At 47.7% G+C, this 490,543-nt stretch overlaps 6 protein-coding genes and 1 non-coding gene across 22 annotated transcripts; 2 read left to right on the top strand and 5 right to left on the bottom strand.

Annotated features, from left to right (window-relative positions):
- Positions 1 to 4,488: 4,488 nt before the first annotated feature.
- GSG1L2 (GSG1 like 2) lies at positions 4,489 to 18,812 on the bottom strand. The gene is made up of 5 exons (XM_032615535.1): positions 18,518 to 18,812; positions 10,153 to 10,200; positions 8,968 to 9,120; positions 7,589 to 7,700; positions 4,489 to 4,747 (listed from the first exon to the last, which is right to left on the bottom strand). Exons 1-5 carry the CDS (start codon positions 18,810 to 18,812, stop codon positions 4,489 to 4,491), a joined length of 867 nt encoding a protein of 288 aa, XP_032471426.1.
- A 3,652-nt stretch (positions 18,813 to 22,464) lies between these two features.
- Positions 22,465 to 70,971, top strand: GLP2R (glucagon like peptide 2 receptor). The gene is made up of 13 exons (XM_032617010.1): positions 22,465 to 22,653; positions 28,665 to 28,752; positions 30,698 to 30,802; positions 33,755 to 33,876; positions 38,882 to 38,988; positions 40,941 to 41,094; positions 43,735 to 43,894; positions 44,948 to 45,008; positions 48,193 to 48,262; positions 58,127 to 58,215; positions 65,368 to 65,506; positions 69,573 to 69,614; positions 70,636 to 70,971. Exons 1-13 carry the CDS (start codon positions 22,465 to 22,467, stop codon positions 70,969 to 70,971), a joined length of 1,662 nt encoding a protein of 553 aa, XP_032472901.1.
- A 5,908-nt stretch (positions 70,972 to 76,879) lies between these two features.
- RCVRN (recoverin) lies at positions 76,880 to 86,037 on the bottom strand. The gene is made up of 3 exons (XM_032617760.1): positions 83,665 to 86,037; positions 80,202 to 80,313; positions 76,880 to 77,245 (listed from the first exon to the last, which is right to left on the bottom strand). The coding sequence occupies exons 1-3, from the start codon at positions 84,043 to 84,045 to the stop codon at positions 77,130 to 77,132; spliced, it is 609 nt and encodes a 202-aa protein (XP_032473651.1). The 5' UTR covers positions 84,046 to 86,037; the 3' UTR covers positions 76,880 to 77,129.
- A 2,188-nt stretch (positions 86,038 to 88,225) lies between these two features.
- On the bottom strand, positions 88,226 to 289,098 carry GAS7 (growth arrest specific 7). Of its 15 annotated transcripts, XM_032615163.1 has the most exons (16): positions 197,539 to 197,723; positions 197,245 to 197,331; positions 197,081 to 197,163; positions 168,445 to 168,565; positions 146,018 to 146,098; positions 135,297 to 135,382; positions 126,478 to 126,531; positions 119,615 to 119,704; positions 115,641 to 115,756; positions 113,054 to 113,128; positions 108,176 to 108,254; positions 100,954 to 101,082; positions 100,009 to 100,132; positions 96,458 to 96,537; positions 95,062 to 95,160; positions 88,226 to 94,420 (listed from the first exon to the last, which is right to left on the bottom strand). In XM_032615163.1, the coding sequence occupies exons 3-16, from the start codon at positions 197,138 to 197,140 to the stop codon at positions 94,274 to 94,276; spliced, it is 1,341 nt and encodes a 446-aa protein (XP_032471054.1). In that variant the 5' UTR covers positions 197,141 to 197,163; positions 197,245 to 197,331; positions 197,539 to 197,723; the 3' UTR covers positions 88,226 to 94,273. The 15 variants fall into 15 exon arrangements, 14 of the variants coding, with proteins under 14 accessions (XP_032471054.1, XP_032471055.1, XP_032471052.1 ...); XM_032615164.1 differs by lacking the exon at positions 197,081 to 197,163 and having other exon boundaries at positions 197,539 to 197,720; XM_032615161.1 differs by lacking the exons at positions 197,081 to 197,163; positions 197,245 to 197,331; positions 197,539 to 197,723 and adding an exon at positions 288,463 to 289,098.
- On the top strand, positions 150,121 to 150,193 carry TRNAL-UAA. The gene has a single exon. It is a non-coding gene; the product is annotated as a tRNA-Leu (tRNA).
- LOC116745481 (myosin-13-like) lies at positions 288,663 to 413,371 on the bottom strand. The gene is given in 41 exon segments (XM_032616231.1): positions 288,663 to 289,176; positions 289,421 to 289,562; positions 289,647 to 289,654; positions 361,760 to 361,887; positions 362,037 to 362,171; positions 363,583 to 363,699; positions 363,794 to 363,833; positions 363,835 to 363,890; positions 365,926 to 366,096; positions 366,398 to 366,523; positions 376,267 to 376,470; positions 376,551 to 376,853; positions 377,741 to 377,780; positions 377,782 to 377,859; positions 378,956 to 379,125; positions 379,741 to 379,924; positions 380,273 to 380,469; positions 382,156 to 382,274; positions 382,364 to 382,490; positions 383,397 to 383,511; positions 383,513 to 383,571; positions 385,658 to 385,889; positions 387,711 to 387,993; positions 391,573 to 391,660; positions 391,756 to 391,829; positions 395,720 to 395,963; positions 395,966 to 396,037; positions 397,994 to 398,164; positions 398,283 to 398,432; positions 399,135 to 399,253; positions 401,977 to 402,115; positions 404,810 to 404,913; positions 405,018 to 405,106; positions 405,203 to 405,270; positions 406,897 to 406,989; positions 408,038 to 408,149; positions 408,914 to 408,941; positions 410,744 to 410,900; positions 410,986 to 411,023; positions 411,026 to 411,125; positions 413,174 to 413,371. Coding segments are annotated over 41 exon segments (5,592 nt in total).
- A 23,973-nt stretch (positions 413,372 to 437,344) lies between these two features.
- LOC116744984 (myosin-8) lies at positions 437,345 to 466,600 on the bottom strand. 2 transcript variants are annotated; one of them, XM_032615132.1, is made up of 39 exons: positions 466,560 to 466,600; positions 464,797 to 465,035; positions 463,969 to 464,112; positions 463,727 to 463,883; positions 461,351 to 461,378; positions 461,142 to 461,250; positions 460,966 to 461,058; positions 460,768 to 460,831; positions 459,998 to 460,096; positions 459,803 to 459,906; positions 459,289 to 459,427; positions 458,082 to 458,200; positions 457,855 to 458,004; positions 455,980 to 456,150; positions 454,777 to 455,086; positions 454,601 to 454,668; positions 452,880 to 452,967; positions 452,677 to 452,794; positions 452,194 to 452,317; positions 451,966 to 452,102; positions 450,228 to 450,483; positions 448,087 to 448,329; positions 447,818 to 447,994; positions 447,595 to 447,740; positions 447,420 to 447,510; positions 446,944 to 447,333; positions 446,382 to 446,508; positions 445,929 to 446,047; positions 445,606 to 445,802; positions 444,264 to 444,447; positions 444,014 to 444,179; positions 443,794 to 443,918; positions 442,545 to 442,853; positions 441,154 to 441,357; positions 440,046 to 440,171; positions 439,792 to 439,962; positions 439,503 to 439,607; positions 438,842 to 438,937; positions 437,345 to 437,627 (listed from the first exon to the last, which is right to left on the bottom strand). In XM_032615132.1, exons 2-39 carry the CDS (start codon positions 465,004 to 465,006, stop codon positions 437,478 to 437,480), a joined length of 5,814 nt encoding a protein of 1,937 aa, XP_032471023.1. In that variant the 5' UTR covers positions 465,007 to 465,035; positions 466,560 to 466,600; the 3' UTR covers positions 437,345 to 437,477. The 2 variants fall into 2 exon arrangements, with proteins under 2 accessions (XP_032471023.1, XP_032471024.1); XM_032615133.1 differs by lacking the exon at positions 466,560 to 466,600 and having other exon boundaries at positions 437,406 to 437,627; positions 461,127 to 461,250; positions 464,797 to 465,006.
- Positions 466,601 to 490,543: the final 23,943 nt, after the last annotated feature.

The raw sequence follows: 490,543 nt of genomic DNA, 5'->3' as shown, positions 1-490,543 counted from the left end.
GAACACCCTCGCCTTCTCTTCCTATAACCCTCCCATCAGGTAGCTTCCATGTAGCGCAGACCGGTGTGGCAGTGAGCCATCTGGCCTTCCCTTTCCAGTTGCGGGTGAAGAGCACAGAAAATCTGTTAAACGGAATGGAGCCTGTTGCAGAATGAAACACTTGGAAGTGTGACGTGAACTATGGGAAAGAGCAGTTTGGAGCTGTTCCTCTTTCGTCAAGTGCTTCCACGTTTCTGAGCCTTAGCTTCCTCATCTCTAAAATGGTCACAACGGTCTCATCTTGCAGGACTGTTGGGAGAACAAAATACCACGCTGCATCTCAACAACAGACTCTTGAGAAGATCACTCTCGTTATCTTTAGTGATTGAGAATACTAAGAACGTATCCCAAATGTCAAATATTTTAATTACTTAAGGAAACTCAGTAGGATTAGAAGTGGAGAGAGATAGTAGCTGCTATGGAGAACAGTATGGAGGTTCCTTAAAAAACTAAAAGTAGAGCTGCCACATGATCCAGCAATCCCACTCCTGGGTATATTTCTAGAAAAAAATGAAAACACTAGTTTGAAAAGATACATGCACCCCAAAATTCATAGCAGCACTATTTACAATAGCCAAGACGTGGAAACAAACCAAGTGCCCATTAACAGGTGGCTGGCTTAAGAAGATGTGATATATATAGAGAGAGAAATGTTGCCATTTGCAGCAACATGGCTGGACCTAGAGATTATTATGCTTAGTGAAATAAGTCAAAGACCCATACCATATGATACCGCTTATATGTGGAATATAAAAATAATACAAATGAATGTATATACAATACAGATTTACAATCCTAGGAGACAAACTTGTGATTACCAAAGGAGGCGGGGAGGGACAAATTAGGAGTATGAGATTAACAGATACAAACTACCATACATAAAATAGATGAGCAATGAGGACTGACTGCATAGCACAGGGAATTATGTTCAATATCTTGTAACAACCTATAATAGAATCTGCAAAAAAAAACAACAAAACTCACAACTGAATCACTGCTGTATACCTGAAACTAATGCAATATTCTACATCATCTATATTAAAAAAACAAGGGCTTCCCTGGTGGCGCAGTGGTTGAGAGTCCGACTGCCGCTGCAGGGGACACGGGCTCGAGCCCTGGTCTGGGAAGATCCCACACGCCGTGGAGCGGCTGGGCCCGTGAGCCACAACTACTGAGCCTGCGCGTCTGGAGCCTGTGCTCCACAACAAGAGAGGCCGCAATAGTGAGAGGCCCGCGCACCGCGATGAAGAGTGGCCCCCGCTTGCCACAACTAGAGAAAGCCCTCGCGCAGAAACGAAGACCCAGCACAGCCAAAAATAAATAAATAAATAAACAAATGTGGGGTTTAAAAAAAAAAAAAGGAAAAGAAAAAAGAATTTAAAATTAATCAATACAATCATAAATAGCATGTAGGTCAAATAATAAAGCATAATTAAAATTAAAAAAAAAAAAAGAAAGATGCCTGAAGCTTCACCTAACCCTGAAATAATGGTATTTTCTAGTCCAAGAATTGAGAACTAAGACCAGTATGAATGCATTTATGGGGTCGGGGACGCTTCTGGGAAACCTGGGGTGTGAAAGTCACAGTCTAGATCAGAGCTAGTCCCGGCCTGCCTTCACCTCGGGGGCCTCTGCAGTCTCCTCGGTTCCACGTAGAAGCCACACTTGGAACCACATCTAGTTTCAGGCCGAGTGTAGCTTGCACTCGCCCTCATCCATCCGTGAATCAGAGAAGAGTGTTCCCTCCATGGCTTCATCTCAGCGTTTACAGCCCCTTTACTCCTCCACAAAATGCCCCAGCGCCCTGCCCTCTGACAGCCTCGCTCGGGGAGGGAGAAGGGGAGAAGAGAATGTAGGCCCCACCACGACTCCAGAAAGGCAGCATGACGGGTTTGAAGTTGGACAGCCCTGAGTCTGAACCTCAGTTCTGCTTCTGACTTGTGTGCAGCCTCAGGCACACACATAAACCTTCTGAATGTCACGGCCATCATCTGGAAATGAGGATACTAATGCTATTGTCTTCCTCGCTGCACCACTGCGTAGAGCTAGAACATAAGAGGTGACGTGTGGACAACACCCAGGATGGCTCTGTTCCATTGCTGTGCCCGATGGTTTTGGTTTCTCTCTTCTTTCTGACAATTTTTTCCTAGTCTGTGTCGGTTTTCCTTGTTGCCTTTCCTTAATGCATATCGAGACCCATTCCTGAGGACTCTGGACAGGATTCAGAGGTGAAGGATGCCAGGGCTAAGTCAGGTAATGTGTGTGCACATACTTGTATAAACATACATGTGTATGTATACACATACATATACACACATGTGTATTGGGGGTTCTATTTGCCAACGATTGTTTTAGATGCTGGAATGTACAGAGGACAGTTCATGTTGCAAAGAAATAATTTATAATTCATAAGAGGGGAACAGACCTGTAAACAGATTATTTCAATATACGGAGGAATTAAAATCCACCCAAATTTGTTTTATAAGAGGAAAGATAGATGGAAACGAGACACCCTGAACTAAGGGATGGTTACACAGCTGTGTTCATTGTCTAAAAGTTCCTTAAGCTGCACACTTAGGGTTTGGGTACTTTTCTGTATATATATGTTGTACTTGAATAAGATCAACACAAAAAATATAAAGGGAGATACGGGGACATATGTATACGTATAGCTGATTCACTTTGCTATAAAGCAGAAACTAACACACCATTGTAAAGCAATTATGCTCCAATAAAGATGTTAAAAAATATATATCTATAAAAGGAAGCAGAGGGCCTTGGAAACTCAGAATGTAGCAAAGAATCGGTTTTTTGACCTGAGCTTCGGGAACCAGGCGTCTCCTGCCCTGCCCGGGGTCTAGTTGATCACTGACTCCCCCAGCCCCAGACATCAGCGACACAGGATTTACCTCCACAGACACCCAGGGGTGACAAATCACATAACAGAACATGTACACTGTGGAGGGCAGGGGTCACTGGGTACAAACCCTTCTGCTCTGGAGGATCTCAGCACGGCTTCTCTGCACTGGGTTCATTCCAGTGAAAATCTGTTTACTGTCCCTTCAGATACGCGTGATTCAACAAAACACAGAATTCCACGGGACCCTCATTCATTAGGCAGGTACTCAACTGGAGCCCCAAACGTGAAGAAGTTCGCTGAACTGCCCCTTATTCTATGACAATCTAAATGTTACAGTTTAACATAAGCGGATGGAGTGATTTTATTTGAAACATTCAGGGTTTTTTTTTTTTTCAGAAATGATATATGCACTAAACATAAACACATTTTTGAAAAATGAGTCTAAGCTAAGATGCATTTAGGGTTGTTAGAATACGACAGTCCTGGGCTTCCCTGGTGGCGCAGTGGTTGAGAGTCTGCCTGCCGATGCAGGGGACACGGGTTCGTGTCCCGGTCTGGGAAGATCCCATATGCCGCGGAGTGGCTGGGCCCGTGAGCCACGGCCGCTGAGCCTGTGCGTCTGGAGCCTGTGCTCCTCAACGGGAGAGGCCACAGCAGTGAGAGGCCCGCGTACCGCAAAAAAAAAAAAAAAAAAAAAAAAAAAAAAAAAAGAATACGACAGTCCTTTTTTTTCCCCAACAACCCAAATTCTGTGTCTAACAACCTGTGGCCTCAGTAACATGTTAGTTTAAAATACAAGATAAATTTCTGTAAAATTGTCACCGAACAAGTTAGGAAGCATGCAGCACACCACTGTTTCACACAAGACTTGCGTGTTCTGCAATGTTTATTTTTAGAAGCAGAAGTGCCTGGCAATTTAATTTCAGCACACCAATTCAAACATTTGTTCCACTTAACTGTGACAAGATGTCATTCCATTCAACCGTTCTCATTTTGTTTTATCATTTGATTATCCTTCCAAACTGATTTTCCTGTAGGTGGAAATTAGAAAGTTTAGAAGAAAATATGTTTTAAAAATACCACAAAACTAATTTTTAAATTCATTTCTTCTGGATTAAAACAAAAAAGAAAATAGGGGATAGTCACACATACTATCAATTTGTGTGTGTCAGTTAAGGAAAAAACGTTCTGGACTCTTCTATCAACAAAACTGTGTGGGCAACAAATTTACATCCTTTGTAGTCAAAGCCTGTTTTCCCTTTTCTTCAGCTTCTCTTACTCTTAGCACCCACATGTTCCCTTTTTTGTTTTTTTTTGTCACCCTTATCAAACTGTCAGGAAAGCGTGAGATGCTCATTTATACTAGAGTATCAATGGTTGATACAGTCTATAAATATTATGTCACTTAAGGATACTGACATGTTAACAGGAATCAGAAACTGAAGCCAAAGGTGTTTAGTGAAGGGTAAGATGGCAGGTGGAAGGTTTACTTGGACCACAGCTTTGGGAAGCCCACTCCAAAGATGTTCATTGTGGACATAAGTGCCTGGCTTGTCTGCCTGTGCAGACCTGGCAGCCATGAACCCTGGCTAGCACACGGACACCTTGCCTTTGGCATCTGATGGCAGGTGCTCAGATATATTGATGAGGGAACACCCAGCGGGGCTGGGAGCAGCTTCTGTTTCCCACACACTTTCTGAAGACTTGGGTTCCTGGAAGTTGCGTTGAGAGAGCTGACTGCCCTTCCGCACGCTTTTCTTCTCTGCCAGTTCCACGCGGGCTGCTGTGTATCTGCTCGCGGCCGTGACTGATGCCACCATGCACAGGGCAAAAGAACCCCATGCGAGGCTGTCAACAAAAGGCACAGTTAGGAAAGGGTGTAGGGCTATGATTCCAGGGCTTCCTGCTGGGGTGGAACGTTAGCTGCTGGTTCTACCCAATTTGGATCTCAGAGAGCAGCCAATGTGTTGTCGTAGGCAACGTGTTGATGGTTAAGAGAAGCAATTCTGGAGTCATTGTGCAGAGTTTGCACTGTGGGTTTGTACCCATCTCTTATTAACTGTGTGACCTTGAAGTGGCAACTTCATCTTTCTGGATGAGTTTCCTCATCTGCAAAACCGGAATGACAGCAATGCTGCACAGCAGACGGTTGTGAGGAATTCACATGGGCGTGGGAAGTACTCAGCATAGTATCTGCTAACATACGTATTACTTTTTGTTGTTGTCTCTAACCCAGGACACTGGCACTGGGCATGGTTATTTTTATATCCCTATCCTCTGGAAGCCTATTACATTCTGAGTTGATAGTCTACACTTTTCATCTTTCACAGAACCCAGAAGAGTGGCTGCTGAGAACCTCTACAAACTGACATGTGTGTATGTTTCATGGGGTGGAATTCCCAGGTAAAATAAATGGCTCCATATCCAATCAGCTACAAAAACCCTACCGGTTATTAAGTTCCAACCCCACTCCAGGGTTTCCAGTCATCCTTAAATACGACTTGACAATCAAGGATACCAAGATCTAGGAGAAAGGCCCAACAACAAACAGAAGAGAAAGGAATCTGGGGACTTCCCTGGTGGTCCAGGGGTTAACACTCCATGCTTCCAATGCAGGGGGCACAGGGTTCGATCCCTGGCTGGGGAACTAAGATCCCACATGCCATGGGGCACGGCCAAAAAAACCCCAAATCCACCCCCCCAAAAAAGAAAGACAGGAATCTGAAGGAAAAATATAATACAAGGAACAGAGGAAAACAGCAACAAAAAGAAAACTCTTCGATTAATATCCTCAGAGAAATATGAGAAGATATTTCATCAGTAAAGCGATACCAGGATGTATGAAAAAGGAACAACTGGAAAACAAGGAAGATCTTGGAAAGTCCAATAAGATTCAAAATAAGAATTCGATAGAAAAGTTGGAGGCAAATAGAAAGAAAAATTTCAGAAATACCAAAAAGAGAAAGAGATAGAAAATATAAGGGGTGCAACAACATCTCAATAATTAATCCAATAGACTTGATATCTAACTCATAAAAATTCTCTGAAAAGAGATCAGAAGACTGAGGAATGGAAAAATCAAAGACATAATACAAGAAAATTTCTCAGAATTCTAGGACGTGAATATTCAAATTTAAGGGCTCACCAAGCACATGAAAGAAGATTGAATGTGAAGGAAAGAAGATCCCCTTCAAGGTACATTATCACGACATTTCAGGACTCCATAAATAAAGAGTAGAAAACAATAGATTACCTGTAATAGAACATGAATCAGAATGGTATTGGACTCTTGATGGAAGCAATACATTCTAGAAGGAAACAGACACATCTTCAAAATTCTAAGGGAGAATGACTTTCAACAAAAAATTTTACATACCACCAAACTATCAATCAAGATGGAGCATTGAAAAAATACATTTCCAGACATGCAAGGAATAAAATAATTTATCTCTCATTGGATCCTGTCTTCAAAAGCTACTGGAGGATGTGCTGCCACCAAAAAGTGGTTGTAAACTAACTAGGATAATGATACAGGACCTAGGACACAAGGAAACAAGGGACTAGCAAAGGGAAATCTCCACTCGACAGCTCCATTCCAGAGTGGAGCAGGAAGACAGAGGGTTTTGGTGGGTTGGAAGAGTAGAGCAGGGAGAGATGGGACTGAGAGATTGTCATGTTTAGTACCATTTGATTTTTAAAAACTAGTTGTATGTATTTCTCTTATTGAAACTTAAGAAATTGAAAGCAATAGGAAACAAAATGATATTGGAAACAAACAGACCATTTTTCAAACTCCTGTGATGTTTGGGATTTGCTTACATCCACAGCAGTAGGACCTCAATATAAATTGGCCACGGATCCTGACCCACCTGACATCCCTCTCAGCTCTAGAGCAGCGGTACTCCTGACTGTGTGCAGTGCTGGTGAGGTCACCTCAGGACCAATGGCACCTGCTCAGAGGGAGACAGCTAAAGTGACAAACAAGTGGAGGAAATGGTGTAAAGATAAACATTTGTAAAAATTAACTTCTTCAGATTTCAAAGATGAAGAAGCATTCAGAATCTAATAAATCATGAAGTTTATGGATAGTCATAACATAGATGTATTTGCCAAACCCTGGTATATAGTAGGATGAGGGAGTGAGCCCTGAACATGACACTTGTTTTACAAAGAGAAAGTAACACAAGAGGTTGTTATAGAGGAGGAAAATGTAAGTATATGTATGTATATATATTTTAAGATGCAGCCAGGATTCGGAGGTCCACATCAAAGAGAACCCCTGTGGTCTTGTGTGACATGGTCGAGTCTTTCTGGTAGAGCTAGAACTTCTATGTCATGGCCTGTCTTTCCGTTAGGATCAGGGGCTGGGTCTCTCCTCATTGAAGTATTTATTAGGAATTATAGCAGGACTTTTCCCCTTAAGCTGTGTTTAAGAAAGTAACAGCACGATCTCTATTTCTTGAGCACTTTGTGCCAAGAATTTTGTAAACATAACCTCTTTATATTACCGTAAGCACAACTGAGACAGGTACATCATTTTACAGATGAGGAAACTGGGCTACAGAAAGATTACGAAACTAATCCAAGAGTAGCAGGTGGCAGAACCATGACCAAGGTCAGTGGTCCTACAAAACCTGTGTGCCTCCCTGCTGGTCCTTCGGGGCTTGAACACCGTGGCCAGCAACTCACCAGTATGACCAGCCATAGTCCCACGTCTGAGGCTTCCAATCTTCCGGTCCAACGTTCACAGTGATTTGAAAAATGGTTGTGTACATCATGTGGGCCACCATGGCTAGGAGCCCTGCACAAGGAAAGCTTGTGAGCCACAGTGAAGAATGTAGTTTCTCTACGGTACATGAGTTGGATGTCCAGAGCCCACTAGCATCCTCCTTGAGCCCTTCCAAGCAGCCTTCATGTTTTACATGTACACTAATTTCTTAGAGTCACCGATCTACGCAGTGGTATAGGTTCCTTTGCCATGTCATCCCTCCCAAGACCACATCTTTCTATTTTATCACGTCCCTGTGTCACTATGCTCAGAGGCATCAATTTTCTATCCTCTCTTTCCCAGCACATAGGGGAGGTCCTTGAGCTACATTTGGCCTTAAGCCATACTTTACTAAGTTCTGTCACGGTATTCTTTAGAATGTGGATTGTTTGCTGACACATAAAAACTTTGCATAAAAATCTGAATATATTCTGGCCACAGTAGACTTACATAGCAGATAATTAGTGGGAACCGAAGTCAGTCGCCAGTGTGGTTTTCTGTCCTTTGTAGGTGAATTGGTCTTTTTGCCTGGAGATCCAGAGGATTTTTTTTTCCTTTTACAGTTTTAGTGGGATGTGTCTAGGACTTGAATGTACTGTGTAATTTTTTCAGGTATCTGGAGGGAGTTTTCTGTATACAGATTTTGGTCTTCGGTCCAGAAAATTTCCTTGAATTTTGCTTTTAAATATTCGTTGTCTTACTGTTTTGTCTTTCTTTTTCAGGGACTCCCATAACATTTATGTTTTTATTTGATAAATGTATGGCAGGCAGTGACCAACTGGGGATCCTCGTCAGTGGGATATTGACCCCAAACTTGGATAATAATTCTTAACAAGCTACCATTTTCTTGAGTACTTCCTATATACTAGGTGCATTCTTATTTAGTCTTCACCATAGCCTTTTGAGGTAGCTAGCTTGGAGAAGTTAAGCCACTTGCCCAGGGTCACACCGCCATTAAGTAGGAGAGATCTGAATGCAAGGAGGATTTCTCCACAGACTCATACTTAACCATTGTAGTAAACAAAGCAATCTCTGTTCTCAGAGCCAGTGGACCCCCTTCCCAGGGTTGGGACAAAGACATACCGATCAGTTTTATTCTCCATTTGTGCCTCTCCCCCTTTTGTTTCATCAGTCACCCACTGCTTCCACCAATGGGGTTAATCCAGTAGCTTCTCCCGTGGACCAGATGTCCCGCTGAATGGGCTAGCGACAGGAAGAGCCAGGCTGGAGCTTGGCCAGTTGCCTCTGGGGTAGGCTGTGGGGAATTTGCCTGTTCTGATCATGCTCTCGGGGAAAGTACCTGCGAGCACCATGAGGATGGCCACAGAGGCATCCACCTTGAGCCAGTGGAATCCAGAGCTGTGATGACTCACGCTGGAGCCCAGGACGATGGCGCTTGTCAACGTCAGGAGGATACTCAGGACCTCAGCCCCAATGCACAGCCACAAAACACCTGCAAAATGTAAGGATGACAGAGACGCTGGGAACTTAGAAGTACTAGGATATTTAGTCCTTTGAGTTAGTTCACTTCTAAAACAAAAAAATACAAAACCAGCACCGCGGGGTGAAAAACCACAGATACCTCTGCAGAGTCTTGGAAAGCTGACAGTGAAAGGGGGGTCCTGGGGCTTGAAAGAGAAGTTTGTAAAGATTGTCGTTCGCTGGAAGGGAAAAAGCACTAAGCAAAATTCTGATGTGGGGAGCTGAGGGATACTGGAGGTCCCATGGCCTAGTTCAAAAGTTGAAGTGTCATTTTGATTCCACCAGAAGACATTATCTTTGTCTTTTAAAGGAGAGGATCCACTTAACCAGGGTGGGCAAAGGAATCTGAGCATAGAGGAGCCCTGATTCGAGATACCAAAATCTCATTTGTTTCCGTGTGAGCCTATGATTTACCCTTTGGGTGGGACCTCATCTGCAGCTTCAAGAAACTGGGTTGGATGTGGAAGGGAGTGAATAAAGGGGGCAGGGAGAGAAACTATTATGTGCAAAAGGCCACCTATAAGGTAGTTAGGTGCTGTGTAGACACAGCAATGAATGGAACAGATGTGGTCCATGCCATCACAAAAGCTATATTCTAGCTGGGAAAACAGATACTAGGAAAGTAAGTACAAATTTGATGAGTGTCATAGAAAAGAAAAAACGCTATAGGAAGTGATGAGCTAGACTCATCTCTTTCCTGTTCCGTGGTCACCTCACATCGGTAGCTTGAAATCGGCCATGGTGGGAGCGTTTACACCCTGGAAAGTTGCAAACACTACCGATCAGGGCTTCCCCTCTCCTCCGCAAAGTCGGTGGTTTAACATTTTCTAGCATTACTGACTACAGGGCACATGAAAAGAGCCAGTGGTTCTGGCTTTTGGACTTGACTTCGTAGCAAAACCGTAAATAACTCTTTCCTCTTTTCCCCCAACCCAACCAAAACCATAGAAATTGTCCAAAGTGCGAGGAGGGCTGGTGGTCAGAACATGAGGAAGGTATTTACCTCGTTCTTCAGCTGGTATTAGACTTTGGAAACTCCTACACTTTTCACCTAGAAGAAAAAGAGGACAGAAGCCCAAGTAGGGTGAACCTTGACTATTAGGGGCAAACTGTGTTTCTAGATCCCTTGAGGGTATCCAGGTTATTTTGAACAAGGATTGGGGAGTGTGGCTTTATTGTTCCCCAACAGGTGGTGCACCTCCCTGGGGGATCATGATACAGGTCTGCTCCAGTGAATCCAGGCTAGGCCACGGGCCTTTCTTTGGCCAAGAATCGGGAGTGGAAATGGGGGGAGGAGGTCACTTCTGGTCAGAAGTTTTAAGAGCCCGTGTTTTGTCTAAAGGTTCTCATCTTCTTGCTTCCATGATCACAAAAGCACTAGTCCAGCTGGAGTCTCTGTCTGCCTAGATCCCTGAGTGGCTCCAGTGAGGAGACACTGCTCACCGACCTGAAAAGTACAAACAGCAAGAGCTAGAAATGAATTTGTTGGCTTAAACTGCTGGGACTTGGGGCTTGTCTGTTATTATAGCATAACTTAGCCCATCTGGACTGACGCTGCAAGCCTTAGACCAGGGTACTTGACTTCCCAAACAGCATCCATGATGATATGAGTCTGAAATAATTTCTTTCTGGGTAGAGGGCAAGTGACAATGTTCGTAATCATTAAAAAAAATGAATTAGAGCAGATATCAGAACTATCTCTGCTACCGAGTGAGCCAATTACTTGTACTCCATTTTGCTTTCTGGAAGGGAAGCGAAAGGAAGCAGTTATTCTGTGTGTACCAGGTACGGGGCAGAAGCCACCACCAGGCTTCTTCTGCGCTCTGGGGGGTATGCTTTGCCTGTATCGTCTGTCACGTTGCACAGATTGGCTAGAAAACCTTGCGTTGCTACTTTTGATGTGTAGTCCCTTTGAAGGAGCTAAGTCCTTAAATATCTACTGAGTGGACGGATGTCACCAGATTCTGGTTCGGGGGTGAGTGACAGATGGATGATTGAGACCACAGCAAATCACCTTCTGGGATCCTGTCCCAGGTGGGTGTGCCAATTTCTCCATAATTCAGCCCCGAAATGAATCATGGGTGGCAGAGTGGGAGGAGCCTGGGAAATTGCCTGATTCTTCTCTGCACAGTTAGGAAGAGTGGGTCCAAGGACATCTGAGAGGAAGGAATGGTAAAGAAGACACAGGTAGAGGCATTTTCAGCATTAGCACTGGGCTTGCAGGGGTCCCGCCTGCGCGGTCCAGCCAAGTCGCTGATTTAATGCAGCCCAGCCGGCTGTAGCGGAGATGCATCCTGCTGTTCCCAGTCTGAGCTGGTCGGAGCTAAAAGAGGCGAAGTTAGGGGCATAGATCATTAACTCTTCAAAGGAATGGCTTTCCCGTTTCTAAAATCTGTTCAACAGTCCCCACACTAGCCTTGCTTTGAAGATTAAATGAGATACTAGGTAGAAAGGCTGCTCTCCTAGTTACTGTGCACTTAAACCTTAATGGAATAAAATGAGTTCTGGGACTTCCCTGGTGGCTCAGTGGTTAAGAATCTGCCTGCCAGTGCAGGGGACACGGGTTCGAGCCCTGGTCCGGGAAGATCCCACATGCCGCGGAGCAACTAAGCCTGTGCACCACAACTACCGACCCTGTGCTCTAGAGCCCGCGAGCCACAGCTCTTGAGCCCGCGTTCCACAGCTACTGAAGCCCGTGTGCCTAGAGGCCGTGCTCCGCAACAAGAGAAGCCACCGCCATGAGAAGCCCTCGCACCGCATCGGTCAGAGTAGCCCCCACTCGCCACAACTAGAGAAAGCCCGCGTGCAGCAGTGAAGACTCAACGCAGCCAAAATAAATACATAAATTAATTAATTAAAAATGAGTTCTAATGGGGCCTTTTTGCTTATGGTTAGCATAAATCATCATTTATTACTAGACTGTAAGCACCTTGAGGGCAAAGGTCACGTCAACTAACTTTTCTGGAAGTTTTCAGGGAGAGAAGTAATGTTGAGGAGCATCTTTGGACTTTAGAAAATATATTTTCTCTTATAGAAGAGAAAATTCCAGATCACTTTCCAATTCAAGAACTCATACAGCCTCCCCCCATTCCTCCAGCCTCACGTCTAAATCTCTCTTCTTCTTTCACGTCCTCTCTCCAGCAAGCTGACTTCCCAATGCAGAACCCATTTTTTGCTTCCTTAGCGCAAGCTAGCATTCACCTTCTACTTCATCAAGTATGCTATGTATGGCCAGGTGCATGCTTTTGAAGGTACAGATGCCCAAAGGCCATAACCCTTGAGATTTGCCATGCTCAACCTCCAAGTACCCTTGGGCCTCATCCCTTCATGCTTCTGCGTTGCCCCTCTGCTGGGCTATAGGAAGAAGAGAAATAAAGTTTGGGTTTATGATACCGCCATTTGGCTGAGCTGCCCTGCTGGGATACTCTCTGGCTTGATTCGGAAGCAGGGATTCATCTGTCACCTAACTGTCCACAACAAGTGGCCCGAAGGAGCGTATTTACACCGCCTGGGACCAAGCGCAACAGAATCAGGGAGCTATCTGCCAATCTACAGCCACACTGGCCTCTGCAGCCTTCTAATTAAGTCCATTTTGGATTGTGCAATGGGACATTTTTCCTGGTTGATTCTCTGCTTTTGGCGGCAGCAGTGGTGTGGACAGAGAATGTCACTTGCCGTATCAGTCAACAAAGGATGTTGCGGAAAACCGGGTTACTGGCCCTAGACAGTGAAGATGCGTATCAAAGGAAGAATTTCATTAAGCCCAGACTCTTGCATCTTCCCATACATAGAAAAGTGCTGCACTCATTTTCTTGAGATGCCTGGTTTTTCTTTAATTAGCAGTAATCTTTTGATGTTTGATTACCTGGCTTTTTGCAAAAACTCCTATATATCCTGGCTCCCCCCTTACCTCCTTGGAATGGTCCCTCGGAGCTCTCTGAGAGGCTGTCTCCCAGGCTTAAGTCCTCAGTAATGCCCCAGATAAAACATAATTCTCAACTTTTAGGTTGTGCTTTTTTTTTTTTTTTTTGGTTGATAGCAGTGTTATGGCCATGGTAGCTCAACATTCGTCCTGGTCGCCCCAGTTCTACTAGGGAGGTCCACAGCCTTGGGGAAATCTCAACACTCGCACCTGCTCTCTTGCAAGGGACTTTGGGGCTGATGGGGGTCCTTTTTTCACATCATCTCATCAGCTCCTCACTAGAACCCTGTGAGCCAGGCCTGGAGTGAGAGTAGCAGATGGACATCATGGACAGAATGTGGCATTTAAATCCAACAGGACTGGCTTCTATGCCAGTTCTGCCCCAGTCAGGAATCATAGGAAGTTCCTTGACTTCTCTGTGCCTCGCTTTCTTCATCTGCAAAATGGGTATTATCAAAGTCCTCCAATGAGAAAGTTATGAAAGTATCTTGGGAGCAGCCTTCCACTTTTTGGTGTGTTTAATTACTGATAAAGGCAACTACAGATATCCGTAGTTTACAGATTTGGAGGCCAGCCTCAAACAGGTTGGTAGAATCAGGAGCTGAAACTGGATTTCCTCACCCGGGACCCAGTGCTTTTTTCAACATCACCACCTGCTGTCTTTATACTTAATGCACGGAGGCCTAAGGGTCTGTCTTGTCTTCTGAAGAGGGCTGCCTTATCTCAGCAGGAGTAAAGAGGAGGCCAGGTACAGAGCCAGGGGCAGGGCAAAGTGAAAATGGAGGCTGGCCAAGGAGATTAAGAGAATTCCCAATAGCTTAGGAGGGTGAGTTTAGCCTGGGCGAAGGGTCAGACCACAGTGACCCCTTGATTAATATGAATCCTCAGAAATGATGTTCCTTTTGAATAAGCCCAGCAGGATTAAGAGGAAAAATCTTTATAAATCCCACAAAGCCAGACAGGCAGGTGTTACATAGCTGGACAGAAGTTTACCAGCCAAGCCGTACAGCCAGCCAGCCTAGGAAACGGTGTCGTAGTCCTGGGGACAGACTCTGGAAACCTGTCTGCTGTTCTCCCCAAGCCCCCACCCACTATGGGGTGCCCAGGTCCCTCTGTCCTTGAACTTTCTGAGTTTAGCAGAACAGCGTAGTATTGGAAATCAACGCATTTTGTTGACTAATTCATTCGTCCAAGAAAAAGAACAGTTAGTCGAAGTGCTGCCCCAGCCAGGAGTTTTTGTTTTAAATCTTCACTTAGGAGGCTGCTCTCTCTCTTTAAAGGCATTAGGAAGAAGGTGCAGAGCGATTTGGTGTGACTTAACAGACCGGAAACAGCACTCCAGGTAGGGGATCCCCGGGAGGGTCAACTTTTAGGGGGATGGAGATGGAGCTGGTTCAGAAGGAAAATATCCAGGAAGCCTCAGGGGGCAGCAGAGCTGGGGGTGGCCGGACAGCCCCGAGGCTCCTCTCCTGCACATCCTCCCCAGGCTGGAGTCCTTACGGCCAGATCTACTCAGCCCCCCTCACCTCTCCTGACCCTCTCTCTAAAGCCCCGGGTGGGTGCCTTCCATCCACCTCCAGTTGCAGTCTTTTCCTTTGTTTTGCCCCCGCCTCTCCCAGGCACTTGTGCTAAATTAGACTAAACAGCAGAAGTTTGTACGGAGTAATCTCCCCGAGGGGGCCCCAGGCTGCCGTCTGCTGCAGCCATGACTTCTTGGGCCTGGGCAATGTGTTTTCACATGGAAAGCCAGATAGCTTGCTTCCCTTGAACAACCAGAGGAACTGATGACATTGAGCTCATAAGCCCACAAGCCCGTAAGGCTGAGCTGAGCAAGACATGCCCCCTTCAGCTAAGGCTGAGGCTTCAAGGTCACTGGCATTCCCCGCTAGCCCTTACCACCTTCTGTAGGCATTTATTTGCAACCTAATGTAGGCCTTTTGCTTTATTTCCTTATACGTTTGCTACTATTTTAGTTATTATCTAGTAAAAATTTAATTCTAGCTTTTTTTGTTTTAGGGGCATCTTGTAGCACGGTGATCACGTTTCTGGGGAGGGGGGAAGGTGTTCTGAGGACAATGGCCTCCTTTCTTCCTTCTTAGTAAAGTGATGACAATATTTAAAGACCTCGGTTTACCTGGACGACCTTATTATATCAAGAAATATGTAGGATGTGAGGGCAATCTGGCTGCAACACCCTGGGCAGGCGGACTCTCAACTACTGCGCCACCAGGGAAGCCCTGAATCTTGTAGCTTTGACATTGTTTAAGAGATGAGGTTTCCAGTTCCACCCTTTTCTCAAGCCCAGCTCATGCGAAGTCCTTTCTCCAGGTCCCCTGGTCCCTGGGGAAGCAGCTCCCTTCCACCTAATTTTCTAACTCTTGTTCTCAAGTTCAGGTTCTACTATAGCCCCAGCTCGCTGACATTACAAATAGTAAAGCTTCTAATTTTCTCCAGTTAAGCCTTTTCTTTCTAAGGAATGCTGTCCAGCTCAGTTTCTTGTCCTGGAGTGACCATGACCTTGTGTTGCTGGGGAGGAGAAGCTGCCTCAGGTGATGCTGAAGGGCTTTATGAGTTAAGTTCTTCTGTAATGAAGTTTCCTCATCTCCCCTGTCTTGTGTTCTGATGCAAACGCCTGGACCGTCCTGCCTCAGACCTCTGCTCACTCATTTCTGTCTGCCTGGAGTATCCTCAGCCCCTGTCTCCATCTATTAAAATCATAGTCCTGCTTCGAGGCCTGGCACAATGGCCACATCCTTTACAAAACCTTCCCGTGCCCAGAGCTGTCAATAGCCTCTTCCTCCTTTCCAATTCGGTATCACATTGAGTCTTTGTTATATCATTATCACATTTTTCCTTGTTTTAATTTTATCTCTGTTTCACCACTGTGGCTCACTCACCTTTGCACCCACCCCTGCTCTCGTTCTCCTAGTCCTGTGCCTGACACAGAAATGGTTTTAGTGAATTCATTCCGTACTTTCCCCTCTTTCCAGATGGCTTTGCTCTATGTACCCTGGGGCGTTTTGGTTTGTGGCGTAATCACCAGGGGAGCTTATTAAAAATACAGATAACACCAGACAGAAAAGAGAATTGAGGAGAATAAAAGAAAACAAAATGTAGGGCTTCCCTGGTGGCGCAGTGGTTGAGGGTCCGCCTTCCGATGCGGGGGACACGGGTTCGTGCCCCGGTCCAGGAAGATCCCACATGCCGCGGAGCGGCTGGGCCCGTGAGCCATGGCCGCTGAGCCTGCGCGTCCGGAGCCTGTGCTCCGCAACGGGAGAGGCCACAACAGTGAGAGGCCCACGTAGCGCAAAAAAAAAAAAAAAAAGTTATGAGAATGGGGAAATAAAAGGCAATTAGAAAGTACAGGAAAAGCAAAAAGCTGTATAAGAAGTTTAAGGTAGTGATAGCACCCTTCTTGATTCTGTGATGAACAATATGTGTATAGTGTAAATAAATTATTGGTCTGTTGATTTAAATAGAACAGCAATATAACTATATTAGAAGGATGGCAGATATGGGATGTGGTGGTGAGAGAGATTTATCCTTGTCTATTATGACAGGAAGTCAATAGGTACTATCTAACATGATACTATCTAACATCTAATAGATACTGTCTAACATGATACTATCTAACATCTAATAGATACTGTCTAACATGATACTATCTAACATCTAATAGATACTGTCTAACATGATACTATCTAACATCTAATAGATACTGTCTAACATAGCAATATCAGCGTATTGTTTAGAAATGCAGAGGCAAATACCAGGAGAAAGAACTAAGCTAAAAGTGGATTCCCCCGGATATAGCACTAGGTTGTGAGGTAGGAAGCGGCAGGAGACTGTTAGTTTTTCTTAGAAGCCTTTCAAAATGATTTGATCTCTTACCTATGTGTAAATATTACCTTGGTTAAATTTTTTTTTTTAAAGGAATGCAGGTTTATAGACCGCATCCCAGATCTGCTGAATCCGAAAGTCCAGGGCTGGGTATCTGGATTTTTACAAACTCCCTGGGTGATTGTGATGTGCACCATTTGATAGCTGGTGTGATGCTTTACATGCAGCTGTGGAAATAGACATAGGCAGCCCTCAGATGGGGACTTGGGAAGGGAATGGTAATTCTCAAGCAGTTTGCCTAGGGGTATGATGATTGTATCTTCCAAACCACAAACCTGAGACTATCTTGAGGCCCCTTCGGGAGGCAGGGTCATGAGCCTCCCGCGCCTGTCCATGAGGGTAGAGAGAGTGGACGGATAGGAAGAGTGCACTTCCCAGAGGAGAGAGGTGGGGAAAGCCCCTCCAGTAGCCTTAGCTCCTTGTACTGCTGCAGGGTCCCCACCACACTTAGAGCAAAGGCCACAGGCACTGGCCTGTATGCATGGGAGGGCAAGGCTTGGCACTGCCCCTCTGCAGTGACCACGGGGGCAGTGATGGGGAGGGGCACACAGCATCTTAGAGGGTTCCTTCTTGTTGCCTTTTACTTAGACCTCAGGAATAAACTACTCATGCTCCGGGTATGGGGAAAGAAAAGGCAATTAGAAACTTCAGGAAAAGCGAAAAACTGTACAAGGATGTAATGTAATAAGCCTGAGGTCAGGATGGGCGTGTTGAGGGGTGGGGGTCCTCTCCTTTCCACCTTGAGGGCCGTGTTCTCCCAGCAGGAAGGGAAGAACATCCTGGCCCCGAGCATGGGGTCGGGTTTGCAGCCAGGCTGCCGAATTCCTCCTTCCTCGGTTGCTCATGAGGTAAAAACACTGTTTTCTGAAATACGTCCTCCAAATGATAACTTTCTCTTTCCTCTTCTCTGTCCTCTTCCTTCACCACTTCCCTCACCACCACCCTGTCAAGCCCGTTGAAGTTCAAAAGACATCAACGAATCAGGGTTGAGTAATGGTGGTGGTGGAGGGCTTGCTGCTGTGTAGCTGGAAACTCAGTTTCCTCATTTGCGAGCTGAGAAAACAATATTTACTTTGCTGGGGTTATTTCAAGGTTGCCTGAGATAAAGATCTGACTTGTTCATGGTTTTACTTCTGGTATGTGCTCCATACAGGGGATTCCCTTCCCACCAATGATGGTGAGTTTGTTTCCTAAGAGAACCTTCTGTTCCAAGACCCCTTAAACGTGCGGGGATGCAGTTTAGGGTTGGGTGGGGGGCCACTTGAGATTCGCCAGAGACTGAATGACACTAGGAAATGGTAAAAGCTAACGTGTAATAAACACCCTGTATCTGGTGCAGTGTTTTAGTGAATTCGGTCATTTCATCTTTATGGTAACTCTAGAGATGGGTACAGCTATTGTTCCTGTTTTACAGGTGAGAAAACTGAGGCTCAGAGAGGTGGAGAGCCTTGCTTGAGGACACACAGGTAGTCAGCGGCAGAGCTGGGGTTCAAGCCCTAGTGGCCATCCCGCACCTGTCCCCCCGGGCCCCCCAGGCCGTGCTCACCTGTGCTGTCGAGGCTCTCCTCGCATGACTGCCAGAACCCCAGGTGGAACCTGCGCCAGATGAACCTGTCGTCTCCCGTCTCCCAAATGTACTGGACGGCCCGGGTCCCGTTGTCCCTGCTGCCACTGCTGTAGTGGATGCAGTGCAGCACCTCCGGATGGTCCTGGCACAGCGGCTTTGCCACCCGCCGGGTCCCCTCACACCAGTAGCTGCTGCCCACGGCCGTGAGGGAGAAGGCGAGGGCGAGGCAGACGGGGAGGCGGGCCAGTACCCGCTGTCGCCTGGCCCGGTCCATGGCCGAATGCGGGGTGCAGAGGCAGGATGAGCAGTGGGGCCCCCCTCCCCTGCCTTGTCACGGTACCTGCCCCTCCTCAGCCCGCCATCTGGCATTCTTACATCTTCCCTCACATCCCCCTGGGAAACCGGTGCTCTCCAGCGTGCAGCATCCTCTGAGCACCTGTACCCTGAGGAGGCGTAGCGCTGGGACGCCCCCGCTTTAACAGTGTCAGCCCTTCTGTCCTCCCCACGATGGAGAGGTGCTGGAGGCGCCAGTTTTCTGGTTTTGCTCAACTGTGGTGCCATACGCATAACACAGAATTTACCACGTTAACCATTTTTAAGTGCACACTTAAGGACATTCGCGTTCGGCCACCAATCTCCAGAGCTCTTTTCATCTCACGAAACTGAAACTCGGTCCCCATTAAATGCTAACTGCCCATCCCTCCACCCCCAGCCCCTGGCAACACCCATGATACTCTCTATGAATTTGGTCACTCTAGCTATACGTGGAATTTGTCTTTCGTAACTGGCTTTTTTCATGTAGCATAATGTCCTCAAGGTTCCTCGTGTTGTAGCAGGTATCAGAATCTCCTTCCTTTTAAAGACTGAATAATGTCCCATGGTGTGGATACACCACAATTTGTTTATCCATTCATCCACTGATGGATAGACACTTGACTTGTTTCCACTTGGTGGCTGTTATAAAGGACGCTGGGTTCTGACGGAGGTCCAGGGTGGTTTGGGTGGGTGTCTGGGTGAGACTGCTCCGCCCTTGTCTTTTGCTTTGGTCAGGGTCCTCGGGCTGAGGCCTGCCCAGCTCTACAGAGAAAGAGACTGCTGCTGAGAACAACTTCTGGCCCAGGGACTGAGAGGCTCAGGTCTAGGCAGCCTGCTTCAGGGCCTGAGTGCTACGCAGAGGGGAGGGGGGCACGCACCCCACATGGGTGCATTCAGCACCACCCTGGGGCCTCCACAGCTGGCAGGCAGGGGCCCTGGTATATTGTTGCAGGAGAATGGCGGGGGCGGGGGGGAGGCGAGAGAATGGTCACATCCCAGGTCTCAGGGGAGTCCCTGGGATGGGCGGCCAAGTTAGGGTCCTTGGCTTCGCACAGGAAAGAATTCGAGAGCAAGACATAGTGAAATGAAAGCGGGTTTATTTAGAGGGATACACATACCGGAGGCAGAATGCGGACCTTCTCAGAAAGTGAGAGGGCCTTGGGGTGCGGGGTTGTTAGTTTTTATGGGCCGGGTAATTTCATACGCTAATGAGTGGGAGGAATATTCTAACTACCTTGGAGAAGGGGTGGGGATTTCCCCTGGCATTGGGACACCGCCCACTTTGTGGCTTCTATGGTCTGCCTCGGAACTGTCATGGCGCCGGTGGGCGTGTCATTAACATGCTAATATATTACAATAAGCGTATAATAAGGCTCAAAGTCTGCGGGAAGTAAAGTCTTCCACCATCTTGGTCGTAACCAGTTTTTGTCGTATGCTCAAAGGCTGTGGCATTCTTCTAACGGTTGTGCCCTGCCCCCTTCCATCCTGTCTCATTATCACTCATGCCCTTGCCCAGGGGGCACTGCAGGAGGCGTTGCCGAGGAGACTTAAGCTGCTTCTTGGGCAGAGGACATTGATGAAACAGTGAGGGCCAGAGGAGGGTAGCAGAAGTTTCCACATGGCATCTGGAGCACACAGGTTCTCCATCCCATGTTAGACACCTCCAAAGACCCCCAGATATAATGGAGAATACGCCAGCCTGGGCAGGTAGGAGAAAAAGGCCAGGGTCATTTGGGTCCATATTACTCTGTCTGGACTTTCCTGCTGGCAAAGACGGAGGACTGTGGTCTGTGCTGTGGGTAGCCTGTGAGCTGTGTCTGTTTGTCCTGGTTGCCAACCAGTCTTGTGGGAAGAGGAGTTACCTCGTTTTAGCACTAGATGGCATCCATCCAACAGGTTGGGAAGTCATGTGCAGTCCCCCAACCCCTGTCCCTTCAGAAAAAAGATGTTTTTGAGAAAAAGTTCAAAGAGGTTAGATAGAATATTCTTATCAAACAGGCACTGTCTTTGCCAGCAGGCAACTTGGAAGATAGTCTGTAAAGTGCATTATAGACTAGCTTTACAGCCCCACACAGGGTCAGAGCTATCACGTGAACACTTTTCCTCCTCTCGGTCACTTCATCCCTCTCTCTGCTGCCCCAAAGAGATGAACACGTGGACGCCAGAGCTCACATCATTATATGAGTCCATCTGGCGGGAGGTGGCGTCTGTGTTCATCGTGAGCGTTTTACTTCTGACATGTAGAGTCTTGCCACTTTTTAAAAGATTTCCATTAAGTGACGCTCACCTGTTTTTCTCCAACTGTTCAGAATTCACTCACTTGGGTAAGTTAACCAGGTTAAGCTCCTCTGGTTCAACTTATGGGGGAAAAAAAAAAATCCCTAAATGGAAACGTGGTGTTCCTGTCTCTTGCTGACCAGCGTTTCATCCAGTCAGGACATCTTCTGCTGGGACTCCAGTTCAGGAGGCTGGAAAGAACTTACAAGCGGCTGCCGGGAGCTGGACAGGGAGGGGAGGGTGAGAAGGGCCAAGCAGAGCCTCTCAGAGACGCAGTGCTGAGCCTACTAGAGAAAAGGAACTCACCTGGAGGCTTAGGGTCAGATATGGCACCTTACCGAGTAGCTGTGGTCAGGTGACTGGTCAGAAGACCTGGGTATCCTGGCTCTGCCATTTACTTGCTGTGTGGCCTTGGGCAAGCCACCTAACCTCTCTGAAACTCAATGTTGCAGCTGTCAAGTGGAGAAATAATCATACCTTCACAGGGTTATCGTGAGGATGAATGAAAAAGGATGCCAGGCGAAAAGATTTTATATATTTGAGGTGTGGTGAGAAAGTACACACACGTTAGTTGGCAGTAGTGGATCATGGGTTCTGACAAAGGATCTGCCAGGTGGACTGAGCAACCTTTGCTCACTAGCAGTCGGGGCAATCCAGAGGCGTGCACAGTTTTGAATTTTTAGGATGTTCTTTGGCTGTTGTGTAGCAGGAACTCGAGGTGCTGAGTCAGGTTTTGATTCAGGCCCTGGGTCAGGAGCTGCTATCTCCTGGGCTGGGCAGCTGTCTTTCTGGAAGTCTTGGCATAAACAGGGCCCAGAGGAGACTCTGCCTTTGTGGCTGGGCTCAGCCCAACCTGGACAAACTTAAAGCCATAGCAAGAATTGTCCCCCTCACAAAGCTGCCCACCTCAGAACTGGCTAGGGGCCCATCCTCCCTGCCACTGGTCCTCAGCAGCTGGAACCCAAGCCAGTCCCACCCTGGTCCTGTGCACAGAGCGGGGCTTCAGGGGGTGGAACCCACTGACCGCTTTGCCTTTTCTCCTGGGCGGCCTCTGTCCAGGAAGTCCCAGGAGCACAGCTGACTTGGGGGAGGTCTGGGAAAAATCTCCTTGCCTTTTGGGGGGGCCGGGGCGGGGGATGAGTCGTCACAGATGAGAAACTTTGGAGATTTGGTAGATGGCTCTAGACTGGGGCAGACGCTCTTGGGGCGGCGTCCAGAGGGTTTGTGCAAACATTTTCTCGCCGTAGGAAGAGGAATGCAAGAGGAGGCCGCCTGTGGTACATCTTGGACCGTTCAAGCAATGTGCCAGCACTTGTGACCGCACAGCGAGGAAGATGAGGCCGGAACCGAGGCGGGCAGGGCCCAGGAGTAGGAGAGTGGGACCCCTGCCCGGAGCCCACACACTGCCCGCGGGCATCCCTGCCACCCGGGGGGCCAGGCCTCCCCCCTCCCCTGGGAAGCGGGCTCTCTGGACCCCTGCGAGGCCCTTCCTGGCCCTGCTGCTTCTGGTTTCCATCAAGCAAGTAAGAGCCGTTTGTATTATTATTGTTACTGTTATTATTATCAGTTGTATGTATTTTCTGACTGTAGAAGCACTTCAGGCCTCTTGTAGGCAATTTGGAAAATGTAAAACAGTATTGAGACAATAACGATCCACCGTAATCCAAGCATTCAGAGGTAATCACTGTTCACATTTTGGCATATGTTCCTCAAATCCTTCTTCTATGCATTTTTTTTTTTACACGGATGGAATTAGGATGCAGAAAACATCTTGTATCCTGGTCTCCCCTTTACATCATATTATAAGCATTTTCCCATGTCAGCGTGAACTCTGCAAAGAGCATTTAGAATTCCTGCATGTTTCCTCCTGTCCACTTTCATCGTTCTTTCAGGTTTGAGTTACTTAAATTGAATGGGTGGATTTTTTTTTCCCTTCCTTCCTACCTTCCTATTATAAAAATACAGAATGCTCATTTTTTACAAAAAGAAACTTACCAAATCCAGAAAAGCATAAATACAAACTACACACCGCTGTAATCCCACCACCCGGAGATCACCCTCATTCACATGTTTTGACTTAATCCTTAAGACATTTTTCTACCATTTATTTACATATAGCTTTTTTTAAAACAAACATAGACCCATCCTATAAATATTTTCTTGCAATATGCTTTTTTTCTTAACAAAATACACTAATATCACAAACTCACACTTTCATGAAACAGTTACTATGCCCCAGGTCTGGTGCCAGGTCCGGGGCCCTTGTTATCTCATTTTATGCACTCAGCAACCCTGGGGAGGGAGGTTCTCCTGTTAACCCCATTTTACAGATGAGAAAACTGAGTCTCAAGGAGGTTGAACTTTCTTCCTACGTCAGAAAATGTAGCTCCATGGCAAGATGTTTAAGGTCTTCAGGGATGTATCATAATGTATGTGAGTATCTTCTTTAGTTGGGCGTTCTTGGTAGTTTGTTTTATTCTTATCCAAGGAGACGAGACCTTTGCCCCTTCCCTTTTCAAGGTTTCTTTTTTATACCGGGCCATGATGTGAAGGAAATTCTGTTCCACTCACCTGAGTAAGGAAGTGTCTTGAGAAATGCTTCTCTTCTTCCTTTGGTCCATGGGCAGAGTTAGGCTCTGTTTGCAACCTTGGAATTCTGAACGCCTACTGCTCCCACGGAGGGAGGGCTGGGTGCCGGCTCTCATAAGTGTTCACCGTATCAGACTTTCTTTGGTGCTGGTCCAGAACCAGACAGGCAGAAAACCCCTACCAAATTCTCTGTATCCAAGTCCTCCCAGAGGCTGGCTTCAGACCCTCACAAATGGTAGATGTGAGCGCAGACCATGGTTTCATGGGATTCTTGCCATGGTGGCTGCCTCTCGTGAGTCACCAGAACATTCCTGAGGGGACGTGGCCTGGCCTGCCACCTGCCCCGAGACTTACTTAGTGGCAGGGCTGTTGTTGGGAGAGTTGATACAGGTCTCTCACCCTTGCTTCAATTCTCCAGCTCATATTCAAACGGAGTATATTCAGCTAATTGCCTGGTTTTGTTCACCTCCTGTCCACAACCGTGTGTCAACTGTCTATTAGGTGCCAAGCTCTCCTGCAGCACTTGGCATTTTATCCCAAATCATCTTGCCCAAACTCCCACAATGAGCCTTTGAACCCATTTCACAGATGGGGAAATTAAGGTTCACAGGAGTTACACGATCACCTGCAACGGTACAGCTTGTGAGCGGTAGAGCTGTCGCACCTACCCCCATCTATTTGCAGTCCTGTGTTGTTTCATCCCCAGCATTCCTTGGAAGCTGTTGACATACGAATATTTCTATGTGACAACAGCAGAATCTGCAGTGCCTCAGGCCGGCTTATGACACTGACCAAGCCACACCTTGGTATTTTCATAATTGATAACGTGCCTGTGAGCAGTGTCCCCTCCCCGCCTCTGCCACCCCGTCTGTTTTCAGAACCTCTTACCCTCTGTCTGCCCTGTGGTGTGTGTATGTAATCCTGAAGACCCTCCTCTTGGTTACCCATCTTAAAACCCATCTTCTTTCTCCAGATGTTTATGTTACAAGGCTTTGCATAGATCGCCACGATGAGGTCTGCTCATCGACGCTGGCCCTGCATGGATATAAATGACCACAATGTGCTTTTGCCTGGAAGTCTTCATAAAATTCACTTAATGAGAAATTCTCAGGGATCGTTTAGTTTCTAAATCCGAGCTGGGAAACGGTGCTATCTTCTCACTTCTCCTACCCCTCCCCACAACTCAGTTAATTAGCAGTTGCTTTGGCATCAAAAAATATAAACTCTCTAAGGCTCTTTAAGAAGTGAATGTGTGGCTCTTTCATACTTTGCTGACGAGAGTGTAAAAAGGTGAATATTTTTAAATAAAAATTATTTTTTTGGCTAGGATAGATAGTTTGGCAGTACATTGTCAAAACCTTTTAAGAATGTATAGTCTATGACCCAGAAATTCCAATTCAAAGAATTTTTCCTAAGAAAACAAAGATGTGCTCAAATTTTTAGCTGAGAATATTTTCATTACAGCATCGTTTATATTACCAAACATCTAAAACAATGTAGATGTTCAATGCTAGAGGATTTAAAAAATAAATGATATCACATTCATCCATAGAAAATTATGGAGCTCTTAAAATGGTGTTTTAGAAGTGTAGTTCTTGAAATGGAAATATAGTCGTAATATATCTTCAAGTGGGAAAAAAGGCTACAAAACAGTATGATTTCCTTTTGGGTTAAAATGAAAAAGAAAAGAAAGAAGAAAGAAAAAGGACGTATGTGAGTGCAGAGAGAAGAGTCTGGAAGGAGATGGTTATTTCTGACGAAAAAGATTAAGATTCCATCTTCTCCCCGTTTTGCTTGTCTGTTCATTTTTATTTCATTTACAGTGAAGTCTGTTCCTTCGGCAACAAAGAATAGTAGAAGTTTTATTTAACGCAAGTCAGCAGCGGCGTTTCCCTCCTTTTCCTTACTCCCTTCTCAGCCAAGTGTGTGTGATGCTGGTTGCCCATGCAAGGGAAAGAGGAATCGCTATCAAGCTGAACTTTTCCAGTTAGAAAACATCCACTCATCATTACTTTATTTGGATTTGGCTGTGATTGAACTTGGATTTGCCTCCCGTGTTCTTGGTGTCGTTAGAACAAATACCTGGGAAGACAGTCTGAGTCTGTCCAGCTCTTCTAGACTGACCAGATTCAGTGCTTCTTAGGTTTTCTTTTTTTCTTCTGACCATGGCTGTTAGTCATGGCAAAGAGCAGGGGGATAGGAGAATGTTACTCCAGGGACAGCTCACGTATACAATTGATTTCATTATCTCTTCCTCTGCCGGGTCCTGGTGGATATAAACAGCACTTTATCCAAGAAAGGGTCTTTCTTTGGTGGCGTGGAGGAACGTGGAAGCTGATGATTTTGTTATCAGCATCTCTGCTGAATTTGTAAAAATAATATAGTCAGTTATGGTCCCATTAGGATGTGTATTTCTTTAAACAATGTGGTCTTTTGTTCCATTGTGCCTCTTGGGCCGTAACTGAGAGAGAGATTATTACTGGAGATTTAAAACTCACTGGAAACTGAAACCAAGGGGTAAATGCCAATCATTTCATCATCGTTACCATCCTGAGGACTACTTATTGGCTAATCCCATGGTTCCCAGATTGTGTGCTAAGGTGCCCCAGGGCACCGCTGTGAACTCGCAGGGGTGCTGTTAGATATTTTAACTTTTTGAGGGAAGCAGCGCTTCGTTATTATTATCCATTCCTTTGGATGACGTTGTATCTTTGCAAAGCTGAGCTTCTTTGCGGTTGCTGTGATAAAAAGCAAGCACTGAGCAAAAATCAGTGTGGGACAGGAGCACAGGTGGTCGTGGCCAATCTGATTCTCAGGTCTGAGACGTTTTACAGTCCCCAGCAGGCACTAAGTTTGTTCGGGCCTACCTACTTAATTAGTGGAACTTTAGATATTTCTTTTGGCCTGGGGATGCTGTGGAAAAATTATTGAGACACGAAAGGCACCGAGAGCTGAGAAAGTTTGGGCACCTCTTGTCCAATGATGGCCATACTAGCTCTTTTTCAGAAAGTTGGCTGTGTGATCCTCTGGAAAAATTGCAAAGCAACTACTCACAGACCCTAATGTGAATGCCATGGGATTGGGCAGGGGGGAATGGTGGGCAGAGGAGGGAGGGGGTAGATTGGACTAATCACTCAGGAGGTGAAAACTAGCTACCTGTGGGGCTCATAGATGGTTTTTGTTTGTTTGTTTCGTTGTGTGTGTGTGTGTCTGAATGCCTTTTGGTGGACTGTCTCCCCAATTTACAATAGCCCCACCATCACCTGTCCCACCTCATTCTTTCAGGTTACCTACCTGGCCCAGAAAAGCACTGAGTTTGTTACCCCTTGTGAGAGGAGACAAAGCCACAAAGCTCACTGATTTGCTGGGTGATCTTAGCACAGATCACATGTTTAACCCCTGCTGGATTCATCCCAGCCCCCTCCTCGCCCCATCTCTGAGCCTCTGTTTCTTTAGCTGGAAAATATGGGAGAAAGAGGACAGTAGCCCCTGTGCTAAGGGTTGGTGTTCAGAGATGAAGGGCTAGCTCGGCCCTCCAAGAACATACGCGTAGTGAGCGAGATGAACGTGTGACCTGCCGATGACAGTACAAAGTGATGGGTTGTGTGTGGGCTCCCGGGGCACCGCAGAGGGTTACTAGCTCCAGGCTTCAGTGAGAGACGTGGCCCAGTGGGACCAGCGGCCATGAGCTTGAGTTGAGCATTGACACGTGAACTGGGAGTGAGCCAGGGGAAGCGAGTGTGGAAGGGAGGTGCCGACGGGAAGTGCAAAGATCCCAAGTCATGGGAGAGCAGGATGGGGGTTGAGAGCCTTGGGATGGGTGTGGCTGAGAAGTTCATTCTTGAGTCAAGGGGTCCTGAGGGGAAGACTAGGCAGGGGACCCCCCGTTCTCAGGTCAGCCTTGGGGACCTGTCTCCCTGGAACAGCATGGAGGGGGGATGTGGCACCAGTGAGGAGGTGAAGGGAATGGGAGGCCGGCTTGGACAGGAGAGAAACGCAGGAGGACAGACTCGGATGCATAGGTGGATATGGGGGTGGGGGGGAGGGGAGAAGTGGGGGACGACTCCTGGCTTCTGGTTTGTGGCTGAGAGGACGATGGTGCCAGAACTGAGCCACTAGGGGAGGGGTCTGTGTGGAAGCGGAGGAAGACAGGGTGAGACTGTCACTCGACTTAGGCCAGCTGCTTATATAATCGCCTTATCTTTAGCAGACGCTAAGTCCTTTAGGGCAGAGACTGTGTCTTGCCCATCTTTGTACCCCCTTAATTCCTTCCTAATGGAAAGCCTGGCACACAGTAAGTTCTCAATTAAAATGAGTAAGTTGAAGAAGGGAAAGCCCCTTTAAAACCAAAACAAATGGTTCAGCTACACAATTAGTAGTTGTTATAGACAACCCAATTATCTGGAAAGCCCCCAAAAATGTATGCTGTATATCCAAGGTTCTATGGGATGTGGGAAAGAAAAAAGATCCTGAAGCCTTGGTACGGTAGCAGAGCATCTGCGACCCAATGTCTTCAACTCTGGACCCACAGCCACCCGGGCGGGACAGCACAGGCCCTGCAATTGTTCTGGCCCTTCTCTGAACACCGTTGAGCCCTCTCAGCGTGTGCTCCTCTCTTTGAGATGCACAGAGTCTTAGAAGCATGCAGCTATTCTTCTGGTTGGTTGTGAAACGTCAGGATGGGTACATTACATCCTCTTGAAATGTCAAGCTCATTGAAGATTTTGAAAAAATTCTTTTATGTTTGTTTCAAACCCAATATGATTAGATTATGGAGTGCATGTGAAATGTATATGTATCTTGAAGTTACCAAAGAAATTGTTTCGAGGTGCAGGCCATTATGGACTCATCGGTGGGAAGGTTTGAGAATCGTGGTGTGAGGTGATAACAAGGCCACCTCTGTGCTTGCTGCTAACTGGGGGTCTCCATGGTTTTCTCTGCTCAGGTTACGGGATCTCTCCTTGAGGAGACAACTCGGAAGTGGGCTCAGTACAAAGAGAAGTGTCTGAGAGACTTACTCAAGGAAACTTCTGGTAAGTACATGTATCAGTTATCTATGGCTGTATAACAAATAGCCCCAAAGCTTAGTGGCTTAAAACAGTAATAAAAATGATTTGTTATCTCTCACAGTTTCTGTGGGTCAGGAATTCAGACAGAGCACAGTGAAGATGGCTTGTGTCTGCTCTACAATGTCTGGAGTTTAGCTGGAAGACTCAAAGGCCAGGGGTTGGATTCATCTGAAGCCTGGTTCACACCCATGTGTGCTGGTTGATGCTGGGAATCAAGCTGGGGCTGTTGGCCGGAACACTTCCACGTGGTCTCTCCATATGGCCTGGGCTTCCTCACAGCATGGTGGCTGGGTTGCAAGCACAAGCATGACCAGAGGCCACGTTGCCTTTTGTGACCTTGCCTTGGAAGTCACTTCTGCCATGTTCAGTTGGGTCAGAGAGTTAGAAAGGCTACCTGCCTCCATTGTAAAAGAGCATGCGAGATGGAATATGTGCGTGTGGCCATCTTTGATAAAAGCCATCTGTCACAGCACACTGACCACCTAATCACATGACATGAGCCGCTGTTGTAGATTAACCCAGGAATCTACTGTGTGTTGAGGGGGGTGTCCTTCGGTCTGCCGTGCTGTTAACGCTTCTCTTATCCTGGTCTACATTAGGTTTAGAGCATTCTAGCTAATATGTTAATAGTTTGGTCAGCCCACAACCTCTCCTGCCTACGTGCTGACTCTTTGGGTACATCCAAATTCTTTTTTTTTTTTTTTTTTTTAAAGAAAAGAAAGGAATAAGGAGCCTTGACCAACTGCCTCTGAGACTGGGGACTGTGGGTGAAAGCTGCCTCCTCCTTGTTCTCCTGGCTTCTTTCAGAGCATTTCTTTCAGGGACCCGGAGGTTGACAGGACACTATAAACTCTCTCTGCCTTTTCCTGACCTGAAGGCAGTCCCAGGCTCCAAGCTATGCCCTCCTCCCTCTAAATAGTCCTTCAGCCAGGTGGGCGGCACCAAGGCTTGATTCATTGCAGGAACCACTCGCACCTAGAGGAATATTGCTTTCTGAGGTCAAAGTAAGGCAGGTCCTCCTGATCAGGTGCCACGCTTTGGGCAGCTCAGGCAGGTGAGCACCCACACACTGGGTGCTGACACTTGGCAACCAGGTCCATAGGGTGCCCCGAGCCAGCCCAGAACCCAGCAGATCTGCGTTTGCAGGGTCCCGATACCAGCAACCTGGCTCTTCATCCTGAGTGGCCCCTGAGTTCTAGCTTAATAGGAGGCCAATGGTAGGAAATGATGCTTGGTAACCAGGAGTGAGGAGCTTGCAATACGGATGTTTGGGGTCCAGCCTGAAACCCCTCATTTGACTCTGGGGCCCATAAGGGTGGGGCTAATGTTTGTAGTATCTCATTGCCAAGTGCCAGGATGTAAATCATACCCTGAGCTTGAGGTGCCCAAATATCTCATAATGATCATTGGATTAATCTTCAAACAGAGAAATCTGACCAGGTAGTGCTTGCGTCAGGTACACATGACCAAGAACCTGGATCCTGCAAATCCCCTTATATCCACTGGTCATTTTGCACATTTCATATTAAGGGTGTTCCGGGATCTAACTGGTGAAGGTTTGACAATTATTTAGTTAATTATGGGACAGAAGATGCTGGCTGAACATCCAAGTGTCCTCCTGACCCTGAGTTTCTGTGAGAGTTCAGCTCATGTAAAGTAAACCAAAATCAGTGTGACGTGCACATTGACATAAAAGACTGGACCACCGCCAGGGGTCAAGCTGGGTAGACAGAGCCCCAGTGTGGGGCTGCATGAAGCATTCCCGTCCTCTCCACGTGGTTCCTCATCCTTGACCTGTCTGGAGAGTGCAACGCCCCTTGCTGGTCCCTGTGCAGCCTACACCAGCTTCTGATGCCAGGGAGGTGGGTTCTGGGCTCCATCAGTTTATTTTGTCCTCTTCTTTCCGCAGGCACAGTTTGTAACGGGACCTTTGATCAGTATGTGTGCTGGCCTCATTCCACTGCAGGAAATGTCTCTGTTCCCTGCCCTTCATACTTACCTTGGTGGCGCAAAGGTAATAAGTCTTATTTTACCAATTTCTAACATTTCCTTTATGGCCGGTCTGTCCTGGGCAGCCCAGCCAAGGGGCGGTTAGAAGGCTCCAACCAGGTTCTTTTCTCCAGCCCGCTTCCCCCACGAAAGGTCTCCTTCTAAGCTGTCAGTAACACATCTTCCTTTTCCTCTCCGCTTCTTCTCTTGTCTTCCTGCAAGTCTTCTGTGTCTGGAGGTTCTGTTTATATCACAGTCCTCTTTTCTTTGAAGAGCTGAGAGTCCAAGTCTGGCTACCACAGACTTTGCTGCAGTGAGAGTAAGAGTTATCACCGTCATGGAGAGGAGAAAGAGATGTGGGGCAAGACGGGGATGCTCACATCCGTGCAGTTCTTGCTTCTCAGATGGAGAGGAAGGCCATCAAGACTACCCTTGCAGGGGCTTCCCTGGTGGCGCAGTGGTTGAGGGTCCGCCTGCCGATGCAGGGGACGCGGGTTCGTGCCCCGGTCCGGGAGGATCCCACGTGCCGCAGAGCGGCTGGGCCCGTGAGCCGTGGCTGCTGAGCCTGTGTGTCGGGAGAGGCCACAACAGTGAGAGGCCCGCGAACTGCAAAAAAAAAAAAAAAAAGACTACCCTTGTAATAACGTTGGGAGGAATTGGTGCTTTTCAGCCCCATGGGACTTGGATGGGGAATTTTACCCTTAGCTTGCCCTGAAGTGACCATGACTTAGAACCCACCTCCACCTGCCCCAGCAGCCCAGCCTCCTGGTTGTGTAATTCTGGACGGGTGGGGAGTGAAACAATTCAAATCTAAGAATGGGCCGCTATCCTCAAGGAACATCAGTGATTACAAAGTTCCAGGCCAAACAAAATGAGAATGGGTTTCTTTCTTTCTTTTTTTTTTGGCCACACCGCGCGGCTTGCAGGATCTTAGTTCCCCGACCAGGGATCAAACCCAGGCCCTCAGCAGTGAGAGCATGGAGTCCTAACCACTGCACCGCCAGGGAATTCCCGAGACTGGGTTTCTGAGAAGGCAAGATGGTGATATTTTGTACTTAATTTCAGCCCAAGAAGTCATCACATCAGTTAAAATTTGGTTTCAATATTTTGACGCCTCCAGTGCAAAGAGAGAGAATTTCGAAGGAAGATGCATTTCTGGATGGGAGCAGTAGTGACATATTCTATGGAACTGTCATCTGGGGGAAATTCAGTGGGAATCAGCCTAGAAGGCCTGAGGATGTGAAGCTGAAGGGAAGATACTGGAGAGTTTGCTGGACCAGCGGGGTCAGTTCAGTGGGGAGGAAAGAGCTTGCTCAAGTCAGGAGCCCTAAGGGAGGACTTTATACTCTGAGACTCTGGGAAAGTTCCCAGCGCCCTCTAAGCTGTGGTTTCCTTGTAAAGTGAAGTGAATAACAGCTGACTCTTAAGGGCATTTTGAGGCATGAATGGGAAGGCACACACTGGGTCCACCACACAGTAGGTGCTTCGTAAGTGGGAGCTGAGGCCGAGCCCCACTAAGGTCACACTCCTTGGATTCCTTCAGGGCTTTAAGGACCCGAAAGTCTGCGACTCCTTGAGCGCACATGGAACGGATCAGCATCGCCCAGCTCTACGGTCTACCTGTTCCTTCCCAAGAGCTAAAAACACAGGTCGATTCCACTTTAAGAGAAAAAGTGGGGGGCTTCCCTGGTGGTGCAGTGGTTGAGAGTCCGCCTGCCGATGCAGGGGACACGGGTTCGTGCCCCGGTCCGGGAAGATCCCACATGCCGCAGAGCGGCTAGGCCTGTGAGCCATGGCCGCTGAGCCTGCGCGTCCGGAGCCTGTGCTCCGCAACAGTGAGAGGCCTGCGTACCGCAAAAAAAAAAAAAAAAAAAAAAGAGAAAAAGTGATCAAAAACCCAAACTTACAAAGAAGTTGAGTTAAAGGCCTTTTAAAAAATTTTGGGTTCTGGGCTCCTGAAATGTACTCAAGGGAGTGTGAGTCCCAAAAGGTAGGAAGTTACTCTTCCCCTCGACACTGTGTGCATCAAATGTTTAGAATCCAGGTGGGGTGCCTGATGTCAAAGGAGGACGTGGCACCAGTGGAGGGGTTTGGAGAAGAAAAGATGGAGCAGAGCTCCTGTGGATGAGATTAGAGGAGAAGGAGCATTAGAATATGAGAAGGGAGAGGGTATACAGGCACAGAAGGCTGACCACGAGGCTGGGGCCTGATCGCAGAGCCAACTGTGCTTTACGCTACAGGCTTTAAACTCCCCTCTGTAGATAAAGATTATGTGGAGCCAGAGAAGGTGTTAAGGCCTGAGAAGGACGTCGTAGGGTTTGTGGTTTGGGGAGATGACGTTGGTAGCCTGTGGTTGATGAACTGAGGGATGGAGGGGGATCGGGGAGGTGAGTTTGGAAGCTCCTGCAGTGGTCCAGAAAAAGAGAGGATATGAGGATGTGTATACAGGCAGAGGCAAGAGCTTGGGAAGAAGAAGAAAGAGTAAAGAAAAATATTGGAGGTAGAATAGTCAAGACTTGTCATCAGAAGCAGGAATTGAGGGACAGAGAGGGGTAAGGCCCTGCCCAAGGCCACAGAGCTCATAGGTGGCAGAGCTGGCTTGGTCCAGCACCCTCTCTTCTTCATGGCACGGCCTCTTGGGCATCAGAAAGCCCCAGGTCTGTGTCTCCCAGCTGGGCCACACCTTGGAGGGCTGTCACATCTCTGAGTCACCAGGGACCGTTCCAGCTCCGGGGACTTTGGGTAAACACAGCAGACATTAACAGAACATGGTTTGTTATGAGATGTAGAGGCTTCCGTGTTTTTCTTTCCATCCTAAATAAACAGCAAGGATGCTATGAGCCCCCAGAAGGGGAAGTGAAAATTTCTTTTCCCTGGGATTTTCCACAGCTTTGCGGTGAGGATGAGGGCCTTCCCACGTGCTCAGGGAATGGGCTGCGTGTTCTGACCTTTCCCCCAGAGCTGTGTTTACTTTCAGAGCACTCAGGAAGGGCCTACAGATACTGCCTTTCTCAGGGCACTTGGCAGACGCTGGAGAACTCCACAGATATTTGGCAGGACAACTCCGAATGTGCTGAGGACCACAGCTTCAAACAAAAAGTGAGTCAGCTGGGCTCGGTGAGGACGGGCCCTGGGGCCCAAACCAATCTCTGCTGGGGTCCCCGCAATAGGGGCCACACAAAGAGCCTGCCTCCAGTGCACCTGCCCCAGACTCACCTGGGAAGGTCCTCCGTCACCCAGAACAGCAACCCGGACAGCAGCCACAGAATCTCTTGTGCTGCTGGGATGAGATGTGAACCTCCCAGGGAAGGCGCCCCAGCCTCTGTGCTTGCTGTTCCATCCGCCTGGAACACTTTCCCCAGCTCTTCTGTGGCGTCTCCTTCCCATTAGTCACATTTCAAGCTCAATGTCTCCTTCCAGGTGAAGTCTTCCAAGGCCGTCCCATGGAGAACGGTCTCCATGGTCACTTTCTACCACTCCCCCCAGCCTTTACAGCACCTGTCACTCTCTGAAATTCTCTGGCATCTGCCCCCTCCTAGAATGTAGACTTGGTGGTGGCAGGAGACAGTGTGTCCTGAGGGACACACACCTAGCAGCCGGGGTACAAGCTCAAGACCAAGGGCCTGGCAGCCCGACTCACGTCCAGAGTCTTTGCTCCCTCGCTCTTTATACCCCACCCTTCACTGCTCTGTGTCTCTGCTTCCCCGTCCATCCCCAGCAGAGTGTGTTTATTCCATGGTGTGAGGGTTGAAAGAGTTGATAGACATACAGTTCTCTGGAGAGAGCCTGACCCCTCGTCACCACGACATAAGTAAGAGTGCTGGCTCCGTCACCAGGATCCAGCCTGTTCGCTGGGCAGTAAATCGTCATATCGTGTCTGTGGTTCCTTCCCAGTGGGAACTGGCCCATCCTTGGCTCTCTTGTCTATCACATCTTCCCATCAGGCATGAAGAACCTTCCATCCGATCCTCTACCTCCTCAGGGAATTTTTTCTCAACCTCTTTTTAACTTTATTACTTGAGTTGGCAGAAGTCCGTGTTCCCTAGACCATGTGACAGGTCACACCTCTTAAAGGTATTAAAATCATACCTGTGGTGGGGTTGGATTCAGCTTATCTCAAGGATGTGTCTTGACGTTTCTCACAGCGCCAAACTTATGCTAACTGCATGCCGTGAACTGGGCACTTTGTATATATTTCTTATCTTCCCTCCTGGATGAAGCTGCTTGAGAACAATGACAAAGTCAGAGTTATATCAGAATACATGCCACCCCCTGGCCTAGTGCTGCTAGAGGTGCACAAAAGCCTTTACATACAGTAGGCACCTAGTAAACATTGAATGAACGGTTTCACAGATTCTGAGTCAGTGGGCGTGTGGTGGGGGTCCAGGCGTCAGTACTGGTGGGAAAGCTCCCCAGGTGACTCTGAAGAGACTGGAAACACAGGTGGTGACAACGAATTCACCAGCAGGTGTGAGGTGCCTGCTGCTTGCGCTGGGCTGAGGTCTGCCGACAGGGACAGCAAAGCAAGATGGGAAGACTGCACTTTCCAAGACAGGAAGTAAAGTTTTCTCTTTTTAGAGCAGTGAGGACACGGGCATTGCCTCCCCCTCTCTGCAAATGGCCATATTTCCAAGAAATCAAATACTTAAAAAAAAAAGTTTCTGGCCATGTTTACCTGTGTTTCTAGTAGAGGGTTGAATTTTTGCCCAAAAAAGGCTAGTGTTAGTAAATCTATGTGCCCTTTGGAGTTTTGGCAAACAAGATATGTTATGTTCTTCCAACTGACAACTCACTGGGGGTCCTTATGCATGTTAACTGGTGCTTTTTTAAGGAGACTGTGTATGTGTGTGTGTGTGTGTGTCTGTCTTTCAAAATTGTACACACTATGTCTTTTCCGTCTTCACTGTGCGCTCAGCACGCACTGTGGCCGTAACTTTTGCAGTTTAAAATGTGACAGCAAGAGTAGCACGATTCTCTAAAATTTCACTGATGGCAGATTGGTTCTTACTGTAGATCTTAGCAACCTCAGCCTATGATTTTGTTTTCTTATTAAGTCGAGAACTTTCATCTTTTCACTTAAAGGAAGCACTTTGTGGCTTCTCTTTGGCACATCTGAGCTGCCAGCATCACTACCCTTTGGGGCCATTATTAAGTAAAATAAGGGTCACTTGAACACAAGCACTGCTGTACCGAGACAGTCCAGCTAATAACCAAGAGGGGTACTAAGTGACTAACGGGCAGGATGTGCTGGACAGAGGGATGATTCATGGCTCAGGAAGGACAGAGCAGGGCGGTGTGAAATTTCACCACGCTACTCAGGATGGCGCACAATTTAAAATTCATGAATTGTTCATTTTTGAAATTTTCCATTTACTATTTTTGGATCGAAGGTTGACAGCAGGTGACTGAAACCACAGAGAGCAGAACTGCAGATAACGGGAAATGACTGTAAAAGAAAAAGTTGGTAAATTGGACTTTATCAAAGTTAAAAACTTACGCTCTTTTAAAGGCGCTGTTAAAAAAATATAAAGGCAAGCCACAAAATGAGAGAAAATACTGGCAAAACATGTATCTGACAGATTTATATCTAGAATATATAAAGAAGATTTACAATTCAAAATTAAGACCAACAATCCAATTTAAAAGACGGCCAAGGGCTTCCCTGGTGGCGCAGTGGTTGAGAGTCCACCTGCCGATGCAGGGGACACGGGTTCGGGTTCGATGCAGGGGACACGTGCCCCGGTCCGGGAAGATCCCACATGCCGCGGAGCGGCTGAGCCCGTGAGCCACGGCCGCTGAGCCTGCGCGTCCGGAGCCTGTGCTCCGCTACGGGAGAGGCCGCAACAGTGAGAGGCCCGCGTACCGCAAAAAAAAAAAAAAAAAAAAAGACGGCCGAATTTTTGAACAGATACTGTACTAAACAAAATGTACAGACGGCGAATAAGCACGCGGAGTGATTCTCAAATCATTAATCATTAGAGAAGTGCAAATAAAGCCACCATAAGATACTGCTACACACCCATTAGAATGATTAAAATTTAAAAGACTGATTGTAGGAAATGGTCGTAGACCCTCAAGCAGCTGGCCCTCTGGTGGGAATGTCAATTGATCCAACTTATTTAGAAAACAGTTGAGCGGTTTCTTGAGAAGTTAAAACGTACACCATGCTACCACATCATTCTATTTCTAGCTATCTATCTGAGAGAAGTGAAAACCCATATCCACATAAAAACTTGTACAGAAATTGTCAGAGCAAGTTTATGTGTGAGAGCCAAACTCTGAAAACAGTCCGAATGTCCATCGGTGGGTGAGTGCTCGGCGGCACGTGGGATCCTCCCGGACCGGGGCACGAACCCGCGTCCCCTGCATCGGCAGGCGGACCCTCAACCACTGCGCCACCAGGGAAGCCCCAAACTATTAAATTTTTTTAAATTTTAGATTTACTCTTCATTGAGTTAATATTGGTCTACAACATTATTTAAGTTTCATGAAGACAACATTCTACTGCTACTTCTGTTTACCCTACAGCGTGCTCACTACCAAAAATTTACTTTCCATCCGCTGCCATATAGATGATCCCCTTTACTCTTTTCACCACCCCCTGCCCCTCCCCCTCTGGTAACCACTACTCTGTATACACGTGTTTCTTTTTGTTTGATCATTTATTTTGTTTTTTGTTTTTGTTCATTTTTTTATATTCCACGTATGAGTGAAATCATACAGTATCTGTCTTTCTCTGTCTGACTTATTTCACTCACCATAATACCCTCAAGCTTCATCCATGTTTTTGCAAATGGCAAGATTTCATCTTTTTTATGGCCGAGTAGTATTCTTGTATATATTTACCATATCTTCTTTAGCCACTCAACTGTTGCTGGGCACTTAGGGTGTTTCCATATCTTGGCTGTTGTAAGTAATGAACATAAGAGCGTATATATCTTTTTGAATTAGTGTTTTTGTATTCTTTGGATAAATATCAAGAAGTGGGATAGCTGGATCAAATGGTAGTTCTAGTCTTAATTTTGGAAGGAATCTCCATACTGTTTTCCACAGTGGCTGCACCAGTTTGCATTCCCATCAAGAGTGTAGGAGGGCTTGCTTTTCTCCACATTCTCACCAACACTTGTTATTTCTTGCCTTTTTGATAATAGCCAAGGAATGAACTATTGGTACATGCTATGACATGGATGAATCTCTAAATAATTATTCTGGGGGAAATAAGCCTGACAAAAAATAGAATAGTTATAAAATTCCATTTATATAACATTTTAGAAAATGCAAACTACCCTCTAAAGGCAAGGGATAGTGAGAGGGGGTGAATTACGAAGGATCAGAAGGAAACTTTCGGGAGGTGATGGAAGTGTTCATGATCTCGAACGTGGTGATGAAATCACAGATATATTCGTGTCCAAATTCACCCAGGTTTATACTTTAAATATGTGCAGCTTATTGTACCCCAGTTATACTTCAGTAAAGCTGAGGAAAGAGTTGTGCAGAGAAGTTTAGGCATAACCTAGCAGGTAATACGTATTTACTGTGGGTTCTTGTGCAAAAATTTATTCAGAAACATAATCTTGATGGCTGTATGCACAGCGGATGGAGCGAGAAGATGGGATTTCCTTTGGAAAATCACACTTAATAACAGAATTGCCAGTAAACTAACCTCTGTTCGCAATCAGGGTATCCTGGGACTCAGGGAAAATATTCCAGTGTTTAAGTGGGTCTTTGTTAAAGAGATCATCTGTGAAAAGTTGCTGTAGGAAGGAGACACATCCAGATGGAAACCCGGCCCTGTCTTCCAGAGACAGGGACCCCGATGCCCTGGGGACAGCACGCTTGGGGGCAAAGAACCTGTCCTCGTTCCCAAGATGTCCTCTTGACCTGGGCACAATGCTCTTATGATATCGTGAATCTCAGTGCATCACGACCAGCCATGGAGGTGAGACCCCCAGTGGGCTCTTCACTCATGAAGGTTCCTCGAGCTCTGAGATGTGCCCGAGAGCTGTGGTAGAAACAGGTCTACTAGGGTTCGGGGCGTGGAGAGGGGGTTGGACACCATGGCTGCCTGGCTTGGCGGTCACACCTGCTTTTTCTCTGCTCTCAGGTGGAACACCGCGCCTTGCTGTCGACCTTGCAGCTGTTGTACACTGTGGGCTACTCCCTCTCCATCGTCTCCCTCTTCCTGGCTCTCACCCTCCTCTTGTTTCTTCGGTGAGTGGAACTTCTGCTGTCACATGTGCAGACAGGTACCCAGGCATGTGCTCGTTGTCTCCCTTTAGAAGGCAGGAGACTGGGCTGGATGATTTCATGGCTCCTCAGAGCTGGACGGGATCCGAGAGAGTCTCCAGTCCATCCATCCCGTTTTGTAGACAAAGGAAAGGGATCTCAGAGGTCCAGAGAAAGACACTGAGTCACCCCAGGTCGCAAAGCACAGCTAGGACTGGAATCTGGGACTCCTAACTGCTTTTGCCTCTTGGATTAGATGACCTCTATCCAGCCCTGGTCTAAATTCCTAGTTACACCCATTACTACCACAGCCCCTTCTAACCACAAGTCTACCAGATGCATTATCTTTATGGACGAGATTAAAGAACAAATTAGTGAGCGGGAGAGCTGGGCTTTTAATCCAGGGCCCTCGGACTCCAATTAGCCGTCAATCATTTGAGTGCTTCCCTGGTGCCAGGCACCGTTCTAAGCACGTGACATGCATTAAGTCATTTAAGTCTCTTTCTAATCAGAATTAAGATGAATTCTGATCCTAGGAGATTAGCCTTATTATTACCCCATTTTATAAGCGAGTTAACTGCAGTATGGAGAGATGACGTCACTCGCCTACCATCACACAGCTGGCAGGTGACGGAGCCAGGATCGCAACCGGGCGGTCCAGAGCCTGAGCATTTTCACTCCCTTCTACTGTCTTTCAGAATCCAACACCTGAAGGCGTTTTACTAAATCACGTTTTTAGAAACGACCCAAGTGAGATATTTATAGACCCCCTAGGGAGCCCTCCAAGGCCGTCTCCTGGTCCTGGTCCGTTCAGGAACATAACGGAGTGTAATGTGGCAGAATGAGCGTTCGACGCAGATGCGGAGGACTGGCTGGGGACCCTGCAGACCTGGATGCTAATTTCAGAGCAGCTCCCACCTGGGCTCTGCGAGGCCCAGGGCTGGCCCCACCTGACCCCTCAATCCCATGATGCTCTTGAGGCCCTAGAGCAGAGAGCGGAGTCATGACCACTTACCCCGCTGGGAGAACAATTACTGAACAATGGGAGAGAATCCCACGGCCTGTGCCCACTGCTATCTGTGACCTCCTCCACTCACCTTCCCGAAGTCCCAGAACCAGGCCAGGAGAAAATAACTGCCTGGCGCTGGAGGAAGTAACTTTAGCAGAGCCTGGGTTGACCACGTGTCCATCTTGTCTCTGGCTCTGGGGATGCATAAATAGTAAAACACAAGGACCTGCTCAGATCTTTTCGGAAACGAAAAAAGTAATAATAGCTCTAAAGCAAGGCAGGACTGGACGGACATCGGCTGCACAGGGACATAGGCAGGGCTGTGAGAGCACAGTGCTAGAGAAGGGTCCTTTCGCTAGAGAGACCGAGGATGCAGAGTTTTACATCAGCAGGCACAGGAGGCTCCAGCTGGGTGAGGGAGGTCATGAGAGCTCTTAAGTGCCAGGTACTGTGTGAGTACTTTTCACCCATTAACTGGTTGAATCCTCCTGTAGCCCTTTGTGGTGAGTGCCCTTGTTCTTACAGGGAGTAGAGTCTCGGAGAGCCATATACTGACCTCGGAGTTTCTGGGTCTAAATCTCAGCTCTGCCACTTACTGCTCTGGGACTTTGGACTTAAGCTTTCTGCCTCAGTTCCCCCATTTGTAATGTCGGGAGCTGTGAGGAGTAAGGATCCCCATCAGTACCCCCAGGCAAGTAGCTTGGAACACAGCCTGGCATGTTGAGCATTCTATAGATGATAGCTGTGATTTTCTCCATCTTACACATGAGGCACAGAGAGGAAAGATCCTTTAAGCCAGCTCTCCAGCTCTGGAGACTACACTCGGAGCCTGTGCCCTTCAGTGGCAGATACACAGGTTTCAGGCACACACCTGTCGGTCTGAGCCGTTCTTTTCTGAGGGAAGACACTCGGTTTTCTCCTTGCACAGAAAACTCCACTGCACACGCAACTATATCCACATGAACTTGTTTGCCTCTTTCATCCTGAGAGCCCTGGCTGTGCTGGTGAAAGACGTCATCTTCTACAACTCTTACTCTAAGAGGCCCGACAGCGAGAAACAGTGGATGTCCTACGTGTCAGAGGTATGTCCTTCCTTACTGTTGGCCTCGACCTGGTGGATCAATACTGGGAACTGCAAGAAGGTGAGGCTGGGCAGGAGAAGAGAGAGAGAAAGCGGTGTCAGTCTCTCTGGTTAGAGATGCATCACCTAACTTAAAAAAAATTCAGCCTCCCGAGAATGGGGCAGGTAAAGGAAATCAGTAGCAGAAAATGTCACCAAGAGGCTGCTTTATACCCAATGGGTGGAAAATCTCTTCACCTGTAGACAAAAGAAATGGACCAGATCAACCTTTTAAAATTATTACTGTGTTTCACGGCAGTAAAGCTTTTCTACATCTGTGGAGATGGTTTTTCCTTTATCCTGTTAATAATGAGCAGTAACCTCTCAAACTACCTTGCACTCCTGGAAGAAATCCAGCTCGGTCCCCATATAGTAATCTCTCTCCCCTCCTGCTGGACTGTTTGCTTAACACTGTGTTTTGTTTAGCAGTTCCTCATCTACATTCAGGAGTAATTTTCTTTTTCTTGTACAGGCATACCCTGCAGATACCGTGGTTTGGTTCCGGACCACTATAGTGAAGCAAATATCGCAATAAGGCAACTCACATGAATGTTTTGGTTTCCCAGTGCATATAAAAGTTATGCGTACACTATACTATAGTCTGTTAAGTGTGCGATAGCATTGTGTCTAAAAACATAATGCACATCCCTTAATTTAAAAATACTTCATTGCTTGGGCTTCCCTGGTGGCGCAGCGGTTGAGAGTCCGCCTGCCAACGCAGGGGACGCAGGTTCGTGCCCCGGTCCGGGAGGATCCCACATGCCGCGGAGCGGCTGGGCCCGTGAGCCATGGCCACTGAGCCTGCGCGTCCGGAGCCTGTGCTGCGCAGCTGGAAAGGCCACAACAGTGAGAGGCCCGCGTACCGAAAAAAAAAAAAAAAAAACTTCATTGCTAAAAAATGCTAACCATCATCTGACAACATGGGGTTGCCACAAACCTTCAGTTTGTAAAAAACACAGTATCTGAGCAGCCCAATAAGGCAGAGTACAATACACGAGGTATGTTTGTACTGCCTTTATCAGCATAAAGTTTCTGCTGACTTCTCAAGACAAATGATCTCTGTCTCACTTCTCTGGAAGAATTTGTTTAAGATTGGTATTATTTCTTCCTTAAATGTTTGATAGATGACCCTAGTGAAGCCATTTGGGCCCAGGGTTTTCTCTATTGCAAGGCTTTGAATTATGGATTAATTAGGACTATTACATTGAGATTTTCTGTTTCTTCTGGTGTCAGCTGGAGTAATGTGTTTCTCTAGGAATTTGTCTACTTCATCTAGCTTTTCAAATTTATTGGCATATCGTTTATATTCCCTTAAGATCTTTTTAAGGTCTATTACATCTATCGTGGTATTCCTTTTTTCATTCCTGTTACTGATTATTTGTACCCTCACTCTCTTTTCTCCCCCCCTTGATAATCCTTGCTAAAGTTTCTCAATTTTACTGGACTTTTCAAAGAACAAACTTTTGGCATTGTTGATTCTCTTTATTTTATGTCCTCTATTTCATTGATTTCTGCTATTATCTTTATTATTTCCTCCCATGTACTTTCTTTGGCTTTATTTTGCTGTTCTTTTTCTAACATTTTTGACGTATTTAAGGTAAGTGACTTTCAGCCTTTTTCTTTCTTAATAAATGCACTTGAGTTGGTAAATTTCATTCTAGTTGTAAAACATCCTAGCTGCATGCCCCAAGTTTTGATATGCAGTATTCTCCATACATTCAGTTCAGGAATAATTTCTATTATCATTTCTTCTTTGATTCATGAATTATTTAGAAGTCTATGTCCTCATTTCTAGTCATATGAAGATTTTTAAATTATTGATACCTTGCTTAATTGAACTGAGATCAGAAGACATACCTTTCAGTGCCTTCTTTTTTAACTTTTTTTTTTAAACATCTTTATTGGAGTATAATTGCTCTACAATGGTGTGTTAGTTTCTGCTTTATAACAGAGTGAATCAGTTATACATATACATACATCCCCATATCTCCTCCCTCTTGCGTCTCCCTCCCTCCCACCCCTCTAGGTGGTCACAAAGCACCGAGCTGATCTCCCTGTGCTATGCGGCTGCTTCCCACTAGCTATCTGTTTTACGTTTGGTAGTGTATATATGTCCATGCCTCTCTCTCACTTCATCCCAGCTTACCCTTCCCGCTCCCCATATCCTCAAGTCCATTCTGTAGTAGGTCTGTGTCTTTATTCCCGTCTTACCCCTAGGTACTTCATGACCTTTTTTTTGTTTCTTAGATTCCATATATATGTGTTAGCATACGGTATTTGTTTTTCTCTTTCTGACTTACTTCACTCTTTTTTTAACTTTTAAAAAGTTTTTTCAGTGCTTTCTTTATGGAAATTGCTGATGATGAATTCTCCTTGTCTTTGTCTAAAAATATCTCGGATGTCAAGAGGCTGGGCTTTAAAACCTACATGAAGCCCCCATATTTTTATATTATTGCCAACCTCTCTGAGATGGTCAGCAAGAGTTTGGGAGAGAGGGGAGCTCAGAGGGAGGGGCTGTGCATGTGGAGGCCCTTCTCCACCCTGGTGGGGTCCAGATGCTGAGGGAGCCTGGACTCACCCCCATGTGCTCTGTCCTCTGCAGGTGTCCACTTCCTGCCGCTCGGCCCAGGTTCTCCTGCACTACTTCGTGGGTGCCAATTACTCATGGCTGCTGGTTGAAGGCCTTTACCTCCACACGCTCCTGGAGCCCATAGTGCTTTCAGAAAGGCGGCTGTGGCCCAGATACCTGCTGGTGGGTTGGGGTGAGTGACCTGAACCCCCAGCCTCTTCTCCTGGGGACGTATCAGAACGTGGGAGCCCAATAGAGCTTTTGGTTGGAGTTAGGGGCCAACTGGAGTGAGGTTTCTGGGACAGATAACCTCTCAATCACAAGAGGCTCTGAAAAGAGGGGTGTGTGTGTGTGTGTGTGTGTGTGTGTGTGTGTGTGTGCATGCACTCCCATGCACACGTGTACATGCATGTAGACGTAAGTGCTGTAGACCCAGTGCACACATTCGAAACTTGGGAAGGTTTTGGTAGAATCAGATGACATTCCTCCTACCCTGTCCCCAACTGTATTTATCTACTAGGGCCGCCATGACAAAATACCATAGTCTCTGTGGCTTGAAACACAGATGTTTATTTCTGGAGGCTGGGAACTGTGAGATCACAGTGCCAGGATGGTCAAGTCCTGATGAAGGTCCTCTTCCTGGCAGACAGCTGTCTTCTTGCTGTAGCCTCACATCACGGTGCGGGGAGAGAGAGCGAGAGAGAGAGAAAGAGAGCTCTCTGGTCTCCTCTTATATGGACACTAATCCTATCACGATGACCACCCCTGCTACACACATCTCATCTAAACCTGATTACCTCCAAAGGTCTCGTCTCCAAATGTCATCACGTTGGGGGTTAGGGCTTCAACATATGAATTTGGAGGGGATACAAACATTCAGTCCATGTGCCAACTAAGTCTCCAAGATGAGGTCTGGAGCCCCTGTTGCCACAAACTCTTGGGGAAGTTGAGGCTGCGGCATTCAGAGGGCATAACTTTGGCCGTTGATTCAGGAGGTTTGATAGTTGTCTTTGGATTTACTCTAAGCTGCTCTGTGACAAGTCTGTCCTCCTCTCTGCTTCCTGGTTTCTCAAATAATCAATGGCCCTGTGCCCCTGTAGGCCTCTCCAGCTGTCACAGTCCACAGTTCTATGATGTTTGGGTTTTTATAAGTTTCAACCAGTTGTGCTTGGCCCATCAGGGTGGTATAGGCAGTAGGCAAGTTTGGTCAGCCAGCCCTTGACCCCATTTCCATGTTTTCTCCCAGCTTTCCCGGTGCTCTTCGTTGTACCCTGGAGCATCGCCCGCGCTCAGCTGGAGAACACAGGGTAGGTAATTCACCTCTTTTTACATTCCCGTGAGCTAGCCATTCCCAGATAGTCCCCAATGTAAGGAAATATACTATTTTCCCAAAGAGAATATGCACTCCCTTGCATTTTGGCCATCCAGGATATACTTAAGTATGTAGATAAAAGAATCAAATAACTTTCTTGTGGAAATTAGTCTATTAATTTAGTTACACATGCAGATAAGCACAAAATTCGCACAAATTAGTACAAAAATTGGCTGTTTCGGTTAGCGGTGACCCCTGGGTATATACAAATATAGGTACAAGAATGCTTATTGCATTCACAGTGGGGGAAAAAAGGCAAAACCAGTCAAACAAAAAAAACCCCTGAACATCCATCAATAGGGGAATCATCAAACAAACTGTGGCATACCTCTATAGTGGACTACTATAAAGCTACCGAAGAAACAAGTTAGTTCTGTACCTTTTGGTTTTTAGGGACTAAACCTCAACAGCGTGTCGTTAACCTTGCTGCTGTATAATGTGTGTCAGTGATTCCATTTTTTTCCCTCCAAATAGTTACCACCAGAAATCCCCTACACAGACATACCTTGGAGATATTGTGGGTTCAGTTCAGGCCACCACAATCAAGTGAATATCTCAATAAAGCGAGTCACGTGAATGTTTTGGTTTCCCAGTGTGTATGAAAGTTTACACTATACTGTGTATTTGTTAACTATTTGTTAAATAGTAAGACTTGAAAGTAGCAATTACTCCTCGATCCATGGGCTCCTGTATACCTTTAAGTGTGCAGTAGTGTTATGTCTTAAAAAAAAAAAATCTCGCTTAAAAATACTTTATTGCTACACCAGGCAATTCCCAAGACTTCTGTTTTAAATGACTTTTTTCCCACTCGAATTCATTCCTGGGATCAGTTTCACATTTGAACATTAAACCAACCTTGCATTACTAGAATAAAGCTACTTTGATTGTGATATATGATTGTTTTACATACCGTGGCTACAGTTTGTGCTTCTGTTTACACATTTTGCATGCATGTTCAAAAGAGAAACTGGCCTGTGATTCTATTCTTGTCCTATTCTTTTTGGTTTTGGTCTGAAGCTTATGTTGGCCTTATAAATATTTTGAGCCACATATACTTTTCTGTTTCCTGGAAGCTTTTTATGTAAGATTACCAATATTTCTTCCCTAAATATTTGGAAGAATTTACTTGGAAAGCCATGTATCCCTGGAAATCATTTTCTGTAAAGGTACTTAATTATACAAACAACTTTTGGAGTAGATATAGGTTTTTTTAGACATGTTTTCTTTCTTGGGTTAGTCTTGTTAACTTGCATTTTTTTAAGAATTTGTCATTTTGGATGAATTTTCAAATTGATAACTATAAAATTATCATAATTTTAACAGCAAAAAAAAAAAAACTTTATTGCTAAAAAAATGCTGACCGTCATCTGAGGCTTCAGTGAGTCATAATCTTTCGCTGGTGGAGGGTCTGGGTGGCTGCTGTCTGATCAGAGTGGTGGTTGCTATAGGTTCGAGTGTCTGCAGCAATTTCTTAAAATAGGCCAAAATGATGACGTTTGCCACATCTATTTTTCCTTTTATGTACGATTCCTCTGTAGCATGCACGCTATTTGATAGCATCTTATCCACAGAAGAACTTCTTTCAAGATTGGAGTCCATCCGTTCAAACCCTGCTGCTGCTTTATCAACTTATTTTATCTCACGTTCTAAAGCCTTTGTTGTCTTTCCAACCATCTTCACATCTTCACCAGGCGTAGATTCCATCTCAAAAAACCACTTCCTTTGCTCCATCCGTGAGAAGCAAAACTCCTCATTGGTTTAGTTTTATGATGAGATGCAGCAGTTCAGTCACACCTTCAGGATCCACTTCCAACTCTAGCTCTCTTGCTATTTCCACCACATTTGTAGTTAGTTCATCCACTGAAGTCTTGAACCCCTCAAAATCATCCGTCAGGGTTGGAATCAACTTCTTCCACAGTCCTGTTAATGTTTCTTTTTGACCTCTTCCCATGAATTATGAATGTTCTCAATAGCGTCTAGAATGGTGAATCTTTTCCTGAAGGTTTTCAACTTACTTTACCCAGATCCATCAGAGGAGCCAGCATCTAAGGCAGCTATAGCCTTACAGAATGTATCTGTTAGATTGTAAGACTTGAAAGTAACAATTACTCCTCGATCCATGGGCTACAGAATGAATGTTGTGTTAGCAGGCATGAAAACAACGTTAATTTCATTGTCCGTCTCAGTCAGAGCTCTTGGGTCACCAGTGCATTGTCAATGAGCAGTCATATTTTTGAAAGGAATCTCTTTTTTTCTGAGCAGTTGCTCCCAGCAGTGAGCTAAAAATATTCAAGAACTGTTTGGTGCAAGGACCGTAGCTTTCAGCCAGTCTCGGCTTTCGACACGCCTTCCTCGCTAAGCTTAATCATTCCTAATATTTGATTTAAAAGGAGGGATGTGTGTCACTCTTCCTTTCACTTGAACACTTAGAGGCCTTTGTAGGGTTACTAATTGGCCTAATTTCAATATTTCTGTGTCTCGGGGAATTAGGGAGGCCTGAGGAGAGGGACAGAGATAGGGGAACAGCCGGTTGGTGGCGCAGTCAGAACACACACATGTATTAAGTTCACCATCTCATGTGGGCACAAATCACGGCACCCCAAAACAATTACCACAGTAACATCAAAGATCGCTGATCACAGATCGCCATAACAATTATAGTAACAATGAAAAGCTTTAAAATATTGCAAGAATTACCAAAACGCGACACAGAGACACGAAGTGACCAAATGCCGCTGGGAGATAGTGCCTATAGACTTGCCCAACGCAGGGTTGCACAAACCTTCAGTTTGCAGAAAACGCAGTATCTGCGAAGTGCAGTAAAGTGAAGCACAGTAAAGGGAGGTGTGCCTGTAGAATTAAGAATTCGTGTTTGTACGAACACGGAGAAAAATGTGGACAGCTACACACCAAGCTATTAGCACGAAGACCACTTTCCTGGTTATAAAAAAAAAAAAAAAAGTCCACAGTATCAACCTAAAAGGAAGGGGTTTGGGCCCTCCCTCCCCCGTCCCAAGTGAGTCTTGACTGTGAGCCTGCTTCTTCCGAGGGTGCAGGCCCTTTACCTTCAGCCTTGTCTCAGACGTAAGTCTTCTCTTACTGCTCGCTCTTTGCCGTAGGTGCTGGGGAACCAACCGGAATAAGAATGTCTGGTGGATCATTCGGGGACCCATGCTGCTTTGTGTAACGGTGAGGACCGTCCCACCCGCCCTTTTTCCTCTCTGAGCTCAGCCGCTGTGGAGGACCCTGTCCCCTCCCCTGCCACCCGCCAGATTCTCTGGCTCAGAATGAACCTGGGCCAGATCCCTTGAGATGGAGACGCTGAGCTGTGAGTAAGATCTGTTGAATGAGAAGAAGCAAGTAAGAAACTCCTCCTTGGTGTCATGTCACGGCAGAAGTAAGTGTGCCATATAATCCCCCCTACCCCCCAAAAAGAAACTCCTCCTTGTCTGGTTCAGTACCTAAACCCAGGCTTACACTATAAGCCTCCTTCTCTCTGGGTTTTCCAACTATGTAGAGAAACCCGTAATCAGCTCAGTGACCTCATGTCAACCGGCTGTGATGTGCACAAACCCTGGGGATGCAGGAGCCTTCGGGCATGGACGAGCCCGGGGACAGCAAAGCTATGGGCTTGGATTTACCACCATCAGCAGGAGGGAGGGGAGACTAAGGAAGCGTCTTTTAGAGGAGGAAAGCATGCAGTCGCTATTAACCCAAAGCTGTGATGGGGGTTCGAGTCAGGAGATGATGCTACTCTGTGACCTTGTGGAAGAAGGCCCAGATTTTGGGGGGGTGCAGAGGGACTGCTCAAGCCGGAGTCCTAAAGCTCCTTTAGATGGTAGCATGTGAGGAAGACATCTGCCAAAGAAGTTCGGGGGAGGGGCAGGGAGCTAGCAGACAATTGGAAGGATGAGCAACGAGATCCCAGAGGAGGGCTTCCCTGGTGGCGCAGTGGTTGAGAGTCCGCCTGCCGATGCGGGGGACACGGGTTCGTGCCCCGGTCCGGGAAGATCCCACATGCCGCGGAGCGGCTGGGCCCGTGAGCCATGGCCGCTGAGCCTGCGCTTCCGGAGCCTGTGCCCCGCAACGGGAGAGGCCACAACAGTGAGAGGCCCGCGAACCGCCAAAAAAAAAAGATCCCAGAGGAGGCGGGAGGTCTTCCTGCCTGGACGCAGGGCCAGCAGCCCTGGGCGCCCACCAGCCAGGCACCGCCCACTCTCCTCTCCAAGGGGTTGCCGGGCATTCCGTTTTTGCCATTTTATAGAAATAACCTGGCATTTGTGGTTTCGTGAAATCAAAAAGGCTTATTTTTAGAGAAGAATGTCAATATTTGTCAATAATTGAAGGGCACTCTCCGCCCAGACCTGAGCGTTGAGTGTTCCTGGGAGGGGAAGATGTTCGTAGAAATGGCAGGAAAACCAAGAGCGTGGAGATGCTCTAAGCGGTGGCCTGGGTGCTACTGGGGATGTCCCCTCCGGTCCTTCCACACGCAGCTGAGAGCGGATGCTCAAAATGACCACGCCCACTCCCAGCGCGGCCTCTGCCCTGCCTCACCCACCCCATATCCCTCCCTATCCCCACATCCTCTCCTCTCCAGCCACACTGCCCCGCTGCGGTCCCAGCCGCAGCTCCTGGCTGGCCACCTCCGCTGCAGCCGGCTGACATTTATTGAGTGCCTCCTACATACCTGCTCTTCTGAGCGCTCTGTGCGTATTAACTCATTTCCTCTTCCCAACAAACCCATGAGGTGGCGCTACTCTTATGTTGCTTTTATTGGTGACGATGCTGAAGATTGTCACAGAGTTAGTCAGTGGGGGTCAGATCGCGGTCTGATCGGGTGACACCGGCACTTGTAACCACAGCATCGCGCAGCTGCCCCCAGATACTTATTGCCTCCAGCCCCCGTGCCTGGAGGACTGTGGGCTTCTCACGCGTTAGTACCTTGCTTTGGACCCTCCTCAGGTTGGAACCGTCTCCCTCCGCCATCTCATCCACCTGGCCACTCTACCTGGACACCCACCCCACAAAGTAGAGGTGGTCACGCCCTCCTCTGTGTCCTTCCCAGATCCTGTACCAGCTTCTGCCATGACCCCAGCAATGTTTTATTGCAAGTATTTGTCTAAAGCCTGTGTGCTGTCACTATAAGTCCCGTGTTTTATGCGTCCTGGCGGCCAGCCCAAGCATACGGCAGGCTCTGCAGAAACTTACTCAGTAAATGCTTGTGACCCACACTTCTGGGCCCTGCAAGGTTCTCATGCACCAGGCAGAATGAAGCAGGATGGCCTTCCCTAGGATGGAGTTCAGACTCGCTCCCGCTGGGTCCCTGGTGCTTACCTGCGTGCAGTCTTCCAGAGGCTACATCACTGGTTCTCCATCTTGGTCGCTCTTGCGATCACCTGGGTATCTTGAAACGTTCTTCTTGCACGAGATTTGTGTTTCATTGATCTCAGATGTGGCATAGGGATTCTAAGGAGAAGCTCGGGCGTGGTCTCCTGAGTGCTTGTTCTGAATTCAGGTTCCCAGGCCCCACCCCGGACCTGCAGAATCACGATCTTCATTGTAACAGGATTCCTGGGCACTGGGGGCACAGTAATGTTTGTGAAGCTCTGTGCCCACACACCAGCGGTTCTCAAAACTGGCTGTGCCTTAGAAACGTCGTGGTGGCTCATACCCCAGAGGATTTCATCCAAAGTTCTGGAGGTGGTACCTGGGCAGTGATTCTGATCCGTGGCCAGGGCTGGAACAACTGCTCTGGACCTCGCTGCTTGGTTGTCCATGGCTGGCTGACCTGTGTGCTGGTCTCTCCAGGTGCTTCCTAGTTCCTAGAGCCACCTTTTCTCCTGCCAGGACTAGAGAATGTGCTCTGTCTGTTCATCTTGGATGAAAGGACCTTCACATTGCTGTTGCTTCTACAACTCCAGTCGTGGCCAGCTCCACAGACATGGCCAGAATCGCCTTAGCTCAGGGTGGTTCCTTGTCCTCCCATCCACAACCCCTCTTCCTCCTGTTCACCTCACGGTGAACGACACCACCATCCACCTACCAGGCACCCAAGCCAGAAACCTGGGCGCCCTCCTAGCTTCTATCTCCTGCCTCACTACAGCCTCCAGCCGGACTTCAAGTCTTGTCAGTTCTTCCTCTGAAGGTCATTCCAAGCTTTCTCCTTCTCCTCAATCCATTGTCATTTTTCTTCTTCAGCCCCTTGGGGTTTCTCATGCAGACCTTTGCAAAAGCCTCCTATTTGGTCTCCCTTGCTCATTCCTGCCCCTGGCGATGCATCCTCTGTATGGCAGCCAGAGTGGTCTTTCTTGAGCAAAATTTGGCTGTGTTTCTCTTCTACGTGTGACTTTTTAATGGCTCATTACTGCCCTTGGGTGTGGTTCGAAACTCCTTCATGTGGTACGTATTGTCATTCCCATCCAACCACAAGCACCCCGTGTTCCATTTATGTGGAGAAATGCACAGTTCACCCGAATCCATGCTGATGTTCATGGCTCCCGTGCCTTTGCACACGCTGCCTCTCTGCCTGGAATGCCGACCTGACGGCCCTACATCTGCCTGGTGAGCTCTTCCTCCTTGCAGACTGAACCCTTTATTAAGGCTAAGTGCATGTGCCCTTCAGCAGGGCTCTTGGGGACAAAGGAGTAGCTCTAATATAGGCATTTTCGTCTATATAGTGGGCCAGGGGAGGAGGGGCTTGGGGGGAAGATGGAGGAGTTAGGGGTACACGAGACCTACCTCCGAGTCCCCACTGTGCTGGCAACCACCTCTGCCAACTTGTAGACCCAGATGTGAGCATGGCAGCTGGCGTGGTGCCAAAGAAATGTCACCAAGAATGGTACATCTGATCATATGCATTCTGTATCATCTAGGACCTGAAAAGGAGCCTTATTTGGGGTCCTAAGTGCCCCACATCTGGTCACAGAATCCAAGAGGAGTTGGCTGGGTTCTTTAAAAATTTCCGACACTTGCGCAGAATGAGGATTTTTGTACCTTTTTCTAATTGCCTTTCTGCGCACTCCCCAGTCCTCAGACCGCCCTGCTTCTTTATTGGTTATCCTATATAAATACCCCAAGCTTCTTGCCTTGGGGAGGTGGATTTGAGATGTGTTCTCCTATCTCCTTGCTTGGCTGCCTTGCAAATAAACCCTCTGTTTGCTGAAAGAAAAAAAAAACTTTCCTCCTTCAGCCCCTTTCCTGCTGGTACACAAATCACGAACAGCTCCATCCAAATGTGATTGCCGACCCCTGTCTTCTGGGGCACCTGGATGGACGGAGGTTCTGTGGTCCACCAGGCTGGTGTTTCATTCCATGGCAGTGAAGAAGTGCTTCCTCCATATAGCCCAGTGGTTGATGCCCATTTTCTCTTGTCTGGTCTCTGGAAGATACAAAGAACAGGGAATCAACAGGCTTCTCATCACAAGCCTTCATTTCCTAGGAGACAGTCCTGGTTGAAATTAATTTACTGAAATATGTGCCTTTCCCGTGTTAAGCTTGCTTTGTAAGAAAAACGCCCGAGTTTAACAAGTCACTAAGCCAAGGACACAGCGTTTTCTCTTTGTGATGAAAAACAGATATCCCATTAAATGGGATAAATTACTTGGTTACACTTAGTTTGTATTTAAGTGTTCTGTTACTAAATATTTTTGGCCGGCGATCTCCATTATCCCCGTTGGCTTGTGGATTGGATGGATAGCCTCTTGCCTGAAAGTCTGTCCTCTTAGCTTTGCGCATTGATTCTCCTGAGGCCAATAAGACAAATAATAACAGGTAGGTGTTGGATTCTGCAGCTCGTGTTTCAATCTGTGGTTTAAGACAAGGACATCAGTATTGAGCTGGTTCAATGTCTGCAGAGACTTTACTGCAGACTTTACATTCATTGTCACCCAGCCACCGTCCCTATGGGCTCTTTCTCCACTGCATAGAGGCACTTTGAAGTCTTTTCAATTTTAAAAACAACTGTACCCCGAAACCACTATTAGCCCTACAATTCAGTTGAGAGACATTATCTCCATTCCGCAGCCCTTGCCAACTACTGTTCTATCAGTCTGCTTCCTTTTGCAGTCAGGTCTCTTCAATGTGGTCTACACTTACTGTCTCCTGTCTCCTGCAGCTTCTCTTAAGTGAGCTCCCTGTTGCTAAGTGTGGTCTTATTTCGCCTTCAAATTATGGTAGCACTTAAACCTTTTTAAAATTCTACCCATTGTGAGCTTCCAGGAAACCACTTCCTTGTGGCGCACTCCGACTGCCCTGGCTCCTCTTTCTTAATCTCCTTTGATGTCTCCACTTCCTCTACCTTTCCCTTCATTACAAGGCAATTCTCAGAACCCTCTTTTCCTCCCAGTCTCCACAGCCTCCCTGGACAATCTCAACAACTCCTATGGTTCCATGCTCTGACTGGGACCTCCTTGCTGAGCTCCAGACGTAAATATCTCACTGCCTTGGGACATCTCTTGTGTCCAAAACTACTAGGTCCCCCTCCCCCCAGTGCTCTTCCTTCTCTGTGTGGTCATTCTCTTGGGGAATGGCACGACCACACATTGAGATCTACCATGAAACCTTGGGGTCATCTTTGATCTCCCATCCAGCCGGTCACAAAGGTCATCTGACTCAAACTCCTCAATAATTTCTAATCCATCTCCTGTCCATCGCTGAACCACCAGGGCTGCTCTTTACGTCACCTCTCCATCAGCCTCCCCAGGAACTCTGAAACTGCCTCCCAGTTGGTCTCCCTTCCTCCAGCTTTGCCTTCATTCAGTCTAGTCTCCACGCTCGCTGCTAAAATGAGCTTTCTGAAGCGCAGAAATGCAAATCTGATCAGGTCACTTGCCAGCTTGAAATCCATCGTCCCTGTTTTCAGAAGAAAACCCAAACTCCTTAGTGTGGCCGTGAAAGACTCTGCAGGACCTGGCCCTCCCTCCCGCTCCAGTCTCACGTCTCATAAACCCTGTTCTCATTCTCCAGGCCCTGCTTACGTTTGACCACTTGCTGTTCTGCGTTTCCAGTGGTCCATGACCTCTCATGAGGTTGCCGTCTAGAGGTTGGCCAGGGCTGCAGCCATCTGAAGCCTGGGGCTGGAGGATCAGCTTCTGAGGCTGGCAAGTGGTGCTGGTTCTTGGTCGGAGGACTCAATCTCCCCACACGGGTCTCTCCACGGGCTGCTTGGGCGTCCTCACAACATGGTGGCTGGTTTTCCCCAGAGAGAGAGGGAGAGAGAGAGAGAGAGAGAGAACCAGGTGGAAGCCATCCTTTTGAGCACCTAGCCTCAGAACTCACAGCATCACTTCTACCATATTCTTTTCATTACATGCAAATAACTGAACTAGTTCACATCCCAGAGACAAAAGGCGAATTAGGCTCTGCCTTTTGAAGGGAGAAGTGTCGAAGAATCTGCAGACATTTTTTTGTTGTTGTTGTTGTTTGTTTTTTGCGGTGCACAGGCCTCTCACTGCTGTGGCCTCTCCCGTTGCGGAGCACAGGCTCCGGACACGCAGGCTCAGCGGCCATGGCTCACGGGCCCAGCCATTCTGTGGCATGTGGGATCTTCCCGGACTGGGGCACGAACCCGCGTCCCCTGCACCGGCAGGTGGACTCCCAACCACTGCGCCACCAGGGAAGCCCCTCCCTATGCAGACATATTTAAAAATTTCTACCAAAGCTGATCATCAAGGGTCGAATTTTCCCAGTTCATGACAGTTGTGGAAAGTCATCTAGAGAGTAGAGAACGTGTGCTTTCCAGTGAATTCCGTGGCAGCAACAGGTCCTCAAGTTCAACACCAATAGACCTGGAGTTCTTTACAGTGGGAGGCAGTGTGGGATTCTGTTTAAGTGAAGGGAGGGTTGTAATTAGACAAATCTGAATTTAATTAATTACCAGCTCAGCCACTTACTAGCTGTGCAAGCTTGGGAATAGTACTTGTCTCCTCTGTGCCTCTGTTTTCTCATTGTATCATGGCATTAAAATAGTGTGGCTTCCCCAGAGGGTTGTTGTGAGGGTTAAACAAAATAATGTATGGAAAGTTAGCCCAGTGCCTGGCATGGTAAGTACTCAGTACCTGTTAATTAAAAATAATAACGCAGAAAGAGAAATTAAGGAAACACTCCCATTTACCATTGCAACAAAGAGAATAAAATACCTAGGCATAAACCTACCTCAGGAGGCAAAAGACCTGTATGCAGAAAACTATAAGACACCGATGAAAGAAATCAAAGATGATACAAACAAATGGAGAGATATACCATGTTCTTGGATGGGAAGAATCAATATTGTGAAAATGGCTCTACTACCCAAAGCAATCTACAGATTCAATGCAATCCCTATCAAACTACCACTGGCATTTTTCACAGAACTAGAACAAAAAATTTTATAATTTGTATGGAAACACAAACGACCCTGCATAGCCAAAGCAACCTTGAGAAAGAAAAACAGAGCTGGAGGAATCAGGCTCCCTGACTTCAGAAAGCTACAAAGCTACAGTAATCAAGACAGTATGGTCCTGGCATAAAAACAGAAACATAGATCAGTGGTACAGGACAGAAAGCCCAGAGATAAACCCACGCACATATGGTCACCTTATCTTTGACAAAAGAGGCAAGAATCTACAGTGGAGAAAAGACAGCCTCTTCAATAAGTGGTGCTGGGAAAACTAGAGAGCTACATGTAAAAGAATGAAATTAGAACACTCCCTAACACCAAACACAAGAATAAACTAAAAATGGATCAAAGACCTAAATGTAAGACCAGACACTTCTGCCTGTGTTAGAGGAAAACATAGACAGAACACTCTATGACATAAATCACAGCAAGATCCTTTTTGATCCACCTCCTAGAGTAATGGAAATAAAATAATAAACAAATGGGACCTAATGAAACTTAAAAGCTTTTGCACAGCAAAGGAAACCATAAACAAGACAAAAAGACAACCCTCAGAATGGGAGAAAATATTTGCAAATGAAACAACTGACAAAGGTTTAATCTCCAAAATATACAAGCAGCTCATGCAGCTCAATATCAAAAAAAAACCCAATCCGAAAATAGGCAGCAGACCTAAATAGACATTTCTCCAGAGCAGACGTATACAGACGGCCAACAAACACATGAAAGGATGCTCAACGTGACTAATCATTAGAGAAATGCAAATCAAAACCACAAAGAGGGGCTTCCCCAATGGCGCAGTGGTTAAGAATCCGCCTGCCAACGCAGGGGACACCGGTTCGATCCCTCGTCCAGGAAGATCCCACATGCCATGGAGCAACTAAGCCCGTGCGCCACAACTACTGAGCCTGCGCTCTAGAGCCTGCAAGCCACAACTCCTGAGCCCACGTGCCACAACTACTGAAGGCAGTGCACCTAGAGTCCCTGCTCTGCAACAAGAGAAGCCACCACAATGAGAAGCCTGCGCACCGCAATGAAGAGTAGCCCCCGCTCGCCACAACTAGAGAAAGCCCGCGTGCAGCAACACAGACCCAACACAGCCAAAAACAAATAAAATAGATATAAATAAATCTATTTGAAAAAAAAACCACAACGAGGTATCATCTCACAATGGTCAGAATGGCCATCATCAAAACATCTACAAACGATAAATGCTGGAGAGGGTGTGGAGAAAAGGGAACCCTCCTGAACTGTTGGTGGGAATGTAAATTGTTACAGCCACTATGGAGAACAGTATGGAGGCTCCTTAAAAAACTAAAAATAGAACTACCATATGACCCAGCAATCCCACTACTGGGCATATACCCTGAGAAAACCATAATTCAAAAAGATACATGAGGGCTTCCCTGGTGGCACAGTGGTTAAGAATCCACCTGCCATTGCAGGGGATTGGCAGGGACGTGGGTTCGAGCCCTGGTCCGGGAAGATCCCACATGCTGTGGGGCAACTAAGCCCGTGCACCACAACTACTGAGACTGCACTCTAGAGCCTGCGAGCCACAACTGCTGAGCCCACATGCTACAACTACTGAAGCCTGTGCGCCTAGAGCCTGTGCTCTGCAACAAGAGAAGCCACTGCAGTGAGAAGCCCGCACACAACAACAAAGAGTAGCCCCTGCTCACCACAACTAGAGAAAGCCTGTGCACAGAACAAAGACCCAATGCTGCCAAAAATTAAAAAATTAAATAAATTAATTAAAAAAATATATATATATATACGTACCACAATGTTCACTGCAGCCCTGTGACAGGACGTGGAAGCAACCTAAGTGTCCATCGACAGATAAATGGATAAAGATGTGGTACATATACACAATGGAATATTACTCAGCCATGAAAAGGAACGAAACTGAGTTATCTCTAATGAGGTGGATGGACCTAGAGTCCGTCATACAGAGTGACGTCAGAAAGAGGAAAACAAATACCGTATGCTAACACATATATATGGAATCTTAAAAAAAAAAAAAAAACGGTACTGATGAACCTAGGGGCAGGGCAAGAATAAAGACGCAGACATAGAGGACGGACCTGAGGCCACGGGGAGTGGGAAGGGTAAGCTGGGACCAAGTGAGAGAGCGGCATGGACATATATACACTACCAAAGGTAAAATAGATGGCTAGTGGGAAGCAGCCGCATAGCACAGGGAGATCAGCTCGGTGCTTTGTGACCACCTAGAGGGGTGGGATAGGGAGGGTGGGAGGGAGGGAGACGCAAGAGGGAGGAGATATGGGGATATATATATACAGGTATAGCTTATTCACTTTGTTATACAGCAGAAACTAACACACCATTGTAAAGCAATTATACTCCAATAAAGACGTTAACGAAACAAATTTAAAAAATAATAATGTAAATGTCCACCTGCCTTTCTCAGACAGCTGTTGGGTCTCCTGGAGGCAGAAGAATAAACTAGGCGGCTTTTTAGGGTCCTTTCTAGGCTCTCCGTTGAGATGCCTTAGGGAGAGTGGGGATTACCCTGACCACTTGCCACCTGACCAGCTGACTACCAAACTGCCCCTGATTTCCCTGAACAAGGATCTGATGGTGGGTCCAGGGTGACCTTGATATTCCTAGCCACGTGGAGTCCATCACTTACTCATATCTGTGTTTTTTTCAAGGTCAATTTCTTCATCTTCTTGAAAATTCTCAAGCTTCTCATTTCTAAGCTCAAAGCTCATCAAATGTGCTTCAGGGATTATAAATACAGGTGAGTGGCCTGAGGTCAGTACCCAAGGGCCCAAGATTACTTTTACCGCTTTTGGCCGTTCTGGCTAATGTCCCAGGAAGGGGGTAACATTGCATTAGTATGTTTATCTCCGGACACAAGGGTGTCAGCAACAGCCCCTCTGAAAAAGGCGTCATGGGATCATGTAGGGCTTTTGCCAAAGATGAGGACCTTCCGAGCCCATGCAAATGAAGTCAGTGGTGAGTAGTGAAGGGCACACACATTCCCCAGCAGGACACTGTTAAAATGCTCCTAAGAATGGGTGCTTTACGGGGACAGGAAAGAGTCACACAAAGGGGAGTTTGACAGTTGCCTTCCTTCGGGAAGGAGTTGAGGCAACAGAATAAAGGATATATTGTAACTCAGGAGAGAGTATTTGGGTATTTGTAAGACCTTGAGTAATACAACCACAAACGTTTGGAGCCCAAGGGAACATTCTTCACACAGTCACGCTTTCTTTGTGACTTGCCATTGCTGCATCCCGTGTTCTGCTTTCCATGGTGACAGCGGTCCCATCGCAGAGTAAGTCAGATCCTGGGTGTTTATTGAGCTCTGCATTGCTGTCACTCAAATGATGAATGAGTGAGAGAGAAAGGGCTCCCTCCCACCTTTTCCAGGTACTCTGCTTTCTGTAGGACGTGTGTACTTCTTGGGGACAGAGGGTTTTAACCCAGAGTTCCTCTCCCATGGTAGAGATTTTAGTCCTCGTGGTAGGAGTGGAGGTGTGAGTGAGGGTGGCTCTACCTCAGCTTCTCCCTCTCTAAGGCCAGAATGGGCCCCGAGCCAGGTGTGCCGGGAAGGTAGTTTGTCCATTTATCTGACAAACATTGAATGAATGTCTAAAATGCGCTTGGCACTGTGCTTCAAACAAAAGGTAAATAGGATGGGGGCCCCATCTGTGAGGAGCACACTTTGTAACTCGCCAAGGACCGGGATGTGGGTGTGGAACATGAGTCGGGGGGCTGATGCTGGCGTTGACCCCACACTGACCTTGGGCAAGTTGCTTGGCCTCCCCGGGTCTGCTTTCTGGTATGTCACATGGGAGCGTCACCCCAGACCCATCCTCTGCCTGTGATCAGGATTAAAGGAGGTCCTAGTTACGCCTCTTCCAATCTAATCAGATGTGGTGAGTGGTATTTGCCCCGGGTGTCCAGACCCCAAATCCTGTCAGCCTAACCCCCACCACCCCCGGGAGTTCCAGAAGGGTAAACACACCGTTCAGGACCAGGCAAATATGTACGGTATTGGCTCTAATATTGCACAACCTGCCCCTGGCCCTGGGACTCTTGGGCTGGCCTGGACCACACAGAGCTACACTGTCTTTCTCGGCGCCTCTGGCCGAGCCTGCAAGTGGCTGACGGGCTCTCTGGCCCTTTTCCCAAGGCTCAGCCTCTCACCACTCTGTGAGGATGGAGGTCCAGGGCCAAGAGCAGGGCTTCTGCCATCTACCCTGCCTGGGTCCATTTAGGGAGGGAATCCTCTCACTAACCAGGCACCGTGGAAACCCAACAGAGGACAGCACTCCCGGGAGACAGACACGGGGCAGACGAACAACAAGGTACCACTTTCCACACAGACTGAGAGCCTAAACCCCGCCATTCTGTGCCTCCAAAGCCCACCAGGTACTGCTGGGGCCATCCCCGAGCTTCAGACCCACAGTGGCCCCTACGATAGTTTTCCATCCTGGCTATTTTAAGCATCACCAGACAGCCGGCCAAAAGCCCTGATGTGTGAGCTCTTCTACTGGATATTTGGTTCAGTAACTGAGGGTTGGAGCCCCACACAGGGACTTCTTACAGGAGAGTTCCTAGAAGATTCTGATACACAGCCAGAGTCGGGGCACCATGGGACCAGATGTTCTAGTGAAATAATGCATGGAGTTTTCTGGTCAGGCCGTGGCAAATGTGTTTCTAAGCAGCCTTGACGGCCTCTTCTCCAGGCTCTTCTCTAGAGTTATCCAAGACGGTGGCTCTCAAACTTTTTTTAAAAAATTAATTAATTAATTTTTGGCTATGTTGGGGTCTTCGTTGCTGTGCACAGGCTTTCTCTAGTTGTGGCGAGCGGGGGCTACTCTTTGTTGTGGTGCGCGGGCTTCTCATTGCGGTGGCTTCTCTTGCCGAGGAGCGTGGGCTCTAGGCACGGGGCTTCAGTAGTTGTGTTGCGCGGACTCAGTAGTTGTGGCTCGCGGGCTCTAGAGCGCAGGTTCAGTCGTTGCGGTGCATGGGCTTAGTTGCTCCGCGGCATGTGGGATCTCCCAGGACCAGGGCTTGAACCCGTGTCCCCTGCATTGGCAGGCAGATTCTTAACCACTGCGCCACCAGGGAAGCCCCTTTCAAACTTTTCTGATCACGTGTCTATTAGTAAAGAATGATGTCACTCATCATATATATACATGGTTTACTGAACTACTACATACGTGATACACCAAAATAAAGAAAATTATAAAGGATAGATAAAAATGTAACACACACAGAACTTCTATTCTCCTCTCTTACTATGTATTCTTCCAACACCAAATGGATGTCCTCGTACAGCCCTGAAGTGTGCACCCCCAATTAGGAGGCAATTATCTCCGGAAGTGTAACTCAATATACTGGGGACACCTTCATGGCTGAGCAGTGATTCAGGACAGCTATTTTGGGGAGAGACAGAGTAACCCTGCCTGGCATAAACGATCTGTCTGGAAACTTCCCCATCCTTCTTCAAGGTAAAATCTTGAAAAGAGGAACCTGGGTGCCTGCCTACCTGGAGGCCTCCCAGCGTGAGACACCTCACCTTGGCGAGTTTGATGTCTACCACCTGGGGACTGTCCTGGGGAGACTTCGGCTGAGAGTGGCCAAAGTGGCTGAGACTTTGGAGGGCTAAGTCTAACTGAACTCTAACTTAGTCTAACTTAGTCTAACTAAGTCTAACTGAACAAGAGACTAATCTACAAACCAGACTATACAATTATTCATTCTTAGAGTCTGTGAAAAGTGGGAGTGGGACGTTCCTTCTAGTGCCTGCACTCCTTGTAAAGTTGACACCAGAAGATCCAGAAATCCAAAGCCGTCACCAGAAGGCTGCTTGGTGATCACGTCATCAAAGTAAAGTGGTTGGTGTTGAAGGATCACTGACGGTGGCCTGAGAAACCACCAGTGCCCTGTGGTGCACCCGTCCCGGTGAGAGGGAGGTTCATTCCCCAGAGTCTCCACCCATAGGGCCGGATGAGTTTGAAAACTTTCAGAATGTAGTTCTCAAGATTTGCACCCCACCCCCACCCCAGGAGTATATTTTAGGAAAGTTTAAATTAAACACACTTAGTCCTTGCCAAAGAGGCAAGTGGCTAGGAGCTGGAGACCTTTTGCAGTCCTAGCCCTCAGTCCCCGGCTTCTGTCATTCAAGAAGGAAACTGTAACCAGCCCAGCTGTCTGCCTGGTCTGGACACGGACAGCTGAGCCAAGCCTGGAGAAAAAGCAATGTCCCTGGATTGTGGACAGACACCAGTGGACCCTCAGCTGGGAGGGAGTTCTCTGTTCTTTGTTGTTCCCGGCATGGAAGTGGCTCTCTCCTCCTAGATAAACGATCTTAACTTTCCGTGTGATGCATGGGCCAGAGCTCTTAAGGAACTTATAAAGGAGAATCATTTCTTAACATGCTAAATCCCAGACCCCTTTCTGAAAGAACTTTCAGAAAAATGTCACAAATGGAAGAAAAATAATCCAAGTCACTGAGGTTGTGAGCAACTTGAGGACAGAGACAGATGCTTTAAAAACGGCGATAGCTAAATGTTATTGGTTGCACATCATGTATCGGGTACCATTTATTCTGAGGGTTGGCCCCATGTTATTTAACCCTTACAATGACACTGTCAGGAGTTATTGCTACTAATATTTTTATAATTATTTTAACATTTCAGATGATAGTAGTAGTAGTATAATCCTCATTTTTACAGATAGAGAGGTTAAATAATTTTCCCAAGGCCACATCGCTAGTAATTGGCGGAGCTGGGATTTGAACCCAGGCCCCAGGTTCTGCCCCGTGTCCCGTTGCCTTTGGCCCCAGATCCTCCTGCTTGATCATATGTCTAGGGCAGATGCCCAATATCTGTTGAAGAGCTAACCGACGGCAATAAACTAAACCATTTAAATAAACAAATGACTGTAGATGAGAAACAGACATAAACACAGTTCATAAGAGGATGCTGCTATAGACATTTATGGATTTTCATCTGAACAGGGACGCAAATAGTCCTTTGTCCAAGGAGAATTGAGAATCAGGTGAGGAGTGGGAAATTCCTTCTGACATCCACCCAGAGAGGTGGCAGGTACTAAAATGGCCCAAAACCTCATAAAAAGATGGTCATTCCTTAAAAATCCTCCTGTACTAAGTGTGGGATCCTGGATTGGATTCTGGAATGTGAAAAGGACATTAGTGGAAAAACTGGTGAAATCTGGTTAAAGTCTGGAGTATGGTTATTGGCCATATGCCAACGTTAGCTTGTTAGCGTTGCCGAAGGTACCATGGTTCTGGAGTGTTTTCACATTAGGGGAAACTCAGTGAAGGGTATGTGGATACTCTCTACATGATCTTTGCTACTTTTCTGTAGATCTAACATTATGCCAAAATGAAAAGTTTATTTTAAAAGCATAATGTAGTAGCATGGCCCCAAGAATAAGCTGATGGTAAGACGTGGATCTGCATGTAAGTATGTGTCATTAAAACCCATATAACACAGAGCAAGGGTCGCAGACTCACACACTTGCAAGGGCCAAGGAGGCTGGTTGAGTTGGAGAATGCATGTTCCCTCTAAAGGCTGTAACCGACGATTGCCAAGCAGGAGCTGGGGCCCAGCATGGCCAGATCTCCCCATTTTTCAAAGGAAGCTGAAGATCTGGACCCCTTTGCTTGAAATCACTTTTTTTTTTTTTTTTTTTTTTTGCGGTACGCGGGCCTCTCACTGTTGTGGCCTCTCCCATCGCGGAGCACAGGCTCCGGACGCGCAGGCTCAGCGGCCATGGCTCACGGGCCCAGCCGCTCCACGGCATGTGGGATCTTCCAGGACCGGGGCACGAACCCACGTCTTCCGCGTCGGCAGGTGGACTCCCAACCGCTGCGCCACCAGGGAAGCCCCACCTTATTTTTTAAGGATGGCTCCAATAGCAAAAATCACTACCTAGCATAAGCAAAGACTGTCTGCAGGTCAACTATAACCCATGGTTGCCACTTGGCAACCTCTGAACTACAGGGTTTTAAAACACTCCTGGAAATTAGACAAACAAGCAAAACCCAGAACTCTTGAAATAGTCTCTCCTTGGGAACACCTTAATGTTGCTCAGCTAAGTGAGTGTGCACTGGTGAATGTGGGTGTGCAAGTAGGTATGAGCTCGGCTCAGGAGAACCACGTAACCAGGGCCTGTGTCTCAGACTCCCCACTCCTTGGCCTCCCCTTGACCATCGAGGCCCTGGGACGCTCAGCCCATATGCTCGGGGGGAGTTCCTCTCATTGGTGACTCCTACTCACCTGTTATAGGCTTTAGGTCCTTTTAGGGCACAAAGGTGAGTTTTTTTTTAATTTTGGCTGTGTTGGGTCTTCGTTTCTGTGCGAGGGCTTTCTCTAGTTGCGGCAAGCGGGGGCCACTCTTCATCGCGGTGCGCAGGCCTCTCACTATCGTGGCCTCTCTTGTTGCGGAGCACAGGGTCCAGACGTTCAGGCTCAGTAGTTGTGGCTCACGGGGCCTAGTTGCTCCGCAGCATGTGGGATCTTCCCAGACCAGGGCTTGAACCCGTGTCCCCTGCATTGGCAGGCGGACTCTCAACCACTGCGCCACCAGGGAAGCCCAAAGGTGAGTTTTTTTTGTTTCATTGATAACACTGCATCTGAATGACTCTCACAGATGCAAGTTTCATAGTAAGCACTTTCTCTTGCATAAAGTTAAACCTGCTTGAAGATACTGCCCATGAGGGGCTGCTGACCCTCTCTGTTTCATCTTTAATTCCACGGGGTTTTTATTCAGTGGGGAGGAAACTTCTCCTAGTTTGGCCCTTTAAGACAAGGACTTGGGCTAAAAAAATCATGAAATTTAAGCTCTTTTTTTCCCAATGTGTATCAGACAATAGCTTTGTTTATGCCCTGAATATGTCACCTGTGCTAATGTAGTTTGAAGTCAAGAAGCAGCTCAATGGTGAAGAACAGTTGTTCTCAAACGTGGCTGCTTGTCAGTATCCTGTTGGGGAGTCCCTTAAAGATTCTTATTCCCAGAATCCAACCTCCAGAGGTTTTGATTCAGGGGGTTGACATTGGGGCTCAGGAAGCTATATATAGAGAGAGCCAACCAATAAAAATATATCTATTTTAAAAGCTCCGTAAGGAATTCTAATAGTCTGTCTACTTGGGAACCACCAGTATGCGGTATGGAATGTTTGGGTCCCAGCTGTGCATTTGCACGTGGGTGGTACAAAGGAATGTTTGTCTTTTTTGTGTAGAGTGTATACAATAGCAAGCTTCCACACAGGGCTTTTTACGAGGAAGATCAGTTTCTCATTTCCTGCTGCCCTTGCTATCACCAGGGCTGGGGGCAGCTTGGGGCAGATGATGAAATCCTGCTTGGAGTGTGCAAGGCCTGAGTGTGAGGTCAGAAGCCCCACTTCCAGGCTGGGAGGTACCACTTAGTGGCTGCGTGACCCTGGGCAAGTCATTTTCTTTCTCTTCTCAGGCTCCGTAAAGCCCTGACACTGGAAGTCCCAAATAGAGAAAGAGGTAGAGGCACCTGCTAGCTAGGTAACAGGAAACTTGTCAAACCTGGTAAGGGATGTAATGTCCTATGGTGACAGCCATGTGCATGGAAATCTATCCATCAAACAAAACGTTAAGATCTGTAGGTATATCATTATATGGAGGAATCCATCCATTCATTCATTCATTCATCCAATTCATGTTTTCTGAGCATCTTCCATGAGTCAGGTGTGGGGATGCACCAGTGAACAGGACCACACTGGCCCTTAAGGCATTCAACGTGTAGCCAAGGAGACAAACGGGAAAATCAACTGTTTATCAATGCCATTAGAGCTACAGTAAACGAAGCACAGAAGAGCAGGAAATGTTGCCTGTTCCCAAGGTGGCTTTCATGACACGCATTTGATTGCTATTTGCAGATTGGCCAAGTCCACGCTGGTCCTCATTCCTTTATTGGGTGTTCATGAGATTCTCTTCTCTTTCATCACTGACGATCAAGTTGAAGGATTTCCACGATATATACGACTCTTCATTCAGTTGACTCTGAGCTCCTTCCACGTAAGTAGACATCTGAACAAGGATGCCTTTGGCTTTGGAGAAAACAAAATGCCCTTGATCCAAACACACTCGAAATTGCGAGAGCCCGAAGAGGGAAAGGGAGCTCTGGTTATCAGTAGGATTTATCGGCTTTGGCATTAGAAGGGTGTGGAGATGGAAATGTTGCTTTAATCCTGCCAGCGTGACTCGGTGACTAAGAAGGGAAAAGTGGTTTGTTTCCGGCACTATAATAGTTGGTGTGACTCACGATCAATATTCACCGTGTCAGCATGAAGCCTTTTATTAAGCGCCTATTTTTGCTGGGTTCTCTGCACAGTTTGTGCAAAATGAACAGCGAGTAGAGACCAGGAGGCTCTCGGGACTTTGATAGGTGTGTGTGGGATGAAGCTAGAAACAGGAGGCCACCTGTGGTTCAGGTACCTGGGTGTTTTGGTTATCCATGGCTTCGACTGTCATCCATTACTTAGCAGATTAAAACGACAGTAATTTTTATTATTTCTCATGATTCTGGGGGTCAAGAATCCAGGTAGGACATAGTAGGCATGTCTCACCTCTGCTCCAGGGATGCTTGCTGGGGCTGAACTTTCTAGATGACTTCTCCACTCATATGTCTGGAGCCTAAGCTGCGGAGGCTCAGATGGCTGAGACTGGCTGGAGTGGCTTTATTTGGGTCAAAATAAATTTCATCGAATCCCCACACTCACCACACCAAAGGCCCAGGGGACAGCGCCTGAGGTATGGTAGGGGCAACTGGACAGTCTTTTTACCTTCTGTTAGAGCTGAATTGCATGTGGCTTTGAATGGAGACAGAGCGCCCACTGGTAACTTGTTTTCATTTTGAAACCATGTTTAATTTACTTCAATCTTTTGGGGGATTTCAAAGGCTAAAGTTTAGTCACTGGGGTTTCCTGTGTTGCTTGGTCCTAATCTTCTTTAAAAAGTAATCCCAAATCAGAAACAACAACAACAAGGTGGCCTTTCTCCCTCTGAGGACTTGATGGGTCATGTGACCCCTTGATCAGCTGATCTCACACACCCAAGGCCAGCTGAAGATAAGACGTTCATGCAGAGCTTTGTGGGACAGATTTCTTTGTAGGACAGATCCTAGCCTACCAGACTCCCTGGCAAGGGAGCATGTTTGGGTCACCCATTACTGTGTAGCAAACTCCCCCCAAACTCCATGGCTTGAATCAGAAACTACGTTATTAATCTCGAATGATTCCGTAAGCTGGGCTGTCTGGACTCACAGGGTGAACCTTTTGATACATGCCATATTCGAATGGGGCTGCAAACATCTGAAGGCTTGATTTGGGCCAGAACATCCAAGACAGCTCATTCACACGGCTGGACGTTGACATGGGCTGTTGGCTGGGAGCTCAGCTGGGGCTATCGATTAGGAACCTAAGTTCTCCATGTGGCCTCTCCACGTATCTTGTGCATCTCAGAGCATGGCACCTGGACCCTTAGGAGTATCCCAAGAGCAAGTGCTCTAAGAGGGAGGAAGCAGACGCTTCCAACCCTCTTAAGGCAAAGGCTCGGAAGTCCCAGAATGTCACTTCTACCACATTGTGCTGGTAGAAGGAGTCACAGGCACATCCCAGATTCAAGGGGAGGGAAGATATGGTCCATCTCTTGATGTGAAGGGTCACATATGCCTACCAGGAGGGGAGAAATCCTTGGGGCCATCTCTGGAGACCAGCTACCACACTGATCGTTTGGTCCTGCAGCAACCTGAGCTCAGGCACCACCGAGGAAGATGAGGAATCAGAGCAGCTCTGCAGATGGAGCTAGAAACACACTTAGGAGCTTGTGCCTGGACAGAGGCCACGCACCTTCTAAAGACCCCCACGCTGTTCCCCTCCAGCCCGCCAGGCAGAGGTGAGAGCACGGGTGGGCAGGTGTGCAGGTGCAAATTCAGCGGGTCGTATCTTAGTGACTCCACCATAGAAATTAGCACTGGACCCAACAGCTTCCTTTCCTTGCTGCTTTAGGGGACCCTTCACTCTCCCAAGGGCCTATTGCTTAGAGAATTTCACCAGCCTCCTGCTGTCGAGGGGTCTTTGGAGAGACCGCCAAGTGGTGGTGACACACGGAGTGAGAGCCGTCTGTTCGTGGGACCGCCCCCTTCACACTCGCTTCATCTAGAATGAGAGTCAGCCAGACTCCAGGATGCCCCTCCAACCATGACTCAAGGACCTGACGAAGTGAAAGACACACTTGTGATGAGGAATCCTATTTCACCCAACTCATTTGTGAGACTTCTGGCACGCCGAAAGCACGCCCACCCCCTTCCAATATCTGGCAGTGAAAAGACCAGATAAAGGTGGTCTTCTGGTTGGGGGAAGGGGGCGGGGAGGGACAGACAATAACCAGGTTGACAAATGAAGAACAATGCTGGTTATTAATATCCTAAAGACTATGAAATAGAGAGCTGTGATTGTGGCTGGAACGGCTGCCAAAAATTGAGTGGTGGGGAAAGACTTCTCTTTCAGGAGACATTTGAGCTATGACCTGAATTTTGAGAAGCCAGTTAGGCAGAGATTTGAGGAAAGAATGGTCCAGAAGACAGAAAGTGTGACAACGGGACCCGAGGAAGAAATGAGCTGATAGCCGGTCTCCACCATGCCCCCCGGTCATCTTTGCCTCTTGGTTTTCACAGACTTGAGTAGTGCCCTCTCACACAGAATAGGGTTGACCTGTGCGACCATTAGAGTACTGTGGGCATGAAAGCGTGTGATGCTTGAGGCTAGGACATAAAAAGGGTTGCAGCCTCCGCCTGGCTTCCTTGGGTCACGCCCTCTGGGTGAAGCCAGCTGCCACGTCCTGAGGACACACAAGCAGCTCTATGGAGGGAGATGGAGGTTTCCTACCAACAACCAGCACCAACTTGCCAGGCATGTGAGCTGTCTTGGAAGCAAGTCAAGCCTTCAGATACCTGAAGTTCCAGCCAACAACTTGACTGCAACCAGAAGAATGACCCTGAGCGGGAATACCCAGCTAAGCCATGGCCAGATTCTTGGCCCGTAGGAAGTCTGTGAGACGATAAATCTTTATTGTTTTGATCCACTTAGTTATACAGCAACCTAATCCATTAGCTTGAGATGCTGAAGGCACCCAGAAGGTCCGTGTGGCTGGAATATAGTAGCTGAGGGGAAGCGTGGTACAAGGTGAGGTCAGTGACACAGACACAAGGCCACATCACCTTAGCTCCTCCTGTGGTTAGGACATTGTATTTTAGTCTAAGTGTGATGGTAAACCCCAGGCATGAAATGATCTATCTTTTCAGAAGAAATATTCTGACACGAGAAAAGGGTATTTACTATCTCACAAAAATGAAAATTTCAGGATCAGGTATAGCTGGATCCAGGTACTCAAACAATATCATCAAAATCTGTCTCTGACCATCTCCAGCCTCTGCTTTTCTCTATGTTGACTTTATCCTCAGACGGGTGCTCTCCACGTAGCTGGGAAGATGCCCTTGAGTGTCTCCAGACTAACTTTGACTATAAAGTTGGCAAAAGCAGGGAAGAGGGTGCAACTGTCTCTTCTTTCCTGCTGAAAAGAACTGAGATTGGGCCTGCTTGGATCACATGACCATTTGGGCTGTTTATTGTGGTGATGGCCCTCCTAGAACATGAGGACCAAATGATTGACAGCCCTGCCAGAAGCCCAGGGAGTAGGGGAGGGTCAGGAAAGGATGCAAATCAGGCAAAAACAATTAGCCATTGCCCACTATGGACAAATAGAAATGGGACAGTCACCTTGTACAGTATTTATATAATTGAATGAATGATGTAGAGCCTTTAGGGTTTAATCATCATTGACCTATGAGCGTGTAAGCAAACGCCTAGGCTGATGTGGGTGGTGAGTGTCAAAGTAGGAAGAGACCACATGGAAATCCGAGTTAATGTAATCATTATGACTCACTCTAGTTAGTACAATCAAGTAGCTGCCTGCCTCTCGTAGGGGCTACTAGGACTAGGGCTGGTCTGTGGACTTTCCAAGTAACCGTCAGACACATCTTCTACTGAGTCAAGCTTCACGCCACCTCTTCCTTTCATTCCAGGGACTACTTGTGGCCTTGCAGTATTGCTTTTCCAATGGAGAGGTACGTTTTCCATGCTGCCGTCCTAGCTCCCTGCGAGGCTGGGGCCGGCATCCTCCTGCCCCTGGAGAGTTCGGTTTACACGATGGTGCCTTGGGGGGGTGTGCAGTGACCAGCACGTCCTGGGACAAATGGGTACCACAGACATCCAGTAGAGAGAGCAGCAGGCATCTTAGACCTATGGGGAAAGGTATTGGGATGAGTTTTCTTTCCAGAGCCCAACCATGGCCCCGCTGGAGCCGCACTGGGAGTATCAAAGTGTCGTACAGTTACCAGCTGTAACTCTGGAGTCCAAAAATCTGCATTCAAGCCATGACTCACCCACTTAGGAGATCTGCATTAGTCAGGTCACCGTGGCTCTTTGAGCCTCAGTTTCCTCGTCCGTAAAATGGGAATAACAATGGTCCCTACCCTGCAGTGATACCCCAGGGATGCATGGTAAAGATCCTATGCATGGTAACAACGATTATTTTTATTGTTAATATTATGGCAGAGCCCCCAACCAACTCTCTGCTCCCCCAGAAAGAGGCTTGAAAGGGGGAGGGGAAGAGGCCAGAGCAGTTTTCTCCTGACTTGAGGAGTTGGTGGAATCTCTGGCTCCCTTTCATCTTCCCCTCCCCCCATCCCAGGTGTAAATATGGATTTCTGTCTCCTTCCGCTAGAATGTAAGCCTCTTGACGTCAAAACCTCTTCCGTCTGGCTCACTGCTGCCTTTTCTGTATCTTCAAGCAGGGACCCATAATCCACCAGGCAGGTTTCAAATGTCACCTCGACCAGTCCTTTTCTGAACACCCTATCTCAGATTTTAGTCTCCTCACCCCACTGTCCTGCTTAAAGGCCTCACGGTGTCACTAACATCTGCTCTGCTCACATGTATTTGTTTGCTTCTCTTTGTTCGTCTCCCCTAGTGAGAAGGTAGGTTTCCCAAGGGTGGTCCAGAGTAGCCATTCAGTACACATTTGCTGAGTGGACACTGGACTCAGTGGCTCCCAGGCAGTAACCCCGCCCTCTTCTCACCTGGCAGGTGAAGGCCGAGCTGCGGAAGCAGTGGGCCCGCTTTTTGCTAGCCCACCACTCGGGCTGCAGAGCCTGGGTCCTGGGGAAGAACTTCCGATTCCTAGAGAAATGTCCCAAGAAGCTCTCGGAGGGGACCGGCTCCGGCAAGCTGCAGAAGGCGCGGCCCTCGCCCCACGGTGGGCAGCTCCTGCACTCGACTGAGGAGGGCCTGCGGGTGGCGGGCGCCCTGCCCCGCCAAGGCCACGCAGCCTGGCCCCGGGGCAGCAGCGTGTCGGAGAGCAGCGAGGGGGACTTCACCCTGGTCCACACCATGGAGGAGATTCTCGAGGAGAGCGAGATGTAGGCAGGAGCCCACCTCTCTGGCTCCGCTCCCTGGAGACTCCTGAGATGGGCGAGGGAGGAGGCGGCCAAGCTGTACATTGCTGACCTTGCGGGTGCAAAGTCAGTCCACTTCCCGCGCACCCCGCCCACTCCGACGTGACGTCGCCCCGCCTACTTTGGACGTCTCTTCCCGGCTTGCCCTGCTCTGTGCGACAGAGGCTGCGTACACTCACCGCCTCTGCGTGCCCTGTCATCCTCATCACCCCCGCAGGTGTGTTTTCCAGAGCGCCACCAGCCTTCCGGGCTGGGCCCATATTCGAGTGAATGGAGCCCTAGGATACAGAGAGATGTCTGCTATGAAATAGAGGCCAGCCGCTATCCTTCCTTTACCCTTCATGGTACAGGTGTCTGTCTGAAGTCGGGTTCAGTGTGTCCAAGGACCGCCTGCGAAGTGTTTTAAATGCAGAGTCTGACTCATGGCAGAGATTCTAAGAGGGTGCATCTGGGACGATGGCCGGCGACGGGAATTGTGTAACAAGCATCCCAGGTAATTCTGATGCGAGCCCACATTTTGAAAACCTGGGGCAGGATGGGCAGCAGCCAGAAGCACCCCCTGAGCTGGCCGCTGGCGGGAGAGACCGCCGGAGTCCTGCATTCAGCAGTTCAGCTGTGACACGCCTGCCCTCCTCTGACAGGGTGGACCGCACTCCGCCCCCTCCCAGAGCCCTCTCCTTCCCTTCTCTCTTCTTCCTCTCTTGTCAAGTCTTCCCTCCCTCTCTCCATCTCAGTTCTCATCCGTGGGCAGCAGCAGTTCTGTTTGACCTGTAACGAGCCCATCCTTCCTCGGAGGGTTGGCCCCAGCACCCAGGGCCCCTCTGAAAGTTGCTGTTGGTCATTTTCTCACTTTTCTGGCTCCGCCTGCCTGTCTGAGCTTGGCTTCTTCAAGCCTTACTTGCCTACCGTTCTCTGCCATTTTTCGTTTGCCGTTGATACCTGGATGGCTGTACCTTCTGCTCTGGGAGGTTTGCCCACTGTTCTCCCGGCCCTGAGTCCCCCACTGATAAGAGTCCCACTCCTCGTATGGAATTGGATGCTGAGAGCTGGAGGGGACCCAGCTGAAATGAGAGGACTGTGGCTGATCTGGACACGCCGAGGAGGCACCGAGGGGGCCGGGGCTGTGGACCCGGTCTGCAGGTGGGGAGTAAGTTGTGCCCAGACACACTTCTGGTGCTTCTGGAGGCTGAGGAGGGCCCAGGCAATTAGGGTCAGGCTCAGTGGCTGCAACTGTAGGGCAAGAGGCTGAGGAAGGTCAAGGGAGGAACGTTCTATGGAAACAGGGTGTCAGTTACAGTGTGTAAAATGTATGTGTACGTGGGTGGCCGGGGTGTGATGCTGTGGGACCAAGTCCTGCCTTATATTAGGGGGAGGCGCGATACGATACTCATCCAGTAGGGGTGCCAGATTTTGCAATTAAAAATACACCATTCGGATATAAGTATACGTATAGCTGATTCACTTTGTTATACAGCAGAAACTAACACAACAATGTAAAGCAATTATACTCCAATAAAGATGTTTTAAAAATCCACAATTCTCAGTTAAATTTGAATTTTGGACAAATATTATTATTTGTCTAATATTATTATCGTCTAAGTATATCCCACGGGATATACTTGACGTGAAATCCAAATCCACTGCACATCCTGTATTTCACCTGGCAGCTCCACTGTCAAAGACACTTTGCAGCAGGACAGAGACCAGGGTGAGGCAAGCAGACCTCAGTTCAGGTGCGAAATTTAAGAGAGTACTAAAAAACCCACAGTCGTCAAGATAAGTAATATTTTAAAGCAATATTAAAAAAAATCAAAGCTACAGCCCACGGGCCATTTATAAAAAATGACATTTTATTGGAACCAAGGCTGGGGTGAGGGTGAAGAAAGTGAGGCCATGAGATGCAAATAAAGGGTCTGGTCCTGACTGTGTAAAATTTTGATATTTTGCTCACCATGGACGTTTTAACATTAATCTTCATTTTTAAACGATTGCATGAAAATATTTATCTTGATTACTGAGCTTTTTGTCGCTTACCTTAAATTTTGCACCTGAGGCCGGTGCCCATCTTCCCCTCCCCCCAGTCCTGGCTCTGCTCTGCAACAGGGGAAACTGAGGCAGTGACATTAGGCAAGTACATAACAAAGCAAAGGTTTGTTTTTTTGGTGTCCAGATTGTCCACAATTCAATCATTAAAATACATGCCCTACTTTCTCCTTTCTGCAAAAATCTCTGCCGTTTCTCATCAACCCATTAGCACCTAGAAAGCTGGGCCGCGTCGTATTCCCAGCTAGTATCCAGCATAGCCAGTTCAGAGCAGGTTCAGAACACGTTCATCAAAGGAGACAAGACAGAAGCGTCTTGGGAGCATCAGATGCTGTCGAGGGTCAGCTACCCAGGACCCGGCCACTGATAGAGGGAACTTTTTTTCAAGCACTTGTAAATATGCCCTCTCCGCTCACCCCACACATGGGGTGGCACACACACACACACTGCCACTTGCTCTTCGAATGATTAACATAAGTTTATTTAATTTGATTTGTTAATTCTTTTACATCGGTTTCACACTGGAGCTGAAGGTCTCTGCCCCTGGAGAATCTGGTGCACTGTTCCTGGCCAGAAGTGGGAAAAAAGAGCTGCAGTATTCAGCCTGGGAACCTGGGTGGCCCACTGTCTCAGGGAGCAAGAAGAGTGGGCAGAGAGGTCGGAGAGAGGTCAGAGGTCAAAAGGGTGGAAGGCAAGTGTCTGCCTTCTTCTAGACCACTCCCTAGATCATTCACTTTGCTGTTGCCTTAAAGATCCAGCCTCGTGGGTCTCAATCCTGGCTTTGCAGTCACCTGGGACACTTTCTAGAAACATCGATGGCTGGTGAGGCCAGAAAGCACACCAGCAGCCCAGCACACAGCTGGGACACGTCAGAAGCACTGTAGCCCTGGCTGTGGTGGAAATGTGACCGGTGGCAGCAATGGTACCTGGCACCGAGGGACCTATTGATGAATCTGTCTGGGGTGCCTCCTGGGGATGCTAAGAAATGCCCAAGGGCCACTGCACAAGAGGCTGGGACCCTGTGAGAGCAGTTTGGGTTATTGTTCTTGACGAGTTTGTTTCTGCCCTTGAGTTTCCATGTACGTGAGGAAGCAGAAGTTCAGAGATGTGAAGTGACCTCCACAAAGTCTCTATAGTGGACATCTATTTTTACCATCCACCCCTCTTATACTAACAGCACGAAAATTTTCCTTTTGGAAATCACACATCTCCCACTCTCAGTCCTTGAAGTTTGAGTCATTCCAACTCCATCCTCAGTGCCAAGGATGGGCATGAAAATCTGCTCGGCCAGGCTGAGCATGACATCCTCCTGGCACCAGATATTGGGTCAGGGATGAACACAGAACCAGTCAGAGCCAGTGAGAGACAGTCCTGGGACTCTTGACAAAGAAAGCATTTTTTCTTTCTTGCTGAAATTGGAACCACAAAGAAGTAAGCCTGGATCTGCTGGTAGCCCTCTTGGGGGAAAAGCCTGGCTGGGAATGGAGACTCCACAGCAGCGAGCAGAACCAGGAGATGGAGAAAGAGCCCTGAGACCTTGCTGGAGCCCCTGGATTAAGCCTGACCATAAAGTTGGTGCTACTCCTGGAATTTCAGTTACATGAGTCAATAAGATTTGTGCCACAGAAACTGATGTTGCGTCTTCCGTTCCTTGCATCTGGAAGAGTCTTGATGACATAGCTCATTACCACCCCTACCTCCTTCTCTTCTCTTCAGTCAAGTTGGACTTTACACTGCCTCTAAGTTCTCTTAGCATCTTCCCCACAGGGTGCCCTAGAGCTGTACAGGATCCCAGCCCAAGTGGCCCTGCCACCCCAAGCTAACAGAAGATGTGCTAGTTAGGTTATGACCCTTGGGTCCTCCATTGGCCAACAGAAGGTCCAGTGGCCCCTTTATGTCTCTTGTTGAACCACAAACCAACAAGGTTATTATGCAGTGTCTATCCTTTTAGACTCGAGTGACAAGGATACCTTGACCTCAGAGAGAAGTGAAAAGCTCCCAACTTCACACCCCAATCAACCAGAGTGCGTCATGGAGGGCAGTGTGTGTGGAAAGAGCACTGGAGTGAGGCATTGAGCCCTTTGGTTCTGTCCCTAGACCACCCTGGGTCTTTCATCTCCCTCCCACATGGCTCCTGGGTGGCCCGCTATGTCTGATACTGGAGGGGTATCTTGGGCAGGTTATTACTGTCCTCCCCCCAGAACCACTGGACCAGATGCTGTGGAGCCCCCTCTCACTTCCAGCTCCGATGCTGTGCAATCCCAGAATTCTCTGTCCTGTCATGTCCCGGTAGGGACTCCTGTTTGAGCACCAAATCCAACTCCTACTTCGTGGCCTTGGTGTCCTCATCTACACTATGGGGATAATAACACCTCCATCAGTGAAATAACGCCGAGCCTCCAGCAGGATGCCAGGCCCGTAGGAAACGCTCCATCCGTAAGTGTCATGATGACTCTCCGGTTCACCCTCCACAAAGAGCGGCACTTTCTGGCGGCGGTGATTGTGCCATTGCTGTTGCTAAAGCTGGGGTGATCCCCCCACACCAGCAGATGGAGACGCCCCGGCCTCAGAGGGTTGCACACAGGTTGCTCAAGTGTCCAGGACATCTGCATGTCCTGCATTTTTCTAACCTCATCTTGGAACTTAGGCCTGGAGAATAAATGAACTTTCAAAACTGAACACAATGCTCTGGAGAACCGGCCAGTGGAGCTCCGAGGTGTTCCAGGCCCTAGAGCTCTCATAAGGCAGTGTGGGCCAGTGGGCAGTGCTGGCCTGGCATCTGCTCATTAGCTGACCCTGGGCGACCTGCTTGCTGTCTCTGCGTCTCCTTTTCCTTGTCCCTAAAAATAGGGGCCTCAGGGCCATCTCGCTTCACCTTGCAGCGTATCAAAACTGAACTTGTCATTATCTCCTGAAACCAGCATCTCTCCCTGGTGTTTCCCATCTCGGTGGATGACGTCACCACTCACCCGGCACCCAAGCCACAAACCTGGCTGCCATCCTTGCTCCTCCCTCCTCCCCTCTGTACCAGTCAGGTGGATTCTACCTCCTAAATATCTCCCGAGCAGGTCCCATTCTCTTCGTCCCACTGCTGTTCCCCTGGCCCAGGCCACCTGGGCGACTGTAAGAGTGTGATCTCCAGGCCTCGGTCTTGCCCCTCTGATTTATTTCTACCCTGCCAGAGGGTCCTCTTACAAACATAAATCCCTCCTACTTGAAACCCCACACGGTACCCACCACCCTCACCTCCCATGGGCTGCAGGGAAGGCCTTGCATGCGCTGGCCCCTGTCTGCTTTGGAGGCTTACCTCACAATCCGCTCTCCCTCCCTCTGCTCTCTGGCTACACTGGCCTTCTCAGGGCCCTAGAACTCGAAGCGCTCATTCCTGCCTCAGGGTCTCTGAGACACACTGCTTCCCCACCCCCACCTCTCCCCCACGGCAGTCCACTGGGTCTTAATTGAAACCCCTCTTCATCAGGAACACCTTCCCCATCTCTGGGCAAGTCGGCCCCTCCCATTGTGTCTTCCCACAGTGCTTTGCGTGTCTCCATGGTAACCTCACCACCTCAACCGACTCGTTCAAGGTCTGTGGTCTCCTCTGCGCCCTGAGTTGCAGGAGAACAGGGCTGTGCTGTCTCTCCTTCAGCACCACAGTCCCCGCACCCTGGCCTACGGCTGCGACACATCCTTGTCTTTGAGGCTGAGCCGACAGAAATCATTTCTTCTTCCAGTTCGAGAATGACCAGTCAGCTACGTTCCCGGCTCCTCTTGCATTTATTGGAACCTGCTTACCCAGCAATCCACAAAGGAGCTTACACGGTACGGGGTGGGGATATTTGGGCCTCCTGTGACCTAATCCTGGGATTACTGCGGAAGCCTGGGCTGGCGGGCAGGTGGAGGGGAGGCAGGCGGGTATAGTGGGCGGGACTTGGTGAATTGCTAAAGACGCTTCCGTTTGGCTGGAAGCCGTGCTGCGGGGTTACTGTGCTGCGGGTTGGAGGCTCTCCCGCCCCGGGGGCGCGTGTGCACATGCGTGTTTACATTGGGGCGTGGGGGACGGGGAGGAGACCTGAGCAGTTGACGTCAGGGTTTCTTTTCCTTAAACTTCTCCTTCACTTTTTGCGGCTCAAATTGGATCAGTCGTAGAATTTCCATATTGGCTAGGGTTCCCTCGATGAACTCTTTCTCTGTAAGTTTATCTGTGCACAGGGGGGAAGAAATTACTTCAGTCAGGATAGGCTGCGATAAAGCTGACGTCGGCCAGCATACCCAGTACGGATGGATCTATTATTGAAAATACTGAGTCTCAGTGCCCCGGAGGGTAACCCCACCCCTGACTCCACCCTAGGACCCCTGGACCTCCCCAGGAACCAGCAACAAGAGGGTTAAGTTCAGGCACTGCCGGGCCTCGAGGAAGTGTGCTGTGTCTCTTCTGATTGGCTGGTGATCCTTTCCTAGGCGTCTCTACATCTGTGATCTACCTTCCCATTTAGGACAAGAGAGATCCTTGTCCCCAACTATTGAATTCAGTTCTATCCAGTGAAATGCACTCACTAAGCCCTTCCTCTGTGCCAGAGTCACTGTGTCTGGGGCTGAGGTCATTGCAGGGGGCAGAGGGCAGGGTGTGGCGTGGAAAGGAGTGAGATAATGTCCCCTGGCCCAGGAAACTGTTTGTCTGATGGGGAGACAGTCACCTGTAGAAATGACCCTAGAACGAGGCAGCTGTTCCTTCCTGCTCATGGCTATGCTCATAGTCCTGCACATAGTAGGTGCTCAATAAAGCCTGGCTGAGCTGATTTAGGTTTTGCCGTTGGCTTATGTTCCAGGCCTTTTCGGCAACCTTAATCCTTCCTGGATTAGGATCCAGCCTGTTTCCCTGTGCAGGTCAGGATGGTGAAACTTGGGTTTTAAAGTCCCAGCCGCCGACTTCCCTGGTGGTGTAGTGGTTAAGAATCTGCCTGCCAGTGCAGGGGACGTGGGTTCGAGCCCTGGTCCAGGAAGATCCCACATGCCGCGGAGCAACTAAGCCCGTGCGCCACAGCTACTGAGTCTGTGCCCGGGAGCCACAACTACTGAAGCCCGCGCACCTAGAGCCCGTGCTCTGAAACCAAGTGAAGCCACTGCCATGAGAAGCCCGGGCACCGCAATGAATAGTAGCCCCCGCTCGCGGCAACTAGAGAAAGCCCGCGCGCACCAACAAAGAACCAATGCAGCCAAAAATAAATAAATTTATAAAAAAAAAAAAAAGAAGAAGTAGTCCCAGCTGCTCTATCAGCCTCACACATAGCTTGAAACTCCTCCCAGGAGTGAGGCGTTGTCTCCAGATGGGCCATGTGAAAACACAAATCACGTGGTAGCAGTACTGTCTCAGCCTCCCAATACCACTGCCCCCTGTGAGTTTCACCTGGGTCAGTTTTCAGTTTAGCACATAGCAGAGCAAGGGACTCAGCACATGGCAGACCCAGAAGGGTGTCATGAAGCAGGTGAAAGAGCCAGTGGGGTCAGGTGCCACCAGGCTGCATCCAAGAGAAGGTGCGCTCAAAGGGGAGGTGACATCTGAGTGAGGCAAGGGAGGTGCCTACCCTCCAAAATTTAAGGAGGCTCTCACTTTTACGGTCCTGTGAGCACAGGGCTGGCACCTGAGGATGGGTGCCTCCTTAAATTTTGTGCCAGGGCACCTCACTTGCCTCGCCCTAGTTCTGGCCCTAACGTCAAAGATCTGGTTGCTAACCTGCCTTCTTCCTAGATTGCAGACTAGCAGGGTCCTTATTTGACAGCCTGCTCAGGCCTGTGCCCGGGAACCTTGGTAAGAGACTGCCCCAGAGATCACAAAAGGGGCCAATACCGGTTCCTCAGATGTGTTTGGACCATGCAGTGTTTCATCAATTGAGGCACTTCGGATTTTAAAAATCTCGATTGCTGGCCTCTCTTTTGAACAAATCAGATGGTGGGGCCCCAGTGGCACTGTGTTCCAGCGTGGCAACAATTGACCAGAGGCCGTAAGACCAGATAGGCCCTCACGCCCCACACTGTTCGCCAGTCCCTATCTATCACTTAGTAGGGCCTCTGTCCACTTCTCTCTCGTTCATCATCACGGCCCCTGTGGTCATTCAAGCTTGCAGCCCCCATCTGACACCAGCCCCTCTCCTGTGTCTTTCCCGAGTTGGACATGGGCCTCATGCACCAGTAGCCCTCACTGCCCAGTTGTGGAATCCATCTCCGCTTACAATGCAAGGCCGTACTCCCCACAGGCTGCTCCCAGCCAGACTGAACAGCGCAGGGAGCCAAGACAGGCCAGCTCCTGGAAGAAGGGGGCTTGAGGACACCCCCTCAGCTTTGCCAAGACTGTCCTAGCCCGGCACTGCAGTCTAAGACTTTTCTCACCCAACCTGCTTTCCTTGCCTCTGCGCATAACCGTTTCATCTGCTTTGCAGTCTGATGGCTTATCCCTGCCTCTTCCAGACCCCTCCCCATTTTCCCTCATACGCCTTCCCCCTCATCAATCTCTTGAAATCTAATTGAACTCTAATCCCATCTGGCCATGCTTCTCAAGGGACCCAAACTAACTTCCTAAAGGAAAAACCATGTAAATTGAGATCCCATTTACTTGGGACTCCCTGCTTTCAGACTATTCTGAAGTGAGGTTTACCCTCTCCCAACCGTGCAGAAGGCATTTTTGTAAACAAGTAAACCAAAGTGTCTAAAAACAGCAGGCACTCCGTTGGAAAAGAAAGTGGTTTGCTTTGCAAAGCCTCTAAACTTGCCGTTTGCATACAAACTGCTAATGGGCTGTTGCCTTGACGTTTTACAATTCCTTCAACGTGGGTTAACTCTGTCATAACAAAAGATGTTTTTTCTTCCAAAGCACACCATCATTTAGAGCCTTCCCCCTCCCCCCAGAGATCTCAGGCAGGGATGGAGTTTTATGAGCGGTGGGATGTGGTGCCATTTCCCATCAGCTCCAGAGGGGTCCCACAACTGCCCACTGACCATTCTGCGCAAGTCCCCACAGAAGCCCTTCCGACAGCCCCGCAGCAGGAGGAGGGGTCCTCGGTCCTGCGTGGGCACTGGACTCGGAAGGGTCAATCTTGTTGGGATCTCTAGGACACAGCCCATGACTGTGAAATCAAAGGCTAGGAAGGAGAAGTAATTCACCATCATCCTTCTTGCCAAAGAACCCCCAGATCTTCTCAGCTCGCTTCTCCGGGGTGTTCTCATCTTCCGGAAGACACTTCACATCCTCAGGACTGATCATCTTGAAAATAGCCTACACCAAATCAAGAGGGAGAACCCATGAGAGGGAGTAATTCTGGGGGAACCCATGTCGCTTACCAGGATGCACCACAGCAGAGGTTAAAATTCAGATGCTCAGGCCCCAGCCCGCCCTACTGAATCCAAGTTCCTGGGGGTGGGAAAGGGGCATCTGTACTTCTGAGATCCTCAGAAGGGACAGGGAATGTGGGGGAGGGGTGAAGACGGCTTTCTCTTCTTATTTTGTCCCTTTCTGCACTGTTTGAGTTTCCTGCCCCTGTAGACATATGACTTTCGTCTTATTAAGAAAATGAAAATAAGAATCAGAAACTTCCTGATGATAATCCCATAGCAGCCCCGAGGCTGCAGTTTGGGGACTGGTACCTTTAACCCCACTCCCCAGAAGTTTTAGAATATCAAACGGCTTCTTCTGGGTCCAGGTGGTACCTTGGTTGTAAGGGCTGATATCTGTCAAGTGATTAACGTTCGCCACTTTTCTAAGCGCTTTTACCTGTAAACTCATGACAAGTTTATGAGGTGGGGGTTATTGGCCCATTTCACAGAGGAAGAAACTGAGTCAACTAACTTGTTAGGAGTCACCCAGCCAGAAGCAGAAGAGTGGAGATTCTAACCCTGGCACGTTTGGTTCTAGAACCTCTGTACTTGCATCGTGTCCCATTCTGGAATGTCTTGGAGAGCATTCTAGGGGCTGGGGAAGGTCTCGGGAAGCCCCTCAGTTACCCTCCTGCTCAGGGAGGGATCCAGAGAGAGATTTAGCCTAAAGCTCAAGGATCCGTCTCACCTTCCTCTAGTCTCATTAATAAAGGAGTTGGATGGACAATATCCAGCAAAGAAGGAAGTGCCTCCCGACCTGTGATCAGGGAAAGGGACAAGGTGGTCTCGATGTGCCCTTTCAGCTCCAGGTTACTGGGATTCCACCAGGCCCTGGAGACATCGGGGAGCCAGCCAGGCAGGGGCAGTAATGCCTGTGAAATTAACCTGGAGGGAAGATCAGCAGCTTTAGAAGCCCCCTTTCAGCTCCCTGTGCTGTAACAAGAGAAGCAAGGAAACCAAACCCAGCAGCTGGGGCAGCAGCCTTGCTGACAGCGCTCAGAGCTCAGAGGTTCCCGGCGCTGAAGTGCAGCGGCTCCCTTAACTCCTCCATCTGTCCTGAGCCAGGGAACCATGTGCAGGCTGGACGGCTAAAGGCTGGGAGTGGCTGGCTGCCGGCCAACCCCGCTTCTAACGCCAAGGACGGACTGTCAGGGCCTTGGTGAATGGACCGAGAACGAACAATTGCATTCTCACCCTGGGCGCTGGGAGACTGTATGGTTTTCTCGACGCCATGCAGTTTGGTGGTGAAGTAGTTGGGACTAGAATCCTTAACTTCTGACTCCCAGGCCAGTGACCTTGAACCTGGTGAATAGCAGAGGCTCGGCATCATCTTTTTTTTTTTTTTTTTTTTTTGTGGTACGCGGGCCTCTCACTGTTGTGCCCTCTCCAGTTGCGGAGCACAGGCTCTGGACGTGCAGGCTCAGCGGCCATGGCTCATGGGCCCAGCTGCTCCACGGCATGTGGGATCTTCCCGGACCGGGGCACGAACCCGTGTCCCCTGCGTCGGCAGGCGGACCCTCAACCACTGCGCCACCAGGGGAGCCCTCGGCATCATCTTGCATAGCCTCAGCTGTGGATGCCCCCCTCCTTCTCTCCTCCCCCAACTCCTCCTTTCCCTGAAGGAGCACCAACTTGTAGGCCTCTGCTGGGCCTGGCATCCTTTAGGTGGTTCTGAGGAAGTGGTCCCCATCCCAGGCCACCTGCCAATCCAGGGGAGCTTGCTCTACAGGCAGCGCCCAGAGGCCAGCGAGGTTCCCACAGACACCTGCCCCTAATGGGAGGCCCAAGCAGAGTCCACTTACCACAAGCTGTATGCTTAGCTATTTTCTTTACGGTTTCTCCTAATAAGGGTGGAAGAACTGTGCAAATGAAAGCAGGATTGCAAATGCATCAAAAATTATATAAAATATGAAAAATACTCTCTCTCTTAACAGGAGTGGAATTAGAGAAATAAAGCTAGTGGCATGGGGTAGTGGGGCCAAAAAAAGATCCTGTAAAACGATACTAAATGGAGGGAAATAGAAATGATATAATAGGAAAAAACAGAAGCATCTTCATTGCCCAAAAATATAGGGATGGCTAAATAATTTTATGGCATGTCCATAAGATGGAATTCTAAGCAGCTATTAAAAACAGTTTGATATTGAAAACATTCATAATAAAATAGTGGCTGAAAAAAGTATACTAAAAACCGTATGTGAACATGTCATAGTTCTAAAATTATTTTTAAATCTACAGATAGAAGACTGGAAAGGTATATGCCCATATGTTGACAGTAGTTTTCTCTGGATAATGAAACTAAAGGCGATTTTCATTTTCTTTTGTGTAGGTTTCTAAGTTGCATGAATTCCTTATATATTAAATGAAACTCTTTTTCAGACATCTAAAAATCGTTATCGGATATACTTATCCTGGGCCAATGTATTTGAAACGTGTCTTTAAAATGACTTGTGAGGGGGCTTCCCTGGTGGCGCAGTGGTTGAGAGTCCGCCTGCCGATGCAGGGAACACGGGTTCGTGCCCCGGTCCGGGAGGATCCCACATGCTGCGGAGCGGCTGGGCCCGTGAGCCATGGCCACTGAGCCTGTGCGTCGGGAGCCTGTGAGCCATGGCCGCTGAGCCTGTGCGTCGGGAGCCTGTGCTCCGCAATGGGAGAGGCCACAGCAGTGAGAGGCCCGCGTACAGCAAAAAAAAAAAAAAAAAAAAAAATGACTTGTGAGGGACTTCCTTGGCGGTCCAGTGGTTAGGACTCCGTGCTTCCACTGCCATGGCCCTGGGTTCAATCCCTGGTTGGGGAACTAAGATCCCACAAGCCCTGTGGCTATATATATATATATATATATATATATATATATATTTATATATATATTTATATTTATATATATATAATGACTTGTGAAAGAATCTGAGTACGTCCTGTGGAAGGTTTTGAAGGACATTTTAATGAAGAAAGGAAGGAAGGTGGGAGGGAAAGGGGGAAACAATAAAGGTAAATAGTAGAAAATACCCAGATTCTTCTTCTTTAGGAGGAAAATGAAGCTGTGGGAACGCACCCAGCCCTCTATTAATACTGGTCTATTGGAGACCCCTCCTGACCACGCTGTCAGAGCCACTGACTCCCAAAGGCCGGGGCCCCACTCCCCCCGCCATCCCCGCCCCCAGCCAGGCCCCCTGTGCGGAAGCAGCAGCAGGGGGTCCTGATCCCGGGTGAGCCCCCGTGCAGCTCAGCCGGGAGCGCAGAGGCTGCCACTGACCGTGACGATCTCCAGCACTTCGTTCTTGCTGATGCTGCCGTTGCCATCTACATCGTAGAGGGAGAAGGCCCACTCCAGCTTCTGGTTGGTCTTGCACATGCTGGTCATGTGCAGGGCGATGACATACTCCTTGAAGTCCAAGGTGCCATCGCTGTTGGCATCAAAGCTGCGGAACACGTGCTGGGCGTAGGCCTTGGGGTCGGCGTCAGGGAAGAACTTGGAGTAGATGGTCTGGAACTCCTGCCGGGTGATGCGGCCACTGGGGCACTCCTTCAGGAAGGACTGGTACCAGGTACTCAGCTCTTCCTCTGTGAACCTGGTGTTCAGCTGCAGCTCCTCCAGGATCTCCTTGGACAGGGCTCCGCTTTTGCTGTTCCCCATGGGTGAGCAGGTGTGGGCCCAGCCGGTCTGTCACCGCTGGGTGGGTGGGTGTGTGGGAGCAATGGGGTCTCCGGGCTGCCTGGCTGGGTGCTGCTGGAGGCGGTTGCACCCTGAGATGCTGGTGGATTAGGAGGATTTGTGGCTGGTTCACCCCTGTACTTGGAGGGAGGAGGGGCCCAGAGCTTGCGTGGGGAGACGAGCTCCCAGAAGCCCCCTGAGATTAAAATAAAGAGCTGACAGCAGGAGGTCAATCCATCTTGGCCTTCTGGGAGGATAGGACAGGTGATCAGAATCTTCAGAGCCAAAGCCTTGAGCCGAGGCCTTTCCCACTGCCCCTCATCCATCCCTGCGCCAACTGACCCCACCAGCTCTAGCTCTCTAAGAGCAACGATGTTCCCTGCCTGCCTTCTGCCCTAAATCTGAGGGTCTCAGCGACAGGGATGGCCCTGTAATGCAGGGGTCAGGAGCCAGGCTCTGGAAGCAGCCCAGGTTCAAATCTCAGCTTTGCAATTTACTAGCTGTGTGACCCCAGGTGCGTTTCTTAACGTCTCTCTGCCTAGAATTCTCTTGCCCTAATCTTTCACCTCCTTCATGGCTTTCCTTAAATGTCTGTCGCCTTCTCAGCCAGGCCTATAGTGACCATTCTGTCAATAAGAGCGCCCCCAACCGTCAGCACGCCTCAGGCTGTTTATCCTGCTTGACTGCCCTTCCTTGATCGCAGGTACACCTTCTGACTTACTGTTTATGTATTCTGCCTGCCGCCTGGGATCCCACCAGAAGGAAAGCGCCATGAGGGCGGGGATTCTATCTGTTTTGTTGCCCGCTGCATCTCCATCGCCAGAAGGGTATCTGGCGGGTTTGGGCCCTCAGTGACTATTCTTTGAGTGAACAGGCATGATAATAGCGTCTCTCCCACTGTTATTGTGAGGCTGAAACGAGTTAATACGTGCAATGCATTTAGAATAGAGCCTGGCACGTAGTAAGAGCTGAACGCATGTTAGTTTTTGCCATTACTCTTCTATGACAGGGGTCAAAAACTAAACTGCTTACAGGGGCCAGCAAGTGGAGTGTGTGAGTGAAGCCGGGGGTCAGGGAGGCAGTAGGCGTGGTGAGGCCCACGCCTGCATGGCAGGGGCTGCCAGTGTTTGACTCCATTTGAATGTGGTCAGATGGGATTATGGCCTGGTGTTACTAGATTTTTTGGTAAGCCAAAAGAAATCCAGAAATCAGATTTTCAGGTTTGAAAATTGCAATTTGGAAAAATTGGAAATTTGCGATTTCCGAACTTTAAGATTGATTTCCAAATTTTCAAAAACATAGGGTGGGGTAAATATAACTTATCTGTGGCTCAGTTTCAGCTGCAGGTCATCAGTTTGCAACCAAGCCTGGTGCCAGGAGCTGGCAGACAACATGCTTGTTGAGTGAGTGACTAGACAAGCAGGGGACAGGGAGCTCCACCAGGGGAGGCTTCCACCCCTGCGGTCAGCTCGGTCACCAGAACAGGCCACAGGGAAGAGCCCTCGTGAGTAGGTTTGCACCTGAAATCTCATCACCCAAAAGAGAGGTCGGTGGCGCCCTGGCTTGGCTGAGCATAACGCCTGGAACCCCAGAATCGCCGTCTTGGATGGGAGAGATGTCTCTTCTTTGTCCAGGGCTGGTAACTATAAAGCCCACAGCGTCTAGGCGGGTGAGTTGGGGTTTTTATCCTATTTCGTAACAGGCTAATGGCAGGGGAAAGCAGGTCCCCGCTGCTGGGAGAGAGCCACCTGCCAGCCTCCCCTGGTGTTGCTCGGAAAGGACCCGGAAGTTCAGGCACAGATGTGCTGACCTATCCCTCCTGACCACCCCACCCACTGCGGGTCCAGAGTGTTTCTCAGGAGGCCTTAAGGTTAGGGGATGGGGTGTGTGTGTATGTGTCATTATTTTTTCCCCATCAGTTTGTGACAGCATATCATTTCTTCAAAGGAGCCCTTTCTCTTTATCTAGACTTTCACTGTCTTGCAGCATTTGTTCTCCAGAGCAGTTGGAAACAGGACAGTCACTGAACTCAAAAACAAACAAACAAAACCCAGGCCATGAAAGTGAGGCCACAGGCCTTCACCCTGGCCTCTGAACCTGGCATGGGAGGTGATTAGAAGTGCCTCCTGGGTATCCACACCGAGACTGCAGGTGAGGCGAGGCGGATGTCACAGGAAGAAACCAAGCTCCAAAAGGATGTCACCTGCCTGTGTCACACAGCTGCCAAATGGCGAAGCCAGGAGGAAAGCCCAGGGCGGCCTCCCCACCGAGGGCTCTTTTCAAGACATTACAGCCGCCTCCTTTCTCAAGGAGGCCTGAGCAGAGGGGTCAGGAAGCTGCATTTCTGAAGGTGAGGACCTGGGTTGCCATGACGACGGAAGAGGCGGGTAAGGAGGCAGGGCCCCGGCTTAACACAGAAGGCAGCCAGAGCTCCCCCAGTCCCTCTGCCCTTCCCGAGGGCAAGGAGGAAGGAGCAGGTACTGTTCACATTCTTCAGGTTGCTGTGCCCAGGAGGGGCCCAACCGTGGGAGGGGACCACAGGCAGCTGTGTTGATGCTGCCGAGAGAGGGGTCATGACCTGGAGGTTTGTTTGAAAACCTGAATAAACATCTTCTATCAGAGGGAGAGTTTATGCTCCTTAGCCAAACAAGTTGTTGGGGATGATGTATTGTGAACGGATTTGTTAAGTCTGAGCCGGGGCCATAAACTCTCCCCGAACCCCTAAGACCACTGGGGAGAAGGCCTCGTCTCCGGCCAGTGACTCTGTGTCTCCCCCTCCCGGCCTGGCCTTCACTGAAAGACACAGGCTCTTCCCAGAGGCTGGCCCTGTCCCACCCCAAGCTGGGAGTCCCCCAGCTCCCATCCCGTTCCTCTACCTTCCCCTGCGTGAGCCGAACGGCAAGCGGACCCTTCGACCCCGGCCAGGAAGCAGAGAGGTAAGGGGATTTGGAGAGGGCGGGTGGGAGGCCGAGAATGGGAAGGAACGCCCCTCCCAAGGGCGTCCCCATTGCGGTAAATAGCGATCCATCCTTTGGGTTGCTTGGACCGACATCCTCGGCGTCATCACCAGCGCCTCTGTTTCCGTCACACCCCACTTCACTCTGGCTCGAAATCGTGCTGGCTCCACTTTCAAGGCTCGTCCAGAACCTGAGCATTCTCGCCTCCACGTGGCCACCCCTGCAGGCACCATCCCCTCTTCCCGAGTTATGGCTGCCCTGGTCCCCTGACCCCCTAGCGAGCCCCACAGCAAGGAAATTAGGCTGCACCCGCTACCCGGCTTGGACCACCCCACGCCCCCAGAGTAAAAGTCATAGGCCTTGCAAGGCCTTCCAAGCTCTGCGGAGTCTGCCCGCCCCGCCCTCCAGCCACACTGGCCTCAAACAATTAGGTGCCTCCGGCCCTTAAAGGGGCTACCTCCTCTGCCTGGAGCATGCTTCCCCCAGCTACCTGCCAGGCTTCCTCCCAGGGAGGGACTTCAAAGTCCCAGGTCTCCTCGACTTTGGTCAAATGTCACCTTCTCAGTGAGGCCACCCCAATCACCCCATTTCATGTTGCAACTCACCCACCCTCACCCCCGAAACTACCCATCCCCGCCCCCCGCCCTTTCTCCGTAACACCTAACATCTTCACACACACTGTACCATTTCATTACTCTGTCTCTTTCAGCTAGAAAATAAGTTCCATGAGGTCAGGGTTCTTGATCCGTTTTCGCCACTGACGTGTTCCCAGTACTGAGAGCAGTGTCTGACATACAGTGGTGTTCAATAACTATTGGATGGATGGACGGATGGATGGATAAGAAAAGAAATAACAGCCAGGAGCCTCTTCTGTTCACAGGGACAGAAGTCTCCAGGGGAGGGGACTGGGGCCAGGGGTGTGGGTCTGACAGCGTGATAACCATCGGGGGGTGGGGGTGGGGGGGGGTCAATGCCCAGGTGCCCTTTGTCCCTCTGCTAAGTCATCGGGGGTAAAATTATCACCAAGCCTGGGAGTATGGGAGGAACGCTGAGCCCATTTGTACAAAGGAGAGTGTGGCAGCCCTCCAGGGAAGAGGGTTGCCCAGTGGGACGACTCAGTGTCTCTGGACAGTTTATTTTACATGGGATGAAGCTAAGCATCTCGAGTGTACACACAGCGCCGAAGGGAAAAAAAAAGAGAACACTTAACTTCCTGAAAATGCTTTATAATAATGCAGAACAATTATATATAGCAAACGCCTTCAAAATTTAAACCCTTTAAACATTTAACTTTTCAGCATTAATACACACAAATGCTATTACGGGGCTGGGCTGGGGTGGGGTGGGGACGGGGTGGGAAGGGTGGATTACAGCCTCCATAGGGATCAGAGTTTCAAGAGTGTTACTTATAAATTATAGTACATCAATTTTATTTACTGATCTAGGCAGCCAGGGGATGGAAGGATATACAATGTGGAGTAAACACATTCATTCTGGGATGAGGAATGCTGGAGGAGACACCGCTGTTTAACGTTAAAAATGTATAAAGTATTTAGCAAAAGTTACAGAAAACAGAGCAAACAAGCAAGTTTGTTAGAAAATTCCACTTTCATGGGGTTTGCTGATGTGCTCGTTTGTGAAAGGGCTGCCCACCCCCTTCACCTCCTTCCTAAGGGCAGAGATGCAGATTTGGGGCCCCTGTCACCAAGGATGGCTCGTGTCCCTTTGAATGACTGTCCCTGGGTCCACATGGCTGCCTGGAGGCCACAGTCCCGAGAGCCAGTCTGCTGCCGCGTGTGGCGCCAGATGGGGAGCAACTCCACTCGGTAATAACACACAGGTCCCGGGAGGGGATGTGACTTAACTTCAGGTTATGGGACAAATGAGACAGCAGAGCAGGGCCAGTCCGGTGCTCTTGCCCTGGTACCATATGCTTTCCTTCCTCATCCCCATGTCACACTGTCCCCAGGAGAGCACGCGTGTGCCTGACCCCCTGCATCCCGCCGCTGCAACCCCATTAGGAATTTCCCTCAGACACAAAGGGTCAATTCCCCTGAACAGCGCATAGAGATCCAAGTTCATCACAACCCCTCTTCCCTCAGAGGCACCTCCCAACAAAGGCACCCAACAGCCACGCCCCAGCATCTAGAGGGTTAGGGGAAATGGAACATTGGTTTTTGTCACTTGTCTTGGTCTCACCCAAACCAGGAAAGGGGAGTTGGGTCCCTCACTTTCAGGAAAGGCCCGACAGAAATGACTTTCATGGTGTGGAAGTCTTTCGTGGTCCCCGGCAGCGTGGGGCCCTGTGACTTGGGTTCCATGGCCCATACCTTCACCTGGCCTGGACCCAAGAATGTCTTCCATTTGCTGGGAGAGGTGCTGGTTGCCTTCCGGGGCTCAACTTTCACGGAGCAGGGCACGATCAAGATGTGCCTGGAGGAGTTCTTACCTTGGGGGTCAGGCCCAGAGCTGAACAGTGTCAGCTGGGTGCGGCCCCCTCTCTGCCACCATCCAGCACGGTGAGGGCACAGGCCAGGCGAGCAAAGCTCCGGCAGCGACAAGAACCTGAAGGGAGGGGGCTGTGTCTTCAGGCCTGTTTATGCTCCTTGGAAGTGACTTTCAGGACATGGTGTCAAAACTTGGTGGATAAAAATTAATGACTTCTGCTTTCTTTAGGGGTCCAAGGAGGAACTACCTCATTCTCAACAGCTCACGAAACTCTCAAGTGTTTGCATCTGAACAGAGAAGCGCCTGGGTGTCCCTCTCGTGAGGGTGTCAGGTGACATCACGCACAGCCATGCTGACGGGACACAGACTGGGCATGACGTGGGCACAGGGTACAAAACTGGAGGTGCCAAGGGGAGGAGACAGAATGCAGCAGCTGGAGGAGGCCTGGGAGGCCGTCTAGAACGAAAACCTTCAGTTTGCCGATGAAGGAACAGAGATCCAGGAAAGGGTGGTGACGGACTCCCTGGCTTCTCATCCACGCTCCCTCCACCCACCTTCCACACCCTCTAACCCTCACCAAATGGCAGGGACTGGGCGAGTTGAAGGGAGCGTCCCCAGAAGCAAGTAGAACTACCCGCTGAGATGCCAGCGGAAATGGAGGGCAGTGGAGACCCTGCCCGCCCCCTCCCCCCTCCCCCAGCAGCTTTCTGCATTGTCAAAAACCTAAAATGATCCGAAAATGCAGGCGTGAGCCCCAAGAACCACTCGTGGGCGCCGCTGGCTGAAAGTAGCCGTGCAAACGAGCTTAAGACCACAGGCCAGGAACTTCGGGGGCAGACAACGCATTTTAAAAGCAAGGAAGCAGCGGGGTGCACCCACGCAACGGACTGGAGATATAAGGGGACAAGCTACTGACATCCAGCCACGAGGTGACTCAGAGGCAACGAGCCGAGTGACGGAGGCCAGACTGTAAGGCTACTGCAGTGTGGCTCCACTTCTGCGACATTCTAGAAAAGGCAAATCTGCAGGGTCAGAAAATCCATCAGTGGTCACCAGGTGCTGGGGGTGGGAGGAGTGGATGGACATCAAAGGAGCCTGAGGGGATGTTTTGGAGTGATGGAAATACCACGTTGATTTCGGTGCTGGTTACAAGGCTGTGTACCTTTGTCAAAATTCACTGAACTGTAGACTTCAAAAGGGTGAATGTTACTGTATGTCAATGAACCCCCGATACCAAACGTCAAAGATCTCAATAAACTTGCAAAAAGAAAAGGCAGGGGGACGTGTAGGGGCGGGGAGGTTTATGGAAATAAGACAGTATGCTGGCTAAGGAAGCCGGCCGCTGGTCTGCGCCCCACTTAACATTTGTCCAAGGCTTTCCCTACCTACATAATCAGCAGCAGGTCTGCAGAATCCTGTTTAAACTCTCCTTGTCAAGGCCACTCACAGCTGGAAGTAAAATCACTTCAACAGGCTGAGGTCTTTGACGTCCTTTGAATTTCATGGCTTGAATTGCCAAGAAGGGACTTTGGCTCCACCAGGATTTCTCTGCACCCATCCCCTAATCTCGTAATGGATTGGTTTTCACGAAGGGAACAGAAACAAACCCCTGGTTCCTGAGTTGTACGGTTTCTATTTGCTTCGATCATTAATCAGCCCCAGTGAAGGGAGAAATGTCTCCTACTGCAGAAACCCAATCCACCCTCCCCAGTGAAAGGAGGCCCAAGGCGGTTCCACGGGCAGAACCTCGGGGCAGCCGTTCCTGTGGCTCAGCTGGCCAGGGCTTTGCAAGACCGATCAAAAGCAAGAGGAAAAAAAAATGGAGAGGAAAAGGTAGCTTTTCTTGGAGGTTTTCGTGGCAACTCACTTTTGTTTTCGAGACTGTTTTGTAAAAAATCAGGCTATCACAGACAAAACGAAGTGCACCCGTGTCTCCCAGGTAGAAGAGGCTCACCTGTCCTCAGAAATGGAACAATGGATGTGCTCAAGGATGGCCTGGGGCCACTCACCCTGAATCAAGCCAGGCAGACCCTCCTATAACCTACGCGCCAAAGCCCAAACCCAAACCACCGCCGGGGCCGAGGGTCCCTCCGAAGCGCGCTTTTAGGTATTCCAGACTCTTCATCCTAACTCTGATTTCACCCACGTGTGGAGCCCTGTTAACATAGGGATTCCAGCCCTGCTTGTAATTCGCTGTTCATTTCACGGCTCTCACTGGCCGTCCTCCGGCTTCATTCTCCCTCTTTGTAAAGTGAGAAGAATTATTTAAAACAAATCTCTGAACTTTGAGTTGGATATGAGCCGTGGAGGGTCTGGCGGACCAGGTGGTCATACTCTTGTTGCTGCCCGGTTTCTCTGTCCTTGGGTAAATGCCACATGGCAGTAGTCTGTATTACGATTACAGGCTCCCAGTGGGTTAAATGTGGAAGGGGTGCAAGGTTCTCATTCCCCAGAAAGGTCTGAAAACATCCCCCTTCCACATGGAGAATAGAGGGGGGCCGGGGGCGGAGTGCCTGTCTGGTATGCAGCTACATTTCTAGTACCGGCACAGTGCCTGGCCTGCCCCAGGTGTCTGCTGATTAAATGAACGAATGAGTGAACGGCTGAATGAAAGAAGAGCTATTAGCACAACAGACAGTATCTCTGCAAACCTAAATTCTGCAGAGTACCTGTACGTGAATGCCCAAGTTACCCGCAAGACCCCTGGAGAAAAGACAAGTCTACCAAACAGGAGACTGTGGGCTCCCCTGATGACAGGGCCGTACCTTGTCCCTAGATCTTAGCCCAGGCTCAGCTAAATGCCTGGTGAATGATAAAAGGAGGGAAGAAAAAAGAAAAAAGAAAAAAGATGTGGGAGGGCTAACGAAACCGAGGGAAAAGGATGAGGGGCAAAGAATGACTTCAGGAGATAGACTGGCCCGCAAGGGGCCGACGTGGGCTACCCTGAAAGAGGCAAGAGAGCCCCAGGGCAGCACAGAAGACTCCGGAATCCTCAGATGGGGACGAGAAAACAAAATCAACGAGCGGTATCACACTCAAAGCATCTGCGTTAGTAACAAGGCTGTTGGCTTTGAATGTCGGAAAATCACCCGCAAATTAGTTGACTAAGCCACAAAGCAATTACTACTAGCACCGATCTTTTACAGAGAAACCAAAGAAATGATATCCCCAAACTGGCAGCTGGTGTCATGGCCCAACTTCAGACCAGGAGTGGTTCTCCATGCCAGACACGCATCCGTCCTGCTGGCCTTCACGTTGGTGAAGGCCTTCCTGTTGACCTTTCTGGTTGGGATGTTTCAGTAAAAAAACTGGCAAAGCTTGCTTTGCTTTAGGCTATTCGGCATCTTTCTACCGTAACTACGAGGGCGCCATACTGACTCAAAAGGCAGAGGTGCCAAAAGATCCAAGAGTAACAAGTCATCAGTTACCAGCATGGACGACAGAGAGAAAGACCAGTGAGTTTACCTTAGACGTCTGCCCTTACGAGAAACACGTGAGTCCTGTGAATCCGAAGTAGTCGAGGGAAAGATTAACAGGAAAGATGGGTTCTCAGGGTGCGGGTTCCGGGCCAGAATGTGCCCCTTGCAAGTCGTCTGGCCTCCTCCAGCCCTTTTCTTCCTCCCGTGGCCTCGAGCTGATTCTCAAGATTTAACACGTAAGGGAGAAAGTGATGAGTGAGGACCCGATGGCAGTGCCAAAGCTTCCCAGGTCACACGCAGACCAGGCTCTCCCAGCAGTGGGGAGATGGGCGAAGGGCAAGGGGGTGGCAGCACCTAGCAGGGGCTCCGTGCGGGGATCTGAAGCATGCAGGAGCTGAGAGGCCAAGGTGCCAGACTGCCTGGTGACACGTACTGTGGCTACAGGCTGCGATGCCTGTACAGTGCCTGCCAGTGAGAGCCATACACGAGACAGTGGTCCCGACCCCGCCGTGCGAAGGCAGGTGGAGCCATCCGGGGGGGTGACAGACACTTGCCCCAACCCATCTCCAACATGGGACTGACCCAGCCCCCAGGACAAGCGAGGGTGGAGGATGGAGCTCCCCCGAGGAAGCGGCTGTGGGCTGGGTGGACGGGGCTGCCCAGAGACAGCACGTGACACTGACGCCTGATCTAATAGGAAACACGATTCAATGCTCCGACTCGGGGCGAATTTGCTGAACGAGGTAGTTCCATCCTGACCTCTGCAGGCAGGGTCAGTCTGGGAGAACAGGAGCCAGGCATTCTTCCCAAGACTCCCAACGATGAAAAGTAGCAGAGAAGAGCCAGGATGTGGGCTCCCAGAATATGCAACGGGAAAAAACAAAGAGGGAGGGCTGCTGCAAAGGACTCTGGGTGTGGGCTGTTAAGCTGAAAGGTGCCTTCTATCCACGATTCTGATCCTGACCCTTGGCTTGGAGACAGAGACCTCTCTCCCCCGCCCCTCCAAAGCCCTGGAGACAAGTGGGCTGGCTGGAGGAAGGGCCTTGGGGCTTCCAGGGGCGTCAGTGTGTGACACAGCTGGCTCTGGGTGGGGAGAGGACCTCTCTGGTGCTCAGCAGGGACCACAACGTTCCAGCCTCGGTTTGTTCTCGGAGTGGCAAGCACGGCATGGGACTTGGGGGGCTTCAGCCTCGGAGACAAGGGCAGGGCTGTGGATCCATCTTCTCGGCCTGGGAACACTGGGGAGCTCCCCATGGGGCCATCCGGGCCGCTCTTCTGGCTTCACTGTCCCCTCTCCTCAGTGGACCAGGAGAGCGGGTGGGAGGGCAGCTCCGCTTGGGAGCAGGTCCCCCCCTGGCAGGAGTGCCACCTCCTCTGCGTGGGACCTCAGCCCCTCCTCGGCAGGACCCCCCAGGCCGTGTGTCTAGATCTCCATGTCCACGGGGCGGATGTTGCCCGTCTTGTGCTCCCTGACCCACAGCTCCCTGTCTTTGGCTGGGTCCACTTTTCGAAGCAGTTGGTCCACAGGCTCGACTGTCTGCAAGGGATGGAGAAGAGGGATACCTTCAGAGGCAGCGGCCAGGCCAGGGGCATATCCTCTGAACCACGCTGCTTGCACCCTCGGGCCCGTCAGAGGAGCCTCTCTAGAGGGTTGTGAGGCCCCGGGGAGGCCCGTGCGAGGGACAGACGTGGCAGGGGCTGGAAGACCCGGGGGCCTGAAGCTCTGGCCTCTGCCCTGCTCTCCCTCGTGCATGTGACCCTCCAGACGTCAGAGTGGATGAAAGGGCAGGTGGCCCAAGGGTCTGTGACCTGTTTCTCCTTCCATCAGTCTCCACATTTACCACCTGAGAACAGGTCAAATGGAACGTCGGCTTGAGAAGTTCTGAATAGTTCCCAGCATCGTAAGAAATTCACCAGGGGAGGCCAAGGACGTCTCCAGCTATTTTAACTATCGTGACGCATCTATGTGATGCGCTCGGGATGGATTCACATGGACGTCCAGGGTAATTGACATGTCCATCCCAAGAGGTCACCCGCAGGCCCGAGCCCGTGCCCGCCTTCCGGACAGATTCACCTGTAGCAGCTACTTGACCCGCACCCACGGCACAGGGCCACGGCTCTCCCCGGCCCCACGCCGCCCAGGGGCCCCGCTGGCCTCGGCCCGGGGAACTCACGCTTTGGTTGAACATGTCCGTCTCGTGCCGCAGCTGCGTGTACTGGCACAGATGTTGCCGGATCATCTCCACCCTCTCCACCTCCAGCCGTTCCAGCTCCTGCAGAGGAGGAAACCGGCAGAGACCTCTGGGGGTGTCCCTTCCACCTGGGGACCTTCCCCACCGTGCGGGTCCCACACCCCCTATACACAAAACACAGATGCTGCCCGCTGATCTCCCATCCTGCCTGACCCTCTGGGGTCTGACGAGGAACCCACCCCGTATCTGGGAGTGAAGGTGTAGCTGAGGGCACAGCAGTTACTGTCTCCTGACTCTCGTTCTGCCAGGCGTGGTGGGTGCTAAGGGCTTTACGGGCACTGCTTAATTGTCCTCATCATAATTGTAAGAGGTTCTCTTCTTACCCACATTCTCCAAACAAGGGAATGAACACCTACAGAGGTAACATCGCTTGCCCACAGCGACAGGGAATTATGGGAGCAGCGGCATTTGCACCAGGGTCTGTCGTGCCCTTAATCACGCGTCTGCACCGGTGCAGCCCCAGCCCCAGCCCCTGATGGCGTGGAGAGATGGAACACGTGCAGAAGCTTCTGCACCTCCACCTCTTGGGGCTTTGTCCCTGGGCCTCTGCTGAGCGGCCTCGTCTCCTCTGTCCACCCCAAGCGCCGAGGGGCAGGCCAGGGGAGCCGGGAGGGCCGGGAGCAGGGTGGCCACTGTCAAAGGGAAGAGCGGAGTGTTTGCCCTTTGGATCCTAGGTGGCTCTGCATCTTTGCTGCTATTCTGTGCACAACTAGGTCACTGCTCAGGTGATTAACCTGGGCGTAGGAAGTAAAGCAGGGAGTTTAATTAGGAGATTAACCAGGAGGAAAACTAGGTCACTGTGCCCGGGGGAGGCCTCTAATCTGCTCTGGTGGACTGGCACCTGGGGCAGGCAGAGGGTTAGTCTCATGCTGGACAGACAGATGGACGGCGGTGGCTTGGGGGCAGCGGGACGGTGTGATAAGCGCCTGGCATGATGCCTCCTTTCTCATCTGGCCCCATGACCCACGTGCCAACCCCGCTTCACCCCCTTCAGTGGGTGCTGACTTCACAGAAATACTCAGCTTGGCTAGTTTTCCTAAAGGGACCACCGTCTGCTTGGCTGACGCTGACCCCTCAGACGATGCAGCACGAGCGCATCGTCGCCCGTGTTCACACAGCTAGGAAGTGCCAGGGCACAGATCTGAATCCACACAGGCTGGTCCGGAGCTGAGGCCTCAGTCCCCACACTAGAGCAGATCTAATGACCATCTCCACGGTCACCTCCACCCCGTTGCCTGCACATCCGCCACCATCCACCCAGGGATTCCTGAGCGCCCGCCCCTGCACGGACAAGCGTATGGCATCTCTGGTCACTCACCAACGTGGTGGTCACCATCTCTTCAAACCACTTGGACTGGGCCTGGTTGTAGAGGTCCACACAGCGCATGAGGTCATCTCCTGGAAGGGCCAAGGCCACTGTCATACTCTGTCCTGTCCTCACCATGGCCGCCTTCTCCCACCTGCACCCCACAGCCAGGGTGATGGAGGCCACCGGAAAGTTGGGGGGTGGAGAGGATGAACAGAGCAAGAGAAGGGGATAACCCAGCCTTACGAGAGGCCGGCCTCAGAGTGTCCATCTGAACTAGACTCCAGACACCAAAAACTCAGGAAGGGGTTTTCTCAGTAAGAATATATCTATGGTAGGGGTGGGGGGGGGGTACTCCTAGGACCCCCAACTCTATCATGAGCCCAAGAAATGCTTCCTCTTCTAAAGATGGGAGTTTCATTTCACATTGGAGAGTCCTGCTTGGTTGAAACGTGTCTCAAGTAACTTGCTACCAGTTAGAGTTAAAGAAGGGAAGTTTGCAAATCACGTGTGTGTGTGTGTGTGTGTGTGTGTGCGCACGCGTGTGTGTGTACACGCAGCAGCAAAGGGTGGGTGGGAAGGGAATGAGCTCTTTCTATTTTATTTCATAGGAGAGAGATCTGAAACAAACTATTTAACAAACTGCGAGTAATCGCAACATTACTAAGGTCCCAGCGTCCCAGGCCCTTGCTACACAGAACACAGTTCCTGGGCCAGCAGCAGCCGTACGCCCTGGGAGTTGGCTCGAAATGCAATCTCAGGATGTTTCCGAGACCTAGTGAATCAGAAACTATTTCCACAAGATCCTCAGGTGGTCCCCGTGCACATCACAGTCGGAGAAGCACAGCCTGGTCTGCATGTAGTTTCCTGATCATCTCAGGGTGCCAGAGAGAGGAAGTCATCATGGTCAAAACTCATGAGTGAAGCCAGAGATAACGATGAACTCTTCAAAGGGATTCCTATAATGGCATCACCTTGCTCACGTGCGTTCAGATATGAAAGTGAAAGAAAGTGGGCAGAGTTATGCCCACATGACCCAGGGCCTGGCTCAGGGCCCCCTCCCCAGTGAACCATACAGCATTAGCTGGGAGCTAAGCCTTGAGTAACCCCAAATCAAGGCTCTGTTCATTTTGCCCTTGGTCCAAGGCTAAGACTGGGCCCTTGATCCCAAGAAAGACTGAACTATAGGGAAGAAAGTGGATATTTCGTTGCAGATGTATTCCCACCAAGAGCTTGTGCCGGACCGTGGGTGGGGTCACCCTATAAACACCATGTGAAACTCCCAAAGCCCTATTTGTTGATCCTGATTTTGACAACATGCTTCAGGAACTTCTGCAACATCAGGAAATAGTATAGGTGAAGGTAGGTGTGTCTCTTCTCTAGGCATCCCAAGGGTTTGAAATCAGGCTCTCCTGAACAGTACAGGTTAAGGACATGGATTCTGGAACCAGATCTGGGCTGTCACACAGTTCCACTGTTTACTAGCCGTGCAATCTTGGACAAGTTGATTCACCCTGCCTGTGCCTCAGTTTCGTAATCTGTAAGATGGGGATAATAATGGTACCTTCATAGAGCCACAGTGAAGATTAAATAAGCACACACACCCCCCAAAAAAGAAAAGAAAACACAAAGAACAAAATAAAAAGATAAACAACTTACGAAAAATATCTGCAATTCAAATAACAAAAAGTCAATTTTCCTTATCAATCAATCAGTAAGAACAAGACCAGCCATTTGTCATGAAAATGGGGAGAGCATATGAGTGAAGCATAAAAAAAAAAAAAGCCACGATGATTTATAAGTCTAGTTTTAAAACGCTCAACTCCTCTCAAAAAGCGTGCAAATTAAATTAGAAACAAAATACTATTTTTCACCAGGTAGTTACGATGTCAAAAGCTGAGAGCAGTCAGTGCTGTCAAAGAGTTTAGGGGACAGGCGTTCACAGAGCTATTGGTGGGCGCCCCTCTCTGGAAAGCAGCTTGGAAACATCTATCAAAATGAATACAAGCCTCTGACCCAGAAACCCCGACCCCATCTCTATACTGTCTATTGCAGGTGCTGTTCCCCCCAACCCCTGAGATGCATTTATAGTAACAGCATCGCTGGCATTGGCAAAAACTCTGAAACAATCTAAAAGTCTTACAAAAATCAGTTAGGGGAATGATGAAACAAAATCTGGGTACGATCATACGCTTGTACCCTATTCAACTATTTAAAAAGTCTGATGTACATGAATGGATGGGGAAATAACTTTATGGGTGATGGAATAGAGCTCTCTCTAAGATACATCAATTAAAATATAAGTTCAGAACACAGTGTAATATGATTTTATGTATATGAATTTTTTTTTTTTTTTTGGCTGCACCATGCAGCATGTGGGATCTTAGTTCCCCGACCAGGGATCGAACCCGGGCCCCCTGCATTGGACGCACAGAGTCTTAATCACTGGACCGCCAGGGAAGTCCCTATAAATATTAAAAAACATTAAAAAAAAATTAAAACACTAGGATGTGTTGATGGTGATTATATCTGGGAAATAAGATTTTATATTCTTACGTGTTGATTAAAATTTTTTGTCAAGCAGCAATATTGTCTTTGTAATATGATGTTATGTTTTAATAGTTTAATAAGTTAAACTAATTTAAATGTGCCTCTCCCATCCTTAGGTTCCCTTTCCTACTCCCAACAAGTATATCGTGCCTTCTGTTTCTGCATCCAGCACTTTACCACTATGCATTAAAGACCTTTATATAAAATACTGTATTTGTATCACACTATTTTGTTATGACATGTTTATACCACCTTATTTCAAAATGTCACGAAGGTGGCTGTTTCAGCCTATAAAGAACTAATTATACCAGGTCCACCAGAAGTTGGGGTGAAAGGGATTTAGAGACCATCTAATCCAAACCCTAGTCCCACAGCACACATTTTAATCCCAGACAGCAAAACGCATTGTCCTTGTACACCATGAAACTGGTTTTTTAGAAATATTTAACAATTTTCTTTTTTAGATTACTGTCTCTCACTGGTTTTTCTCCCCCTTCCTTGTGCATTAGCTAATTTTTACCTCTAGGTGGAAGCAGAAGCCGACTCACTGGGAAATCTTTTGGAGAAAATCTGAAATACGGTTATTTCTTTACACAAAATGCTGACCTCTGTTCTGGGGCAGAAGCCCATCACCAGAGGTGAACCTTTGGAGTATCACTCCCCGGGGAGGTGGGACAGCTTGGGTGGGTGTGGTTTGCACTTCCCCTAGGAGCTCCACGCAGCGACAGGACCCCTGAATTCCGGGTGCCTGGAAGAGTCTGCCCACCTCCTGGCCAGAGATCCAGACCTTGGACCAGAAGGAGCCCTCTGGCCCAAAGGGAGGGTGTGGGGAGCCCTGTCCCCTGCCACGGCCTGGACACAGCCGGGTCTGCTCCCCGCTCCACAGTCCCCCCCCCCCCCCCAACCCAGCCCGTGGGATGCACGTTCACGGGCACGCCATCTCTCAGCCCCTCCTGTGTTTCTGTGACCAGGTGAGGACGGACGGGGGCAGCGGGCAACGGTGCCTCACTCACCCGCCTGTGTGGACTTCCTCCGCGCCTTCTTGATGTCCTCCTCCGTCTTGTTGCTCAGCTTTATCTCCAGCTGCTGGGTCTTCATCTCCAGGTCTCTCTGCCGCTCCGTGAGGGCTTTCCGGGCCTGGGGTCCAAGGACGTGAAGCTGTTCATGGGCTCAGAGCCAGGAAGGGCCTATGGGGCACACGGGGCCTGGCTTCCCCTTTTCTGGGTAAGAGTACTTTCTTTTCCCTGCTTTTGTGGATGAGGCCACAGTGGCTCCGACAGGCTAAGCAGCTAGACCAGCATCACCCAGCCAGTCAGGGACCACGTGGAGGCTGCAAAGCATCCCCTCATCCCCATCTCTTGGCCTAGAGCAAGCCTCTCAGAGCATGTTTTCACTGGAGCATGTACACGTACTGGGGACCCAAGCGGTCCTAAAGTCACAGCTTCTCCGGGGTGGCAGGGACCACAAAGGTCGACATCACTTCCCAGCAGTGCTTAGCAGCCGGTAGCACCAGGCTCCCCATTCTGGGGCAGGATGGGCCCTTTGGTGCTGGGGCAGGATGGGCCCTTTGGTGGCAGCTGGTGGCAGGGGTGGGGATTCCGTCAGGAGGGAATCTGCCAGGTGAGACCCAGGCAAAGGGGGGCCCCATGTGGACCGACAGCACATCCAGGCTCCGAGACCCACAAAAGCAGGGTGTACCTTGTCTCATGTGCCGGATGGAGGCCCCCTATGCCCTCCACTGCAGGTGCAGCCACGCCCACTCCCACTCAGAATCTTGAGCACCGGGCAGAAGCGGCCCACCTACCCTTTGGCTGGGGGAGGGGGATTTCATACTCCCCACCCCTCCAGATCCCATCACAGGGGGACAAAATCCTCTGCCTCGGCACACGGAGCCCCTGCTGGTTCCCAGCCCCCTCTCCTCCAGCAGGACCCTCCCACCCTGGCACCCTGGGCCTCACCTTCTCCACCGCGGCATAGCGGCTGGCGAGCTGCTTGCGGAGGTCTGCAATGTGGTGGTCACACTTTTTCATGTCCTTCTTGAAGTTCTCGCGGAAGTTCATGAGGGGCTTCTCCACCTCACTGTGAAGCTGTCGACGGGGGAGACACACTCAGGACCCCGGGGCAGCAGCTGCAAGTGGAGGGAGGGGGCGCTGCCCCCGACCCTGCAGGCGAGGATGGGGGGCCTTCCCACCGGAAGGTCAGAGACAAGTGGCTGCTTATCCGGTAGTGGTCGAGGAAGTCACCTCAGCTGGCCACGTCCCAGCGTCCACACCAATGGACAGGTTAGCACCTGGAGCCTTCGAGTCCCTTGTGGGCACCCCCTTCCTGCGCTAAGTCCCCAGAGCTTCCTCTAGGGCTTTGCTCAGGTGTCCGGCTCCCTTTCTTTCCAACCTGGGAGCTTTCTCGGGGCAGAACCCAAGCCACCATCTCTGTGTCCCCAAGCACTTAACACAGGGACTGCTGGGTGGGTGACATTTAATCAGGTGATCTCGGGGCAGCTCTACTTATTGAACAGCTACTACGTGCCAGGTGCTGAGACCGCAGAGGATCTGCTCACGGTCTGGATGTCGAGGAGGTCTTGTTAGGAGCTCAGGGCCACCCCCCCACACCCCGCTTCCTGAACTGTGCCTGCTGGTCTCTGCATGGAGGCTGGCGCAACCCCACCGCACCAGAATGAACTGGGTCCTTTATGCTCTGAGAGGTGCTGGGTGAGGATGGTTTTCAAGCTTTTTCCTTCTCTTTCATTCCTTCCCTCTCTCCCACTCCACTCTCTTTGGAAGGAGAACTTTTACTTAAAACTTTTTTTGGGGGGGGGGTTGTGAACATGAGATGTATCTGATGAGAAAACAGATAAATGTGGACCTGCTGTGGTCAAAGTCACAGCCTAGAGCCCCCCAACTCAGCCTCTCAGAGCCCCACCCATTGGCCCCCCTGGGAAGCAGAGCTGAACTTCCCTGGATGGACGACATCCCACCTCGGGGGTTCTGTGATCGCTCTCCTCCTCCCCTTCACCAGGCCCCTTCTTCCTACATTATCTTTTCCCCAGAGACCTCAAGGACAGACGTGTTCCTGGTCCTAAAGCACCGATTACACATCACTGTGAGATCTAGGAGGGCAGGGGCCACGCCGGCTGGGTCACTGCTGTGTCCGCAGCATCCGGCCGGAGCTGGTGCACAGTGGGTGACCCTTCTCTACTTAGATCTTCAGGGCCCAATGCCCCGGGTGACAAGACGATGCTTTGTTGGTGGACAACCTTCAAAGACTAACGGAGAGCGGGCTGCACAAACGCCCTTCTCTTCCTCCTGTTGGTTGTAACGTCCGCTATCATTTTTCTGAGCCCTTGGAAGCTTCCTTGCACAGGAAAACACCCCCATCTGGTGGCAGTTTGTAAGATGCCACAAACTTGAGCGCTGCTGAGAACAAGAAAACACCTTCCCCACACAGATGAGGCTTTGAGGGAGGAGGGGGAGGGGCTGCATCACTGGCTGCCATGGGAACCGGCTCCTGCCGGGGGCTCTACGTGGGTTAACTCAGCCTGTTGACCCAGTAACTCCGCGGTCTCTTTCTGAGGGATTTCCATACTTCATGTACCCAGGAGTGACCTTGCAGAGGCTTATCAATACTCAGGAGTCCTGGGCGCCGGCCCCAGATTCTGTGGTCTGGAGAAGGGCCCAGGATCCTGCCAACACACCCAAAAGCTCTCCCCCAATTCCAAATGACATTCTGGAAATATCGTGCTACTGGCTGTCAGAAGCATTCAACCCCGTGGATTGCAGACCCATGGATTCTCCCTCTGTATCTTAAGTACTTTGAAAATAAGGCTAATTTTTTTCTTTAAGAAAGTTGGCTGGGTGTTTCTTTATACTCATTCTTAATGTTTAAGCATCTCTGGCGAACCAGGAGGCAGAAGCCCTCCCTGGAAGCTTGTCCGCATGAACTTGAGCTGGCCTGGCTTGGATGCCAGAGGCTATCGAAGCCGTTTGGTTTGCCTTTCAGAATTCCTGTCTCCTCCTTTCATGTCACTCATCAGAAGAGAGTAAGAGAAAACTCAAGTTGGCAGGAATTTCAGAGACCACAGGGAGACCTCGGAGACATTGTGGGTTTGGGGCCAGACCACCACAATAAAGTGAAGACTGCAATAAATCGAGTCACATGGATTTTTTTGGTTTCCCAGTGCACATAAAAGTGATGTGTACACTATACTGTAGTCTGCTAAGTGTGTAATAGCTTTATGTCTTAAAAATGCACATACCGGGTCTTCCCTGGTGGCGCAGTGGTTAAGAATTCACCTGCCAGTGCAGGGGACACAGGTTCGAGCCCTGGTCTGGGAAGATCCCACATGCCACGGATCAACTAAGCCCGTGTGCTACAACTACTGAGCCTGCACTCTAGAGCCGACGAGCCGCAAGTACTGAGCCCCCGTGCCACAACTACTGAAGCCTGTGTGCCTAGAGCCCATGCTCCGCAACAAGAGAAGCCACCACAATGAGAAGCCCGCACACTGCAACAAAGAGTAGCCCCCCTTCGCTGCAACTAGAGAAAGCCCACACACGGCAACGAAGACCCAACACAGCCATAAATAAATAAATAAATTTGTTTTAAAAAATGCACATACCTTAATTTTTAAAATACTTACTGCTAAAAAAATGCTTAACCATCACCTGACAACGCAGGGTCGCCGCACATCTTCAATTTGTTAAAACAAAACAAAACAAACTACACACACACTAAAGCAAAGTGCTGTATTAAACAAGGTATGCCTGTATCTAGTCCAGTGGGTTACTAAGAGTTGTGAAATCATTTCAGTGGTTCAGGACCTGCTTTTAGATGAGCATAGCCCAGACACGAAGAGAAGATATCAGAGTGCATTTTAGGCAGAAGGATAAGTAGTTTCACAAACAGCTGTTTTAGCCACGTACATGTGTATCTGTATGCGGATATCTGGAGGTGGATACCTGTGTGTTCCAGGTGGCCATGGAAAATGTATAACGGTGGGTCACAGTCAAGTAAGGTTCAAGTCACTGATCTGGTCCAATCTCTTCATTTCACACATGAAAAAAATGGAAGCTCAGAGATGCTAAGTGACTTGCCCAAGGTCATAAAGCTTGTTAGTGATGGCACTGACATAAAAGTCGTGTCGCCTGAGGCTCACTGTGCCCCCCAAAATCTTCTGGCTGAATGCATGGCCTCGATTGCAGGATTAGATTTTCTCCCATCAGAAGGAATTTTTCTGTTCTCCCTTCTTCACCCAGAAGCGGGTATAACTTCCTTTATATATAGCAATCTTATTTCTCTAACAGCCTGTTGCTATGAACAATGGCTCGAGCTAGGAGACTAGAAAAGCCTAAACGATTCCTGAAATGAAATTGCGTTTCTTAAAGAGCTCTCGCCCCCGACACAGAACATTCGGGGTGGAATTTTTCAACGAGCCTTTTGGAGCTGATGGTAAAATGGATTTCGCACATATGGAGCCGTATTATCCAGGGCGGACGGATACTCCTTGGAGTCTTTTCTTTTCAAGGAATTGTCATACAACCACTGGGCTGCCACCATGATTGCCTGAGGGCACCGACACCGGACCGATGGGCTGGAGGCAGCAGACATTCTTACAGAAAAATCTATGCGTGAATTTTGTGTGAACCTCCTTCAGAAGCCTCCCGTCAGCTACCTGAAGTCAGCCCTGAATTAAAACATCCCGGCATTTGGAGGGCCGGACTGCACTGCCCTGGACAGTCCTTAAGAGAGAGCAAAGTGCTCTTCAGAACAGGGCTCTGTGTTTTAAATGCCACTGGTCTGCCCGGAGAAAAGGTCTGGGGGTCAAAGCTGCAATTCACTCAGTCCTCTCCTCTGCTTCCGCAGCAGCTGAACCCACCTGGCTGTGTGACCACTGGCTGCGATGTAACCCCTCTGTTCCTTCTCGTTTGTGAAACGGAGATGCTGTCTTGAACAGTAGCTGATAAAATTGAGGGAGATGAATTATATCCTACACCTAACACTTCCATCACCGTGGTACTGTGATAGAATAACAAATATATATTTTGCTTTTTGTCCCCAGCTCCTAGAGCCTTTGCAATTTCCTAAACAACAAAGGTCCCAGGAGCATCCTTGGTCTAATATCTGGTCTCTGACCCACTGTTCCTGACACCAAGCTCCTACATCCCTTGGAATTCCCTGGGTGATAGGAGGGTCTTTTGTTCGAATAAGGTGCCTCTGCCTGGGCTCCTGGACGGGGGCTGGTCACCACAAAGACCAAGCCATGATTAGAAGCTTGTAACTTTCAGCCCCCTCCCCATCACTTGGTAAGGGGGAGAGGAGAGGGGCCGGAGATTGAGTTAATAATTGACTCTGCCTATGTGATGAAACCTCTATAACAATCTGTCAATCTCAGGGCCCAGAGAGCTTCTGGACTGGTGAACACTCAGACGTGAACACACATCTCTAGCCTTTATCCTATCCTTTAATATATAATAAACTGGTAAACCTAGTAAGTGTTCCCCTGAGTTTCGTGAGCTGTTCTAGCAAATAATCAAACCTGAGGAGGGGGTCACGGGAACCCCTGATTTGTAGCCAAGTTGGACAGAAGTTGTGGGTAACCTGGGGACCCACTACTTATGATAGCCATCTGAAGTAGGGTTGGTCCTGTAGCACGGAGTCCTTAACCTGCAGGATCCTATGCTGACCCTGGGGGAGTTAGTGTCAGAACTGAATTAAACTGTAGGACCCCCAGCTGGGGTCAGGGAATTGGTTGGCGTGGGGAAAACCCACCCAGTTTGGTGACCAGACGTACTGCTGTGAGCAGCAGTAGTAAAAGGAAAGATTAGAGGAAAACACTGCACGGGGGGAGTGCTCTGTCACCCGCTGGGCACCTTACGAACGATCGAGAATCAGACGGCCTGCTGATGGAAAGTAAATGCCACCAGGATTCCTGCGGCTCCGGCAGGCAGGCGACCCTTCAGGAGCTCGCAGGCCCGGCTCCCAGTCCCATCACAATGGCAGCCTCTGCATGCATCTCACAGTCAACGGAAGTTTCCACCACCGCAGAAGCTGGAGCTGCTGGGGGCTAGGAGGGAGAAGGGAGACCTAAAGGGAACACTACCGTGATCTACAGCTTAAAAACAACTCCCTGCTTTGTACGCAAGGCTCAGAAGAGACCCATTCACGGAGCTCCCTTCTCTCCCAGTACTTGAGAGGCAAGTTCCTTGCCAAGTGTTGGTGTCTGAGGTTAGTGTGCCACGGCTGGCCCAGAAATTCTCACTCACATCTGGGTGTCAACTCAGTCTTGGGGCTCCAGCATCCTTCAGGAGCAGGGAGCTGGTAACGCACTGTTTTTCCTCCCAGCCCAGCTCTTTATAAAGCTCCTTCACACGTCTCAGCCGTACGAGTCACTCATCCTGCCCTCGGCGTGCGGAGAACCATCACGGGGTGGGGTGGAGACCTGGATACAAAGTCAGTTTCCTGGCTTCCAATAGCGCACTAAGCCCAGAAATGCAACTGTTGTGGAAGAAGCGCTAGAAAAGACATAGGACCTAGGAGCACTGAGTGCGGGAGTCGCGGGAAGGGGCAGCCAACTTTGTGGGATGCCACGTTCAAGTGGCATCCTCCTCCTTTACACCCTGCTGTTAAAATGTGGGCTCAGGGGCTTCCCTGGTGGCGCAGTGGTTGAGAGTCCACCTGCCGATGCAGGGGACACGGGTTCGTGCCCCGGTCCGGGAAGATCCCACGTGCCGCAGAGCGGCTGGGCCCGTGAGCCATGGCCGCTGAGCCTGCGCGTCCGGAGCCTGTGCTCCGCAGCCCCACAACAGTGAGAGGCCTGCGTACCGCAAAAAAAAAAAAAAAAAAAAAAAAAAAATGTGGGCTCAGAGGGTTTAAGCACTTTGTCCCAGTGTCCTCTTGGGCTGGTGACTGTGGGAGGGCAGAAGAAAGAGCGTAGACCCAGGAGGCAAAGGTCACCGGGAATGATGCCCCTCTCCAGGGGCTCTCGTCCTTTAGAAGGCAAGCATCCTAGTGGGCGGCCCCATCAGTCACGCACACTTTAGTGTGAATTTCTCCCTTAGACTCTTGGTTTATTTTCCACCTGGAAAGCAGCTAAGAGCCTGAGAGGGAATTTGGAGACAGGAGACAGGGAGTGGGGAAGAGAGGGTTGCTTGGAAACACGGAGAAATCTTGGCAGAAAGTAGGCCTCAAGAGACTAGGGGGTCGAGAGGAGATCGTCAGAGGTCCTACTCACTCATAACTTCATAAAATATTTATTGACATCTACTACGTACCAGGCACCACCCTGAGTCCTGAAGACAGAGTGAGTAGGAGAGAAACATCACTGTCCAAGGGCACGGTGCTAGAGTCTTTTGGACCAATGGAAAGAAGGGTCAGCTACCTAGTCTGAAATCGTGTAACAACAGACACAACAAAACAAAAAAATTCTCCCTTCGAAATAGTCTAGTCTCTCCCGACACTAAGAAGAGATAGAAAACGCCAACGTGTTCCTTTGAAAGCCAAGCAACACAAAAGTGTAGCTTCATCACTCAGGGGCTCACCCGAGAAACTGAGGGGCATCTACCCTCACCTCGCAGAGGTGTGCTGGGGTTACTCACACTGGCTCATCAGAGCCCAGGGTTAAGTTTGGAGGAATTTTGTGAGTTGGTTGTTAAAGACAGTCAGTATTAAAAATTAAATGATCTAGGGCTTCCCTGGTGGCGCAGTGGTCGAGAGTCCGCCTGCCGATGCAGGGGACGCGGGTTCGTGCCCCGGTCCGGGAAGATCCCACATGCCGCGGAGCGGCTGGGCCCGTGAGCCATGGCCGCCGCGCCTGCGCGTCCAGAGCCTGTGCTCCGCAACGGGAGAGGCCACAACAGTGAGAGGCCCGCGTACCGCAAAAAAAAAAAAAAAAAAAAAAAAATTAAATGATCTAAACTTAAAATTAGCAAACTATATTAAAAACAAAGGTAATACATATCCTCACACCCTCCTAACTCCATCTGACTCTTCTCCACGCTCTTGATGGATGTGTATGATTACTGATGCTATTCTGTTGGTATAGGGGGAGCACGCTCTAACGGTAGCATCTCTTCCCGACTCTTGAGATATACACCATGGAAACAGTGCAACACCACACCCTGCAGAGACAGCTGCTAAACGTTCCGCAGCACATGGGTGTGTAGGACCAACCCAGGGAGGGCTTACCTTGGCGGAGAACTTGAGGTGAACTTCAGCCTCGTCGGCAAGGCTCTTCTTCACCTGCGCCCACGCTTCTCCCAGGGAGCTGCAACACCAAGGAGTCGATGAGGCTCGGGGAGGCCACACCGACCTCAGGTCAGAGGCCACGGCCCTCCCTGAGACAGGATGGTGGGTCTTGACCCCGAGTCCCGGGGGAGCGTACGACACAAGAGACCGTGGACTTGGATGAGGCAGAGGCCAGGCACAAAACAGACCTGAGTGCCACGCCTCGACCTGTGTGAGCAGAGGGGCCTTCCCGAACCAAGCTGAGAGAATGGACGGCAGCAGACAGCCGAGTGCCTGGGGAAATACCCAGAAGCCCAGAGGACTGGGGAGATGTGAGAGGGAGCTGGGGTACAGTGCCGTGAGGACCCTAATACCTGGCCCATTACTGTCTCCGGCCTTCCTGTCGCTCCTCCCTGGTTTACTGTTGAGGGTTGGAAACGCCCGCTGGCAAGCCAAGGAAGGAGAACGGATGCCTTATAAGGGAGAAGCCCTTCTCAAACAGAAGGCACCACGCAGCCCTGCTTGCGGGCGAACCTCCAGCGGCCTGACTTCCAAGGAGGGCAAAAATGGACCACCTGGGTCTAGGAGCCTCTTAGGGATGCCCACACAGCAGAGGAGGCTCGCCATCACCATCCTCAGGAGATGGCCCCCCGCTAGTACCTATTCTGGATTGTGAACCGCGGTGCTGCCCACAGCCAACCAGAGAAGCGCCACGTCCTCTAAGCGAAATAATTTTCCACTGGTAGGAGATGTTCCAGATAGAAGCGGTCTCCTAAGTCCCCCAGACTCCTGAACGCAGGCCCCCGTGCTCCCGTCTCCCTGGTTTGGAATTCTTGAACCTTGGTGACCTTCAAAATGACACTCCTGCACGTCTGCTCGAGACCTCTCCACCCAGCTGGTAAACCCGGGCTGAATGGTCAGTTGACTTAATTTCATCAAAAAGCCACTTCCCCCGGAGAATTCATTAAACTTGAGGGGCAAAAAGCTGATTCAAAGACAGCAGGCTGCGGAGGCTTCTGGGTTTTGAGCCGAGCAGCCAGCAGCTGAGAATTACCCAACAGAACAGAACAGAACCGATCTCTGTGGTCAGAGTCCGGGCCTGTCTGGTCACGGTGCTGGCTCAGGCTGAGGCGGCTGTTTATGGGAAATGACTGATTGATTTTATCTTGGAGTCCGGCAGCAAAGAAAGGTCCCCTCAGGTGATCCCAGCTGGGCGGCCCACCCGAGAAGAGATGGAGTGAGAATCGGAGCGATCCAAGCTGCTGGCATTTGTCTCGGCCTGAAGGGCCTGAGCTCCCGGGGAGCTGGGCCCACACTGGGTGGCCTGGCTCCTTACCTGACTGGGCAGACGGGTAGGGGGTCCAGGGTGGGGGGAGGAGGGAGTGGAAGCGGTCACGATAGTCATACAGATACGGGATCGGAACAGCAGGTCCGGAAAGAGACTCGCCCAGATGCAGGCGATGCGCTTGCAGCAAAGGTGCCAAGTATCTCAATGGAGAACAGACAAGCCTTTCAAGAAATGGCCCAGAGACAACTGTACATCCACAGGGAAGAAAGGAATCCCGCCCCTGACCTATGCCACACACAAAGATGATCTCAAGATGGATCACACAGCTACAGGGAAAGCCAGCAAGCTTACGGAAGCAGTCCCAGGAGGAGGGGGAGTTTGACGAAAGGGGGCTGGAGGGGGCTTCTCCCTGCAGCTGAGCTAATCGCCGGCCGGCAGGAGGTACACACGAGAGCCCAGAAGCCCTGGTGGTGCCGAGAGATTGTAAGTCTGCTGTCAGCAGAGCACGTGGTCAGTAACTGGCCCAGGGACAGGGACAGTGGCCTGAGACTGTCATCTGAGGGTCATCAGGAGGAAAGGGCGAAAGCACAGTTTCACGCTCAGGACAATGTCCTCGGCCCCGCCTCCAGGCTGGGCCCTCATTAGCAGGAGGACATCACTCCAAACACTCAGCTGGGCCTTGTCTGAGCTGGTCCAGCCCCAAGCAGGCCTCTCCCCTCCCAATATTCCAGCCGCCTTGGAGCCACGTCACAAGTTAGAAAAAAAGGCCATTTAGAAATTCTCTCACTGAAGAGAGATTTGTTTCATCTGATAAGAGGTTAATGAAAAAAACAAAACAAAACCCAAAACCCGAGATATCATTTCTCACACGGTTCCAGCTGACCGTCTGAGCCTGCCAAATCAAAACACACGTTACTGTCACAACTACCACAGGAGAGCAAAACTGGGGGCAGGACCAATCACCTGATTCTGTTTATTTACCAATGTGCACACACCCTGTGGAATCTAATTTGGACACAGCACAGCTCAAGTCTCTCCGTCCGCGCCTTCCTAGGCTGCCCCACATTTCTAGGCTCCGGCGTCGCGCTTTGAAAGTTTCAGGTGGACGGGCTGGCGTGCAAAGCTGTGTGTGAATGCAAGACAGTGTAGCTGCAGGTTGCGAGCAGGGGCGGGTCCATGCGCCTCCGGAAGGAGCGTGTGTCTGGGGGTGGTGCGTGCTCGCAGGGGAGATGGGGGGTATGTGTTCCTGGCTGTGTTGCATGTGAGCAGCGCCGATGCTGGAACGCGAGCCTGTGGCGGGTTGCCCCGTGTTCGGGGCTGCACGTGTGTACGGCATGATGGCGAGGGCCGACTCCTGGCTCGTGCAGCTGGGAGCATATGCTGTGTGTGCTGGCCGGACGGAGTGTCCCTGGCAGCAGCTCAGGCCGAGGAGGTGGAAGCCTCTTCCAGAGCAGCTCTGCATTGCAGGGCGTGGGGGTACTTAGGAAAGCCCCCTGCCCAGGCTGGAGGGGAGACTCCTCGACAAGCTCCCTTCCTGCCCTGGTCTCAGGCCCGGTGCAGGGAGTAGGAAGAAGCCGGAGGCAACTTCATTTATGTCCCTGGAAGAGACACTGGCCGCGCAGGACCACCCAGTGGCCTGCTGGGTCAATGAAAACCATTCAGAGGCGGCCTCTTGGCTAGACAGCGAGCCCACACAGAGGCCCTAATCAAAGCCACATTTGGTTGGCAAAGCCCCATCGCCTGAAGGATTCAAGCCATGCAGGCAGATTTGGCCTTGTTCAACATCACAGCTCTCTGACGACCACAGCCATCCCATGACAGAATGTCTTCCATCCCCGGGGGCTCACTTCCCCTTGTAGGAGGGATTCGAACAGAGGCTGCGCTGGAGGGACGCCGGACTAGAGACAGGACCTCGGGGGACCTTTCAACTCTAACCTCCTGAGACTCTGTATTTGTTTTAGTATGGAGGTGAAATTCACACAACGCAAAATTAACCACTTTAAAGAGGATAAACATTGACTACATTTGCCATCTTGTGCAACCATCACCTCTAGTTTCGAAACATTTTTATCACCCTGTGATGGACTGAATGTGTTCCCCAAATTCAGATGTCGCAGCTCTAACCCACAGTGTGGCCGTTATCTGGAAATGGGGCCTCTAAGGAAGTAATTAGGGTTAAATGAGGTCATACGGGTGGGGAAGAAGTGACACCGGAGAGCTCTTTGTCTCTCCTCACCGAGGAAAAGCCACCTGCAACGCAGAGGGAGCTCTCACCGGACACCAACCCTGCCAGCACCTTGACCTTGGACTCCCCAACCTCCAGAACCGTGATTAATTACATTTCTGTTGCTTAAGTCACCCGGTCTATGGTATTCTGTTACAGCAGCCCAAGCAGATGGACACATGCCCCAGAAGGAAACCTCGTACCCATTAAACAGTTACCAGTCCCCTTTTCTCCCAGCCCCTGGCAATCACCCATCTTCATTCTGTCTCTATGGATTTGTCTATTCTGAACATTTCATAGAAATGGATCATACAGTATGCAACCTTTGTGTCTTGCTTCTTTCACTTAACATGTTTTCGAGGTTCATCCACATAGTAAGGTGGATCAGTACTTCATTCCTTTTTATGGCTGAATAATATTCCATCATATACCCGTATATCCAACGTGGATAGACCACAATGTGTCTATGCATTCATCCTTTGATGGACATTTGGGTTGTTTCCACCTTTTGGCTATAGTGAACTGTGCTGCTACGAATATGTGTGTACATGTATTTGAATATCTGCTTTTAATTCTTTTGGATATAAACCGAGGAGCGGAATTGCTGGATCATACGGTAACCCTATGTTTAGTTTTCTGAGGCACTGCCAAACTGTTTTCCACAGTGGCTGTGTCATTTTGCGTTCCCACCAACGGGTTGAAACTCTTCGTTAACAGATGGAGCGGAGAAGGCTACAGTCTTTCCCCAACTAGGGATCTTTCTGTGGCTGGGAGGGTGGGGCTGAGCCTCTCCCAGCCCGGGTCCCACCCAAGGAGGTCTGGACTGTCACAGCAGGAGGGGGAAGGGAGCCTGGGCCTCAGGCCCACAGGAGAGAATTCTAAACAAGGGGACTGGGTGTGGAATCCTGTCACACCTGGTTTCCTACCAGCCTGCTCTCAGCGAAAGGGGAGCAGGGGTTGGCATCTGGAGGCTGGTTCCCAGCTACCAGGTGACAGGGCAGAGGGGGTCCTGACATACTCCAGCATCTGGCAGGAGGCCCTTGGCCGCTAGACAGTAGATAATATGCAAGTGCCAACCTTGAGGGCGAATGCCCACACCTGGAGTCATGGCTGGCCAGCTGGAGCCATGAATGCCCACTTTGAACCATGAATGTTCCCCTTGAATCGTGAATGTCCACCTTGAACCACAGGCACTCACCTTCAGCCAGGTCTATGGAGACCTCCCCATCCCTATGGGACCATGGCAACGATCAGTGATCAGTGAAAAGGGACCCCCACCAAGTGTCCCCTCTCCTTCCCCACCCCCATCACTGTCCTCCCTACTCACCCCTCCTCCTGAGCAGCCAAGGAGTTCTGAGACAGCTTAGCTAAGTTCTTTGCATACTCTTCTTCAATCTTTATCCTGCAAAGGGAGAAAATCCAACATGTCAGCTCCCCAGCGCTAGACCGTGGGTCTGACCTGCAGCCCTGCTACTTATTAATAACCCTGTAAACGAACCCGCCAGACCATAAGCTCTGCGAGTACGTGGGCTCTTGTCTGTCCGCCTGACACACAGTAGGTGCTTAATCCATACATGTTGAATGAATAAATGAACGAAAGTGTCTGAACCTCAAATGCAAAGTGACGCATATGCACGGGCGTCCTAGGCTGTGCGGGTAAGAGTGGCCATTTGCACGGTTCCTAGCACAGGGCTGGACACACAGCAAACACTTAAACGAAGAAATGTAACTCATGATGGACCACGGCTGCCCCCTCTCCCAGCCCCAGAGCTCTGGGCTGAGAGCCTGCGAGGTGGCGTCGGCCCCTCCGAAGCAGGAACAGAACCCCTCTCTACGTTCTCCCAGACCCCAGGGCCCCCAACTTCCAAGCCTGCAGGGTGCAAGCATTTCCATGGAAACCAGCAGTGCCCAGCTCTGCGGTGGATTCCACTTCCCCAGAGAGGGAAGTTGCCTTGGATTTCGCTTCCGGCAGGCAGGCCCTTGACACACTTTCAAGGCAGCTCTCCGGGGAGTGTTCAGTATTATCTGGCACAACCATGTAAAATGTGTTGTCATGGTATTAGTCACTGCCTAAGTGGTCCCCCGAGGAGCTGTGCTTGTGACGACCAGAGCTGGCCAGAGGGCTGGGGCCTCAGAGAGGCCCCTGGTCCATCACTGGGCAAATGAATAAGACCCCAGAGCTGCGCCCAGGGCTGCAGCATTTGCTTCCAGGCTGATCAGGAGCTGAAGGGTGGCCTGACAGAGTCCCAGGGCAGTGTTCTGAGTCATGATCACTTCCTGCTTTGGTGCTGAGAGGCTCAGTCTCGCTCCTCCTCTCACTACCAGCTCCGCCATCTCCACATACTCTCAAACCTGCCTCCATCACTTCCTCTCCATCCACTCAGCCTTTAGGACATGGACGGCCAGCCTCCAGCCAGGAGTTCTCTGGAGAAAGCAGATCTCACCATGTCACGCTCTCAGCTTCAAACCTCCAAAGGCTCATCAATGCCCACCGCACGCACCGGGCACGAGGTCCGTCCCCTCCAGAGCCGGCATCACGCCCCTAAGCTGTGGCCACGTGGTTTACCGGATGTCTGCCATGCCCCACCCCCACCGCACTCCCTAGCCCCGGCCCAGCTCTCACCTCTGCACCTCAGCTCCCACCCCTCCCGGCTCTGAAAGGTCCCCCTCTACAAGACCCCAGGTGGACTGAGAAAAGTCACAGAAGTCCACCTGTCCCAGGGAAGACCAGTGTCCTCATGTGGAAGGTTCCAGTTATTTGTTAACATGACCTCTTTACTAAAATGTAAACCCTAAGCTAGCGTTTTCTAGCCGTTTTCCTCTTGGCCTGTTTCCTACTGTTGTTTTCTCACACCTGAGCTACAGAATCTCTCAATCTCCTACCACTTTAATGGGCCATAAAATAAAGATTTGATTATACCAACAGAAAATAGGCCTCCTAAGGAAAACAGACACCTTAAAATGCCAGAGAATCGTTACTGGATTATTGTTGCTATAATTAAAAGAGAAACATTTAAAAAATATATTGCCATTTACTATCAATATTTCCAGTGTGCCTTGGAAACTCCAGACGGCACACATGTGGAACGGGGGGGTATGTGCACCTGTGTGAGTGTGCAGGTGTGTGGGTATGTGCTTTACAGGGTCTCACAACTTGGAGAGACTGAGGAGGGGGGAGATGAAGAAGGAACTTCTCTCTGTAGCTCTCCCCACTTCCATTAGGCTGAATTTATTGTTTCATCTACGGGCAGGCAAACCACTATTATAATCCCTGCACTTACCGTAGTGATCTTATCTGACTCTCCCAGTAGGCTGAGCTCCCTGAAAGCAGGAATGGGAGGGTGGGGGTTTCTGGATGCCCAGGCCTGGCACATGGCTTTGGCTCAAAGATGGATTGAAAAGGTAACAGTCTCCTTTTTTGTTACGTCAAGGAACGGCTCTTCAAATGAGGGCGGCGCATGCGTAGATAAGCAAAGGGGCCAAGCAGTCTGCGTGGGGAGACATTAGGGAGCAGTGGGGACTGTGGCAAACTGGAAACACACACTCCCTGTACAGGGGCGGCTGCTCTTCAGCTCCAGCCAATTGTTGCATGGGGGGATGAAAAGCCATGGAGCCAGACTTTCTTCTTTCCCCAGAGATGTCAGATATGCAGACTTTAATGTAACATCCACCAATTTTTTTTGCTGTTGTTGGTTCATATCTTGAAAAACATCACACAGGCCAAAGCAACTCATCTGCTGGCCAGACGTGTCCCAAGGGCCATAAGCCTGTGACTCCCGTCTTGCGCTCCCCTTAGCGCTAACCAAGCCCAGTGCTGGCGTGCAGTGCTCACCCTGGCTGCTCACTCTCTCGGGCTCAGGGACCGAGGTGGGTGCTGTCACCAGTCCCCGGAGCTGGGAGGGCCCAGGCCTCACCTTTCCCGGATGAACTCTGACATTTCCTTCTGCATCTGTTTGCCCTTCAGCTGTTTCTGAAGCAGCAGTTCAAACCCAGCCATGGTTCCGTTGCCTTGGGGGTCCTTCTTATCAGCCTAGGAAGGAAAGAGAAGCAGCAGCTTTTAGGTGACATCAGCGTCTGGAGCCAGAAGGAATGGAGCGCAGGGAAGACAGACCCCAGAAGGGACCCCGATGTGCCTGGTAACCCTGTCCTCAGCCCCAGAGGCAGGACAAGGGCAGGAGTATTGGCTGCCCGAGCTCGCGCCTCTCCTGGCGCTCCTGTCCCCACGTGCTCTCTGATGCTTAAGCCCTGATGCTGCCGCCACCCCATGTGCGTGCCCCTCAACCCCACAACCTGGGAAAGAAGAGGAGGAAGGGTATGTGGCTAAGAGCACAGGCACCAGGCAGCTGCTGGGGCTGGCCAGACCCTCTGCGGAGCCTTGGCATCTTGACGAAGCTGGGAGACAGTGTGTAACCTCAGGCGCAGGTACCCCCAGCCCTGAGCCATGCCATCCTCTCTTGCACTGGCTGGGCAGTGGCATCCTCCAACGCACACGCATAAAAGATCGTAGTGACTTCTGGGGAGAAGCTGGATTGAAGGGCAGCCGCAGTGGGAAAGGGCCCGCTTCCAGGCTTGACATCCCAGCCGGGGAATCCCAAGCAAGTTCGTTCACTTTAAATCTGAGCTGCTCATTCCATGAAACTGGGGAAATAATGGCAACCACCTGACGCGGTCATCTCAGGACAAATGACACATGGAAACAGCTTAGCCTAGTGTTCAGCAAATACCAAGTCTTCGGGGGATGGTATTTAAATTAGTTACTTTAAAGAAACGTCAGGACTTGGGGAAGATGGCCAAGTCATTGAAATGGGAATTTAGTACCCAATTCATTGTGCAAGCAAAGATTAACATTTCAAAATTAAATGCTTTTTGTTTTGTTTCGCCTGACCCTCCTCAAAGACGCCTGAATCTCTCTCTCCTGCTCTCCCCCGGCCCTCCCTGCCTCCCTGGTACCCTGAGCATGGCCTTCCCTGCCAGACAGACATCCAGCCACTGTTCCCACAGCTACGGCTGCAGATCAACCCTCAGAGCCTTCCTGGACCCTGGCGGGCGCCACTCCTAGAGCTGTCCCCCCTCCAAGGCAGCCTTTCCCACCAGGGATCCAGAGTCAAATGCTTTGATACTTAAAGGGAGGAGTTGGAAACAGATCAAAATAGGGCTTCCCTGGTGGTGCAGTGGTTAAGAATCCGCCTGCCAATGCAGGGGACACGGGTTCGAGCCCTGGTCCGGGAAGATCCCACATGCCGCGGAGCAACTAAGCCCGTGTGCCGCAACTACTGAGCCTGCGCTCTAGAGCCCGTGAGCCACAACTACTGAAGCCTGTGTACCTAGAGCCCCCCGTGCTCCGCAACAAGGGAAGCCACCGCAATGAGAAGCCCGTGCACCGCAACGAAGACCCAATGCAGCCAAAAATAAATAAATTAATTAAAAAAACAACAAAAGGACAACAACAAAAAAATAGGTCCTTTGCCACCACAGAGAGGAGCATCAGTGAGAACCCTGTCCCAGGATCTGGAAAGACCTTGGGCTCTCTCTCAGCTCAGCCACTGGGCACAGCGGTCAGGTCCTTCCAATTCTAGGCTGTGTCTCCCACCACTCACCCTAAAATAAGAATGGACTGCACCTCTAACATCCCGTTAGAACAGCTGTTTTACGAGAGGGGAAAAGAAAAGGGCTGGTGACGCCTGGAGAACGCCACTTACCTCCCCATTCCCTCCCAGTGCAGGATCCCTTCCTCAGCTGCCCTGACCCAGGGCCCTCTGAGCCACACTGTAATACCTCTCTGGACGGGGGGAGATCATCACCGCACAGGGCACACCACGTCACAAGGGGGCTTCTCCGGCCATTGAAAAGTTACTCCAAGTACATGTAAGACGCGTGCCCTCCATTGTATGAATGCTACATCTTGATGAAAAAGCCAAAGAAAAATTATTTGAAATACTGAGCCTCAATCTGCCTCCCCGAGAGGATGTATATGCTGAGTGATTTGTCCACACTGGGAAAACCAGCCCGAGGAAGTGGGCTTTAATAACCGTGTTAGCAGAAAAATTTCTGGGAGGGGAAAAGGCCTCGATGGTCCGAGAGATAAAACCCTGGGGTAAGCATCAGAGTCCCAGGAGGGCTTGAATCAAGATGGGACCTGGGTGATGCTGAGCAGCAGGATGACCCACTCCCCCTGGCTCCCTACCATCCCCCACCATCCGCCCCCCGCTGACCTCTGGCTCCCAGGGTGCCCATTGCCGGTGCTTGAGCTGGTCTCCCCCACATGCTCTGTTTCCTGCTCCCCTCTTTATGGATGACGTCTCTCCTGCACCCACCCCCCTTAAGGATGATGTCTCCAACCTAGCTCTTCCCCTCCATCTCCACAGCTGTCACCATCTTTCCTGGCCTCCCACAGGTTCACGGGCACTTCTGCCTGTTTACAGCCCTCCTCGCATGACACAGGCAAATCAGATCACATCCGATTCCTGCTTAAACCCTCCACCACCTTCCGGCTGCAAACAGAATAAAACCCAGCATACTTATGGAGGCTGCGAGGTCTCGTACACTCGGATTCCCTGCTCACCCTCATCCCTGGGCTCACCCCCGCCCCCGAGGTGTGCCTGCCGCCAAAGCCAGAGCCCTTTCTACAATATTTGCTGCCTCCGCGCGTATCTCAGAAGATCCGGAAGAAACACAGCAAAAGGAATCTTTGGCTACCTTCTGAAGGGCAAGAGATTTGGTAGAAAGACAAAAGCATTTGGTTAGCAAATCTAAAGAAGGGTAGATAATCCATTCTGACTGGTGGTTAAAAAAAAAAAGTCTGGATTTTTAAAATTTCTCGTTCCTTGGGGCCTCTGCCAAAGTTTACTTTTTTTAGGCGTACAATTCACTGGTTTTTAATATATACACAGGTCGTACAACGATCACCACTGTCTGATTCCAGAACGGGGTGATTTCATTTTAAAAGCCATTGTGAACTTTAAAATGAAAATGTCCAGGAGTACTCCCAGAGTTTCTGAGTAGGGCTCTCTGAATCTGCCAAAGGATATTTCTCTAATTTTGGAGAAATACACACAAAATTCACCATCTTAACCATTTTTAAGTACACAGTGCAGTGGCATTAAGGACATTTGCACTGTTGTGCAAACATCACCACCATCCCCCTCCAGAACTTTCTCATCTTGCAAAACTGAAACTCCGTACCCATGGAACAATACGCAAAAGCTCTGGAACCACAGAATTATTCAAACTGGAGTCCCCTACAGCTTGTGCCTAACCTCCTTGTGACTTTGATGGAAACAGGGAGGCCGTCCAGGAGGAGAAACACTGTCCAGGGTCACCTACGAGAGTGACAGAGCAGGGGCTTCCCTGGTGGTGCAGTGGTTGAGAGTCCGCCTGCCGATGCGGGGGACGTGGGTTCGTGCCCCGGTCCGGGAAGATCCCACATGCCGCGGAGAGGCTGGGCCCGTGAGCCGTGGCCGCTGAGCCTGTGCGTCCGGAGCCTGTGCTCCGCAACGGGCGAGGCCACGTCAGTGAGAAGCCCGCGTACCGCAAAAAAAAAAACACAAATAAATAAATAAAAAATAAAAAGAGTGACAGAGCAGGTCTGAAGCCCAGGTTGGAGCTGATTCTGGTCTCCTGCTACCACTGAGCGGCAAGGGGACCCTCCAGCTTACCTGCATTCTGCCTGGAGTTTCCATATTGCCCTGCGGACTTTCTGAGATTTATGGAATGATCCAGACTCCAAGTGGGACTTAAGTTTCCAGCCTCCAGTGCTCAATCGACTGCCAGACCGTTAGGTTTCACCCGGAGAGGTCGCTCTGCTTTGAGCTCAAGCCACCACCCCCTCCCGGGGGTCCACTCCTGGTCCCCGGGGCCGCAGTGCAGGGGACGCCGAGGCACCACTTACCCAGAAATAGTCACAGTAGCTCCATTCGGTTGGTTTGAGCAGCTGCTGCTCCGGCATCGTGTCTGGGTGAGGAAATGTCACGCAGTTTACCTGGAGGACACAGAACAGGAAAGAACACGGCTTGGGTGGAGGGTTGGGAGAAGCTGGAGAGGCTTGGGTCCTAGGACACGGCACTGAAGAGGTCCCCCTACAGGGCTAGCTTGATAGAGAACATGCACTGGGGTCCTGGGATGCTCTGGCAGTCGGCTTTTCAAATGAGGGGCAACCGGCACTCACCCCCACCCCAGAGGGGCTGAAATCAGTCCAAACTGTCTAGAGAGCAGTGCAACAGAAGCTAGCAACACTGCAAATGTCCACAGCCTTCCACCCAGAGGCTGCACTTGTAAGATTCTATCCTACAGATACCTACACACGGGTGCGGTGACATACGCACACGGTTTTCACCACGGCTCGGTTTGCAGTAGCAAAAGGCTGGAACGCAACTCCACTGTCTATCAGCAGGGGAATGGTTAAAAAGTATGAGACAGACATGTATGGGCATCATATCCATGGTGAAAGACATGGCAAGAACGTTCTTCCGTACTGATAAGGAAGGTGTGGCAGGATACAGTGTTAAGTGGGTGGGTGGCGGGAGAAAAGGTAGACTAGTATTTACTGTTTGCTATCTTAGTGTAAAAAAATTTTTTTAATTTAAAAAAAAAAAAAAAAGGAGGGGACTCCCCTGGTGGTGCAGTGGTTAAGAATCCACCTGCCAATGCAGGGGACACGAGTCTGAGCCCCGGTCTGGGAAGATCCCACATGCCTCGGAGCAACGAAGCCCCTGCGCCACAACTACTGAGCCTGCGCTCTAGAGTCCGCGAGCCACAACCACTGAAGCCCGCGCGCCTAGAGCCCGTGCTCCGCAACAAGAGAAGCCACCGTAATGAGAAGCCTGTGCACCGCAATGAAGAGTAGCTCCCGCTCGACACAACTAGAGAAAGCCCGCGCTCAGCAACGAAGACCCAACGCAGCCAAAAAAATAAAACTTTAAAAAAGTAAATAAAATTTAAGAAAAGAGGAGGAAGGAATAGACACCCATTTGGTATGTTTCTGGAAACTGATAACATCATTTGCTTCCAGGGAAAGGAATGAAGTGGCTGAGCATCCTGGGTGAGAAGTTACCTTGTGAATTTTACCCCATGATGTATATTCTATGAACAAAGAGAGCTTAAGTGATAATCCAGGGTGCGTGCCTGGGGCGGGCTGGCCCTGGCCCAGGAGAGAGCAGCGCAGAGATTCCTGGGCTCTGCCTCAGACTTTTCTGCCTGAGCACGATCGCGGTGCCCCTGGCTTTCCCTGCTCGGCAGAAGTGGCCTCGCCGCTGACCCCGCTGATGTCGCTTCAAGCCCCAGATCCGCTCCTAGAGAGTCCGCTAATTTGTTCTGGGAGCCGCAAGGCCTCGGGAAGGCAAGGCCTGAGCCCTGGCAGTCTTTAACCCTCATCACAGCCCCAGCATCTGCCGAAGTGGGAGCCATCAGACGTTCACGGCGAGAACAGTGCAGAAAACCCCCGAGGTTCTGAATCCAAGCCACAGACTCCAGGGCCAGGCAGCCATGCAGAGAAGTGAGGGACCCGCACATCATGGAAACTGAAGCTTGGGCTGGGGGGGGGGGGGGACCAGCCTCCACTTCGGGAAGCGGGGTGGTGTCTGCGAACGTCTGACTAGGGGGCAGATTCCTCTCAGCTCCCGCCTGCTGCCAAGCCAGAATGAGGAGTCCAGGGTTGTCAGCTTATGCGATGACACGAGAAGAGCAGAACGTCAGGATTTGTACGTGAAGTGTCTCAACGCTTAAATGCTAGCAGTTCATTCATGGTTAATAGTAACAACAACAGCGATGACACCTTGTAAGCCAAAGCAGCCCTCTGCTAGCTGAGTCAGGCCCGTGGGCCCCCAGCCACGGCCTCTGGTTCAGGTACTTGGGGGTGGCTAGAAGTAAATCCAGGCCCCGCCGGCTCCCGGGGGCACAGGCCTCGCTTGCACTCCTAGGGGGAGAACACAGGAGAAATCCCAGCCAAGGGAAGGGCCCCCTCCTCCCAGATACTGGCATCTGGCCGACGTAAGGGCGGGGATTCCCGCTCTGGAGGGAAGCATGACGACACAGGAGGAAGGATCAGGGCCAGGAATGACCCCGAGAGCCCTGGAGACAGGGAGCATGGAATTCCACCAAGGTCAAGGTAGAGGTCCACGGAACCCCTGGGATGAGATGTTTTCTCCCAATGCCCCAGTCCCCAGCCACCCGAGGTATCACTGGCCTGCAGGAGTCTGCTTGGGGGTGGCCAGCCTCTCAATGCCTAGCTCAGGCAATGGTCTCCCCAAACCCTCTTTTTGGGCTGACACCCCCAAGTTTGTCCAGAGATGAGCCTCCTTCTGGAAACCAGGGCTGGATTCCACAGTTTCACATACTCCTTATTTCACGTTCCAGCTATTCCTGCCTCAACAAACAATGATGACCACAGCCTATCTTTATTTGGTTTAATAATGTAATCCGTGAAAACTTCAAGGAAATTTAATGATAAATTAACTATGACATTACGCTGGGCATTAAACATCGTGGAGGCAGGTACTCAGAAGTGGATACAAAGGTCTTCTAGAGTGCCTTGTCTGGGGTCTAGGAGACAGGGGAGGGGCGTACCACAAGTGGCCCTATAACAACCACTGAAGGTGAAAGCTAGCGGGGCTGCGGGGAGAGAGGTTGGGGGAGGACAAGGCTTCATCCCTCTCGGGGCTCCTGCCACTCTCCGAGGACACCAGCCCTTGGATGGACTGGCCAGTGGCCCCAGAGTGCCCGTGTCCATCCCTGTCAACTCTGGTTTTGGGATTTCGCAGCCCCAGCAATCCCATCGGAATTTCCCTGAATCCTGGCAGAGCCCTGCACCCCCCTGGTGGGCGTCTCGCGAACTACACCTCACCGGCCCCATCGTGGGAGGCATCCTGGGAGAATTTCTGCAAAAGCTTTGCGTACATCCTCACTTCATCCTTCCGGCAGCCCCACAAGCTGGGTCACACTGGTCTCACTTGATTAACTGAGGATCACAGAAGTATCTGCCTCTAGTCTGGGCTGACGGCTCGAGCCCTCGCCCACGATGCTGTGCCATGGAACACGTGCTCGGTCCATGCAAACGTTTGTTGAGCGGCTACTTGGTGCCACGCGGTAGGCTAGACCTTCCCAGCATTTGCACAGGTGCATTTGTATTTCTCGTGACTGCTTATTCAGCATCTCTCTTCCTTCGCCAGACAGTCTGTCCCAGGAGGGGAGGAAGCCCACCTCCTCCCCTCGTGTCCCTAGTACCTGGCCCAGCACAGCCATGTGATGGGAGCTGGAAATGTTTCTTGGTACAATGAACAGAGGCTAGAGATAGAAGGTGTAGTCTCTGCCCTCGACGGTTTTACAGCTCGATGAAGAAGGCAAACAAGTAAATATGTAATTGCAATTCTCTGTGTATAATGGTGGAGCCAGGGTCAGAAGCCAGCAATCTACGTCACACCCAATCTATGTCATGCTACCTTCTAACACACTTAGGCGTAGCCATGCCATGTCCCCACCCAAGGCAGGGGCTCAGGTAGGAAGGGGTGCTGGACAGGAAGCAGGAGACGGGGGAATGCCCCCACTATGTACTGTTTGGGGGAAGTTCCAGGAGCCCCTCCCACTCTCGCTCCCAAGCTCACCATCCTCAAGCAACAGCGTCTTCGCTCTGGCACCAACTCTGCTCTCTCCAGCCCTCAGTAAATGGAGTAACACCTGCTCTGCCCCTGACGGCCAGGGGGCCCCCTGAGCAGCAGAGGTTCTGCCAGGGCCGGCCTGCATGGGGGCAGGCAGAACCACAAGAGCTGCCCTCAGAAACTCTCTTGCGGGGGCTACAGCCACCACTCAGGCGCCTGGCCATGGCACAAGAGCCGCTGAACACAAGTGTGACCCACCCAAGGGGCCTGGCGTGGGGAGGCCCGGCGCAAGCCCCGGCCCCAGCACAGCACAGAGGCCTCCCTGGAGGCAGAGGCCGCAGCTATGTGCCCTCCTCTTTGACAGCCGCCTGCAACATAGAAGAGAAGGTAGTTTCACAACCAAGCGCGCCCTGAATTTCCTCCTGGTGGGAGAGGCTACTCTGGGAGGGGGTGAGAGAGGCAAAAGCCAGAGTTGGGACCTGTGGAAGCAGAACAGAAATGCCCTCAAGCACTCACACCCAGTCCCCGAGCTCCCACCCGGGGCCCCCAGACGGGCCATGCCGGGAAGCTCAGACTGAAGACTAGAGGAGTCCCCAGACTCTTCTTTCTAGGACAGGAGTGTGGCTAGGTGGCTCTGCTGTCACCTTTTCTGGAATCTTCCAGATTCTGACGCATCATATTGGTGCCGAGGCTGTGAACTGCCATTAGCGCCCGTCACTTCCAATCAAGCAAGCAGCCCACTCACTGCCAGCCCTGCCCGGGGCCCCACTGCTGACAAGCAGCCCACGTGTCGGCCTCTTCAAAACTCGTTCCAGGCCCGGGTCAGGGAGCCGGAGTGCCGGAATCAAGCTCGGTCCTTGCTTCTCGGCCACACTGTGAGCCCGACTCGGACGGCGCCTGCACGTCTCTGCTGCCTGGGTGAGACCAGGTAAGAGGACGCTCACCTGCTCACCCTATCCCCGCACAGCGGGGCGAGGGAAGCTTGGGCCCCAGCCTCCCCGCACCGTTCCCCCCAGGATCTCCTTCCAGGGAAGCCACGAGCTCTGCAGGATCAGGACTCAGGGAGGGGCCGCAGTGGGAGACTGACTGCTCCGTGGAAGGGAGATAGCCACGGTACAGAGCTCTGCAGCCCCGCTGGTCGGCCGGCCGGCAAGGATGCCCATGTCCAGCCTGGAGAGGAGAAGGCCCGCGTGGGCTGGCAGTCAGCAGACCCAGGTTCGAGTCCGGGGCTCTGGTCCTCACTCACTCTGTGCCCCTTCTCAGTTTTCCCAGCAAGAAGTCCCCAAGGCTTGAGTGCTTATTTAAAACCTCCGGGGTGCGGTGTTGGTTATAACGCAAACCTTCCAGCCTCGCCCCAGGGTGACCAACAGAGGAATGTGCATTTTAAACAAGTATCCCCAAGGCTTCAGATGAGAAGCACTGCTGTAGGGCGGCGGCAAGGAGGAGGGAAGGCAGTGAGGCAGGGGTGGAGGAGGTGTGTTGCCAGGAGACCCAGGGCCACGCCCACGCTGACAAAGCCCCAGGCTCCGGCCGAAAGGCAGACCAGAGCGGTGACCCGGCCGCACCGCGTGAGCTGGGCTCCATCACCCACGGGAGGCATAACACTCTGCTTTTCACTTTTCATTTCTCTTATTCACGTTCCTTCTACAACGCAGTTTCTTCTCCCTCTTTCTCCATCTTTCAGGGAACTTTGGGAGCTCCTGCTTTGCCCCAGTACTCTGGGGCTTTCTGTGAATGTGAGGACTGTGTTCTCAGGACGTCTGCCCCGGGGGCCTGTCCACGCCCTCCCCATCAGCTCCAGTAACAAGGAAGCTGCTGCTGGCCCAGGGTTGAGCCGCCTGGTCCCACCCTTGGGGGGCAACTTGCACCGGGAGCATTGCTGGTGGGTAAGAGCACAGGTCTCAGGTCCTGATGCTTCCCAGCTGTGTGACCTCGGGCGAGGCCCTGCTCTGTGCCAGGTCCTGCTCTGTGCCTCAGTTTCCTCATCTATAAACACGGTGATGAGGAGACTAGTGTGAACTGAGCACCTACTGTGTGCCAGGCTGTTCTACGTGCTTTCCACACCATCCCTAGGGCGCACATGCCCATCGTCTCCCCATTGTACAGATGTGGACACTGAGACCCAGAGAGGCCGGGTCGCTGCCCAGCTGGTGGGTGCTGTGCTGACCCCCTTGGCTTCAGAGCCCGAATTCCCAGTCCCCACTCTACTCTGGTCCAACCACCTGCCCTCCCCGCAGTGAGCGGAGAATGAAATGGGTGCTCAGAACCCTCCTGGTGCCTAATAAATGTACACACAGGGGCAGCAATTATGACTGTTGACATTGTTTGCCTGCCGCTTTTTCCTCCCCAAATCCGTCAAAGCAGGATCTGCAGCCTGCATGAGCCGGGGCAGGGGACTCCGTCTTGCTTCCATCTCCGAGAACTGTGTGACAGAGCCTGAGGGAGCCTTTCTGCGGCCCCAGAGCTGCTGCACTCGGGTCGAAACCGCACACCTAGGACCACACGTCTCCCAGCTCCAAGTTCTTAGCTGAGCAGATGGGCGAGTTGTTTCTCTACTTGGAGGGGGAGGGACGTCCAGCGCCCGCCTTCCCCGAGCACAGGGCTGATGTGGAGCCGGAGGCAGGGTGGCGTGGGGACTCGGCGGGCTTTTGGAAGAGCCCTGGGAGGCCTGTCTGGCCGCTCTGGGCAGAGGCTGCCTGCTTCCCCATCAGCAACTCCCAGGAACTCTATTCTTAGGGCGCTTTCTCTTCCTTTTAACTTTGATGTCTTCCAGAAGTTACCCTGCACAAAAGCCATCCTGCCGTGGCTGTAATTTACACGTCATGTCACTTGCGAGGAGCACAGCCCACCCCCTCCAACCCACTCCTGCACGCGTACCTTCCCCTGCCTGCCCTGCAAAAATGGCTTCTGCACCATTCCAACCACAATCCTTCCACTTGTTTGCCCCAAGAGAAAAAGTGAAATAAGAAATCAACAGAAGAAGGGCCGGGGGGAGGCAAGGGGGGAACCCTCGGCAACATCCAAGCTTTGGAACTTCCCAGGTACCAGGCTGGGCATCGCTTCCATTCAGCGGTCCGCATTGCCATGGCAACAGCCGAGCCATGGACCAGAGACAGCCCCAGCTTGCCACCCAACATGCGCGCGCTCCGCGGGAGCCACTTACCGTGATGGTGTTTTCCTTGCTCTGCTTTTTGCCTGGTGACGAGGATCCCAGGTTCTGGGGAGAGACACAAGAAATATCGTCAAAGCTGTTCTCCATATCGGACATCCTCTTTCATTCGGGTTCCCTGAAGGTGGAGGGATTGGTTAAAAGCCTCGGGCCGGGGAAGTTTGGGGATGCTCCGGCTGCCGTTAACCCCCAAGTCACCGTATTCTGGGAGAGGGCAGGCAGGAGCCTCCCGCGCCCTGGCTTGAAGACGAATTGGAGGAAGGCTCCAGCACAGGCTCTGAGAAAACTGCTCCAAAGCAGGTCTGCCTCCTCTTCTCCCCGTCGGTGGCTGGGGGAGCTAACCCCTCAGCGGCCCTCTGCTGGTTAGTGGTTCTGCACGCTGCTTGCTGCCTTAACCGGCAGAATCCACCCGGGCAGCAGAGAGTTAAGGCCACCACCTCCTCGCACTGAGGATTCAGAACATGACATCTTATTCCAAATCCCCCGGCGCCGACATATCACACCCCAGATACGTGCAGTGTGGCCTGGGGGTGCTCGGCCACCTCCGTGACATGTCACCTTCCCAACCCTGAGAGCCGGGGGGCTCTGTTTCGGCTTCCATTCGGACTTTGGGGGTCTTCCCTTTGCCAGCAAGAAAACCACTGTCCCACGGACCACCAAGCCCACAGGACCTCAGCAGCTTGCCCCGGACCTAGGATGGCCCTGGAATGGAAAGTAAGGATTGCCAGATGAAAACACCACATGGGTCCTAAGAGCCTATGACCCTAAAGGGGAGGGTCAATTCTGGGTCTTTGCTGTCCCATCAGCAGTTACGTCAGGGACTCTATAGGGTCCCTGAGCAGGACATGGGATGCCCCACTCCTGTCCTGAGCCACATGTCGAGCTGGGAAGCAGGCTCGCCCCTAAGGCACTGCAGTGGCATCGCATGTGTGTCCTGGGACTCGTGGCCTTATTCTAGTGGGAGAGAAGGAAGTGGCTGCTAGGACTTTACAGAGAAAGGCCCAGAAGAAGCAGGAAGAGGCTTCTCCAGCAAGCCTCAGGGAACCAGCAGTCAGTCCCCATCCCCAGGTCAGCACAGCTCTGGACCACCCCGCAGAATGAGCGTTTTGTGGGGTGGGGTGTGGTCAGCCCCTGCCTCAGGAACCCAACTGCTCATCAGGCAAAATAAGAAGCTTGATGGAGTTCCTGCCCATGGTCCCCTCATTCCCTGCCTCCCCCCCCAAGACCCCCCCCCCTCAGTCCCTCGTTCCCAACGAGACCTACTTTGGCAAGTAAGTAAAGTTAGCTAATGAAAACTGACATCCCCGGACTGTCCAGCTAAAAGGGACCTTTACATGTCATCGTCTCACAGACAAGAAGATGAACTCGCTAGCCTTGACATCCTGCCAAGTTAACTTGAACCTGTTTCACCATCTGTCACCAACGGTCCTCAGGCTCTGGAGTGCATCAGAATTAGCTCTCCCCCTTCGGGTCCCCCCACCCACCTCCCAGAATGGCTGATCCAGCAGGTCTCCGGGGGCCAGGGTCTTTAAGGCAGAGTCTGGGGGCCTCCATGGAGGATGTCTGTTCTGTCGTTGCATTGAAGCCCCCCTAACTACAGCACTTCTGTTAGCAGACCCAACAGGTTCTGGGGCAACGTCACCCTTGTGACCAACTATAGCTTCCTTAGACGTGTTAAATGCATCAGCTCATCCAGCCTGCCCACCCTGGACCCTCCCAAACTATCAATTCTGCCCAGGGCACTTGCCAAGATTGGGCTTTCTTCGAAGAAGGCAGACTGAGGCTGCACGGCAGGGGCCCAGGTACCAGTCTCCAAGGAGAACAGACAGGTGCTGGGCTCTTCCTACAGGTTCGTCCATGCAAATACACACCTGGGATGGGCAAGGAGAACCTTTGGGATGGATTCGTTTTTTGTTTGTTTATTTTTGCGGTACGCGGGCCTCTCCCGTTGCGGAGCGCAGGCTCAGCGGCCATGGCTCACGGGCCCAGCCGCTCCGCGGCATGTGGGATCTTCCCGGACTGGGGCACAAACCCGTGTCCCCTGCATCAGCAGGTGGACTCTCAACCACTGCGCCACCAGGGAAGCCCTCGTTTTTCTTTTTTTTTTTTGGCCGCGTAGCATGTAGGATCTTAGTTCCCAACCAGGGATCAAACCCATGGCCCCTGCATTGGAAGCGCAGAGTCTTAACCACTGGACAGCTAGGGACGTCCCTGGGGTGGATTCTGCAGTTTGCAGGGGTCTCCCTACCACAGACACACATCATCACCACCAGGACCACCACAATGCTCCCATTACACCCCCCAGGAAGTGCAACCAGTGCTCTGGCAGCCTTGGCAATAGCCTTCCAGAGAGGAGCGGGGGGGAACTCCGGGGGAAGGATACACTGGGAGAGCTCCTGCCCTGAGTGCTGCCTTGTGAGGCAGCCGTGAGGCAGGCATTTAACACACGTAATCTCACTGAGTCCCCACAACCCCACCAGGTTACTGGCATCGTCTTCATTTTACAGATGAGGAAGCCGAGGCTTGCAGACACTAAGGTGTCCAGGGTCACAAGGCAAGTAAACAGAGGAAACTGATCCCCAAACCTGAATGACTCTTTTCTCTGTCTCCCGCTATCTCTCCACTTGGAGACCTGGGACAATCTCTTGTTTTTCCAGGTATCTCTGCAGGGGCCAGAAAACATCTCCGTCATCCACAAACACTGATTTGGGGGCCACTGTGTCCAAGGCTGTCTGGAATGAGGCTGGACACAGAGGTCACCCTCCTCCCTATAATCTGGGTCAAGACAGGAGTGCAAGTAACAGCATGCGGGGGTGGGGGTGATGTTCTAAGTGTGGGTGCCAGTCTCTGCTCTCCTAGCTGTGCAGTTTCAGCCAGAGCTGCACACGGGGGTCAGAGGCTCCTCCCAGGTGCTCTCACGCCCTGTTTGCTGCTGAAGACCTGTGTCCATTATTCGAACGTCATATACATAAACATTATCACACATATATATATATATACACACACACACACACACAATCACTCACACACTCACACACACACACATTCCGTAGCACTCCACTGAAAGGCCCCAGAAGGAACGACACCTCAGTCACAGTGAGAACACCTACTAGGTACAAGTGGTTTCTAATATGATTTCCCACTAAAAGGGACCCAGGCTCCTTGGAGAATTGGCTAATTCCAAATGCCAGGTGGACCTGGAACATCTGTGCCAGGAGGTAAGAAAGTGCTTAACAAATGATGTGACATAACAAAAGGACACAGACGCCAACTCAAAGAGGCTCCCACAAGCCAAATCTGGGAAAACCACCACTGGCAAACCCCAATGTCAAAGACTCAGGCCCAATCATCAGGGATGCTCAAAGCTCTGAGCGCAAAGGCTGTTAGGAAACAATGTGCACATGGCCCGACCCTATTCACCCCACAGTTCTAATATATACATACTGGATGATATTAATGAACTAACGTTTTCTTAAGTGTACTGATGGTATTATGTTATGTCTTCCCCCTTAGACATACATTCTGAAATATTTACAGTTAGAACAATATGTGAGGAATTTGCTTTAAAAGAATCCAGTGGGAAGTTAGGGAGAGGTGATAGGAGTTTAGTTAAAAAATTTTTTTTTAAATATATAACCCATTCATTTTATTTTACTGATGTTTTTCAATTTTTGGCTGCACTGGGTCTTAGTTGCAGCACGTGGGCTTCTCTCTAGTTGTGGCATGCAGGTTTTCTCTCTAGTTGTGGCGTGTGGGCTCCGGGGCACGTGAGCTCAGTAGTTGCGGGGCACAGGATTGGCTGCCCCGCGGCATGTGGGATCTCTGTTCCCCGACCAGGGAGCGAACCCACGTCCCCTGCCTTGGAAGGTGGATTCTTTACCACTGGACCACCAGGGAAGTCCTGTGATGGGAGTTTAAACAAAACAAGATTGGCTGAATAACTGAAGTTAAATGATTGGTCCATGGTCCTTTATTAAAATAGTCCTTCTACTCTTATAAATGTTTACGCATGTCCGTAACAAAAGTTTTTTTTTTTTTAATTTCCTTTTCCTATGATTCTAGAAGGTTTTTCTCCTCTTTTTAAAAACCCCTCCCCAGCCTGGTTTCCTGGCCTTGCCTGGGCTGCTCTACTGTCACTGTGAGGACCCACTGAGGGTGATGACAGACGAGGCAGTGCCTGGGAGAAGGCAGTGTGTCATTCCCAGCCAATTCAGCGAGCCCCTGGACTCTGCAATGTCTTCCTGACCCTGTCTCCTTACGCTGTGAAGAGTCTGGGTCCCACACCCTCAGCAAGTGGGACATGGTATGAAACCTCTCAGTGGCTCCCAGCACTGTTAGGACAAAACCCAAGCTCCTCACAGCAGCCTTGGGGACTCCTCCAGCCTCTTCTTGTGCCCTCCCCACACCTGCTAACATAGTAAACCACAGCCCCACTCGGACTCCATGGCTTCTTTGAAATCCTGCCTCTAGGCATCCACATATGCTGTTCCCTCCACCTGGAATGCTGTTCCCCTACCACCACCTCTTCACCAAGTTAAACCCTTGCTCATCTTTCTAGTCTTAGCTTTTCTTAAAAAGCCCATCTCGATGTTTCCACCACCACCTGGTCAGGTCCTCAGAGCACACACTCCCTCCAGCCCCTATCACTGCCAAAATAAAATAAACGTTTATCTCTTTCTCCAGTCCCAGCTATTAACTCCATCAAGACAACGGCTACCCGTGCACCACAACTACTGAGCCCGCGTGCTGCAACTACTGAAGCCCGCACGCCTAGAGCCCGTGCTCCGCAACAAGAGAAGCCACCGCCATGAGAAGCCCGTACACCGCAACAAAGAGTAGCACCCCGCTCGCCGCAACTAGAGAAAGCCCGCGCACAGCAACAAAGGCCCAATACAGCCCAAAATTAATTAATTAATTTTTAAAAAAGACAAGGGCTACATCTGTCTATGACTCAGTGCCTTGCAAATAAACAGATGCTCAATAGAACATGTGCTATTTACCAAGTAGGGGAGGGGGAGCCCAATTAAGTAAATGAGCTCTCAGAATCTCACCGCCAACGGGTTCCTTAAGTTTCCAAGCTCGCAGTCCCATTCCCTTTCCTCTCTCCTGTGTCTAAAGATAGCCTTCCTGGGGGGCAGTTCATGGGAATCTAAAACAGTTGAAAGGTGGGTCACTAAACGGCCTGGGCTCCGGTGGGCAGGTTCCTTGCCCTCCCAGTACCTGTACAGGGAGCAGAGGGGGCTCACACCACCCTAGCCCCGGGCGGGTGGGCAGGCAGGCAGACAGGCTCAGATGTGCTTCTGCCACGGCCAGCAAGACTGTCCTCAGCCTGTGATCCCCCAACCTCCGATCAGGTGGGCCCCGTGCATCCAGCACCCAGGCAGCCCGCCCCAGAGCTGCAGGCTTGCAAACCTCCACTGAGTGGCACCAGATCACCATCACCTGTGCCTGGCCCTCCGGGTCTCCCAGAACTGGGTGGGCACCACCCATGGGGTGCCGGGCACCCAGCCATCAGTCCCACCCACGACGGTACAGACAGACTCCCGGTTTCCATGAAGATTAGATAATCTTCCTACCTGCCCCCTACCTGCCCAACATTCTAATTTTCCTGATTAGCTTGCTCAAGGAGGGGGCAGACAGCAGAAAACGAACACAACAGGGGGGTGACAAGCTACTTGATCCACCCCCAACCCTGCCTCTCAAACGGCCATGTGTTTGTTCATCCGTTCATTCATTCATTCACTCTTCCTTTCTTTCAATATTATTAGGTGATAATTGTCACTAATTATAGTTGACAGCCTGGGATGGGGTAGTAAATACTATGCAGGCTGAAGTGTGCTATATATACTCTGGGGACCATCTGTCAGTAGTGCTCTCTGGAAATATCAACTCGTCTTAACCCATTTCTACGACTGGCCTCTGGCGCCTTTTAGGACAGCCAGCTCTGTAGATTCGCAAACGCTTTCACAGCTGGGGAACTAGTGAACGAACGCATATCTGCTCTCTCCATGCACTGCATTGTGTATTCTCGTGACTTTGATGATAGCTCCCCCCTCGCGATGTTATCATCCAAAAACAATGCACTGGACTCCACCTGTCCTGAAGCAGTGCCCAGGCCTGGCCTGGGTCTCCAGAGCTGACCTTCCCTGCATCCCCAGTACCTCGCCTCTAACTCCTTGTTTTATAACGCCTTCTGTGACAGTAAAATGTGTTCATTTTAGGAAATTTAAAAAACACCCAAAAGTCTAAAGAGAATAAAAATCACCTTAGACCAAGGTTGCTCAACGTCAGCACTAACCATCTTTTCAACCTGGGTAATGCTTTGTGGTGGAGGCTGTCGTGTGCCTTGTGGGATGCTTAGTGACATCCCCGGCCCCTACTGACTAGATACCAGTAGCACCCCCTGCCCAGCTGTGACAACCAAAATATCTCCAAACACTGCCAAACGTCCCCTGGTTGAGAACCAGACAGCAACGCCACCAATGTTCGGGTTTATTTTTTCTTCACATGTGGATAGATTTCCTCCCCCCAAATAAGACTGACCATACATGCAGTTTTGTTCTGCTTTTCTCACTCAATATCATGTCTCAGCATTTTCCGGAATCACGACATTTTCTTCGGAAGAAGGAGTTTTCACGGCTGCGTGGTCTCACTGGCCGGACGGGATTCAGTGCCATCATCCATTTTACCCATCCCCTGTTGTTGGATAATCAGGTTGGGTCCAAGGGGGCAGGGCTGTAAATAATACTTGAGTGAACAGCCTCACACACAGATCAGAATCCCTGAATGTATCCCAAGAACAGAGGCACGAAAGGAAATTCATGGGTCAAAGGCTTACAGCAGCACACTGTCCAACTGGCTTCCCAGGAGGTTATATGTATCAGGATACATTTTGTTTTATATGGTTAAGAAACAGCTTCACAGTATTTCGGGATGTGGGGAGCCATGTTCCATTAGGGAACCAGAGAAGAATGATGGGGGGTGGGTGCGGGGAGGAAGGGGTTGTTTCCAATATCCTTGCCCAGGGTAGACCAGCTTTTCTAGTTGCTGGGAGACCACAGCAGAGCTTGGGCTGACGTCTTAAGAAAACACTCCATAGTTAGGTGGCAAATAAGCTTCATTTCAAACGGACTGAAAGAGGCTGTGTTGAGAGGGGGGCTCTGCAGGAAACACATGGAGCCAGGGCTGTGACGTGTGCCACAAGCAGGGGGTGAAGGGGACACACACGTGCTGGCACGACTAACTGTGCCCGGATCCTCGCCTGTCCTGCCACGGTCCACGCCCCACCCCCCCACCAGCATCAGCATTACCCAGGGGGCTCATTAGAAACAGGGAACCTCCGGCCCCTCCCCAGACCTCCTGAATCAGTTTGCATTCTAACACGAGGCCCGGGAGATTCGTCAACCCATCAACATGGAAGGAGCCTTGGCCCACCTAGACGTCCCAATTCTCTTCCAGAGTTCGAACTGAACTGACCTGAGCCCAATGCCCAGCCTCCTAAGATAAGAACATAATTAGCTTTCTGAGGTTTAACCTTGCCTGCATTAAAGCTAAGTGTCACACTGAAGCCGCCTGCTGTCACAGACCACAAGGTCTCTCTTTCAGTGACTGGCACACAGAACCCACTGTTGTTGACAACAAGCAACTATTGTCATCACACCATCATCACCATCATCACCACCACCACCACCACCACCACCACCACCACCACCACCACCACCACCACCACCACCATCCTTGGGGCCCGGCATTTTCACTCCTGGAAAGGGCTGGTTTGGAGGCTTCTGCTTAGGGACATCTTCTGGATAATTCATGGATGGACCACATAAGACCAGTCCTCAGTTCCTCAGACACAGCTTAATGACACTGGAAGAACTCGGCATCGAGTCCAGTCTGACCACCTGGTAATCGTGTCAACCCTCAAGAGTCGCTTAACCGGTCTGAGACTCCGTGACCTCATCTGTAACACGGGAATCGTACTGACACCTCCCTCCTGCGTTTGCACAAGTGTCAGCTGAGATGACAAATGAGAACGCAGTTTGGGAATCTTAAAACACCCTCCTGGTGGGAGGGAGGGAGACGCAAGAGGGAAGAGATATGGGAACATATGTATATGTATAACTGATTCACTTTGTTATAAAGCAGAAACTAACACACCATTGTAAAGCAATTATACTCCAATAAAGATGTGAAAAAAAACAAACAAACACCCTCCCAAGTCCTTCCACAGCGTAGCTGTCCCTCTGTTAGATGATTAAATGTGGTAAAATGTCTGACTCAGTTTCATTCTGGGTGAAGTCAGGTGGTGGGAAAACGGCGTGCAGAAAAGGAAAATGGCCTGGCCTCATCCGTATTCTTAAAGCGGTGGGAAATCTGGACTCTGTATTAGGAATCCAGACAGTGGGATGGAACCTTCTGCCCCAAGAACAGTTATAATCCCATCACCATCACCCCATCAAAACCATCCTCAACTTCTAGGGCATTCCCTGGCGGTCCAGTGGTTAGGACTCTGTGCTTCCACTGCAGGGGGCACAGTTTCGATCCCTGGTCACAGAACTGAGATCCCTCATGCCATCTGGTGCAGCCAAAAAAACAACTGAAAAATCTATCTTCAACTTCTACAGAAAACCAAACTACCATCGCCTGCTCTCCCACATCATGGTACGTTGGAATGACCCAGATACCGACCACTTTCCACCTGGGGCAGGACTGGGCTGTAGCCACCTGGACCCCCATGGCATCCCCATCCTAAATGACACCTCCCTGGGCCTGCCTAAATGGCTGCCCCTACATCCCGGAACAGGACCCCTTACCTGGGAATCACCGGTGGATTTTCGGACACTCATGTGGGCAGTCTCAGGAGGGTGCGCTGGGGTCCCTGACGTGTGGTATCCATTCACTGCGGGGACAGAAACACCGCTCAGATGCTGCGCTAGCCACAGACAGGCCCCTCCGACCTTGCAGACCACAGGGGCAGCTGCAGCCCCTTCTCCCCCCTCACTGCCTGGTTCTGAGGGGTCATGCATGGCCAGGACCACCTCTTAGGATCTCATCCGTATCTGCTGAGCTGGAGGCGGGTTGAGAGCATCTCTCTAATCCCCAGCGCCCAGCTACCTATCTCTTGGGGGACCAAGTTTCTTTTCCAACCAGAGAAGAAAAGAGAGATGCTTAGTAGGAGGTGAGGCCATCACAGTCCAACAGCCATCGCTGAAAATATCTCATCAGCTGTGGTCACCAGTGCTGATCAAGGGTCCAATCTCTCTGCGGAGTCAGAGGGCCCCACCCACAGCTTCCTACAAATCCTGTCCCCGCCCCGCCCCCAAGGACCTTCTCACCCTCACCCACTGTAACGTAAGTATAATGGAAAGAGAACGGGCTTCACTGGTTTCCGTGAAATTCGGTTTTGCCATTTAATAGCCAGGGGATCATATGACATCCTTCTCGAGTCCCAGTTCTCCTAAAGTCTAAAAAAAAAAAAAAAATTCAAGCCTCTAAAACTCTATCCCTATGACACTCACTCATGCTCCCAACACGATTTAGCTGATACACCTGCCCTTCAAGGGGGGGATGGGAAGCTCTGGTCTGTAGCATTTGCCAATTTCTGTGGCCTCAAGGCTCCCATCTGGGCTGATATGAAGCCCCCGACGCTGCTGCCGGGTCCTGACATCACACGTACACACCGCAGCCCACGCATCCTCAGTTCCCAGAGGTGGCGCTGCCCTCTCAGGGATATAGTTACGTGAGCCTCACCTTCTGTATCTGTAAAATGGGGACAGTTCTACCTAGTCTCTCTCTACTTTGTTGGGATGAAAATCCAACGAGACAATAACTGCAAAAGAGATCTGTAAAGTTATAGAGCACTTCACGAACAGAGAGGGGAAGGCTGGAGAGAGGGAAGGCCACTGCTTCAGCTCCTAAATCTCCTGGCCTTGAACCCCAAGGCTGCACTGATGTCTGGACACCAGGAAAGCATGCCTTCCTCATGCCCCAGGCTTGGAGGATTTGCTACAACACAGACAACTGCAGGTCGGCCTGGAGAAAGATGCACAGACCCACGTCCAGCTCTTGGTGGTTCCTGCTGACACCACCCTGCAGGGAGGGAGGAGGTGAAGGAGAGGCTGAAATTACTACCACCTACCCATTCACAGAGCAACGGCTGGGGGCAAGCAATGGGGTATGAAGGGCACCCCATGGAGAACCTTTTTCATGCTGGGGAGTGCCCCCCCATCCTCTCCCAACTGCAGCGAAAAATCCAGGGCCACCTGTGAACAGAGGCGCACTCAGCAGATTCTTGTGGGTAGCTGGGTTTCCCCCGATCTGCCTGTTGGCCGGACACTCCGGAAGAAGGGTGGGCACAGACACACCAGGACAACAAAACACCGGCCACAGAGCTGGCCCCCAGGGCAGTGGCTTTTAGGGACACAAGGAGAAACAACAAATTAACCCCACGTGGCCAGCCATGCTCCTGGTCTACACCCAGGGCCCTCAAGAGGCTGCTCAACTGCTGATTCTATCCAGGAATCCTCTAGGGAAAAGGGGGGTGGAGGAGGGAGGGCCAGGATTCCAAGGGCATCAGAGAAGCTGTGGCTGCCGAGGAGAATCTACTCAGGTCAGCGCAGGCCATGCCAGGAAGGGCACTAGACTGCTGATAAATACAACCTACAAGGCAGGCAAAACATTGGAGAAATTTCCCTTATCAAGGAGCATAGCACTGAAATAGATAAAACACACGTGCTGGAGAACCTAAAGACAACAGTAGGAGATCTTAATATACTGCTTTCAGTCTAGGACTGATTCATGGCCAAAAGTCAGGATGTGGAATATCTTAGTAATTTAATTTAAAAGGCTGATTGAACTAGATGGAGTAAACATCATACCTTATAAACAGAGATAATATCTTTTACCAAGAATCCATGCAACATAAAAGAAAACAGTGTTGGGCCTATTTAAGCCACAAATAAAGTATTGATAAATTACAAAAGGCATAAATAACACAAGGCACATTCTTTGACCAGAAAACAATAAAAGTAGATACTAATAATGAAAGGACAAAATATACAAGGTCCTCATCCCCCCCCCCCCGACTCCCAAACACTTGAAAATTTAAGAAAATACCCTCTTAAATAATCTCAGGTCCAAGAGGAATTTAAAACTATAATTACACGGTATTTTGAAAATAATGAGGAAGAACCTATCAAAACAAATGGGATAGGGCCTGAATTATATTTGGAGGAAAATCCATAGCCTTAATTATTTCATTACCAAAGCCAAGAGGATAAAAATAAACAGACTAAACATTCAACTTAAGAAATTAGAAAAAAAAATTTTTAAGCCAATCAAATAAATCAAAGGAAAACATGAGAAAAGGATATAAATATGGCAAGAGAAATTAATGAGTTAGGAGACAGGATAACATTTGCAACCCTGGCTGGTTCAGGGCAGGTCAGTCGTGAGGGGGAGTGTACGCACGGCAAACAGACTTGAGTTTTTTTTTTTTAATGTAAGAGCATATTATTTATAATTCTATGCTAATAAATACAAAATTTTCCATAAGATTCAAATGATCAAAATGGTTTCAAAGGATACCAGAAACATCAAAATGAGTAAAGCCTTTGAAAAATGACCTCCCCTCCAAAAGGCACCAGACCCAGACGGTTTTACAGGCAAAGTGGTTCAAACTCTTCAAAGAAATACATAGGCCCAGACTGCACAGTACAGAAACACCTGGTGAGTTTCCCAGTTTATTATACAAAGCCAGCATCGCCCTGATCCTAAAATCTGTCGACAACCAAACAAATGCGACCACAGTTCAGCTGATTACGAAAATGGAATACGTAAGTTCTTACCTGAACAGGCCTTAGTTTAGAACCAGTCACTACCTCTGATGGTGGTAGGTCCCTCTAACCCAAGGTGGTCCCCGTCTTCTTGAGGGCAGAGGCTGCCCTTCCGACCCCCGTCCTCTCCTTCCACAGCACCTCAAAAGTGCACCCTCAACACACCCTTCTCTTATTTGCGGCCTCTCCCAGCCTGGCGGCCCCCATGCTAACGGCTGCTGGGAACCATCTAACGCAGTGGCATTTGCCCCTAATCCGTCCTCTTGTTCTCACTTCAGTTCTGGTCTGTCAGCTGTTGGCTAATTACCGCTCATGTCAAAACAATTACTGGGAAAGAAAAACTAATTTTCCATTCAACCATTTCTCCCCATACAGCAGCTCTCTCCTGACACCCTGTCTCCCTGCACTCTACTTCAACAGTTCCGGCACCTTTGGAAAAGTCCTCTGTGGGGATCTGAACAGTTACAGCTCACCCACGACGGTCCCAATGGGCACTCCCACATCGCTGGGCCCTCAGCGTACTGAGGGTGAGGCCCAAAACAAACAAGGCCAGAGGTGGGTGCTTTAGAGGCCTCCAGCCTCCCAGGGGAAAAGATAAAATAAAATATGGTCAAGGATCACTCATAACCATAAGGACCATAATTCAGTTGGGGATACAAGAAAAAAACGTAAAATCTCAAATTCAGCTGTTTTTAAGATAAGAAAAGGGAACAGAAAGATCTATCTAGTAACTTCAAATACAAATATAAAAACACACACGCACACATTTCATTCCTCTTTATGGGCAGTTAAACAGACAAAGAGAGGGCTTGGGAGATACATAATGAGAGAAGGCGTCAGATATTTGGTAGAAAGGAGAAGTCATTTGCTGGGGGTGGGGGGGCGGGCAGAGGGGATAAAAAACGGAAAATAAGACCAACAGAGAGTTGCTAGCATCGTTCGCTGTCCAGACCTCACCCTCCCTACAGCTCTGACCCCATCGCCCAGCTCCAATCCGCCCTGTAAGACAGTCTCTCCTCCAAGCCCCACTGTCTAGGTTCTGTTCTCTAAAAAACTCCAAAGACAAGACTTTCTTCTTCCAAACGAGAAAATCAGCTCTGGACACCTTCCTTCTGCCTCCTGTGGGTCCAGCCTCATCTCCCTTCTCTCTGGAATAGACGAGTAACTTCCTTCCTCAACTCGAAGAAACCTGGGAGCTCCAGGGCCCTTGTTCTGGAAATCCTTCTTCCCTCCCTGCTACGACATTTAAGCCTGGCGGAACGGAGCCCCTCCCCAGGCATGTGATGCAACAACCACCAATTCTGCAGGACGTTCCTTACAAGTGTTCTGCAGTGACAGTAAAGGGCAGAGTCTGACGGCCCGAAGAGTTTGGGACAAATGCCCCCTGTTGCTCAGATTTAACTTGGTTTCTTTACGGCAGGCCTTTTAAAATATGCTGACATGCTCTGTGAATCTCAATCAAGGAAGCAGTGTGGTAGTCCACACTTACATAAACAAAGAACCCGGATGGGGGCGGGAAAAGCAGGGGGTACTGTGGAACCCACTTTGGGAAACGCAGCCGGGATTGTTGGAAAGCACGTTTTGAAGTCAGGCTACCAAGCAAACACCGGAGCCAGATCTGTACTCGGCATCTCTGAAAGCACAATAGGCACTGTCTCTGCCTCACTGCCCCACCACACCCTGTGGGGCCTTGGAAGGATGCTCTATGTCGTATTCACCTTCCCAGGTGTGCGCTGCATCTGCCGGGGTCTGCTTAGGGGAGTGGTTTTACATTTATAGGCTTCTGGTCCGGAAACCCTTCTGGTCTTGAAATTTCTGTCTGGCTACCCAATCCCTGCTGCCTCCCTGGTTGTCTAAGATGTAAACTGTATTCCCCCAAAGAGAACTCACAATACATGTGTGCGTGGTGGGTGTGAAGAGTTGGAAACCTGCATCTATTATTCTCCAGGGCGTCAAAGGTTCAACAGGCCTTTGTAAGGTCCCCTGGGGCCTCAGCCAACAGGCACATGTTCCTAAAGGGAAAGGCGGCCCCCTATGGCCTTCCCTGGGGTCAACAGTGATTCCTAGTTGAGGGCCATGGCAGCCACCCTGGGCCTGGTAACTTGCTAATTCTGCAGTAGGTGAGAGTCCCTGTTGGCTCCTATGTGGGAGTAGCCGGGGCTTCCTGATCTGGAGAAGAAAGTATGTGGGTGAGGGCCCTGGGGTTCTGGAGCCCCTTTCCTGGGGAGCTCTGCTCAGGGGAAGCACAGCTGTCTGTCTGCACAGACTCCAGACTCAAAGGCAGGCCCTCCCTGATCGACATCAGAACTCACTCCCCTGTGACCTGGCTTCCCTGGAGGCAGGCTGTTTCTCCAAGCATGAGCCCTCAGCGGAGTCAGGCCCCAGGCCAGGCAAAGCCAGCCTCGGAACCCAGGTTTCCCCGACGTCCCCACTCCCAGGGGAACTCGATAAATTGAGATAGATTTCCTCCATCCCAAAGGGAAACACAAATGCAAACGTAACGCACGTCCAGGCCCAGAAGCTCAGAAAGGAACTTACTCTCCACACCTGCCCAGCCCGGCCTGATGGGGCAGACATTTAGTCACAGGTGGCTATTCAAATTCTAACAAGTGAAATTTAAATAGAATCTAAATGCAGGGTGGTACCCAGGATGGGATCCTAGAACAGAAGGAGGACAATACTGGAAGAATTGATGCAATCGAATAATAATACTGTACCACAATGATTTCTTCGTTTTGACAACTGGACCACGGTGATGTAAAACGTTAACGTTAGCGGAAACTGAGTAAAGGGTATATAAGAACTCTGTACTGTCTCCACAATTTTTTTTGTAAACCTAAAATTATTCCAAAATGTGAAAAGTACTTAGTTAAATAAAGTTAAAAATTCATTCCTCAGGTAGAGCAGACACATCCGCTGGCCAGTGGCTACCGTACCGGATGGTGTGGATGTAGAACATTTCTGTTAGCGCAGAAAGTTCTAGGGGACAGAACTGGTCTATGGTGTCATCTGGTGTTACCCAGTAACGCATAACAGGAAAATCCCAGGACCTCATTTTTCACTCGTATTTTCTTTCCATATGTCTGTTACTATTTCTCTCCATATAAATCATTACTGTTACAGTGTATGTTAAACCGGCCCAAAGCAGGTTTTTTAACACGTGCTGAATAGCGCCTTCGGTATTCTGTTTGGGTTTCAAGTTGACTTATGTAGACCTCCCCCAGAAAGCTGGCATTAAATGGCTCCAGTGAAGTTACTGAACAAACACAGGTCCCACTGTGATCGGAGAGGAAGCCACGTAGGGAAAGTCTTGGGCCCAGTGCTGACCCCAACATTCAGAGAGTGGAATCCCATTTGTGGGGGCACCGGGTGTGTTTCCAGATCTCTCTCCCCAGCTGGTAACCTGGCTGGCTGTGCTTCAGGCATCTGACAAACCTGCACTGAGAAGAATGAACCGGTCCTGTTCATGGGTGGCCCTTCCAACTCCCTCCAGAAGCTCGACTCAAAAGTAACCCTGAGCCCCATGGGTAAACCCTCCACCCCTCTGCCGCCTCAAAGGGGACCTGCCTAAGCTTGGCTTGGCTGGGTTCATTTGTGGTTCCCGCCCACGTTCTTTTTGACCTGTTTGTCCATGATCTTCAGGAACGACCATATGGGATGCTTGTGGTCAATGAATGTGGTCAAGTTTTCCTTCCACACCGTCCTTACCACTACCGCCCCCCACCTCCTTGCAGGGAACCCCCAACCCCACCACTGCTAACCAACTGCTTCAAGAAGGCGGCTTCCCAGGAAGACAAGACACTTCCACTGCATTTCACTCTCACCCCCATCCCAACCATCACGCTCAGAATGAAATCCCAACACCTTCCTCTGGTCCCTGCTGACTCCCCTCCCCTCATCGCCTACCACGTTCCCTCTTGTTCCCCACCCCCCAGCCACACCGGTCTGCTTTCTGTTCTCAAACACGCCAAGGTCACTCCTGCCCCAGGGCCTTTGCACTAGCTGTTCCTTGGCCTAGAACACTCCACCACCACCCCACACACATACCGTCTTCTCCGTGTCTTTAAAGCTTTGACCGAAACATCACTTCCTCACTGAGGCCACCCCTCACGCCCCAGTCACACACTCTGTCCTGCTGCCCACGCAATGAACATCTGACGTATTCCATGTCTGCCTGTTTGTCCAACTCTGCCACTAGAATGTAGGTTCCCGGGAGCAGGGACCACACAAGGACTGGCTTGTCTGTGGCTGTATCCCCAGTACTGAGAACAATGTCTGGCATATTTTTTGAATGAAAAGGTTTGCAAGTCCACCACTGTTGCTTTGCAGAAGCAGAAGCAGAACAAAAGAGGCTGAGATCCAGGGCCCTGAGTGGTCTCCAGGCAAGGTGCCCACAGCCCCGGGAGCCCAGGGACGGGGACAGTCAGTTTTTGAAGCTACCTCATGTCTTCATCAAGTCTATTTCTCTCCCCACAATAAAATTCAATCTCCTGAAAGCTGCTTATAAAACTGAACGAAAGAATGGCTGGAAAAATCCTAGCACTCTCCTATAGAGAGAAATACCAACACAGTTATTCTTCTATTCTTTAGACAGAAGGTTCAGTTCAAAAACCAGAAAAGATGATGTCAAAATACCTCGGATCCTGCTATACCCTCACAGGTGGGTTCTCTTCGCTTCCATCCCAGAGGGTGGATGGAGAGCTGACACGTGTGTTCATGCCCCAGGGTAGAGAGGGCCACAAATCATAACCACGGAGGGCTGGACAGGACCTCAGCCGTGGTCTTCCTCCCATTTACAAATGGACGAAGTGAGGTCTGGCAAGGAGAAGGGGTGTGCCCGAGGCCCCTGTCTAAGGAGTTGCAATTTCACAAACCTAAGACATCACTGACTGTTAGAGGCACCCTTGTTTTAAGTACCGCTGAGAAAGAAAAAAAAAAAAAAAAAAAAAAAATATGCTTCCAATTAGACTAGGATACACCATTGATTTCCAAGATGTTAAAACTGGGAAACAAAACGTGGGTCTGAGAGTCAATGAGCTGGGGTCCTGCATGTTTTGCGGCCGCTTCTCACTGTCGTCCATCATCCGACAGAGAGCAGTGCTGAGCGAGGTTCTGAGTCCTTCTAGAACAGAGCTTCTAACCCCGGCGCTGCTGACGAGCGGGGCTGGACGGCCCTTTACTGTGGGGCTGTGCCGTCCCGTGCATTGTAGGACGTTCGGCAGCAACCCTGGCCTCTACCCACTAGATGCCTGTAGCTCTTCCCCCCACTGGTGACAGCCACGAATGTCCCCTGAAGGCAAAATCACCCCCGAGTTGACAACCACTGCACTAGAGCCAGGGAGGCTTAACAAGTATGTACGTGTGACGCAGACAAACACACACAAGGACAGAAGCACCAAGTTAAACGGGGTCTTCAGTTCAGGCCTTCTCTGAGCTGATGTGTGCTCTCCAAAGGGGAAGAGAGTAGACAGGATTTCCTACTGTCTTTGACTACAAAGCCCTTTCTCACAGAGAAATGGACAGACTTGGGATCCCAGGGACGTGGGAAGCAGGTGCCCACGGCCCCTGGGGGTCCACCTAAGTCTGTCTGATGCCTTGGCCACCTTGGCAATTCTCATCCCCGGATCTGACCCTCTCCACCATCTCCCACCTTTCTCAGCCCCTCAGAGCCCCGGCACCCAGCGCAGTGCTGGGTTATCGTGGCTCTCGTGCTAGACGTGAAGGCAGGAATTTGTCACGCCGGGGCCTCCGGGCTGGTGACCTGAGCCAGCTTCTTTCAGTCCTTCTGGGGGATGGCCCCACCAAGAGGTTGCTGCTGGGGCCAGTGACAGTGACAGCAGGCTTTGGAGAGGTGACCCCGCTGACCCAGAGGGCAAGTTCCCTAACCAGCCCCAGCAGCCCTGTGTAGCAAGCCGTGCAGGGTGGCAGGCTGGGCCATTGTCACCTGTCATCTCACACGACCCAGTCTCCCCCTGCCTGTGTCATGCTCCGTGGATCCCTCTGGCCGGAAAAGACACCTGGGTTTTCTTTCTAGCGTCTGGGTGGCCTGGAGCCAGCCAGGATAGAGGGCCACACCTCACGTTATTCACACTACCATTTCTATTGTTAAAAGAAAAAATCACAAGAACAGCAACAAAAGACAAGGCAGCGTGCCAGGAAATGCCTATTGTCATATGACAGCTAGGAAGGCCGAATGGCCCCATTTCTGAGGACTTGGTCTGAGAACGTAGCACCGGCTGCATCCCTAGGAAACCGGGAGGAAATGCCCCATTTCCCTGCCCCACAGGGGGTTCCTTTTTTAAAAATTTAACGAAAAAAATGTGTGTGTGTGTATACATGCATATACACACACACAAATATAAATAAAAACATTTTAAAAGTCTAGAAGAAACTTCCGTGGGAAGCATCCCCCCAATCCCCTCTCCCAGACCTCAGTTGATTCTCCAGGTCTGTTCTGCCACCACTTGGGTTCTGAGTTCTGTGGCTGGCAATCTTCACAGCCCTAAATAACGTGCTTGGATCCCACTTTGATTTTGCAGTGGTGGAGGAGACTGAAAGACACCCCACTGGGAAAGGTGGGGCCTGACCCACTCACACTGGGCACAGCTCCCTTCCCAATCCAGGGTTTAAGAGTCCTCTTATGACTTTCAGCTCTTCCTTTGGTTTCCTGTGATGCATTCGGTAAATTATTCATGTTCCGAGAAGGGTACGGGGCTCTCATCTCCCCTCCCCTCCACGTGAGCAGGGGATGTCACTGCTGCTTTTGCCCAACCCCCCTCCCCCAGCCCATGCCTCCCCTCCTCTGTCCCACACTGTCAATGCTACTGATGTTCAAATTCCAGGTTTACACACCACGTTTGTGAATTCACTCAAAGCTCAGGCTCCATTGGAGACGGAGGAGTCCACGAAAGGAGAGACAGAGTCCCCACCTCGGGGAGCTTACAGTCTGGGGTGGGAGAGTGACAACCAACAGGGAGGAGTACTCTGAGGGCAGTGCAAAGCAGGAAGCGGGGATCCAGAGTGATGGGAGAGGACTGTAAACTGAGCCATCAAGGAAGGCTTCTCAGAGGAGGTGACATTTAATGCAAGGTCTAATCCACAAGAAGTCAGAAGGTGTTCTCCCCACTGGTGTGTCCTGCAACCCACCTCCTGGGATCCCAGAATGAGATGTATCCTAAGAGTAATAAACCCTCCACCTACTATAGGAATGTCTGCCTTGACCACCTCTGCTTCATTACCTATGCTGATGGAGAACTCACATCCTTGCAAGGAATCCATTTGCTTTCCAGACATTCTGTTTGAAAGCTGCCCTGTAAACACCTGCCTCCTTAACTCCTATTCCTTGAGGCCTTCGGGAACCACATGGACCGAGTCTGCCCCCAGTTTGGGTCCCTACACTGGCAGACAGCTAAGAGCTCTGACGCTTCACCTCACCCAGCAGTGCCCACCCCCCACCTCCCTGAGCACCTGAGAGCGAGTGAGAGGGACCAGAGCTGCTGCCGGCACCACTAGAGTGTTGCCATCCCACGGGGCAACAGGCTATGGGGCCTCCAAGCCCTCTAGACCCCTCCCCAGGTTTGGCCCGTACGATCCGCAGCCAGGTTTCAGACCCAGGCTCCACAGCCGTGGCCGCCCCCTTGAAGGTGTGTGTGGTTCCCAGCCGGCCCCCAAGGTGCCCCGAAGTAGTGCGTGGACGGTACCTGTCAGAGGCAGAGAGCTTCTGTGAGGGCCAGGGCTCGCTGGAATCCCAGGAGAACTGCTGGGACGCTCCCAGGTGGTCTCTGGTCAAAGAAAGCAAAAAACACAATCGCGCTGAGGATTTGCTAGGGCAGAAGCTCCGAGTGTCACAGAGCAGAACTGGGTCACCTCCCTCCCTAAACCCGGGAAGCAGGAGTCCGCCTTCTGCTCCCATATCCATCTCCTCTCCTGCCCTCCCATGACAACAAAGCTTCTCTCTGCTGGGGACCCTTCTCCATGCAGCTGGGACCAAAAGGAGGTGGCCTTCTGGCTGGGATCCTGTGAAACAGTCCCCATTGGCCCTCTCCTCCTGCGAGGCTGCCAACTCGTGCATCTCCACTTCGGTCCCTCGTCCTGGAACCCCAGCTATCAAACCGGGCATCACTCCCCAAATGCCCACTGTCGTCTGAAACCCCAAAGCCCAGAGGAAGGAGCCCTGGCCGGGGGTCTGTACAGAGACCTGGGTGATTGGCGGAGACTTCCTTCCTGGTTCTACAACTCCACGTCTCGTGTGAATTACAGCTGCTGTGTCTGATTGAACACTTCTCTCTCTTCCAATACCCAGCCAGAAATAAAGCTAAGATTGCAGCTATATGATCATCCCCCAAACGCTACTTTACCCATCTCACTGCTGTGAGCAGAGACTTCTCATAAAATTATCTAGTGATAAAAATAATACTTTCTCACTATTTACAACGTGATGATGTAGAAAAAAGTACAAAGAAGAAAAAGTATCATCTGTAGTCCCACAGCTCGGAGGTCATCACTAAACATTTGGGTACCTGTGCGCTGATTTGTTTTCTAGGCCTATGTACATCTTTGGAACAAAACAAAATCATACTGTACATTCTTTTCACCTATGGACTTCTGTGGGTATCTTTCCAAAACCATTAAAAAGGTCGGATAGCACAGGGGTTAGGATCTATTAACAGCAGTGAGTCTAGAGCCAGATGCCTGGGTTTGAATCCCAGCTCTGCCTCTCACCACCAGTTTAACCTTGACCAAGCTAATCGTCCCCTTGGTGCCTCGGTTTCCACCTCTGTAAAATGAGATCAATAATGGCACCCACCCGAGGCAGCTGTTGTGTCCATGCCAAATGCCCATTTATAAGCTTTTAGCATCAAGTTATTTTTAAAGTTAGTCCAATATATGGATATGACATTATTTAGTCCAAAATTCTCTTACTGAAAATTCAATTGTCTCAAATATTTAAAGCAAAAACGAACACAATCTTTCAATGGCTTCTGTGAATTAAGATTCGAGAGAACTGCGGTTTGCCCTCAGTTCACTCTTATCTGCTGTGCAGCCCTGGGCAAGTCACGCTACTTCTCTGGTCCTCCGATTCTTCATCTAAAATGAAAGGGTCGGGCTGACTGGTCCTTTAGGCCCCAATACTCTTGCCCTCCAGCTTTGATTGGTGGTCTCAAAACCTTAAGATCTACTGTTTGGGTTTTGGGATCTTATGGCTCTAGGAGTCGGGTGGTAATACGGTCCCTTCATGTCTTAAGGGAGAGAAAAAGGAGGGTGAGCAAAAGGCAAGCAGCAGGGAGGATGTGACCAGGAACAAGAGAGCAGAGGGGTCTTCTAGGAGGGGTGACCAGAGGGCAGCCTCCCTGGAGGAGGAGGGACGCTCGGGCTGGTGCTGAGCACACCAAGACTTGGAGAATCTACATGAAGACCACCAGACTGCTCTGAGGCCGAGGGCAGTGGAAAGCATCCTAGGCCTGGCCGCTCAGGAGCTGAGTGACCTTCGGAAGCCATCTAACCCTGTGTTTTGTTTTTCTCAACTGTACAATGGGGATAAAAATGGTACCTAATTAGGGCTGTAATAGCATGAAATGGGTTAGTACATGTAAGGTGCTTAGGATGACAGGGGCACACAGTAAGTGCCTTATCAGAGTTAAATAAAGCAAACAGACGAGCGAGGCTGGATGGAGAAATGGGGGGGAATTCAGATGAGAAAACAGCCTTCCTACAAAGTGAGCTGGGCTCCAGCAGAGACCAGACGCGGCCTGCAGCCTCCATCTCCTTCCTAGAGAGGCCTCTCTTCCGCCCGCTGGATCGACCCCACCTGGAGGCCAAACTGCTGTCTCCACATCCACAGCGCCCAGCTCAGGCTCTCCCCTCCAACCCAACCCCCTGGGGCTCAAGGGACCAACCTCCACGGCTTCACCAGCTCCTCCCAGGTCCCACCACCCACATGCAATCAGTTCCTGGGGCCTGGAGGTGCCCCCTCCATCACTTTCCTCACCTCCTCTCCACCTTACCCCTAACGTGTCTCCCCACTCAGGGTCAGCGCTCACCTGAAGAACCCCTTGCGCCTCCTTTCCAACAAGGCACAGAGAACAAAGTCCAAGCTTTGTCATCCCCACGCCCATCTCTCGGCCAGCGAGGCTCCAGCACAGCAACCTCGTCTGTCTGTCCAGACTGACTCCCACTGACCTCACTCCAGCCCAGGTAACTCACTTGCTGGTCTCGGAACATGTCTTTGCTCTGATTGTTTACACACCCTCACCACCTCCTGCCCCCACCATCCCTGGATGTCAGGATCGTGTTCATTTGCCAAGTTCCAACTAAAACGCCTCTTCCTCCATGCAGCCTTCCCAGCGGACTGCGGGAGAAGGCTCTGAAATCCTAGGGAGATGCTGCCTGCAGTCAGAACCACGCTCTAGATGCTAGGGCCCGAAGGAAGGCCCCTTGCCCTGTACTCGCCAGCCTGGGTCACTCACAGGCCCCCAGAGGCAGGAAGGTGATCCCTTCTCCTGTATCGCCATCTCTCTATCCAACCTCCACCAGGACTCCATCAGGGACAATGCAGATGCCTGAAGGGTTCCGCCCAGCCCACCTCCTGGTCTTAGCCAGCTCTGGTCAGCCCAAAATACAAAGCCACTGTGAGCATGGGGCAGGCCAGGCGGACATCTGGAGAGAGCCCCCGGGGCTCTGGCTGAGTGACCTCATCGGCAGCAGGAAAAATCACCCCAGATGACCACACCACACACAGGCAGGAAACCATTTCCAGGTCTTTTTCAATAAAAGACTCCCTAATCTATTTACAGCACACCAGGCTCCCCGATAGCGCCACAGCAAAACTGAAGTGGCAGCTCGGGGCTCAGGCTACCCTGGATTGAGGCCCCCTTGCATTCTCTGCGCTTCCATCCTGGGGTGCTAGGTCATTCCAGGTGACCACCCAGACTGCTAACAGTCACTGCCATGCACTCCCCAAAGGCTCTGGGTGGGGGGTGGGGGCCAGTGAGGACAGAGTGGAAGGGGTGAAACCCGTGCTTGGAAAGCCTCTGACCGTCCAACCCAATTCAGGAGAAACACATTGTTTCCTAAAGGCAACTCTAACTCAACGCGAACCTCTTCCGCTGAAAACAGGGGAGACAGATACACACACAAATGAGCTGACTGCTGACCGTGGATCAAATCGGACCAAGGGAGGTTGCTACTCTAGCCATCCACGTGAGAAGCCAGAAATTTCCATTTCCCCATCAGTGGATTACAGTGGCTGCCCATGTAGAATAAAACTTTTAAAGAGAGAGTATAGTTGAAAGGTGGAAAGTGATGTAAATGTGATTTCAGAGCACAGACGCCCCTTCCTTAAAATAAGAATAATTATGATTATAATTATTTTTAAAAAACAGTAAGCAAGGCAGGAGTTATTAACTTTAGAGTCACTTGTAGACTTCGTTTCCCTTTGTTAAGACTACATCCTTCATGCTTTGCAAGGTACGAGCTTTCAGTGGGAAAGTCAGTGAGCCCCTGGACCTCATCTGCCTTGGGGGAATCTGTGAGCCTTGTCCCCCACCCTTTTCCCCCTCCCCTTCCCACACTCTGCCCCACCCACCAGTGGACTCCTGGCTCATGATTGGTCAGTTTTCTTGGTTGAGTAGTAGCTCTCTGCTGCCCCCACTGGCTATCAGGTGAAATAACCACAGGTACCAGCCTAGGAGGAACTGGGTTCTTGGGTCCTGATCACGCACACCCCGGATGCTCTTGGCAGGGACAGAGCATGTGGAAACAGAAGGACGCAAAAGCTCCTCGCAAACACCCTTTCGCAGGGAATTCCCTGGCGGTCCAGTGGTTAGGACTCTGCGCTTAAACTGCAGAGGGCCCGGGTTCGAGCCCTGGTCAGGGAACTAAGATCCTGCAAGCCATGTGGTGTGGCCAAGAAAACTTTCACAATTGCAAGAAGTGGACATGCCTCCAAAACTAGGACTTTAAAGCACCTCTGTCAAAACTGAAAAATCAAGCAGGCACAACATTTTTAAAATGGCATCAAAGAACTGAAACACAGGATTAACAAATTCCATGGAAAATGGAGATACGTAGAATACTGTACCTAACTGAATAAAATATAGCCTTGTACATTTAAACAAACAAACGAAAAAACACAACACCCTCTTGCAGGGGCAAGAACTGATCTGCAGGATCGTCTACGTCTGATCACCAGTGGGAGGGCTTCTGAGCCTGGGCCAGACCCTGAGTCTCAGGCAGCCCAGAAGGGTTGCACCACGGCCACCGGCCCCAGAATCTAGTCTATTTCCTGAGCTTCAGCAAACACGGACCCCAGGCTCGGAGACCTGAGGTCTTCAGCGGGAAATGCTGGCTGGAGTCAAGCCTGGGGGGTGGGGATGGGGGTAAGTAGGTGGCAGCTAACACCCCACCAACTCCCAGCCTTCAGGCAGCACACACAGCCCTGGGGTGCTCCCCTGAGCACTGTGGAAGAGGAGAGCTGGGGACACCAGGACTCCACGGGCACAAGAAAGGCAAGAAGTGGAAAGGAACCTGGACCGGGTGTTTAAAACACCCCTCAAATATTCTGAGGCAGCCTAGAGATGTTCCTAAGAGCTCAGGTGTCACACAGACAGAGGTTCGAATCCCAGGTCCACCCCTTACTAGTCGGCCTCGGTTTCCTCACTGTAAAGTGGGGATGACACGACTGCAGCCTCGTGGTCCTGGGATGCACCGTCAGTGGGCACATACAGCTTCCAGCACAGTCTCGGAGACAGAGGAAGCCCTCAAACACATTAAACAACAACACTAATAATATGAATGAAACAAAACCCTCTGCATTCCTTCCTCCCTCCTCTCTGTTTCCCAACTTCCATCCCACCAGCTGTCTCCCCGCCCCACCCTCCTCTTCCTGCCTTCACAGAACACAGCTCCCAAAGGGAGAGGGAGGGCAGGGCTCCCTCTCGGGGGCTGGGGGGAAGAGGTGCTAGAAGGTCTTCGTTAGCATGTCTGAGCTGCAGGGGGGTCGCCGCACAGCAGCCCACAGAACCCTTATGCAACCCTGTGATCCAGGCGGGGCAGGGGCCCTGACGCCCGCTCTACAGATGATACAGAGGCTGGTGATGCCAATGGATGAAGCAGCAGCCCCGTCAGTGCCCTGGCCATTGGATACTGGCCTGAGCCAAGCTTTGGACTGGCTCCAGCTGGCACAAAGGGCCTGAAAGAGTAGGGTGGGGAGCTCCCAGAGAAATTCTAGTAGGGAGGGTGGTCCGCCTGGAACACCCCGAGCCTGTCCTTCAACGCCTTTAGGATCCCCGACATACCAACCTCCTCATAGGGTGTAGACTCGGTCAAACACACCAGGAATCCCTGAACTTGGGCTGGGGAATGATGAGGGCTGATGCAACATAGGAAAAAGGGGGTCGTGTCATTGAGCCAGCAAGTATGGGCAGCTGACTGCCAGCTCACAGATATTACAAGCCCTGCTGTATGGCTGAGGAAACTGTACATGGGTCCGCAGAAGGAAATCTTATCACATCAAAGCCTGAACACTCAGGATCCAGACCCTAAGCACAGCTATTAAGCAAAGCTCCAGGTCTGTTTCCCAAACTTGGTCTCTCCTCAGGATCATTCGATCTGAAGCTACAGATTCTCAGACCTTGCACCCGAAGACTCTGGTTTAGCAGGTCTTGGGTGGAACCCAGAAGTCAGCATTTTAACAAGCAGACTCAGGGGTTAACCAGATGTAAGAAAAACGGGTAGAGTCCATAGTAAACCATGATGGGAACCAGCCACAGACGGGGAGGTACCTGGATGAGACAAAAAAAACTCCAGGGGAGCGATCAGACACGGGATCAGGCATAGTACGAAGCAAGATGTGTGAGAGCAACGTAGGGGAACTTAAGGAACCCTCCAAAATGTCATGTCTACCCCAATGTTCTAAAAATATCAGGTTCATAACATCTGTCCCCAAGAGCCTCTGCTTTGACTCTGTGGCTTTGTTATCTATTTTAGTTCCTGAGGGAGCCTTATGAATTACAGTGACTGTCACAAACCCTTTAGCACAACTGAGTCCTTAGGGTTTTATGCAATTCTGGTCCCAGGTGGTTGGCGTGGACAGAGCTGACAGGTCAGCGCCATCAGGATATTCTCAGCTGGAAATCTTATCAAATCAAAGCCTGGGACACTCACAGCCCTATGCGCTCTCCGCCAACATCATTTAGGTTTTCTGAGCCCTATGAACAGGCACCAGGCTGGGGAGGGGCTCTGAGAGCTCACAGCATCATCCCTGCCCTCAGGGAGCTGACAGCTGGAGAGCTGGATGAGGTCTTCCTAACTCAGCTGTAACACCTGCTTTCAAATCCGATCCTCCCAGAGATGTGCTCTAAGGGCTGGGACTGTATCAAATAGATGTATCTCTGTCTCCCTGGCCCCCCGGTACAGCAGGCACTCAATAGATGTTTGAGGAAAGAATGGAGGCTCAATTCAAAGCACTGTCAGAAGCAAGTCTAGTTACATTGCCAATGGCTGACTTTAAAGATGAGTGAGTGAGTGAGTGAGTGAGTGAGTGAGTGAGTGAGTGTGTGTGTGTGTGTGTGTGTGTGTAGATAAAAAGATAAACAGACAACAGAAAGACAAAGAAGGGGCAGGGAGAGCAGATGGGTCACCAATTCCCTTCACATAGCATGAAGTAGAAATCAAGCAAGCTGCTCAATCCAAAAAGAGCCCAGAACGTACACAGGTGGGTCACAGAAAAACAATTGCAGATGACCAATAAGGAAGAAAAGATGCTGATTCTCACTCAAAAATTGGAGAAGTGGGGCTTCCCCGGTGGCGCAGTGGTTGGGAGTCCGCCTGCCGATGCAGGGGACGCGGGTTCGTGCCCCGTTCTGGAAAGATCCCGCATGCTGCGGAGCGGCTGGGTCCGTGAGCCACGGCCGCTGAGGCTGCGCGTCCGGAGCCTGTGCTCCGCAGCGGGAGAGGCCGCAGTGGTGAGAGGCCCGCGTACCGCAAAAAAAAAAAAAAAAAAAAATTGGAGAAGGGCAAATTAAGATGACAAGACACTATTTTTTTCACCCACTGGATCATTTTCTGCTAACTGGCTACTAAAGAAAAAAGGCAAGTCTGCAGAGAAAAATATGTATGAAGCAGACCCAGAAATGGGCATAAGACATCAGGAGATCCCAGAAACCCAGGACAAACAACGCGGCTGACTTTCCTTCCGGTCCTTAAGCGGGGGCTTCTGTGAGATGCCCCATATCCTTCTAATAAAGGTCCTTTTTTCATAAGCTACTTTGGGTGGGCTTCTATTCCTATAACAAGATAGTCCCTGCCCTTGGACAATCCCTCAAATGCACTGCCCTGTAACGGTCAATGCCACCCCCAAGGCCATTAGATCCACATCTGGAATCTCCTTCTGTGACCAGGCTGAATTGTGACTTCTGAAGTAGGACTTCCATAACCTCTCCTGGGAAAAAAATCACACCGCTCAATGGTTCAGAAGCTTCTCTACCCACGAACTGGTATTTTCCACCCATATGTCACCTTTTTGTTTTGTTTTCTCAGAAACTCAGCATTTATGGACTTCAATCGCTCTGCACTGCTAATCCAGATTTAGAAGACTTTCCAGTAAAAGGTGTGACTTTACATTTTATAAATAAGGCTCAAGATCACTGAGAGTGTTGCTTTTCACAGGCCAGAGGAAACTGTCAGAAAGAGCTCTGGTTATTCTGCAAAATAGGAATAGGCAATCATCTCCCTGAGGTGCGGCCCCAAAGGCACTTCCAAGGCCGCTGGAACTCCGAGGAAGGCCGGCCAGCCCCTGAGGCACAAAGAACCAACACTGCAAAACAGGTACAGAAGTTCCGGGCAAAATGAGCTCTCCTCAAACATAAAGAAAGGGCATTCCGGGTAGAGAAGACTACACGAAATGGGGAAGAAACGGGTAGAGCTGAATGAAACAAGATTCCTTAGGAAAGTGCAGGAGTTAAGTTTAAAAAAAAAAAAAGCAAACAAAGAAAACCCTCTCTGCAAAGAAGCCGGAAAGCCTCATCCAATTAGGGAAACGCTAAAATGCTGGGGGCAGAGGCAGCCTCCTGCAACGTCAGAGCATAAGAGCATCACCTGGGGACCTGGTTAAACCACAGATCGCGGGGCACACCCCCAGAGGGTCAGATTCAGGAGGGCCAGGGTGGGGCCTGAGAGACAGCATTTCTAACAAATTCCCAGGTGATACTGACGCTGCTGGTCCAGGGACCCCACTTTGAGAACCACAGACGTAGAGAAAGACAAGGACGAAGATTGCATTCTCTGCAACAGTTCACCCCGCCTCCAGCGGCTGGAGGTAGGGCTATAAAAAATATATATATATTTTTTGAAAGGTACAACAATCAAACCAACCCACGAATTACTCCTGACTTGAAAGCATCCACTGCTCACCTCCTTTCCTCTGAACGGGTGTTGTTGGCTGAAAACTGCGGCCAATAGTCAAGTTGGCCCGAGAGATGCAGAGAGAGAAAAGTGAACCCCACGGGGCAGAAGCTCTGAGAGAGCAAAGAAGAAATCCTCCGGGACCACAAATGTTTGGGCTGTTATGCAAGCCTCTTGAGGATTTCCTCTCCATCCCTAAAGCCCGCTAACTAAGAAGGCTTCGCATTTGCACACCTGGTTAAGAGGAATGCACGCTCTGTGCACGAGAGTTGAGCCAGCTGGGTGGGGACGTGGTGTCCAAAAGCACTGTGTGCTCCCTGGCCCCTTCTGTCCTATTTCCCAAGGCTGTGTCCCTGTTCTGTCCTCTCCGTACCTTTTCTGCAGTGTCTCCCCCATCAGCACATGTTAATTTTGCATACCGGCAGCAGAAAGCAAGTGAGGTCTTTATCTGTGGCAGAGAGGAAGAGAAGGGAGGGGGAGGAGGGGATGGGGGTCTCCTTGAGTCCCAGCCCAGAACACACCTCCTTCTGTGGCAGAGATCATGTGGCCCGGCATCCCTGGATGCTCCTTTGTGCCATATAGAAAAGACCGGGGGCCTTTCAGGCTCCAGTTTGTGCTTCTCAGCCCCAGAACGCGAGACCACCTCTCCAGAGGAACCGAGGAGGGTGGGATGTTGTGCTGGGGAAGGCGAAGCAAGAGAGAACCTTGGCGCTCAGCTCCCATCCGCTCCTCTATTTCAGAGAAGCTAATTTTACCTACTTGTACAAGTAATACAGGTCCAAGGGAGAAAACACTGGAAAACGGCAAAATCAAAAGAGAATAAAAATCCTCCCTAATCCCACTGCTCAGGAAGAACCCCTGCGTACAAGTTATCTCCCTCCACCTCTAAATGCAATGGTGTGTCATGAGAGTGGAGGGCACCCCAGGCAGCAGGTATCAGGGACAGAGGGAGGTGGTGGCCGGGAGCTGGGTCCTGTCTGCATGGCCACAGGGCTCTGTCCTTAGGAAATACAAAGCTTGAAAGGCTTTCCAAAGCAGCCCAACCTTCTCTTTCCAAGATGGGGGCTCAAGACCAGGATTGCTGGGAATGCACCTAGAATCTGGCTTACACCAGAGATGAACATGACCTCCAGCCAAGTCCTCTCTGGTATGTCCAAGAGAAGCATCACAAGTATCGGAAATCAACTGCTTTATGAAGTGTCTCAGTTCACATTGCTGTGAACCTGAAACTAACACAGCATTGTAAATCAACTCTACTCCAAAAAAAAAAAAAAAAAGGAGTGGGAAATCCACTTAAATGGGGAAGAGAAAACAAGTGTCTCTTTCCTGCAGCTTGTATTAAAGCTTTCCTGCACGCACATCTCTTGGAATTACTGGCATTCTGATACCCTGGCAGCTATTCCAAGCCGGAGCTCATACCTCACATTCACTGATCGGCTGGCGATAGGTTGGCAACGTAACAGGAAGGCGCGCCACCCTTCCTGCTGCTGGTGCTAACTGCCCCGTAGGCCAGGTGTTCTGAGACACAGATGACAGATTGCTCCTGTCCACAGCATTGCGGAGGACAAAACACCGCTTGTTTGGCTTAGCAGTGCCCAAAGAGACCACAACGGCATGTTACTCTGGGTGTGGGAAATGTATTGGTTTCCTGGGGCTGCCCTAACAAACTGCCATGAACTAGGCAGCTTCGACTACGACAGAAATGTGTTGTGTCACAGTTCTGGAGGCTGGAAGTCTGAGACCAAGGTGTCAGCGAGACTGCTTCCTTCTGAGAGCTTGTCAGCATCTGCTCTAGGCCTCTTCCCTGGCTTCTGGTGGCCTCAGTCATTCCGTGGCTCATAGATGGGCTCCCTTTGTGTCTTCACATCGTCTTCCCTCTGTGTGTGTCTGTCTCTGAGTCCAAAACGCTTTTCGTAAGGATCCGACATATTGGATGAGGGCCCAGCAAGCGCCGGGATCTTAACCTGATTGTCTGCAAAGACCCTATATCCAAGGTCACATTCAAGGGTCGTAGGGGTTAGGACTTAAACTTCCTTTGCGGGGGTGGGGGGGACACAGTTCAAAAGGCTGCAGCTGGCTGGGAACAGTAGGAGGCAGGGATGGAGGTCACGCTAACCTATGGAGTTGATCTAGGGGCCAGAAAGTCTGGACAGAGGAGTCCAGGGATTCAGAAGCAGAGGGTCCGGGTCTGTGGCAGGGCCCAGAGGGGGAGCAAGGAACTGGACCACCAGGGACCAGGGGACAACTAAGCCCCAGCCCTAGTACATGTCCCAGCAGGCAGCCATGCAGAGCACGAGTGCCGTCAGACTGGTTGTTCAAACAGTGAAAAACGTCTGTACCAGTTGGAAAACTGCTTCTGCTCCAACCTCCCTACCCCAAATATCCCCAGTCCCCGAGACCGCCCCACCCCCATTAGATCCCCACAAGGGCCATTAAGGCTGAATGCCTGGGGAGGGGGCGGGGGGCAGAATCTCCCTCCAGCACGTTCTTCCCACAGTCCATCCCTGTGCTGGACCGCTCGGTAACTTCCTCCGCTCTCACCCATTACAGGGGCTATTTCTTCTCGGGCTGGGTACACAGGTGCTAATAAGCACAGCCGGCAAGAGGGCAGCGCATCACTCAACAGGAATGTCCAGGAGCCCCGCTGGGTACAAGGCCCAGCCCGTGACCTTCTAAGGACAGCAAGACCCTTCAGGGGAGGCTCCCAGAGCCCCGTGCCCAGCCCAGCACCCCGCTGCCGGGGAGCGCATGCAATCAACACTCATCCCGCGCCACTAACTTCTCACCCCATCCTCCTCCCACACCTCTTGGAAGAGCACTGCCTACTCTGGGATCCATCTTGGACTGAAATTACAAAAAAGCTGTTCCTCAGCTCCGAGACCTTCCTCCAACAGTGAAGATCTGATCACCGGGACACCACGCCAGCTCTCCGTACAAGGCACGTTCCCCAGCAGTGGTGGGTGATGAGCATGGCGGTGTGACGACACCCTGTTGCACAGGATTTTAGAGCCGGAAGGGACCCGCAGAGGTCTGTTCAGGCAGGAAAGAAAACGGACTGCAACCCACGAGGAAAGTCTCCTTTAACAATCTCATCTCCACTGGGAGGCGTTCTCGAAGCCATTTGCATTGTGTTCGCCCACACCACCCCTGCAAGGAGCCATCCAAGTGCATAATGAGAGACGGGCACAGAGAAGGCATTGAGCAAACACTTGTGTCTTGATAATCCACTCACGTGGTCCTGGCCCACTCACTCATCAGAATATAACCTATGGGTAATTTCCATTTTTGCCAGGAGTTCCACTGACTCCGTGGGACCCAACTCTTTAAAGAGCATTGATGGCTATCTCTGTCCCGACTGCCCTTCCCTGTGGACCCCAACTTCCTGCTGCGGCCACATGTTCCCACTGCCCCACCCCCACCCCGCACACACACAGGCTTTACAGAAGCCCCCAAACGGCAATGCTTCCTGCACTAATAGGTCGGGTGCACATAAAAGCTCCAGGAATAAGGCAGAGTATGAGATGAGTCTGAAAGTTCTTCCTGAAGTGGACCGGTCAGTCCTTTCTCCCGATTCTTTCATCTCTTGCCTGGTCCCCTTTCATAATCTCTTACTTCCAAGTGCATTTATAAAATAGATTCCTGATTTTATGCCTAATGCTAATTTTCCCCTGCCATACTTGCTGTAAAGCCATGAGGCTATGTCCAAACACAGGTCAAAGCTCAAGGCCCCACAAGCACTGAACATGTAAGATGCTTGCATGAAGCAGACTCGAGTAGAAGAAAAATCAGGAATGGTGGCAACCTGCTCAGATCCACGCGGTGGTGTTCAGGCAGGAAGGCGGGCCGCATGTGGCCATACCTCACAATTTTTCAAAAGGAGACAAGTATCTGGGTGGGTATGAAAAATTTCCCAATTTTTCAATGTTGGCAACTCATTCAACGTCTTTAAGGATGGTGAACACAAAATAAAATCCTTCTGTGGACAGCCTCTGGCCTCAAGACAATCCACCGTGAGACATCTACTCTACCTGAATCTTTGCAGGACAGCTCACCTGGATCTAGAGGTCCTGACCCTGCCTTGCCCCACCGCCACCAGAGGCACTACAACTGCCCTAGAAATGCAGTCATCACACACCAGAGTTCAACCCAAGCAAACGTCATTCCTTATGGATACACAGCTCACGATCACCTTGTACTTTTCTTGGCCTGTAATGAATACAGGTCGATCTAATGCCTGGTAAAGATCCTACCACTTTATATGGTTGGATTAGCGTGATAGGGCTGGATTAGTCATTGGATACAATCCGATCCCACCACACTCACTAGGCCACTGGGCTCTGCAAAGTGATGATGAGGGCAAGGTGACTCTACACTGGTACATATGTCCTAAGCAAAGCAGAGGCAAGCTAGGACATTCCGGGACAACGTTCTCCAGAGAAGAGAAATATGAAGGAAGAAAAAATTTACAGCTTTCTTACATCTCCAAGGCCTAGAACTCTTTCACTAGACTCTAAGTTCCTTGAAGGCAAGGATGGGGTTCAGATGTCTAGATGTCAGAGTGCTACAGAGAATGGGAAAATGAAAACAGTAGAAGCCCCAAATCCTTTGACTTAGTTGCAGCTAGAAACAAAGTTGAAACCAGAGTTCATACGTCTTTCTTTTTTTTAATGGCAAAAATACTGAGATTCAAAAAAAAATGTTTTTTGAGCTATTGACTCAAAAGCTGTGAAATGATAAGAACTGCCACTACATCCTGTTATGTAGACAAGAATAAAGGCTAGAGATATCTGCAAGTCTGCTACCCTGACAACACAAGAGTGTAAACATTAACCAGGTGAAGGGCCTTTCTTGGTAGTTTTATTCTCATTCTATATCCTGTCACTGTAAGATTGAGCTATTTGTCTTCAAGTAGTTTTCCCACGAGATTCCACTTTAACTACAATGGTTTATGGTTATATAACCATAAACCATTTATTTAACCTTGGGACTATAATGCATGTTTACTTGTTCGAAGAAAATTGTATTTTCTCATTGAATTTCCAAAAGAGAAAAACTGGATTTCAATGGACTCTTCAGCGTCAAAATATCTGATCCATTGACCATGCCATCATCAATCTGGTTGTCTCCTTAGACGTCAAAAATAGGTGGTGACTATCAGAAAACAAAGATACAAAGCAGAAATTTTTACTCGCTCCAAATAGTAGATTCCAATTCAGTAGGTCTGCGGCAGGACCTGTGTATCAATATTTTTAAACAAACTCCCTATGTGCTTCAATGCCCACTAAAGTTTGGGAATTGGGCAGAAGGAATGCCCAACTGAGGCATCTAAGGACTTGTTCTGGAAGGACACCAGGAAAGTCACCAACTCGCCCACCTACCTCTATATGCCTGTTTTTATTGTGATATAACTCATATACCATGAAACTCACTCTCTAAAAGCATACATTACAGGGGCTTTTAGTATATTCACGAAGATGTGGCAACATCAACACTATCTAATTTTAGAACATTTTCATCACCTCAAAAGGACACCCCTTACCCGTGAGAAGTCACCCCTTCTCCCCAGTCCCTGGAACCACGAATCTACTATCTGGGTCTATGGATTTGCCTATTCTAAGCATTTCATATAAATGGAATCACACAACATATGGCTTTGTGTGTGTGGCTTCTTTCACTTAGCACGATATTTTCAAGGTTCACCCAGGCATGTTGCATGTATCCATTAGTACTTGCTTCCTTTTTATGGCTGAATCACTTCCCATCGCAGAGACAGACCACATTTTGTTTCGGATATTCATTTTGGTGGGGGGGGGGGGGGGCGCCCACACCGAGCAGCTTGTGGGATCTTAGTTCCCCAACCAGGGATTGAATGCAGGCCCTTGTGGGTAAGAGCATGGAGTCCTAATCACCGGACCGCCAGGGAATTCCCAGACCACATTTTGTTTATCCACTCATTCGCTGATGGACATTTGGGTTGTTTCTGGCCATTATGAATAATGCTGCTATGAACATTCATGTATAAATTTTTGTGTGCACACGTTTTCAGTTCTCTTGGGTAGATATCTAGGAGTGGAACTGCTGGGTCCGATGCCATACATTCTATTTTATTTCAGATCTGAACCACTTGCTGCTAACTGGTGACTCCACCTAACATCCAATGAGGAAAGTTTTTACACTGTTGACCAATAAGTCGTCTTTTTCAAAGTAACACTAGCAAACAATAAAATTCTGTCTCCTTTGTGTTTTGACTTCAACTTACTGGCAGCGTGAATGACTCTCTAACCCACTTGGCACCTGCCAAAATTCCAGGAGAATTTAAAACTGCTTAAAAGCTGCTGAGAAAGAGAGATGTGTTGTGTACTAAAGTGTTTACCTTAATATTACAGATTAAAATGAATTCTCTGGAAGGGAAAAAACGCAACCCCACAGAAACAGATGAATAGTAAGATTTAAGGTCTCACAGCTTCCCATTAAGAAGAGTCCATTAAAGGAAATAATACAGCTAAAATAAAAAACATGAACACACGTGCACACACACACACACACCTATTTCAATCAATTGAATGTGTCAAATAAAAGCACCATTTAGTCTCACATTTGTTTAACACAGATGGACAGATGAAAATAGACATGTTTTTGGGTGCAGAAGTTTCTCAGGGCAACTTTTATTAACTGAGAATTATCAGGGCTGCTCTCTCAAGTATTCTAATTATTTGTAACAAAGAAAAGTTCAAGGAATGCTTTAAAAAGGGTTCTACTGGAAAACTTATCCAGAAACTCACATTAGCTCCTGCTGTAATACAGTTAAATGGGAATCTACTCATTTAAAGAAAAATTAAAACCAGAAATCAAGAAAAGTGCCTATTATTTGGTTAAATGAATCCAAAGCTCAGATCCTGGTTTAATCCTCCACGTTTGGCTCACAAACATAATAAAACATTTATACATATGAATTCTTTGTCAAAAGAGCTTAAAAACGGTTCCCAGCTCTCCTGGGTTTCAGCTGATGCTCTCAGAAGATGGCTGTGTTTGCCTTAAAAATAAAAGTTATCTCGGATTGTTTCTGCTACTAATCCATGAACTTCAGTTATCCTTATTGCAAATTAAGTCACTGCCCTCCCCCATGCCCATCCTCCTGTATACTGAGGTAAAAAGGAAAAGATTAGAAGACAGGGGATCCAAGCATAGCTTGGTCTTTGAATGGGCAGGTAACTTTGACTGAGTCCCTTTACCCCATGGGGGACTCCCCTTCCTCCGTGTGTAAAAATGAATGGGTTCTATCTGTTAGGCTGGGGATCATCAAACTTTTTCTTTTAAAGGCCAGAGAGTAAACATTTTTGGTTTTGTGAGCTATATGGACCCTACTCAACTCTGCCATCTTTTGCCCAATAGCAGCCTTAGGCAATAAGAAAATAAAAGAGGGGGCTTCCCTGGTGGTGCAGTGGTTAAGAGTCCACCTGCCAATGCAGGGGACGCGGGTTCGAGCCCTGGTCCGGGAAGATCCCACATGCTGCGGAGCAACTAAGCCCCTGTGCCACAACTACTGAGCCTCTGCTCTAGAGCCCGCGAGCCACAACTACTGAGGCTGCGCTCTGCAGCCCGCACGCCTAGAGCCCGTGCTCTGCAGCAGGAGAAGCCACGGCAATGAGAAGCCCACGTACCGCAACGAAGAGTAGCCCCCGCTCACCACAACGAGACCCGCACAGCAACAAAGACCCAGTGCAGCCAAAAATTAAAATAAATATATATTTAAAAAAAAAAAAAGAAAAGAGCACGCCTGTGTTCCAATTAAACTCTATCTACAAAAACAGGCTGCAAGCTGAATTTGGCCCAAGGGCTGTAGACTGCCAACTGCTGTGTTCAATGATTTGTAAGGGTTCCCCCTAGGATGACTGAGTAAAAAGTCACTGGCCACCAAAACCTGTAAATAATCAAGTCATCAAGGCCTGACAGTGGAGAGAGATGTACAGCCCAGCACATAGTGCAACAGGAGCCTCCAGGCTGGGACAGACACTGGGCTCTTCCTCACATTTCCATCGACTGCCTGCTCCTACTTTGGTTGGTACCTCACCCCATGCTCCACTGACCGTCTGCCTTGGGCTTGGCTGAAGCATCGCTCTGTGGGGGTGGAATAAGGCTTTCCAAGAGGCTGCTGGGGGTCAGATGATACACCCCAAAGTGGTGGGGGAAATGGCTCTCCAAGCAGAGAAGCGTGGCCAGTGGGAACAGGAGATGAGAAGGAGGTGAGCAGATAAAACACCTCTGCTCTCCCGTGGACTACTCAAAGGCATGACTCCTCTCTGCAAACCTGGTTCCAAGAGAAGCGAACACACTTGCTGAGCAACCCACTGGCTGTCAGTTCACTGTCAAGGCTAGCCAGCATCTTCCTTTGCCTCTCTTCCCCTCTCACCCACCCTCACCATTCTGGGCTTATACCTCCCAAATAAGGTGTTAACACTTAATCCTTGCCTCAGGCTCTGCTTTCTCGGAAACAGGACTAAGGCACCCTCTTCAAATGATCCTCTTTCTTTAGAAATGAAAGATAAATGAAACTATCAGATTTAAAGTATATAAAGATTAATCTATGTAAGAGATAAAATACTGACTCATACACTAAGCAAAACTAAGCTTGGCCTTCGTTACTGGCTTGAAATATCCCTTCGAGGTCCAAATTGTAAAAATATATCTTAAATAATATCTAAAAAGCCAGTATCTCTCCCAAAAGAAGATCTGAATATCTCTGACCCTATGCTGGTTAAGTGATTAAATGTGCATATCTGGGCTTCCAATGATAAATGGAACAAAACAACTTGTGCTATTTTCTTGAAATGCAGTTATTTTTTATGCAAGTAAGAGGTCCCGCTTAACACTAGCTTAGGTCCCCTGAATAGGCTGGCTACTGATAATAGCTCAATAACCAGAAACTAAACACACTCTCATTTTTGGCAAGAGTCAACTTTGGGTGGAACGGAGCACTGCAGCACAAGCAACTTCCTGATACCAGAACCCTGGGGCCTGAGCTCAGGTACCACCCTGCCTGACAAAATGCCCAGAGAGCCATAAACCGTGAGGAGATAAGGGGAGATGGGTGGGGGGACGATGCCCTCCCAAAGTCTCATGCTCTGATGGCCTTGCTGAGTTTCTACGAAGACAATAGTGTCATTGCATTAACTTACCCAACAAAATTTCCCTGTTAGCCATCTGGCCCAACACCATTTATTAAATAATGTGTGCTTTCCCCAAAGACTTACAATATCCCCTCCCCCACCGTAAATCTGACCTGTATTTCAGTCTGTCTTGACAAGCTTTTCTCCTTTGCCATTCAGGACATTGCCTGCTCCTGGAAGCCTCACATCTCTGACGATTCTTTCCGAGCCCCCTCTGCCCCTCCCTTAAGCATGGTTCTGCAGGGCTCTCTTCCCCCTGGAGGCTTGCCCTGGGTGACCTCCTGCACGCTCCAGATTTCAGTTCTCTGCTGATGAAATGCAAGTTCCGGGCCGCTACCTGGGCTTGCGCAGGTCGGTCCCTGTAAAACGGAGTCAGGCCAAGGGACGAGTGGGGGTGTAACCCAGCCTGATCTCTGCCCACCATGCCGTGCACCCACACAGCTCCCCAGCGCCTCATCTTTAGCCCAGATGACGACCCCTGAGTCACAGACCCATCCATCCAACATACACTGCCCATCTCTCCCTGAATGTTCCCCAAGGAACGGTATGCTCAACGTGGAATCATCTTCTTTCTTCCAAAGCCATTCCTTCCAAGTCCCCTGTTCTCACTGAACAGCTCCGGCACACAAGGCAGAAAAGGAATCTGTGCGTTCTTCTTTCCTGGACCTGCCACATCCCGTCTGACAGATCATATCTCCTCCTCTCCGGCCACACTACAGACACAGAGCTGACCTCATTACTTCTCTTCTCGTCGAGCCTGTCAGGTTCCTGCTCACCATCCTATAACCCATCTCTCTGCTGCACGAGTCATCTCGCCACAATATTCTGAGGATGTCGAGCCAGCGCTTCCATCGCTTTCCACGCCCCACAGGCAAAGCCCCAACTCTTCACGGTGCCCCACTGGGGTCTTTAGTGGATCAGACCCCCAAGTCCCCCCCTCTGTTCCTCACCCACGCCAGCCACATCAGCCTTCCCCCCTGCTGCCTCCCCTCTGCTTGTGCTGCCACTGCAGCAGAAAACGCCCAAGGCAAGGACCCCGCATCCCCTGATCTCAAAGACTTGTCTGACACCAGATAGAGCTGGCGACCCCCTTCCTCGGGCCTGCAGGTTTCCACGTTAACACCCGAAACACTCATTGGTTCCCGTGTTTCTGACTCCATCACACCTGCAGTCGTGAAGGCGGAGATGGCCTCTGGTTTGATTTTGTACCCCGCAGCCCAGCACAGCAGCCCTGTAACAATCCCCATGCAGAAAATCCTAAACGGATTTGAAAATAAGCAGATTAGCCAGAGCAAGGTAATACAAATGTAAATTGGGCTTTAAACTCCTTACATTTGTACGTGGTGTAAAAAACGGGGACAGCACATCTATGGTACCCCAGCGCCCTCTGCAAAAGAAGCGATTAGGGATTAAGGGAGACCAGGAGAGCTTGGAAGAAAGGTGGACAGACAGAAGGAAGAAGAAAGAAATGGCTCATGGTGCCTGCGAGAAGGGGGTCTGCTTCCTGGGCAGTGGCGAGCGATTCTGGCCGGAGTCCCAGGGCAGCAGAGATCCAAGAGTTGGGGCGGAAAGGTGGGTGCAGCTGGGCCGGCTGTGAGGAGACACATGCTTCCAGGAGTCAGGGGTCAGATAAACGTGGGTGTGAGAAGAGCGAGAGGCTGCTCTGATAAGCACCTTCCTGCAGAAAGGCAGTCAGATTAGAAAATTTACAAAGCAGCCCAGCAGCCAAACAAAATGGGGCTAAGATTCCAGGGGAGAATCAGAAAGATATCCGGTCTTCCTAGTGCCTTAAAACTAAAAAGCAAAATCTTTAATGTGATGTTCAGGGTCTGCATGATCCCTCCAAACATGACCAATACTGTTGTCATGCTTCTCATCTCAGCTGAAGGGAACCTCCTCCTCCAGGAAGTCTCCCCTGACCTCCCAGGGTCTCTCTGGGCCATGCTCTCAAAACACCGTGGACTCCTCCTTCACAGCCCTGCTCTCGACTGCAATCAAATATGGACTCATTTAAAATCTGCTTCTGGGAATTCCCTGGTGGTCCAGTGGTTTGGACTCGGCGCTTTCACTGTCAGGGCCCAGGTTTGATCCCTGGTCAGGGAACTAAGATCCTGCAAGCTGGATCAAAAGTTTAAAATATGGCCAAAATAATAAAAGTACAGCCAAAAATAAAAAATAAAATAAAATAAAATCTGCTTCCATTAGTAGAAGTTAAGTACTTTGAGGGCTGAGGCTGCTTCCTTTTTTATTATTATATCCTCAGCATCCAACACTCTGCCTGGAACATACGTGAGGCCCAACACATGTTTGTTGACTGAACAATCTAATCGACCGACGAAGAATGAATTAAACAGCGAATGAATAAAACTGGCATGTGTCTAGTGCCCTGTAGGATATTTATCAGCATCCCTGGCCCCTACTCACTAGATGCCAGTATATTCCCCAGTTGGAACAATCAGAATTCTTTTCAGACTTGCCCCCTGGTGAGCAAAATTGTCCCTATTGAGAACCACTGTTATACTGGATTGTGAGTAGGCTAAGTAAAATATTTATGGGTAATTTAGTGCGTTTCGACATATAATATATATACAGTAAATGTAATTGTTTGATTATTGATTAAAAAAAAAAAAGCTGGCATGGGTCTCGAATGCAAGACCAAGGAGCCAGGAATACAGCAACCAATATGGCCCACAGGCCAACACATGTATGTCATCATACAGCTTGGGAACTCCTTAACTAGGATCGACTTTTACTTTTTTTTTTTGCGGTACGCGGGCCTCTCACTGTTGTGGCCTCTCCCGTTGCGGAGCACAGGCTCCGGATGCACAGGCTCAGCGGCCATGGCGCATGGGCCCAGCCACTCCGCGGCATGGGGGATCTTCCCGGACCGGGGCACGAACCCACGTCCCCTGCATCGGCAGGCGGACCCTCAACCACTGCGCCACCAGGGAAGCCTGACTTTTACATTTTTAAATGGCTGAAAAAAGAACCCTATTCCTTGACATGCAAGTTATTGGAAATTCACACTGCCTGGTAACATAAAATGGGATTTAACTATCCCCTTACTAAAGAGAGGGCTAGTTAAATGAATGAGAGCATATACTAGCAACGGACTGTTTGTTACACGGCTATTTTTAAAAAATCAGTTAGATTTCAGAAAGCGACTTTTACCCTTCTGCCCCTTTGCAACAGAGTGGCTAATTCAGGACAAGAATGGAGCCGATTTCTTGATGATCTCAGGATCATTTGGTCCAACTTCCGCATTTTACAGATGGGGCACTGCCCATAAACACACTCACCTCCGAAACTTCAAAGTCTGCTAACAGTACAAAGCTGCTCACGGGCTTATTTGAGGAAGCTTCTCATTAGAATGGTCAGAACTAGTTCCACTTCCCTTTTCCTAGAAACCCCTGGTTACCTCTTCAACTAGAACACCCCTCCTTGAACGGAAGGCCAGGTTGCCAGGGAATATAAACAAACCAGACGCCCCAAGTGGCAGCTGTCAGCTGCCTTCTCTGTTGCTTCCTCTAAACAGCAGCTGGCTCTCCTGTCACCAGTTCCCCACCCCGCTCCCGCCAAGTGCAGGTTCATAAACATAAGCCATATCAATGGTGCTGTCGGGAGGGAGGAGGTAGCCGTAAGTCAGGTAGGCACAGATGGGGGAAGTGAGGTGCCGAAATCCTACCCGAATCCACGTTCTGCCTTGGCACACACATCTGTGATTCCCACCAAATCTAACTTTCCGTGTTTCCATCCTCTCCGTTCTCTGGTGGTCAAGAGACAGAGCTGGTGGCTGGCTTTGCTCTGCCCAGCCCGAGACCACAGCCTGTACACTGCTCTGTCCACCTTGTTATAGAGGCCGCCACTCCTCCTTGTGTGACCCCGCTCCAGCCTTCCTTCAGGTCATTCTACAGCCTACGTGCTAGGATCCTGGAGTTGCTGTGAAGGCTCAGGAGGCCTACAATAATCGGAGGCAAAGAGATGTGGTCCTGACCCAACTCAGAAATGCACAGGGAACCTCTAATTACCGGTTAGAATAAATAATCCATAACTAGCCCCAGAATTTCCCAGAAAACATCCTAAGAAACTCCAGCCAGTGAGATACTTCAGGGAAGAGAGAGCGATGTTGTGATGTAATTAGGGAAACCCCACTCTCATAACCCTTGTTCGGGTATCAATCAGCGCATTCCAAGTTCCAAGAAATCATGCAGTAGCGTAACCTGTTTGATTTGATTTAAACCAGCTGTGGACCGCAGACCCTCTGGCGATCTCAGTTTGGAAAACACAGCCCCAGACCATGAGGCTGGGTTCCACAAAGATGCCGGGTGGTTGTGAGGTTCCAAGGATGACCCCAACTTTGAAGGGCATCTTACCCCACCCAGGCTCAGCCCCCTGCCACCCAGCCCTGTGAAGAAGGCAAGATTCCCCTGCAGCCTCTGAGGTAGATTTCGGGAGGAAAAGTCTAAAGCCCAGGAGGTGAAGGAGGGAGGAGAGAACCACCCCTCCAGACGGACAGGACCCCGGGACGGGCGCAGGACGCTGCCCAGCGCGGGACTCACCATTGGTGGCCGTGTTGACATAGTAGCGCCGGCCCTGAGGGGACAAGTAGCTCTGCCAGCCTGGTGGAAGGACAACGGTCTGGCTTTCCTCTCCCGGTGGAGGGGGGACCATTCCAGGCTTCTGTGGAGGAAGACAGAGAAGGTCACACACATGTGGCGTTTTTGCAACTGTCTTTCAACCAGGAAGTCAGAGGCAGATGAAGTCTCCCTGGAATGGCTCGACACTGGCGGGGGCGTGTGGCCCGCGGGCCTCCCTGGGGGAGGTTACGGGCTGCAGGTGTGATTTCGGGGATTGCCTGAGCATGAGGTATGAGCAGCCCTTGATTTTCAGAACCACCGCAGAAGGGACAGCGCCCCCCAGAGGACGGGGGAGATGCCCATCAGTTAACGCAAGAGCTGGGCTTCCTCCTCCCGGGCCCCCAGAAAACCACTCACAGGGTTGCTGCACCTGCCTGGAGGAGGCGGGTCACTCTCCAGCTCCCACTGTGGAATCTGAAAATCCTCAGGACCACCAAATACAGCAGCAGACAAGGCCCAGGGCCTGCTGTGGGAACTGACCAGGAGTAATTAATGCAAGTCTCAGCAGAGCGCTCCCAGACTCCTCTCAGCTTTTCTGAAGCTGCAAAGCCACGTGCTTCTGCTTCCTGCGGTGCCCTGCACACCCTCAGCGGGATGGGATCAATCCTAGCTTCTCCTGGGACTTCGAGTAAACACAGCCACCCCATGGCCCTCTGAGTAACGGCGGTGTATGTTTCATTATGAATTTTCACAATTTAACTAAAAGCTTTCCCCCACGCCCCGATCGCTTCTGTCTCCCACACCTGTTAACTTACGGCTCCTCTCTGATTCTGTGCGCTGGCTTCTAAAAGAACTACCAGGGGCCAGAGAGCAGCCAGGAGGCCTCCTCACCAGCAGAGCATGTCCACTGAGCCCAGGTACACCGCTGTGCACGTTTACCTAGGCGTCCGGACACTGCTCCGGCCTCTTCCAGATTGGAAGGCGGTCGAAACACATGCAAGCCCTGTGATGAGCACAGTGTCTGTACACAGGCAGGAGACAGACATTCTGGCTGAGTGGAGTTGCGAGTAAAATACGAGTGGGGAGCTCAGGAGGTTGGCTGAAGAGAGGAACATTCTATCAATAGAACCAGGTTGCTTCTGCTTGAGTTCAGGTAACTTAGAGCATCCAAGAAGGGAAGGCCAGATTACAGCTTGTCTAAGTAACCTGGTAAGAAATGAGAAATTGTTAAGAGCTATTAAACAAGGCTCAGAGACGGACGTGGCCAGAAATAGGTTGCAGAGGAGAGAGGGACCCAGAAGCACCGTGAAATCCAGCCCTCTGGCCTCAGGCTCACTCAATCCTGACACGGCCCCTTGCTGCCACGTGACCTGGGGAAATGACTCAACCAGCTGTGTCTATTGCCACATCTGTGAAACATCAGCCCAGTTGTGGCAGATGCCGTGGAGATTAATAACAAACTGGCCACCTAGGACAGTGCCTGTCCCCAGTTGTGCCCAATGGGCGTTCCCAGCGGAACGGGGGGCCGTTCAAGGCTGAACAAGACCAGGCTTCACACAGCCTCTGGCCCCTATAACGTGAAGTTCAGGGGCACACACCCGGCCTCCGCCCCACCCGCCCCATCACTGCGGCTGAAATGTCCCCGTTAACAGTCCCTTCTCTGAGGTTTCTGTTTCCAGGACTCCTCAACTTAGAAGGCAAACACAGACCTGCAGGGGAGGCCACTGGGTCACGATGCTGACTCACATACTCTGGTGAAAAGACCTCTCCTTAGCTGGGCTGGTGGAGAGCGTGGACCGAACCTTCCATCCCTCTGGGTCCCCCTTGTGAAACAGCACCAGTGACATCTGTCCTGTCTCCACAGCTGCATGGTGCTTTTCTCTTTAGAATGACTGGTTAATCTGCCTAACTCTGTAGGGTCAGAAGAAGCCCGGGTTTCTGTCTGAGGACATTGATGGCCAGGTAGGGGCCACGATGGCTCTGAGGTCTCCCGCGTCCGGGAAATGCAGGACCATTTGGAAGGTACCTGGGGGAGGCATCCCTGATGCTGAGCCCAGAAGGGCCAAGAGGTGCTGAAAGTGGGGGGGGGCACCCGGGCCAACTCAGCCAATTTCCTAATTTGGCCAACGTGGCAAAGAGGTCTCCACATCCCCTCCAGCATGGCCACGGGGCCCCGCTCTGCCCACCATCTGACTGTGTTCTGTCTCCGCCCTGCCCCCCAGGCAGCCACAGTCCCCTTGTTTTCTCCCCTCTTCCAGAAAGAAGTTCCTCCTGTTGGCTGGCCTCTAGTAAGTCAGGAGTCAGAGACACGTGGACAGGGACTTCCCTGGTGGTCCAGTGGTTAAGACTCCGTGCTCCCAATGCAGGGGGCCCGGGTTCAATCCCTGGTCAGGGAACTAGATCCCACATGCGTGACACAACTAAGAGCCCACATGAGGCAATGAAGATCCCACGTGCCGCATCTAAGACCCAGAGCAGCCAACTAAATAAATAAATATTAAAAAAAAATAAAGACGTGCAGACAGCTGGCTACATCCCCAAGAGAACTGAAAACAACACTCAAACACAGAATTGGTACGCACATGTTCACTGCAGCATTATCTGCGATTACCGACAGGTAGAAACAACCCAAGTGTCCGTCAACTGATGAATGGACCAACGAAATGTGGTGTGTCCATAAAAAGGAATATTCAGCCATGCAAAGGAATGAAGTACCGATACACACTACAACACAGATGAACCTTGAAATCATGTTGCATGAAGTAAGCTGGACACAAAACCCCACATATCGTACAATCTCACTGATGTGAAATATCCAGGACAGAAAAGTCCGTAGAGACGGAAAGCAGATTCGTGGTTGCCAGGGGCTGGAGGGAGGGGGAAATGGGGACAGGGATTCCTTTTTGGGGTGATGAGAATGTTCTGGAACTAGACAGTGGTGATGGTTGCACAAAACTGTGAAGGTATAAATGTCACTGACGGTAAATTTTATGTTAGGTGTATTTTAACACACACACACACACACAGTTGGCCTTCCCACCTGCAGGCCCTCATATAAGAGGCCCAAACCACCACCATTACCTCATTCCTCGTGGTCATGGAGGGGCAGGCCTCCTGGGAGAGCTGCCCCACAGCCATCAAGAGGATTCAGCGTGAGTAACTACCCAGTAAGGTCTCTGCCAAACCTATTCTTCTAATTAGTTTCCTTCCAACTTAAATCCTTCCCTTGCCTTCCCTAGTCCTGTGGCTTCTCCCCTTCCATTTCAGCAGCTCTTTCCCATGGGAATAGGAACTAGAAGCAGGGGTGAGGGGTGAGGTTGGGGGCCCTACCTACAATGAACATGAGCTGAAGGAGTGTGAATCGGGGGAGATGAAGCCAGTTTCTTCCAACTAAGAAATTCTTAACCTCATGCACAGGACTGCTTTGTGGGAACGAGAAAACACTGCCTCTTCCCCAGATGGGCCAGACCTCTGAGTGCAAGGCTGGGTTTCAGCTGCCCCTGACTCCCCCCCAGTCTGGGTCCCCTTGTTGAGTAAACAACCCGCTCAACTGTAAATGACAGCCCATCCTCTGAGAATCTAAAGAAAACTACGGCTCTTCTGCCCCCCAAAATGGAGGCATGTGTGCACCTACTCACTTAGCCTACCTCCTATGGAACATCGAGAGTTTCTAGACCACTTCAGAACCCTAGTCTAGAAGGTCCTCAAGAAACATCTGAGCTCAGATCCCATTTGCGCTCATCGATAATGACTTTCACCAAATGTTTACATTGCACCAAGGACTGCGCCAGGTGCTTCACAAACTCATCTCTAATCATTACCACAAGCCTGCCACAGAGATGCCATTTTTTTCCCATTTTAAAAGGAGGAATCTGAGACTCAGAGAATTTAATATCTCACCCAACAATGCACAGTTTAATTGGTGAAACCAGTTAAACCAGTTTAAAATATTAGCTTTGTTTCTACCCAGTTACCCAAATCCTAATTACCCTCAGCTCATCTCTCCCCAGCTGTCTGTGATCAGCTCTGTATCTTCACCTGGACCACCTGACATCCCAGCTCCCGTGCAAGGAGGATGGCAACTCAGGCCTGCTTCTCCTGCCTGTCTCACCGTCTCCAAACGAGCATATGCCTTCCCAGGAGACGTGCAGAAATATCACCGCCCACGTCCAACCAGTCACGTTCCCCGTCTGTGGGGTGACTTCCTCGTCTCCCTACATAGAACAACACAACCAAAGAAATTTTCCTCTTAATGATGGCTACTGATCCCCTCCTCGGAGGGGGAAAATAAGAGCAGACAAAGGGAAGTCACCTAGAGATTAAACACAAATCCCCCTACAGTGGTGTTTCTCAAAGTGTGGTCCCTGGGACACCCCGTCCGTCACCAGCGATGTGGGTTAAAGCGCAGATTCCGGGGCTCTGACTCCACAATCAACCTTGAGCCTAGAAAGCTGCTTTTTAACATGTACCCTTAAATCTCATGCTCAATGAACTCAGAAGAGATGGTCTGCAGCTTTCTTTAGAAGGAGGGATGGAGAGAAAACATCACTTCTGAGATCAAAACTGGGAACAGAAAATTAATAATTTATAAAAAGACAGTGTTTGGCTGCCTGGTTACTTATAAAGAAGACACTCCTGTCCCGTAGCCCAGACCCTTCAGATAGACTATTCTAAGAGAACTTATCTTGCTTCTGCAGCCTCCAGGCAGTACGAACCCCACACTCAGACGCCCCCCAGTTTCTTCAAGTTCAACCCAGGACTCCTTGCCCCTTAGGAGACTTCCGGAAGCACCTGGTTCTTACCTTCCGCAGGTGTGAGCAGACGGTACTTGCCGGTGGTAATGGGGGGCCGTCAGACACTTGATTTTGCAGCCGGATCGGACGGTTTTAAGGTCCCCCCATTCCGCGTCTTCTCACACCCCAAACCCAGAAGCAATAGGAGTGCTAAAGAAAGGCATTTCCACGGCCCTCACAGCCCCCCTCCCCCACACCCAGATCTATATATAACAGCGCTGAAGTAGTCAGCCTAACGAGCCACTTTCTGGCAGACCCGTTGCCATGGCAATGACTGCTAATGAGTCCGGTGCCTTGACTGGCAGCGCCTGAAGACATCTCCATAAAGAACTTGCCAGCAAGTTCTCCCTTCCCAATGACACAGCCAGCTGGGACGCCCGGGAGCAGCCAGGGCGTGGCCAGGTGTGCCTGGGGGCCATCAGCCCCCGGGAACCAGTTTGTTACAGGTGCGCGCTGAGCAGTCCCCGACCCGGAGGCCAGAAGCGGCTTCCACTGTCACTCAATATGGGTCAACCAATTAGGGACAGGGTTGCAAGGGAGCCACCAAGAAGCCCAAGACCCAGGGCTTCCCTGGTGATGCAGTGGTTAAGAATCCGCCTGTCATTGCAGGGGACACGGGTTCGAGCCCTGGTCCGGGAAGATCCCACATGCCGCGGAGCAACTAAGCCCGTGCGCCACAACTACTGAGCCTGTGCTCTAGAGCCCGCGAGCCACAACTACTGAAGCCCACGTGCCACAGCTACTGAGACCACCTGCCACAACTACTGAAGCCCGCACACCTAGAGCCCCTGCTCCACAACAAGAGAAGCCACCACAATGAGAAGCCCGTGCACTGCAACAAAGGGTAGCCCCAGCTCACCTCAACTAGAGATAAGCCTGCACTCAGCAATGAAGACTCAACACAGCCAAAAATAAATAAACTTAAGACAAACAAACAAACAAAAAACCAAAAAAATGAAGCCCAAGACCCAGCGGGGCTGGAGACTGGAGAGTCACGTCCACCCCACACCTTTCTGCTGACACCTGTTCAGGGTGGAGAGATTCCCAGACAGACCTGGGAAGATCTACCCAAGGAAAGATCATCTCTGGCTACAGGGTAAGAGAGAAGGCATGAAGCAGGGCCCCACTTCCCACACCGATGCCGCCAGCCTCAGGGTCTGTGTCCACAAGAATACTGGGCGCTTCTCCTCTGTGTCACAGGTGAAAGTATTGTTCTCTCTGGCTCTGGCAGCCTTTCTATCCATGGAGAGCGACCGAGAGAAAACAGCTGGGGAGGAAGGAGGGGACCCATGACAGCAGCACAGTGCATTCTGGGAAATGTAGTCCTCCCAAGTAGTTTCATAGGCTGGTGGGAAGAGGATGGGCATTGACAGCATTTTCATGTTCTTCTAGGGGTGAGAGATTTGGAGACTCAGCCAGAGGGCAGAGGAAGAGGAGGAGGAGGAGCCACACAACAGAGAAACAGAGTGTAAGATTCAGGAAGGCAAGGCCATGTCCATCTTGTTCTTAGTCTCAGCTCAGTACCCAGAATACTGGATGAATGGATGCATGGATGGAAACTGGGAATTGTAATAGAAACTGGGCTTCAAACAGATTTGAGAGGCTATTTCCCCAAACAAGTAAACAGAGAATGGCTGTCCAAGCAATGCATGTGCCCCACCTGTGAACAAATCCCAGCTCCTCATGGACTGACTGAACGGACTGTTCAACTTTGAGTACAGGGAGGTGGGGGGAACGGCATCCAGACGCCTCAGGAGCAGCACAAACGTCTACTCATGAGCTCATCTGGTCTCCAGAAGAAAAATTCCAGGAAACCATTTAGCAACCTCAAAAGAGGACAGGAAGATACAGCATCTATTATACAAACGCCAGAGTCATAAGGAGAGAACAAACTAATGGAAAAAAGGCAAGCTGGTTTAAAAAAATGATATAAAAAAAGGACAGGATGTGCTCAAAACTGTAGGGAAATTTAAAAGGTAGTGATAAAAGGAATATCCACATTGGTTGCAACAGAATATAAAATCAGTATTGTTGAAAGAAAAAAAAAGTCAGTTATGTACAAAACAAACTGAAGAATTTTTTTTCCCAGAATGCAAAGGAAATGGGAAAACATGAAAACGGAATCGACAGAAGAGATGCTAGGTGTTCCTGAAGAAGAAACTAGAACAAAAGCCGTAGCAGAAAAGAAACTATAAACAAAGGTTGATTGGGGGTGCCCGGGGAAGAAAACTTCCCTCAGCTCGTAGAGACACAAAGGAAGGTCCCGCACTGCTCCAGGCAAAATGGGTTTTAAAAGCCCAAAAACAAGCTGACACCCTCTAACAATACATTTACACAGCAAAGAAAGGATAAAGTCCTACAACCCTTTAAGTGGGAGGAGGGTGTCTCCGATAAAGGAGCATAAATAAAGCTGCTCTTGGCTCTTCTGTGACCACATTTCCAAAGACACCCCTGGACCGCTGGGCAGAAAATGCTAAGCCCATTCTATGTGGCCACAGCTGTCTTTCATGAGTGAAATCGATCGAAATACACTGCTCTACAGACAAGGGTTCAGGATATTTACCAATCAAGTGCTTGAAAGATGTACTCCAACTGCCTGAAAGATTAAAACAATTACAGGTGAAGAATGAAGGCCTCCAGGTAAAAAGGACCAGGGCTGAACACTGAAAGCAGCTTATAAAAAATGTGTAAATAATCATCATAAACCTAGTTACAGAACACGTGTAAGGGTGACTATTCTCAATACATAGCGTAAAAAAAGAAATAAAAACCCAGATCAAAAATTCCAGAAAATACTAGAAAAGATCAGGAGGTAGGAGAAAAAAAGTGTGGACACCGAGAGAAAGGAAGCAGAATCCCACTCTCCCTTCCCATCCTGATAAAGAAAGTCCCCTTCTTCCTCTCCTCCCTCCTGCCAAGACTTTCAGGTACCTGCGGAATTTGCTACCATCCTCTGGCATCTGGTATTTGTCCTCCTCTGTTTTCTAGAGAAGGATGCGTTTCCAGCCAGAGGGACCACAGCAGAAGGGAAGGGTCCCTGGAGACCACAAACTTTCTTCCACAGGGAGCCCTGAGCCCTGAAATCCATGAAGGCGGACAGGGTGGGCCCAAAGCACTTTGCTGGATGAGGGAAAGCTCAGGAACCCAGGGCTTCTAGATCTCATTTGTTCCTCGTGTTTGCCTTTGGAAGCCCTCAAAGCCAGAGCCGGGCTCAGCACTCAGAGAAGACTGTCACTACTGCCCAGCCTGAGTCTGAGCTTTTCTGCTTCCCTTGATCCACTCTGGTTGGACCCCGTGTGAAAGGGGGTCAAACCATAAGGCTCACCTCTAGCTTTTACCAGTCAGGAGCCACAGAGCCACGGGATGGCTTTCTCCCTTCCGCTTCTCTGTGTGCAGAGTTTCTCAGTAAATGTGACCGACTCGTCAGAGGTTCTGCCAGAACCCTCCATGAGTATACTCACACCCCTCTTACTAGAAATCACCTGGTTGGCAGGGCTGCTTCTTTGAATCCATTTTATTTTATTTTATTGTACCACATTTACTCTGCTTTTTTTTTTAAATAATTTTTTTACCGAAGTATAGCTGATTTACAATGTTGTGCCTTTGAGTCCATTTTAAAGGAAATTTCCAAACCAGGCTCTAATCACTTAAATGCAGAAGCCCCCAGGACTCTTCTAAACCTGATACCCAAGTGTCCTCAGGCCTCATTGCTCAGAGTAGGTAGGTGGATGGGTGGATGGGTGGGTGGGTGGGTGGGTGGATGGGTGGATGGGTGGATGGGTGGGTGGATGGGTGGATGGGTGGGTGGGTGGGTGGATGGATGGATGGATGGATGGATGGATGGATGGGGTAACTTTCACAGCAATGATCCACATCCCTCTGGCTGGACTCCCCCGCTTGACCATGCCAGACCTGTACCCACCCCATCCCCGAGAAGGTCCCAGGATGATATCTACCAGTGGCCAGAGGGTGACGCACCTGGACTCGCCAGCCCCGTTCCCCATGGGCGTCTGCCTTGCTTTTCCTTGCCTGTAGCAGCGACCTTTCATAATCCCCCCCACTGGCTCCAGCACTGTCCTCCATCCATGACGCTGCTAGAGGAAGCCTCACACCCTGGCCGCCACTGGTATCCACTCCGAGAGGTGGACATCAGTGCCATGGGGCTTTTCTCCCGGCTCCCACAAAGCCGTCAGCCCTGGGCCCGGAGGCTGAACTGCTTTGAGCACTGCAGGCGTGTCTGGCTCCTGAAGACGTAGCGAGAGTCCTGGCCACTCTGAATATCCATCAGCAAGCCCCCCAGTGCCTCCCTGGGGGCCAGTCAACTCACTGGGCATGTTTCTTAGGACTGAACAGGCAGAGGACACAGAACAATAAACTCTGTATTTTCTGACCATGAAAAGGAAGGGAGTGATCTGGTGAACCAGGAATTTTGATTAACACAATTACAATGTAGCCCATGCAGGGATACAGGAAGTCAACCCTAGCAGGAAAACTTGCTCAAATGGAAACCACAGGGTCTCCGGCGGGGCAAGGATGGAAGAAAAGCTTTGCAAGTGATACCGCGAATGACAAGAAAGCGTTGGATGAATGAACCCTCCTGGTTCAGAGGCCACTTCGTGGCCTTGAAGCGTCTGGGGGCCAAGCAGTAGAGGGTGGACAGTGGTTTCTACGTGGGCCCGGCACACATTCCCGCATGGGCCCCACTTCACCAACCCTGGAGGAAAGAGATTTTGTTACTGTTGCACCGTCATACAGATATAAGACAGAAGGGCCAATTAACAGGGTTTAAGAGGAGACAATGCAAGGAACGGGGAACTCTGGATGGCTGGTACTTTTCCTGGTGACACCACCCAGCATGGCAAGGATCTGAGAGATGCCCTCGCTTCAGCATCTCCTGGGAGAATCTCCACACTGACCAGACAGCATAAACATGCCAGTGAATATCACAGTCACTCTTGCTGTTTACGAGGTTGGGAGCAGGTACTCAGAGGCCTCATGGCCGTGTTGAGGGCCACAGGGGGAAAGGGGTTCCCGTGGATGTCCCTGAAATACAGAGAACAGTTCCGGGGATAAGATGGGAAGCCACAGCTGCTTCCCCACCTTGGAGTCTGGAGGGGCTTGGGGAACCCCAGAGAAAGCCCCTAACTTTTGTCCTGTTTCTCAGGTGTGTCTGATCCTGATGCTTCGGGGCTATAAAGGAAAAGGCAGTGAGCTCCCGGCAGTCCGTTCCAACTCCTGGCTTCTGAGCAGGAAAAACCCAAGAGATTCTGCTCACTTGTGATTAACAAAGACATTTTTATTCAGACTCAGCTTCCTGATGGGCTGTTGAGAATGTTGGCTCCTTTCCTCCTACCCCTCCCCTAGCAGATAAAAATAGCAGGGGCTGTTCTGACATCCTACCTCCATCGGGAGCGTCGGCAGAAAGCACAAGGGTCTAGGCTTAAAGAGACTGTGTTCCCAGGCAACGAGCTGTGATTTACGCAGTCCTCTTTGCCTCTCTGGATGTCTGTCTCCTTGTCTATAAAACCAAGGGCTGCCAGCCCTCAAACGCTGGGGTGCGGACTTCCCTGGCGGCACAGTGGTTGAGAATCCGCCTGCCAATGCAGGGGACGCGGGTTCGAGCCCTGGTCCGGGAAGATCCCACATGCCACGGAGCAACTAAGGCCGTGCGCCACAACTACTGAGCCTGCGCTCTAGAGCCCATGAGCTACAACTACTGAGCCCGTGTGCCACAACTACTGAAGCCCACGTGCCTAGAGCCCGTGCTCCGCAACAAGAGAAGCCACTGCAGTGAGAAGCCCGCGCACCGCAACGAAGAGTAGCCCCCGCTCGCCACAACTAGAGAAAGCCCACGTGCAGCAACGAAGATCCAACACAGCCAAAACTAACTAAATAAATTTATATAAAAAAGACTACTGGGGTTCCACAACCTGAGGCACGTCTTTCATAACAGAACCCAAAACTTCCACAAGGGAAATTTCGAGGCATTTAAATGACCAGCGCAAACTTGCAAAAGCAGCGGCTGCATAAAGAGGTGGCAGAGACCTCCTGACGAGGAACATAAACGGTCATGAAACATTACCCTTTTTTTCCTGCATGATTCCCCCAAACTCTTTTGGGGTCCAAAGAGGAAGCAGTCTGAAACTCTTCTGGTCTAGAGATACCGCTTCATTCACTCCAGACTCAGGATTGGTGGGAAAGACACCAGTGAAGTGATTAACAAAAATTATAGATCATTAAGTTTATGCCCAAACCCGGATACTATTATAAAAATTGTGGGCATTAGACCTCAAACCACTGTGGGGAGACTGAACACTGAATTCTCCTCCCTTTTGCTCCAGGGCGCTGCTCTGGCCTCTTTAGGGCTGAAATGTCCCTATTTGTGAGAGGAAGGACTTGGGGTAAAGTTTCACCATTTCCATAGTTGTAAAGGATCTCAAGATACATCCTAGGAGAGGAAAAAAAAGACAAACAAAAAAACGCATCCTAGATTTTCTATACTAGTTTACCTCTATAATGATATCAATTACCCTGCCCTAGAAGATGCTTTTTGCAGGACATTTTGGGGCTCACTCACCAGAGCACTCTCCCTAGGGAGCTCCTGGTAGGGTGAAGTCCCCTCTAGATGATTCCGGGTCCAATTTCCCTTTGCAGAGGAAAAAGGCTGGGAATAAGAGAGTTTTGCCAACACTTGGTATTGGGAGGCGAAAAAGAAACACGGCCTTTCTTTAGTATTAAGGTGCAAAACCCCCAAATGCCTATGCCATTCCTGGCACTCACAGAAGTTGTTATGACTGAAGAAAACCCCATAATCAAATTTCCCAAGCATTCTGTTCTGTTCGAAATGGATTTAAGAAGCTCAGAAGTGAGGTAGGGCGTTGAGGGTTGCTAGCCCAGGGAAGTCAGAGGCTTGGGTACCTCATGTAAAGCAGCCTGCCCGCCAGAAAGGAACTTCAAAGACAGGTGACACAGCTGTTGTCCACAGCTGCTCCAGGACCAAAAGCAGGCTTCCTCGTGGGGAGTGGGTACCGTTTTAAAGGGAGGCAGACTAGAGCTCACTAGGGCACAAAGATGGGTGTCTCTGACGGCCAGTCTCTGGCCGAGATCCAGCTGATCCAGCTTTACGGATGCTATTCGCAGGCCTGCAGGCACCAAAAGAAACCCGGGGCGGCCAGTCTTCTCACCATGGAGACCGCATTCCAGTTACTCTGCAGTGCCAACGGCCTGGGCTCCCAGTGATTCCAATCAAAGACTTCTGACTCTGCGAGCTGGTTCCCAGAGATCCCTAGTTGGCTCTGAACCATGAACACCGGAGGGAGATTAAGGCTAAGAGGGGCTGGTACTGTTTCTATGAGTCAGAAGGGGTGAGATTCCGACCAACCCAAGTCAGCTGCCATTTCTGGAGCCTGAGCTCCTGGTGCATATAAAACTTAGACAAATGGGACAGCTGAGGACACGGCCATCGAGGTTTCGGATCTACCACTGCTCTGGGGCACCATGCAGAGAACACGGACTCAAGAGCTGCCGCTGTCTTGCTGTGAGATTTTGAGCAATATACTTCATCTCTGCTGGTAAAGAATTTCCTCATCTCAAGAATACGGAAGTTGGACCAGATGGTCTCCAGGGTTGTTTTTTTGTTTCTTTTTTGTTTGAAAGGTATAGCCTAATGCTCAATGATTCTGGATGTTAGTATCTCTCTCTTAAGGACGTGCCGTTTTTGTCGGAGGAAAAAAGGCACATTTAAGTGCAGGCACGGGATTCAGAGGCGGTCCTGGGACGCTGCCTGGGCCCCAAACACCTGGGCTTCTGCCTCGCTACCCTGGAGCTCGGCGCCTCCGCCTCTCACCATGGGGGGTTCCGGTGAGGTCTTCTGTCCTGCTGGCCCGTGTCCGCCCCTTCCCTGTCACTCCCAGCGCCACACACGGTTGCTCTCTATTTTGCCAAGAACCAGACGTCCACCTGGCGTCCTGGGATTCCCTGTATCCGAAGTTAGGATTCTCCCCGCACCCAAGGCAGGCTCCGGAAGAACAGTTCCAGGCCTCCGGGCACACAGCGCCTCTGCTCACCACTCACGCTGCACCCCGCCAACGGCCCGCACCCCATACACCTCAGCCTCTGCCAAGAGCTTTCCCGGGCTCCTCCCCGCTCCCTGAATGCACCTCAGCGTTCACCTCCTTGCTAATCCCATCTTGCCCGTAAACCTCCCTGCCGCCATCCACAGCCAGGGCCAGACCTGCCCAGCGCTCGGCAGCCAGCTCGTGGGCAGCTGTAACCGTCAGCACTGGATTGATTGGTCTGGGTTCTTTACAATAGCCACCATCCCAGTGTGGTCCCTGCACCGGCAGCCCAGGCGTCCTCTGCAAGCTGGTCTGAAACGCAGGTTCCCAAGCCCCACCCTAGAGCCCAGCTCTTCGTCTGAAAGGTCTCTGGGCAATTCAGATGCATGTTAGGCTCTTTGAGAAGCCCAGCTGGGAACTAGGTCCCCTGGCTGGTCAGACGATGCTCCAGGAGGGTGAGTACCATCTCAGCTCCTGGTATAGTTCAGGCCTCGATCAGAAGCCACGCCACAATCAGGGAGGCTGATTTTGACCCGGCCAGTGGGATAGAATGTCCTGGAGGAAGGTTTTATGCAGAGACAGATGGGACTTTCCACAGAAACTGGACCCCCTTCAGCTGTCCAGAACCTCAACAGAGCGGTCACTAAAGTCTCAGCTGACCCCTCTTGGTTCCTCTTTCCAAAGAAGGGGGGAGGCTAACTTCCAGAGGCAGGACGGTTGGCAAAATAAGGCTATTCTCCTCTTACGTCTCAGGAGAGCGTCCATCATCTTTAGGGTGGCCACGGCTGCCACCACCAAACTGGACAGAAACATCCAGCCCGGCCTGGAACCCCAGTGCAGAAACTGGGTTAACTGGGCAGATACTTAACAACCTTCTGGGGAACTGTGTCCTTTAATGGGCTTTCACCATCCAGTGTCCCATCTGGAACTGGGCCGTGGAGTAGAAGGCAGGTGGGTGGGTAGAAGCCAAGCTTTGGATGTGGGACAAATTACTGGGAAAGGCAGATCTGGACTCCAATCCCCACCATAGAAAAATCCACATGTCACCACTCTGCTTCTCCGTCACACTGAACTTAACTGCTTCCCCAGGTAACCGAGGGGGACCCAAGACCCTTTCCCTCCACAAACATCCCCTTTTCAATCTTTTGCCCCCTCCCTTCCTGTTTTCTCCAACATCAGCCCACATCTTCTCCCCTCCTTTTGCCTCGGGCCCAGGAAAGGTGCCCCCGACACACCAGACTTTGTAAGCTCAGCAGTCGGGAGCCCGTATCTCGTATCTCGGAGGGTTCTCAGAACTGCCTCTTTAAAATGCTAAAGCCATCTCAGGAGCCTGCGGAGAAAGGCGAGCTGCACACACGCTGGCAGGTAAGCAGAACGATTCTTACCATTGGAGGAGGGCTCATCTTCTTTGGGGGCCACTAACTCAGAGTCGTGGGTCCTGTCTGCAGTGCCCAGGCTGCTGGCCAGGCCCCTGCCAGCTTCCTCTCCACGGGCCCCTCTGCGGGAAATGAGGCCCAGGCGAACAGCTACCCCAGGGTCAGGGCTCTGGGCACCCCGGAGGATGTTTCTGTGGCTTTTCTCATCGCTGTTCTTTCACAAAGAACCCACTACATTGCACTCCAGCTCCTGTGGGGAAATCAACGACGCCTTCTGGACTTTCCAGATACAAAGGATCTGGGGGCTTTCTTTCTTTCTCTCTCTCTCTCTCTTTCCCTCTCTCTCTTTCACTCTTTCTTCTTTCCTTTCTCTCTTTCTCTCTTCCTTTCTTTCTCTTTCTTTTTTGCACGCTCTCTTTTTCTCCTTCCTCAGCTAAAAAAAGTTGGCTGAGGTCACGACATACAATGGCCAAGCCTGTGTCACTGACCAGATGCCTTCCACCCCCGGGGCTGTGGACAAGAGCTCTTTTGTCCACTGTATTTTAGGCGGGACTCCCTGGGCCTGCCCAAGCCCTGCTGGGGAATGTTCCGCCAACTTTTTCCCATCCCAAAGTCACAGCTCTGGCCCCGGCTCCGGCCCCAGCTGTGCGAACCCAAGGCCAGATAAAAACCAACATAAAAAGGATGGAGAATGCTCCCCCAAAGAACCACTGTGCTGGACTCGTCCAGGGCTGGAAAGCTGCTGCCCCCAAAAGGGCAAGGTGAGGGTCCCCTGCCTTCACTCAGCCCCCGTCACCTCCAAACCTGGACAGACAGCGGGAATAGAGGAGGCAACGCCGGGCATCTCAGATGAAAACAGGCTGGGGATCACAAAACTGTCAGGTTCACGGGAAGAAAGGACTGGACCCTGAGCGCAACACTGCCTCCACCAAGGAAATAAATGAGTTTCAGCACGGACCTGGCTCCTTGGTGAATATATCCCATCCCTCCGCTTAGAAAGCTTTTCGGGGCAGCTGAAGGTTTAGCACTTGAAGTGCCCTGCATTTCTGGGTTTGCTTTCAGATGCAAACCTTTGGGATTTGAGGAACTGATTCTTTACATCGAAGTAAACGTGGTGTCCTGGAGGAACAGAGGTCCTGAGGACTGCGTGGTTTCCTAGAAACTATCACTTCTCTCAAACGCATGGATGAAGTGTCTACTTAGGAAGGTTTCAATGCCAGCTCCTTGGGTGGGGGCCCGGCCATCAGTACTGTCATTTAGGGACAGAGTCAGATCAGGGTCAGGGCTTTGCTGGTTCACCACTGTGATACGTAGGGCAAGGCCTCTAAGCTTCAGTTTCTTCAGGTGTAAAATGGAGATTATCTTTCCCAAAAGGTTGTTGTGAGGATTAAAGGGGGAAAAAAGCAATCCATGTAAACACAATATAGCGCGAGGGTGATGTGAGCTATTACTGTTGATGCTGTTACTAACAGCAGGGGCTGAAAGAGTAGGTGCTGCAGTTTCCCTGGACACAAAAAAGTTTAGACTCAAGAACAAAAACAAACAACCCAATTTTAAAATGGGCAAAGGACATTTCTCCAAAGAAGATTTACAAATGGCCCATAAGCACATGAAAAGATGTCATGTGTCACTAGTCATTAGGGAAATGCAAATTCAAACCACAATGAGATAATACCTCACACCTGTTAGGATGGTTACTATCAAAAAACAGAAAAGAACAGATATTGACGAGGATGTGGAAAAACTGGAGCCCTTCTGCGCCGCTGATGGGAAAGTAAAATGGTACAGATGCTATGAAAAACAGTAAGGCAATTCCTCCAAACATTAAACATAGAATTAGCATACGATCCAGCAATTCCACTTCTGGGTATATACCCAAGAAAATCAAAAGCAAGGACTCAAACAGATATTTGTACACTCCTGTTCATAGCAGCATCATCCACGATAACCAAAAGGTGGAAACAACCCAAGGGTCCAGCACTGGATGAATGGATTAAAAAAAAATGTAGTCTATACATAGATCTATACATACGCTTAAATCTACAGCTGTAAAATGGTCCCAAAGCAGCCACTAAGAGAAGAAGTGAGCACCGTACGTATCCAGAGGCGAGAGTCCTCCAGCGGCTGCTGGGTTATCTTCTCCCTGGTGTGGGAAGGGATGCCAGGTGCAAACTCACACCCTGAGCTGTGGGACCAGCCATGCCCTGGAATACACAGCAAGGTCCTTCTCTGCTCCTGGAAATGGGCTCCCACCCAGGAGAAGATGACAACAAAACTTCATCTGCATCTAGACTGCCAAGACCCTCATCTTCAGGCCCTCTGGTTTTGTGGAATTAAAATGGCGATGGAAGCTTTCACTGCCCAAGACTCCTTGTTTTTAATAACAGCAAAGAGGGGACGGTTTTCAGGCCGCTCAGCCTTGACACCACTCTGACCCTGCAGCACAGAGACGAGTAGATACAACCACAGACAATAATGCCCTGCTGTAGGCAACACAGAAATCACCATCATGGTGGTTCTCTGTAAGGCCTCCAGCCAATGGCAAGGGGCCTTTCTGGGCCATTACAATCCAGGAGGCTGATCTGCGCTGACCTGAACTAAAGCAAAACAAATCAGGACTGCAGAGGTTTTATTCTTTAGGATTCACCCAACTTAACGTTTCTGGGCGTGTTAAGACTCGCATACACATTCCAATGGGTTTACTGTTTGGGGTTATCCTAGTGTTCTAATCCACAAGTCACTTCTGTTCTGCTTTACTGACAGTACTCTATCATTACAGTTGGCTGGGGAAAAGCACAAATTGTTCACCTCCTTTTTGGTCTCTGAAAACAGGTATGTTTCTAACTATGGGGCCACGTGGACAAACAAAAGACATCAGGAGACCCAAGATCCAGAAGCAAAAAGACGTGGCAGTCATTTCCACTAAGCTTCATTTTCCCGAGTTGAATGGAGTCAGATGCAACCAACCCTCCTGTGACCGATGATTCTTTGTTTCAGTTGAGTTGAAAACTGTCAGCCAAAAATAGGCCACGTTTGCTGTGGGACCTCATCCTCCGTTGTCTTATAATGATAATTAAGAAAGAACATCTGGGGATGGCGGTGACTCACTTCTTCTAAATGCTTCAGAGGAATGAAGGGGAAAATTATTCACCAGCCCGTGCAGGGTACAGGGTCTCAAAGGCAGCCCCACTCCCTGGCTACACAATCAATCAGCAACTAATAACTAATCAAGTTACTAACGACTGCTTTCCTGAACGCTGTGGAAGATATACGCAAGTCTTATATATATGACTTGACTTCTAAAATTTGGAAGATAAGGCATAAACACAAGTGTAAAAAAAAAAAAAGGGATAACCATAACCATACAGACGAGTCTGCAAGGAATGCTGACTGCTAAGTAGGAAGACAATGAGCTTTCAGAGTCCTGAGGGCAGAGCCCTTTCAGTTGGGACAGGCAGGGGCAGTTCCTCAGAAGATACAGAATTTGCCCGACAGCAGGGATGAAAAGAAAGGGCTTGACCAGAGCAGAACACTAAGTAAGAAGCAGTACAAGCCTCGGCAACTGGTGAGACGCCGGGGGAATGGGAGAAAGTAAAAGTCAACTCCAAAGGGAACAAGAGAAGCTAGAACCAGTTGCCCAGCGCTCCAGCTATGGTGGGAGCCATTTGCGGGGACGTGGTGGAGTCTGTTGTCTGCATATCCAAGTTCAAAGTGATCACTGAGCAGCTGGGGTGAGTCTGGCCCTCGACACATGGAGCTGGAGCATCTGCATGAAGATGGTGGTGAAATCCTAGAGGTCAATGCTGAGTTCATGCAGAAGGGATGCACAGCGGAACCTATGCAGGGGGTGGGTGCATTCAAGTAGCAGGAGAGTGAATCCATCCCACCCCCATGCCCTCCATTCATACAGGCAGCACCCCCCGGGCCCCTCTCAGTACTTTTAAAGGCAAACAAACAAACAAACCAGGTCTTAATCTGTTTCCCCTCCAAACCAGTCATACTCAGGGACTACGTGATGGGGAATGAACGGATGTGGCTTCTGAGAATCAGTCACAGGAAGCAAACGAGGACGGGATCGTAAGAAGAAATACATAGTTAAGTGTCCACACGAGATAATGAAGGAAATCCTTACTGACTACAGAGGGGAGGTTTCCCCACTAATCTCAGAAAGGAATATGGAAGTAAGGTGGGCGTGGAAATCTGAACCCAGGCACACAAGGGGCTGGGGAGTGTGAAGAGGCACAGGGAAGCAAGGGAAGACATTCAGAGAGATGCCCATTCAGAAGAAAGCAAGAAAGGGATGGGGCTGTATGTAGGCAGTGGCCGGATCTGGCCCACCAGGCCAAGCGATGGCCCCTGGGAAGTGACTGGTAGCCAGTTTCTTGCACTCAATGTGGTGGGGGCCAAGGCCCCTCCTAAGGTTTCTACGTGTCCCCATCATAAAAGAGTCCCAAGATCAAGTGGACATATCAGAAATGGCACTGGTTTCAAAAGCCTCCTTACAGGCCCCGTTGCAGACCTATGGGATCCCCTCCTCAGCGTCACCCAGACCTCAGTCGCTCACGTTCTGCTCTCAGAACTTTCCCACTGTCATGCATCAGCTACACTATGATTTACTGACTTACACAGAACTTGAATTAAGCCTGGCCCTAAGCAGTAATATCTATGAAACCGTGGATTTGATTGGGTTGGGTTGTTTTTTTTTTCTATTACACACGAAAATAAATGGAACTTAAAAACTGTTATCTCCACATGATCTAAGATCATCTCACATATCCCCAGTCGTAAACTCAGCCCACTTGGAGAAACACAGTCTCAGGCTACGTGTAAAACTATCACGCAGCGTCAGGCAATGGTTTACGAGGTTCTTTTTTCGATCCCAGAAAACCAAACTTGAATTTGTTACTGACCACATACCCACAACTGCAGGAATGAGGTCCCCAGTGTGGGCCCGAATCACCACGGGGAGGACCAAGAGGACAGTTAAAGGGGTGCGGAGGGACTTCCTGTGGAAAGGGGCACCGGGCGGTAGCCCTGTGGACACCTCTGTCGAATCCCGGTTCGGGTGGCACTAAGAGGAAAAGATAAAACTTACCACGCTACAAAAAAAGCAAAAATAGTGTGCAATCAGAATCTGAGGGAAAAACCCTCCAGGACCTTTAAGGCCAGTGGAGTAAACGGAGAGAATTTTACAAAACGGAGACTAATTGGGAAAGGGGAAACAGCACTCACACCTTCACTGCTCTCCGTGCCTAATTTGAGATGCACTTGGCACCTTCGCCCTTCTCAGACCCCGATGTGAGATACGGGATCTGCACCCTCTCAAGCACTAAACAGCCAGCCCCTGTGGCTCAGAAGCAGCCTGAGATCTGCCCCTCCCTCCCTGCTACCCACCTCTGCACAGCGATTCCTGGAAAACAAGCCAGTGGGCAGTGCAGGTGGGTGCAGGGCCTGGGGAGGGCTGTTAGTCATTCAGAGAGGTACGGATCCCACAGGTCAAGTCTGGAGAATGTCCTGACAGCAGTGAGTGGGGATGGGGCCAGGAGAACTGTGATTTCTCACGCACTTCACCCATTCGGAATATCAGCGAGCCAGGCAGTAAAAGAACGACGCACCAGGTGACAGTCGATTTGAAAACAAGAACAGGACTGGGAAGTGTATGTACCATTGAACCTACAGGTGAGCAAATGTGAAAAGGACTCAACCTTCCCCCAAGTGCACAGAGTGCCAAAGCCAGTGACAGATGACCTATACTCTTCTCGTATAATGCAGCGTCTACGTAGATCCTGCCTTGTTAAGGATGAGTTCGGGGCTTCCCTGGTGGCACAGTGGTTGAGAGTCCGCCTGCCGATGCAGAGGACACGGGTTCGTGCCCCGGTCTGGGAAGATCCCACATGCCGCGGAGCGGCTGGGCCCGTGAGCCATGGCTGCTGAGCCTGTGCGTCCGGAGAGGCCACAGCAGTGAGAGGCCCGCGTACCGCAGAAAAGAAAAGCCGGGGGGGAGGGGCGGAACACATGGGAAATGAGTGAGGAAACACCATCCTAAAGGCTCAAAGGAAGAGCACATCTCAGAAAGTAATTCAGAATATAATTTAAAATGTCAGGAAACTGCTAGAATGTAAGAAGTTGTGACCTCTTAGAGGAACAGAAAATTCGTAATGGAAAAAAACAGGCAAAAGAGAAAGGCTGATATAAAGAAGAAAATAGATAAGGTCAGTATTATATGAAAATTGCTCATTTAAAGCCACATTAACAGTTGTGGATAAATAAAAATATTAAAAGTTAAATCAGTAAAGTACAGAGTAAACTTAAAAATATCTCCCCAGGGCTTCCCTGGTGGCGCAGTGGTTGAGAGTCCACCTGCCGATGCAGGGGACGTGGGTTCGTGCCCCGGTCTGGGAAGTTCCCACATGCCGCGGAGCAGCTGGGCCCGTGAGCCATGGCCGCTGAGCCTGCGCGTCCGGAGCCTGTGCTCCGCAACGGGAGAGGCCACAACAGTGAGAGGCCCGCGTACCGGAAAAAAAAAAAAAAAAAAAGTAAGTATCTCCCCAAATTGCAAACTAAAAAAAGCAAGGAAATAATGAATCAATGTAGGTTTAAGTAGTATTCCATTAGAAAAGACCAGATCAAATACACTAAAATCAACAATTAATGACAAAAATAAAATATAATAAAAAATCATGCACACCAACAGGCAAAGAGAAAAGTTATCTAGGAAATCACTCCTTCCTCAGACTTTTCCTCTACTCCTACTAATAGCTAGAGAGCACTTCCCACTAAAATAAAAGCTCTGTGAGGCGGGGACTTTGTTTTGCTCACAGCTCATCAGCACTGGGCATCGCCCATCTGAAAGTGCTAGAAGACAAATGCCACTGAGGTCAAAGCTTCAGGGGCATGGCCATCATCTTGTTCATACCTGTGGGTGTCTATAAACATTTGCTGAACGATGGAACAGGCTGAGCTGCAAACATGAGTTTCTGTCCAAAAAGGTTGACATCCAAGACATACATATACAGCCAAGTCATATTACTATTTGACATGGAAGAAACAGGAAGGTTCTTGTAGGCATGCAAGTGAAGAGACCACGCACTTACTGTTCAGACACTGAGAGAGAAACCAAAATTAGGACGATGATGCTGGGGAAGTAACCATATAAATGCATTGCTTAGTGCACTCCCCCAGCAAACAGTACTGCCTGGGGTTAGGGTTAGGGTTTCGGGTTAGGGTTGAGGTTTGGTGCCGAGTGTTTCCCTTGGTCCTCCTCTGCTGCTCCCCTCCCATCCTGGAACCAGGATACATGTTTCTCCTGCAACATCCAAGGCCAGTACAGACGAAGCCTCCAGCCATGTGTGGGGCGCACTTGTAACTGCTTGCTTCCTTTTCTGTCCAAGAACATGCTGACCGTGGAGGGACTGTTCAAGCTTTGTGGATTCTGTGCTGGGAGAGTCACCGAACAAAAAGTCTTTGTTTCCTTTGTCCACGCGAGCAATGCTGCACTATGCAGAACATCATAGCGGCCACTTTCTCTGCCAAAGAACTTGAGTGATGATTTTCTGTGTATTTAAAACTCATACTGAATGAACCAAGTCTTCCCCCACCCCCTCAAAACAGGAAAGACTAATCAACCACCCAGTAGCCAATGCTTTCTGCCATCAAAACCCTCCTTTATAACATCTTCTAAACCCTCTTTTATATCATCTTCTAGGAGCGGTTCCTGTTTTAGAAACGAGAGGACGCAGCATGATCTCAACTATGGAAAATAATGCTCTCCCCGCCCCAAGCCAAGCACGAAGGAAACACACGAAAATGTTAACAAAAGTTATCTTTGTACTGTGGGATTCCTCTGGCTGTTGTCATTGTATTTCTTTTATCACGTTTACGTTTCTGAGTTCTTTTTTAATTGTAAAAATGAAATTTTTAATTTTTCTTTATTTTAAAAATGTATTTGTAAACACTGCCCTTCCCCTGAATCAGCATGTACAATTCTAAATATACCATATGATCCCAATTATGTAGACAAATAGGTCCCGAAAAAAAAAAAAAAAAAAGACAAGCATGCTAAATATTTTTTCTTATTTTTGCTTTTCTGTATTTTCCAAGTTTTCTATAATGAGCATATTCATTTTACCACATTCTTTTAAAACAATCTTTAACTTGGATTCCATTATGAGCTAATACATGAATATAGCCTTATGTAAAATATTTAGATAATATTTGCTAGTAAAATCCCCCTTGACATATCCCATTTCACTTGCCATCCCCTAAAATGAACACTGTTTATCAGATTAAGGTTCGTTGTATTATCTTTCAAACGGCAGGGAGACTGCGGGGGGGGGGGGGGGCTTTATTTTTAGGAAGACGAATTGAATTAAGACAAAATGATCAACAGTAAAGAACTTAACCAATGCAGTGCTGACACAAAAATTAGGGATGGAAGGGACCGTAGAGATCACTTGATCCCATGTTGCCATTTTACAGATGGGGAAACTGAAGCTCAGAGACAGATGGGGGTTGGTTGGACACCAAGTCTCCCAGTCCTAATGCAGAGTTCTTCTTCTCCTCACTCTTTGGCCCTAAACCTTGGTGCTGATGTTGCCACCATGGCTGGAGGAGTAGCTCTGGCCAGATGGCATGGCAGAAACCAAGCCCCACTTAGGACCCCTCCCCAGGCTGACCCCCACAAGGCTCTGTGCAAGGCGACCTTTGCCAATAAGTCTGGCTCTCAGTTCAACCATGAGCCACTTTCCATCTGTTTGTGGCCAGTGAGCCCCCGTGAAGGGGGGCGGGGGTGACCCAGGGAGGAAACATCTGTGCACACAAAAAGGAGTCATAAACGCACTTGATTTTCTCTTTTGGCAAATCCTCTTCTGCTTATTTTTTTTCCACTCATTGAAATGCAAAGCTCCATTCCAACAAGGGGGCCTGGAAGATTCCAGAGGCTTCGGGGAACCACAGCCTCTGCTCTGCAGCAGGGGCTCCCAAAATAAGGTATGCACGATGCGTAGGGATGTGGGTGGGGATTAGAAACAGAAGAGGCAAGCCCCACTAGCCACTCGAATGCCCACAGACATCCCTTTGCTTGTCTCCAAACCCTAACCTTCAGCCAGGACAGAGGGAGTTCAGGTATAGGTTCTACCTCTTACCAGCCATATAATCTCAGCCAAGTCACTTCACCGCTTTGAACCTCTTTTTCTTTTCCACATGTAAAAATGGAAATACCACCACCCACTGCACAAAATTCTTGCAAAGACTAAATACGAGGGCCGAAATGATGGAAGAAACTCCGTAAGTATTAGCTGTGCTCCATACCGGCCCATCTCCGTTAAATCACTGAGCAGCCTTTAGGAAACTCATCGGCTGAGGTCCCCAGTGCTGAGTCACTTGTGCGGCACGGCCTGCGGGCTAACCTCTCAGAGTGACACCTTCTGACCTTCCTGACACAGACCGGAGAGAGAGGAACAGCATGTGACTTGGAATCAGGCCACTCTGTGGGGAAGACTGGGGTTTCGGGGACCAGCAGAAGGGGCCAGAGAACATCCACGTCCACCGGGGCTGCTGGGAACCCGGTGACCCCCTGCAAACCAGACCGAGACACAGACACGGCCGTGCGCAACAGCCGTGAACCAACCAACGCAAAGCCTGGCAACCTTCCTAAAGCAGCTCGCGTGTGACTTCATTTGAATCGTTGCCCCCAGCAAGGACACCCCAACAGAACACTCCCTCCCCCGACTTCAAGCTCCTAAAAATGAGGCTGGATAATCACGAGGACAAAGGACAGGATTTCTCCTTCCCACCGAAGTCGATTCCCACTGTCTGTACTTCACCATTAGTCCCAACCTTTTCCGCAGTTCTTCCTTGCTGAAGTGCTTTCTGTCTATTGTGGGCCAGTAACTTGTATCTGTTGGAGCTTATTGGACCTTTACAAGAGCCCTGGGAGAGAAGAATTCATTTTATAATCAAATCATTTTTATTTTATAATCGAATAAACCAAGGTCTTACCACCAGCAAGACAGAACTGGTTTGAACCTGGTGTCCCGTCTCCAAGGCTCATGGTTTTGCTCCTGACCCCACGCCATCCCCGAGTTCCTCCACGAATCAAGGCTCAGCCTGGGTTTGATGCTCCAGCCGGGATGGGGGTCCATCTTGCTCTGTCTGGTGGGCCAGGCTCCTCACTTCTTGCTGTCTCCCTGGGAAATGCAGCCCCCTGCCCCACCAGCCCCACCTTCCCTCCCCCTGGTACCTCCACAGCTGCTCTTGTTCGGGGGCCAGTGATGAGTGGTCCTCACACCCCGCTCACCTGAGCTTCCTGAGAACATGAACAGTGTCCTACCCAAATCTGTCCCCAGACACAGAAAACATACCCAACAAGCATGTGTTGAATCAGTGGAGTTCCTTCAGTCTCCAAGTAGGACTGTCAGCCCACTAAGAAAGCGGGTTTCTTACTTTCCCAGGGTCACCGGCACCCCAAGGTGAGAGGACAGGAAGAGAGAGAGGCAAGAAGGTAGAGGCAGAAGCACAGCCCGCGTGTTCATCTAGTTTTTACTGGGAGGGGTCTTACATACCGAAATGCCCTCAGGGGGGCCCCAAATCACAAATGAACTAAATGGGCCGGGGCGTGGTGGGGCGGGGGAAGTCATCAATGGCTTGGGTCGGGGTCTCTGAAACAAGCCTCTCACGGGCCTAGGGCCCTCCAAGTAAATACACTCGGAAGAAATGTACTCTCTTGGCTCACCTAGACTGTCCACTGAGGTCATTAAAGCCTTTAGCCAGAGAGAAAGTAGGCGGAAGCCAAGGGATCATCTATGATTACAGCAGCCTGAGTGACCAAGGGCAGATCTGAAATGTACATAGGTGATTGGCTCTCACCTCTAAGTACTTTAAAAACTGGTAATTATTTTCACCTAAGAACTCCTAGCCCATGAACGCCTGGTCATCTTTGATAAGCCTGAGCAGCCAACCTGGTCCCTCTCCATGTGATGCATTCCCCGGCCTTGTTTGCTAGGGTCACACACTGCGGCTCCCCTGGGAAGAGAGCCCGGTGACCTTCTATCTCCCCAGGGCTGTCAGAGACACCAGGGCTCCTCCACCACTGTGGCACCAACGGGACCCACAGATGTAAGCACTGGAGTAAAGCGAACTGGAATTTGCTGAGCTCCCGTAGCCAGAAGTACTTCTCCAGCCCTCAGAGCACGAACAGAAGTCTGCCTGGAGCGGTGTCGGGTGAGAACCTCGACTCCTCTTTGGCTAGGGATCCCCACCTCTCCTCCCCTCTGGGTCTTAAAAGGATGGAAAGGGACAACAGAGGGTGCTGGCATCCTGTCTGTGCTCTGAGCCTCAGAGCAGTGGTTCTCAGCCTTCGCTCCTTCAGCTGCATCAGAAAGGCCATCAGAACACAGACTGCCAGACCCCACCTTCCGCATTTCTGAATCAGCAGGTGTGGGTAGCACCCAACAGTCTGCGTTTCTAACAAGGTCCCAAGTGATGCTGCTGCAGGTTCAGGCATCACACTTTGAGAACCACTGATTTCAAGGCAAAAACAAACACACAAACAAAAAGACACAGCACCTGTTCTAAATCTACCGCTATTCCTTAAAACTTAATTTTTAGGAGACCAACAAATTCACTTTCAGAAAGAGATTCTTAACATCTTCTTGAAAACTGCAGCCCTCTCACTCTCCCTCTTTTCACAGACATGGACACCGGGTCTATTTCATATTTCCTAACCGTAAGAAAGACATCACGAATCATGCGAATATTGGCAACTGTTCCATCACTGCTCTCCATGCTGGTGATGGGTAGGGACTGTAGCAAACTGAAAGCCCGCCATTCATCGTCAGCATACTGCTGCCAGGCAGGACAGTGGGCTCAGTGTCACCAAAGCTACTCATTTTTGCCAGAGAAGCTGGAAATCTGAATTTTTAATGTGAAATCTGCTCATTTTTAGAGGTTGGCAACCAACTCAAAAGATTTTAAATGAAGCTATGGGCAAAAACGAAAACAAAACCACCACCAAACCCCCCTGCAGTTTTGCACTTGATTTTCCCCAGTGGCCACCAGTGTACAGCTCCTGGTGTTAACTGCAGTCATTTGAAGAGAGGGCGCCCTCGTGTTAGAGAATTGAATACCACCGTCCTAGACCAAAAGTATAATCAGTACCTTTACCCTCTATTAACTAGCCTCTTGCTAAGACCTCTTACTACCAACATCTCCTGGTGGGTGAGCTGAATACCAGCTTCCGGGTATCAGTACACACCCTCCAAGGGCCGCAAATGTGTGGCCAACTCCATCTCACCCCGGAGCTGAGCGCCCCAGCCTGGGTCCAACCTTCCTTGGAAGGGAAGCATAGGACAAGGTTTGGGGGCCGGAAGGGACCCTGGGGAGTCTGTCCTACTCTGTCGATGGAAGAGTGGTGCCTCAACAGCTGATGAGAAGGTTTGGAAGGGGAGGCGGTAGTGAAGAAGCTGGTATAGCTTAAGGAGTGAGGCATGCGCCACCGGCTGGGCAGGGAGGCAGAGAAGGTGGTCAGAGGCAAAGCCGCGCACAGAGCGGGAACCAAGGAGAAAGAGGGTTGGGCAGCAGCCTCGGAGGACAGACGCACATCCATGGGGTGTAAAGGTGAGATGACACAGCTGCCGCAGTGAGCAGAGAGATCCCCACGGGATCGCCGGGGCTGAGCAGCTGGAAGCCAGCACCCTTGGAGCACAGTGCCTGGTGGGGAGGACGGCCGGGTCCATCCCTCACCGGATCAGTGTAGGGCTCCAGGGCAGGGGAATGTGTGTTTTGGGACCGCTGGGGAGGGTGCAGGGGGAACAGGCTGTCGCTGCAAGAATCACAGGCCCTGGGAGAAGGGGATGCCCCCTCTGGTCCCCAGACCTCACGCTTCCCAGCCAGCCTGCTTGCCCCTGTCTGAGCTGCATGCCGCCTCACACCAGCTTCTCAAAACGATGCTTGCGTGAGGCTCTCCCCCACTGAGAACCCTTCCTTTCTCCTTCCAGCTTTTTCTTGGAAAGGAAATCCCCAGCCATCCACAGGAGATTTCAGGCTCACTGGGTCACCACTCTAGGCCAGAAGGTGTCATTTTTTGGTTTCGAAAGTCTGACCCACGGTAAAAAGCACATTTTTGCTTCACAACCCAATATACGTGCAGAGCAAAAGTTTCACGCAGCAATACGTGCTTTACCACGTGCAACGCACTCTGCTGTTTTCCCACCCTATTTTCCACGCTGCTTAATACGGATTATAGACGCCTTGTGGCTGGTGACTCCTGCTTTAAGAAACACCACTTCACCTGGTCCCGATCTCCGTTTTTAAAACTCCCCCCTTTATACCCCTCCCCCCATTCTCCATCATAAATTCCTGCAAGAGATTCCTTCCCTTTGCACTTTCCTTGGCCCGCCCAGGCAGGGGTGAATGCTCCCAATTTCCAATCTTCCAGCCCCACAGACTGTACACCACTCACAGGCCCTAGATTCCAACTGTACACATTTTCTCTTTTCAAGAACAGGGTCGGCACTTTGCTGTACAGCAGAAACTAACACAGCATTGTAAAGCAACTATACTCCAATAAAAATTAAAAAAAAAAAAAAAAAGAACAGGGTTAGGAATTCCCCAGCCATCCAGCGGTTAGGACTCCGCGCTTTCACTGCTATGGGCCCGAGTCTGATCCCCGGTTGGGGAACTAAGATCCCTAAAGTCACGTGGCACGTCAAAGAAGAAAAAAAAAAAAAAACTGGGTCCAAGTCTTTGGAGCCAGTGCACTTAAAATAACTGTCAAATGTCTGATATTATAGAAGAGGGAGCCCGACTGAGACTTTTCTAAATGATGATAAAACCGTAGCATTTCAAGGCACACCCAAAATCTCCAGAGAAGCCCTCGGGTGCATCACACCCCCATCAGGACCCAAATGCTGCTGCTGACGGTTTCACACTGGCTGTGACACTGACCCTCCACCACAGTGCTGGGGAAGAGATTCCAGGACTTAGTGGGGAAACTGAGCCTCGGTGAAGTGGACACAGTTGTCACACGGGAAGCGGCTGAATCCACATGAAACCGTTTTCCAGACTCTAACTTCCGTGCTCTTTCCAGAAGCCTTCATGGCTTCTGATCCTGTTACATAATCCTGTGTTCCTTACACGCCCTCCAACTTGTGACGCAAGAAAGGAGCGCCCCCGAGTGGGCCACCCTCTCTGCAGCCCCCGTACGTCTAGTGTGTACACCCACGGCTGTCCTGACCCCACCACACAAATGCCCTCATGAGGCACAGGGGCCCGAGTCAGAAGTCCCCTGGGGACCTGGTTCCCGTCCCACTCTCTGGCTGGCTGTGTGACATCTGGCAGAGCGTGTACCTCTCTGGGCTTGTCCCTCATCTAGAGCCGGGGAAGCTGAACCTACCGACTCCCAAGGTCCTTCCAGGCTTCTCCTGAATATTCTATCTGCACCATGTGAAGCCATCTGGCCCCAACCGGGAGCCACACCTGGGAAGGAAGAAAAGGCAAAACAGAGGAGGCGAAGATCCAGACCGGGGAACCAAGTCAAAGGAAACAAGGAAAACTCACTCTGCACTCAGCTCACTTCAGACACCACCCCGGCCAGTGGCTTGCTCCTCTTTCCGGAGCCTCCGGTCCCCGGGCGGCCCAGACGCACTGAAGGAGTGAGGAGAGGCGACCCGTGGGGAAACAGAAGAATCACCCTCCGGCCCAGCAGGAGGCCATCCAAGCAGGGCTTCCCTCCCTCCCTCCCTCCCTCCCGCCCGCAGGTGTGGGGCTGCCTTTCCCGCTCTCACCCTGCTCCAATGAGCTTTGAGCAACCTGCCCTATGGATCAGCGGCCACGCCCCGGGCGCCCACTCACCTCAGCCCCGCAGTCCTTCCTCTTGCAGAGCTGACCCACTGGTCATCTTCTGCCACCGTTTCCACATCCACTGCTTCCCCTGTGGCATCAGCTAATTCACTGTGCAAAGCAGCACTTATATATAGAAAGTTGCAGCCACGCAGGTTAGCATTAAAATAGAGACTTGACGTTGCTGTGGCAACCAAACAAATGATATTCAAAACGAAAGAAGTATTCTGCAATCGGGTAAGCATGTCCACAGCTTTCCAGCACAGCCGCGCCGTTTCCCCCGCGAGGGTAGGTGGGCCTGGTCCTCCATAAACCTCCTCCCTGTTAAGTCACCAGCTCTGGTTTCAGCTGTGGCCATGGCCCCCTGCACCAGCTCCTTCCTGAAGCCGATTCCTTACCCAGAACAGACCTGAGGCCAAGACACTGAAGGAGTACGATGACCCTGACCAGGCGTATCAGTTTGCAAAAGCTCTACTCCTCAAGCACCAAGGGGAGGCAGCCTGTGGCCCTGGTGATACTCCCAAGGATGCTTCTGGAAACAAAGGGGGTTTCTGCCAACCGTTGGCCACAGGCAAAGACTCAAGAGGCGCCAGTGAGCTGAGTGACATTTGGCAGGCTGCTTTCCCTCTCTGAGCCTCAATTTAAAAATAAGGGAGCATACTACTATATATACAATAGATAACTAATAAGGACCTACTGTATAGCACCGGGAACTCTACTCAATACTCTGTAGTGGCCTAGATGGGAGAAGAATCTAAAAAAGAATGGATATATGTATATGTATAACTGACTCACTTTGCTGTACACCTGAAACTAACACAACACTGTAAATCAACTATAGTCCAATAAAAACAGAAATAAAAAAATAAGAAGGAACAAGGGATGGAGAAGTAGCCTAGTGCCTCCCACCTCGGTGATTCTAGGATGTGCATCTTTTCTCTGTTTTCGTTTCCCTTTTTTTCACTTTCCTTGTTTCCCTAGTCCCTGGGCATATGCCTTAACCCTGCCACATATGCCCTGACGTTGCTGCAGCCCCCAACCTCACGCAGAAGCTACTGGTTCCTAGTCTGCCACGTGGGATAAGCCTCTATCATTCCCGTTCAGCACAGCCATCACCCAGAATGTACACAGCCGTCAAGTCGAAAGGTTTGGATTTGAGTTATTCAAGGAGCCACCAAGAGCCCAGGGGCCTTAGACAATCCTCTGAGCCTTTCGGAGGCTCGTTTACACATTTCAAAATCAGACATGACCTAGAGTGACTAAAATTTAAAAGGTGGACAGTACCACGTGCTAGCGAGGTTGCAGAGCAACCGGAAAGCTCATCCACTGCTGGTGGGAATGCAAAATGGTACAGTCACTCTGGAGAGCAGTTTGGTAGTTTCCTATGAAGTTAAACATACACTTACCATATGCCCCAGTAATCAATCCCACTCCTAGGTATGTACCCAAAAGAAATGAAAATACAGGTCCACACCAGGTCTTATACACGAATGCCCATAGCAGCTTCATTCATGAAGACCCCAAACTGGCAACAACCCAAAAGATCTCAACAGGGATTAAGGAACAAACTGTGCTACATCCATGCAATGGAATATTACTCACCCACACAAAGGAACGCACTACTGACACAGGCCACAACCTGGGTCCGTCCCGTACACATTACATTAAGAAGCCAGTCTCAAAAGGTTACCTACTGTATGATTCCCTGTATACGACATTCTCCAAAAGATAAAGCTACAAGAATGGAGGACCCATGAAGGGTCGGGTCAGGGAGGGTGTGAACGCAAAGGGAGGGTAGGAGGGAGGATCTTGGGGTGATGGAACTCTTCTATGTCCTGGTTGAGGTGGTGGTTACATAAATCTATAATATGTGTTAAAATTCATAGACCTGTACACCCAAAAAGGTCCATTTTACTGTCTGACAAAAATTTAAATAAATGCTATTTTCACCTTCAAAAGGTAAAAAAAAAAAAAAATCACAAATGATGATACTATCTCCTCATAGGATTATTCAGATCAAAAGTTGGGTCCTCACAAGCAAGAAGGATATACTGTACAGCACAGAGAAATACAGCCATTATTTTGTGATAACTTTAAATGGAATATAATCTATAAAAATACTGAATCACTGTGTTTACACCCAAAACTAATACAATATGGTAAATCAACTACACTTCAGTGAAGAAAGTGGGGTCCTCACCAATGAACTGTAAAGTCCTGAGAACTATTAGTTATTGGTACCACTTGTTTTTTTTTTTTCTTTTGCGGTACGCGGGCCTCTCTCCGTGGTGGCCCCTCCCTTCGCGGAGCGCAGGCTCAGCGCCCATGGCTCACGGGCCTAGCCGCTCCGCGGCATGCGGGATCCTCCCGGGGCGGGGCACGAACCCGTGTGCCCTGCATCGGCAGGCGGACTCTCAACCACTGCGCCACCAGGGAAGCCCGGTACCACTTTTAATTACAAAGATCCTCTTCTTGTTCTAGACCAACGGTTCTCAGCCTCGGACCGTCAGCACCCACAGCAGCCGGGAATTTGTTGGAAAGTACAAACGTTTGGGCCTCACCCCAGCCCCCCCGAATCAGAAACTCTGGGGGTGGGGCCCCGCAATCTGTTTTAATAAGCCCTCCGGGTGAGTGATTCCAATGCAGGCTGAAATCTGGGGACCACTGGCCTCCATACACCCATTAGACCCAGCTAAGGCTGGCCCATCGTGGAACGGTCTGGTCCTTTAATATGAAAAGCATGGATACAGGCGATGTCTTTCTCCACATCCCCCCTTGTTCACTGACTTCTCCCTCTTTTTTCTTCTCTCCCTGCCTCTGCCTTTACTCTGCCCCCAGGCCAGCAGCTGCCCTGAACGGAGGAGCCAGGGGCCACAGCTCTGTCTGACCACCCCGAGTCGGCGACTGACATGGACTCACGTGCTGTTTCAGCTGAGATGCCTGGAAGGAAGCGTCCCTGTGACCTCAGCTGAGGACCAGGGAGCAACCCTGGGCTGCACAAATCCCCGGCGGGCTCTGCAAACGCTCCTCCCTTCTGACCCAGCCGCCCACCTCCCAACTCTCAACTCCTAGAGCACCGCTCGAATCAAACCCTGGAAAAGCAGCATGTCCTGCTTACCCCAGAACAACAACTTCAAAGCCGCTTCGCGTGGATCCTGGCTCCGAAGCCACACAGAGATGACGGATCACAAAGAAGAAATCAGAACCATATGGATTTCATAGTCGGCAAAACAAACAGAATTACAGCATCGGGGTTGGGACGAAGAAACCTGGGGGCTGTGTGTTTGGCCCAGAGCCCGGGCTTGGTGGCCCCCAGCACGGGCTGAGCTCCCCGGCCTCTCGTTCCCGCCCACGACACCCAAAAACAGTGCCAGGGGTGCCCGGCGTGCTGGCCTTCCTTGCCGAGAAGTCTGTGAGCAATGCTGCTTCGGCTGACGTTTATTGAGTTTTTATGTCTCTTCTAGGGTGCAGTTGAAGATCATTCAGCTTCTTTTCTAGTATCGTACAAATATGCACAAGCACAGTCTACCATGGGTGACAGCGCCGGGAGCCTCGGGGAGGGGCGGGGGGGAGCAGCTGTGGCCCCTACCCCCACTCCCTTTTACACCACTGGTTCCTTCCTCCCAGAGAGAACCATGCTGGGTGTACAGCCAACCGTGCTGGGCGCACCCACTCCTGGCCTCATTCTCATCACAGAGACTCTTGCCCAGTTTCTAGGGAAACAGCATGGTGGTCCCCGTAGCCAGTGTTTCTGCATCAGGGGCGATTTTGCCCCACAGGGGACACCTGCCAATGTCTGGAAACCTTTACTGGTGGTCACAATGGGGGTGGGAGAGATGGGCAGGTGCACCCGTTCCCTATTGCTGCTGTAACAAATGACCGCAAACTTAGTCGCTTAAGACGACACACATTTCTTAGAGTTCTGTATTTCAGAAATGGATCTCACTGCGCTAAAATCAAGGTGTCCGCGGGACCACGTTCCTTGTGGAGGCTCCAGGGAAGAATCTGTTTCCCTGTCTTGATTTTTAGCTTCTAGAATCCACCTGCATTCCTTAGCTCCTGGCCCCTTCCTCCATCTTCAAAGCCAGCAATGGTGTGTCGAGTCTCTGTCACGCTGCCATCTCTGGTTTTCTCTCTTCTGTCTCCCTCTTCCATTGATAAGGACCCTTGTGATTATATTAGGCCCACCTGGATAATCCAAGCTACTCTCCTCACCTCCAAGTCAGCTGATTTGTAATCTTAATTCCACCTGCAACCTCGAGTCCCCCTGACCATGTGACCTAACATACTCACAGGTTCCAGGAACAGGGACGTGGACACCTGGGTGGGGGGCATCTAGTGAGTAGAGGCAGGGATGCTGCTACACATCCTACAATGAACAGGACCCCCAGGCCCACAACAAAGAACGATTCATCCCCAAATGCCAATAGCGCCGAGGCTAAGAAACCCTGGTACAGCCTATCACTGAGCAGGTCTTGGTTGGTTCCCAGTGACCCTGACTCAAGTCTATTTCCACGGAGAGACTAACCGTAGGACTTTTGAAGGTCATAGAGAAGCTCTGACACATGATTAAGGAGGAATATTTACCATCCTGTTAAACATTTTAAAGTAGAATCTGTGACTATTTCAAAATCATCCTCAAATGTTTCTTCTTTGATACACAGAAAATATACACAGGCTTTTAAAACAAATATAATACATCTTGCCCACAGAAGGCACACTGGAACATACTGGACATAGATCATGTAAGTCTCTTTGTGTAAATAACTTCAAATAACATGGCTAATTCTGCTTTGCTGTCGGGTATGCAGTTTGGTCTCAGAAATCCCTGAAACAGCAAACCAGAGCTGCTCACAGCCCCGTGTCCTCTCTCCCCTCCCCCCAGGGAGGGCTGAGCCACCAGAAGTTGATGGGGATTCCTAACGACGCTGCAGATCTCAGACCCCACACCAAATGCCCTCCAGCCCCTGGGCTCCTGTGGGTACCCAGGGGGACCCCCACATGGGCGGGGCTGCAGGGGGGCCCCATCCAGCCCTGCAGATGGCAGGGGCCACCCAGAAAGGATGCGCCCCAGCCAAGGCAACCTCCGCCCTGCCGCGTGGGCCATCTGCTAGCTGGGTTTTCCAGAGTGGGTCAAGAAGAGGCAGCAGAGAGCGAGTCGGTGATGGTTTCTTGGCAATTCCCCGGCAGGAACAGGCGGGAGAGGAAACTGAGGTTCAAACAGCCATCTGCCCAGGGGTGGGCATGCATTTATAGCTCCCAAGTGGCAGGGCTTGGTGGGACTGGACCCCAGGTGGCCCTGAGGCTTCCTCAGGGTGACAAGCCCAAGGTCGCACCATTAACAAGACATGACACTGAGGGAGGGCTGAACCTGCACATCTGGCTCTGGACCTCTTAGCCAGTCAGCTTTCCTCTCACCTGCTCACTGTGGCAGCTTCCTGAGACCGCCCAGCAGAGCTCAACTGCTGAGCATCCTCCCGGGCCAAAAGCCTCCTTCAAGACCCTGGGCCCACGGCTCCCACCTCCAAGGGGTGCAGAGGGGGCAGGGGGAGTGCTATTTTCATGCGGCCACAGCAGTTCCTCTGTAGTTCAGTCCCCACCGTGAGTCTCCTCCCTCCACAGACCGTTGCCAAAGAGAGAGCCCTGTTGTAGCAGGAGCGCACACCCCCGCTTCCCTTTTCCATTTCCCAAGCACGGCTTTCACCAGATCGAACATTAGTCATGCAAATGCCAAGAGAAGTTCAAAGATGCTTTGATAACGGGATTTTCTAATACAAGCAGCTGCTACCGCTGGACACAGACCTTCTCAACTTCTCCACTCTCTTACTGGATCCCCCGCCTTTTGCGGCCTCCGGGGTCAGCTTTTCCATCTCCTGTAACGTGTGGGGCTGTTTTTCACACTTGGATTCTTGTGGTAGAGGGAAAGCCTCAAAGGCATGACCTGGCACCTCCAAGCGCAGTGATCTAGGGGCCTGGAAACCACCACGGGCTCCAACCGCACCTTCCCAGCCTCAGGAACTACGAGGCCAGAAGCAACGCGTGACAGTTACCCACTCCGTGTGCCTGTCCCACAGCTACACACACCCCTGCTTCTGGTGAGAGCACCCTGATTTTTTTTGGGGGGGTGCACCTTTCCCCCACCCTGTCATCATGGCTTGTGGGGACAGGTAGCCCTCACCTCTCCAAGGAGCCTAGTCTATATCCCCCTGGCCATAGTGACTAGAGCTCTGGGATGGGCAGGTGACCCAGAGGCTCAATCCCTGACCTCTGGTTGGAATTACTGGAGAGAAGAAGCAGTGTTATATAGACTATAAGCCTGAAGCTACTGATGGTCACCTTGACACCCTACAGGAAAAAAACCCGCAAAACCTCCCTGAGAGTAGAAGCCACACAGAAAAGGAGCCGGTGAGGGGCAGAGGGAAGAGATGGGGATGGGGGAAGGCGAGATATCAGACTGCTGACACTGTGTAAGCCCCTTGATCAAACCATGCCTGAAGCTGACATCCTGGGACTGTTTCAGGTACACCAACCTATAAATTTCTTTTTCGTCTGAAGCCAATTTGATTGGCATTTCTGTAAGATGTGATAGGAAGAGTTGTGCCTAACATTCTCTCAGCACAGGCCAGAGCATAATATTAACAGCAGCAAAATGTAAACAACGTAAAGCAGAGAGTATGAGAGATTCAGCCCCTTCCATCAGCCTGCATCTGTGGTAGTCTTCTCCCAAAGATATACGCATTTCCAAAGATGCTCTGTACTAGTTTCCTATGGCCACTGTAAAAAATTACCACAGACTTGGTAGCATGAAACAACAGCAGTATATTCTCTCTCAGTTCTGGAGGCCAGGAGTCCAAAATCTGTATTACTGAACTGAATTCAAGGTTTTGGCAGGGCCACGTTCCCTCTGGAGGTTCTAAGGGAGAAGCCGTCCCTTGCCTCTTCCGGCTCCTGGTGGCTGCCAGCCTCCCTTGGCTTGTGGTCACATCACTCTGCCTCTGGTCATACCCCTCCTCTTCTGTGCAGAGCAGAATCTAACCTAATCTCTGCCTCCCTCTAATGAGGGCAACTGGGACTGCATTTAGGGCCATCTGGATAACCCAGGATAATCTCCTCATCTTAAAATCCACAACTTGGTCACATCTGCAAAGACCCTTTTACCAAATCAGATAACGTTCCCAGGTTCTGGGGATTAGAATATGGACACATCTTTGGGAGCCATTCTCAGCTGTCTCCCCCAGACCCCACCCCCAGTCTGGCCAAGTCAGACCCTTATGGGAATGCGAATGAGACAGGTCACCATTCACACCTCCGAGGCCTCACAGGGTCTGCTCGGCAGACCAAGTGGCACTGGGAGAAGAAATAACCAGAGAGTTGTTAAAACGGGGTCAGAGTAGAAGACATGCAAGAGAGCAGAGTGCCAGGCCCCCAGGATGAGGTCCGTTCAGGGACATTTGGGGCAGCTGGAGTCAGGGGCCTGTCTGCTTGAGGGTAAAATGCAACTTGACCTCAGAGCAAGATGAGGATAATGAGAAGACACCCCGCACGTGCTCTCCAATGTCCCCAGTGAGCAGGAGGGATGGGGGCGGCATGGGGGGAGGGGTTCCCTCTGTAACGGAAGCAGGAGGGATGGAGGTAAAATGAGGGAGTACGATGTGTGACGGGAAGCCACGTCCAGATGGGCTGTTTCTCACAGCTTCGGTGAGTCTGGCCTGTACCTGTTGTCCAGGGGGCCCCAGCACCAGAGAAAAGGAAGGGAAAGACCACCAGCTGGAGAGAACGGAACCTGTGGGTGCAGGTGCTCACCAGCCGGGCAAGGGTGGGGCCTTGCCTCTGGGGTGCCCCCGCAACCCCCCGTCGGGAGAACAGAGGCTGGCCACGCCCATAAGGGTGTCTGGGTGGACCCGGATCCACGTGGGGTGTCCACTGCTGCCACCCGCCTCCCCCGCCCCCAACCCCCAACAGGACTCGGGCAGCTGGGGAAGGTCCTCCAACCCCCACTGACCACAAGCGGAAGCAGCCTCCTGCCACGAGGGGAGTTGCGTCAGGACACGCCCACATCTCTAGGGAAACTCGATGATCAAAAGGGACTTTGGAGCTTCCGTTGCAGTCTGCAGACCTGGCTCATGAGGCGAGGTAGGGTTCCCCAAAGCGTAGGCATTCCCATAACTCTACCAACACCCAAGATGACCCCGTAGGTGGTGCCCAAGATGACCTGGCAGGGCTAAGAGGCCCGTTTTTAAACGGTGTCGTACTCATTTTAAGGACTATTGGGGAAACCCGTGTGCAACCAGCACACACGGAGTGTGTGGTCACTGTGACTCTGCACGGGCAGCAATGATCCGCTTTGACTGGCTCCTTGGGGGGCTCAATGAATGCCTCCCCTTTACTTCTTCATGCAGACTAGTGCCCCCGCCCCCGAGTTTATCTCTGGCTGAATACCTCCCTGGAGAACCACACAGAGGACCGGGCCACCCTCAACCAGCCTCAAGCCAGGATGTCTGTTTACCCGCAATCATGTCAGTTCTTTGAGAATACAACTTGGATACTGCACGCCCTGCTCTGCCCTGGCTTGCGGTGACGTTCATCCGAGGTAAGAAACCATCCCCCCGTAAGTCTTTAGAGAAACCCCAATTAGCAGACGCTGATTCTGTAACTGAGGGAAGCTGACAGCAACGTCCCTTAACCTTGATGCTGACCCCAAGGTGTGGTCACCTCCCATTTTATAAAGAGCCAGGGTGTGTTGTCTCTGACACTATCTGTACCAAACAGTGGTCTTGACCTTGGTCACTTCTGCAAGAACTAGTCTGGGCCTGTGATCTTTCCTTCAGAATTTAACACACCCCACAGTTGAGACTGAGGCCTCACATGAAGATACCCACCAGTTCCTCCCAAACCTCTTGAGCTGCCACATGAGAAGCGCAGTAATGTCACACCAGCACCCCCGAGGGGCAGCCCCCAACACACTCTTGACAGCCCAGCTCTTCCTGTCAGCGGCATCAGTGCCCCCATACCCCTTCCCTCAAATGGCCAGTGGAGCCTGGGCTCTCCTCCAACTGGAAGGCAGAGACCGGCTGTGTCAGGGTTCCCAGGACCACCCAGGCCTGATCATTCACTAGGAGGACTCCTAGCGCTGGGTATGTAGCCATGATTTATTACAGCAAAAGGATACGAGAAAAAGCAATAAAGGGAAATAGGGCCTGGGGCCAAGCCCTGAGGAACCCGGGCGCAAGCTTCCGGGAGTCCCCTCCCAGCGCAGCCACAAGGGATGCACTGAATTCCTCCAGCAATGAGCTGTGACGGCTGTAGGAAGTGTGTCTACCAGGGACGCTCAGAGACTCAGAGTCCAGGGGCTCTGGGGGGGGCTGGTCCCCTAGGCACCCTCTGCCTGACACACAGCCAAACCCCGGACTCCCAGAAGGATAGCAGGTGCCCAGTGTAAGCCACAACGTCTTTAAGAGCAGTTTCCATAAGAGCCACCCTTATCATTTTGGGAATGCTGGGAACCCTCCCTAAATTCAAGGTCCCGGACGTTAGCCAAAGACCAACAACGCACGCGAGCTTTGTAAGAGAGAGCAGTCTCAGGCTGGCTCTGTGAACGGTCTTTGCACACTGGGTATACCGATAGAATGTTCCTTAGAAGGGACCTCCCCTGCTGTCTCTGGCCCATTCAGTGGCAGATTCCTGCCACAGATGCCTAGGCAGGTGACAAGTCTCTGAAACGCTTGTGCTGATGGAGAGCTCACTCCCTTACAAAGTGTGCTGGTCCATGGTCGGCCTGCGCTCACCGACAGCACTTTTCTCCCAGGAACACCGGCCTCCAAGTGCAATATTTCTCATTGATGAACACTTCATATAATAACAACCACTACTTACTATCGCTCTATGTCAGGCACTGGGCCCAGCACGTGACACACATGAGCTCATTTAATATAATATTCACGGTTTACAACGGCATCAACTATGGCTTAGAGGCATGTGAGGACGTGCCCAAGTTTCCATTTTAATGGGCGTGAACTCTGCTCTATTTGCCCCTATAGCTTCCCCAGGGAGCCTGTCTTTCACTGACCACATTATCGTTTTCGGTATGACATCATACCACTGTTTCTCTTGTTTACTTAGTATTTTTAGTTGACTCGCTTCTTTTTACTTTCAAAACCATTTTATTTCTCAGAAAATTTTAGAGCATTCTCTGAATGGAAAACGAGTAACACCTGCCAGAAATCCACAGCACAAAAATAATTACAACCGAAAAACCAAGCAATGCTATTCAATCCTAGGTAGACAGTACTACCTGCTGAGGCCTGTGCTCACCCAGCACCACCCAAAACTCTCCTTACCTGAGAGCACTGCAAAAGGAAAACCCTTCTCCTTTTCTGATTCAATGGTGCTGAGAGCCTTGCCCACAGACCACTGAGACCCACCTTTGCCCAGCCTTTTGGGAAACGCTACACGATTACCCTACGCACTACAGGAACCTGCCCTGCCGGGCTCACTGTCAGGTAACAGGGAAGCAGGGGTTCCCTGCTACCTGTGTGCCCCACCCCTGATCCCACATCTGGATGTAGGATATTCCAGCTCCTTCCTCCCCATTGGCTCCTTTGCTCTCCGGCCTCTGCGGCCACTGTGCCCTGGAGTCACGCGCCATCGGCATCCACCTGGGTCAGCTGCCCCTTCTGCTCACAGCCTGGCCCCCTGTTCGCCCTCATTCCTAGTTTCTGCTCCCATGGGCTCCACTCAGCTGGCCTGACCTTGGGGAGAGAAAATGCCAGCAAAGACTCTGTCCCTCTGGCCCATTTCCTAAATCAAGAGGAGGCCACGAGAGAGGGGCAGAGGGACTCTCGGGGGCAAGTCATAATTTGGAATGTAGGAGTGCATCTGGGATGGGGGAAGAGCAATCAGAAGTTGGAAATGTGCCATTCGTCTCAAACAGGGGACTACATCCAGATTCCCCTTTTCCCAATGACCCTCTGGTCCGGCCCCACCACGGACGGGCTCGAAGGAGTCACCCAATCGGAGGCAGAGGGTCCCACTCAGAAGCCATCCAGGGGTGGCAGCCCAGAAGGCATCAAAGACCCCTAAGCACAGAAAGGCAGTGGGATGGCTGAGAGCTGGGGCTTGTGAGACAAAGAGACCCGAGTCCTGACTCCACCATCCCCTTGGCTGAGTGACTTTCCACATCTGAGACATGGGATCAAAATCATACATACCCCACAGCCCTGTCGTGGGGTAGCGGGAAGTGCCCAGGGTCTGGCCTCAGGAACATTATTTCTGTGGAGCTGGGCTCTGAGTCTGAGGCCAAGAGACAGAATAGGAAACGGCCGAAGGTAGGGTGTGTGACGGCGGCATACTCACCCCCATGTGCAGAGAACAGCCCGACAGGTGGAGCCCAGCCCCACAGGTGTTTGTGTCAGAGAGGTGAGGGCTCAGCCTGCAGGTCAGGGGCCTACATGTAAAAACCAGGAAATTTCCCATGAAAAAACAAAGTCATCTCATGAAAACTCAACAAGGCCATACTGAAGTTGCCCTGACAGGGTGAGGACAAACGTTGCCATCTTCCCTGCCGTCCTCTGATGCAGTGGTTTTCAGCCTGGCTGCCCGTGAAAATCATCTGGGAGATTTTTTCTTGTGTTTTGGCCACGCCATGCAGCTTGTGGGATCTCAGTTCCCCGACCAGGGATTGAACCTGGGCCCCGGCAGGGAAACCCCGGAATCCTAACCACCAGGGAACTCCGCATCTGGAAGCGTTAAAGCCACCTGGATGCCCAGTAATCCCCCGGCCCATGAAACAGGATGTCCCGGGGAGAGACCTGGAGGTGGCTGCCCTGCAAGCTCGTAGGTGATTCTAACATGCGGCCGACAGGGCTGCCCGACTGTCTTCACGGCCACCACCTGCCTCACGGGGGCTGCTATCAGACACGATCCGGCCCACAGCTTGTTCAGCCACGGTTAATAACAGGAAAGGCTGGGGCCCCAGGACACAAAGCCAGCACCCAGACCCCACCAGCTGCCCCTGCTCTGACCGTCAATCATTCCACAGCAGCAGTGCTGGCCAGCGTGGTCCCCGGGTCCTCTCAGGGCTGCATCACCTCTGCCCATCCTGGGAAAAGCCAAAGGCCGAAGCTTACTGAGGGCCAGGAGTGCGCTGGAAAAGCGCATAGGGAGGCTTCCCCTGCCCAAGGTCTGGGGACGGCCCCAAAGGCATTCAGGTTTCGACTTTCCTGCTGGGTAAGAGGTTCTTCTGTCTTAAAATACACTTTCTGTAAAGTCCTGGAGCCAGACCAAGCCCACAGAAACCCCAGGTTCCATCACTCACTGATAGAATGATCCTTCTGTCTACAAGCCTCCCAGATCCACAGAAGTCGATAATGAATGTAAGGGAAAGAACAGAGCAGACCGCTTGCCAGCGCTGTTTCTGAGACGTGATGGGGAGAGCCAGGGACAACGGCTCGGGGACGGACTGGCACCCGTGGTCTGTCTGGCCCTAGGATTGGTGCATTACTGGCTTACAGGCAATCTGGGGCGCTGCCCACTGGTTTTGTGCCATTTCTCTAAAAAGCGGGGCCTAAAAAGAAGAAAGCCAGTGTCAGGATGTGACAGTTTGCCAGCCTGTATTATGATTCTGGGTGTACGGAGTGACGCTGTGCCTGTCTTGCCCAGGGCAGGAAGCACGATGGAGACGTAACAGGAGACGCTCCCTGCCCGGGGACCCAAGTGAAAGCAAGGCGAAGGCTCGCGGGAATGAGGCAAGGAAATGGGATTTTGATTGCACAAAGTGTGACAGGGCCAGAGACCAGTGACAAGTGACATGTGAATCACAAAGATGAGAGCTTCCCAGGATGCAACATGTCCAAACAGGCCAGGTGGCTCAGCCTGAGAAACAGGAAAATGGGGAAGAGCGTGAAACACAGTTTGAGGCCAGCAATACCTCTCCCCTGCCAGCGTGGGCTGGGATCTTTCACAGTCGCTGGTTAACAATCCTGGAAGTCAGAATGGTTTTCATCTGAGCCTCTTCTCTAAGTATAGGGTCTGTCTGCTGCTATCCCCGAGGCCCAGGGGAAAGCCACGGTATAGATGACAAAATGATAGCACGGACCCTTGCTCTATAAAGCGTGGTCCACGCACCAGCAACGGTGAGCTTGTTAGAAACGTAGCATCCAGGCCCTTCCCCAGACCTCCAGCGTCTGAATCTGCGGTTCGCTAAGCACCCCAGGTGAACTGTGCTCCAGTTAAGGTTTGAGAAGCTCTTACGTGCAGCACAGGTACTTTTACTGCCGCACACGGTACCTCTCGGGGCACTGACCACGTGCTAATCAAGCACGTAACAATCACACAGACAGCTAACTTTAGAGGTGGTTTCCGTTTAGGCATCTCACACTGAACTTTTTTCCCCATCAAATTCAAGGCTGCAGCTACTTCCTCGGTTCCCGACTCACAGGTCAACTGAGGTGATCGCTGATTAAAACGTCTCCCCACAGCCGCTGAACTTGATAGAGTAACCTTTCCAGATTTCTTTGCCCATCTGTTCACTTATTTATTTACTTGTTTGCGGCGCTCATTCAAACACTCAGTGGGCACCTACTATATGTCAGGCACTGAGAAGCAGAAGATAAATGACCCGGCCTGGTCCTGGGAAGAGTGTGCCTCCCGCAAACAGAGAAAGATGGCGGACAGGCAGTCACAGTGCAGAGTGACGGAGGTGTGCGCTGTTGAGGGGAAAAACCAAGGGATCCACAAAGGCATCGTGGGAGGAAATGCTGCCTACAGGCCATCATAACCACGTGGCTTTCTCTTTACCGGGCTTTTCCCTTTGCTTTTTCTGCTCCCTCCTGTCTTGCATCCTATCGGATTGATTGCATTTTCTTTATTCTCCCTCCAACCCCACAAACTTGGTATTTATAGAGTCTATTTATACTACTTAGGTGGTTACACGGACGTTTTTTAACACGTACACTTGACTTCAAGCATAAAGTTGATCAATAGCTCTTTTCTCCTTCTGAATAACACGAAACGCTGCAGTGCTTTCACTTTGATCTCCTCCAGTGACCTTCCAGGTGTCCGGAGTTTGAATCAGTGGAAAGTGCTGTTTTCCCACAAGCCCTGGGGCTACCTGGTTTTCTGCTGTCTCCTGCCACTGATCATTTTTCAGAAAAACTAAAAATTTCAAATTGACTCAGGCAGAAATAGAAAACCCACATAGATCTATAACCTTCAAAGGAATCGATTCTGCGGCCTAAAAGCTACCTTAAAAAAACGATAATGGGTTTATGTGGTTTTACTGACAAAGTTTTCTCAAACCTTTAAGGAAAAGGCGACACTTAACGCAATCTCTCCCAGAAATAGAGAGAAAAACCATCAGTTCCTTTTTATAATACCCTGATACCAATCTTCAAAGGAAAACAATGTAAGAATTCAAAGCCTAACCTAACCTCACAGAGCACAGGTATCAAAATCCTAAATACACATTAGCAAATCCTGGGGATGGAAGGACCGTCTTATGCCCTCAATAAAGTTTTCCTAAATAAGAAATAAAAAGCACAGTCTATGCAGTAACAAATACATTTGACTGGACTATAATTTAAAAATTCCACATGACAAAATATACCATTTTTAAAAAATGAAAAAGCAATGCTTAAAAGACAGCGTGACGGAAAAGTGAGCAGAGTATGAATATGAAATTCACAGGAGAGGAATTCTGAAAGGCAAATACACATATGGAAATATACACAACCTCGCTAGCAATGAAGGAAACGCAAACACAAGTTAAATCTGAGGTGCAATATTTTACACGTTCAGATGGCAAAAATAAGCGTGCCTTGTTGGCAAGGGGAGTAGATATTGTAATATTCTGTGGGTAGCAGTATATATATATTTGCAAAACCTCTTTGGAAAATATAGTGGCAAAATCCGAAGGTACATACTCATACCCAGATATTCTCCTTCTAGGTATCTGCCCCAGAGGAATACTCACACAGGTGCACAAGGAGAAATGCACAATTGTTTCTAAATGTCTAAAACGTCCACCCACAGGAATAAACTATGAGATACACATGTGCTAGAAAACTACAGGGCAGTTGAAATGAACTAGGTGTACATGTACCAACATGGATAAACTTCAAAAACACCTGTGAAGAAAGCCAATCCCAACAAGAGAAATGTATTCCGTGTAAGTTTCAAAATATACAAGACATTAGTGAATGCTATTTTACATGCATACATGCTCATAAAAGTTTTAAACATGCTCACGGGAAAGATACACCAACAACAGAACAGTGGTTACCTCCGAGGAGACAAGGAGAACGGGGAATAGAACTGGAGGAACACTCAGGGATTTTTTTTTTTTTAATGTCGAGTAATTGTGTTATTTTTGACTGACATTTGGCAAGTGTTGATACTTGTGGAATCCAGAGATGGTGATAAGCTCACGAAGAATGTTCAACATCATTGATCCTCAGGAAAATACAAGCTGAAAGCACAATGAGAAACTACTTCATACTCACTAGAACGGCAAAAAAAAATGTTGGCAAGGAGCTAGGATCATTGAAAGCTCATATGCTGCTGTGAGCGACGGCGACGAGTGAGGTGCAGAAAATAGTTTTGCCATTTCTTATATAAACATACACTTACCATATGATCCAACAATTTCACTCCTAGGTATTTACACCAGAGAAATGAAAACATGTCCGAAAGACTTATACACGAATGTTCACAGAATTACTCGTAACAGCTAAAAGCTGGAAACAACCCAAATGTCCATCAGTTGACAAATGGATAAGCAAATTCTAGTATGCTCAACCAGTGGAATTCTACTTAACAATAAAAAGGAATCAACAACTGATACAACAATACGGATAAGTCTCAGACGTTATCCTGTGCGAGAGAGGCCAGATTCAAGGGTACACACCGCATGATCCGTTTCTGTGAAAACCTAGAATAGGCAAAACTAATCTGTAGGGTAGAAATCAGAGGTGACCTGAGGAGATGAGTGGGAGGAGAGAGAAAGTGACTGCAAATGGGCAAGAGAGAACTTCCCGTAAAGATGTCCACCGATTACAGAAGCAGTTGCAGAGGTGTATCTATTTGTCAAGTCACTAACCTGTACACTGAGAATGGGGGGATTTTACTTTCTGGTAAATTATAGCTTATGGTAAATTTTCTTTTATTTATTTGTGGTCAATTATATACTTTATGGTAAAATATATAAATTACAGTTGATTTTTCAAATAGGGATAGTAGATACATTTGTTATAATCTCCTGTATTTTGTAGACAGATTTGATTAAAAATTAAGTGGATTTTAGAAAGTACTGATCATTAATTGTACATCCTGTGGAGCAGGAGGTTTCAGGGGGAGAATAAAGAACTAAGGCGACTAATGCTAAGTCCTAACCCTTCCCAGGGGAAGAGCTGTCTCTTAGCAGTCTTATTAGAAACCCAAGGGTCCTCTGAGATTATCAAGTTCAAGTCTTTCATTTTCAGAAAAGCAGCCCACAGTGAGATGTGTCCAAGATCCCTGCTGCAGACTTAAGCTGCCCAGTGTCCTTTACCTGTACCTTAACAGCCCCACTCCTTTTTTTAGGGAATTCTCTCTCTCCCACTAGGCCCTTTCTCTGCACATCTCTCTCTTTTTTTTTTTAAATAAATTTATTTATTTTATTATTTTATTTATTTATTGTTTCTGGCTGCACTGGGTCTTCGTTGCTGCGTGCGGGTTTTTCTCTGGTTGCGGCGAGTGGGGGGCTACTCCTTGCCGCGGTGCGCGGACCTCTCACTGTAGTGGCCTCTCCCGTTGCGGAGCACGGGCTCCAGGGGCGCAGGCTTCAGTGGCTGTGGCACGCGGGCTCAGCAGTCGTGGCTCGCGGGCTCCAGAGCACAGGCTCAGTAATTGTGGCGCGTGGGCCCAGCTGCTCCGCGGCATGTGGGATCCTCCCGGACCAGGGATCGAACCCATATCCCCTGAACTGAAAGGCGGCCTCTCAACCACTGCACCACCAGGGAAGCCCTGCGCATCTCTTAATCCAGGTGCCAGCCCTCCCCCTATAAGCCCTAAGGGGCCTCAGGGGGCCCCTCCCCTTTCACAGGGCAAAGGTGTGTCTGCCTCCAGGTGGTCTCTGCTGATACCTGGGGAGATGCTCTTCCATCACAGCCAAGCACACCTGACTACACTCTGTTTGCTTTATACGATCATCGTTCCTATTAGTCCTACCTCCTGGCTCCACACAGCTGAGCATCTCGGTTTCTATCTGCTCTCAGGAGGTTTCCCCAGCCTCCCGTCCATTCTGTGAGCTTCCAGTATCTTTGCAATAAATTCCACTCGGCTGACATCAGCCAGAATCGGTTTCCGAAGTGTGCAACCAAAGAACCCCACGTGACACATCACCCAACGGGCGCAAGGTAGACGGGGCCCACAGCCCAGAGTTCTGAATTCTCCAAGATGTCCCTGGGTGTGGCGGCCACCTAGCTAATGCCTCAGGATCCTCAGCGGCAATGTCTCAATCCCCCGAGGCTGCTGGGACATAGCATGAGAAAGTGATCACGTATTGAGTGATACATGAAGCGCTCTGACATGCTTTAATTTCGTCCTTCCCACAGCCTGGTAATGTAGGGATTACCCCACTTTATCTATGAGGACACTAAAGAGGAAGAAAAATATTTTCCCAAGGTTACAGAGCTCGTAAGTGACAGTGTCAAAACTTGAGCCAGCTCTGTTCAACTTTAAAGCCTGGCTCTTGTCATTTCATCAGGCTGCCTCGCCCCAAGAAAACATTCAGTCTTCTGCACCTCCTACTTTACAGTTAGGTCACCGGGACTTCAAATTAGGCATCAGAGGCACAACTGGATGCTGGCTGCACCCACAAAGTAGCGGGGGGGGGGGGGGGCGGCGGTTGGAGGGGGCAGGCAACGCATGCAGTAGGCCAGGACACCTACCCAGGAGAGCCTAACAATGGATGGGGTGGTGGTGGTGATGTGGCGCGGGGCTGAAGAGGACACTGCAGCCTTAGGGAGAACACACGTGCCCGGGGAACAGTGTGGGAAACGTCCACATCCCTGAGGAGCAGAAGTGAATTCTTTCTGCTTTGAGATGAATACATGTTCGCGTTCCCATGGCAATGGAGCATATACTCACTGCTGTCTGTACCTGTAAGTGAGTGACTCACGTTTTGGGCATTGTACTAGCCCGGTCCTAAGTCATTAGCTAATCAGCTGAGAATGCATACACTCTTGGGGTGGGGTGGGGCACAGGGCGGGGGGGAGGCGGGTAAACAGAGTTTCTGCATATCCTTCTGAGGCCCCGAGAGCAGGGATCACATTTCCTTGGTTTTTGAGCAGTGATTGCAATACCTGGCACCGTCCCTGCTCCCAAACTATCGTAAGGAACCTGAGTTTGTTGTGGGCTCTCTAAATAGAGGGGGATGGGAGCAGAGTTTCAGTTAAAACCAAGGGTAGGGAATTAAACATGATGCGAAAAGTGAATCAACTCGGGTTGCACAGGCTGTTGAAATAAGTAAGAACTGCTGGTCGGTGCAGAATTCCAATTTCAGATGAAAACTTGTTCATAGATACTGAAGGGTGGCCTGAGCCATCCTGCCGGGGGTCGAGCATGATCTCAGCTTGACTCGGGTTCGGTCATACACGTTTCCAGGAAGGAGGAAAAGGAGTCTTAGAAGATACCTAGCTCCTGGGAATGCATCACAGCTACTTGAACCATAAGAGAGACTGGCGAGGGGGGCAGGGTTAAGAGCTGCAGCCTAGATTCCAAAGAGATCCCAGTGCCAGAGTCTCTGTAGGAAGAGGAGGCCTAGAAACTACAAGGAGTCCTCCAGACCAAGCTGGAAAACCTTCAGTGGCTCCCAAGTAACTAAAATGACCCTATCAGTTTAACAAAGGACCTCTACAGGGCACCAGCAGATACAGCGAAGGGTTACATGAAAGGGTTTTCCCCTCTAAACGTAAAGAGAACACCTACGGTCCCACTTAGTTTCAGGAGAGCTCATCAAGAGGCTCAGGTGTGCGTGGGGAAAACCCAAAAAGGAAAATCTACTGGGGAGGGAGAGTCCAGAGTAAGGAGTCTCCCACCCACCCACCCAGATTTCAGAGGAAGCTGGGCCTGGCCTCCCCAGGAGGGCTGTACACATAAACTATCCCGATATCTGATAATGAGGCAGCCCTCTCCCGGAAGATGGGATTACTGGTAAAGAAGCGGACCAGGATGTTTTCTGAGGGGCGTTCATCATCCCCACCATGTCAAGAGCACTTGCCAGAAAAGGTTTATACTGGAGTTTGGCACCTGCTTTCCCAGCTTGGCAATGAGCTCATCAGCTCCTGGGACACAGGGGGCCAAGTGTCCACACTGGGTGTCCACACTGCCCACAGCACCCATCAGACATGCCTTGCACACTGAAGAAATTCAATGAAGGTTCACTGAATCATGACGGATGGATGGATGGATGGATGGATGGATGGATGGATGGAAGAGGGCTTTCTGAAGGGTTCCCTCAAGCAGTTCAGAAGACTTCATTACCGTAAAGAGGACTGACCCAGCGAGCTTTACCGTCTCAGAAGGCAGCCAGCGCGCCCCCGCCGAGCTCAGAAACGAGGGCCCCTTTCTTTATGGCACAGAAATGGAAGCAGGGCTAAATTCTGAGGTCCTCGCAGTTCTGAAATCCACAGGCCCCTAAGCATCCTCTGTTAAGAAAGTAACTGAGGGAGCTCCCTGGTCATTCAGTGGTTAGGACTCAGCTCTTTCACTGCCGTGGCCCCAGGTTCAATCCCTGGTCGGGGAGCTAAGATCCCCACTACGCCGAGCGTCGGGGACCAAAGCAACCACCACCACCACAAAAAGAAACTGAAAATAAAGAAATGCACCACCTGTCAGGGATTATATCCAGAAGGAGGGGAGGGAATAAAGTCCTGATGGGCTGTGCCAGGAGCAGACAAGTCCGCTGGGCAGGGGGGCTGCTGGGGCTTCACCCAGAGCGGAGATCCCCCATCTCACTGTCAAGAGGCAACCGCACCAGCTACAACTTAGTAAGACTAAAGGCGGGAAAGGGATGTGCTGCTTCAAAAGCCAGAAAAAAGGAAGAATAAATTACTGAGCCAGCCTGACTGCGGCTCCGTTAGGGGTACCAGGGAGGTGGGTTGGGGTCAGAAGGATGATGGAGATGGGTCCAAGATCCCAGGCAGCTCGGCTGCTGGCATCCTTCCTGCCTCTAACAGTCTGGTACCCTGAGGCGACGAGGGTTCAGGAGAAGGGGACCAAGCGCGCCAACACGAAGCTCCTTGGCCTCTGGCCGACTCTCGTTAAACCAGCACAGGCCCGGCCGAGGGCGGCTCCACGCGGCCCTGATCACCGAGCATCTTTTTACAATGCTCAGCCCGGCGCACTGAATGGGCTCCAGGTAAATCCTCATCCAGCCCGGTGTCTCTAATAGGGAAGTAAATCACCCTTAATGGCCCAGGGCAGGCCGCCCCGTGTCCTGTTTCTGGGAGTGGTTGCTTCCCATGCTGGCAGCGGGGCGGGTGGGTGGGTGGGTGGGGGGAGTGCAGTGTGGGCACAAAACCCAGAGGAGGGAGGTCAAGTTCGGCAGGTCTGATTTCAGAGCGGGGAGAGGCTGGGAGGCTGGCGCGGAGGGGAGAGAATTAGTGAAAGTCCCCAAGCCACATTTCCCTGCTGCAGACCCCGAGAGCGCCAGATTGGATCCAGAGAAAACAGGAGCAGAAAAGATGAGATGACGTCTGGCTGAGGTCAGGGACCTCTCCAGTCCAATCTCCCGGCACGAGGTGGGGCGGAGTGGGGGGGCAAATCTGGCACAGAGAAATGTGTTTGCTAAAGGGTCCTCTGTGTCCTTAAGATAAAATAAGCCACCTGTTCAAGGGAAACGCCATTCCTACCCTAGAGCCAAAAGAAATTCCTCCAAAGGGTTCAGAGAAAGAAGACAGTTAAAAAAAAAAATTCTTAAAAGACCACGAGGGGCTTCCCTGGTGGCGCAGTGGTTGAGAGTCTGCCTGCTAATGCAGGGGACACCGGTTCGAGCCCTGGTTTGGGAGGATCCCACATGCCGCGGAGCAACTACGCCCGTGAGCCACAACTGCTGAGCCTGCGTATCTGGAGCCTGTGCTCCACATCAAGAGAGGCCGCGCTAGTGAGAGGCCCGCGCACCGCGATGAAGAGTGGCCCCCACTTGCCACAACTAGAGAAAGCCCTAGCACAGAAACAAAGACCCAACACAGCAAAAATAAATTAATTAATTAATAAACTCCTACCCCCAACATCTTCTTAAAAAAAAAAAAAATTAAAAAAAAAAAAAAAAAAAAAAGACCATGAGTTTCATAGGGCTGTTCATTTTAACCCTTGGTTTGAACCAGGTCCTTAAAAAGCAATCCCTGGGTATCAATTTCCCAGCTATAGCTTCCACCACCCAGGTGTCAGTGAAGACCTGGGAAAAGGGCAGGTATAGTGTAAACAACCCCTGATGTTCGTAACAGGGAACGAACAGATAGTGTTAGAAGTTAACAAATTCCGAAACAACACGTAAGCATTTTATTTAAAATTGTGGAAGTAGCTGCCACGAGGACTAAAAATCCAATGCGACTGGAAAGGAGAGGCGTGGGTGTGAGTGTGTTGCTTTGCACTCTGGGCCTTCCAGTACTATTTGATTTTTGTTTTTAACCGCATGTATGCTATTACTTTTGCTCCAAATAAAAACAAAGGCTTTGAAGTGTACAGCATGGAAAATGAGGAAAGAACGCATACCAGAACGCAAGGCCAGCGAGAGTGTGCTGTAACGGGGATAACTTTGAGTTTGCTCAGATTTATACACGAAAGCAGCGACCTCCCTGGCGGTCCAGTGGTTAAGACTCTGCGCTTCCACTGCAGGGGGCGCGGGTTCGATCCCTGGGTGGGCAACTAAGATTCCCGCAGGCTGCGTGGCCAAAAAAAACACTTATACACAAAAGTAAATCTCCCGCAAACTTCAGAATTATTAGGAACAGCTCTGTGCACCTCACCTCCCATCCGGGAGAGACACAAGCACATCACACAACTGCATCAGAGGACCGCTCCTCCTAACAGTCCCATAAAATCCTGATGCGGGCCACGAGGCAGGCTTCCAACACCTGACTCTTCCGCTTTCATAGAAATTCGATTTGCCTAAGAACGTTAAGTCCTCCCTCCTGCTCCATTACGCCAGCTCTGTGTTTTCTTGGCTTTCAGAGCCAGCGGGGTGGGGAGAAATCCAGGTGTGCTGACACAAAGACACCCACCTTCTCCAGACGCAGGAACATCTTCACAAATATCGGTGATTTATCCTTGGGCAAGAAATCGCTGACTTGCGGAGTCTGGCAGCTACTTACTGTCCTCGGTTTTTGGAGGAGGATGCCCGCGTGTGAAGTGAGACAGGTCTGAAGTCTTAAAACTATGAGGCGGCAACCTCAGAACCTGCTTCTCCAGAGTTCCGACCCAGTACTCTCTCCACTATATCACGTCTTTTCGGACCCTTCGACACGTTGACTAGCTATCTGAAATGGGGTTCTGCTGTCAAACGGAGATTAGCCCGAGCCTTCTCAGAGGCCTGAAGTGATGATGTAACATCCTGAATCCAAGCCTACACACCGTCTTCCTTCCCCACCTCTACTTTCGGCCACGGCTCACCCCAGCCACCTCTCTCAGCCAACGGCTCTCCTGGTTTTTAACTGGGGCCACCACCTCCCACTCATTCTCTACCCAGCAGTCACAATGATTTGTCTTAAAAACCCATCAAAGATCACGTCACAATAGATAATCCACAGAGACTGAGAGTAGATGGGTGATTGCCCTTGGCTGGGGGAGCGGGGCCTGGGAGGTAACGGGCAGTGACTGCCCGATGGGCATGAGGTCTCCTTCAGGAGTGACGAAAATGTTTTGCAACTAGACAGAGGCGGCGGTCACACAATACTGCAAACACACTAAAATATCAGTGAATCATAGTTTAAAATGGTTAATTTTAGGTTAGGTGAATTTTATCTCCATCTTTAAAAAAAACAAAAATCATGGCATGCCTCCAATCAAATCTCTCCAGTGGATGCCCACCTTCCTCAGAGTGAAAGCCCCTCCTCTCTCTATTCCAGACCCAATGGAGGAGCCCCTGTGCGTCAACTCTTCCTTCCCCTGGGACACACACTCCTGAGACACCCACAGGCTTGCTGCCTTATTTTATTTGGGTCTCTGTTCAAATATTAGCGACCAGCGACTCTTCCTGTTGACCTCATAGAAAATAGCAACTCCTGTTACCCTCTGCTCTGAGAGGAAAACAGAACCTCATTAGCGCGATATTATGTCATATTTGTTTTCTATTGTCTGATTTCCCCAGAAGAATCCAAGCAGTGTCGGCAGGGACTGTGTTATAAATGCCCAGCACTTAGAACAAGGTCTAAAGTGCAAAAGGTGCTCAAAAAAAGAGCTGAATGAATGAATGAACGTTCATTTGTTCCAGGTTCAAAGTTCATTGACCAGGGATCACTTTTCCCCCCAAGGGGCATCTTGACAGGTTGACTTTGACAAATGCTCACTGTATTAGTCTCTAGCAGCTGCTGTAACAAATAACCACAAACCTGGCAGCTTAAACCAACACCCATTTTTTTCCTCTTACAATTCTGGAGGCCAGAAGTCTGAAATCAGTTGCACTGTGTCAAAACCAAGGTGTCAGCAGGGCTGCACTCACCCTGCAGGTCCTAGGGGGCTTCGTTCCTCGACTCTTCCAGACTCCCGGGTGGCTGCAGGCATTCCTTGGCTTGTGGCCACATCACTCTAATCTCTGCCTCTGCAGAGAAGTGCGAACACGTCCTTCACCCATGGACTAAGGGATGGGCGTGTGGGCTCATCAAACCAGCTTGCAAATGTGGGACAACTCTGGGCTGCCTCTCCCCTTCCAGGGTATGGATGACAGCCCAGAACAGCAGCCGTGAAACCAAGGAGAACACAGCCCACGGACCGCAGGCTGCTAATCACTAACGGAAGACAGTGTGCCCAAGATCAGCCTCTCGCGGCCCTTCCTCTGCATCCTTGTGGACCACTCCCAGATCCCCACTCGGGTTCTGACTCATGTGACAAACCACATTCTGCTTCAGAGACACAGGCCACTGACACCTCAAATCCAACATGTCCAAAACCGAATTCCATTCCCCACTCCATCCCTGCCATATATATATACATATATATGTATATATATGTGTATATATATATATATATATAAAATCAAAGAAGATTATATGAGGGACAGAGTGTGGCCCTGGGCGTGGAGGTGAGCGATGGGTCCCGTGTCCCCCACTTCCTCTCACTTCTCCAGGACCTTCCCTGAGCCGTTTCCAAAATCACGCTTGTGAAATAAGCCTGCTGGATCAGACGATCTATCTCAGAGGCCCCTTCCAACATCGCAGCCTGTGAGTCAGCGGGAAAAAGCAGAGGGAGCTGGGGACCCGCCCGTCCAGCCCTCCCCCTCCGCCACACCCCTGTTTACCAAACAGCGCCTGCTCTACCAGCCCCTGCAAAGTCAGGATGCATTCCTGCGGAGCTCCAGGAAAGGCGATGCAGAAAGCCCTGCTAGGTTTCCACCACACACGCTGAAGTGGGCAGCCTGAGCAGGTGGGCACTTTATATTAAATCTCTCTGGCCGGTGAAAAGTTTAAACCGGGTCACAGTGTCAAGTGACCTGAGAGAGGCGTCTTTCCACTGCCCTGGGGTGGATTAGGTAGAGGCAGCCAGCTTTCCCCATGTGGGTGCTGGACGTGAGTAACGAATTCCAGCATTTCGTAATTTCTCCTCCAACATATTTTTCCCTCAGTTTTCTTGCTCAGGTGGCCAAGTCGGGTGGTCAGACAGGAGCTGACTCCTCTAACACCCTGCAAGCCTGCCCTATGAGATACACCTGATACAACAGGGGAGCGAACCGTCCCAGGCAGTTACAACAGCGCCATCATGCCTACATACACGACACCTGGTCTTGAAAAGAAAGCTGTCTTCATGACTTTGGCAAGATTAGTCACCCTGGATGCACTACCTAAGGGTGACCAGTCCACGTGGTGGCCTCTGCCAGATCCTTCTCCCAGAGCTATTCTCTTGCAAACCAAGCATAGCTCAAATCTGACAGCGTGAACAGACTCACGATCAGACTCCATTTCATACCAGAAGGCATATCATGGGGACGGGGACAGGCCAGGACGTTTCTCTTCTCTCCTTCTTAGTAATCCAGCGCCTTATCACCTTCACAGGAGACCAGGAAAGACAGAAGAAAAGAGGTGGCTGGGGTCCAACTATTCCTCTCCTTGTCAGGAGTTCTGAAGGCTCAGAAGGAGGAAATGGAAACTTGAGGTTAAAAGAAGACTTGGGGGGAATAACTCACGTTTAACAGATGATGAAAGGAGTGGTTTATATGATTCCTGGCAGCCTTGCCCTTTGGTGATTAATTTCATTCTATTTCTAGCCCTGCAACCGGCAACCTTGTCTCCTATAAACAGAGGAGCAAAATCTTGCCGCTGGACTTCTCAAAAGAACGGTCTCTGCCTGCCTGCCTGGCACCTCACCAGCGTGTTCTCTTCTTAATGCCCTCACGCGGGCATGGACAGTTAAAATCTCGCAGTTAAAACGGGGATCACCATAACTCAGCGCCTTTTCCCAGACCTCATTCCCCCAAGCTCCTTGAGATTTTTTCCCTTGATGTCGGTGACACTAACCATTCGGTCCTCTCTCTGCCTGAGAGCTGGACCTGTTCCCTCAAATCCCATCCAGGCTCACATCAAGGATTCCATCACTGCCACATCTCGTCAGTTACCATTTGGGGGTAGATTTCCATTCTCCACCCTCTGGAACCAACTGACCTTGATCCTCCTCTGGGTACCACTCTTGTCCCTTCCTCAGTCTGTGTGGTTAGCATGACCCCACCTCTCAACTACGTCATCCCAGGCTCCACAGGAAAGCTGCCCAGTGATTTTCCTTTTTTCTCTTGGAGTTACTGAGAGTTTCTAGAATCTTTCTGAAGACGTGACTAAGCTAGAAAATGACGCCGACACAGAGGAAAGTAAAGCCAAGAGATGGAGAGTTTTGATGAGACTGCCTTCATCTCTTCTACTAGTTATTTACTGCTGCGTACCAAGTTAGTCCAAAGCTCAGGGTCTTCAAACAACAAATGTGTGGTCTCAGTTCCTGCAGGGCAGTGATCTGGGTACAGTTTACCCAGACTTTGAGCCTCACCCAGGCTTTCTCACAAGGCTGCAACCCAGGGCTGTGGTCATCTCAAGGTTCAGCTGGAAGAGAATCCCCTTCCAAGTTCATTCATGTGGGTGGTGTTTGCAGACCTGGGGTCCTTGCTGGCTGTCTAGGTTTTAGTTCCTTGCCACATGCAGAGATCCTTTAGTTCCTGACTTCCATCATGACTCCTGTTATGAGTTTTGGCAACTGGATGATAGGTTTCATCTTTTAAGTTGGGCTCTCAGTTTTTGAACTGTTTTTCTCCTCTGCTCTCGTTCATGACCAGGCTGTATGGCTCAAGGGACCCAACCATTTGAATGCCTTTGTCGAAATTTTTTAAGGAGCCTGGGACTAGCAGGGATTGGTAGAAGCTTTGAGCAACACCCTCTACATACCCAAATGTGTCCCTCCTCCCACCCATGAAGCACATACATGAGGTAGACCAGATGCACCCAGGAGCTCTGAACTGTGTGCCAATACAGTCATCCCAGGACCCTCTGAAGATTCCAGAACAGCCTGGTGAGCAGACTGCTCCTGCTGGCTGACGTGGAATTTCTCTGGTGGAACTATGTAAGACTAGGTGACTAGAATAGCCTTGGCATGCTGATTTGGGGTGACTCAAGTTGTTTATATAGACGGGGCCCACACATCCTAAGGGCAATGGTGCCACCACCCCACTTTGGCCACCTACTCCCATGGTCATCCCCTTGACCTGGTATTTTAAATCAATGCTTCTCAAGCCTGGATGAACGCTAGAATCACCAGGGGAGCTTTTAAAACGTAGGGTGCCTGGGATCTACCCCCACACAGGTTAATTCAGAATCTCAATCAAAATCAAAATATCCAGGCTCTGGTGGGCTTTTTTGTTTGCTTTTTTTTTTTTTTTGCGGTACGCGGGCCTCTCACTGTTGTGGCCTCTCCCCTTGCGGAGTACAGGCTCCGGAGGCACAGGCTCAGCGGCCATGGCTCACGGGCCCAGCCGCCCCGCGGCATGTGGGATCCTCCCGGACCGGGGCACGAACCCGTGTCCCCTGGATCGGCAGGCGGACTCTCAACCACTGCGCCACCAGGGAAGCCCTGGTGTTTTGTTTTTAAGTCCTCCAGATAATTCTAACATTGAGAAGACCCACTTTAAATAATGGTCACAAATCTCAAACTGGTTCTCAACTCTTGCTGCTCTGCCTTAAAAGTAAATTCAATGAGCAAACAATTTAGGCATCTCCTGGACACATAAGAAATTGTCTTCTTAAGCTTCCCACTGCAGAAGTGCTATGCAGCCGCTTCCCACTGCAGAAGTGCTATGCAGCCGCTTCCCACTGCAGAAGTGCTATGCAGCCTTGCTACTCAAAGTGGGATCCAACGCCAGGAGCATCACCACCACCCGGAAGCAGGTTAGAAATGCAGAGGCTGCATTTTAACAAATCCCCAGGTGATTCATTTGCACATTGGTGTTCGAGAAGCACAGTTCAAGCCATCTAGCAACCCTACCACGGTTACGCAATGATTTGTTTTCCATCTTCAAAACAACTATTTCACTCTTTCTCATGAAAGACAAGAGCAATCTGACAGCAACTGCTCATCAACCCAGTGCCCAGATTCCATCCTACCCACGTCAGTACCCATGTTCTTAGCCTGCCCTCCCATTACAGTGGCTGAAAGGCCCTCCTCCTGTCAAAGGCAACCTACCTGCTTTCTACCTGTCAGCATAGAACACCTGGCTTTAAAAAAAAAAAAAGGATAAACAACAAGGTCCTGTTGTATGGCACAAGAAACTATATTCAATACCCTGTGATAAACCATAATGGAAAAGAATGTGTATATATATATAGCCGAACCACTTTGCTGTACAGCAGAAATTAACACAACGTTGTAAATCAACTATCCTTCAATCAAATAAAATTTAAAATACATAAAATTTTTTAAAAAGAGAGATAAATCTATCCTTTGATCCCACTCCTCCGGGCCCTGCCTATTCCTCTGCTTCTCATCACAGCGAATATTTTCACCAAAAGACTTACTTATAGTCATGACCCCTGCTTTCTGACCTCTGATGGTCTCCAGCCCAACTCTGCTGAGCCTGATCTCCAGTATCACTAATGACCTTCATGCTGTTACCAAATCCAAGGGCACCTTGGACTCTTCTAGGCCAGTCCTTGGCCAGGCAGCAGCATTCAGCGTTCCCTCCTTCCGGAAACTGTGACTTCTCATGGCTTCCATGGCATCTCACGTTTTCTCAGGTAGTTGCCTGTCTGGATCTTCCCCTAGGCTCAATCTTAAATGTTCCGGCAATCTCCTGCCCCTACCCTTCTTTCCTATCTGCTTATTCTCTGTAGTGGCCCGACCCTTCCTGTCCCATAGCTTTATACACCCTCTATTTCCTGATGACCCTAAATGCACTTCTCTAGCCCTGACCTTTCCCCATGTCCACCTGGCTACTTGCCAGCACTCCACCGATGCTCAGGAGGAATCTCTAACAGATCCAGAACAGAGCCCATCTTCCTCGCTTCCCCGCCAAAAAAAGCAAAACCAAAGCTGTTCTCCATGCCTCATTTTAGCAAATGGCACCCTGATCCACCCTGTTGCTTAAGCCCCAAATCTAGGATCGTCAGCTTCTCCACCTTCCCAATCCAGCCCCTCTCAACTCCTGTCAGTCTGCCTCCAAAGCTCATCCAGAATCCACCCACACTTCTCTGTTTCCACTGCTGCCACCCTGTTCCCAAGGCACCACCACCACTCCCGATATCATTATCACGGCCTTCGAATTGGTCTACGACTTCCCCTCTTCATCCCCTACAATCCATTCTCAACATGGTAGCCAGAGCGAACTTGCAAAACATTAATCAGGTTATATCACCTTCTAATTAAAAGCATCCAAAACATTAATAAGGTTATATCACCTTCTAATTAAAAGCATCTAATTAAAAGCATTCCTTCACAAAGGTGAAGGAATGAAGTTCGCAATCCCTTATTGTACTCCTCTTTGAGAAAAGGAATCCGGACGATTTAGCCTAATTCACAAAGCAATAAAGTCTGCCTCCTATTTACCCGATCCTTCATCATCTTATACCACTTCCCTTCCAGCCACACCAACTTTCTTGCTCTGTGCCATTCAACGCGGCGTGGACCACAGCCGTATCTTGCTCTTTAAGGTTAGATTTAAATTAATGACAACTAAAATGTGAAACTCGGTTCCCAAGTCTTACCAGGCCCCTTTCAAGTGCTGAGTTGTCACACGGGGTTGCTGGCCACGTGACAAGTGTAGATATAGAACATTTCCATCACTACAGAAAAGCTTGGACAGCTCTGTTTGAGCTGTTCCTTGGATGGGGAAAGTCTGGTCCTGCCTTATGGCGTTGGCATTCACTGTTACCTCTGCGCGAAGTGCCCTTCCCCCAGCGATTCATTCCCACGGCTGGGTCCAGACATCGGCTTCAATGGGAGGTTCCCCCACAAGCACCGATCTAAAGAAGCCACCGTTTCGTTACTCCCAAGCACACATGAACCCATTTAATTCTGCACAGCATTTACCACTGGCTAATGCTCTTCTTGTTTATTTGGGTTTGTCTGTTTGTTGCTCAACTCCACAGGCCTCCTCACGCCAGAGCAAACTTCCAAGATCAGGGACCTTGTCCGTCTGGCTCACAGCATTCCAGCGCCCGACACACCTGCCCAATTAGTATTAACTGATCGTTAGGCCCATGCCGTTCATATTTCCTTCAAAATCACCTTTTCTCCACCTTCCCTGCCACCGCCCAGCCTGGGCCTTCATGCAGGCCACCCCGACGGTACTACACACAGAATCCTGCCTCTGCCCTGCCTCGAGCCTGCAAACACCTGCAGGTGAATGTTAGTTCTCCTCCTGTCAAATCAATTCCCCGTCCCTGTCCATGCTGGCTCCAAACGGCCTCCGTGTCCCCAAAGGTGGCAATGCGCTTGTTCCTACCTCGGCGCTGCTGTCAAGTCTCCCCCTCTGCCTGGAGCACCCTCCCCGTTTCTCGGTGAGGCTGCACCTTCTCCTGTCTCCCAGGTGTGGCCCAGGTGGGCGTGCTCTGCAGACACTGGCCCCTCCTCCAGCCTCCTCCAGCACTTCCTATCTGCAGCCCGGCTTTGGCACTCACACACGCACAGAGGACAAGACGTTCCACCTTCCACGTACACACACACAGATCATCCCCGAGATGACTCCTGAGAGCAATGCTTCTCAAGCTTTACTGAGGGGCAGAGTCACCTGGAGAGTTCATAAAGGGCACACAGGTCAAGGCTTATGGGAGCAGGATAAGATCGGGCCTCTGTCCTCTTCCCACATTCCCTGGGTGACTCAGAGACCCACCAAAATATAAGCTGCACTGCTTTTTTTTTTTAGTTTAGTTTATTGAAGTATAGTTGATTTGCAGTGTTGTGTTAATTTCTGCCATACAGCAAAGTGATTCAGTTATACATATATAAACATCCTGTTTCATATTCTTTTTCCAGTATGGTTTATCACAGGATATTGAATATAGTTCCCTGTGCTGTACAGTAGGACCTTGTTGTTTGTCCATTCTATATATAATAGTTTGCATCTGCGAATCCCCAAACTCCCCCTCCATCCCTCCCTCGTCCCTCTCCCCTTTGGCAACCACAAGTCTGTTCTCTACGTCTATGCATCTGTTTCCGTTTCATAGATAGGTTCATTTGTGTCCTATTTTAGATTCCACATATAAATGATATCATATGGTATTTGTCTTTCTTTTCCTGACTTACTTCACTTAGTATGATAATTGCTAGGTCCATCCATGTTGCTGCAAATGGCATGATTTCATTCTTTTTCATGGCTGAGTAATATTCCATTGTGTATATGTACCACATCTTCTTTATCCATTCATCTGTCGATGGGCATTTAGGTTTCCATGTCTTGGCTACTGTAAATAGTGAGCTACACTGATTTACAACATCAGATCTTCAACAGGAATGGTTCAAGCCTTGTCCATTTCCACCAATCGGGAACACCTGGGAAGGGCCCGACTTGGTTAATGACCTTCTCTGACACAAACTTGTTCTCCTTCAAGTATTGAAAGCTACCCCCTGGGGCAGGCTGAAAAATGGCCCCTCCAAATGTAGCCACATCTTAATCCCTGCAGCCTACAACTGTCACCTTATATGGCAAAAAGGGACTTGCCAGGTGTAATTAAACTAAGGATTTGGGGATGAGAAGGTTTTGCTGGATTATCTGGACGGGCCCTAACTATAATCACAAGGGTCCTTATAAGAAAGAGACAAGGTCAAAGAGGGAAGAAAAGCCAATGTGAAGCCAGAAACGGGGAGAAAAGATAACAGGATGTGCAGCCATGAGCCACGGAAGGAGCTTTTACAAGATGCAAAAGGAAAGAAGATCCCCAGATCCCCCAGAAGGAGCCAGCCCTGGGACACTGACTTTAACCTCGTGACTCATCTCAGACTTCAGACCTTCAGATCTACGGAAGGGGGATGCATTTTTAAGCTACTATGTTGGTGGCAATAGGAAACTAATTCACTTCCTTTTCTGTAAGCATCCTGATTTTCTACTTAACTCATTATTGAAAGATACAAAAAGCTCCATTCAGACAGGGCTGGCTTGCTTCGTTCATCTCTGTGTCCACAAGGCCTAGCTCAGGGTCTGCCATGCACATCCTCAAGGAAGGCCGATATTCCAAGTTGGAATTTGGGAACCTTCCCCGATGCGCCTGGCAGCCTAACCCCATTGGTGTTTCCAATAAGGGAAATACATGAAGTTCAGAAATAGGTCACCAAGCTTGAACATCTTGGGGAAGAACTGCTGTTGTATTCTGAGACTCGAGGAAACCTAGGCAGATACACTCTTCTTCTTAGACTCTTATTCTCCTCCTGAAAAGTGTGTGGCTTAGAGCTGTGCTGTCCAATATGGTAGCCACTAGGCACATATAAGGATTTAAATATAAATAACAATTCAAATGAAGACCCAGCCTCAGTCACACGAGCCACAACTCAAGCGCTCACTAGCCACATGTTAGTGGCTACGGTATTGGATGGCACAAACAGAGACCATTTCCACCATCGCAGAAAGTTCTACTGGGCTATGCTGTCTGACGGCATCTCTCCAAACACGCTTGGCTCCGGCTCCAGACCCCGAACTAGAAAACCTAAGGGGGAGAGAGATGCAGCCACCACACCCCATTCTACCCTGGAATTCACTCTTGAGTGTGTGTCCTAAGGTGCACAGCTTGGAGTGGTGTCCAGAGATCTTCATCCGAGTCTGATTCTTTGTTGAAAAGACTCTTATTGTTGGAAAGTGAGAAGGAGAAGTAGCAGCTGCAGGAAACTGCAAACGAGAGATCAGACCCATGCAGGGGTGAGGTGGGGAGGATGGAGATTAGAGAGGGAAGAAGCAGGGGAAAGTAAGGGGAGCAGCACGTAGGAAATGGACTCTAGTGATGTGATCACGAGCAGAAAATTCAAATGTCGAAAAGGAGGCCTCCCTGGAGATCTGAAAGCACGTAAAGGAACAGCCAGCCTGCAGAGGGGCTGGACCACTGCTCAGAGAAGGGTCTGCAGGACAGACCTTCATCTGCCATGGATACCCTGGTATCCACTCACCATCCCCATAGGGCAGCAACAGTGTCGGGGGAGACATGGGGAGAGGAAATCAACTGAATGCAAAAACACAGAACTTTTCCAAACAGAAAATTAAAAACTGGAAAGTGGGGGGCTTCCCTGGTGGTGCCGCGGCTAAGAATCCACCTGCCAATGCAGGGGACACGGATTTGAGCCCTGGTCCGGGAAGATCCCACATGAGGCGGAGCAACGAAGCCCGTGCACCACAACTACTGAGCCTGCGCTCTAGAGGCCGCGAGCCACAACTACTGACGCCCACGTGCCTAGAGCCCGTGCTCCGCAACAAGAGAAGCCACCGCAATGAGAAGCCCACGCGCCGCAACGAAGAGTAGCCCCCGCTCGCCGCAACTAGAAAAAGCCCGTGCGCAGCAACGAAGACCCAACTCAGCCGAAAAATAAAGAAATGAATAAATAAATTTATATTAAAAAAAACCTGGAAAGTGCACAGTGCTGCCAAGGCTGTGGGTAGATGGGCAGGCGCGGATGTAGCTGGTGGAAGGATAAATAGATCTGCCTTGCTGGAGGCGGTCTGGCACTTTCTATCAAATTTACAAACACACTCTTTGCTCCAGGCTTTCAACTTCAAGAACGGATCCTGCCCTGACACTCCCCCGTGTGCAGAACGATGGACACACAGGGTATCCACAGAGGGTAGAGGTAACAGGAAAAGATGAGAAGCAACCTAGACGCCCATCCGTGAAATGAGTCAGGAAGGTATTAAAAAAAAACGAGGACACTCCTTCTATTGACTAAACGCCACGATATACTGTTACAGGGTGTAAAAGGCAGCGGCAGCAGCAAGGTGAAGAAGGGAGAGGAAGCCAGCACAGGTGTGAAGGGAAATAAAGGCACACGTACAGTTGTAAATATCTGCACCATTTCCTCTATACCCACAAGAAACTGGTAACTTGCTCACCTCTGGGGAAGGGAATTAAGAGGCAGAGGACAAAGGGTGGGAGGCAGGCCAACGTTCACTCTCTATTTTTTAGTGCCTAATAAATGACAGAATTCATCTATATATGACCTATTCGGTAAGAGTAAAATTAACAAAGATACGCTTCTGGATATGTACCCTCGACAAAGAGTTTAAAACTTACTGCATGAACACCCTTCTGCATGGATGCTACAACCTCAGTGGGAAGACAGCACCTGCCAGGTGAGTGGGCCCAGGGGACCAGCTGCACAGCAGCCCCGAGCCCCCGGGTGCCACAGGTGCCTCTGTCCCCTCGCCCGGTAGCAGGTGTCACCTCCCCTGTGGTCCCGGGCCTCCGAGGAGGAGTTCCCAAAGCCCTGGCCCTCAGCAAAGCCGGGCTGTGTTCCAGCCTTGGAAATGATCAGGAATAGCCCTGCTCTTGCCTAAAGCCCAGCTTCTGGGTTCATTTCCGACCGGGGTGCCACCCCGCCCCAGGGCGCCCACTGCCCAGGCAGTGATACCCCGTCAGGCTCTCACAGTAGGGGAGCAAATGCAAGCGAGTTGCATGGCTGCGTCTGATATCAGGTCTGTGTCCAATTAGCCACGCCTGCAACACCACCATAGCAACGAAGGTAATATTATTGTTCCACGAAGAGAAAATGAAACACACACACACACACACACACACACACACACACAGATGTGTTGCCCAACAGCCTCCAAAGCCACAGACGTAACACTTCTCCACGCCCTACAACTTGTGCCTCTCACTTCCCCGAGACGATGCAGCTTCTCTGACGGGAAGTCACAGGCTCGGGCAATGACCTCTTCACACCCTCCACGCCGTGTGCCCTTCACAGGGTTGCACTCCTCCCTCTGCCCTCTTCCTGCTGGAGACAGAACGGCCTCCAGGTGAAGCTCCAAGCTGCCCTCGGCTGGCTGGCTGGCTGCTTTCTCCAGGCCAGACCCAAGCTGGGCACTGGAGTTTTGGTGGCTGCAGGCATGAACCACACACCAATCTTGAGACACAAATGTGGAAAGCATTAACCCAAATGGAAAGACATAAATCAGGAGCGGAGCTATGGCACGGAGGAAAACAGCTCTGCTCGGAGAGCCCGGGCCGTTGCAGCAGAGCAGCGTTGAGTCACCCTCCAGCAGAGGGAGGGGAGCCCCGGTGGGACTGGTGGGTGGATGAGGCCGGGGTGGGGGGGAGCAGTGCAAAAGCACAGCTGTAAGTTCATCACCAACCACACTTCATCAGCAGCCTGGGGAGAGGGGGGCCAAATGTCACCTCCCCTCCCCAACTCAGGAAGTGTTTCAAAATGTGTCCTCTCCGGAGAAGACAGCAGCAAGGAGTCTTCCTAACAGCCAACCAGTCACCCTTTACAGCCTGCAGCTGTGTCCCGGGGAAGCCAATCCCAGGCCCTCTTGGAGGAAGGTCTGCCTTATCCTTCTTTGCTTCTCCCTGGCCATGAGCCATGCTGTTTTCGGGTCCTCAAGTCTAGGTGCCCATCGTGGGCACACAACGCTTGCTCTACCTGCTTGCCCATCACTACCGTTTCATATCTTTTCTTCCTTTCCTTCTTCCAAACACCCCATACTCCACACAAGCTGCTGGGGACAAGACAAACCTATCAGCTTCCCCATCCCTGCTCCCTGGGGAGAACCTCCCAGCTTCCTGTGAGACACTGCCTCACCCACCAACTCCTCTGCCAAGACTGATTCCCAACCTTCAAGTTCTAAGCACCTGCTCCGGGGCGAGGCCCTGCTGTCCCTGGGTGTGGCAGTGGGGGAGGAGGAGGTCCAAAGAGATAATGCAGCTGGAGAGCAGAGCAGGAGGAGGTCTGAGCCCTGGGGGCTCTAGAAACTACCATGGCAATGCCCTAGCTTTCAGCAGGACCCTCCCCATCTCCAGGCCATCTTCGTCTTGCTCTGAGAGGTTGCATTTAGAGATCAATGGGGTCCCTTAGACTCTGACAACGCTACGTAATGTAGTGGAACTTACACCCCACCCCACCCCCGTGAGTACAGACACACAACAGCCTGAGAGACGGGTAAACGATCCAGTTTTGTTGGAAGGGGACAAGCGATGGAGAAAAAGAGCAGAGCAGTGTAAAGGGGTGGGCATGACAAGGAGAGCAAGAGAGTCAGAAGAGATCAAAGAGTGGGTTAGTTTCTGGCGGCTCTGTACCAAATTATCACGAACTACGAAGCTTAAAGTCACAACACAAATGTATTGTCTTCCAGTTCTGGAGTCCGAAGTCTAAAAAGGGGTCTCACTGGGCTACAGTCAAGGTATTAGCAGGGCTGGTTCCTTCGAGAGGCCCTGGAAGAGAATCCGCTTCCCTGCCTCGTTCAGCTCCTTGAGGCTGCCCGCAAGTCCCTGGCTCGTGGCCCCCTCCTCACATCCTCAACCTCTTGCTTTTGCTGTCACATCTACTCCTGACCTGACCCTCCTGCCTCCCTCTTATCAGGACTCTCTGTCCGTACACTGGACCCACCTGAATAATCCAAAATCACCTCATCTCAAGAGCCTTAATTTAATCACACCTGCAAAATGCTATTTGCCTCATAAGGTAACATCCACAGGCTGTGTGGCTTAGGACATGGACATCTCTGGGGGACCATTACTCAGCCCGCCAAAGGGATTAGCCACGTGGGCTGCCAAGGCCCTAAGGAGGAAGCATGCCTGGAACACCCGCAGGAACGCCAGAGAGGCCGGTGTGCAGCAGAGGGATGAGTGAGGTGCAGGGAAGGAGAGGCCCCCAAGGTCAGGGAGGTCACGGGCCCGACCATGTCGCACCTTGTCAGCTGCGGTGAGGGCTTCTTCGGCTTTTACTCTGCCATCATGGGGGCCCATCAGGATGTTCTGAGGAGCAGTGTGATACGATCGGACTTGTTATTTGAAAAGAACAGACTGGGGTCTGGCAGAGCCGTCAGGAGGCAACTGCACTAGTTCAAGGGCACAGGGCTGGTGGCTGTGGCTCGGAGCAAGATGACAGCAGTGGGGGTGGTGACGAGTGGTTGGATTTTTAAAAAAATCAATTTGGAAGGAGAAGCCCACACGTTTACCTGACACACTGAACATGGGACGTGAGAGAAAAGGCGGTGGGGGGGGGGGGTGTCAAGGTTTTTGGCCACAGCAGCTGGAGGGACGGACTTCCCATTTACTGAGCTGGCCAGGCTGCAGGTGGCGTGATGCTCGGACAGGTTGAACAGCAATGCCAACTGGATATGGGTCAGGAGGTCAAGGGCAAAACTGAGCAAAGACTGGAAATGGACTTGCCGACCACAGCTAAAGGCTCTCACTGTGGCAGGCATGGGGGCGGCGGGGGCGCTGCCAGGGGTCTGGGCTGGGTCCAACCACCAGGTTGAGAACTGGTGTCTGGACTTGACCCTGAGAGTAATGGGACGCGCCTGGGCCCCACGGCAGCCCGGGGTGTGGGAGTCAGCCAGGATGACCCGGATTAATTCTGTGGGTCGGGTACCAGTTGCAAGACAAGAAGGCAGAGGCTGAGTCAGCAGGGATTGCGTCTCAGCCCGCGATCGCTCAATCCGGCGTTTTTCTACTTCTCACAGTCCAGAGGGTGGGAATCCCAGTTGTGGGGAAGGTCGGGGAAGCGGGGCGGGATTCAGGAATGGGGTCAAACGCCAGGCTCCAGGATCCTTGGCTGTGGACAGCTCACCTCACTACCCAGTCGGTCTCCGCCTGGCCCTCAAGGGCACTCACTGTCCTGCCCATGAGTCCCGGAAAGCCTTCCTGAGTCCAAGCTGCTGGACGGTATCAGCGTGGTCCTACCTGAGGGGCCTAGTAAATCAGAAGGACAAAGCAGGTCAAGGGCAGGTGGCCAGACTGTGGGGCACCTCCCAGGGGACAACGTGCTGAAACATCTATTGCAAGCTGGATTCCCAAGGCCCAACGGCACAAGCCAAGCCCTTTCTGGGCACTTTCATCCATCCATCCATTCATTCATCCGACAAATACTTAGTGAGGACCTGCCCAGGGTCAGGCACTGCTTCTAGACATTTGGGGCACGGCAGTGATCAAATAAAAGGGGAAAAAACCCCTGCGTTTGTGGAGCATTGATTTCAGCAAGGGGGTAAGGGGAGCACACAATAAAAACAATAAATAAGTAAAGTATAAAGAGTATTAGAAGGTGATGGAGAAAAAAAAAAATAGAAAAAGGGGAACCAGGAGGTCAGGGTAGACTGGGAGGGTGGGCAGCAATTTTAAATAGTTTGAAATGTTACAACTGCTTCCAAGTCACAGCGGACAATCTTTCTCGCTCTTCAGCCCCTTCCTTCCCTCCTTCCCTCCCTTCAACAGTCACTGGGTGCTCACCCTAGGGCAGCCCCACGTGCTCCCCGCTCTCATGAAGATGTTTTATTTTACAATTTATTACATTTTATTATACATTTTATTCAAGGAGACAGAAGTTAAGACAGCTAGTCCTTCCAGAAGGGTGACAAACGAGCAGAAACTCACCATCTCCCAGGATTCCTGCAAGCACGCCCATCACAATGCGGGACCCTCCCAAGAGTGTCTGATTCTTGGTCCAAGTCCCCAGCCCACTTCCTCCCTCCTACTTCATGTCCCCATCACCACCATGACCTGGATTAGTAGAAAGCACAACTCAGTGGTCTCTCTGGAAGCTGCCCACAGACTGTCCTTACACCTGGCCCAGTCACCATCCCAAAGCATCGACTGGTTTTAGGGCCTCTGGATGAACTTGTCTGTTCCACGTTTCAGACTCAACATCTTCTCAAGGAGCACCAGCCCCCCCCCAATACCCCCCAAGGGGGCCCTGCCGGCCCTGCCCTCCCCTCCGCTCTGAGCACCAGCCCCCCCCAATGCCCCCCAAGGGGGCCCTGCCGGCCCTGCCCTCCCCTCTGCTCTGAGCACCAACCCCCCCAATACCCCCCAAGGGGGCCCTGCCGGCCCTGCCCTCCCCTCCGCTCTGAGCACCAGCCCCCCCCCAATACCCCCCAAGGGGGCCCTGCCAGCCCTGCCCTCCCCTCCGCTCTGAGCACCAGCCCCCCCCAATACCCCCCAAGGGGGCCCTGCCGGCCCTGCCCTCCCCTCCGCTCTGAGCACCAGCCCCCCCCAATACCCCCCAAGGGGGCCCTGCCAGCCCTGCCCTCCCCTCCGCTCTGAGCACCAACCCCCCCCAATACCCCCCAAGGGGGCCCTGCCAGCCCTGTCCTCCCCTCCGCTCTGAGCACCAACCCCCCCCAATACCCAAGGGGGCCCTGCCAGCCCTGCCCTCCCCTCCGCTCTGAGCACCAGCCCCCCCAATACCCCCCAAGGGGGCCCTGCCGGCCCTGCCCTCCCCTCCGCTCTGAGCACCAACCCCCCCCAATACCCCCCAAGGGGGCCCTGCCAGCCCTGCCCTCCCCTCCGCTCTGAGCACCAGCCCCCCCAATACCCCCCAAGGGGGCCCTGCCAGCCCCGCCCCCCCTCCGCTCTGAGCACCAGCCGCCCCCCCCAATACCCCCCAAGGGGACCCTGCCAGCCCTGCCCTCCCCTCCGCTCTGAGCACCTCCGTCGGGCAGGTTCTGATTCCTCTCGCCCGGCTATGCTCACTCCCGGGGCCACGGCGGCCAGGGAGTAGAGGATGACAGAGGAGGATGTCACATGTGGGCTGTCTGGGGGCAAAAGGCGTTTGGCAGCTCACGCCTCTGACCACAACGTGCAACTCTCTTATCAGTGGCGCTAACCACTGGGGAACTACAAGCGAGCTGAGTACAAAGGCTCTTCCTGTTTGGAGGGAAGTCAAGGCTGGCCCCTGAGGCACATCCCTGACAGTCTTTTGGCGTCTGGACCCTCCCTCTCCTCCCACTCTGCATCCAGCTGTGAGCCAGCTGGACCAGTGCTGGCCCCAGGCCCGGGTGGACGACACAGCCACCAATGGGGAGAAGCAGCCACCAGGAGCTGGCCTAGCCACTGTCTCGCTCCCTCTGCCCTGCCACAGACCCTCCAGTCTTATTTCCCTCTAAAACTGGGGGGCCCTGGAGAAGATGGGGCACCATCACTTTTCCTTCCTGCCGTGTTACTGAGTCTCCCCTAAATGGTTCAGCTAGACCAGGACTCAATCCGCAGACCACCATGATGGCGCTCAGCAGAGATGCTCTGAGCTCTCCACACCTCACAGCTGCACAGAGCTTCGGGGGCTCCACGGCCCTCTGTGGGAGGCCGGTACAGAATCGGTACAGCAACCAGTGGGTCAGATCACGGGCTCTGGAAAGAGATGGTCTGGGTACAAACCCTGTCGCTGACTGGGTGACCCTGAAGAAATGATTTCACTTCTCTGTGACTCAGTTTCCCCATAGGTAAAATGGGCCTGGTAGTACTCATAGGTTTGTTGCAAGGATGAAATGAGTGAGTACATAAAGATACAGCATCTAGAACGGCACCTGAAAAAATAGCAAGTGCTACATAAATGCTGTCCAGTATTATTAAATATTCTTGATTGGACAGGTCTGTTTTAAAATAAACTAACCACGGGACATCCCTGGCGGTCCAGTGGTTAAGACTCCACACTTCCACTACAGGGGGCTCGGGTTTGATCCCTGGTCAGGGACCAAAAAAATAAATTAATTTTAAATTAATTAATTAAAAAACAGCCTATCCACCTGTGTGGCCACAGGCCCGTTCATTAGTTGAGAAAGTACAGGTACGGGGAGAGCATTGATGATCTAACCGTGTACCACTCATGCTGCTTGCTTATTCCTCGTCAGCCTCTCCCAGGCTTCTCCAACCCCATGCTTTCCATCAAAGTCTCAGAAGGCCAGGAGATTCCAGGGTGCCTCTAGCACCCCAGCAAGGAACTCAGCAACCCTCCCACCCAGGGCACAACACAGACATCTCAGAATCCACGGAGACCCACTGTCTTAGGGGAGGACTTGGGAGGCAGTGGACCCAGGGCTGCCTGGAGCTCTGTGGGCCCCTGACACAAAGCCCCCAAAGCACGTGGCACGGCGTGACATGCTAGCAGCCACACAACATCTACCCTCCACCAGCACCATCAAAGCCCCGTGCTCCAAATGCCATCAGCACCATGGCTCTTGCAGGTGGCAAGACGGAGGGAAAACACATCAGGGAACACCACTTAATGATGAGCCGTGTGACCCAGACCCCAAGAGTGGGCCTTCCCTTCTGTGAACTGTGGTGGTCTGGCTCTCCCGGACCCACCCTGCCAAGAACAGTGCTTCGCAAACAGTTCAGGCCGCCGTGTTAGCCCTCAGCCTGCCCTCCCACTGAAGACTTACAAATAGTGCCTTCTCCTTGGAGAAGCAGCCAGTGCCTCAGCCAGCAACTCTTAGAAACCCTCACGTGTTGAGATAGGGACCCAGACATCCTTCACTGGAGGCATCGTCCCAAACACGTGGGTTGATGTGTGTGGCGGGTTTGCTCGACAGCCATGGTGGGGGAGAGTGGAAAGCCCCCAGCTCTAAGTGGAAAACCCTGGCTCCCAACCACATCTCCACTGCACAAACCAGTTACTGATTGCCATCAGCCTTGGTTTTCCTCACCCGGTAAAACCCAAACACGACCTGACACGCTGCAGAATTAACTGAAATACGTGTAAAGGTGCAGGCTGAGATCTGTATCATTTTAAGGTTCAATGGGGGACTCCATATTTAAACGTATTTTAATATCTCTTTACCCGAATATCTCTAGATGGGGCTACGCCCCCCAGCTTACCACAGCCTCAACACTCGTGAGTCACCTGTTGGACCCCGGAAAGCACTGAAAACTATTTTGAGCAGGGGTCCTGGGGTTCCTGCATGCAACTGAATTCCCTGGAAAGCATGTTCAACACAGATATCGGGGTCCCACCCCTGCTTTTTGACTGAGCAGGTCTGCGGGGTGATGCTGGTCCAGGGACCACAGTTTGAGAAGTCCAGCCTTAGAATCTCAAGACTAGAAAGTATACTAGGAATCCCCCAACACGACCACAGAAGAGCCAGGGGACACTCTATGCCCCGCGCCTCGTTAACAGCTCCTGGTCCAGTCCTGCTGTCGGCCTGACGCGAGGCTGTTCCAGCTCCCACCTCAGACACAGGCGGGGCTAAGGTGGAGGCGTGGCCCCGGCTGCTTCCTGCTTCCTGTCCCTTGGCCGGGGGTGGGCAGAAAGAGACCACTGGGTCCCCGGGCTGCTGCCTTCAATGCCCAGCCCTCTTGATGATCCTATCCTTGGTCCCAGCTCCTCCCTTCCAGGAAGAGGCAGGCCTGGCACAGGAGGTCTCAAGGCTGGGAGGGTGGAGTCCTAGGCCCCAGGGAAGGGAAGGGGCACAGCAGGGCCCTGGGGCAGCTGATCCTAGGCCAAGCCCCTCCATCCTGAGCAGAGCCTGGAGACAGTGGGCTCTGAGGGGCGGGGAGCCGGGCAGGCGCGCACACTGCACCCAGTGTCCCGGCCACACAATGCATAAGGGGCCGGCAGGGCAGGCGGCCAGGGCCCACTCATGCCAGTACCATCTCGAGCCCTTGCCAGGCCTCAGAGGGCCGGTGAAGAAGCTGGACTCTGTCCCGGGGCACAGTCGGGCTCTATTCTTATCTCAAGGGGGGAATGCGTGACTCTCCTTGCAGTGAACGGGGGGCCCCCCCGGCGAGGTGGGAGAGGAAACAGGGCCGTCATTGTGCCTGAGAGGGCTCCCCACTCGGCCCCCGGCTCCAACTGGCCCCTGGTGCCAGGGCCTTGCACGAGCCTCCGACAAGGACAGGCCGGGCTGAAGATGGACAAGGAAAAGTACAGCCCAGCACAGACTGGCCATCACCGACGGCAGGACTCAGAAACCTGCACACACGGGTCCTAAGTGAGACCCAACAGGACGGGTCCGAGCGGGAAACACAGCCTCCCGGACACAGTTACTTACCGAATCCCAAAGGAAAGGGTCCAGATATCCGATGCACCCCACACACAGGCACAAGTTCCTGCTGGCAGATACGGGTCCCTCTCTCACCTAGCCCAAAACATCATTTGCAGGTAGCAACAGATCTCATTAAGACCTCCCTCTAGTTTGACGGAAGGAAACACAATGATTTTGACACATATTCATCCAACTTTCTAGGTGTCTGAGGGCTGAAAAACAACCCACTGAAGAGCCTGGGTTACTACCATGGACTCAAAGCCTCAAACCACTCATACCTTAAGTCTGCAAGTATAAAGGCGCCCCGTGGTGGATGAAGTGACAGATGAGGGTGACAAGGGAGGTACCAGGGGTCAGGGGGCTGGAAGAGAAGTTACGTGCACTGAAATAACTGAAGGATGATTAAAATTAAAGAAATGAATATTTAGTCATCATCCACTATGTGCTAAGTATGTAATTCTGTAAGGCAAGTATCAGCATTCCCTTTTTTTTTTTTTTTTTTTGGCTGCGTTGGGTCTTCGTTGCTGCGTGCAGGCTTTCTCTAGTTGTGGTGAGCGGGCGCTACTCTTCGTTGCGGTGCATGGGCTTCTCCCTGCGGTGTCTTTTCTTATTGCGGAGCACGGGCTCTAGGTGCACGGGCTTCAGTAGCTGTGACTCGCGGACTCTAGGGCACATGGGCTTCAGTAGTTGTGGTGCACGGGCTTAGTTGCTCCGCGGCATGTGGGATCTTCCCGGACCAGGGATCGAACCCGTGTCCCCTGCAGGGGCAGGCAGATTCTTAACCACTGCGCCACCAGAGAAGTCCCAGAGTTCCCAATTTAAAGATTAGAAAACAGAGTCACTGAGAAGTCAAGAGATGTTCCTTAAGCAGTTATGTACAGAGCCAGGATTCAGACCTAGGCCTTCAAGTCCAGCCCTCTTTGCATTAGAGCAGCCCACTTCCTGGGAGTGGCAGGGACGGGCAGCAGCAGTGCTGGAGAGGGAGAAGGCGTCTCAGGCATAAGGACGTTGCCAGAACGCATTGCCACCAATTTTCCTTCACATGTTTCTCCTTTAGGCCTGCAGATCCGAGTCTCGGCCAGTGAAGGGGGCGCCGGGCATTTTCAAGGGCTGTAAATTGGTACCACCTTTCTGAAGAGCAATGATAGAATGGGTCAAAATGTACACCACAGATGTAACTGCAGAGCATGCTTCTTTCCAGGAGAGGATGCCTCACTAGGAATGTTGGCCTCAGCGATTTTAACAAAAGCCAAAAAAAAAAAAAAAGGAAAAAGAAGAAAGCAACCTCAGTGTCCATCACTAGGGGATTATAAATAATAAATAGTTCATCCAAATGATGAACTAATAGTGAACACTAAAAATAATGCTTTAGATACATCTACTCATACAGAAAGGTATTTAACATATATTAAGTTTAAAGAAAAAATGTCGCAGAGCAACTAAGCCCGTGCGCCACAACTACTGAGCCCGCGTGCCGCAGCTACTGAAGCCTGCGCACCTAGAGCCAGTGCTCCGCAACAAGAGAAGCCACCGCAATGAGAAGCCTGCGCACTGCAAGGAAGAGTAGCCCCGCTTGCCACAACTAGAGAAAGCCCGTGCGCAGCAACGAAGACCCAACGCAGCCAAAAATAAAAATAAAAAAATTTTAAATGCCTTAAAAAAGAAAAGAAAAAAAAAAACAGGTTGCACAATTGCATATATAATATGATTAAAAGGGGGCAACAAGGGCTTCCCTGGTGGTGCAGTGGTTAAGAATCCGCCTGCCAATGAAGGGGACACGGGTTCAAGCCCTGGTCAGGGAAGATCCCACAGGCCGCGGAGCAACTAAGCCCGTGCACCACAACTACTGAAGCCCATGTGCCCTAGAGTCTGCGAATCACAACTACTGAAGCCTGTGCACCTAGAGCCTGTGCTCCGCAACAAGGGAAGCCACCGCAGGGAGAAGCCCGGGCACCACAACGATGAGTAGCCCTCGCTTGCCGCAACTAGAGAAAGCCCGTGCGCAGCAACGAAGACCCAACACAGCCAAAAATAAATAAATAAATTTATTTAGAAAAGGGGGCGGGGGAACAAGGAGATTGCTCTTCCTTTCTCAGTAGGATGAAAGAGAGGGGTGAATGGTGACAGGGTGATGGGGGCGGGGGTGGGAGGGTCAGGGTGGTGCTGGGAACGAAACCAGGGGGTGAGGGGTCAGCTGAGGGTGGGAGCCGGTAGAGAACTTAGACTAACTCCTGTGTGGCCTTCCTCTGGACCAGTCTTAAAGGACTAGGAAACATCCAGAAAATACTGAACTAGTAAATCTTTTAGAAGCCCCTCCCCCCTGCTTTACTTATTAATACTCCCCCCACCACGCCCCTCCCACCCTGAAGTTCCACCTCAGTTCCCATCATGGACGGAGCCAGAGGGGCCTGGACAAGGTGGACGCGGTGAGCTCCCAGGCTCTTCCCGCTGAGGGTGCTGCCAGTCTGTGGCCTGGACTCACGTGACACCCGCCTCTCCATCTCAGAGCAGTCCTCTCAGCCGCGGGGATCCCACAGCAGGCCCTGAGGTGACACTACTCGGGTTCCCCGGACACCAGCTCGCCAGTAGTGACCGACCCAGTGACTCAGGGAGGGCACAGTTAATCGGGCCTTTCCTGCAAAGGGGGAGCTGCTTCCCAGACAGAAATGTACAAGCAGACCTCGGAGAGATGGTGGGTTCCAGTTCCAGACCACCACAATAAAACGAGTCACAAGATTTTCTTTTTTCTTTTTTGGTTTTCCAGTGTGAATAAAAGACGTTTACACTATAGTCTATGAAGTGTGCAACGGCATTATATCTAAAAAAAATACATACCTTAATTTAAAGACGCTTTATTGCTAAAAAATGCTAGCCATAATCTGACAACGGGCCACAAACCTCCAACTGGTTTAAAAAAAACAAAAACAAGAACGCAATACCCGAGCTGTGCCTGTATTTCCCTTCTCTTTCAACTCTCCAGTTCTCTTCCTTGGAGTTCTCAGGGAGAAAACCCAGGAACAATAAATGGGTGTGAGGGAGAAGAGGGAGAGAGAATTCACGTGCCCCCCACATACACACACACACACACACACACACACACACACACACACACACACACACACCTCAAGATCTCTTCTTGTTCCTGAAAAGTCCACAGAATTCGGGGAAGCTGCTTGCTGGTCAAAGAGCAGCCCTGTTTTGAGGGTCAGGACCAATCCCAGGGTGGAGCTCTGGGAAGAGAACGTGACCAGGACCAAAAGACCCCACCTCCCATCCCAGTGAGAGCAGCATGGCCAGAGCCAGCCAGTTCTGGGTTCAAACCCCAGCCCTGCCCCTTCCTAAGCTGGGTGATCTTCCTTAACCGCGTTGGCCAGACACAGACCAGAGCCTGGGCTTCTAGAGCCAGGTGAGTGCAGGCTTCTGACCAGCCTGGCAACCTTGGGCGGGTCACCCTGTCCCTAGAACCCAACATCTTCTGCAGGGAGACGGCTGCAAGCAGACAGAGGTTGGTTAAGTTCTGCCTGACACACTGGGTTGCTAGCTGTTGTTTTCAGTTTCAGTCAATTACCAACATTACAAAACGGGGTGATTTCAAATTTCCAGCCGGGCACACGCTCCCTACGATTGGCTGTGGCTGCTGTTTCCGATGGCACATCATTCCTCAGTGCTTAGTGACCTACTGACATCTGAATCTGTCACCCCCGCTCGAGAAGACGCAACATTCCGTGACTGTGGGCACCTCTTTGCTCTCAACACTGGGGTTAACTCGGGGAGCCCTGGAAAGAAGGCAGCAGTGACCCCCATCCCGTACATAATCCCCTTTCTGGACCCAGCTCCAGCTTACATCAGGGGGACTCGTGTTTTCCTGGGGTTGGTGGGGGGACTGCACAGCCCGCAGTTGGGGGCTGCAGGGGGAGGGCTGGTAGGGGGGCTTTTGCTACTGGCTCCGTGGTCTTGAGGAGACCTGGGCTTGAAGTACTACAAGAAATACTCACTTCTTCTTTGTTCCAGAACGCTCATCACCAACAGCTCCACCCAGCTCCCCCGAGAGCATTTCAGCTGTCAGCTCACAGAGGGACAGACGCCAGGCTGGAGGACATGCCGCTTACTTGAGAACTTTGATTTTAAAGACACTAACCTGACCCTGGGAAACACAGGCCCTGGGCAGAGAAGTCCCCTAAGCCCAGAGCTCTGACCGGATTCCCTTCTAAGACCTGCGCCTCCACCTCCCTGCCCCAAAACCCCCGAGACTGGGCAAGTTCCCACCAGGCTGAGCAGACCAGGGCAGAAAGCTCTGAGCAAATCCTGGAACCCGCGAGCCTCTCCCTAGAAACGGGGATGAAACACGAGAACCACACAAAGATCTGAGTGATTCCAGGACCACCTCCGGGGCCACATAAGCTCTCGACAGAGCACACACAAACACTGAGCCAGGGTTCTAAACATCTGGGGCTTAGCTAATCCTCGGCTCTGGGGCCTTCAGTTTGGGTGGACTCCCAGAAACAGCCGAGCCGGAGGGGGATCCGGGTCCAGTTTCCAGGGAGCTGGGCCAGGCCTGGGAGCCCTGCACCTGGCCCTGCCCCAAGCCGGGGCCCCGAGTCCCCACAAGGCCATGCATGCATCCTCCTGGCCCACACCCGCAGTTCCGGGGCGGCTCCACCGCCCAGCCCACACGTGGAAGGCAGAGGCCTCAGCGCTCCAGGATTCCATTCTGCGGTGGAGGCTTCTAGAGGAAATAATTCCCTAATCCCCTTCCTAAATCAAGGCCAAGAAACAACTTGCGCAGAGTCCGCCAGATGACGGCTGCCCGGCTGTCCCTGCACTGACCTCCTGTAGCTAAGGAGGAACTGGGGGGGTCTGGGGCGGGGCAGGATGTGGGGCCCCTCGTGCTCACGGACCCACACTTGATGCAGTCAGCTCTGATTTTCGGTCCACAGACCATGGGATTCCAGAGTAAGCCGAGGCCAAGTGCTTCCCCTGCTCCCCCTTAACTGGGCCAGAAGACAAAACTCTGTGTTTCATGACATATTTATTCAACTGCATTGTTTGTTGCCTATTTTCACTTGCAGTGAAAGTTTTCATCAAAATCTTGTTTAAAATTCCAACCAAGGCATCTTTTAATGTAAGTGATCCTTGACTGATTTAATTTCTCCCTGTGGGTCAAGAGACATACAGGGGACGTGTCCTTACCCGATGACTTAAATACATAAAACGGTTAAAAGATGCCTCGATGACAAAAGTGCCAAGACCATAAAACAGAGAGGGGACAGTCTTATCAACAACAGTGCTGGGACAAGACAGCCACACGCGAAAGAATGAAGCTGCCGCCTTTCTCTCACCATTTACAAAAATTAACTCAAAACAGATCTAAGTGGGCTTCCCTGGTGGCGCAGCGGTTGAGAGTCCGCCTGCCGATGCCGGGGACACGGGTTCGTGCCTCGGTCCGGGAAGATCCCACATGCCGTGGAGCGGCTGGGCCCGTGAGCCATGGCCGCTGAGCCTGCGCGTCCGGAGCCTGTGCTCCGCAACGGGAGAGGCCACAACAGTGAGAGGCCCACGTACCTCAAATAAATAAATAAATAAATAGATCTAAGTTCTAAATGTAAGAGCTACAACTATAAAACTCATAGAAGAAAACAACAGTGTAAATCTTCATGACCTTGGGTTAGACGCCAGTTTCTTAAACAACAAAAGCACACGGGGCAAAGGGAGAAAAAACAGACATCATCAAAATTAAAACTTTTTGTGCTTCAAAGGACACTCTCAAAGAAAATGAAAAAAACCACAGAATGGGAGAAAATTTTTGCAAATAGTCTCTCTGATAAAGGACTTTTATCTGGAGTACATGAACACATACAACTCAATAATAAAAAGACATGTGTTATTTAACTCAATATGAGGAAAATGGGCAAAAGCTTTGACAAGACCTTTCTCCTAAGAAGATATATGAACAACCTATAAGCACTTGAAAAGATCTTCAACATCATTAGCCTTCAGGGAAATGCAAATCAAAGCCACTTCACACCCCCTAGAAGAGCTGTAATCAAAAAGATAGATAATAACAAGTGTTGGGGCTTCCCTGGTGGCGCAGTGGTTAGCGCAATGGTTAAGAATCCGCCTGCCAATGCAGGGGACACGGGTTCGATCCCTGGTCCGGGAAGATCCCACATGCCGCGGAGCAACTAAGCCCGTGCGCCACAACTACAGAGCCGGCGCTCTAGAGCCCGTGAGCCACAACTACTGAAGCCCAGGTGCGGCAACTACTGTAGCCCACGTGCCTAGAGCCCATGCTCCGCAACAAGAGAAGCCACCGCAATGAGAAGCCCGCGCACCGCAACAAAGAGCCTGTGAGCAGCAACGAAGACCCAACGCGGCCAAAAAAACCCCCAAAAAACCAAAAATCAAAGAAACAAATAACAAGTGTTGGCAAGGATGGGAAGACCCTGTACAGACAGCAATGTAAACTGTGCCCCAGCTTTGGAAAATCCTCTGGCAGTTCCTCAGAAGGTTAAGCACAGTTACCATCTAACCCAGCAATTCTGAATTCCTGATTATCCACCCCACCCACGCTGCGTATGTGCATCCATGTACATGTTTGTGTGCACACAGATAACCGCCACTCACCATCAAATCCCTTGTCTTCACAGCCATGACCTCCCCGTGATATCACATTTGAAGAAACATCACTCAGGCAACCAAAAACTGTTATAAAAGCAATTTGATCTTTACTAAAGTCTCTTTTTAAAGGAAGAAAAGGGCTTCATTCACAACACGTAGCAAAACTGAAAATCTTCCCCTCCCCTCCCTTTCAATCTGACTCGCAGGCAGCGGCCAACGCCCGAATCTCCTTCCTACTTTCTCCAGAGGACTTTAAATTCCTCCTGCGCCCCCATGGCTTGGGTCATTCCCCACTGCAGACCTCCTTCTCCAAAAGACAGACAGACTGACAGACGCTTATACACAAGCCCTCAAGGCCAGTCCTTTCTCTTTTCTTCCTAAAACTACCCTTCCAGACTGCTCCAACTCTGTCCCTCTCTGCCCATTGCTCAGATAGGTTCTCCACAATGAAGGCCAGGGACTGAGCTGGCCAGATTTCTCCTAAACTAATAAAGGCAGGGGGGAAGCTATGAACATTCCATCACGCTCTGCTGGTTTACGTTTGTTTATGTTTCCGACTTGGCTTTTCACAATTATTTTTACGTGTGCTTTCCTGTCTCCACGTGGCGGGAACAAGCCCGGCAGTGCAGGCACGACGCCATTCTCTTTCCCGTCCACCCACAGCTCTGGTACCACCTTCCGAGCTCCATGCCCCATTAGCACAGAAGATGTAGGCTCAGAACTGGTTGTGGGGATGGGGTCGTCCGCCAGCCAAGGCGGGAGGTGGTGTCTGCATTGCTCAGAGCTGGATGCCTCAGCTCTGGGAAGGAAATAAATTTCCAACAGAAGATCAAAGGAAGGAACACTAGCAGAAAACCATGGGGGAAGACTTGAAGCCGCAACATTTGAGGAGAGACGAGACTTTTTCTGGTTCAGAGTTGCAGGGAGAGTTTAAAGGGCAAGGACATAAATTAGCAACTTGGCCCCAGGGCAGCAACGGGGTGGCTGCAGACAGGACAGCACAAAGGGACGTCTGCAGGAAGACTAGACGCCCTGAATTAAAGCAAATGCCTCCCAAACGCGGTCTGTCTTTTATTAATCACGATGTCACCCGTGGCGGAGTATCCTGTGACCACCGCCAACCGTGACAGGGGGCGTGGCACCAGCTTGCTCAACTTCCTTTCCAAAGGAACCTCCCTCCCGGAGGCGGAGGCTTCTTCCATGGATCCGATCAAACTGTAGCCTGTGTTTCTGGGCTCGGCCTCAGAACAGGATTTCTCGTGGGGACGTCCGAACCCCTTGGTTATTTTCGTCTCTCAGTCCAGCCAGAAGTTTGGAGAGTCGCTGGGGTTTCTCCCAACCCAGCACAAAGATGCTGTGGAAAATACAGGCCAGGTTTCCAGTCTTGGAGAAGGGGAGCTTGACACACTTCCTTCTCATAGGAAAAGTCAAGGAGCTGTCTCTAAGATGAGACTTGCAATCCATCAGCAAATCCGTCAGCGCCTCCTTTGACGCGGACGCTAAATCTAACACTCCTTACCACCTCCGCTGTATCAGCCCAGGCTGGACCTCCATCCCCTCAGGGCTGCTGGCCTTGACTCACAACCGGCTTCAATCCATCCTCCACTAGCAGTCAGAGTGACCCTTTAGGATGGAAAGCCTTACCATGTCACTCACAGCTCACAACGCCCACCCCCACCCCCAGAGGCATCCCATCTTACTTAAAAAAAAAAAAAAAGAACAGAGCATCTATGACAGACCCACAAGATCCTGTATCATCTGACCTTCCTCGACCTCTCAGCCCCCAAATCTTCACCCTCTCCCACCAGCTCACCCAACTCGGGCTCCATGGGCACGGCTAACCGTCCTCAGGGCCTTTGCACATCCCTCCCCCAGATCTCCAGGTGGCTCATTCCATCTTTATTTTATTCTCTGCTCAAATGAGAGAGGTCTTCACTGACCACCCCACTTAAGGTAAACCTCCCCCCTTAATCTGCCTCACTCCCCACCCCTCCCCCCACTTCATATAGCTTCACATTATGTATCACTCAGCTGACATACGTGTGAAAGTGTGTGTTTATTGGGATGTCAGCTCTACTGTGCAGGGAACTGGTCTACTTCGTTGACGGCTGTATTCCCAGCATCTGGAACAATTCCTAGCACTTTGCAGTTGCTCCATAAATATTTGTTGGAGGAATGAGTGAATGAACACGTGAATTCCTGGTTGATGATGGTCCAATAAGGAACATCGTGGTGCCCCTCATTTTACACTTGTGTCATGGTTCGGATGAGAAAGCATTTAAACAAATGTAAAGGAAAGAACTATTGATCCACTGCGATCCTTCCAACTCATTAGCAAGAAAGGGAGGAAAACAGAACTATGCCCACGTGACAGAGAAGGAAACGTTGGGATACTGTTAGAGGGAATAAGGAAGCATATGGGCTGGTCCAAGGTCAGATTTGTAACCAAGAACCAAACTAGAGCCAGAATCCAGCTTTCCAGACACTCTGTCCTATGCTCTTTCCAGCAAGTTGCTCTGATTTCAACACTGTCCTGCTAGAAAATCTATTAATATCATTAATCATATTAATATTCAAAAACCTTTTAAAATACGATTATTGAGAGATACTGATACGGCATCGTTTGATAAATTTCCACATCTATCTGTGGCTTCAAAAATAACTCTTCTTGGGACTTCCCTGGTGGCTTAGTAGGTAAGAATCCGCCTGCCGATGCAGGGGACACAGGTTCGAGCCCTGGTTCAGGAAGATCCCACATGCTGCGGAGCAACTAGGCCTGTATGCCACAACTACTGAGCCTGTGCTCTAGAGCCTGTGAGCCACAACCACTGAAGCCCGCGTGCCTAGAGCCCATGCTCTGCAGCAAGAGAAGCCACTTGGTACCAAAGATCAGGTGTGTTTTCCAGAGATGCACAGCCAGGTCTCGAAAGGGAGTTCTCAACTGTGGCTGGCCATTCCATGGCCGTTCCACCAAGATGGCGCAGGAAACACTGCTTGCCCCAGGCAGAGGGTGGGAGACCAAAAGAAAACCCTCAGCCCATCCCTGGCAGAAAGCCTTGCTCAGCTGAAGGCTGCAAACACCCTGGTGTCCAGAGCCATCTGCCAGGGGCATGGGGACAAGTACTGGTAAGGAAAGTTCAAAGGCACTCACAAAGCAAAGAAAACAAACTGTATTTCAGAGAAGGGCTGGGAAGGGGGTGCAGAAAGAATGACAGAACTCCCAGGTTTCTCTGGAGCAAGCCATGCCCAGCTCAGTCCAAGGAAAAGGTGCCCAGGGAAGCTCAGGCAGCACGAAGACCAGAAGGGCCCCCCATCCGATCATTAGAAAACTTAGTTAAGGAAGGAAGCAGCAGAGGCTTGGAAGAAACCTTCAAGGCCATAAAACCAGATGCTGAAGCCCTGCCCTGGCCCTGGGGGGTCTATCACATAGGTGGCATTGAGATGAAGCAGGGCCCAGGGCCCCTAGGACCAAGTTCCGAGTTCCTACAGGTGTAGCAGTCCAATCGGCGGCCTGGTCCTGGTGTGGGGAAGAGAGGCACCCATGGGTCCTCTGTTCCTGCCGGGGACACCATCACACCTGCTGCTGGACAGACAGTGGCTGGGTCAGGACCAGCAGCCAGGGAGTCAGTGCGTGGCCGGGGCTCGGGGAGGGGGTGTGAGAGCAACGCCTTCTAAGACCCCCAGAAATGAGGGCCATCTCCCAGCCCTCAAAGGAGCATAACTCTGGAGCAAAGCCCCAGGGTTCAGTGAGGTGGAGAGACACATTTTGTCTCTGTGGGGCAGAGCAGCCGCCTCGATGATAGAACTTGCTGCTGCTGGTCTAAAGCCAGGACTTTCTGGGAAGGGCCCAGAGTGTGAGCCCCAGGCCCTTTGAACCAGCAGGCTTTGTGACCAAAACCCGTATTAAATAGAAAGGATGGATAAGAAATGGAATGTTTTGCCCATCCCAGCCTACTTCCCGGGTCAAGCCGAGAACAGATGCCCCAGGATGGGGTCCTAGCCAAGTCTCCCACGTTGTGACTGACCTTCACATCTTGTTTTACAAAGCAAAATCCTCTCAAGAGAGAGAAAGTGGATTCCCTGCTACTCAAAGTGGGGTCCACAGACCAGCCTCACTAGGAACTTGCCAGAAATGCAGACTCCCAGGCCCTCCCACGGGCTCCGAGGCCCCATTCTGCTTTGATGCACCCCTGCTGGAAACTGACCACCTCGGTATATAACAGGCTACATCACGGTCAAGGGGTAACAGCCTAAAGAACACTCCTTTCCTACCGTGAGACAGTAAAAATTCCTTATTTTAGGACCTACTATTTCAGAATCCATGCTCCTTTGGGTACACTAAATTGGGATTTACCTATTAGGTCAAGAATTTCTACAAGTAACGAGGAAACCAAAAAGCCCTCTTCAAATGCTTACTCACCCAGTTTACATTCTTTGTTAATGTGTTAATGGCAAAATACTTATTCATACCTTCCCAATTCAATTTAAAACATTTGAAAGTATTTTGCTCATCTTACTTGTGCAAGATCCCCTATGTGCCTGGGTTTTGGCTCATGAATAAACAGTTGTTATCCCACTTTCAGGCAAAGCCAAGTAGTGAGGTTTGTTTTTTTTTTTTTTTTTTTTTTGAGGGGAGGGCCATGTATGTGTCCCTGTGTTTAATCACAGCAAAGTATAAATATACAGCTGCGTCTCTGAAACCCGCAAAAACTCCCAGGCAACCTCAATTAGGTAGATTTTTAAAACACTCAGACAAAAGGAAACAACCCGAAAGTTTCTGTAAACGGTGTCTGATCCCAGCTGAACCTATCTCCCAGTTTGGAATTTACTAGCTAGTTAAAATAACAGGAACATCCTTTTATTTCCTCTTAGAGCTCAAAGTGAGACACTAAGACCAGCCAAGCAGGGTAAGAAACCTCACACATAAACATAGAAAATAAACTTGTAAAAAGATATTGGGTAACTGTGTTTGTATACACGGGATGGGACTGGGGGTACACACGGCCACCCCTCTCCCTCGTGCCAAAGATACAACCGGAATTTTATCAAAGCTTCCTCAAACCAAGCTCAAACTCTCTAACTTGATTCTTTAAAAAAAAAAAACCAAAAAAACAGAGTACCTTTATCTAGATTTAAAAATGAGTGTGAACACTGCCAAGAGCTCGTAATAAAAGAGTACAGAACTCTGAGTCAAAGGGTCTGAATGCTAACTCTGTTCTTGACTAACGGCCACTTCCTAACCTGGAGCAAATCGCAAATTCCTTACCTCCCGTGTCCTGGGCTGTAAAATCAGGAGGATGCGAGGAGTCACCGCTCGCCCAAGTTCAAGGTCCTGCTGAGGACCCACCGTGAGTTACATGTGAGAACACGATAGACCTTAAGGCTCACGCAAACCTTAATTACAGTAAGTCCCCTACATACGAACCTTCAAGTTGCGAACTTTCAAAGATGCGAACGTGCGTTCACATGTCCAATCACGTAAATTAGTTCACGTGTCTGGCGTACACCGTCATGTGCGTGCATCCTCTACAAGTGGTTGTGTTTTGGTGTACTTTACTGTACAGAGTACAGCAGTACAGTATCTTTATTTCAAGCCCAGGTTGTCCGTTAGCATGCGTAAAAGCAGTGGTGATGTAGCCGGTACTGCTGAGAAGTGCCAGCTGTTGTCCTGTACTGCTGTACTTTTCAAGGTACTGTCCTGTAAGATTAAAAATGTTTTGGGCTTCCCTGGTGGCGCAGTGGTTGAGAGTCCGCCTGCCGATGCAGGGGATACGGGTTCGTGCCCCGGTCCGGGAAGATCCCACATGCCGCGGAGCGGCTGGGCCCGTGAGCCATGGCCGCTGGGCCTGCGCGTCTGGAGCCTGTGCTCCGCGGCGGGAGAGGCCGCATTGGTGAGAGGCCCGCATACCGCAAAAAAAAAAAAAAAAAAAAAAATGTTTTATCTTGGGACTTCCCTGGTGGTGCAGTGGTTAAGAATCCGCCTGCTAACGTAGGGGACATGGGTTCGATCCCTGGTCGGGGAAGATCCCACATGCCGCGGAGCAACTAAGCCTGTGCGCCACAACTACTGAGCCTGCGAGCCACAACTACTGAGCCCGCACGCCTACAGCCTGTGCTCCGCAATGACTATCCACCACACCACAACAAAGAGTAGCTCCCGCTCACCGCAACTAGAGAAAGCCCACACGCAGCAACGAAGACCCAATGCAGCCAAAAATAAATAAAACTTTTAAAGAAATTTATTTGTTTGTTTTTTATGTATTATTTGTGTGAAAAGTATTATAAACCTATTACAGTACAGTCCTATATAGTCACTGTGTTCGTTGGATACCTAGGTTAACTTTGCTGGACTTAGCGAACAGATTGGATTTACAAATGTGCTCTTGGAACGGAACTCATTTGTACGTAGGGGGCTTAACTGTATTGCCAAGAACAGGCATTTTTGACTGAGCAGCTTGGGAAAGAGTCAGGATCACCTGTTTTAGGGTTTTTTTTAATGTCTTAGTTGCATCTTGGTATTGGGGGGTCGCTTTTGTGGGATGGGGAGTAGCTTTGTCAGTTTGGGTTAACCTGGGCCCTTCTCCATCCCTCTGATGACCCTCTGGGTTAACCTGGGCCCTTCTCCATCCCTCTGATGACCCTTTATTGCTGGTCACGAATCACCATGGGGGAGGCCGTGATCCTCCCTCAGGAGACTGCATCCCCAGGTGGCCTGGAGGAACCCACAAGCCAACCTCCTGCTGCAGAAGGTTGGCACATGGCATGTCAGCTTCAACGAAAGAGGGGCCATTTGAAAGGGCATACCATAACACATCTCATAGAATTTAGGACACTGCAGCCAGAGAATGAAGCACCAGTCTACATTTTTACAACCTTCCATAAATGACAGTTAAGGATCAGAGGTTAAAGAGCTAGGAAAAGTTTGGCAATTCCTCAAAAGGTTAAGCAAAGAGTCGCCATGTGACCCCACAATTCCACTCCTGAGTATACACCCAAGAGAAATGAAAGCTGTCCACACAGAAGCCGGTACACAAACATTCATAGCAGCATTATTCACAATGGCCCCAAATCAAAAACAACCCAAATGTCCCTCAACGGATGAACGGATAAATAAAAGGTATTCTGTTCACACAGGGAATATTATTCAGTCGTAAAAAGGAAAGAAGTGCTGACATGCTACAACATGGATGAACCCTGAAGACATCATGCTAAGTGAAAGAAGCCAAACACAAAAGGCCACACACTGCATGATTCCATTTACATGAAACGCTCAGAACAGGCGAATTTGGAGAGACAGGAGATTAACAGCTGCCAGGGGTGAGGGAAGGAGGAAGAAGGGGGTGACCATTCATTGGGTACAGGGTTTCTTTTTGGGGTAACAGAAATGTCCTGGAATTGAACAGTGAATATACACTGAAGCGCACACTTTAAAAGGGTGAATTCTGTGTTATGTGAATTGTATCTCAATTTTTAAAATATATTATCAAAACAAAGAGCTAGGAATAGTGCTTCACCAACTCATTAAAATGTAAAAGGGCAGCCCTAACAGGAGTTACTACCGCCCAAGAGAAAATCAGGTGTGACATATACACTTGATGTCATCTTACCTTCAACCTCCTAACCCCACGTGTTCTTGGGCATCGTTTAACCTTTTCTTTCTCCCTCCCACCTCCTCCCTCCTGCATCTGTCTTTTCTTCCCTTTCTCTGTTTTTCTTCTATTTCTTTCTCTCCCGTAACTGGTTACGTCCTTAAGAAAAAAAATGAATGATTGAATGCAATCTAGGTGGTAGTGGGCTTTTTAAAAAATAACTTCTCAGGACTTCCCTGGTGGTCCAGTGGTAAAGAATGCACCTTCCAATTCAGGGGACACGGGTTCGATCCCTGGTCAGGTAACTAAGATCCCACATGCCAAGGGGCAACTAAGCCCACGCGCCACAACTACTGAGCCCACGCGCACCTCAACGAGAGAGCCTGCGTGCTGCAACTACAGAGGCCACGTGCCCTGGAGCCTGTGCGCCACAACTAAAGAGCAGCCCACATGCTGCAACGAAAGATCCCACATGCCTCAATGAAGATCCCGCGTGCCGCAACTAAGACCCGACGAAGCCAAAAAAATAATGAAAATAATAAATAACTACTTAAAAAATAACTTCTCTCCTTTTAGACAGCAGTTAATAAATGACTGTGAAAGGCAGCATCCTGGGACTGATGAGCATGACTTGGGGGAGTGGCTGCTGGGCTTCAATCAGGCACCGCTGTGACTGTGGACAAGTCACTTTACTCCTGGGCCTCAGTTTCCTTACCCGTAAAATGGGGGCAATCGTAGAAACTACTTCACGAAGTCTCTGTTAGGATTAAAAGAGTTAGAACAACGCCTGGCACGCAGCAAGTGCTCTATGAGTGTTTGATAAACAAGAAAATGAAAGAAAGAAACCTATCAGCTAGGGCTGGCTCTGAGGGTCTCCATACCTGACTTAAAAGCACTCTTCCTGATGCAAAACTTCTTTTGCATCAGTTAGACTGTTTTCTAATTGCAAAACTAACACGTGCTCTTTGTTCCTTGGTGATGCTTTGCCTTATTACATATTTTTCTGCATCATTCCGTGTCAGCATAGCATTTGACTATAGGAAGATATTGTAGAAACATGTTAAATAAAATCTTCCAGTTTTGACCTTTCACCTGCAACACCCTTTCTCTTTCCCTTTTGCTAATGGGACAAGAGAGACCATCGTTGCCTTCTAGGATGGAAGGAAAAGAGAGCCAGGGCTTTCAGTAATCCACAAGTTTAAGCCAAAAAGGATGGGGAGGGCGTCTGGGGGACGGGGCTTATAAACTCCTGTTACTGGGTAGAGTTCAGGGATGACTGGCTCCAGGGGCTCACACAATGTCAACAGGGCGCTATCTCTCCCCTCTAATTGGCTCTCCTCTGAGGGTGGACTGTCCCTAGTTTAGGGGGCCTTGGTAACTTCCTCCTGCTTAGCAACCTACCATGGTTGACAAGCCCCACCAGGACTACAGGGTTGGGGGTGAGGGGGAGAGTAGGGGTGACACCCCCAAAAGATGAGAGAAAGGGTATCATGAGAGGCAGATCAAAACCAACGCTACAGATGTGGCACATATATACAAAGGACTATTACTCAGCCATAAAAAGAAACGAAATTTATTTGCCGTTGGGTGGATGGACCTAGAGTCTGTCATACAGAGTGAAGTAAGTCAGAAAGAGAAAAACAAATACCGTATGCTAGCGCATAGATATGGAATCTAAAAAAAAAAATGGTTCTGATGAACCTAGGGGCAGGGCAGGAATAAAGACGCAGACGTAGAGAACGGACTTGAGGACAGGGGGAGTGGGAAGGGTAAGCTGGGATGAAGTGAGAGAGTGGCATGGACATATATACACTACCAAATGTAAAACAGATAGCTAGTGGGAAGCAGCCTCATAGCACGGGGAGATCAGCTCGGTGCTTTGTGACCACCTAGAGGGGTGGGACAGGGAGGATGGGAGGGAGGGAGACGCAAGAGGGAGGAGATATGGGGATATATGTATACATATAGCTGATTCACTTTGTTATACAGCAGAAACTAACACACCATTGTAAAGCAATTATACTCCAATAAAGATGTTAAAAAAATAGAAATATTAAAAAAAAAAAAAGCTTCAGCAATGCACTTTGGAAAGCAATCAAGAGGATTTCAAGAGGATTTTACTGGGAAACTAGTACATGCTCAGCACTGGCTAAGGCATCCTGGTGGAATACAGGAGGATGGATAACAGTACCCTGAATTTCTGTAATTTCACTTCGCAGTGAAGAGGTGGTTTCCCATACATTGATCTCTTAACCCTTACAGCACTATTATTAGTTTAACTTTACACCTAACAAAATAAGGCCCACCTAGACTGAGTGACTCAGTCAGGTCACACAGTCAAGATGTGAACCCAAGTACAAATTCCTCGAATCTCAGGGCTTCATACATCACTGCCCAGGTACAAGAGACTATATCAAAAATCACTGGAGAGAGACAGCTTCTGCCTTCAAGTGAGGACCTCTCTACCTTAACATACATGCTTTAAAAATGCCAATTCAGGGCGGTGCATGGCAGAGGCCTCTTAGGTACTTCCTTCCCAAGGAAGGAGAGACTCGAGGGCTGGATGAGCAGCTAGAGTTCCTGGAGGAGGGCCTTCCTTGCAGGATGCAGGGAGATGGCGAGCAGGGCCAGACAGGCCGAGCCAGGGTCCAAGAGAGGTCATTTGTTAGACTCCTTCAGAACGTTCTCAAAAGAAATCAGTAGGAAAAAAAAAAACAGAAGAAAATCTATGAACTGCTAAATTATTGACATATACTAACTCCTTTATTTAATGCTCCCCACTCTTCTACGACACAAGTCCCATATTATTGTGCCCATTTTACAGATGAGGATGTGGACGCAGTGAGAGGTTTGAGAAGCCTGCCGCAGGCCAGAGGGACCAAGCAGGGATTCAAACCCAGTTTGAGCCCCTCGAGTTCCCGGGGCTTTTAACAACTGTAAGATGCTGCCGATCCGTGATGCTCTAAGACACCTAGAAAACGTCTTCGTTACAGCTGAAAAGAGATGTTCATTGTTTCATAGAAGTGGAGCCACCATCAACCCCTGCCCGGGTCTGTCTGTCTGTCGTCTCTCTCTCTCTCTCTCTCTCTCTCTCTCACACACACACACACACACACACACCCCTAATACCCATCTCCACAAAGCTTCAGGGAACCTCTACCACTAAATCCTACTGACCACTGACTCTTCAAGATGAGAAACAAAACATTTCAATAAAAAGTTTTCCTCTCCCTCCACCTCCCTCCCCCCAACACTCTTCCTTCTGTTACCCATGCCCTCAAGCTGTCCCCCAATTGCACCCTATTCAGAGCCAGAAGGTCCTAGTACCTTTTCATACTAAAGTGTAAATGACTGCTGAGCTTCAAATAGCCACCTCTGTGACAACCGATCAGCCTCCAAACAGAAGCTAACTCAAGCCAATTTCCTTGGCTCACTCCCCACCGCTATCTCAAGGATCAGTTTGGATCACGGCTTCCTCCCACTCTCTCCTCTCTGGTGGGACCACTCTTCCCCACCCCCCAACCCCAAAACTGCTCCACTCGGTCCTTTCCAGTTCAGAGGCAGCCTTTGGGACAACAACAGAGAACCTGAAGATCAAATCACAAAGCAGTGGCTTATGGTTTCTGGCTACTCACTAGAAACACCCAGGGAGCTTTAAAAATATGCTGATGCCTAGGCTCCATCTCCAGGGGATGCTGGTTTAATTCACGGGGCCCGAGCAATGATATTTTTTAAATGACAATCATATTAACAGGTAACACTAATTACCTGATTACTCCGTGCCGGGCATTATTTTAAGGTTTATGTCTATTGACTCGCTGGAACTTTAATACAACCCTATGAGATGGGTATTATAATGGTCTCATTGCCAGATAAGAAATCTGAGACACAGAGAGGTTAAGTAACCTGCCCATGATCCCACAGCTAAGTGGCAGAAGAACCCAGCATTCTGAACCATTATCCTCCACAGCCATGGATAAGCGCCACCCGGAGTCAAGATCCTGGGGAATAACCTTTCCCACCAGCAACTGGCTTAAGCTCAGCCCACTCCACAGCCTGTGCTCCTGGCCCTTGTCTTTCTTGTTCCACAAGCCAGCCTACAGACCGGGTTCTCGACCTCTGACCTGGCCGCTTCTCCACTCTGAGTTGACTTTTCCTTCTTGTTCCGTACACCCTAGGCTCTGCCACGACCTCCCTCTCTCGCCATCTCTTTTTGGTGTTTTGTTTTGTTGTTTTTCGGCCACGCCGCACGGCTTGCGGGATCTAAGTTCCCCGACCAGGGACTGAAGCTGTGCCCCCTGCGGTGAAAGCGCCGAGTCTTAACCACTGGACCACCAGGGAAGTCCCTCTCCATCTCTTTTTGATGATGTGATCATACTTCCCTAGTAAGTGGACTTCCCAGGTATCTCCACCCCAGGGAGCTCATTCTGGCTCCCCCCACCTCCTAGACCCACAATTCCTCCGAGGTGCCTCTGCTTCTCCCAGCCCCTTGGCGCCATGGCCCACCAGTGTCCCTCTGCCACCATTTCCTGACTTAAAGGCAAGCAGAGGAAGGATCTCTACGTTCAAGACCCGTCCCCCCCGTATTTGCACTTGATCTCACATCGGTTCCTAGGCCAAAGCTCCCTTCCAAATTCTGCAAGAGGGTTTTTAAATGCCCTCCACCGAGAGCAAACATGTTGCCACTTTAACATGGGACAAAGTTCTGGAAACACCTCCGGGCTGGTTACTCTCCATCTGCCCATGGGGATCTACACCCGGCCCTTCTCCTGCCTGCTCTGTGCACCAGGAGGCCGGCCTGCATGGACTGCAGCTAACGACTCCCCTGTCCACCGGTTAACAAGTGGGTTCGGCCAGTGGCGGAGACAGGCGGGAGGTGAGGGTTCAGGAGGAGAGCGAGGTCCAGGCATTTCCACCTGCTGCCTCTCTGCAGGCTGCGGTTGGCTGTAATATCTTTCCACCAGTCACCCCTCCAGCTACAAATCTCTCTCCGGCTTCCTGTCACTGCTTCCTCCCCTTACCTCCCCTGGGCCTGTTTTACCATCCCCTAACCCCTCCAACACCTCTGGAAAAAGTCCCTTCTTTAAATTCCCCTCGAGCTCCACAATTATGTTTCTTTGCCCTCCAGACCCTGATGGATACACCCTCCAATGGCGCAATTCGGACACAAGTGCCACCGAGAACAGGGTCCTTGGGAGAACATTTTCGTGACCACCGCCTTCACAAAATGATGGCTGATAAGAAACGAAAAGCTAACCGAGGATGTGGGTGACCTCACTTCTCCCCCAGTCCAGCCCACTCTTCGTGACAAGGCCACATGTGCCCAGCTGCAGGATTAGACAGATGCGGCCAAGGAGGAAGAGGGGGAAACACCCACAGCTTACAAGCCTGCAGCAAAACAGAGTCCTCACCCACGAAGCGTAGGACAAGACCTGACCAGGGAAATTCATTTTTTTAAAAAAAAAATCCCTTTCTGTCAACTTCCCTGAGAAGCTCCACCCCTGCACCAGCACCCTCGCTTTGCAATATGAGGACAAGTCTGACACCATCAGAGCCACACTTCCTCTGGCAGCTGCTGGTCAAATCTCTTTATGAATCTGCTAATGATTTTGAGTCCTCCCGCTAGCCTGACACTCATTGGAAGGAAAGTTATATAACTGGAAATGATTAGAAGAGAAGGCTTCGAGGGACATGCTTCAAATTTTCACTCCTCTAACCGATTTTTGGATGAGTTTTTAACGTATCAGCATTTCCTCGTTGGGAAGTCTTACAGGGTATGAGAGTCGGCCTTCAATTAATGGCAGACACCTTGGAATCATATTGTTACAGGAATATACTCTTGGTACCCCCGCCAGTCAACTGGGCTCTTTCCCTCATCCCTTCCTCCCCCCACCAAATTAAAAGTCATCCTTAGACATGTTACAAGAGAGGAAACCCCAACGTCCCGTAAGCGTATTAAAAGGTGCTCAGCATCATTAGTCATCAGGAAGATGCAAATTAAAACCACTGTGAGGGCTTCCCTGGTGGCGTAGTGGTTGAGAGTCCGCCTGCCGATGCAGGGGACATGGGTTCGTGCCCCGGTCCGGGAAGATCCCACATGCCACGGAGCGGCTGGGCCCGTGAGCCATGGCCGCTGAGCCTGCGCGTCCGGAGCCTGTGTTCCGCAACGGGAGAGGCCACGACAGTGAGAGGCCCGCGTACCGAAAAAAAAAAAAAAAACCACAATGAGATTCTAGAGTGGAAAAAAAGATCAGAGCCATGGTTGCTTCTGGCGGGTGGAGGCAGGGACTAAGGAGAAGGGGCTTTGGGTGACAGTCATGTTCTGTAACTTGATAGGGTCTGGGGCTACACAGGTATAGGGAGTTGTCAAAACTCAACAAATGACTCTTACAATATATGCACTTGACGGTATGTAAATTAAACCTCAAAAGAATGAGATAACGGCCAACACTGTACTGTGGTTAGTGCTGTGTATGCTGAAGTGTTTAGGGGGAGGTGTCCTGAAGTTCTCAGCTTACTCTGAAGTGCTTTCCCCCCAGAATACGACTGACAGATGGACAGAAGGATAGACACGTGATAAAGCAAACATAATAAAATGCTAATGGCGGACTCCAGGTGAAGGTGCAGGAGTGCACGCTAGGAAATTCTTGGCAACTTTCCGGTACGTTTACAATTTTTCATAATAAAACACTGAAACTGTTCAAATTTTAAAGGTAAAAATAAAACACACAGCATGAGACTACTACACACTCACCCAAATGACCAAAAGTCCAAAGGCCGTGGCCAGCGCAGACTAGGACAAGGGGCAACGCGGACTCAGACGCTGCTGTTCCAAGTAGCAAAACAGCAAAAGGTCCCAGGGAGAGAGGGGTCTCCCTGGGCCAACTTGGGGTACATGGCCGCTCCTGGGTCACTATGGCCACGGAAGTCAGGTCAAGCCTGGTTCACATGTCCCTCCTCTTAGGGTTCACGGGTAGCACCAGCTCCAACAAAAGCATTTGTTTTCTATGCCTCCACTGCACCTGTGGTTCTCCAAAGACAAACTGAGGTGCTATGACCGGAATAAGAACAAGAGACAACAAAGAACAGATATGCACATAGTCACTGGCATCTTTGTTCCCAAACTCAAGCATCACAGCAGAATTCTACCATGGCCCTCAGACTTTGAACTTGCGTTTCCCAGGGGCTCATACATTTCAGCTGTCAATCCACTCAGTGATTACGTATCACATGTAAATCAAATATGCCCTCTGGTTAGCCAAAAACATCCAACGATAGATGAGGAAGCCAAGACAGGCAGGCAATGTGCCCATCGGCCTCCTACAACTTCCAGCCTCCCGCAGAGCCTTTCATGGGCTCCCGCTCTGAGCACTAACTCCCCAGGCTCACTCTGGTCCCTCTGGGGATGCAACTGATGCAGTGCCTTGGCCGAGGACCATCCCTACTCTGGCAGCCGGGCCAAGGGAGCGGGCGCTGCCCCATGTGAGAATGACACAGTCTGTGTTCAGAGGGCTGGAGGGACTTGTTTCAGAAGAAAAAAAAAAAAATCCCATGAATCCTCTCTCTCTAGGAAGGAGCTCCACATTTTATGAATGGTGTGAAACCACGCCTGGGTGTCATTTCCTAAATATATTTGAAGGGCTTAATTTACCCTTCAAGGTTCCTGGGGTCCCCCTCCCAGGCACTCTTGACAAACATCCTGGGGGAGTTCATATCTTCTGTTTTTGTTTGGTTTTTTTTTAAAGAAGAAAAAAAAAAAACTCAAAAAACTGCAAAGGTCCCAGTTTGCTCCATAGTCATTTTCTTTTTTTAAGTTCAATCTTTTCATGTCACTGACCATTTTGACCATTTGTCACATTGCTTTTCCCGATAGGTACAAAGTAAGAAAAAAACAGAGCCAGACCTGATCAAATCTGTATTTTTCTATGAATCCACAAGGTGGTATAAAAGAAGAGCACAAAGGATGTTAAAAAGAAAGAGGTCCAAAATGGAGTCACTTGTGCTAAGCCCCACGGCAACAAACCAAAACATAACGCCTAACCTAACTGGAGTTGCAGCCTCTCCCAGGAGCAGAATTTTCAACCAATCAGTCTGGAATTTCCTGATCAACACTAGGGAGGTAAAATCTGCAGGACAGACCCCAGCCCTCCCAGTAAAGGATGGTGACCTTGCCCCCAAAGAACCCTTTTCATTCGTTTATGGCTTCCTTGTCCTACGCACACTCTGCCTATAAAAACCTCCCCTTTTGTACAGCTCTTCAGAGCGCTTTTCTATTTGCTACCTATCAGGATGCTGCCCAATTTATGAATCGTTTAATAAAACCAATTAGACTGTCAAATTTACTCAGCTGAATTTTGTTTTTTAACCATTATTTACCTACTAAAAATGTTTTAGAATGCTAGGTGAAATAAGCCCATCGCAAAAGGACAAACACTCTAGGATTCCTCTTATAAGGGGTTCCTAGAATAATCAAATTCATAGAAACAGAAAGTAGACCGGTGGTTGCCAGGGGCTGGGGGCGGGGGACGGGGGATGGAGAGTTATTGTTTAACAGGTACAGAGTTTAAGTTTTACAAGGTGAAAAGCTCTGGAGATGGATGCTGAGGGTGGCAGTGCAACCAAGTGAAGGTACTTAATGCCACTGAACTGTTTAAAAAGGTGAAAACGGTACATTTCATGTTATGTATATAGTACCACTTTTTTTCATGGGTAAAAAAAATGGACAAGGAAAAAAATATTTTACATAGGAAAACATACACGAGAACAAGGTTTAAAGAAATAAAAATATGCAGGTATAAAAAAAAATGCATTAGAGAGGAAAACACTCTGCTCTCACCCAGCTAGCTAAAGAGACCTTGTGGCGCCAACGCAGTACCCCCATTGACCTCCACAGCCTCCTCGTTACTTAGCAATGCCTTCTGCCATCAGATTCTATAGTCTGCTTATCACATCGGCAAGCTCTGTCCACCAGCTGAGTTTTTGCCAAGAGTGCCTTTAAAAAGTCAAACCTGGGCTTCCCGGGTGGCGCAGTGGTTGAAAGTCCACCTGCCGATGCAGGGGACGCGGGTTCGTGTCCCGGTCCGGGAAGATCCCACATGCCGCGGAGCAGCTGGGCCCGTGAGCCATGGCCACTGAGTCTGCGCGTCCGGAGCCTGTGCTCCGCAACCCCACAGCAGTGAGAGGCCCGCATACCGCAAAAAAAAAAAAAAAAAAAATTGAAGTGCACTCCCAAAGTAAATACAACCAAAGGGTCTACCACTTGCATGTTCGTACAACACTTACCCTTCCCACACAGAGCCCCCGAACTCCAGTTCCTCCCACTGCAGCCCCCAGCAAGGTGGCGATCCAGGCCTGGAAACAGGACGCCCAGGTGGGCCTGGTCAAACATCCTTTCACCTTGTCCCATCCCAGGGGCTCCAGACACCCTAATATCACACAGAAAGGCCATTCTGCCCTCAACCAGCCTCCCAGAGCTCTAAGAGCAAAAAGCATCCAGGAACACTCCTTTCTAGGGGCTGAGGTCCTGAGGGACCCCCTTCATCTCACTCCCTGGGAGAATTTAAATTGTATAAATGGGCACCAGAGTTTGCACCATACCAAGGTAGGGACATACCTTTTTCCTTTCTCTGGTTTCCTTCCTTTTAATTTTTTTCAGTTTTATTGAGACAGAATTGACATACAGCACTGTATAAGTTTAAGGTGTACAGCATAATGATGTGACCTACATGCAACATGAAATGATTATCGCATAAGTTTAGTGAACGTCCATCATCTCATATAGATACGGAACTTAAAAAGTAGAAAAAAGATTTTTCTCCTTGTGATGAGAACTCAGGATCTACTAACAACTTTCATTTATTATCATACGGTCGTGTTAACCATAGTTATCCTGTTGTACATTACATCCCTACTTCTTATTTATCTAATAACTATGTGTACCCTTTGACCACCTTCATCCAATTCCCCCTTCCTCAACCCCTGCCTCTGATAATCACAAATCTGATCTCCTTTGGAGTTTAGTTTTTTGGTTTTGCTTTGTTCTTTTCAATTCTACACAAGTGAGATCATATGGTAGGTGTTTTTCTCTTATTTCACTTAGCATAATACCCTCAAGATTCATCCACGTTGTCGAGAATGGCAGGTTTTCCTTTTTTATGGCTAAATAATATTCCTCTGTGTGTGTGTGTGTGTGTGTGTGTGTGTGTGTGTGTATGTGTGTGTGTGTCTGTCTGTCTTGCATCTCTCTTATCCAGTCATCCATCGATGGACACTGAGGTTGTTTCCATGTCTTGGTTATTGTAAATAATGCTTCAATGGACGTGGGGGTGCAGATCTCTCTTCAACATAGCTTCCTTTACCTTTCTAAGGAAATACTGACACTTCTCTTTTCATAAATTTTCAGGTGTTTCATCGATTACAATATCCATACACGTTATCTGAAGGAAATTGAGGAGAGGGGCTAATTGGAAAAAGACCAAAAAGCAACTATCCATTCCCTTCGGCAACTATCCATTCCCTTCAGCCAGCAATAACCGTCACACACATTTCGATCAATCTTCTTTCAGACTTTATACCCACACACATATTTTTTTACACAAATTTAGAATTTTATTGTACATATTTTGTAGCCTTTTATAACATGGTGAACTTAATGTATGGTGAACTCATTTTTTTTGAAGAAAAATGTTGCCTATTCTGCTTAGTCAGGGAAAAGCATCAGACACTAAAAACAACTTCAAGCATTCTCATCTCTGAAAAAATAAGGAACCCCTGATTGAACAAAAAAGACTAGCATCTTGATAAAGCCAGGACCCAGCCTCCCATGAGCTCTGGCCTGGGCAGCACTCCCAGGCAGGTGATCACAGACCCCAAGGACCCCAGAGTCCTTCTCCCCTGCCAGTCCATGAAATGGGCAGGGGCTCAGCCCCAGGTCTTCCCTTTTCCACTACCTGCTGTGAGACTTTAGACAAGTTATCAATATTTCGCTTTTCTAAGCTTCAGTTTTCTCATCACTAGAGTAGGCCATGAAAAAGGCTCTCTTTCTGGGGTTGTCACAGATTTAAGGAGACACCGTGCTCCTGGTACTGAGCCTGACGCCAGCTGGGTGTTCAGTCTTCCCTTTCTCCATCCCTCGTCCCTAAGACTCCAGCCTGTGAGAGGACCATTGGTCCTGACACCTAGGAAGTCCTCGTCTTCCGCTACCCTCGAGAGTCATCAAGCATGCGCACGTGTGCAAAAAATGAGCACTACGACGGGATTCCCTGGCGGTCCAGTGGTTAGGACTTGGTGCTGTCACACCGGGGCCTGGGTTCGATCCCTGGTCAGGGAATTGAGATCCTGAAAGTTGGCAAGGCACCGCCAAAAAAACAAAAAAAGAGCATTACAATGGTGTATATATATATATATATATATATATATTTTTTTTTTTTTTTTTTTTTTGGTGTACGCGGGCCTCTCACTGTTGTGGCCTCTCCTGTTACAGAGCACAGGCTCCGGACGCGCAGGCTCAGCGGCCTCATGGCTCAGCGGCCATGGCTCACGGCCATGGCTCACGGGCCCAGCCGCTCTGCGGCATGTGGGATCTTCCCGGACCGTGGCACGAACCCGTGTCCCCTGTGTCGGCAGGCGGACTCTCAACCACTGCACCACCAGGGAAGCCCTACAATGGTATTTTTAATAGCCAAAACAAGGGGGGGACGGGGGAGAAGGAAAGAGAAACTCAGAAACACCCTAAATATCCATAAACACAAAATATAAAATGAACTACACCATATCCATACTACAGAATATCACATGGCTTTTATAAATAACCACTGATGTATATGTACCAACAGGAAAACACCTTCAAGATGTATTATTGAGTGGAAATGAAAAAGAAATAAAGAACTAATACACTCTTGTTCTTTAAAAGAGGAACTAAACCCACGAATCATCAGCATCTATTTCCACAAGGGGCTGGGGAGGTCATCAAAGGGGGGCGCTTTAGTCTAATTCGGTTTCTCACCCTTTTTTTTTCAGGATCACCCTCTCTTAGGTGCCTTTGAGGACGTCTTTCCTGATCACTGCCCCACCACCATGAAATTTTAACACTTCAGCTATACTTGTTGGTCTGTATGTGTATTATGACCCTTTGGAGGGTCACAAACCGCAAGTAAGACCCAGGACATCCTTGCCGTCCAAGAACCAATTCCTTCCCACCCATTGTGGATGTATAGTTTAATTCATATGTGACTTGTGTAGTTAAAAATGAATAATTAGGGACCTCCCTGGTGGTCCAGTGGGTAAGACTCCGTGCTCCCAACATGGGGGCCCGGGTTTGATCCCTGGTCGGGGAACTAGTTCCTGCATGCAGGCTGCCACTAAGAAGGCCACATGCCACAACTAAGAAGACTGCATGCCACAACAAAGATCCCGCATGCCGCAACAAAGATCCCGCGTGCCACAACTAAGACCCAGTGCAGCCAAAAACAAATAAATAAATAATTTTTTTAAACGCTATAAATTTTTTTTAAAATTAATAAATAAAAGTTCCTTCCCCAAACTATTTGTAGATGGGGCCGCCAGTGAGGCCTGGGAGTACAGGAAATGCAAATATGACTTCAGCCATACTAAGACGGTTGTGCTTATCCCAAAAGGATACAAAAACCAGAAGAAAATTCTAACCATCCTATAAACTGCAAGTCTCACCTCAGCTACTGTTTGGGATGTACCTAGTGTCCCTTAATGCTGTCTAGTCCTTGAGAGCCCTGATGTCCCAATGACCCTGAGCTGCTGTCTCAGAGCCCAGTGAGATTGCTCTGGTCTTCCGGTTTCCCTCCCACCCACCCTGTGGCTGAACCATCCTCTTTGCGGTTGGTTTCCTCCTCGCCCCCTCTGGGTTGCCTCTGGGCTCCAACCCTGGCCCTCTTCTCTTCTCTATCCACTGGACTCCGTGCGTGACCTCATCCAGTATGGCAGCTTGAAGACCTACACCAGAAAGACTTCAAAATTTTAACTGCAGCCAACTTCACCGCTGAACTCAAGCATCCTCTTTCCAAATGCCTACTCAATATCATGACTTGAGTCTATACAGGAATCTGAAACTTGACACGCCAAAACGAACTCCCGACATTCTCCCAAAACCCAGGTCTGCCAATCCTCACCTTCTCATTTAGTACCGGCTCCTTCCTTCCAGTTGCTTAACCTGAAAACTTTGGAATTATCTTCAAGTTCTCTTCAAACCTTACACATCCAATCCATCACCAGATCCCATTGGTTTTACCTTCAAAATACAGCCCAAATCCAACTCTACTACCCTGGTCAAAGCCACCATCACCTCTCACTTGTGTTACTGTGATAATCGCTCTACTCCTCTCCTCCTTTCAACCTCACCCCTCACTCCATCTGCATCCCCCACATCCATTCTTAACAAAGCGGCAGAGTGACCCTTGCAAACAATAAATCAGGTCACACCCATCCTCTGGTCAATGGCTCCCCCTGGCACACGAAGTAAAAGTTAGGATGTCCTGAGGGTCTCCAAGGTCCTCCGGCCCTGGGCCCCTCCCAGCCCTCCCTCGAATACTCCCCACCCCACCCCCATACACCCTCGTTTGGCCCAGCCACACAGATCTTGCTGCTCTGAACTGAAAGTATGCTCAGGCCACAGGGCCTTTGCACTGGCTGTTGGCTCTGCCTTCTGGCTAGACCGCTCTTCTCCCAGAAACCTACACTCTTACTCCCTCTTCCAGAGGCCTTTGCTCAAATGTCCTCTCCTAATAAGACCTTCCCTGCCCGTTCCATTTACAATTACAAATCTTCTTAATCACTACACAGTTTAGTTTATGGTCTGTTGCCTTCCACTAGGATGTAAACTCTAAGCTGCCCTGTTTACTACTGTATCTCCAGCTTTTATGTGGCACCTTACACACTGGAGGTGTTCAGCTCTCAGTCAATGAATGAACTTATCTTGTTCATGTACCAAACGGTTCCAATGGGAGGGAAGTGCCTTTTTATTATACCCAGCAGTTCTGTCACCTCAGGGAAGGTCTCTAAGCTTAAAAACACCACCTCCCCACCAATACATACCCACAGGTCCCTGAACAATTCAAAGGCCAGTGGGCACTTTCTGTGGCCGAGCCAGCAAACACCACTGGTTCATATGTTTTCTAAGTTCAGCAATTTGCTGAGGGCCCAGCCAAGCAGAGGGCCCCTCCTAACTGCCAGGCACTGTTTTTTCTCTCCACAGCTTTACCTGAGCCATGAAGAATCTAGGCTCCGTGGAGCTCTGAGCTCCATTCACGGAAAACCCTTAAACTTCCTTCATCCCTTAAGTCAGAATGTTTTCCTTTTCTGATTTGGAAGAAAACCAGAGGTGTTAAAACCGTACATCTTGACCCAATTTCCTCCGGGCATGCTCTCCCTGGGCTCACTCACTCCAGCACAACCCGTCCCTCCCGCAAGACCCAGTAGGAGCCAGACTTCTCAGCGACTTCATCCAACCCAGAGCTCCGGCAGTGAACCCGGAACCCAGTTCCAAGCGGCAATGTCATCCAGAGCTGGCCCCACGCCTGTCACCAGGAACGACAACGGTTCTTTAAATCAGACCCTCTGCTAGCAAATGAGGAACACACCAAGATAGAAGGAAATCAGCTTTCCTTGAAGCTTCTCTGAAGTCTGTTGCGAAAAGAGGAATCTGCACTGATTAATAGGGAAGGCCACCTGCAACTTCCACAGAACTTCTTCTGGACTTGAAAATTCTATGAGGTCAAAAAAAAAAAAAAAAAGATTTCCAAGATGAAAGTGGTCCAACTGTACAAGGATTCATTTCTCATCTCCCTAAATAAGTGCTACCACATGGTTGTAAAACCCCTGCGAGGGAGGGGGAAGCAGTGGGGAGCGCTGGTCCCAAGCAGGGACCCGCCCCCCGCTGCTCCTCCAGCTGGCTGTGTGTCCAGAGCAAGTTCCTTAACCTCTCTGAGCCTTAAGTCTGTGGATTTGAGAAACGGAATCCACCTTGCCAGCCTGCTGAAAACACAGACAAGAACTCCTGTGTGGAAGGCCCATCGCAACCATTATAGGACTAAACAAACGAAGTTCTTATCACATACATTCAACACTACTTATGTCCAGAATCTCTGAGGGACACCGTGAGCAAGCACAAGGGGGGAGAAATAAAAGACAGCCATCGCCCTTGCTTTCAAGAAGCTTAAACCTCACCTGGAAAAACAACACACACAGGACTGCAGAAGATGTAGCCTTTGCAAAGCAAAACACCAAGAAAAGCAAACACCTCCATCTGCTGCTTTCCTCCAACTGTCCCTTGGGTCTGCTTATTTGGATTCTAATATCTGCTTAAGTGTCCGACAATCTGGCTACTTCCTGCACTGCTAAAGGCCTCAAAACTGACTGTAAATGAAGTCTCTAAAGTCAAGCCCAAGGGAATGGCAGGGCCATCTCGGCCCACATTCTCCCACTAAGGTCCAGCCGTGGCTGACTTCACCCCATCACCCAGCCAGGCCTGCCAACCGCCTGCCCCTGTCACCCATCCCACCCTTCCCAAGGGTGCCCGTACAACGTCCATCGTCCTGTTCATCTCCAGTATAGCACTGGACAGAAGACCACCTGCTACATCCCCAGGCCAGCTGAAGAAAGAGGAAATGATAAGAAAGGAAAAGGGAATCCAAGGGCAGCCATTAGTAAAAAGAGAAAAGAGGAAGCAGAGGGAAAAACAGAAAGCAAGAAAAATCATAGGAAAAACGAGGAACGTCAGTAACTCTCACTGACATCTCACTTTGCAGCTTCGGAAGGGCTTAAACTTACGTTCTATGATTTGTGCCTCACACAACATTCTGGCTGAGTAAGGCGGGCAGAGAATGCTACCCCCATTTTGGAAATGAGCCAACTGGGGCTTGACAAAACCTCAGAGATGGAGGAGAGCTAGGACCGGGAACCTGCCTTCTCATTTTACAAGTGCTTTTTCCACCACCAGTAACCTGTGCAGCCTGGATGTAAAACTAAAGTGCATTTGGAGGTAGAAATGGAGACAGAAAAAGAAGTGAATGGTACTAGGCACGACAGCCAAAACGTGGAAACAACCCACACTCCCATCAGCTGATGACTGCATAAGCAAACGTGGTGAATCCATACGATAGAATATTATTCAGCCATGAAAAGGAAGGAAGTCCCGACGCATGCTGCAACGTGGATGAACCGTGAAGACATCATGCTAAGTGAAAGAAACCAGACACAAAAGGTCACATGTTGTTTGGTTCCACTGACATGAAATGCCTAGAATAGGCAAATCCATAGACAGAAAAGAGATGAGTAGTTGTCAGGGGCTGGGGCAGGGGGGGTGATGAGGGGATGGGAAATGGCTGCTTAATGGGTATGGGGTTTCTTTGGGGCGTGATAAGAATGTTCTGGGGCTTTCCTGGTGGCAAAGTGGTTGAGAGTACGCCTGCCGAGGCAGGGGACATGGGTTCGTGCCCCGGTCTGGGAAGATCCCACAGGCCGCAGAGCGGCTGGGCCCGTGAGCTATGGCCGCGGAGCCTGTGCTCCGCAACGGGAGAGGCCACAGCAGTGAGAGGCCCGCGTACCACCCCCCCCCAAAAAAAAAGAATGTTCTGGAACGGGACAGCAGTGATGGTTGCACAACACTGTAAATGTATTAGTAAATTGTGATGTGGTATGTGAGTTTTATTACAATTTTTTTTAAAAGGTGGGAATATGAAAAGAAAAATGAGAAAACTGGATGCAGAGTAGGAAGAACAGAAAGTAGTCAGAAATTCTTGGGCAAGTCACGATTTTCTCCAAATCAGGGACCCTCTCTGCACGTCAGACCAGGGGAACTCTGCCGTATCAAAGGAGACATCTCTTCTTACACTGAGGAGGTAACAGACGCCTTAACCAGGGGCTGCAGACAAAGAACCACCAGCAACAGCCTGAGAAGAAAAACAGCAGTGAGCAGAGAGGAAAGGGGCTTTGAGGCAATGGGCAGGGGGAGGAGAGGTTCCTGCAGAAAAACTAGCTGGATCCCCCCGGGAACTGCCGAGCATTTACTATTTATCCGCACCTTATACTAATAGAACTGTTGATTCCCCAAATACAAGTCCACAACTCTGGGTCAGCCACTGTCATCGGTGTCAGGGATGCTGCAGTGATCAAATCCCTGGCCTCACAGAGTTAACCCTCTGGGGGGTAACAGCGCTCAAACCCATTGGCTGGTATGACCCAGCTTAATATAATATGTGGCTCAGCCCACCAAGTGTAAAGAAAAACGAATAAATGAACTCTTCTTCTCTGATTTTTTAATACATTTTAATCACATCTGGTGGCTGGGTAGACATTAGAGAGACAAGGGACACAGTCTGTAGAAAGAGCGGGAAGCCGCCTCACAGGGTGGGCTCCAAGCAGAGACCTGGACATGGAAAACCAGCTATTTTAACTAAAAATTCTTTTAGGCCCAGAGTGAGGAATTTGACTTCAGGCCATTGTTTCAGACAGAATTCATCCCAAAGACATGTTCCAATGCCTACGTGGGTCCTCATTTGTGCTGGATTTTAGGGACCCTGCAGTGAACAAACTAGAAGCGCAGCTCTGCCCTCGTGGGGCTCACAGTCTACTGAAGGATCTGGAACATAACGTATTCACAAGGAACACATGTGAAGGAGAAAAACGGGACAAACATGGTGTCCAAGGTTTTGACCCCAAACTTATTACACAAATGAGTCTCCCACCCAAATCCAGGTTCAGGGCCCTGTAGGAGTTGTCTCTGGCGGCCAGAACAAAGTACCACAAGCTGAAGAGACAAGAGAAATCTGTTGTGTCCCAGTTCTGGAGGCCGGAAGTCCAAGATCAAGGTGTCGGCAGGGTTGGTTTCTCCTGAGAGCTCTCTCCTTGGCTTGCAGACAGCCGTCTTCTCCCTGGGCCTTCACGTGGTCTCCCCTGTGTGTCTGTGTCCTAACCTCCTATTCTTCTAAAGACATCCTAATGACCTCGTTTAACTTATTACCTCTTAAAAGACCCCATCTCCAAATACAGTCATCTTCTGAGATACTGCAGGTTAGGACTTCAACGTATGAGTTTGGGGTGGGGGGGCGGGGAACAATGCAGCCCATCACAGGTCCCAAGTGCTCCCAGCACCCTGGACTGCCTCCTAGGGCCCCTCACTACTCGGGGCATATCTCCCTAGCCACTCACCTGGTTCCCCATGGGTGACGAGCCCTCTGACCACAGGGACCCGTGAGTGTTGGACAAGACGCCAATCGGTCTCATTCTCAGCTACATCCCCAGGGCCTATAGAACACGCACAGCTGGTGCCTCGGAGGGGCCCAATTAAAGGCCACAGGGATGAACCTGACGAAGCTCTTACTCCAAATGCTTAAAGCTTGTCTGGGACAAGAATACTGACAGTTTTTTTAATCACCCAAGCAGGGGATGAGGAGGTGGCTTCAAAAATAAGTTCAAAGGGGGCTTCCCTGGTGGCTCAGTGGTTAAGAATCCGCCTGCCAATGCAGGGGACACGGGTTCGAGCCCCGGTCCGGGAAGATCCCACATGCCGCGAAGCAACTAAGCCCGTGCGCCACAACTACTGAGCCTGCGCTCTAGAGCCCGCGAGCCACAACTACTGAAGCCCGCATGCTTAGAGCCCATGCTCTGCAACAAGAGAAGCCACCGCAATGAGAAGCCTGCGCACTGCAATGAAGAGTAGCCCCTGCTCACCGCAACTACAGAAAGATAGTGCACAGCAACGAAGACCCACACCGGGAGGCCAGGTGTGGTCTGTGAAGGCCCGTGTTTGTCCCACAAGGTGCACCCTGACACCAGGACAACAGGGAGTCAGCGGAGGGCTCTGTCAGACTCAGGTTTCAGTAGTTCACTGCGGATGGCCACGCAAGGCTAGGGGAGAGTGGGGACACTGGCCATAGCCCGGGATTCCTGTCTCGGTGGAAATACAAGGAATATTTACTAAGAAGCAGGTTAACGGAAAACTTGTCCACTGCCGGGGGGTATCGGGCACCTTCAAACTGCTTCCCTGCAGCTGTGCCCCTTGGGGTGCAGCCCTCCGAGGACAGCTGTTACTCCTCCTCTCCTCTCTCCCCAACAAACCAGGGGAAAGCCAAGTGCAGGTGACTCTGTGACCATCAATCATGCCAGCTGCAGGTCCCCACGGTGACCCTTTCCAACTTGTCTGCATTTCACATCAGTCCTCGCCTGCAAGACACTTGCCACTGTAGCTGAATATATAGAGCCTTGATGATTTGCAGTGAAGCATAATTTATACCTTCTGCTGCTTCTCCGAGGAATCCTCTCCCCAAGACTAATAATAAAGCAGACCTGGCACCTAGAGTAACGAAGCACCCCAACCAACCCCTGGCACTCAATTCCAAAACAAACCGGATTGGCACTCGCGTTGGCATCTCCCAGAGCCATGCTGATGGGCAAAGAGGAATGCTGGCATTCAGCGGATCATGATACTGGGCTTTTTAAACCCTCTCCCCGCAGAGCGCTAGGGTTTCCTGGAAGCATCCCCGGAGTCATCTGAACAGGATGATCAAGGCCCCCACCCACCCCCACCACAGTCCCCGGGGGGCGTGTGGAGCCAGGAAGGCAGCACTAGTGTCAGACCCCCCAGGAGCTATAGCACCAGTGACCCCGGGTCGGGGAGATTTGGAGACTTCAGGCCAGCTCTCTTCCCCCTGCCCCCATTCACGCCTCATCCAAGCCATCTTCTTGGGCCGGGGACATAGTCAAAAGCAAAGGGCAAGAGGCTCAGGCCAGAGGTGGCTCCACAACCCCCCCGGAGTGGCCGATAATGCTTTGGCCAGGCTATTCGCCACACACGCCCCACTGGCAGGGCTCCCCACCTGCCAAAGGTGCTCGGCATGGCCCCCCTGGGGATTCTGCCCAGGTGAGGAAGAGAGCCGGCTACGCTTCTACTGTGGCGATCTTCTCCTGGGGGTAGCAGAGGAAGCCCATCTGAAACCCTCCACACCCGCGGCATCTCCGCAGCCACGCCCACCGCAGGGCTCCTTAAGGGCACACACGGAGCAGGTCTCGTCCCACAGCTGTCCGTAGGAGCCCCCCCAAACCCCAGCTCGCTGTCTCTCTGATCCCAAATTCCCAATCGCGTGCCTCAGTCGTCCGGCCTGAGTAGCAAGAAGAATCCTTTAAAAGATCCACACCAATATTTTTTTTTTTCCTGAAGACCAGACTGTCTCCTCTTTTCACAAGAGAGAGTCAGAAGCAGGAAGACCCTCCCTGCTCTCTCCTCTGGGTGGGCTGTCGTGAGCCCAGAGAGATGACTTCTCCTCTGTGCCCTGGTTGGGGGGGTGGGGTGGCAGGGGGGATGGACAAGGACGAGCAGAAAGCCCTACAAGTGCCACCATGAACAGTCAGATTCTAGGGCCGGGGCAGAGGGGAACAGGGGCACAGGCAGAGTTTCCCTCTACTGTGCTCCCCTCCTACCCCCAAAGAACCTACAACAGCCATGCTCAGAAATTCGGCAGCTGGCGGGCTGAAAGAAGCAATCAGGGGCCCCTCAGCCACATCACAAACACATCAACTTGAAAATATCCGTGGGTGCTGTGACCCCACCTCATTCTGAGCAGTACCCTACCCACAAGGCCTCAGGATGCAATCTTCTGCAGAAAAATCTGCCTTTACAGGCGGGTTTATCTGCCACAGGCTCTAAGATAAAATTCCCCTCAATTACTGACCTGCAGCTAAGATTCTAATCTTGGTCACACCCAGGCAGGTTTATCACGCTCAGGGAGGGTCTGGATGGGAGGAGATTCAGACAACTGTGACATTTCAAAAAAAGGAATTTCTGGCTTAAGTTTGTGGTCCAAATACACCACGACAAAGCCGTGGGTCCATCCACAGTAGGGCCGTGACTTCCACTGGCAAACACACCTTCAGTGATGATGCAAAACCTGACGGAAAGGGACTTACTTGGAAGAACCAAGATGGAAACTGACTTGAGGTGACAAGAGCCAGAGAGACAAAGTCTCTACCAGAAATGGTGACCAAGAGGTCTGGACTGACGATCAGGGGAAACAGGTTTTTTTTTACTAAGAAAATAATGGCAAGAATGCTGAGTAATGGGTGGCCACCAGCATATGCGGAACCTTGACACCAGGCTCCCTGCAGAGCATTTACAACAAAGGACACAATTCTAACTTTCACAACGACTCTCTGATATGGGTCTTAAAGATATGGAAACTGAGGTCCAAGGTCAGGTAAGCAAGGAGGCCCAAAGTCTCACACAGCCAGCACCCAAACCCAGGTCAGCTCAGCTCTGAACACCATTACACCAGACTGTCTACAAACTGAGGACAGTCCCATTCGAGGATTCCAGGATTGTTGCAGAAAAATGGGGTCATCCTGGAAAATGAGACAGGTCCCAGGGTGTATGGGGTTGTTAGTTTTTATGGGCTGGGTAATTTCATATGCTAATGAGTGGGAGGAATATTCTATCTTGGAGAAGGGATGGGGATTTCCAGGAATTGGGGCACCGCCCACTTTTGGCCTCGAACTGCCATGGTGCCAGTGGGCGTGTCCTTAACATGCTAATATTACAATGAGTGCATAATAAGGCTCGAGGTCTAAGCACCGGAAGTCACATCATCCGCTATCTTGGGCCTAGTAGGTTCTAACCAGTTTATGTCGTGTCCTCAACTGCTGCGTCACTGTTTTAACGGTTGTGCCCTGCCCCCTTCCCTCCTGTCTCAAGGGTGACCCAGCACGGTTTGCTGCGCCTTATGGACAAGATGACGCTCCTACTTCCCAGCATCACGCATCCGGAGAAATGCTAAAAACACGGCTGGGGAGGGAGGCAGCGGCCAGGTTATAAAGGGCCTTGTAAGCAAAGCTAAGTCATATTATATCATAAAGGCAACCAAAAAGCTAAGGAAAGTCTTCAGCAGGAGCGTTCCGTGGTCAAACTGGCTAGAAAAATCACTGTGGCGTCACTACGGAGAATGGACATCACCAAGGGACCAAAGGAGCAGCCACTGCTGTTAGGGACCACGGCAGTAATCCAGGCAAGAGGAGAGAGGCCAAGTGCAGAACAGTGTAGACCTGAGGGCTCCACCCAGGAGCTGTGGGGGACGCCTGCTTTGCGGCACTAACCACCGTCTCCGGTTCCGAACCCTAGAACACCGGCCCTGTTGTTCTGAGGCACATAACAACGCTTTCAGAAGAGAATTTCCATCCAGGCCCTTGAAGCAAACCTTGCCTTTGGCCCAGGACCAGCCAAGATGAAAAGGTATGTCTGAGTCCTTTAGCAACCTCTCCCGACAAACAGCCTTTTTCTCATTATAAGAGCCTCTTCGGGGTGTGTCCGGACAGCCGGAGGCCTATCTGACCCAGGTAAGAAGCAATTAAGACTAATTAGCCCAGCCTGGGCAGTGGCAACCATCATGCAGCAGTTCCTGAAACACCCCCCGAGGTGCTCTCCAGTTGTGCTACTCGAAGTGTGGGCCCAAACCAGCAGCATCTCCTCGTCAGACCTTTTGAGAAATGCAGGCTCTCAGGCCTCACCCCAGACCCTCAGAATCCAAACATGCATTTAGTAAGACGCTCAGGTGATCTGTACCCATGGGTCAGAAAGCCTTTTTTTTTTTTTTTTTTAATTTTCATTTTCTTGGCTGTGCCGCACGGCATGTGGGATCTTTAGTTCCCCAACCAGGGATAGAACCCATGCCCCTTGCACTGGAAGCGCGGAGTCTTAACCACTGGACGGCCAGGGAAGTCCAGAAAGCCTTGACCACGGTGCTGCAACCAGGCAGCCTTGTACTTTGATCTCAGAGGGGCCCAGGGAAAGAGGTTTCTCTCACCCAGCAGCACCTCATCAATGGAAGCCCAGTTAACGAGCAGCTCTCAGCATTCAACTTGGCATGATCCCTAGAACATGTGGGATGTAAACTCCACTAACAGAGTATATACAAGATGCCAGCTACCCTCACAGGATCCCTAGGAAACTTAGGAATCCTGATTCTGCAACTCGCCCAGGCAGCAGGGGCTGAGCCAGGATTTGAACCCAGAGCTGCCAGACTCTTGCCCTGAGCTCTGCGGCCCACATGGGGGGAGGTTCTGCCCCCGTCTCTGAACACAGAGCAGTGCACACCAGTGGTAGCCGCAGGGCTCACGTTCCAGCCCACAAACCAAACCACGCAATGCATCCAGCATCCCCTTGGAACCGATAAACTGCCTTGAGATGTGGTGGCCACATCCCCACTGCATGTTTTTCTTAACACAGTCGGTATCTGGCAAGACCACCCCGGGCTCTCTCTCTGCCATCAAGTTCGTACTGCAGTCAAGACCCTGGGCCTACTACCATGCGCATGTCACTCACCACTCAGCCCGCAACCTCTCTGCCTCATCTGGCCATGGTAAAACATGCCTAAGCCCCACCTCCACCCCGTAACTGTGGTCAAGGGACCCCTCTGGGCAAACTGGAACACCGGCTACCACCCTCCCCCATCCTACCTTTTTACCATCTCCATACCTCTCTTCTCGGATTAAATAGGCTCAAAATGAGGTCTAATTCCAAAACCTGTGTTCCTTCCCTGACCCTGTGTAGCCTCACATAATCCGTGAAGGAAAAAGAAAGTAAACTAAATCCAATCTAATTCCAGAATTTAATCATGACTTGCAAACTTTAAAACCCCTTAGGGTACTCAAATGCTTTCCTACTCAAATTGTGGCTCAGAGGCCAGCAGTATCAGCGTCACCTGGGAGCTAGGTAGACAATGCAGAGTCTCAGGCCCCACCCCAGACCCAGTGAATCCAAATCTGCCTTTTAACAAGAACCCTACGTGATTTGCATGCACCTTAATACGTGAGAAGTGCTGTCCTTAATGTCCTACATGGTAATGTTGTACAGGTAGATTCTACGTGCCCACACCAAGCGGGAGGCCCCAGGCATCCAGGACCTTCTTTATAATACGAAAATATTAGACTGAGTACCAGATTAGTAGATTTTGTGTGAAGTATGTCCTTGATTATCCAAAACTCAACAGAGTTTTATATTTCACTCCAAACACCACAAAGGCTTGTAGCTATTTATCAATAAAACACTTGCTAAATGAGAACAGTGGCCTCCAACTTCCTATTTCTATTTCTACATTATATTGTGAATCAAAAACAAATGACACTCTTCCATGAACCACTGCTAAAATAAGGAGCCTCTGTTATGATTAAATTAGGACAAGGACTCATTTCTGTAGAATTTTTGAAATATCATCTCTAAAGAGTTTTTACAACTTAATTAGGTTTTTTTGTTGACTAATCCGGGAGTTCCCTGTGCATCTGAGGAGCGAATGAGAAGGGTGGAGGAATGAAGGCATTTGAGAAAGAACAATGGATGCAGAATGTCTGGAAGGGCTTTCATTCCAACAGAACAAGTGTGAAACTGAAGTCTCTTAGAGAAATCACCTGCCAGAGTCACCTGGAGGGGCTGGCACATCCCCGAGGCACACTCCAGAGAAGACCTTGGCTCCAGGTCTCGACTTCTCCCCTGAGACTTGCTGAAAGCCTGGCATACACGGTAGGTGCTCAAAAATAAATATTTGTTTTTGTTGAACCAAACGTTGACAGATGTATTTACCGCAAAGGAAAAAAAATCACAGGAAGTCTGGGATCAGGCCAAGTATCACTGGTGTGCCCAGCATCGTGCTAGATGCCAGGAGAGCTTGTGGGAGGGGGAGCTGATTTGAAAGCACAGTAAGAGCTCGTCCTGGTCTCAGGAGCCATGGGCACCTGCTGAGGCTGAAGTCCAAGAGAGCTCGTCAGACTGCTGCAGAGTCCCAAGCCTCACCCAGACCTACTGAGCCAGAATCTGCATCCAACAAGATCCGGAAGCCTTGCTCCAGAGGCATCAAAATCAGCTTGAGAAGCACCACTCTAGGCATGGCCATAAAATACTGAGATTAAACTGGAACAGAAACGGGGCATCCCCCTGAGTCAGGACACACCTGGTGGTCACCAGAGCTGTCCACATACATTCAGCTCACTCCTTCTCTCCTTCTGGGCACACGGCAGGATTGCATTTCCCCACCCACTTGAAGTTAGGTGTGGCTGGGCTTTCATCAATGAGATCTGAGCACAAATGCCACGTGTCACTTCCGGGAAGACGCTTTAAGAACCACGTGCTGTTGATCAGCAGCGAGATTACAGACACTGGTTGCTCCCTCATCTTGGGTCCTGGTCTTGCAGCCCCAAACCAACTGAGATTTGGGGGCTGTTTGTTATGGCAGCATTTCCTAACCCATCCTGACTGACACAGCATGTAAGCCCCCAACACTGCCATCTTCAGAGCATCTCTGTTACTCCCCCATTGAGATCCGCTTAAACGCAACATGACTTGAGGATAGGACCTCTTTTTAAATCCCAGACAGCATTACTTAACTCGATTACCTTCTACACTCTTCAGACTTCACTCCAACCATCATCTTCTTTTCTCCTTTCCCCAGATTTCCCCACATACTAATGCTTTTATCTTACCATACCGTATGCTTTTTGGTAAGCTGCTTTACATCCTTTTCTCAACAAGGTGATAGACAGTCACACATACAGACACACCAGACGTGGCTCCAAAAGAATTTTGGCTGTTTCCAAAAAAATCAAATTCACCCCTCGAAAGACAAAGATTTGCTGTTACTAAGGATATCTAAAAGAACGTGGCCCTGGGCCAGGCAAGTATTCCTTCAACCTGTTCTTTGCACAGAAGGGTGCATGGGACACAGTCTCTGCCCTTAAAAAGCAATTCATTCTTGGAAACACCGTCTCTTTTTGCCTTGTCATAAGGTGAAATCTGAACCATGCTAACTCCATGAAAACACTCAGCATCACTGACAAAAATGTTTTATTCTTAAAATTCTGCTGAGCCCCTTGTGTGAAGAACAGGTGAATCTTATTTTAACCAGTTCCTCTTGGTAGACAGGTAGGGGGTGGCCAGTTGAGCTATATTAGAAACAGGCTGCAATGGGTATTCTGAGGCTTACAGCTTACCTACCAGATGCTTTCTGAATCCACATTTCTAGATGTGGAATTGCTGGATCAGAGGGCACGTACGCTGTTAAGGTTTTAAGGTATATTGCCAATTTACACTCCAGGAAGCACACGGCAATTTTCTTACGCCCTTGCCAATACTCATTCTTTTTTTTATTTTGACACTTTTCATTAAGGCTACCTTTTTTAAAAATGTGCAGTACTTGGACTACTAGTGAGACTGAATATGCTGACAACTTTGCATCTTTTATTATAAAGTGTCTATCCAAGTTCATTGCCCGTTCTTGTACTGATGTGTTCCTTTTGGGCTTTTTTTAAAAAATAACTTATAAAAGAACTTTCTGCATTAAGGACATTAACTTTTTCACAATTTTAGTTAGCCTTTTACCTCATTTTTTTTAAAGGAAAAGGTCTCTGGTGGCAGAATGGGCGATTCACGGATGAGGACATTACCACAGGGACAGTGCATCACAACTCACCTGCAGAGGTGAGGCCCCCTCGCCCTCCCCAGTCAATCTACCAGCAAGTCCTTTTGACTCAACCCTCAAAATACATTCCAGTTCCATCCACTTCTCTCTCAGCACCTCCACTCCCACCAGCCTGCTCCCAGCTTCCTAACTCGTCTGCTTGCTTCCCTCCCTACCCTCTGCAAATCCATCCTCCACACTACAGCCCAGGTGAGCTTTCCAAAACAAATCAGAGCACGCCAACCCATCAATCAAACCGAAAGCTACCAACCACTAAAAAGGAAGGATAATCAGGGAATGTGACAGAGGTGCTAAATATCGCTATCATATTACAATATATATATGTATCAAATTAACACATTGTATACCTTAACTTTACACAAGATGGCATGTCAAACGTATTCAATTAAAAGAAGCCACTGGTAGCTTCAAATCAGCCATGGCAGGAGTACTTACACCCCAGAAATTGGCAAACGCGACAAATCAGAACTTCTCTCACTTCACCTCCCACCCTCCATCCGCCAAAGCTGATTGTTAAACATTTACCAACACACCAGTGGAGGCAAAAGAAGCTTCAGTCAGTGTCAGAGAATGACACTCCAATTTTGTCCTCCCAAAAACTGCTGAGAAAGAGGAGAGGGAGGGACCCTTCAGACAGGAGACTGTCTCTGGCAAAAGTATGGATAGACAGAGACCCACGCGGGGAGCACAGCTCAGGAGATGCCCAAAGGACATCAAGGAACAGCTGGGCCCTTGGAATGATGATTTTGCAGTTAAGCCCCCCAGACCATAAATGCAAACCTGGGGAAAGGCAAGCGACCTCAAATTATTCGACAGTTCATTTCTTCCGCCACGCAGGATAGCGATTCAAAATACAAGTTCGTAGAGAAAAATCAAGTTACATATATGGGGGCGGGGGGAGAGACAACTATCCAACTTAACCTGCCTCCCTGCCACCCCAACCTCTCTTGTCCTCGCTCCCTGCGCTCTAACCATTCTGGAATATTCTGGTTCTCTCAAATCTACCAAACATACACCGCTCTTCAGGGTTACCTGCATCTGTAGTGCAAATACTCACACATAGCCCCAGATCCTCACACGGCTGGCTCCTGGGCATCACGCAGGTCTCTGCTCACGCATACCCTCCTTGGGGAAGCCTTCTCTGACAGTTTCTGGAACCCCTCCCTTCCTGCACCCCACACCCCTAGTTTGTCACAGTACCCTGTTTTATTGGCCCCATACCACTTTAAAAGTATACATACATATATATATTTTTTTTTTTTTTTTGCTAGTTTACCATCTCCCCAACTAAAAGGTAAGCGTCTTTTCTATGCCTTATCACTGCTTCACCTCCAGCAGTGCTCACAGCCCATCGTCGGCACTCAGTTAGGGGTTGTTGAATGAATGATCAGCTTTTGAACAGGGACTGGCAAACTACACACAGCCCATCAGCTAAGAATGGCCTATCCATCTTTAAATGGTTGAAAACAAAGCGAAAGAAGAAGGATATTGCAAGGCACAAATTCAAACCTCAGTGTCCATAAATAAAGTTTTATCGGAACCCAACCACACCCGTCGGTTTGGGGCTCCTCTCTAGCCGTTTCGTGCTCCGCGGGCAGAGCTGAGCCACTGTGACAGAGACCATATGGGCGCTCTCACGGCTTCTCACTGCCTGCAGCGCACTGCACATCCAGTGATGCAGCTGTAACTCGAGTGTGCCTCTTGGCCTGCAAAGCCTAACATGTTTCCTGGCCCTTTACAGAAAAAGTCTGCCAATGCAGGTGAAGAAGGAGAAGGCCCTGAGAAACGTTTCTCAGGGAGAGCAGACCAGGCTTGCCACCCGAATGAACAGGAGAGAAAAGGTAAGAGGCGGGCAGAGTCAGGTGACGTGGTAGAGAGATGGTGGCGACATGCACAAGGGTTTGGAGGGCGGGGGGAAAAGAGGGTGAAAGGAAGGGAGCGATTAAGAGTTTAGCTTGGACATGTAAGTCCCTGGGGACTGAGTCTGGAGACCAGCTCAAGAACCGAGGGGAACACAGTGAACCGGGAAGTTAACCTAATCAAACAGATCTTTACCAGATGGAAGACAGGAGAGACACTAAATGTGGAGGGAGGAGGTGGGTGAGTCCTCTGAGGAATCTACACGAACCTGGCACAATTCACACACCTGTCGCAACTGAACCTACACAGTGTCACCCATGCTCTGGTCTTCCAAAGGACAAGCCAGGTCGAGCTGCTGGCCACCATTTCTACTTCTCTCCACGGGGCAAACACCACCCAGAAGCCTTGCCGCTGTAGGCAAGAGTGGAATCTACTCGTGCAATTAAGGACCGGGGGACCCGTGCTGACATTCTGGTGGAAAGCTCGTCACGTGCCGCCTGCCTGCTGGGAGTGATAAGCGGGCAGCTGGGAGAACGCCGTCCCCTGGAGCGGCCCGACAAAAATCCGGACACCTAACCGGTATCCGAGCCTTCCTGGTTTACCAAACCTCTTCTTTCACCGGCCACGTAGGGACCAGCATCCGTCCTCGTAGACGAGGTCGACCAGGCTGTCAGATAAAAGCTGGGCTTTTTCAGGCTGGGAAGAGTACAAGCGGGTCAGCATCCCATTCATGTTTCCAGCTGGTAATGGACTGCAGGGATTCATGTGGTGGTTAACAGATGTCAGGGATTCCTGCCGATTTGTTGCTAAGGGAACTTTTGTGAAGATGCCCCGAATCCAGAGAATCCGACAAGCCCTGCCGACTGCTTTGAAGTCCTGAGGGGTGCCAGTTGACCGGACCAGCACAGAGCACTGCAGAGGGGGGACGCCCCTCCGGGTCAGAGGCAGACAGAGTACGGGCCAAAGGTAGAGTTTCACACGGCACAGGAGCCACAAACGCGGGCCACAGCCCCCAAATCAAAGGGCAGGATGACTTCGTGAAGATGGCAGAAAGCACCTTAATCTTTTCGATCACAGCTACATGCTCCGCAAACCACCAGCCCTAATTATGCCTTTTGTGAAAGAGCTGACGACCACCTTAAAAAATACGGGTGTGAGGAACAAGGTCACACCCATTTTAGGTAATTTCCACGTAACAGAAAGGAAGGCCCTGTATTAAAATCAATTTGTATAACATATCAAGCATCTACTAGATGTCAGGCAGCTCGGATGCACCATGTCCATTAACAACCAGCACCAAACAGCCCCGCCCTGTATAAGCTGGGCTGGTCCGTCAGTGGCCCAGGGGACAGACCCAGGCTTCAGGGACAGGAAAATCTAGTTTCAAAATCAGCTGCACCATTTATTGTGTGGCCTTTATAAAGAAATCCCTGGCATCTTTAAAAACAAAAACGAACAACGAACAACAAAAACTTCCAAGGATGGCAATGGAGAATTTCCTAGCAGAATGGCCAAATCTGTTCGTTCTACCCACCCCCATCCCAGGCTCTCTCAAGGGTCTGGCCTGGCACTGCTTCCTCTCTAATGGATCATCTGTCCCAGGGTGTTCTCCCTACCCTTCTGAGGTAGCTAGTCTGCAAAACAGCCTCAATGAACCTTGCCTCGCTGTATACACACCTGTATGCACCGCCCTCCCACACTGTGACTCACTTTACCCGTGGAATGTGGTAGAAGTGATGCGCCAGTTCTGAGCCTACGCCTTAAGAAGACCTGGCAACTTGCACTTTTGTGTTAAGAAGCCTGAACGTTAAACACTCCAACTGCCCTGCTGAAGAGAAAGGCCATGCAGAAAGGCACCCGAGGATGACACCACACAGAGAGAAAGGCCATATGGAAGGCACCAGGCATGTGAGTGAAGACACCATTTTGGAGGTGCCAGCCCAGCTGAGCCTCCAGGACCCCAGCTGCGGCCACCATCTAACTGCAAATGCGTGAGAGACACCGAGATCGACGGCAGAAGAAGCGCCCGGCTGAGCCCTGTCAACCCACAGAAATGTGTGAGATGATAACAAATGGTTGTTCTGCGGTGGCTTATTACATAGCAATGGATAAAATATTACCCCGTAAGGATCCACAGCGCAGCCCACTTCCCCAGCCCCACATCTCTCCGCCCCAGCCACACCCTATAAACTCCTGCGCACGGCACGATCACCTGAACCCCAAAGGGGAGAACGGAAGGTGAAGAGAAGGAGGTGCAGGGGTGAGCCTCTGCAGCTGACTAGTTCAGCTGACAGTGTCATATTCCGTTGGTACCTCTTGAGTACCTTGCAAGCGACCCTGCAGCCAGATCGTGGATTCTGAGAACAGCACCTCCGTCAAGGACAGCTCTGTTGCGTAGGCATTCCAATCTTATCACCCTCCAGAATTATTTCCCAAAAGCTCTGGTGGGTTTTGCAGATGCCTTACAGCATCTTCCAAAGCCCTCATTTCTTCCCTTCATTCGAGGGAAGAGCATCACCTCAGCTCCTCCTAGACCACGTCTCTCTCAGATCCTTGACCTCTTCATGGCTGAACAGACCCTCAAGAAAGATGTTCCTGGCGGCTTTTATCTAAGGGCCTTGATAACTCCTGGGCAGCTGTGGGTCTTATCTGTTAGGCCTCCTCCCTTCTCTGGGAGGAGCTGGCTCCCCTTCACCTGGCACCCTCTGGAAGGCTGCCCCACTCACTGAATAGCAGGATCCTTGTGGCCAGTCCTTGCCCACCAGGGCTCCCCCCAGCTCTGCTTGGCCGAGGTTTTCCTGGAGGCCGCCCTCTGTAAGCCAAGTATGCTCTGCCCTGTCCCCCCATTTCCTTGGGGTCTTGACCAAAGTGATTTCCCCAGGAACCAGGACCAGAACCTCCAGCAAACTGGCCTCTCCGCAGGGGCAGGCCACCAGGGTGGATCTTTGGGCCCTCTCAGTTAGCTCGCAACTCCCCGCCACGGGGTATGCTTCCTGCAAACCAGGGCCTCTCAGTTCCCCTTTTTTCACATGAACAAGGAGGAAATCCTTGGGGCGTGTGCATTTTGCACACACTGCCCTCAATCTTTAGCACACTCTTGCCAAGATGGGGTTTCCTGACATCACTCTTTCCGCCAGAGAGCAAACGGTGCACTGGGGTGGGGGTTATGCTGGCAGTGCCATCCTCAGCTGTACACCCACCGTCCCACTCCTGCCGCAGGAGTCTGGTGTAGCCCCTCCTGTCTGTACTTGTATCTGCGACAGCTCCCCTGGCCTTCTGAACTCCATGCCCCCAGCAAGCTCAGTGCCAGGCGCCCACTAGCAGAGGCTTCCCAGCTCTAGTAAGTGGGCCCTCCTCTGGCCTCCTGGCTTCTGCACTAACACCTGGCTGGCACTCCTCCAGTGCCATATGCTGGCCAGCCCACCGCCGGCAACCCCCTCAGGAGTTCTGCATTCTCCCCTAACCCAGCCTGTCTCTGGGGAGTCACCCCATTCCAAGGGACCCTACCTGCATCTCCTCCATCCCTCCCCAGCCTCAGCCTTGAGGTCCAGCCTCTCAGGGAAGAGGTTCCCACAGACAAAAGGGCCTGATCTATGATCCTCCCTGTGGAAGATGCGTCTGCTTTGGCTCTGAAAAGAGTCGCGGGGCTCAGGCCCACTCCTGTCTCCACCTGTGGGAAAACCAGCGGGCTCTGAGTGAAATCAAACTCCAGGCTTCGCAGGAGAGATGCTCCAGGTAGGAAGGAGCAGCTGCCCTCATTGGAGCCCCAGCATCTCCGCCTCCCTTATGGATGTGGTCACTGGCAGGTGGACCTCGGGAGCTGCACTGGCCCTTTCCCACAGGGATCCAGACCCTTTCTTTACTTGCCTTCTGGTACAGCTGGGCCAAGGATACTGGGTTTAAAAGAGACACAGGCGCAGAGGGTAGCATTCAGCCAGCTGAGCTGCTAACCAGCTACGCAAGCATTACTCCCTGGCCAACTGCCTTCACCTGTCTCACATTCAGTTTGCCTGCCTGTAAAATGGGGACAGTGCCTCCCCCTTCCCAGGGCTGTGTGGGGAATTGGTGACACTGTATGGACCATGCCTGGTGCCTAATAGGTGCTTAACAAACGTAAGCCCCTCTAGGGGTACTACTCACACAGATGGGTACTTGTCTGAAAGCACCTTAGGCAACACACATGCCACGAACTGTGACTGACACACCCACAGCTGTCCTAGCTGATCATTCTGCTTGTGCCCTGGGTGGTCTGATTCACCCTCCCTTTCCCCCTGGGAAGAAAAAGCAAAGGCACTTCACTCTTGCTAACACAGCCGACAAACCCACCAGTCTCACCCCCACCCAACACACAGCTGGCTGAGTCCAGCCAGGGACACTCCTCACCAGACATCCAACAGCCAAATTTCCACATCAGTGTTTCCTGGAAAAGCGTGGCCACCAGAGGACTCTACGACAGGAGTCTCTGCCAGGGCTGCTGGGCTAGAAACAAGGAGGCTCCGGGTCTTCGTAAGAAGCAATTCACTTGCTTTCTTCCACACCTGAATCTCAGGAAGGGAACTACGAAAGCTGAGGAACACCTGAACCTCTCCTAGGCACTGACAGCCCAGGAAGGCTCCTTCCAGCCTCAACTCGGTCAAATGCTACTAATCCACGTAGGAGGGATTTTGTTCTCTGGACCTGAAAGAAACATCACGTACCTCTAAGAGGCCAGGCTCTATTTTGATAAGGTTTCCACAGGATACTTCTCAGGCAAACTCACCCATAACCGTTTCACCTCTATCTAGCTTGCTTTCTGTCTTTTTTGAGTTGCACTGAGCATTTTCAGTCAAAATTTGCTACTTTGTTCTTTGTGAAGTAGGTGGGGGGGAGGGTAAATTATTAATCTGTTTAGTCTCTATGATTTGGACAGTTTTGCCAGAATACTTCCGTCTACTCACAGCCTTCACAACAATCTTGGGGTCGGGCAGCCCTTCACTAAAGGAGACACCCTGTAAAAGCCCACCCCACACGCCACCAAAGGACTTGGGGAACTTAGAATCCCACTCAGGCTATGACCATGAGCTTGGCGATGAGAGGACATGGAGGCCTCCCAACTGTCACCCAGACGATAAACAGCCAGCTTGGCTCAGCAGGTCCTGTGAAGCCCGGGGCCAGGCCAGAACACCAGGACAGGCCACTTTTCAGGCTCTGAACCCTGGCCGCGGAGAGCTGGGCCAGGGGACGGGGCGCTGGCCGGGGGCTGCAGCACCCCTGGATCAAGCCTGCTGACGGGGCTCGGGCTGGTGGCTAGCCAGGCTCAGCTGACCAGTAAGTGGGCGGCCCGGAGGCGGCCAGGCAGCTGACCCGCCGCAGGACGACCGTCCACGGGTCGTCAGGCTCGGGGCTCCGGGGCCCAAGCGGTGCCACTTTCCCCAGCCCCATCCTCCGTGCGTCTTCCCTGGACCGCCGGAAGCCGCAACCCTTCTGCGGCCCCGGCCACCGCCGGAACGCGCCCGCCAGCTCCCGAACTCACGCTGGCAACAAGTTCTCGCTTCCTCAGGGCGGCCTCGATGTACTCGGGAGGCCCGGCACGGGGAGCGCGCGGAGGGCGAGCCCCGCGCTGCCCACGCCCGGAGAGGCGCCCGCCGCCTCCGCCACCCCCAGGAGCGCGCGGCTCTGGGTCGGGCGCGCATCGGCGGCCCACGGGGCGCCCCTCGGGCAGGGGCGGCTCCGGCCTCCCGGGCGCAGGCAACAGGTATGCGAGCGCGCCGGTCTCCCAGCCCCGGCCCTCGCCCCTTACCTCCAGCAACTGCACGTAGCTCGCCGGGAACCAGCCGCGGAGCCCGTCCTCCTTCTCGCCTTCCCACCAGCCGCCGTCCGGGACCTGCAGCAGCGTGATGAGCTCGCCCGCGGCGAAGCGCAGCCCCTGGCCGTGCCGCTCCCCGGAGAAGGGGTACAGGGTCCGGCAGCGGGCGCCGGACATGGCCTTGGCGCCCGGGCTCACAGCGCAGCCTGCATCCCTGCCGAGCCCCGCAGTCTGGGCAGCGGTTCCGCGGGGTCCCAGGCGCCCGGTGCTCCGGGCTCCCGCGCTCTGGGCGCGCGCCGTCTCGGGGGTGCGCGGGGGTCCCCGGCTAGGCGGGGGACGCGCGCCCCGCGCAGGGAAGCTGAGACTTGCTGGCTTCGGAGCGAGCGGCAACGCCCCCGGGCCGGGCGGCTCGCGGCTCCCAGCTCGGGCCGGGGGGGGCGGGGCTCAGGGGGAGGAGACCCAGGCGCCGCGGGCTCCGGAGACAACTTCCCGGGGACGCGGAACGCGGGCGGCCGCCGCGAGGGCCGGCCAGAGCCGGGGCGGCCCTGGCGCGCGGAAATGCGCAGCTCCCCGCGGAGGTGGGACCTGGAGCATCCCCCTCGGCCCCGCTCCGCGGCGAGGGAGTGGCGGCGGACGTGGAGAAGGGGCTGGCGGCCGGGTAGCCTGCCGGGGGCTCTCTCGGCGCGAGGGGGCGGGACTGGGCGGGGGCTGGACCGGGGCGGCCACGCCCTCTGAGGGCCGGGCGCTCCTTAGCCGAGCGGGCGGGTCACTGGGGAGGGGTCTCCCGGCTCACACCCGCACCACCGAAAGCCGCGGGGATAGAAACGCCCCTCTCTACGCGTTTTGTAGGCCTCGTGGCCGGTGGTGGGCGGGCGCCTCCTCTGGGGTGCCTGTGAGGGAATGTGTTTGTGGCCGTCACTAGGGGTTGAACCTGGGGTTGAACTTGACTCACCGGAAACTGGACAATGGGTGAGAGACAGATTTGAAGCCGGGCGCCTGAGCCGGGAAGCCAGGTGGCAGCGGGTTACACCGGAGGGACCGAGCGGCGAGGCGACGGAGTCGGAATCCGAGTTGGTAGAATTGGAAGGCGATCACTACGGATAAAAGGAGAAGAGGGGAAGGTGAGAGGAGCAGGCCCCGTCGCTTGTGCGTGCAAAGGGGAGGCTGGCCCAGGGTACCAGCTCTCCTGAAATCGAGATGGGCCAGGCTGAGGAGTCTACACTCGTTCACTCAGTCAACAGACATTAGTGGGAGGCTGCCACGTTCCACGCAATGTGCCAGGTACCTACAAAATTCATTAGGGACAAGCTCCTGCTCTGCTGGTACCAGTGGACCTGGGTGCTGAAGGAAGCTGACCTTGAACTGATGGCCTAGGAGTAAAAGAAAGCTTTCTTTGTTCGCCTACTCTATAGGAAAACTTAAATTCCATTTCCTACACTGTAAACAGCCGAACCCTTTAATCTCTCTGTATACTCCTAGTTGCCTGCCCTTACATCCTGCTCAGTAACCTTCCATGGCTCCCTATTACCTTTTACATTAAACTTAGACTTCTCAGCCTGTGCATTTCAGGCCCTCCACGATACCTCCCCCACCCTCATCTCTCACTGTGCTTCCGTAGATACCCTTTACAAAACCAGCCCAGCTGGGCTACGAGAGCCTTAAGATCTCTTTCCACACTTTGAATCAGTGGTTCTCATTAGAGTCACCTGAGTAATGTTAAATGCTCATGCCCAGGCCCACCCTAGCTTTGAGAATCACTGTTGAACCAAATTCTGCCTTTAAGCCATCTGCCCTAACAGCCTCAGCCTGGCCTCTGGCCATGGGCAAGGTGACAAATGAAGATTGTTTATCATATTCCATCAATTGCAAATTCACAAACCCTTGCTTGTCTACAATCATGGGGAAACAAACTCTTGACCACGGTCACCACTAAGAGTCCCTTAAAGCAGAGCTGCAAAATTTGATACAGAAAACAGTCACTAAAAGTAACTGACCTGGGCTTCCCTGGTGGTGCAGTGGTTAAGAATCCGCCTGCCAATGCAGGGGACACGGGTTCAAGCCCTAGTCTGGGAAGATTCCACATGCCACGGAGCAACTAAGCCCATGCGCCACAACTACTGAGCCTGCACTCTGGAGCCCGCAGTCCACAACTACTGAGCCTGCGTGCCGCAACTACTGAAGCCCGCACGCCTAGAGCCCGTGCTCCGCAACAAGAGAAGCCACCTCAATGAGAAACCCTCGCACCACAACGGAAGCTGGAGAAAGCCCACGCACAGCAACGAAGACCCAATGCAACCAAAAATAAATAAAATTAAATTAAAAATTAATTTTTTAAAAAAGTAACTGACCTAATCAAAGTCTTAAACGGGACTAAAATGCCCTATATCAGGGGCATTTGTGCAGGCTGACCTGAGGTTTCATATCTGATGATATGGCCCAGTTCAAGTCAGGATGGCTGGTCCAGAGCCTTCCTGCAATCCAGACTCCTCTGGGGTACCTGTAAACAACCTGTGATCCAGTCTGGACTTGTGAAATTTCAGCTGACACAGCATGCCATACACTTCAGTTCCAAATGACCGGCCCCAAACAGTCCTGCAGCACCAAAATTGATCATGGCTGTCAACTCCTTCAGTTCTCTCATTTTATTCCTGTAGTCCTATGAGCTGGTGTAGAAAAACTACAAGTACTACTTTTCTACTTTTTCCAAGTAGAAAAACTGGACTCAGAGGGCATGACTTGCCCACCATTATATGGCTGGTCAACAGCAGAGATCAGACCTGGCTTATTGTACATGGAGCACTGCTTCCTCTGGTCCACTCTGCCGGAGTCAGAAAATGCACTGTGGCTCATCCACAAATAGCATCTTAAAGGACTCTCTGGTGATACCCAATGTCACTCTCAATACAAGTAAGACGGCACTAGCAGTCAGTGGAACTCCTGTCCCTGATCTCAGATAAATCCCCTGACACCTCTGGGTCTATTTCCCCATCTGTGATTGGAGACTGAATCCAACAGCTGGACTATAGGACTTGAGGTGGTTAAACGTATAGGCTCTGGACTCCCTGTATCCAAAGTTCAGTTCTGCCATTTTCTAGCTGTGTGCCCTTGGGCAATGTACTTAACCTCTTTGAGCCTCGTTTTCCTCATCATTAGAAGATGATAGTAGTATTTCTATCATAGAGTTATTAAGAGGATTGAATGAGTAAAAATGTAAACTGTTTAGAGCAATGGCTGGCACTCAGGTACTCAAATATTAGCAGTCATTATCATCTACCTAGCCCAATGGTCCTGGTTAGTTACTATCCAACACTTCTTTTTGAACTAAGATTTCCAGGGCAATAATAGAAGTGGAAACCCTTACATCTTCGGAATGCCAAAAATTTTAAAGGAACACACTCTGGGTTTCTGTTTTCTCAAAAGATCTTGAAGGAAAGATGAGTTTCTCCCTTATCTATTTTCCTCCTTGCCTTCCTCCCCCACCCAAATCTTCTGTTATTATCTTGAACTTGTATTTAACTCTCTAATTATTTAACTTCTTTGATAACTAAGTCTTACATTACTGATTAGATGCTTAGTAACTCAGGGGAAGGATAACATGTTTGTTTTCAGTTTCCATCTATCCCTCCTAAAGCCTAACATTGCAAAAAGTAGGCATTCAGTACTTCCTCAATTCGTTTTGCGCAGATAGTTTGGACCTTTTTGCAGATTCAGATTTTCCATATTGCCAAGTTACTCTATAAACACATGTGTTAGAACATCTGGATTAGACTGTAAACTCCCAAGATCAGGCTTTGCTCCCTTTTTCTTAGCTTTCTCTCCACACTGTGCACTTGATATCTATGTGCTGGTGGACGTTTCTTTTCTACTTGAGACAGTCTCATATGCCCTTGCACCAGCAGCCTATGGATGGCAGAGAAGTACAAGGATTTCAATTTCTTAAAAAATTAAACAGAAATTTACCGTATGACCCAGCAATAGTCCTAGGTATCTACGTAAGAGAAATGAAGACAAATAACCACACAAAAACTCGCAGTGAGTATCCACAGCAGCACGATTTCTAAGAGCCAAACAGTGGAAATAATCCAAATGCCCATCAACTGATGAACAGAGATGTGGTATACCCATACAATGGACTACTCACTCAGCCACAAAAAGGAATGGAGTACTGATACAGGATGCATCGCAAAGACGTCCACCATGCCAAGTGAAAGAAGCCAGTATTGTGTGATTGCATTTATATAAAATGTCCAGAAAGGGCAAATCTATAGAGACAGTAAAGAGATTAGCAGTTGCCTGAGGATGGAAGTGGGAATAGGGAGTAAGCAAAGGGACAGGAAGTTTCTTTCTGGGGTGATGACAATGTTCTAAAATTGGGCTGTGGTAATGGTTCTGCACAGTTCCAGAAATCATTGAAGTGTACACTTAAAACAAGTAAATTTTTTGGTATGTAAATTATACTTCAGTAAAGCTGCTAACATAAACCAAAAAATAAACAAAAATATGCAAAGGCCTCATTCATTCAACAAGGATGCCCTGGGACTTCCCTCGTGGTCCAGTGGGTAGGACTCCGTGCTCCCAATGCAGGGGACCCGGCTTCGATCCCTGGTCGGGGAACTAGATCCCACATGCATGCCGCAGCTAAGAAGTCTGCATGCCACAGCTAAGACCCGGAGCAGCCAAAATAAATAATAAATAAATATTTTAAAAATTAAAAAAAAAAAAAGGATGCTCTTCCATACCCATGGGCCAGTTTATTCAGCAATGACGTGAAGAGCTATTAAGGCTGTGCTATCACATGGAGAGTGTGTTGGGCCTGGGATAGAGAGACAAGTATGGAGCATATATAAAGAGTTCCTATCAATCAAGAAGAAAAAGATGGATGATGCAATAGAGGAAAGGGAAAAGACTTGAACAGGCATTTCATGAAAGAAGACGTCCAAATGTCCAATAACATTAAAAGGTGCTCAACTTCATCAATCATCAAAAAAAAGCAAATCAAAATCAAAAGGAAGTAACAATATACACTCACCAGGTGGTAAACATAAAAACAAAATAGAAAATACCAGGTATTATGAGGCTCTGAGGCACATGGGGTGCCCATGCACCGCTGAGAGGAGCCCGTTGGAAAACGCGATATTTAGCCCAGCTGCAGGGAGCATCCTTTATGACTCATCCATTCCCCTCCTAGGTATAGAGCCAACTGAGAGCTGTGGTCATATGTTCATGGAAAGACATATACAACGTGCATAGCAGCACTATTCATAAGAGTCCCAAACTGAAAACAGCCCAGTGTCCATCTACAGTAGCGTGGGTAAAATGATGACGTAGTTATACAATGGAAAACTTTACACTTCGAGAATGAACAAACTATTGCTACAGGTAAGTGAACCCCACAGATGTAATGTTGGCCAAAAAACCCACTAAAGAGTACATATAGCATGATTCCATTTATATGAAATTCCGAGAAGTCAGGAGAGTCGTTATTTGAGGGAAGGGTATCGAGGGCGGGGATCTGGGATCCTGGTAATAATCTACTTTTTGATCTGGGTGTGAGTTACACAGGGCTATTCTCCAGGCTGTATACTTACCTGTGCCCTTTTCTGTATGGATGCTATGCTTCAGTACAGTTTGTTAAAGAAAATAATATAGTCCCTGACCTCAAAGAACATATAGTATCTTGATTCTAGAGCGATGTTCTTCAAACTTTACTGACTGTGCACCTCTATCAGTAAAACTCCCAAATATTTGTATTTCTATTATTTATAAATTAAATACATGAACCATTAAACTAATGTATCTTATAATACACAAGATTAAAATTTTTAAAGTTATGTTAGGGGCTTCCCTTCCCTGGTGGCGTAGTGGTTGAGAGTCCGCCTGCCGACGCAGGGGACACGGGTTCGGGCCCCTGTCCGGGAAGATCCCACATGCCACGGAGTGGCTGGGCCCATGAGCCACGGCCGCTGAGCCTGTGCGTCCGGAGGCTGTGCTCCGCAACGGGAGAGGCCACAACAGTGAGAGGCCCGCGTTCCACAAAAAAAGAAAAAAGTTATATTAAAATATATATTATACACAATTAGAGATTCTAACGCTGTCTTCCTGCATTGTAGTGGATGTTTTGTGCATTTCTTGGGAATCGGTGATCTTGAGAATCAGCTTTAAGAAGACACTGGGAAGGAAAAGAAAGTTAGTGTACTGAAAATAAGCATTTTGAAATCATGACTTTGGAAAAAAATTAATGGGTCCAGTTCTCTTGGAGTCTGGGAAAAAGCTGGCATTGGGCCTACAAGGAAGAGAAAGCATTCAGAGCTCCATCTATCCTCGCCCCACTTCTCCCATGTGGAGTCTGAGCCAGAGGTGCAGCCAGAGATTCTGAAACTTCAGTGTGTATAAGAATCACCAAGGGGACTTCCCTGGTGGTCCAGTGGGTAAGACTCTGCACTCCCAATGCAGGGGGCCCGGTTTTGATCCCTGGTCAGGGAACTAAGATCTCGCATGCCGCAAGGAAAGATCCCACAAAAAAGAAAGAAAGAAAGAAAGAGAGAGAGAGAGCGAGAGAGAGAGAGAGAGAGAGAGATGGAGAGAGAAAGGAAGGAAGGAAGAAGAATCATGGAGGAGCATGTTAAAAGTGATGCCTATTCCTGGAGATTCTGATTTACTGAGTCTATGATAGGACCCAGAAATCTGTGTTTTTTAATAAAGCCTCTGTATTATTCTACCGGAGTCCTTACATCGTACTTTGAGAAACACCATCCTTAACACTAAGGTTGCCAGACATTTTCAGGTAGTCTTTGTACCACTGGAGAACGTTATAATTTATAAGTCGGAAGCGTTTGCATTTGCATCCTATTTGGCCAGACACCACCAATTAAAAAGATGTCGAGGGAAGCATAAGCGGAGCCAGAGGCAGGCAGAAAATGGAAGGCAGAGACGTCATAGATAAACGAGGAGAGGAAGCCATTGTGGGGAATGGGAGAGACGGAGGCTATAGAATAAGAGAAAAGGGATGGGATAGAAGCGAGAAGGGGAGGGGGAGAGAGACCAGGGAGGGAGGACGGAGGAGAAAAGACAGCCCTGCTTTCCCTCACTCCATCCACCACCCACATGCACCCACCCACCAGGCTCTGAAGGCAGAGCAGACTCTGGCCAGACCCCGCTTCCCTGGTGAAATTCATTTGCAAAAGAAGCATGAAGAGAAGAAAAGAGAAAGGGGAGGAGAGAGGAAAAGAAAGGCCACAGAGAAATCGTAAGTTGTGGGACCAAAAATAACATTTAGAAATAGAAGAAGTCCATCTTTATATCGGTCCTTGGCAGGTGGGTGGTAAAGGAGTGTCTGCCCCATTCCCACAGGACCCTGGCGGCAGCTGGAAGTAAGGAAGTGATATTCCCCTTTGGGAGTAAATAACAACAAAATATGCACGGAGGAGCCCAGCAGAGAGAGGCAAAGCCACATTAAAGAGACAGCAAGCCTCCAGGGCCAAGACCCACCTCTAACGCGATGGCGGCTATTAACATATGTGAAGCCTGGAAAAATCCACCCAACGTGGGCTGGGCTCTCTGGAAGCTTAGAAAAGAAATTTGAGAGGTTTCTGAGAACTGCTGCCCCTCCTGGTCTCTGCTGCCTTTGAAGTACACAGACACACACACACACACACACACACACACACACACACACACACACACACACACACACACGATAGGCTTTTGATTACCATCCAGCCTGCTTCTCTTACCCCAAAGATAAGCTAGACCCTAATTCCTTTTCCCTAGCAGCGTGGCTGAGGCTGGGGTTTTCATTTGGAGGTGCTGCCGCTCTTATCAAGGTGTGAAAATAGTTCTCCAAAGTCGCTTAGGCGGACACAAATCCCTGGGGAATCTTGAGCTTTGAAAAAATGCACCTCGCTGCTGGTTGTTGGTTTCCTCGTGGGAAAGGGGGCTGGCCTGGGAAAACTGTCAGGAATAGCACGTTTCTGGCTCAGAACAAAACCCCACCACGAGTCTCCATTCTTTTGAAGACTAAAAATAAATTCGGAATTAATCACAACAGAAAAGGAACAGTCTCTTCAATGACTATAATTATTAGGCTCATCCGAGTCCCAACTTTTTTGCTTACTAATTACATGGCTGGGACAAGTGACTTCACCTCCCAGAAACTCCATTTCCTCATCTGCAGACGGCGGGAGTGGGAAATGGGGTGGGTGGTGATACCTGTTTTGGAAAATCATGGGAAGGATTGGCTCACAGGAGGCCATCTGGTGAATGTTTTCGGTCAAGAGTCCATCTCTAGCAAGTGTGCCCTGGGCTGGGTTCAGACTGGAAGAGACTTTACCCAAATTTGGGATTTCAGAAGGCAGAGGGTGGTATGTGGAAACTTCTAGGCTTGGTGTCGTAAGCAGGTGGAATTCATACTTATTTACTCTCTAGACTAATAAAAATTCCTTCCAGAACAACCTTGGGGAGGAAACAGAACACGGGTTTACATTCCTCCTGACTTCCCCAGCAGGATTTCCCAGTCAGGCAAATGCTCTCCTGTGGTCACCTGGAGGTCAGAGCCTGAGAAGCGTGAACTACTCTGTGAGGACCCTGGGTGCAGCCTGGAGATGGGGCAGGACTCAAGCTGCTTCCCGAGAACCTTGTAGCAAACTGCCCTTCAGACCTGCTCATACCAGCATCTTGAGTGACAGCTAAGAAATGAAAGGGTGCATGACAGGGGTCCTCTCTGGGTATTCAAAGTGATAAGAATGGTACAGGAATATCCAGATACTTCAGGAATCCAGAATTCAACAAGAACTGAGCAAAATGGAATTTTGAACAAACAAGGCAAGAAATGCATGTACCGTGTTAATTGTAGAAGGCGGGCTGCTTCAGCGGGGGTGGGGGTGGGGTGTCATTATTCTAGTCTCTCCTTTTTTATAAGTTTGAAACGTTCCATAATAAAAAAGGAGGTACAGTCCCCGAGCCTCTTCCATATACCTAACTCTTAGGAAAGTCCTTCAGAATCTCAGTGAGAGCGTATTCACACTGTTTCCAAACAATTCTAACAAACTAATTTTCCTTCGCTAGCTTTTCAGTCCATACTATATGGGACAAGTATCTTGACAGCGGGAGGAAGTGCCAGGTGACAGTTGACACTGGCGGGGAGAGGGATCTGGGAGAATCACTAAAAAAGGCTCAAGAAAATAAAAAGTGCCTTAGCCCAGAGGTGTTTCTAAGATGTTGGTGATGGATGTTCATTAACACACAGGGCAGCACAGGGGTGGGGGGGCAGAACCGAGTAAGCAGATCCTGAACTAAGCTTGAAAAGCAAGTGATGGGGATGGTAGCCCAGGCTCTGCTCTTCTAGCCAGAGCCTCAGTTTCCTCATCTGTGTCTGCCTTATCCTGCAGGAAAAAAGGCGTCTGCCTTATCCTACAGTCCCGTCGGAAAAACCAAAGTAGGAAATGCATTGAAAGGTGGCTGCTGAGCTATAAAACGTTCTCCAATATGAAGTTTTGTGAGAGTGACAATGACCCTGAGCCCTTCCATTCCCAAAGTCAAGGCGCTGTGTACTACTTTCCGGAATGATCTTTACCTTAGCCCATTTCGGCTGCGACAACGGAATACCCTAGACTGGGTGGCTTATAATCAGAAATGTATTTCTCACAGTGCTGGAGGCCAAGGTCCAAGATCAAGGCGTCAGCAGATGCAGTGTCTGGTGAGGGACCCGCTTCTTTGTTCATAGACGGCTGTCTTCTCGCTGTGTCCTCACAGGGCAGAAGGGACAAGGCACCTCTGTGGGGTCTTTCTGGTAAGTGCACTAATCCCATTCAGGAGGGCTCCATCCTCATGACCTACTCACCTCCCAAAGGCCCCACCTCCTAACACCATCACACTAGGGGTAGGTTTCAACATATGAATTTTGGGAGGGCACATTCAATCTATGGCAACCTTCATCCACAGTGCTTAAACTGTCTCAAGTTATTTCAAGCGTTTGTGAGTAAAAGGGACAGGGTTTTTCTTTAAACTGAAGTATAGGTGATTTACAGTGTTTCAGGTGATTCAAATTTTCAGATTCTTTTCCGTTATAGGTTATTAGAAGATATCGAATATAGTTCCCTGTGCGATACGGTAAATCTTTGTTGTTTATGTTTTATATAGTAGTGTGTATCTGGGTTTTTTTTTCTGCGGTACGCGGACCTCTCACTGTTGCGGCCTCTCCCGTTGCGGAGCACAGGCTCCGGACGTGCAGGCTCAGCGGCCGTGGCTCACGGGCCCAGCCGCTCCGCGGCACGTGGGATCTTCCCGGACCGCACGAACCCGCGTCCCCTGCATCGGCAGTCAGACTCTCAACCACTGCGCCACCAGGGAAGCTCCAGTAGTGTGTATCTGTTAATCCCATGTTCCTGATTATTCCTTCCCTCTCCCCTTTCCCCTTTGGTAACCATAAGTTTGTTTTCTATGTCTGAGAGTCTGTTTCTGTTTTGTAAATAAGTTCACTGGTATTATTGTTTTAGATTCCACAGATAAGTGATATCATATGGTACTTGTCTTTTTCTGTTTAACTTACTTCACTTAGTAGGATAATCTCTAGGTCCATCCATGTTGCTGCAAAATGGCAATATTTCATTCTTTGTGTGGCTGAGTAGTATTCCGTTGCATATGTATACCACATCCTCTTATCCATTCATCCGTTGATGAATGGTTGCTTCCATGTCTTGGCTACTGTCAATAGCGCTGCCGTGAATATTGTGGTGTATGTATCTTTTCAAATTAGAGTTTTTGTCTTTTCCGAGTATACACCCAGGAGTGGGATTGCTGGATCATATGGTAAAACTCTTTTTAGTTTTTTTGAGGAACGTCCACACTGTTTTCCATAGTAGCTACACCAATTTACATTCCCACCAACAGTGTAGGAGGGTTTGAAAAAAGGGACAGTTTTGATTCCAAGCCTCTGGAAGCAGTTGTCTCCTAGTGAGTTGGTATTAGATTGAACTCCACAGAAACAACAATGCCAGATCATCTTTGGTCTAAACAAATAGCAATCTTAACTTCACAGTTGCAGTGCCACATCCCCCAGCCAGACCTACCCCCAAGAGGCCATGTGAGGCCCACAGAAATCTCCAATCCATCCCGTTCCTCCCACATTCCTTGTTGACCCTCCACTCTACAAAGTTTTGCCTGATGTTATGCTGGATTCATGATATGAAACGCCAACAGTTCTCTGGAATCACTGGGAACTTGTGACAAATTCCAATACGTGGGATTAACTATGGAGACTTTCATCATTGAGGTCTGGGGTGTGTGCATTGCTTAAGCTCCCTGGTGGTTCTCATGCACAGACCTGGCTGAGACCCTGGGCTTAGTGCAAGGCTTCCCACCCTTTGCTGTATATTAGATTCACCTGGAGATCTAAAATATCCTGAAGGCCAGGCTGCACTCCATACCCTTTAAGTCAGTATCTGGGAACCGGGCATCAGCATTTTGTAAAGATCTCCAGGGGATGCCAATGGACGGCTAAGTTTGGGAACCACTGGCACAGTGAATGATGGGATTTGCTGACCTTTATTTGCAGATGCAGGAGTCACCTGCATCCCAGCACTGACCATATCGTCAGGGAGTGAAGACAGCGCAGGGAGGACAGAGACCTGGCTAGGTGGGGCTCCGGTTAGGGCCTGGGTCAAGCTTACCTGTTCACCTAGTGCCGCACTCGCTGGCTTTCTCACCTGGCTCTATGCCTCTTGAGATGGGATACCCGCCAAGCCTTGCTGCCTCAACCCCTTCTATTTCCCGGGCAGCTCGCCTTCTGATGCCCACAGTGACAGACACATTTGGGAGCTGCTTCCCCTGCCTGGGAGTGCAGCCCAGGACCCGCCAGGGAGCGTGTTGCCATGGCAATCATGGCATACTGCTCCCTAGCCCCTTCTGCCACTGTAAAAGCCCTGTGAAAAATTAGAATTCACGGGGCTTTTCAGGCTGCCTGGACTTCTCCACAGGAAGGGGATGTGGGAGATTTTTGCCCTCTGTGCTTTGGGAAGATGGGGCAATGAGGGAAGGGACAGCAGCCTCAAAACAAAACCCCAGGTTTCCTGGTCTCTTGGGATATATGAAGACATCTACTTTCTTACAGCAACCGTAACCGCTGCCAGGATGTTTGTCAAGAGGAAAACAAGTGGGGATGTAGGAAGCAGAAAGAGCCATTTCTTCAGGTGGAGGAGGAGGGCAGAGATGGATGGAGGGCGAGGAGGGGAGGGCATGGGGGCTGCATCGAAGGGGGATCTGTAGAGAGAAAACCGCAGCTGAAGGAAGAGGATGAGACTGAAGGGCTGCATGGAGCAGTGGTGGGTAACCTGGTGAAGAAACCAGGGAATTTAGCCAGGAAGAAGAGATGGATTGGAGAAGAGAAGACTGATAAAGAAGTGTGCACTAGTTACCTATTGTTCTGGACCAGTTCCTGCAAAACGTAGCATCTTAAAACAATGATAGGGGCTTCCCTGGTGGCGCAGTGGTTGGGAGTCCGCCTGCCGATGCAGGGGATGCGGGTTTGTGCCCCGGTCCGGGAAGATCCCACATGCCGCGGAGCGGCTGGGCCCGTGAGCCATGACCGCTGAGCCTGCGCGTCTGGAGCCTGTGCTCCACAACGGGAGAGGCCACAACAGTGAGAGGCCCGCGTACCACAAAAAAAATCCAAAAAAACCCCCAAAACAATGATAAATATCTATTACCTCACAGTTTCTGTGGGTCAGGAATTCGGAAGCAGCTGAGCTGGGTGCTTCTAGCTTGGGGTCGCTCATGAGGTTGCAGTCAAGATACTAGCAGGGGAAATTCCCTGGCGGTCCAGTGGTTAAGACTTGGGCTTTCACTGCCGTGGACCTAAGTTCAATCCCTGGTCGGGGAGCTAAGATCCCACAAGCTGTGTGGTGTGGCAAAAAAAAAAAAAAAAAAAAAAAGCTGCTAGCAGGGGCTGCATCAGGTGAAGGCCTGACTGAGGCTGGAGGACTAACTTCCAAAATGACTCCCTCATGTGGTTGATGAGCGGGTGGTGGCCATTGGTAGGAGGCCTCCGTCTCAACACATAGAGCCTCTCCAAAGGGCTGCTTGAGTGTCTTTATGACGTGGCAGCTGGCTTCCCCCAGAGAGAGTGATCCAAGAGCCAGTAAGAGAGAGCCACAGTAATATTTGTAATCTCGCTTCAGAACTTATTCATCTTATTTCTACACTATCTTATTGGTTACACAGCCCTACGTGGGGCTGGGAGGGATTATACAAGGGCGTGAATACCAGCAGGGGAGCCTCACCGGAGGCCCTCTTGGAGGCTGGCTACAACAAGGAGGAAATCCTTTCTGAGTCATGGGACTATGGAGTATATTGTACAACTTAATCCCTGCACAAGGACACCAGGCATATGGGACAAGTGGGGAATGCAATCCAGGCTGAACCCTGGTAGGCTGGCCATGCCCCAGCCTGAGCAGGCAGGTATGCCTTTTTGCAGTGTGCCTCTCTAGGAGAGGTACATGCACTATTCCTACAAAGGTATAGCTTGTGCCTCAGTCCCAATTTATCAGGACACTTTTAATTGTAAATAACAGAAAATCCAACAACAACAACAACAACAAAAGAAGAATGTATGGTATTGATTTCTATAAATGAAGGATGCAGGGATATGAAGCTTCAGGCACAGCTGGATCCAGGGTCTCAAACAGTGTCCTGACCTCTCTGTATCTTAACTCTGCTTTCTTTTGATTTGATGTAACTCTGTCAACTTTATTCTCATCGTGGCAGCCAGCATCTCCAGTCTTACTGACTCTCAGGTTCAGCCTAGGTATGGAGATTCTCCAAGTATTTGAAATAAAACTCCTGACCCTGACTCTCTTTGACCCCTCCCTTGAACATTCGCTGGGGGCAAGGAGATGGGACTCGCTGGTTGGCTTAATCTGTAATATATGGCCAGCCCTAGAAACTAAGGAGGCTGGCTCAGCTCCATCCAGCAATTTCAAAGAAGTCTTCCCAAGAGGAGGTGCTGGATGCTGGTGCCAGAAAAAGGAGGGATAATGCCAGGAAGGGAAAAATCATAGTGGTCTTCCATAGCTCCAAGGCAGTATTTGACTGAATCAGGAAGGAGAGTGTTCCTCCTGGAGGCTTGCGGTGATGCCGATGATCAGAAGATGGTCCAGATTAGTGCTGAGATATGGCCGTAAGGGAGGAAACATGTGACTGCTCCCTTAGGTGAGGTCAGAGGCCTTGGCTTCCCTTAGGCTTGGCTGGTGGAACCCTGGATGATAGGCTTGTGATCTAAACTACAGACCTTTTAGAATTAAAAAGGAGAAGTTTATTTTCAGATGACTTTTCCCAACAGTAATGTATAAACGAAAAGAGAGAATCTATCCACTTATCAGCTTTTCCATCAAACACATTTGAATTGCTTCCTCCTCGCCATGACAACTTGGATGAAACAATGCTTTAAAAAAACTGGGGAAATATAGGTGCAAATCCAGGACTGGCCCGGTTTAGAATTTAACTGTCAGTACCCACTGCTTCTCCATCCATATCTACTCCCAGGAATGAGCTAGATTAGCCTGACTCTCTTTTTGGAGTTGGAGACCTCCCCAGATACGCCCATTTGGGCAGTTCCAACTTTGGTGATGAAATTTTCCTGCTCTGTCTGTTCCCCTGCTTGAGTCATGGGAAACTTCCATAATCAACATATTCTTCTCCAGTTGGGGACCTTATCGATTCTACCATCTCACCATCCCTCAGCGTTAAAAATCCTTGCCCCTTCCCTTGCGCAGCAATTCCTGGTTCACTACGTATCCCTCTATCCCGAGGCAGAGAAGAGAGAGAAACACATGGAGACCGGCAATTCCGGTTCGAGCTGGAGAAACAAGATTCCTGGTAGCTAGATGCTGCCATCAGATCCAGCCTCCTGCTGGCACACTCTATGGCTCTCTCCTTTAAGGGTCCTTATCTATATGTTAGTAACTCTACCAAGGATGATTTAAGATTCTGCTAAATTCTGCATTTTAAAACCTGACTCTGCGAAAATTTGCTGGAGAAATGGCTTCTATTTTTAAAGGGGCTGATTCTTTCTTTTTTCTGATTATTTTCAAGGGAAATTTGAATTTAACGGAGCAGTTTTGAAAGCCCAGCTGCACCGTGATTCCTCCCTAAGCTGTGCAGAACTGGGTCAGTGTTTCATAAGTGAGAGGCACTTCTACTGGTGGTCTGGTGATTTAACAGATAATTGTAGGGGGCATGGGATGAGCATTTAAAATGATGTTAAACTGAAATTTCTATGAGTATCAAACTTAGGATTTCATGAAATTTTTTTCTAGCATGAGGTGAAAGTAGAAAGCTATATTATTAGCTCAGAATTTATTTGAAGACAAATGTTAGTAAACAATTACACTATCGGTGTGCAGACTTGGCAACAGTCATGCAGGTGACTCTATTAATTTCCCATGGCTGCTGTAACAAACTACTACAAGCTCGGTGGCTTACAAGAACATACATTTTTTTCTCTCCCAGTAGTGGAGGCCAGAAGTTTGAAATCAGTCTCACTGGCCTGGTCCAGTTTCACGGCCTCCAAAGGCTGTAGGGGAGAATCTGTTCCTTGCCTCTCCCACCGTCTCTGGTGGCTGTGGATATTCCCTGGCTCTTGGCCACATCACTCCAATCTCTGCCTCTCTGGTCACATTGCCTCTTCCTCTTCTGTGTGTAGCAAATTCTCCCTCCGCCCCTCCTTTTATAAGGATGCATGTGATGGCATTTAGGGCCCACCTGGATAATCCAGGATAATCTCCCCATCTCAAGATCCTGAATTTAGGATAAACAAGAAGGTCCTGCTGTATAGCACAGGGAACTAGATTCAATATCCTATAATAAAACATAATGGAAAAGAATATATGTATACGTATAACTGAATCACTTTACTGTACACCAGAAACTAACACAACATTGTAAATCAACTCTACTTCAATTAAAAAAAAATCTTGAATTTAATCACATCTACAAAGTCTTCTTTTGGGAATTCCCTGGCCATCCAGTGGTTAGGATTCAGTGCTTTCACTGCGGGGACTTGACCCCTGGTCAGGGAATGAGGATCTCACAAGCCACGAGGCTCAGCCAAACAAAAAAACAAAAAACAAAAAGTCTTCTTTTTTTTTTCCCCCCCAAACAAGGCAACATATTCACAAGCACCAGGGGTCAGGGTGTGGATATCTTTGGGGGGAAGGGGGCTATTATTAAGCCTATCACAGTGGCACAGGAATTTGGAACAGAGCAAGTTAAGAAATGAGGCTTCCTGCCTGCAGAATTCATACACCCACCTGCGGGTCTGCACCTACGGCAATGGATGTTGCCCTCTGTTCCCATCTCCCTCTCACTAAGGACACTGGAGGAGAGGGAAGGAGGGGAAGGACAGTCTCCAGGCTCCTGTTGCCTTTGGAAAAGAGACACTTGTGGGGGCAACCCTGGACCCATTCATTCCCCACAGCCTGGGATTCTTGGACAGATTCCCTGGTGCACACCTCGGCAACAGCTACCCTGGAAAATATGACTTTAAAATTTCCCAAGTTCCAATGGGTGTTGTTTCGCTCCATACAGATCCCTACCTTGGGGCCCCCTCTCAGGCTTGCGCTGTATTTATTTATATTGCTTTGGAAATGTTAATCAACACAGTAATTATTCTTGGTTTTCCTTATGCGTTCCATTTATTAACAGGAACTGATACTATTCATGGTTTCACAAGGAAGCATGAGCTCTAGAAGCAGGCTAACGGGCTTGACTTGTGAAATTAACGAAGACATCTTATTGCGTAATCAGTAAATTCGACACGGATGATGGCATTTCAGGGAAAGGTGTGGGCACAGCTTCTCGCGGGATCTGATTAGTGCGTTCACAGCGAGAGCTTGCTCTTGGGAGCCTTTCTGGAAGGAGGGTTTATCAACTGAACTCCCGTAATTCAGCAAGTTGAGTGAAAGTGTGCAAGCGAGGCAAGTGGGAGGGACAGTCTCTGTCTCCATCAGCTTTGATCCCATCCCGCCTGCTCCCCACTCCCAGGCCCCCGCCGCCCTCCGGCCATCTGCATCTGCGCGGGCCTGTAACTGCTCTGACTCCAGTGACACCAGCAAGTGACATCTCCTTTGGCCAAGCAGACAAGAGCTGACCAGAGGATCCAGGGAGCTCTGGGGCAGAGGCCTGACGGTCTGCAGCTGGTGAGAAGGAAGCCAGACCAGTGTTAGGCATTAGCTCTTCCTCAGAGCAAAGACTGAGAACCTTGCCAGGGAAGAAGCTTGTTCTAAACCCCCCAAAGGTGAGAGGGCTGAAGATGACCTTTCTTTTTTTTCTTTTTCTGGCAGTGCCCCACGGCTTATGGGATCTCAGTTCCCCGACCAGGGATTGAACCCTGGCCATGGCAGCGAAAGCCCGGAATCCTTACCACTAGGCCACCAGGGAACTCCCCTGATGACGTTTCTTTGACCTTGACCTTCTTGAGGCTTACCAGGTGAGTGAGAGATGGTGGCGCCGGACATCCTGCGTTTTCCTGCTCAGCTCCTGGGGCTCCCAGCAATCCTGATTCAAATTCCAGGGTGGGGTCTTTTCCCTACACAGGGTCCTTTTAAATGAAAGATGTGCTGTTCAGGAAGATAGGAGGGCCCTGAGGGCTTTGCTTAAACACAGAGCAGACCTCCTCAGGCAAAGAGGATGAAATGGTACAGAGGCTGGGGTCCTAGCTTACAGGGAGACAAAGTTCTGATCCCAGATGGTTAGAGACACGTGGGGAGGGACATCTTGCTGGATTTATTCACAGGACCTTTCACTAGGGACCAATAGTTAGAAGCAATAAAGATAGGCCTCAAACAATAAAATTTTAAAAAAGAAGCTTGAACATTATATACATATTTACATATAATAAATGGGGATTGATCTCATTATAAATCATGCAGGAAGCATATAGAATTTTTTTTTTTACCTGAAGTAGAGTTGATTTACACTGTTGTGTTAATTTCTTCTGCACATCAAATTGATTCAGCTATACATATATACGCTACCTCTTTTTTTTTTTTTTTGGCCTAGCCACATGTGGGATCTCTGTTCCCTGACCAGGGATCGAACCCATGCCCCCTGCATTGGAAGTGTGTTGTCTTAACCACTGGACCGCCAGGGAAGTCCCTATACATTCTTTTTCATATTCTTTTCCACTATGGTTTATCACAGGACATTGAATATAGTTCCTTGTGCTATACAGTAGGACTTCGTTGTTTATTCATTCTATATATAGTAGTTTGCATCTGCTAATCCCAGACTCCCAATCCATCCCTCCCCCATGCACTCCCCCTTGGCAACCGCAATCTGTTCCCTATGTTTGTGAGTCTGTTTCAGTTCCATAGATAGGTTTATTTGTGTAATATTTTAGATTCCACATATACGTGATATCATATGGTATTTGTCTTTCTCTTTCTGACTTACTTCACTTAGCACGATAATTTCTAAGTCTATCCATGTTGCTGCAAATGGCATGATTTCATTCTTTTTTATGGCTGAGTAGTATTCCATCGTATGTCTGTACCACATCTTCTTTATCCAGTCATCTGTCGATGGGCATTTAGGTTGCTTCCATGTCTTGGCCGTTGTGAATAGTGCTGCTATGAACATAGGGGTGCATGTATCTTTTTGAATCATAGTTTTGTCCAGATATATGCCCAGGAGTGGGATTGCTGGATCATATGGTAACTCTATTTTTAGTTTTTTAAGGAACCTCCATACGTTTTCCATAGTGGCTGCCCCAACTTACATTCCCACCAACAGTGTAGGAGGGTTCCCTTTTCTCCACACCCTCTCCAGCATTTGTTATTTGTAGACTTTTTAATGATGGTCATTCTGAATGGTGTGAGGTGGTACCTCATTGTAGTTTTGATTTACATTTCTCTAATAATTAGCGATGTTGAGCATTTTTCCATGTGCCTGTTGGCCATCTGTATGACTTCTTTGGAGAAATGTCTGTTTAGGTCTTCTGCCCATTTTTCAGTTGGGTTTTGTTTTTTGTTGTTATTGAATTGTAGGAGCTGTTTGTATATTCTGGAAATTAAGCCTTTGTTGGTTGCCTCATTTGCAAATACTTTCTCCCGGTCTGTAGGTTGTCTTTTCATTTTGTTTATTGTTTCCTTTGCTGTACAAAAGCTTGCAAGTTTAATTAGGTACCATTTGTTTATTTTTGCTTTTATTTCTATTGCCTTGGGAGACTGACTTAAGAAAACATTGGTATGATTTATGTCAGAGAATGTTTTGCCTATGTTCTCATCTAGGAGTTTTATGGTGTCATATCTTATATTGAAATCTTTAAGCCATTTTGAGTTTTTTTTTGTATATGGTGTGAGGGTGTGTTCTAACTTCATTGATTTACATGTGGCTGTCCAACTTTCCCAACACCACTGGAAGTATATAGAATTTGCTTTATTATTTTTTTGTGTGATAAATGTTCTCCAAACTATCATGTTTATAACAAACAGCATTTAAATAAAATAAATTTATTTTCCAACTTAGAATATTAAAAAAAAAAATCCCAAGTCCAGTGGGGTGATGAGGTCAGAGACTTTAAAATTCCCTCCAGGGGCTTCCCTGGTGGTGGTGCAGTGATTGAGAGTCCGCCTGCCGATGCAGGGGGCACGGGTTCATGTCCCGGTCCGGGAAGATCCCACATGCCGCGGAGCGGCTGGGCCCATGAGCCATGGCCGCTGAGCCTGCGCATCCGGAGCCTGTGCTCCGCAACGGGAGAGGCCACAACAGTGAGAGGCCCGCGTACTGCAAAAAAAAAAAAATTCCCTCCAGTGCTAGGAGTCTGATTCCTTTATGAGTCACTCATGCCTTCCTCCTGGGCAGAGCTGTGGGGTGGACAGAACCTGGGCTCTGGCATCAGACAACCCCAGGTTTGAATCAAATCCCACCACTCACAGCTGGGCGGTCTTGGGTTTGTCACTTCACTGGTCACTTGTCCTTGTCCACAAAAGTGGAGATACCGTGTCCCTTGTGAGGTTGTTGGTAATTACGAGACAGAAGGACATTGGGCCAGGTTCCTGAGTCCTGAGTCAGGTTCCTGAGTCTTGACCAGTGGCCTGCCCCCTGATGTCGATTCATGAAGCGGCCATTGAGTCCCCCCAGTATGTTCACTGAAGCTTGTGGCCAATTCCAGCTTGGACCTTACTGTCCCTTCCCTACCCGGCCTCGCCCTGCCCCTGCCTGGTTTTGCAGGTGGACACTGTCCAGGTGCATCTGGGCACCTAGGGTTGGAGAGGCAGGAATCCAACTAGAAGAGCCAGAAAAATTCCAGTACAGGGAGGGCCCAAGAGAAGTCCCAACAGAAGACGGAACAGACCTGGCCACATGGACCCCAGAGCCATGGAACACTTTGCTTGTTTCACCAGTTGCGCCTCCCTTTGGGGACCTCCAGCCAGTGTTTTCTGGTTAGGGTTCCATCAACAGTTTCCTCTGTGGCGGTGGAGACTGGCCAGGTGTGATGTGAGGGGAGGTAGTGGGGAGCCCCCCCTAGTGGCCATCGCCAAGCATGTCAACCAGGGGCCTCTTGAGGCTGTTTGTCATCCCCACCAACCCTCTCTCCATCCCACCTTCTCAGTGCCTTGTCCTTTCTGAGCATGTTTTCCCAACCTGGCCACTGCCTCGCTACACAAGGCCAGAGACCATAAATTAGAGATCCGTGGCTCTAATTTACTTGGCCAGCACAGTGTTGTTGAAACATTTTATTACATGACAATACTTAAACATCAGATTTGACATAAAAATCCAGATATGTAATTTCTCTTGAAAAATCAGAAGCTCTGGCAGCACTGAGCTTGGGCGTCTGCCTGGCAACAGTGGCGAAGGCAGTTTACAAAACAAGCAAAAATCCCTGCCCTCTCGGAGTTTACGGTCTGGTGGGGGAGGGGAGAGAGAAGGCGCCCTTAACAAAGCCAATTATGATGCATATATAGAGACAGGGGAGGTCAGACCAAGCAGGGCTTATAGGCCACTTAAAGCAGCGGTCCCCAACCTTTTTGCCCCCAGGAACCGGTTTCGTGGAATACAATTTTTCCACAGAAGGAGAGGGGGATGGTTTCGGGATGATTCAACCGCCTTACGTTTATTCTGCACTTTATTTCTATGATCATTACATTGTAATATATAACGAAATAATTGTACAACTCCCCATAATGCTGACAGGAGGGCGAGCTCAGGCGGTCTTGCGAGTGACGGGGAGCGGCTGTAAGGGCAGATGAAGCTTCGCTCGCTCGCCCCCTGCTGGGCGCCCTGCTTCCTAACAGGCCACGGACCGGTGCCGGCTTGGGGACCCCTGACTTAAAGGCCAAAGGCTTTCACTCCGGTAGACTGGGAGTCCCAAAAGCGTTCCGAGGAGGCTGATGTTACTTTCGACTAGGTTGTTCTGGCTGCTGTGTGGGCTGTAGGGCACAGGAACAGGGGCAGAAGGTCCCGTTAGGGGGCTGCTGTTTTCATTCAGGTGGAGGTGACTAGGATGGTGTTAGTCAAGGAGATTGGAAGTGGTTGGTACGGAAGAGAATTAAAACCTCCCAAGTACGTACAAAAGCATCTCCCCGCCCCCGTATCTCCTGACCTCTGTTCCCACCCAGGCAGAAGGTCCCTGGTTGCAGCCCCATCTGCTGTGGCCTGAGCCACTATCCACTGGACTGACGGGTTACCCTCCCCCCAAGACTTCACAGGTAGCCCATGTTGGTACAGTCCCAGGGGGTCACTCACCAGGACCCAGAAGAATACCAGTCTGTACCCCCAACATTTAGAAGACACAGGCAAATGTCAGCCCCCAGTGTGACCAACGGGACAGTGAATTTTGTTAAAGTGACTTCTCTCATTGAGTCCTGATAATGAGGGATCTTCTGGAGGAGAGCAGAAAGGTCGTAACAAGCAATACAGCTGCCACCCGTGTGGAAAACTCTGAAACTTCTGAAGTTTTCAGCTATAAGCAGCACAGCTGTCCTGAGGCCGCCATGCTGTGAGGAAGGCCAACGTCCCATAGATGGAGAGGCCCTGAGACTAGTTGAAGAGAGAGGCCCAGCCAGCCCCCAGCTGCTCTGGCCACTGTCTGATTGCAACTGCATGAGACCAAGGCCAGAACCACTCAGCTGAGAACTTCTTGAATTCCTGACTCATAGAAATGACTATCTTTATTTTAAGCCGCTGAATATTGGAGGGGTCTGTTATACAGCAGGAGGTCACTAGAATAGCTCTTGACTTCAAGGAACTTAAAATCGAGTTGGAAAAAAGCCAAGAGGTAAGTGAACTTAGCCAAGTTTATTAGACAGTGCCAGCAGTCTAGATGACCAAGGCCCAAACTATAAAGCCCTATCTATGTAAATATAGTAAATATAGCCACCCTCGCACCCCACCTTTTCTCTCCCTCCACCTATCTTGCTCCTATATTTGCTCCTATCTTGACTGACCTTCCAAATCCTTGATTCTCATCACAGGTTTGCTGTTCTCTGCAGGGCTGACACTTTCTCAAACTCATAACCTGCTAAAGCCCTAAATTAACAAGATACCTGGTCTCCCCAACTTCACTTTAGATATACTGCCAAGAGTAGAATCAGGGATGTTTAGATCACAAGTCCCTGGTTCTGGTTCCTAGTTCTTGGCAACAGTCATCACATAAATTTTCCAACAAGAGACACATCCGCATAATTAGGCCAACGGTATCGCAGACTCAGACACGAGCAAAGAGGGCAGGGCCGAGAGAAGGGTACTATTCATCAAAACCTCATCATAAATTCAAGTTGAAGGACTGAAAAGAAACAAAACATGTACACTCCCCAAACCCAGCAGCTGGACCTCTCACTGAAATCCTGAAATCACTGCCGCTCAACTCAACATCTGGGAGAGAATAAAAAATAATAAAGATTTAAAAAGAACAGACGCTGGACAATTACCAACTGAAGTGCGGATTGGGAATATAAATTCTCCAAGAGCCTAAAGACAGAAATATACATTGGCACATGGGTCTTAGGACTGTGAATTTCATCCAGCTGTGGCCACCGTTCTTTTTTATTATGGCTAATGTTTAGTTAGCAAATGCACTTAATAAGCAATAAACATAATTATGTTCAGGTTGACATGACCTGAATTAGGGTTACTGAATTTTTTTAAAAAATATTTATTTATTTATTTGGCCGTGCCGGGTCTTAGTTGCGGGATCTTTAGTTGCCGCATGTGGGGTCTAGTTCCCTGACCAGGGATCGAAAGGGGGTCCCCTGCACTGGGAACGTGGAGTTTTAACCACTGGACCACCAGGGAAGTCCCAGTGTTACTGAATTTTTACTTATTCAGCACTGGCAGTGGAATACAATGTCCGAAAAGATTTGGGTGCTGAGCGGTAGCCCCAAAGAACATTGGGAAGAATGTTGTATTTACGTTTGAGAAACCTGGGTTTAAGTCTTGACTCTTCCATTTACTAGTTGCATTTTTTAACCTTCTGAACTTGTGAAGATGTCAATAGAGATAAGACTTGCCTCACAGTTTTTTTTTTTAATACTTTAAAAAATTTAATTAATTAATTTATTTATTTTTGGCTGCATTGGGTCTTCGTTGCTGTGCGCCGGCTTCCTCTAGTTGCAGCGAGCAGGGGCTACTCTTCGTTGCGGTGCACGGGCTCTAGGCGTGTGGGCTTCAGTAGTTGTGGCACACAGGCTCAGTAGTTGTGGCTCACGGGCTCTAGAGCGCAGGCTCAGTAGTTGTGGCGCATGGGCTTAGTTGCTCCGCGGCATGTGGGATCTTCCCGGACCAGGGCTCAAACCCATGTCCCCTGCATTGGCAGGCCAGTTCTTAACCACTGCCCTACCAGGGAAGCCCGCCTCACAGAGTTTTTATGAGGATTAAGTTAGGTAACTTATCTTCAAAACCCTTGCCACATTGCTTTTAGCTTCTTCACCTATGAAACACGAACAATACTTCTGTCACAGAATTGAGTTACATTGTAAGGATTCCTTAGCTTATGATACTACTTAAGCTACTTTTAAGGCATGTAAGAAACTTTTGGTTGTAAATAACAGAAAGTGAGACATAGCAGCTTTAAAATGAAAGGTTTTGAATTGTTTTAGTCAAAGAGAAGGCAGGAGGTAGGTGGTTCCACGGTAGGATCAATGATGTCAGGCATTGAGTCCAAGTCTCTGCTCTCCATGTGACTCTCCCCTCATGGTGACAAGATGGCTGCTTCAGTGCCAAGCATCACATCTTCACACCAGAACATCCAAAGCATGAGAGGAGAGGAATCTATTCAGACATCTCTCTTATCAAGGAGGAAACATTTCTTAAACACCTCTGGCAGATTTCCCTTTACATCTCATTGGCTAGAACTGACCCACGGCTATCTCTTGCTGGGAGGGAATCTGGGGAAATGAATGTCCAGCATTTCCAAAAGCTAACATGGGAAGCCACTTCTACCAGCAAGGAAGAAAGGAGAGAAAAATAACTTTGGGGTAGGAAACACACGTTCTGGGCCTTTCACCGTAACATACGTGAGAGTGCTTACTATGAGGGGACCCATTAAATGGAGGTAGCATTTATGGAGTACTTACTGTATACTAGGCATCATTCAAAGTGTTATACATGCATCACTTCATTCCATCCTCTCAACAACCATATGAGGAAGAACTGCTGTTATTCTTGTTTTATAAATGTGGAGACTGAGGCACAGAGAAGTTAATAAACTTTCCCAAGGCTGCCCAACACATGAGCGTTGGGCCAAGATGTTGATCTGAGTCAGAGCAGATTGAGTCTTCACGGCAGGACCAAGGTGGATGCTCAGCTCACCTCTAACATCTTGCTTTTCCTGATCTCACCTCAAGGTCCAGTGGGTTTGAGTTGTCGTCTGGTCGTTTGATTACCTATTTATCTATCTTAGAAGTGATCACGTTCATGAAGCATTACCGTAAAGCAATGAGATCTTTGAAATTGTCCAGAATTTACATGTTTGAATTGTGGTGGTCATTGGGGGGGTGGGGACGTCATGGTTAGATTCACTGGGTCAGTGAGGTCAGCGACCCCGACTCATCCTGGGATGGATTTGCACCCATCACTTTACCTGGGGGCTGAGAGACCGTCTCCAGAGATGGGGACAGCAAGCTGGGGGACACCTGGGCTTTAGCTGTGCTCAGGAAGGTCCTGTGACCCGGGCTTGGAAAGAAGATCCTAGCACAGACCACGGGGCCCTGGGGAGAGGGGGAGAGCCTGGCCTGAGGAGCAGGACTCAGCCACGGAGCCTGAGGTTCTGGGTATAGCACGTGGATCTTCCCTGACGGAGAAGGTCTTCTGTAAACGTAAAGAGGCATCTCTAACCCTGCGTGATCCCAGGCCGGGGAGCAGGACGGTGAGGAGGAGAGCTCTTTCCCAAGCTGTTCTGGAGATAAAAGCCAGCCCAGCATTCCAGGGCAGAGCAGAGCACAGCAGGGCCGGCCAGCGTCGGGGGCTGGAAAGCAGCAGGGCCCCTGGTGCTAATGCGGAGCCCCCTGAGCCTGGGGAGAAACAGCCCAGGGCACTACCAGCTGTGGACAGAGGTCTTTCTTTGACCTCCTATTTTGTGCCAGGCCTGGGCTGGCTCAGCCCATGCCCTCTACAGATTCATTGACCAGTGAAAAGGAAATTAAAACAGTGTGCTAAAATCTGGGACAGGGAAGTGCAGGGTGCCAGAAGTACCCTCAGGAGGGGCAGGTCCCAAACAGGCTTCTAGAAGCTTCTCACTAGGGCTTTCCTAATCTCTGTCCCGCTTTCTCACGCTTGTTCTTCCCTACAGCACCCCAGCCTGCAGAGGGCAGCCAGATTTGTCATCCCGAAGCAGCGTTTTCTCAACCTTTTTACCATTACCACCCCTCCCCCACCCCATGAAATTTTAATACTGCAGATATATTGTATGTCTGCTTATGTATTGTACACGTATCTGTGCTTTATACATACAAAGGGTAAGATTACTCCACCTCCCGAGAACCAATTTTTGGTCCCTCATTGGCAAAATCACCCCTAAAAGAAAAAGCCCGTTTCCCACTGATCGGCGATAGGGTGGTCCTTGGCTATGCTCCAGTGTATCTTGTGTAAAGCCCTGCAGTCTTTTCTGAGGGGTGTTTAGTAGAGCCCTTTAATCTGGTGCTGGAATGTTAAGGTGCAGATGAAGGGCACACCCAGGAAGACAGTCGTTGGACTGGTAATCTGTTGCTCCATGACAATTACTCTGAAATGAAGCCACTCAAGACACACATTATCTTTTGGTTTCTTTGGGTTGGGAATCCGGTGAGGCTTAGCTGGGTCACCCGGCTCAGGGTGTCCCACAGGCTTCAACCAAGATGTTGGTCAAGGCCAAAGTCATCTCAGGCTCAACTGGGGAAGGATCTGCACCCAGGCTCTTTAGTGAATGATCATTGGCAGTTCTTTACAGCCTACTGGACTAAGGACCTCAATTCCTCGGCGGCTACCGTTTGGAAGCCCCCCTCAGTTCCCTGCCATAAGGGCCTTTCCGTAGGGCAGCTTATAACATGGGAGACGGTGGGTGGGTGGAGGGGGGCGGGAGAGGAAGAGGGGGAGGGAGACAAAGGGAGAGAGGCGGAGAGGGCAAGCAGGAGAGAGTGTGTGTGAGCGGAGCAGAAGTCAGTCCTTTGTATCTCAGGAGCATCACGTTTGCTGTGCTCTTTTCCTTAGGAGGCACTGGGTGGGTCCCAGGAGGCAGAAACTTTGGGAGCCATTTCAGAAGCTGCCCACTGCAGCGGTCAAGCTGAAATCAGGCAACAAACAGGTCACAAAAGTCAGGCCGTGGGTGGTCTAGGGAGGGCAGAGGGTCAACATTCCAGGCAAGCAGTTCGGGACCTGTTATTAGGGCAAAGCCACGGGCCAGGACCAGAGGAGTGACCCGGAATCAGGCATCTGCAGGAGTCAGAATTCCAATCAAGGTGTTGGGTCAAGTTGGGAAGGATTCCCCTGGCCCCAAGCAGCCCAGGCAGCAGAGATGACGCAGGGCAGCAGGAAATGTGTAAAACGTTGGTGATGGCTACCTCAGCCGGGAAGCTTCTTACACGCCATCTGCCTGATAAAGATGACCCCAGACCTTGGTGGGTCCAGGGAGCAGTGATGCTCTTTAGGAAGGAGAGGAATTGGGCAGCTAGAGGCAGGGCTCAGAGCAGATAGGGAAGCAGTACAGGAAAGGCTCTGGAACTAAGCTGGTGGGCCTTGCATCCTAGCCCAGCTGTTTGCTTGTTGTGGGACCTTGGGAGAGTAAATTTTTCTTTTTTATAAATTTATTTATTTTATTTTATTTATTTATTTTTGGCTGTGTTGGGTCTTAATTGCTGCGTGCGGGCTTTCTCTAGTTGCGGCGAGAAGGGGCTACTCTTCGTTGCGGTGCGCGGGCTTCTCATTGCGGTGGCTTCTCTTGTGGCAGAGCACGGGCTCTAGGTGCACAGGCTTCAGTAGTTGTGGCATGCGGGCTCAGTAGTTGTGGTGCACGGGCCTAGTTGCTCCACGGCATGTGGGATCTTCCCGGACCAGGGCTCGAACCCATGTCCCCTGCATTGGCAGGCGGATTCTTAACCACTGCTCTACCAGGGAAGTCCCTGGGGGGAGTATATTGACTTCAACCTGAGTTTTCTCCTCTCTAAGATAATACCTAACTCACAATGAGGCTGAGAAGATGAAATGAGATACTAAAAACCCTTAGTACAGTATCTGCTGCAGGGCAAGCACTCAATAAATGTTCATTATTGTTATTATCATTATTATATAAAAGTAGTACGCTTAGAAAGGAAAATGAGTTCATTCCTTAAAATCAAAACAACAACAGCAAAAAGAGCTGAATCTTTTATGGTTGAGAAGATGCCACTTGAAGGTCTAACACAATTTCGTATTTACAAATGTGGCAGGCATGGTGAGAACTACAGCTGTTGAGTGGCTATTCCATGTCAGACATTGAGCGAGGTGCCTTATAAATTATCTTCGTGCCATCCTTTCACCTCACATAACTGATGGGTTATTATTCCCATTTCACAGATGAAGCATCAGAGATCCAGAAAGATCCAGTATGTTGCTGAAGGCCTTGCAGTTAACAAGAGTCAGCTATAATTTACACTATAATTTACATACCATAAAGTCACCCATTTTAAGTGTACAATCCAATGACTTTTAGTTTGTTTACAGAGTTGAGTAATCATCACCGCAATCTAAGTTTAGAACATTTTTATCAACTCCGAAAGAAATCACATACCATTGACTGTCACTCCCCTTTCCTCTTCTTCCCAGCTCCTGGAAACCTGTAATCTTCATTTTGTCTCCATAGATTTGCCTAGTCTAGACATTTTATATAAATGGAATCATACAGTATGTGGTCTTTCGTGATTGGCTTCTTTCACTTAACATGAGGTTTTTCTAGATTCATCCGTTTGTAGCATGTATCTGTACTTCATTTTTTAATTGTTGAATAATATTCCATTGTATGGATACATCACATTTTGTTTACCCATTCATCTGTCGATGGGCACTTGGGTTATTTTCACCATTTGGCTATTGTGAATAACGCTGCTTTGAATATTGGTATAAAAACATCTAAGTTTCTGCTTTCAATTCTTTTGGATATATACCTAGGAGTAGAATTGCTGGATCATATGGTAATTCTATGTTTAACTTCTTGAGGGACTGCCAGACTGTGTTCCACAGCAGCTGCACCATTTTACTTTCCCACCAGCGACACACAAGTGTTCCAATTTCTCCACATCCTTGCCAGCACTTGTTATTTTTGATTCTAGCCATCCTAGTGGGTGTGAAGTGGTACCTTACTGTGGTTTTGATTTGCATTTCCCTGATGGCTAATGATGTGGAGCATCTTTTCGTGTGCTTATTAGTCATTTGTATATCTGCTTTGGGGAAAATGTCTACTCACATGCTTTGCACATTTTAAAATTGTGTTTTTAAAAATATTTTTAATTGAATTGTAACAGTTCTTTATATATTCTGAGGGCAAGTCCCTTATCAGGAAAAGAATTTGCAAATATTTCCTCTCATTCTGTGGGTTGCCTTTTCACTTTCTTGAGGGTGTTGTTTGAGGCACAAAAGTTTTTAATTTTGATGAATTCCAATTTATTTTTTCTTCTATTGCTTACGCTTTTTGTGTGATATCTAGGAAATCATTACCTGAGCAAACTTCATAAAGATTTACTTTATGTTTTCTCCTAAGAGTTTTATAGTTTTAGCCTTAAGTTTAGGTGTATGATCTATTTTGGGTTAATTTTTAGATATGATGTTACATAGGGGGGCCCAATTAATTCTTTTGTGTGTGTGTGTGGTACGCAGGCCTCTCACTGTTGTGGCCTCTCCCGTTGCGGAGCACAGGCTCCGGACGCACAGGCTCAGCGGCCATGGCTCACGGGCCCAGCCGCTCCGCGGCATGTGGGATCTTCCCAGACCGGGGCACGAACCCGCGTCCCCTGCATCGGCAGGCGGACTCTCAACCACTGCGCCACCAGGGAAGCCCCCAATTAATTATTTTGCATGTGGATATTAGTCTTTGTTGGTATCTATTGAGAGTTTTACACAATAAAAAATTAATTTAAAAAAAGACAATGACAAAGCATATACCAGGTAGGAACTGTGTTTAGCTGCTAATAACAGCTACTTAAAATAAGAGTGGCTTCAGCAAGATATGTTTGGGTTTTTTGACTTATTTATTTTCGGTAAAAGAAGTTCAAAAGTAGGTACAGCTGATACGGCAGTTCTATAATCGTCATTGAACCAAGATCCTGCTATCTGTTTGTTTCAACATTCCTACATGTGGCCTCCATCCTCAAGATTACCTCATGGTCACAGGGTAGTTGCTGGAACACCAGCCAACACCTCTGCATTCTGGGCAGGAAGGAAAAAAAAGGCAAAAAAAGGCTCTTTAAATAATTACACCTGAAACCAATTTAAAAACTTGGGTTTTCATCTCACTGGTGACTCCTGGGGTAGGGAGGCTGGGCACCTTAGCATACCCATCAGTATAAGGACTCTGAAAGTAAGTCAACTGCGTATGCACAGATATCAAGTAGCCAAAGCAACAGGCCATGGTGGAGAGTGGCAGTTGCCTACCCAGTATCTGTTCTTCAGCATCCTTAGGGGCAAGTAGGACTGAGGGATCGTGAGCTCGGTATTGCCAGAGCTTCCAAGTTTTACAGGCTTGGATTCTCCATTTTATGAGCCCTCCAGATTTTTCAGTGTTGGCAGTTAACCAAAACAAATATTTAACTTTGCCTGGGCCAAACACAATACATCTGCGGCCCATATCCCATCTCTGTGCTGCTCGTTGGCAACCCCTGCTTTCAGGTGAACGTCAGAGCCCTTTAAACACCTGAAGGGCATGGGAGCCATATTACACTTCCTCTGTGTGGCTCTGAGCCAGTGCGTGGCAGTCACGAGCACGGAGGTTTTGGCTCCACTGTAGGAAGAGCTCCATCCGCAAAGCCGTCAAAAACAGAAGGAGCTGCCTGGGGAGGTATGAAGTTCCCTGTTGCTGGAGGTGTTTGAGCAGATGCTGGAGAACTGCTTGGCAATGACTTCTAAGGTCTCCCCAACCCCAGGAATCTCTGAAAATTACCACGATGACTACTGCTGCTGCGATGACTGGCTGAAAGGAGATGAAAAGAACGCAAGGGGCTCTGCATCTGGATTGTTAGGGAGCTGGCAGCCCCCTAGCTGCTGTGTCCCCACCCTCTCAATGACAAGGAATATGCCCTCACCATTGAGATGACCTCTAGTCAGTTTCGCCTGTAGAGACAGCAAAGGTCGACTTCCTGATATTCACAAGCGTGATTTGATTCTTCTCCGCTCATTGTATAGTATACAACAGACATGTGGCTTTTCTTATGGAGGACGATCCAGGCTATTCAATTCAATTCATTTATTTATTCAGACTTTCAGGGCTGGTTTCATGGGCCTGTGACCTGTGCAGGTGCACAGGGACCTGCCTTCAGGAGGACCCCATGTTTGGCTTGATGCTTTCTTCCTTCAAATTATTAATCCTTTTGGAACAAGAAACTCCACATTTTCATTTTGTAATGGGCCCTGCAAATGAAGTAGCCTGTCCTCCATACTTTTACTCAAAATGTATTCACTGTCTAGCAAGTGCCAGGCATTGAGGATACAGAGCCACACCCAATGTGTTCATACTCCAGCTGGGGGCAGAGAGATGGGAAGAGCTGAGAGGTAAGAAACTACTGAGATAGCTGCTATGGAGCACACTGTTTGCAAGAGGGACATCTCACCTAGACAGAGAAGTCAGGGGGTAGAGAAGGTTCTTCAGAGGAATCAAGGTCTGAACTTCAATTGTTTGTTGATATTCATGACTCTATCCTCAGAGAACTACAGGCAGGCACATGGCTGCTTAACTAAGGACTACATTTCCCAGCAACCCCAGCAGTTAGTTGTGGTCACGTGACTATGTTATCACCAATAGCATGAATGGAAATGATGTGGACCACTTCTGGGTCTGGGCTGCAAAACATCTCAGGGTTCCTTCTCCAACCTCTCTTCCTCCTTTACCACACGGAATCCACATGTGGTGGTGACCCAGCTTCCAGCATGCAGATGACCTGAGGACCTGGGGGTTGGCAGAGTGGAGACTGGAAGGAACCTGGGTTTCTGAATGACCACAGGGAGCAAAGCTTCCCACTCACCTGGACTGCTCATCTCAGAACTGCTACCTGAACAAAAAGAAACTTATATTGTTTAAGCCGCTGCATTCTGGGATCTTTGTTAGTCTACTCTACCAAATAAAGAAAGTACATAGGAGATGGCATGTGGGAAAAGGGAGACAGACGCCAAAGCACCCAGTCAAGAGAGAACATGGCACTTCAAGATCCTGAAGTGGAGGCTGTGAAAGGGCCGCTGTAATCAAACACCTTAGACTGCGTGGCTTAAACAACAGACACTCATTTCTCACAATTCTGGAGGCAGGGAAGTCTACGATCAAGGAGCCTGTAGCTTCAGTTCCTGGTGAGAACTCTCTTCCTGGCTTACAGAAGGCCGCCTTCTCGTTGTGTTTTCACTTGGTGGAGAGACGAAGCTCTGGTCTCTCCTCCTCTTCTCATAAGGACATTAATTTCATTAGTCATTTCATCACTAATTTCATAATTTCCACCCTCATGACCTCATCTAACCCTAATCACTTCCTAAAGGCCCCACCTCATTGGGAGTTAGAGCTTCAACATATGAATGGGGGCACGGGCCCAAACATTCAGTCCGTCACAGGTGGGAGGAAGGAAGACTGGGCCACATCTTGGACCTTGTGTGCCGGGCGGCCCTGGCCTTGGATGTCATCCTCTGGGCTGTGGGGAACCAATCAGGGAGTGACATGATGAGGTTAGCTTTTTGTTCTGTCAGCTTGAGCTGGAACCTGCAAATTTTTAAATTTATGAAGTATTTCAGAAGACCAGCCAATAGTATTGGCCTGGCCAAAAGGTTCGTTCAGTTTGCTCCATTAAGATGGCTCTAGCAGTACTTCATTGTCTTTAACTTCATTCAAAACAATTTTGTTAGATTGTATGTGACAGCTGTCATATCAGTGTGCATTTAAAAAAAGACATCAAAATTGGTGAATTTTTGTGTAGCCATTTAATATTGAAGATGAAAGAAAAAAAGCAAAGTTTTCAGCATATTATGCTTTATTATTCCAAGAAAGGTAAAAAATGCAACTGAAATGCAAAAAAAGATTTGTGCAGTGTATGGAGAAGGTGCTGTGACTGATCGAACGTGTCAAAAGTGGTTTGCAGGGACTTCCCTGGTGGCACAGTTGTTAAGAATCCATCTGTCGACGCAGGGGACACAGGTTTGAGCCCTGGCCCAGGAAGATCCCACATGCTACGGAGCAACTAAGCCCGTGCGCCTCAACTACTGAGCCTGCGCTCTAGAACCCACACACCACAACTACTGAGGCCCGTGTGCCTAGAACCCATGCTCCTCAACAAGAGAAGCCACCGCGATGAGAAGCCCGTGCACCGCAACAAAGAGTAACCCCCCGCTCGCTGCAACTAGAGAAAGCCCGCGCACAGCAACGAAGACCCAACGCAGCCAAAAGTAAATAAATAAAATAAATAAATTTGTTTTTAAAAAAAGTGTTTGCAAAATTTCGTGCTGGAGATTTCTCGCTGGACAATATTCCATGGTTGGGTAGACCAGTTGAAGTTGATAGCGCTCAAATCGAGACATTAGTTGAGAACAATCAATATTATACCACTCGGGAGATAGCCAACATACTCAGAATATCCAGATCAAGTGTTGAAAATCATTTGCACCAGCTCGGTTATGTTAATCACTTTGATGTTATGGTTCTGCATAAGTTAAGCGAAAAAAACCTTCTTGACCATATTTCCGCATGCGATTCTCTACTTAAACATAATGAAAATGTTCTGTTTTTAAAACAAACTGTGACAGGCAATGAAAAGTGGATACTGTACAGTGAAGTGGGATGGAAGAGATCGTGGGGCAAGCCAAATGAACCACCACGAACCACACCAAAGGCCAGTCTTCATCCAAAGAAGGTGATATTGTGTATATGGTGGGATTGGAAGGGAGTTCTCTATTATGAGCTCCTTCCAGAAAACCAAATGACTAATTCCAACAAGTACTGCTCCCAGTTAGACCAAATGAAAGCAGCACTCGATGAAAAAAGTCCGGAATTAGCCAACAGAAGACGCATCATCTTCCATTAGGATAACTCAAGACCGCATGTTTCTTTGATGATCAGGCGAAAACTGTTACAGCTTAGCCAGGAAGTTCTGATTCATCCGCCGTATTCACCAGACATTGCACCTTCAGATTTCCATTTATTTCGGTCTTCACAAAATTCTCTTCATGGAAAAAATGTCAAATTCCCTGGAAGACTGTAAAAGGCACCTGGAAAAGTTCTTTGCTCAAAAGATTAAAAGTTTGGGGAAGATGGAATTACAAAGTTGCCTGAAAAATGGCAGGAGGTCATGGAACAAAATGGTGAATATGTCGTTCAATAAAGTTCTTGGTGAAAATGAAAAATGTGTCTTTTATTTTTACTTAAAAACCAAAGGCACTTTTTGGCCAACCCAATACAATGAGTACTCACATACCCAACCACCTAGCTTGAAGAATATATTACAGATAAGGTCCCCGGTATTCCCGCCCCAATCCCATCTTCAGCTTTTTTTTTTTTTTTTTTTTTTAAAGGGCACTTGGAAAGGGCAAGAGTGGAAACAGAACATGCATCCTTGAACATCTAGTGTGTCCTCAGCACCACGCCAGGTACTATCCTTCTATACGTCTAGAAGCAGCCACAGCTGGGTGGGAAAGCAACCACAACAAAAAACGAAAACCTTGTGCATTCCCAGAACAAGGTGACTCCCTTCTGAGGCCAGATGTGGCATGCTTGGAGAAACAAGATACAGGATTTTCTCTGGGTGGAGCACAGATCCAAGATGTGATGGGATATTTGCTCAGAATCTCCAGCCCTGGCCTACTTCTTGTGATTCACCTGCAGATAAATGGTGCAATAAAAAGAAATCTGGAATACACGTCTCTGGAAATTTTAAAGTTCTCAGAAGGACTTGGAAGGTTTTGAGTATACAGGCGGTATTCCATTTTTTCATCCAGCTGATGGCTGTGACTTTGGAAGAAGAAGGAGAGGATACTGGGAGTGAACAGCTGGTGATGTTGATGGTGTTGACGAGGGTTTCATTTCCTGGGCAAGAACCCAAGATACTGGAATAGGAGGCTCCTGGCAGAGGACCGAGAGTGTCACAAAGACAGGGAAGAATGTGTTTGGCAGGAAATTTCCAAATGGTATCAAAGGGCATTTAAAAAGATGGTCATGGGATGTGGAGGGGACAGCTGCTGTTTTTGTCTGCTCAGCAGCCGTTTGCAATCTTCTCTTAACAGATTCTTTATCTTTGAAGGGAAACCATCCATCCTCAACTCATAGTTCATGTGGCTAAAGAGGGTTGATCCCAACCTCTGGCTCCAGAAAAAGTCAATCACAATCTCAAAGGCTATTTCAGAACTTGGCTACGTGACCGGATCTGGATCAGTGAGAGTGGTCGCCAGGACTTTGCTCAAATGATTGGTAATGAGGTATGCTTTCTTTCTCGCTTAGAGATGGTACATTATAAGCCTGGAGCTGCTGAACGCTACCTTGTCTAAATGAATCTGAGAAGGAAGTCAACATAGCGGAAAGCCGAATCTAATGATGGAGAGAAATTCCTGAAAACATTAGAGTTCCTGGATTTAACCATGTTTGCGGCTAGCCCTACCCCTTGGACTTCTCAGTTATGTGAACCAATATTCTCTCCCCCAGCCCCCCAGCCCTGCCTCCCGGTTTAGTGTAGTTTCTGTGGACTTGCTACCACTGATAGGAGAAAATGGAAAATAACATTTGTGATATAGACAGAAACACAGTAATAGAGACAGTACCATTATTCTTGAGCAAAAATAAAGACAACTGGGCCAGAACTTTATTTATGGTCCTGTATGTCTATCTCCTAATGCAAAGAGTACAGGGAATGGATAAGGCAAGATGTTCATGGTACCCAAGGAAGAGAAATATAATTTCATAAACATCATTTTTGCTTGGAGGGGATTCCTAAATAGAAAGTAACAATGGAAGGATATATATTGCTCAAAAAAGGCAAATCTAATAGAAAGGGAAAATTATGCAGTGTCATCGGCAAAGAAGGTCTGTCTGTCAGGGAGGAGAGCTTTTGGGTCAGGATGAGGTGAACCACAGAACAAGGCCCTACTTCACCTCCCCCTACCCAGACCAGAGGAAAATTCCAGAACGTGCTTGCCTAACACATATCACATAAGCCACAAAACGGGTTTTCATGGGGAATTCCACTTATTCAGACGTAAACTGGAATTCTCCTTTTGCTAAAGTTTAGACCATCTGATAACTTATTAGCTTTATTGCTAATATTTGATATAATTATTTGCTAACAGTTTCTCAGAACACAGGAGTAGTAATAGAAGATGTTCTTTTATTTAAAAAAAAAACTTTCCCACTTGAATATAAAAGGAAGACGCCCCTTTTATGAAAAATTGGATAATATGGTGGTCCAACAGCAAGCACTTATAAATCGATTTTCAGGTGTTAAGTGATGGGACTCGTGTGCCAGATGCTGGCTGAGTATTTCATAAATAGGCTCATTTAATCTCCACAACAATTTTGTGTTTTCTTTTCTTTTCTTTTTTTTTTTTTTTTTTGAGTTACGCGGGCCTCTCACTGTGTGGCCTCTCCCGTTGCGGAGCACAGGCTCCGGACGCGCAGGCTCAGCGGCCAGGGCTCACGGGCCCAGCCGCTCCGCGGCATGTGGGATCGTCCCGGACCGGGGCACGAACCCGCGTCCCCTGCATCGGCAGGCGGACTCTCAACCACTGCGCCACCAGGGAAGCCCTCCGCAACAATTTTAAGAGGTCCATGCTCGTACGATCCTCATTTTGTAGATGAGGAGATTGAGGTTTAGCAAAACTAAAAAACTCCCCTAAGCCAAGCGGGTACCATAGAATCTGAACTCAGCCGTCTGGATCGATCCTAACCACTACACTGTGCTGTGTATTTCTTCCATTGATATGAATTCCCCGTTTGATTCTATATTTATCATTTTATAGCTTGCTTTTCTTCCTTCCACTGGGTATTATAATATGAGCACTTCCCCATTTTGTTAAAAACTCTTATTAAAGTTTTCCAAAAAAAAAAGTAAGGAGGCTAATCTCAGGGATGCCCGTGAACCCATCACCCAGCTCCAACAATTAACAAATCAAAAGCAAAAAAACCAACAAACCTCAATTATCAGCCCACCTTGTTTCCTCCATCCACTCCCCACTCCATTATCTAAAGCAAACTGCAGATGTCACATCGTTTTATCTGTAAATATTTCAGTATGAAATTTTAGTAATTCTTTAATAGTATCAGATATTCAGTCTGCGCTCAAAATTTCCTGGTGTAAACATTATTGTAAATGCTATTCTAAATTTGGTTTGCATCAGGAGGAAGTGGTGGCTGGTGTGGAAGTGTCAGAAACCTTGCACCAACGTGATCCTGTCATTTGGGGGTTTGCAGTAGCAAATAAAGTTGCCCCCGAAATTTAGGAAACCAGATTTCCAAAAGTTCAGTAGAAAGAATTGTGTACAACTTCATCCTGAACTGCATTGTCAATGCAGGACCACTAACCACACGTGGCTATTTACATTTCTGTTAATTAGAATTAAATAAAATTTGGAAGTCCATCCCTCAGTTGCACTGGCCACCTTTCAAGGGCTTGATAGGCACGTGTGGTTAGTGGCTGTCCATCATCTCAGAAGGTTCTATTGGGCAGCTGGTCTAAGAAGGAATAGTATTTATCAATATAAGGGCAGGAGATTCTAAACAATTTTAAAATATCTCCATTGATAATGGTGGAAGGTCTTGAAAGTTCGCCATGCATCTGCATGGGGCACTTGACCAGCTTAACGCTCAAGAGGAAGCAGTGTACACACCTCAGGTCTCATTGTTCATTTGTTGAACTGCTCTGATTGAACTGCCCCCACTTAGCCATGCACCAGTGAGGTTGGCTTTATTTTTATAACTTACTTCCTTTTTTCTCAAGAAACCCTATTCACGCTCACCAGTGGAAAAACTGAAGTTAGCCCAATCTTATAAATATCAATTCTGCCCAGCCGCTTCCAGTTTAAAATAGTTTCATTTCAAGGAAACATTCCATCACATTCAGATGTTGCTATTTTGTATCACATTTCGGTTGAGAGCCCCTGTCCTGGGCTTGGGAAGCCTAAGACGGCTTTGTTTATTAACGCTCCCTTCCCTTCCTCCTGGCAGCCCCTCGAGCCGGCTCCAAGGGTTTCATCGTGGGAGGTGGAGAAGCAGGACCTCTCCTTTCTGTGCCAGGCCATGCTTCTCTGCCCGACCAGGCCCTCAGTATCCACTGCTGGCTGTGCACTTGGCTGGATCCACCTACATGGGGTCCCAGGGAGGATTTGGCTGTGATGCTTGGTACAGGCTGTGGCCCGGCAGTGTGTCTCTGTCCAGGGTCCTCGTCGCCCTTTGTCCCCCCACCCTTTTCCTTACTTCTCCTTAGTGCTGAGAGCTACTAACTCAGTTTACAAGGGTACGTTGGTTACCCATTGCTGCAGATCAAATGACCCCAAAACGTAGCAGCTGAAAACAACAAACTGTTATTCTCTCACATAGTTTCTGAGGGTCTGGAATCCAGATGTGGCCTAACTAGGTGGTTCTGAATCAAGGGGTCTTGTGTGGTTTCAGTCAGGATCTCAGCTGGAGCTGCATCGCCTGAAGGCTTGACTGGGGCTGGGGGAGCTACTTCCAAGATGGCGCACCCACATGGCCATTGGCAAGAGGTTCAGTTCCTTCCCACATGGGCCTCTCCACGGAGCTGCTCACGACAAGGAAGCTGGCTTTCCCCAGACCAGCTGATCCAAAAGAGAGAGAATGACCAAGATGGCAGTGTCTTTTATATCCTAATCTCAGAAGTGACATACCATCTCTCCTGTCATATCCTGTTGGTCTCATAGACCAACCCTCATACAATGTGGAAGGGGAGCTACCTAAGGGTGAGAAAACCAGAAGGAAGGGATGCTGGGGGTGGAGGGAGGCTGGCTACCATGTTGAGGTTCATCCAGGTGAGAATTTAGCTGGAAATCAAGCTCTCTTTTAACTTGTTCTTTTATTTTATTTATTTATTTTTAAAAAATATTTACTTATTTGGCTGCACCAGGTCTTAGTTGCAGCACACAGGATCTTCGTTGCCGCATGGGGAATCTTCATTGCCGCGTGTGGGATATTTAGTTGCGGCATGCAGGATCTAGTGGGATCTAGTTCCCTGACCGGGGCTCGAACCAGGGCCCCCTGCATTGGGAGTGTGGAGTCCTACCCACTGGACCACCAGGGAAGTCCCTAACTCGTTCTTTTAGAGTTAGACAAGTTGTTTTCACCATGCATGAGCTTTTCCAGGAAAGACCCAGGACGGGTCCTTGCTGCAATTACCGTGGATACACCTACTTATAAAATCTGTTTTTATTAGAGAAGTAACATGTATTCATTGTTGAAAAGGAAAAACAAAACAGACAAGTGAAAAAGAAGATAAAAGTCATCTTTCAGTTCACCCTTCAAAAGTAAACTCTGGGGCTTCCCTGGTGGCGCAGTGGTTGAGAGTCCGCCTGCCGATGCAGGGGACACGGGTTCGTGCCCCGGTCCGGGAAGATCCCACATGCCGCGGAGCGGCTGGGCCCGTGAGCCATGGCCACTGAGCCTGCGCGTCCGGAGCCTGTGCTCCGCAGCAGGAGAGGCCACAACAGTGAGAGGCTCGCGTACCGCAAAAAAAAAAAAGAAAAAAGTAAACTCTGACATGGTTTTACAGAATTTTCTTCTGTATGAATGTTACTTTTACAGACTCTTTTCTGTCCATTCATGCTTTTAACAACTATTTTTTGAACATCAATTATGTGTCAGTAATTCTACTTCCAAGGATTTCTTTAACGGAACATTCAAGGCCGTGAGCAAAGAGTTAGATACAACCAATTTAATCCAACACATTTACCCAATAATCTTGATGCTGTTTTACATTTGTTTGTATTTCAGACTTTTTCTTTTTCCTCATGGTTTCTGGTTCTGGGAGTTCTTGTCCTCATCTAAGTTTACGTACATTCCTTTTTAAGTGGTGGGATTTTAAAACATCTTTCTACTTTCTTTGTGTTATAATAAAAAAAGGTATAATTATGGCCATTCGGTGTCCTCCATAGATACACTTTTCTGTCATCATTTTTTGTTCCTTTGTTCTTTTTCTCTGAATTTTGAAAACTTTTTTCAAGATGGTCCCTACACATGAATATTCCCCTCTTTAAATTTTAAAATTCTTTAGAAAATATTTAACCAAATAATTAAAGCAGACAAAATAATATTCACAACATACATATAAGATATAAACCACCATCAGCTTAGGAAATCAAACAATACCAGTATCTTAGATGCTCTTTCCTCCTCTCTGGTAAGCGCTATCCTGAAGTTTGTTATTCCCTTGCATTTCTTTATAGTCGTACCACAAACATGCGTATCTTTTTTTGTGTGTTTGTTTGTTTGTTTTTGCGGTACGCGGGCCTCTCACTGTTGTGGCCTCTCCCGTTGCGGAGCGCAGGCTCCGGACGCGCAGGCTCAGCCCACTCCACAGCATGTGGGATCTTCCCGGACTGGGGCACGAACCCGCGTCCCCTGCATCGGCAGGCGGACTCAACCACTGCGCCACCAGGGAAGCCCAAACATGCATATCTTTATACAGTACATTGTCTAGTTAATGCATTTTTTCTGGTGCAAGTGCCATCAAGTTGTATATGCTCTGCTGTGAATTGCTTCCCCTCCCTTCCTAGCATAATGTTTGTGAGACTCATCCACGCTGATGGATACGGCTGCAATTAATGTTTGCTGTGCTGTAGTGTTTTATTGTGTGAATGCACCCCACTGTGTCAATTCTGCCCATGGACATTGGGAAATTTCTGGATTCTTGCAATTACAAACAATGCTGCGGTGAACATTCTAGTAGATGTCATCTGTTGCACACACACAAGGATTTCTCTAGAGTAGTCATTTCCAAACTTGGCTGCACGTCGGAATCACGTGGGAATTAACAGAAAAACAACCTATTGATGTGTGGCTCACCTCCCGCCCCCCCCCCCCCCCAAGACATTCTGATTTAATTGGTACAGGGTCTGACTTGAGCATCTGGGTTTCAGAAAGCAGGTTTGGAACCATTACCCTAGTGTATCTGCCTGGGAGTGGAATTGCCAGGTTGTAGGCTATGTGCATCTTCCGTTCTACACATTTTCTTACGAGGAATGTGGGAAAATTCCAGTTGCTTTAGGTCTTCACCAACATATGGTATTGTCTGATTTTAAAAGTTTTTCCGTAACATCAGTTCTACCATTTGTGAAAGGAGTGGTGATGTGAGTTTTAATCTGCTATTGTTTTTAGTTTCCTTATACTCCTTCCTTTATCACCCTTGTAATGCTACTTGTATTTATCTCAGTCTGTTGCCTTTTCACCTGAGTCTGTTTCTCCTGATGATCCTATATTTCAGAAAGGCCGTGTCTTCTTGTATCCTCTGGTGGATGCAAAAAAGTCTCCCGGAATCTACCTACTGATCCGGCAATGGCTGGTTATCAATGCCTTGCACTTCCTCTAAGTCTTATAATGAGGCATATGCTTTTTTTTTCCATTCCTTTCTGTATTTTTTCATGGACCCCATGCTGGTTTTGTGCTCTTAATTTGCTCTGAACACATGATCTGATGCTTGTCAACAGGTAGAAGGCAAATCACCTGTGGTCTCATGGGGGCAATGGTCCCATTTCCTTCCCAGTCTACAGCTGAAGTGAGGCTTGATCAGTACAGATCCTGGTCCATTTCCTTGATTAAAATAGGCTCTCACTTGGGATTCCACAGCTCTGAGGGGTGGCATCTTCTTGCTCCCATCATAGGCTTTGGGGAGGGGTCAGATTTAACTGATTCAACACCAGGTCTTCCTGTGTTAATAGTGGGTTAGGAGAAGGTTTAAGTGCATGTGGTCTTTTCTGAAAAATGGAGATGATAATAGCGTCTGTGGATTAATTGCCCAGAAAGGGCTTAGCATAATGTTTGACAGCTGGCAAACGTTTAATAAGTGTAGCTGCCATCCCTATTTTATTGTTGGTATATTGTATGTTCGCGTGTATATTATTGACATGCAGTATTATTACCGTTCATCTCTTTGGAATGAAAGCTACAATGAAGGTAAGGATTTTTGTCTGTTTTGTTCATTTCTTTATCCTCAGCAACTAGAACAGTGCATGACACATGGTACACACCCAAGAAATATTTGTTGGATGAATGAAACTTTGAGAATTTCGAGAGGCTATAGTCGGAATTGCTCACCACGTGCTATTTTGAATCAGAAGTTGGCAGTGTTATTTATATTAGCAAACAATTTTGATCAACCTACAGGTCAAATAGCAAGGCTTAGTTGAATGAGTTACAGGACATCGTATGCTGGAATGCTGTGTCCCTATGGCAAATTATGTCGTGCAATACTTTTTGATGGGGGAAACGTTTACTTATGTTGCTGGTATGAAAAAAGTAGTTACAGAACAGTGTATACAGTATAATCTCAAATATATAAAAAGTGTGTGTATGTAGAAAAAAACTGAAAGTAATATGACAAAACACTCATAATGGTTGTCTCTGGTGGTAGGATTAAAAGTAATTGTGACGTTGCTTCTTTGAGCTTCTTGGTATTTTCCAAATATGTTTACAATAAGGATACATTATTCTGGAAGCAAAAAAAAAAATCATAATTTTTAACAGACATGTACCAAAGATGAATTAAGTGGTATATATTCCAGGGATGCAATACTGTTAGTGCAAATCGGGAAGAAAAATGTCAGGAAGGCTAAAGCTGAGAATGGTTTAGGGCTCAAAGGAAGTTTTAAAAGACAATAAAATGGGTACTAGATCAGCTAACATTCTTAGTTGCAAGCACCAGAAACTAACTGGCCAATTTAAGCAGCAAGGCAATCTATTAAATGGGACCAGAGTAGCTCATAGCATTGCCAGGAGGGCTGGAGGACCAATGTCAGCAGCCACTCGGCAAGAAACAATGCTCCAAATCCCACTGCAGAACTAGCCCAGCTTCCCCTGCTGATACCGGGTACACTGTCAATTCTGCTGCCCTGGGACCCAAACTCGCCCCTGGGAACCACAATCATCATTGTAGAGGTTGCTCTAACTCAAGGAACTACCGTGGTCCTGGCAGCATTAGAAATGCAAATTCTCAGGCTCTACCCCAGACCTACTGAGTCAGACTCTCTCAGGGTGGGACCCAGCCATCTGCATCTCAGCAAGACTTTTAGGTGATCTTGAAGACACTAAGGTTTGACAAGCACTCTCCATAATTGCTGGTGATACTTTGCATTCAAAGTCCAAGAGGAATGTATCTGATTGGCAGTCCTAGGTCATGTGCTCACATCCTTGCTGCAGGAGAGGCTGGGGAAGTGGGTGTCAGCAATGATCAGCTCTGCTTTGTGCTGTGATTTATGGGGTGTGAGGTTCTCAAGACAGAGAGAAATGGTCCAGATGCTGACCCACCAAAGGGATGACTGGTGTCTACATCCTATCCTAATGTTTGGAGCAATCAAAGAAGCAAGAAGGGATAAGGTCATTGTGTCAGCAGTATTGCTTGATAATCGTTTTGCTCCGGTCTTCTGAAAGAAGAACAAAACTTGAAACTGAAAAATGCACAACAAATTCTTCTTTTTTAATTTATTTTTTACTGAGGTAACGTTTCACGTGTACGGCCTTATATTTCTACTTCATTGTACTCTCCTGAGTGCTTACCACCAGAAATTTCATTACCATCAGTCACCATACTGTTGACTTTCTTTACCTGTTTTGCCCTCCCCCCTACCCCTTCCCATCTGGTAACCACTATTCTGTTCTCTGTATTTACGTGTTTGTTTTCATTCGTTTTGTTCATTTATTTTGTTTTTTGTTTGTTTTTTAGATTCCACATATAAGTGAAATCATACAGTATTTGTCTTTCTCTGTCTGACGTAGTTCACTTAGCATAATACCTTCAAGCTCCATCTGTGTTGTCGCAGCTGGCAGGATTTTATCTTTTTTATGGCTGAATAGTCTTCCATTGTGTATATGCACCACATCTCCTTTATCCATTCCTTTGATGGACACTTAAGTTGTTTCCTTATCTTGGCTATCATAAACAATGCTGTGATGAACATTGGTGCACATATATCTTTTCAAATGGGTGTTTTTGTATTCTTTGGAGAAATACCCAGAAGTCGGATAGCTGGATCAGGCAGTAGTTCTATTCTTAGTTGTTTGAGGAGTCTCTAAGTGGCTGTAGCAATTTACAAAATTTTCAAATGAAAAAAACCTCAGTAATGTGCATTGTTTATGGATGCATATAAGTGTACTAAAAGCACAAAAGGCAAAGGAATTACATACTCCTTCTTTTGGGGATGGGAGGGGCATGGGAGTGGGGCTTTAGCTGTGTTTGAGACACCTCATTTAAAGATAGCTGAGACAAATATGGCAAACTACTAACATCTGTTTCATCATGGTAGTGGGAACATGGATGCAAGAATGGTATTAATAATATTTAACCACTGACACACCCTGGGTATGACCAGAAGAGACACTGACTGCAGGGTTAGAGCCCTGTCCTGCCGTGCCAGCCATCGCCTCGTTAGTTGCTGGATTGCGGGTGGGTCCTTGAGAAAGACTGGGAGAGACATAAGCTGTCACCAGAGCTTTTAGGTAGGTTTGTAGATGATTATCTCTCAGGCTGGAGACATATCAGCAGATTGCCACGGGGCCCAGCTCTTGGTTCTGTTCTATCCAACAATGTTATCTGTAACTCAGATGAAACCATAGCAGGGACATTAGTCAGATTTGCAGGTGATGCAAAACCAGGATTCATGAGAGATCCCATAGTTGACTCAATCTCAAGATTTCATATTTGATGCTCAAGAGACAAGACTGAATCTCTAATGTAACCATCTCAACGGGGGAAGGAGAAACTAGAGTCAATAAAGTACAATTAAAGGAGTATAGGGCTTACCTGGTGGCGCAGAGGTTACGAATCCGCCTGCTAATGCAGGAGACATGGGTTCGAGCCCTGGTCTGGGAAGATCCCACGTGCCGTGGAACAACTAAGCCCATGTGCCACGACTACTGAGCCTGTGCTCTAGAGCCCGCGAGCCACAACTACTGAGCCCATGTGCCACAACTTCTGAAGCCCGCATGCCTAGAGCCTGTGCTCCGCAAAAAGAGAAGCTATTGCAATGAGAAGCCCATGCACCGCAATGAAGAGTAGCCCCCGCTCGCTGCAACTAAAGAAAGCCCGTGTGCAACAATGAAGACCAAACGCAGCCAAAAATAAATAAATAAATAATAATTTAAAAAAAAAAGAAGTTTAAATACAGTATATCATTGAGCTTAAAATCAATGACTACTTACAGACACCTGGCTTGGCAGGCTCTCGTGTGAAAATTCCAGGAGCCTTAAAGGCTTTCATAATCTGCTGATGGGAATGTACATTGATTCTGGAGGGTAACTTGGTGATAGATAATTAAAAGCCTCACAAGAAAACACATGTCTTTTGACCCAGCAACTCAACCTCTAGGAATTATTAAGAAATCATCAGATATGCTAAGTGAAATAAGTCAGATAGAGAAAGACAAATACTGTATGATCTCACTTACATGTAGAATCTAAAAAAACTGAACTCAGAGAATCAGAGTAGAGTGGTGGTTCCCAGGGGCTGGGGGTATGGGGAATGGGGAGATGTTGATTAAAGGGTACAAAAATCCAGTTACAAGATTCACAAGCTCTGGGGATCTAATGTACAGCATGGTGATTGTAGCTAATGATACTGTATTACATACTTGAAAGTTGCTAACAGAGGAGATCTGAAATGTTCCCCCCACAAAAAAGAAATGGTAACTATGTGATGGGATGGAGGTGTTGTCTAATTCTATGGTGGTAATCATTTTGCAATATTTAAGTGCAGCAAATCAACATGTTGTACACCTTAACCTCACACAATGTTGGATGTCAGTTTATGTCTCAATAAAGCTAGAAATAAAAGAAATCATCAGAGAAATATACAGAGATGGATGTATAAGAATGTTTATCGAAGCACTGTTTACAATAGCAAACAAAACAAAACTGTACAGAACCCATTCAGAGGGTACTATTTAAATATATACCATACTTGGAATATTAAACAACTGAGAGAAAAGACAATATAATAAGCAGATAAAACAGTCTGGAAGCTTTACAAGAATATGTTTTTAGTGATTATCCCTGGGTGGTGGGTTGAGAGAGTTCTTAAATTTATCTTTTGTTTATTTGTATTTTCTCATTTTCAAAGATTATGTGTTGCTTGTATGATGGAGAAGTAATGAGTTTTAAAATTAGGTGTTTTTTTTTAAAGATTCTATACTTTATTTTTATTTATTTATTTATTTTTGGCTGCATTGGGTCTTCTGCATTGCTGCATGTGAGCTTTCTCTAGTTGTGGGGAGCAGGGGCTACTCTTTGTTGCGGTGCGTGGGCGTCTCTCTTGTTGCGGAGCACGGGCTCTAGGCACGCGGGCTTCAATAGTTGCGGCACGCGGGCTCAGTAGTTGTGGCTTGCAGGCTCTAGAGTGCAGGCTCAGTAGTTGTGGCACACGGGCTTAGCTGCTCCGTGGCATGTGGGATCTTCCCGGACCAGGGCTCGAACCCGTGTCCCCTGCATTGGCAGGCAGATTCTTAACCACTGCGCCACCAGGGAAGCCCTAAAATTAGTTTTAATTGAATATATATTATAATGTAATCCAACAATGTAATTCTGCTGCTAAAAAACAAGTGGCCATTTATGTAATTAAGGAGAAGAACGAGATAAATAATGATCCTAGTATACCCTTCCTGTTCCCCGGATGGGGATCACATTTTAAGCGTCCAGAGGAGTGGCACCAGGATGTTGATAGACTTGGGAAATTTGTTCTACAGGTAACTGTTGAGAAATCAGGGCTGTATATTCCAGAAAATAGATGACTAATGGAAAGTGTATTGTCCTCAAATATTTGAATGTCCATCCCACGGAGAATATTGGCTCAAAGTTTCTCCAGAAACAGGAAACAATTGCTCTGGAAAGCAGTTGCTCTAGCAAACCGAATGGGGTAGAAGTTGCATAGAGGAAAAGTTACGTTTGCAATAAGGAAGAGCTTTCTAACAGCTATGGATGTTACTGTTGCCACAGTGAGTTAAATCAGGGTTCTTTGGTTGCAAACAATAGAAGCAAACTCCAGTTAACACATATGCAGGAAAAAAAAAATATTGGAGGTTGGGCCGTCTCAGGGAGAGAAGCCTGGGGAAGCAGGCTTGGAAAAACGGAAGAAGCAAGAGATGTCTAGGATCCTAGACAGAAGGAACAACTCAACAGGACACGACTGTTGGGATAAATTAGCACCCCCTACCCCTACTTTAAAGGTTTGGCAAAGACCTAGACTTCATGGAGGAAGAGTCCGATGAGCCTGGCTTGGCCAGGGAAAGGCAGGGTCTCTTCACTGACAGTCCCTCTAAGATCTCATACAGTGGGTAAGAGATCATTTCAGAGAGACAGGTGGGGGGGAGCAGGGTGGAGAGCACTGTTTCCATAAGAAGAGAGAATGAATTCTAGGGACCAAACAACTAACGCCAATACATCATTTTACTGGGCTAACCATTTGCTTCATCACTGAAGGACTTTAAGCAGAGCCTGAATGGCCACTGACTGATAACTGTCGGCTGGGGAAGGGGGTGCTGTGGACTAAACGAGTTCTGTGGTCCCTCAGTAACCCAGTCAGCCCAACATTCTATCTCTGAGTCACACTGAGGGCGTTTTGCGGAAACCAGTGGCAGTTTTCATCCAAGAATGTTAAGGGCGTACTTCTTAAAACTCCCCACTGTCCTCTTTACCATCTGATATGGTTCCATTACCCATGAGTTAAACAAACCTTTCGTGAACCCAAATATTTTGTTATACTCTACCTCTTCTGGGTACTTAATTGGTCCATCAGCTTATGAAGTCCAAAAGATCATTGCCATATAAATGAGTACTTCTGTTTCTTGGTCCTCAAATTCTGCTTCTAGGCATTCGTAGGTATCTGTTATTGTCGTGCTTTGGGGTTTAGTGAACAAGTTTATGTTTGCCCTCAAAACTCATTTTATCTTTTTTTTTTTTTTTTTTTGGAGGGGCCACGGTGCAGCTTGTGGGATCTTAGTTTCCCGACCAGGGATTGAACCTGGGTCCCAGCAGTGAAAGCACCGAGTCCTTACCACTGAACAGTCAGGAAAGTCCCAAAACTCCTTTTGTTTTAAAACTAGCAATTTTAGAATTGGCCTTGCTGCTCACCCCTACCCTCCACCCCAGATTTATTAGCCCGTGGAATGGTCTTTTACGGGACCTAGTGGAGCAAATGATTATGCATAGAGGGACTCTGTTTTCTTTACATGGGAGAGGTTTCCCCCCCACTGATCAGAGCATCATGTAGTTAGAAGAAAACGTGCATGGAAGGAAAGAAGCTGGGAATAAGGAGCCCAAAGGAGAAAAGAACCAATATGACATTCCCGTTCCGTGCCAGGCAACATGCTACACACTTGTGTTGTCAGGATTCCTAGTTATAAGCACAGAAAATTACTGACACAGATTAAAGCAGGAAAAACATTATTTTGAGGCTACTGGGTCATTCACAGAATTCTCAGAAAGATCAGATAACCAGACGGAGCAAATAGGCAGGAACGAAGCAGGGCTTTGCAGTCAAAGAACAGCAAAAACCGTGCCACAGAACTGGTTCGGGAAAGTAAAAAACAAAACCTGCTGCCAGCACCACTAAATTCCAGAGATCAGAGGCTGCACTGCTGAACCCTCTGGCCTGGCACCATTACTACTCACATACTACTGTCCCCCAACTCCGCCCCATTCCTCTTTTCTAGCTTCAGTTCCCCTCCCTCTGCTCATGCAAAGCATAGGAGCCTGTGCGTCGGATTGACAGAGTCTAGGTCACCAGCCATGCTTGAGCTTCACGGGGGCTCGGAGAGGAAGATCCAGAAGGTTCTACGTATCTAGTTACTGCAGGACTCTGCCCCTCATTCGGACAGCCAAAAAACACCAAAGTCCACTTTAGCACTTGACATATTTTCCTTTCTTTCTCTCTCTTTCTTTCTTTCTTGATTGAAGTATAGTTGATTTGCAATGTCATGTTAGTTTCAGGTGTACAGCACAGTGATTCAGTTATGCATATATATACACATATATATCTTTTTCAGATTCTTTTCCCTTATAGGTTATTATAAAATATTGAGTACGGTTCCTTGTACTATGCAGTAGGTCCTTGTTGGTTATCTATTTTATATATAGTAGTGTGCATACATTAATCCCAACCTCCTAATTTATTCCTCCCCCGGCCCTTTCCTCTTTGGTAACCATAAATTTGTTTTCTATGAGCACTTGACATATTTTTCTAATCCAGTTTTCTTAGCAATCCCGTGAGCAAGTATTTCCCCCATTTTATAGATGAATAAGTTGAGGTTCAGAGAGGTTCAGTAACTCGTCTGAGGTCGTAGAGTCACTGAGTGACCTAACTAGGGTTTGAACCCGGGTCCCCTCCTTTATCTATTATACCATGGTGTCTCTTATATGCCAGGACTATGTTTAGCCCTTGACACAACAACCCTACAAGCTAGGCGTTATTATACCCATTTCACAGATGAGGAAGTAAAAGTTGACTTGAGGTTCTCAGCTCGTAAGTTATGGGAAGCAGGTGGCATGACTTCAGAGTCAGCCCTTCAACTGCTACGCTGTACTGATTACTGGGGAAAGAGAAGTGGAGTGTCTTTCTTTCTCATGCTTTCAGTCTTTTTCGGACAGGCCTTGGTGTAGGAAACATGCCAAGTCACCACCCAGACACCCATCTCAGGCAATAGGACACTAATCCCATTGTCACCTAAGACTGGAAGCTTGGAGCATTCTCAACTCCTGGTTTCTCACTCCACATATGATGAGTTGCCAAGTTCTTTTTCACATGCAAGATGTGTCTTCAATTCTCCTCCTCCTCCATGCCCCTAGCCACATCTCTGGTCCAGGTGTCTGGTCCAGTAATCTTGCACCGTCCCCTCAATGGGTCTCCCTGTCTTCAGTCTCCCCTTGGAGCCCATCTGCAAGCTGGCAGCCGGGGTCTCTGTGGTTGACATCACGGTGGATGCTCCAATGTCATTCCAGCTCAGATGATTGGTGCAAGCCAGGCATAGCACATGTCTCTCTCCTCTGACAGTGCCGTGTGGCCCAGTGAGACGTGGGGAGGGGTGCCTCCTGGGAGGATGCTTTAGGATTTGTTTGTGCCTGAATGTGTTACTGGAACGGCCATTTTGCCGCCACCCCTGAATAAGGCAATAACTAGAGTCTGCACAGTGGAGACATGGAAAGGTCATGGGTCTTTTTTTTTTTTTTTTTTTTTCGGTACACGGGCCTCTCACTGCCGTGGCCTCCCCCATCGCGGAGCACAGGCTCCGGACGCGCAGGCCCAGCGGCCGTGGCCCACGGGCCCAGCCGCCCCGCGGCATGCGGGATCCCCCCAGACCGGGGCACGAACCCGCGTCCCCCGCATCGGCAGGCGGACCCCCAACCACTGCGCCACCAGGGAAGCCCAGGTCATGGGTCTTTGAGGGGCTGATTGTACCATGCCTATAGCCTGCCTAACTTCCAGTTAGGTGAGATAATAAATGCCCTTATTGTTTAAGCTAGTTTTCATTGGAGTTCTTTTATTTGCATTGGAAAGCATTGTCAGTGATAGTCATTTAGCCGGAATACAAATCTAATCATTTCCCTTCTCTGTGGGTTTTCTAAAAATAAATTTATTTATTTTATTTATTTATTTTTGGCCGTGTTGGGTTTTTGTGGCTGCGCACGGGCTTTCTCTAATTGCGGCGAGGGGGGGCTACTCTTCGTTGTGGTGTGCGGGCTTCTCATGGTGGTGGCTTCTCTTGTTGCAGAGCACAGGCTCTAGGCACGCGGGCTTCAGTAGTTGTGGCTCGCGGGCTCTAGAGCACAGGCTCAGTAGTTGTGGTGCACGGGCTTAGTTGCTCTGCAGCATGTGGGATCTTCCCGGACCAGGGCTCGAACCCACATCCCCTGCATTGCAGGCGGATTCTCAACCACTGCGCCACCAGGGAAGCCCTTCTCTGTAGGTTTTGCATTGTCTTTGGAATCAAGTTCATGTTCCTTAACACGGTTCACAAAGTCCTTAGGCTGTGATCAGATCATCCTGCTTCCTCTTCCCAAACACACCTGGCACTTCTACTCTGTTTCTTCCCTAGAATGTTCTTTTCCTTCTTCTCTACTTTTTCTCTTCTTTTTCTTTTTCATCTACTGGACTTCTGTTCACCTCCCAGGGTCGGCTCAAGTGACAGCTCTTCTTTAAAGTTTTTTCTTAATGCCCCAGGCAGAATTAAGGAACATTTTAAGTGTCTCCGAGCACTTTGTGTCTATATAATGGAGCTTTCTGCAGCCTCACACACAACCACAGGCACTTCTGTTTCTGCTCCTTTGCTAAAGTAAGAATTCCTTGAAGCCTGGGACTATGTTCCATCCACCTTGTCCCTCCAGTGCCTTGCGTAGGACCTAAAGATTCTATAAGTACTAATGAAATGTTTGTTGAATACATCCTTATTCATTCAGCTGGTAGATAACTTAACATATGGCTATTAACTCTTTATTATTTTTATGAGAAATAAAGCAATATTATCATCAATAATAATGTCTTTGGGACTTTGCTGTTTAAGAAGCTCTTTAATATACACTGTCTCAATTAATCCTCACAGAATTCCTATAACACCAGTATTATCCCCACTTCATAGACGAACTGCGCACCCAATCAAAGTATATTTGTTGAGTGCCTACAATTTGCATAATGTTTTGCAAAAGGCCAGCTGTGGAGGGAGGTGGCAAAGAAGCAAAAACCATAGTCTCTCTCCTCACAGAGTTTACAGATTACTTGGGGAGATAAAAAATAATACAGAATGTTTCAATCACAAGAGACAAGAGCAATGCAATACAACAGTGCAGAGATGTTGAAGGCAGTAATTTATTACATAATAAGAGAGGAATACAAGACATAGTTACCATAAGAATTAAGATAACACTGTGGGCTTATGGTGGAGGTCCATGGTGCATCTTCCAAAAGAGAAGTGACCCTGGATTTTAAGTGTCAGTGGGATTTCACAAAATGAGGAAGGGGGAAAGGCATACCCTGTGAAAAGTGAAGGCTAAACAGGGAGAAAGTACATCTCTACGAGGCCAGGAAGAAGAAAGGATAGTGAAAGTCCCACAGAAACGAATGAGTACTTGTTGGATGAATGGATGGCGGTATGGATGGGTGGATAGATAGATATCTAGGTTGGAAAGATAGGTGGATAAGTGGCTGGGTGGCTGGATAAATAGATGAATAGCTGGGTAAATCTGCAAGTCGCAGAGGCTGGCACTCAGTTTACTAAGAACATCTCCAAACACAGCAGCGTGATGAAGAATTCTATTCTCTTCACAAAGTAACTTGGTTTAGCTTGTCCAGATGAAAGAAAGACATTGGAGATATTCAAAATCACTTGCTGAATTGAAGCATTCGAATGTGGTCAGAGCTACATGGACAGGCCTGGGATTAGGATGTCATCACACAGTGTGGCCTCTTAACATTATGTGTGGGTGTGTTTTCTCACAAACACATGTACAGAGACATACACAGAACTTTGTTTGGGGTTTCTCTTTTCCTTTTTACTGCATTATGCCAAACTTCTGTTTTGACTGAATTGTCACTTTCCAACTTCCCATGTGTGGGAGCCCAAAGGCCCATGAGTCAACATAAATGAGACCCTTGGACCCATGATAATGGTCATAGCAAGTGTTTATGTAACTTGGGTAAAGGATACAGTTCAGCCAGTTTGGGAAAAGGATATTCTTGATGGGAGGAAGATGGACTTGGTCCCTCAGTCCCATCCTTACTCCTGACATAATCATGTCCAAGGTCGATGGGCTTTTGTGATCAACTTGAGATGAGAGTTGCCCCCCTCCTCTAGCTTTTGATCCCTAACTACTGATGAAGCCACATTATTAGCATAATATGGTCAAATTTCTGCCTACTCCACAGTATAACCCATCATCTGGCTTCCTGGAATAGAATTTCTGGCTGTGCCCCAGAGCCGGGAGCCATGCATTTTGAACACACGGGCTTTTCCTCCAGCAGAGGGGCTTTCCAACCTAGCGTTTTCCCTAAGACAGGTGTAACTCGGGTCTGAGTCAAAATGTTTGGACTGAGTCTGAAATGTGCCTTTCTTCTCAGCTTTTAAAATTCCCCAGCCTAAAATGGCTTGAGCAATCTTCATTCAAATGTCTTGTGATTCCTCTGCGAAGGCTTTTCTGGCAGGCAGTGTTGTTTGCCTACACAAGCCATTTCGGGCCCCCTTTTTTGCTCTTGCTGCCTCCAATTTCAGAAACAGAAAAACCAAGTACAGAATTTCCCAGAGGTAGTCATGTGACCTGATTTGGACCAATGAGAAGAAGAGGAAGTCTACCTGGGACTTCTGGGAAAGTTTTTCTTCCTTATATAAGAGACAAGTTGAGATGCTCCGTGATGTCACCTTTCCCTCCTTTTCCCCATCTTGAAGGCATTCATGTTGAGATATGACTTGAGTAGTTAAGGGTGTTGGATTGGTGGGTTGAACAAATTCTGCGGGTATTTACTGAGTCTCTACTGTGTGCCTGACGCTATCCCAGGTACCAGGGATGTAAGTCTCGAACATGACAGGATGGGTGCCTATCCTCACTGGGTTGACAGTCTGGTCCCTGGGAGGGTAAAGTCATCATAGAAGAAAAGAAATCGATGGACCAATAATGACTGAAATTGGGCATCAGAAAAGAACTTTCCAGGTCTGAGGAGGGAGAAGGGGTGGACCCTCCCAGAGGGTGCTTCTATTAAAATACCGCAGACAGGCAGGCTGAAGATGAAGGAACCATAGCAGGGAGCTTCGTAACACCTACTGGGCAGAGATCAATCTTCACCATGAAAGGGAGGACGAAAGAGGGGAGAGCAAAGCAGGAAAAGCAATAGGGGTCTGAGGAGCACGCCTCCAGCTGCAGGCAGAGAGAAAGGTGGTTAAAATAAAAGCCTTAAAACTCTGTCAGGGCAAAGAGGAGTCGCTGGTAATGAAAGGGATTCTCACAAGTGCCTGGAAATAGGCTGGTGAGGATTGTACAGACTAAGGCTTAAAAAGGCTTTGTTCTTCTGTGGGACAAGGAAAGTGGTTGTGGTCCACAGGTACACAGGAAATAAGGAGCTCCGGGACTTGTGTGTGTGTGTGTGTGTGTGTGTGCGTGTGTGTGTGTGCGTGCGTGCGTGTGTGTGTATGTGAGATTGGGAGTTGGGGGAGCAGTCTCTAACCCCAAACGCAGAATGATGGTCGGTATCTCTTCTGTATCTTGCACCTGCCTGAGCAGAGGGCTAGAATTGTCCCCGTGGGGACACGATGAAGCCAGGCCCTGGGGTAGGAAGGTTGGGATGTTGCTGTGTGTCCGAGTCACAGCACATGACTTTCTATGAGCCAGCACCACCCTGCTGGATTAGCATCGGGGCATGGAGCCCCTGCTTTGGGGGCCCAGAGCCCATCAGGTGGGGTGCAGATGCAACAGGGAGAAGCGGGGACTGACTGCAGCCTGGAGAACCTGCCCCAAGGACCTCTGGGTAAGACAGAGAACCAGTGAATGCAGGACCACGGCTGCCCTGAGGGTGCCCCCATTGTGACCCCGAGCGTTAGGTGGGTCCTACGGTCTGGCTCAAGCTAAGTCTGGAGAGTGACGGGAGGGCTGCAGAGAACACCAGGCTGGGATTTTCTGCCTTCCATCAGAGGAGCCAGGTACTGAGGTCCAGAAGAGTGTGGGCTCCAGGGTCACCCCCAGGGTCAAATCCAGGCTCCAGGGTGGCTTTAGGCAAATTTTAACCTGTTTCTGCACCTACAAAATGGACACAGTGGTACCTCCCTCATGGGGCTTAAGGGGGAGTGAAAGCTTAAAAAGTGTAGGACATAGAAAGCACTCAATAAATATAAATAATATTTTTATTATTGTTATTATCATCATCATTATTGCCTTTGGGAGTTGTTTGGCAAGGGAAGGGCACACACTTCCCCTTGTTCCTTAGTTTCAAGGGCAACCAACATTTTTCAGTACAGGGTGAAGTCTAAAGACACACTTTAAAATGAAGTCCCAGACCTCTTAGCTGTCACTTCTCTCCTCTGCCCGGGCAGCGGTGAGGAAGCCTCCCAGGGTGGTGTAACCCTGGCTTAAGAACTGCCGGGAACCCAGCCTGGAAACACACAAGCTCAGTCGTCATTCCTCCCCAGAAGTTCTAACAGCTGATGACATGAACTGGGTGATCTGGACATCAGCTGCTCCTGCCACCCAAGGTTGGACTTTATTAAGGAGACGTGGTAATCGTTCCCCGGGCACCCCACTGCTGCGCCACACACACACACACACACACACACACTGCCTTCTAGACTCTGCCCAGGGCCGCCCTCGCCCTTCTTCTGCTCTCCGCTCAGTTTCTCCTTGACCCTCCGGGTGCACGGGGTGGGGGTGGGATGATTTGTGTGCATAACATTTGAAAACAGAATTGTGGCAGCTTTTGTTACATGCCAGGGGTCTTCTGAAGGGCACAGAGGCCAAAGATGAAAAAACAAAAGGAAATACTCTGGAAATTCCCAGTTAGTTCTTAGCACCAGTAGGAATCTTAACTCACTAGGAAGCTTTTCTCTGCGTCTCAGTCGCCCCCCACCTCCACCCCACCTTCCTCCTAACACTTTCAGGAGCTTTGTGAGTGAGTGCCTGGGGCCAATTTGAGCCTGAAACGAGCCCTTAGAGGTCCCAGGTGGTATCTCTGGGTCCATCGCTAGAGATGGAGTTTGTAGAGCAGGTGCGCTCAGATGGGGAGCTCAGTGTGTGTCCCAGTCTCTCTGGAGTGCGTTGGCAGCCAGAGCCCTTTGGGAACCGGGGATTCCACTGTGGGCCTCGGCCATGGCCTTGTTCTCCGTGGTATTCCTAATAATGGTACATGGGATAGGAACAGTAACTACCTCTTTGAACTGTTGTGGGGATTGAATGAGTATATATACAAAAAAGGTTTGGGACAGCGCCTGGCACATATGAACCCTCAAATCTTAGCTATTTTCTATAGTATACTATTTGTTAAAAGTAAACTGCTTTTTTTAATTTTTGAATTTTATTTTACTTATTTTTTTATACAGCAGGTTCTTATTAGTCATCAATTTTATACACACCAGTGTATACATGTCAATCCCAATCGCCCAGTTCAGCACACCACCATCCCCACCCCCCCCACCGCTTTTCCTGCTTGGTGTCTGTACGTTTGTTCTCTACATCTGTGTCTCTATCTCTGCCCTGCAAACCGGTTCATCTGTACCATTTTTCTAGGTTCCACATATATGCGTTAATATACGATATTTGTTTTTCTCTTTCTGACTTACTTCACTCTGTATGACAGTCTCTAGATCCATCCATGTCTCTACAAATGACCCAATTTCGTTCCTTTTTATGGCTGAGTAATATTCCATTGTATATATGTACCACATCTTCTTTACCCATTCGTCTGTCGATGGGCACTTAGGTTGCTTCCATGACCTGGCTATTGTAAATAGTGCTGCAGTGAATATCGGGGTGCATGTGTCTTTTTGAATTATGGTTTTCTCTGGGTATATGCCCAGTAGTGGGATTGCTGGGTCATAACTCGATTTTTAGTTTTTTAAGGAACCTCCATACTGTGCTCCATAGTGGCTGTATCAATTTACATTCCCACCAACAGTGCAAGAGGATTCCCTTTTCTCCACACCCTCTCCAGCAATTGCTGTTTGTAGATTTTCTGATGATGCCCATTCTAACTGGTGTGAGGTGATACCTCATTGTAGTTTTGATTTGCATTTCTCTAATAATTAGTGATGTTGAGCAGCTTTTCATGTGCTTCTTGGCCATCTGTATGTCTTCTTTGGAGAAATGTCTATTTAGGTCTTCTGCCCATTTTTTGACTGGGTTGTTTGCTTTTTTTAATATTGAGCTGCATGAGCTGTTTATATATTTTGGAGATTAATCCTTTGTCCGTTGATTCGCTTGCAAATATTTTCTCCCATTCTGAGGGTTATCTTTTCATCTTGTTTATGGTTTCCTTTGCTGTGCAAAAGCTTTGAAGTTTCATTAGGTCCCATTTTTTAATTTTTGTTTTTATTTCCATTACTCTACAAGGTGGATCAAAAAAGATCTTGCTAAAAAAAGAAAAAAAAAGATCTTGCTGTGATTTATGTCAAAGAGTGTTCTTCCTATGTTTTCCTTTAAGAATTTTATAGTGTCCGTCTTACATTTAGGTCTCTAATCCATTTTGAGTTTATTTTTGTGTATGGTGTTAGGGAATGTTCTAATTTCATTCTTTTACATGTAGCTTTCCAGTTTTCCCAGCACCACTTATTGAAGAGACTGTCTTTCCTCCATTGTATATCCTTGCTTCCTTTGTCATAGATTAATTGACCATAGGTGCGTGGGTTTATCTCTGGGCTTTCTATCTTGTTCCATTGATCTATGTTTCTGTTTTTGTGCCAGTACCATACTGTCTTGATTATTGTAGCTTTGTAGTATAGTCTGAAGTCAGGGAGTCGGATTCCTCCAGCTCCGTTTCTTTCCCTCAAGACTACTTTGGCTATTTGGGGTCTTTTGTGTCTCCATGCAAATTTTAAGATATTTTGTTCTAGTTCCGTAAAAAATGCCATTGGTAATCTGATAGGGATTGCATTGAATCTGTAGATTGCTTTGAGTAGTATAGTCATTTTCACAATATTGATTCTTCCGATCCAAGAACATGGTATATCTCTCCATCTGTTGGTATCATCTTTAATTTCTTTCATCAGTGTCTTATAGTTTTCTGCATACAGGTCTTTTGTCTCCCTAGGTAGGTTTATTCCTAGGTATTTTATTCTTTTTGTTGCAATGATAAATGGGAGTGTTTCCTTAATTTTTCTTTCAGATTTTTCATCATTAGCATATAGGAATGCAAGAGCTCTCTGTGCATTAATTTTGTGTCCTGCAACTTTACCAAATTCATTGATTAGCTCTAGTAGTTTTCTGGTGGCATCTTTAGGACTCTCTATGTATAGTATCATGTCATCTGCAAACAGTGACAGTTTTACTTCTTTTCCAATTTGTATTCCTTTTATTTCTTTTTCTTTTCTGATTGCCGTGGCTAGGACTTCCAAAACTATGTTGAATAATAGTGGTGAGTGTGGACATCCTTGTCTCGTTCCTGATCTTAGAGGAAATGCTTTCAGTTTTTCACCACTGAAAATGATGTTTGCTGTGGGTTTGTCATATATGGCCTTTATTATGTTGAGGTACATTCCCTCTATGCCCACTTTCTGGAGGGTTTTTATCATAAATGGGTGTTGGATTCTATCAAAAGCTTTTTCTGCATCTATTGAGATGATCATATGGTTTTTATTCTTCAATTTGTTAATATGGTGTATCACATTGATTGATTTGTGTATATTGAAGAATCCTTGCATCTCTGGGATAAATCCCACTTTATCATGGTGTATGATCCTTTTACTGTGTTGTTGGATTATGTTTCCTAGTATTTTGTTGAGGATTTTTGCATCTATATTCATCATTGATATTGGTCTGTAATTTTGTTTTTTTGTAGTATCTTTGTCTGGTTTTTGTATCAGGGTGATGGTGGCCTCATAGAAAGAGTTTGGGAGTGTTCCTTCCTCTTCAATTTTTTGGAAGAGTTTGAGAAGGATGGGTGTTAGCTCTTCTCTAAATGTTTGATAGAATTCACCTGTGAAGCCATCTGGTCCTGGACTTTTGTTTGTTGGAAGATTTCTTTTTTTTTTTTTTTTTTGGCGGTACGCGGGCCTCTCACTGTTGTGGCCTCTCCTGTTGCAGAGCACAGGCTCTGGACGTGCAGGCTCGGCGGCCATGGCTCACGGGCCCAGCTGCACGTGGGATCTTCCCGGACCGGGGCACGAACCCGTGTCCCCTGCATCGGCAGGCAGACTCTCAACCACTGCACCACCAGGGAAGCCCATGTTGGAAGATTTTTAATCACAGTTTCAATTTCATTACTTGTGATTGGTCTGCTCATATTTTCTGTTTCTTCCTGGTTCAGTCTTGGAAGGTTATACCTTTCTAAGAATTTGTCCATTTCTTCCAGGTTGTCCGTTTTAGATTTGCTTGTACTAGTCTCTTAGGATGCTTTGTGTTTCTGAGGTGTCTGTTGTAACTTCTCCTTTTTCATTTCTAATTTTATTTCCCTCTTTTTCTTGATGAGTCTGGCTAATGGTTTTTCAATTTTGTTTTCAGCTTTTAGTTTTATTGATCTTTGCTATTGTTTTCTTTGTTTCTATTTCATTTATTTCTGCTCTGATCTTTATGATTTCTTTTCTTCTGCTAACTTTGGATTTTGTTTGTTCTTCTTTCTCTAGTTCCTCTAGGTGTAAGGTTAGATTGTTTATTTGAGATTTTTCTTGTTTCTTGAGGTAGGCTTGTATAGCTATAAACTTCCCTCTTAGAACTGCTTTTGCTGCATCCCACAGACTTTGGATCATCGTGTTTTCATTGTCATTTGTCTCTAGGTATTTTTTGATTTCCTCTTTGATTTCTTCAGTGATCTCTTGGTTATTTAGTAACGTATTGTTTAGCCTCCATGTGTTTGTATTTTTTATGTTTTTTCCCCTGTAATTCCTTTCTAATCTCATAGCGTTGTGGTCAGAAAAGATGCTTGATATGATTTCAGTTTTCATAAATTTAGTGAGGGTTGATTTGTCACCCAAGATGTGATCTATCCTGGAGAATGTTCCGTGCACACTTGAGAAGAAAGTGTAATCTGCTGTTTTTGGATGGAATGTCCTATAAATATCAATTAAATCTATCTGGTCTATTGTGTCATTTAAAGCTTCTGTTTTCTTATTTATTTTCATTTTGGATGATCTGTCCATTGGTGTAAGTGAGGTGTTAAAGTCCCCCACTATTTTTGTGTTACTGTCGATTTCCTCCTTTATAGCTGTTAGCAGTTGCCTTATATGTTGAGGTGCTCCTATGTTGGGTGCATATATATTTATAATTGTTATATCTTCTTCTTGGATTGATCCCTTGATCATTATGTAGTGTCCTTCATTGTCTCTTGTAACATTCTTTATTTTAAAGTCCATTTTGTCTGATATGAGTATTGCTACTCCAGCTTTCTTTTGATTTCCATTTGCACGGAGTATCTTTTTCCATCCCCTCACTTTCAGTCTGAATGTGTCCCTAGGTCTGAAGTGAGTCTCTTGTAAACAGCATATATATGGGTCTTGTTTTTGTATCCATCCAGGAAGCCTGTGTCTTTTGGTTGGAGCATTTAATCCATTCACGTTTAAGGTAATTATTGATATGTATGTTCCTATGACCATTTTCTTAATTGTTTTAGGTTTATGTTTGTAGGTCATTTTCTTCTCTTGTGTTTCCCACTTAGAGAAGTTCCTTTAGCGTTTGTTGTAGAGCTGGTTTGGTGGTGCTGAATTCTCTTAGCTTTTGCCTGTCTGTAAAGTTTTTGATTTCTCCATCGAATCTGAATGAGATCCTTGCTGGGTAGAGCAATCTTGGTTGTAGGTTCTTCCCTTTCATCACTTTAAGTATATCATGCCACTCCCTTCTGGCTTGTAGAGTTTCTGCTGAGAAATCAGCTGTTAACCTTATGGGAGTTCCCTTGTATGTTGTCATTTTTCCCTTACTGCTTTCAATAATTTTTCTTTGTCTTTAATTTTTGCCAATTTGATTACTATGTGTCTCGGTGTGTTTCTCCTTGGGTTTGTCCTGTACGGGACTCTCTGCGCTTCCTGGACTTGGGTGGCTATTTCCTTTCCCATGTTAGGGAAGTTTTTGACTAAAATCTCTTCAAATATTTTCTCAGGTCCTTTCTCTCTCTCTCTTCTCCTTCTGGGACCCCTATAATGTGAATGTTGTTGTGTTTAATGTTGTCCCGGAAGTCTCTTAGGCTGTCTTCATTTCTTTTCATTCTTTTTTTCTTTATTCTGTTCCGCAGCAGAGAATTCCACCATTGTGTCTTCCAGGTCACTTATCTGTTCTTCTGCCTCAGTTATTCTGCTATTGATTCCTTCTAGTGTAGTCTTCATTTCAGCTATTGTATTGTTCATCTCTGTTTGTTTGTTCTTTAATTCTTCTAGGTCTTTGTTAAACATTTCTTGCATCTTCCTGATCTTTGCCTCCACACTTTTCCCAAGGTCCTGGATCATCTTCACTACCATTATTCTGAATTCTTTTTCTGGAAGGTTTCCTATCTCCATTTCATTTAGTTGTTTTTCTGGGGTTTTATCCTGTTCCTTCAGCTGGTACATAGCCCTCTGCCTTTTCATCTTGTCTATCTTTCTGTAAATGTGGTTTTTGTTCCACAGGCTGCAGGAGTGTAGTTCTTCTTGCTTCTGCTGTCTGCCCTCTAAACTGCTTCTTTTTTTAAGAAATCCATCCTTTCCTATGCTCCTTGGGTCCCTTTTGGTAGAGCAAGCAAATCTTTTCACTTTTTTTTCTTCTTCAAGAATACACTGGAGATTCTTGATCTTTTGCATTTCCTTATAAAATGGATTAACTTGTTAACTTCTGGCAAAGGAAGTGGGGTGGGGAGAGGAAGGGTATGAGGGAGAAAGGAAGAAAGAAGGAAGGCTATAGAAATGTTTACTTTGGATTGTACTGAGTCTATAAATTGATTTGTAAGGAAATGATACCTTTATTCTATGGAGTCTTCTCATCAGTTAACATGCTGTATCTCTGTTTTAGGGTTTTTTTTAGTAGTTATTAATGATCTAAGGTCTAATTGTTGTATAATTTTCTTTGTAGAGGTCTTGTATGTGCTTTGTTTTATTTGCTGCTAGGAAATTGATTTTTAAATTTCAGTTATAAATAGGATACTTAAAAAATCATTTTCTACCTGTTTGGTGCTGGAATATACAAGTATAATTTACTTTTGCATTTTTATTTTTAAATTTTTATAAATAAACTTTTAATTTTGGATTAATTTTAGATTTAGAGAAAGGTTGCAAAGATAGTACAGAATTCCTGTATACCCCTCATCCAGTTTTCCCTAATTTTTTTTGGGGGGGGTCACACCATGTGGCATGCAGGATCTTCATTCCCCATACAGGGATGGAACCCTCGCCCCCTGCAATGGAAGTATCTTAACCACTGGACCTCCAGGAAAGTCCCTACATGTCTTATTCTTGATCTCAAAGGAAAATCTTTCAATATTTTACCATTTTACCATTAAGTCTGATGGTTTTTTACAAGCATATATTTACAAGCATGTATAAAAACTCGTTGTACAATCATGGACATTCCCTTTTATTTATAGTTTAAGAAGAAGCATTTAAAAAAAGGTATATGGAGGGACACTAGTAATAGCACATGCTTAACATGGTAAATGGGTGTTGAATGTTTGTCAAACACTTTTTTTTTCTGCACCTGTTTCAGGGAAAAGTGGTGGGGTGCAAGAGGATGATCACGTCCCAGGTCTCCGGCGAGTCCCTGGGATGGGCTGCCAGTGTGGGTTCTTGGCTTCGAGTAGGAAAGAATTCAAGAGTGAGCCATAGTAAAGTGAAAGCAGGTTTATTCAGGGAGATACACACTCCATAGACAGAGTGTGGGCCATCTCAGAAGGCAAGAAGCCCCAGGGTACGAGGTTGTTAGTTTTTATGGGCTCAGTAATTTCATAGGCTAATGAGTGGGAAGATGATTCCAACTATTTTGGGAAAGGGGTAGAGATTTCCGGGAATTGGGTCACCGCCCACTTTTTGGCCTTTTGTGGTCAGCCTTGGAACTGTCATGGCGCTGGTGGGTGTGTCATTTAGCGTGCTGTTGTATTACAATGAGTATATAATGAGGCTCAAGGTCCACTGGAAGTCCAATTGTTCGCTATCTTGGTCCTAGTAGGTTCTAACCAGTTTATGTCTGTCCTCCATGGCTGTCATTCTTTTAACGGTTGTGCCCTGCCCCCTTCCTGTCCCACATGCATTGAAACGATCATATGATTTTTCTCCTTTAATCTGTGTATGTAGAGTGTTAACACTAATTGATTTTGTAATGTTCCATCAAATTTACAATCCTGGAATAAACCCAGTCTTATCCCAGGATATACTATCTTTCTTATATGTTGCTGGATTCCGTTTGCTAATACATGTTTTAGAATTTTTTGCATTGGTGTTCATGTTCATGATTGAGATTAACCTCTAATTTTTGTTTTGATATCAAAGTTTATACACTGACTTCATAAAATGAGCTGGTGTGTGTGTGTGTGTGTGTGTGTGTGTGTGTGTGTGTGTCTTCCTCTGGAAGGGTTTGGGTAAGTTTGGAACTATTTCTTCCTTAAATATTTCACTCCCATGAGTGTCTATGGCCAAGAAATACAGGATCCTGACTTGAGTGTCTCACAGCCATTTTGCTGTATGTTTCTCTCCAGAGCCCTGGAGCACCCCTCGTGAGTTACACTAACCCTTTACAGCCAGGAGGAGAGCATGTGTGGTTCATCCTCTCTGGGCTTTGCAACACTGGAGGCAATGGGCTGATCGCAGATTGTTTACACCAGTCGTTCCTTAGGCTGAAGATATGTGATGGTTGGGGGAGGTGCCCGCATGGGTGTGTTTTTTGGGGTGGGGAGAAGATGGGGGATTACAGAAAGCCAAGGTGTAGAGCCCCAGGCACCCAGTGCAGCAGGGAAATTCACCTTGACTCCAAAGCTATTCCTTGGAGGTTTGTCCAGAAGCAACAGAATCAGTGTAGAAGCATGGATGACAGACAGTCGTCCACACTCTCCAGCTCCACTTCCTCCCTTTAACCCTCTCTTCTCCCACTGGCCAAGGCATTCTCAGCATCATCTTCCCTGATGGGGGAACCTCCAGGGGCATTTGTTTGGAATGACAGGGTGTGACACCAGTGGGGAGGCTGGCGGGGCACATTCCAGGAAAGGAAGCAAGAGAGAAGGGTTCCTTTTGCCTCTTCCTGTCCTACATCCTGGGGAGGTTTACTGTCCTGGAGGCAGGTTGAGGTTGTGCTGGCAGAGGAGTAGAAGGAGAATCTACTTTCCTTTCCAAAGCTCTGTCCTGAACAGACCCCTGAAGGTTTAGCTAAAGTCCTATGCTAGCCATTCTCAAAAGTCTTGTTCTCTGGACCTTTTTAAAAAATTAATTAATTAATTAATTTTTGGCTGCGTTGGGTCTTTGTTGCTGTGCACGGGCATTCTCTATTTGCGGCGAGTGGTGGCTACTCTTCGTTGCGGTGCACGGGCTTCTCGCTGCGGTGGCTTCTCTTGTTGAGAAGCACGGGCTCCAGGCATGCGGGCTTCAGTAGTTGTGGCATGTGGGCTCAGTAGTTGTGGCTTGTGGGTTCTAGAGTGCAGGCTCAGTAGTTGTGGCACACAGGCTTAGTTGCTCCGCGGCATGTGGGATCTTCCCGGACCAGGGCTCGAACCCGTGTCCCCTGCATTGGCAGGTGGATTCTTAACCACTGCGCCACCAGGGACATCCCTGGACCTTTTTTTATACTTTAAAAAATTATTGAGGACCCCAAAGGGCTTTTGTCTATGTGGATCCTAGCTAGGGATATTTACTGTGCTAGAAAATAAAACTGAGGCATTTAAAAATATTTAATTCATCTAAAATAACAACAATTAACCCATTAACAACAATCACCCCTGTAGGGTCTGAGGCTCACCGTGGTTGAGCACTTCAGTCCAGAGCCTGACCCCCAGTGAAAGGAGAGCCTCATCTCTGGGGAAGAAAGGATGAGAAATCTGCATGAGTTCCAGTGAAGCCAGCTGGCTAGAATTCATGAAAGAAGAGGCCCCAGTTTCTTTAAGGTAGGAGGGGTCTTCAAACCAGCAGACCCAAACTCCCACCCAGGCTCCATCTGATCCACCAGGTGATGTGGACCTGTTCTGCCACTTGACCTTGGACAAGTCAGTTTCCTCATCTCTAGAATAGAAATGGTAATGTAACAACTTGGCCCACAGGGCTATTGTGAGGTCCAAGGGAAGTAAGGAATGTTAAATCATTTTGTAAACAGTGAGCTCACCTGTTTCTGCGCTACACAGCATTGTTAGAACTTTCTTCTTTCTCTTAAGCAAGAATATGGGTCCTGTAACTCTTTCCCACTGGTCGGGACCTGTCTTCTCACTATGTGATCCCAGGACCAGCAGCGTCAGCATCGTCTGGGGGTGTGTTAGAAATGCAGACTCCCAGGCCTCACCCCGGAGCTAATGAATCAGAAACGCTGGGGATGGGGCTCAGCTGGCTGCACTTTAACAAGCCCTCCTGGTGATTCTGAGCCCTACCGGGCAGGACGAGTCCTCCACTCACACCAGATGCAACTCATTGCCCTGGTTCTGCCACACCAAAGATGGTCAGGGTGTGGTCCGCGGATCAGGAGATTGGATATTACTGCAGTTGTCACATGGCTTTAGAAGCCTCCAAACACTCTCAATTTCTGTACTTATCCTGCGGGAGACCGTTAACGAACAGTTCAGAGATGGGCACTGGCCTCTGAACCACAACGTGAGCCGAATCGCTCCAGATCTGTGCTTCTCAAATCGAATGTGCTTACAGATCACCTGGAGATCCTGTTCAGGGGCACATGTGGATCCACTGCATCTGGGAGGGCCTGGAATTCTGCACTTCAGAGCGCCCAGGGGACGCTTTTGTGACCAAGTTGACACTTTTGTGACCCTCTCTACAAGGATCCCCCACGCCCACCGCCCGGAAGCCCCCTCCTCCATCTCTCAGGACCCCCCCAAAGCCCACGTTCAGCCAGGGCTTTGTTTCAGAAGATCCTTGTTTGCTGGGAAGGAGCAGAACTGAGTCAGTCTCACGTCCTAACATAGCCAGGATTTGTCTATCAAATTAGGGAATAGGTTGCCCAGCCCCCAGAACATAAAACTCACAGGTAGATAACTTTAAAAAATTATACACAGCTTTACAGAGAAGTGAAACCTCAAAGATATGAGAAACTCCATTTCATCACCCTGATTGTGGGCTTGTCTGACACAGGGCTGTCATCAGCATGTATATATTAACTTAAGCTTCTTTCATTTAACTTCTTTGAGTAAATATGTTAATATCTACATCTTCATGTAGTCAAATGCTGTTTGTGCTGTTGCCTTTTAAAGGATACATAACCCTCCAAGTAATCCTAGACTAGCATGGTGATTGCAAGCTCGGGCCCTACCACTTACTAGCTGTGTGACATTAAGCAAATTCTTAACCTCTCTGAGCCACACTTGGAAAATGAGGAGAAAATAAGAGCCAGTAGCAGAGAAGTTTTGTAAGTATTAAATGAGATGATGCATGTCAGGTTCTTAAAACGGCATCTAGCACATAAAATGTGCTCAATTAATGTCAGCTGCTGTTATAACTATTCCCATAAGGTATTCAGGGAGCCCTCGATTACTAAGCGTTTTAGGTTATTTGCAATTATTTTATTATTGTGAAAATGCTGTTATGAATGTTCATCCTTTCCAGCAACCTCTATGGGCTGCCTCACCTGCACTAGAGGATTCTAAGATGATGAAGAGGGTGCTGGCCCTTGAAGAGATGGTAGTTTAGTGATGCTGAGAAACCAGGAAGTGGATGATTACAATAATTCAAGGGGCCAGAGAGGAATGCGAGAGGGCAAGTGGGGCAGGTGAGAGTCAGGAGCCGCTCGGTGGAGCGCTGGAGGTTTGAGATGAACTTGTAATACCTTTGGGAGGGAGGCACTTCTAAGGCTTGTTATTTATTTCCCCACTTTGTTCCCAGAGCTTAGAACAGCTCCTGGCATGTCATAGGCCCTCCGTCAGTCCACTGTTGGCTGGATGCGTTGTCTGCTTGCTCTCCAGAAGGAGCAATGCCCCGGCAGTGCCACCAGCCTGCTGTGGGCTGGCCCTGGGTCCAGATCCCAGCTGTGTCCTGATCTGGGTCCAGATGTTTTGTCTGGCTCCACCCAGAGCTCTCCCTCCCGACTCGTGAGACAGGAAGCTCCTGGCCTTGGGGCAGTGCCTCTGAGCTACGGGCTTTTCCTTCTCCCGTCAGCAGTGAGAGGCCCTAAGTGGAATTCAGGTCACTGGTGGGGGAGGAAGTGATGTGATGTTACGAGAAGTTGCACTCCAGCAGAGTGTTGAAGGACGAGGGGTGTCTGCCGTGCCAGCTGGGTCCACAGCGAGCGAAGAGAGATCCTATACGTACCCTATGACTGAGAAACTTGTGTCAGCAGTGGTGCCTCTTTGGTGGGAATGAGATAAGTAAGGAAGAAAGGAAAATGCCAACTGGCATTTTAGGAGCGCACTTTGTGCCAGGGGGTTTACAGCTGTCGTATGGATTTGTCCACACAGTGACCCTGTGGGAAGGCAGCCCAGTTCCAAAAGCAGAAAGCAGACTCAGCAAAGCCCATGGCCCTGTGCTCGTGAGCCCTCGTAATGAAGAGTTGGTGCCCTTTTTCCCCTGACACTGCTTCTGGGAATAGGAGCTTGACCTAGTAGGAGGAATAGGAAATACCCCTCCTGACTCTGAGTTCATGGGGTTTGGGTGCAGCTGGTCCCCCATGACTGAGAACTGACCAGTCAAAGCCTCACATCCTCCTACCATCTCCCGACCAGGGGCCTGACCATCCGGGCAATTATAGCCAATGAAAACCAGGCCTTTGGCTTTTGCAGGAACTCCTGGGCAAGAGAAGCTCTGGCATAAGATGGTAAGGTACAGGATATAAGCCTGGCCATTTTGTAATCACAGAGGGGCAGCCTTCCTGGGAATAAAGTTAATTTAGAGGAAAGCAGAACGGAGAGATGGAAAGAGAAAAATAAGAAGTCATCTGAAAACCTAGATCCAACTACATGTCTGTGGGCCCAGTCAGCCTGAAGATTGACTACCCTTGAAACTTTCATTTAGGTGAACCAATAAATCTTCTTTTTTGCCTAGACATTGAAGCTGAACTTCTGTCACAGCTGAATGAGTTCCTATGCCCTAGCCATGGAAGTGGGACTTGGATGGCAAGGTCCACATTGCCTTCCCGTCCTCCCCACCTTCCCTACACTCTGCAACGTGCAGTTCTTAGCCCTGAGAAATCCTCTCAATTTGCTGCCTTGAATCAGTTGACCTGGTAGGACCTGTGGGAACATGGAGGGTGGGCTTGGCCCTACATACTCCAATATCTTTATATACAGAATTGCACATTTGTTTTTACTTGGGTTTCATGGGTTCCACTTAGTGGTGTGCTGGTAAATGTTTAACAAGCTAACAAATAAAAAAGCCCTGCCTTGACCTGTTTGCCATTTTCCGTGGTGTAAATACTTCCACCACGACCAGGTTCAGGATCCCCCGTGACATCACGGAATGCGGAGACAGGAAGAGATGTAAGCAGCACTCCATTGGACAGTATTTCTACCACACGGATTTAATAGTCATAAATCATAGGTCATAACAAAATGCAGTAAATTAGTTGTATGTATTGATTTTTTAGTACCTTTGTTTTTAGTATACAGGTCCTCCCTGACTTAAGATGGTTTGACTCACAATTTTTCAACTTTAGGAAAGCAATATGCATTTAGTAGAAACTGTGCTTTGAAGTTTGAATTTGGATCTTTTCCCCGGCCTAGTGGAATGCAGTCTGATCCTCTGGTGATGCTGGCAGGGCAGCAGCCACGGCTCCCAGGCAGCAATGCAGTCACAAGCGGGAACAACTGATACACTTACAGCCATTCTGCACCCAGACGAGTATTGTATTTTTCACTTTCAGTACCGTATTCAATACATTACACGAGACAGTCTACACTTTACTGTCAAGTAGGCTTTGTGTTAGATGATTTTGCCCAACTGTAGGCTAATGTAAGGGTTCTGACCGCGTTCAGGGAGGGCTGGGCTAAGCTACAATGTTTGGTAGGTTTGATGTATTAAATGCATTTTTGACTTAATAGTGTTTTCAATTTACAGTGGGTTTACTGGGATGTGACTCCATCGTAAGTCGAGGAAGATCTGTAATTTATCTCATTGTAATATTACAAAATTTAATTTTAATAGTAAGTGAATTATGAAATTTAATTGTAAGAACTGGTTCACAGAATTCCTAAAAAGTTTTATAATTGGCTCTTGCGAACCGTTACGGGCTGGTTCCAGGACAGCACCGATGCCACTTAGATCTCAGCAGGAAAGGACTGCTTCTTCCTGGGTTTAAGAGCTATGAGTTTAAATGAAAAAAAGGGACCTGGATGCAATCCTAAAAGCTTCATTTGAGGGGAGGTCTGTGTCAAGTGGAAGTGTGCAGTGAAACTGAATGGGTCATTAGCGATCCGAATGGGATTTATGACCTGGAGATGTACGCTGGCCGCAGCGAGGTAGTGGTGCTTTGCATGGTCAGCTGGCCCCGCTCCATAGGAGGGCCGTGGAGCAGGGAAATAGATGTGCAGGGCAGGGTGTGTATCAGCCAGGGCTCCGGCAGGAAGCAGGCGACACACTCAGATCAGCATAATGTGTGGGGTGTTTGAGGGAGAGACTCTTTTGGGAGGTGTGGGCAGGTTTAGGGAGGCCACAGGGGTAGGGCAGAGCTCCAGGTGCAAGCAGGGTGAGGGGACCGGTCACTGGAGATGGACACAGAGAGGGCTGGGGAGTGCGATGCCTGAAGGGAATGGGACCTTTGCTTGCAGGGAGGGATGCAGGGAATAAAGGGCCTCTCTCTCCTCTTCCCCTCTGCTTTTCTGTCTCAGCTCCCTGTTGGCTGGATCCACCCAAAGGCCAGAGGGCAAGGAAACCCGTTGTTTCGACCCCTTTTGGGACAGGAGAAAGGTGGGAGGGGTGTGAAGGATCAGATGGCAAAGGTCTTGACTTGGGTATCTCACTGTGGAGTGGACGCCCTGGTTCTTTGTCTTGGGCCTAGGAAAAGGGCCAAGAGACTCACTTTTGGAAACTCCACGGGCCACCTTCGTCCCAGAGAAACCCGGGGTCTGATCACCCACCCCTGCTAGAGGCAGGGGGCTGTTTGTGGAGGTCCACTGCCTTCCACTCTGGGGCCAACACTTCTCTTGCAGCCTGGTGGTTCCTGGGATGAGGGCAGTGAGGTCTGGGAGGAGACCCTTGGCCATGGTCCCACCCCCTGCTGCCAGGGCCATCGCTGGGGCCACTCGCTGCCTGTCCGGTCCTAGGCTCCGTCTCAGATTCCGCAGGGTCCTCTTCTACGGACACTCAGTTGAGGGGGCCCTGGTCTGGGAGCCCCGAGACCCGGGCATCTGGCTCTGACACTTCATCCTGTGGGGTTACCAGATCCTATCACGAATCTGAATTTTCTCATCTGCAAAACCAGGGGCCTGGATGGCATGATCCTGATTCCCAAGGACACCTCTGACTCTGAACGTCTAATGTCAAGACTTCAGGGGTGCAATCTCTAGGTCATTTGCAAAATGAAAAGCATGTCTTTCCATAGCCAGGAGGTGGCAGCAAAGCTCTGTTTAGAAGAGGCCTGTGGGTCAGGGTAGGTTCCGTTCTCCCAGGCCCCAGAACTCGAAGCCCAGGTTTGGTGGCTAGGTTTCACTGCTGAATGATGGTAATGACAACAACGATCTCATTATTATTATCATTCTGGTTAGTAAAGCATCTCCATTTGCGCAGTACTGCGTTTCTGGGGAAATCCCTTGCGTAGCGCCATGCGGGAGTCTTTCCACAACTTCATCCTGAGGTAGGAAGTCCCAGGACTTCCTGCCCCATGTTGAGGCTCAGAGACATTCCCTTACTTGCCCCAGGCCTTCTGCAAAGTATGATGTGCTGGAGACCTGAGGGCCCAGGGTGGGGAGGTGGGGGACCAGGTAAGTGCAGAGATGCTAGGCAGCTCCAGGTGACCTGGGGAGTGTTCGAGCAGATGGAATCCAGATCTGCTTTTGTTGGGGTGTCAGAAAGGAGTGATTCCACAGGAAATTTTTTTGATGACCCTCAAATGCATGGTGTGTTAGCCCCTCAAACCAGAGGAAGCTCCTTAGAGACACAGTGAAAGCCCCAGCCCATCTGGGCCCCTGTCTTACACTCCACCTGTGCCCTTAGACCATGTGTTACCTCTGCCCCCCATGACGCCAGGCTACCAGGGTACAAACTGTGTGTCTGGCTCCAGACCCAGGGTGTTCCTTGCATATTCTTACTTACTTCTCAGTATAACCCTCTAAAGTACATTGTTACATCCCGTTTTATACGTGAGGATGCTGAGGCTTAAAGTCATGGAGTAACTTGTTCCCAATCACACAGCTATGAATGGCGGGGCAAGACTGGGACCCCGGCAGGTTGGCCCCAGGGCTCTCACCACGAAAGCCCACGCCCACACAGAGGGAAAGGCCACTGTGTGAGACTCTGTGCTGCACGGTGAATCTGAAGAGCTGCCATGTCAGTTCCTCCTCAGCATTGGAAAAGCCACAGTCCATCTGCAGCACCGTTAGGAAATGAAGGTATTAGTATCTGCCTGACCTCCTGATGGGCTTGTTGGGAGGCCAGGATGGAAAAGAGGAAAACGGTCCCATAAATACTCAGCATCATACAAAATTGTTCGTGTATTTGAAATTGTATTACTTTCATTGGGAGGGCGATGCAGTAGGGTGGCAGAAATGTAGGATTAGGATCTGGTATCTGGGGACTTTGAGAACAGCCTTGGTTTCCTTGCCTGTAAAATTGAGGAGATTGAAGAGATCATTTTTTTTTTAGCTTTTTAAAATTATTTATTTATTTATTTTATTTTTGGCTGTGTTGGGTCTTCGTTTCTGTGCGTGGGCGTTCTCTAGTTGCGGCGAGCGGGGAGCCCTCTTCATCGCGGTACTCAGGCCTCTCACTGTCGCGGCCTCTCCCGTTGCGGAGCACAGTCTCCGGACGCGCAGGCTCAGCGGCCGTGGCTCACGGGCCTAGCTGCTCCACGACATGTGGGATCTTCCCGGACTGGGGCACGAACCTGTGTCCCCTGCATCGGCAAGTGGACTCTCAACCACCGTGCCACCAGGGAAGCCCCTGAAGAGATCATTTTTAATGACTCTTTCAGTCCTCAAGTTTAGCCATGATGATGGTGAGAATGGTGATGATGGTGGTGGCGATGTCAGACATCTGAGATCACCCGACCTCAGAATCATCTCCTGCCACCACTACTGGTGCCACCCATCGTTAACTTCCAGCCCCACTGTGTCAAAGGCACAAGGGGTGGGCTGGTGATGAGATGGAAAGGAGGATCTAGAAGGCCAGAGAGAAGGGATGATCTAAGATGTTAGAGGAGAGAGCATCTCAGTGCCTGGTACATAGTAAGCCAGAAGCCCTGCACGCCTTGCCAACACCCCAACCCCCCATCTGTCCCGGGAAAGCGGTGATTTTTATTGGTATCTCTGCCTTACAGAATAAGGAAATTGAGGCTCAGACCGTTAGTCTTAAGTTGCCCGAGGCCACACAGTTGGTATGTGATAATATTGGGATTCCATCCCGGTTTGCTGGAACCCAAAGTCCATGCCCCTGACCACACGGGTCAGTCTGACCATTGAGACAACTCAGGTTCAGAGAATGTATGCGGCCAACCCAGGCCACACAGCTGTTGCTACGAAGTGGTCAGGCCGAGGCTCAGATTTAGTCTCGGCTTCTGATCCTGTCCTTGTTTGTCCTGCTGCTTTACTACCCTTCAGGGTAGGCAAACCAACACAGTCACACTCAGCAAGATCTGGCTGGGATCTGGGAGCGACCCTGAGACTAGCTGCACCCCTCACCCCCGGCTCAAGCACCAGGGGGAGGGTCCATGCGCGTGGAGAGGAGGGACCCGAAGGAGGGGCAGGGCTTGCAGGACAGGCCAGCCCCTAGGCAGTCCTTCCCCGAAGCATCTGTCCTCCCAGGAATGCATCCCAGGTTCAGGAGCGCCTACTGCCTCCAAAGATGTTCTGGGAGCTGTGGGTGGTCTGAGAGGAGTGGAGACACGGCCGCTGGGGGGGACGGGTTGGAAAAGCAGAGCTGCTTCGTGGAAAGAGCCCTGCTTGGGGGGCCTGGGATCTTGGGGTCAAGTCTCCCACCACCCTGGACAACTACAGTCAGAGTGCTTAGTCTATCTGGGTCCAGTTTCCCTGTCTGTAAATTTAGGGGAACTGAATTGGAAAAAATTATGAGTTCCTAGGCAGAAAAAGGGGTATGCTTATCCGAAAGGGTTTTTATTTTTAACTGCTGGGGAGCTGGTGATATATCTCGAGATGAGTTGGATTTCCACCCTTCCTTCTCAGGGCCAGGAGGGTCTGCTTTCACTTCCCTTACTTTCTTTATAGTTTATAAACAGACCTGGCAAGAATCTGAAAACCACCCCACGGAGGAGGAATGGACCGTGATGATAAACACAGCAGAGCCAGGGATCCCAGTAGTCAGGAGAATTTATTTCTCACGACACCTTCTCTCCATTTTCCCGAGGTGTCCCATGGCAACGGGGGGGGGAAGGGCTCATTCTTCCATCTTCTGGGGGAGAAAAAGAATTGTACACAGGAAATGTGTCAAACCAAAGGTGAGGCTGGGCACTGTCTTCAAGTGGGGGCAGCTGGAGATGCTGGAGCCTCAGGAAAATATTCAGGCCTGGCTTTATCTCCGTTTGCGCGTTGCAAAAACAAACCAGTCGAGCTCCCGGAGTTGGGGTGAATTCCCCCCAAAGCAGGGGCTTCTTGGGCAGCGCCTCTTGCAACAGGGAGGGGCGGGGATGATGGGGTGGTCTGGCCCTGGTCCCGCACTGCTCCTGTGAGCCTGGAACCACAGGGTCCAGGCTAAAGCAGTGACTTTTGTGGCTGCACGACCAGCAGTGGGGAAGGTGCACTGACAGGCACCCTCCAAACTCTGCTGGGTGCTGCCTGGTCCTGGGTCCTAGGACGGCTGGGGAGGAAGTCTGCTCTCACCTGGGCCCCCACGTCGCGGCTCTTGGCCCGCAGCTTGTTGACCTGGGACTCGGCGATGTCCGCCCGTTCCTCGGCCTCCTCCAGCCCGCGCTGGACCCTCCGGCACCTGGACAGCTGCGTGTTAACCTGCTCCTCCTGAACGGAAGGTGGAGGGGGCAGGAGGCTGAGGAAGCCCCTCGCTCTGGCGCTGAGGCCCCCAGTCCCTGATGGCCTCTGGGCAACTGCGGAACCAGGAGAGCTTGGGCCCCCAATTCCCTGGCGGCAGAGGAGGGAAAGCTGAGCTCTGCAGCGGTGAAGACGATGCCCCTGGCTCCTGTGTGCACTGCCTGGTTACCTTGCGGGTCTGCTGCCCCCAGGATGCCTGCATGTTCCCCTGTACCCCGCCTCTCTGCCATCCCCCCAACCCCGGAGCTCTTGGGAGGAAATCCAAGTGTCCCAAGGCATGTGGAGCTGTCAGAGACCAAAGGTCCAGCCCCCGCCCCCGCCAACCCCGCCCGGGCCTGCTCCCCGTACTGTCTGCCTGTAGCCCGGGCATTGTATGGGTGTGAGAGCCATCCAAGCGTTTCTGATGAAGGTGGCCTCCCGGGGCCCCTCCAGCCTGGCCAGTCCTGCTGCGACTGTACTGATCCTCCCCCAACTTAACCAGTTCCGATCTGCTTCCCAGAGGTCAGGACAGAAGCACCAGGCCCTTGGGCGGGGAGTAAAAAGGACAGGGGAGAAGCCACACCCTCAGTCATTTATCTAGGCCAGACTCCCCCAGGTTTTGTTCCTCAGGACACTAGTCCTGTGGGAGGCTCTGCCTCCAATACAAAGATGCCAAGGTCCATTAAAGGGTGGGAAATGCTACAGTCTAGAACGCCTTTTCCACTATGGAGTCCATCCCGTATTACCTGCAAAATCTGAGAAATCCTTGAAGTAAAGCCACCCGTCGTCCAACTTTGTGTAACCCAGAGTTTCCCGAACGATTTCTTTTCTGTAAAATACCTCCCCCTCCCCCCCCACCTGCTGCCCCAACTTCCTGCTATTAACATCCTCCAGACCTAGTGGCCCCAGAAGATATTTGGGAAATGTTGGTTTCAGCCCAAACTATTTCCTCACTGTTGGTTTCACCTGTTTGCTCAAGGGCAGATCAAAAAGGATGAACTGGAGGGTGGGAGCTAGGGAGGCCAGGGAGGGATGGAGGTGGTAGAAGCCAGGGCCAGGGCTGAGATGGGATGATGTGAATTAAGGCCAGGTGTTCAAGGTTAGCTCACAGGGCAGGGAATTCTGAGTAAGTTGGGGGTGGGTGGAGTCAGCCAGTGTGGGTGGGATTAAAGCCAGGTGGGCTGAGGCAGAGGGAAGGGATGCAGGGGCGGGGCCAGGACTAGTGAGGCAGGAGGCCCCGGGGAGGGGGAGGTGGGGCAGGCTTGCATAATGCAGACCCGAGAGGGAAAGGGCAGGCGTCCTGAGCTTGTGTTTATAGCCTGCAAATGAAAACTCAGGCCTCAGCTGCCGCGGGCGCTGTGAAACAGGGACGGACTCCTGCCAGGGCGCCTCCCCCACCAACTCCCCGGGACCCCCTACTCATGGCCTCCTCCGCCTGCTTCCTGGAGGCCTTCACTTTGGCCTGCAGCTTGTCCACCAGGTCCTGGAGCCTGAGTATGTTCTTGCGGTCCTCCTCGGCCTGCCAACACAGCGTCGGTGCCAGGGCCCCAGACCCCCTCCCCCGCTGCTTCTGCCGGGTCTGATCCAGGGGATGCAGGAGAGCCGTCGCCTACCTGGTAAGTCATTTCCTTGACCTTCCGTTCGTATCTGCGCGCCCTTCAGCGCCTGGGCTTCCCTCTTCTGCTCAGCCTCTAGCCCGCTATGTGACTCCTGCTCCCAGAAGAGAGCACAGAGGTCAGGTCACGCCTCCCAGGCTTTTCTCACCCACTCACGTGCCGGTTGTTTTAGGGTAAACTCAAGATGCTCTAGTTATATTTTGCGCAGATGACTCCTCCTAGGGCTCAGGAACACATGTGGTTCCCAAGGCCGCCACTAGTCCCTGCCATGGCTTTGTGCAAGTGACCACGAGACGCCGTCTTTGGGGCAGGAGCACCCCGGGTGCACGCGCCTCGCCTAGTGGACCAGGCTTTGCAAAAAAGTGACGCCTCCCCTGGGGCCATGCAGCTCGGTGAGGGCTTCCTGATCAAGGAAGGTGGCAGGGGTCATGGAGAGAACCTGGGCCAGGTAGAGTCCAAGGTGTGTTTCAGCCCCCCGTCCAGCTGATCCATCCAAAGTAAGCCCGTTGTCATCACTGAGTATGAGTTTCCGTGTATTTAGAATGGTGATGATAATTCCGGCCCAAACTGCCTTGAATGTGGGGATCAGATGAGACAAAGTCTGTGGAAGTATTTGTTGAGGATAAAGCACTACACAGGTGTTGTTGATTTCATAGCTGTGTCTGCCTTTCCTGAAGTCGTGAGGAGGGCAGCCCGATTCCTCAATCCAGGGAGAGCCCAGTGGTGGAGGTGGCAGCCAGTCCCTGGGCATCCCAGTAGCCACTGGATCAACCTTGAAATCTACCAGTGGAACAGGCAGCTCTGGGCACTGTTCCAGAGAAGACCCCACCCACCGGCCCCGGGAAGCTGTCTTCCATCAGCTTCCCTGGGAATTCTCTCTAGGCCTCTGTAAGGTTCATGAAACTAAGATAACTGGGCAGCTGGGGACTGGAGGACAGTCAAGGTGCCTCACCACGACAGAGGGGAGGTTGGCGGAGGGTTCCCTGCCAACCCAGGAATCAGAGTATCAAAGAGGGTGGCATGGGATCTAATTCCTCCGTCCAGGGAGGGGTCCGTGTGAAGGACAAGCCCAAGTTTGTTTCAATAGAAGAGGACTGGGAATAATTAAAAATAAGCATTTAAAGAATTCTGGGGGGAGCTCTGACTTCCCTGGTGTTTACTTTTGTTACTCATGTGTCTACAGCCTTGTAGTTTTTAGCCAGAAAATTGTTTCACATTTAAAGTGTATGAGTGCTGGTGACCACATCCTTGGGAGGCTGGCATGAAGAATGTGTTTGGGTCTTTCCTGCTGGGAGAAGTTGTTTCCCTCTCTTCTCCTCCCCTTCATCCTCTTTCCCTCTTTCGTGCCTGTTCTCTGGGGGGCAGCAGAGACAGTGTAACATCCTCTTCCTCCGAGCCCTTCTCCAAACTGCAAATGGGTAATGCAGCCTGTTTAGAACAAGCCATCCAGGGTCTAACGGGAAAAGCAAGGGGTATAGGAAACAAAGGGAACCACCAGCAAAGAAAGTAAAAACTACAAAATACACTCCCAGGTAAAGAAAAATCAGGACTGTCCTGCGTGTGGATCGCACTTTGCTGGCGAGTTAGCCTGGGGGAAACGCCAGTCACCCTGCATTTAGGATGGAGCTGAGGAAGGCAGCAGAACTGCAAGTTGTGTTTCGACATTAGGAAATCTGGGAAGGGAATGAGCTCCCGGAATGGGAGGGCGAGGGAGACTGCATATCTTATGTAGGATGGGCCATTGTTTATCAAAGTGGAGCCTGGTCCAAAATGTAAATTGCACCAAAATGTGTAAACTTATGATTGTAAGGTATGTTTCCCCTTCCATTCATGTAGATCTGAATCTGTATAAAAACAGAATGTGAACATTTGAAATGTCATTACATTGTAGGTATCGAGGGATACGCATTCGAAAGTGGGTTTGTGTGTGTCTTGGGGCGTAGGGACCGGAGAGGGAGAAGTAGGGGGGACATTTGGCTCACAGGGAGTTTCACAAGTGGTCCTCAAAGTGAACCTACAGTCGACTCAGTGCCCACTTCCCCGCCACCTAAGTTTCTGGACTGTGGTTCTGCCAGAGGCGGCTGAACTGGTGTCACTCCGGGAGTGAGAGTCCTCTCCGGCCACCCTACCCGCGCCTCCAGCTTCTGGATCTGCTTCTTCCCGCCCTTCAGGGCCAGCTGCTCAGCCTCGTCCAGGCGGTGCTGCAGGTCCTTCACCGTCTGCTCCAGGTTCTTCTTCATGCGCTCCAGGTGGGCGCTGGTGTCCTGCCCCTTCTTCAGCTCCTCGGCCATCATGGCCGCCTGGTTAAGTTCACAGGAGGCATCAGTGGGCCACCCACCCCTCCTATGCGGGCACACGGAGGATGCTGTGAGGCTGGTGCTAGGCATGCTGATGCTTTCCTCCTTCCCGCAGCCACCGCTGATTCTGCATGGCTCCCCTCCCACTTGGCCTCTGCTGAGACTCCATCTCCTTCCGTCTCTCCAGGAAGCCACCACTGACTGAATGCAGGGGTGAGGAGAGGAAACCTACTTGCAGGTCCTGGCTTAGAAGCCCCTTTCTCATCTCCAGACAGCATCTCTGATAAGAAAGAATGGAGCTCACATCCGTGATGGCCTTCCTGGCCTTCTCCTCTGCCTGTTTGGACTCCTGGATAGAGTTCTCCACCTCTGCCTGGCATTGGGCTATGTCAGCTTCCAGTTTTTTCTTGCTATTTATAAGGCACGTGTTCTACAAGAAAAATCAGATAAGAGGTTCGGGCTACATTTGGACACTTACAACGATTGGAAGGGAGAGAGTTGGGTGGGGAAAGAAGTCAATCTCGAGAACGTTCCATTTCTTATTTTTCACACAGGTGAAAAAAATTAAAAAGACGCTTTCATTTTTGATAGGACAGATATCCCAAAACAGGCCCGAGAATTGTACAGAAAAGAACTGAGTGAATGATAAATGTGGACATTCAAATATTTGAGGAAGGATAGATTATTTAGTTAAAGGTGCTGGAACAAGGAAATGGTTGACATAACTGTGAAATGAAAAATAATTCTCATGATCGAAACATTGCACGTGGAGTTGTTAGGGTGATGACAAACGAGAAAACATTTGCAGTGTGCGTGACTGAAAAAATATTGCCTTCCTTAATATGTAAAAAAGACAAATCATTAAGAAAAAAGGGCAAAAGTACAAATAGCTAAGACACACGAGAAGAAATACAGATAGCCAACAAATAGGACAGAATGTTCCGCCTCATTAGTAATCGAAGAAACAAGAACTTTTAAAATGAGGCATTTCAAAATAGGTGAAGATGAAAAAAAATCATAGCTAAGCACTCTCACATATTTTCCCCATGGGAATAAAAATCGGGACAACTTTGTTTAAAGACCAGTTTACAACATATCATAAATGTCTTTGCTGTTTCGACCATGAATATATACTTCCAGGAACATTAAGGAAATAGTAATCATGGATATATGTGAAAATTTAGTTATGAAGAAGTTTGTCATACAATCTTCTAATCATAAAATTTTTATTGGGAACAGTCTAAAAATATACAACCATAGAAGACTGATTAAATAAAAGTGCCATAATACACAACTAAAATGGACTGCTTTTCTGCCATTAAAAAACTGTATCGTAGAAAACTATTTTAAAATATAGAAATATGGGCTTCCCTGGTGGTGCGGTGGTTGAGAGTCCGCCTGCCGATGCAGGGGACGCGGGTTCGTGTCCTGGTCCGGGAAGATCCCACATGCCGTGGAGCGGCTGGGCCCGTGAGCCATGGCCGCTGAGCCTGCGCGTCCGGAGCCTGTGCTCCGCAACGGGAGAGGCCACAGCAGTGAGAGGCCCGCGTACTGCAAAACAAAAAACAAAAACAAACGCAAAAAACCCCCTAAAATATAGAAATATGTTCACAACACGTTGTTTTTTTTTTTTTTTTTTTTTTTTTTAACATCTTTATTGGGGTACAATTGCTCCACAATGGTGTGTTAGTTTCTGCTTTATAACAAAGTGAATCAGCTATACATACACATATGTTCCCACATGTCTTCCCTCTTGCGTCTCCCTCCCTCCCACTCTCCCCATCCCACCCCTCCAGGCTGCCACAAAGCACCGAGCTAATATCCCCGTGCCTTGCGGCTGCTTCCCCCCAGCTATCTACCTTACTACGTTTGTTAGTGTGTATATGTCCATGACTCTCTCTCGCCCTGTCAAAACTCACCCCTCCCCCTCCCCATACCCTCAAGTCCGTTCTCCAGTAGGTCTGCGTCTTTATTCCTATCTTACCCCTAGGTTCTTCATGACATTTTTTTCCCTTAAATTCCATATATATGTGTTAGCATACGGTATTTGTCTTTTTCTTTCTGACTTACTTCACTCTGTATGACAGACTCTAGGTCTATCCATCTCATTACAAATAGCTCAATTTCATTTCTTTTTAAGGCTGAGTAATATTCCATTGTGTATATGTGCCACATCTTCTTTATCCATTCATCTGATGATGGGCGCTTAGGTTGTTTCCATGTCCTGGCTATTGTAAATAGAGCTGCAATGAACATTTTGGTACATGACTCTTTTTGAATTTTGGTTTTCTCAGGGTATATGCCAAGTAGTGGGATTGCTGGGTCATATGGTAATTCTATTTGTAGTTTTTTAAGGAACCTCCATACTGTTCTCCACAGTGGCTGAACCAATTCACATTCCCACCAGCAGTGCAAGAGTGTCCCCTTTTGGGGCTTCCCTGGTGGCGCAGTGGTTGAGAGTCCGCCTGCCGATGCAGGGGACACGGGTTCGTGCCCCGGTCCGGGAAGATCCCACATGCCGCGGAGCGGCTGGGCCCGTGAGCCATGGCTGCTGAGCCTGCGCGTCCGGAGCCTGTGCTCCGCAGCGGGAGAGGCCACAACAGTGAGAGGCCCGTGTACCGCAAAAAAAAAAAAAAAAAAAAAAAAAAAGAGTGTCCCCTTTTCTCCACACCCTCTCCAGCATTTATTGTTTCTAGATTTTTTGATGATGGCCATTCTGACTGGTGTGAGATGATATCTCATTGTAGTTTTGATTTGCATTTCTCTAATGATTAATGATGTTGAGCATTCTTTCATGTGTTTGTTGGCATTCTGTATATCTTCTTTGGAGAAATGTCTATTTAGGTCTTCTGCCCATTTTTGGATGGGGTTGTTTGTTCTTTTGTTATTGAGCTGCATGAGCTGCTTGTAAATTTTGGAGATTAATCCTTTGTCAGTTGCTTCATTTGCAAATGTTTTCTCCCATTCTGAGGGTTGTCTTTTGGTCTTGGTTATGGTTTCCTTTGCTGTGCAAAAGCTTTGAAGTTTCATTAGGTCCCATTTGTTTATTTTTGTTTTTATTTCCATTACTCTAGGAGGTGGGTCAGAAAGGATCTTGCTGTGATTTATGTCATAGAGTGTTCTTCCTATGTTTTCTTCTAAGAGTTTGATAGTTTCTGGCCTTACATTTAGGTCTTTAATCCATTTTGAGCTTATTTTTGTGTATGGTGTTAGGGAGTGATCTAATCTCATACTTTTACATGTACCTGTCCAGTTTTCCCAGCACCATTTATTGAAGAGGCTGTCCTTTCTCCACTGTACATTCCTGCCTCCTTTATCAAAGATAAGGTGTCCATATGTGCGTGGGTTTATCTCTGGGCTTTCTATCCTGTTCCACTGATCTATCTTTCTGTTTTTGTGCCAGTACCATACTGTCTTGATTACTGTTGCTTTGTAATATAGTCTGAAGTCAGGGAGCCTTATTCCTCCAGCTCCTTTTTTCGTTCTCAAGATTGCTTTGGCTATTCGGGGTCTTTTGTGTTTCCATACAAATTGCGAAATTTTTTGTTCTAGTTCTGTGAAAAATGCCAGTGGTAGTTTGATAGGGGTTGCATTGAATCTGTAGATTGCTTTGGGTAGTAGAGTCATTTTCACAATGTTGATTCTTCCCATCCAAGAACATGGTATATCTCTCCATCTATTTGTATCATCTTTAATTTCTTTCATCAGTGTCTTATAATTTTCTGCATACAGGTCTTTCATATACTTAGGTAGGTTTATTCCTAGATATTTTATTCTTTTTGTTGCAATGGTAAATGGGAGTGTTTTCTTGATTTCACTTTCAGATTTTTCATCATTAGTATATAGGAATGCCAGAGATTTCTGTGCATTAATTTTGTATCCTGCTACTTTACCAAATTCATTGATTAGCTCTAGTAGTTTTCTGGTAGCATCTTTAGGATTCTCTATGTATAGTATCATGTCATCTGCAAACAGTGACAGCTTTACTTCTTCTTTTCCGATTTGGATTCTTTTTATTTCCTTTTCTTCTCTGATTGCTGTGGCTAAAACTTCCAAAACTATGTTGAATAAGAGTGGTGAGAGTGGGCAACCTTGTCTTGTTCCTGATCTTAGTGGAAATGCTTTCAGTTTTTCACCATTGAGGATGATGTTTGCTGTGGGCTTGTCATATATGGCTTTTATTATGTTTAGGAAAGTTCCCTCTATGCCTACTTTCTGGAGGGTTTTTATCATAAATGGGTGTTGAATTTTGTCGAAAGCTTTCTCTGCATCTGTTGAGATGATCATATGGTTTTTCTCCTTCAATTTGTTAATATGGTTTATCACATTGATAGATTTGCGTATATTGAAGAATCCTTGCATTCCTGGAATAAACCCCACTTGATCATGGTGTATGATCCTTTTAATGTGCTGTTGGATTCTGTTTGCTAGTATTTTGTTGAGGATTTTTGCATCTATGTTCATCAGTGATATTGGCCTGTAGTTTTCTTTCTTTGTGACATCCTTGTCTGGTTTTGGTATCAAGGTGATGGTGGCTTTGTAGAAGGAATTTGGGAGTGTTCCTCCCTCTGCTATATTTTGGAAGAGTTTGAGAAGGATAGGTGTTAGCTCTTCTCTAAACGTTTGATAGAATTCACCTGTGAAGCCATCTGGTCCTGGGCTTTTGTTTGTTGGAAGGTTTTTAATCACAGTTTCAATTTCAGTGCTTGTGATTGGTCTGTTCATATTTTCTATTTCTTCCTGATTCAGTCTTGGCAGGTTGTGCATTTCTAAGAATTTGTCCATTTCTTCCAGATTGTCCATTTTATTGGCATAGAGTTGCTTGTAGTAATCTCTCATGATTTTTTTTATTTCTGCAGTGTCAGTTGTTACTTCTCCTTTTTCATTTCTAATTCTATTGATTTGAGTCTTCTCCCTTTTTTTCTTGATGAGTCTGGCTAGTGGTTTATCTATTTTGTTTATCTTCTCAAAGAACCAGCTTTTAGTTTTATTGATCTTTGCTATTGTTTCCTTCATTTCTTTTTCATTTATTTCTGATCTGATTTTTATGATTTCTTTCCTTCTGCTAGCTTTGGGGTTTTTTTGTTCTTCTTTCTCTAATTGCTTGAGGTGCAAGGTTAGGTTGTTTATTCGAGATGTTTCCTGCTTCTTAAGGTGGGCTTGTATTGCTATAAACTTCCCCCTTAGAACTGCTTTTGCTGCATCCCATAGGTTTTGGGTCGTTGTGTCTCCATTGTCATTTGTTTCTAGGTATTTTTTGATTTCCCCTTTGATTTCTTCAGTGATCACTTCATTATTAAGTAGTGTATTGTTTAGCCTCCATGTGTTTGTATTTTTTAAAGATCTTTTCCTGTAATTGATATCTAGTCTCATGGCGTTGTGGTCGGAAAAGATACTTGATACAATTTCAGTTTTCTTAAATTTACCAAGGCTTGATTTGTGACCCAAGATATGATCTATCCTGGAGAATGTTCCATGAGCACTTGAGAAAAATGTGTATTCTGTTGTTTTTGGATGGAGTGTCCTATAAATATCAATTAAGTCCATCTTGTTTAATGTATCATTTAAAGCTTGTGTTTCCTTATTTATTTTCATTTTGGATGATCTGTCCATGGGTGAAAGTGGGGTGTTAAAGTCCCCTACTATGAATGTGTTACTGTCGATCTCCCCTTTTATGGTTGTTAGTATTTGCCTTATGTATTGAGGTGCTCCTATGTTGGGTGCATAAATATTTACAATTGTTATATCTTCTTCTTGGATCGATCCCTTGATCATTATGTAGTGTCCTTCTTTGTCCCTTTTAATAGTCCTTATTTTAAAGTCTATTTTGTCTGATATGAGAATTGCTACTCCAGCTTTCTTTTGGTTTCCATTTGCATGGAATATCTTTTTCCATCCCCTTACTTTCAGTCTGTATGTGTCTCTAGTTCTGAAGTGGGTCTCTTGTAGACAACATATATAAGGGTCTTGTTTTTGTATCCATTCAGCCAATCTGTGTCTTTTGGTGGGAGCATTTAGTCCATTTACATTTAAGGTAATTATCGATATGTATGTTCCTATTTCCATTTTATATATTGTTTTGGGTTCGCTACTATAGGTCATTTCCTTCTCTTGTGTTTCGTGTCTAGAGAAGTTCCTTTAGCATTTGTTGTAAAGCTGGTTTGGTGGTGCTGAACTCTCTCAGCTTTTGCTTGTCTGTAAAGGTTTTAATTTCTCCATCAAATGTGAATGAGATCCTTGCTGGGTAGAGTAGTCTTGGTTGCAGGCTATTCTCCTTCATCACTTTCAGTATGTCCTGCCACTCCCTTCTGGCTTGTAGGGTTTCTGCTGAGAGATCAGCTGTTAACCTTATGGGGATTCCCTTGTGTGTTATTTGTTGTTTTTCCCTTGCTGCTTTTAATATGCTTTCTTTGTATTTAATTTTTGACAGTTTGATTAATATGTGTCTTGGCGTGTTTCTCCTTGTATTTATCCTGTATGGGACCCTCTGTGCTTCCTGGACTTGATTAACTATTTCCTTTCCCATATTAGGGAAGTTTTCAACTATAATCTCTTCAAATATTTTCTCAGTCCCTTTCTTTCTTTCTTCTTCTTCTGGAACCCCTATAATTCGAATGTTGGTGCGTTTCATGTTGTCCCAGAGGTCTCTGAGACTGTCCTCAGTTCTTTTCATTCTTTTTTCTTTATTCTGCTCTGCAGTAGTTATTTCCACTACTTTATCTTCCAGGTCACTTATCCGTTCTTCTGCCTCAGTTATTCTGCTATTGATCCTATCTAGAGTGATTTTAATTTCATTTATTGCATTGTTCATCGTTGCTTGTTTCATCTTTAGTTCTTGTAGGTCCTTGTTAACTGTTTCTTGCATTTTGTCCATTCTACTTCCAAGATTTCGGATCATCCTTACTATCATTATTCTGAATTCTTTTTCAGGTAGACTGCCTATTTCCTCTTCATTTGTTAGGTCTGGTGGGTTTTTATCTTGCTCCTTCATCTGCTGTGTGTTTTTCTGTCTTCTCATTTTGCTTATCTTACTGTGTTTGGGGTCTCCTTTTTGCAGGCTGCACTTTCGTAGTTCCCGTTGTTTTTGATGTCTGTCTCCAGTGGCTAAGGTTGTTTCAGTGGGTTGTGTAGGCCTCCTGGTGGAGGGGACTAGTGCCTGTGTTGTGGTGGATGAGGCTGGATCTTGTCTCTCTAGTGGGCAGGTTCACGTCTGGTGGTGTGTTTTGGGGTGTCTGTGGCCTTATTATGATTTTAGGCAGCCTCTCTGCTAATGGGTGGGGTTGTGTTCCTGTTTTGCTAGTTGTTTGGCATAGGTTGTCCAGCACTGTGGCTTGCTGGTCGTTGAGTGAAGCTGGGTGCTGGTGTTAAGATGGAGGTCTCTGGGATATTTCCACCGTTTAATATTATGTGGAGCTGGGAGGTCTCTTGTTGACCAGTGTCCTGAAGTTGGCTCTCCTACCTCAGAGGCAGAGCCCTGACTCCTGGCTGGAGCACCAAGAGCCTTTCACCCACACAGCTCAGAATAAAAGGGAGAAAAAGTAGGGAGAATTAGTAGAAGTATGAGTAAAGAAAGAAGGAAAGGAGGAAAGGAAGGAAGGAAGAAAGAAGCAAAGAAGGAAAGAAAGGAGGGAGGGAGGGAGGGAGGGAGGGAGGAAGGAAGGAAGGAGGGAAAGAAGGAAAAAAGACAGAAAGAAAGATGATACAGTAAAAATAAAATAAAGTATAATATAGTTATTGAATTAAAAAATATTTAGAAAAAAAAAAAAAAGGGACGGATAGAACCTTAGGACAAATGTTGGAAGCAAAGCTATACAGAGAAAATCTTACACAGAAGCATACACATACACCTTCACAAAAAGAGGTAAAGGGGGAAAAATCATAAATCCTGCTCCCTGAGACCACCTCCTCAATTTGGGGTGATTCGTTGTCTAAAGGAGGGAAGGAAGGAAGGAAAGAAAGAAAGAACGAAGGTAAAGTATAATAAAGTTATCACAATTAAACTTAATTATTAAGAAAAAGAATTTTTAAAAAAAAGTCATGGACGGATAGAGCCTTAGGACAAATGGTGGAAGCAAGAGTATACAGACAGGATCTCACACAGAAGCATACACGTACACATTCACAAAAAGAGGAAAAGGGAAAAAAATCATAGATCTCGCTCCTAAATTCCACCTCTTCAATTTGGGATCATTCCTTGTCTATTCAGGTATTCCACAGATGCAGGGTATATCAAGTTGATTGTGGAGCTTTAATCCGCTGCTTCTGTGGCTGCTGGGAGAGATTTCCCTTTCTCTTCTTTGTTCTCACAGCTCACAGGAGCTCAGCTTTTGATTTGGCCCTGCCTCTGCGTGTAGGTCGCTGGAGGGCGTCTGTTTTTTTCGCTCAGACAGGACGGGGTTAAAGGAGCCGCTGATTCGGGGCCTCCGGCTCACTCAGGCCGGGGGTTGGGGGATGGGGGTAGGAGGGGCACTACGTGCGGGGCGGGCCTGCGGCTGCAGAGGCAGCGTGACGTTGCGGCAGAGGCCGGCGTGATGTTGCACCAGCCTGAGACCCGCCGTGCGTACTCCCGGGGAAGTTGTCCCTGGATCCCGGGAACCTGGCAGTGGCGGGCTGCACAGGCTCCGCGGAAGAGGGGTGTGGAGAGTGACCTGTGCTCGCACACAGGCCCTTGGTGGCGGCAGCAGCAGCCTTAGCGTCTCCCGCCCGTCTCTGGGGTCCGCGGTTTTAGCCGCGGCTCGCGCCCGTCTCTGGGGTTTGCGCTTTCAGCCGCGGCTCGCGCCCGTCTCGGGGGCTCGCGCCCTCAGCCGCGGCTCGCGCCCGTCTCTGGGGTTCGCGCTTTTAGCCGCGGCTCGCGCCCGTCTCTGGAGATCCTTTAAGCAGCGCTCTTAAACCCCTCTCCTCGCGCACCAGGAAACAAAGAGGGAAGAAAAAGTCTCTTGCCTCTTCGGCCGGTGCAGGCTTTTCCCCGAACTCCCTCCCGGCTAGTCGTGGCGCACCAACCCCTTCAGGCTATGTTCAAGCCGCCAACCCCAGTCCTCTCCCTGAGCTCCGTCCAAAACCAAAACCCGATCCTCAGCTCGCAGTCCCGCCCGCCCCGGTGGGTGAGCAGCAAGCCTCTCGGGTTGGTGAGTGCTGGTCGGCACCGATCGTCTGTGCAGGAATCTCCCCGCTTTGCCCTCCGCACCCGTCGCTGTGCACTACTCCGCGGTCCCGAAACTCCCCCCTCCGCCTCCCGCAGTCTCCGCCCGCGGAGGGGCTTCCTAGTGTGTGGAAACTTTTCCTCCTTCACAGCTCCCTCCCACTGGTGCAGGTGCCGTCCTTATTCTTTTGTCTCTGTTTTTTCTTTTGCCCTACCCAGTTACGTGGGGAGTTTCTTGCCTTTTGGGAGGTCTGAGGTCTTCTGCCAGCCTTCAGTAGGAGTTCTGTAGGAGTTGTTCCACGTGTGGATGTATTTCTGGTGTATCCGTGGGGAGGAAGGCGATCTCCGCGTCTTATTCTTCCGCCATCTTCAAGGTCCCCCCCCCACAACACGTTGTTAAATGAAGAAAAGTTGCAAAAGGATTGATCACGTTTACAAAAAATATCATATTTATGTATAGAAACAAGAGCCTAGAATAAGAGATCCCAAAATGCTAACAGTATGGTTGGTATTTTTCTGTTTTTTTGGCTAATTCAAAAAACAGTTATTAAAGCAAGGAATTTTGGGGGCATTCCCTGGCGGTCCAGTGATTAGGGCTTTGTGTTTCCACCGCGCAGGGCGCGGGTTCGATCCCTGGTTGGGAAACTAAGATCCCGTATGCCATGTGGCATGGTCCAAAAAAGTAAAAAATGAAACAAGGAATTCTTTAACTTTCCTAAAAGTAATTATTTCAAAAGACAATCCTAATTTTCTAAGCTTGCAGCTTATCTGTTACTGCCCCCGTGAAGCCTTTGCCAGCCCTTTTATGCAATAATTCGTCATTCCTTGCTCCGATTTCCCCATGATCTTTTTTCTTCAGATAAAAGAAAGCTTAGCAATCTGTCCATCTAGAGACAAAGTTATTCCAAGAACTAGGCCTAATGAAAGTTTGTCTTGACCACTAGCCTGGAAGGAGTGGTGGGAACTCCTTTCCATCAAGCCTGGGTCCTGCCTGCCTCCAGGGTGGACCCTGGGTGGAGCAAGGATGGACACACCTGGGAGTGAAGGAGCTGCACGCGGTCGCTGGCATCCAGCAGCCCCTGCTCCGACAGCTTACGGGTCCGCTCCGTCTGCTCCAGGGCCACCTTGCTCTCCTCCGGCTCCTCCAGCAAGAGGCCATTCCTGCGCTCCACGATGGCCGGCTGCCCCTTGAGGTCCTCATTGCCCCTCAGGGCATCATCCAGATGCAGTTGGGTGTCCTTCATGAGAAACCAGGGGTGAGACTGGAGCCCAGGGCAGGCTGAGGTCCCGCCAGGTCCTCCGGGGGCCGTGCACTCACCTTGAGCTGGCTCCGGACTGAGCACAGGTGTTTCTGGGTCTCTGCCACCTGGCGGTTGGAGTGGCGCAGCTGAATCTCCATCTCACTGAGGTCCCCCTCCATCTTCTTCTTCAGCCTCAGAGCATCATTCCGGCTCCGGATCTCAGCATCCAGCGCGCTCTGCATGGCCTCTGCTGCCTGCTGGCTGTTTCTTTTCAGCTGCTCGATTTCTCCGTCCTTCTCAGTGATCTCAAGCTCGGCTTTCACCTGGTTCAACTCTAGCTGGACACGCAAAATCTTGCTCTCTTCATGCTCCAAGGAACCCTGATAAAAGTCAAGGAGTGCTTGGGATTGCAGGGGGCAGCCACCTTCTTGAATGAGGTTTTGCATCCCCATTATGATAAAATGGGTATTATTAGACCCATGTTACAAATAAATAGAACAGTACTCAAAAAGGTCAAACAGTTTGCTCCCAAGCTGTTACTAGTAATGAAACTAGAACTGAAGCTTTGTTGTTAACAATCTTATGTCTTGAGGAGGACAGAGCATCGTTTTCAGTTAGTAAACATTTTGATTACTGTGTCTTTTTAAATAGTGACCATAAGTCAGGAGCCAACCTCTTCTCAAAAAAGACAGAGAAAGGCAGAGGAATTGCTCTCCTGTTATCCTGCATAGTGCAGATTTCCCTAGAACGTCTTAAGATCTCAAAGTAAGTACTTTGATCTCAAAGTAAGTTGAATTAACTTTAACGAAAAATAAAATTCATTTTGGAGGGACTGTCACAAAAGTAAAGAGACAGCGCAAAGCCCCAAACCCCTCACTGGCCACAACTGATGATTGCATCAGGATACTGCACTCTTTGGACCACATAGAATTCCCAACAGCCAAAGATGACTGTGTATAACTCTCTGTTTAAACTAAGGCATTCTGAGCTGGCTCTCAGGATGTTTGGTGATTGAGTTCTTGCTTTCTGAGAGGAAGACGTTGAGGACATAATGAACAAGTTTATTTATTCAGTAGGAGAAATACGATGGACTAGAGGACACCCAGGAGACAAAGCAGCAGAGAGCAGCTGGTCCCCCCACCCCAGGGCAGGGGTGGGGCTGGATTCTTCCCATTGGAGCCCCAGTGCCTCCCACAGGAAGGGCCCCTGGGGGTGGTCTAGTCCCCTTCCTCAGTGCCCCGTCCTCCTTCACATCCCAGACACTTGCCTCCACCTCTTCTAGGGCAGCCTGGAGGTCTGACTTTTCTTTCCACTTGCTTCTTGGTCTTCTCCACTTCCTGATGATTCGTGCTCATTTCCGCAATCTGCATGGTTAAGTCATCTCTTCTGCAAAGGACAGGCTTGATTTAGGTTGTTTTCACAGGCTCTGTCTGATAGCACAGGCATTTGCCAGGGAATTTGGGGATTGGTGATTCATTCATGACATTCATATAGGAGAGAACAAGTACAGTGAAACCTTTCGGGGAAGGTGTGGACAAGACACAGGTGTGTGGCCTCACCTGAAGATGCATGGGGAGAAGCAACAGAACACCTGTATGACCCTGAACCTTCACACAGTACACAGAATGGGCACAGAGAGGACCGGGGGAGAAAACTGTGGAGAAAACACATAGAATCATGGTCTCGGAAGTAGAAGGGGCTTTAGGGGGCACTGGATCTGGTCTGGTTTTATAGGTCAGCAGTCTGAGATCCTAAGGGATCTAGTGACAGGATCAAGGACACAAAGCCATGTAGAGACAGAATCCATGGGAGATATGTTCTGTAGAAGAGCAGGGAGCTTAGCAGCCCAGTGAGCCCTCTGTTCTCAAGAACAAGGCTTGGCTGTGACGATGCCTTACATTGGGGGAGTTTGGGTCTCAGGGTAAACTGAGTAGATGTGAGGATTTTGTGGGGCAGCAGGAAGGAGGATGCTGTGGCCAAATGGGGGAGGGGTGGCCAGAAGAGAAGGGGGACTCTCACACACCTGTTGGGGGGAGAGAGCTGGGGGCTGTCACCTGTTGGGGGGAGAGAGCTGGGGGCTGTCACACACCTGTTGGGGGGAGAGAGCTGGGGACTGTCACACCCCTGTCATGGGGAGAGAGCTGGGGACTGTCACACACCTGTGATGGGGAGAGAGCTGGGGACTCACACACTTGTGATGGGGAGAGAGCTGGGGGCTGTCACACACCTGTTGGGGGGAGAGAGCTGGGGGCTGTCACACCCCTGTGATGGGGAGAGAGCTGGGGACTGTCACATACCTGTGATGGGGAGAGAGCTGGGGACTGTCACACACCTGTGATGGGGAGAGAGCTGGGGACTCACACACCTGTGGTGGGGAGAGAGCTGGGGACTGTCACACACCTGTTGGGGGGAGAGAGCTGGGGGCTGTCACCTGTGATGGGGAGAGAGCTGGGGACTGTCACACCCCTGTGATGGGGAGAGCTCACCTTGCAGAATTTTGTTCTCCGGTCTCAGTGTCTCTAACTGACCCACCACCTGCTTGTAGGCATTGCGCATCTTGAAGATTTCAGTACTAAGTGACCTGGACTCTTTCTGAGCAGCTTCCAACTCAGCTTGACTCTCATCCAATTTTTGTTTCCACTCTGCGAGGACCTAGGAGGTGACAGAGGGACACGTGAGAAGCCGAAAGGGCCAGGGACTTGGATGAGTCATGTCTACTGTCAACAAGGGCCATCAGCAATGACAAGGTGGACCCTTCTATCCTTAGGGACCAAAGAAACAGGGTGAGCCCCAAACTCAGGGGTTCCAAACTCTGATACCACTACAAAGATCTGCTGTATTCTTGAAAGATATGTTGATCTCAAAGTAAGTTGAATTAACTTTTTTTTTTTTTTTTTTTTGCGGTATATGGGCCTCTCACTGTTGTGGCCTCTCCCGTTGCGGAGCACAGGCTCCGGACGCGCAGGCTCAGCGGCCATGGCTCACGGGCCCAGCCGCTCCGCGGCATGTGGGATCTTCCCGGACCGGGATACGAACCCGTGTCCCCTGCATCAGCAGGCGGACTCCCAACCACTGCGCCACCAGGGAAGCCCTGAATTAACTTTAACGAAAAATAAAATTCATTTTGGAGGGACTGTCACAAAAGTAAAGAGACAGCGCAAAGCCCCAAACCCTCCACACTGGGAGTTGATGCTCGAGGGCCTCCCCAAAGGTGTGCATCTCACACATCTCTTGCATTGTGGCTGCCGTCAAGCGGTGAGGAAGGACCTCATCGAAGTTCCTCCGCTTCTTGTCCAGGCAGGCGCAGGCGGTGTTGGCCTGCTCCAAATCCAGCATCAGGTCGTCCACGTCTCCCTGGAGCCTCTGCTTGGTTTTCTCCAAGGAAGCACACTTGGAGCTCACAGCCTCTGTGTTTTCCTCTGCTTCCTGGAGCCTCTGGGCCAGTTTTTTCCTAAGAGAACCAGGTTTGTTGTTGTTGACAAAGGTGGACCATTTCAGAAGTAATTATCAGATCGGAAGGGAATTGAGCCATCTATAAAGGACTGGAATTTGAGAAGACCTAGAGTTTGATGATTGGACAGTACGTATCACCTGAAGAGTCCCCAAATGGGCAAAGCAGTCACCTAGGAGGCACCGAGGGGACCAGGCGGAATGGACAGTACCCTGGGAGAGGGGCAGGGAGACCAGGTCTGCGTGTTTAAGAAAACTCAAAGGCCTGGGGAGGAAGAGAAGGTCTGTCCTCTGTCCCTTCCCTTGTGTCTTAGGGTCGACTCTCCTACCGTAACCTGGGAGCCCCTACTTGGCCTCCTCCAGCTCCTCCGTGCGCTGGATGGCGTCCGTCTCGTATTTGGTCCTCCACTGGGCCACCTCGCTGTTGGCCTTGGACAGCGCCCTCTGCATCTCGGCCTTGGCTTCCTGCTCCTCCTCATACTGTTCCCACAGCAGGTCACAGTCGTGGCGGGAGGACTGCAGGGCGTGGGCCAGGGCGCTCTTGGCCTGCGGAATCACAGTGGTGACAAATTGCAAAAACGTGTGGCCATTTTCCAAGTTAAGGTATTTTTGTTTCAGCCAGTGTTTCCCAACTTGAATCACTCCCTTGCTGCCTTCACAAACTTTGCTGTAGCAGTATATCTCCTGTTTTATTTACTTCATTTTTTAAAAAGTTGACTCCTTTATTATATTTAAATATATTTATTTAAATGGAAAACCATTAACTCTTGCCATAAGCAGAAGATAACTATAATAAATGCAGTGGAGGTCAGGCGGTGTTACCACCTTCTAGTGAAGTACTTCGCTGCTGTGCCTCTGTGTCTGAGGCCTACTCTCTGCGTCTTAGTGAGGAAGATACACCAGTGTTAGAGAGATGGTATCCAAAGTGAGACCTTTTCCTTCTTTAATCAGAAGAATTGAAGTAGAGTTGGAAAGGGAATACGTTTTCTCACTACTTAATGCAGTGTTATGGAGTACTGTGCCCATGAAAACCCCAAAAGCATCTTTTGGTGTCACCAGTGGGCTGTGTCCCCACCCGGGAACTCTGACATGAGCTATGCCGTTTCCACAGCTCTGCCACCTCTTCCCAAGCAGGAGGGGGACATGCCCAGAGGCCTCCATCACTCACTCCTACCTGGTCGGGAAGACAATGTAGCTCTCATTATAATGGTCACAAAATACTTTCTGGTCAACCCAGTGCAATATCTCATACATTTTTATCCTTTTAAAGACACAAACAACAAAACTTAGACCAGGAAGGAAAGCTTAGCTGTATCCTGGCCAGAGGACAGCCTTGCTCCTGTAATGGACCTTCTCAGGTTCTGGTTCCCTCCACTCCCCCTGCCTCCACCCAGTCCACCAAATACCCCTACCCTATAACAGGAAGATGGGAGACAAATATAGCACTTCTTTTTTGGAAGGGGCAGATGGAACTCGGTGGAATTCCAAGAGACTGCCCTGTAAGTTTTAGCTGGCACGTGGTAACCTCAGAATTACACTCATGCAGGTTTGCGGACTTCTGGGTTCCTATTCTAGTGCTCGAACACCCATCGACAGCATTTACTAAGCACCTACTGTGTGCACTGTTCTGTGTGCTGTACTTACTGTTTACCGTTACGGCGGGGAAAAATAATTCTTGCCCTTTAGGAGTTTACAGATTAGTGGGGAGACATGAATTATAAACATAAATAGCTTGATATTGACGTCAAGAAGGTGATAATGGTGTTCATGTTTATGCAGGTGTCCCAAGGGTGCTCCAAATGTGGTCTCTTGGAGGAGGGGGGCTTAAATGTGGGTGTTGTAGCTGGTGATACACAAAGAGTGATGAAGGAGAAAGAGGAGGGCCTTTCAAGGGGCTGGGATGAATTGCAGGGCAGAGTGAAAGAATGCACAGAGGCAGAGTTGCCCAGGCTAGTAGAGTGACGGGGAGGGGATACCCCTGGATGGGGAGGGGCATTTATCAGCCCCTCCAGTGGGGCACAGAGGAGCTCTGAGGATGGAGCACCCTGGTAGAGTTTTCTATCTCTGAAGAAGAAGGTCCTGCCAAGGTCCTGTAACCTCCGAGAACAGGTTCCTTCTACTGCAAGGAAGAGGGGCATCACACTTCATGATACAGCAGTGCCCCCAACCGGCCTGGTGGCTTCTCAGGTTCCACCTGACTCTGCCTTCCTAAACAGAGGCAACCATCCTTACCTTGGTTTCTTCTTCTAGCTGCCTCTTAAGCTCCTCCAGCTGCTGGGTGAGGGCCTGCTTGCTTTCGGTTAGCTGTGAAATCAGAGCCTTCTTCTCTTCCACTTGGTGGCTCAGCTCCCCTGGCAAACAGATGTGGCCCCACGTCAGAGTTTGGACCACCCTCTCCCACGGCCCAGTGGTCCCACCACCGAGCCCTGCCCATCCTCACCATTTTGGGTCTGCAGCCTCGCCTTCTGCATGTTCAGATCATGGATTAACTGTGTCTGTTGGTCATCCTTGGCTTTGACGTCATGAAATTGGTCTTCCACAGTCCGGCGCATTCTTTCCACGTTACTCTTTAAAATGAAAAGAAAAGAAAAAGCCAACATGAATGGGAAACATGGGTCCCTGGTGCCCAGTATTGAACCGTTTGACAGTTTAGCTTCTCATTAGGTAAAATAAGAATAAAAATACAGAACACATAAAGGTCAGTTTAAAAAATTGGTCATTTCAGGTTTTCTTAATCACCAATATCTTAGACCATCAGCTTTTAATAGATAAGTATTTACTGGTTTGTAAACAAACCTTTGAGAAGATGACGCTCAAAGGAACCATGGGATCTTCTTACAGTATAGTAATTTTTTTTTTTTTTTTTTTTTTTTTTTGCGGTACGTGGGCCTCTCACTGCTGTGGCCTCTCCCGTTGCGGAGCACAGGCTCCGGACGCGCAGGCTCAGCGGGCCATGGCTCATGGGCCCAGCCGCTCCGCGGCATGTGGGATCTTCCCAGACCGGGGCACGAACCCGCGTCCCCTGCATCGGCAGGCGGACCCTCAACCACTGCGCCACCAGGGAAGCCCTGGAACTCACTTTTCACAAAGTTAGAACAGGATTGGAGCTTTCGGGACCCAAAGACCTACATGCAAGTGGATGCTAGTGATGATAATCACACTAGCAGCTAACATTTTACTGAACACCCTCTACGTGCTGAGCTTTCCACGCATACCCTCCGAGGTAGAGCTTTCCATGCAAACCCTCCGAGGTAGAGCTAATTGTATCTCCATTTCACAAGGTGGGGACTGAGGCTTCATGAGTTACGTGGCTCACTCAGCATTCCAGACTCATTTGGAATGGGCTGAGATCTGAACTCAGGGATTCTGGCCCTAGAGTCGGAACCCTCAACCCCTGCGTCCTGTGTAGACCCCATCCTGCCTGCGCTTCCACAAGTAATCAATGTTAGCGCGTAGTAATAAAATATCCTCACGTCGTCTGCTTGCTGCTCCAGCCTGACTTTTATTTTGGTGAGACCACTGGCTTTGTCATCTTCAACCTGAAGATCTTCCAATGTCTGCTGATGGGCTTCCTGCAGAGATTTCTTCTTTGGTCAGTTTGGAAATGTTTTCTTCAAGTGCTGTCATTTCTTCTGAAAGATTCTTTACATAAGAGAGTATCAACACCAATTGAAAGTTCATACAATTAAACCAGAAGCTTCTGGCAAAGGCTGTTGATTCTTTTCTTTCCTTTTCTTTGACTTTTTTGGTTTTTGGCTACTGCTTCTTTGCCTCCGCAGCAGGTGCTCACAGTGTTGGCTGCATCATCCTGAAATTGGCAGCCTCTGGGTTTTTTCAGTCCTCACTGGCCTATCACAGAGCCTCAAACCCTCCCCTTAAAGCTGATTCCTTTAAAGAGGGTGTTATATGGTACAAGGAAGGACACTGATAAATGCAAATATGCCGCCTCTGGAAGGAACACAACAGTCTATATTCATCGCAATACATCCATGGGGATTTGTTTATCAGCTGATCCAGGGTTTAAAATGAGGCAGGAAGGGGAAGAAGGACAGGCATGAGGTGCTATGCAGGAAAATCTAGAACAGGAGTCCTGTGTGTCAGGAAGCAGGACAACGGAACCAACCGCAGAGATTTTAAGGCGTTAAATTGAACTTTTTTCCATGTATGATGCTCTGCCAGATCAGAGGTTGGTAATTCCTGACCTATGGGCCGAATCTGGCCACATAATCGTTTACAACTTTTGAATAAAAGTTGAAAAAACATGAGATTTCACATAAAATCTGGGATGTCTGGTTTCTCAAGGAAAATTGGAAGCTCTGGCAGTGCTGGACTCACAAGGCCACCGGGCACCAGCTGGCTGGTGCGGGGCCCTGACTGCCACCTGGGGGCGGGGCAAGTGCTCTCCAGTTCGCCACAGTCCCCACCCCTCCCTATCACCTCCCTATCAACGCCCGGTTGTCTGTCCCACACTGACGCGGGTCATCTCACACCTGGCCAACCTCATCCTTGCCTCCGTCTCACTGGCAACCATTATGACGTGAATCATGGATTGTGTTTTTCATTTATTTTTGTAAAGTGTATGTGATTTTGTGTGCGTGTGATTTTAGTCTACATAAATGGTACCATGCTGTATATTTCTCTTTCTTCCTTTGTCCTCTTTTACATCCATCTTGTTGCCCTGATGGCTGTGTAGTATACCCGGCTGTGCATCTTCTGCCCTGTACCTCTCCATCCCTCCAAGGTGGACCCCGATCTTGCCTCCAGCACCCCCCACCACAAGCCACACTGCCATGAACATCCTCATACATATCCCCTCATGGACCTGGCAGAAGAATTCCGTGGTCTGTATACCCAGGAGCAGAATCACTGGGTTGAAGGATTCTTTTCATTATTATTATTATTAAATTTATTTATTTATTTATTTATGGCTGCGTTGGCTCTTCGTTGCTGTGCACGGGCTTTCTCTAGTTGCGGCGAGCAGGGGCTACTCTTTGTCGTGGTGCGCGGGCTTCTCATTGCGGTGGCTTCTCGTTGTTGCAGAGCACGGACTCTAGGCGCAGGGGCACAATACTTGTGACACGCGGGCTTCAGTAGTTGTGGCTCGCGGGCTGTAGAGCGCAGGCTCAGTAGTTGTGGTGCACGGGCTTAGTTGCTGTGCGGCCTGTGGGATCTTCCCAGACCAGGGCTCGAACCCGTGTCCCCTTCATCGGCAGGTGGATTCGTAACCACTGCGCCACCAGGGAAGTCCGGATGTGTGGATTCTTCATTCGACTAAGAATTTCCAGATGGCGTTCCTGAAGGCTGCATCAGTCTACACTCTACCAGTAACGCACGAGGGTCCCTGTGCCTCTGACCTCGTGCATGCACGAGGGTCCCTGGGCCTCTGACCTCCCTACCAGTCCCTGGTGTGGTCCAGCTTTCTGCCTTCTTCACCACCTGCTTCCCTCATCATCTGCCTGGCCCTGTAGGCACATTTGTCGGCTCCCCCTGTGCTACATGCTTCTCCTGAAGCATCTCTTGGCTTGTGGAGGAAGGGTTAGGGCTAGAAGTCTGTGGTGCAACCAGGCAGGCAGCCGGACGGGGGGAAGAGCCCATGGAGTCTAGAACAGGGCAGAGGCGGACTCGCTGGGATGTAACTGCCCGTCCACTGGCTCCCCTCTCACTTCTGGACAATGTAGGGTGAACGGGCTCCTTCCCCGCCTGTCTCCTCCTGGCGGGGGCTGGGCGTGCTCACCTTGTTCTCCAGGGCGTGCTTCTCCTTCTTCACCTCGGTCAGGGTCAGCTCCAGGTCGTCAGTGTCTGTTTTGAGGGAGGAGCATTTATCTTCCAGGTTCCTCTTCTTGGCAACCAGTTCAGAATTCATCCCCCACTCCTCTTCCAGCCTCTCGTTTACCTCCTTCACTTTGGCCTCCAGCTGAATCTTCCTTTTGATGAGCCCCTCGCACCGTTCCTCGGCATCCATCAGGCTTTCTGTCTCCTGAAAGAACCAGATCGTGATGTCTTTTAAAAAATTGAATTTATTGAAGTGTAGGTGATTTACAGTGTCACGTTAGTGTCTGCTCTACGGCAAAGTGATTCAGTTACACATGTATATTCTTTTTCATATTCTTTTCCATTATGGTTTATTACTGGATATTGAATATAGTTCCCTGTGCTCTACAGTAGGGTCTTGTTGTTTACAGATTGTTATTTTTTGATCAGCCTCTTGACCAACCCCAGAAGGGAAGGGCTTTGCCCTCCAAAAGGCCATTATCTGGACCCAAGTCGAGGAGTGAGTCATGGCCACACACACACTTGCACATATGTATCATCCAAGTCCTTTTTTTATTAACCACTAAGGATGTCATCTACTTAATAGAAAATCACCTAAGCTAATCTCAAGCGAAGGTGTTCATGGCATTCATAAAGCCTCTGCAAATTTGTCACGTTTGGACCCCCAGCCATTTTACTCTTCCTTCTACCAGGAGTTGAAAAACAACTCATCTCCTCTGTGCTTTCACAAGCTGACTAATAGTTCCCAACCATGACTACCTTTTCAGACTCTCAACAGAAAAGTGCACCCTGTGTCTCCTCAGCCCTGCCTCCTCAAGCCACGGAACTGAAAACTCCAAATAGACAAAAATAAGTGATTTTGTCATCACTTAATACATACATGTCCCAGAAGACTCTGTAATGAGTCTCTTGGAGTGGCCAGGATTAGCTAATTATGCTCTTAAACGTAATGGGACTGTGTCTTCTCCTACCAGAGTATTGTAAGAACTGGACACACATTTCGAGGTAAAGGATGAAAAGAGTCTAGCGGGAATAGCCTCTGTGTTTGTTGAACGTGTGCTGTGTGCTGGCATTGTACAAGCACGAACTCACCTGATCTTCCCAACAACCCTGCGAGGTGGCTACTCTTGCTGTGCCCATTTTACAGAAAACTGAGGCACAAAAAGGATGTCACCTGCCGTAGTTCACACAGCTCCCAAGTGGGGGATCTGGGATGTAAACCAAGATCTGATCCCAAAACTTGTTCTGCCCGCTGTGCTTCGGAAAGGGTTCCTAACAGCTGCACGTACTGACTGGGAAAGTGAAAACGGGAGCAGTAAGATGTTGGGGATTTATTAAAAAGGGCAAACGATAAATGTCTTAACTCTACGAAAAGAGACCCTTATGCTGCCAGAGTGTTACCTACTGGTTGTATGGTTTCATTTTCCCTATTTCTCTGATAAAAAATGCATATCTTTAAAGCATTTCTATTTTATTTTATATTTGTTGTAAAGGAAATGAACAGTAATTTATGAATTACAGATATATGAAGCATTTTTAGAGTATAATTATTTTCTTGAAAATCACATATAGAGAGTTACTCTTTCTACATTGAATTGAATGATTTAATTTTAAACATTTATTTATTTATTGCCGCGCTGTGCGGCTTGCAGGATCTCAGTTCCCCGACCAGCGATTGAACCCAGGCCACGGCAGTGAAAGCCCGGAATCCTAACCACTAGGCCACCAGGGAACTTCCAGGGATGTCTTTTTATTTACAGTTTTTAAAAAGACCTGGTGCATTCTTGACAGCTTTTTATTCTGATGACAGACACATCCCCCTCACGCCCACAGCAAAATACATCTTGCTCCGCTATGGAAGACAGGGAGAAATCAGAGTGAGCAGAAATTCACTTTGCAGATGTGTTTTCCAGGGTGATCTGAGGGCTGGCCTCCTTCCCTGGCAGGGTAGTCATGCAATACTCTGTAGGCCCACTGAGTGGCACTACTGTCCCTTGAATAGACACTGGTGGGGCCTCCTGGTCTCAGACTGGACGTGCAGCTGGAGGTCATTATTTTCCTGCCGCAGGGACACCATTTTCTCCTCCAGTTCCTTCCGATGAGCCTCAGATGTGGCCAGTTCTTCGTTGGCTCTCTCAAATTCTTCCTTCATGGTGGCCATCTCCTTCTAGGCCTCTGCACTCTTCAGCAGGGGCTTGATCTTGAAGAACAGGTTCATCCAGGGCCAGTGCTTGATGTTCATAAAAGATCGGATGTTGTGCTGGATGCAGAAGATGGAGTCCCTGTGCATCGTTAGGACTGGGGTTAATGGGCCATAGCAAGGCCCAGTCTCCACTCACCTGCCCCCCAGGCCCCATGACCTTCACCTTTCCCGTCCAGGTGGGAAGGAGGTACAGCCAAGCTGTGCAGATCCTATGGACTCCAGAGTCCCTTCTGCAAATGAAAAGCAGAGGAAATAACACATGCAAATTTGGGAGGTGAGCGAGGGTCCAGGGCCACTGAGGGTCTCCCATCCACCTGGCTTCCACCCCCACTGCCCTACTGAAACTGCTCAGCCTGAGGTGGTCAGTGGCCTCTAATTACAATGTGATGAGCTTCTTTCATTCCCGTTTTATTGGGTCTTTCTCCCACATTTGAGTTGTTAACTCTCACCTTTTTTTGGTATGAATTTTTATTGGAGTATAGTTGCTTTACAATGTTGTGTTAGTTTCTGCTGTACAGCAAAGTGAATCAGTCATGCATATACACATATCCACTCTTTTTTAGATTCTTTTCCCATATAGGTCATTACAGAGCACCGAGTAGAGCTCCCCATGCTATACAGTAGGTTCTTACTAGTTATCTATTTTAGAATATATAGTAGTGTGTATATGTCAATCCCAATCCTTTTGCCCTTGATTCCCTGATAAGACAGTTTTCCTGTTTCAGTGTGTTTTGCCATATGGGCTCCTGCTTCCTGTTGAAGTGTTGGTGTCCACCCAGGACCTGTCTCCAGCCCACTGGTCACCTCCCAGACTCTTGCCTTTCTAGGACTGATCTTTTCTCCGAACTTAGACTGTAGCCTACGTCCCAGTGACACCGACACTGTTTCTTAATCTTCATCCTCCACAGCTTTGTATCCAACTCACGTGAACCTGAAAACTTGGTTTTCTTTCCATTAAACTGGTCCCTTCTCTGAGATTTTTTTCGTTTCCATGCTGGCTTCCTTTCCCTTCACCGGGACAGATGCCCGGGAGGTATTCTTGACTAATATGTAATGGTGGCGCGTTATGGCAATGACAACGGTAGAGCTGTATGGGATGTCGGGGAATCGGGAGAAGGTGCTTCCATCAAATTCCCCTCTCCCTGACATTCCCACACAGGACCAGCCATCAGAGCTGCTGTTCCTCCTGTTGAATTACTGAAGGCCTAAGGCCCTTTAAGCTTTCTTCAGTGCCTCCCCTCCTCTCCCCCATGATCTGTTTCCTAATTCAGGTCCTTGTCATCTTTTATTTGGACTTCTGTTACAGCCTGGTCTTGGCCCCTCTTGTGCTCTCAGGCCTGCTCTTGTAGCTGCCAGAGCAACCTCTCAGTGTGTGTGTGTGTGTGTGTGTGTGTGTGTGTGTGTGTGTGTGTGTGTGTTTGGCCGTGCCGTGCAGCACACGGGATCTTAGTTCCCCGACCAGGAATCGAACCCATGGTCCCTGCAGTGGAAGTGCGGAGTCTTAACCACTGGACCACCAGGGAAGTCCCCCAGAGTGACTGCTCTGAGCTATAAACCTGATCCTCTCACTCGTCTCCTCCATGGCTCCTCATCAACTAGAAGATTTAACCTGGGCTCTTTAATGTGGCATGTGGGGACCTCCACGCCTCGCCCCAGGCATGTGACCTGCTTGTCGGTCTCCTTCCCCCCAGGCCACCTTTTCTCAGGCCATGCAAAGCCTCCTTCAGAAAGTTCTTTCTTGCTGACCCCTTCACGCCAACCCCAACGAGTCCCCCCCGCCCCGAATATAACTGACATTGCGCTTGTCATAGGCGTTAAAACTAGCCACGCACGTGTCTGCTTTCTGCTCCTCTACGGGTTCCTGGAGGCCAGGGCTCATTTCTGCATCCCCAGTGCTAAGCAGAGGCCCCAGCACAGAACTGCAGCTCAGTAAATGTGGGTTAAAGGGGTGACCGAGTAAATTAATATCCCCAGACAAGAGCAGGAAGCCATAGTCAGCTCCAAGGAAGAGGGCGGGGAGGTGAGGGTCTGCGTCACCTCCTCTCCATAATCTTTTTTTTTTTTTTTGCGGTATGCGGGCCTCTCACTGTTGTGGACTCTGTGGAGCACAGGCTCCAGACGCGCAGGCTCAGCGGCCATGGCTCACGGGCCCAGCTGCTCCACGGCATGTGGGATCCTCCCGGGGCACGAACGCGCATCCCCTGCATCTGCAGGCGGACTCTTCCCTGCGTCACCAGGGAAGCCCCCACACTTGTATATTTTGGTCTACCTCATTAATCATGAACTGACAGAGTTTATTTAAATTCACCTACAACTATTGTTGTAGTGCTATCTACCAGCATTTAAAAAACATTGAGGTGTAATTGGCATGTAACATTTTACTAGTTTCAGGTGTACAACGTATTGATTTGATATTTGTATATATTGTGAGATGATCACCAAAATAAGTCTGGTTAACCTCCGTCTGTCTACATACATAGTTACAATTTTTTTGTTCCTGTGATGGGACCTGTTTCAAATGCTTTACGTGTACTGGCTTATTTAATTCTCACAACAGCCCTCTAAGGCGGGTTAAATGAGTTAATATTTACAAAATGAGTCAACACTTTATAAGCGCTCACTCAATAAATAAATGAATGAATAACTAAGCGAATGCATAAAGAAAATGCCATTTTAATCTTCCTTTTATAGACCAGAAAGCTGAAGGACTCAGCTGCGGTCCCTTGGGCAGTAGTAGGTGGAGCTGGGGTCTTTTCCTTGATCATCTAATTCCTCTGCTCTCCTGTAACATTGCTGAAGCAGGACCTTGATGCCAGAAGCCCAGCCTTTGGGATTCAACAGCTTGGCTGGTGAGAGAGCTGCCTCGTAGCGATGGTTTGTTCTTTCCTTTGTGACAAATGGCCCTGTGACAAATGGTTTGTTCTTTCCTTTGTGACAAATGGCCCTGAAACTCAGCCATATTTGTGCATCCAGGATTGTTGATGGTTAAAGGTCTGCTGTACCACATGGTGTTCTATGTCTATATATCTGGTCTCTGACTCTCAGTTTTCTCATTTATAAAATGGAGATGATTATGCTTATCTTGCAGTGAACTGCTGTAAACAGTAGAGATAACATAATAATGGGACTGCGTTAGGCTCAGAAAACAGTTGTTATTGATGCTGTTTTTATTATGGAACACCTAAGCTGATTATTTGCCAAATATAGTGACTCTTCACGTTGGGGGGAAAGGTTTTTAAGAATCTTATGAAAGGTATGGATTTAATGTACCTATATATGTACATAACATTTTGGATATAATTTCATAGTAGGGCTGCCAGATAAAATATGCCCAGGATGCCCAGTTGAATTTGAATTTCAGAGAAACAGTAGATACTTTTTTTTTTTTTAGTATAAGTATATCCCAAATATTGCATGGGTCATATTTATACTAAGGACATTTTTATTGTCTCATCTGAAATTCGTATTTAATGAGATGTCTCGTGGTTTTAATTTGCTAAATCTGGCAGCCCTATTTCATAGACAGAGAAGTGATAAAGGCTATCATGATCCTGTCCCCAGGGAAACACACATGCACACAGACACATGTACATACTCACGTGTGCACCCATACCCACACCCACAGAATTCTGCATACATTTCAGGGAGTCCTGCTCTGATGGATTCTCACTCACCAGGAGTCTTGGTCTCATTGGGAATCAGACATCGCACAAAGTGAGGATGGGTGCTTCTTAAATTGGCCATCAATTTGTTTAAAATTTCCTGGGACACAAACCAGAAGAAGCACATTTACCTTAGCAAACGCCGTTGCACTGGGCAGAAATACAACCGAATGTGGAAGTTGCCAAAAAACAAACCCTGAACACAGCGGACACGGTCTGGAAAGAGGAGCCCTTCTTCTTACCGCCCTTCTCGCTCACCCCAGCGTAGCCTGGAGACAGACACAGAGGGTGTGTCCGGTGAGTCCTGAGGACAGAGTGGTGGCCTTTCCTACCCACCTGCCCCACCAGTTTTATTGAGATGTAACTGACATATAACACTGTATATGTTTAAGGTGTACAACGTAATGATTTGATATATGTATATATTGCAGAATGATCACAGCATTAAGTCCACTTAACATCTATCCCTTCACTTAGTTACAGTTTCTTTTTCTTATGAGAGCTTTTAAGCTCTACTCTCTTAGCAACTTTCAAATATACAACACAGTGTAATTAACTACAGCTACCATGCTGTACTTTACAACCACAGAATTTATTTATGTCATAACTGGAAGCTTGTACCTTTTTTTTTAAAGAAGATGTTGGGGGTAGGAGTTTATTAATTAATTAATTTATTTTTGCTGTGTTGGATCTTCGTTTCTGTGTGAGGGCTTTCTCTAGTTGTGGCAAGCGGGGGCCACTCTTCATCGCGGTGCGCGGGCCTCTCACTATCGCGGCCTCTCTTTTTGCGGAGCACAGGCTCCAGACGTGCAGGCTCAGTAGTTGTGGCTCACAGGCCTAGCTGCTCTGTGGCATGTGGGATCTTCCCGGACCAGGGCACGAACCCATGTCCCCTGTATTAGCAGACAGATTCTCAACCACTGTGCCACCAGGGAAGCCCGGAAGTTTGTACCTTTTAACCCCTTTCACCCAGTTCTCCCACCCCTCACCCACCACCTCTGGCAACCACAGATCTGATTTCTGTTTCTGTGAGTTTGGTTTTTTAAGATTCCACATATACGTGAGATTATACAGGATCTGTCTTTCTGTGTCTGATTTATTTCGCATAGCATAATGCCTTCAAGGTCCATTGTTGCCAATGGCAAGATTTCATTCTTTTCTATGGCTGAATAATATTCCATTATATATGACCTTTTCTTTATCCATTTATCCATCAGTGGACACTTAGATCATTTCCATGTCTTGGCTATTCTAAGTAATGCTACAATGCACATGGGGGTATCTCTTTGGGATAGTAATTTCATTTCCTTTGGGTATATACCCAGAAGTGGAGTTGCTGGATCATATGGTAGTTCTATTTTTAATTTTTAAGGGAATCTCCATACTGTTTTCTGTAGTGGCTTCACAAATTTACATCTCCACTAATAGTGCACAGTTTTGTCAGTGGTGGCCTTTCTAAACCACTTCCTCCAAACCCTGAAGTGAGAGTGTAGTTTTCTTTTGACATAGCAGAGCTGAGGGTTTTTTGGTTTGTCCATTTCTGTATTCTGATTCTTCAAATTCCTCCAAACTACTCAGATTTGGGAACACTGATTTTTATCACTGTGGGAACGGAGTGGGGTGGGATATGGGTGGCATTTAACTGGGAGTATAATTTAGACTCTCTGTATCCAAGGAGAATCTTTTCCTTTAGACATCAGACGTGAAATCCAACTGAATAGTTGGCAAGATTGAGATGTTCCTCTTGGCGAGTGTGGTTTCTTTCATGAGTGTCTCTTTTAAAAATTCTCGAGTCCCTGTTTATCTCTTCAAAGTAATACAACTGAAGTTTCTCAGAATATTCTGCAAGTCCATTTTTTTCTTGTCTAGAAGGAACAGCCCAACTTAATGAGGCATCAGTGATATTGGGTCTGCTTTTTCTGAATGGCTCAATTTCAGATTTATCTTCTGATATGTAATCAAGATTCAGCCCTTGGGGAAATTTCATGTCTCATTTCCCCCACCCTCCTCTCATTCCACCCTTTTGTCCCCAGGGTCTAGCATGACCATATGTTTGGGTGGGGAGGAGAGGCAGGAAAGCCACTTCCCCAGGTTCATGCCTACACAGGAACTTACGTTTAGAGTCCTGGCATCACTGCTATGTGAGGTTATGCAGTACAGTTACAGAGATGCCCTAATTAGATTTGAAGACGATGGTGTTCCATCATTCAAGTTGAAAGTTATGCCCATTTTTATATTATACTGCCCAATACACTAGACATTAATTGTAAAAAATTATCTAATGAATGATTATATGGCATGAATTAAAAGCATTAAGTTGTTAAATTAATGCATTTAAAATAGTCCATAATTTTAAAACCTTATTCTGGAAATTACTTAAAAAATATATAGGTAATCTTAACAAGCGATACTGGCTTGTGCAGCCATTTGGGAAAATGGTCTGGAAGTTCCTCCAAAAGTTAAGCATAGAGTTACCATATGATTCAGTAGTTCCATCCCTAGGTATGTACCCAAAAGCATTAACAATGTCCACATAGAAACTTCTATAAAATGTTCATAGCAGCATTATTCGCAGTACCCAAAAGTAGAGAAAACATAAAGGTCCATCAGCTGATGAGTGGATAGACAAAACTGTGTTAAGATCCACACAGTGGAATATTAATCACCTATAAAAAGAAATGAGTTGCTGACACTTGCCACAACGTGGACACCTGAAGACGTTAAGCTAAGTGAAAGAAGCCAGACACAGAAGACCATATAGTGTATGATTCCACTTACATGAAACATCCAGAATGGGCAAATTCATAGAGACAGAAAGTAGTTTGGCAACCGCCACAAGCTGGGAAGGAGGCAGGTGGAAAGTGACTGCTAAAGGGTTACTGGTGTGATGAAAATGTTCTGCAATTACGTACTGGTAATGGTTTCACAACCCATAAATATACCAAAAACCGCTGAATTTTTTTTTTGATAAATGTATTTATTTATTTTATTTTTGGCTGTGTTGGGTCTTTGTTGCTGTGCACGGGCTTTCACTAGCTGTGGTGAGCGGGGGCTCCTCTTCATGGTGGTGCGTGGGCTTCTCATTGCGGTGGCTTCTCTCCTTCGGAGCACGGGCTCTAGAGCGCAGGCTCAGTAGCTGTGGCGCAGGGGCTTAGTTGCTCCGCGGCATGTGGGATCTTCCCGGACCAGGGCTCAAACCCGTGTCCCCTGCATTGGCAGGCGGATTCTTAACCACTGTGCCACCAGGGAAGTCCCACCACTGAATTTTTTAAAGGGTGAATTTTATGCTATATGAATTATATCTCAGTAAAAAAAAAAAACTATTAAAGAATGTGGTATTGGCTATTGTGTCCACTGGGAGGCCCTGTTCACCTCCGTAGAACCTAATCTCTTTAAAAAAATTTTTTTTTCGACTTAAAAACATTAATTTATTTTTTATTGAATGAAAATTTCTTTAAATTCTACAGTGCTTTACAATTTTCACAAGTTTCACAACATGATTTCATATAATCGCATAATAACCCTTTTTCCCTCCCACCCTTGTATTGCCCCCCCTCTTCCCTCTCCCCACTGGTAACCACTAGTTTGTTCTCTATATCTGTGAGTCTGCTTCTTATTCGTTTTATTCACCAGTTGGTTGTATTTTTTAGATTCCACATATAAGTGATATCATACAGTATTTATCTTTCTCTGTCTGACTTATCTCACTTGGCATAATGCCCTCCAAGTCCATCCATGTTGCTGCAAAATTTCATTCTTTTCTTTTCTATGGCTGAGTAATATTCCATTATATGTGTATATATATATATATATCTCATCTTCTTTATCCATTTATCTGGTGATGGACACTTAGTTTGCTTCCATACCTTGGCAATTGTAAATAATGCTGCTATGAACATTGGAGTGCATGTATCTTTTCCAATTAGTGTTTTTGGGTTTTTTTGGATATATACCCAGGAGTGGAATTGCTGGGTCATATGGTTAGAGCTTGATCTCTTAAGGAAGAGGAAGAATAGAAGTAGGAGAAAGAAAAACAGAGATTAGAGACAGACAAATAAATCAAGCTCAACGTGAAGCTCATGTCCAGCTACTGGTTCTTCATGAGTTATGAGTAATTACACAGAGTTTCCACAGGGGGAATTAAAAAAAAAAATTTCACCTGCTTCTGCACCAGCATAGTTGGAAAAAAGGAAGGACAGCAGCTTCAGCGAAGACTTCTGGTACAGGCCAAGCACGGTCTCGTTCAGGGGTTCTTTGTTCTGGTCCAGCCAGCCGGCAATGTTGTAGTCCACGGTGCCCGCGTAGTGGATCAGGGAGAAGTGGGCCTCAGCCTTGCCTTTGGCAGGCTTGGGCTTCTGGAAGTTGTTGGACTTGCCCAAGTGCTGGTCATACTTGGGCAAGGAGGTGTCTTGAAGGAGGTGTCTGTGGCCTTGGGGAACATGCACTCCTCTTCCAGGATGGAGAAGATGCCCATCGGCTGGAAGGAGGATAACAGACTATCCTCAGTATTTACTAGTACATCCAAATGACTCCATTATCTGTAGGAGTCAAGGTCAACTTCTTTGGTGCTGTCGCTCTGTTACTAGGAACACTGGGATGTAAGTACTGTGAGAACAAGGCTGTTGGTCTGTTTGGTGCGATGACAGAACAGTGCTCGACATATGGTAGGTGCTAATTTGGTATTTGTTGAACAAAAGAGCATGGAATGAAATTGCATGTATATAAATGTAGCTCATTGTGAGGTAATAGAAAAGATATATATTGGTCTCTGTCCCGGTTTCCAGGCACAGAGCTTCTAAAGCCTTTGTAATTTTCCTTAGTGATAAGGGTACTAGGAGCATCTGTTGTTCTGTTGAGGTGACTCTGGGTGTGCTCCTGGATGGGGGCTGGTCACCAGAAAGACCAAGCCACGATTAGAAGCTTGGGATTTTCAGTCCTCTCCCCGCATCCTCCAGAGAGGGGAGAGGGGCTGGAAATGGAGTTAATGATTGATCGTGCCTACGTGAGGAAGCCTCCATAAAATCCCAATTGTAGGTGGTTCTGAGAGCTTCCGGGTTGGAGAACACATCCACATACTGATAGGGTGACACACGCCAGCCCGATGGGAACGGAAGCTCCTGCACTTGGGACCCTCCCTTGCCCCCTGTATCTCTTCATCTGGCTGTTCATCTGTATCCTTTATCATATCCTTTAATAAACTGGTAAACATGAGTGTTTTCCTGAATTCTGTGAAGCCCCTTTAGCAAATTAATTAAACCTGAGGACGGGGTTGTGGGAACCTTCGATTTGTAGCCCAGTAGGTCAGAGGTTGTAGGGCACCAGGGGCCTACTGCTTGCACTTGGCATCTCTGGGTAGATAGTGTCCGAATTGACTTAAATTGTAGGACACCCAGCTGGTGTTGCAGAGAATTGCTTGTCGTTGTGAGGAAAAACCTCCACACGTTTGGTGACCAGAAGTATCAAAAACAAAGTGTTCTATGTGAGTGGTAAAGGAAATTCACAGGAAAGAAACACGCAGTAGGAAAGAACTGGGTTTTTCCCTACATAGGAGGAAAAAAGCTGAGTTTTCCCCAACTTACTCACTTTTAGCAATAGATTTACCAAAAATGTAAAGTTGGATACATAGACATAAAATCACATGAGTAATAGTTTAAGCAACAAAATCTGGGTTTCTCAGTAGCCACCTTAGGAAGATAGGCTTCCAACATGACCAGTGCTCAAAATGTGATGGGAATTCCTTTTTCAAAATGTATGTCATCTGCTTTTTTTTTTTGGCTGCGTTGGGTCTTCATTGCTGCACATGGGCTTTCTCTAGTCGCGGCGAGCAGGGGCTGTTCTTTGTGGCCGTGCGTGGGCTTCTCCTGTTGTGCAGCACGGGGTCTAGGCACGGGGCTTCAGTAGTTGCAGCATGCAGGCTCAGTAGTTGTGGCTTGCGGGCTCTAGAGCGCAGGCTCAGTAGTGGCGCACGGGCTTAGTTGCTCCGCGGCATGTGGGATCTTCCAGGACCAGGGCTCGAACCCGTGTCCCCTGCATTGGCAAGTGGATTCTTAACCACTGTGCCACCAGGGAAGCCCTTGCTTTTTTCATAGTAACATTCCTCCAGGAAGCCCACTGCTCCCTGGTCCCCCTCCTGGGGTCTTTGGACAAGTCAGGTATGTATGAAATGCCCAGTCACCCCTGGGCTCCATGCACATTCTCAGGGGTAACTGAGCCCTGGGATCTTAATCACCCACACACCTCTTTAAGTGTCTGAACAGATTCTGTGTGCTTTCCAAACATTTACCCTTCCTGCACAGGGAATTCAGCTATCTGAAGGCTCAGAGCCTGGGGGAGTGGGTTTAGGGGAGCCAATCCATTAGCAGAAAAGAGTTAGAGCAAAGAGGTGGTCGTCCAACCAAGGCGGAGCTGTCCCTGGAGAGCAGCGTTTCTTTACCTTCTCGAGGAGCTCCATGCAGGCGGCCAGGTCCATCCCGAAGTCGATGAACTCCCACTCGATGCCCTCCTTCTTGTACTCCTCCTGCTCCAGCACAAACATGTGGTGGTTGAAGAACTGCTGCAGCTTCTCGTTGGTGACGTTGATGCACAGCTGCTCCAGGCTGTTGAACTGGGTATTTCGAATACCAAAGAGTCTGAGTGAGTTTGGAAAATCCAGTGGAGACTCAGCAAAGCAGACACAAAGCGGAAGGGTGCTTTGAGGCTTGTCATTGATGCAAACAACTCACGTCAAAGATGTCAAAGCCAGCGATGTCCAAGACCCCGATGAAGTACTGCCTGGGCTGCTTGGTGTCCAGCTGCTGGTTGATGCAGGTGACCATCCACAGGAACATCTTCTCGTAGACGGCTTTGGCCAGAGCGCCCACCGAATTGGTCACCTTGGAGAAAAGAACATCCACTCAACCCTCAAATTAATGTTTTTATGATTGTATTAAGTTGAAACATACAAAGTTCATGTCTTGAAAGTCAAAAGCAGCTGGAGATTGGCAATTTCATATATTTCAGTCTAATATTACATCTATCTTGAGACATCTGCTCCGTTCCATGAGGTCTATCCCATTTACAAAGATCGTTTTCTACCAACCTTGGTTATAACACGTGACTCTAGCCCCAGCCACACCTAATTGAACCAGAGGTGGACATTTGGTCCAAGTTGGGCTAAACAGAGTGTCTCTCCTGAGAATTTGGAATTGGGATCAAAAGATGCTGGTCTCAGCCTCAGGGTGAGGCTGGAACCACGGAGATGTAAACTTGGGAGTTCTGGGGTGGCCACGGGCAGGAGAGGTGGAGAAAGCTTATCCACCTAGTGAGAACACAACAGAGCAGGAGAGAGAAGACAGCCTGGAGCTGTCTTGCCAGAGAGGCTGCCTGGCTCTGGAGGGCTCTTCACTTCCTGGCTCCAGACCCTCATGGCACCCAAGGCACTCCTTGAGTTACCCCTGAGGCCTAAGAATGAATTCTCCCTTCATGGTGAGGCCAGTTTCATATGTGTTTCTGATTCCTGCGACCGAAAGAACTTTAGGATGGTGGTTAAAATAGCAAAATACGTGAGTCATTTGGATTCAGAGCATCTCCGTTACCTGCTGGACATTTTGCCCTTTAGTGACATATTCGTTCCCAACCTTCACCCTTGGACAGCACAGGCCTTTCAGCACTTCTGCGGAATTCAGACCCATCAGGTACCCAGCTTTGTCAGCCACTGAAGGAGGAGGAGAAATGGTGTCACACAGACAGCAGCTGCTAAAACAGCCAATTAGGCCCTGGGTCCTCCTAGAAGTATTTTCTATAATCCTTTTGGATGTTTTTATGTTTTCCTACACGCCCCAGGCCTGGACTTGACTAATGGAGTTTCAACCCCATAAGCCAGGATCCTGGGTTTTCGAGAACTTTCGCTTTGCCTTCTAGATACAATCTTTAGAAATAGGTTGATCTTGACTTACTGATATTTAAATTTCATTAAAAAACATATTGTTACCTAGTATTGTTGGAGTCTGATAATACAGCAACATGGTATATGAGTAAAGGAAGTACCGTTTGGACAGTTAATATAAGTTCAGCACCTTCCTAATTTCTGCAAAGTGCCCTGCTAATAGCTGAGAGAGAAGTACGAAACCTTCACCCCACCTGCAAGTATTTGGAGATGGTCAAGCTCAGTTGAATGTGGGCAATTTCATATAGTTCACTAGGAGTTCAGTTGACTTTGAGATGGACCGGGCTGCCTGCATTGAGCTCATAGAAAAGGTAAAGAAATGCTGCTTCCCAAGGACAGCTCCTCCTTGGTTGGGACCATCACCTCATTGCTGTTTCGGGAGCCAAGTTAATAAAAATCCAGGGCAGTGTTTGTTAAGGACTTAGTAAGAGACCAGCTGTGTGTTTTACTCTTTGCTCAAACCATCCCTTCTTCCTACTTTGCCCATTTACCATTATTCTTCTGGTTACTTAAACTTGAAAGCTTGGGGTGGCACATCCTTCTTTTTCACCCCTGACATGCGGTGTTGAGAGAGGCATCTAAGTCCTGCTCATTTCACCTTAAAAATAGCTTGCATCTCTATGGTTTCTAAGACTGTAGAATAGTAAAGTGGCAAAGAGCCTGGGTTCAAACTTAGGCTTTGCTCCTTTATGCCTCAGTCTTGCCATTTGTCAACTGGGGGACAGTGACAGTACTTATGTTACTGGGTGGCTGTGAAGCAGTCCTGGTATACAGTAAGCACTCAGGAAGCACTGACTTGGGTTGGTCACATCATCAGAGGAGCTCAGGCCCCGGTTACAGCCACCGTTTTCCCCTTTGCCAGGCTCTATCTGCTTCTAAACGCTGAACACGTGGCTGCCAGGGCTGGAAGAGGGTGTGGGACCTTGCCGTGATACATATCCATATGGTCCGCCTGTGCCGAGGAGCCTGATGCATTTTTTCCCTACATTCCACACTCTGGGTGAGCATGACTACAGATGGATTAATTCCAGGCTGTCACACATACTCTGCTGCTGCTTGGAGCGTCAGCGGCTTCTGGTGTCTATCACATACATTCTAAACCATTTATCCTGGCACTCAAGGCCTTTCCAAACTGACGCCAAAATAATCGCTTTTTAATTCCCATCTCTTACAAATCCACTACACATATCGTCTTCTATAGCCAAAGTGGACCACTCTCTGCTTCTCTGTCCCCATCACATCCCTTCCTTAGCCCCCTTGCTCATCATTTCTTCTGCTTAGACTGCCTGCCCCCCCCACCTTTTAGGATCCTACCCATCTTTCAAAGTCCAAGTCAATGTCCCCACCTCCCCCAGGAAGCCTTCCCTGATTACCCCAATCAGAAGGGCTCCCTGCTCTGAACACGTTGAATTTTTCTCCTGTTACTTCCCGTGCACCATTGGGAGGACAATGCACCCGTGGGTGTACATTTCCTGTGTAATCCCCTTCACTTGAGTGTGGGTGGAACCTGTGAATGTAATGAGATATCACTCCCATGATGAGGTTATTAATCAGTTGACTTTGAGTTAATAACAAGGGAGACCATCCTGGACAAACCTAAGCTGATCAGGAGAGCCTTTATGGACAGTGATAAAGTCATGTATATTTTCCTGGCCTTTAATTCATGGCTGTTGTTCCTTTTTATCATCTGGGGTGCCAGACGCACTGCTTCATGCAGTGTGGGGATGTTATCAAAAGGTAGAATTATTAGGGATGAACCAGCCTTTGACTCTGGGAGCTTGTAAGATGAAGTACTAGAGGCATGAGGCATGCAGGGTATATGGCGATGGGTCTGGCCGTCGGTCAGCCCCTACACTGCCCTCTACTCTGCTTCCAGGCCTCTTTGGGATGAAGCAGAGGCAGGTGGTGAGATCATCCTGGTGAGAGTCATGGGAAGGAAGATTTGTTCACCAGTCCTTGGTTCAGGGTCAGTTCAACAGATGTAGGAGGCGGAAGAGAAAGTGATAGGAGGGAGAAATTTATCTGCCACCTAAATTGGCAGCTAATTAATTCATTAATTTAGGTTAATTAATTTATTAACCTGAATTAATAGCTGCCTAACCAAGGTTCTTATTTTAGGCTCAGTGAGTAGGACAATATTCTGGATATTAATAATGATATGTAAGCACAGAAAGAAAGTGAAATTCACTCAACTATCATAAATGTCCACCCTAAAGTAACAGGTAAACTGACGGTGAGAGATACTGGACAGAGATTATTCACTTATGAGTTGATGCTCTTGTTTTCTAAGGAATCTCCACTAAATGATTCCTTGACCAAGTGAATGGACTTCCCCAGCGCATGTTCAAAAAGCTTTGGACAACCCAAATTCAGTTTGTATGGTTTTCCAAGAGCAGCTCTTGAGATGAACACAAGGTTTATCTCCTGTGTCCCAGTCCACACGTGAACGCAGGGGGAGAGGCAAACCTCTGTCCCCTTCCCAGATGTGGTACCTTCGGCGCCGTCTGGCTCTGCCTGCACTTCTCGCTGTTTCTGCCTGAATTTCATGTTCCCGTAGTGCATCACGGCGCCTGTGAGCTTGTAGATCCCAACTTCCTCCTCTGAGCTGAGGCCCAGGATGTCAGTGTCATTCTGGGAGTTAGAAAAAAAGGACAGCCGTCACAGCAGCCCTCAGGGACCCAAATGCTGCTTTTCCCCGGCATTTTGTATAGCACGTGAGACAGCATTTACCCCAGTAAGTGGATGACAGGTGGGGTATGACAAGTTAGGGCTTAAAAACCGTGTCTTAATTGAACATATTTGTGTGGGTGGGTGAAGATTATGGGAAGAAAACGTGAATAATCTGATTTTAATCCTTTCCCACTGTGCATAGATGTGGGCACTGTTTTCTGGATGAGAACACTGGGAAACATTGTGTGATGCTGGGAGGATGTACTTTCACGGGCCCCATACCGGAGCTTGCGAACTTTGCATTGCAACCCAGGAATTACAGTGTAGTTCAGCATGGAGATAATATAGCGCCGTAGACTATTAGAACTGGAAGGGAAGATATTTTTCAAATGAGAAAGGAGCTAGGTAGGGGGCTAGGCCCTGAGAAATGGAATATTTCCTGCCATATCAGTAAACAAAGGATGTCACAGTCATCAGCGATTGCAGCCCTCCAACGATTGTGCCATCTAGCAGCCATCAGACGGCAGCCACTCTCCGGGTGAGCCCTGAGGAAACTCAGGATGTGAAAACACGGGATACTGGCTCCAGATGGCTGAGGTGCATATCAAAGGAATGATTTCGGTGAGCTCAGACTCTTGCATCTTCCCATACATTGAGAAGAGCTAAATTCCTTAACTTGAGATGTCTGGTTTTCTTTCATTAACAGTAATCTTTTGATGTTCAGACTACCTGCCCTTTGTGGCAAAACTTCTGTATAACCTGGCTCCCCCCTCACCTCCTCGGGGCACTTCTCTCAGGGTTACTTGAGATGCTGCCTCCTGAGCTTGGAAGTCCTAAAAATTCCCACCAAATAAAACATAAGTCTCAACTTTTAGGTTGTGGATATTTTTTAAGCCGACAGCACCATCCCTATGTTATCTCATTAAGTCCCTATGAGAACCTTATAGGTGGTGCAGATTTTTTCCAAATTTCTGGGTGAAGAGCTGAGGTTCTGAGGGACCTCCCTGCAGGGAGGATGTGATAAAAAGGGGACCGGAGCAGCGCTGGGTCACTTCAAAGCCTATAGCAGATGCTGATTTGATTTTATAACCTCTTGTTCTGCCACAATGGTTTTAAACTGGAAAATCCTTCTCTGGGGTATACATATGATTGTGTAGCAGGGTTTGCAGCCCAAGCCTAAGCAATGCCCAGGGGTGGAGCTGAAACATGTCTGGATGTGTCAGGTAAGCTGGCGGGACAGACCATGGTATTGAAGCGTGAGGCACTCTTGGGGTGGCGCCCCCTTGTGGGGGAGGGAGAGTCCACGCCAGGAGCTGACAGAGGGGAGGAGAGTTTCTGAGGCCCTGAATCGTATCCCATCCCAGCTGATGCATATCTGTGTCCTAGGAACGGGCGGCTGCGGGAAACTAGAGAAAGAACTTTCTTTCGCTAAGTGCTGAAAGGAAGCAGGTGAGAGCGCGACTGCGTGGGAGCCTTCTGGAGAACGCAGTCACTCGGAGGCAACAATCCCCCTCCATCTGGCCATAAACCATCACCCTGGAGAAGCTCCGTGGGAGGAAGGAGCAACAGAAGCCCTGATGGCAGGAATCCCTGGTGAGGACCTGAGATACTTTGGGGACTTTGAGAATTCCTTAGGAGGGCCGTTCGGGGGGTGGGGGAGGGTGGCTGGAGGCCTTGTATCAGTCACTAACCCTCCTCCCCAGCTGGTAAAGACTGGGGAAAGCTGGTTAAGAATATATAATAGCCAGACTAATGTAAAATGAAGTTTGTTTGACCATGAACATTTTCTCCTTGACTTAAAACAATTAGCATCACCTGGAAATGTCACAGAATGAAGGCCAGGGAGCTGAGCCCTGGGCAGGAGCCCCTGGGGTGTTGGGCGAGAGTGCTTTCCAAAAGCTTTTAGAGCTTCCATGAGGGCAGAGCCAGCAGGGGTAGAGATTAATTGCACTGAGATGGTGTATTTTAGTTAAAAATGCAAGTCCTGGGGTTGGGCAGATCTGGGTTCCGACTGTCGTTTACAAACTGTCTTCGAGCAAATTGTGTGTTTTTTTCCTAAGACTCAGCTTCTACCTTTATGAAACGGGGGTAACAGTGGTGCTGATGCCAGAGATCTTGTTGAGGCAAAGCTCTTTTCTCAGTTCCTGGCACGCGTAAGTGCTCAGTGCACTTAGTTAATATAGTTATCGATCCTGGAGATACTCCCCAAAGCTAAAGGCCAGAGGCCTGACAGGTGTGTGAGCCCGAGGTGGCAGGTAGCCGGAGGAACGGAACGGCTGCTGCAGAGCGGGACTCTTTTTCTCCTGCGTTAGACTTTCCTGTATTTTCTAGATTTTCTTAAAGAACCATGTAGATGGTTTTGTACCCTGAAACCTTCCAACAAAACCTTTAAAGACCTTATCCGTGCAAACATTTACTCTAAGAAGCTGGCGAGTGGAACTGAAGGCCTATTTTGGAGAACTTCCTGTATTCCCATTTCTGGAATCTTCTGAAATGGAACCAAGTGGGGGAGGGGTGTGATCTGTACTAATTCTCTGAGCTCTTGGGTCTAATCGCTGAGCATCCCTGCATCCCAGCTGCCTCCTGAGATCATGGGTACCTCTCGGTTCATAAATTCAACAATTCCTTACTTAAGTAAATAAACACACAAAATACATCAGTGGCCAACAGTTCCTCACTGTCGTCAATAGTGGCCACGGTGACCTCTCTTTGGCTCACAAAGGGGACGTCAAAGGGGTAGGTTGAAATGAGAAGCAGGTCTGTGAAGCAGAAGGATCCCTTTAGCCTCTTATGCACAACTGACTCTGAGTTTTTTTCCAATGTGATCGATTTGGAAGATGAGAATGAAAACCAAGGAACTTACCGATAAGTTCCGACTTCTTGTTTGACATGATTTGGTAAAAAATATGATAGCTTCTCTCACGGGATAACTGAAATGTCACCCTGGATTTTCTAAGAGATCTGAGGTAACAAAAAACGATGTGATTTTAGGGTCCCCAGGAGATGCCTCTGTGGCCAAGTCCAAGGTGCCAGATAGAGTGTTTGGACTCACAGGTTTCAATGGCCACTGATGCCAGCTTTCCTGTGGCCCCAAAGTGAATGCGAATGAGCTTCCCCCGTCCAAAAGACAGATTGAAAAACACAGTTATCTTCTTTATATGGTACTGTAGCCAGCTTCCGTTAGGTACTCTTGAGGATGGGTGGGATGTGTCGGGTCGCGGAGGAGGTGATGCCAGAAGCATGAGGACTTTCCTCCTCTCTGTTTGCTTGGCATCTGGTTCCCACGCCGGCTCAGCTAAGACTCAGGTAGCTCTGCCCAAAGCACCTGGCCCTGTTCCTACAGCTCTGAGGATGCCTGCAGGCTCCCTCTCAAGTCTCTGTTCGGGACTACCTCACACCTGACTGTCTCCTTGGTCTTTATCCCGCTCAAACTCTTTATAACACCTTTGAACTGATAACCTGGTTGGACTATCTGACTTTTTTTTTTTTGCCTCTGAATGTTACTTCTGAGATTTCTTGCCTCAGTTTTCCTTACTACTTACTACATGCAGACCTAGCTCCCAGGCCAGGCCTCCTGGCTCCCAAAAGACCCACTCAGCCCTTGGGTTCCCCCAATCTTGGGGAGTGAGAGGTGAAATTATATATAGTATATATGTGTGTGTGTATACTCCCTTCTTACATCACCTGCTTAATTGGTCGCTACCACCCTGTGACCCACTTTGAGGGCAAAAATACCGCCTTGCTTGTTCACCCACAGACCCTGGAATGTAATATGTACTCAGTAGTATTCTCAGTATTTTCTGAATGAAGCCTAAGAAGAATTAATGAAGGACCAGTGGAGGTTTATGTGAATTATGTGTTCGCTCTTCAGGAGTTCTAGCTGCTGAATGGAAATGCCTCTGGGTACCTGCTCTACTGGCCGGTGAAATTAGATAGGAGGCTGGATACTTGTTTATTTGCCAGTGTCGGAAGTAAATGCCTCTTTGGTTGAGCTAAACCTAAGTGAAACGTTGAAGGATGGGACGTATCCTTCAATATCTTCAGTATCAACCTCTTCCCAATTTTTTTTTTTTTTTGCGGTACGCGGGCCTCTCACTGTTGTGGCCTCTCCTGTTGTAGAGCACAGGCTCCGGGTGCACAGGCTCAGCAGCCATGGCTCACGGGACCAGCCGCTCCGCGGCATGTGGGATCTTCCCGGACTGGGGCACGAACCCGCGTCCCCTGCATCGGCAGGCGGACTCTCGACCACTGCGCCACCAGGGAAGCCCAAATTCTTCCCAATTTTTGAGCTCTGCTGCCTCCACCAGGTTTTCCCTCCTCCCAGCACCTCCTGACCTGGAGAAGGTCAGATCTGCTAACTAACTTCGCATTATGGTTTTCATGGCTAATAAGTCAGTGGATACTGTTCAACGGACTTACGTATTTTAAAATGCTTCCACCTGAAGAGACCAATTTTAGCACAGAGAAGTCATTTTGTACTTGTGGAATTTGAATCTGGAATCACTGTACCTTCAGGATGCCCTGAGGCGATGCTGTTTAGTTAGGGAAAGACAGCTAAATCTTCCTTCGGCTGGGAATAAGACAAAATGTTCTTTGAGGGGTTATCAGAATATCCCAGTATAGTCTACTTGGGGGTAGGCTAAGGCCAGATATATCCTAGTTTATGTGGCCATTTTTCATATTCAGCATTGGAGGAGAGGGTTTTCTTTCTGGGGGTCATTGACAATTGGACCGAGTCTTACGAATCTCGAGGAGTTGTCACTCCTCACGGTCTTGGCCTTCCTAAAGGCCTCCAGGAGGGGGTTGGCCTGGATGATCTGGTCTTCCAGGGTTCCCTAATAATAAGTGAGAAGAGGAAAAGAGAGGACTTTGGACGTCTTCTGAATTAACTTCCCAGTGACTCAAAAGTGTGGATGCTCTGGGAAAGCCCCAGGGAGCGATGTCGCCCGGCTCAGGCTGGTGGCAGGTACAGTTATGCTGAGTACCCACAGGCCCATCCCCACCCCACCCAAGGAGGCTTCAAGGTCCCATCGTAGAAGGGGTCTTAGCACAGCATCAAAGTGGCTTCTGGCCACACCAGATTCCAGGTTGGAGCACTACCTGCTACATCTCAATCTCCCAGACGGCCTTTCTTACTCTGATAACATTTTATTATAAATCATGGATTTGTAAAATATAGACCTCTGTTCCTGCATGCACCAGGACCCATTTACATAGATATTCGGGTTCAGAAGTAGAAATAGACTGTGAGCAATGAAAGTGACCCACGTGATAGAAACAGTTGTTCTCAAAAAAATTTTTAAGTTGCATAAAATATTTTGTGAGAATTATTACGTAGAAATCCACTTATAGAAAGCAGAGTTTTCACCTTCCCCCCCGTTCCCCACATGAGTGCTTGCCTTTCTGACGTCAGAGCTGTTTGGAAACTACTGTCCAGCCCAGTGGTTCTCGAAGTGTGATCCCTGGACCGGCAGCATGAACAATGGGAACACGACAGAAATGCAACATGCCAGGATTTTGAATGTGAGATAGGAATTTCAGTCAGAAATTCTGGGCCTGGGGACCAGCCATCGGTTGTTAACGAGCCCTCCTGGTGATTCTGATGTGCTCTCCCGTTTGAGAACCACTGGCCTAAACCATTCCTTCTCCAAAGGAGGATGTGGAGTTGCTCAAGGTCACTCGGCTGTTGTTGATGGAGCTGGTGCTAGAGCCCGAGTCCACAAGGTGGAGCCATTTCCTGCCTTGCCCCGTAAACACCCCCTGGGGCAGGACCTCGTGCCGTGCATCTCTGCTGGGCACAAAGCCCTGCAAACACTTGGTGCTCACGTGGGAATTAAGGTATACTTAGTCCAGCAAGCCTTCCAGGTGCAGGAAGCTGCTCACCTGCATCTTGCCCGGCCGCTGCTCCTTCCTCTTCTCCCCAGTGACCGCAATTGTTGCAGAGTACTGGACGAAACGCTTCGTGTTCACTGTCTTCCCAGCCCCGGATTCTCCGCTGTTGATTTAAAAGTAAGTGAGAGGGACTTCCCTGGTGGTCCAGCAGTAAAGAATCCGCCTCGCAATGCAAGGGACGCGGGTTCGATCCCTGGTCAGGGAACTAAGATCCCACATGCCGTGGGACAACCAAGCCCGCACGCCATAACTACTGAGCTTGTGCGCCTCAATTAGAGCCCACGTGCCAGAACTACAGAGCCCACGCACTCTGGAGCCTGCGTGCCACAACTAGAGAAGAGGAAACCCGCACGCCACAATGAGAGAGAAGCCTGTGCGCCACAATGAAGAGCCCACGTGCCCCAACAAAAGACCCCAAGTGCTGCAACTAAGACCCGACGCACCCAAAAATAAATAAAATAAAGTAAAATAAAATAAAATAAAGTGAGATACACAAACGTAGGGAACAGACTTGTAATTGCCAAGGGGACCAAGGAAAGGGGGAATGGAGGACAAATGGATTGAGAGTTTGGGATTAGTAGATGCAAACTATTATATATAGAATGCATAACCACCAAGGTCCTGCTGCATTGCTCAGGGAACTATATTCAATACCTTGCGATAAAACATAATGGAAAAGAATATGAAAATTCTTTCATATATATGTATAACTGAATCACTTTGCTGTACAGCAGAAACTAATACAGCATTGTAAACCAACTATACTTCAATAAAATAATTTTTTTTAAAAAGTAAGTGAGGTAAAGGAGAGCAGAAGGAATGGACAGCCCCTTCCAAGTCATCATGGCATAAACACAGGTTACTCACGTGATGAGGATGGACTTATTGTCTCGATCTAGAAATGCAGAAGGAAGCAGGATGGAGTAAATAAACAACATATAGGCAGGATATACAAATCAGGCAACATTGGGGGTAGACAGAGCCCATGAGTTCTAGTTCTGGCTTTGCCATTAACTAGTGGTGTGATGATCTGGTCATGTCTAGTCTTCTCTGAGACAATTTGGGCAGATTTCCCAAATGCTGGAGGTGTAACGTGGGCAGCATGGGAAGTGAGCGGTGAGTCCCACAGTGTGAAAGTTATTCATGTTCACAGATCTTTACCTCCTCTCTAGCACTTTCTTATCTCCCTTTTCAACAAAGAAAGCAAGTCTCAGACTTAGAACTTGTAAGAAGCCACAGCTACTAATTAGAATTTCTGGACACTGGTTTGTTGTCATTGCATTTTTCTTTCACCTTTACTTTCTACTTGTGGATAGTGACCGTGGTTTTCCATTGACAAGAGTGTTATAGGTTGAATTGTGTTCCCCCCCAACAAATTAATATGTTGAGGCCCTAACTAACCCCCAGTACCTCAGAATGTGACCTTATTTGGAAATAGGGTCATTGCAGATGTAATTAGTTAAGATGAGGTCATACTGGAGTAGGTGGGCCCCTAATCCAATATGACTGGTGTCCTTATAAAAAGACAAATTTGGAGGCAGATGAGAACACAATGTGAAGATGAAAGTGCAGATCAAGGTGATGATTCTAGAAGCCAAGGGATGCCAAAGCTGGCCAGCAAACCGTTGGAAGCTGGGAGCGTGGCCTGGAACACATTCTCCCTCTCGGCCCTCAGAAGGAACCAACCCTGCTGACACCTTGATCTCAGACTCCCAGGCTCCAGAGCTGTGTCACAATGCACTTCTGTTGCTTAGGCCACCCAGTGTGTGGTACTTGGTTACGGCAGTCCTAAGAAACTAATACTAATATTATTCTTCCTTTTTTTAAAAAAATCGTTTTCCTCCAGATCAAAGGGCAGATGTGTTCGGTTCCTATTTTATTTTTATTTTTGGCCATGCCGCGTGGCATGTGGGATCTTAGTTCCCTGACCAGGTATCGAATCCGTGTCCCCTGCAGTGGAAGCACAGAGTCTTAACCATTGGACCACCAGGGAAGTCCCTATTCTTCCTTTTTGAAATGGACGGAACTTCAGTCACTATAAGGAAAGATTTTAAATATGCAGAAATGACCAGGATTGCGAATGTGAAATTGGCATGGCTGAAGTTTGGGCAACATTGTCCTGGATGACTTTAAAGCATCGTCAGATCTCAGATGCTTGCTTCTACTTCTTCTCTCTGCACCAAGTCAAATCAGGTGCAAGTTGAACAGACTGAAGTGATGTTAGGCATGACAGGGTGACGGTATTACCACATCTCTGCTATTTCATCTGCTATTCTGGGAATTTAAGGAGGAGAAAGAGGGAGCCTGAGAAAACAGGTGAAGGGAAGTTGCTGTGCCCGTTTCTCCAACTTTGCATTCCTAAGTGGCTACTAATATAGTCTCTCTTCCAAGTGTGTTCATGTTGGGGGTCTCTTTGGAGGTGGGGGCAGCGCATGTCTTTGTGCTCCACGTCCACCCCCAGAGAAGCATGTACTTAGCGTGGCTTCAAGAACCGTGACTGGTAATGGAAGATGCTGCGCCCCTGGCTTTCCATCCTGACATCCTCTGAATCTCCTGAGGTCACTTTGGTCATTGCACCATTTGGATGACCAAAGCCTGTGAAGGGCTCGAATAATTAACTAAGAACCAGTACAGTTAAAGGACTTGAATACTTCACTAAAACTATTTTTTTTAATATGCATTAAAGAAATTACTCACCAGTCAGCATGAACTGAAAGTCGTTGTCAGAGATGGAGAAGATGTGGGGCAGGGCCTCCTGGCGCTTCTTGCCTCTGTAGGCCGTCACCACCTCGGGGTTGTACACCGGCAGCCGCTTGTAGGGGTTGACAGTGACACAGAAGAGGCCCGAGTAGGTCTGAGAAAATCAGAGAATTCAACCTATGGATCTTGATTTTACTCAGAGAAGGGAAAGGAATAAAGAGAGGTTGAAGGGCACTCACGTAGATCATCCAGGCTGCGTAACGCTCTTTGAGGTTGGCACTGCTGGCTCGTGCAGGTGGGTCATCATGGCCATGTCCTGGATCTTGTCAAATTTGGGAGGGTTCATGGGGAACACCTGTTCACTGTTCAGAGTGAGTGTCTGGATATTGAGAGGAAAATCACGTGATGAGTGGGAGAGCCGATGTGGTGAGCTACCAGTGTGGTGAAAATGGTGAGATATTGTGCTGAGATTACCCCATTACTGTGGTTAACTTTATGGATCATTTCTGTGCCCAGAGATGATCCGTAAATAACTGTTCCTGATAAATCTAAGTCTGGTCAAAGTGTATAACCAATTCTGGTCTGATGCCCCCAAGTCAGCATGCCATTCTGTGTGCCAGAAGTGGGTTACAGGTGTGCAAAGTTAGAGAGCCCTTCAGCCTCAGGGTGGCCAGGTGGAACTTAGGATGGTCAAGGCCACAGCAGCTTGCCTCTGTTTACCCCATTTGCTATGAGTGCTGTAATGAGATCAAGCTTGGAATATTGGAAAAAACTCTTCTAGTGTATTCTGTGCATCTCCACCTCAATACCTCTGCTCATGTGGGTCCCTTTGTCTGGAATATATCTACATTGAAATTACATCTAGCAACCTTCAAAGCTCTTCTTAAGTGCCACTTCTTCCATGACCTGTTTCTGCTCTCCCCTGTCTTTTCAAGGCTTCCAGAAATTCTTGTACCGCTGCTCTAATAGTTAAAACATTTGGACTTGAAGCATGGTCCATGGCTGAACAGTATTTTGAGACTATTACCTAATTTTCCCCTCTCTGCTTTCCCTTCCCTTTAAGCATACAACTGGCACTCCATTACTCAGGAAAGGTAGAAAATAAGGCATAAAAGTAAGAGAGCCTGTAAGCCTTTCTAGCGTTTGTTTTCCAAAAGCCCAAATCCTTAGAAGAGCTTTGAGGGTTTTACCGAAAAGATAAAAGGGAGGAGATTTGTTGATATGGACCAAATCTCTTGAGGAAAGGAAGCCCTTCTGCCCCACTGCCCTAAACTAGAGAGAGAGACACACCCAAAATAGCATAAGGGAGGTGGAAAAATCTGTGTGTCCTGGAGATTCAGAAACTGGGGCTTGTTTCTTAGCACATCCTTCAGGGGGGCAGTGACACCCCATGTGGTATTACTGAAAACGTGGCATGGCTCTGCGGAGGGGACTCCAATAGTAACTCCAGAAAATTTATTTCCAGCCCTGTGAAAAGAGGCTGACACCAGAGGTTAAGTTTAATAATAACCATCATCATCATCATCTGTCTCGTATGCTTGAATTTGTGAACTGTGATTCATACCTACCATGTACTCTTTTTTAAAAAAATTATTTTATTTATTTATTTTTGGCTGCGTTGGGTCTTCCTTGCTGCGCACGGGCTTTTCTCTAGTTGTGGTGAGCGAGGGCTACTCTTCGTTGCGGTGCGCGGTCTTCTCATTGTCATGGCTTCTCTTGTTGCAGAGCACAGGCTCTAGAGCGCAGGCTCAGTAGTTGTGGCGCGCAGGCTCAGTAGTTGTGGCGCACGGGCTTAGTCGCTTCGCGGCATGGGGGATCTTTTGGGCCCAGGGATTGACCCCATGTCCCCTGCATCGGCAGGCAGATTCTTAACCTCTGTGCCACCAGGGAAGTCCCCATACCCACCGTGTACTCTTGATTCCTACACTAGATGATAAACTTTGGGGAAGCAGGACTGAGATTTGCTCACATTTGCAAAGTGATAGACACGGTGACCTAGACATGATGGGTGTCCAGTAAGTGTTGAATTGAATGGTGCTCTGTAATTCTCTGCATTAAACTAGGCATTGCCTCCGGAGCTCCCTCTGTAAGTCACTCTGCAGCCTAGAGAGTTCTATTCGGTATATTCGCCCATCCAGCAGCAATCTGTATCGGTCTCTCCCTTAAGCAGTCCAAACGCTTCCACCACCACCTTCCCCTTTCTCCAAAGCAAACATCATAAAAACTCTCAAAGCCCAAGTCCTCGAAGGAAAGAGCCAGAGCAGAGGTACGTGCCATGGCAGTTTTTACCTGCGACTTCACTCAGAGGAGATCAATGTGAGGCTTGTTGTATCTTCAGATTCCTGTGAACCAGCATGCAATTTCTACTATTCTACTCCAAAGGAAAAGGAGGATGCCCGTGTTAGCAAGGACATCTGAGATCAACACTTACCGGTCGTCGAGGGTCTTGACTGTGAGCTTGTCATTTTCCTTGCTCTGGATCACATAAAATTCCTTATCATCCACTGCAAAGCAAGCTTTCTTAGAATCAAATGGGCGAGTTTGAGCCTCGATTCTCTCCTTCTCTGATTTCCGCGGGTAGGGAGCTGCTTCTCCAAAAATGGCCATCTCTGCATCAGAGCTCATGACTGCAGGGGCTGGGAAGACCAGGGCTGCTGAGTCTGGAGCTTTGGGGAGCTCCATCCTATTATTTCCATTCAGACAGGGGGCCAGATTCAAAAGTTCCTGGGATTAACCTACGTTCTGAGGAATCCAGGACCTGGTATAGGGGCCTAGAGTGGGCAAGTGGGGGTGAACTAAAGGGGATGTTCTACTCCAAGGAAAAAGTTTGAGGGGACATCTCTTAGTCCAGCTCCAGGTGTGGAAGTCTACACCAATTAGAGGAAGCCAAGCTGAGCCTAATAAAGGAGGCCTCAGAAAATACTTCCTTATCACACATCACATTTGAGCCTTATGATCTCGGTGTCATTCCCAAATCTTAAGGGTGTCTGAAAAGAATTATTGGAATGTTGATAATTCCTAGCAGAAAGTTCAGATAGCCCAGTGAAAAGTAATGACTTGAACATAAAGTACTGCCGCACTCGCTCAGCCAGTTACAGGCAACAAGGTGACAGGAGACGTTATGGCCTAGTGCAATGGTTCCAAACTTTAATATGCACCAGAATTACCTGGAGAGCTTGTTTAAACACAGATTTCTGGGCCTCACCCCCAGAGCTTCTGACTCAGTAGGTATGGGATGTTGCCTGAGAATATGCATTTCTAGCAAGTTCCTGGGCAATGGAACTTGTGTGTGGTCCTTGTGATCCTTGAACATCAGCATCACCGAGGAGTTGTTAGACTTTCAGAATCTCAGAACCACCCCGCATTACAAAGCCAGAATCTGCACTTCAACAAGATCTCCAGGTGATTTCTAGGCATCGGAGAGTTGAGAAGTCCTGGGCTTAAGGCAGAGGTCTCCAAACTTAATTATGTGTAGCAGTGTCGGGGTGTGACAAACAGTGTTTAATTAAATACCTGCTTTAGAACTCACTGCTTAGCGTGTGTGTGTGAGTGTGTGTGTGTGTGTGTGTGTGTGTGTGTGGTGTGTTTATATATATTTCTGCCTCTCTCTCTCTGTCCACCCTCCCGCTCATCCCTCCCGTCACTTCTTTCCAAACCATCCCCTTTCACAGACCTTCTCTTTATGTGTTTTCCTTGCTTAGAAGCTAGAAATTTTGGCTTAAAGTCCCGGCACTGAACTTGGTCAAACCACTTAACTTCTTTGGGCCACTAATTTCACTTAAAATGAAGAAGCAAGCCTAGCTCATTTCTAAGGCCCCTGCAGGTTGTGTGACTTTTCTGGTTCCTTTTCCTCATCTGCATTTGCTTTTCCTCTTCCCTCTGGGCCTCTTCCCGCATCCTTCCTGACCCTCTACTTCTTTTCCCCACAACTCTCCCCCTTCTCCCTTTCTTTCTCTGCTTTTCCTTTTCCATACATTCTTCTGTAAGTGACCATAAAATGGAGTTCAATTACACACATGTATCCCCATATCTCTCTTAAGAAATAGTTCATATGTTTTGAATAAGGCCTTTTATGTTTCCTATTAAAAGTGGGAAAATTGAACATTTTATAGTTGTCTCTTGGAACTTCCCCCGCCCCCAATCTTACACTTTATGAAATTACTCTTCATTGGTAACTGACTGTTGTTTCAATATCCCTCCTTGAGATTCTGGGGGGATCTAGTCCTACAGAAAGAGGAGCAACTGCTTCCCTCTGGGTCTTATTCAGGATAAGTTGCATTTCGATTTTACTTTGTCCAGCAGCTCTGCTGAACTATCTGTGTGCTCGTGGTTAAGTTTTCATAGTTAAGAGATTGGAGCTCAATATAGCACCACAAAGAGGACCTCTGGCTTGCAGGCTTCATGTGGTTTAAATTTTCTGTTACTTCCTGGCGGAGAGGAAGGATTCATCCATATTGTTTCCTCATCTGTGAAGATAGTCCCTTCTTTTGTGGCTGAAGTGAGTTTTACGACAGCAGCAGTTCTCAAACTTTGTTCTCTCAGAACCCCTTCACACTCTTAAAAATCATTGAGAACCCAGTGAGTTTGGTTTATGCAGGTCATATCTACCAATATTTATGATAGTAGAAGTCAAAATTGAGAAAATCTAATTCATTTAAAATTCCTATCAACTTCATTGCATGTTAACATTATGACATATTTTTATGAAAATGACTATATTTTCCAAAACAAAAAAATTAGTGGCAAGAGTACCATTGTTTTTCATTTTTGCAACTCACTTTAATGTCTGCTGAGTAGAAGATGGATGGATTTTCATGCCTGCTTCTGTATTCGGTCTGTTGCTGTATGTTTTTTTTGTTTCTTTTGTTTTTTGGTTAAAGTAGATATAGAAAATCTTTCACAGACGTATAATTTGGAAAAGGAAAGAGTATTTTAATTGCCCTTTCAAATAATTATGGATATTCTTTTTAGATACTATACCAAAACTTGACACGTGGTAGTTTCTGTAGTAGTTCCTTAAAGGCTAGTTGCAATGTGGAATCTGAAACCATATCAGCAAACATTATGATCTGTTGGTCTGTGTTGAACTTTGAATGAAACGTTTACCCATGTGTAAACATCATACATTGATCATTTGGAAAATATTGTTCACTGAATTATACGGAACTTCCAAATATTGGCACGTTTCACTATACAGTATAAAAAAATCACAATCATTAATATCAGTACTGATCTCATTAGAAAATTCAAATATTAGGAAGTTGTCAAGCTAATGATAGTAGATACAAGTCTTCCAAAATTTTAATTTTTGCTTGAAAACTCAACTATATCATTAGTAAAAGATAAGAAACAATAGTTTGTCTGCTCGTCGTTCTTTCAAGTAAAAATGGTGCTTCATGAATCAAGTGGCTGGTTCATCTTGCAACTCAGACAACTGCACATGTGTTTTTCCTTGAGACAAATGTCAAAGTCCAGTGTGCAGAAGGAGTGCTTTTCATGGACTTCCTGTTTGATCATGTAGAATATTATAAAGATGTGGATAAAATTGAGATGTAATAAAATTAATACTTTCCACTGCTGCAAATTTTAGGTCATTTTTCAATGAAGCTGGCTTTTTAAAAAAATTATTTATTTATTTATATTTATTTTTGGCTGCATTGGGTCTTCGTTGCTGTGTGCGGGCTTTCTCTAGTTGCGGCGAGCGCTACTCTTCGTTGCGGCGGTGCGTGGGCTTCTAATTGCGGTGGCTTCTCTTGTTGTGGAGCATGGGCTTTAGGCGTGTGGGCTTCAGTAGTTGTGGCACGTGGGCTCAGTGGTTGTGGCTCACAGGCTCTAGAGCGCAGGCTCAGTAGTTGTGGCACACGGGCTTAGCTGCTCTGCGGCATGTGGGATCTTCCCGGACCAGGGCTTGAACCCATGTCCCCTGCATTGGCAGGTGGATTCTTAGCCACTGTGCCACCAGGGAAGCCCCGAAGCTGGCTTTTTAAATTAAAAAAAATTTTTTTTTCACTGTCAGTGTATGGCTGTGAAGAATACTATGACTACTAGTACAGTTTGGTGCCATGTCTTGATTTGTAAGAAAGTGAACTTTATTACAGAACTTCTATCCATCCTTGCTTTTGCATCATTAAGTCAACACAGTGAAGAAAGCACATGGCATCTGGGTATTATTGTGAAAATTGTTTTGACCTCATGTACCTCTTGAAAAGTTCTTAAGAATCTCCAAGGATCCATGGGCCACAGTTTGAGAATGGTTGCACTATAGTGTGAGGGAATCTCATCAGGCTGCAAGTTTACGATCTGATGTCATTTAACTTGACTTAGTGTTCAGCCTGCTACCCAAAGTGTTGAAAGTTGACCCACATCAAAATCATCTGCAGCAGAATCTCTGTGGTTGGGACTGAGGAAACTGAATTGTTCTCAAAGGCCTCAAACACAGTGATGTTTGGGAGCATTAATTTGCTTTCATAAAGCCACTTTTTCCAAAACCGTGGTGTGGTCCCAATTGTCAAATACAAAATGATTTTAGGCAACTATTTCTTAATTTTAGTAGTTATAGTAAAGTCTATTACCTTATTTTAGCAAAATGTCAGATGCCATCAATTGTAAGATAAACTATTTTGTGTCCCACTAATAAAGGAAAACACCCTGCTAATTACAATACTCCTTTCATTGATTATAAGATGCATCCCAAGTTTAGAGATAATATTTTGTGAAAATGTGAAGAAAGTTAGAATAAAATAGAATAATATGTGCTAACCACTTAGAGGCAGTGAAATATCTGTTTATAGTAGCGATATAAAGCAGTGTTTCTCAAACTTTGGTGGGCATAGGAATCCAGCTGGGAATCTTGTTGAAATAGATATTCTGATTCAGCAGATCTGGAGTAGAGTTTGAGATTTTGAATATCTAAATGTCTCTGCTGGTGCTGAGATAGACGGTCCAGACTTTCATAGCAAGCATATAGGGTAACTTTGAAAAACACATCTAAGAAGAAAAAGGAATCAAGGTAAATCAAAATATTAAGTGAATTAGCAGTACTGGTCTTAAATGGGTATTGCAAAATTTGTGATAGTAGTATAAGAATGAAGTTTGAAGTTGGGGAAAGCCTACAGTGACTCATGGTCAAACTATACCTTTAGGTCTCTTAGAAAAACAAGACTTTCCGTCTGGGATTCAAGTCACTGCGTGTGTTGAGGTGGAGATTTTTCTTCTTCCACCCAGAGCTCTAACCATGACTCAGAATCCAGTATCTCCTAGTTTTACTGCCTAGATGATGCCTGAGTTGTCTCAGCGATATTCTTGCAAAAGTGTTGTCCAGCCTATTCAGATGCCTTCAAGATGACTTTTTTCCCTTTCGGAAATTTTGGAAAATCATTTGGGGTAGTTTCTGGAGGCCAAAGATACTTCTTGCTTGAAACTGAAATCTGGCTCTCTGTGATTCAGGATGTTTGATTCTCCTTTCAGCTCTTGGTAACAACAGAAAGAGTTCAAACCTTCTCCCCACAAGACAACTCTTCACCCATTTGATGGCTCCTCTGGGTTCTCCCTAGCTGTTTTTGTTTTGTTTTTTTTTCTTTTTTGCGGTACGCGGGCCTCTCACCGTTGTGGCCACTCCCGTTGCGGAGCACAGGCTCCGGACGCGCAGGCTCAGCGGCCATGGCTCACGGGCCCAGCCGCTCCGCGGCATGTGGGAACTTCCTGGACTGGGGCATGAACCCGTGTCCCCTGCATCGGCAGGCAGACTCTCAACCACTGCACCACCAGGGAAGCCCAATGTGGACCATGTTTAAAGTCTTTATTGAATTTGTTACAGTATTGCTTCTGTTTTATGTGTTGGTTTTTTGGCTGCAAGGCATGTAGGATCTTAGCTCCCCGACCAGGGATTGAGCCTGGAAGGCGACGTCTTAACCACTGGACCTCCAGGGAAGTCCCTCCTTAGCTTTTTCTTTTCCAGCTAAGTAGCCCGAGTGCTGTCTTCTATTTCTTCCGTGATATGCTTCTGCATCTCCTTTACCATCACAGTGAGCTCACTCCTCTTAATCTCTTAAGTGTGACATCCAGGCCACATGTTGTCCTCCATCAGCATGTGCCCTCACCTCTCCTGACCTAGGTGTCATGCCCGAGGTGGTGACTGCCCTCTGGCAGCCTCATCACACCGATGACTCACCACTCACTGTCAAGCACAGCCCCTCAACGCACGCTGCGTGTGTGCGGTTGCTAAGTCAGATCTTGTCCCCATATTTATACAACTGGACTCTGGGACCCAGGGCTAAAACCATTTATTCTTGGCTGAAAAAACTTTCCCTTGTTAGGTCTCATCCAACTCTCTTGGCATGACTCATGGTGTCCCTGGAAACTCTACCCCCAGAAAGTCCCCTAAGTATCTTCTTCTTGGTTTTGAGAGCTTGACCTCCTTCCAACCCTACACAGCTGTGTCCTTCCGACCATCCCCTCTGTTCCTGTCTTTAGGGGTCTTCCAATGGGGATGGCCATCCCAGTCTACCTAACCTCCAGCACCACCTTCTGATTGCTCCCCAACCCCTCTTTCTGCTGTCAGTGCTCTATGACACTGCTCTCAACTTTCATCCCTCTCCTGGGAATTTCTCAGCGACTGCGTCTTGTCAGCAATGGTGTGGTCATGACTTAATTATACTTTGGTTTCCTTGGTCCTAATTCATCTAGAATTACTTCCAATAAACACAAATTTTGAGGTGGGGGAGTAATTTTTTTTTATTACTACAGTGGACATAGGTTTGAATCCATTTCTCCTTATTCTCTCAGCATTATTTGTGAGTGAAGACACAGCTGAGTGGATTCAGGGGTGCGGACTCTGCTCAAAAAACAGCAAAGTTAGACTTGTGTGAAGACTAAATCTTGAGCCTACAAACATCATGTTTGGGGCCAACCTAAGTATATTGACCTGGAGCTTGCGTGTCACAGTTCTGCAGTGTGTTTTATTCCTGTTAGTGTGATGAGCAAATTTGGGAAGCCCTTCTTCCTTAGCTGCATATTTTGTAATCTGTCTTTAGAAATACTTAAGTAATGGATTTTAATTTCATCAATTTCAGATTCCTATGAGTGTGGCAAGAATGAAAATGTGTAAAACACTGTTTGCTAATTTCAATGATTGTATTCCCAATCAAGATGAAAGTGACTCTTACCTTCTTGGTTTCCAAAGCAATGGTTAGTGTCTTTCAGGAATGAAGTGGCTTCTGAGAGAGTGATTCCAGAAATCAAAACCAAACCAAACAAAGAACAAATGAACTACGAAGAGTTTAAATAAATCTAGAAATTGTACTTTTCTAAGTTTAGCTACATTTAAATAGTACACAGTGGATGGTGTGGGCTGGAAATAAATTTTCCATTTTTCCCTTCGGTTAAATCATCATTCTTTAAATAATTGGGTAATTACAGCATTGATTGACAGTTTTTTTGGGTATCTTCTGTGTGTGCGAAGTACCATGTCAGCTCCTTAAGGGGGTATAAAAAAGGATAAAGACAGTCTCTACCCTAAAGGAAGGCAAAATTTAGGAACAATTAAGAGAAATGCTCAAATAAATCTTTGAACAAGGAAGAATAATACAAATTCTGTAAAAGCATCTAAATCAAGTGTTATGGGGACTTAGAGAGATCATGCTTCCGGCTGAGGGTAGGGGGCTGTGAGGGGTCAAAAAACAAAGGAAGGACAGGGGGGAATGATCCGGATTGTAACTTGGATGCTTTTAGACCAGAAGTTGAATTCTTTGGCAATGAGGGAAAAGTTGTGAATTATGGGCAAGACTTCTTTAAGAGGTCTAGGAAGGGCACTCTCTTAAATATCCTATATTCTCTTGGAGAAGATGAAGGTAGGGTAGCTGATAACTTATTTGGGACTAAGGAATCTCAGTCCAGAAGTTTATAACCTACATGAAGATCTCAGGATACCATAAGAGTCTGAATAATTTTCAATATCAAATTTAACTTAAACTTCCCATTTGCCACACAGTACTTTTATGGAACCTGGGGAACATGTCGTGAAATACCATTTAGGCAGGAAGAGACATTTCAACACTTGCTTTCCTACTTTGGTTGCCTACTCTTGGTCTCTTCCTTTTATGAGTCTCTAATAATCTCCAGCTATATCCTGAAATTCTCACAACTTTCTCAGGAAAAGATTAAATGATTAAGTATCATATTCTGAATCCTTGGTTCAAACAAAATCACACTTGGAGGCAGAACCTCCGTTTTCTAATGCCAGCTCTGTAAAGTAGCTGTTGTAATTTCTTTGAGCTTTGGTTTCCTTCTGTAAAATGAGGCAGATGGACCAGAAAATCCCCAAGATTTCTCTTAGCCCTGTGAATGTATGACAGAAGGTATTCTGGTGAAGATGATGGCCAGAAGCCAAAGCATCGCAAGTCTCCTAAAGTTATAGAATCCCTCTGAGGGATGCTCCTGCAGTGTCAGACATGACCCAGCCCAAAGTCCACGGGGCATGCCATGCATGAGCAGTCTGGAAACTGGTCATTAATAAGCAAACTAGGATGCATTCTGAGATGGATAAAATGCATGAGAGAATTTCTTCCTGCAATCATCTCCCAGAGATCCTAAGAAAAAAATTTACATAACCACAAAAATTTCAAATAATACTTCAAGGCAATCACAGAAGAGAGATCACAAATTAGCATGTTTATTTGCTAACTGCAGTTATAATACTGACCTAAACAATTAGAGGGGTAATACGCCTTATACGCAGCTTTATATCCTGCAGGTTAGTCGTGGGTTTTTTGGTGTCATAATTGCTTAGATTCTTGTCTTTTTACTCTTTGTAGAAGCTTCTTGAAAGGCCTCGCCATCTTGTCTCCCATATTGCCCTTAACACTGTTCCTTACGCTTAGTAGACCCTCAGCAAAGGCTGCTGTGTTGCATTCTCTCCTCTCCAGGTAACCTGATCAGGTATAATCACAGCGACATGGAGCAAAAAAGCGGGCACTTGTGAGCACTTACCTTGCGATGCTGCGGTTGAAGCAGTTTCGAAAGTGTGGTCCCCCCCAGCTCCCTTTATACTCCCCAATGTGCAAGCCCAGCACTCTCACTTGGCTGTATTTGGGGGATCACCATTTACTCCTTAGATGTAAAGGCATCGTAGCCCTGATCTCTCACTCTTGTTAAGTTACTTGGATAAATGACCAGTGGAGGCTGTATAACGCCAAGTCAGCTGCGAAGGGATTTTGACATTGGACACAGATCTTTGAGACTTAGAGAGTCCTAGAGGCCGAGCAGAACTGGGGCAGAGTGTGCTAAGAAGGTCAGTGAAGGGCAGAGCCACAGGGTGAATTGTCAAGCAATGGCTGATCAATGGCATGGATGCTAACTACATCTCCTTTACCCAGCATCGTAAACATGAGGTGGTGTGCGCCTCTTCTCAGAAATCTCCGGAAAACATAAGATTGGCCATTTATGACATCCATTCTTTTTTTTTTAAACGTTATTTTTTAATTGAAGTATATTTGATTCACAATGTTGTGTTAGTTTCAGGTGTACAGCAAAGAGATTCATATATATATATATATATATATATATATATATATATATATATACACACACACGTATATATCTATATATTCCTTTTCAGATTCATTTCCCTTGTAGGTTATTACAAAATATTGAGTGTAGTTCCCTGTGCTATACAGTAGGTCCTTGTTGTTTTTCTATTTTATATATAGTAGTGTGTATATGTTAATCCCAAATTCCTAATTTATCCCCCCCCTTTCCCCGTAGATAACCATAAATTTGTTTTCTATGTCTGTAGGTCTATTTCTGTTTTGTAAATAAGTTCATTTGTATCATTTTTTATTTTTTTAGATTCCACATATGAGCGATATCATATATTTGTCTTTGTCTGGCTTTGTCTGTGATAATCTCTAGGTCCATCTAATACATCTATTCTTATCCATTAATTAATTTTGTTAAAAAAATCCATTGTAGATGGAAAACTTTCTAAAATGTATTATATATTATCTTGATTTATTTAATCTTGTATCTTGAATAGACTTTAACTTTTCCTTGATCACTCAGGGGCCTGGGAGGTGATGTAATAAAGTTGTCAGGGATATTATAGTTTCTTCGTGGATTTTACCCTGCACTAATTGTTCCTAGGTTGCAATGAATTTTTGTCACCTTTCTAGTTTTTATATCTACACCTTCACGGCAAGATACTCAGCTGTATTCTGTCTGTGGTTAGTGTGTTTGCCTCTGTGAGCCCAGTCTTCCTTTACCTAATCTGCTATAGAATGGGAAACAGATGAGCAGGCTAAAAGAAAAAAAAAAAAAAAAAAAAGAAAAAAGGAGTCATAAGTTCCATGGGAAGTTCTAGAAGTTCAATGAGAAGACATGGTCTTTGTGACAACTCTTATGGTTGTTTGGGGTTGTTTTTTGGCTGAAACATAAGTAATGTTTGACTAGGTAGGAATTACCATACATTTTAGAAGTTAGAGCCATTTACAGCAATACAGTTTGACTTGTTTATGTTGTATATGATCAATGTGTACTGAATTATACTCAATATTTTGTAATAACCTATGATGGAATATAATCTGAAAACAATATAACTGAGTCACTTTTCCATACACCTGAAACTAACACAATATTGTAAATCAATATTGTAAATCAGTTGTACTTCAGTTAGAAAGAAAAAAAGATACTCTAGTTTCCCAGTGGGTAGTCTCATATAGGTGAGGCATTTCCGAGGACAGTTTGCATTAGTCAAACTGTAGCAGTTTCCAAAGTAGATTTGACAGAATGCTGACTCTGAGAGAAACTGTGAAATAAAAGTTCCCGTGGCTAGATGAGTTCAGGAAATGTGGCCAACTCTATTCCCTGTTGTTGGAGATTCACCATAAATACTAGCATGTTAAGGGGCCTGAGAAGCCTTGCAGTAAAAAAATACGAAGAACTTTTTTGTACCTGGTGATTTGATGTTGGAACACCATCTTACTCCCTGCTTGAGAAAACAAGAGGAGAAGGCTGAAGGCTGCAATCCACAGAGAACTTGTCTCATTCTTAGTACCATTTGGCCCAGAAGAAAGCAACAGAGAGCGATCAGGCATAAACACAGCTGCTTTTATTCAAGGGACAGTCGTTTGTATGTAACAGATGCTCAGTCGATTTTGTTCCTGTGTATAAATGAATAAGGACGATTCATGGGGAATCTGTGTTGAAAGATGGCTGAAGTGATAAGGCAGAAAAGAATGGAATCAGACTCAGTCTCACTTAATAGTAATAGTTTATATTTATTAAGAACTCACTACGTGCCAGGCTTTATCCAGATTGGCTCACTTAAGCATCATAATAGTTTTGTGGGGTAGGTGCTAACATCATTCCCATTTTTTTTTTTTTTTTTGCACACTGCTCCACAGTCTCATTTATTTATTTATTTATTTTCAACATCTTTATTGGGGTATAATTGCTTTACAATGGTGTGTTAGTTTCTGCTTTATAACAAAGTGAATCAGTTATACATATACATATGTTCCCATATCTCTTCCCTCTTGCATCTCCCTCCCTATGCCACCCCTCCCATTTTATGGCTGAAGAAATTGGGTCACTGAGAGTTTAAATAAACTGCCTAAGGCCACACAACTAGTAAGTGACAGAAACGGGATTCAAATCCTCTCTGGCTCTAGAGCCAATGCCTATGACCTTTCACTTTTGCAAGCCCATCACTTTTGAGTGCTGGCAATGGGGAAAGGAGATATGAAATAGGGACATTGCTCCGAAGGAGGTGATAATGGACATGGGAAGAGAGTACATAGACACGAAAAGATAAATTACTTTTCCAAGGTTAAGTGCCAAGACGAGTGAGATGCACAGTGGACTAGATGTATGGACAAGGTATTTAAAATCCGTAAGGTATGTTGTGTATGTAATATATTCTCAGAATTGTTATTAATGATAATGATACTGCTTTGGAGGAGAGAAGAGATCTGAAGGGGATGGTGACTGTGGAGATAATAATAATAATAATGCTTTTCGTAATTCTTTCCAGTTTACATAGTATTTTTGTATATTTTATTATGTTTATTTTTCTCTGCAAGCCTTAGGGGGTTACACTGTTTATATTCTTATTATTCCCATTGTCCATATGGGGAACTGAGGCCTAAGGGAGTTAAGTGATTGACCAAAAGGCCCCACAGCTAGTAGGCAATGGAGCCAGAATTGGCATCCCAGGTTGCTGATTCCAAAGCCTCACCTTTTCCTCTATCCTCTACTCTCTCTTAAAGGAGGCAGATTTTAAGAGTACAGGGAGGAGGTTCCAGGCTTAGGGAACTTTGGGATTGTGGTTAGAAACAAGACTTCCCAGGGTGTGTTTCAGGAAGGTGGACTGGGCAAGCCTGGGTGGAAGGGTTGGGGGTAACATGGAGGTGAGGCTGGAGAAGTGGGCTGGGCTTGTCCGTGATGGGCTCCCAATGCCCATGGAAGGAGTCAGGACATTATTCTGAGATCATTGGGGAACCTTTCAAGGTTTTAAGCAGAAAAGTGAACGTGTGTGTGTGTGTGTGTGTGTGTAGACACACACATACATCTGAAGATTAGTATAGAACTGATGATAGAATATAATGGAGAGGGAGAACCTGAGGTCCTAGAACCACTTAGCAACTATTTAGAAAATCTTGGTGTACAACTTGCCAAGATGATTATACAGGCTCTTATGATTTATGGGAGTAGGTGGGCAGTTAGAATTAACCCCCTGGATGACCCTATAAATTCAGATCTGTGTTAAAACTCTTCATAGCACCAGAGGGCTGGCTTTCACAGTGATTGTGCCCTGGTATCTCCTGGTCCATCCTGTAGATTCAAGAAGAGTATTGTGTGGGCTTGAAGTTGTCTGCCTCACTGTCCCGTTTAGGCCTGGCAAAAAGAGAACCCCAGGAGGTGAAAGGAATATGTTTAGCTCATTTAAGACCTCTCTGAACTCTAGACTTATTATTTTTAATATTTATTTAGGCTGCTCCAGGTCTTAGTTGTGGCATGCGGGATCTTTAGTTGTGGCATGCACTTGGGATCTAGTTCCCCGACCAGGGATCGAACCCGGGCCCCCTGCGTTGGGTACGTGGAGTCTTACCCACTGGACCACTGGGAAGTCCTCTAGACTTATTTTTTGAGGCCCTATCCCACATTAATATATTAAAATCCTCTCAACATATATTAAACATGCAAGTAATATCTATTTGCATTGAAAATAAAAATAATCGTGGTGTAAAATTAAGAGGGCCTTGATTAAGCAGTACAGAAATGAGATGTAAAAGGAAAGAGAAAACCCAAGGGATACCCTGAAGGCAGGATCCACAAGACTTTGATGATGCTGGGTTTGAGGAGGAAGAAGGAATCAAGGATCCTACGTTTCGTCCAGCCCTCATTGCAGCCTAGAAATCTAGGGGCATGATAGCAGCCCAGGAGAAATACTGAAGGGGGAGAAATATGAATTTAGATTTTGGACAGATTGAGATTGAGATGGTGGTGATATCCAGCTAAGTAGGTAGAGATAAGGGTTCAGAGTTTACAGGAGACATTAAGACTGAAGATGTAGGTCTGTGAGTGTGAGGGTGTCACCTCTATGCCGTTGGTTGAACTTATTAAGGAAGTTGGGTTCTCAGAGAAAGGCTGCATGTTGAGGAGGTGAGAAGCGGAAATGAAGACAAAGAGAGTGGGAAAAAAAAAGGTTATTCTTCAGGTAAACAAATACCTGAGTGAGATCTTGTTGGAGTCAAAAGAGCCACGTGGATCCATATTTCACTTCTGTCATTTACTGCCATAAATGGCAAGTCCCATCACCTCCCTTGGCAGCTGTGATGTTTTCCCCTTCCGCTGCAAAATCAGAAACATAATTCTGTTTCTGCCCAAGTCATGAGGAGAGTGTGGGGATCAAATCAGATACTGTCAAGATGTGGCTGTCTCCGCAGGCAGTCTGCCTCCAGCCGGTGCCAAACAGTATGCTTCAATCTGTAACAACCTTGACACAGACCTTGGCAAATAATCCACTAGCACAAAAGACGTAAGTGAGCAATGCAGACTTTACTGGCGATTTTGTAGAGCAGACTAGAAGAGGATTATATTACATCCCCTGAAGTATTCAGTTTCCAGCAGCAATGACTTCCCTGAAGTCTGTTTTCCTTCACTCTGATGCAGGTGGTTGATTTCCTTTCTTCCCCTGAGGTGTCTGCCCGACCCCTACGGGTACTCAGTTGTTCCTCTGTTACAGGGGGCCATTTAGCTCTGCCACTGACCTGCATTCCTACTCATCTGGTTACTCAACAACATAAAAGTCCTCAAGTAAAGAGCACCACTTTTATCCTTAGAAAGTTTGGTGATCACCTATTTTTATTCACATATTCCCTTTGGAAGCTTCATCTTTATCCCACCACTATGCCCTGTAGTCCACAGCTCACACCCCACACCATCATTCCATCTCTCCCAGCCCTGAGAGGAGTTCTGTCAATGAGCATTTTCTCCAGTCTTGTTATAAAATCATTTTGTCAACTCTAAAGTGATGGGAACTTTATTATTAGTGTCAGAAGAAGTCAAGGGAGGTGGTATTTTCGAGAGGGTGGTATTTTCAAGAGAGAGGATATAGTAAAAAAGCTCTACAGAGAAGATGGAGAAAAGGAGGACCATGAAAAGGGCATTGGGTCACTCAGAGAGGTGATCCTGACATTAATATCAGCAGGATGGTGGGGGTGGAAGCTTTGAAGGCAAGGATTAAGGAGTGAGCAGGTGTTACGGAGGAGGAAAAAGTTTTCCTGATTTCCCTGGGAGCAAATCTCTCCACCAATCGCTATATAAGGCGCATTCAGAGGAAATGCAGATTTGGATGGAGAAAGCAGCAGCAGGGCCAAATAGAGAGGCCCAGGAAACAAGTGTGATCAATCAAGTTCATTCCGCAGAGAAGAAAGGGCAGTTAATTGTGCTGATAGGAGGATCATCTCTTACCGGTTACAGCTATCTAAGAGCTTATGTAACAGATGAAATTTCCAAAAGCAGCAAGAAGTTCCCCAGCCAGAAACAGACATTTCTGGGCAAAAGTCACAGGACAGGTACATTAGTGAATGATACAAATTTATATTTAATCGCCTAATTAAAAATATTGAGTGAGAATATTAGATTCCAGAACTAGAGGGGAACCTTGAATATTACCTAGTCTAACCCTGATGGTACAGAATCAGAAACTGAGGCTCTGGACAGGTTACCTAATTAATGCTAATTAATTAGACAGACCCCCCCCCCCCTTCCCATTCTACTCTCAGATCCAAGGGCGGTAGTTCAGAACTCTTTCAACTGCAATACATAACCTTCCATACTGCTGGCATTTATACACTACAATTTTGCAAAGCAAAAAGTTGATGGGGGATTATCCAGAGAATTATTTAAACTGATTTTCCTTCAATCAGTGAGGACATAGATTTATCAGTTTTACAGGTTGGAAAACTGAGGCTTGGAAAGATCGACTAGTCATACGGCTAGTAAGCGGCAGAATGGGAGCTAGAACACGTCTGGTTTGACTCCAAGTCCAGTTTGTGTTTTCACTACAAGACAGCTGTTTCTGGCTTTGCAAGATCCTGTTAAGACACTAACGCTCTCAGTACTATACATGCTTCTCAGCATTACACACAAACGAGGCATCCTTCTCTGAAAACATCATGGAGAGAGTGTGTGCATGGCGTGGGAACACTGTTCAGAGAAGAAATTCTACCAGTTAGGTCTGGCCAGTAAACTGGAGACTTTCTTATCTGGCCTCATAATCTTGACTGATGCCTGTGAGAGTTAGGGTCTACTACATTTGCCCTTTTTCTGTCTAGTAGTTGTATTTTGGTTTCTTCAGTGCTTAAAGCCTCATTAGCACTAAGAAAAGCGTGATCAATTACTTTTAATTTCAACTGTTGGGGTATGAAACAACATAGCCTAAAAGAAAAAAAAGATTTATGCCCTTGGCTAGGCATAGCCCAAATGTATATTTACATTGTTAAGAGACGCATGATAATGCAGTGACTAAGAGTGGAATTTTTTTTTTTTTTTTTTTGCGGTATGCCGGCCTCTCACTGTTGTGGCCTCTCCCACTAAGGAGCACAGGCTCCAGATGCGTAGGCTCAGCGGCCATGGCTCACGGGCCCAGCCGCTCCGCGGCATGTGGGATCTTCCCGGACCGGGGCACGAACCCGTGTCCCCTGCATCGGCAGGCGGACTCTCAACCACTGTGCCACCAGGGAAGCCCTAAGAGTGGGCTTTGAGAGTCAGAATACTGAGGTTCGAATCCTGACTTCACTATTTAAACTATTTGAATTTGCGCAACTTATTCTACTTTTCTGAGCCTCAGTTTCTTCATATGTAAAACGGGGATAATAACAATACCTAACTCATGGGGTTCTTGTGACAACTGAGTTAATAAATGCATGATAGGCTACTTTTTGAAAGTGACGTGGAGTGGGTGAGGCCATGTCAACAGCAGAGCCTGAGACTTAGAAGCCAGGAACTTTCTCTAGAGAATGTACCAACCATTGCCTGTGCCAGAGGGTTCTGGAAGCCAGGACAGCATCTTCTGCATTGTTCTTTTATCTCGTTTTTGTTGCTGTTTGGTAAGGCCTATCAGCTGACCACAGCCTGACTACTGTCCATCCAGTCCTCCCATTCTACCCACTACATATAGCCAATTTCCTCTCCAGATGGCCCAGAACACTCTTAAGTGACCGCCACCCCCCACCCCCTCATTCCACACACTCACAACCATAAAACAAGACGAGGAAGATGGAGCCTAGATACCTCAGAGCAGGGTTGACCAACCTTCCTAATTTGCTTGGAATTGAAGAGATTCCTGAGACTTCAGTTTTAAAATCGGGACAATCCTGGGCAAACCCAGATAAATTTATCACCCTACCCAAAAGGTGGTTGGGGGTATGATGGCAAAATCCTCAAACTTGACCAAGATGGGGCTAGATGGAACCAGCTTGAGATATCTCACAAAACCAGGATTGTGATGAAATTCACATATGGAATTGCTAATTTTGAAGCTGTAATGCACAGAGCCGGTAACAGGGAGCATGCACTTATTCAATTGTTTATTCATCAGACATTCATTGAGGGCTTACTACATGCTGGGAAGATTTTAAGCACTAGGGAACAGAACAGGCAAAGTCTCTGCCCTCATGGAAATTTTATTCTAGTGTGTGCCTATGCGGGGACAGACAACAAACAAAGATATCAAATGTCAATTAGGGATAAATTCTCTGAATGTTATTATAAAGGTAACGCTATTCTTCCATATTCTCTGCTGAGGGTTGGCTCCGTTATCTGCTGTTTTTCTACTCAGCTTTGCTTCGTTCTGTCAAACAAAAAGTTTAGCATCTGCTCTTCATTTAACAAATGGCTTATAAAGACACTGTTCCAGGCATTGTGGATTAGAAATTGGTTCCCTCAAACAGCTTACCATCTAGTTAGGGGAGGGTGGGTGGAGCACATTATTGAAAACACGTGAAAAGAATCAGCAGCCGTGGGCTTCCAAGGAAACACCTGATAACTACCAAGAAGAAACCAGGTTTCAATTTCCCAGAGAGGTGAGGAGTTGCTTCCGGTGCGCCCCAGGGCATCATGGGAGCAGTGCGCCACCGGGGGAGGAAAGGCTGGACGTGATTCCGCCATAGTTGGGACCAGCCGGGAGACGGTGAGGGGCCGTAGCCGGTGAGTGTACGTTTGGAGTTTGTGAGAGAGGCAGGATTTCCTCGTCAGCTCCGCGATTCCAGAGCGTAACTGTGTGTGTGGTGGGAGGGTGTGAAACGAAGTGGTGAGGGAATTCGAACCCCCGGCTCTTGACGTGACCGGGCCGCGAGGAAATTTCTGAAAATTCTCAAGTCGCCAAATTCCATTTGAAGTTTTTCAGTACGTTTATAGGCATTTGATTACATCGCATATACATATACTTAGGGCTAAATCCATTTTTGGGTACTAAAAACTGTGGGTATCAATAGAATTATTTTTCAGAATATACCGGAAAAAAATATGATTCTTTTGCTCCAAAGATACCACCTTTCCCATCCATCCTCTTAACAACATTTTTCATAATTTGAGGGCTCCTTCTGTGTTGTACCTCAGTTTCCCTGAGAGACAGCCATAAGCCATTGTTTCTGTGAGGAGCTGAGAAAATAGCCCGTCCTCTTGGGAAGGTCAGGCTACTATAATATAAAAGCCCTGATTTGGGTGTGTTCCCCAAGGGGAATGTTTTTCTCCTTCATCAGCGAAGAGGCTTTTTCTCTCGTGGGCTCCGGAAAAAGCATCTTGGTGGCGCTTGGAGCCAGGAGGGAGGAATCAGGCTGGTAAATTCCATACTTAAGTAAGGTTCTTTCCATCTGCCCACAGCTGATTCTTCAGCTTCCCACTTAGGAAAATGTGACCGGCTAAGTCCGCAGTGAGGGTGCCTGGGGACGCTGGTGTCAGTGTAACATGTGCCCAAACCTCTGTCACAGCCAGGAGGCAGAATTTAAGTTCGCTCACTGACAGCTGCTGTGTTAGCCCCGGAATGTTAAATGCTTACCGAAAACTTGGATGAAAGGCAACAGCTTTTAGTAGTTGTGCTAATGGTCTCATCCATCAAATGACCCTCTCCTCTTCACCTTTCTATTGTCAGTTATACCCAAGTCTTTGATGAGAATTGGATATGAAGTCCTCTTAAGAAATACTTTCCTTTTAGTTATTGTATTTAAAAAGTATGAGCCTTTAAAAAAATTCCCAAAGTGAGGAACATATTGTAGAAAGATTGAAAAACATAATCAAACATACTGAAGGAAAAATTTAAATCACTCCTAAGATTTTAGCATAGAAGTAATCTCTACCTAAATTTGGATTAAGTCCTTTTACACCCTTTTTTTAATGTTTGTAAACACATACACACTTTTGTTTTTTTTAAATGTGCTTTAAACAAATACACAACAATTAGGGTATCAGCCTGTAAACATGGTTTTCTCTTCTGCCTTTACAACTTTACAGATTATGGGAAATTTTGTCATGATATTAACTCTTCTTCTACGTCATGATTTTTAATAGTTACATATCGTTCCATCCTATGTACTCAGTTTTCTATTTTGGGGCATTTAGGGTGCGCTAATTTTTTTTTCCTTTGATTATTCCTGTAAACATGTGTGTATATGTTTATGCATATCTTTATGATATTTATAGAATAGACTTTCTGGGCAAAGGCTAGGACTGTTTTAAGGTTTGCAGCAGTATAATGCTTGTTATTAGAGTCTCCACTGTAGTGACGTGGCATAAGAAAACAGTAAGTATTCTCTAATGATTGTTGCGGAACCCACGCTCATATTGCTTGCCACATGACAGGTCAACACATCGAGAGACGAGTTGTTGGGGCAGGGAATAGTGGCTTTATTCGGAAAGCCAGCAGACAGAGAAGATGGTGGACTAGGGTCCTCAGGTAGGATGGTCCAGAACCATCTTCCCTGAGGTAGAATTCAGGCTTTTTTTATACTAAAAGGGAGGGAGTGTTGTTAGCTGTTGCAAACTTGGTGTTGGAATCTTGTTCTTGCAGCTGTCCAAGTAGGTCAGGTCCTGGTGTTTCTGTAAACCTCCAACAAGACAAATGTTATTCTCTGTTCTGCAACTTTTTATCTCTATATGGCCAGAGCCTTGAGAATTGGCTATCTTGTATATTTCAGGCTATAGACAACATTAAGTTGTAGCAAAAACAATAGAGTACAAAGGTTAAAGTAAAAGAAACAGATCTAATATGGAGTCAGTTTTGTTATTCCCTAGTACCTGAGCATGCTGATTTTCAGCTGTGGTAAATGTGCAATAGTCAGTGCAACATGACTGCCAAGTAAAATGACAAATACTGCCAAATTTTCAGAATTTAATGAAGTTGATGAAAGTGGTATTAGAAAACGGCTTGAATTTTGCAAAGCCACTGGCCAGGGTGATGCAGCAGCCCTGAACTAGTTAATAATTAAAGTTCTGAACATTGACAATGATGATGGTCCAGTAAGGGCTTCAGGAGAGTGAGTTTAGGATCAAAGGGTTAGGAAGACCCTTAAAATATCGATGAAGACATCATACGGTTTTTGCAAAAAAGGACATTCTTTATGATTGCATTGCAAAAGTTAAACATACAGGGTGCCGCATCATACAAGATTGTGAGAACGATGTTCCTTTCCTCTCAACTCCAACACTGATTCATTCTTTGTTCTAAGAATTAACAGAGACTCGCAGTTATAACGTAAATCTTGTGACGTATAAGAAAATAAATTTATTTCAATACTTCTGGCTTGATTTTTATGATAAAATCCCAATCAGACTTTCCCCCCACAATTTACTGTGTAATTTTGGACTTCATGTTAATTAATTTAGATTCACCTTAAGTGGTTGTTTTCTGAGGTACATGATTGTTGATGTAGAAAATCACAAAGAATTCCCCCCCCACAAACTCAGAGCTATGAAGTGAGTTCAGTAGGGTTTCAGGGTATAACATAAACATTACAAAAATCAGTTGTATTTCTTTATGCTGTATGCTAGCACTGAACATGTGGACACCAAAATTAGAAATACAGGGACTTCCCTGGTGGCACAGTGGTTAAAAATCTGCCTGCCAATGCAGGGGGTACAGGTTTGATCCCTGGTCTGGGAAGATCCCACATGCCGTGGAGCAACTCGGCTCGTGCACCACAGCAACTGAGCCTGTGCTCTAGAGCCTAAGAGCCACAACTGCTGAAGCCCGTGCTCCACAAGATAAGCCACCACAATGAGAAGCCTGTGCACCGCAACAAAGAGGGGCCCCCGCTCCCTGCAACCAGAGAAAAGCCCATGCGCAGCAACAGAGGCCCAATGCAGCCAAAAAAAAAAAAAAAGGAAACACAATTTACAATTACTTAAAAACAAAAAGAAAGAAAAAGAAGAATTTAGGTGTAAATCTAACAAAACATATACAGGACTTGTATGCTGGAAACTGTAAAACAAGGAAGAAAGAAAGTGAAGAAGATCTAAATAAATGGAAAAACATACTTTATTCACGAATTGGAAGAATCAGCATAGTAAGTAAGCTAATTTTCCCCAAACTGGTAAATAGATTTAACGTAATTCCTATCAAAAATTATAACTCTGGCTTTAAAGTTTGACGTACAGTATCCTAATTATTATTTTCCCAAAGCACTATAATTGTAGTATTTCCCCCAATGAAAAATTTTAACAGCTTTAAGGGGATATAATTGATGTATAACGAACTGTACATAGTTAAAGAGTCTCGACATATGTATACACTGTGACACCATCATCTGAATCGAGATAATGAACATGTCCATCACCCCCAAAGTTTCCTCCTGGTCCTTTGTAATACATCCTACTGTCCTTCTGTGCCTCCCATAAATCCTGCCTCTCTGTCCCTAGGCAACCACTGGTCAGTTTTCAGTCACTATAGATTCATTTTTTTTTCTAGAATTTTATATAAATGGAATAATAGAGTCTATACTTTTTTGGTCTGACTACTTTTAATCAGCATTATTATTTTGAGATCCATCCATGCTTTTGTATGTGTTAATAGTTAATTTTTATCATTTAAAAAATTATTTATTGTTTCTGGCTGTGTTGGGTCTTCATTGCTGCGGGCGGGCTTTTCTCTGGTTGCGGCAAGCGGGGGCTACTCTTCGTTGCGGTGCGCGGGCTTCTCATTGCGGTGGCTTCTCTTGTTGCGGAGCACGGGCTCTAGGTGCACGGGCTTCAGTAGTTGTGGCTCCGGGCTCTAGAGCGCAGCCTCAGTAGTTGTGGTGCATGGACTTAGTTGCTCCGCGGCCTGTGGGATCTTCCTGGACCAGGGCTCGAACCCGTGTCTTAACCACTGCGCCACCAGGGAAGCCCAATAGTTTATTTTGATCATTTTGTAGTATTACATGATATGGATTCACCACAATGTATTTATCCATTCACCTGTTAATGGCCATCTGGGTGGTTTTCAGTTTGGGGCTATTACAGATAAATATGCTGTGAATATCTGTGTTCAAAGTTTTTGTGTGGACATACATTTTCATCTCTCTTGAGTAAATACCTAGAAGTGGAACGACTGGAACCAATGGGTAATTTCTTAACTTTTTAAGAGGCTGCCAAACTATTTTCCAAAATGGTTATGCTGTATGCCCGCTAGCAGGTGTGAGAGGTCCAGTTCCTCCACCTCTTGGCCAACACTTGGACTTTTAGTCATTGTAATAGGTGTGTTGTGATATCTCATTATGTTTTAATTATTATTCTCCTAACGATTCATGATGAGCATTTTTCACGTGCTCTGTGTATATCTTCTTTGGTGAAATGTTTGTTTAAATCTTTCGGCTCTTTAAAAATTGGGTGATTTGTTTTCTTTTTAGTGAAGATACAGATTTCTCTATGTACTCTGGACACAAGTCCTTTATCAGGGGTATAATTTGCAAATACTTTTTCTCAGTCGGTGGCTTGTCCTTTCATTTTCTTTAACAGTGTTTTTCAAAGTGCAGAAACTGAATTTTGATGAAATCCAGTTTATCAATTTTTTTCTCTCATGGCTTGTGCTTTTGGTGTTGGCATCTAAGAAATCTTTGTGTAAACCAAGGTCACAAAGATTTACTCTTATGTTTACTTCTAGAAGTTTCTGTGATTCTACTTTTGGTTTCCTCTTTGATCCAAAATTTAATTTAGGAGAGTATTTTGAATTTTTTTGTTTTAAACTGTTATTAATTTTAGACATTTTTGCGATTGAGGCCTGTGCAGTTTATACTGTAAAGGAATGAGGCTGATAGGGGTTGGGAGGCAGGGGAGTGTGGATGGTAGAAGGTGGAAGAGGGACAGGAGTGCATAAAGTACAATTTTTGTCTAGATTGCATTTTTGTTCTACTGCTTCCTGTCTTTCTAGATACCAAACTCCTCATGTTTATACTGCACTAAATCTTTCTTGTCTTATTCTTCCTCTTTTCGTAAGTCCTTTCTCTCTCTCTCTCTCACCCACTCATCCATTCAGTCTGTCAGAAAACCCTATGTGCACTACCTTCACAGTACATCTAGAATCCATCTGCTTCTCGTCATCTCCCAGTGCCTATCTCTCTGGTCTAAGCCACTGTCATTTTTTATCTTTTATTTCACAGTAGGCTCCTAACTGGTCTCACAGTTTCTACCTCTGCCCCCTTCAGTGTATTCTCAATGCAGCAGAGTGATTCTTTTTTTTTCTTTTTAAAGATTTATTTATTCATTTTGGCTGTGTTGGGTCTTCGTTGCTGCACACGGGCTTTCTCTAGTTGCGGTGAGAGGGGGCTACTCTTGCTTGCGGTGCAGAGGCTTCTCATTGCGGTGGCTTCTCTTGTTGCGGAGCACGGGCTCTAGTTGTGTGGGCTTCAGTAGTTGCGGCACGCGGACTCAGTGGCTCGTGGGCTCTAGAGCGCAGGCTCAGTAGTTGCGGTGCATGGACTTAGTTGCTCCACAGCATGTGGGATCTTCCAGGACCAGGGCTCGAACCCGTGTCCCCTGCATTGGCAGGCAGATTCTTAACCACTGTGCCACCAGGGAAGTCCCCAGAGTGATTCTTTTAAAATGTGTGTTAATATCACTCCTCTGTTCAAAACGCTCCAAAGATTTCCCATCTCACTCTGAGTGAAGAAAAAAGTCCTCAGGTGGCCCTGAAGCCCTACATGATCCCTGGGGTCCCAGGTTCCTCTCTTATGCCGTAACTATCTTGCTTATTCTCCTCTCGCCCTGCTGGCCTCCTTCCTGTCCCTGGGACATGCCAAACTGCTCCTGCCTCAGGGCCTTTGCATTTTCGTTTGTTCCCTCTGCCTGGAATACTCTTGCTTCCTTCAGGTCTCAGCTCAAATGTCTTTTTATTAGAGAGGCCTTACTTGACTCCTCTCTACAAAGTACTAACTGCCTCCCTCTTACTTGTTTTATTTCTCATGAGCACTTATCTGACACATTACACAGCTTCTTATTTTTTTTGTAGATCTTTTAAAATTTTTATTTTATATTGGAGTATAGTTGATTAACAATGATGTGTTAGTTTCAGGTGTACAGCAAAGTGATTCATTTATACCCATACAAGTATCCATTCTTTTTCAAATTATTTTCCCATTTAGGTTATTACAGAATACTGAGCCGAGTTCCCTGTGCTCTACAGTAGGTTCTTGTTGCTTATCTATTTTAAATATAGTAGACACAGCTTCTTATTTGTTGACTGCCTTGCTTTCCTTGCAGAATATAAGTTCCCAGAGGGAGGGAACTATGCTTTTGTTCACTGCTATTCCCATAGTACTGAGAGCAGTGCCCGGCGCACAGTAGCTGCTCAGCAACCACCTGTGGAGTGGGTGCATGAGCGTGCCCTGTCTGAAGGGGTAACCTCAGTGAGTGTTTTCCTTAGTAATTTGTATCAGTCTAGAGAGATTTAATAAAATTAAGTCCAGTGAAAGATAATTGTGTGTGTGTGTGGTGGAGACGGGAAAGGGGATGCTGGGTGGTGAGAGAGGTACAAATATTGAATGTTCCACAAAGCCATATATAATGTTAAAAAAATAATAGCTAGGTGAGAACTGTGTTTGAGAATAAATAATTTTGGAAATAACTGAGTCTGGTTCAGTTTATCAGTTCACTGTAGTTTTTATTTATTCAGCATTAAGAGAAAAACATCACAAAGCAAGTGACCCAAAATAGCACATTTTGTGCATTTCTTCAGCCCCTTGGCAGCATCATGCAGATGTGTTCACTCTGGACTGACTTTTGTGTGAACCTCCCGGCTCTTCACCCGCAGCTTGTTGACCTGGGACTCGGCAATGTCAGCCCGTTCCTCGGCCTCCTCCAGCTCGTGCTGGAGCTTGCGGAATTTGGCAAGGTTAGCGTTGGATTGCTCCTCCTAAGAAAAAAGTTGTGAGAGTTAGACTTTGTGGTTCTTATTGCACTTGTCACAAACAGGATTATTTCCTCAACTCAGATATTTCCTTCTTATGGTTTGTTTGTCATATCTGATTTCAAATCCAGACAGAGGGCTTCCCTGGTGGCGCAGTGGTTGAGAGTCCGCCTGCCGATGCAGGGGACACGGGTTCGTGCCCCGGTCTGGGAAGATCCCACGTGCCGCGGAGTGGCTGGGCCCGTGAGCCATGGCTGCTGAGCCTGCGCGGCCGGAGCCTGTGCTCCGCAACGGGAGAGGCCACAACAGTGAGAGGCCCGCGTGCCGCAAAAAAAAAAAAAAAAAAAAAAAACCAGACAGAATTTGTAACTTCAATTACATTTTTCACGCTAAAGAATGAAAGAAGAAACAGTTTTGAAATGGAAGAGACAAGCTCCTTATGTCAAACCCATGTATACGTGAAATCTATTTATGATGTATGGACTGGGTGGAAAGGAGGAAGAGACCCATGTACGCTTGGTCACAGGGGTTAGAAAGTAAATGTAAAGTCAAATTCTAACTTTGGGAAAATGCCAGTTGAAATGTTTTTGCCATATATTTTGACTCTGGTATACAGAGACGCTGTGGGTGGGGGGATGGGGATAGGAAGAAAGTATGCCCTCTGTTGGTTGGACTTACTACCATGCGTGCCTCTCCCTTTCGTGTTCCCTTTTCTTACCTCTTACCCACTACATTGTGTCTGGGAGAGTGGGGAACAACCAGGAAAAGTGAAGCTGGAGAATCTTCCAGCGCATCCTAATTTGCTACAGCGAATGTGCAGGGGTAAGTCCCTGCTGATGACACTGGTAGTGAGTCAGCTGGGGTAACAGATTTCTGTTTGGCTTTTGGGAACAGTTGATTTTGTGCATTTCTAGAGGGAGAGGAATATTTATCATGGTGGTAGATTTTCTGCTGGATGGTTCTTTGCAGCTATCAAGTAAGGTGGGTTATTTGGAATTTTCTTTTTTTCCCCTGACCCCTACAAATTGCTTAATAATAAAAATGTCTTGAAGTCTTATTCTATAATTAGAATTTGGGGGGAAATTCATATTTATATCATCTCTTTTAAAATAAGAATGACATATTCTTACTTGGTCTCTTTCTCATTAACACATTCTCTTAATACACTTTCTACCCTCAAAGAAGTTTTCTTCTTCCCTCAAGGGCTGAAAGATACTTACAGCCTCCTCAGCTTGTCTCTTGTACGATTTCACCTTTGCCTGTAATTTATCTACCAGGTCTTGCAGCCTGAGAACATTCTTGCGGTCTTCCTCAGTCTGGAAGTTTGAAAAAAATGGTCTGCATTGAATCCAACGAAATAAACCCACTACAGGTGGTGAAGTAAATCACTTTGATATGATGGCAGGTGGGCCTGGGGTAAATGTGGTCAACTCTGAGGCTTCCTTCATAGTATTAACAGTAGCCACTCTTGTTAAATGTCCACTGTGTGCAGGCACTATATTGGAGAGTTATACACGTCTCTAATCCTTACGTCCCTACTCTGGTGAGTAGATGTTTTTATTCTATTTTACAGGTGATGAATTAAGGTTTAGAGTGTTAGGTAACCTATCCAAGTTTATAAAAGTAAGAGAGGCCAAACCAGGACTAATACCAGTTTATCTGTCTTTGAAACCTATATTCTTTCCTCACTTACACTGTTTTCTAAAGGCCTTCCTGATTTTCCTAGCTTAGGAAAGGGTCTGTGATAGGTGATTGTGCCATTTGCCTCTTGTATATATATCAAGTTAATATGTAGCTATTTGTGAGTACCACATAGTCACCAGGTTTTCAGTTTCCCTTTGTGCAGGAAGTCTGGATATTCTAGAAAGCTCTTCCCCTTACCTGGTAGGTGAGTTCCTTTACTCTTCTCTCGTGTTTCCGCAAACCTTTAACAGCCTCAGCATTACGTTTCTGCTCACTTTCAACCTCTCCTTCAAGCTCACGTACCTACAATCAAGAAAGATATTTATATAGTCAGTCTTGGGGGATGTTAATTAACTCAGGACCTACTGAAGATATTGGGTGGCTGTCCCCAGCCATAGGATAAGGATGGGAGCCAATATACAAGAAGAGAGAAGGATGGGGGAGTGCCGTTTTCACTTCCCGGATTCAGAGCGATTGAGAGACCCACCCTGGCCTCCAGCTTCTGGATCTGCTTCTTCCCGCCCTTCAGGGCCAGCTGCTCAGCCTCGTCCAGGCGGTGCTGCAGGTCCTTCACCGTCTGCTCCAGGTTCTTCTTCATGCGCTCCAGGTGGGCGCTGGTGTCCTGCTCCTTCTTCAGCTCCTCGGCCATCATGGCCGCCTAATTAGTAAATAAACCAGTATAATAAACCTGGTAATGGCAGGTAACACACAGTTTCATGAAACAAATGCTCATTTGCTCACATCAGTGATGGCCTTCTTGGCCTTCTCTTCTGCATCGCGCGATTCTTGAATTACTTCTTCCACTTCACTCTGAAGTTGTGAAACATCATTTTCCAATTTTTTCTTGGTGTTGATCAGGCTGGTGTTCTGTTAAAAGTAGTGGAAATTTACAGGACCTGCAGTTTGCACACTTGGGGTTTTATGAATGTATTACTCGTTGGCTTATGCAGGGGACCTAATGGCAACATTTCACTGAACTTTAAATATTTGTTCAGTGCAAAATGTTAATCATTTGCAGGGCTGGTTCCCCCTGCCCTGCCACTGCCCCAATGTCCATCTGATTTATGCATAAGAACGTGGAGGTTCAAGAATGTCTATATTAGTTAATTGCTCTTTCAATTATATGTCAACCAGACATTGCTAGTGTTCTGTCCTTAAAAGGTTGGAAATATTAGAAAAGAGTAGATTCTTTTTGTGAGAGCCTGGTACCCAGAGTTTCTCAGTTAGAAGGAATCTATTCTCTGTTAACTTGAATGGTTTGCTCCCTTGGGGAATACTGAATTACTCTTACAAAGACATTTTCTTAAAATTTCAACCCAGTGGTTCTCTAAGGGAAGCAGTATCACCTCAGTGGGTATTTGGAAATGTACAGGGGTGGATATTTTTGGTTGTCAGAATAACTAGGGCGTGCTGCTGCATTTAACGCCCGGGCTGGTCAGTGACGCTAAATGTCCTGCAAGGCACAGGGACTGTAGACATAGCAGTGCTGAACGCTGAAGTGCTCCTGATGAGAAACACTACGTGGAACATTTTCAGATTTTGGAGTCAACAGATATCTTTATTCAAGTTTATTCCACACCATGGTTTTCAAAATAATCTAGAGTCAAATCTTATTTTTAAATAAAAAAAGTAATACCCCTTCCCGTTTTGGTAGAAAATCTTAAAAAGAACACACAGCAAAAAATCATCTATAATCGCATCACTTCAAGGTAATTGCAATTAATATTTTAAAGCATCTCCCCGATCCTTTTAAATATACACATATTTATAAAAATAGAGTACTTCCATATTATAATTCTGAGTCGTCACTTTACGGTACACCAGCGTTTGTTTGATGTGAGGGTCTCACCTGGGTGTGCAGAAGCTGGACGCGCTCGCTGGCGTCCAGGAGCTCCTGCTCCGCCGTCTTCCTGCTCCTCTCCGTCTGCTCCAGGGTGGCCCGCAGCTCCTCGATCTCGGCCTGCAGCAGGTTGGCTCTGCGCTCCACGATCGCCAGCTGCTCCTTCAGGTCCTCCTGGCCCCGGAGAGCATCATCCAGGTGGAGCTGGGTATCCTGTTAAGTTAATAAAAAGGCTTAGACACCCTGAAGAGGATGTGAACATCCCAGGAAATGAACTGGAAGAATGGGTTGGTGCCAGGAACGGGAAATGACAGGCCTGTCATTTGAATGAGCATGAAAATGGGGATGTCACCTGCTTAGGTGAGAGAGGATTATCAGGAGACTGATTCTTGTTGTGTTTTATGCCATCAACTGGTTATTTTTCATGTGCGAGTCACCAGTATCTATAATTTATGGAGCATTTTCCATATGCTGTACCCAGAACTTGACGTCTGTCTTCTCACTTCATCCTCCCAAGTAACCCTATGAGGTGGGTAGTTTCATTCTTAATTTGTAGAAGAAACAGAGGTTCTGAGAGGTTATAATAACTCGCCTAAAATCAGGCAGCTAGTAAGTGACAAAACTAAGACTCAACCTCAGGCCTATTGGTGCCAAAGTCTTTTCATTTCACTCGTATCATAGCTTATCTCTGGGCTTCTGTTTGTTCTTTTATATAACGTTTCTTTAAAAGTAATATATTCGGGGCTTCCCTGGTGGCGCAGTGGTTGAGAGTCCGCCTACTGATGCAGGGGACGCGGGTTCGTGCCCCGGTCCGGGAAGATCCCACATGCCGTGGAGCAGCTGGGCCCGTGAGCCGTGGCTGCTGAGCCTGCGCATCCGGAGCATGTGCTCGCAATGGGAGAGGCCACAGCAGTGAGAGGCCCGCGTTCCACACACACACAAAATATATATATATATATATATTCGGACTTCCCTGGTGGCACAGTGGTTAAGAATCTGCCTACTAATGCAGGGCACATGTGTTCGAGCCCTGGTCCGGGAAGATCCCACATGCCACTGAGCAACTAAGCCTGTGTGCCAGAACTACCGAGCCTGCGCTCTAGAGCCCGTGCTCCGCGACAACAGAAGCCACCGCAATGAGAAGCCTGCGCACCGCAACGCGGAGTAGACCCTGCTCGACGCAACTAGAGAAAGCCCGCGTGCAGCAACAAAGACCCAGTGCAGCCAAAAATAAATATATATTCTATGTGTATTTATTTTTAGCTACCTCCATACTATGAACTGTATAATTTGTTAAAAGGAAAAAAAAAAGATGGTGTAACAAGAAGGTGTTGTGATGAATGGGAGATGGATGGGTCACTTCTCTGACTTGTCTGGGCTGTTAATGTGGACCCATCTACCTTCAGGATCCCTTGGGTGTTTCTGTAGTTCCTCAAGCTCTCTGCTGCCAAGCGGTTGCCGTGGTTCAGCTGGATTTCCATTTCATTCAGATCTCCTTCCATCTTCTTCTTGACTCTCAGGGCATCATTCCTGCTCCGGATCTCAGCATCCAGCGTGCTCTGCATGGTCTCCACGACTCTAATGTGGTTCCTCTTCAGCTGGTCAATTTCCTCATCTTTTTCAGCGATTTTCTTATCAACTTCAGACTTGACTTGGTTCAACTCCAGCTGGATACGCAGGATCTTTCCCTCTTCGTGTTCAAGAGATGCCTTAACAAAACAGTGATCAATTAATTAATAATCAATTAATAGTGGGAAATGAATATTTGGAGGGTATTCCCTTGTGAGCCAAACTCTTACTAATATCAGTTTGTCTAATATTACAAAGTACAATAAAAGAGCTCTAGGACCCTACTAGGTAAATCATCCTTTAATTTATTCAGTCATAGACTTTATTAGGCAACTCTGTAATAAGGGTGCTTTGTAAAGTATAAAGGGCTATACAAATATTATTCATATGAGTAGTAACTAAAATTATATGATTAAACTTACGTGTAGTAAACAGGAATTCTCTCCCGTTCTATAAATTAAAATGTTCACATGATATACTAATTCCTGTTGTAGAAATTCTCAGTTTTAAAACATATATAATTTTGATTACAAGATATGTGTCCATTGTAGAATGTGGGGTAATTTATAAAAACAAAACTTTCCTATTTTTCCTCCACTTAGAGGCACAATTTTAATGTACATTTTTTCTCTAGCTTTTTTCCTATTTATATATATTTATACATGATAAAGTTATATTGTATATGCAAATGTGTGTCTTGCTTTAAAAATTATCCTCTACCATAAATATTTCCCCATATTAACTACATTTAATGGCTGTAGAAAATTGCATCATATGGATGTTCTATAGTTTGCTTTACCTTGTTTTTGGATTGGACATCTTGTGTTTAAACTTTGCCTCCATTTAGGATAATTTTCTTGGGATAGATTCTTAGAAATAGAACTGATAGGTCATATTATTACATTTTTAAGACTTTTGATAACTATTGCCAGATTGCCCTTCATAAAGGTTATATGAGTTCAGATTCTCACCTGCTCTGTAATAATGGATCCGTCTCATAGTACCATTGCCCAATGAAAACAGTGGTGTTTCCACCAATGTTTATCTTTGATTTTCCCCCCACAACATCAATATACGTACCTCTGCTTCCTCTAAGGCAGCCTGAATTTCACATTTCTCTTGTTCCACTTGCTTCTTTATTTTCTCCAGTTCATGGATTTGCTTCCCTCCCTCAGCAATCTGCTCAGTGAGGTCAGAAATCTCCTCTGTGGGTGAACAGAAGAGAGAAGTGGTCAGACTGATATAACATGGAAAGGTCTTTCCAGGGCCATATGGGGTAGGGAAGTTCAAGAGCACTCACGCTGCAAGTTCTTATTTTCTCTCTTTAGCATTTCAAGTTGTTCCAGGGATTCCTCGTAGGCATTCTTGACCTTGAACAGCTCCGTACTGAGAGAACGGGACTCCTTCTGGGAGCCCTCAAGTTCAGCCTGGGTTTCCTCATACTTCTGTTTCCATTCTGATAGGACCTGAAAAGCAGTAAATTGTCAGCTAATGGAAGGAGAAAGGGAGACTAAGTAAAACATCGATGGAGTTTGAGCAGGCTGCGCCACCTTGTCAAAGTTCCTTTGCTTCTTATCGAGAGCTGCGCAGGCAGCATTAGACCTCCCCATGTCAAGCATGAGGTCCTCCACTTCATTCTGGAGCCGCTGCTTGGTCTTCTCAAGGGAAGCGCATTTGGCGTTCACGGCTTCTACATGTTCCTCAGCTTCCTGCAGACGCTGGGCCAGCTTCTTCCTAAAAAGTTAGCCAGGCAGTTAAGGAGAGAGGTCAGGAACAGGGGCAAGTGCTAAACTCCTCAGCCCCCTTTCATAGTCCTTTTTCTACAATGTCAATTAGCATGGTTTTCAAAACTGTGGTAGCCAGAACTGCTTTCTAGATGGATTAAACTGTGAAAAGGTCCAAAGCGGTGAACAGCTGTACTCAAGTCCTTTTAGTTGTTGAATTGTTAGAGGCCATTGTTGGACCTGACACTGTGTGTATGTATCTTACAGACATTGTATGTATGTATCTTACAGCATATGATTTCAGGATTTTCAGGGCTTCTGATTGAGTATGGTATGGAGAATGATTAGCCAGGGCAATTCTATTGATTGATTTATATCTCATCTCATTCCAAAAAGGATTTGAGACTAACTCGATATTTTATTGGTCACAGATATACTGGGCATATTCTTTTGCTTTCTCAGACTTTCCATTTTATTTTATATACTTTTCTTCCTAGAGAAAAATAGCCAGTTTCTTCTAATAATATATATTTGGTCAGTCTCACCTGAGAGAGGAATGGATAAATAAATCAAGATAATTCATGTAGTCTAAGCAAAGGCAGGGTTTTTCTTTTTATTCCTTCTGAATTGTCTATGTTCTTGCTTTACTCCCAATTGTGTGCCAACTATACATGCCTAATGTACACAAAAACCTTTAGCCCTAATGCTCTAGAAGATCTACCTGAAGGTCTCCTTTGGTCTGTACCCAGACTAAGGCTTTACTTTATTCAGACTATCTCTGAACGTTATGCACAGTTCGGATGGCCTCCAGCATGAGTTTTAAGAGATCTGTCTTTGTACTACAATACTTAAGAAGGTGGTCTCTGGAATCAGAATGTCTGGTTCTAATCCCAGCTGTACTATTTATTAATCATATGCTCTTGTGTTAGTTGGTTAACCTCTTACAGTCTCAATTTCCTCATCTGTGAAACAGGGATACGAATAATAATGCAATGTAATGTTGCTAAGAAAATGAAATGAGTTAATGTATGATAGTATTTGACACACAGCATGCACTTAGGGTAGCTTCTGCTTTTGTCATCATCATCACAGCTGTTTTCTGGGAGTTGCTGAGCTGGGCAGCTAGGAGACCATGTCATGTCCCTCCTCTAGAGTTCACAGCACACACTTGGCCTCCTCCAGCTCCTCCGTGCGCTGGATGGCATCCGTCTCGTATTTGGTCCTCCACTGGGCCACCTCGCTGTTGGCCTTGGACAGCGCCCTCTGCATCTCGGCCTTGGCTTCCTGCTCCTCCTCATACTGTTCCCGCAGCAGGTCACAGTCGTGGCGGGAGGACTGCAGGGCGTGGGCCAGGGCGCTCTTGGCCTGTGGAGGCATGAGTTCAGTGACTTAATTCATTTCTTCAGTGATATTTAACTTACACACTTAAAGGAGAACCTAACTGAATATGTTTAGATTTGATCAGTCAAGAATACTTTTGGTAAAACTTACTTTAGTTTCTTCCTCTAGCTGACATTTCAGCTCCTCAATCTGCTGCGTAGATGCTTGTTTGGTCCTTGAAAGCTGAGAGACCAAAGCATCTTTCTCATCCAATTGTCGGGAATATTCACCTAAGAATTACCGAAGTAAAGGAATTTGTTCATGGCATAAACAAACAAGCCTAAAGTTTGTATATATAATTATATGTACATGACAAATATATACTTTATCTAATTATAAATATTGTTACAGAACTGGCTAGATTAAAAAGCAGTATTGCTATTGTAGTGTAACAAATAAACTAGTCTGCCGATTCTTTCTTGCTTTTTTAAATTTTTTCTAACCGGCTCAGTAAGTTCCTATAGGTGATTACTCCCCTCTGATATGGGAGTATTGCTATTAATTCAGAACCCCCGGAATTGCTTTTGTCTAGGCCATAATCGCGGGCCTGAGGGAGATCTCTACCCGCTTCCGTCTGCAGGCGCGCTCTCTGAGCCGTCAGGTCACTGAGCAGCCGCTGCTGCTCTTCCTCCTTCGTCTTGAGTTCACTCACTTGGTCTTCTAGAGCGCGGCACATCTTTTCAAGGTTTCCCTGCGGCACAGGTACCCATGAAAGATGAGACATTGAATACAGTAAAAAAAAAAAAAAAAAAAAAAGTTACCACTGGATTCTTAAAATATTTTTAGAGTGAATAAATTTACGTCAAGTGTGAGTAGAAACTGATGGCACCAACTCTATGGAACATTTTAGGATTCAGGTATGATGGGTGCATAATCTCCCCAAAGTGCTCATTGTTGGAACTCATTCATTTATCCCAATGATACTTGACACTGACAAAGTAGATTTTGAAATAATCTTAACAAATTATATCCAGCATTTAAAAAAAAAGAAATAAAATGGAATATATTAGAATACAAAATTTTAGATCAGTGCTACAAACTGCCTACAAACAATGTTTAACGCCAGAGAACAATGAGGGTCCTTACAGGTTATTAACTCTGCTCATTTGAAGACAGTATTGGGTACCTTGGCTTTGGAAATGGTCTCTGCATTACTGCTAAGGTCGTCGATCTCCATCTTCAGCTCACTCTTCTCCTTCTCCAGCTTCTGCTTGACCCTCTGCAGGTTGTCAATCTGCTCCCCCAGCTCGGCCACACTGTCCGCGTGCTTCTTCCTCAGCGTGGCTGCCGTGGCCTCGTGCTGCAGGGTGGCCTCCTCCAGGTCCCTGCGCATTTTCTGGAACTCGGCCTCCCGCTTCTTGTTCATCTCAATCTGGGCCGAAGTGGCCCCGCCGGCCTCTTCCAGCCGCTCGCTGATCTCCTCCAGCTCCCGGGAGAGGTCTGAGCGCTGCTTCTCTGCTTTGGCGCGGGAGGCCCGCTCTGCCTCGATCTCCTCCTCCAGCTCTTCGATGCGGGCCTGGCAGTGGCAGAGCACATTACCATGAACTCACCTCAATTTCCGTTTTTTTGAGCGCAGAAACAAGTGGAGGTGAGATGACTCACCTGCAGCTCTTTGATTTTCTTCTGTAGTTGAATTTCTACTGCCTGCTCATCTTCAATTTTGCTTAGCAGATTGCTGATTTCAAATTCTTTCCTTTAGACAGAAGAACAAGGCGTATTAGTGCCCATAAGAATTGAAAGATGATGTCGCGTAGAATTTTTTTTCTGGAGTTCCTACTTTTTAAGTTTCTCATCAAGTTGCTGTTTGTCATTTTCTATATCTACTATGGATTCTTGGGCCAATTTTAGGTCACCCTCCAGTTTCCTCTTGGCTCTTTCTAGATCCATTCGAAGTTTCTTTTCTTGTTCTAGAGACCCTTCAAGCTAATGAGAAAATAAACTTTGTTAAAAATTTAAAGTATATTAAAAAAAAACCTTTCAGATGGATATTAAAAACACACATCATCCACTTGCTGTTCTAGCTTGGCTTTAGCTTTGTTCAGGGTGTTCACTTTGTCCTCTTCTGCCTGCAGGTCATCCAGGGTCTGCTGGTGGGCCTCCTGGAGGGCCTTCTTCTCCTTGGTCAGCTTAGCTATGACTTCGTCCAGGCCTGCCATCTCTTCTGTGAGGTTTTTCACCTAGAAAGGTTAAGGAAGTGATTATCTCTGCTCTAAAGCAGCTTAGTTAGATGGCAGAGTCTCTATATGCTGTATACAAATATATTTCATACCTTGTTCTCTGTGGCATGTTTCTCCTTCTCAACCTTGGCCAGTGTCAGCTCAAGGTCATCTATGTCTTTCTTCAGTTCTGAACATTCGTCCTCCAGTTTCCTCTTCTTGGCCGTCAGCTCAGAATTGATCTCTTCCTCATCCTCAGCTCTCTCAGTCACCTCTTTGATCTTTGCCTCCAGCTGGATTTTGTTTTTAATCAGTTGCTCACACCTTTCCTCTGCATCAGCCAAGGCGTCAGCTTCCTGTGGAGAGATTTGCTGAGCTGTTTAGAGAATTTGTTACTTATTTTGAACTTGTTCTTTGCACAAAATAGTAGTGTTTACTGAAAGCTAATGAATTTTTCAGTATGAATATAAATTAATTGAACATTCCATTGTCTGGAGAAACATAGCTAATTAGATATGGCACTATAGATTTAGAAACAAATTAGCCTGAAAAATGACTGGATTGAAGCAATTGACTATTTTAAAAAGTATTGTGTAGAAGAGTGGAAGGACCAAAGGAAGCCTGGGTTCTTGTCCCAAATTTGCCTCCATATGTATGACCTTGGGCAAATTGATTTACTCCTCTTACCCTCAATTATCTCATGTAATTAAAGAAGATTGGAATAAATGATTGCTAAGAGCATTTCAACTATATTATTCAAAGATTTCTGACTTAGTCAAATTGCCTCAAACAACTAGTTGCTACATTGAATTTTTTTTTTTTTTTTTTTTTTTTTTTTTTTTTGCGGTACGCGGGCCTCTCACTGTTGTGGCCTCTCCCGTTGCGGAGCACAGGCTGCGGACGCGCAGGCTCAGCGGCCATGGCTCACGGGCCCAGCCGCTCCGCGGCATGTGGGATCTTCCCAGACCGGGGCACGAACCCGTGTCCCCTGCACCGGCAGGCGGACTCTCAACCACTGCGCCACCAGGGAAGCCCTACATTGAATTTTAAAAAGAAAAACTACGTAACATTATGCCTATAAATTTTCCATGAAGCATTTTTCATATACTCAAAACCTCCCTGATAGACCATAACAGTGCTGTATAATTGCCCAAGGCTTCCATTTCCATTTTAAGAATTACCTACTAGTCTCAAAATGAATATTAGACTATATAGGAACTTGTAATTTTGAGAAACTACATAACTCAGTGAGGTTTTTATAAATGATTAAAGGACTCATAAAAATCAGTTCAGCCACGACCTTATTACTCTGGGCTGGGGAATTTCTTTAACTTCTCAGTGTTTGTTTGTATCTTAAGTTTTTAAAATGCTTAAACGTTTGATAATGAGGACTTTGAGGGTTCCTTTGCTTTTATTTTTAATAGTCATACACTCAGTATATATTTACTCACTGACTAATGATAATACCTATGAAAGAGGTTAAGATGAAGAGGCTGTGATTGGGAAAATGTAACCTTCATATAAGTGAGCTTATCAGAAGGAAAAGTTGGAAAATAGCTTAAACATTTTAAGAAAACTATCCTTTTTTTTTTTTTTTTTTACAGATTTCTTCATGACATTGTTGGGCTTGTTGGGCCAAGGAAATGGGAGGTTGTATTTGGCCACAGTGCTGATGCCAAGCCTGCCCCCACTCTGATTACAACTTCTTCTTTAACCAATAAACAGAGGCCTTGAGAACTCAGGGTCAGTATCACAGGAAGAATCACAGAGGTCACTAGCTCTGTCTTCCACCGAGGTAGTTCAGTTCAAGTAACTGCAAATGAATTTATTGAGCTAAATCCTGGGGGTTGAGGAAAAGAGATACAGAGAGAAATAAGAATAACTGTCTTTTATGAGTGTAAATACAATCTCATACACTTGTATTCAGGAAGTAGGGCTCTTACGACTGGGATGAAGCAGGCAGGGCAGATGAGTAAAATGACAGATTTGGGGGCTTTGCCTTTCAACTGCTTCCTTCATGCCTATTAAATTTGTGGTATTGTTAAATAACTTCTACAATCTCCCATTTTCCATTTGCAATTTGGAAGTAGTCGGTGCCTGACTTCTTCACAGGAATATTGAAAGTTAAGTGAAATACTGAAAAAAGCAACTAGAAATTTTCTTTTTCAAGAAAAGGCCATTTGTAAATCCAGAGTGTATGTGAATTCCAGAAAAACTTCCGTGACATGGTGCATTCAGCACACAGGGTACTCACAGATTGAACCTGGAGCTGCAGCTCATTTTTCTCTTTCAAGAGAGTCACCATTTTTTCCTCTAGTTCCTTCCTTTTGGCCTCTGACTTGGCGAGTTCATCTTTGGTTTTCTGGAACTCTTCCTTCATGGTGGTCATCTCCTTCTCGGTTTCTGCGCTCTTGAGGAGGGGCTTGATCTTGAAGAAGAGTTTCATCCAGGGCCAGTGCTTGACGTTCATGAAGGCACGTACATTATACTGGATGCAGAAAAGGGCTTCTCTGAAATGACCGAAAAGTATCAGTGTAGATTGATCCATTAGAGACAATGTTATTGTTAGTATTAGTTTTTTACCTACAAACTCCCCTTTTAATGACCCCCCCCACATGTAAGTGATGTGTCAAATTCTGTATATTTCATATGCAGGACACACACACACAACACACACACCCTCGCACTCAGAGCAGTCCTCAGTATGACCACTTTGCTAATGTGCACTGCTCATGCCGAACGATTGTGTGTTCTCAAGTCCCTGTCACATTAGCAAAGAAGCTGACTTTAGAGGAATCCTTTGTATATATGAGCAACACATACGATTTGAAGAACATTTGAGAAATCACAATATTAGTGACTTGGGAGTGGGTGTGGCAGGTGTAAGTTAATTGTGCTGCTTGGCCTTTGGCACACTGACGTGACCTGTGAAAGGGCATGGCTCGCTTTCCTAATTGCCCACCTAAATTGATCTTATGGTTTACCCTGTTTTCCTTGAAACCTCTCCTCTTATTTTAATCACTGCCAAATTATCTACTCCATAAACAACTTTTGTTAGTTTCTTCACCTAATAGACTGGCTTTTCTCGAGTCCTTTCAAATGCCTACTTCTTACCTGCTCAGTTAGATTGTTAATGTCTGCAGAGCATTTAGCATGGATTGAGCTACGAAATTTGTTTTATTTAAATAACATTTTAAAATAGTAATAAGGGATATTCCTTCTGAACACTGTAGCAATAGACTGGCAAGGTTTACCTGCCTTATAACAATGTGTTTGCCTCTTCAAGCTTGTTAAAATGGAGATTCTATTTCTATAGGTCCAATTTATAAGAACCATATCTCTGAGAAGGCAGATATCATGCCATAAACTATAATGTTGACACATGGAAAAGACTTGGGAACACTTATATCACAGAAGTAAATGAGTACAGATGAGCAAAATGAATGCAAAACGTGTGTGTAAGGACAGCAGTAGTGCTGGGTGGATGGGTAGGATGAGGTTAATTAGAGGAGGCGGAAATGGAAGTTTTGAATTGGTAAAGAGATAAATTAGGCTGAGAGGGGAGCGCTTGTGCAAACAGGAGAGAAGGAGATAAGCAAATTGTTTAGCCTGGCTGGAAAAGGCTGTGCGGTGGGAGATGATAGATGAGGTAGGGAATAGAGAGTGGCCTTGACAGACACACAGCCAACTTGGATTCGATGTGGGAGACCGTGGGGAACCGCAAACAGATACGGTGTGATGGAAATAGTGTTTACTGCAAACGATTCCTGCTGCTGTATGTGAGATGAATGAAAGGGAGAAACTGAGGGAGGAGAGACGTTTTGAAGAGAATCCCAGTGTGAGGGGTTAAGCAGAGGCTGATGTGTTGTAAGAGTGAGTTTGGAACTGGGTGAGAAGTGCATATTAACCACAAAATGAAAGAGTTAATGAATAAGGAAGAGCGAGGTAAAGTCCCTAAGAGACCTTACAGTCCTTATCTTCTGCATGGTTACCTCCTTTGCAACATCTTCTGATATTCTGCCCTCATTAGGAATCCCCTACAGATGGCTTGAGTTCTCGTTATAATCTGGGCCAACTTTTCATCTCTCATTTCTTCCAGAAGACCCAGCAGGCCAGCTTTGAAGAAAACCTGGAGAGAGGGAAAGTTACAAATCATCCCCAGACTACAGGAGATACAGCTATGGCAGAGGACTTGGATCAGGTGTAAGTAACAGCCATACCTTTGTATGTCCAAATTTGTACTGGGTGTGATCAATATCAATAGAGGCAAGAAGTTTCTCAGAAGCCTTCTTGCTGTCAATGAACTGTCCATCTGGAATAGCACTTGCATTTAAAACTTTGTATCTGTTCAGTCGAAGAAAGAAAGAATGATTAGGAAGGTGTGATCATATATGAAAACCAAACGACACCAAAAAAAGTTAGTAAAAAGAGAAAAAGCAAGAGTAGAAAACCCAACTGTCCTTTTAGGTTCAGATAGTAAAACAATATGATTTTTCCACAAGCTAATGCATGCTTCCGTCCTATTTTTAAGAAATGCCACCTTCTCTAGCCTGTACTCTGTTCTAGCACCACAAGACTATATTATTTGACTTAATTTCATCGTATTGATGAAGCAGGATACATAAAAACAATGAACAGAGGGCAACAGTGAAAATGATTAATTAGTCACAGCATTCAGTGAACTGTGACAGGGGGAGACTGGCCTTTGTTTAAAATCCCCGTAGAGGATCCTGCTCGGGAAGCCCTTCCTGCAGATGCGGATGCCCTCCAGCACACCGTTGCAGCGCAGCTGGTGCAGGACAAGCTCATGATCCATGGCGCCTAAAAACAAATCAGAGTACTTACTACTGCGCACTGAACTTTCAGACTTGTGCCTGTGTGATTATTTCATGCTCTTAGATCTTACCAGGAGTTTTGGTTTCGTTGGGAATGATGCACCGTACGAAGTGAGGGTGTGTGCTCCTCAGGTTGGTCATCAGCTTGCTTAAATTTTCCTAGAAAACCAGGTAGAAGGGACTTGATGAGAAAGTTCTATTTCAGATTGCTTTTCTTGGTAATTATATGGAATGAACCTAGGTACTTTCCTAACTATATTAGGTAAAGGTCTATGAGGCTTCAGTTGCTCTGTGTTTTAAAGGTCTCAAGAGTTCTAGCCTGCCAAAAAACCGAAAGGCTAAAGTGCTGGGAAGAAATGCAGCTCTCCCTGGTATTCATTTATGACACCTAGGATCTATCCTGTAAACAACTGCAAATTCAGTAGCCTTGACACACAGGAAGTATTCTTGACCGGGAACCAGAAGACAAAGGACTACAGTCTCGCTTGGCCACTAATGAGCTGCTTGACTCTATAAAATCCTTTTTCTCTTTCTGGGCCTCATTTGAAAATAGTTGAGATTACCTCTAAGGCCTCTTTCATCTCTCTCAGCTAATATTTTTCACAGAAGTAGTTTACAGTGGTAACCTAGGTTAGCCACTGTCCCAATGTTTGCCATTCCTTCCTTGAGTGTATTATTCCCTGGGACTTGTACTCTCTTGTTTTTTGGTTTGTTTGGTTTTTTTTTTTGGAAGAGTCTAAAATCATAAGACTGTATGACCTTGTGTGAGTGGATCTTGAGTACCTGAGAATGATCACAGTCTGAATCATATGGGGGGAGTTATTCCAGAAATAGAGTAACTGATTATGACAGACAGTGGTGTTTTACTCCACCACAGAAAACTAGCAAGTAGCTGTTTCTCAGTATTTCTTAGGTATATTCGTTGAGAAGGCAGAGTTGCTTTATTTTTCATATCTCAGTTAACTATTAGGAAATAAACAAAATAAGTAATGTGAGTTTCTAATCTTGCAATTATGTACAAGGATAAGTTGATGAAACACGGGCATATTTGGTGAAATAATGCAAATTGGTAGTGAGAAAAAAAGAACAGGGCTGTTTTCTTGTTTAGGTCATACATAGTATCTGCATTTTAGTTTTAAAAAGAACGAGACTTAGCCACAGAAATCCTGACCAAGCAGCCATTAGACCAGATGCTCCATATGTTCCCCTGTAGAAGAGCCAGCTGTTAAGCCATCTAAGAGAATCACATTATTTGCAGTAATGTTATTATTACTGTTATTCTTAAGAGATATTTTTCTATCTTAATCATCCATCTAAATCACTAGGTTTGGCTTTAGATAATTTTCAGCTATTAGAAAAAATTAAATCCACCTCGGAGGACAAAGATGTGATTTGGTGGAAGGATGTCCTAAAGGGTGTGTCTTGGGCTCAATTCTCAAAGGGGAACTCAGGAACATTCTCAAAGGGCAACATTGGTGGCTTTCCACAGGGAGACCTTTGAAGTTCAGCTGTGCTTCCTTAAAAATCGGCCTTATCATATAGCGAGAAAGCTTCTAAGGGCATTTTGGAATTCCTGAATACATTAGATGAGCATAGTAAGGAATAAGAGGTAAAACATTGAGCCCTACAGGAGGAGTATTGCTTTGGCTGTGCCCTGACAAGAAGGAGTATTTGAAGTCATTCCTATTAACATTCCATTCCCTCCTAATTTATTCTAAATCCTTTATTCTTATCCTAATTATGATAAGTCATAGGAACTGAATAGATTTTTCAAATTAAATTTGTACTTTACCCTGAAAAGGGCTGACACAGTCTGGAAAGAAGAGCCCTTCTTCTTAGCACCTTTCTTTGCGCTGCTGTCTAAGATAAAAAGAAAACCCATCAACGAAAGTAGAATCCCAGAGGCTGGAATGGTATGTGAACATTCTGTGGGGACAGGTTAATTTAGATCAGGGGCTCAGAAAGTACCGGCTTCAGCACTAGCATATGTGGAAAAGAGACTGGCCAGAGTCTTCATTGCAGACTTCTGGTACAGCCCAACCACAGTGTCGTTCAGGGGGTCCTTGTTCTTGTCCAGCCAGCCGGCAATGTTGTAGTCCACGGTGCCCGCGTAGTGGATCAGTGAGAAGTGGGCCTCGGCCCTGCCCTTGACCACTTTGGGCTTCTGGAAGTTGGCAGACTTGCCCAGGTGCTGGTCATACAGCTTGTTCTTGAAGGAGGTGTCTGTGGCCTTGGGGAACATGCACTCCTCTTCCAGGATGGAGAAGATGCCCAGTGGCTGAATTCAGAAAAGTAGACATTGGTGTCAACCTATCTTGTCTCAAAAGATATAGACACAGTGGTTGTCATTTGATTGAATTATGAGCACTCCTAATTAAATACATTTATAAAGTAAACCAGGGTCATAGCTCAAAGAGGTCCTTTTGTTGTCACTAGAATGACTTTTCCACCATTCTTTCTCACATTCAATCCATAGCATTATTTTCAATTAAAAGAGTAGCTGGATATAAACTCCAAATGTCAGCACTGCATAAGTGGGGGCGACTTATTAAAATGTTCTGTGATTACCACATTTTCCCCTGTTTGGTGAATTAATCTATTGTCAGAGTTTTGTTTTTCTATGCAAAGGACTTACTGACTTAGAATGGTGTTTACTTTATATGCAATAACTTAACAGTATAAATAATGAAACCTTATTTAAGACATTTTGTGCATTTAATCCCTTAAAGATAGATTATGAAGAAGCATAGCAATTTGACTCTTGACTTCCAAACAGATTACCTTTGATATAAGCCCTAGCTGTGTTACCTGTGCGTTAATTTTGATTTAGAAAATAGTTATTTCTATTGTTGACATCTTGGATCATAGTGGAGATAGATTTAGAACAAATGAGGTAGTTCTTCTAATGAAGCAGACCATCTCAATAGAGATGCTGCTTTAAACTTGGATCTGAGTCAGTGTTAGAACAGAACTTGTTACGACAAAGTGAAGCTAAACACTCTCTGATTCTTCTTACGTAAAAGTTGAAAAGAGAAAGTCATTTCTAAAGTAATTTTCTAACTTGTTCTATTATCAGTCTAGTTAAGATTACAGTAATACATTCTGGAGTTGCTTAAGGCACTTGGGAAAGTTATCCTTTCAGTTCGGGTTTCCTTTAGAAGTCAAGCAGACCTTCTCGATGAGCTCAATGCAGGCGGCCAGGTCCATCCCGAAGTCGATGAACTCCCACTCGATGCCCTCCTTCTTGTACTCCTCCTGCTCCAGCACGAACATGTGGTGGTTGAAGAACTGCTGCAGCTTCTCGTTGGTGAAGTTGATGCACAGCTGCTCCAGGCTGTTGTACTGCACAAAACCAAATTTCCAACATTAAGTGGATTTTTATAGCAGTAGAATTCATCACTGAAAAATCTTTTATCAAAAATATGTGGAATACAGTAATGAAATAAAGTTTAAACTGATTGTTGTCTTTTCAGAAATCCCAGGGAAAAAAATGATCATTTTTGACATGAACCCTTTTCATGATTTCTGAGCATTATTTAAAGGCACAGCTGTCAATCACACAGCAGGAGTTGTGGTAGAATCTACCTCTTTCTTTTTTTTTTTTTTTTTTTTTTTTTTTTTGTGGTACGCGGGCCTCTCACTGTTGTGGCCTCTCCCGTTGCGGAGCACAGGCTCGGGACGCGCAGGCCCAGCGGCCATGGCTCACGGGCCCAGCCGCTCCGTGGCATGTGGGATCTTCCCGGACCGGGGCACAAACCCGTGTCCCCTGCATCGGCAGGCGGACTCTCAACCACTGCACCACCAGGGAAGCCCGAATCTACCTCTTTCCACCTCTGAAGATTGCATGGGCAAAAATGTGCATTAAAAGTATAACCATGATCCTATGAGTTATGGTTCAGATTTAAGGGTGAAAGTAATTCATTGCAAAGCCTCACTTCTTTTACCACCCCCCCCCCCAACTCAAGATAAAGGTCACATTTTCACTTTTGGCGTCACATTATTAAGGAAAGCTTTTCTTAAGACCTTTAGTTGATGTGCAGAGTGAAATTAATAGGCTAATTGCTCTTCTGTTCATACCAAACATTTGGTAAATCCTCATTGTCAGGTCTGTGAAAGGGGGGACCTGATGTGGTATAGAAATTGAAGATCTGATGGAGTCTTTTTTTAAACTTTTATTTATTTAATTTATTTTTGGCTGTGTTGGGTCTTCATTGCTGCCCACGGGCCCTCTCCAGCTGTGGAGAGCAGGGGCCACTCTTCGTTGTGGTGCGCGGGCCTCCCACCGCTGTGGCCTCTCTTGCTGCGGAGCACGGGCTCCAGGTGCATGGGCTTCAGCAGTTGCAGCATGTGGGCTCAGCAGTTGTGGCTCACGGGCTCCAGAGCACAGGCTCAGCAGCCGTGGAGCGCGAGCCTAGCCGCTCGCGGCATGTGGGATCTTCCAGAACCAGGGGTTGAACCCGTGTCCCCTGCATTGGCAGGCGGACTCTCAACCACTGCGTCACCAGGAAAGCCCCCTGATGGAGTCTTTATAATAATTGACACCCTCATTTTATAGATGATAAAGCTGATGGCCCAGAGGGGAAATGGTGTGTGTCAGATGAATCTGGAAGAGGGAAAACTATGAACTGTCACTGCACTTCTACCTCTAGGCCGTTTCTCCTCCACGGGAGGTGCCTTGTGTATGGACCAAACGTTGCATAGCCAGGTTCCTGTCGTGGCTTTGCCTTATATGGCTGGAGGATCTTTAGCAAGTGTTTTGATTTTCTTGCATCTGTTTCTCCACATGTAATTGGAAGTAATATTAGTTACTCCTTCATGGGTCGTTGTGAGGATTAAATGAGGTAACATTCTGAAGTGCTTCGTGATAAATGTTAGCTATTATTATTACTTCTGTTATTATCTAGTTACCTCCTAGCTATTTCGTCCTAGGTGCCATGCTGGAGAAAGCAATGTAGACACTACAAGGGTAAATGAATAATAATACTCAGTATATCAAAACCCAAATTGCCTTTCTCCCACTTTTTATTAATATGAAGATAAACTCACATCAAAGATCTCAAAGCCAGCGATATCCAAGACCCCGATGAAGTACTGCCTGGGCTGCTTGGTGTCCAGCTGCTGGTTGATGCGGGTGACCATCCACAGGAACATCTTCTCATAGACGGCTTTGGCCAGAGCGCCCACTGCATTGTACACCTTCATGGACAGAGTAATGTTTGTTGGCACTATGAAAGGCCTGGGATGTGTGTGATTCATTGAGCTTGTGCACTTACCTGCTGCACAGTCTGGCCTTTGGTGACGTATTCATTGCCGACCTTGACCCTGGGGTAGCAAAGGGCTTTGAGTAGATCAGCAGAGTTCAGACTCTGGAGATAGGCAGCTTTGTCAGCAACTGCAGAGACACAATTCAAGGAACGTTGTTTAACAGCAGATACTTCTTCAAGGTAGTCTTTCCATTTTCCTCCATCCATTTTCGTTATTATTTAAATAGAAAGCTTTAAATAATTCTAGAGAAGATCAGGTGAGGCTCTCTGTATATTAGAGCATATACTTGCTAATAAATGGTCAGTCAGTTACACTGGCCTTTGGTGATTTGTTGCAAGCAACTCCTGAGAAATTTAACAACAATAAAAATATGTCCAGTGTTTATGGAAATAATTTATGTAACACAAAAGCCAGAGTCCCTGCTCTTAAGACACAGTAGGTGGGGGTGGAAGGTAAGATAAATACACCGTATCTCAATTTAACTCCTCCCAATTTAACCTCAACGAATTAGTTTCTTTATCTGAAAATGTGAGGATTAAATTTTAGTGCATGATTCCTACAGAGTCCCCTTCTAAAATTTTGTCAATGACTATGATGTAAATGAGGGAGAGAGAATGTCAAGCCAGGGTGGTCAGGAAAGGCTTAAAGGAGCAGATAACTTTAGCTTCCGTGGTAGATCCTGTAAGTTCCATGTTCTTTCCATACATAGAGTATATGATTTTTCTTTCTCAGTTTCTTTTTTATCTTGTTGCCTAGATTGTCTGAGGGTTAAATATAGACAACACACACACACATGTGCACAGATGTCCTCCAACCCCAGCTCTGTGTTTGGGCAAGACCCTGTATCCCTCCACTAGGTTTGCCCAGCTGGTGCTGAAATAGACCAATATGCCAAGTTATCCTATATACTTTCTCGCCATTGCTAAGGCAAAGCAAGCTCACAGTTCTGTCTCATTCCCTCTCTAATGATCTGGCCCCAGGTTGTGCTTTTTAGATATATCCTTACAAGTGGCTATTAGGGTTCATTTGGGCTGCATAGAAAGACGGAGATATGGAGATGTGAGGAGGGAAAGGGGGTGAGGAAAGCATGCAGTGTGTGTAAATGTGTACATGCCCCTCAGAAGTCCAGCTACAAAGGAAATGTGAGTTTAGAATAACCTGTTTTTCTCTTGCTGTATTCTCTAATTTAAACCCAGATGGAGGTTCATTTGGTACCTTCGGTGCCATCTGGCTCCGCTTGCTCCTCACGCTGCTTTTGCTTGAATTTCATGTTCCCATAATGCATTACTGCCCCTGTGAGCTTGTAGATGGACACTTTCTCCTCGGGAGTAAAGCCCAGGATGTCAATGGCTCTCTGCCAGGAGAAATGACAGGACAAAGTTAGGGCAGAAGAGACTAACATATTTTGGAGAATTTACACTATATTCTAAGGTAACCACACTTACGGTGTGGTTGCTATTGTCATTTCCATACATAATGGATTTTTTTTTTTTTTTTTTTTGAGGTACGCGGGCCTCTCACTGTTGTGGCCTCTCCCGTTGCGGAGCACAGGCTCCGGACGCGCAGGCTCAGCAGTCATGGCTCACGGGCCCAGACGCTCCGCGGCATGTGGGATCTTCCCAGACCGGGGCACGAACCCGCGTCCGCTGCATCGGCAGGCGGACTCTCAACCACTGTGCCACTAGGGAAGCCCCATAATGGATTTTTAAAAAGTGAGTGTGTGACTTACATCAGTGGCCATCAGCTCTTCTTGGTCATCAATGCTAGGGACTGTGATCTCCCCTTGACTGACGAAGGCATAGTCATACGGGTTGGTGGTGATCAGGAGCATGTCTGGGTGCATAGAATTCAGGGTGTATGGTTTACATTAGAAGTTGTTAACAAAAACATTAACTTTTGTCTGTGAATTTAAGTTCATCCTTACCAATCAGATCTGGTTTCTTATTGGAAGTGATCTGATAAAAAATATGGTAGCTTCTTTCTGCCTTTAACTGGAAAGTAACTCTAGACTTTTCTAGAAGATCTGGAAAGAGAGGGAGATAGACATTGAATTAGAAAAAAATATCAATGCTGCTGAGATATTAAATGAACTTCAGTGTCTTTGGCTAAAATTTGGGCCTAAATTACGTTAGGCTCCATTGAGATTTCAACGTGATGATCGATCCTGTTGGTACTACATGTAAGAATTCCAAATACGTATGGCAATTACCCAAGGTTCTCACCATCTAAGAGCAGAGACTGAAGTATGCATGCTCTAGTAAAAATCAACTTTGCACATGGATGACCTGTGACCTCTGTATTATAATTGATCCTTAATATCCCCTCCTTCCTCAGATCACCTTAGATTCTTTGGTGAGGGACTACCTTGGAAACACCTACCAAAGCCCAGATCAAGAGCAAATCACAGAAATGTATTGTAAGCCTATAGATAACTCATAGGAGTCCATAGATAGTCCTACTGTTTTCCCTGGAGAAAATGTCATAGTTGCTTCTGAGGCAGGAATTGCAGAATGTGTTATAGAGCCATCAGTCTGAGACTGAGGTAAATAGAGCACACAGCGATTATGGATAAGTCTGGCATTAGCTCACGGGCAACACTGCCAGCAGGCTCAGTGCTCAATAAGTGTTGCAAAATATCCCTGCAAATGACATCACTTGTTTCTCTGTTTGATTTTCAATGGTCCTGTTACTCACATGTTTCGATATCAGCAGAAGCCAGTCTCCCCGTGGTACCAAAGTGGATCCTGATGAATTTACCCTTGCAAGTGAAAAAGATGATGTTATATACAAGACTGTTAGCACACGAGTAAGAAGAGATTGAATTAATAACTCAGACATGCCTTTTGGGGCATTTAAGGCCTGAGAAAACCTTTCTGTGACCCAGAGACTCACAAAGCGAGAGGAGTTGTCATTCCTCACAGTCTTGGCGTTGCCAAAAGCCTCCAGCAGGGGGTTGGCACTGATGATTTGATCTTCCAGAGTCCCCTGCAAAGGCAAGAGCAGTCCTCACATCTGGGGCTTCCTGTGTGCCCTGCTAGTCTTGATTCTGACACGCCGGTCAGACCCACCTGCATTTTGCCAGTTTCATCCTTCTTCTTCTCTCCAGTAACTGCAATTGTTGCAAAGTACTGGATGACACGCTTCGTGTTCACAGTCTTTCCTGCCCCAGATTCTCCGCTGTCAAACAGAAACCAGAGAAGAGATCAGAACTACAGCTCACATTGTCGACATCTAAGACAATCACCACAAACCAGAGAAGAAGAAAAAAATCACATACGTGATCAGGATGGACTGGTTCTCACGATCTGTAAAAAACAAATCAAGACCATCAGTTTTAAAAAATAGTACACATTCAATACAAAGATTATTGACTCTGTAAAGATTAATCAGTTTATCCTTTTTAACATTTTGAAGATGTTGCCTGTGATCTTGGTTTTGTGTGTAGCTCCCAGATAGTACTTGCCTCTTGGAGTAAAATTTGTGAAAATAAGAGGCAAAGAATCATGTGTTTCTTCTTAAAATATTATTAATTTTAAAACTTATGGGAAGTTTCAAATGTATACAGAGGTAGAGGCAATAACGTATAAAGAGCTCCTATGTACCCATCATACATACAGTTTCAACAGTTATTATTTGGCCAACTTTGTATAACCTGTACTCCCATCCTAAACTCACTTGGTTATTTTAAAGAAAATTCCAGGCATCATATAATTTCATCTGTAACTACTTCAGTAAGAATCATACAATTTTGAAGTTTCATTTAACAGATGAAGAAACAAACCCAGAGAGAAATAAGTGACTTTTCTAATAGTTACATAGCTTATCAAGATGTTTAGGTCTATTTGACTTCCAGCTTATATATTTTTCTGCTACCTGGCCTCCTCCCGGTTTTTCATATTAATTTGACAGCTGGTAATACTAAAAAAGGAAGGGATCTGGAATTGTAAATGGTGGTGTTCATTTACTTTCCTTTTTATACACGTTTCTAAGTAATGAAAACAAAAATTGTCACTAGTTATATGACTGATATGTTGGATATATACCAATTTTCTGATTTGTTAAATCTTTAATTCTATACTGATATAGATTTTAGAGCATTCTCAAATCTAAAAAAATCTATTCAGAGAAATAGATGCTAATTTGGGTGCTATTTAGATGTAGATATAGACTTCAGAGAACTTCAAAGCTCTATTCAGGGAAGTAGAGACAGATTTTGGAACATACTCAGATTGATTTCTTTTTCCAATAGAAGAAAAATCAAGAAAGATCATATCACATCTAGTGGGAGCATAGATAAGAAAACAGTGTTCTAGTCTCTAACCAGTCAAGTGCCACAGTTTTGGGTGTTTTTTTTTTACAAAAATCATGTTTGGAGATAAGTAATCTTGAATTTGGAGCAGGCCCAAAACTTGGGGGAGTGGGGACCTCTGTAGGAGTGGTGGTGTACATAGCAGTGTAAATGCAACTGCTAAGTGTTAAAACCTCTGGAATGAGCCCACATTTGGATAATTTCTGGAAGGTAGCTAGCTTCTGCTGACAACCAAAGAACAGTTTCCTGGTATGATATCCTTGTAGAACTGCTGGCCAATTTGTAATGGAAAATTCCTATTTTATCCCTTTCTCTTCCCTTTTCTCCTTTAAAAGACAATTTTAAAACTGCATAAAAACAATCAAATAAAAAAACAAAAAGGAGCAAAATCCTCTCCAGTTTCTAATATCTCATGGAAGAACAGGAAATTTAGAATATTTCCAAAGGCAGTACATTTGGTGTGTGCCAATAAAAGGTTTTCATGCTGTATTTGGGCCTACATTTCGCATCAAAGCCATTTCGTTTATGCTTTGATAAGACAGGAATAACAGACTTCGATATAATTTTAAAAAAATATTTTCAGGACTTCCCTGGTGGTCCAGTAGTTAAGACTTTGCCTTCCAACGCAGGGGTTGCAGATTTGATCCCTGGTCAGGGGGCTAAGATCCCATATGCCTTGCAGCCAAAAACCAAAACATAAAACAGAAGCAATATTGTGACAAATTCAATAAAGACTTAAAAAAAAATGGTCCACGTCAAAAAAAAAAAAACAAAAAACTTTAAAAAAAGTATTTTCAAAGAAAGAGGGATTTCTATTTTCTTCTATTCTTGTAGGAAAATGCTTCAAAATGGTTGCGAGGAAAGTCATGGCTCTTTCTTTACCCCTGTTCTACCCCAAAGGCTAGTGATACTAGCTGTGTCTTTTAAAGATAAGGAATTCACAAAGCTTTCCCGCTATGGCTGGTAACTATTTTCCTTGATTGCTGTAGATGTGGATATTTTAAAAAAATCTACTTGAACTTTTTTTCTGTCCAAATCAGAAAGTAAAAACATGTGAGAAAGCAACAACAAATATGTTTACAGAGGTCTACTAATTATTTCAACGAGGCTTCTGGTCACCAGCTGGGTTAGCTTGGGTAGGTCAATGAATTCAGTGAGCTTCACTTCACTCATCTATAGAATGGCTTCAGGGAAGAATATGTGATTTGACAGTTCTGAAAGTCTCTTGAAAGCAGTGAAGCCCCATGTGGCTGCCATGTAGTATTGTAATCAAAGCCCAAAGTCTGTTTGTTTGTTAAAGATTCTATTTCTACCTTTCTGTAAATAGATGCATCACTCACTCACCAGTCAGCATGAACTGAAAGGCGTTGTCAGAGATGGAGAAGATGTGGGGCGGGGCCTCCTGGCGCTTTTTGCCTCGGTAGGCAGCCACCACCTCAGGGTTGTACACCGGCAGCCACTTGTAGGGGTTGATGGTGACGCAGAAGAGGCCCGAGTAGGTCTGAGAAAATCAGAATATTCAACGTGTGGGATTTGTTTTTACTTGGAGAGATAGGTGGAATAAAGAGATGTTGAAAGGCGCTCACGTAGATCATCCAGGCTGCGTAACGCTCTTTGAGGTTGTACAGCACTGCTGGCTCGTGCAGGTGGGTCATCATGACCATGTCCTCGATCTTGTCAAACTTGGGAGGGTTCATGGGGAAGACTTGGTCTTCTCTGACAGTTAGAGTCTGGCAAGTAAAGTAAGAGACAAGTTTGTATTAATGGTTGGAGGTAGGATTTATGTTTATCTGCTTTAATTATAAGACTACAGTTGTGGACACTTTCCATTATATTATTCGGTGTCCTTTAAATAAAGGCATGAAAATACATTCATCTTAGCGTTTGATGGTAAGAAAATCTGTTTCCTCTGATGAGCTAGAATACGTACTACTCTTTAAAAAATACTTTTTTCCTCCTACATTTCCTTGTCCCAGGTTTATTTATCAGTTTATATCATTTTACTTAAATTTTTCACTTTTCCTGGCCATTTATTACAAGAAACTTCAATTTGGGGGGAAGTAATGGGGATATTAATACATTGTTTATCTAAATAGATAGTAATTGTTTTGATAGGAGAAGCTAGTTTTTATTTCTCCCAAGTTTGGGGATTTAGACTGGGAAGTGAGGAATTGAAGGAAGATGCTGGAGGCCAAGCCTAGTGGCTTTAAAGTCCTTTGGGTAGTTGGGAAAGGGAGAAATGAGGTTACTGCTGAGAATTTCTTTTACCTCCCAGATCTGATGTCTGTTAATGGACCAGAAGGGTGTCTGTATTGGCAATAGGCTTAGAGATTCTGAGCGAGGAAGGCTTCAACTTGAAGCGAGGAGGTGGAGGAATAGGGCGGGGAGTATTTTCTCCTTATGTTTTTACTTACTGCTCCACATTCTGTCTTTACAGTTACTTTCCCTCCTTCTTTGCTTTGTATGATGCTCTTCACATAGGATTCCTTGGGCTCCACTGCAAAGACTGACGATTTAGCATCGAAGGGCTTGTTTTGGGCTTCAATCCGCTCCTTTTCCGATTTTCGAAGGTAGGGAGCAGCTTCACCAAAAACAGCCATCTCGGCGTCCAAACTCGCACTCATGGCTGCGATTTATTTAGAGAGAATTTTGCCTTGGGGAAAAAAATCAGGGAGAGGAGAAATAGAAACCGGAAGTTATACATGTGAGCTAGGATTTGACATGAAAGAAATGTTGAGGCTCCATCGCCTGCCTGGGCTGTAACTGTTCTTCCAAGCTGTTGCTGACCAGTGGTTCTCATACAGTAACCCTAGCTCAGGGCTGCTTTGGAATGAGACTGCAGTCTGAGGCTTCACTTTCAGGGCTTTGAAAATGTCCTTCCCAGATGGCATGTCTTGATCTTCAGGGCTAGGGCATCGACAACTGAGTGAGAATGGAATCCTTGCATGTTTTATTCTCTAGACTGTAACAATATCTATAGCTAAGACTGTTGTTGATGGATTGTTTTATAGCAACTGTCATTCTTTAATCCCCACTTTTCCTTCTGCATAATGTTTGCATCTGCCATTTGCCAGGACAATCATAGAGTTAGGAGGGAAAGTTTGTTTTGTGCAAATGGAGATTGATATTTTCCAAGCTATCGAAAACATCTTTGCCTTTTAGATGGCCATTTTTTCTCTCATAAGCCAAATAATTATTTTTAACATCTACTTTATGTTGATATTTGGTGTTATATCTCTTGGTGGGTCATTAAAAACCCCATACTAAATTCTTATCATTCTAGGTTTTTTGTTTTTTTTTTTATCATTTGGCTTGTTACCAAGAGACTTAGCATTGCCTTAATTCCAAAATCTCTTTTAACATTCTCCTTTTGGCATGAGAGATTTCAACTGTCAGTTAACAGATCTAACCACAGAGAAATGAGAGCTTCAGCACGAAGAAGTTTCTTCATCCCACATAAATTCCACAGGCTTCTTTTCTTTACGTCCAGAAAAAGAAAAGAGACAAGAATTTAAGAGTTCATCGCATGTATGTGAGCCACCGTCCTCCGTTGATAGATGTGTCTCTCAGTGTTGGCATGTTACTTCGGTTGGGTCTTTCCTTTGCTCTCAGGCAGTGAATTACTTGGGGGGAGGGCCAGGATCTGTTCTAAATTAGGTACGATATTTAGCCCTCTGTGGGTGTAATACTTGTGATTTTTTAAGCGAACAATAACAAACCTTTCTAAAAACTACAGTGAATCATGAAAAGGTAGCTAAAATACTATGGTTTTAACAAGATGTTTGTTTTTGTTTACATTTTTAGATTAAGAATTTTTCTGGGTATTTAAAAAATATTGGTAAAGTGTGTAAGTATTCATTGCTTGTCAGGAGGAGGAGGTTAGCATGGAATAGTCCGTTGCCCCTGGACAGTTCTAAGTGCAGCTGAGAACTCACTGTCAAAATTCATTCTTTCCTAAATGGTCCTTTAATCCTGGAATTCAGATGAGGGTGGTCTCTGAGAATAAGACATTCTGAAAAAATGATTTCCCAGCATTTATAAGCAGACATTTGGAAGCACAATCTATTTACATAACTGCAAAAATATGGAAATGGTGTACAGTGAAGAGCTGTTCCCAGCATCGTTAGCCTAAATAACTCCCCTCTGTCATCAATAAATGAATAAAGCAGAGTCTTACCTCTGGATTCCAGATGAAGATGCAGGTTCAGAAGCGTCTAACACTGTAAAACAACACGTTTCTTATTAGTGAAGCTCTGAAATTCCAGTAAGATAGTTATAGAATTAAAAAATTTCCCTGATCTAAAACTTGGCTGTATGAAAATAAAGTCAGAGTTGGGAGGAACAGTCTCATGCTCAGAGATGGGCCACGGGGTAAGCTGTTTCTGCCCCCAGGGTCCTTCAGGTCCCAAGGCCCCCATCACTTACCCCTGGGTTTCTGGTGGAGATGAAGCAGGAGGGCTCCTTCGTGCTTATATAGGGGCTGATGTGCTGATGCTGCAGCTGCCTCCTCTTTGTTAGAGCGAGACATTTGGCAGCATGAACCCTCAGAATAATTTGTACTGACATTTGTCACGTTTGGGTATAATTAGAAGTATTCATATTATTTTGAGTATGTGAACCAATCTCCTATAAATAACTTGACAGCGACCAATATGCTGGCAGAGAATGCCTTCTAGTGTGCTGGGAAGGTAATCTTTGACAGTGCCTGGTGGGGCCTCCTAAAAGCTATATTCGTTTTGGCAAACTCTCTCGCACATGCCTGTGGTGACCCAGTGATCACATACTCAGCGATGCATTGCTTTCAGGACCCTATAACCACTTTTCCTTCTTTGGTACCACAGGAACCCCCACCTCCTCCACACCCTTGGGCCACTGCCAAGGCTCCCCCTTGGAGTCTGGGCTCAGGCAGCAGGGCCAAGGTGAGAGGAGATGCTATCCTGAGTCTCTACCGTCGGGTCAGTGCCCGTCCACCCAACACTGAAAAAAATGATTATTTATTACAAAATAATATGTATTCATTGTAGGAAAAAATACAGATAAGCAAAGAGAAAAAATGTCTATAATCCCAATATGCGGAGGTAAGATATAAACATATAAGTGCATATATGTATAAGATATAGACATATAAGTACATATATGTCTTACAACCTACTTTAAAAATTATATCACAGGTAATTTTCATACCACTAATGAAATTTACACCCTTATTCTTTTTTTTAATAATTAATTAATTTTGGCTGCGTTGGGTCTTCATTGCTGCGGGCAGGCTTTCTCTAGTTGCGGCGAGCAAGGGCTACTCTTCGTTGTGGAGCACGGGCTCTAGGTGCACGGGCCTCACTAGCTGTGGTATGTGGGCTCAGTAGCTGTGGCTCGCGGGCTGTAGAGCGCAGACTCTGTAGCTGTGGCGCACGGGCTTAGCTGCTCCGTGGCTTGTGGGATCTTCCTGGACCAGGGCTCGAACCTGTGTGCCCTGCGTTGGCAGGCGGATTCTTAACCACTGCGCCACCAGGGAAGTCCCTACACCCTTATTCTTTAAACAAATTATATTGTGATCATTCTTTTAAAATTAGAATCTTTTCTTCTTTTAATGGCTAGGGATATTGAGGTATAATTTATATACAGCAAAATTGACTCTTTTTAGGTGACAGTTATATAAGAGTTTTTCTGCTGCTATTTAAAAAATATTTTTAAATTTACAATAAAATTCACTTGTTTTATAGTTCTATGAGTTTTTGCATGTGTACTCTTTTCTTGTAACCACTGGCATAGACAGGATGCAGAACTTCATTTCTGTGAGTTTCGATAAACGTGCTGTTGTGTAACCTCTTACGTTCTAATTATATGAAAAATTAAAGCCTTGTAGATTAGACTAAAATTAATTGGATTGCATCTGATGTCTCATAAAATATGATATTTGATGTATACTTTATATCTGGTTTTCAAATAATTGTAATCATAAATGTGAATTAAACTGTTCCATTCGTAGCTATAAGGCCAAGAGAATTGAAAACATACACTTATACAGAAACTTGCACATAAATGTTCATAACAGCATTATCCATAATAGCTAAGTGGAAACAACCCATATGTCCATCAACAGACAAATGGATAAATAAAATGTGGTATATCCATACAGTGGTATATTATTCAGCCATGAAAAGGAATGAAGTCCTGATACATGATACAACATGGATGAACCTTGAAGACACTAATGCTAAGTAAACGAAGCTGGATGCAATGTGTTCATATTTGAATAACAAGAGCAGGCAAATCCACAGAGACAAAAAGTAGATTAGTGGTTGCCAGAGAATGGTCTGGAGAGGAGAGATTAGGGAATGACCGCTAATGGGGTTTCTTTTTGAGGTGATGAAAATGTTCTGGAATTAGGTAGTGGTTATGGTTGCATAACTTTGTGAATACACTAAAACCACTGAATTGTTCATTCAAATGGTGAATTTTATAGTATGTGAATTATATCTAAAAATATGCATTGGATTTTACCAGTGTTTTTTCTGTATCTATTGAAATGATATTTTTTTCTTCTCTCACTTGTTAATATAATGAACTCTGTTAGATTTCCTCACTTTTACTGTGCTGCAATTCATGAAATAAAACCTATTGATGTAATGTTTAATTTCCTGCTGCTTTAAGTTTATGCATTTTTTAAAAAAAATGTGGGATTTCTGCATCTGAGTTCATATGGGACTAGGCCATAGTTGTCTTTTCTTGTGCTATCCTTTTCTGGTTCTGATATAGAATTGTGCTAGTTTTGTAAAATGAGTGCCTCCCATTTGTTTCTATTTTCTTCAACAGTGTGTTTAGGATGTGAATAATCTGTTCCATGAAGGCTTAGAACAGTTCCTTCAGGAAACTCTTTTTGCCTGTAGCCCCTTTGGAGGAGAAATCTTTCACTCTAATTTAAGTTTTTTCATGACTATTGATTAGTTTGTTCAGAGTTTCTACCTTTTTTTTTTTTTTTGCCCATTTGGAGAATTTATATTTTCCTAGAAAATTGCCCATTTCATGTGGGTTTTTAGATATTTTTATGCCTTTTTATAGTTAAAAAACCTCCTGCATAGGCATTTATTCCTTATAATTTTTTAACGTATTTTAATTTTTTTCTTTTTGTTTTAAACCATATTTGCCAAAGTTTTGTCTTTTGTGTTGGTCTTTTTAATTTAGATTTACCAAATAAGTTTTTTTCTATTTTATTATTTTCTGCTTTTAATCTTATTCATTCCTTTATTTCTTTAGGTTTATTATATTGGTCTTTAATCTAGCATCTTGAACTGAAAGCTAACTTCATTTATTTTCATTCTTTCTTATGATCTTGCATGTTTATTTACGGTTATGAATTTTTCTTTGGTTACTACTTTGGCTAAATCCCATGGGTTGATATGTAGTACCCTTGTATGATTGTCCTTCAATTATAGTTTTTTTAAAGCTTCTATTTCCATTTCAACTCCCAAATTATCTAAAGTTTTTTTTTTTTTTTTAATTTCCAGATGTATAAATTTGGGCTTTGGGAGGAGGATTCTCTTTTAGCTGATAGTTCTTTTTATCGCGTGTGTGTGTGTGTGTGTGTGTGTGTGTGCGCACACACATGCACATGCAGTTTATTTCCTGGTAGGTCCAGTAGGAATGAGGGATCTCATGTGTTTATTTTTGTGCATGTAAGTAACACAATAATTCCGATAACATCCAGAGCAGAATATTATCAGCACCCCGTAAACCTCTCTTGATCCTCCTCATTATAACTCTTATTTCCCTCTCCTAAAGGTAACTATGATTTTTACTTTATTTTTTATTAAGAAAAATTTTTTTACCATCTTTATTGGAGTATAATTGCTTTACATTGTTGTGTTAGTTTCTGCTGTATAACAAAGTGGATCAGCTATATGTATACATATATCCCCGTATCCCCTCCCTTTTGCGTCTCCCTGCCACGCTCGTTATCCCATCCCTCTAGGTGGTCACAAAGTACCGAGCTGATCTCCCTGTGCTACGCAGCTGCTTTCCACTAGCTATCTATTCTACATTTGGTAGTGTATATATGTCAATGCCACTCTCTCACTTCGTGCCAGTATACCCTTCCTGCTCCCCGAGTCCTCAAGTACATTCTCTACATTTGCGTCTTTATTCCTGTCCTGCCCCTAGGTTCTTCAGAACCATTTTTTCTTGTTAGATTCCATATATATGTGTTAGCATACAGTATTTGCTTTTCTCTTTCTGACTTACTTCACTCTGTATGACAGGCTCTAGGTCCATCCACCTCACTACAAATCACTTAATTTTGTTTCTTTTTATGGCTGAGTAATATTCCATTGTATATATGTGCCACCTCTTCTTTATCCATTCATCTGTTGATGGACACTTAGGTTGCTTCCATGTCCTGGCTATTGTAAATAGTGCTGCAATGAACATTGTGGGTACATGGCTCTTTTTGAATTACGGTTTTCTCAGGGTATATGCCCAGTAGTGGGATTGCTGGGTCATATGATAGTTCTATTTTTAGTTTTTTAAGGAACCTCCATACTGTTCTCCATAGTGGCTGTATCAATTTACACTCACACCAACAGTCCAAGAGGGTTCCCTTTTCTCCACACTCTCTCCAGCATTTATTGTTTGTAGATTTTTTGATGATGGCCATTCTGACCAGTGTGAGGTGATACCTCATTGTAGTTTTGATTTTCATTTCTCTAATGATTAGTGATGTTGAGCATCCTTTCATGTGTTTGTTGGCAATCTGTATATCTTCTTTGGAGAAATGTCTATCTAGGTCTTCTGCCCATTTTTGGATTGGGTTGTTTGTTTGATTTTGGTATTGAGCTGCATGAGCTGCTTTTAAATTTTGAGATTAATCCTTTGTCAGTTGCTTCGTTTGCAAATATTTTCTCCCATTCTGAGGGCTTTTTGTCTTGCTTATGGTTTCCTTTGCTGTGCAAAAGCTTTTAACTTTCATTAGGTCCCATTTGTTTATTTTTGTTTTTATTTCCATTTCTCTAGGAGGTGGGTCAAAAAGGATCTTGCTGTGATTTAGGTCATAGAGTGTTCTGCCTAAGTTTTCCTCTAAGAGTTTTATAGTGTCTAACCTTACATTTAGGTCTTTAATCCATTTTGAGTTTATTCTTTTGTATGGTGTTAGGGAGTGTTCTAATTTCATTCTTTTACGTGTAGCTGTCCGGTTTTCCCAGCACCATTTATTGAAGAGGCTGTCTTTTCTCCATTGTATATTCTTGCCTGCTTTATCAAAGATAAGGTGACCATATGTGCATGGGTTTATCTCTGGGCTTTCTATCCTGTTCCATTGATCTATATTTCTGTTTATGTGCGAGTAACATACTGTCTTGGTTACTGTAGCTTTATAGTATAGTTTGATATCAGGGAGACTGGTTCCTCCATCTCCGTTTTTCGTTCTCAAGAATGATTTGGCTACTTGGGGTCTTTTGTATTTCCATACAAATTGGGCAATTTTTTGTTCTAGTTCTGTGAAAAATGCCATTGGTTGTTTCATAGGGATTGCATTGAATCTGTAGATTGCTTTGTGTAGTATAGTCATTTTCACAATGTTGATTCTTCCAATCCAAGAACATGGTATAGCTCTCCATCTGTTTGTATCATCTTTAATTTCTTTCATCAGTGTCTTACAGTTTTCTGCATACAGGTCTTTTGTCTCCTTAGGTAGGTTTATCCCTAGGTATTTTATTCCTTTTGTTGCAGTGGTAAATGGCAGTGTTTCCTTAATTTCTCTTTCAGATTTTTCATTATTAGTTTATAGGAATGCAGAAGATTTCTGTGCATTAATTTTATATCCTCTTACTTTACCAAATTCATTGATTAGCTCTAGTAGTTTTCTGGTAGCATCTTTAGGATTCTCTATGTGTAGTATCATGTCATCTGCAAACAGTGACAATTTTACTTCTTCTTTTCTGCTTTGGATTCCTTTTATTTCTTTTTCATCTCTGATTGCTGTGGCTAAAACTTCCAGAGCTATGTTGAATAATAGTGGTGACAGTCGGCAACATTTTCTTGTTCCTGATCTTAGTGGAAATGGTTTCAGTTTTACACCATTCAGAACAGTGTTGACTGTGGGTTTGTCATATATGGCTTTTATTATGTTGAGGTAGGTTCCCTCTATGCCTACTCTCTGGAGAGTTTTTATCATAAATCGGTGTTGAATTCTGTTGAAAGCTTTTTCTGCATCTGTTGAGATGATCATATGGTTTTTATTCTTCAATTTGTTAATATGGTGTATCACACTGATTGATTTGCGTATATTGAAGAATCCTTGCGTTCCTGGGATAAACACCACTTGATCATGGTGTATGATCCTTTTAATGTGCTGCTGGATTCTGTTTGCTAGTATTTTGTTGAGGATTTTTGCATCTATGTTCATCAGTGATATTGGCCTGTAGTTTTCTTTCTTTGTGACATCCTTGTCTGGTTTTGGAATCAAGGTGATGGTGGCCTTATGGAATGAGTTTGGGAGTGTGCCTCCCTCTGCTATATTTTGGAAGAGTTTGAGAAGGGTAGGTGTTAGCTCTTCTCTAAATGTTTGATAGAATTTGCCTGTGAAGCCATCTGGTCCTGGGCTTTTGTTTGTTGGAAGATTTTTAATCACAGTTTCAATTTCACTGCTTGTGATTGGCCTGTTCATATTTTCTATTTCTTCCTGATTCAGTCTTGGCACGTTGTGCATTTCTAAGAATTTGTCCATTTCTTCCAGGTTGTCCATTTTATTGGCATAGAGTTGCTTGTAGTAATCTCTCATGATCTTTTGTATTTCTGCAGTGTCAGTTGTTACTTCTCCTTTTTCATTTCTAATTCTGTTGATTTGTCTTCTCCCTTTTTTTCTTGATGAGTCTGGCTAATGGTTTATCAATTTTGTTTATCTTGTCAAAGAACCAGCTTTTAGTTTTATTGATCTTTGCTATCATTTCCTTCATTTCTTCTTCATTTATTTCTGATCTGATCTTTATGATTTCTTTCTTTCTGCTGACTTTGGGGGTTTTTTTGTTCTTCTTTCTCTAATTGCTTTAGGTGTAAGATTAGGTTGTTTATTTGAGATTTTTCTTGTTTCTTGAGGTAGGATTGTATTGCTATAAACTTCCCTGTTAGAACTGCTTTTGCTGCATCCCATAGGTTTTGGACCATCGTGTTTTCATTGTCATTTATTTCTAGATATTTTTTGATTTCCTCTTTGATCTCTTCAGTGATCCCTTGGTTATTTAGTAGCATATTGTTTAGCTTCCATGTGTTTGTATTTTTTACAGTTTTTTTTCCCTGTAATTGCTGTCTAGTCTCATGGTGTTGTTGTTGGAAAAGATACTTGATATGATTTCAGTTTTCTTAAATTTACCAAGGCTTGATTTGGAGTCCAAGATATGGTCTATCCTGGAGAATGTTTCATGAGCACTTGAGAAGAAAGTGTATTCTGTTGTTTCTGGATGGAATGTCCTATAAATATCAATTAAGTCCATCTTGTTTAATGTGTCATTTAATGCTTGTGTTTCCTTATTTATTTTCATTTTGGATGATCAGTCCATTGGTGAAAGTGGGGTGTTAAAGTCCCCTGCTATTATTGTGTTATTGTCGATTTCCCCTTTTATGGCTGTTAGCATTTGCCTTATGTATTGAGGTGCTCCTGTGTTGGGTGCATAAATATTTAGAATTGTTATATCTTCTCCTTGGATTGATCCCGTGATCATTATGTAGTGTCCTTCTTTGTCTCTTGTAATAGTGTTTATTTTAAAGTCTATTTTGTCTGATATGAAAATTGCTACTCCAGCTTTCTTTTGATTTCCATTTGCATGGAATATCTTTTTCTATCCCCTCACTTTCAGTCTGTATGTATCCCTAGGTCTGAAGTGGGTCTCTTGTAGACAGCATAAGTATGGGTCTTGTTTCTGTATCCATTCCGCCAGTCTGTGTCTTTTGGTTGGAGCATTTAATCCATTTACATTTAAGGTAATTATCGATATGTGTGTTCCTATTACCATTTTCTTAATTGTTTTGGGTTTGTTTTTGTAGGTCTTTTCCTCCTCTTGTGTTTTCCTCCATAGAGAATTTCCTTTAGCACTTGTTGTAAAGTTGGTTTGGTGGTGCTGAATTCTGTTGACTTTTGCTTATCTGTAAAGGTTTTAATTTCTCCATTGAATCTGAATGAGATCCTTGCTGGGTAGAGTAATCTTGGTTTTAGGTTTTTCCCTTTCATCACTTTAAGTATGTCCTGCACTCCCTTCTGGCTTGCAGAGTTTCTGCTGAAAGATCAGCTGTTAACCTATGGAGATTCCCTTATATGTTACTTGTTGTTTTTCCCTTGCTACTTTTAATATTTTTTCTTTATATGTAATTTTTGATAATTTGAATAATATGTGTCTCAGTGTATTTCTCTTTGGGTTTATCCTGTATGGTACTCTCTCTGCTTCCTGGACTTGATTGACTATTTCCTTTTCCATGTTAGGGAAGTTTTCGACTAAAATCTCTTCAAATATTTTCTCAGACCCTTTCTTTTTCTCTTCTTCTTCTGGGACCCCATAATTTGAATGTTGATGCATTTAGTGTTGTCCCAGAGGTCTCTGAGACTGTCCTCAATTCTTTTCATTCTTTTTCTTTATTCTGTTCCACAGCAGTGAATTCCACCATTCTGTCTTCCAGGTCACTTATCCGTTCTTCTGCCTCAGTTATTCTGCTATTGATTCCTCCTAGAGAATTTTTAATTTCATTTATTGTGTTGTTCATCACTGTTGGTTTGCTCTTTAGTTCTTCTAGGCCCTTGTTAAATGTTTCTGGTTTTTTCTCCATTCTCTTTCCAAGATTTTGGATCATCTTTACTATCATTACTCTGAATTCTTTTTCAGGTAGGTTGCCTATTTTGTCTTCATTTATTTGGTCTTGTAGGTTTTTACCTTGCTTCTTTGTGTGTAACATATTTTTTTGTCGTTTCTATTTTTTTTGATGGGTTGTGCTGTATTCTCGTCTTACTGGTTGTTTGGCCCGAGACATTCAGCCCTGGAGTTTGCAGGCAGTTGGATAGAGCTGGGTCTTAGTGCTGAGTTGAGGACCCCGGGAGGCCTCACTCTGGGATCTCACTCCGATTGATATTCCCTGGGATCTGAGGTTCTCTGTTAGTCCAGTGGTTTGGACTTGGAGCTCCCACCACAGGAGCTCGGGACCGACCTCCGGCCTGGGAACCAAGATCCCGCAAGCGTGCGGCAGGTGAAGTAGTGCTCCTCCAAAGACATGGACATCCATATCCCTCGAACTGCCTGGCTGATGCACGGCGATGGGGACCTGGAGCCACTGGAGGGTCAGGGCGGTGGCCTGAGGCACACAGGGTGGCCTGGTGTCCTCGGGGTCAGAGCCGGGCCATCTGAGCCGCCCATGCTGACCAGCGTGCCAGGGACTCTGCATGAGCTTGACAGGCATCTGCACCGCAGATTCACATCCGATGCCCTGGATTTGCTCTTAACGTTTTCTTAATTGTTTAGGGTTTGTTGTTGCAGGTCTTTTCCTTCTCTTGTGTTTCCTGCCTAGAGGAGTTCTTTTAGCATTTGTTGTAAAGTTGGTTTGGTGGTGCTGAATTCTCTTAGCTTTTTGTGTCTGTAAAGATTTTAATTTCTCCATTGAATCTGAATGAGATCCTTGCTGGGTAGAGTAATCTTGGCTGTAGGTTTTTGCCTTTCATCACTTTAAATATGTCCTGCCACTCCCTTCTGGCTTGCAGAGTTTCTGCTTAAAGATCAGCTGTTAACCTTATGGGGATTCCCTTGTATGTTATTTGTTGCTTTGCCCTTGCTGCTTTTAATATGTTTTCTTTGTATTTAATTTTTCATAGTTTGATTAATATGTGTCTTGGTGTGTTTCTCCTTGGATTTATCCTGTATGGGACTCTCTGTGCTTCCTGGACTTGATTGATTACTTCCTTTCCCATGTTAGGGAAGTTTTCAACCATAATCTCTTCAAATATTTTCTCAGTCCTTTTCTTTTTCTCTTCTTCTTCTGGGACCCCTATAATGCGAATGTTGGTGTGTTTAATGTTGTCCCAGAGTTCCCTGAGACTGTCCTCAATTCTTTTCATTCTTTTTTCTTTATTCTGCTCTGCGGTAGTTATTTCCACTATTTTGTCTTCCAGGTCACTTATCCGTTCTTCTGCCTCAGTTATTCTGCTATTGATTCCTTCTAGAGAATTTTTAATTTCATTTATTGTGCTGTACATCACTGTTTGTTTGCTCTTTAGTTCTTCTAGATCCTTGTTAAACGTTTCTTGTATTTTGTCCATTCTGTTTCCAAGATTTTGGATCATCTTTATTATCATTACTCTGAATTCTTTTTCAGGTAGACTGCCTATTTTCCCTTCATTTGTTTGGTCTGGTGGGTTTTTACCTTGCTCCTTCATCTGCTGCGTATTTCTCTTCTCCTCACTTTGCTTAACTTACTGTGTTTGGGGTCTCCATTTACAGGCTGCAGGTTCGTAGTTCCCGTTGTTTTTGGTGTCTGCCCCCAGTGGGTAAGATTGGTTCAGTGGGTTGTCAAGGCTTCCTGGTGGAAGGTATTGGTGCCTGTGTTCTGTTGGATGAGGCTGGATCTTGTCTTTCTGGTGGGCAGGACTGCATCCAGTGGTGTATTTAGTGAACTTAGTATGATTTTAGGCAGCCTCTCTGCTAATGGGTGGGATTGTGTTTCTGTCTTGCTAGTTGTTTGGCATGGGGTGTCCAGCACTGGAGCTTGCTGGTCGTTGAGTGGAGCTGGGTCTTAGCGTTGAGACAGAGATCTCTGGGAGAGCTCTCACCAGTTGATGTTACGTGGGGCCAGAAGGTCTCTGGTGGTCCAGTCTCCTGAACTCAGCTCTCCCACCTCAGAGGTTCAGGCCTGACACCTGGCTGGAGCACCAAGACCCTGTCAGCCACATGGCTCAGATGAAAAGGGAGAAGAAAAAGAAAGAAAAATAAAATAAATAAAGTTATTAGAATAAAAAATTTTAAAAAATATTATTTAAAAAAAAGAGCAACCAAACCAATAAACAAATCTGTCAATGATAACAAGCACTAAAAACTAAACTAAGATAAACATATAAATCAGAAAGTAGTTAGTCACATACAGCAAACCCCAAGTCTACAGTTGCTCCCAAAGTCTACCACCTCAGTTTTGGGATGATTTGTTGTCTATTCAGGTATTCCACAGATGCAGGGTACATCAAGTTGACTGTGGAGTTTTAGTCCACTGCTCCTGAGGCTGCACGGAGAGATTTCCCTTTCTCTTCTCTGTTTGCACAGCTCCTGGGGTTCACCTTTGGATTTGGACCCACCTCTGCACATAGGTTGCCCTCTGGTGTCTGTTCTTCGCCCAGACAAGAGGGGGTTAAAGGAGCGGCTGATTAGGGGCCTCTGGCTCGCTCAGGCCAGGGGGAGGGAAGGATACAGACTGTGGGGTGAGCCTGCGGCAGCAGAGGCCAACGTGACATTGCACCAGCTTGACACGCACCGTGTGTTCTCCCAGGGAAGCTGTCCCTGGATCACGGGACCCTGGCAGTGGCGGGCTGCACAGGCTCCCAGGAGGGGAGGTGTGGATAGTGACCTGTGCTTGCACACAGGATTCTTGGCTGCAGCAGCCGTGTTAGCATTTCATGCCCGTCTCTGGTGTCTGCGCTGATAGTCGCAGCTCGCTCCTGTCTCTGAAGCTCGTTTAGAGGTGGTGCTCTGAATCCCGTCTTCTCATGCACCCTGAAACAATGGTCTCTTGACTCCTAGGCAGTTCCAGACTTTTCCTGGACTCCCTCCTGGCTAGCTGTGGTGCACTTGCCCCCTTCAGGCTGTGTTCATGCAGCCAACCCCAGTCCTCTCTCTGGGATCTGACCTCCGAAGCCCGAGCCTCAGCTCCCAGCCCCAGCCTGCCCCAGCAGCTGAGCAGACAAGCCTCTCAGGCTGGTGAGTGCTGGTTGGCGCTGATCCTCTGTGCGGGAATCTCTCCACTTTGCCCTCTGCACCCCTGTGGCTGTGCTCTCCTTCGTGGCTCTGAAGCTCCCCACCCCCCGCACACCCCCCATCTCCGCCAGTGAAGGGGCTTCCTAGTGTGTGGAAACTTTTCCTTCTTCACAGCTCCCTCCGAGAGGTGCAGGTCCTGTCCCTATTCTTTTGTCTCTGTTTTTTCTTTTTTCTTTTCTCCTACCCAGGTACATGGGGAGTTTCTTGCGTTTGGGAAAGTCTTGAGGTCTTCTGCCAGTGTTCAGTAGGTGTTCTGTAGGAGGTGTTCCACATGTAGATGTATTTGTGATGTATTTGTGGGGAGGAAGGTGATCTCCACATCTTACTCCTCCACCATCTTGAAGTTCTTCCCAATTTTTACTTTTATGTTAATAGTTTCTCTGCTTTTCTTTATAGTTTATTATTTCTGTATGCTTCCATAAACAATGCATATACATTTTCCTTGCCCCCACCCCATGCATATACATTTTTTACCTGTTCTTAAGCTTCATATGAAGACAACTTTATTTATTCTTTAGTGTCTTGCTTCTTTTGCCCAACATTATTGAGAGATTTTTTTCCGTGAAGTTACACGTAACTATTTTATTTTCATTACAGTATTACATTGTGTGATAATATAATTTATTTATTCATTCTACTGTAGACAGAATTTGGGGTTGTTCCCAGTTTTTTCTATAGTTTAAGTTTTATTTATATTTTGCAAGATGAATAGTGACCGTCATGTCTGTGATATTTTGTTCTAGAAATAGTTGATACTTCTTTTGTGGCTTTGTACGTGGGTCAGGTATTGTTCCTCCCCTTCCTCCTTCTCCTCTTCTTCTTTTAACAGGTTCATTCAGGTAGAATTTTATATACCTTAAAAGTCATTAATTTTAAGTATATAGTTCAGTGAGTTTTAATAAAGTTATGCAGACGTGCAGCCATAACCACAATCCAGTTTTGTCTTTTTCACAATCCAATTTTATAACACTTGCATCAACTGAAAAAGTTCCCTTTGCCCATTTGTAATCACATTCCAGCCCAGACTCCAGGCAACAACTCATATGCTTTCTGTCTCTATATTTCTTTTTCTAGAAATTTCATATAAATGGAATCCTACAGTGTGTAGTCTTTCCTGTCTGGCTTCTTTCCCTTAGCATGCTTTTGAGTTCATCCGTGTTGTTGCATGTATCAGTAGTTCATTCATTTTTGTTGCTAAGTAGTAGTCTATTGTATAGATGTGCCACATTTTCTTTATCCATTCAAGTTGATGGACATTTGAATTATTTCCAGTTTTGGCTATTATACATAATGCTAATGATAATATTCCATACAAGACATTGTGTGGGCATTTGTTTTCATTTCTCTTGGGTAGATAACTAGGAGTTGAATTGCTAGATTGTATATGGCTACTTTCTTAAGAAACTGCCAGATTCTTTCCCACCGTGGTTGGACCATTTTACATTTCCACCAACAATATGAGGCTTCCAGTTTTTTTACATTTTCACCTACACTTGTATTGTCCTTCCTTTTGGTTATAGCCATTCTAGTGAGTGTAAAGTGGTATCTTACTGTGGTTTTAATTTGTATTTCCTTAATGAATAATGATTTTGATTACTTTTCATGTGTTTATTTGCCATTCATGTATTTTCTTTAGGTGAAGAGTCTATCCAAATCTTTAGCCCATTTAAAAAAATTGGATCATTTTCTTACTTACTTATTAGAGGTCTTTATGCATACATACATATATAGATATATGTTTTGATATAAGTCCTTTATCAGATATATGATTAACAAATACTTTATTTCAGTCTGTGGCTTGTGTTTTCTTTTTCTATTTATTTATTTATTTGCATCTGGTCTTAGTTGCAGCAGGCAGGCTCCTTAGTTGTGGCATGTGAACTCTTAGTTGAGGCATGCATGTGGGATCTAGTTCTCTGACCAGGGATTGTACCTGGGAGCACAGTCTTATCCACTGTGCCACCAGGGAAGTCCCTTCATTTTCTTAAGGGTGCCTTTTGAAGAGCAAAAGTTTTAAATTTGGATGAAGTCCAATTTATCAATATTTTTCTTTTATAGATCATGCTTTTTGTGTCATATCTTACAAATATTTCCTAATGCAGAGTCACAGTATTTTTCTTGTATGTTCTTTTGTATGTATTTTATATTAATAGCTCTTACTTTTAGGTTTATATACCATTTCAAGTTAATTTTTGGGTCTGGTGTGAAGTAAGGGTCTAGGTTCATTTACTTTTATGTATAGATGTTCAGTTGTTTTAGTACCATTTGGTAAAAGACTATCCTTTCCTTACTAAATTACCTTAGTATCTTTGCTGAAAATATTTAATGACTTTTCTTGTTTTAAAATTGAAACTATTTAGTATGATAAAACTACTGAGTTTTCCTCCTCAGAGTCAACAACAGTTATCAGATTCTCGTGTGCCCTTAAGAGGTATTTTATGCATGTATAAGCAAATATAGTTACGTTCTTTTTCTCCCCCTACATGACTCAATTTTTGTGAATGTTTTAGATCAGTGTTTTTAACCTTTTTTCATAACTGCCCACAGAAGGGAAAAATTAAATTAAATTTATTAAGTTTAATTTCTCTTTAAGAAATGAATCCTAAATAATAAGATTTTAATTAAATGGACTTGAATTTAAACTTTAATTTCTCCATAACAAAAGAGATTAAGCAATAAGGTTTTTTTCAGATAGGCTTGAGCTTTTTTCCTGGGGGAGAGGAGCGGCACAGACTATTATAATACTAAGACATTTTTGCTCCCTTAAGTACTAATTTTTACTTTCTAAGGAGTGATGTCACCTCCACTGAGAATGTATATATTAGATGTTTGAAAAGCATTTATGTTCCATCATTGTTGGCTACAAAATTTTATTTATCTTTACAATTCAGCTTATTATTTGCTTTTCACATCATCTGTATTTTAGTTTTGTCTGCTTGATCTGTGATTTTCTAATAGGTGTAAGTTAAAATACTCCACTCTGATTATTCTCAGATTGTTCACATTTTTGTTTGTGTAATTCGAAGATAGTTGCCAACTCCAGAGAAATTTACAATAATTTTATCTTTCTGGTAGATTGTACCTTTTAAAAATGAAATATGAACTATCCCTGCTGCTTTTAGTATTATTTTGCTTTGAGTTATGTTTTTGCTAATACTTTGCTGTACTGTGTTGCTTTTACTTTTGGGTAGCATATATATGGATTATCTTTTCCCATACCTGTATTTTCAGCCTTTCTGAATATTTTATCTTATGTCTAACTTTAAAAAATTAAATAGCTACGTTAAAAATTCATTATGCAAACTTCTTTTAATAAGTAAGTTTTAGAGGCAGCAAACTGGCTGGTGTGCATTTTATGGTGTGCACAGTGTTTTAAATATCCATGTAACTAGCCAGACGTTATTTTTGTATGATTTTAGGCAAGTCACCTAACCTCTGTAAGTTTCAGTTTGTTCATCTGTTAACGGAAAATTATAATAATTTCCTACCACCTCACAGGATTAATGAGAAATATAATTAATCCTCACAGGATCAGAGAAATACGTGTAAAGTATCTAGCATAGTATCTGGCACTGTAGAAAGTATTTGACAATTATTGGCTATTACCACTCTATTTAAAACCATGTAAAAGATAGGGCTCTATCACCATGGGTCATGGGATATCACTGGAGTCTTTTAAACAAGGAACTGATGTTATAAGATTTCCATTTTAAACACAATTATGGTGGCATCATGGAAGATGGATTAGAGGAGTGCAACAAAGATAAAGAATCTCCACAGTTGTTGTACTATTTTAGGAAAGAGCTAAGAACCTAAACTAAGCCAGTAGCTCTTGGAAAAGAAAAGAGGTGGGGAGTGGGGAATTGTAGACTTGACTGTGCTTATTGCTGGTGAAATAGAAATAATTTTAGATGTTTAGGAATCCTTTAAATTTATCCTACCCCAAGACAACGAAAACTAAACTGAATTTCCTGAGATTAGGGTAATGTTTCTCAGTGGAAAGGGGACAGACTTGGAAGTAATAGACGAAGGATAGAGCTATAATTCAACGGCAAATTGCAATATTAGAGTTTGTAGTAAAAGAACGAAAGTTTCCATAGAAATAATAAACTTTTACCAGACGATGAAGTAGCAAGCCACCCTACCTGACATCAAACATATTTTAGAAATGTGGTGATGAAAACAGTGTGAAGTTAGTGTAGGTGAAGACAAGTAGATCAGTAGAACATAATATAGTCCAAAAATGGGTTCTTGCATGTATAGAAATTTAGTATATGAAAAGGTGGCTTTTCAAATCACTTGGAGGGAAAGAAAGGACTATTCAATAAATGGCATTGGGGCTTCCCTGGTGGCGCAGTGGTTGAGAGTCTGCCTACTGATGCAGGGGACACGGGATCGTGCCCCGGTCCGGGAGGATCCCACATGCCGCGGAGCGGCTGGGCCCGTGAGCCATGGCCACTGAGCCTGCGCGTCCGGAGCCTGCGCTACACAACGGGAGAGGCCACAGCAGTGAGAGGCCAGCGTACCGCAAAAAAAAAAAAAAAAAAAAAAATGGCATTGAAACTTTAAAAAAAAATTAAATTAGGTCCTTGCCTGACACATTTATAAAAATAAGTTCTAAATGAATTGAAGTCTTAAGCATGAAAACAAAGCAAAACCGTAAAAATCAAGAGGAAAGGGAGAGACAAGCAAATAGAAAAAATAGCCAAAAGATACAAATCGACAGTTAATGGAAGAGGCAATACAAGTGGTCAATAAACTTGAAAATACTCAACCTCAGGCGGTGTAAGACCAAATAACAGCCAGTATATTTCACCTATCAGGTTGAACAAAACCAAAAACAACCAAAATTTCGGAAATGGAGACTTGATTGAAATAAAGAGGCATTATCTTGGGATTTACTAGGGCGGTAGCCCAGGAGACACAAATCCAAGAAGCACTTGAACTGTGTTCCGCTGGACTACACAATGGGGCCGGCGTGTATAGGCAAAACCCCACAAGGTCGCATAAATTGTTTGTCAGGAAGTAGGATTGGAGAGGTAAGAAGTAAGGTGCTTGTTAAGCAAGGATTGGTTGGGGTCTGAAATGATTACATGGTGGGGAGAGTACTTTGAAACTCTAAGGTTGTAGCTAGTAGCTGCTAGCTGGTATTGTTTTGAAAACGCCTGTTGGTGTCCTTGAGTTTGATACAGTTCAGAGAAAATTCAGGTTCTTTTGTAGGAATGTGTCTGAAACCACATCCACAATGTCTGCCTGGCTCCATTTTGGGTGCCTGAACCATGGTTACTCCATTTTAATTTTTCAGTGATCTTAAATATGTCATCAAAATTGATAGTAGCAAAGGATGGTGTGGGGGAGTGGATGCTGTTGTATCCTGTGGATAAGGGTGTAAAATTCCAGGGTGATTTGTTATATCTTTTGAAATTTAAAATTGCAATAATTTCCCTCTTACTCTCTTTTCTATGGAAGCACAAGGGGACAAGAGGTATGCCAAGGTTATGCATTTAGCATTTCTTCTAATAGCAAAACTTTAGAAACAAATGTCCTTTCAGTTACTTTGTAATAAATTAAGTGGCCACCTGTTGAGTGGTGGTGCTCTGGTTATGTGGTGAGTGGTTGAAACCTAACACTTTAATCTGAGATTTGGATCAACATAATGTATTTTCCACTTGTTTTCTTTGAGATACAGCCCTGAAAATAGAAAACCTTATTTAAAATGACAAATGATGAAGTAAAGAGTTTTAATGGGCAATATATAAGAAAACTAAATTATGAGCTATATTTTGCTAAAGCTTATTTATTGGTATATTCCAATCTTTCTCCAATGCAGATCTCTCTCTTTTTTAAAAAATTTATTCATTTATTTATTTTTGGCTGCGTTGGGTCTTTGTTGCTGCATGTGGGCTTTCTCTACTTGCGGTGAGCCGGGCTACTCTTGGTTGTGGTGTGCAGGCTTCCCATTGCGGTGGCTTCTCTCATTGCGCAGCATGGGCTCAGCTGCTCCGCGGCGTGTGGGATCCTCCCGGACCAAGGCTTGAACCCGTGTCCCCTCCACTGGCAGGCGGATTCCTAACCACTGCGCCACCAGGGAAGTCTGCAGATATCTCTTATATAATTCTTGGGTGACAAGTCATTTCTTTTAACTTAGAGCAAAAGCTCTTCCAGGGTCTGGCTTATATCCCTTGTCCTTGCTCTTCTCGCTGGTATGTGCTTACAGTTAAGCCCAGAGTCAGCATTAGGTTACTGTATCTAATGATCCTTCTGCTCTGAGAGCCCTTGCCAAAAATTAGTTTACAATTCCCAAGACTCTCTTTGCCCTAAGGATTTTTCTATATTTCTCTCAAGTGAGGAAAAGCAGAGGAATTATAGCCACTTAAGGCATATCTACCTTTCTGATATGAGACTGTAGTTATCTCATCTTCAACCAAAGGAAACAACTACTCTCTTTTCATGACTCATGCCAAAGAGGGATGTTCTTTAGATACATCTATGTTCTTCCATGTAGTTCATTTCTTTTTATTGGTGAGTAGTTTTCCATCGTGAGGATTTGCCGTATTTTTTTCACCTATTCTCTTGCCAATGGATATTCTTCCTTTCTGTGGACATATCTTTTATTTCTTTTGGTTGAATCCAAGGAGTGGAATAGCTATATCAAAAGGTGTAAAAGTATGTATTTAATTTAAAAGAAATGGCCAAACAATTAAAAAATACTTGAACCATTTTACATCCTCACTAGCAGTATATGAGAAATGTACTCGCTCAGAATCCTTGTCAACATTTATCATTGTCAGTCTTTATAATTTTAGCCATTCTTATGGACGTGTAGTGGAAGCTCCTTGTGGTTTATTTAAAAAAAATTTTCTTTACATCTTTATTGGAGTATAAGTGCTTTACAGTGGTGTGTTAGTTTCTGCTTTATAACAAAGTGAATCAGTTATACATATACATATGTTCCCATATCTCTTCCCTCTTGCATCTCCCTCCCTCCCATCCTCCCTATCCCACCCCTCTAGGTGGTCACAAAGCACCGAGCTGATCTCCCTGTGCTATGCGGCTGCTTCCCACTAGCTATCTATTTTATGTTTCGTAGTGTATATATGTCCATGCCACTTTGTCACAGCTTACCCTTCCCCCTCCCCGTATCCTCAAGTCCATTCTCTAGTAGTCCATTCTTTATTCTTGTCTTACCCCTAGGTTCTTCATGACATTTTTTTTCTTAAATTCCATATATATGTGTTAGCATATGGTATTTGCCTTTCTCTTTCTGACTTACTTCACTCTGTATGACAGACTCTAGGTCCATCCACCTCATTACAAATAGCTCAATTTCGTTTCTTTTTATGGCTGAGTAATATTCCATTGTATATATGTGCCACATCTTCTTTATCCATTCATCCGATGATGGTCACTTAGGTTGTTTCCATCTCTTGGCTATTGTAAATAGAGCTGCAATGAATATCTTGGTACATGACTCTTTTTGAATTATGGTTTTCTCAGGGTATATGCCCAGTAGTGGGATTGCCGGGTCATATGGTAGTTCTATTTTTAGTTTTTTAAGGAACCTCCATACTGTTCTCCATAGTGGCTGTACCAATTCACATTCCCACCAGCAGTGCAAGAGTGTTCCCTTTTCTGCAGACACTCTCCAGCATTTATTGTTTCTAGATTTTTTGCTGATGGCCATTCTGACTGGTGTGAGATGATATCTCATTGTAGTTTTGATTTGCATTTCTCTAATGATTAATGATGTTGAGCATTCTTTCATGTGTTTGTTGACAGTCTATATATCTTCTTTGGAGAAATGTCTATTTAGGTCTTCCCATTTTTGGATTGGGTTGTTTGTTTTTTTGTTATTGAGCTGCTTGTAAATTTTGGAGATTAATCCTTTGTCAGTTACTTCTTTTGCAAATATCTTTTCCCATTCTGAGGGTTGTCTTTTGGTCTTGTTTATGGTTTCCTTTGCTGTGCAAAAGCTTTGAAGTTTCATTAGGTCCAATTTGTTTATTTTTGTTTTTATTTCCATTTCTCTAGGAGGTGGGTCCAAAAGTATCTTGCTGTGATTTATGTCATAGAGTGTTCTGCCTATGTTTTCCTCTAAAAGTTGGATAGTTTCTGGCCTTACATTTAGGTCTTTAATCCATTTTGAGCTTATTTTTGTGTATGGTGTTAGGGAGTGATCTAATCTCATACTTTTACATGTACGTGTCCAGTTTTCCCAGCACCATTTATTGAAGAGGCTGTCCTTTCTCCACTGTACATTCCTGCCTCCTTTATCAAAGACAAGGTGACCATATGTGTGTGGGTTTATCTCTGGACTTTCTATCCTGTTCCATTGATCTATCTGTTTTTGTGCCAGTACCATACTGTCTTGATTATTGTAGCTTTGTAGTATAGTCTGAAGTCAGGGAGCCTGATTCCTCCAGCTCCGTTTTTCGTTCTCAAGATTGCTTTGGCTATTTGGGGTCTTTTGTGTTTCCATACAATTTGTAAAATTTTTTGTTCTAGTTCTGTGAAAAATGCCAGTGGTAGTTTGATAGGGATTGCATTGAATCTGTAGATTGCTTTGGGTAGTATAGTCATTTTCACAATGTTGATTCTTCCCATCCAAGAACATGGTATATCTCTCCATCTATTTGTATCATCTTTAATTTCTTTCATCAGTGTCTTATAATTTTCTGCATACAGGTCTTTTGTCTCCTTAGGTAGGTTTATTCCTAGATATTTTATTCTTTTTGTTGCAGTGGTAAATGGGAGTGTTTTTGTGATTTCACTTTCAGATTTTTCATCATTAGTGTATAGGAATGCCAGAGATTTCTGTGCATTAATTTTGTATCCTGCTACTTTACCAAATTCATTGATTAGCTCTAGTAGTTTTCTGGTAGCGTCTTTAGGATTCTCTATGTTTAGTATCATGTCATCTGCAAACAGTGACAGCTTTACTTCTTTTGCGATTTGTATTCCTTTTATTTCCTTTTCTTCTCTGATTGCTGTGGCTAAAACTTCCATAACTATGTTGAATAAGAGTGGTGAGAGTGAGCAACCTTGTCTTGTTCCTGATCTTAGTGGAAATGCTTTCAGTTTTTCACCATTGAGGACGTTGTTGGCTGTGGGTTTGTCATATATGGCCTTTATTATGTTGAGGAAAGTTCCCTCTAAGCCTACTTTCTTCAGGGTTTTTATCATAAATGGGTGTTGAATTTTGTCGAAAGCTTTCTCTGCATCTATTGAGATGATCATATGGTTTTTCTCCTTCAACTTGTTAATATGGTGTATTACGTTGATTGATTTGCGTATATTGAAGAATCCTTGCATTCCTGGAATAAACCCCACTTGATCATGGTGTATGATCCTTTTAATGTGCTGTTGGATTCTGTTTGCTAGTATTTTGTTGAGGATTTTTGCATCTATGTTCATCAGTGATATGGGCCTGTAGTTTTCTTTCTTTGTGACATCCTTGTCTGGTTTTGGTATCAGGGTGATGGTGGCCTCGTAGTATGAGTTTGGGAGTGTTCCTCCCTCTGCTATATTTTGGAAGAGTTTGAGAAGGGTAGGTGTTAGCTCTTCTCTAAATGTTTGATAGAATTTGCCTGTGAAGCCATCTGGTCCTGGGCTTTTGTTTGTTGGAAGATTTTTAATCACAGTTTCAATTTCACTGCTTGTGATTGGCCTGTTCATATTTTCTATTTCTTCCTGATTCAGTCTTGGCACGTTGTGCATTTCTAAGAATTTGTCCATTTCTTCCAGGTTGTCCATTTTATTGGCATAGAGTTGCTTGTAGTAATCTCTCATGATCTTTTGTATTTCTGCAGTGTCAGTTGTTACTTCTCCTTTTTCATTTCTAATTCTGTTGATTTGTCTTCTCCCTTTTTTTCTTGATGAGTCTGGCTAATGGTTTATGAAGTTTGTTTATCTTGTCAAAGAACCAGCTTTTAGTTTTATTGATCTTTGCTATCATTTCCTTCATTTCTTTTTCATTTATTTCTGATCTGATCTTTATGATTTCTTTCCTTCTGCTAACTTTAGATTCTTTTTGTTCTTCTTTCTCTAATTGCTTTAGGTGCAAGGTCAGGTTGTTTATTTGAGATTTTTCTTGTTTCTTGAGGTAGGATTGTATTGCTATAAACTTCCCTGTTAGAACTGCTTTTGCTGCATCCCATAGGTTTTGGGTCGTCGTGTCTCCACTGTCATTTGCTTCTAGGTATTTTTTGATTTCCTCTTTGATTTCTTCAGTGATCGCTTTGTTATTAAGTAGTGTATTGTTTAGCCTCCATGTGTTTGTATCTTTTACAGATCTTTTCCTGTAATTGATATCTAGTCTCATAGCGTTGTGGTCGGAAAAGATACTTGATACAATTTCAATTTCCTTAAATTTACCAAGGCTTGGTTTTTGACCCAAGATATTATCTATCCTGGAGAACGTTCCCTGAGCACTTGAGGAAAATGTGTATTCTGTTGTTTTTGGATGGAATGTCCTATAAATATCAATTAAGTCCATCTTGTTTAATGTGTCATTTAAAGCTTGTGTTTCCTTATTTATTTTCATTTTGGATGATCAGTCCATTGGTGAAAGTGGGGTGTTAAAGTCCCCTGCTATTATTGTGTTATTGTCGATTTCCCTTTTTATGGCTGTTAGCATTTGCCTTATGTATTGAGGTGCTCCTATGTTGGGTGCATAAATATTTACAGTTCTTATATCTTCTTCTTGGATCGATCCCTTGATCATTATGTAGTGTCCTTCTTTGTCTCTTCTAATAGTCTTTATTTTAAAGTCTATTTTGTCTGATATGAGAATTGCTACTCCAGCTTTCTTTTGATTTCCATTTGCATGGAATATCTTTTTCCATCCCCTTACTTTCAGTCTGTATGTGTCTCTAGGTCTGAAGTGGGTCTCTTGTAGACAGCATATATAAGGGTCTTGTTTTTGTATCCATTCAGCCAGTCTGTCTTTCGGTGGGAGCATTTAATCCATTTACATTTAAGGTAATTATCGATATGTATGTTCGTATTCCCATTTTCTATATTGTTTTGGGTTCGTTACTATAGGTCGTTTCCTTCTCTTGTGTTTCTTGCCTAGAGAAGTTCCTTTAGCATTTGTTGTGAAGCTGGTTTGGTGGTGCTGAACTCTCAGCTTTTGCTTGTCTGTAAAGGTTTTAATTTCTCCAGCAAATCTGAATGAGATTCTTGCTGGGTAGAGTAATTTTGGTTGTAGGTTTTTCTCCTTCATCACTTTAAATATGTCCTGCCACTCCCTTCTGGCTTGCAGAGTTTCTGCTGAAAGATCAGCTGTTAACCTTATGGGGATTCCCTTGTGTGTTATTTGTTATTTTTCCCTTGCTGCTTTTAATATGTTTTCTTTGTATTTAATTTTTGACAGTTTGATTAATATGTGTCTTGGCATGTTTCTCCTTGGATTTTTCCTGTATGGGATTCTCTGTGCTTCCTGGACTTGATTAACTGTTTCCTTTCCCATATTAGGGAAGTTTTCAACTATAATCTCTTCAAATATTTTCTCAGTCCCTTTCTTTTTCTCTTCTTCTTCTGAAACCCCTATAGTTCAATTGTTGGTGTGTTTAATGTTGTCCCAGAGGTCTCTGAGACTGTCCTCAGTTCTTTTCATTCTTTTTTCTTTATTCTGCTCTGCAGTAGTTATTTCCACTATTTTATCTTCCAGGTCACTTATCCGTTCTTCTGCCTCAGTTATTCTACTATTGATTCCTTCTAGAGTATTTTTCATTTCATTTATTGTGTTGTTCATTGTTGCTTGTTTCATCTTTAGTTCTTCTAGGTCCTTGTTAAATGTTTCTTGCATTTTCTCTATTCTATTTCCAAGATTTTGGATCATCTTTACTATCATTATTCTGAATTCTTTTTCAGGTAGACTGCCTATTTCCTCTTCTTTTGTTAGGTCTGGTGGGTTTTTGTCTTGCTCCTTCATCTGCTGTGTGTTTTTCTGTCTTCTCATTTTGCTTATCTTATGTGTTTGGGGTCTCCTTTTTGCAGGCTGCAGGTTTGTAGTTCCTGTTGTTTTTGGTGTATGTCCCCAGTGGCCAAAGTTGGTTCAGTGGGTTGTGTAGGCTTCTTGGTGTAGGGGACTAGTGCCTGTGTTCTGGTGGACGAGGCTGGATCTTGTCTTTCTGGTGGGCAGGTCCACCTCTGGTGGTGTGTTGTGGGGTGTCTG

This window comes from Phocoena sinus, chromosome 20 (assembly GCF_008692025.1).
Source record: "Phocoena sinus isolate mPhoSin1 chromosome 20, mPhoSin1.pri, whole genome shotgun sequence".
NCBI classification, from domain to species: domain Eukaryota; kingdom Metazoa; phylum Chordata; class Mammalia; order Artiodactyla; family Phocoenidae; genus Phocoena; species Phocoena sinus.
This window is presented reverse-complemented; position numbering and strand designations above follow the sequence as displayed.

What these genes read in the sequence shown, in the direction of transcription:
- RCVRN (XM_032617760.1), bottom strand. Translation starts at nt 84,045, where the DNA reads ATGGGGAACAGCAAAAGCGGAGCCCTGTCCAAGGAGATCCTGGAGGAG. An exon ending in AAGTGCTGGAGATCGTCACG is followed by an intron (nt 80,314 to 83,664) that starts GTCAGTGGCAGC and finishes GATTTGGTGTAG; the next exon opens with GCTATTTTCAAGATGATCAG. An exon ending in CTTTGGCAAGAAGGATGATG is followed by an intron (nt 77,246 to 80,201) that starts GTGAATTACTTC and finishes CCCTGTGCACAG; the next exon opens with ATAAACTTACAGAGAAAGAG.
- LOC116744984 (XM_032615133.1), bottom strand. Translation starts at nt 465,006, where the DNA reads ATGAGTGCGAGTTTGGACGCCGAGATGGCTGTTTTTGGTGAAGCTGCT. An exon ending in TGCAGGTGGGTCTGACCGGC is followed by an intron (nt 461,059 to 461,126) that starts GTGTCAGAATCA and finishes TTGCCTTTGCAG; the next exon opens with GGGACTCTGGAAGATCAAAT. An exon ending in AAGAGCTGATGGCCACTGAT is followed by an intron (nt 459,428 to 459,802) that starts GTAAGTCACACA and finishes TTCTCCTGGCAG; the next exon opens with AGAGCCATTGACATCCTGGG.
- GAS7 (XM_032615158.1), bottom strand. Translation starts at nt 169,169, where the DNA reads ATGGGGTGGCTGTGTTTACTCGAAGTCCCAGGAGAAGCTAGGATTGAT. An exon ending in GAGTGACCCGCCTCCTCCAG is followed by an intron (nt 168,566 to 168,896) that starts GCAGGTGCAGCA and finishes CTTCCTCCACAG; the next exon opens with AAGCCTGGAATGGTCCCCCC. An exon ending in GCTATGCCGCGGTGGAGAAG is followed by an intron (nt 100,133 to 100,953) that starts GTGAGGCCCAGG and finishes CTTGGACCCCAG; the next exon opens with GCCCGGAAAGCCCTCACGGA.
- GSG1L2 (XM_032615535.1), bottom strand. Translation starts at nt 18,812, where the DNA reads ATGGACCGGGCCAGGCGACAGCGGGTACTGGCCCGCCTCCCCGTCTGC. An exon ending in AATACCAGCTGAAGAACGAG is followed by an intron (nt 9,121 to 10,152) that starts GTAAATACCTTC and finishes TACATTTTGCAG; the next exon opens with GTGTTTTGTGGCTGTGCATT. An exon ending in GACTATGGCTGGTCATACTG is followed by an intron (nt 4,748 to 7,588) that starts GTGAGTTGCTGG and finishes TTTTGTTGACAG; the next exon opens with CCTCGCATGGGGTTCTTTTG.
- GLP2R (XM_032617010.1), top strand. Translation starts at nt 22,465, where the DNA reads ATGAGGCCGGAACCGAGGCGGGCAGGGCCCAGGAGTAGGAGAGTGGGA. An exon ending in ACCACAGCTTCAAACAAAAA is followed by an intron (nt 33,877 to 38,881) that starts GTGAGTCAGCTG and finishes CTCTGCTCTCAG; the next exon opens with GTGGAACACCGCGCCTTGCT. An exon ending in TGACTCTGAGCTCCTTCCAC is followed by an intron (nt 65,507 to 69,572) that starts GTAAGTAGACAT and finishes CTTTCATTCCAG; the next exon opens with GGACTACTTGTGGCCTTGCA.